The following is a 576,716-nucleotide window of genomic DNA, read 5'->3' as shown; positions in this document are numbered from 1 at the left end:
TACCGAGATCTGGGTGTTATTAATTTTGCTCTTATTCAACACTGGCTTCCAGCAATTCTTTTTATCCCTCAATCTCTGTGCGCTACTTCAAAAGAATGAGCACAAAGTTAAGCTTAGTTTTTTCTTCCTCTTTCTTAACCTGATGAGAAGAAATGCTTCAGACGTTGTCATGCTGTACAATGAGCAGAACGTCTCGGTTACGGATGTAACCCTCGTTCCCTGAGGGAGGGAACGGAGACGTCACGTCGTGACCGACGAATTGGGAATTGGGAACTCGCTTAGAGAGACCAATCTGCTTCGTATACTACTAAAACGCCAATGAACTTGGCATTGAGATATTTGCATAATGCTGGCGCCGCCCCGCCAGGTGCCTTTATAAGCAGCAGGTGCAAATAGGAAAATTAGCTTCTTTTCGCTGAGAAAGCCGGAAAGTGTGACCGGCCGTAACAGCAGGTGGCAGCACCTGTGGCGACGGGACGTGACGTCTCCGTTCCCTCCCTCAGGGAACGAGGGTTACATCCGTAACCGAGACGTTCCCTTTCAGTCGGTCACTACGACGTCACGTCGTGACCGACGAATTGGGAATCCCTATCAAAACGCCACTAGGGGCTGACCTCTTCCAGTGTCTGCGTAAAGCCCTCCGGTTCCACTTAAGGAGGAGGAGAATTAGGTTTTAAGGCAGAAGGCCGGGCACTAGATGTTCCTTTAACCCCACAGAAGTGCCAGCGACTGGGAAGCGCCCTACCTGAGCGGGATAGGAACGCTGCGGAAGCCACCACCCGTCTTAAGGGTTAATGGTGGGCGAAAGTCAACCGTAGTTGAGGTAAAAATGACAGCCGTGGCTGTGTAAGCAAAGCAGTGCTCTGCTAAGGGAAACGTGGGCTAGTAGGATTAACCCCACGGAAAAATACTCACAAAGGAACCCGGTGGGACACAATGTGGAGCCCGAGCCAGACACATAGGTTCGCGAGGATACAGCTAGTGAAAGGCTGACAGCCAATGCTCCGCAACAAAGGCTGCCAAGGCAGCGGAGGAAGAACAATTCAAACCATTACGCATTTTTGTTCTGAAGGCCTTCCATACTGACACAGTTATGAAGCATCAGTTGGAGGCTGCAAGCCGACCTGCGAGACTGCTCTCCGTGCTCCCCCTGGTGAGGAAAGAACACGAGAGGATACAGGCTCGATACGAACACTGTAAAATCTAGTGAACGTATTAGGTGTCGCCCAACCAGCAGCTCTACAGATGTCTGTTAGCAAGGAACCACGAGCTAAAGCCCAAGATGAGGCAACGCTCCGTGTGGAGTGCGCTCTCAAATCAAAGGGGCAAGGAATACCCTGAAGATTATAAGCCAGGGCGATAGTATCAACTATCCAATGAGACATCCTCTGCTTAGTGACAGCTTTCCCTTTCTGCTGGCCACCATAACAAACAAAGAGCTGGTCTGAGGTCCTGAGGCTTTGCGTGCGAACCACGTAGAGTCGCAGTGCGCGTACGGGGCACAACAAAAGCCATGGTTGGGTCTGCGTCCTCCGGGGGCAGCGCTTGCAAGCTCACCACCTTATCTCTGAAGGGAGTGGTGGGAACTTTGGGCACGTAGCCTGGTCTGGGTCTCAGTGAGACAGCAGGACCAAACTAAAAGCACGAATCGTCAACAGAGAATGCATGTAAATCCCCTACTCTTTTCATGGAGGCCAATGCTATCAGGGTCAGAGTTTTCATTGATAAAAACATCAGACTCGTAGACTGCAAAGGCTCAAAAGGGAGACCTGAAGGCTTCAGCACCATGGACAGGTCTCAGGCGAAAGAGGGAGGGCGCGAGGGGTTTAGCCTGCGAGCGCCTCTTAAAATGTAATAATTAAATCATGCTGGCCAACTGATCTGCCGTTGATAAGTGAGTGATAAGCAGAAATAGCGGCGATATCAACTTAAATGGAGGAGGGACAGCCTACCATCTAACCTATGTTAAAGATATAAAAGCACAATGTTAATGGGCATTCTCTGGGGTCCTCGCGTTTGCGAAGAGCACCGGGTGACGAAAAAGGTTTCATTAAGCGCGTAAGCCCGTCTTGTGGACGGTGCTCGAACCGCGTCGATGGTGTTAGATACCGCTTGCGATAAATCACCTAAACCTTGCGCGCGCTCAACGACCATACATGGAATCCCACAGGTCGGGGCGCGGGTGCCATAATGTGCCCCTTCCTTGAGAAAGAAGTCTTTCCTCAGGGGAAATCGTCAGGGAGGGGCTGTCGCGAGGAGCATTAACTCTGAAACCCAATTCCTGGTAGTCCAGTACGGGCGACTAATAAAAGGCTCTCCTCGTCCTGCCTGACTTTGCACAGTGTCTGCGCAATAAAGCTCACTGGAAGGAATGCGTATTTACGCACCCCCCGCGGCCAGCTGTGTGCCAACGCATCCACGCCGAGGCTGCCCTCGGTTAGTGAATAAAATAGGCGACAGTGGGTATCGTCCGGCGACGCAAACAGATCTATCTACGCACAACCGAACTTCTTCCAAATTAGCTGGACCGTCTGGGGGTGGAGTCGCCATTCGCCGGGGGCGCAGCTCGGGAAGCGCGTCTGCCGCTGTATTGAGCGTACCCGGGATGTAAATGGCACGAAGGGACCTCAGATGCTTCTGACTCCAAAGGAGGAGATGACGAGCGAGATGCGACAGGTGACGAGAGCGCAAAACCGCCTTAACGGTAAATAACGCAACAGTCGCAATGTTACTGGTGTCGGCTAATACATCCTTCCCTCGCATCTCCATAGCGGAGCGTACAAGTCCCAGATATACAGCGCACCGCTCGCAGCAGTTGGGGTGCTATGCACACCCCTGAGACTGCAAGCCCGTCATACGTGGCTGATCATCCCGTGCTGAGGGCATTGCAATATACAGAATGCCAGGAGACCCCTCAGGGGCACATCTTCTATCGGAAATGCCGGGTCTACCACGGGGAAAAATTGAGATGACACGCAGGTGTAATGTTTACACGGTGTATGTCGGTGTGCCACGCTCTCCTCGAGACTCGATCGTAAGCCAACGCTGAAGCGGTCTCATATGAAGCAGCTCGGGCGGATGTCACAGCCGCAGCATGCTGTCATATGTCCAGGAGCTTCTGAAATTGTTTCAGAGGGACCGCGTACTTCCCTCGAATTAAACCGAGGCAAGTCAGAACTGACTAGGTTGCGCGCTCTTATAAAACACGCCAATTAGTCGATCGAGTCTTATTTCCATACTGAGAAAAAGGATCCTCTGCACGGGGCAAAGTTGCTCTTTCCCAGTCGACCTGAAGACTTAAACGAGCGAGATGCCGAAGCATTAACTCTCTGTGTTCGCGCACGTCTGCTAAGAACGGGCTATTATAAGTCGACGTACATAAAAGCAGAATGCGAACAACGCTCTCTCTCTGATATTTTAATGCCGTGACTAGCACACGGAGACACGGAGAGAGAGAGACAGCTCGAATGGTGTACTCAGTATTAATATGCCCACCCACGACGCAGAGCGAAAAACGGTCTAAAGCGAGGGGAGATGGACACATAAAGTACACGTCTTACAGGTCTAAGGCTGCAAACCGATCTGAATATTGAAATACGAGCCTCGGCGTTATCATCCAAAAAGAACACCTTCGTAGAGCCGGTGCGTAAATCAAATCGATCGTAACCCGCCGCGTATTTTGGGTACTATGAGATACAGGCTGGAAAAACCCTATCATCATCATCATCTCGGTAAGAGGGACCGGCTCGAACATCCTTCGCCAACAGGATATCGACTTTTGCACGCAGTACATGTGCATCGGACGCTTTCACCACAGTGAAACGAAAGCCCGAATTTTGGGGAGTGCCGGATTCGTAACCGAGGCGGATCGTGCGTAAAACCCAACGAAACGGGCTGGGAACTGAAGCCAAGCACCCAGGCACCGTACGAGGAGAAATAACGACACTACCGAAGTACCCGCGGTGGGGCAGCGAAGCGAGACAGGTGGGACTGCCGGTGCGTCTGCTGTGACAGCATAAACATCTACAGTATGTGTGTGACACTGACCTGAGCCCGCTGAGGGTAACGGTCATCTGGTCTCCTCTACGGAGAGCGCAGACTCCGATGAGGGTGCTGGTGGTCCGGTCTCCTCAGCGGAGAGCTCGGACTCCTCAGGTCACCCGCTGGCGATAGAGGAGAGGTAGGGGAGCTGGTGAGTACCCGCTCACGGCTCTCTCGATCCTCCGGAGACCTAGAGAGGGAAGAGGAATGCACTCTTATGTGTGGTTAAGTGGGTACCGGCCGAACAGCCGGTGGAACATATGCAAACCAAGGATTTTCCACCCGACCCTCTATCGGGGGAAGGAGCTCCATCTCCTGAAGAGTGATCCTCTGCCAATCCGGGTCGCCCTTCACTGGCCACTTAAACTCCCGAATTTCACGGGAAGCGGCTAAGCGGGCGGGGCGAGCTGCTGACGACCGGTTCCCCTGCGCTGCCGAGATGGGGTCCGAGGAGGGGAACGGAGGTGGTCGCCGCAGGACGCCGACGGCGAGAGGCAGACTGAGGAGCCGGCGTGGTGGACCAAGGGCAGCTCTCTTCCGCCGGGGCATGACCTAAGAGATCGCCTCAGTCTGCGCAGCGGAGCTGTACGACTCCCCTGGCTCGCCGAAGAGGCCGGTCTGTGAGACAGGAGCATTCAAGTTGTTCTCGTCTGCGTCCGTCATGTCAGCCAGACACAGCCAAAGGTGGCGATCTTGAACCACTGTGGTGGACATCGCACGACTGAAGGTCGCGGGCTCCCTCGTAAATCCTTGTGAGCCTGCAGCAACGTTATTGCGTGCAGGGCCGAAGCCGCCTCTCCGGCATGCCTGATGGGCAGCGTCCGTGACCGGACAACTGTCTACAAACACGGGAGGGAAGGGTTGGGTGGTCCCTCCAGGAACGCATCCCGCTCTACTGAAGGGGTCCCCGCCCTTAGCGGCTCCGTTGGTGAGGGAGGTGAGGGGTGAAGCTGAACGGCCGGACGGCCGCAAATCACGTCAGCTCTTCGTGCCGTCGGGAAAGAAAGGCACAGGAGGAGAGGACCGAGAGGCCCGAGCAGCTCCGAAGTACCAATCATGTGGGCGGGACGGTTCGGGCGGAGAGGGGTTAACCTTTCCAACTCTACCGTCTCTGCCGCTCGCGGGCACGGCCGCCATCTCCGGAACGACTCTGCCTCGGAGGAAAAATGGACACCCCTCTGATGCTGCAGAAGTGACGGGACCAGAAGGAGGTCCAATGGATTCGGCAGACATCGTAGAACACGACTCTGCAGTCTCCACCGGAGCCTCAACCGGCTGAGGATGAGAAGGCCGGTAGGTGGAGGACGCATCCTCCGTCCTACTCAGCGTAGTGACGCGAAGGGCGCCCTGCGAGCGCTTGACAGCCGCACCATGGCGGCGTCAGCACTGCAAAGGCGCGGACAGCGTTCCCGTAGAAACGACAGTCGTCTCCGCAATCCAAGAGGTTTATGCTCTCACAGAGAGAACAGAAACTCTCCACGAACGCAGCCCCGGAGTGCTCGATGCCTGAGCACGAAGACAGCGCTCGTGACCGTCACTGGAACCCTTATACTTCTCGCATCCAAGATCGCACGGCGAAAAGCTATCCTGAAAAGGACGCTGATCTCCGCATATACGAGAGAGTGGCTGCCTTTAACAAGGCACAAAGCTCTCTCGTATCACTCTTTTAGGGAAATTCACTCAGATGCTTAGTTGATGAGCGCACAGGAAGGCAACGCACACACTAAACTCAAAACAATAAACAGATGTAGAGCCGTGGAATAAGCGAAGCGTCCGCTGTGATACTGCTAGTTCAACCAACTTCAGCAATCAAATCCCAACAGAGTAAAGTAGCTTCTCAGTAGCAGATAAAGCCGGCTTTCGAAGCGAAAAAGCTAATTTTCCTATTTGCACCTGCTGCTTATAAAGGCACCTGGCGGGGCGGCGCCAGCATTATGCAAATATCTCAATGCCAAGTTCATTGGCGTTTTAGTAGTATACGAAGCAGATTGGTCTCTCTAAGCGAGTTCCCAATTCCCAATTCGTCGGTCACGACGTGACGTCGTAGTGACCGACTGAAAGGGAACCAAGAATACAAGTACTGTAACAAGTGAAGTGAAATCACTTCTATTTTGACTGTTATGGGTAGTTTCCTAGACAGGGTTTAGATTAAGCCAAGACCTAGGCCTAGTTTATTAGTTAATTTAAGTACTTTTTTTACAAAAAAATAAAAAAATAATAATAATTACTTGTGTGCATCCTGAGACAAAGATATGTCAGTGCAAGCTGTTTTTAGTTAAGACAGCTAACATGTAGTCTGGGACTCGGCTTAAAGTCGCCATAAAATTGAAATTAAAAACTAAAATTTTAGGGGGGAATTTGTGGTATTTTTTTTACAAATGACTTATCTGTGTGCTTCATTATAAAAAAAACATATGTGCTCTCATAATCTTTAATCAAAAACGTTAATCTCCTCCCCTCCTCGAAATGATCTTTCTACTTTCGGTCATGAGAGATGACTCTATGGGGGGCCAGGGAAAAGATCGCAGCAATTAGCGTTAGAAACATGACCCAACTTTGAACAATCCAATTAGATCTCAATAGACGAATTCAAAGACCGCCCTACCTTTTTTCTCATTTCAGAAGCCGTTTCAGTTGGATATACAGTAGTGATGCACGGGTCGTCTCGTAGGGCCCCGAAGGTAACCCGCGGGTCGGGTTGGGGCGAGAAAAGAAATTGCAACTTTATTGCGGGGCAGGTTGGGGCCGGGTCATTAAAAACTAAATAAAAAACATTTATGTTGCATCCAATTCCCTACGTAAAAAAATGGGGGGGGCATACAAACTTGAAATTAAACTTTTACTGGTAATGCAGGTCTGTAAATAGCCGTTTATCAGGTGATAAATATCATTACTGCTTAGCTAAAATGCTGAAAATGTTACTGTTGAAGTCAACTAAATCATGAAATAAATTTACTATGAATGTGTAAATCTGAGTATAATTTGGGTTTATTATCAGTAATGAACTAATCATGGTAATCATTCACACACACTCACAAACACACCAGAGTTTGCGTTAGACTATTTCATTCCAAAATCCTGACAGTCAATTATCCGTCATTTCATGTTTTAATGATAAGAATTGTTTTCGTTCACCTGTTCATTTCTAATCATGAACTTACAAGACGAGCATTCAAGTTCAAATGTGTTTATTTTTGTGAAAAGAACAGATGATGAACAGAGACTGTGGATCGCTTTACATGTTTAACATCACATTAAGCAGATTAATGAGTTATTTTTTTCTCGCAGTGACAGACAGCTGAGGCGATAAAACACACAAACTTTATGCTGAACAGGCAAATATGAACAAATCACAAAATTCTATTGCGCTTAAAATAGCAACAGGCGTGTAAAAATCTGAATTGAATTAAACACTGTGTATCTGAAACCATCTTGTGTAATAAACGCATGAAGACAGATAAATGCAGACTCTTGTCATTAGATTTTGTGTTTTTACCTCAGATAGACAACGCAGTTTTACTTCTGTTCTGGAGCAAATGGACTGAACTTACAGTAAAGGCGGGGTGCATGATTTTTGAAAAACACTTTAGGAAAGGGAGTCGGGCCGAGTACCAAAACACACTTGTAGCCAATCATCAGTAAGGGGCGTGTCTACTAACTGACATCTTTGCCTGGGTTGCGTATGTGTGAGGTGGGTATATATTTAAAAAAAGGTCTAGATTCTATTGGGATTGAATCTAGGTAAAACCTAGACCTAAACAAATCTAGGTTTGTTTAGGTGATTTCAAATATCATCAATGGCTTTCAGAGATCATGCACCCCACCTTTAACTTCCATAAACTTGTTTGTTTAATGGTCTGGCTAGTGGCTAAACTGAACTCTGAAACAAATACCTCGTTGACAATAAAAAAAATTGGTTTCCTAAAGACGAGTGGAGATGGTGATCATGTTTCACCGCTATGTGAAGGGAGGTTTGGAAGCCAATCTGTAGTTAAAATCGTATACATTATATACAGTAGTACACATTTTACACAGTAACGTGTTGTTTTAGATACACTCTGGCTATGAAATGAACTATGGTAATCTACTTGTGGTTTATGTTGCTTGTTATCAGAACGAAACTACTCTCTGTTGTTATTGATTCTTTGTGTAAGTTTACCGAAAGTTATGTGTTCCACAAAAGACATTTTAAAGATAAGTTGTTACTACTGAACCTTCTATTCATCAAAATATCATCTGTATCTGATCTGTGTATATAAAGTATTTGGCACAGTCACATTAGGCTATATAATAGTTATGTTGCAGTTTGCTAATATCTTCTTCCGTATTCATTTGTGAATGTTTGTTGAAATATGCCTTTTTTTCTCTTTCTGCCAGTGAGGATGTGTGTAAGAGAGGTTTCACTGTGATCCTTGATATGCGTGGCTCTAAGTGGGATCTGATTAAGCCGTTATTGAAGACCCTACAAGAAGCTTTTCCTGTTGAGATCTGCGTAGCTCTCATCATCAAACCAGACAACTTCTGGCAAAAACAGAAGACCAACTTTGGCAGTGCCAAGTTCACCTTTGAGGTATAAATTCTGTTTCATATTATATAAATGATCAATTAAGGGGTAATGTATAGGCAGCTGGTTGTTATCGCAGAAATAAGTACCTGACACGAAGTCTGTACATTATTCCACTTATTACACGGCTATTTACCTCATAAGTAGGGAACATTAAATATTAACTTAAAATATTTTATTAGCTCATTTTTAATGAATACAGACCTTCCGCAAGGATTTAATATAATTTAAATGTCATGAACACACTATTTGGTTTAATCGTTTGTAATATAATGTCATATATGTTATTAAAATACACATTTATATTTAATTTTTGTGTAATATTAAACTGCACCTTTCATAATGATTTGCCCCATTTATTTGCTTTGAGCGGTTGTTATCTGTGAATTACAAACCTGTAAATGTCGCAACTGGCCAATCAGAATCTAGCATTCCAATGAGCCGTGTAATAAGGCAATTTAATGGCCGCACAGTGCAAAGATTTTATGTTCTTGTACGAGCAGTATTTTCTGCGTGCCATAATTGTTACCCAACTTGATTTTGATCTTCATTACAGTCTGTAGTGTGTGAGTATTAAAAAGGGTCTGTGTGTTCAGCCACACTTCATTTATCCATGGCTCACATCATCAAACAATCATTAAATTGACTCACATCTGTTTTCTCCCTCTCACTGACAGACAAGCATGGTGTCTGTGGAGGGTTTGGCCAAACTTGTGGACCCATCTCAGTTAACAGAAGACTTTGAAGGCTCTCTGGAGTATAACCACGATGAATGGATTGAGCTCCGAGTGGCTCTTGAGGAGTTTCTGGCCAGCGCTGTTCACCTCCTCTCGCGTCTGGAGGACCTGCAGGAGATCTTGGCCAAGAAGGAGTTCCCAGTGGATGTGGAGGGCTCAAGGAGGCTTATCGATGAGCACACTCAGCTGAAGAAGAAGGTTATGAAGGCTCCCGTGGAAGAGCTGGACCATGAAGGTCAGAGACTCTTGCAGTGCATTCGTTCCAGTGATGGTTTCTCAGGGAGGAACTGTATCTCTGGAGGTGCCGACTTTCAGAGTTTAGTTCCAAAGATCGCCAGTCTGCTGGATAAATTACACAGCACCAGACAGCACCTGCACCAGATGTGGCACCTGAGGAAAATGAAGCTGGACCAATGTTTTCAGCTTAGACTGTTTGAACAGGATGCAGAGAAGGTGAGTGTTGACAGTCACGCATTACATATGTGAAATGCACATTTGCAGACCGTTTTAAATTATAAACTGTATGGGTGTAATGATACATCGATATGGATCGATACATTAATTATATTTCTAACGATATGATGCATTGATGACACATATAAAACATTGATATAAGGAACCTTTATTTTGACACTCTCCACGTCCTCATTCCTTGAGGTAACATCCATCTAGTGATCATTTTTAACGCTATCTCATGAGAATTCGTACATATTTTATGAGTTGGCTAATTATTATGAATTCATACAACCACATTCGTAAGTCTTTGTACGATTTGCTTTGACCCCTGTGTTGTTGGGGTTAGGTGCGGGGTTAGGGGTTTTGTTGTTGTTCTTTTCATGAGAATCGTAGGTTTTTGCACGATAAACTTTGTATGAATTCATATGAATTAGACAACTCATAAAATATGTACGAATTCTCATGAGATCAGGCTGCCATTTTTGTTTATTTTCATCTGCTAGTGTCAGCAAGTGAATGCGATGCAGCAACAAAGCAGTTGTAGCAGCAAAAACACAGCAAAAGAAACAGAAGACAGGCGTGTGTTTAGCATTGCATGTGATATTGTCCATGCAAAATTCAGGGTCTTCTCTCCTGAACAGGTTGATCAGTTAATTATTTTATTTATTATTTAACTATAAACTGCAATTTTAAACTGCATTAAAACTGTTGAGGTACACTCAAGTCCACTATATGGGGAAAAATCCTGGAATGTTTTCCTCAAAAAACTAAACTTAAAACTGAACAAAGGAAGACATAAACATTTTAGATGACATGGGGGCGAGTAAATTATCACGATTTTTTCCTGAAAATATTCCTTAACATCAATTTCCAAACAAAAAACATTGCATTATAAAACTTGGTGGAGCGGTAGTGGAGCGCTCTTGGAACGAGAATAAACTCAGATCCAAACCGCTCCTTGCTCAGGTTTAAATCGTCGCCCCCTCCTCTATCCACTCCCGCTCTTTCTTAGGCATGACGTGCCAATATTAATTAACACATGATCACATTTACATATCAATGAGTCTCAGTGGGGGATCAGAATTAGCAGTCATGGTGGGGTAATATGGTTGAAATAAGATAAATGCTGTTATTTCTGAAAACTAGGAGATCTACTGATAAGCGCAGAATGTGGAAAGTAACAAAGCTTGTGCTGTGCATGTGAATTATTTTGGAATTCGGTCACAATGTAATGCAGCTTTGCAAAGAGGCTGTTATTAAAGAATGCAGCTGTTAACTATATTGAATCTGATTGCATCTCATTGTAACTCATTTCACATGCAAATAGTCTAATTTAAATAAAAGTCTCAAAGGCAATTCTGTTTAATTCTGCGGATCAGAGAAAAGGTTAAAACAAACTAAATTGGGAATGTTTTTGGCCCACAAACAATAAGCAAAACTAAAAAAGGAGATGAAAATTCAGGATAAGAAGTCAGTCAGCAATCATGCGTAAAAACCAAACAATACAAAAAATAAAAAACAGGAACCAGGATTTTCAGGTGGTTGCTAGGCTGTTATTGGTGTCTACTGCGCCGCCTTCTATACAAAAATTAGTAACCCCTTTTTGTGGGCAGTTAGTAGTAATGCTTGCCTAAACAAACACCATTAAAAATAATGATATTGATAATTACAACTTTAATAAGTGCAATGCATTCCAACACAATAAAGATGGCAACAAATTTGATGTGTTGTTCTCTTTAAGAAAGTGACCTCACATTAACTACACCTGCTTTATGATAATAGGGGTTAGAGATAAATCTTCAAACATAAGGTGGAGAGCCGGAGGGGCGCTCACAAGGGCCGTCTGATGCCGAGCACACATAAGTGCTTTGTTCTGATAATTTCATTTCGTTCAGTGCGCAGGCGTTTATTTTTAGCCACAGCTCACACAACCTTTCACTGGTCGGTGCTGAACATGATTGAAAATCGTTTGTGCCAGTCCTCCTCGTGTCAAAGGGCAACAGCGAGCCGTCATTCAGCTAATTAATACCTCTGTCCAACTTCTCTCAAACCGAAGCCCAGACCTATTAGATTAAACCGTCCATTTAATGTAATAGGAATGCATGCAGACAACTAGATTATCAATTATGCTGTCTCTCAGCTCTTATCTTGATTAAGTGCTATTCATTTGCTGTTGTAATGAAGTATTTATTTAGGATAGTTATTCTGTATGCAGGGATAAATTGTTTATAATGCAGTGCTAGCCATAGTGATGAATTTTAATGATTTGGGTTTTTGTATATTTGTGTATTATTCATAATGTTGCATTTTTATAATTTAATTAAAGCATCTTTATGAATTCATTTGTGCAATATATATTTTTCTAAAGCTTTGAAGTAAAAACATAACTCTCACAGGGATATTTGTAGTAATAGCCAACAATACGTTGTAGTGGTGAAAATTATTGTTTTTTTATGCCAATAATCATTAGGATATTAAGTAAAGATCATGTTCCATGAAGATATTGGGTATATTTTTTACCATAAATATATAAAACATTTATTTATGATTGGTAGGATGTATGGCTAAGATCTTTATAAAGCCGTGCTCAACAAAATCTTTTTACCAATTAAAATAAAGAGAACCATTAAACCAAAATCTTTTTTGATATTTAGTATTTAGTACTTACAGGCAAGTGTGGGTTAATGACAGTTGCATGATTTTTGAAAAAACGCTTTGGAAAAGGGAGTCGGGTTGAGTACCAAAATACACTTGTAGCCAATAAGCAGTAAGGGGCGTGTCTACTAACCGACTAGGGATGGCGAAAACGAAAAATTTTCTTGACCGGCCACCGAGCCTCATTAGCCGGTTGAAACCGGTTAACCGATAGGCCTATTAGTTTAAAATATGCTATGCTATTTAAAATAACAGCCATTTCTAGGTATGTGACAAAATGACGTAATACGCACGAGCGCTTTGTTCCCACGGCTGTGTTCCCAGCAGGTATTCAGCGCCAGACACGTTGGTGACTTAGGAAATCTGTCATATCTTTGCTTTGTGAATACCTCTAAAGCCCATATACTAGTGACATAAATTACTTCCTCACGTTGATTCTCACGTTCGAATTTCCAAGACAGCTGTCGTAAGAAGAAAGTTATAAGCGAAGCAAAATTTCTCTCGTGTTTGACATTTAAATCCTCTATGAAGGCGAGTATTTTTTTGTTTCAAACCAAATTCTTTTGATAGAATATACATTTAACTTGAATTAGGTGAAGTTTGGGATTGATTGTAACATTCGCATGTGCTTTTTTAAGATCCGCAAGTGACGTTGTTGTCAAAAGCAGAATCGCCCATTCAATCATATTGTCTTCCAAAACTTCTCCGTTTTCATCAATCCGTGGTGCAGTATTTTTCAAAGTAATCATACAGAACGAAGGATTAGACTCTCTAGATTACATTATTGGCATAATTTTGTCAAACATATAAATAAATACATGCATGCAACATGCATGCATTTATTGATTTATGAATGATAAATAATATAATCATCAATTAATGTATTAATAATATCTGACCATTTAAATTGCTCGCCAGCATTATTAGTCAATTAAGAAATATTAAAGAAACAATTAAATGTTTCTTTAATATATAAAAATACAGCAATTTTATTTGAGAGGGCTTTGATTTCATATGGAAAGATATGCGTGGATTGATGCTCTGGGTTTCATTAATTAGTGGTTAATCAAAAATAATAACATTTTTATATATCTTTTAAAAAGATGTCATCTTAATCTTGTTGGGCTTTTAATTACCTACAATGTGGTGTTTGAATTATGCAAATAGACCAAGAAATGAGGAAGTAATGATATTTTAAAGTGTTTGGTCAAGCGGAAGAGGTCACAGTTTTTCATAGTTTTATTGTTTTAATTGGGTACAAAAATGCCACCTAATTTTCGAGATAAAAAATTCCATAACTTTCTTAATAATTATCCGCTTTTAATAATTTAAAAACCATGTTAAAGTTCTTTTTATTATCTATCATATGGTTATAATTATATATGAATTTTCTAGTATTTATATTTTTTTGTCACATACCTACCATTTCGAGCCGCGCCTGCAATTTCGCAACTTGCATCTCTCTGCGCTCTGCCTCCGGCTCACACACACACACACACACAGACCTCACAACACTTTTTAAATCCCCTACAGCGCGAAACATAAGTCCCGCAAACGCGGCGCCGTGCTTAGTTTCGAAATAGTTTAGGTACTAGGTGATCGCGTTGAACTTGAAAATAAAGGCGTTTGTGAAGCTCATTTGAAAATTGCCGCGGCTCATTTAAGAAAATGACAGCTCAGAAGAGACTGCGCTTTAGTTTGGGGTAGTAATAATAAAGACATAGGATGATCATCATCACCTTTTCTGTTACCACTGAAATATAGATGTAATGTATTTCCAAATCTAAACCCATCTTATGCGGAATGTTGCCTAATAGACTGCAACACGATAAAACCAATGGATTAAACGGACACCTTCAGAATGTGTAAAAGACGCACCGGCCAAAGCAGGTCTCGCACTGTTTTTGTTCTAGAACAAATGCAGCAAAGATATTTAATGCTTGTATGAGGCATTTAGGCCTACGCTGAGTTTTATTTATTTATGGTGAGGTGTGTTCTAATTAACAATGCAATGCAAGTGAACGCGCCGTGCCGGCGCCTTCATGCACGGACCGGTAATTATATACTCTGCTATATTTGCTTTTTATTTATTAAATACATGCATTTGGTTGATGAAACATTTATTAAAATTAAGATACAATTTATACAAAACGAAATTCACTTTAAAGAAATGCTTTCTACAAAGCAAAACTTAATAAAGTGGTAAAAATCATGGCTGAGGATTTACAGAAACAAAACTTACTCTGCACTTTACTGTTAGCCTAAAATACATAAATGTTAATAATTTGGAACACAACCAGGAGAGACTTTGATTTTAATTATTTTATTGCTGTATTTTATTTACTATTCGAATAAAGGAATTTATCAAAAAATAGCCTGTAGCATTTACTTTTCGTTTGCATGCGAAACCAAACGCAGTGACCTCGCGCCAAATGTTTTTTTATTGGTTTATAAAGTACAAACAGACCAGTTATGAAAAACTGAGTGTGAGGGATTTGTTCACTTCACACAAAATGATCTTGGAAAGAAAGAGATGACTAACTGTAGTAGGGTTTAGTACACTGTCTATAATAGCCTAATTTACAGATCCCTTTTTTTAACCGACAACCGACAACTTTGACCGGTTAACGTTGATACGGTCAACCATCGGTCAAACGGTCATCGGTTAACATCCCTATAACCGACAATGTTGGCTGGGTTGCATATGTGTGGGGTGGGTCTATCAAAAGAAGGTCCAGATTCTATTGGGGTAGGGGCGTGTTTGTTTAGGTGATTTCAAATGTCAACATTAGCTTTCAGAGATCATGCACCCTAGCCTGGTAATAACATCCTCTGCAATTTTGCTTCGCCTCATAGACAGAGTCTGGCTGGGCATAATTGACAATCGTTTTCCTTCTAGTGGGAGGGGCTTGTCTGAAGTTTAAAATCATTGGTCTAGACGTAAGCCAATCACACAACGTTTGGTTATGATGTGCGTTATGTGCCGGCTCAGCCGCATGGAATTTCTGCTGTAAAATACACGTATGATGTGAAAACAAAGCCATCGAGCGAAATACCGAAGTTAACATGGCTGTGAACGACTTTTGCAGATTATGTAAAGTAAATCGGACCAGAGCTAGGTAAACACTATCCTTACGGTGTCTTTCCACTCACGTCTAAGTGGAGGAACGCCCCTCTCTCCTCTCAAACTCTTCCACCAGACAGCCATGACCACATGTAAATTAAATCTTCCTACCTTATTTTCTTTAACCACGCGTCCTCCACCATTAACTGTGAACAATGAAATTCCCTTCCATGATTTCTCGATCGTTGTGCACGTCAAGCTGTGCTGCACACAGTTTCTCTCTGACGATCGGTAATAGTTGATGAATTAAACTTTTCCCACCGACGGGAGTGGGGCAACAACATAATCTCCATTCAAAATGTTTAACAAACACTCTTCTTGTTCGAGCTTAAGTTGGCAAGTGCCGGTTCTCCAGAACAAAGTGAATAGCTTTCTGTGCCTCCATGTCCACAACCGTACATTCGGCGCTGCCGCTTAGTGTCTACGTCACGGCTCTCAGTCCGCCCTTTGTTCGTTGATTTGACGGCCGTCTCGATGCCGGAGAAAACGGTTTTAATGGGAGGTATCTCAGACTGAGTACAGTAGTGTAAGGAAATTAAGCGGAAGTACGAAGTCTGACGTAGTCAGGCTACATGCACCCTGCCTTCAAACCAAAGCATTGCATACCGTACGCATTAACTACTGGGTACATTCACCAGTACGTCCTCAGTAACTGCATGCAAACAGGACTGTAAAATAAAGTGTTTTGCCTGTAAGTACTAAATACTTTTATTGTACATTAATTTGTAAGTACAGTAATTCTTCTCATTAGTTACAGTATACCTACACTATATGTATCTGGTATTACCCAAAACTTATCTAGAGTGTTACATAATAACGACCAAGTATGTACTGTACTGGTAAGTAAAGTAATGATACCATTTAATTACCATGTAGATGCTCAAAAGTAAGTACCGCACATTTATCTGTAAATAAAGTGCTACGAATGACTTCTTGCTGACATATCTCTTTTTTGTCTATAGATGTTTGACTGGATCAGTCACAATAAGGAGTTGTTTCTTCAAAGTCACACAGAGATTGGTGTGAGCTACCAGCACGCTGTTGAACTACAGACCCAACACAACCACTTCGCCATGAACTCCATGGTACGCCAACCTACGATGATGCACACATTGTCTGATCTTATCTCAATCATTATTGCAGGTCAATATATAGATTAAGTGGATTTGTGGTCAAATGATTTAAGCATGGTGGGCCGTGATGTGGAAGCGTGTTGTGTTTGGAAGCATAAACCTCATTCACACAGCACTTTGGTCCTAGGAAATTTCCAGAAAATTGGCAGAGAGACTTCTGTGTGAACGCAAACACGTCCTGTAAATGTTCTGGGATAACTCCCGTGGACCTAGTAACATTGCTGTAACATTCACGGAAAGCATTGTATGTGAACAAGAGGCAGAAATAATGCCATAAGGGGTGTTCACCACGAGAAATGTCTGCAAACTGGACTAAGGCAGAGATCAGGGAGCTCTTCACTATCTGTGCTGAAGCTAAGATCATTCACCAGCATGACAGAACAGCGCATCACACACTCCTTTTAATCTTGCCATAAACTAAAATATTATGCGCAATGGTTTCTTGAGATAGAGAAAACAATAATTAGCAAACTTTGGGCGCTGTGGAAAAAAACTACTCAGTGCAGGACTTTAAATACGTCCCGTTTACGGGATCTTTATGGTATGTGTGTGAATGCATGCACAGATTCCAACCAAAAATCTAACAATTCCGGACAAATCGTGTGTTTTCCATAATCTCTGTGGGAAAAGGGCTATAGTGTATCAGCTGAACCAGGTTCCCACCAGCTTAGATCAATTCAAGTCAAAGTTGGTTGACCATGTACTGTACCCTTGTGTTGTTCAAATCATCTATGGCTTACTTTGTTCTTCGAAACCCGTGAATTATTATAAATGTCCTTATAACAACATTGTATAATGCTTGAGTATTTTTAAGCTTCAAAAGAACACAAAAGCTTCATAGAATTATGCCACTTGACTGAAAATATGATGTGCCATTTTTCTTCCTGTGCTTACATAAATGGATTAATTAGGTTAGAAAATGCTCACCAAAGTTGCAGTTAGTGAACACGCTAAATGAAAGGTTAGGTTGTCAACTATAGAGTATAAAGGTATGTGGTGATTCCACGGTTGTGTACTGTAGATGCATATAAGTGTATTTGAGTGTCTACATGCGGTTTGGTTGGTTGTACAGGCGCACAGTGGGCGAGTTATTAACCTCATCACATTTCCATAACCCCTGCAGACCCTCAACTACCCCGAATATCTGCGTCTACAGCTCACAATTCAGATGCACAGTGATTTGAGTAACACACGCAACACACACTTACAGATGTTAATTCATCCTCCTGTTCTTTATCTCAGCATGAGTTCTGCTTTATACCTCATTACGCTTAGATTCTTATTGCAGACACATCTTTAAGCTGATCTGGTTAACTAGACGGATGGGAAGACAGCAGGCTACTGAATATGTGTGAATGAGTCTTTCTATCTGGGAAGATACATGGAGCTCATTTATAACAACTACTACATTACCTCTCAGATTCTGCTATTAAATCTTGATTTTATTGTTAAGGTGGTTGTTTGCTGTATGTGCAACAACTACAAGATCAGAAATTTTTCTTCAGAATGGATAGATCTGACTTTAAAATCTTAGATGTTAAGCATAAAAGCGATCGTAAAATGCTGATAAATGAATGCCTGTGCCCACACCTTTTATATTAATGTTTCAAGTTTGCCATCTTGCATGCAGGCAACTACACTGCCTATAGTCAAAGATATTGAATATAACAAGATTGAGCACTGTGTACCTGTGCACATGTGCCATAGCTAAAACGACCTTGAAAACAAAGTTATTTTAACACATTTTGAGCTTAAGAAACAAAAATTTTAGTAGAGGTGATGTCAGGTTTAATTGTTTGTTAGAAATATGTTGCTTAATTGTGATTTTAGCACATAATTTTATAGATATTTAGCTGTTCCCATTCAAAAATATACTGTAAGGCTTTAGTCTCACATGACTGAAATACTTGCCTGGTGGCACTGAAAACATGGCCGCCTAGTTACTCCACTTCTCTAAAGAGACCTTGTTTCAGTTGACTAATAAACCATTACTTAATAATAAAATATATTGATTGCTGTTATTACCGAGGGACAACCTTCTGATCTCTCTGATGAAGCCAAAACAGAAGTGATTTAAACTGCAATTCATCGACTGGCTGCTAGCGGCTGGCTCCAAAATTGAGTACATTTCTGTAGACCCCCATTTTAAAATGCCCAATTTACAGCAGAAAATAATGTGTTTACAGCCTGTTACAAAAAGTGATTTTGGTCTAAATGCAATTCAATTTTATTTATATAGTGCTTTTCACAATTGTTAATTGTTTCAAGGCAGCTTTACATGAATAGATGTAGGGGAAAACACAAAATATCTATAGATAATATAAGAAGTACAATACAGCGGCTAAGAATAAACCGTACAAGCGAGCATAGTAATAATGTAACATATACAGGAAAGTGCTAAGTTAAGCCAATGTTGGCTGACTCTCCAGGGGATGAAAAAAAAAGGAGAAAAAAACCCTAGGAGAAAAACCCTGTGGCAAAACTCCTATATATATATATATATATATATATATATATATATATATAAACACGATAGGGATATAAAACGGGGAAGCGGATTAAATTGGTTCGCGCATGGGCTGGGCATCACGTTGAAGGACAGCCAATAGATCAGTGGTGTGTTGACCTTCACAGCAGCAGGAACTGGGTCTGTTTGTCTCATTGTCCTCGGTGTCGAGGACCGGACAGGGAGAGAAAAACAGAATTCTATTAGCGTAAGGGCCGTTCACATGCAATGCAAGTGTCACACAGTATTGTGTGTTCAAAATCCGCTCGTTTCCAGACAGGCTAACTATTGCAGCATAAGTATATTACCCAGATGAGGTATGTGAATGCTTTGTTCTGGACAAACTAACTATTGTGGGATAAGTACATTTACTGGACATTTTATGTGAATGCTTTGTTAAAGAAGAAAGTCTTAAAGTCGCCATGAAACGGAAGTAGCGATTGCCTTATTTTCCCCGTGGTGACGTATTTCCGAATGAAAAGGCTTTTGAGATGAAATAAGGCAGGGCTGGATTTGAATTTGTCCATCGAGATCTGATTGGATCGTTTGAAGTTGGGTCGTGTTGCTAATTGCTAATTGCTGCGATCTTCTCCCGGACTCCGCCCACCTGCCATACTTATGACCGGAAGTGAAGAGAGATCGTTTTGAGGAGGGGAGGAGATTTGCACTTTTGATTAAAGATTATAAGCACACACACATTTTTTAAATATAATGAAGCTCACAGATAAGTCATTTGTGAATAATACCACAATATTAAAAATATATATATAGTTTTTCATTTCAATTTCATTGCGACTTTAAGTTTAGACCCAAAGTGATCGACTGTGTCTGATTCTCGAACATTATTTGGTAAATCATTCCAGAGCTTAGGGGCTAAGTAGGACCACTTAAATGATGGGTGAACCTGCCACTGCTGTCACTATAGTCGAGCTAGGTATTCATGGTTTCAGCAACCAGCTACCTCAGCTTCACCCATGTCCCGCCTCTTTACCAATTTTTTGTTATTGGTATAAATTTTTAAACATTGTTGTCTTCTATTTTTTTGCTGTTGTTTGGTGAGGGGGTTTTGGCATTAAAAAACCTTATTCATGGTGCAATTACAGTAACACCCCTTCTTACACCCTGTAGCCCAATACTCACTTCAAAAAATGTTTCTCTTGGTCTAGTCACATTGCTTTCTGATCTCTTGTTTTGCAGAATGCTTATGTGAACATAAACCGCATTATGTCGGTGGCCTCGCGACTTTCAGAGGCGGGTCACTACGCCTCTCAGCAGATCAAACAGATCAGCACCCAACTGGACCAGGAGTGGAAGAGTTTTGCTGCCGCCCTTGATGAACGCAGCACTATTCTCGCCATGTCTGCTGTATTTCATCAGAAATCTGAACAGGTATTCCAGACTGTAATCTGTAACTGTAGATCTTGAACTGAGTGGATATCTAATGGTCTGTCTCTTTCTCTGTGTGTGTTTAGTTTTTGTCTGGTGTGGAAGCGTGGTGTAAGATGTGCAGTGAAGGTGGGTTGCCATCAGCGATGCAGGATCTGGAACTGGCCATTCACCATCATCAGACGCTCTATGAACAGGTCACACAAGCCTATACAGAAGTAAGAAAAGAGGTTCTGTGCCTTTTCATTCAGCTGAGACTCTCACACTTTAGTCAGATTGCTTGGTTTGAACCTAAACCCTGGGTATAAATCAAATCCAAAATGCCAAAAGGGACATAATTGGTTGATAAAAATAGGATACAAGCTCCAACTCTACATCAGACCCGGCGCCAGACACAAATTCACGGACGGGCATTTCATTTTATCAGGGGGGGCACAAATGAGAACCTCGCTGCAATGCATAATATCATTAATTATGAATTAAATGGGCAAAAAAAGCGAAAAAAGAACTAACATACCTCTCCATTCACGCAATACAATGGAGGAGTCGTAAAGATTGGACCTAGCCTACTAAACAAATAAAAACACGTCGCAGGGCTCTCTTGTCCGCTTTATATCAGAGACAAGTGGAAAGAGAATTTTATTTGCCCAACCGGACAAGTAGCCTAGCCAGATTAAAAACGTCAATAACAATCACCAAAACACGATAATGATTCTGCATCATTTAGTCTCAATGGCAACCGAAAGTGCATAATGTAATAACGCTAAGTTAAACAAATAAGCACAGCAAACACAAAGTGTGTTAACAAAGTGGGTTAAACATACTGCGGTAAAAAAATGTGGAGTTTTAATAACATGATACAGTTAAGCAGCATCACATCACGGTTGAAAATGTGACAGATTTCATGACAGTTCACTAAACTAGTAATTAATATTAACCCACTTACAATTTAGACACAATGTTGACTGTTTTTGTTGTTTCAGCAGTGAAAATAGTTGAAAGATAACAGCAGAACCATAACGTGTCAGTCTTACTGCAAATCGTGTCTTAACGTAAGCTGTGGCGGGCTTAGCAAACAACCAAACATTTCCGCGCTCACTATCGACAAACCAATGAAATACATTTCAAATATGTCTTTTTTAAAATCAGACAAAACACATTTTTATTTTTATTCAGGATTTATATTTATACAAAACAATAACTTTCAATAACAGTAGCCTATTGATAAAAAAGGTGTAAACAAGCAAGGACTGGCTGGTGGGACATGGAGCTGGTGAACATGTGAAGGGACACCGCAGTTTCGTCCAGGGCGGGCACTAGTGACTCACAGGGTGGGCCTGGCCCCACAAAGCCCGCCCATGGCGCCGGGACTGCTCTACATTGACCCTAAACCTAATTCTGTGATCTGATTGGTTAATTGAAATGTTGTTTCCAGTACACTGTCAGACAAAGAAGCTGTCACTGGAAGGTTGCCCTTTAAAAAGGTCATAATATGTGACATCTAGCTACAGACATGTACATTTGAATGTTTATGAAAGCGTGCTGCTGCCCCGTATCTGTTCTGATGCAGATCTGCAGTGTTGTTTAAACCAAAATCAGCGAAGCAGCTTTAATTAAGCTGAAGACACAACAGGAAAACAATGTTATTGTGTTATTGTACCACTTACTTCACAGATCCCCACCCCTGATAGTCAGACTCTTTTCAGAAACCAGATTGCATATTTATTTCACTGATTCCAAGCCTTTCAGCCATGGCAGTATATAAAGATCTGGAAATCATTGTCTGTGGTCCGATCATGTGTAAAACATGAGACGATTCACTGAACTAAATGAGATGATTCAATTAACTGCTAATTAGAATGAATATCTCAAACTGTTTTTTTGAGTTTGTCATAGAAATGTGATTTAAGGTTGAATTGATGTTGAAAATGTGCTGTAGAAAGAGATTCGGATCCTATCACATTTTTATAAACCCAAAACTGTTTTGTAACTAAATTAGGCAACATTGTGAACATTTCAACGATTGTATGTCCATTGTCTGGTGGTGCAAAAAATACATTCTTGTACAGGGCAAATACTTAAATAATGTTTTTTTTTAAAAGGTCCCGTTCTTTCTGTGTTTTAGAAGTTTTGATTGTGTTTAAAGTATGCAATATAACATGTGTTCATGTTTCACGTGTAAAAAAAGCGGTATTTTTCACACAATTGACTTATCTGTATAGCGCTGTTTTCACTGTCCTCAAAACAGGCTGATGTCTTCCTTGTTCTATGAAGTCCCTCCTTTAGAAATACGTATCGAGTTCTGATTGTGTAGTTTGTTTAGTGTGTTGTGATCTGATAGCAGCTTAGCTTGCTGTTAGCTTAGCTGGCGACTGACATATTCCTGTGGGCGGAGTTTAGTCAAAAACTGTTTTATTGACATCATTAATGCAGGAAGTAGAGTGCTGTAGTACAAACCGGCCATTCGCTGTAGGCTTTGAAAGGCAAATTCTGTTAAAGAAAATACAGTGAACTTTGAGCTTTGTCATTATTATTAATGCTCTAACAGCAACATTACACACTAACTAAAGTTTGTAAAATGATATCAGGAAGAGCGTGACCTTTAATGCAGATAATCACATTTCAATAATAGACTAAAATCTTGATCTTGGACAGCATTTTGATATCTTGGACACTTGGTCATATCCAAAAGTCTCTAGAATGAGAATATCCCTGCAAATGTTATTAGCAGCCAGGCTGTGATTTATATTTTTCTATTAAAAACATAGCTGTTTGCTTTATATGTCCCATGACAATTTCTTGTTTATACAGCGATAAAAAGCTGAGCCAGTGAAAGCACTTAATTGAACTTTTAAATATTGTTTTCTTGTGTATGTGTGTGCCAGCGTAATCTAATGGAAATTCATAGGTATTTTACAAGGTGGCTAATTCGTATTTATTCCTACCACACTCGGATGTTTTTGTACAATTTGCTTTTGCGTCTGTGACGTTGGGGTTAGGAACGGGGTTTATTATTGCTTTTTTAAGATAATTGTACATTTTGTAGAATTAACTTTGTATAATTTCATACGAATTAGCCAACTCATAAAATATGTACAAATTCAGGCTGGTGTGTGCTGTTTTAGGATGTAAATGATGCGTATAATCTCTTTTCCCAGGTGAGTCAGGACGGTAAAGCTCTGCTGGATGTTCTTCAGAGGCCGTTGAGTCCCGGTAACTCCGAGTCTCTGACCGCCACAGCCAACTACTCTAAAGCCGTACACTGTATCCTGGACGTGGTCCATGAGGTTCTGCACCATCAGAGACGTCTGGAGAGCATCTGGCAGCATCGCAAAGTGCGTCTGCATCAGAGACTGCAGCTCTGCGTGTTTCAGCAGGACGTCCAGCAGGTAAATGAATGCTCACATATGTTGACATGTTCTCTAAGGAGTGTGGACACACTGACTGACTGGATCTGTTCCAAGATTTTAGCTATTTACAGCAATATACTGTATTAACTTACTGTGTACTTTTTAATAATCTTCCAGATCGTAAAATATTTTTTTTTATAAAAGAGGTATGTCTTATGAATGTACAGCGGCCATATTTAAATATATATTCCAGATATACATGCCTGGGCTTTACCAGATTGATTGCATGCGGATGTCTATGCTCATCTACGCATGTATCAGTTTTCAGGGATTTCTTCTTTCATGTAAATGTGCTGTAATTCATCCATAATTTAAGTGGAGATTGTTGAATGAGGAGACTTGTTAACAGTTGACTATAAATTTGGATGTGGACAGTTTTCCACACAGCATGGTTTTTCTCGAGTGCTGGATCTGTGCCCAGAGGAGCAGTTAATATCTCACCATTAGCCTCTTTCAGAGGGCCTGTGGCAGCTTTGGGACTTTATTCAGCTCAGGGTTTATCAGGCCGGGTTCAGCTTTGCAGAACGGCCAACAGGGCAAGCCAAATCAAGATCTGAACCAGAACCAATGAACTAAAGAGCATCAAGCGCAGACAGAGGCCAAATTCAGGCCAGCAGCATAGCAGAGAACAGCATGGATGAATCTTAAGAAACATGCATTTACTGTAAAGCTCAGCTCTCATCACAAACAGCAGAAAACTGATACTGCTCTGACACACTTCATGCATTTTTAAAAATACGATAGAAAACATTTCTAAATCATGCATAGAAAATTGTATTACAGTGAATATTTTGTATTTTAAAATCTGTAATTAATAAAAAAAAAAGATTACATCATAGATGTTTGTAATAAAGCTAATTTCTGCATCGATAGTGTAACCAAGTAGAACTGCAAAAATTAATGTTTCACAAACACTTCCATGTTTAAAAGTGGTTTGTGTCCTGATGCTTTAACCCTCTGGGGTCCAACCATTTTGGGACACTCTCAGAGGTTCTGACATGCTCTTACATTTGGTCTTTTTTCAGTTGCTTTAAAACATAATAATGGCAAGTGTCTCATACCACTGTGTTCAGCACAAACTGGGCTAAAATATTATATGAGCTACATGTATGTACATGTTTGTATTTTTGAGAGAAAAAGGTTTATGCGTGGTTTTTAAAAAAGTAAAATTTTTAAGTCACTGATATAAGTTCACAAAACCCATACTAAACATGGTTTAAGAAGACTTTCCTAAACATAATCTAGTAGTCTAGAGTTTTTTCTTTAAAATGATGTGAAAATCATCCTGCCTACTCATTCACATAAACCAATATATTATTTTAGAAATTGTAAGACACTTTTTGTTTAGTGTGGCCGTATGCGAGAAGGATTGATTGACAGCTAGCAAACAAAGGCTCGCATAATGAGCTGCATAATAATGAGGCAGGAGGGAACTACAGGAAAGAATGTGAGGACAAATGGACATGTTTGTTTGAGGTTTATTAAGAAGTTAACAATATAATCAAAATAGAAATGAAGGTCAGTAGGACATTTTCAATTTATTTGGAAACAAACCCTATTAAAACACTGAACTTGTATAAGAAACTGATAAACAACAGAGCTGTAAACTTCATGTGGCTCATGTTACCATATAACTTTATGTCCAAAGAGTGTGAATATGTTTTTCCACTTCATAGTTTTGTACTGATGAGAGGGATGCAGACCTGTAAGAGGGTTATGAACAGCTGTCATCACAAATTGTCCACAGAAATACCCTTACATACATAACTGATGGGTAAATGATAGCACTACATTCAGATAAACTATTATAAACTAAATTAGTATCTCAAATAAACATCTGCAATGATTAGTTATATAAAAAGCTGTTTTCAGATGACTGTTTTCAGATGCCCATCCCCTTATCGTCTAGCTTCTGTTTTAAACGCGTTTCTGTAAGCGAGTATGAACTTCAAAAACACATCGCAAATGGATGTGCGCGAGCTCGCGTCTCCGTGTAAACAACGCGGAGCTCATAATAAAACAGTGTCGCGTGTAAAGCGCAATGTATGGAATGCGTTGCATGTAAACAATATCATATTACAGCAGATCCCCCAGTGCAGTATTACTCAAAGTTGCCATGAAGGATACGAAAGTGAATAACTGCGTCTAACACTGTACACAGCATGTAACAATGAAATCCGCCATTACGTGATCACGCGCGTAACTTACTCGTTTGTAAACAAGCATGTAAACATGGAATCATATTACAGCACACACTTAAAAGATACAGCAGTGCAGCTGCATTACTCAAAGTTGCCATGAAGGATACGAAAGTGAATAACTCTGTCTAACACTGTAACTTACAGCATGTATCAATGAAATCCGCCATTACGTGAAATCACGCGCCCTCGTTTGTAAACAATGCGAACGTTTTTAAATCCGAAGCGTGCAGTCTGCTAATGTTGCTTATGTAGGCTGAACTGCACAAGCCATAACATATTACATGATAGCAAATATAAATGAAGACAAATGACTTACAGTTTCTTCAGGAATAAGTTATATCCTTCTCCAATGCGTCTTCCATCGTTCCTCTTCTTAGGTAACGTTAAAGATAAACTCTTCTCTTCCTCAATGTCCAAACATAAATGAAGATATTCCTCACGTGTGTGTATAAAGTTTATAATCCAAACATGCGGTAAAGTCTTTAAATCTGATAAAACTTCACGCTTTGTTTATTATTGTTGGAACTGCTGTCTCTTCATTACCATGTCAACAGCCTGAGGGCGTGGCCGCATTAGAGATAATGAGCTCAGCCAGGAAAAACTGTACTCTCTTTACTTCAATGCAGATTATATAAACAGGAAATATTTGTTTTTGATTATAATTAGCTTGTTTAAAAGTAGACATTTCAGGCTTTCTTTGGATATGTGTATTATGTTTGTGTGACGAGTATTCGCGGAGTTTCAACTGATTTTTGTCACGTGTTTTAAGAGACAGCTGGCGGAGACAGAAATGTCTGAATGCGCACCCTGTTTATTTTCTTTATTTGACAAAAACACAAAGATCTCTTGTTATTGTGAATGTGAACTAATTAAAGAGGACCCTTCAGAGTTTCAAATGATGTCAAACACGTAAGTGTTTGATTATTAATGATGGAGTATTTTAAGTTGATTCTGCTATGATAAGGAGAAAACACGTCAAAACGCGTCCCCGCGTTTTTGGACCCCTGGGGGTTAACTCTTTCCCCGCCATTGAATAGTTATCTCGTCAATTAAGAGAAAACATTTGCATAAAAAACGTGTTCCTGCTAATTTAATCACTTAACCCAATTTATGAAAAAAACTGAAAACTTTATTTAAACTCTGTGTATGTTTTGATAATCATTCTGAGTCTGATCTCTAACAAAATCCCTTTTACAAAAATGCAGTTATTTCAGCTTTTTGCTACATTTTTTTTAAAGAAAAATACCCATATTAATAGTTTATAACTTAAGCAGAGAAAAATATAGTTAGGAGACAAGTTTTGTTTGTTTGTTATTGTTTGTTTGAAAGCAGAGGGTCTGTTCTTTCATTTTATATATTTGTATGTTTATATATTTTTAGAAGAACATTTTCCTGGAAGGCATGTTGTGAAGCTTTTCTGAAAATCACAAAAAAATGCTGGTGGGCAACTTTTCAAAAGATGGCTGGCGGGGAATGAGTTAATCACAGCGAAACCAATACACTGATCTAAAAGTCATATCTTCCAACATAAATATTTTGATATATTTTAATCTCCTATTAACCATATAGCAACTCCAGAACCTATATATCCAACAATTATCTTTAATAAGAAAGTCATTCTTTCCTGCACATTATTGAACTTTAAAAAAAACATATCAGAAGATGTGGCATGTTTATTGCTTGTGCAGATCTGTAAAAGTGCAAAGGCATCTGTTTGTGTATCAGCTGAAATTGTTAAATAACTGTGTGTTGAGTGCTTAAAGTTATATCACTGGCTGATTGTCTAAAGCAGGGCTTCTGAATCTGGGGGGATGATTCCCCTTGTGGGACACAAGATGGTGCCGGGGGCTCCTGTTTTAATTAAATAAATGTATCATAAATGTTGTGTAATTACACCTCAGAGAGCTGCTAACTTAATAATGACAGACGTCTTTTTGGGTGAACTATCCCTGAGTTGAGGGAGGTAGGTGTGATTTCTTAAGAAACCCCCCACCACAAAAAAATGATGTCTTTGTTCAGTCACATTTGTCCGCATTCAACATATGAAAGATCAGAATGAACATCCGTTGTAACATCATTTGTGTTTCAGAGGGAACTTGAAGTTGGAAAAACATAAGGGAAAACAAATTTCATTTTCAACTATTTCTTTGACTGTAACATCTGCTGAACACAAACAGTATACTGTATGTTCATGTGTGTGGGAGGTTTGTTTATTTGCCCTGAATAGCTCAACCTGCTCATTACCTGTATTTAACTACACACTTGAAGATATTTATATCTCACCCTCCATAACTCAAGAATTACAAACAGTTCAGGATAAAGCCAACTAACATCACCAAATATGGGCAATAATAACAACCTGTCTCAAGAAAAACATTCAGAATGTTGATATTGCATCATAATCGATGATCTTGGTTTATCGGTGCCGTATGTTTGTGTCTGAAATGTTTGTCATATCCTAACAGAGCCACCTGGTGACAGTTTGGAAGGTAATATTTAACTCGACCAATCACGAGTGATCAAGTGTCATGTATCAAATTTGTGGCAGATGCTTTAGACCATTGGTTCCCAAACTTTTCGTCGTGTGTCACCTCCCCTTGTTAGTGTGCTTCATGACACAAAACAATCTCAAACTTAGAATTTGAATGAAACAAAACATGTTAAATGATAAAATATGCTGGTTAGTTGTTTCGAAAAGTTATTTGTTTCAGAGATAGCAACTAACCAAACCAATAAATAAATACAAACCGGGGGCCGGGTTCACAAAACATTCTTAGGAGGAAGCTGCCATTTTATTTCTTAAATTCAAACTTTAAAAAAGTTTAAAATATTTTGTATGTTTTGAAAAGCTTCTTAAGTTCTTATTTTTTCCCTTAGGGATATTCTTAAAAAAACTTTAAAAAAATAAAATAGGTTATAGTGATAATATTAGCTAACATTTTACTTCCTCCATAATACATTCATTGTGAAATTACTAAGGTTAACAGCCTTCATACACTAGCTGGCCTCTGTTACATGGGCAAATTACATCTTCTATAGTCTTAGCCAAGGCTTTAAAATCTGTTCACGGAACCGAAGCGAAAACCAGAAACTTTTGATGTTTTGCAAGGTATAGAAACAAAACCAGAAACTATGTTCCAAACAGAACCGTTTATTTAAAATAATGGTAACCTGTTAATACCGTTATTTTTTTTGTTCTTCAACAAGATTTCTGTGCAATATGAAGTTCACTTCCGGTCATCGTTGACTCATTGGAGAAATGATAAGCTTGCCACCAGCAAGTAGCCTACTCAAGCCCAAGTCTCTTATGCTCAATAATAAGGATAAATAGCTACCAAGTTTCTCAAGATGTTTATTTTTTTTAATACTAATTAGTGGTGTAATGGATCGCAGTTGATCCGTGATCCATACAGATCACGACCCACGGTTCGGCACGCATGCGATACGGGGATTAATACGCTAATTTTAATAGGGTAAAAGTTGATAATTTGCACGTGTTTCAATGGCTTGCAAATGTTAACACTTAAGTGATTTAAAAAAAAATTAACCGCAAAAAGGCACTAAAGTGAGCAATTTTCTGTACGCACATGTAGTTGAATGTGTCCGTTCAAAACTCTAATCAAATGTGATTATCTTTATGCCCTTCAAAGATCAGAACTCTTGATGTATAAACTTGAGAGAGAGACTTGCGCTACTGTGTCTCATACTGTAGTCCATTAAAATACATTTGGCAAATAAAGCACTGAAAAAAAGTAATTTTCACTTTATGTGGAGCGACTGTTTATGCTGCATCTTCTTCCTAAAGCGCCGTTTGGAATTCGTCTTCCATCTGTGTGTGTGCGCGTGTTTAAGTGCACTCAAAAGTGCATACACGGAGAGACGTGTTTCAAAAAGCACGCCAACAATCATTTTGTTCTTGACAGGACACATACAAACAAAATGATCTCGAAATACCACAGTATTCTTTTTCTAATAAAAACATTTGTTTATGGGTCCGTGCTTATCTTAAAGCGACATTAACCTCAATTAACATATGTAGACTAATAATTTAAGTTTAATGTCCTAATGATCAACCTACTTATTTGTATGTCCCACAGCTGACATGGAAAGTTATTAACCGGTTCAGAAACTTGATTTTTTTAGTTCTAGCTGGTTCAGGAACATCAATTTTAAGGTTGAACTGAAAACCGGAAACGTTAAAATACTGTTTCTGTTCGGAACGAACCAATTGAGAAAAAAATCTGGTTCAAAGCCCTGGTTTTAGCACATCACTAGTTTGTAGTATATATTGAGTTAATCATCGCAAGGTGATGGAAGAATACGTGTATATTTACCTCATGAGCAGGGTAGAATAAATCATTTCAAAGCTTCTCATTTTACTCTTAAGACAAACATTTAAGATGTTCTTAAGTAAATTATTTTATCTTAAGAATGTTTTTGTGAATCCGGCCCCGGAAGTACACTTCGGTTCAGCCCGCGACAATGTGTCTGATGAAACCGTCTATACAGGTTTGTAACAAGTTGAGGGAGAGTAAATGATTACAGAATTTTAATTTTTGGGTGAACTATCCCTTTAAGTTTATACATTATTTCAAAAGAGTGTATCTAGAATATTAGCAAGATAATTGAATGTGAATGTACAATAAATATACAAATAAATGTATAAAATTTTTTCTTAGTTACACCACTTGATATTCAACACTTAATATAACAAAAATATAAAATATGGCATTTGTCTTAAACATTTGTCAATAAAAATCTAATCAGATAGTTTTAGTTATTGCATTTGAAACTTATTTTTTCAGTTTTTATTGTCTTGTACATCCAGATGCCTAAAATAGATTTTTAAAAATGTTTTCAATGTTAATGAACAGTATCTAATGTAATATTTCATTTTCCTTGATTATTGACATGATTTAGATTAGCAAATGTAGATATGCATGATTACAAAGCACGATCAATAGTCACGAACATGACTCAGATTACTGAAATAACACATCTTAAAATCAACACAAATTTTTCATTGGCGTATAACCTAATGAGATCATCACAAAGTGTTATATTTAAACACTGTAATTGTGTATGAGACAATAGGAAGCTGCTTTAAGAACACAGTAAATGCTTTAATCAATGAAGCAGGAACATAAACCTATTGACGCAGTTGTTTTTGTGTTTTACAAGCATTGTATCATTCACAAACACGCAAGAGTGGCGGCCAAACCTCACTTACATCTCCTGAAACCAGACGTCAGGAAGTTCATTCAAATAAACACAAGTCAGATGTTTGGAGTTTGTTTCTTTAACAAAACAAAAACACTACCGATTTGTACAAATGTGTACAGTAGTTTACCAACCCTAAACCCAGACTTACACTGCCCCACTAACAGCAACATTTCAAACATTCGCAAAGCATTTGGCTCTAATTTAAGTTATTTATATCTTGCATGTTAACAATTGTACATATTTTTAGAGCCATTTTAAGATAAACAACTGAGTGAAGTTCAATAAAAGGGAAATCTCTGAGCAATAACATTGTATTCATATGCACACACATTAATATACATACAGTAGATGAGCTTGTTCTGTCTGTTTTCATTGTTTCAGCTATTTCTCTTTTCAGTTTTAATGGAGTTAAAGATTGTGTTGTCTGAGATATATTTGTATTCGTCTGAGGATATCGCGGGAGAAATGTAGGTGCTATTTATAAAGCATTGTCCTTAGGGACAGATGGTAAAGTATCTTTGATTTATTTTTGGACAGATGACCAATAATGATGGATTACTCTCTGCACATATTCCTGTGAGAGTAAACATGTAGTCACAGGCAATGAGCATTAGCTTATTTGTGTAGATGTGTACGTGTCTGTGCTTTCTAAACATAGCTGTCTGAATGTCAAATCAATTAAATGGCCAAAGTGAGACATTAGCAGCCTTGACAGATTTCCCTCTATGTTGAGGTGTTTTGTTTGTTTGTGTCTTGCAGGTGATTGACTGGATAGAGAATCATGGAGAGGCTTTCCTCAGTAAACACACAGGCGTGGGGAAATCACTGCACAGAGCCAGAGCTCTACAGAAACGCCATGATGACTTTGAGGAAGTTGCACAGGTGAGACTGCATTTAAAGATGACCCAGACTGGTCTGTTTAATCTGTTCATAAATTATCCAGATCATTCTGATCCAAACCATTGTAATAAAAAGTATTCAAATTAAATAATACACTCACATCCATACAGGGGGGAATTGTTTTTGATTTAAATCCCATTTCCGGCATTATATACGTTTATGGACTATGGTGATACAAAATCCAGGAACTAATTAAGTTAATTATAATGATAAATTCTGCCAAACGTAATAGTAGGATACTAAACTATGTTTAAGAATTTATGTTTTACTTTCTTTATTGTTTAATTAGACTGATCACCAAGACTTGAGAGAATCATTTTATCAAGTCAAAAATGTTAACTATTAATGTTTGTGTGTGAATAGAATTTTAATAATGTGAGACTCAATTTCCAATGATAAACAAACTTGATGATGTGACCATGTTAAGAAAATATTCTAAACATTTAATTTGATAATATTCAGACTGTATTCACTTCTTATCATGTAGCCTACACTTATTCCATATTATCACCAACAAATTCAAATCACCTGGCCCTTCATACAGCAAATAATCAGTGTGCTGCTACTGCTTCTCCGACGTGCGGTTAAAAAAACACATTAGGAATGACTTTGAAAGTGGGAGGACATTAACAAGATTTTGAAAAGTGGGTGGGACAATTATGCCTTTGCATATAGCTAAATGTATGTATGAACCCTGAATGTAAAACCTATACATTTTCAAATAATGCCTGCTATATAACTGGGCTTTCTGAATTGCTTAACTGCATAAATGAAATATAAATACAAGAATGTATATTTTATTTGTATAATCTTGATATTTTAATGCCGGGGCCCCCAACCTTTTTTTCACCACGGACCGGTTTCAGCTTTAAAAAAATTAGCGGACCGTGGGGTGATATTGGGGGGGGGGGGGGGGGGGGGTTGGGGTCGCTGAGTTGCTGTTCAAACGTTCTGAAAATCCTCCTTTTCGAAATGTACGTTTTAAACGGAAGTAAAGATAACAACCATGCATTAGGAAAATTATTAATTGCTTTATTTAGGATATAATATATTTTCTTTAGACGTGTAAAACCATATTTTGGCGGATTGTTTTTTACTTTCATTGTTTTTACTAGTTTGCCTGCCCATTTAGTCTTAATGGAACCTAAACGAACTTGGCTTGCTGATCATTGCGACGTACATTTGCAAATGATTCATAAAGTCATACCTTCCCAATTCTTTGATCGATTGTGTTTTAAAAGTACTGTATGCTCAAACTCTAATGACAGCAATGTGATCGCTGATGCGCTGGTAGAGAGAGAGAGGCGGAGAAAAAGAGAGAGAGCGCGGCTCTGTTCAAAAGTGGAAATGATTGATGTTATTTGAAGTCGGCTCTTACAGTACAAAATACCCGATTAAGCTATTACGTGGCTATTATTCACATTTTTTCGGGACGTTCTTGCCCCGGTTGCAACTTGTCCACGCGACCCGGTGGTTGGGGACCTCTGTTTTAATGGGTTGACTGAGTAATTTAAGGCTAAAATAGTTTTAATTCATAAACCATGAAGCCACACTTCCCCGCTAATCTTAAAGTATTGCAGTACCCTTGTTTGCCGGTAGATGCCCCTGGGCACAAACATGAAGCTCCGCCTATGCCCATAGTTAAATGTAAAGTTGAGTAAAATGAAGTTTGACCATTGCCACCAATCAATTTGTTTGTACTGGGGATGGAGAAATTTTCTATGCCAGTATGATATTTGATTACTTGGTATGACATCTAACGATTCAATGCATACTAATAGTTTTGCTTTTTAAAAGTATTGTTGGAGCAATTCTGTGTATTGGCATGGGTTGGCGCTGTGATCTGCCACTAGTCTTCTTAAGACAGGGGCTAATTACTGCAGGTGTGGCACACATGGTTTTTGACCGTGAGACATGTTAAGGGTTAAGATGATTTTGAGAAATGTTTTACTTTACTTTTCTTTAATTTAATAAATTGATTGGCATATCCAACTTTATTTTTGGAGTTTTGAAAGTTTACTATACTTGCTTTAATTATTTTAAGCCAAGAGGAAACAGTACGTCGATAACACGTGTGCAAAACAACTTAAATGTGCGCCAACAGGTATTATGTCACAAAATCCTAAAAGTGCAGAGCATATAAACTGCAATGCTTTTATTATTGTCATCCAATTCAGAATAATCCGCCCCTCTTGACCGGTCAATTACTGATAGTGGGAAAAATGCTTTGATCTGCTGATAGTTATAGGCTGATATACTGGCGCATCCTTAGTTTTTACACTGTAAAAGTTGAATTTTGAACTTAGATTCTTTAATTTAGGTGTTACCAATTTAAGTAATTTTTAAGTAGATCTAACTTACATTTTTACAGTGTACATTATGAATGGCCAAAAATGCATTTGCTATTTAAACGACGTGATGCTGGGTGTGAAAATATTAACTGTGTCTGTCTGAAACTAGCAAAAAACACTGCATTTGGCTGGATGTATGATAGGACCCTATGTCAGAATGTTATACATGGTCCCTTACCCACTATTTTTCCTATATTTAATTTATAAAATGTGCATTTACATTTATGCATTTGTTAGACGCTATGGATTAGCAACACACAGTGCATTCAGTGTTTCCTTTTTATATGTATATGTCTTCAATGCGATTAAACCCAGAATGTTTGCACTGCTAATGTGAGGCTCTACCAACCGACCTACAGGAATTACTGGCCGCAACTCCAAAGAAACCTCACACAGTATAAAGGTGAAAGTTTCGTAATCCAGGACTGTGACAGATGACCTATATGCTTATATTACTGATTATAGGTTGGCAGTGCCAGCTTTGGCAACCGGACATTTAGAATGGAGAAACTGCTAGGAGAAAAAATTCGACCTGCTGTTGCTGTTTTCCTGAGATCATGTTGCACTGAGATCTGCTATCAAAAGTATTTCCTGTGCAATAATACATGAGTTAGTTGATTTACATCCAGACCAGAAGAGACCAGACATAAACATCATGGTCAAATCACAGAAAGACAGAAAGATCTTTACTATCTATCTTTTTAGTGATGTTTTATCATTCAATAGTGTAAGGATTTGAGCGTATGCAGTGGTGGTGCAGGATGTTTTAAACACAGAGCTTCAAACATAAGGTTGATGGACATGTTTTCATCCCAGCGTGACATTTCTCTGTCTTTTGTACTGTATGTCAGGATTATGTCAGTGCTCCATCAGATGAGTTTAACAGATGGTTTTCTTTATAATGTCTGCATCAGCTATTGTATACTGTAAGATAACCATAAAGCAACGTCTGAGTGTTATAGTTCATTACAAGTACTAGCGAATAGAAACCATGTGACAAAAATGACGGTAGAAGTGTGAAAATTCACAGCAGGTGTGTTTATGTTGTTATAAACTCATCTCAGGGGAACTGTGATGTTATAGACTCATAGGGTCTTTTATGATTTTGGCAGATCTGCTCTATTCAAGATGTTATTTCTGTGGTAGGTTAGATGTAGGGCAAGTGAAATGATTGATTGCTTACATTTGCTGGGCAACATCCACTTTAGATCTGTCTATTCTATTTAGAAAAAAAAATGTGAGTGCTGGAGGAATGATGTACTTTTGAGGCCAACCTGAATATTAACATCATCCAGGTTCACTTGACCAAAAGCCAACAGGATGTTTATTTTTATTGACTTTTGGAAAATAAGCTCTGTGGACAAAGGTTTAGGATTCTTTCACTGTTTGTTAATCATTATGTTCTTCACAAATCATTATTAATTTTGAAAGCTGAAGCAAGCTGTGGAAGTAAAAAGCTAAAGTTAAGCTGTAAACTACAGTATAGGCTACTATAGTCACATGACTCAAAGGGCACAAGACTTTTTTAAGATGTAAAATAAGTATTTGGTGTCCCCAGAGTACATATGTATAGTTTTAGCTCAAAATACCATAGGTAATTTATTATAACATGTTAAAATTCCCGCTTTGTAGGTGTGAGTAAAAATGTGCTGTTTTGGGGTGTATTCTTTAAAATGCAAATGAGCTGATGAAATGCAAACACTGATCACCAAGATGGTGGTTTGTTAAAATTGAAACTCAATTGTGATGTCAATTATTTTCTCTGTCTCTCTTTCTCTCTGCACTAAATGGCAGTGTTGTGGTTGGATAGTTCAATTCAATATTATTTATATAGCGCTTTTCACAAAAGTCAATTGTTTCAAAGCAGCTTTACATAAATAGAAGCAGTGAAAAGCACAGAAAAACGACAGATAGCACAACAAAATACATGATAGCATGAGCAGTTAAATTTGCTGCGGCTATGACTCAATATTATAAGTGCACGTATTACTAAAGCAACGTATAGAAGAGGAAGCTAAGTAAAGCCCAAAAAATAGTGCAGATTAAGGGGTGGTATTATTATAATATTATATTATTGTCATCACAAGAGGAGCCAAATTTCAATGACCTATTGTTTCACATGCTTGCATAGAATGGTTTACCAAAACTAAATTACTGGGTTGATCTTTTTCACATTTTCTAGGTTGATACAAGCACCCAATCTAAACATGGAAAAAGTCAAATGTCCGTTAAAGGAATGTCACCACCACTGATTCATAAAACTACTGAACAACCTGAAAAACAATACAGCTGGGATATACTAGAAATTGATATATTTACTAGTTGGAAAGTTGCCGTTGCAATTGTTTGCAAAAGCACAAGCACAATGAGGTTATAAAAGCGGAAATTTGAGGAGAGTATTTAACTGTTTAGTATAATGATGTCGCCAACAACGTTGATTTTTTAACCACTTGTTATCAATCGGCTTTTTCAAGACATGTAACAGCTGTAGATATGCATGTTCGGATGAGCCACAGTTGAACAGTAAATCCAAACTGTGTACAGAAATCCTCCTGCGGTGAATGATGGGTTTCACAGAGAACTCTACTACACTGTGAATGTAAGTGAGCACATGTGTAAAAAGGAGATGTTATGATTTAAGAGCAGCGTTACGCCTTACTGGTTGTGTTTACACCTCGATGAATGACAGATTTCTTTGATTTACTGTTGGTCTTAAGCTGTCAGATACTGCTGTATGTATGGGCACTTGTAGCTTTAGAGCATAGCTCCACCAATGCCAAAGTCATGATTCCCAGGGAATACACATATTGATAAAAAAAATACATTGACTGTGCTTTAGGTTGCTTTGAGTAAAAGCATCTTTGCCAAATGCACGTATGTGTCATGGTGTGTGGAGGACTGAACCCAAATGCATACAGCTCTAAACCAAAAAGACTTTTATCATATAACAGAAACACACTAGAGGGGGTAAACAAGGCAAAATGATAACATATAACAAGACATGGCAAAACAAACCAGGACCCATGACACACACACACACACAATAATCCAACACAAGACATCTCACACAATGGCTTTAAATAGGGTAGAACTAAACTAGGGAACAAGGACACACAGGTTAAGGGCGTAAACTAATAATGAATTATTAACAAGGAAACGAGGGGGCGGGGTCAAGACTTAAGACAGGAGAGCATAAGGTACACAAAACATAAACACAGGCCACGTGACTCTACACACAAAACAAGACAACAGTGAGGGCTGCCATGACCCTATCACATGAAACACATAGGACATACAGGGATGACAGGATCATGACAGTATGTAAATATAATGGCTTTATCTATGGCTTTATTTAAAGAACATATGTTTCACCTATTACTGCTATGACTAATACCAAAGAAAATTAATAATAGTATTATAATTATAGGTATTTAACAACGTTATGATGTATTTTATGCAAAAAAGGAACACCATTATTAATGGCTTTGATTAAATATCAGTGTATTTCCCCTTACTAATAATATAATAAGTAAAACCCTGATGTTATAATTAAAGTGGTTTGCCAAGGCAAGGGATCTGTGCAATATCCTTTAATTTAAACCATTAATCAACCACTCAGAATGTCCTAACAACAATGTAGCAATGGTATTGCAAGCATCCACAAAAATGCTGGGTTGTTCTTAATCCAAGGCTGGGTAAATATAGGACAGACCACACTGCTGGGTTAAAAGTTATCAAACCCATGGTTGAGTAACAGCAACCCAGCATTTTTATAGTGACACACTATTACAGAGTTACTGTTTTAATTGTTTTATACAAATTGGATGATTTTAATTCACAATTTAATTCACAATCTGTTCTTCTTACTCAAAGTGACATTAAACATAGCGAGGGATTCATCGTACAGCACACGGAGTAGATAAAGATCACTGTCTGCTAAACCCTGCCTCTTATCCACATATTTCCCTTGGGTTGAATAATCCATAATAGTCCAGATGACAGATCCGGGTCTCAGTGTCATGAAAAGAGCCCGAGACAGTCTGACTCCATCCACACCAGCGTGAGGGATTTGTGTTTGGCTCGGCCATTATTAGTAAGTAGCAGACGTATGCAGCTTTTGTTATTTTGACATCTGCTTATCAGAGACATGACGTCTTAAAACAGTCTGATGAAGATGAAGAGAGGAGACATTGTAATGAAGGCAAGCAGATCCAGACACTTTCCAGATCACATTCTGATGAGAGCAGATTCATTTGTCTTCTGTATGGAGTAAAGCATGTATGTAAGATCATGAGTAAATCAGGAATGCACCATGTAAAGTGGATTTTTACTGCCGCCAAACTAATCCTAGCTATAACATTTTTAAAACAGCAATGTTTCACGTTAGTAAAATAAAAACTGAATTATGCAAAGGATGTGTAAAATGAACTTAGGTAAGGACATCACAAAAACTGCACCAGGCCTAGGACAGCAACATGTGGGCCGCCCTTTTTTTTGTGGTTGGTATTTAATGAAATGTACCTCTGCCTACATTGCTGCATAACCATAACCTACACTCTAAAAATATTTAACCCAGGGATGGGTAACTATAGGACAGAACACATTTCTGGGTTAAAATTACCCAAATAATGGGTTGTTTTAACCCAACTGCTGGGTTATTGTTAATCAACCATGTTAAAACAACCCAGCAGTTGGGTTACAACAACGCATTATTTGGGTCATTTTAACCCAGAAATGTGTTCTGTCCCATAGTTACCCATCCCTGGGTTAAAAACAACCCAATATTTTTTAGAGTGTATTGCTCCTGATACATGTTAGGCCTGCACAATGCACTATCCTGGCATCAACACAGCAATATGAACCTATGCAATAGTTACATCGCAGAACATTCAGAACGTAAAAAGGAAAACTATTTTGGATACCTTTGCCAGTGTTACACTAGAACAGTTTCAAACGACAGAGAAAAATCACGCAGTATTGCTCATATCGCAATATACATATCAACAAAATATCTTGCAGGCTTAGTACATATTTCTGCATCTATCAATGGTTTCTGTTTGTTTTAGTATGATTATTAGAGTTTTTTTAAAAGTTGTGAGTTGTAAGAACAAGAAAAATCCAATAATAAACCGAAATAAATCTAAATGCTTTACCTGAAAGATCAAAATATTGGGACCGGCACCCTCACACTTTATTAACACCAAAAACTTGATTGCTTCATGAGCCAAAAGCCAAAAACGGTATGTACGTACAAAAAAGACGGGGACCTGGCAACACTGCAAGAAGCAGTGAAGCAGCCTCACAAAAGCGTACAATGCACAACGCCAAGACGGAGGTTTATTGCAAAACACAATGATGTAATATTATTTTGGTCAAAGCTGTGAGTGATAAGCACGCGAGACAGCAGAACGTTGCTATGGTTATCTCTGTGTCAATCATCACATTTTCGGGAGTGAGTCTTGTTCCGTACAGACAAGAAACAAACATTTAGGGGATTCACTCCCGCATTTAATGCGGTTGTCACTCCCGAAAGTTTGCAGACCAATGTTTAAACAAAGTAAAAATAGCAGTTAACTGTATAGTGTCAGCATGGTTTTATTCATCATGATAATATATGACAATGAAACAATGGATTAATTGAAATGTTTAGCTGTGTGTTAAATGAAGGATTAAACTCCTCTGGGGCTGTAGAGCTGTTACTATGCTGTCCAGTTATAGCAGGTGATTACGTGTGTAATTATCTCATGATGATTAGCAAACCCCTTATGATAGCACCTTCATGCCACATCATGTCTGACAGTGAGAAACACTGTGTACTGGGGTGAGAATCCACTTTAAAGAGAGAAAACCCAATGGACTACTTTTCTTCTTATAATTAAATGATTATGTAAGGAATAATGTATAGGCAGCAGGTTGTTATCACAGAAATAAGCCCCAACAGACTGAAGTGGCTTATTTTGCAATAACAACCTGCTGCCTGTACATTATTTCGCTTTTTACATGGCTATCGTTTGTAAATATGATGCCATATATGTTATTAAAAGACATTTTGTGTAATATTAAACTGTCGAAATGATATGCAGCATCCTGGTAACCATCTGTTATTAGTTTTGAGCGTTGTTAAATGAAAAGAACAAACCTTGGACTGTTGTGACTGGCCAATCAGAATCAAGCATTTTAGAGAGGCGTGTAATAAATATTCATATTAAACATTGTCCTTAACAAATAAACTGATTGTTGACACTGGAATGTATGGATATGCCAGCATTCACAATGTGATCATATTTGAAGACACACTTACCGCGTACTAGTGCTATTTAAATTCACACATTCAGATTACAGTCACACAGGTAGTGACAGTATGTATAGTGCTTATGTACATCTTATGTCAAATTTTAAGCAGATTTTTAGTTGCACTGTGACTATAACATTTGTCATAATATTTGAAAATAAAATCCTACAGACAATTATTCATACAGTGACACAAATATACATTTAATAGAAAAATTAGCAATAATACCAATCATTCATGTGTTACATCATTTCCCATCATTTTTCTGTCAGAAGATCAAAAGGTCACAAGTCAAAAAAGCATCCCAAGCTATCACTGGGGACTAACCCTTTAAAAAGATCCTAATATACCATTTAGGTCCATATATATATGTTTGCATTTATATGCATTATGTACCTCTTAGGTGCTAATATGAACTTTTTAGATGTACTTTTTGAAAGGGTACCACCCTGGCAACAGCTTGGGACCATTTTTTGACCATTTTGTCTGATGTCTGATAAAAACCTGCTCTGCAACAGTGCAAAACTATGATAACCGCTATAAAAATATAGATTAAATAGACAAGCCGTGACATTTATTTCTCTCAAGCTACGTTTGTGCACTGTTGAATTATAAAAATTTCTTCTGGATCAAACAGAACACATACACCAACGCAGATAAACTCCTGGAAGCGGCCGAGCAGCTGGCACAGACGGGCGAGTGTGACCCGGAGGAGATCTATAAAGCGGCCCGACACCTGGAGGTCAGAATCCAGGACTTTGTTAGAAGAGTCGAACAAAGAAAACTACTGCTGGACATGTCTGTCTCATTCCACACACACACTAAAGAGGTAAGTGCGCTCACTGACACACACACGCACGCACGCACACACACACGCACACACACACACACACACACACACACACACACACACACACACACACACACACACACACACACACACACACACACACACACACACACACACACACACACACACACACACACACACACACACACACACACACACACACATACACACACACACACACACACACATACACACACACACCAGCTGGATTACAGTGGAATGCTGTGAGGTTTTGCAGAGAGGTGCCAGATGTGCTAGAAGAGCAGGCTGATGTGCCGGTAGACCCTCCAGCTGTCAATCAGACTTTCGTGTAAAGTGCTAAATGCTTTTGTCATTACATAATACGTTCAGTGTTTAAGGTATGTGATTTGTAATGCTGTAATGTGATATCACTTTAGATCCATCACCTCATGTGCCTCGTGTTTGAGAAAGACAGAGAGAGTAAATATGTTGTAGGGTTAAGTGGCACAATCCATCTCTGTGGAGCGGCTCTGTGCTGTGTTTGTCTCATGGAGCTCTGCTCTGAGATATAGTTTTGTTGATGTATGAGCTCATTGGAATGTGATTTTCTCACGGATCGCCTGCATATGACATACTGATCTTTCTCAGTACAGCCTGCAAAGCATATATTTCATTTAAGGTGATAAACCACAGCAACATGACATTAAGAATGTATTTAAAATGTGTTAGGATGTAAGTAGTTTTCAACCTATTCTCACTCCCAAGGCATCATAAACCGAAGCATTGTCAAATGACTGTTTTTAACACACCGGGTTTTCACATTTAACCTCATATTTGCCGCACATGTTACTTTATTGCTTTTGGTTGTTTGGCTTATGTGTCAAATAAAGATGCATTTAATTATTTGGATGTGTACAAGTGGAAATTATTTTATATATTTTTACTTTAAAGATGTAACTTTTCTGCTGAAAAAAAAAATTGCCCATCGCATCTGTATTGAAAGCAATGGAGTTCATCCATAGACAGTTTCATCGGACTCACACACGTTGTCGCAGTTACGCACCTGGGGTCTCATTTATAAAGCGTGCACAAAACGGGGACGAAAACGTGCATACTCCAGTTTTTAGAATGGGCTTGCAGGGTAAGATGAGGATGACTGATGTACGCACACTTGCAGGTGATCTGTGATTTATAAAGGAAACATTCCTTTGTTTTATAAGTCTTAATTTTTTGGCATATGCCATTTTTGGCTTTTGTGCGTATGTAGACTTTTAGTAAGAATCCTACGCACATTTTTATAAATGAGACCCCAGAACCGAAGTGAACCTCTGGTCTGTATTTATTTATCGATCAGGCTAGTGGCTAATCTCTGAAACAGATACCTTGAAAATAAAATGTTTTGGTTTGCTAAAGACGAGGGGAGACGACGAGCATGGATCAACTGTGTGTAGAGGTTTGGCAGCCAGGGAAGAATTCAAGGACCTGTAGCTAACATTGTATACATTCATGTGTGGAAGTCTACAGAAAGTTGCGTTTAGTCCTCAAATGCTGCATTTATGTTTTTACTGCTGAAAACATCTATAGTGGTACACAAACTCATGGCAATTTGTGCATATTTTACGAGGTGGCTAATTCGTATTCATTTATACAACCGCATTTGTTTGTTTTTGTACAAATTGCTTTTGCATTGTGACGTTGGGGTTAGGGGTGGAGTTTCATTATTGTTTTTTTCTAATAATCATACGTTTTTGTATGATTTATTTAATACAAATGCATACAAATTAGCCAAGTTGTAAAATACGTACATATTCCCATGAGAGCAGACTGGAGGTACCGTTAGTATATTCATAGTGATGTGGAAGGTGTTTGACCCTGCTTTGTTTTAGGAGTGAGAAGTTGTTGTATATTTGGGAGCTTAACATTCCAGTGACAACGTTTTTTGTAGTGTTTTATGTTTAAATGCATGTGAATGCATAAGCAAAATATTTTTTAGAAGTTGGTCATCAAATTTTTTGCTTAAAATCATTAGTTAATAATCCTGCAATGTGAATTACGTAAAGTATGTTGTTTGCAATTGGTATGCATTGTTTTTTTTTTGTATTTTAGTATATAAAGTGCATAAATTATAATTACACAAGAATTATAAAAATTTTGTTACTTCCAATTTGCATGACTATTTAGTTACCTCTTGTGTTATCACACTGTAATAAAGCTAAATTATATATTTGAAGTAAATTATATATATGTTGTAATAAAAATGGCTTTTTTATCTGTTTGGCATGGTAAACCTTGTATTAAAGAGTTTGTGCATAGTACAGCCAGTTATAGCTAAAGGTTTTGTTGAGACTTTTCATTGTGTGAGCTTAGCATAACTCAGCTTAAGGGTTCTTGGCTTAAGGGAGATGTCCTGCGGGCCAAACCTTTAACACTGGACTGGAAACACAGCCAGCTAGATCTGCATTATCTCCAGACCTGCTTTAAGAGACTTCTGCATCCAGAGGTCAACACATGCCGTTCTGGTTTAACAGCACCCCAGAAACATTTCATTTGAGTCTACACACACACAAGAACAGTGTGTGATAAATATACTGTATGTTAATCCCTGTGGTTGCATAAAACTGAGCCCAAACTCCGCAGGAATCACAGTCAAGAATTCTGAATGTCAAGTCAAATCATTTTCATTTTATAGCACTTCACAATACACATTGTTGGGAAGCAGATTTACAGAAAATTATACGGTAGTGTTGCGTTCCTGTTGAGCAGTTTGAATAGAAACATTTTCATTGGAAGTCTTTTGGCTCCTGTGTGCAACCTTTGGTAAACCAGGCATAGCCAGAGGAGGGACAGTTTTCCTCTGATTGTAGCTAAATAATATTAAATATAGTGTCAATTAATAATTAATAATCTTCTGAAGTTCTGAATTTTCTTACAATTTCTCTTCAAACTTACTATAGATTCTCATAGAAACTACATTTATAAGCAGTTTCCCAGACAAGGCTTATCTTAATCCCAGACTAAAATACATTTTTTATTTAAAAACACCTTGTATTGACATATCTTAAGTAGGGCTGTCAATCGATTAAAATATTTAATCACATGATTGTCATGAGTTAACTCGCGATTAATCACACTTTTTTATCTTTTCTAAATGTACCTTAATTTAACACTTTTCAAGGTTTTAATACTCTTAGCAACATGGGTGTGGACATGCTTTATTTAAATGTATGTTTACACCAGCCTGTTTACATTTTCGACAGAACCATCAGCCATTGTTTTGTATATGAATGTTGCTTTGAGAAGACACTTTTCTTTCTCCAATTTCTGTTTGCTGCTGCATCATTTGTGGCCCGTGCTGGCAAAATGAGTTATTTATATTTTAACATTTTCTATTAAAAACTTCAAAACAATGCATGATGTGTTGGTAACTGACAAAACATGACAGAGCTACAGTAAATCTGTTTGAAGTTGACAATGTCAGCAAAGTACATTTTGAGGAAAATCTAAAATTACCACAAAAATGTAATCATTCGTTTTGCTAGACGAGGGCTTAATGTTCTTATTTTTATGAAAACCTCTGACTAATGTAGGCAGCGCGGGTCACATTTACTGTCTAAGGCTGCGTCTCAATTTATCTAACTATGGGCTAGACCAAGGGTCAAACAGAAACTGCACGTTGCGTTAATTGCACGTTAATAAAATTGTGGCGTTAAAATCAATTTGCATTAACACGTAATTAAATCCCCTTATATCATTATGGCCGAAAAACTGCCCCTCAAAATTTAACAATGCCAAATTGTTGGTCCTTGTTTGTTATTCGTTTAATACATTATGTGAAAATAACGTCACAGATAAAAAACTATATTTTCTTTCAAAGGTAAAAGAAAAGATAGAAAATGGTCTTCAAAATTATGTCTGTTGTATTTGCCAGCTAAATGTAATTTTAGTTCATAAGGTAACCAAATTTACTATGGATACGGTTACTGTAGTAACCACAGGAATGGAAACGTCACCGCTGTGTTTGTCAGTACAAGTTAACCAAATAAGAGAGACCAAATGTGACACTGAACCACCAAAAACCAGTCATAAAGGGTAATTTTTTATTGAGACTTATACATCCTCTGAAAGTTAAATAAATAAGCTTTCCATTGATCTATGGTTTGTTGGGATAAGACAATTTGAGTTGGGTACAATTATTAGAAAATCTGGAATCTGAGGGTGCAAAAAAGTGTAAATATTGAGAAAATCGCCTTTAGAGTTGTCCAGATGAAGTCCTTAGCAACAAATATTGCTAATTAGAAAGGGTTATATATTTACAGTAGGAAATGTACAAAATATCTTTATGAAACATGATCTTTCTTTTTGGCATAAACAAATAGAAAATGTATACCATACAATGTATTGTTGGCTATTATGAGTTTTTTTTTTTTTTTTTTTTTTGGTCCAGGGTCACAATTATTCAAGTGTAATGTTTGATTTTCATGTTTAAAACAAAAATAAAGATAAAAATCTGTTGCCCATTTAACAGTATGTAAACATACATTGTACTTATACTGTACTTGTCAGGAATAGCACAGATGAACCCAATAGCGAACGATGAAGGGGTTAACAAAGGATTTTATTAAATAAACAAGACAAAACAAAAGCCCACGAGGGGGTAACACATTAAACATGAACTTGACACGACTAAACACTAAACTAGACTCACAACTTGACAGAATAACTAGACTAGACTTCTTGACTGAATGACACAGACAATACAAAATGAACCTGCCCAGAAACAAGGACAAGAGAACATTATATAAGAGAAACTAAACAAGATAACGAGGAGGGAACAGGTGATGGGAATAAGTAATTAACAATAAGCAGGAGGACGAGGGAGCGGGGACAAATGACAAGACACCGGAGGCACATGCCAAACACAAAACAAGGCATGAACCTCCACACAAGGCCAGGGACTGCCAGAACTCTGCCACCATGACAAAATACAAATATAACAAGACTTCAAGGCAGAGTCCTGACAGTAGCCCTCCCTCAAAGGACGCCACCTGGCGTCCAAAAAGGGTACACACAAGACAAGACAACATGACAGAAAACAGCATGACCAGACAATGAACATCAGACTATAAAAATAACAAAAGGTGCAAAAAACAAGATAAATACAGACACACAAAAGTCCATGACATAAATCAAACTAAACAGTCCAAGGGGGCTTGGGTAATGGTGGCTGCAGCTGATACACAGAGGGCACTGGCTGCAACTGATGAGCGGGCTCAATGGGCGGCGCGGGATGCGCGGAATGCGCGGGCTCCGGCTGCGCGGGATGCGCGGGATGCGCGGGCTCCGGCTGCGCGGGATGCGCGGGATGCGCGGGCTCCGGCTGCGCGGGATGCGCGGGATGCGCGGGCTCCGGCTGCGCGGGCTCCGGCTGCGCGGGATGCGCGGGCTCCGGCTGCGCGGGATGCGCGGGCTCCGGCTGCGCGGGATGCGCGGGCTCCGGCTGCGCGGGATGCGCGGGCTCCGGCTGCGCGGGATGCGCGGGCTCCGGCTGCGCGGGATGCGCGGGCTCCGGCTGCGCGGGATGCGCGGGCTCCGGCTGCGCGGGATGCGCGGGCTCCGGCTGCGCGGGATGCGCGGGCTCCGGCTGCGCGGGATGCGCGGGCTCCGGCTGCGCGGGATGCGCGGGCTCCGGCTGCGCGGGATGCGCGGGCTCCGGCTGCGCGGGATGCGCGGGCTCGGTGGGCGGCGCGGACTCAGCCAGCCCCAGAGGAAACCACACAGCGGCCAAGCCGGAGATTGGGCCGAAAGAGGCCGCCAACTCCCCAAGGTCCGGATCCGAATCTACAGCGGCCCTCCACAGCTCGGAGAAGAACCGGTCACGGACCCCTCTGGTAAGCCACTCCGGGAGAGGACGCACCACGACCGGCAACAAAACAAAAACGGGGGCTGCAGCTGACCCCGACACCGTCGCTGGGTTCAATGTTGGCAGGTTCATTCTGTCAGGAATAGCACAGATGAACCCAATAGCGAACGATGAAGGGGTTAACAAAGGATTTTATTAAATAAACAAGACAAAACAAAAGCCCACGAGGGGGTAACACATTAAACATGAACTTGACACGACTAAACACTAAACTAGACTCACAACTTGACAGAATAACTAGACTAGACTTCTTGACTGAATGACACAGACAATACAAAATGAACCTGCCCAGAAACAAGGACAAGAGAACATTATATAAGAGAAACTAAACAAGATAACGAGGAGGGAACAGGTGATGGGAATAAGTAATTAACAATAAGCAGGAGGATGAGGGAGCGGGGACAAATGACAAGACACCGGAGGCACATGCCAAACACAAAACAAGGCATGAACCTCCACACAAGGCCAGGGACTGCCAGAACTCTGCCACCATGACAAAATACAAATATAACAAGACTTCAAGGCAGAGTCCTGACAGTACTTACCAAACAAAATACTGGGAACCACATGTACTTGTTAGGGTTAGGGTTTGGTTTTCACCTTGGGGCTGGTAATTGTACAGTTACACAGTAAATACATAGACTGTTGTAGAAAAATAAACCAAGAACCAAGAAATCTCTCATTCTCTTGAATTTCTGTAATGAATATAAATCTTTCTTGTTAAAGGAAAAAAGTTCACCCAAAAATGAAAATTCTGTCATCATTTACTCACCCTCATGTTGTTACAAACCTGTTTAAATGTCTATGATTTGATGAACACAAAAGAAAGAGATTTTAAGGAATGTTTGTAATCAAACCATTCATGAGCCTCATTCACTTTTATAGCATTCTTTATTCTTACTTACGTGTGACTGTGTTTGTTTTAGTTGTGGACGTGGATGGAGGACCTTCAGAAGGAGCTGTTGGAAGACGTGTGTTCAGACTCTGTCGATTCGGTTCAGGAGCTCATCAAACAGTTTCAACAGCAGCAGACAGCAACACTGGAGGCCACACTCAATGTCATCAAAGAGGGAGAAGATCTTATACAACAACTCAGGTGTCAATAAACACACACACACAAATACAGCTGGCATATTTCTGCTTGTAAGCCCTCTTGTCAGCTTGCTCAATAGACATTTATCATAAATTGTGCATGGCTGTGAATTCAATTTTTGTTTGTTTTTAAAATATGAGGGATGCATTGAAATGATTGCCAAATATATCACAGATGCTGTCTGTGGAGCTTGTATTAAACTTGGATGTTTTCTTCAATATTATTAGAGACCAATCCTAACTCACATTAGTTATGTTTTGCACAGAGATTCAGCGATGAGCAGTAACAAGCTGCCTCATACGAGCTCCATCGCTCACATCGAGGGGGTTCTTCAACAGCTGGAGGAGGCTCAGGGTCACATGGAGGAACTCTTTCATGAGAGGAAAATCAAGCTCGACATCTTTCTGCAGCTGCGCATCTTTGAGCAGTACACAATCGAGGTGACTCGTGTTTGTGTGTGTTTATGACAGAATCATGCCTGTTTTTAATGCAGAACTACCTAAGGGCCCAAAGATCACAGTCATCTAATATTGATTTCCATCTTGTCAAAATTTCCCAAGATATTCTGCATATTTTGTAAATATTCTGTGAATATATTATGTTCTGTAGATGATATATTTAAAGTCATTGCAATTTGCAGTTCTTTTTATTTAACCAGGTTAATATCTCATTGAGATTAAAAAGAGTGAGCTGGCCAAGAAACTGACTGATCTCATGGAAAGTTGTGTTATAGTCACGAAAAATTGTATTTATTTATTTGTGTCCATGGCACGAAATTCAGCTTTTTTCGTGCCTTAAGCATGAATGTCTTTTTTGTGTCACTCGCACACATTTTTATAAGAAGTTTTTCATGTCCGTGACACGACTTTCTTTTTCGTGTCATTTTATGTATTGTTTTCTCTTTGTTTTTTCCTATTTTCATACCATTGTCGCTTGGGGTTGGGGTTAGAATCACTTTCTGTTACATTTTTAGACATCCTAACCCAAACCTCAACTCTAACCCCAACTCCAGGCGAGAATAGTTTTAAAAGCGGGACAAAAACATGTAGAAACCAAAACATAAAAGTATCCTAACCCAAACCCCAAATTTAACCCTAACCCCAAGTGACAATGATTTAAAAATAGGGGGGAAAAACAGAAAACATAAAATGACACAAAAAAGAAAGTCGTGCCATGGACACAAAAAACTATTTAGAAAAAATTGTGCGAATGGACACAAATAAATTGATCAAAAATTTTGTGACTATAACACGACTTTCTGTGAGATCATGTTGCCAAGAAAAGCAGCATCAAATAACAAGAGTATACAAATATACAACAAACCATAAAAAAACACAATCACAACAACTATTTACCAAAAGATAAAACACATCATTTGTTACAAGTAGCTTAAACACATTTAATGACTTAAACGTGGTAAGCTTAAGGGTATTCTGTAGAGAAATAATTATAGTGTATATAAAACTTGTTTCCGTTTCGAATCCTGGGAACTAAAGTTTGTAGCGTTTGTTTGAATTTGAAAAGTTAAGAGACAAGTATTGTCGGGTAAGACTTTAGTGAAAACTTAAATCTATCTCATTAATTAAAAAATAAAAAACTTTGAAAAAGCTGTTGCTTTCCAGTCATTATCTAGCACTGACAAAAAATTTACTTGGTTTCTTTAAAAATCTTATTTGATGTTCACCACTGTACATATATCATTCAATTGTCCATTACCGCTTTTATGTTAATTTACCCTAAATGATTAAAAAGTCATTAGGTCAGGTTAACAGGTCTTAAGCTGTTCTTCATATACTGCAGGTGACCGCAGAATTAGATGCATGGAACGAGGACCTGGTCCATCAGTTGAATGACTTTACCGCTGAAGAGCCCAGTCTGGCTGAACAAAGACTTCAGCGGCACGCAGAGAGAAAGCTGGCCATGAACAACATGACCTATGAGGTCATGCAGCAAGGTCAGGACCTGCATCAGTACATCATGGAGGTCCAAGCATCAGGTGAGACGGCATTCATGCAGATCACCCTGCAACCCATTAACATGTATTGAACACAGTTTTACAATGCAACACATATTTGAGCAAGTAAAGATCTGTCTGCAAAAGAATCAGCAGACAGTGAAGATGATCTGCATGTACACACATTATTTGCTGTGATTTCTATACAGCCGTTTACATGGACTGTTGTATCGTAGTTTTGAGTGTCTATCTATTTATAGTTGCTTGTGAGTAGGCATTCATTTTTGACCGCTTTATCGAATAGTAACAGCTGGTGACTGTTGAGCTCCACTGTCTTTACTGAAGGACAATCTCAATCAATACTCCATCCCCGCACTAGAGGTCTTCACGTGGGCCACTAAGATCTGAGTTCCGAGAGCCGACTGGGTTTGAGTCTAAAAGTTTCATGTGTACCTTAGACACGGGTCGTGTATAATATTAGCGTCATCGGGTCTCTGGTCATTTAAAATGAATGTGTTTTTGACAAACGTACCTGAGACGACCCAAATTATTTCGCGTGTGTGCACGTCTTTCTTTACAAAATATTTAAAAAGCAGATTTTATACTGCAACTAAACATTCTTGGGTCCACACCTAATGAGAAATGTATTTATGACTGTAACATTAGAAATGCAAAGAGGGATGTATGAAAACAGAGAGGTCAGAGAGATAAATACACAGAGGAAGTGTCAGGTGACAGTGTGTCATCGATGTATGGCTGCCCACAGAGACATGGTGAACTGGACAATGAGGATTCAGACTTCTCTTGGCTCCAGTAACATGAGCGACACCGATGCTCACAATATTAAAAACACATCTAAAGAATGACACTAATATGAGACTTTACATTTAAAGTCTGCTCTTTGTAATTGTTTCACTATTGCACTCACTATCTGCTCTTTTTCTCATGTCGTCTTACCGTCCAGCTCTGTGTGTCACCGATATTTTTAACATTGGAAACAGACTTTCCTCTCCTCAAACTGCTGACCTAACTCTCACCCCCCTCTCTCTCACATATGGGTCTTGGCTGAGGATACACTCTTCTGTCCAGGGTTTGGACACCGTCCGTTCCAGATATGACTGTGATATTACATGACTGTGTGTCCGATGGGTGTGACCCATTCTTCTGGGATAAGACTTTAAATTATTGAATAATGCAGGGGTCAGATGAATTTTCATACAGTTTATATTTACAATTACATTTAAAAGTTTCTCAGTGGCACACATTCTATTTATGTGACGAATGGTTTCTTGTGTGAAATAAACAAGACCAAAGATACACATGAAAAGTGCGTTGGGTTCTGTTGCATCAAAGATTTCTACAGGACAGACATGTTGCAGGCTGGACTCAGACCTGTGTCACCCATATGTCTTAATCCCTGGCTACTGTGCCACAGCTCCAAGAACCCTGTGAAAAAAGTAGTTTCCATTTACTGTAGATGCTGAGGTCTGGATTTTGCTACCATTCTGCCTCCTGGTGGTGAAAAGCTGAAAACATGTCCCATAAGAAAATGTTGCGTTTTTTTGTTGTTTCTTTCTTATTATGAAGATAAAATTGTCTTCACATTGTACTGCAGGCAAATATGACACTTGACTAAGGTGGCCATACTTACTCTTTTCTTGGACATGTTTTTGGATGTGTCGGGCTGGGATTTATAAATCACCCCTCATTTCCGGTATTCGGGTTTTGCTTTATACAGTCGTCATTCAATTTGTGCATTTTTGCATTGCTTTGAATTTTATACTTTAGATCCTGCCTTCTCGCACGCCATTATTGGTCATGTATGCAAACATTGGTCAAACTGCATCTCAGTCACCTCAGCACCACAGCAACAGCCAAGAGACAGACTAGCAGGTTGCTCGTCAACATGGCTCATGGACTATGTAAAAAATGCCCAAATGCAACTTTACAGATGATTTACAGAGGAAATCCCTGTGTTTTGATCTTGGTCTGGATACGTGTGAAATAGAAACGTGTATGTGTCATTGTCCAATAAAGCAACTAGTGAATTAGAAGCCCACTTAGGTTCCACAAAATTGCAGCTAAAAGAGAGAGTTTGTCTTTTCTTTTGACTATTTTGTGAGACCAGGTAAAACAGAAGATGCTGTTACACCCACTTCCACTGCAGGAGTATGTCTGGCTCCTCTGCTTTTTTTGAAAACTAAAATATAGTCATCTTATATATTTAATACATTAAAGAGACAGTCAGGTTAATAAACACACAGTAGTAAACAATGTCTTAATAAAAAAGGAAGTCTGTGAAATGTCTTCGCTAACATTTAATGTGTGTGCAGGTATTGAGTTGACCGGTGAGAAGGATGTGGATCTCGCCACCCAAGTTCAGGAGCTGCTGGAGTTTCTTCATGAGAAACAGCATGAGCTGGATGTGAGCGCTGAACACACCCAGAAACATCTGGAGCAGTGTGTGCAACTACGACACTTACAGGCCGAGGTTAAACAGGTAACACAAACACACTTACACTGCTTAGACTTGTACATACAGTGTGTTTAACCTCCTAAGACCGGATATGAATTTTTTTTTTGATGTTTGCACCATAATGCTTAATTCTGTGTAACTGGAACCTGTTGTACACAAACATGAACAATTACACTGCTTCATGTTCTTAGAAAACAATTTGGTTATTTTATTTATTGGTTCTTCCTAACCCCAAAATTGCTGGTAGAAATCTTGAAAAAAAAAAAACCAAAACCCAGGTCTTAGGAGGTTAAAATCATAGTGCACTATTGTATGTTGATAATAATGGTTCAATAATGTAAGGGATCTCAGGTTTCGGAAGGGGAACAAAACTGCAATCGTTCCCGGGTTTCGGACAAATATGTCTGAGAGCGTTGCTAGAATAGAAATATATTGTATTGGAATATGTAGCGTTTAAGTATTAACACTAAATCCAAAATAAACAACAGATTTGTAAATGAAAAGGTTTAATTACAGTTCTGACTTAAAGTTACAATTGAAATGGTCAATAATACATAGCACTCATCCGAAGGACGGTGCTTTTTGACAGTATAGTGACCCCGTCACTGTACTGGGGTGTTAGGACCCACACAGACCACAGGGTGAGCACACCCTGCTGGCCTCACTAACACCTCTACCCGCAGCAACCTGGCTTTCCCAGGTGGTCTCCCATCCAAGTACTGACCAGGCTCAGCCCTGCTGAGCTTCAGTGGGCAAGCTGTCTTGGGCTACAGGATGATATGGCATAGTAGAATGGGGTACAATTGTCACATGGTCATAGACGATGCAGGTAGACTTGATCCTGTTAGTGGCAGGTCCTTTGATCGATAATCAATAGAGAAAGATTGATCTGTCTGTGGTGTGTGTGTCACAGTGTTAATCTCATTCAGAGTGTAAGTGAGAGCTGAAGTATTGTCACCAGGGACAGCCGTAAGTGCCTGCCACAACCCCACTGCTAATGGAGAGAAATGAACAGGAAGAGAAAGTGTTTCCAGTTCTCATCCGTCTCCTTAGTCTTTACTAAGAGTGTGTGACACACAGATTAAACTGACTGCTTTATAAAATAACTGCAGATGTCATAATGCATATAAATTATCAACACACAACTAAGTGCACTACAGTTGAGTAATTCAGATAATTGTGTGAGTGTTGCAGGCATAGGTAGATGTGTGTATGTGCTGATACTGCACTTGTGTTGTTGTGTGTTGTTTAGGTTCTGAGTTGGATTCGTAATGGTGAGTCTATGCTGGATGCCAGTATGGTGAACGCAAGTTCACTGTCAGAGGCCGAACAACTACAGAGAGAACATGAACAGTTCCAGCTCGCCATAGAGGTAAACACACAGACAGACTATCTATCACTATAATTTTTTTACCTCTAAACATTCTGTACATTTTTGTGCAACATTTATCTGTTAGATATGTACAGTTAGGGTCCTTTACACTGTATGGTCCATTAGAGGTACATATTTACTTAACAGCTGATGATTTTGCTTCTTTCTTTGTGAACATAAACGAACACTATCAGCAGTCAGTTCTCTGTGTCGCCGCCTCTTGCACATGCTCAAACTCCTGATACATGCTCGCTCCCCTCTTTCTCTCTCCTATATGAAGCTGACATTTCCAGGGTCTTTGCTTCTACCACCTGACTACCTGCCCACTAGTCTCTCATAGGTTGAGGAGGTGTTTTCCGCAGCTTTTTCTGAACAAAGCATGCCATGAGCTGTTTGACCGACATGTCAAACAACCAATCACAGTTTGTTTTGTCTAGCGACTCCCCACAATAACGAGCCTGCTGGCAACAAGTCGGTTATTGAAATAACCATCCGCAACCGAATAACATCTAAATAAACAACATTATTCACCATAGAACAACGTTGTGCACTTCATCAACAGCCACACCAATGAGAAGCTTCCTGTAAACATCTGTTTGAAGCATATCTCTCCACTTTTTAACACCTACAAGCAATTCAGGAGAACCACACTTTTTGACTCCACTGACTGCCTCAAGCAAAACTCTTGGACGTCTTTTAGAGAGTCCATGCCGCAAACTTTGCATATTTTTGAGAATCCATTGTTTAGCTGATCATGATAACTGGTCATTATTATCCATATGAACATGACTCATTCTCTTTCTCAATGGAACGTCAGAACTTTGTTTTCCAGGGATCGAAACTAATCGCGACACTCGTGTCTCCTGGAAATCTGGTTTATTTCAACCAATCAAAGACAACTTCTAAATTCTCACAGGGTTTTCAGAAAAGTGTACTAAAAGCATCAGACGTTTAGCCAACAGTCTGTGGGCGTGACGTCTGAGGCTGAGACTACCTGCCCCCTAGATCCCATCCCCACCCAACTTCTTTAAGGCATTTCTCCATCGGCTATCCCTGGTCTTATCCACATTATCAACTTATCTTTTTCCACCATTACATTCCCCACAGCTTTTAAAGAGGTTTGTATAACCCCACTGCTGAAGAAACCCACACTTAATCCTGCAATGTTAGAAAACTAGACAGTATCTCTTCTTCCCTTCTTTGCCAAGACTCCAGCGTGTGGTCTTTGACCAGTTCTCCTTCTTCTTCACAAAAAATAACCTCCTTGACAGCAGTCAGTCTGGCTTCAAAAGTGGTAACTCCACCGAGACTGCACTGCTTTCCGTCATTAAAGCCCAAAGGCAGCCTCTAAATCATCTGTCCTGATCCTACTGGATCTATCTGCCGCTTTTGACACTGTCAATCACCACATTCTCCTTTTGACCCTCAAGGCTATGGGTATCTCTGGAACAACACTTCTATGGTTCAAGTCTTAAGTCTCAGGCAGTTAATTTAGAGTATCCTGAAGAGGTGACGTTTCTGAACCCCAATGTTTCAATACCGGGGTACCTCAAGGCTCAGTGCTTGGACCACTGCTCTTTTCTATATACATGACATCCCTAGGTTCTGTAATTTGGAAACATGGCTTTTCCTACCACTGTTATGCGGATGACACAACTCCACTTTTCCAGCCTGATGATCCAACGGTTCTGCCCTCATCTCAGCATGCATATACAGACCTATGTACACTCTAGTACTTGTATCGAAATGCCAATGAAATACGTCTTGTGGTGCCATTCCAAAATGGGGAAAATCACTATCACATACCTTCTCTGTATCTATTGAATGATCTTTCAGTTGTGACAAGATCTGCTAATTTTGTAGCCATCTTTAAGAATCGTCTAAAAACCGTACTAATACAGAGTTTTATATCTTTTTCTATTTTTCTATCTTTACCTTATTTGTTCTATTAAAAAATCCACTTAGCTATGTATACTATGTTAGGCTTGATGAGTTTTAGTGCACTTGTGTACTGCTGTTCTTTTGTTGTTCTAATTGTTTCTATTGTTTACCTCATTTGTAAGCCGCTTTAGATAAAGTATCTGCTCAATGATTAAATGTAAATGTAGTTATGCCTCCTTGATCCCGCTTTCCTCTAATATGACTTTAGCTATTGTCCTCTGTGTTTTTTCTCTCTCTCCCGCAGTCTTTGTTCCATGCTAATTCTCTGCAGAAGACCCATCAGAGTGCTTTACAGGTGCAGCAGAAGGCAGAGATAATGTTACAGGCCGGACACTATGACCCAGATGCCATTCGCAGCTGTGCAGAGAAAGTGGCTGTACACTGGCAACAGCTCATGCTGAAGATGGAAGATAGACTCAAGCTGGTTAATGCCTCAGTAGCCTTCTACAAGACATCAGAGCAGGTGATCAATAATAACTGAGAACCACACTGCTGCTAAGTAAGGAACAGGGGTGATGCCATAGGGATGAAATATGGGAACTGTTCTAGGGACCAACAGGTGCAGGGGACATCCAAGTACCGGGCAGAACACTTCTAGTGCAGACTGCTCTGTGTGTATCCAAATAGAAAAATAATGTCTAATAATACAAAACTACATAAAAATTATGAACTTAATATAAAAAAAAATATTTCATAACCATCATGTCCCAACTGAGACAACATCAAGACAACTGTGCCCTGATGATTTTCTAGGACCGCATTTTAAGCTAATTTCAACCTGTGTCATGATGGTGTGCGTTGCAGGTGTGCAGTGTGTTGGAGAGTCTGGAACAGGAGTATCGTAGAGATGAAGACTGGTGTGGTGGTCATGATAAACTTGGATCTTTAGCGGAGGTGGATCACGTCCTGCCTCTCATCAGCAAACACTTGGAGCAGAAAGAAGCATTTCTGAAGGTCAATACTAAACTTAGACGCTAAATCAATCTAGTCGTGGTTACATTACATAATGCTTAATCATAGTTAATGTACATTCATAGTAGACAATTTTTTTATGAGACGTTGTGAAATGTTTTTTTGTATTCATATTGGAATGTACAAGGGTTACTGTAAAGTATCTGTTCATCATAATTCTCTCTCTGTATTTGAGTGTCTGTTTTGGGTTTTTAAAGTCTGTAATGTTTTTAAGGCCTGTACTCTGGCCAGACGGAATGCAGAGGTTTTCCTGAAATACATCCACCGGAATAATGTCAGTATTCAGGGATCATCCGGCAACACTCGTGGCCCTGAGCAACAGGTCAAAGGTCAGCACACCTGATCAGAAGTGTCCATGCCACTTTTTGTGTTAAAAATCTTTCATGTGCTCAGTTATTCATTTACTCATTTATCATGTATCTATTGTTTTTACAGGCATCTTGAATGAACTGCTTCAGAGAGAAAACCGGGTTCTTCATTTCTGGACCATGAAGAAGCGGCGTTTGGATCAGTGCCAGCAGTTTGTGGTGTTTGAACGTAGTGCCAAACAGGTGACGACACTTTCTCTCAATCAATCAATCAGTCAGTCAGTCGTTCAGGTAGTCTGTCAGTCAATAGGTGAGTCGATCGGTCAATTTGTCAGTCAGTCCATAAGTCAGTCAATCAGTTGGTCAGTTAGTTAGTCAATCAATCAATCACTCAGTTGGTCAGTCAATTTGTCAGTTAGTCGGTCAATCATTCAGTCAGTCGGTCAATCAGTCAGTCCATCGGTTGGTCAACCATTAAGTCAGTCAATCAGTCGGTTGGTCAATCAGTCAGTCAGTCAGTTAATCGGCCAGTCAGTTGGTCAATCATTCAGTCAGTCAGTCAGTCAGTCAGTCAACCAGTTGATCAATCAGTCAGTCCGTTGGTCGGTCAGTCAGTCCATTGGTCAGTCTGTCAGTCAGTCAAACATTCAGTAAGTCAATCAATCGCTCAGTCAATCTGTCAGTCGGTCAATCATTAAGTCAATCGGTCAGTTGGTCAATTAGTCAGTAAGTCGGTCAGTGAGCCACACGCGCAAACCTTAGTACATGGCGTTGCGTGAATCATTTAAATAATTAAATAATTTTGCGTCTGAAAGGGAACCTAGAAATACATATGCAATATAGTCACTCGCAAAAATAACTAAACCACACCTTTTCAGCGCGAGTTATCCACTGTGGGTTTTTATTACAGTTTTTCTCCATTGGTTTGGCTCATTTCTTGAAACAGAAATTACATTCTCAAAACAACATGGACAAACCTCCAAACCACTTGGCAAGTGTTCACAACAGAATTGAATTTCTCATTCATTTCATCAAATTGCAAATATCTAAGTACATGTCTCAATAGCTCAGTACATCTTTGCAACTGATTAAGTACAGGTAGCCTACATTTAGCACAATTTCCAAGTGAATAGATCTTGTTGATCTAAACTGATTGTTGATTCTCAGTCTAAAGGTTGTTCACTCCAAAATGTGTCGGCGTCCTTTCATTGTATAAGTCATCACATGCACAATAGTATTTTCAACTGGCAAAATTAGTCAAGAACATAATACCATGAATAACATATGAATGCTTTGAACATTTGATACATTTATTACACCAATTGACAGTCAGGTAAAACTAAAACTTGACTAACAAAGTAGGAGTTTACGCTTTTGTAGAGAATAATGGCATTTGAAGGAAACGAGGCCCCTCACATCCTCGTGTTTGTGGATGAAGCTGGCTTCAACCTAGCCAAGGGCCGAAGACGTGGCCATAAAATTATTGCCCACCGGGCCACGGTGGATGTCCGAGGCCAGTGAGGGGGCAATATTACTATGTTTGATGCCATATCTGAGAATGGTGTGGCCACTCACATCCCCAGTCTTGGCCCATACTATACACAGATGCTACTCATCTTCTTGGACCGCCTTCATTTTGATTTGATCCCTCAAAATGAGAAAGGTCTCGTCGGGCCTCACCTACCACAATATGTCATTGTATGGGACAATGTGAATTTCTACAGTGGCCTGCTAATCAGGGACTGGTTCACTACTCATCCAAGGATGGTCATGGTGTTCCTACCACCTTACTCTCCTTTCCTCAATCCTATTGAGTTTTTCTCCTCTAGGAGGTGGAGATATATGAGCATAGGGCTCAAAATCAAAGGTCCCTGCTCCATGATGAACGCTGCGTGTTAGGATATTACAGGAGATCAGTGTAGGGGATGGTTGCGACAGGCACGCCGTTTTGTTCCCTCGTTGCATCGCAAGGGAGAATAATACACTGTGATGTGGATGAGAATCTGTGGCCAGACAGACAGCAGCGTGTGGATGGTCAGGAGGGTGAGGATGGTGGCCAGGAGAGGAAGGGTGAGGACAGCGACCAGTGAAGAAATGTTAGTTCTGAAACTCCTGCATTATTTACAGCACTGTAGGCTGCATATAATTTTCATTGTTTTTTGTGTTTATATTCGAGTATATTATGCTTTATTTTATTTTGGTCTGGTGTATGGAAGTTACTTTGTGTGTGAATAAAAGTGGTTACAATTTCCTTGGCAGTGTGAGTGCAATGTGTGGTGTCAAACCTTGGAGGCTACTCTTCCCTAAAATCATATTTTTTTTTCAGTTTTATACACAATTGTATTCTGTTAGCTCGACAAAAAACAGTACAGTAACCATTGTCAATAAAGGGCTAAGACTGAAAGGTGGACATAAGAGATATTTCAATGGTCCCCTGCCATAGTGACAAAACATCTAAACATTTCGACTTGCAGTGCTTACACAATGCCAAATGGACGAAGCATTTTGGGGGCACTGACTGTTAAAATGAGAAAGATATTTAGTTTTGACACATGAGTGAACTATTTTGGTAGAGGTATGAGCTTTTGCAGGTGAACCATGGTGTTGTGCCGAACCATCCACTTTATTTTGACAAAAGCACCAAGAGTGTTGAGAACGTCCATCTGTTTCAAGAAATGAGCCAAAGCAGTTGAGAAGGATATTTGCCATTTTTGTGGCACTGACTCTTTATATGGGAAAGGAATTTAGTTTTGAAGCATGAGTGAACAGTTTTGGGAAATATATGAGCTTTTGCAAGTAAGCTATAGTGTTGAGCTGAACTGTAAGACTGTTTTGCCAAATTATCTTAGAGTTTTGAGAATGTGATTTCTGTTTCAAGAAATGAGCCAAACCAATGGAGAAAAACTGTAAATGCCAACAATAGTTATTTAATACCAAAATGATGATTTGCGCTGGCGCAGGCTATAAGTAAATCTGGCCCTTGGTATATTGACAACATGGCTAAACATTTTGATGGACTGGCATGTTAAAAAATTTCTTTTGAGAGATGAAATAAGGATTTTGAACAAGTTACACGCTTTTGCAGGACATCCATGATGTTGTGCATTTGTACGCATTGTTCACGCATTATTTTGCAAATTTTAAGAATGATTCGAGGAATGCTCCAAAGCAACTGAGAAAAACTGTAATAGTTTTATTTATTTATTTATAGTAAATATTTATTCCTAATTGTATGCCTGCACATAGTTGCTCTCTTTATAACACATTTTAATAAACAGTGAAATGTGGTAATTTGGATGTTAATTGTGTTTGTATGTTTGTTTGTTTGTCTGTGTGGGTGTCAGACTTTAGAATGGATAGAGGAGGCAGGTGAGGTCTATCTTACTACTCACACGTCTCCAGGAGATTCGCCGGAGAAAACTCAGGAACTCCTAAGGGAATATGGAGAATTCCGGGTTTCTGCCAGGGTACAAAGAGATGATTTCTCCTTCTGTCACACACATTTCACATTATCCTCTAACACTTGTCACACACACTCACTTGAGCTTATAAATCAGCAAATTCTTTGTGATGGAAGTCTAGATGCATATGTATGTCCCACAAAAGCATTGTTGTTATCGTTCAGGTTACTGTATACTACACCCTCATTAATCTTTCTCTTGTGTCCCACAGCAAACTAAGGAGAAAGTGAAGATGCTGATCCAGTTGGCAGATAATTTTGTGGAGAAGGGACACATGCATGTCACTGAGCTGAAAAAGTGGGTGGCGACTGTGGACAAGCGCTACAGAGATTTCTCCCTGCGCATGAGTAAATACCGCTCCAGTCTGGAGAACTCACTGGGCATCAGCTCTGAGGTAAAGCACCATCTGACCTGACATAAGTTTCTTTCACACAGTCATTTCAGTAAATTAGTATACATTTACCAGAGTGACTTTATCAGTAAATGCAAAATGTGCGTGTTTTAGGATAATAAGGATCTGGAATTGGACATCATTCCAGCCAGTCTGACTGACCCAGAGGTCAAACTACGTGACCCGAACCATGAGGTGAACGAAGAGAAGAGGAAATCAGCCCGGAAAAAAGAGTAAGTGATTATACACGGCCTCCAGCTGTTTATAAGCCATTATTAGTGCTTTCATCATTTTGTTGGTGCTGTTTCAGGTATATTATCGCAGAACTGTTGCAGACAGAAAAGGCCTATGTGAGAGACTTACATGAATGTCTAGAGGTCAGTGTTTCACTTCTTCAGGTTCTGTATTATGGAAGCAAATAGAAACTATGATTAAATGCTGAAATCTAATTGAGTTTGTATAAGGTCTCCATTTGTTGTATTAGGAGTTAACTCTTTCCCTGCCAATGATGAGTTTTTACAGCAATCCCTATTATCCACTAGGTGACGCTCTTACCCAACTTATAAAACACTGACGCATCCACTGATCCAAAAACACTGAGACAAAACAATGGTACTGATGTAGGTTAAAATATGTCAGTGCAAGGTGTTTTTAAATTAAGGCTGCTCAAACATCCATTTTATTCTGGGACTAGGATAAGCCCTGTTCAAGAAACCACCCCCTAACCTATAAATGCACATTGTTGTGAAAATTAAATTGAAAACAAAAATGAATGTAAAAAATAAAATACATGTGAAAAATAAATGAAATGGCAAAATCACAGAATCAAGATGGATGCAATTCAGTAAATTAAAATCCTGTTGTTCACTACCATAGACTGTAAAAAAAGATGGACGACGCCTGTTCGCTCCCTTCCATTGGTGAAAAGTGAAGCCACCAGTGTCCCGATATGACGCTGACATCTTTGGTCTTGAGTCTGCGCAGTAGCGATTTCGGGACCAGTCATGCGCAGTGGTGAGCAGGAAGTGAAGCCGCGAAATCAAAACCCCGCCCTCGCTCTCGTAGAATGCGCATATCACACGATATCACAGCTGTCAATCATGACGTGACACCACCGTTTTTATATCATTAAATAACTAACTAAACACAAACTTATTTTAAAAACAAACATTTGAATTTACATCAGTGTGATAAAAACTACAATAAATGACCAAAACCAGGTTCGGAAAAAAGATAATTGAAGTGTAATTCATTTTTTTAGCTGGTATCAAGTCCCATTGAATAACATGGGGAGGCGGGGTTTATGACCTATACTGGGACCAGTCACTGGGGGGCGATCGAGACGTTTTGGCTTCACTTTTCAGGGCTTGTGCGGCACGCTTGTCCACTACAGTGTTTTTTTATTTTTTGCAATGTGTTTGTTCTAGATTATAACTTTATTTTTAACAGAAACCCATGAGTGGTGGTCAGTGGTAGTAAATAAATCAAAAAGGCCATGGACAAACTGATTTTTTAATTGGATGTAGGAAAAAAATATTAACTTATCTTATTAACTTAAGAGTTCTTGTAGATGCTATCTGTCACAATTGACTTTTATTCTATTTGAGAGTATTGCGTGTATTATGGAGATTATGGTCACCATTTACGTACTTGGCTCTGCTTACCTGTCTTGTTTTTCTTTTATTAGACATATTTGTGGGAGATGACCAATGGTGGAGAGGAAATACCTTCAGGAATAGCCAACAAAGAGCACATCATCTTTGGAAACATTCAGGAAATTTATGACTTCCACAATAAGTACGTTTGTAAGCTTTCATTGAACAGAAACAATATGTGACCCTCTCTGTGAAATCCAGACTAGAGTCTCAAGAATAAGGACTAAAGACTAGGTGCATCAAAGTTTATTTCAATCATAGATTTCACATTGATATCAAAACGTTTTTAGGATGTGACCATTCTGTAAGTGTAGATGTTTTCCAAATATGCAAATGTGTGTGAAATGATCATGTGATGTGGAGATGTGCTGCTGTCGTTACTTATTTGCATATTGATTTGTGTTTTAGTATATTCCTGAAAGAGCTGATCAATTATGAGCAGTTACCTGAGGATGTAGGGCATTGCTTTGTCACATGGGTGAGTATTACATGCTTTTACTGTAATATGTTAGGTTTATGCTAAGTATGCAGTATTTACAGATCTGAGGTTTCAAATATGATACACTATATGTTAGTGTTTTGCAGCTGTAAGTTTTTTTGTTATTTGGTCTCTTTTGTATTATTTAAATGTGTGATTTGTTTTAATAAATGTTTTAGATCAGAGCTTAAGTGTTTCTTCTGTTATATCAGATTAAAATGATATTGTTTTCTTTATAAATTTTATAATAAAACATTCAACATAATTAAAAAAGACCCTGTTAATATATATACATATTTATTTATTATGTTGAATGTTTTATTATAAAATTTATAAAGAATACAGTATCTTTTATACCTGATCTAGCAAAGCAACAAGGCAAATGGTTTATTCTGAGAAATATTTCAAAAATGTATTGAAGAATTAAAACATGAGATTGATTATATTGACTTTGAAATTAAAGTTTGTGTCTTTGTGTTTCAGGCTGATAGATTTAACATTTATGTGACATACTGTAAAAACAAACCAGACTCCAGTCAACTCATCTTGGAGCATGCTGGGAGTTTTTTCGATGTAAGTGCACATCAGTTTTCTTTGCTGTTTAAAACCTGTGTTTTATAGTCTCTTCTGTTTTCTGTTTGTTAAACAGCACATATTATGCCTATTTATACAAGTCTCAGGTGTGCCTAGAATGTTTCTGTGAAGTTTTAGCTCAAAATACCCCACAAATAATTTGTTATAGCATGTCCAAAATGAACTTATTATAGGTGAGAGCAAAAAAAGCTCTGTGTTCATGCAAATAAGCTACAGCTCCTCCCTCTTTTACAAAAACAAGGTGAGCACTTTTGTTTAAAAATAGATATGATTCCCGTGAATACAGTCTGAGAAAATAGTAGTATTGCTACAATGTGCTAACAAACACATTTAGAAAATCTTTTTTGTAAAATTAACCAGTTAGTCAGTGGCTGTGAGCGGGGCTTTTTCAGTGTGACGTCACATTAACAAGAGAAACAGCATGTCTAATGAGACTGCTTTGGTTTAATAACAATAGAAGGAGAGGCCAGATTTTTCATTGTAGGGTGGTTGTGTTCACACATTGTCAACACACATTTATGTCCAAACATCTTGTAAAAGTTGATTTTGCATAATATGTGCCCGTTAAACATATTTATCAAACGTAGCATTCATGTGAATAAGTGGAAAATTTCACTGGTGCCCCTTAAAAACGATATTTTGAAATCAAAGCTGTGGTATGGCCAGTAGATGGAGCCAATGTAATAACCAAAACTTGGAAAATGTGATGTAATATCTGTGCAGGAGATACAGAAGAGACATGGTCTGGCCAACTCCATATCATCATACCTCATCAAACCTGTCCAAAGAATCACCAAATACCAGCTGCTTCTCAAGGTACTACACGTGTGTGCTTCCCACATGTCAAAGTCATCAAACTGGTGTTGGTGTTAACAGGTTACAGTTATGTTGTATTAGTGAGAAGGTCAGGTTGGGTGTGTAGTGTTCAGTACAGTACAGTATGTTTGACTGCAGGAGTTGCTGTCCTGCTGTGAAGAGGGCAAAGGTGAAATTAAAGATGGCCTGGAGGTCATGTTGAGTGTGCCAAAAAGAGCCAATGATGCCATGCATGTCAGCATGCTGGAAGGTAAACACAGACACACAAAAATCTGCTTTTCTGCTGACATATACACAAATTTGTGAGGATTTTTTAAACAAGAACATTATTGGGGATTGATTGTGAAATATGTTCACTAAAATATTTGATAATGTTACATTTGCTGAAAGATTACTATGATATCAATGCATCTTTAAAATAATCTAATAAAACAGCAACTGACATTGTTCACAAATCCACTAAAATATTGCTTTTAAAAAAAGTAAAAAGTTATTTTGTTATATTGAGCACATTTTCTGCCCCTGCATTAGGCTTTGATGAGAATCTGGATGTGCAGGGTGAACTCTTTCTCCAGGACTCCTTTCAGGTGTGGGACCCAAGATCTCTCATCCGTAAAGGACGAGACCGACACCTCTTCCTCTTTGAGATCTCTCTTGTCCTCAGTAAAGAGATCAAGGACTCAGCAGGACGATCCAAATACATCTTCAAGAACAAACTACAGGTAAATAAAAAGATAAGGTCACACAATAGCTGTTTTAAAGCGCAGTGTGCTGAGACACAGATATTCTCATAAGGTCAAGAGCAACATTAATGTATTTTCCAAGCATCTTATTCTTTCTAAAGGCAATCACAGAATGTTTTGAGAAAATAAAATATTCATTTGAATCTATATTTCAGACTATATAGAACTACAAATAATATATTACTTTGTAGATATTAACTATGCATGATTTATGTATGTGTGTATGTATGCATGCATGTATACTTTCAGTATATAAGTATTTACTGTATTAATGATTTGAATATATATTGTGTCATTAGCGTCCTATAGAAAGGTCAGTAGGTGCACACATTCACATGGTTATGTCTGAGATTTGTTTTTCCCAGATCTCTTTTAAATTTATAGTTCACCCAAAAATTTAAATGATGTCATAATTTACACCCCTGCATGTTTTTGTAAACCTGTATTGAGTTTCCTTATTCTGTTAAACACAAAAGAAGATATTTTGATAAATGATGGTAAACACACAGTTCCCATTGGCTTTCATAGTATTTGTTTTTTCTACTGTTACAGTTATTGGGTACCATCAACTGTGTGGTTGCCATCATTTATCAAAATATCTTGTTTGGAGGGTCTATTTACACTAAGTGCAAATAGTGTCCCTTGTTGGCAAATGCTATACACTAGCTCCGCCCACCAATGTCTGTTGGACCACTTAAGTTTAAAAATAGACATTTAATTAAACTTCTTCAGCGGCACAGACAGTAGTAAGTAAGGCTCGTAGATTGTGATGTCCCTTGTTTGAATCTGCTTTTTGCTGACCTCGCTATTCTCCCTTTTACTATCACATATCACCGAAAAGGCATTTATTTCCAAGAAACTTGTTTGTAAAGTGAAAATAAGGTGACTATCGAGTGTATATCGAGGTTGTCTATACTGTACTTTTAAGTGTACTGTACCTGTGTGTAAATGACCTCTTTTAAAATTTGCTTAATGCTACCCACAACTATAGTTTACACTTCATTTATCAGGGGAGATCAAATTGCTAAAAAATGTCTGAACAAAAATATGTTTATATTACATTGTTTTATTGTGTGTTGTGTTTTTAGACATCTGAGTTAGGGGTAACCGAGCATGTTGAGGGAGACCCATGTAAATTTGCCTTGTGGGTTGGACGCACACCCTCATCTGACAACAAGACAGTCCTCAAGGTACATTATGCACTATTGTACATCATGCATTAATCACAGCTATAATGAGAATCAATGCAACAGAACAGCAGGACTGTGAGTTTGATTTTGCTATTATACAGTACATCAGTCCAGAGGAAAGGCTTTTAAAAGTCAGACACTCTGGCACTTCGGTGTTTTGCTGTGACGTCCTGATGGATTGAAGTCTGTTTTTATTCCAGGCATCCAGTATTGAGGTGAAACAGGAATGGATCAAAAACATTCGAGAAGTCATTCAAGAGAGAATCATTCACTTGAAGGGGGCGCTAAAAGAACCGATCCACGTTCCCAAAACCCCGGCCAAACCCCGCAATAACAGCCGAAGGTCGGGCACATCTTAATACTGCAGCACACTTAAAATACTTAATATTTAGAATTAATCACTGAATACATCCATCAAAATTAATGTAAACTTAATGATTTGAAGTTGAAGTCATATGTGACCCATCCTGGCAAAATGAGTCAGACTGTGCACGGTCTAATATGGAGCTACAGGCACAATAAATTATTATTAGTGTATATTTTGCTCGAAGTTAAGGTTTTCTTAAAAATAAGTATATTAAAGGTGCTCTAAGCGAATTGAAGCATTTTAGACCATAAAACATTTTTTGTTACATACCGGAAACATCTCCTCACTATCTGCTTGCTGCCTGTCCGCTGATCAAACTGTAAAAAAATGCGATCTCTGTAGACAGCCCAGGCTTCACAAACGGCAATATCAACATACTGGCCAAACCTAGCATCACAAAACAAAACAAAGTGTTCCAGCCAATAAACGACAAAAAGGATTTGGGGGTGGGGGTTGGGCGCGTTCATGAAAGCACGTAAGGGAGGGGGAGGAGTTAGCTACGCTCCGTTTGTTTGAAAAGAGTTTCAAACGTCAACAATAACTAACGTCTCACAGATTCGCTTAGAGCGCCTTTAAGCCCTTGTTTAGCATTCCCAGTAGTCATTAAACATCTAAATTGATCTTTATTTGTATGTTTTGTGAATGCTTAACCTATACAAAGATGCATGGACTTGCTTGATGTTCAAATAGTTTTTAAGAGAGATAAACTTTGGCTTCTGACTGATGTTAAAAGAGCTATTAAGAGACATTAAGTTTGGGATCTGATTGATTCTAAAAAAGTTATTAAGAGCGACAAGACTCAAAAACAATCTTGCTCGCACTGACTGACAGATCATTATATTAGATCCTTGCATTACAGTAGATCCTAAAGCTGTCTCTTTCAATGTCAATTATTATCAAATAATAAAAGAAAAAAGTTAAACAAAGTCAAATAGATTTTTGTATAGTATTGTTTTTGACTTGTGTGTGCTAAATCTATTAGTTTTACTAGTGATTTTAAGGTATGGATGCGGTAATTTAGTTTTTATACCTTTAAAAATCTTTACCTTGACTTTTCTCAAAATTGACTTTGCTGACTCTATCAACTTTAATTATATACGTCACATATATACTGTAGAAATTGCAAATATAGACACGTTTTTTTTTTGTGGTCACATCTGAATAAAGGTCTGCATTAGTGATAATTCATTGTCTGTGTGTATGTGTGCATATAGGGATGCTGGTGAGGATGCTGACAGTCAGGGAGATGGCAGCAGTCAGCCAGACACCATCTCCATCGCCTCCAGAACCTCACAGAACACTATGGACAGTGACAAGGTATGACTGCCCTTTAATACTTTGCTGTGTGTGTGTGTGTGTGTGTGTGTGTTTGTGTGTGTGTGTTTGTCGAAGAATGTAAACTGCATTCTTTAGAAAATGAAAAAATTATCTCAAACATTACATTGTGCTCTTTTATATATTGCACATTACAAAACAAACATAGTAGATCATCCTTAAATTTGCATACTATGAATAGTGTGCATACTATATACTGCAGCGATAGTAAGAATAGTATGGTAACATTATTCTGAACACAGCCACAGCCTATTTGTCACTAAATTGAAGCCCCTAGACTCCACCCCAAGAAGGGTCAGGTGATCAGTGATTGACAGGTGGATGTCACACAGGGTTTCCCTGCAGGGATTGTAGTTGATGAGCACATGAGCAGTAAACAGTGTTAAAGATGTACAATCATGAAAAGTCTCTTCAAACTGTGTGCTGGATTCAGTCCCTGTAGGAACTATGAGGCACCCTATCAAATCAAAGTAAGATCCACTTCAACACCTGTCCATATAGCACTTTGGGCTGTGGTTGTTTAAGCCATTTCATGACGATAACTTGCTGTGTTAATCAGATGCTAATACTGAGACGTTTGTTTATTTGAAAAATCAACACACATGACTGTACTGTACGTAAAGTTTGCACCAAGGACAGCGTGCTTTAAGGTGTTTTTGTGTTAACTTCAGGTTAGGTCTGTTGGATCATAAACACACAATCACTTTTCTTTTTAATCAATGTGGTGAATGGTGTATTAATACTAAACCAGCTTTAAATGAGTTACTAGTGGTTCAGACAGTCCACCTAGTTGACTGATTTTAAAATAATGTACAGGAGTTTTTCCTAATCTTCTACTTTTTGGAAACACAGAGGTTGTGTCCTATACACAGAGAAAGATGGGCATACAATGAAACTAACTGTATACTACATAATAACTGTAATTCACACACTTTGTCTATTTCTGTCTGTTTGTTTATTTCAAGTTTGGCTGTGTCAGGTCTTATGTAGGTAGAGTTCAGGCTGTTTGAGGTTTGTGAGTTGTTCTTTTGTCCAGACTTTGAAGATGTTCAGCCCCCTGAAAGCTCACATCATGTCTGCAGTGGTGTAATGTCTCAGTTGTTTTAATGTTTTTAGTGGCTGATATGTGATCTGTTTCCTTCATTCATTGACTTAAAGCAGCTCAACAGTTGTTTATTATGGTAAACTGCAGAAATCACATTCATCTCACTAAATGATGCTTTTATATGGCTCAGCACTGAATGCATGTCACAAGACCATCACATAAGCACTGCTTAGCTATGTGCATACACACACAGTTAGATAACTTTTTGCCTTCCCATAATGGGATAGAGATTTTTTCAGCCTTAAATATTTCTCAATACACTTAAAAATCTGTTTTTGACAATTTAGCTTTGTCCGTGCATACCGTATTCATTTTTGTTTACAATTCTTTTTGACACTGCAGATGTTAGAAATAGTTGCCTCTGACAGGTCACATTTCTGTACAACCTCAGAAATAAAGGTACAAAAGCTGTCACTGGAGCTGCACCCTTTTTACCTAAAGACTGCATATTAGTTCCTGAAATTAATATATTGGTACCAAGTGTATCTGTACCTAAATTGTCCGTATTGGGACCATTTTAAAGGATGATGGATTTTGGGCCATTTTTTTTCAGAGTGTGGGAAATGGCAAACAAAATGTTCTAGATATCTTACTGTATATAAACTTATTTGCTGTACAAATAAAACCATTTAACACACAGGAAAAAGAAAGCACATGAAAAATCTATAGATAAAAACACCATGAAAATCAGCAAATATATCATCATAGAGCAGTAAATTAAAAAGGGAAAAGATTGATAAATATGGTGTTATAAGAAATTTAGGGAATTACTTTCTGTGCTGCTGTTGAAATGAGCAGACGCTCTTTTCCTGGCTGGGAGGGCTCAAAGCTTGAACCCAGAGTATTTACAGTAGAACCCCCCCAACCCCTTTGACTGGGAAAGATAGGGATGAAGGAGGGGTGTTGCATAAAAACTGTCACTGGGCAACGGTGAGGGATGGTGTTATATAGACTAGTTTAGCAGCAACGACATAAACACACAGCTTTTATGGACAAACACCACTTCCCGTAGATTTTAACAAAAAATATATAACAACAAGAGTAGTTTATTTCTGATAACAAGCAAATAAAAATTACCTTTGTTCTTATAGCCTATCATATCTAACACATATCAAATAGTACACTGTGTAAAATGAATGTATACAATGTTAACTAATTCTTGCCTGTTTACCAAACTTCTCTTACAGCTGTGATCAATGCTCGGCATCTCCCCTCGACTTAAGCAAACCAAAACATTTTATTTAAGACAAGGTATTTGTTTTAAAGATCAGTTCATCCACTAGCCAGACCCATAAATAAACAGAGGCTGGAAGTTAACTTTGGTTCCAGACGCGTAACCACGGCAACGCATGTGTGTTTGATGTACCATCCATAGAGAGCTCTTTATGCTTATTGGTTGGTATTACATGACCATTCTCCTCTCCAACTTGGTTAAATAAATTTCTTTTAAAGGTGAAAATTTATCTCAAAAAACTTTCTGTACCCTACGCCTAACACCAAACGTCTGGCAATTATGATTTAAAAAGAAATCAACAACAAGTATAGAACATACAGTAGTACTTTTTTATGCCAAATATTTCATAATCCATAACTTCACACATCAAGACCTTCTTTAATATCTTAAACAAAGTCCAAAAAGACCGCCTATCATAAAATGTTGAAATATCGCTTGAAGTAGACGCAAGTCAACCAACTTTCTCTCTTTATTGATGTTGTATTTTATTATTAGCCAACAAGTGAGAAACTTAAAATTTCTAACACTTGGTGTTTTAGTTTGACAAAGCCCATTTTTACTTTCTCTTGGAGAACTGCAGTATACTGTTAAATCTGGGTTATGTTACATACAGATAAGCAATATTATATTACACACAGCATTATTACATCCACAACACAACTGGGTTACACACAGGAATAAAAAGGTAGATAACAAGAGCCAATGTGTTGTAACAGAGAGCAGAAAAGAGCTTTATTACAGAGCCTTTAACCGCTCTACTGGACAATAAAATCAACCAATCAGAGAGACAGAGAAAGAGAGAGAGAGCGAGAGATAGAATAAAAAAAAAGTAAAGGACAGAGAAAGTCGTGGAAGGAGGGACGTCGTCATGCCAAAGTGGATGAGTTTTAAACTGTTTAAGGAGAGCAGTCGTGTAAGTTGTATTTTCTAGTTATTTCTATTGCTTTATTACTTAAACATGATTTACTTACTGATTTATAAATAAAAAAGTGTCTGAGAAGGGGGGAGAATCAGGGCACTTGTCAGCTGTGATCACTGTGGTTAGATTAGTGGTAGTCATGTACTGCTTTGAGACTGTGAAGATCTTACATGTTAAGATTCTGCTCAAGACAGTGGTGCAGTTTATAAATATATCTTGATTTTGTTGCTTTTTTAATCTGTCAGTCAGCATTACTGCATATCATAAGGAAACATGTACATGTTTAACTCAGGGGTTTGCACCAGACTCATAATGACAAAATCATGTGAACACACCCTCTTTACTATCGGTTTGAAATAATAATAGTTTACCCAGCAATGAATGAATTCTGTCATTATTTACCCATGCCAAACACACATGACTTAATTTCTTAAACAGATAATGAAAGATGCCTTACAAAAGCCTTACAAAATTTCCATTGTGCTGTTTTCCATACAATTATAGTAGTAAAGTATAGTCCATGTGGCTTTATTTTGTACTTTTTTCATCTGAAGATGTTTGATTTGCCTTTGTGTGAGAAACTAAATTAAAACTTAGACTAAATAGTTACCTAAAGTTTTCCATCTGCCATAGCTGTCAAGTCTTATAATACATGCAACATCATTTCATTCAAAGTTTAGTGTTCTAAACATCAATGATTTTATTTACCTGTGATGATTATGATAAGTTTAAAGCTTTCATTTTTAAGTTCATTGATTAATTCCTTATGTAATCCAATATTTTTGTGATCCAAACTGAATGACTGGAGATGCACAACAGGTCAGATAATTGTTAATTGTACCTGCTTGTTCTTGTTTCTGCACCTGTAATGTTTGAGGTGGCACAACTACTCACAAACCCCAACCTACACACACACACCACACACGCACACAGCGAGAGATGGCAAACGCTTGCCAGATCCTCTCATCTCCCTGACAAAGCCCTGGTGCATGCAAGACCTTTCACATGAAGCCCATATGACGTTCATGTTCTTTCTGACGTGGGATATTCTCTTACTTAGACCCCAGATTACCTAGCAACACGCCTTTTCTCCCTATCGCTACGGTGACCTGATACTCTGCCAAGCAGATGGTGCAAAAGAGGAGAGTAAAGAAAGCAATCACATCTGCTGACACTTCTGAAATTATAGATGCTCAGTGACATTTCAGCCCAAAATTTTCATCATAAGCACAACACTACACCTTTTAAGACTGTCATGAGCTCTGAAGTTAAAAGCCACATGTCGGTGTGCCAATTCAATATTTTAACTAAATCAGTTATCAGAGAAGTCACTGTTACCATGGCAACCGTAATTGCTCTTTTGTTAATTAATAGGGGATATTGTAGTGTAAAGGGCTTCGCACACCAGGCGAGAAGCATCGCGTCATGTTGGGTGTACTGTAGGACAACCTCGCAGATATTGCACACCAGACCTGTGCATTCAATAGCGCAAGTTTAGTCAGAAAGAGTCTACTTCCAGATGTTAATCGTTAATAATTTGGGACAAATCTGATGTTATGTAATGTTAAACTATGTGAGTGGCACACGTTGGCGCTGCAGGGATTTGAGCATTCTTTGAAAATGTGTTTTTTATTTTAAGATAAAATGGTGCAACGTGGTGTGGTGCTTCTCACCTGCTGTGTGACCCCCTTAAGAGTATCAAAGACAGATGTGGTGTTTCCACCAGAATTGTTCATTTACACTTTAATTTTATGAATTTAGGAATTATATAAATTTTTAAAGGCCAAATATTATTCAAAATCCACTTTTACAAGGTGTTTGGACATAAATGTGTGTTGACAGTGTGTGAACACAACAAACCTACAATAAAAAACCTTCATCAATCCACATTAAACCAAAGCAATCTCATTAAGCATGATGTTTTGATTCTCTTGTTAATGTGATGTCACAATAACAATGTTCCGCCCACAGCCATTGACTGACTGGTTAACTTTACCCAAAAGCTTTTCACATTTTAAATGTGTTTGTTAGCACATTGTAGCGCTAATGCAGCAGACTGTATTCACCGGAATCAGATCTATTTTAACCAAAATCAGTATGCCTTTAAAGATACACACGTGAAAACAGCATTTTTTGTTTTTGATCCCATCCAAATTTTGGACATAATTACTAATAAATGATTGATGGGGTATTTTGAACTAAAAACTTCAGTGTCACATTCTAGGCACACCTGAGACCTGTATAACATCTTGTAAAAATGGGCATACTATGTGCCAATTAAAGTAAATCTTATATGAAGTATTTTTTCTTACACAAGTTTACATTTAAGCTTTGTATAAAGTGTTGGGATTGAATTCAAAGAGAGTCTTAATTAAAGAAGCTTAAATTGCTCTGAATGAAATTAATAGGCAAATATAATTTTTGAATGCAGATGGTGAATATGAAGTTGTTGATCCCTGCAGGTATAGCGAGGGAAATCTGCTCGAGGGATGAAATGGATGAATTGAATACATGTGTGGCATTGTTAAGAATCATTAATGTATTCTGCAGGTTGGCATTGTTATGTTAATTATTATCTCAGACCCGGGCGATTTATTAGGCAATTCATCAGACTATTTTAGGCTATTTTGTTTTTAAGCGACCTAAAAAAGGTAAGAGTGTGTTAAACCTTAACCAGTGCTTTCAGTGTTATTCAGGCCTTGGTTGCATTAAATTTAATACTGACCGGTAATGATGAACCAATATCAGCTAGGCTGATTCATCTGCTGATAGTTGAGATTATCGGCTTAGCATAAAATAGTTGTACCTGACTGGCCAATTACTCAAAGTGTTCATTACATCTTCTCATAGAGATTTATAAATACATTATGAACATTTTCTGTTTGTACATGCATTTATTGGATTTAAAGTCAAAATTATGCTTGAATGTAGCATGTTTCATATATTTATTTGCTCTAATTAAATTGTTGTATCTGTCCTCTAGATATTAACTGAAAAGCTACAGTCATCATATCTTATTGTGATGCCCTCTGTACCCTACTGTCTTATATGTGTGCCCTAAAGTATACCTCTGTCCTATTACTGGTTATTCAATGTCAAAGAGACTTTATTAGTCTTGTGTTTTAGTCCGTGAGCGGTTAGACATGCAGACCTCTTTATAGACAGAAATCTAATTTCCTGTGAGGTTATGAGTGTAGAGATTTCAATTTGTGTTTATTATTGAGGATTTCAAAGCTCAAGTCTGATTATTTGTATTCAAGTCATAAGGGTATTTTTAATTGAGATTTATGCATCACCTGAAAGCTGAAAAATAAGCTTTCCATTGATTTATGGTTTGTTTCCTGTATGGTTGTCTAAATGAAGTCTTTAGCAACACATTACAATAGGCAGTTGATTAAATATCTTCATGGAATATGATCTGTTTTTAGTATCCAAATGTCTTTGGCATTAAAAAATTATCAATCTGACCCACACATTGTATTGTTAGCTATTGCAACAGGATCACATTTTATGAATGCATTTAAAAGTGTGGTAAAAGTCATCTGGGTTACGTAATCTCCAATCAGCCTAGAGAAAAATTAACTTCTGTAAATAAACATTGATTATGGCGCATAGTCCACATTGTGAATATTTGTTCTGTTCTGCTCATTTCTACCAGATTGTATCTCACCATGGCCTTTGTATTTGGATTCTTTGGATCGTGTGTACCTGTGTGTGTGTGTGACTGTATCTGCGGTTTTATATGTTTATTTCTCAGAAACTGGTGTAGTATTGAATTAAACAGCACCTGTTCTGATCATCATATGCAGATGTTGCATTTTCTGTTGGCACGCATGCATTGACTGCCAGCATGAAATCATGCTAATCTTAAAATTGTACACGTCCTGTGAAAGTTTTATGTGACGTGAATGATTTATTGTGATTATAAAAACCACTGGCGTTCCTCCTCCATATAAAATATTGTTCATAACCAAATTACATTTATATCTAATGCTGTAGCGTTGATACATTTTGAAGTGTGATTTTAGTCTACAAATACTCCAAACAACTGAATTATTTTTCATACATTTTAGTTTCTTTTAAAAGCAGGTTTGAATGTATTTACAGGATTATGACTACTATTTCTTTAGCTGTTAGACACTTTCATGGCACTCTAAGATCAAATCTGTTACTATCTGTTGTATTTTGTGTCTTTGGGTCTTGCTGAGCCATACTGTAAATTATCTTTGAGCCTTTCTTCTGACTAGCAGAGCAGGTGTTTCATAAAGGTTGTATAAAGATTTAGGAGGCAAAAACTGACCCAAGATCATTTTATATATTCATGTTATATCTGAGAATAGGTCATCGAGTCATCGTCTTATTGTCACGGTACATTTATTCATAATGTCTGTATTATATTAATAACACAATAACCTGTCATTGTTCAGTAGTTCAGGCAAGTAAAGAAGGTGACACTAAAAACTGCTGCAAAGCTAGATAAGAGATAACTTATGATCTACTTTTATTGTTTTCTTTTTTTAAAGCACTGAAGACTTAGGGGCGGTTTCCCGGACAGGGATTAGTCCTAGACTAAAATAAATGTAAGAGCTGTCCAAACTGAAAACATATCTTAAAATACATCAGTGCCCTTTGTTCTGCCTCAAAATGCACACAAGTAATGTTTTTGGTAAGGAATGTTTGTTAAAACTGTTATATTTTCTAATTAAACTAAGGTCTAGTCCTGGCTTAAGCTAATCCCTGTCTGGGAATCAGTTAGGTTAAGTTTCAGTGCATACTTTATCTTACTTCACATAATTTGCCTTTGATATCTTGAGTGACATCTGAGCAGAAGTTTGTTTTAAAATGAGCAGTGATTGTTGCAGTAATTTACTCATAATATACAGGAAATGTGAAGGGTGGTCTGGCACGCCTCATCTCGGTAAAGATTAGAGGAGCTTGTTTGTGTTTGTCCTCACTAGTTGGTTTTAGTCTCATGTCCTCAGTTTGTTCTTGCTTGAAAAAGACACAGACTCATAAAAAAATGAAACAAAAAATATTGAAGGCTGATCAATTTGATCTAAACTCTGAAATGATGTCAGTGGGCAAGTGAACATGTTTTGTTTAATACTTTGGCATTTAGGAGATTCAGATATATCATAATATCATTGTGTCTACACTATAAAAATGTAAACAAAATTTTAATGTACAAGTAAATGGTCTGTTAAATCAGTATTTTCACTGTGTTAATATTTGAGAGCTTGGAAACAAAAGCTTTTGCGCTGAGTCTCTTTTTTAATCTTGTTTTCTGTTTAGTAAAAACTGTTTAAACAAAATATTTTATGTTAACAGTTTAATATACACTGTAAAAAGATTCCGTAGAAATTACAGTATTACTGGCAGCTGGATGCCAGTAACTTACTGTAAATTTTAATTTATGTTATTTACTGACAACAGTTTGTTCAAAGTTAAATGAACCTTAAACATTAACAAGTCTTTGTCTTACAGAATAAAAATATAAAATAACAGCCTCATGCAAAGCATTCTGGGAACCAAAAATCCTCATTAACCTTTTTCTGGGTTTTTCCTACATATTTTGTTTCCCAGAATGCTTTGCTTGAGGCTGTTATTTTAGTTTTATTCTGTAAAGATACAGACTTGCTAATGTTTAAATTTCATTTAACTTTGAACAAACTGTTGCAGGTGATTAAGATAAATTTAAATCTACAGTAAGTTACTGGCATCCAGCTGCCAGTAATACTGTAATTTCTACGGAATCTTTTTACAGTGTATCTATACACAGGAACAGTAATAATATTAATGATTATTACTGTTTCTGTGTAGAGCTTTCCTTTAGTAAGTTCATAAGATGCTCTAGATTTGAACTGTATTCAGTCTCTTTGAGTATACAGTGTATGGTATTTTAGACAGTTGACTGCAAGTGTAAAATATCTTGAAAATGTTTTTCTCTTTGTTGTAGCTCTCTGGAGGTTGTGAGTTGACGGTGGTCCTGCAGGACTTTGTGTCAGGTGGTTCCTCTGAGCTCAGCATTCAGACGGGTCAGACAGTTGAGCTGTTGGAGCGGCCGAGTGACCGTCCAGGATGGTGTCTGGTACGCACCACAGACAAAACTCCTCCTCAGGAGGGTCTGGTGCCCAGCAGCGCTCTGTGTATCTCTCACTCTCGCAGCAGCGTGGAGATGGACTGCTTCTTCCCGTCAGGCAAAGGTAAGGACAGGTTTTTTCACTAGGCTTTTGATCTGCTCGTATCGGTTTGTTAGGTCTTTACATGTTGTGTTGTGTTGATTTTCATTTGCTGTACTGTAAATTATGTGCAGTAGTGACTGGTGGGAAATTTTTTACAAGTTTTGCTTTTAATGCTTCTTTTACCATCAGAATATGAGGTCTATGGCACCAAATTGACAAAACCTAAACTTTTAAGGCATTTATCAGAAAAAAAATTGGCACAAAGCTTAACCCTTTTTTTTCTCCAAACACACCAATGCAACAGGCATACAACATGTTTAATGCATATTAAATCAAATATTTAAAGAAAGAGCAAATATTGACATCAGTTTTGGCCATTATTCATATTATGGCTCTTACATTAGGGTTATGTTTGGAGAGGTATATATTTGCATTTTGAATACTCCATACTGCTGCCACACGACCTTTAGTTATGTTGCATCTTTACATCAGTGAATGCTGTATAGTTATCTTCACAGAAATTCATTAGACTTTCAGGAAGGCCATTTTTTCTGACAACGTACTTTGCATAATATTTTGGCAATAGTGAGTAAAAAAGATGTTGGTAAAACATACATTATTAATATTTGTCCACTATAACACAGTTGAAACATATTGCATTGTGGGTTAAAAACTGTGCCTCATGCAGGGCGCTTTTGTTGGCAAATGTAGTTGATTGTGTGGTTATTCTGTAAATTGTTTAAATGTTGCTCGCAGTACCGTTAAAATGCTGGGTTATTTTCAATCCAGTGTGGGATAAAAAGAGACAAGCCCAACCGTTTGGGTTAAATTAACCCAGAAAAAATGGATATGTGACTCAACAATGGGTTAAAACAACCAAGCATTTTGGGTAGAAACAGCTCAACATAGGTTAAAGTACAACCCATTGGGTTGGGTTCGTACTTTTTGACCCAATGCTTGTTTTATGTGTGTACACTTTTAAATTCTGCTGGGTTGTTTTTAACCCAATGCTGGGTAAATATCGAACAGAACGTCTCGGTTACGGATGTAACCCTCGTTCCCTGAAGGAGGGAACGGAGACGTCACGTCGTGACCGACGAATTGGGAACTCGCTTAGAGAGACCAATCTGCTTCGAATACTACTAAAACGCCAATGAACTTGGCATTGAGATATTTGCATAATGCTGGCGCCGCCCCGCCAGGTGCGTATATAAGCAGCAGGTGCAAATGAGGAAATTAGCTTCTTTTTCGCTGAGAAAGCCGGAAAGTGTGACCGGCCGTAACAGCAGGTGGCAGCACCTGTGGCGACGGGACGTGACGTCTCCGTTCCCTCCTTCAGGGAACGAGGGTTACATCCGTAACCGAGACGTTCCCTTTCAGTCGGTCACTACGACGTCACGTCGTGACCGACGAATTGGGAATCCCTACCAAAACGCCACTAGGGGCTGACCTCTTCCAGTGTCTGCGTAAAGCCCTCCGGTTCCACTTAAGGATAAGGAGAATTAGGTTTTAAGGCAGAAGGCCGGGCACTAGATGTTCCTTTAACCCCACAGTAGTGCCAGCGACTGGGAAGCGCCCTATCTGAGCGGGATAGGAACGCTGCGGAAGCCACCACCCGTCTTAAGGGTTAATGGTGGGCGAAAGTCAACCGTAGTTGAGGTAAAATGACAGCCGTGGCTGTGTAAGCAAAGCAGTGCTCTGCTAAGGGAAACGTGGGCTAGTAGGATTAACCCCACGGAAAAATACTCACAAAGGAACCCGGTGGGACACAATGTGGAGCCCGAGCCAACACGTAGGTTCGCGAGGATGCAGCTAGTGAAGGCTGACAGCCAATGCTCCGCAACAAAGGCTGCCAAGGCAGCGGAGGAAGAGCAAATCAAACCATTACGCATTTTTGCTCTGAAGGCCTTCCATACTGACACAGTTATGAAGCATCAGTTGGAGGCTGCAAGCCGACCTGCGAGTCTGCTCTCTGTGCCCTCCCTGGTGAGGAAAGAACACGAGAGGATACAGGCTCGATACGAACACTGTAAAATCTAATGAACGTATTAGGTGTCGCCCAACCAGCAGCTCTGCAGATGTCTGTTAGCGAGGAACCACGAGCTAAAGCCCAAGATGAGGCAACGCTCCGTGTGGAGTGCGCTCTCAAATTAAAGGGGCAAGGAATACCCTGAAGATTATAAGCCAGGGAGATAGTATCAACTATCCAATGAGACATCCTCTGCTTAGTGACAGCTTTCCCTTTCTGCTGGCCACCATAACAAACAAAGAGCTGGTCTGAGGTCCGGAGGCTTTGCGTGCGATCCACGTAGAGTCGCAGTGCGCGTACGGGGCACAACAAAGCCACGGTTGGGTCTGCGTCCTCCGGAGGCAGCGCTTGCAAGCTCACCACTTGATCTCTGAAAGGAGTAGTGGGAACTTTGGGCACGTAACCTGGTCTGGGCCTCAATGTTACGCTTGAGGCAGCAGGACCAAACTGAAGGCACGAGTCGTCAACAGAGAATGCATGTAAATCCCCTACTCTCTTCACTGAGGCCAATGCTAGCAGGGTCAGAGCTTTCATTGATAAAAGCTTCAGACTCACAGACTGCAAAGGCTCGAACGGGGGGGCCTGCAGGGCTTTCAGCACCATGGACAGGTCCCAGGGAGGAATAGAAGGAGGGCGCGAGGGGTTTAGCCTACGAGCGCCTCTTAGAAATCTAACAACCAAATCATGCTGGCCAACTGTTCTGCCGTTAATAAGTGAGTGATGAGCAGAAATAGCGGCGATATCAACTTTAATGGTGGAGGGTGACAGCCTACCGTCTAACCTATGTTGAAGATATAAAAGCACGGTGTTAATAGGGCATTCTCTGGGGTCCTCGCGTTGCGAAGAGCACCAGGTGACGAAAAGGTTCCATTTAAACGCGTAAGCCCGTCTCGTAGACGGAGCTCGTGCCGCGTTGATTGTGTTAGATACCGCTTGCGGTAAATCACTTAAACCTTGCGCGCGCTCAACGACCACACATGGAGATCCCACAGGTCGGGGCGCGGGTGCCATAATGTGCCCCCTCCTTGAGAAAGAAGGTCCTTCCTCAGGGGAATCCGCCAGGGAGGGGCTGTCGCGAGGAGCATTAACTCTGGAAACCAATTCTTGCTCGTCCAATATGGGGCGATCAGTAAAAGGTTCTCCTCGTCCTGCCTGACCTTGCACAGTGTCTGTGCGATTAAGCTCACTGGGGGGAATGCGTATTTGCGCATCCCCCGAGGCCAGCTGTGTGCCAATGCGTCCACGCCGAGGCTGCCCTCGGTTAGTGAATAAAACAGGCGACAGTGGGTATCGTCCGGCGACGCAAACAGATCTATCTGCGCACGACCGAACTTCTTCCAAATTAGCTGGACCGTCTGGGGGTGGAGTCGCCATTCGCCGGGGCGCGCAGCTCGAGAAAGCGCGTCCGCTGCTGTATTGAGCGAGCCCGGAATGTGAATGGCACGAAGGGACCTCAGATGCTTCTGACTCCAAAGGAGGAGATGACGAGCGAGATGCGACAGGTGACGGGAGCGCAAACCGCCTTGACGGTTGATATACGCAACGGTCGCAGTGTTGTCGGTGCGTACTAGTACATCCTTCCCTCGCAGCTCCGTAGCGAAGCGTACGAGTCCCAGATATACTGCCCACAACTCTCGGCAATTGATATGCCAGTGCAACTGGGGTGCTGTCCACACCCCTGAAGCTGTAAGCTCGTCGTACGTGGCACCCCAGCCCGTGTCGGACGCATCTGTGTGTACAACAGCATGCTGAGCGATCTGTCTCATGGACACACCGGACCTGAGAAACGCGGGGTCCGACCACGGGGGGAATGTTAGGCGACACGCAGGTGTAATGGTTACACGATGGATGCCGGCGCGCCACGCTCTCCTCGGGACTCGATCGTGAAGCCAACGCTGAAGCGGTCTCATATGGAGCAGTCCGAGCGGTGTCACGGCCGCTGCTGCAGCCATATGCCCCAGGAGCTTCTGAAATTGTTTCAGCGGGACCGCATTCTTCCCTCGGAATGAACCGAGGCAAGTCAGAATTGACTGGACGCGCTCTTCTGTCAAACGCGCCGATAAATCGATCGAGTCCAGTTCCATCCCGAGAAAAGAGATCCTCTGCGTGGGGCAGAGTTTGCTCTTTTCCCAGTTGACCCGAAGACCCAAACGGGCGAGATGCCGAAGCGTTAAATCTCTGTGCTCGCACAGCGTCCGTCGAGAATGCGCTATTATAAGCCAATCGTCGAGGTAAGCCAATATGCGAACGCCGCTCTCTCTGAGGGGCTTTAACGCCGCCTCCACTACTTTCGTGAACACACGGGGAGAGAGGGATAGCCCGAACGGTAAAACTTTGTACTGGTATGCCCGTCCCTCGAACGCAAACCGGAGAAACGGTCTGTGACGAGGGATTATGGACACATGAAAGTACGCGTCTTTCAGGTCTATTGCCGCAAACCAATCTTGGGGGCGAATTGAATTGAATATTTGCTTCGGTGTTATCATCCTGAAGGATCTCTTCTGCAGAGATTTGTTCAGAACGCGCAAATCCAAGATCGGTCGCAACCCGCCGCCTTTTTTGGGTACTATAAAATACGGGCTGTAGAAGCCCGATCTCATCTCGGTTGGAGGGACCGGCTCGATCGCGTCCTTCGCCAACAGGACTTCGACCTCTGCACGCAGTACGTGTGCATCGGACGCTTTCACCGTGGTGAAACGAATGCCCGAGAATTTGGGTGTGTGCCGGATGAATTGAATTTCGTAACCGAGGCGAACAGTGCGTAAAACCCAACGAGACGGGCTGGGAAGCTGAAGCCACGCCCCCAGGGACCGTACGAGGGGAATTAACGGCACTGTCGGGGTACCCGCGGTGGGGCGGCTGAGCGGGACAGGTGGTACTGCCGGTACGTCTGCTGAGGCAGCATAAGTATCTACAGTATGTGTGTGTGTGACACTGACCTGAGCCCGCTGAGGGTGACGGTCGTCTGGTCTCCTCAGCGGAGAGCACAGACTCCGAGGAGGGTGCTGGTGGTCCCGTCTCCTCAGCGGAGAGCTGGAACTCCTCAGAACACCCGCTGGCGATAGAGGAGAGGGAGGAAGAGCATGTGAATGCCCGCTCACATCTCTCTCGATCCTCTGAAGACCTGGAGAAGGAATAGGAATGCACTCTTTTTGTGGTTTTGTGGGTGCCGGCTGAGAAGCCGGCGGAACAGAAACAAAAGGAAACCAAAGATTCTCCACCCGGCCCTCTACCGGTGGAGGGAGCGATGCCATCACCGTCTCCCGTAGAGTGATCCCATCCAATCCCAGGTCGCCCGTCTCAGGGCCGCTTCGTCTTCCGTTTGCCACGGGAAGCGGGTGGGGCGGGCGGGGCGGGCTGTCGACGGCTGTTCCCCCTCCGTGGCCTGGAAGATCTTCTAGTGGGGGGGGCGGAGGCAGCCGCCGCAGGGCGCCCTCGGCGAGGAGCAGACGGGCCCGCCGGCGCTGGAGGGCGAGATGCAGGTCGCTTGCGCCGGGGCATGATCTGTGCGATCGCCTCTGTCTGCTTCTGGGCGGCGGAGAACTGCTGGGCAAAGGACTCCACCGACTCACCGAAGAGGCCAGCCTGTGACACTGGAGCGTCCAAAAACTTGTTCTTGTCCGCTTCCGACATGTCAGCCAGACATAGCCATAAGTGGCGTTCCTGGACCACCATCGTGGACATGGCACGACCAATCGCCTGCGCTGTCACCTTCGTAGCGCGAAGAGCCAGGTCAGTGGCAGCCCGGAGCTCCGAAAGGACAGGCGAGTCGTGTCCTCCCTCGTGCAGATCCCTCAAGGCCTTGGCTTGGTGAACCTGCAGCAACGCCATTGCGTGCAGGGCTGAGGCCGCCTCTCCACATGCCTGGTGGGCAGCGCCCGTTAAACCGGAGGACTGTCTGCAGGCACGAGAGGGGAGGGTTGGGCGGTCCTTCCAAGAGGGAGCGTGTGCCGGACACAGCTGCATCGCGACGCCACGCTCCACGGGAGGGATCCCCGTATAACCCTTAGCGGCTCCGCTGGTGAGGGAGGTGAGGGGGGAGGGCTGAAACGGCCGTAATCTCATGGAAAACGGCGACTTCCAGGTTCTAGTCAGCTCCTCGTGCACCTCGGGGAAGAAAGGCACCGGTGGAGAGGGTTGTGAAACCCGGGCAGCTCCAAAGAACCAATCATCCAGGCGGGACGGTTCGGGCTGAGGGGGGGGAACCCACTCTAACCCTACGGTCTCCGCCGCTCGAGCGAGCACGGCCACCATCTCTGGATCGAACTCCGGCGTCCCAACCCGACCAGAGGGAGGAAGGGCGTCGGGGTCCACGTCAGGGGGAGGAGGCCCACCCTCGGATGCTGCGGCGTCGGTGGACCCGGAGGGCGGCACGATGGATTCTAGAGTCATCGTAGAACACGACGCTGAAGTCTCCATCGGCACATCAACCGGCTGTGGACGAGAAGGCTGAGAGCCTGAGGACGAATCCCCCGCTCGGCTCAGCACAGTGATGCGCAGGTCGTCTTTTGAGAGCTTCACAGCCGCACCGTGGCGGCGTTCAGCACTCGCATGACGAGGGTTGCGTTTTTCCCGGAGGAAAGACAACCGTCTGCGCAAATCCACAAGGGACATGTTCTCGCAGTGAGAACACTTACCCCCAGCGAACGCTGCCTCTGCGTGCTCGATGCCCAAACACGAAAGACAACGCTCGTGACCGTCCTTCGGACCCATGTACTTGCCGCACCCAAGATCGCACGGACGAAAAGCCATCCTGAAAAGGACGCTGATGTCCGGATATACGAGAGAGTGGCTGCCTTTAACAAGGCACAAAGCTCTCTCGTATCACTCTTTTAGGGAAATTCACTTAGATGCTTAGTTGATGAGCGCACAGGAAGGCAACGCACACACTAAACTCAAAACAAAATAAAGATGTAGAGTCGTGGAATTAAGCGAAGCGTCCGCTGTGGTACTGCTAGTCCAACCAACTTCAGCAATCGAATCCCACCAGAGTAGAGTAGCTTCTCAGTAGCAGATACTGCCGGCTTTCGAAGCGATAAAAAGCTAATTTCCTCATTTGCACCTGCTGCTTATATACGCACCTGGCGGGGCGGCGCCAGCATTATGCAAATATCTCAATGCCAAGTTCATTGGCGTTTTAGTAGTATTCGAAGCAGATTGGTCTCTCTAAGCGAGTTCCCAATTCGTCGGTCACGACGTGACGTCGTAGTGACCGACTGAAAGGGAACACAAGTTGGGTTATAAATAAACAACCAGCATGGGTTGTTGTTAACCCAACCATGAGTTGAAACAACCCAGCATATATTTATTTATTTGGGTTCTGTTCGGTATTTAAGCAGCATTAGATTTAAAACAACTAAGCAGAATTTCGAGAGTAGTTTCTGCAAATCTAAAAAGGAAACAATTTGACCATCTTTATACACTAGAGGGCATCATAACCATAATGAGAGTGAATCTGAAACTCTTTAATATTTACAGCAACAATAATTTATCCGTATGACAACAGCAATGACATGACCCGAGTAAATGTCAGGACAAGATGACTCTATAATCTTTTATTCAAAAGGTGCACAGCTACTACATTTCCTGTTTATTTATGGAAAACATTATTGGTTCTTAATCAGGTAGGGGAGAGCGGGGCACAACCTAACACTTTTTGACTTTGGCTCTTTTATTTAAAAAAAGATTTAAGTTAGATTAATCATTATTATACACAATCAACATACACATCTCTGCTACAAATGAACACTTAAAGTTTGTTTGTGGGACCTACCGTTATTGTACAATTACACCGAAAGTGAGAGGAGTGCAAACGTTACAACTTAACCCATAGTAACAAACTTGGTTTATTGTATTAACAGTTAGGCCTGTTATTTTGATGAATAATAGTATTTCAATTGTTTTCATTTTATTATCATTGTATACCTGAGGCTTCACTGTAACACTGTGTGACAACTAACCCTGCTGTGTAAAAATTTTTCAATTCCAGCTATCAGTTACTAGGAGTTGTTGACATGTTTCGAAATGTCACCCTACTCAGAAATAATACAAAACAAAAGATGAAGAAATGTACTTTTATGCCTCCAAAACACTCTTTGTTCAATATCTTAACCAAAACACATCAAAACTTTTCACAAATTCACAGGAGATCTTCTGACAGTAAGAAAAAAAAGATCAAAAGCACAACTTGCTCGTCCCTGTAGAAATATGGAAAGTAGCTGCGTTACAATTAACCCTGCGTTGGTTTGTGCCCCGCTCACCTCTACTTTATACATACAGCATTAATGATGTTTAGAAGATGATCTGCAATACATTTCCTATATTCAGTTAAAGTAAATCCAAAACGATTTGTTATTATTTTGATGATTTGTATAATGAAATTCGTAGTGAATCTGCTGATTTGTGTATTGTTTGCATTGTGACCATTAACATTTATTAGAGCCTAGTGAGGAAAATAAAAACTTACTGAGATCTATTCTGCATATTTCCACCATTCATGCGGTCATATCTGCTTATTACAGTTTAAAATGTGATTCATATCAATCTTTGTACAAGTTTACACCACACAGAAAACACAACACATGACTGGTGTAAAGTTTCCTGACTGCTCTTAGATTCCTCATAATAAACAGTATTAGTTGTGTCATGCTAAGCATCAATTAATAACCGTAACTAAAGTGCTGTTATTAAATGACTGAAAAATTGGAAAGCAAATTATTTTTGTCTTTTCTTGACTTCCTTCATTCCAGGAATAGTGTGATCAGTGATTCATGTGTTTTCAGGAATGCACCTGAAAATTGAAGCAGGTCAGGGTGTCATGTTCATAATATACCACCTTAAACTGAGGTGCCTTAAAAATAGCAAATAATTTAGATTTCCTTTTTCTCTTTTAAAATGTAAATGATTTCTGTGCCACATCATAGCTTTCTCTTTCAATACAGTGTTTTTGTCTCTTGAGACTGAGGTCAGATTAGATATTTCTGGTGTTGGTGTACAGACTAGAGGTGTTGATGTGAGACCATGAGTTGTGTCTGCATCTGTAATGTTGGGATTATTTTTAGTGTCTGCATGATTTGCATGGCTCCTCTCTGTTCTTGGAGGAAATTGTGTGAAGTAATAAGCATGGAGAAATCAGCTAAAAAATGCAAAGCGGCCTTAACACCTCGTGTAACAGCATGGAAATAATACCAGCATGATGTACTTCAGTACAACACTATACTGTATAAAGTATTCAGCTACGTTTTCTATACAGTAGTTAGTAAATTGTAACCCTTGTCCACAAACCAAGATATATGGGTCATTTTTTTTAATTAAGACAACACTGAAAAAAAATTATTCATTGAATTTAATCAATTTTTTAAGGTAAGTGGTTGCAATCAATTTATTTAAGCTACATTTAAACAAAAAAGATTAGTAACGTAAAATGAAATATAAAACTTTTGTTTAAATGTAGCTCAAATAAATTGATTGCAACCACTTACCTTAAAAAATTGATTAAATTCAATGAATAATTTTTTTCCGTTGATGTATGGTTTGTTAGAATAGGACAATATCTGGAGATACAACCATTTAAAAACCTGTAATCTGAGGGTGCAACAAAATCAAAATATTGAGAAAATCGCCTTTGAAATTGTCTAAATAAAGTCCTTTGCAACTGCATTCACTCTCAAAACATTTTTTATATGTTTACAGTAAAAATGTACAAAATATTTTCATGGAACATGATCTTTATTTGCTCTTTTGACTCATGCAAAGTATTGTTGGCTATTGCTACAAATTTATCCATGCCGATTAACACACAATTTCTTTTGTTTCAATCTCATTGGATGGGCCAAGTTTATAATTGTTATACAATAGTCGTCATACAGACACCTGTGACCAAATGCTGTATTAATTTTAATGGCCTATTGTACATTTAAAAGCTTTGCACCTGTGCTTGATAAAGGTCCTTGAAGTAAAATCTTCACTTTTGTCAGATTTAAACCACACAGTCTTTCTCCACTTTAATCACAGTAAAATATGTTGTTTTCTTTAACATTGGAAAATATTGTAATGTGTATAAAATGGATCCCAGACCAACAGGTGTACTCCGATCTGCCTCATGATTTTGAGATGAATTTAACCCCACAGTTTCCTGGCTTTTAAGGGCTTTCTGGGTGGAGCTAATGTATCTCACCAATCAGTACAACACAGGGTTTGGCTTTCGTTATTAGTTAAGTAAACTTCAATTCAAACAGTTGTGTTTTTTAGATTATTAGATAGAAATAGATGTTTAAATGCTTCCTTTTTGTATTATTTAGTGATTGTGATTCCTGTCATTCCTAACTTTTAGCAATGTGACACACACAGTCAGTGATTATGTAGTTTAACCTGCTGCCAGACAATAACAACAAGCCTCTCTTTTTCTGTTTCTCTTTCTCTGATCTAGTCTGTGATATTCCTTATAATCCTCACCTGTTTTCTGACTTCAGCTTTCAATATGAGTAAATCTTTCTTCATTTGGTCCAGTTTAGAAGTTCACCAGCAGTTTACTGCATGGCAATGCGGATTCCCTTTATCATCAGCTTTCCATTCAAGTGCTTTCAAAGACAGAAAAAAAAGTGAGAGAGAGATGGTCCAATGAGCACACTACAGCTGAACACATTGTCATGGGTTCACATTATCACGTCCAGCATACTGACTGCATTCATTGTAAGGAAAGCGAGTGAAACATGAGAGCGAGTGAGAGAGAGTTTTGTAGCTCCGCCCCTCAGAGTGATGTTAAAGTGAATGTGAATGGGCTGTAATGAGTCAGTCCTCTGAGATCGCTCACTGTGAGCAGTCATGAGGTGTGGTAAGGATGTTCACCCCTGTTGTGGATGGTTTCTTGCTAAATGCTGCTGTTGTTGTCGTGTGCCAGGTGAGCTTCATGGTCTTCTAGATCTGATGCTGTTTACAGAGTCAATATACTTCCAAACTTACGTGTGTGAATGCATGCAGCTACTTTAGTTGGTTAATCATTTTTTTTACGTGATGAATAAGATCAACTTTAAATGAGATGTTAGATTTGTTACTTTCACTCACTTGCATAAAGTTTGGACTGAATATATGTTTTCCTTGCATGTCTGTCTCTGTCATGTTTATGCAGAGATTATTTGAATGATAATTAATAAATTAAATAATGATATAAAAATTGCTTTGTTTACTTCACACATTACTTTAAATAGGTAAAACAAGCACTTATAAGAGTATGCAGATCTGTAATATGGGCATAAATAGATTATTGATTTATTTGTTTAACATTTTTGATAAGTGCATAATTTCATTTAGTTTTACTTTATCACTTCATAACTACTACAACTTAGAAATATGTGGGTGTGTTTCTTGATCTTGCTCAACAATGTGACTTGTTTAATTTGTTTAGATTTTTGCCTGTGTGGATGGGTGACATACAGTATATGTGAGCTTTTCGACATCAAAGATGTATATAAAGGAAAGCATTGATATATGGTGTTTGTAGATTTTCTTCATTATTTTAATCATCGTTCAGCTTGTGTATACATATTTAAATAGTCATGTGGTGTGACAGACTTATCTGTGTAACACTGTACCTTAAACAACATTTATATTTAGTGAGAAAAAAACAATGCAATTTGTCTTAGGGAGGCAATGATTTGAGAGTGTTATGGATAGTAACTATTAGCTTAAAGTTTCAGCATTTTATAGAGACACATTTGTAGCTGTTCAGGGAGAGAGAAAAGGTCAGACTTGACATGTTCCTGTCAAGTACTCTTGGAAATCGTTTACAGATGTTTCTTAAGGGTGTGAGGGACGTTTGGAAGATGAGGTCATGTATGATGAAGAAGAATCATATCATCTATCCACCTTGTGCTGCAGCAGAGGTGTGTTTTGGTTATAGAGTAGAGTGCTGCAGGGATGACGTATGTTTGTAGGCCAAACCCGTGAGCGAGTATCGTCCCCAAAGTCAGTGGGATTTTTGAATGGGGTTTTGGTTAAAGACCATAAATAGGATCTTCAGTTAACATGCCCACGGTATTTTCACGCTTTATTCTATGACATTAAACACATATCACTCGTGTCTTTTTAAAGCTTTACAAGTGTTTTGTGTAGATCTATTGGTGAGACTTACTAACCCTAAACTCATAGGGAAGCTACAGTAGCCACCACAGGACAAACACGTCATCGTCTCAGAACACACAGTGACAAAGCAAACTCTGAAGAGCAGTTTGTCTGTATAGGGCTACTGTAGAAACATGACAGTGACCTCCATTTAAGGTGACCCATGGTGTATGTAGATAAAAACGTCTCATTCCAAGGTAATAAAAACAATATAGGTTATTTAGTTACTTCTTTATACACCACTGATAAAATATATTATGTATATTCAACTTGATCTCATGAAGATGCATGTGTATTTTTACTTAAAGTGTGGTTGTACCACATGGACATTTTAATTACGTTTAAATACACTGGAACATATAATATCCATATGTTGACAGGACTAATTTAACTATTTGCATATTAAAAGCTTTACAGACGTACATAATTTATACGTACTATTCATAAATTCAAAAATTACTGCAGGCATTGGCGTTTCTTACTCATATTATTGACATATTTTCAGTCGTATTTTATTAGTTCACTGTAATGCACATCTTTAAAATTCATACAATTGCGAGGAACAAATCCAAATTTAGCCCTTTATCCAGCGATCTTGATCTCAGTTCTCATCAGCGATCGTAAACAACAAATAGTTTGTTATTCATTTAAATTCAAGTATTGCTCCTCAAGAAGCTTTAAGACACATTACTTTACGGCAATGATAACAAACGCTCATTGGCTCTTGTGTCCTACTTCAAAAATTGCAACATTGCCGTCTTTCAGTTGACGTACTTTTAAAATGTGAAATGCACACCTTGACAGAGAGAAGCAGGATTAATGTTCTGGTGGATTAATAACTGTAATATTTCTCTGTACTTCATCATAAACTCCAGAGAGGACCACGGCTGCAGCACATCCTCATTTTAATAGCTTTTGGTTCTGCTTTTGAAATTTCGCAATAATTAAGATATTGTGATTACACTTGTCTGTCTGTTATGCTTTTATTTCTAACATGATTTTAATAAACTGCTTTGAGTAGGTTTAGGAGTAGGACTGCATTAGCGGCTCCTATATCTTTTCAATTCTATATTGTTACTAAAAATGTCCCAGAAATTTTTGTCCAGTATGTTGCAGTCCATAGAATATATATATATATATTTTTTACTTTTAACATAATCGATAAAAGGGTTAAATGTTTATTTTATACTCGATCTTTATGGTATAAAAGATTTGTAAATGTTTTGTTTTGTAGCTGTAAATACGTAATAATGCTACAAATAAATGTTGCAAATACGTCTTTATTGTATGCTTCAGCATTTAAACGTACAAAAAATGATGTTTAGTGGTTTTGAAAGTTACGTATTAATACTACATATTAACAGAGACCAGGCTAATATATTATACTGCATGTCTGTCAAGAGATCTTTCTAAAAGTTACGCAGTGCACCTTCAAAGAGTGGTTGCTAGTAGTTGTAACGGGGGAGCATTCGTCAAACTTTTATGACCCCCTCCCCCACCCGGTGACAGTTGCTATCTGACAGGTCGTTTTTATGACCCTTTGACAGGGGGGCGGGACCATCAATCAAAATCTGTACAAGTTGTCAACTTTAGACAGAAAGTATTTAATGGTTTTATTGCCGGTCATTTAGAGTGATTGTTTTTCCTGAGTGTGTTTTATGTTAAGCGTATGGTGTCATGTTTAATGACGGCTCGTGTTTCGACATTTACTGTTTATTGACATTTGATGTCAGATCTCAACCATCCTCCCACCTTTGCTCGCCCCGTGCGCTTCTCAATACTGACTTTCACACCGCGGGTGTGTTGTTGAATCTAAAGTTTTGCAACAGCATAAGTTTATTTAAAGGCAATCACTAATCATATATATATATATATATATTAGATGTACCAGGCTACGCTTAAAGCCGATGTTTTCTATCGAGCTATAGTTTCTGATCAGACACAAAGTCTGAACTAAATAAAATTTTAAACGGTTCACGAAGTCCGGGAATCTTTTCATGACCTGGTCTACAGTTTCACGCGTATTAAAGATCCGGCGGTGTCTGACAAAGCGTCGGGTGATTGTTCATATCTGTCATTTAAAATAAAGTTAATAAATGTAATTCTGTCCACTATGGCAAAATAGGAATTTATTTTAGATTTAGACAAATCATGAACAATGCTACGATTAAAACATTTGTTTGTAACATCACAAGTTATTTAATGAAATATTCCGTATACGTGTATAGTTTAAGCAATGATCTGAGCCATAACCTTCGGAGCCGGCAATACTATAATCTTTAGACAAAAGTCTAAACTAAATACAATTTTAAACGATTCATGAGTTCCGTGAATCTTTTCATGACCTGCTCTATAGTTTCACGCGTATTAAAGATCCGGCGGTGCCTGACAAAGCGCAGGGTGAGTGTTCATATATGCCGTTTTAAATTAAAGTTAATAAATGTAATTCTGTCCACTATGGCAAAATAGGAGTTTTATTTTAGATTTAGAGGATTCTTTAATCATGTCTATGATTAAGACATGTGTATACGTGCACCGATGGTGACAGAGACCTTATATCTGACGTTAAGAAACTTTTAAAAGATTAAAGACGTGTTCATCCATCTTAGGAGGTTTTTATTTTTAATTAAATGATTCTTAAAACCATGTGTGAAAAGGTGTATATTATACAAAGAGTCTTACATTGTCTGCTCTGACAAAAATAAAATATTATTTTAGATTTTATGTCAATTGACTGCGTGTATGACAAATATAGTTTGATATATACGTTTGTATTGGCAAGAGACTTCTGTAAAGTCACGCAAGAATAAATATTTTAGTTGTAACTGGTTAACCTTAAATGTACTATTATCTATTTAACTATAAGCTATATTTTACTGAACAGCCTCAAAGTTTCTGATGCTGAACTTATGACCGTATGTGATAGATATTTCACAGCAGGGTCAGTTTGTAATCTAGGTAGAGTCTTTTAAAACTGTAATGGTAAAATGTAATATGGACACTCTGTCAAAAATAAAGCATTTGTTTGTAACAAATTATTTAATGAAATATTCAGCAGTGGTATAGCGATGAACAGTGCCAAAACCACCGGGGACACCAATAACACATTCTTTAGACTAAAGGCTATTTATTTTAAACTAAATAAAAGTTTAATCTTTTCAGACATAGTATTCTGATCACACCATTAGATCGCGCTCCGGCGTTTATAATAGAGAACATACGCGGATGAGTGTTCATATCCACAGTTAAGAAACTTTTAAACGATTAAAAACACTATCATATCATTTTCTGAGTTTGTTTTAAATTAATGACATCTTAAAATCAACTGTGAATATGTGTTTATTACACAATAAAATGTAATTCTGTCCGCTCCGGTATAATAGGGGTTTTATTTTAGATTGGGACTTTCTTTAACCAAAGGCTCTGATTAAAACATGTGAATGCGTGTACCAACGTTGCCAGAAAACGTACGCTGATGCGCTCATATATCTGGCGTTAAGAGCCTTTTAAACGTTTTAAGACATTTCACCCTATTCTGAGTTTAATTCATTAATGTCATCTAATATCCAAGTGTACATGTCTATTTACGATAAATGTAACACGGTACACATTTGTCAAAATAAAAGGGTTCTTGAACATGTTATTCCAGTGGGTGTTTCTTGTTTTGCGAGTGTTCGACATATTTATTGATGTGGAAAAAGTTTGTTGTTTGGACGAGCAGTTTCAGTCTCTCTCTCTCTCTCTCTCTCTCTCTCTCTCTCTCTCTCTCTCGCTCTCTCACTCTCTATCACCAGGCCGCTATCAACCAGCAGACAACCCCCAGATGTCTGGACAGAGGGAGTGTTGGTAAAATAAAAGAAACTCAGCCCCCCATTGTCAAAAAGTAAAAGGCTTATTTTAGATTTCAGGCTTCATTACTCAGATACAGATTAAAGCATGTTATTTCTTATTCGTAATTTAAAGAAACTTAGAAGTTTTAAGACATTTCATCACACATCCTATGATGACATAAACCCTTGTGTTAGCCCTTAGAGGACAACAAAACGGGTGCAAATATTATTTATCAACGTTTGACGTTGTTATAAACCAGGTTGTCACATACGTGACAACAATCATTGCTTTAAAGACAAAACATTTAACAAATTTGACATTTTGTTAAACATGGTTGTGTGCGTCCACAAACACAACATCAGTTAGGACATGGTTCTACATAATATTAAAATCACGGGCTTACGTTAAATAGGTAAACCTTAATTTTTTACTAAATAAAATAAAAATAAACTATTTTAACATATTATCTGATATTAGGTTAGGTTTAAGATGAATTAGTGTCTATAGCTTTACGAATTACATCGTAAAACCCCCAGCGGATATGGTGTGTGCGTGTGCGTGTGCGCGTGTGCAATGGCTGTTATCACGTGGTGCGGACCGAACGACCAACGCTGCGGGGGTTGTGAAGCGAAGAATGAGTTCAGATGAGAAGTTTTTCCTTCTGAACACAGAACCTTTACCAAAAACGTAACCCGGATTAACACATCACAGAACAATTTGAACAACCGTGTCGGATTCGTACACACCAGAGGTCTGTTTTATGTTTTGCAGAAACTGTGGAAGCTTTTGATGCTGCCAAGGTGTCCGAATTCGCAAACAAACTATCAAACGCAACGCGGCGGAAACAGTGGACACGATCCTTTTGTTGCTGAGAAAGCGATTGAACTCAGAAACAAACAAGCAAGCAAAGTTGTCTACGAAACTACAGATTCTTGAAAAAGATGGCACAAAGATCATTCGAACGACTACGCAATGGCCAGATGGGGTATGTGTACGGGACCGACCTTTTTAAAGATATGCTTAAAAAGAACTACAAGCGCGAGATGTCCAATCTACTATGTACTGTGATATACAAAGAGGCCAATGTGTGCATGCCTCCAAACTATTGCGAATCTAACGCCGGTCGTGTAACCAGACTCAAGGAAAAAACAGATGGTGTGAAAATTATAGATGGCTCTTTCAATAACATTGTACAGACAGTTGTACAGGCCCAAGAGGAACCCCGTGTGATTATTAGAAAGGCCCTAGAGATATTTTATGAATGTGACGAGGCCGAGTTCTACATCATCAATATCATACTTATGTCGGCCTTTGTAATTGACGTATGCATTGATATCCTTGTAAAGAAACGAGAAATTAATGTGTGTGAAATCATAGAAAATGCCGTAGATTTCATGTTTGAAAAGGGTCTTGGATCATGCATGCACTTTCTATGGTATCTAGATAATATCATAACGTTTAATGATGACTAAAAAACCAAACCTGTGAGCCAATGGTATATTTTACGCAAGTTTTACAGTTGTTTTTTAGTTTTCCAAAAGTTTCATTCTGTTTTATTTTTTACTCAACATTATGATGGCAATCCATGTCCGTCAACAATTGTATACTTTAACAAAAACTACGTTCTAGTAGTTTCAATGTATGGTCACTGTTGTTTTTCATCATTGATTTTGTTTACTGCTTATGTTTTTGTTTTTTTTTTGTATGTTTTGCTGTACCGGTTTCATAAAAACAAAAAATATACAAGGATTTTTGGTCTTAATGTCTGTGTTGTTACCATTAGAACATTTAGACATCTTGTTCAGACAACGTGTGACATTGCTCATTCTTCATATGTTTTTGCAAATCCACACAGAGAAATGTGAAAGATTAATAGAAATTACATGTGGCTACATCACATGTTTTTTCAGAGGCGTAAAAATAAAAGTCAACAGTGTTAGTATGGGAATCTAAAACAGCACATGCACGATATGATCCTAATTTTGTTACCTGACGTCTGTCACATAGTCAAAGATCATCTACTTCATGTCTCTACGAATCCTGACAGAGTTTTAGTTTCATATACACAACACATCAAATGTAAACCACGGTAAACTAAATACATTTGACAGCCAAGATCTCTAATTTTCATCATCAAACATCACTCACTTTTAAGGTACCGAAAGGTTTTTGTTTAATTTAGTTTAACTCAACACTGAAATTTTAGTTTAAGCACACAGAAATGCACAGATTTTACGTTTTCAGTATTCATGTGTACATCACATGGTGATTTCAGTCTCTACTAGATCGATGATCTAACAATATTAGCTACAAATGTTAGCTCTGATTTCACAAAACATCCATTTACATTCAAAACCTATGGATTCAACGCCTTAAAGTCATCATTTTTATTTCGTTCACATCAACAGCACCAATATTTTTGAATGTGCAAACTGATTTACTTCGTTTTAAACATGTTTGTGCGGTTTCGGTCTAGATTTTATAGAAAACTTCAGAACATGACACCGTTTTAACATTTACAAAATGAAACATTTTACTTTTAAGTGTCCCCCATGAGTATATGTTGCTGCGACAAATACTTTTGATTGTTTGGAAATTATATGATTGCAGAGAAACAACGCAAAAGTTTTGAACTTTAACATAATTTTATATGGGTCCTGATTTTTAAAAACAGTAAGATGTAATGTTTCTTACACACAGATCTAAACACATCACAAGTCTGAATGTTTAATAACATAAAAACCTGTATGTAAAGGTTTGTTGACGTATTTTAGACACAAGCTGTTTATTTTAATCTTTAAACAAATGTGTATGACAAAAGTTGTACTGCCTGAACTGCCACTAAGGGTCGATGCCGAAATGTTAAATCTAAGTATTTGCAAAACAACCTGCACCAACATATAGATGTTTTCAATCTAATGGTAACGGTTTTAAATGTGATCAAACTACACTAGTCAACATTTGAAGTGGATCAAAAACATTCACCAAATTTGTCCTAAAACAAGAACAGGTATTGGATATTGGTTTTTAAGAAAACTTTTAGAAAAGGTTTTGATCCACTTCAAATGTTGACTAGTGTAGTTTGATCACATTTAAAACCGTTACCATTAGATTGAAAACATCTATATGTTGGTGCAGGTTGTTTTGCAAATACTTAGATTTAACATTTCGGCATCGACCCTTAGTGGCAGTTCAGGCAGTACAACTTTTGTCATACACATTTGTTTAAAGATTAAAATAAACAGCTTGTGTCTAAAATACGTCAACAAACCTTTACATACAGGTTTTTATGTTATTAAACATTCAGACTTGTGATGTGTTTAGATCTGTGTGTAAGAAACATTACATCTTACTGTTTTTAAAAATCAGGACCCATATAAAATTATGTTAAAGTTCAAAACTTTTGCGTTGTTTCTCTGCAATCATATAATTTCCAAACAATCAAAAGTATTTGTCGCAGCAACATATACTCATGGGGGACACTTAAAAGTAAAATGTTTCATTTTGTAAATGTTAAAACGGTGTCATGTTCTGAAGTTTTCTATAAAATCTAGACCGAAACCGCACAAACATGTTTAAAACGAAGTAAATCAGTTTGCACATTCAAAAATATTGGTGCTGTTGATGTGAACGAAATAAAAATGATGACTTTAAGGCGTTGAATCCATAGGTTTTGAATGTAAATGGATGTTTTGTGAAATCAGAGCTAACATTTGTAGCTAATATTGTTAGATCATCGATCTAGTAGAGACTGAAATCACCATGTGATGTACACATGAATACTGAAAACGTAAAATCTGTGCATTTCTGTGTGCTTAAACTAAAATTTCAGTGTTGAGTTAAACTAAATTAAACAAAAACCTTTCGGTACCTTAAAAGTGAGTGATGTTTGATGATGAAAATTAGAGATCTTGGCTGTCAAATGTATTTAGTTTACCGTGGTTTACATTTGATGTGTTGTGTATATGAAACTAAAACTCTGTCAGGATTCGTAGAGACATGAAGTAGATGATCTTTGACTATGTGACAGACGTCAGGTAACAAAATTAGGATCATATCGTGCATGTGCTGTTTTAGATTCCCATACTAACACTGTTGACTTTTATTTTTACGCCTCTGAAAAAACATGTGATGTAGCCACATGTAATTTCTATTAATCTTTCACATTTCTCTGTGTGGATTTGCAAAAACATATGAAGAATGAGCAATGTCACACGTTGTCTGAACAAGATGTCTAAATGTTCTAATGGTAACAACACAGACATTAAGACCAAAAATCCTTGTATATTTTTTGTTTTTATGAAACCGGTACAGCAAAACATACAAAAAAAAAACAAAAACATAAGCAGTAAACAAAATCAATGATGAAAAACAACAGTGACCATACATTGAAACTACTAGAACGTAGTTTTTGTTAAAGTATACAATTGTTGACGGACATGGATTGCCATCATAATGTTGAGTAAAAAATAAAACAGAATGAAACTTTTGGAAAACTAAAAAACAACTGTAAAACTTGCGTAAAATATACCATTGGCTCACAGGTTTGGTTTTTTAGTCATCATTAAACGTTATGATATTATCTAGATACCATAGAAAGTGCATGCATGATCCAAGACCCTTTTCAAACATGAAATCTACGGCATTTTCTATGATTTCACACACATTAATTTCTCGTTTCTTTACAAGGATATCAATGCATACGTCAATTACAAAGGCCGACATAAGTATGATATTGATGATGTAGAACTCGGCCTCGTCACATTCATAAAATATCTCTAGGGCCTTTCTAATAATCACACGGGGTTCCTCTTGGGCCTGTACAACTGTCTGTACAATGTTATTGAAAGAGCCATCTATAATTTTCACACCATCTGTTTTTTCCTTGAGTCTGGTTACACGACCGGCGTTAGATTCGCAATAGTTTGGAGGCATGCACACATTGGCCTCTTTGTATATCACAGTACATAGTAGATTGGACATCTCGCGCTTGTAGTTCTTTTTAAGCATATCTTTAAAAAGGTCGGTCCCGTACACATACCCCATCTGGCCATTGCGTAGTCGTTCGAATGATCTTTGTGCCATCTTTTTCAAGAATCTGTAGTTTCGTAGACAACTTTGCTTGCTTGTTTGTTTCTGAGTTCAATCGCTTTCTCAGCAACAAAAGGATCGTGTCCACTGTTTCCGCCGCGTTGCGTTTGATAGTTTGTTTGCGAATTCGGACACCTTGGCAGCATCAAAAGCTTCCACAGTTTCTGCAAAACATAAAACAGACCTCTGGTGTGTACGAATCCGACACGGTTGTTCAAATTGTTCTGTGATGTGTTAATCCGGGTTACGTTTTTGGTAAAGGTTCTGTGTTCAGAAGGAAAAACTTCTCATCTGAACTCATTCTTCGCTTCACAACCCCCGCAGCGTTGGTCGTTCGGTCCGCACCACGTGATAACAGCCATTGCACACGCGCACACGCACACGCACACACCATATCCGCTGGGGGTTTTACGATGTAATTCGTAAAGCTATAGACACTAATTCATCTTAAACCTAACCTAATATCAGATAATATGTTAAAATAGTTTATTTTTATTTTATTTAGTAAAAAATTAAGGTTTACCTATTTAACGTAAGCCCGTGATTTTAATATTATGTAGAACCATGTCCTAACTGATGTTGTGTTTGTGGACGCACACAACCATGTTTAACAAAATGTCAAATTTGTTAAATGTTTTGTCTTTAAAGCAATGATTGTTGTCACGTATGTGACAACCTGGTTTATAACAACGTCAAACGTTGATAAATAATATTTGCACCCGTTTTGTTGTCCTCTAAGGGCTAACACAAGGGTTTATGTCATCATAGGATGTGTGATGAAATGTCTTAAAACTTCTAAGTTTCTTTAAATTACGAATAAGAAATAACATGCTTTAATCTGTATCTGAGTAATGAAGCCTGAAATCTAAAATAAGCCTTTTACTTTTTGACAATGGGGGGCTGAGTTTCTTTTATTTTACCAACACTCCCTCTGTCCAGACATCTGGGGGTTGTCTGCTGGTTGATAGCGGCCTGGTGATAGAGAGTGAGAGAGCGAGAGAGAGAGAGAGAGAGAGAGAGAGAGAGAGAGAGAGAGAGACTGAAACTGCTCGTCCAAACAACAAACTTTTTCCACATCAATAAATATGTCGAACACTCGCAAAACAAGAAACACCCACTGGAATAACATGTTCAAGAACCCTTTTATTTTGACAAATGTGTACCGTGTTACATTTATCGTAAATAGACATGTACACTTGGATATTAGATGACATTAATGAATTAAACTCAGAATAGGGTGAAATGTCTTAAAACGTTTAAAAGGCTCTTAACGCCAGATATATGAGCGCATCAGCGTACGTTTTCTGGCAACGTTGGTACACGCATTCACATGTTTTAATCAGAGCCTTTGGTTAAAGAAAGTCCCAATCTAAAATAAAACCCCTATTATACCGGAGCGGACAGAATTACATTTTATTGTGTAATAAACACATATTCACAGTTGATTTTAAGATGTCATTAATTTAAAACAAACTCAGAAAATGATATGATAGTGTTTTTAATCGTTTAAAAGTTTCTTAACTGTGGATATGAACACTCATCCGCGTATGTTCTCTATTATAAACGCCGGAGCGCGATCTAATGGTGTGATCAGAATACTATGTCTGAAAAGATTAAACTTTTATTTAGTTTAAAATAAATAGCCTTTAGTCTAAAGAATGTGTTATTGGTGTCCCCGGTGGTTTTGGCACTGTTCATCGCTATACCACTGCTGAATATTTCATTAAATAATTTGTTACAAACAAATGCTTTATTTTTGACAGAGTGTCCATATTACATTTTACCATTACAGTTTTAAAAGACTCTACCTAGATTACAAACTGACCCTGCTGTGAAATATCTATCACATACGGTCATAAGTTCAGCATCAGAAACTTTGAGGCTGTTCAGTAAAATATAGCTTATAGTTAAATAGATAATAGTACATTTAAGGTTAACCAGTTACAACTAAAATATTTATTCTTGCGTGACTTTACAGAAGTCTCTTGCCAATACAAACGTATATATCAAACTATATTTGTCATACACGCAGTCAATTGACATAAAATCTAAAATAATATTTTATTTTTGTCAGAGCAGACAATGTAAGACTCTTTGTATAATATACACCTTTTCACACATGGTTTTAAGAATCATTTAATTAAAAATAAAAACCTCCTAAGATGGATGAACACGTCTTTAATCTTTTAAAAGTTTCTTAACGTCAGATATAAGGTCTCTGTCACCATCGGTGCACGTATACACATGTCTTAATCATAGACATGATTAAAGAATCCTCTAAATCTAAAATAAAACTCCTATTTTGCCATAGTGGACAGAATTACATTTATTAACTTTAATTTAAAACGGCATATATGAACACTCACCCTGCGCTTTGTCAGGCACCGCCGGATCTTTAATACGCGTGAAACTATAGAGCAGGTCATGAAAAGATTCACGGAACTCATGAATCGTTTAAAATTGTATTTAGTTTAGACTTTTGTCTAAAGATTATAGTATTGCCGGCTCCGAAGGTTATGGCTCAGATCATTGCTTAAACTATACACGTATACGGAATATTTCATTAAATAACTTGTGATGTTACAAACAAATGTTTTAATCGTAGCATTGTTCATGATTTGTCTAAATCTAAAATAAATTCCTATTTTGCCATAGTGGACAGAATTACATTTATTAACTTTATTTTAAATGACAGATATGAACAATCACCCGACGCTTTGTCAGACACCGCCGGATCTTTAATACGCGTGAAACTGTAGACCAGGTCATGAAAAGATTCCCGGACTTCGTGAACCGTTTAAAATTTTATTTAGTTCAGACTTTGTGTCTGATCAGAAACTATAGCTCGATAGAAAACATCGGCTTTAAGCGTAGCCTGGTACATCTAATATATATATATATATATATGATTAGTGATTGCCTTTAAATAAACTTATGCTGTTGCAAAACTTTAGATTCAACAACACACCCGCGGTGTGAAAGTCAGTATTGAGAAGCGCACGGGGCGAGCAAAGGTGGGAGGATGGTTGAGATCTGACATCAAATGTCAATAAACAGTAAATGTCGAAACACGAGCCGTCATTAAACATGACACCATACGCTTAACATAAAACACACTCAGGAAAAACAATCACTCTAAATGACCGGCAATAAAACCATTAAATACTTTCTGTCTAAAGTTGACAACTTGTACAGATTTTGATTGATGGTCCCGCCCCCCTGTCAAAGGGTCATAAAAACGACCTGTCAGATAGCAACTGTCACCGGGTGGGGGAGGGGGTCATAAAAGTTTGACGAATGCTCCCCCGTTACAACTACTGTTGCTTACAAGTTGCTACATGGGATTACACGAGATGCATTTAGACTTTAAAATTCATAAAAGCTGTGTTAATCTGTGAAGATTGTTCTGTTGGACAAAACGTGTAAGCTTCAAGCTTTTAAACACAAGTTTATATTTTGCGATGATCAAAAAAATCTATAGGTAAAATGAATGGGCTTTCTGGTGAGGCAACCAGTGTCCCGCTAACAGAAATTTGTTATTTAAGTTATTTAAAGCATGATTATTTGTGTCTTGCATAGGTTTAACATCTCTCGCTCGTGTTTTCCACTTATATTCACTGTGGAAAACGCAGTACTGTGTGTTGTTTGCTTTCTTTTGTGTCATGGGTAGATCTGGGTCTGTTTGTCCGTGTGTGTTTGCGTTGATGATGGGGTAAAGTACCTCTCTGCTCCTGTGGATTAAAGTGCTTTCCCTCACTGATTAACTCACGACACCTCCCTGCGGAAACAGGGCTTAAAACACAGCCACTATTGTCATATTATCCCACAGGTTACAACCACAGAGGAATGTTTAGTGTATGATCATTAAATATATGAATGACCTGTGTTTTATCAGATTTTTTGGCATTAGTAGACATTCTAGAGTTTGGGCTTCTAAAATCTTTTGTAAAGCTTTAAAAAGATGGTAGGATGTTTACACACTCACTTTTTATTCTTTCTAGTTATCACAAAGTTGTCATTTTATCTAAAATGCCTTGGATTTAAGAGTTACCTGGGTATACTTCACTTTTTATGCATACACGAAAGTCAGCATACAGTGTGTGTGTGATGCAAATTACATCATCAGAATTTTCTTTGAACGTGTATGCCTGTGTGAATATGTGTACAGATGTATGTTGTATGAAGGCCAGGGAAGGTATTTTAAGGCAATTTGATGCAACACACATGTGATGAACACCTGATACAGTATGTATGAGTCAGATAAAGTATACTTTGCAAGACTATTATAAAAATATATACTTGTGCCTTCATTTTGTGCAGCGAGTCATCTAGAAAAGTAGAGTGATCAGTGAGAAGTGTTTAAAGTCGTGTGTGTGTGTGTGTGTGTGTGTGTGTGTGTGTGTGTGTGTGTGTGTGTGTGTGTGTGTGTGTGTGTGTGTGTGTGTGTGTGTGTGTGTGTGTGTGTGTGTGTGTGTGTGCAGCATCTGACAGTCAGCTGGAGAGCAGATACTGAGCTGCTGAGAATACATGTGAGAAACAATAGCTGGAGTATCTCCGTTACTTTTTATTGTTGTTGTGCTTTGATGAAAACAGTACAAAGTTTGCCCTTCGATTAAAGGAATAGATTACCTCAAAATGAAAAGTCAGCACTTATTTTACCATTCTACTGTAGGTGTATGACTTTCAGCCAAACACAGTCAGAGTTATATTAAATAATATCCTGGCTCTTTTAGCTTTGAATGTCAAAGTTTTTCAAAAACTCCAAAAAGTTCATCCATCCATCAGAAAGGCATCCATATGATTATTAAATGTCTTCTGAGGTGAAGTGATGGGTTTTTGTAAGGAAATATTTATATTACAAATGTTAGAAACTGCGTATGGCTGAATGCTTGTTCATGAGAGAGTTGAGAGGTCATGTAAAGGGTGACCTCTAACCCAACGTAACAAAAACCCATCGCTTCACTTCAGAAGATATTATTTCATATTACTCCTACTGTGTTTGGCTGAAAGAAGAAAGTCATATACACCTAAGATGGATTGAGGGTGAGTGCAATTTGGACTAATTTTCATTTTGGGGTGAACTATTCCTTTAAAGTTTCTCTCAATGCACGATTAGTTTTAGAAGTCTTGAGAATTTATGTTGTATGTGTAGGCAAACTTATCATCAACCAATCATAAGTCTATCATGCGTTTTACTTCTAACATGCTTTGAAACAAAGTGATTTTTTTCTTTTTCTCTTAAATTTTATGTTCACAAAATTCTAAGTTGCTTCACGAATGACGAACAAGCACCCCAAAATGCCAATAATTCTTAGCTATGACCCTGATAAATATCATTGTATCATTGCCATCAGGACATTTTACTACAGCAGGTGTAAAGAACTTCAGCCATAATATGAAAAATAATCTGTTAATGTGTAGCTCAGTATCTCTGCTCAGGGCTGATGTTGAACTCCGGCAGTCTTTGAAGACCACATTAAACCAAATCCTCTTTTCATCAAATGAGCTTTACTCGCTCTATGAAGGATGACATGGGAATTATTTCCTCAATGGTCTTTTTTTACTAAACTCTTGGGAAGTTTATGCTGCTGTAATGTAGAGTCAGCAGAAATGAGAGAAGTTGTCACTTAAAGCATGTGAAACTCCTCACCTATGACTGGAATGCTGCCGGTCCGGACTCTGTGTGTGTGTGTGTGTGTGTGTGTGTGTGTGTGTGTGTGTGTGTGTGTGTGTGTGTGTGTGTGTGTGTGTGTGTGTGTGTGTGTGTGTGTGTAAAGTATCTGGATAAAAGTGTTGGTTTTTGTTGACATTAGTGGAATGTTAAAGCGCAGACTCAACAGCAGATAAGAGAGGACTCATCTGCCCATTTGCTTCATTTAAGGTGAAACTATTTACTTGTTCCTCTGGATTTCAGAGAGTTGTGTAGGATGACACATTGTTTGGCAGATACGCTTGGCTTATGCTTTATGAAGGTTTATGAATGGATAGCAGTACTTATCATTTTACTATTTCAGCAGGTGTTGCAGTATATTTAAGCAATACATAAACACACAGTGGAGTACAGAATGATCAGATCTGAAGCACTAGAGAATTTAACTTAAATGTGCCAAAGAATGAATTGTAATAATCTGTTAAATTAATCTCTGATATCTACATAGATGGTTTGTGTCTTTATTAAATGTAAAGATTATCCAGAGATGGTTTAACATATCCATTTACAACCCTAGGATTTGCCTTTAGAATAAAATGGTCTATTATTACCTTATTTGAAAGGGTCATGAATAATAATGTTGAGCTCTGCTCTGATTGGCTGTTTCACAGAGCAGCTCCTTCAGTAGCTCTGTGTGTGTGTAAACAGATCTTATGTTTGAGTCTGTATAAGATGAAGATACAGATTTTGAGGAATAATCAATTGTTTTTGAGATTGTTAATAGATGTTTTTTTTTAGTATGGACCTGCAAAACGTAACTGTGACGCCAATAGTAGAACTACAGCCTAAACGCTAGCATATAGCATTAACTAGTGTATATAGCGCTAACTCAGTCACAACATAGTTTTTAGCATTGTAACAACATTGTAATTAATTTAATGTTGGAGTGTACATCTCAACTGTAACATCACAGTCTGTGTTATGTTGAGATTGGTCTGTTTTCCAGCGATCTTTTGCATGGACAAGGTTTACATAAGGAGGAAACAGTCGTATTTAAGGCTCACTTTATGTCATTATCATTTACAGAACTCTTATTATTCATCTATGCCAGTTATACATTGCAGTATACGTGTAACTATGTAGGACAATTGCTTTTTCCAAAAAAGTTTTTAACCCTTTCTGTTATGTTTCACGTTCGTATTACTCATTTTCAAAATTGTGAAGCATAGTGTCGTCACTTTGTCTGTTTATGAGAAGTGTAATGGTGTTGAAGCAGGAGAAGGGAGAGTCAATCATCATTTCACAACAGCATTGGAGACTCATATGGATAATTGTGTAAAATGCGTCTTCATCAGCATTATCCACACAAGAAATAGTTCCCCCTAAATGTATTTGAACTTTTAAATCACATTTAATGTTTGTTATCTACAGTAAGTGACATTTATTGATCAAAAAAGCATTTTATGAAAATATATGTATTAGGCTTAAAATAGTTGTCAAACATGTTCATAGTTAATGTGATGAACCTGTGTGAACTTGAGGGGACTCACATGAACCTGACCATGCATAGAGGTCATTGCAAAACTGATTAAAAGTGCAAATGAAAGAGAAGTAAGCCAGAGATTTGTAAATGTAGATTTTGCAGATGTCACTTGCTTTTAGTTATATTCTTATCTAATGCAATTACATTCAGACCTAACATTTAACCCTAACCACACTTTGAATTAAATTGAAAGATGTAATAGCATTAGTTACCAAAGTAAGGGTCCTGATGTATCTAAAGGCCAGAATGCTATCAAGACTTTGGTCTGAGGGTCTTTTGATGTGGTCATAGGGCTGGGCTGTACATCATCATACACTGTTTTAATAAAGGTGATTGCGCCCAAAATGCCCTGGTACCTCCTACAGTGCAACGGTTTCATGCATGTTTGAGTGTGATTCACATAGTTATAAGATCCAGGCACTGCTTTCTGTTGAGATGTGATGTGACCATTAATAAAAGAACAAAGAAGTCTCTCTCTGGAGAAGCGTGTGTGCGTGTGTGTACATGTGTGTACGTGTAAAGGGCAGTGTTTAATATCTGCTCTCTTGAGTCCACTCACAAGACGCTGTCGTCAGTAAGTGTGTGTGTGTGTTACGCAGGTTTGCTCTTCAGAAAGCACTGCGTTGCTAAAAAGAGACGCTGTAAGTGCGACAGCATGATTGCGAAGGAGATATTGCATTTTTTTTTTTTTCGAAAGGGAATGTCACAGTTATTACTTACTAACTGCTCACATGTTTCATCGAGCCTAACATGAGACAGAGATTTTGTTTAAAATGGGTCCTATTATGCCCTTTTGCAATGAGGTTTTGTTTGATTTTGATTTCAAAAATAGGTTTTTATGCTTAATATTTTTACATTATTCCATCACTTCTCTTCCCAGTCTCTCTCTCTACTAACACTGTTATGTATGAAGCCCCTTCTCCTGAAACCCTCTGATTGGTCAAGCTTCCCCAGTCTCTTGTGATTGGTCACCTACTTAAAGTGTGTGTCAGAAATGTTCCACCCCTTACTTTTGGACACGGCTACAACACATAACTAAAGAAGCTAAAACAAACCTCAACTCCCAAGCAGGAATTATTTAATTAATTATTTAACATTGTCATGTGACAACATATGAAGGAAGCACGTTGACGTTCTTAAAACGTCTCCCTTTGGAGTAGACTTTGAGCTTTGTAACTTTGCAAACTTTTTCATGCTGAAACATCAACATTATACACTAACAGAAGTTAAATGCATAATGGTTGCATTTTAAGGCCAGTTCATACCCTTGCATGCTTAAATTAACACCGAAATCATGGTTTTCTGTGTACTGTACTGTACTGTACTCACCCTCATGTTTCTGTCACAAGTGCTGTGATCAACTCTCACAAGGTCACCTTCTCTAATGAGTCACCCATTAAACCCTGTAGCCATTCTCAACACACACTTAACACAAGCACACAAAGATGTTATCAGCTCATGGTGCATTTTGATAGCGGTGTTTTTCAAGTAAAAGTACTGCTGAATAAACCTCAGTATGCTGAAAATGCCAAAATAAAAGGGACTTTTTACAGAAATGTAAATTGGATTATTACACTGATAATTAAACATCAACATGACACCAGAAAAAGTCTACGTTGTTTTATGTACAGAACATTAAATGTCAGTTCTGTGTTAAAAGCTTTATAGTATACTGCTGTTGATTATTACAAAAGTAATATCTGCAAATGCCTGGATAAAAGGTCCCGGTAATGTTAGGTATATTAAGAATGAGTGGGGCCTAGCACCAAGCCTTGAGGTACACCACAAATAGTTAATGCTTCACTGAATGCTAGAGACTTGAAGTAGTGGAGTGGAGTTCCCATGAGGGCCAGTGTTGTAAGGATAAATGAAAGGATCTGGTGATTTACAGTGTCAAAGTCAGCAGACATTAAGTATGGATTATATGGAAGAAGCTTTCATTAGCCACTGGATTTCAGTGATTAATAGCAGGATAGACTCTGGTGAATGTCAACATTTGAAGTGTAAATGGTCGTTGTCTAATAGTTTTCTCTGGGAAGGATAGAAGAGACCATATTGAAAACAATACTGTCTGTTTGTTTCTGTGGAAGAGGGCAGGTCTGTCGTTGTAGTGTTAATGTATGGGTTTTCAACAGTAGGGTTACCCGCTTAAATATAGTGGTGAATAATGCATTGATGATGACCAAATTAATATATATAATGCTACTAGAAGTTCTTAGAAAAGTAGTCACATCTCAAAATATACAATTAGATAATTTAGATTTAATGCACAGAGACAACAAGTAAACTATTTATATGGTATGTAGCATGATATGGTGCAGACAACAGCAGCTGGAAAGTGTTCGGGAGAAGCATTTTATCTGTCAAACTGTTTTTCTTAATGCTTTATAAAGCTACCACTGACCATTTGTTTAGAAAGAAGAGGACCACCCCACCAAACTAATCCTTACTCTAATTCTTATAGCAGTTTATTGAATATATTCCTTCTTGTTACATGTGGTTTTCTGTTTTTATATCCTTTTATAATCCTTATAAAAAAAATATATTTTTTTATATTTTCTGTATTGGCTTTGCAACAATGCACACAGAAATGAATATAAGCTTATAGAAATAAAATAAAACTGAATTTGAATAAAATTGCAATGCATTATTATTCTATTCAATCGTATCTCTTATTTTTATTCTGCAGACAACTATTCAGTTAGCGGTCCTGATGGAAAGACAGAGTCTGTGGCCACGTTGCAGCCGCAAGCATCCTTGAACTCCCTTCCGAGCAGCTCACCGGGACCCAAACGCTCAGGGAATACACTGAAGAAGTGGCTGACCAGCCCTGTACGACGCCTCAGTCACGGCAGCAACATCAAGAAGGTCCCTAGCAAACAGAAGCAGAAACGTGATGGGCGTAAGAGCATTGACATGGGGCCGCCTGAACTACAGGATGATGCTCTGGAGGAGGTAACTCAATCAGTTTGAACCATTACTGCTTATCTTTTCATTAGTAAGGCAGGGTAGGCATTTTTTCCAGAAATATTTTTGTTGTGCAGGTTGAAAATCTCTTCACATCCTGATAGCAATCACTAACTAAAGCGATCTTAATCCATTTTTTGTAAATACTGTATATATCTTCTGTGGTAGGGGCAGGATCATCAAATGTTTGTCAAATCAATGCATTGACTCACCCAATCCCGTCTATGGATGTATATGGATACATCTAAAGGTCACGTGTTACATACAGTATGTGAAACACACATCTGCGGACCATTTTAAACAATAAACTGACACAAAGACATTAAATAGTATTTATTTAACTAATTTATTTAACAAATAAACTTTCATTGTAAAGTGTTACTATTACTGTAGTCAACCTTAACTTTATCTTCATGTACAACAATTTATATAGCAGATATGTTATTCATTATTTAAGCAAGGTAAACAACATTACTGCAGCCTTCACATTTTTATTAATAATTAAACCGTCCGGCTTCAACTACACTAAGATAAAAAGTCATCTTAACATGTGTTTGTAGTTTCTCTTTCTGCAAGACCTGGTGAATGTTGACTTTGTTCTGTTCATTGATGTTAAGTCACTGTAAAGTGTTTAAGGGCATGAAAAAAGGAAAGTTTTTATCATCTTCCATCACGCTGAAAGTTATCGTAATGCAGTTAACGTATCATAATGCCGTTCAGTGCTATTTTACGTCTGGTCTAACAGCACACGGTGATGATGGACAGCAGCTTTAGCGTCAGAGCGTTTCATAAGCTCTCCTTCATTCACCAGCTTGAATTTTTTACGCAACCACGGCCTCGGAGAGAAAAGTAGGCCTGTTGTTCTGTAGTCTGTATCAGTGCGTTATTAAAGGGCTGCTGTTGCCCCAGCAGATCGGAGGGTGATGATCAGACCGACTCTTTACTCTCTCTGCCATATAATGGGATGATACAAAAGAGCCTCTGTGTTTTTGGAGCAGAGTATGTGAACAGCACCACAATGAACCACATTTACCATGACTGCTGTATTCCAGAGCTCCAGCACATTCCTCATCTCAGAGGATATCAGCTGTTGTACTGTAAAAGCAAAAACATAAGCAGTAAGCTCATCACTCAAGTTACTGGGATTTTACCACAATTAATCAGTGTTATTTGCAACAAATTGAGGTAAAATCACTGACACACAGTCTTATCAATGTAAAAAACACAATAACATTTTGTCATTTTAATTTATTTTAAACTTTGACTACATTTAGCTTATCACATTGCATTAAGCAATTTTAACTTGTTTTTATAAGTTATCTTAAAAACAAGTTAAAATTGCTCAAATAATTATGTGAAGTTAATGTAGTCAAATTTAAAATAGTATGTTCCACTGTCTTTATTTTAATAAAATTAAGACAATTTTATTAAACTTAAAAATTATATAATGCAGCTACATTTTTTTTACAGTGGTGGCTTTTACAGTATTAACTGGGATAAAGGGTGAAATAAGAAATTAACAAATCATTTATTAGTAATAACTAGTTGTCTTGCCCTTGCAAAATGTGCTACAATCATGCAGATGTGCACTGTTAGAAAAAAATGTCAAAATATCTTAACTAATAGGAACTCTTTAGTTATAAAACAATACTTTTTGAAAGGTTATTATCACCCTAGTGACTGCTGGGGTACATATTTTTTCTGACAATGTGAATGTTACAGTATGTGGTTGCTTGCTCTTTGATGAGAAGAATTGATATAACCTCTAACAATGTGCTAGAAATATTATATTGCTTTTTCTCAAAGTGTTGTCTTTTTGTTTCCAGAGAGTTCATAAAGTAGAGGGAACACTTACCAAATCATCATCATCAGGGATGCACAGCGGAGGAGAGGATGAGCCAGAGGACGAGTCACACACCCCTCTGCCTCCCCCTATGGAGATCATCAATAACACCTCTAATCAAGAAGATAAGGTATACAGACAGAGGGAGGAGCTTAGAGAGTGTGATGTCATCAGCAGAGATTACACACACTGTCACTCATCATGTGTTTATAACAATCTCCACCTGTCTTACTCATACACGCACACACACGTCGTGGCCTTACTAACAAATTTTTCTTCTTGATGTCAGCATCACTCATAACTCCTTGGGCGGAGGCTTCCTGTCTTATTGTCAACTAACCACACATTTACCCTGTTTTTGCAATGAAGTGAAGCTGCAATGAAATTCTTTAACTGTTCCAGTAAAAGGCCTTTTAAGTGCAATTGTGTCTGGCATCTCATGAAAACATGTCTGGGTTACATTTCACACCAACAACAAAAATAAACTATAGAAAGACAACAGAGGTTATTTTGCATTTGTTAAATTTTGTCACCATGCAAATTGGTGGCTCTTTAAATGTGACGCTGTCTGTAGCTGCATTCCCATTAAATATTTGTGCAAAACGTAAGTGTTATTTTCTAAATTTCATCAAAAACTATTGTGAAATAATGGCGCAATAAATTTTGTTCTCTCGTGATATGGTCCAAAAACCATGCAGAAGGGTGTGTTCGCCTTCATACGGTGGTGTGCGGACCGACATGCTAATGACAGTAAAATACAGCAATCGCAGCTTGAAAGTATATAATTGACTCCCGAATTGCTCTAGCAGTATTTTGATGTCATGCGCTTGTCGATTTTTGTGACATTGCATGAAGTTGACCACACCTCTTCTGCCTTGTCCACCAATCAAACATAACAGGCCATACTGTAATTTTCATTGCCGTTTTGTGATATATTCTTTGTTCGAATTCCCTGAAAATCCACCTCAATTTTAAAACCTTTTTGTGATATCTGGGAGTTTATGTGAAATTGGCATTGGGCGTGTTTTTAATTTGCTATTTCAATTAGCACAATTTGAAGGGTAATGAAAACACAGCTTGTGAACTCCAGGCTAAAGTCTCAAAATCCAGTTATGAGATTGAGAGCATTAAAGTTTGATTTCTCGAAATTTTTATTTCAGAGGTAACCTGGACATGTTTTTTAACACATATATAAACCATCACTTTGCATGCTTCTCTTCTCTTTATCAAACCTTGATAAACTGGGCTAGAGTAACACCCTCAGCTCTTCTTGTCCTGATCTGCTTGTGTGTTTCTCTCTCTTCGTGTGTTAATGTCTCTCTTTCCTGACCTGCTGTCATGTAGTCTTCTGTGCTTCTGGCTTCACGGCAGAGCTCGGCTGATGTTCCCAGCGCTGCTGAGCTTGTCAGTGCTATAGAGAAACTGGTCAAAACAAAGATGGTAAGTTTGTCCTGACCCCAGGCCAGTTTTCCCTCCTTGGCTCAAGCAGGAAGCTTTGATGTAAAATGTCTTGATTTCCTGCTTTTTTCTGTGTTTTTTTTTTTTGCCCTGGACAATCACTGTTAGAGATCTTTTACAGTAATGTCATGTGTACCGTGACACCACATGCTCTGTGTGGGTCTGTTTTATTATTTCCGAGATGCTTGTGTTGTACACATGACCTGGTTAATGAAGCGCAGTCAAACTTGTCGGATTCTGTGTTGGATGTAAACACGCTGATCTGTTCTGTGTATACTGTACAGTGGTGATGTCAGCTTCTTCTGTGCTCAAAGATTCATTTATTTGCATTTACAGCTAATGTAACTTTAATAATGAGACACAAAGTATTTGTAGTCAAGAAGAATATTTTTATTGAACCACCTGAATGTTTGATCGTAGATGTATACAGCTCTCAACACTCTCGCTGCGTCCGAATTTGCATACTGTGACTGAATTAGATGAAGTATCTACTGTTTTATCATTAAAACACTATATATATTGTATGTTTGGGGTGAATACATTTCGGATATACTGCATCTCAATGTTTTCATTGTCATGTAACCCAACCCATATGTCCTATGACCTATGACATAATCAGAACAACCATGACCATATTTTATTTTAATTGGCCTCATGGGATAGTAAAGTGTCCATCGAAAAATTAAGTGTGAAGAAGTGGTCATCCAATTACTTTTCACCTACTATTTCTCAAATACTATGAATTCGGACATATTCAACTACAATATGGAAATGGGAATTTTTAGATGCTGTGTATTTTGTCAGCAGGGATGCTTTAAAAACAGTATTGAAAACACTTGTTCGTTGTTTTTTATTATTTGCCCCAAATCGTCCATATACTATACGAAGAAACAACTATATTGTAGTTTTGTAAAGATAATTTAACATAGGCAAATAAATATTTGTATTCATTATATCTTGAGCTTTTAAGCAGAAACCTTCACCAGCTTATAGTTTTTAGATCATGTTAAACACATATACATTCAAAGCTTTTGACTGTTAATGTACCAGTATGGCACGTTTTATGCTTTCACATGCATGTACAGTTAGGGTCGAATATAATTCAATACTAATATATTTAATTGTTTTCAATAACGTTGATATAGTGTCTAAACACATTCAGGATATTTCGATATACAGTCAGGTCCATAAATATTGGGACAGAGGCACATTTTGTGTTATTTTAGCTGTTTAGCAAAATGTATTCCAGTTACAGTCATATTATGAATATTTGCTTACAGTGTACACTCTCAGCTTTATTTTGAGGGTATTCACATCCAAATTGGCTGAAGGATTTAGGAACTACAGCCGTTTAATTTGTATCTCCCCCTTTTTAAAGGGGTCAAAAGTAATGGGACAGTTGACTTAAAAGCTGTTTTATGGACAGGTATTGTCTATTTGTTAAATAATTTCCTCATGAATGACAGATGTTATTAGGAAACCATGAATGGAAATGCGATCCCACTGCCTAAACACTATTTTACTGAAGATGTTGTCTGCTGATATCATGAGATGTTCTTGGCCTTCTCCATTATTTTTATTTTTATTAGGATTATACAGGTTGATAGTAGTTTAATCTCTCCAAATAAAGCTTTTTGAGAGCTTGTCTGACTTTTTTTGGAGTCTAATCTCCCCTTCCTATTCTTGTGGCTTTTGTGTCTTGTGGTGAACCCTCTGTATTTCTCCTTGTAATATCTTCTCTTTATTGTTTTGATTGACAATGACATCTTTACCTCCAGTAGAGTGTTCTTCACTTCTCTGGACGTTGTAAAGGGAGTTTTCTTTACATGGAGATCATCCACCACTGTTATCCTATATAGACATACAGGATTTTTATGTTGCTGAGCTCACCAGTGTGTTGTTTTTTTTAGTCAGGATGTACCAAATTGTTGATCTGGCCACTCTTAATGTTCCTGCTATCTCTCTGATGGATTTGTTGTGTTTTTGAAACCTAAATATGGTCTGTATCACTTGCACGGAGATGTCCCTGAATCGAATGATTTGGGTTCACAGCCATAGCTTTCAAATGCAATTGTCACATTTAAAATCCACTCCAGACCGTAACATCTGTCATTCATGAGGAAATTATTTACAAATAGACAATACCTGTCCATAAAACAGCTTTTAAGCCAACTGTCTCATTACTTTTGACCTCTTTAGAAAGCGGGAGCTACATATTAAACGTGTGTAATTCCTAAATCCTTCATCCAATTTGCATGTGAATACTCTCAAAATAAAGTTGAGAGTGTGCACTTCAAGCCAATAGTCATAATATGACTGTAATTGGAATACATTTTGATAAACAGCTAAAATAACACAAAATGTGCCTCTGTCCCAATATTTATGGACCTGACTGTATACATTACAGGTCACGTCTAAAAGCATGTGTTAAACGTTATTGTGTCATCTTCTGTATTTTATGTATCACGTCTAGCCTCTTTAAATACACTGTTACCTTACTGGTATGTTGTTTTTGTTGTTCTTCTAGACGTTAGAGCCGGGGTCTTATCCAGGATTCAGTCCAGTTAACCCAGCAGAGCAAAGCCCTACACCACCCAGAAACCCCGAGCAGGAGCAAATAGCCAAAGCTCTTCGGGGACGAATGTAAGAAACACAAACTCTTCATCCTAAAACGCTTGTTTGATGATGATGGTGATTGTATGTTTTCTAAGTCTGTTAATGGTTTTGTGTTTTAGGTTTGTTGTGAATGAATTAATTCAGACGGAGAAAGACTACGTGAAGGATTTAGGTATTGTGGTGGAGGTAAGAACAACGTAAGACAGAATCACTAATAATAATAATAATGTCAACGGCGCAATGATTACGGCATATTGTTAGTATAGATTCGCTTGACATTTTGTCATGCATGTTTTTGTCAGTCTGCTCTGATGATTAAAGCCATTTGCATCCACATCTTCATAACCTTGAACATTATCTGCTTTGTCATCAATAGTTTGCATTGTTAAGATATCGCCTGTGTTTCAGTGTTTACTTAGTCTGCTGTTTATTATCATTTACTGCCAGCAGTGTGAATTACTCTTGCTGTTTGTGTATTTGGATCGGTGACTCAAATGTGATGTCATTTTGAAGGGCTTTATGAAGAGCATTGAGGAGAAAGGAGTTCCCGACGATATGAAAGGAAAAGACAAAATCGTCTTTGGAAACATTCACCAAATCTATGACTGGCACAAGGAGTGAGTCTCGTAGTTTATCACCAAACAGAGAAACATTTTTATTTTCCTAGAAATAATATCTTTGTTTTCTTTCTTAAGTTTCTTTGTGGGTGAACTGGAGAAATGTCTTGAAGATCACGAGAAACTGCCTGGACTGTTCAGTAAACATGTAAGTATGTGCGTGTTAAACATCGCTTGTGTTTCATGTATGCATGTGAATGTATCAGTAAGGAAGTCTTCATGTGTACCCAGGAGAGAAGACTACACATGTATGTGGTTTACTGCCAAAACAAACCCAAATCTGAATACATAGTTGCAGAATACGATTCATACTTTGAGGTAGGCACTACTTTTGTGTTAAGATCACTTTTAGAAATAATAATGCATGTGTACTGTAAACATCAACTTAAGATGATATGCATGTGACGTCTCTGCTTGTGTTTTTGGCTCTTAGGAGATTCAGCAAGACATCAACTCTAGACTGACCATCAGTGATTTTCTCATTAAACCCATTCAGAGAATAACTAAATACCAGTTACTACTGAAGGTAAAGTCAAAACTGTTTTGACTTTGCATTAATGTTAATAATTGATGTGTTTTGATTTTTAAATGTATTTGCATTTTTAAGGACTTCTTGAAATACAGCGTAAAGGCTGGGTTGGATTGTCAGGATATAGAGGTAGAAATTATTCTACACATTCATATATTTTGTTTTACATTTTAAAAGCTATTTAAGACTTGTTATTTATATACTGACTTATTCCGTCAGTATGCATAAGCAAAGGTGAAACACAGAGATGTTTTTTTTGTTTTACTACGCAACAGAAAGCGGTAGATCTGATGTCCCAGGTGCCAAAGCTGTGCAATGATATGATGAATCTGGGCAGACTGCAGGGGTTTGAGGTATGTTGAAAACAAATGAGGAGTTCAAAAGCAAAAGATGTTAAACGTCACCTCCATCAAAAATTTGATACTGTGTCTCATTCACTATTAATTGCATACGTTTTTCATATTAATACGCACATATAAACTTCTCGTGAAAACGTTATTACCTAATTCACAACATGTGCGTACGCACATGAATTTGTTTTTATACTTGTTCTTACGTTAGTGAATTTGGAGTGTTCTACATTAGCATTGACAAGCTTGGCAATTTCCCTAAAACATGCCCAAACCAGCACCATATAAGGGCTTTCCGAAGCGCTTGTCCAGTTTGTCATCAAAGCAAAAGAACTTGAAAAGAAATTCACGATCATATTTATTACTGGTAATTTTCTGTTTTGTTTAGCATTTTTGATTTGGGAGGTTTTGCTGTCGCTGGAGAAAGCCAGATGTGCTGTGTGTCCACCAGAGTAACAATAAAGTACAGTATTGGTTGCGATAACAAAGACATTAAATTAATATGACAGAGACATGCATCTGTATCTAAAACAAAATAGACAGGAGATCAAGTGATTTATGTTTGGACTTCTCATTACATTTACATAATGTTTACATTAGGCATTAAGCAGATGAATTCATATAAAGATTTAAAAAGTGAGGAAGCAAAGCGTGACGATTTTTTATTACGCGCATTTTCTTTTATATGTGTAGAAAAAAATAAGTAGCCTATTATAATGTATAATATCCTGTATATAATAATAATATAGATAGCGTTACCTTCAGATCCCCTTAATCCCGACCCCAAGCTATTCAAAAATACTGGTTTGCCGGCAGAATCTGGTAAATGTCACGTCGAATTTTCAAGTTCTTAACTCTTTCACCGCCAGCGTTTTTTTTTAAAAGTTGCCAGCCAGCGCCAGCGTTTTTCATGATTTTCACCAAAGTTTAATGCCTTCCAGAAAATGTTCTTTAAATATATAAACATACAATATACCAAATGAAAGAACAGACCCTCTGCTTTCAAAAAAAAAAAAAAAAAACGTTTCATCCTACCTTCAGTGGTTCTTTTGTAATCAGCTTTTGAATATGGGTAGGTTTCTGCAAAAACACCACATTTTTAGCAAAAAGCAGAGATAATTCCATTTTTGTGACGGACTTTTCATAGAGATCCCATTCAGAGCGATCTTTAAAAAAGACACGGACATGCAGCCGCTTGCCATAGGGCAATACTTCCGGGTTTAAAAAGTTGCGGAAGGGCGCCACCTGGTGGATAATAGCGGTATTGCGGAAAGACGGAAAATCTCGTCATTGCCGGGGAAGCGTTTTCTCTTGATTGACGAGATATCTCGTCAATGGCGGTGAAAGAGTTAAAGTGCATGGAAGACAAATTGGATGAACGACGGATTTTAATTGCAGTTTTTACCCGGTAAAAGAGGTTTACTGAATATATCAAGATATTGACTGCATTTTTGAGCCTTTATTTAGAAAAGACAGTGAAGAGTAACTTGAGAGGTTTTTGCCAAAAAAGTATGCATGCACTTATAGGTTTTGCAGCAAAAGGGTAACATTTATTAAAAACAATGAAATTACATGTGTGAGGCATTTCAATGAATGAATTATAATACTTTCAATGCCATTAAATAGAAATGACTAAATCTAAACACAAGAGTCTGATAAAAAAAATGCTGATTTACAAGAAAACATGTCAGATGAGGTGGATCACATAGAACGTGTTTATGGCATTTTTGAATGGTTTTCTATGGGCAGTGAGCGTTATGTGCCTGCTGTTTAACACGTTTTTGCAGGAGCGCGCTGAAGTTGAAAAAGTCATCTCTTAAGTGTAAAAGCGCTCGATATCATTTGCATTTTTCCATTGTCCAATCAAATGAGGGGTGAGGCGGGCCTTCCATTTTGGTGTCAGAAGTTTATAGTTGGTTGGAACAATGGAGACTGTACTCGCTCTCCTGTGTGTTTGGGCACCTCTCACCTCGATAAACGTCAGATCAAGTGTACTCTTTTAAAGTTTCTGCTAATATGACAGTTAACGGCAAGAGAGCGATCAAGCTTCAATATTTGATTGACAAGACAGCTGCCTTGAGTAGACCTGTTTGAGTTGTGACTCATTTGGATCTTTCACCCAGATCTTTAAATAAACTCATGAGTCGCGAGTCTCCTTAACCCGGATCAGTTGAGTCCTACTACAATTCAATGTAAAACCATAAAACAGCGCCACCACACACACAAACCTCTTTCAACATTATTGATGAGACTTCGCTCGCTCTACAGATCCACTCGTAACCGGCTGATCTGCGCGAGAACTGACCCGAGATTCTCACTCAGAGCCAGAAACAACGCGGAGTTGCGGACTTGAGAGACATGTGAATCTGCTCTGACTCGAGAATCTCTCAACTCGTAACCGGCTGATCCGCACGAACCGTCTCTCGAGTCAGAGCCGGAAACACTGCAGATTCGCAGATCTGCCGGAAACATTGCAGACTCAAGACTCTCTGGCTCGGGGGTCACAAAAGCAGGACACAGTTTTTTCTATATTTTCTCCAAATTATTATGTTATTATTATTATTAGGCCTATTTTTTTTTTTAAATGGTCGACCATACACACCAAAACTAAAACCTATAAGCATGTTATTTCAGAAGTGAAATGCTTTTGTTGTGAATTTGCTTTTGAGGAGACTTCAGTCACTCTATAGATACACTAAACGGCTTCGGCTGATCTGCACGAATCAGCCGGTTAGTGGATCTGAAGAGTGAGTGAAGTCTCATGAGTCCCATGGTCTGCGAGTCTGCAATGTTTCCAGCTCTGAGAATCTCGAGTCGCGTGGATCAGCCGGTTACAAGTGGGTCTGTACTGAGTTTCCTTGGCGATTTAGCAATACTGACTCAAGTGACTCACACAACCCGAATCACTTTAGTGAGTGAATCACAATAACCCAGATCCTTAAAAGGAATAGAGTTTGCCAGGCCTAGCCTTAAGGGTTGCCTAGCAATATATATAAAAAAATAGCTTTTAAACGCCTCGCTTTTCAAGCATTAAAATGCATTTGTTGTGATCGCCCCCTTAGAGGGTTTTTTCATCTGAACTCTTCAACTCCTCTCTTAACATTTTGTGATTTACTTTTTTCTACATAAAATCATCATACCGCTTATAATATAAAGAACATTCTGTGAAATATAACCTTGATATCTAAGTCAAAGATCTCTGCTATTGTAAAATAAATAGTTCCAACTTCAATTTCTGTTCAGATGAGCTGCACTTGAAGTTCAGTGTAAAGTGTAAATAAACATACAGTACACCTGCGCTGTCACTGCCTGGCTCCGATGGCTGAATGTTTGTATGTTTATTCAGGGAAAGCTGACGAGTCAAGGGAAGCTCCTGCAGCAGGAGACGTTTTTTGTGACAGAACAGGACTCTGGGGTTCTGTCCCGCAGTAAAGAGCGCAGGGTTTTCCTCTTCGAGCAGATCGTCATCTTCAGCGAGCTCTTACGCAAGGGCTCATCCATACCGGGATATCAGTTTAAAAAGAGCATCAAGGTACGTTTGTACACTCCGCTGGATTCAGCCAGCAGACACATTCAGTTGTAAGTGTTTGCTCTCTCTAACCAAACTAAATGATTTAATTACAAGAAAATATCAAAACGCCGGTGAAAGACGGTGTCGCGGTGGGCAAGTGATCTAACCGGTTAGAGGCTGAAGCACCGGTAATCACCGTTTCACCGACTATCGCAACAAGCCTACCATGTAGATAATTTATTATAGCATGTTAAAATTGACACTTTGTAGGTGTGAGCAGAAATGTGCAGTTTTGGTTGTGTCTATTTAAATGCAAATCAGCTGATCCATTTACTGAATGGCAGTGCCGTGGTTGCAAAGTGCAAATTAAGGGGCAGTATTATTATAATGAGACATCACAAGGGGGGCGCCAAATTTCAATGACATATTTTTTCACATACTTGCAGAGAATGGATTACCAAAACTAAGTTACTGGGTTGATCTGTTTCACATTTTCTAGGTCGATAGAAGCATTTGGGACCCAATAACAGCACTTAAACATGGAAAAAGTCAGATTTTCATGATATGTCCCCTTTAAAGGATTACTTCATTTTGATAAAAAAGATGTGATATTTTACGTGATTGCGAAATCGACATGATTTAGTGATATGTAAGGTCACGCTGGTGTGTTACAAGGCCAGTGCAAGATGAGAAGTTGTGGTTTAAAAGTACAAATAAAAAAAATGACGATGTTTCAAGACCATAGACTGTAAAAAAAGATGGACGACGCCCATTCGTTCTTTTCCATTGCTGAAAAGTGAAGCCACCAGTGTCCCGATATGGCGCTGACATCTTGGGATTCGCAGTAGCAATTTCAGGACCAGTTCTGCGCAGTAGGAAGTAAAGCCGCCAAATCAAGGCCCCGCCCTCGCAGGATGCACATCACAGCTGTCAATCATGACGTCACACCACCGTGTAACTAAAAACAAACTTATTTTAAAAACAAACACTTGAATTTACATCAGCTTGATAAAAACTACAGTAAATGACAGAAAGCTTCGGAAAAAAGATATTTGAATTGTAATTAAATTGTTGAGTCGGTCTCAAGTTCCATTGAATAACATGGGGGAGGCAGTTTATGACCTATACTAGGACCAGACATGGAGACATTTTGGCTTCACTTTTCAGGGAGTATTCCTTTAAGATCTCAGTTTTCAGTGTCATTTGAAATTGAAATGATAAAAACTGGATACGGAATTATGTATTAATGTACTTTGAATTTAAAACTCAGAAAGCCATAAAAATCTCATCTTCCCCACTTTGTTGTTATGTTGGCCTAATTAAACTTTAACTTGTGTGACTTTGTTGACTTCACTTCAGTTAATTCCTCTTCCAGTCATTCAACATCTTGTGGGTGATGTCCAATTCAATTAAAATTCAGTTTCCCAAACTTTAAAGATGAAGCCAATAGATACCAAACACCATACACATGGTTTTGGTTTTGCATGTTTTACTTATCACAGCTACTGTATTAATTCCTATGAGAAGAAAAGAGAGAAGTATCCAATAAATGTAGCTATTTTTACAATAAAAAAATTACAGAAATTGTTTTCCTTGTCAGCTATACCCATCTATAAATTCAGATTTTTGTCCAACCATGTTTACCCTACATCTTTAGTTTTTTTGTGTATGTGTGTGCATAGGTGAGCCTCCTGGGTCTAGAAGAGCATGTTGAAAATGACCCGTGTAAGTTCGTTTTGTCTTGTCGCGGTTCAGCCGAACGCTTTACCCTGCAGGCGGCAAACACGGATATTAAACAGGTCTGGGTTCAGCATATCACTGATCTACTGGACCTACAAAACAACTTCTTGTCTGGTGAGAAAATATGACTTTATGAGCTCTTCTCTTGAGCTCGCTCATCTCCGTCAATAATGTGTTTGTGACTATCGATCCGTAGCTCTTCAGTCTCCAATTGAATATCAGAAGGAGCGGGGCGGCTCTCAGTCGTTGAACCGTAAGTCCTCCAGCGGCAGCCGTACAGCTCAGCCCAGCATCAGGCCCAGCTCTACTGTCTTATTCGGTGCAGAGAAACCCTCTCTGTCTCCACGGAGCTCCACTTCGCTAAAGCTAACTACCTCCAACGGCGGTTCAAGCCATGAATTGGACAGATACCACTCCTCCAGGGTGAGAACAAAAGATTATCTTGTAAGATTAGGACACACATAGCGGACATGACTAAAAAGTTAATAAACTAAAGTTAGTGTGCTTTCCAATCTAGATCTTTAGTGTGCAACTCCTCACTAGTTTAATATTTTGTGATGTTGGTTTTGCAGAAGTTTGATGGCGTCGGCTGTAATGGTACGTCGTCCTCATTGCTGGTGACTCAGGACTATAATGCACTGAAAGAGAACGAGATCTGTGTCACGCAGGGTGAGACGGTGCAGATACTGGCAACAAATCAGCAAAACATGTACCTGGTGTACCGACCCGCCAACAGCCAATCTCCGGCGGCGGAGGGTTGGGTGCCGGGACACGTCCTTGGCCCTCTTACTAAACCCCTCATAGACACTACTGCAGATTCAAACATCAAGTAAGTGTCAATCAACACTAACTGGAGCTCTGATTGGATTGTTTAAAGACTGCACTCCCATGTTTTCAACCCCCCACCCCATTTTGTTGGAACTAACCCGGATGTTTCGGAGCCTTTTGCACGGGACAGTCTGATTTCTTTTTGAGCTTTTTTTTGCAAAGAAAGAAAGTTGAGGTTTTGACTGATGATTTGTGGTGAATCTTACATCAGTGTGGAAACTGACACGTCTGGACACTTATTTCAGTTCCTAACACTTTGTTTTTATGGTTTTCTTTGATTTTGTTGATTATCTTTTCTTCTGTTGTTATGTGAAGAGACAAAAAAGTGAATCATTTGGCCTGTTTGTTCTGAAGGAGAACACGTACTGTCGTCTATGGTATTTTTTATAGTTTGTGTATGTTTTAAATGTATTTTTGTACAGTCTTTTTGTTATGATTTTTTTCTTCTGAAGCATTAAATGTCGGCCGTTTACTGTAAATACTGTTGGCTTGTTTACTGTTTCTAGCACATTCCTGTAAAAAGCATTTTGCACTATTTAAGTGAACCCTTATTAATAAAAATCAGGTTTGTGCAATAGAACCATAGTTGCAATGTTGTAGTGTAACTAATCATTTTAAATGTATTATATTGAATATGTAAAATAAAATTTTGACATGCGCATGACTTAGTCATACAGATTCTGTTTCATTTATGCGTTATTATTAATATAAAGTTAAACTATTTGCCACTTGTATTTACATGAATTACGTAAAAGATTTCCAGATTTTTGCATTTAGACCTATTGTGCCTTATTTTGATTCATTTTATTTCATTATAAGTTGATTTTCTTTTATTTCTGTATTGTAGTGTGTAGAATATAGATTTTGTGTTTGTAACTAACCTCACAAGTCCTTGACAGTAAAGGTTTGGGTGATGCAGTGTTTGCTGTAAGTTATTTTAACAGAAGCTAAATAGTTACTGCTCTCACACAAACCAGGTATCCACTGTGGTGTAAGGCTGTAGATTATCCATAATAATATTATATAACAGAAAATCTTATAAATTCCCGATTACTTTTATCTGATTCTTTCAGGTACTGTATTTTTAATACTAAAATACAAAAATCTATGTTTGATATGTCTGAATATCATTGTTTTAGATCACAAAATACCACACCAGGTTAGGACCCTACACTGTAAAAATTCCTTGTTGCACTTACATTTTTAAGTTTAATTTAAAATTAATTTAAACTTTCTTGACTAGTGGGGAATTGCTGTAAATTATAAAAAATAAAGTTAAAATAACTTAAGCTAATATACCTTTATTTTTGATAATTTATAGCAACTCCTAACTAGTCAAGAAAGTTTAAATGAAATTTGTAAACTCATGTTAAAGTAAACATAAGTTTACATTTTACATATTTTTATATAAAAATTTAAAAAGTTGATTAAACTTAAAAATTAAACTGCAATGAGGAATTTTCTTAGTGTAGCAATTTTTAACCAGCTATAAAGATAATAATAAAAAATGTTTTCTGAGTTTATATTCCTGTTTTTTTTTTTTTTTTTGTGGAACTCTCTTTTCCCTGCTGAAATAACCCCCAAAGCCTCGAGAACTTGATTTTCCTTTCTTTACAGTTAAAATTTAATTTGTTGGTTTGACGGGTTGATGTTTTGACATAACAGGAAATCTCTGTCGTGGAACACGCTTCGCGCTCGTAAACGTGCCGAGAAGGAGAGCGCACCCCTTAAAAGTGACGTTAAGGTTGAGAATGGACGTAAGCCAAAGGAAATTCTCAGCGGCAAGGTGACCGTAAAAGTGAGTAAGAGAACGAGGGTGGGCGAGTGAGTGAGTGTTTGAGTCCTGTGTGGAAATAAACCCTTCAAACACTCTCACTCACTTCACTTAGGTTTGTCCAATGAAACTTCATACTAAAAGTCACACAACTCTTTTTTTATAAGTTATGTTTCTTTTGTGAAAGGTGCACTTTTTGTTGAACATGTTTAATTCAATTTACAACAGAATCTACTATTATAGAGGAATGCAGTTGCAACAATACTTACAACTTATCTTTGGTGTGTTTTTCATTATCTCAAATTTTGATGGGTTTTTTGGATAAACTTTAAAGTTAACATGAAACATATCAGAATAAGCGCTTAATTACCAAGAGTGCTTGCATTATACAACAGAAATGATCAAATCTAAGTCGAATATATATAATAGTAATATAAGAGACAATTGAACAGCACTTTAATAAAAGTGGTCAAATTAGAGGGCTTTGTAACTTAAACTGGCTCAACTAGTATTTCATGTTGACTTTAAGGAAATAAACAATGCTCAATGATGAGTTGCTGTGAATCTAGAAATGTAAGCGATTTATTCTGTAATAATCGTGTACTGTGATGTCTAATGTGTCTCTTTGACCCTGAAACACAGGAGTCTCGCAGCTCAGATGAGTCCGAGTGTGAGGATGAACTCGACCCTAAAACTAGCATGGAGGTAGAGACGCTGCACGTAATGCATGCTGCCCTGTAGTTTTATAAAACACTAACATAGGAAAAATATCTTTAAACCTTTAAGAATTTTGCGTTTCATGCATCTTGTGTTAAGCCAAAATGTTATTTAAGATGTTTAACCAAAACCCTAATTATAAAAACAGAGGATGATGCTAAAATGAAAGTGCTAAAATCCTAACTTGCTTCTGGGTTTTGCCTAAAAAATCACACTAAACGTGTGAAGAAACTCGAACTATCACCACACACTGCTAGTGGATCATATGTAACAAATAAAAATGATTATTTTTGTATGTGTCCAATGTCCATACTTTAAAATCCTGCATATTCTTCCTTTGAAAACAGTACAGTACTGAAAGTTGTATGTTTTAAATAACAGTATACTGCAATGTATAAACTCATTAAATTTAATAGACACTGAGTGGGATATGTCCCCTCAATAATTTAGAAACTGATATTTGTAAAATACCGTACATAGCACTCGATGTTTTGGTGTCCCCTAATGTTATGTTAACGTAAGATGTGGTTATGGCCTTGTGTTACGTTATATACTATGATCAATGAAAGACAGTATTAAAATCCACACTGTAAAAAGTGAAAAGTTGGTTCAACTTAAAAATTTGCTTTAATTGGTAACACCTTAAAAAAAGTACATTTATTCAACTTAAATTTTTTACCTCAAGTGAAATTTTAAGAAGATTTTTTTAAAGTATTTTTTAAGTTGATCCAACTTTTTACAGTGTAAATATGACTCGGATATTTTATATTTTTTAATTCATTAGATTCGAAAGGAAGTTTTGGGAATTTTGTGTTTGGTGTTCATTTTGTATAGGCTGTTCAAATATTGTATGCATACAGAAAACATGTTCATGCTTATACTGTAAACAGTAATGAAAGTGTAAACATAGTGAAGATGAATTTCTCGTATACCTGTATCGCCCTCTGGTGGCTTGAGCTCACAAAACACAACGTTTACCTTCTTTTCCCAATGTGTTGAAATGTCTGTTCATGTCTAAAGATCCACCTGTAATGCTTTTCTGTTTTTGTTACAGTTGTTGAACCCTAATTTCATCCAGGAGGGTGAGTTTTATTTGAATATCAGATGCAGCCATTTTTTTGTTTGTCTGTTTTGCATCAGAATTTTGTTGTCAGTACATACTGTAAAAGAGTGACGTGTTAGAGCGTACTGGTCTGTGTAAAGTCCATATGAATAAGATGTGTGGTCTTTTTTTTAGTAAGGGATCATGTTTAGGCAGCAGGTTATTATCGCAGAAATAAGCCCTGATGTGTGATCTGCACCCGGCACGAAGCAGAGGTTCTTGTATCACACTGAAGAAGTGTATTAAATCATGTCTAATGTTTTATTGAAGTGGCCCCGGAGTTCCTGACCCCTCTCGCTGATGTGACGTGTGCTCTGGGAGAGACTGTGGTTCTGTGCTGTAAAGTTTGTGCTCGACCCAAACCCACAATAACACTGAAAGGTCCTGATCAAAGCCTGCTGGTCAACAATAACAGATTCGCCATCAATATCAGGTACAGTACAGATTCACCACTTTATGAATTTCCAGTGTAGAAAGTGAAAAGAAAGGCAGAAGTCCTGCAGATAAAGTCCAATCCTGTAGTGTTTTATTCACTTTGTCTGTTGCTGTTATTTATTCCAGAGTAGTATTATACAATGTTTGAGGAATGAGGATCAAATATATATTTTACTTTCAAAAACATCTTTTATTTACCTGAATTTGTTCAATGGAAAAAGTCTGCCTATGTGACCTCATAAGTGTAAGCGTTTTTTTTTTTTACTTTTCAGGTTTTTTCATGGTTGCGATTTAATTTTTTTAAATCTAGGGGAAACGTGTTTTAGCATTTAAAGAAAGTATTTATGTAAAATTAATATATTATGTTTTACTTTCTACTTTTAAAATGTAATATAAACACCGCAATAAAATTGCCTATTGGCCACTCTGCTTTCTAGATTTAAGCACTGGTCATTGACAAATCCATGCTTACCAAGCCAGGATTCTCTCTCTCTTTCTCTGTGTAGGGAAACAGGGGATATAGTGTTGAAGATCTGTAATCTAATGCCGCAGGATACAGGCATCTACACCTGTGTGGCAGTTAATAAGCATGGCACTGCCTCCTCATCAGCGTCAATTAAAGTACAAGGTCGGAAAAACATAGGTTGATAAAGATGGAAAATATTCAGCTGATCTTTCTATATTCTTATTGACACATGTACTGTGGTCCAGGTATCCCAGCAGCCCCTGCTCGGCCCGTGGCTCAGGAATCCAGCAGTACATCTGTCATTGTTCACTGGCTTCCTCCAGCCAGCTCAGGAAACTCAGCCATCACCAGCTACACTGTGGAATACAGACAGGAAGGTAAATAATTACACGGCTGTAAAATCCCAGCAATCTCCGCTTGACACCGATCACAGATATTCACTAAGAAAATTACTACATGAGAAATCTATTGTAATTAGAGTATTGCTATTTTAAAATAAACGGTTGTGGTATGTGTAAATGTGAAATTGACAACACAAAACCCCCTTTCTTGTCCAGCGAGACCATTCATTAAAGTCACAAAGAATCAGAAGTAGTAATTGTCTTGACATAGCTGGTGACTGGTGGTCTGAAATTAGAAGAATTATTTTCCTGGACTCGCCCACCTGCCAAACCATATGACCGGAAGTAAAGAAAGATCATTTCCAGGAGGGGAGGAGATTTGCGTTTTTGATTAAAGATTATTCGGGCACATGAATTTTAAAGAAATAATGAAGCTCACAGATAAGTCATTTGAAAAAAAAAATACCACAAAGTTCAAAAACAAATTACAGTTTTTTATTTTAATTTCATTGCAACTTTAACATCAAACATCAAACGCCTCAACATAGGACTGCTTACATTTTTTTTAATATTTAGAGTTCAACAACTTAAGGTGTAATGTAGTTACTCATGAAGCCAAGCATAACAAAGAAGATTTTTATATACAGTAGAAGTACAAATATTGCATAGCAACAGCCCTTTTATTTGTAAGGATTAGAGAAAAGGTGAATTTTTTTTTAAATAATTTGTAACAACTATTATCTGTGTGTGTGTGTGTTTGTGAACAGACTCTCTGATATGGCAGCAGTCGGTGGTCTCCACCTCAGACATGTGTGTGAAGATTGAGAATCTGATTCCTGGTGGACACTACCAGTTCAGGATCAGTGCCAGTAACCCCTGGGGCATCAGTCCACCCAGTGAGCCCTCAAACATGGTGACATTACCCAGCACCGGTGAATACTTCAGTTACATTCAATGAAATGCCATTCTATTCTTGTTTATTCCTCTGAAAAAAATAATGTTGTTTTTTCTCTTTCAAGCCTCAACGTATGACGGCACTGGCATCCAGTGGAAAGACAACTTTGAATCAGCTTTTACAGAACTATGTGAAATTGGACGGTAAACAGTTTTGACCTTAAACAGTTCCATTACAATCCTGTTTTTATAAATCAGTTCCTGTGCTAAAATCTATTTGCCGTTAAGATGTTTCGTAGCAATGCAAAATGTGTATATAAATCAAATTGAATGGATTGTTTTCTGTGGTCTGTTGAAGGGGTCGATTCTCTGTAATAAAGAAGTGTTTGAGTAAAGCAAGTAAAAGGGAAGTGGCTGTAAAGTTCGTCAATAAGAAGATGCAGAAAAAAGACCAGGTGGCACATGAGGCCGACATCTTGCGTCATGTCCAACATCCCCAGCTGGTGGCGCTAGTTGATACCTATGAGTCCCCAACAGCTTACATACTGATCCTTGAACTGTGAGTAATTCCATTAAGACAACTAATCTGAGGTATGTTACCCAAAAGCACTGTTAGCTAACTATGGTCGTTATTACCATTAAGCTCTATTGGTAACCGCAGAACTTTAAGAAATGCACACCTGTACAGTTTATCATTTTAACCAAAAAGAGCTCATTTGAGTACTACATTAAAATATGGCAACATATAACATGTTATTGATATGAGTGTTCTCTTGGGTTACTTCATTACAGCACTGATTAAACTTTTCCTAAATTTTAACAACATTATTTTATGGACTTTTCAGCAATAAAGAATGAGTGAATGTTTTAAATATTGAACTAAATGATGTGATTGTATTTCAGTGTTGAGGACGGCCGTCTGCTGGATTATCTGGTTGCTCATGATGAGCTGATGGAGGAGAAGGTGGCGTTCTTCATTAAAGACACACTGGAAGCTCTACAGCACCTTCACACCTGCAGAGTAGCTCACCTGGATCTCAAGGTAAAACGGTCTATTACATAAAGTTTACTGGTGGTTGTCCTTTGATCAAACCAGAAACTTTCTGATTTGGGGTGGGTTTGTTTGACTTGCCCAAGTAGCAACCACCCAGAACACCCTAGCAATGGCTTGAGCAACTGCACAGAAAAAAAACTCTTTAAAGTCCTCATGAAAACAAAAATGAGGTTTTTATTTTGAAATGTTAGCCTTAAGGATATCTGCAGTATAAACTGGTATTCTTCAAAACATTGACAAAAATCTGCATAGTCTGTCATTTTCGCCAAAATGGATCATCAATTCAAGAGAAAACAACACATTTAAATACATATTAATCAAGTAAAAGCAATCCTAAAATAGAATGTTTTAAGAAGAAATTTAAAATCACTAAAGTATTTGCTTCCCTGATATCCGCTGGAAGAGAGTTCCAAAGCTTAGGAGCATAGTAAAAAAAAAAATGCTCTATCATCCCTAGAGCGAAGCTGTATTTTAGGAACAACTAAGAGTCCACTCTGAGAGGAACGCAGATTTTGACATAAAGTGAAAGGCTTTTAAAGATCAGTCAGGTTCTGAGGATCCAGATCATTCAAGCATTGTACAGTAAGTTAACATGAGGACTTTAAAATTAATACGATACCTGACCGGGATCCAATGAAAAGACTTCAAAACATGGGGTAATAATGATCACCAGCCCTTGACCCCAGACAGTACTCTGGAAGCCAAATTTTGTAAATATTAAAGTTTGTTGAGTAATCATGAAGATACTCCAACTAGAAGACCATTACAATAGTCCAGACAGGAAAAGACAAAAAAATTATCAACTTCTCAGACACAACAAAGGACAACATAGGACATAAGCTTGCTATATGTCTGAGGTGATAAAAGGATGTCTTAACCGTATTCAGAACAAAAGGCTCAAATAACAGCGTGGCATCCAAGATGACACCAAGCTTTTTAGTTTGAAACTCTTGAAACTTTGAAACTCCAGGGCGACACCATCAACAGACAGAGTAAGAGAACCACCTGCATTTCCCAGTTAATGAGAAGATGATGTCCGTTTTAGAGTCATTTAAGGACTGAAAATTATTAGACATCCAAATCTTGATCTCAGTAATAAAGTTAGAAAGATGCACAATGTCCACATGTTGACCAGACCTTAAATGGATATAAATCTATGTATCGAATGCATCTACATACTTACTTATTCATTTAGATGACGCTTTTATCCAAAGCGACTTACAATTGCTATATGTTGCACGCCTCTGGAGCACCTAGGGGTTAAATGTCTTGCTCAGGGACACAATGGTGTGTCACAGTGGATTCGAACCCAGGTCTTATCCACTGCGCCATCACCACCCCATTATAAAAGTGATAGTTAAGATCTAGAGATCTACGTAATTGTGGATAAATATACATACTAAAAAGTAAGGGACCCATTACTGACCCCTGTGCGGCACCAGCATGTACAGAACCAACTTTGGACCTATAGCCACCCATAAAAACAAATTGACTGTGGTCAGTCAGATAGGACATAAACCAGCCAAGAATTGTCTCTGTCAAACCAAATACAGTTTCCTGACGATCAAGTAACAATGCATGATCAATAGGCAGAACTAAGATCCAAGAGAATAAAAAGGGACAGGGAGCCTGAGATGGAAGCTATTAGCAAGTCATTAGTTACTTTACCAACCAGACTGATGCATATTTTTAAAGCCCAAAGTGGGCAAAGCTATCAACGTGTCACCCCGGGATAATAAAAATGGGCAAAGAGGCGGAATGTGATTGCACTCTAAAAGAAAATGGTGCTAAATAGCACTGATTCACTGGCTCTTAATCATAGGGAAACCATTTTTAGTGCCATAAACATCACCTATGTAGAACCTGTGAACCATATTGTGCTATGTTGAACCATAAGTGGTGCTATAGTCATGCTTTAGCACCATTTTTTTTTAAGTGTAGTTGAGGTGCCTGGTTGCTGAAACTATGCCCGCCTAGCTCGGTGGTAGTGACATCAGCTGCAATCCACCTGTCGTACCCTTAATTATGCAGAACTTTAAGGCTTATTATAATTTAAACAGATGTGTTACAAAAAATTCCCACCCTCACAGTTGTCCTGAAGGGCAAAATTAGCCATATAGACCATAACCACTTTTTGTACCAGGCTGTAAACATATTTTTTTCTGCTGTAAAGTTGGGCATTTTAACCTGGGGGGTCTATGGGATTGAGCCTGTCTCTAGTCGATTAATTGTGGTTTAAGTCATTTCTGTGATGGATCAAGAGAGAGACCGAAAGGTTGCCGCTTGTATATGACTTCCTTTCTCCGTGTGTTTTCTATGATTGTGAAATTATTTTAAAAATCTAGTGAACTTAAAAAAGTATGTTGTCCTTAATGCCTCTAGTAATTTTAACTCTTTCCCCTTCTATAGCCTGAAAACCTGTTAGTGGACCTCCACGTGCCAGTGCCATGTGTGAAGCTCACAGATCTGGGTGATGCTATACAGGTCTCAAGTCACCGCTATGTGCATCTCCTCCTGGGGAACCCTGAGTTTGCTGCCCCAGAACTCATCCAGGGCACCCCGGTCTCCCTGTCCACAGATGTGTGGAGCGTAGGGGTGCTGGCCTACGTAATGCTCAGCGGTGTGTCCCCGTTTCTAGACGAAAGTCTGGAGGAGACCTGCGTCAACATCTGCAGGCTGGACTTCTGCTTTCCAGAGGACTATTTCTGTGGGGTCAGCCAGGCCGCCAAAGACTTCATCGTGTCCGCACTTAACCAGGACCCAAGGAAAAGGCCGAGCTCGGCCACGTGCCTGCAGCACCCCTGGGTCAGCGCTCATAGTGGGGATTACTCCAAAACGCCACTGGACACCGTCAGACTCGCTTCATTTATAGACAGACGCAAACAGCTCCATGACGTCAGACCTGTGACAAACGTTAAAGGACTTGTGAGCAGCACAATGGGTCACACCTTATGAGCATGGGCGGCTGAAAGAGACCATTACAGTATATTACATGAAGAAAATGTACTTTATTTCATATCAGTTGTGCACTTATGTGGTGTTTTCTACAGGGTGGAAGTTCATCGCTCTGACCTGACACTTTTGAAGGAAATCACATGGATTTATTTAAGGAATGCAAGACTCTTAGTGAATCATAGATTGTAATACAACATTGGAATTTTGGGAATTGTATAACTAGAAATAGTAACATCATTGTAATTAAAGCTTAGGATGATGTGTTTACAGATTTTGAGAGTTTTATACAGACCTGTAGTTTTGTGATGTACCAGGTTTAGTTGAGTTCACGGGTATTATAGGAATGGTTTATCAAAAAAAGTATGTTCTGCCATCGTTTAAGCACTCGTGTTGTTCTGAATCTATATGACGGGAGATATTTTGATAATGGGAACAGGGCAAAGCTTCAAATATCCATGCATGACAAAAATAATATTAACATAATTAAATAAAATGATGACAGAATTTTCCTTTTATGGCAAACTAAACCTTCAATATATTGGGGTCAATAAAAGCAGAAATGTTTAGGTAGGACCAGTGTTTTAAGAGACATTTAGTGATCTTTACAAATCCATCATCTTTACATGCAGCAGATCTATTTTTCACAAATTCATTATGATAGTTAAAAAGTGTAAAATATGATGGGTACAAAATAATTCATGTGCAAATATACCTGCATGAAGAACGAAATAAATAAACATCCCAATGATATATATTATATTTAGTTTTCATAGTCTGGCGTCATGACGAGAGTTTTCAATGTCTTAAAAATACCAAGAATGTTTTAACTGTGTTTGTTTGTTTTTCTTGATTTGTCTACAAATACTTGTTTCATTTAAAGGCGGAGTCCATGATGTTTGAAAGCCAGTGTTGATATTTGAAATCACCTAAACAAACACGCCCCTACCCCAATAGAATCTGGACCTTCTGTTGATAGAACCGCCCCACACATACGCAACCCGGCATTTGATTTGATTTGATTGGCTATAAGTGTGTTTTGGTAGTCGGCCCGTCTCCTTTTCCAAAGCGTTTTTCAAACATCGTGGACTCCGCCTTTAAGTTATTACTGGTCAGCACTTATTTAAAAAAAATCCCACCCATTGCCCAGGAAGAAACCCCAAAGCCTTAAACTTATTTTCTTATTTATCATTTTAACACATGAATACATTGTGTAAATGTCCAGGCTCTCCATCAGACATTTACATTTGACTCTTTGACAATAGTTCTCAATGTAGTACGGTATGTCGAACTGAATGTTACACCAGTCATCTCTCATCTTTGACACACAACGCACAATTTTATCACATTCATAAACTCTTGCAGATTATGTGACCAAATCAGTAAACATATGCATTACAAGTGACTTGTGTCGCTGAGTGTCGCTCATCTCTTTCAGTGAGGCCGTTAGGAGGCGTTTCTAAATCTGGTTGTAATAAACAAGTAATGTCCACTCCAGTAACTGACGAAAGACGGATGACGTAAACGCCACAGCATCACTCTCATTGGTAGTCGCTCCGGAAAGCTGCTCATCATTTGCATAAATTTAAACTTTTCTTAATTTTCTTCACACCCCATCAGGTCGCCAACGTTCACTGTCGCTCGTGTCACTGGAAGTCTCCAAGCTTCCGTTGAAATCAACGAGATTGCGTCGTTCTGCTACTGCTAGTCCCTGCTAATGTAAATGAGGCTTTAGGCAGGCCACACATGTGAAGATTCATTTTAACCCCTTGGCATCACCCCATTATAGTGTATTACCACAGCCATTTATTTTGTCCAAAAACCTCTGGTGTGTGGTGTCATTGCAATTATTTTGCTGCTTCCGGTCCTCCCCGATCCTAAACCGTAAATATCAAAAACTATTGATCGGGCTGCAATAGCCAATAAGTGCGTGTGATCAACTGGATGTTGCATGCTGTTATAGTTAAAACAAGACAACCACAAACATGACATGAAAGATGAGTATTGACAAAGAATATCGACTAGGTAACCATACAACTGCTTTTACAATGCGTTATGCAAGAACTACCACAACATAAAAAAAATTAAGTCACACTTATTCTCGAGTTTCTGTTAGATTTCGTGTCACTTTGAAATCGTTTCTACAGTCACGTGTGTGGTGGTCTCACGGTCATCCAGTGTGTGCGTTATATTGTTAAAAATCATTTGACACTGTCTTTATGTCTGTGGTCTCCCATGGATTTAAAATCGTTTAATATGTAAAAACTGTCTAGTGTGTCCCAGGCCTTAACTGCTGTAAAGTACTACTGTGAAAGGTTGAATACCCTAAATTTATTTTAAATGGCAAAACATCACATGCTAACAGCTGATTTTATAGTATTTTTTTCTCTTGGTTTGTCAGGTTTAGTGAATGTTCACACAGCGGTGTAGAATAAAGCAAATACAGCATGACATGCCTGTGAATACTGCATAGGGACAATCTACACATCCATAATGTCACCGTAACTTTGACATAGTTTGGATTTTTCTTGTATTTACCCTCATCAGTACCTGCTGTATGATATTTCTACTCTTTATTAATAACCTTTGCGATATCATCATATGGGTTTAGCTCAGTTTAATATCACCACATTTGAAACAAACAACATACAGTAACATCAGAATGTCACAGCAAATGGTTTGGGGCAGTTACTAGTTTAACTAAGCTGAAAAACCAATGAGGCCAAGATGAAACCTCTATCTATTCTCATGAGATCTCTTATTAAGAATATAGCCAGATCTACTCCATGCATATTCATAACTGTATATCCCCGCAATATGATTGTATAGAAGCCTGTGTGTACAATTTGCTTAAAAACAAGAAATGTTGTTTTCTTGATATGGGCTGTTTGTTTAATAAACTGTGCTTTGTTTTTAGAAAACAAACCTTGTATGTAGTTTTATTGATCTATTTCTTTCTTTAAAATACTATAGTTAATGCAACAGTCGATCGACACTCCACATAAAATCTAACATCAATTATGTGCTGCATAGTATAGACATTTTTTATATATATATTATGAAATTATATTTAACAGAATGGAACGAACACTTTACAGTAAAGTAGACTTTACATTACCCCCCCCCCCATTAGTCATAACCGTAACAAAATAAAAACAATTCTCTGTAATGTTGACAAAAAAAATAGAATTTATTTCAATTGTAATTTGGAAATATGTACTGGATTCACTTAATTTAGGTTTTTTAAATAAATTCACTAGATTTGTGTTGAATGCATAGTTTCAGGACTAAGGATTAAGCACATGCACATCGTTGTTTTGTCATGGAGTTTGTATATTTCTTTTATTATTTAAAATTATTGTAAAGCATTATGTCGCAGATTGGGGATTTAAAGGGCAAGTTCGGTATTTGAGACTTAAAGCCCTGTTTTCAGATTGTTTATGGTGAAATAGAATGGTTTTGACCTGAAATTTCGACATTTGCGGCTGCCCTGAGAATTTTCGCGTGATTGTGTTTCACCTCACACCTCTACAATGGGTTTAATGGTGCACTGGAACAATCCTTCCTAAAATGCATTAAACTTTTGTTTACAAAGACGTGAAACTCACCGAGTGGTCAGGGGTGTTCACTGATATGCTCACACAAAAATCGCTCCAAAAGACGCATTCCAACAGGTTTTATCGTAGTTTTTACCAACTCCATTGACTTGTATTAGATGTCCTGTGAGGTACGGTATTACTCCGCGCCTGGAACTTTGTTTCTATTCTTGCAATTGGCAATGGCAGATTAGCGCCACCACCTGGGCTGGAGTGTTTATTATTCAAGCTCTAAGCGGAAGAATGTACGGGTGTGAGGCGTTTGGAAAAATAGGTCCACAAGTTAACAACGAATGCTAAAACAGCTGTTGGAAAGCATCTTTTGCAGCGATTTTTGTGTGAGCATATCAGTGAACACCCCTGACCACTCGGTGAGTTTCACGTCTTTGTAAACGAAAGTTTAATGCATTTTAGGAAGGATTGTTCCAGTGCACCATTAAACCCATTGTAGAGGTGTGAGGTGAAACACAAACACGCGGAAATTCTCAGGGCAGCCGGATGTGTCTAAATTTCAGTCAAAACCATTCTATTTCATCATAAACAATCTGAAAACAGGGCTTTAAGTCTAAAATGCCGAACTTGTCCTGTAATTTGTTTTTTGGATTCAATGAATGAAAAGTAAAACAAGTAAGAAAAAAATCCTATCACTTATAACCTGACATTGTACAGTTTTACAAAAGCTCAGGGTGTTGCTTATCTTAGTCAAAAGCAAAATGTATTAAATAATTACCAAATAATATTAATTAATAATTAAATACTGGGGAAAAGCAACACAACGTTACTTAAAAGTAAATAATTAGGGCGATTATATTGTTTAATTGAATTTAATACATGATGGCTGTGAAATTTAGCTGTGATAATGAAAGAAAGAAATACAAAATGTAGCTTTAGAAAGAAATGTATTATGATTTAACAAAAAATTCAGTACACAAACTTTTGCCCTAACATTTTTTTTATTGTTTAAAGCCAATCACTTAGGCTACAATGGCCTTTAAACTTACACAAATAATAATAGCAATGCATAAATAAATGTTTTATCAAATATTAAAAGTTTTATTGAAAAACGAAACAAAACAGGTAAATGTTTTCAAATTTTACAAATTTTACCATTCAGCAAATGAATGGTTTAATTCTGAACCCCATTACTTTTACAATGCTTATATATGGCGTAAATAGACCCTTTTACTGTTTGTACACAATGAAAAGGGAAGCAACGGAAGCAAGGCGAGAATCAGCAGCATGTCTACACTGTAAAAAAATGTAGAAGATAACAACTGAAAATGTTTTATGTTTATTTAACTTTGACAAACTCTTGCCAGTAAATAACATAAATGTAAAATCTACAGTAAGTTACTGGCAGCTAGTTGCCAGAAAAACCCAGTAATACTATAATTTCTACAGAAATGTTTTACAGTGAAGCTACACGAGCAGATTAAGCAACACAGACAAAGAAAGTTATTTTAAAAAGTTGACTTTATCAAATGGTATCTGGCTACCAGATACGTGTACCGTATTTTCCAGACTATAAGTCGCTCCAGAGTTTAAGTCACATCAGTCAAAAATACGTTTTGAAGAGGACAAACATATAAGTCGCACTGGACTATATGTGTCAGTTTGTATCTGTGTGAGTGTATGTATCAGTTTGTCTCTGTATGCGTGTATGTGTCAGTTTGTATCTGTGTGAGTGTATGTATCAGTTTGTCTCTGTATGCGTGTATGTGTCAGTTTGTCTCTGTGTGAGTGTATGTGTCAATTTGTCTCTGTGTGCGTGTATGTGTCAGTTTGTCTCTGTGTGAGTGTATGTGTCAATTTGTCTCTGTGTGCGTGTATGTGTCAATTTGCTTGTATGTGTCAGTTTGTCCCTATGTCAGTTTGTATCTGTATGCGTGTATGTGTCAATTTGCGTGTATGTGTCAGTTTGTCTCTGTGTGAGTGTATGTGTCAGTTTGTCTCTGTATGCGTGTATGTGTCAGTTTGTCTCTGTGTGAGTGTATGTGTCAGTTTGTCTCTGTGTGAGTGTATGTGTCAGTTTGTCTCTGTGTGAGTGTATGTGTCAGTTTGTCTCTGTGTGCGTGTATGTGTCAGTTTGTCTCTGTGTGCGTGTATGTGTCAGTTTGTCTCTGTGTGCGTGTATGTGTCAGTTTGTCTCTGTGTGCGTGTATGTGTCAGATTGTCTCTGTGTGCGTGTATGTGTCAGATTGTCTCTGTGTGAGTGTATGTGTCAGATTGTCTCTGTGTGAGTGTATGTGTCAGTTTGTATCTGTATGCGTGTATGTGTCAGATTGTCTCTGTGTGAGTGTATGTGTCAGTTTGTATCTGTATGCGTGTATGTGTCAGTTTGTCTCTGTGTGAGTGTATGTGTCAGTTTGTCAATTTCAATTTTCAATTTAAAGAACTTTATTGGCATGATTGTGTTACTTACAATATTGCCAAGCATTATACATCAAACAAGAAACATACAATAACACAATAGTAACAAACATTATGGTGCAATTAAGCTAATGTGCTGGATGATGGATGAAGTACTGCAAATAGAATAAAATAGAATCAGAGGATATTTACAATATAAAGCAGACTTTGAAATATAAACATTTGAAGTACACAAATGTACATTTTGTGTTTTTCTCTAAGCTCTTTATATTTACCACAGTAAAGGAGAAAGTGTGTCTCTGTCTCGATCTCGTCACTGTCACAATGGACACTCTTCTTTTGGGAGCCATGTTTGTCTATGTCGGCCTACTGCCAGACTGTGATCACTGAGTCTGTATTTAGTGAGGACTCGTCTCTGCTTTACATCTCTAACTGTGGAGAGATATTCTGACAGACTGTATTTTCTGTTTAGTGACCGATAACATTCTAGTTTACTTTGGTTTTTACTTTCATTATCCCAATGATCCAAATATAAAGTTTGACTTTCTTTAATGATTTGGTTTATTGTGGTTTGTTTGCGTTCGTTAGTGCTGGTCTGGAGTTTTAGAGCCAGTTGACAGATGGGACTGGTTTTAGGTCTCTTCTCTTGGGTTTTAAGGGCTTCATATTGAAGTGTGTTCGGGGGACTTGAGTTTAAGTGTGACCAGAATTTAAGGGAGCGTTTTTGGATGTGTATTATTAGGGGATATCTGCCTAATTCAGCACTGCATGCATTAGTAGGTGTTCTTCTCTGAACTCTTAAAATATTTCTACAGAATTCAGCATGATTCCATTGGATGTTTGTCCCATTTGGAGTAATCTGTTAGGCATTGTGGACCCCAAACCTCACAACCATACAGAGCTATGGGCATTATTACACTATCAAATATTTTACACCAAACTGTAGCAGGAATGTCTGTTTGTTTAAATTTGCCTTTGATGGCATAGAATGCTCGTCTAGCTTTCTCTTTAAGTGCATTTACCGCGAGACCAAAACCGCCTGGTGCGCTGATTTTTAACCCGAGATAGTTGTAGTGTAAGGTGTGTTCTAGTGCAGTGTTTCCTAAAGTAAATGTGTATCTGTTATCCTGTAATCTTGCTTTTTTCAGATTGACCGTCAGGGCCCAGTTTTGACAGTATTTCTCCAGCAGGTCCAGGTGTTGCTGTGAACCTTGTGCAGTGTCTGACAATAGCACCAGATCATCTGCATACAGAAGAGCTTTAATCTCTGAGTTGTTTAGGATGAGACTGGGTGTGCTAGATTGTTCCAGTAACACTGCTAACTCATTAATATATAAGTTAAATAGAGTTGGACTCAAGTTACAGCCCTGTCTCACCCCACGCCCTTGACTGAAAAATTCTGTTCTTTTGTCACCGATTTTAACTCCGCACTTGTTTTCTGAGTACATGGATTTAATGATGTCATATACTTTTCCTCCTATGCCTGATTGTAGAATTTTATAGTATAAGCCGTCGTGCCATATCGAGTCGAATGCTTTTTTAAAGTCAACGAAACATGCATAAACTTTGCCTTTGTTTTTATGATGAACGTGTTGATTGACTAGCGTCTGTAGTGTGTAAATGTGGTCCGTGGTGCGGTGGTTTGGTAAAAATCCAATCTGACTTTTACTTAAAACGTTGTGTTTGGTAAGGAAGGCCTGAATCAGAGCATTTAAGATACCACAGAAAGTCTTCCCTAGATTACTATTTACACAAATGCCTCTGTAGTTATTGGGGTCAAATTTGTCTCCGCTTTTATATAGCGGGTGTATTAAACCTTTACTCCAGGTTTCAGGAAAGTGTCCAGTTTGTAGGATTAAATTAAACATTTTTAAAAGTGCCTCTTGCATTTCTGCAGGACTGTGTTTCAACATTTCTGTTCTGATGTTGTCTAAACCACATGCCTTTCTGGGTTTTAATTTCTTTAATGCTTCTTTTAGTTCTTCTAAGCTAATCGGGTAATCTAAAGGGTTTTGGTTGTTTTTAATGATGGATTCCAATTGTTATAGTTTGCTTTGTAAATTTTTTTGATCAGGTGTAAGACTATCTGAGGAGATTTCCCTAAATAGGTTTTTAAAATAGTCTTTCCATAATTCTCCATTTTGTATGGGTATGTCCTGGTTTTGTTTTTTGTTTAGACTATTCCATTTTTCCCAGAATTGATTATTATGAATTGAGTCTTGGATTTCTTTGAGAGTATAATTGAGGTGTTGTTGTTTTTTGTAGTGAATTGTATTTTTGTAATCCCTAAGTGCTTCGCAGTAGTTTTGTCTGATTTCTGGTTTGTGTGGATCTCTGTGTTTTTGGTTGGAGAGTTGTCGAAGACGTTTTACATTTATTATCAAACCAGATTTCATCTCCAGATTTTACTTTAGTTTTTTTGTTTGTATGGAGTAAGTTCGCTTTGATTGCGCATCTTTCATAATGATGATTTGATATGATTTATTTGTTGTACTGCAGCATTTACCTCGATTTTACTAGTCATAAACTTTGTTGTTTTAAATGTATTAATTAAGTTGGAAATGTCTTTGGAGCTAACTGCACTAATAAATTCGGTTTCAGAGTTTGGGGACCATTTAAATGTTGGGTTCAATTTGGTCAAATTGCAGGGCTTTTGTTCGCTTCTATGAGTTTGTTGTGTTCTCTTTATAAACAAGTTTATTTGACAGTGGTCTGATAAGGTAGACTGTGGTCTCACTGTAAATGCTCGTAATAGGGAGGGGTCTAGGTCTGTAATGGCATAGTCAACAACACTAGCACCAAGAGATGAGCAGTATGTGAATCGACCTAAAAAGTCACCTTGGATCCTACCATTAAGCATATATAAGCCCAAACCTCGACAGAGACACACCAACTCCCTACCATTTTTGTTAACTGTACTGTCAGGGTTGTTTCGTGTTGTAGTGGTGGGAATGGGAAGCATGTTTGTTTTCAGTATATGATTATTCCCATGAGTGTCTATAATGTCCGGTTCTGAGCCTGTTCGGGCATTAAAGTCTCCACATAACAGTACGTTTCCTTCAGCCTGAAATTGGCTGGTTTCCATCTGAAGCTGATCAAAGAGATTGTCCTATGATGGTGATTCTGGTGATTATGGTGATTCTGATGGAGGTATGTAGGCTGCACAGATATAAAGGTCCTTATCGCAGTCTATGATGCCTCTTTTGAGTTTAAGCCAGATGTGTGTTGAATCCTTTTTCTGTACAAATAAGTCATTTTTTTAAAGTCTCTTTGTACCAAATGATAATGTTAAGTAATCTTTATGGTATGAGAGTGAACTTGAGTAAAACAAAAATTATGATTTTTAGAAGAGGGGGGCATCTAAATAAAAATGAGAAATGGTATTTTATTGATGAGCAAATAGAGGTAGTTAACTGTTACAAATACCTGGGTATGTGGTTTACACCAAAATTGTCATGGTGGAAAACCCGACAGCATCTAGCAAACCAAGGCAAGAAAGCAATGTTTTCTTTGCTAAGGTTTGTTCGTAAGCAAAAAATTAGCTACACTCAAGCCCTGTTTTTGTTTGATCGCATGGTCGCCCCTATACTGTATTATGGTTGTGAAATCTGGGGCTATGAGCCAGTAGAATGTATTGAGAATGTTTAAGTATCTTTTTGTAAAAAACTTCTGTGTATTAGTTCAAGTGTAAGCAATGTAGCTGTTTTGGGTGACTTAGGAAGATTTGCATTGTCATGTTATATGAAAAGGTGTATTATGTATTGGGTAAAATTAGTGTCTATGCTTGATTATCGTTATCCCAAAAAATGTTACAATATGCTATTGGAATTGGATAAAGTAGGTAGAAAAACTTGGGTTACCAATATTAAAGTATTATTGAATTTTTATGGTTTTTCTGCTGCTTGGGAGGCCCAAAGTGTAGGTGATATAAGAATATTTACGGCAGTTTTGAATCAAAGATTGAAAGAAAAAGCACATGAGGCGTGGTATGCAGCAGTTTTAGAAAATAACAAACTAAACATGTACTCACAATGCAAGTCTTTGTTAATACAAGAGAGCTACATTACATCTGTGTGTAACGTGCAACTGGTACGGTCATTGCTCCTGTTTAGATGCTCAGGTCATCAGCTAGCTATAGAAACGGGCAGATGGAGTAATACACCAGTTGCAGAAAGAATCTGTCATTATTGTAATTTAACAAAAATTTCTGTGATAGAAGATGAGAAGCACTTTTTGTATGTTTGTCCTTTGTACATAGATCTACGTGAGAAATATTTAAGTGAATTTACTCTTGTAGGTGATGTCCACAAAGATGTCTCAAGTATGTGTGATTCTGTGTATGCATGGCGATTGGCACTGTATATATATCAAGGAATGAAAAAGAGATTGTCCGCCATGGTATGATATTTGTGGAATTTTGGGCCGAGAGGCCATATATTCCTGAAAATAAACCGAACTCGAAATGATAATGCCGCCAGAGTCTCTTCCACGTTTCACGTTGCAGTTCTTAAGTGATGACAATATTATTTCTATGTATCCCGAAGGGCAGCGAGTGTCAGTGTCCGATCTGAACCATGTTTCTTGTAGAATAATGATGTCCTGATTATTAATATTTTTTAGGAACTCTGTTTTTAGAGTTTTGGCCCCTAATGTTGAGGAGTAGAGGCCTTGGATATTCCAAGAGCTTATAGTAAAGGATGCCATTGTGAGGTAAAAATATGTGTTTTGGTAGTCCAGTTGCCTTACGCTAGCATTTTACAGATGAGGTGTAGGATATTTCTCACTTCTGTAATGTCTGAGGAGCCAGTGTGTTGTTTGCCCTTTGTAATCTCAGCATATGTGGACTGCTGTGATGGTGAGATTGGCTGTGTTGCTCTGTCTGTAGCTTCTGGCTGATAGGTAGAAGTGTCCATATTTGTAGATTGACTGAGGCTGAGCAGAGAAGTACTTGGTTGGCCTTCAGTCTGTTTTGATGTTGTTTGCTCTGCTCTGATGGGAGAGATTTTGGTTTGTAGATGCCTCTTTGAAGTCGTATGCTGGTTACTGTCATGGCTGTTAGGTCTTGTGCGAGGATGTTGTGAGGAAGAGGGTTGTGTCTTTCTACCAAGGGCTGCATCTTTTAGGTTTTTAGCAAAGATACGTACACTCTCTTGGCTTATGGCGCTTTTCCATTGCATAGTACCCCACGGTTTAGTTTAGTTTGTGTCGGGTCAGCTTACTTTTGGGAGCTTTTCCATTGGGTGCAGTACGTAGTACCCGATACTTTTTTTCGTACCACCTCGGTTGGGGTTCCAAGCGACCCGAGCTGATACCAAACGTGACGCGAAAACACTGTAGGTCACTGATTGGTCTGAGAGAAGCGTCATCGCTATAATGTAAATATTAGCTTTAGATTACTGCTAGCTTGCGCTGTCTCAAGCAAACATGATGTTATCCGTGTTCTGCTATAAGTTTCCAAACACCCTTTTAGCGATGAAAAACATCCGCAGGTTGAGAATCCGGGACACCATAACAGTTTTTTCCAGACTTGCAGTTTGTGGCGGCACATTCGCGACGTGCACGTCAGCATTATATATGCTTAAATGCAACTTGAATGAGGGTCAGCGGAGCGCCGTCGACTGACGCCACGGGTCGAGTGTTTGAACAGAAACTGTCATGTGAGACAGAGGTACTTATAAACGCGATGTGCAAACATCTATTTGTGGTGGCCAATTTTAATTTTGTGGCAGACTGAGAAATAAATGAATGTATGGGAATGTACAACAACACTCTCACTTGTATGATGTCACAGCAGTAGGCAGGGTAAATATAATGACACGCCTATAATCCCTCCCACTCCGAAGTGATACTAAACTCGATGGAAAAGCTAGCCACGCCAAAGTGAGGTGAGCTGACCCGACCCAAACTAAACTAAACCGTGGGGTACTATGCAATGGAAAAGCGCCAATAGGTGCACATGGTCGTATAAGTCCTCTGTTGTATGGCTAGGATGGTGTGCAACTTTGATTGCCATGAGGCTGGAGCATGCAGAGGTGATCTTCTGGTTTATGCTGTTGATCAGGCCAGCTGGGTAGTCCTTCCTATGAAGTAATGTGGAGATGGTGATGTTGGCTTGTGGGAATACCTGGCGAGCCTTCTCAGCCACTCTTACAACACTGTCAGCGACTTTTTCTCTCTGGTTGTACAGATCATTTGTTCCGGTGTGTATGACAATGTTCTGTGGGTTGTGCAGAGTGGATTGGTGGAGGAGCTGGAGTGCGCTGTTGGTTGTGGGGCACCAAAATTTGCAAACCGCATGTTTGGGGAAGAGCTTCTGATTGTGTAAGAATTTGCCATTCGAGGCTATTAGAATGGCAGTTTTTGGTGGTTGTGGTTTTTGAGATCGCTGTGAGGTCTGACTGGTGCGTTTTTGGGGACTCTGCTGGGTTGGTTGTGTGTGTCAGATTCTTGGAGTTTGCTTTCTTTAAATTCAGCAATTTCCATCTCCAATTGTGAGAGGCACTCCTGAATCTGTTGGATTGACACTGCTGATCTTGGTGTGTGGGGGGAACTGTGTGTTTTCGTGCAGGTGAGCTGTGATTTCTTCATCTGCTGTTGTTGCAGCTGATGATGATGTTGGGGGGAGGGATGACTTCTCCTTCTCTGCTAGAGCTTTCAGGCCTGCAAAGTCTCTCTCAAATTGTTCCAGTCTGTCCTCAGAGCCCTGGATCATAACAGTGCCATTATAATATAGGTTGATGTTGAATTTAGGTGTAGTGTCCAGATATAATTGTCTCATTGCTTTGTTTCCACCCATTTTAAGATCTTTATAGGCAGAGCAAAGTGCTGAATGCCAGGCGTTTGGGTGTTCTGTGTGGAAAAGCAGGTCTGCTTTTACGTTCCTCTTGTTCACTTGTATAAAGTCTGCTTTAAGTGTTTCTGGGGATTCTTTGATCAGTTTGGTTTTGAATTTCTTTCTTGCAGTTTCGCTGGTTACATCATCAGGGTATATGGTGTTGGGGTCCCATCCCGCTGATGTGTTACCTCCATCCATTATTGTCTGTATTGCTGTATTTAGTTATTGAAATTTTCCAGATGGCGGTCGTGAAAATTTGTAATTAGATGGGTCGTTTGCAGACTGTTGTCCTTTCAGAGGAAAATTTAGCCTTTTGTTAGGCCTGGGTGCTTTCACAGTAGCCAATACATTTAGAGAGACTTACTGTTCACCGATATGGTCAGGTTGTTTTGGTAGCTCTTTGTTGTATCTTTGAATCCTTGTTGCTATGATCTTTAAAAATTTGTAGATCTTCTCAAGAGTTTGTATTTGAAGTTAAGATATCTTAAAATCCAGCAATGAAATCCAGTAGAATCAAAAAATCCTAAAAATCCAATGGAGTTTTGGGTAGTTGAAATTCACTTGTAATTTCTCTGTTGATTGTGGTCTCCCTCGCTGTCAAGGTTGCTGCAGGATCCTTTGTGTAGTGTCCTGGCTGTTTATTCCAAGAATTTTAGTTTTTTAAGACAGAAATTGGTCCAAATTGTGATGATGATATCAGCAATTATAATCCAGAGGGTAATATCCAAGAAAATCCCAAGTATTCTGTTTTTGATGATGGTTTTTAGCATAAAATATTATACAGTAGCAGGAGCTCAGCAGTGCATGACCTCTCTCTCTGACCCCTCTCTCTCTCTGTTTGTCTCTGTATGTGTGTATGTGTCAGTTTGTCAATGTGTGCGTGTGCGTCAGTTTTTCTCTGTGTGCGTGTATGTGTCAATTTGTTTCTGTGCGTCAGTTTGTCTCTGTGTGCATGTGTGTCAGTTTGTCTCTGTGTGTGTATCAGTTTCTCTCTGCAAAGATGCAAATCATATGTCATCCCACAATTACACATTTCAATTTGACCTAATGTACTCAACAGTACTGTCAACAAACCTGGAGGATGAGAGGCAGATGCTGCAAGGCCAAAGAACCAAGTTTCACTGACGCTGGCTCTTTTTCCGAGATAGGCACTGCTGCAGTTGGTCTTTTCTGAAACACTTTTATCTTGCCTGGAAGATGACATTCACCTTCATCCTGCTGTGCAAAGAGCTGATTAGTGTTAATCAATATTCTCTTTTACTGACTATTATACTGTGTTTAATTATTTATAATTTTTTCCATAATAACATGTTATTCGTCTATTAGAACATTAAATTGCACACACGTACGTAATTATTTTTTATCACTTAAATGTAATATATGTGTGTGTAATATACATTGCCTCATTAAAATATAAGTACTACATCATAATGAACTGTTAACATATAATTTTTTTACATTCTATTTAGGTACATAGTAAGATCAATCATGAAACATTGAAACACAAATATACCCTTATAAAATTACAGCTGTGTTTTATTAGAGTTTTTATTTTATAAGTTTCGTTTACTGTATTTTTATAATAGTTTGGTTTACTGTTTGCTATCGTCACACACCATTCAACACAATTTACAATACGATTGCATGACAATATACATGCAATTTAAATGATAAAATGTTTTAATGATAATGTATATATAATACAGTAAGCTAGTATTGCTAAAGTATAGCATTCACTTACCTTTTCGGTGGTTTGTCGGGCGAAATGTGTTATTTAAAGCAGTCACCATTGGTAAAATCTGTTTTAAAGGGGACATATTATGAGATTTTTTTAAAGATGTAAACTAAGTCTAAAATAGGTCTGAGCAAAAGTGTGCCGTTTTGGGTGTGTCATTTAAAATGCAAATGAGCGGATGAAGTGCAACCACTGATCACGATGATGGTGGTTTGTTGCAATTGAAACTCAATTGTGCTGTGAATTATTTTATCTCTCTCTTTCTCTCCATACTAAATGGTTGTGCTGTGGTTGGATAGTGCAGATAAAGGGGGCGGTATTACCTTATTCTGACATCACAATAAGGGCCAAATTACAATGACCTATTTTTCACATGCTTGCAGAAAATCATTTTCCAAAACTAACTTATTGGGTTGATCTTTTTAACATTTTCTAGGTTGATAGAAGCACTGGGGACACAATTATAGCACTTAAACATGGAAAAAGTCAGATTTTCATAATATGTCCCCTTTAAGGTAGTTTAGACATTAAATATTTGTTGTACTGATAATTGGGTAAACAAATACCTTTCCGATTGTAAAACAGGTCCACTGCGAATCAGATAACACTGGGCTTCTTAAACTACCCGCCACGGAAAATACGAAACAGCGCCATGATGTCTTCGTGTGGCCAAAAGTATATCGCATCCGTAGTGTTACAGTTTTTTTTATTCGCTTTGGTACTATTTTCACAAGTATGTGGTAAAATTTCACAACTGTTAGTACAAAACTCAAGGCAGATCATCAAATAGTCCGTTTTTTCAAACATTTAATCACATGTTCAATTGACTTAGTACAACACACAAAATTATACATTCACTTTTTCACCACACTTAATCATTGTGTCATCAAAGAAATACCTTTCATATGAAGTAATTGTCTTTCACAATGCAATGCTCTCAATACTTTTGATATGCTTCTCATCTCATTTGCGTAAATACATTTGACCATCACTAAATCCAACTGATCTTAATGGTTAATCACTGAACCATTTGGTAAACCTATATATTTTCATTTCAGCAATATACAGTATATGGATTTTGAGAACTACAGAAATAAAACCTGTGTTTGTACGAACATATAAATTATGTGTAACCACACATGATAAAATACTCTTTATTGCTAATTGATTTTACATAGTGGTAACCAAAGTTGGTCATTACAGTAGATACAGTTTACTGTAAAAGTGGGGGTGAAACACTGGCAATTTATTTCAACATGAAGCAGGACAGACAGCAAGGAATAAGATCTTTTGGACAAGGGATCCGTCAGAGAGGTGGGCATGGGCACCCACAGAGAGGTCAAAGAGGTGAACGAAAATCTACGGCCAAATGCTCAAGACAGGCTTGATCCAAATTACTGTAATGTAATGTGTGCACTAAATGTTACATTATAGAAAGTATAGCTATGTTACAATTATATCTGAAAAATAAAAACTACTGTATTTTGCTCAAATGATTGTAGAGGATGTCTTCATTGATCCTTCACTTGATTACACATAGGATGGATATTTTGGAAATTATAGATTATGTAAATGTTGGGTAATGTAAGTGTATTGCCTAATGTGAAACTGTGTAATATGTATTTTATAGTACTGTAGCATATTATTTCAGCACTTTTAAGGCTGATTTGAAACATGTATCTTGCATTGTTTGCTGTTGGATGAACTGATTGTTAAAAGTACTAAACTGAAAGAAGATCATACCGTTGTGTTTCGGTGATTAAACCAAATGTTCTCATTACATATTACAATAATCTTGCATTTGAAACAATGATTATGTGGACTGAAAACATGTGCAACTTACTGAAAGCATTACATCAGGTTTTGAAAGAATGACTAGCTGCGTTACAAGTGTGATCAGTTTGGTTTTTTGTACTAAGAGTTTTGAAAATGTACACCTTACTTGTGAAAATAGTACCAAAGCGAATAAAAAAAACTGTAAGCACTACCATTGAAAATGAATGGGAAAAGTTAAGGGAAGTTAATTTTAACTATTTTCGGCTCCCGCGCGCGAGAACATGTGCGGTAACCACTAGAACACAGAGAATGTGCTGAATCAAGGCAGCCTGTTGCTGATCCTGTGTATTGCTCTCTATATACATGGTTGGCTGGGAAGTCAGAGCCAACCCAACACAAACTGAGACATACATAAATGTATTTTGCTTGAAAGCACTAAATGTTATGTCCAGGACTCTTTCTTTAATGTCATCACAAAGGTCCAACAGGAATGTTAAGCCCACATCAGCTATGAAGACTGCTCCAGTAGCCATATTAATAGTGATAAAGGTATCAACTTACTAGCTTTGAAAAGGCAAAACATCAATTCCAAGCAAGAAGCTGCCCACAAACTCTATCAGAGCTAAAGAATTGCCTAGGCTACAGAGGATGTGTTGATTGCTGTCTATACTCAAACTTTTGGTTAGCTGGTAGAATTAGAGTCAATCCCACACAGGCTGACACATACATAAATGCATTTTGCTTGTTATGTCCAGGACTCTTTCTTAAATTTTATAACAAAGGTCCAACAAGAACTTTAAGCCATGATCAGCTATGAAGACTGCTTCAGTAGCCATATTAATAGTAATAAAAGGATAAACTTACTCAATTTGCAAAGGCAAATCAGAGTTTACAAGAAAGAAGCTGCCCATAAACTCTACCATAGATAAAGTAATGCCTAACTGGCATTGGAGATGGACACCTGCACCACTTGGGATTTGAACCCAGGACTTGCACATGGGAGAACATGTGCTCTAGCCACTAGACCACAGAGATTGTGCTGAATCAAGGCAGCCTGTTGCTGATCCTGTGTGTTGATCTCTATACACATGGTTGGCTGGGAAGTCAGAGTCAACCCAACACAAACTGAGACATACATAAATGTATTTTGCTTGAAAGCACTAAATGTTATGTCCAGGACTCTTTCTTAAATTTTATAACAAAGGTCCAACAGGAACTTTAAGCCATGATCAGCTATGAAGACTGCTTCAGTAGCCATATTTATAGTGATAAAAGGATCAACTTACTCAATTTGTAAAGGCAAATCAGAGTTTACAAGCAAGAAGCTGCCCATAAACTCTACCATAGATAAAGTAGTGCCTAACTGGCAATGGAGAAGGACACCTCTACCTCTTGGGATTTGAACCTGGGACTCCCACATGGGAGAACATGTGCTCTAAACACTAGACCATAGAGAATGGGCTGAATAAAGGCAGCCTGTTGCTGATCCTGTGTATTGCTCTCTATACAAATGGTTGGCTGGGAAGTCAGAGTCAACCCAACACAAACTGAGACATACATAAATGTATTTAGCTTGAAAGCACTAAATGTTATGTCCAGGACTCTTTCTTAAATTTTATAACAAAGGTCCAACAGGAACTTTAAGCCATGATCAGCTATGAAGACTGCTTCAGTGGCCATATTTATAGTGATAAAAGGATCAACTTACTCAATTTGTAAAGGCAAATCAGAGTTTCCAAGCAAGAAGCTGCCCATAAACTCTACCATAGATAAAGTAGTGCCTAACTGGCAATGGAGAAGGACACCTGCACCCCTTGGTATATGAACCTGGGACTCCCACATGTGAGAACATGTGCTCTAACCACTAGAACACAGAGAATGTGCTGAATCAAGGCAGCCTGTTGCTGATCCTGTGTATTGCTCTCTATATACATGGTTGGCTGGGAAGTCAGAGCCAACCCAACACAAACTGAGACATACATAAATGTATTTTGCTTGAAAGCACTAAATGTTATGTCCAGGACTCTTTCTTTAATGTCATCACAAAGGTCCAACAGGAATGTTAAGCCCACATCAGCTATGAAGACTGCTCCAGTAGCCATATTAATAGTGATAAAGGTATCAACTTACTAGCTTTGAAAAGGCAAAACATCAATTCCAAGCAAGAAGCTGCCCACAAACTCCATCAGAGCTAAAGAATTGCCTAGGCTACAGAGGATGTGTTGATTGCTGTCTATACTCAAACTTTTGGTTAGCTGGTAGAATTAGAGTCAATCCCAAACAGGCTGACACATACATAAATGCATTTTGCTTGCTATGTCCAGGACTCTTTCTTAAATTTTATAACAAAGGTCCAACAGGAACTTTAAGCCATGATCAGCTATGAAGACTGCTTCAGTAGCCATATTTATAGTGATAAAAGGATCAACTTACTCAATTTGTAAAGGCAAATCAGAGTTTCCAAGCAAGAAGCTGCCCATAAACTCTACCATAGATAAAGTAGTGCCTAACTGGCAATGGAGAAGGACAACTCTACCTCTTGGGATTTGAACCTGAGACTCACACATGGGAGAACATGTGCTCTAACCACTAGACCACAGAGAATGTGCTGAATCAAGTCAGCCTGTTGCTGATCCTGTGTATTGCTCTCTATACAAATGGTTGGCTGGGAAGTAGGAGTCAACCCAACACAAACTGAGACATACATAAATGTATTTTGCTTGAAAGCACTAAATGTTATGTCCAGGACTCTTTCTTAAATTTTATAACAAAGGTCCAACAGGAACTTTAAGCCATGATCAGCTATGAAGACTGCTTCAGTAGCCATATTAATAGTGATAAAAGGATCAACTTACTCAATTTGTAAAGGCAAATCAGAGTTTCCAACCAAGAAGCTGCCCATAAACTCTACCATAGATAAAGTAGTGCCTAACCGGCAATGGAGAAGGACACCTGCACCTGTTGGGATTGGAACCTGGGAACCCCACATGGGAGAACATGTGCTCTAACCACTAGACCACAGAGAATGTGCTGAATCAAAGCAGCCTGTTGCTGATCTTGTGTATTGCTCTCTATACAAATGGTTGGCTGGGAAGTCAGAGTCAACCCAACACAAACTGAGACATACATAAATGTATTTAGATTGAAAGCACTAAATGTTATGTCCAGGACTCTTTCTTAAATGTCATCACAAAGGTCCAACAGGAATGTTAAGCCCACATCATCTATGAAGACTACTCCAGTAGCCATATTAATAGTGATAAAGGTATCAACTTACTAGCTTTGAAAAGGCAAAACATCAATTCCAAGCAAGAAGCTGCCCACAAACTCTATCAGAGCTACAGAATTGCCTAGGCTACAGAGGATGTGTTGATTGCTGTCTATACACAAACTTTTGGTTAGGTGGTAGAATTAGAGTCAATCCCACACAGGCTGACACATACATAAATGCATTTTGCTTGTTATGTCCAGGACTCTTTCTTAAATTTTATAACAAAGGTCCAACAGGAACTTTAAGCCATGATCAGCTATGAAGACTGCTTCAGTAGCCATATTAATAGTGATAAAAGGATCAACTTACTCAATTTGTAAAGGCAAATCAGAGTTTACAAGCAAGAAGCTGCCCATAGATAAAGGCATAGATAAAGTAGTGCCTAACCGCTGATCCTGTGTATTGCTCTCTATACAAATGGTTGGCTGGGAAGTCAGAGCCAACCCAAGACAAACTGAGACATACATAAATGTATTTTGCTTGAAAGCACTAAATGTTATGTCCAGGACTCTTTCTTAAATTTTATAACAAAGGTCCAACAGGAACTTTAATACATGATCAGCTATGAAGACTGCTTCAGTAGCCATATTAATAGTAATAAAAGGATCAACTTACTCAATTTGTAAAGGCAAATCAGTGTTTACAAGCAAGAAGCTGCCCATAAACTCTACCATAGATAAAGTAGTGCCTAACTGGCAATGGAGAAGGACACCTGCACCTCTTGGGATTTGAACCTGGGACTCCCACATGGGAGAACATGTGCTCTAACCACTAGACCACAGAGAATATGCTGAATCAAGGCAGCCTGTTGCTGATCCTGTGTATTGCTCTCTATACAAATGGTTGGCTGGGAAGTCAGAGCCAACCCAACACAAACTGAGACATACATAAATGTATTTAGCTTGAAAGCACTAAATGTTTTGTCCAGGACTCTTTCTTAAATGTCATCACAAAGGTACATCGGGAATGTTAAGCCCACATCAGCTATGAAGAACGCTCTAGTAGCCACATTAATAGTGATAAAGGTATCAACTTACTAGCTTTGAAAAGGCAAAACATCAATTCCAAGCAAGAAGCTGCCCACAAACTCCATCAGAGCCAAAGAATTGCCTAGTCTACAGAGGATGTGTTGATTTCTGTCTATACTCAAACTTTTGGTTAGCTGGTAGAATTAGAGTCAATCCCACACAGGCTGACACAAACATAAATGCATTTTGCTTGTTATGTCCAAGACTTTTTCCTAATTTTATAACAAAGGTCCAATAGGAACTTTAAGCCATGATCAGCTATGAAGACTGCTTCAGTAGCCATATTAATAGTAATAAAAGGATCAACTTACTCAATTTGTAAAGGCAAATCAGAGTTTCCAAGCAAGAAGCTGCCCATAAACTCTACCATAGATAAAGTAGTGCCTAACAGGCAATGGAGAAGGACACCTGCACCTGTTGGGATTGGAACCTGGGACTCCCACATGGGAGAACATGTGCTCTAACCACTAGACCATAGAGAATGTGCTGAATCAAGGCAGCCTGTTGCTGATCCTGTGAATTGCTCTCTATACAAATGGTTGGCTGGGAAGTCAGAGTCAGCCCAACACAAACTGAGACATACATAAATGTATTTTGCTTGAAAGCACTAAATGTTTTGTCCAGGACTCTTTCTTAAATGTCATCACAAAGGTCCAACAGGAATGTTAAGCCCACATCAGCTATGAAGACTGCTCCAGTAGCCATATTAATAGTGATAAAGGTATCAACTTACTAGCTTTGAAAAGGCAAAACATCAATTCCAAGCAAGAAGCTGCCCACAAACTCCATCAGAGCTAAAGAATTGCCTAGGCTACAGAGGATGTGTTGATTGCTGTCTATACTCAAACTTTTGGTTAGCTTGTAGAATTAGGGTCAATCCCACACAGGCTGACACATACATAAATGCATTTTGCTTGTTATGTCCAGGACTCTTTCTTAAATTTTATAACAAAGGTCCAACAGGAACTTTAATCCATGATCAGCTATGAAGACTGCTTCAGTAGCCATATTAATAGTAATAAAAGGATCAACTTACTCAATTTGTAAAGGCAAATCAGAGTTTCCAAGCAAGAAGCTGCCCATAAACTCTACCATAAACTCGTGCCTAACTGGCAATGGAGAAGGACACCTGCAACTCTTGGGATTTGAACCTGGGACTCCCACATGGGAGAACATGTGCTCTAACCACTAGACCACAGAGAATGTGCTGAAACAAGGCAGCCTGTTGCTGATCCTGTGTATAGCTCTCTATACAGTTGGTTGGCTGGGAAGTCAGAGCCAACCCAACACAAACTGAGACATACATACATTTATTTTGCTTGAAAGCACTAAATGTTATGTCCAGGACTCTTTCTTAAATGTTATCACAAAGGTCCAACAGGAATGTTAAGCCCACATCAGCTATGAAGACTGTTCCAGTAGCCATATTAATAGTGATAATGGTATCAACTTACTAGCTTTGAAAAGGCAAAACATCAATTCCAAGCCAGAAGCTGCCCACAAACTCCATCAGAGCTAAAGAATTGCCTAGGCTACAGAGGATGTGTTGATTGCTGTCTATACTCAAACTTTTGAATAGCTGGTAGAATTAGAGTCAATCCCACACAGGCTGACACATACATAAATGCATTTTGCTTGTTATGTCCAGGACTCTTTCTTAAATTTTATAACAAAGGTCCAACAGGAACTTTAATCCATGATCAGCTATGAAGACTGCTTCAGTAGCCATATTAATAGTAATAAAAGGATCAACTTACTCAATTTGTAAAGGCAAATCAGAGTTTCCAAGCAAGAAGCTGCCCATAAACTCTACCATAGATAAAGTAGTGCCTAACCTGCAATGGAGTAGGACACCTGCACCTCTTGGGATTGGAACCTGGGACTCCCAGATGGGAGAACATGTGCCCTAACCACTAGACCACAGAGAATGTGCTGAATCAAGGCAGCCTGTTGCTGATCCTGTGTATTGCTCTCTATACAAATGGTTGGCTGGGAAGTCAGAGCCAACCCAACACAAACTGAGACGTACATAAATGTATTTTGCTTGAAAGCACTAAATGTTATGTCCAGGACTCTTTCTTAAATGTTATCACAAAGGTCCAACAGGAATGTTAAGCCCACATCAGCTATGAAGACTGTTCCAGTAGCCATATTAATAGTGATAATGGTATCAACTTACTAGCTTTGAAAAGGCAAAACATCAATTCCAAGCCAGAAGCTGCCCACAAACTCCATCAGAGCTAAAGAATTGCCTAGGCTACAGAGGATGTGTTGATTGCTGTCTATACTCAAACTTTTGAATAGCTGGTAGAATTAGAGTCAATCCCACACAGGCTGACACATACATAAATGCATTTTGCTTGTTATGTCCAGGACTCTTTCTTAAATTTTATAACAAAGGTCCAACAGGAACTTTAATCCATGATCAGCTATGAAGACTGCTTCAGTAGCCATATTAATAGTAATAAAAGGATCAACTTACTCAATTTGTAAAGGCAAATCAGAGTTTCCAAGCAAGAAGCTGCCCATAAACTCTACCATAGATAAAGTAGTGCCTAACCTGCAATGGAGTAGGACACCTGCACCTCTTGGGATTGGAACCTGGGACTCCCACATGGGAGAACATGTGCTCTAACCACTAGACCACAGAGAATGTGCTGAATCAAGGCAGCCTGTTGCTGATCCTGTGTATTGCTCTCTATACAAATGGTTGGCTGGGAAGTCAGAGCCAACCCAACACAAACTGAGACGTACATAAATGTATTTTGCTTGAAAGCACTAAATGTTATGTCCAGGACTCTTTCTTAAATGTTATCACAAAGGTCCAACAGGAATGTTAAGCCCACATCAGCTATGAAGACTGTTCCAGTAGCCATATTAATAGTGATAATGGTATCAACTTACTAGCTTTGAAAAGGCAAAACATCAATTCCAAGCCAGAAGCTGCCCACAAACTCCATCAGAGCTAAAGAATTGCCTAGGCTACAGAGGATGTGTTGATTGCTGTCTATACTCAAACTTTTGAATAGCTGGTAGAATTAGAGTCAATCCCACACAGGCTGACACATACATAAATGCATTTTGCTTGTTATGTCCAGGACTCTTTCTTAAATTTTATAACAAAGGTCCAACAGGAACTTTAATCCATGATCAGCTATGAAGACTGCTTCAGTAGCCATATTAATAGTAATAAAAGGATCAACTTACTCAATTTGTAAAGGCAAATCAGAGTTTCCAAGCAAGAAGCTGCCCATAAACTCTACCATAGATAAAGTAGTGCCTAACCTGCAATGGAGTAGGACACCTGCACCTCTTGGGATTGGAACCTGGGACTCCCACATGGGAGAACATGTGCTCTAACCACTAGACCACAGAGAATGTGCTGAATCAAGGCAGCCTGTTGCTGATCCTGTGTATTGCTCTCTATACAAATGGTTGGCTGGGAAGTCAGAGCCAACCCAACACAAACTGAGACGTACATAAATGTATTTTGCTTGAAAGCACTAAATGTTATGTCCAGGACTCTTTCTTAAATGTTATCACAAAGGTCCAACAGGAATGTTAAGCCCACATCAGCTATGAAGACTGTTCCAGTAGCCATATTAATAGTGATAATGGTATCAACTTACTAGCTTTGAAAAGGCAAAACATCAATTCCAAGCCAGAAGCTGCCCACAAACTCCATCAGAGCTAAAGAATTGCCTAGGCTACAGAGGATGTGTTGATTGCTGTCTATACTCAAACTTTTGAATAGCTGGTAGAATTAGAGTCAATCCCACACAGGCTGACACATACATAAATGCATTTTGCTTGTTATGTCCAGGACTCTTTCTTAAATTTTATAACAAAGGTCCAACAGGAACTTTAATCCGAGATCAGCTATGAAGACTGCTTCAGTAGCCATATTAATAGAAATCAGAGTTTCCAAGCAAGAAGCTGCCCATAAACTCTACCCATAGATAAAGTAGTTTCTAACTGGCAATGGAGAAGACACCTGCATCTCTTGGGATTTGAACCTGGAACTCCCACATGGGAGAACATGTGCTCTAACCACTAGACCACAGAGAATGTGCTGAATCAAGGCAGCCTGTTGCTGATCCTGTGTATTGCTCTTTATACAAATGGTTGGCGGGGAAGTCAGAGCCAACCCAACACAAACTGAGACATACATAAATGTATTTTGCTTGAAAGCACTAAATGTTTTGTCCAGGACTCTTTCTTAAATGTCATCACAAAGGTCCATCGGGAATGTTAAGCCCAAATCAGCTATGAAGACTGCTCCAGTAGCCATATTAATAGTGATAAAGGTATCAACTTACTAGCTTTTGAAAAGGCAAAACATCAATTCCAAGCAAGAAGCTGCCCACAAACTCCATCAGAGCTAAAGAATTGCCTAGGCTACAGAGGATGTGTTGATTGCTGTCTATACTCAAACTTTTGGTTAGCTGGTAGAATTAGAGTCAATCCCACACAGGCTGACACATACATAAATGCATTTTGCTTGTTATGTCCAGGACTCTTTCTTAAATTTTATAACAAAGGTCCAACATGAACTTTAATCCATGATCAGCTATGAAGAATGCTTCAGTAGCCATATTAATAGTGATAAAAGGATCAACTTACTCAATTTTTAAAGGCAAATCAGTGTTTACAAGCAAGAAGCTGCCCATAAACTCTACCATAGATAAAGTAGTGCCTAACTGGCAATGGAGAAGGACACCTGCACCTCTTGGGATTTGAACCTGGGACTCCCACATGGGAGAACATGTGTTCTAACCACTAGACCACAGAGAATATGCTGAATCAAGGCAGCCTGTTGCTGATCCTGTGTATAGCTCTCTATACAGTTGGTTGGCTGGGAAGTCAGAGCCAACCCAACACAAACTGAGACGTACATAAATGTATTTTGCTTGAAAGCACTAAATGTTATGTCCAGGACTCTTTCTTAAATGTTATCACAAAGGTCCAACAGGAATGTTAAGCCCACATCAGCTATGAAGACTGTTCCAGTAGCCATATTAATAGTGATAATGGTATCAACTTACTAGCTTTGAAAAGGCAAAACATCAATTCCAAGCCAGAAGCTGCCCACAAACTCCATCAGAGCTAAAGAATTGCCTAGGCTACAGAGGATGTGTTGATTGCTGTCTATACTCAAACTTTTGAATAGCTGGTAGAATTAGAGTCAATCCCACACAGGCTGACACATACATAAATGCATTTTGCTTGTTATGTCCAGGACTCTTTCTTAAATTTTATAACAAAGGTCCAACAGGAATTTTAATCCATGATCAGCTATGAAGACTGCTTCAGTAGCCATATTAATAGTGATAAAAGGATCAACTTACTCAATTTTTAAAGGCAAATCAGAGTTTCCAAGCAAGAAGCTGCCCATAAACTCTACCATAGATAAAGAAGTACCTAACTGGCATTGGAGATAGACACCTGCACCTCTTGGGTTTCGAACCTGGGACTCCCACATGGCAGAACGTGCGCTCTAACCACTAGACCACAGAGAACGTGCTTAATCAAGGCAGCCTGTTGCTGATCCTGTGTATAGCTCTCTATACAGTTGGTTGGCTGGGAAGTCAGAGCCAACCCAACACAAACTGAGACATACATAAATGTATTTTTCTTGAAAGCACTAAATGTTATGTCCAGGACTCTTTCTTAAATGTTATCACAAAGGTCCAACAGGAATGTTAAGCCCACATCAGCTATGAAGACTGTTCCAGTAGCCATATTAATAGTGATAAAGGTATCAACTTACTAGCTTTGAAAAGGCAAAACATCAATTCCAAGCAAGAAGCTGCCCACAAACTCCATCAGAGCTAAAGAATTGCCTAGGCTACAGAGGATGTGTTGATTGCTGTCTATACTCAAACTTTTGGTTAGCTGGTAGAATTAGAGTCAATCCCACACAGGCTGACACATACATAAATGCATTTTGCTTGTTATGTCCAGGACTCTTTCTTAAATTTTATAACAAAGGTCCAACAGGAACTTTAATCCATGATCAGCTATGAAGACTGCTTCAGTAGCCATATTAATAGTAATAAAAGGATCAACTTACTCAATTTGTAAAGGCAAATCAGTGTTTACAAGCAAGAAGCTGCCCATAAACTCTACCATAGATAAAGTAGTGCCTAACTGGCAATGGAGAAGGACACCTGCACCTCTTGGGATTTGAACCGGGAACTCCCACATGGGAGAACATGTGCTCTAACCACTAGACCACAGAGAACGTGCTGAACCAAGGCAGACACAAACTGAGACATACATAAATGTATTTTTCTTGAAAGCACTAAATGTTATGTCCAGGACTCTTTCTTAAATGTTATCACAAAGGTCCAACAGGAATGTTAAGCCCACATCAGCTATGAAGACTGTTCCAGTAGCCATATTAATAGTGATAAAGGTATCAACTTACTAGCTTTGAAAAGGCAAAACATCAATTCCAAGCAAGAAGCTGCCCACAAACTCCATCAGAGCTAAAGAATTGCCTAGGCTACAGAGGATGTGTTGATTGCTGTCTATACTCAAACTTTTCGTTAGCTGGTAGAATTAGAGTCAATCCCACACAGGCTGACACATACATAAATGCATTTTGCTTGTTATGTCCAGGACTCTTTCTTAAATTTTATAACAAAGGTCCAACAGGAACTTTAATCCATGATCAGCTATGAAGACTGCTTCAGTAGCCATATTAATAGTAATAAAAGGATCAACTTACTCAATTTGTAAAGGCAAATCAGTGTTTACAAGCAAGAAGCTGCCCATAAACTCTACCATAGATAAAGTAGTGCCTAACTGGCAATGGAGAAGGACACCTGCACCTCTTGGGATTTGAACCTGGGACTCCCACATGGGAGAACATGTGCTCTAACCACTAGACCACAGAGAATGTGCTGAATCAAGGCAGCCTGTTGCTGATCCTGTGTATAGCTCTCTATACAGTTGGTTGGCTGGGAAGTCAGAGCCAACCCAACACAAACTGAGACGTACATAAATGTATTTTGCTTGAAAGCACTAAATGTTATGTCCAGGACTCTTTCTTAAATGTTATCACAAAGGTCCAACAGGAATGTTAAGCCCACATCAGCTATGAAGACTGTTCCAGTAGCCATATTAATAGTGATAATGGTATCAACTTACTAGCTTTGAAAAGGCAAAACATCAATTCCAAGCCAGAAGCTGCCCACAAACTCCATCAGAGCTAAAGAATTGCCTAGGCTACAGAGGATGTGTTGATTGCTGTCTATACTCAAACTTTTGAATAGCTGGTAGAATTAGAGTCAATCCCACACAGGCTGACACATACATAAATGCATTTTGCTTGTTATGTCCAGGACTCTTTCTTAAATTTTATAACAAAGGTCCAACAGGAACTTTAATCCATGATCAGCTATGAAGACTGCTTCAGTAGCCATATTAATAGTAATAAAAGGATCAACTTACTCAATTTGTAAAGGCAAATCAGAGTTTCCAAGCAAGAAGCTGCCCATAAACTCTACCATAGATAAAGTAGTGCCTAACCTGCAATGGAGTAGGACACCTGCACCTCTTGGGATTGGAACCTGGGACTCCCAGATGGGAGAACATGTGCTCTAACCACTAGACCACAGAGAATGTGCTGAATCAAGGCAGCCTGTTGCTGATCCTGTGTATTGCTCTCTATACAAATGGTTGGCTGGGAAGTCAGAGCCAACCCAACACAAACTGAGACGTACATAAATGTATTTTGCTTGAAAGCACTAAATGTTATGTCCAGGACTCTTTCTTAAATGTTATCACAAAGGTCCAACAGGAATGTTAAGCCCACATCAGCTATGAAGACTGTTCCAGTAGCCATATTAATAGTGATAATGGTATCAACTTACTAGCTTTGAAAAGGCAAAACATCAATTCCAAGCCAGAAGCTGCCCACAAACTCCATCAGAGCTAAAGAATTGCCTAGGCTACAGAGGATGTGTTGATTGCTGTCTATACTCAAACTTTTGAATAGCTGGTAGAATTAGAGTCAATCCCACACAGGCTGACACATACATAAATGCATTTTGCTTGTTATGTCCAGGACTCTTTCTTAAATTTTATAACAAAGGTCCAACAGGAACTTTAATCCATGATCAGCTATGAAGACTGCTTCAGTAGCCATATTAATAGTAATAAAAGGATCAACTTACTCAATTTGTAAAGGCAAATCAGAGTTTCCAAGCAAGAAGCTGCCCATAAACTCTACCATAGATAAAGTAGTGCCTAACCTGCAATGGAGTAGGACACCTGCACCTCTTGGGATTGGAACCTGGGACTCCCACATGGGAGAACATGTGCTCTAACCACTAGACCACAGAGAATGTGCTGAATTAAGGCAGCCTGTTGCTGATCCTGTGTATTGCTCTCTATACAAATGGTTGCTGGGAAGTCAGAGCCAACCCAAGACAAACTGAGACATACATAAATGTATTTTGCTTGAAAGCACTAAATTTTATGTCCAGGACTCTTTCTTAAATGTTATCACAAAGATCCAACAGGAATGTTAAGCCCACATCAACTATGAAGACTGTTCCAGTAGCCATATTAATAGTGATAATGGTATCAACTTACTAGCTTTGAAAAGGCAAAACATCAATTCCAAGCAAGAAGCTGCCCACAAACTCCATCAGAGCTAAAGAATTGCCTAGGCTACAGAGGATGTGTTGATTGCTGTCTATACTCAAACTTTTGGTTAGCTGGTAGAATTAGAGTCAATCCCACACAGGCTGACACATACATAAATGCATTTTGCTTGTTATGTCCAGGACTCTTTCTTAAATTTTATAACAAAGGTCCAACAGGAACTTTAATCCATGATCAGCTATGAAGACTGCTTCAGTAGCCATATTAATAGTAATAAAAGGATCAACTTACTCAATTTGTAAAGGCAAATCAGAGTTTCCAAGCAAGAAGCTGCCCATAAACTCTACCATAGATAAAGTAGTGCCTAACCTGCAATGGAGTAGGACACCTGCACCTCTTGGGATTGGAACCTGGGACTCCCACATGGGAGAACATGTGCTCTAACCACTAGACCACAGAGAATGTGCTGAATTAAGGCAGCCTGTTGCTGATCCTGTGTATTGCTCTCTATACAAATGGTTGCTGGGAAGTCAGAGCCAACCCAAGACAAACTGAGACATACATAAATGTATTTTGCTTGAAAGCACTAAATGTTATGTCCAGGACTCTTTCTTAAATGTTATCACAAAGATCCAACAGGAATGTTAAGCCCACATCAACTATGAAGACTGTTCCAGTAGCCATATTAATAGTGATAATGGTATCAACTTACTAGCTTTGAAAAGGCAAAACATCAATTCCAAGCAAGAAGCTGCCCACAAACTCCATCAGAGCTAAAGAATTGCCTAGGCTACAGAGGATGTGTTGATTGCTGTCTATACTCAAACTTTTGGTTAGCTGGTAGAATTAGAGTCAATCCCACACAGGCTGACACATACATAAATGCATTTTGCTTGTTATGTCCAGGACTCTTTCTTAAATTTTATAACAAAGGTCCAACAGGAACTTTAATCCATGATCAGCTATGAAGACTGCTTCAGTAGCCATATTAATAGTAATAAAAGGATCAACTTACTCAATTTGTAAAGGCAAATCAGAGTTTCCAAGCAAGAAGCTGCCCATAAACTCTACCATAGATAAAGTAGTGCCTAACTGGCAATGGAGAAGGACACATGCACCTCTTGGGATTTGAACCTGGACTCCCACATGGGAGAACATGTGTTCTAACCACTAGACCACAGAGAATGTGCTGAATCAAGGCAGCCTGTTGCTGATCCTGTGTATAGCTCTCTATACAGTTGGTTGGCTGGGAAGTCAGAGCCAACCCAACACAAACTGAGACATACATAAATGTATTTTTCTTGAAAGCACTAAATGTTATGTCCAGGACTCTTTCTTAAATGTTATCACAAAGGTCCAACAGGAATGTTAAGCCCACATCAGCTATGAAGACTGTTCCAGTAGCCATATTAATAGTGATAATGGTATCAACTTACTAGCTTTGAAAAGGCAAAACATCAATTCCAAGCAAGAAGCTGCCTACAAACTCCATCAGAGCTAAAGAATTGCCTAGGCTACAGAGGATGTGTTGATTGCTGTCTATACTCAAACTTTTGAATAGCTGGTAGAATTAGAGTCAATCCCACACAGGCTGACACATACATGAATGCATTTTGCTTGTTATGTCCAGGAGTCTTTCTTAAATTTTATAACAAAGGTCCAACAGGAACTTTAATCCATGATCAGCTATGAAGACTGCTTCAGTAGCCATATTAATAGTAATAAAAGGATCAACTTACTCAATTTGTAAAGGCAAATCAGAGTTTCCAAGCAAGAAGCTGCCCATAAACTCTACCATAGATAAAGTAGTGCCTAACCTGCAATGGAGAAGGACACCTGCACCTCTTGGGATTGGAACCTGGGACTCCCAAATGGGAGAACATGTGCTCTAACCACTAGCCCACAGAGAATGTGCTGAATCAAGGCAGCCTGTTGCTGATCCTGTGTATTGCTCTCTATACAAATGGTTGGCTGGGAAGTCAGAGCCAACCCAACACAAACTGAAACGTACATAAATGTATTTTGCTTGAAAGCACTAAATGTTATGTCCAGGACTCTTTCTTAAATGTTATCACAAAGGTCCAACAGGAATGTTAAGCCCACATCAGCTATGAAGACTGCTCCAGTAGCAATATTAATAGTGATAAAGGTATCAACTTACTAGCTTTGAAAAGGCAAAACATCAATTCCAACCAAGAAGCTTCCCACAAACTCTATCAGAGCTAAAGAATGGCCTAGGCTACAGAGGTTGTGTTGATTGCTGTCTATTAGGGCTGTCACTTTTTATTCGATATTCGAATATGCATTCGAACATGACGTGAAATATCCGTATTCGAACTATAAATAAACCATCCGGTTTTTTAAATGCCATGTGTGGCGCATTTTTTACAGTAACACCTCGTAATAGGAAGGAGGCTGAGAGTGAGACCGACGAGAGCAACTGTGCGCAAGAGTGGAAATCAAATTGAACCTCATGTGCATGTCAAGATAGAATTATAGTTTGTATATAAAATGGCATATTGTTTATAGTGTTAAATATTTTAGCAGAATAAAAAAAAAATACGTGTTAATACGTTCGCATTATGAAATTAGCATGTATGAAGATAATTTCATCATTTTTACAACGTAATGTAAACTTTATATTAAACAACAACAGCATTTGTCTTGTAAACGGATTTGAAATGATGATTTGTCGACTGATCTGCTTAACTCATCTATAGTTTAATTTAATCTCAAATATCAAAGGGTTTGTGCTCTCTATCATTGAAAACGGTCAAGCAAACAGCACGCACAGAGATAATGCACTTGTCAATGACGGCTCACAAACGCGCGGGTTATAGGCTGTATGTGTGCTTGTTGTCAATGAGATTACTTCTCACAAACACGCTCAAGCGCGGGATATGTGTGCTTGTCAATGACGGGCATTAAATCCGTCGAATTCCGCTGAGTCTTTTGCCGAAATCTGCGGGCGCGAATTCCGTTTGCGTCTGCCTATATACTCCTGCTGCTATTTCAGTTGTCACGCTATTGTTTGTAACTGTTCTGAATCGTTTTTTTATATATATATATAAGTTTGTTATTCATAAGTTAATAAGCTGCTGTTTCAAACATTAAGTAAAAAAGTAATCCAGACAACCCTGTGTATGACTGTCACTGTTAATAATTTTGTGATTGAATCTCCATTACGGTGGGGTTTTTTTCATGCTGCGCGAGGGGGGGGGGGGGTGATAGATATTCGAATATATTCGGATACATTGCATCATATTCGAAATCCGTTCGAATTTGATTTTTCTCAAAAGTGACAGCCCTAATATATATACACACTTTATTATTTTAATGACAATCACAGTTTAATGTAATGTGGCAATAAAAAGGAAGAATGTCATTGTACAGGTATCTATCTATACATATGAAAATAAAGGCTTTAAAGCAACACTATGTAGGTTTTTTTACCTTTAAATAATGTCTCTAAAATTATTTCAGTGATAGAACAACTTTTAATTGGACAAATTGTACTGTTGCTGCAACCTGAGCAGCCTCCTAGCTGCTACAAGCACACTCTGAAAGTGGGGGTGGAAGGTAGGAAACACAGCCCCGCCCCTCCCCCTGCCTGCAGAAGAGTGTTTGATACCAGGCACTGTTGCGCTTTTCAACCACATGGGGGAGCTATAAGTCATTTTTACATGGAAACTACATAGTGTTACTTTAAACTTCAAATGCATTTTTTCATTTGCATATTCAAGAGAGAATATTTAAAATAATTTCTTTAATTCCTTTAAAAACACTCTTTCATTTTAGGGAAGAAAAGGAAACAGCAAGATTTATAATCTTAAAATGTAAGTAATTTGATAAAAATAGAAAATAACAACCTACCAAGGATGATAGAAAAGAAACAGTTGTCTTACTGTGTTTGCATATAGCCATGGTATTTGTAGTAAACAAATAGGCAATCAATCAGCTTTACTGCAAGTTTATTAACAGCATTGTCCTTTACGAGAAGTTCGAAGCAGGAACTAAAAAGAAGTATCAACATTGTAAGATGTGATAGTAACTGTATTATTAATTCAAATAAAAGTCATACAGTACATGTCAAAGCGATAAGATTAATGTTCTGGTTGTAGTTAACTTCACTACATTTAAGGTTTAGCTGGTTGAGGTGGCTAAATATGGACCAGATTCCAGTAAGAAAATCAGGAGAGGAATCTTTGAACAAGATGTTTAATGTCAATCCAATTTATGCATCTTCATATGCCGCTAATATGACATGAAATACAATGCAGTGGTCTACAAAGAATCAAGAGAAATAATTACAAATAATCACCATTCTAAGATTAACATTAACATTGTAATTCTGTATGACCAGATTATGACCTACCAGCATCCAAAACTGTCAGAAGTTGAGCTACAAAACATAAGCTGTTCCTAATGAAAAATACAAATTATGGCCCTGATGCTTAACTTTAACTTAAAATTGTGTTACAATTACAAAATGTGTGATTTGTTATATGTTATGTTGTTTTAAGCTAGTAAACAAATGTTTTTTTTAATACTATTTAATTTATATTTAGTTTGCAGTAGAAATCTTGCTCAGGGGCCGTATTCACAAAGCATTTTATCTTATCACTAAGAGTACTCCTAAATCGCACTAAAAGATTTTAGCTAGGAGTTTTCTCTTAAAAGTTATTCACAACGCCTTTCAGACCTACTTTTAGTAAGGAAAAATGATAACTCCTAAACTAAGAGTGAGTCTTCGTTGCTACGGATGACGTCAATTCTCATGCACGAGCTGCCTCGCAATGACCACGGTGATTGGTTGTTAGATGACAGGGCTGTCATGCGGAACATAACACAGACGCACCAAATCATGGAATTACAATATCGAAATATGTCTGTGTCCTATACAAAATAATAATTATAGTAATGCCATCGAAATGCACATATAAAAGAAAAGTCGTGAATTAAATTAAATTAAATCAAGCCTAATACAAATGAAAACCGCCAATTGCCTAATAATAAAACGACATTACATGAACACTTGCTTGATTAATGTACATCCTATTAGCCTAAATAGACTACTTAAAGCAAGGAAATGTTGCCCATATTAAAGAAGCCTGCCTAATGTAATAAATAAATGATGGTGGAACTCGCCAAAACGAAAAAGAAAGCCCAAATGGATGCAGGATCAGTTACTGCTACTGGCCCAGTTGGTGCTGGACAAAAGAAACGTAATAAAAGGGAAATTCGGCACTGAGATATCAAGCAAAACTAAGCGTGAGACATGCGAGAAAGTGATGCGCGGGTCAATGTACAAAACAACTGGCACCCGACCAACGTTTTCAACTAACCCGCTCGCAACTCGGACCGCAAAAAATAAAAAATAAATAGTGTACCCGACCCGCTCCCTGGCCAGCATTTTTTTTGCAAGTAGTAATTGTTTAATAGTTAATTGCCATCTTTATTTCAAACGACCCGACCGAACGCGACCCGAATATCATAAAAAATATTTTTGGATGACTCGTGACCGCGGGTGCCGCATGCATCCGCTCATTTCGGATCAACCCGCGCATCACTGGGGAGAGGATTTGTTGCAGATCAATGCAGCATTCCCGCTTATGTCGCGGACCCCGGACGAATGCGAGAGGCGGTGGTATATGCATTATAATCGCAGTAGAGGGTTGAGATTGCAGCCTTTAAACAGACTAGCATGGCAACAGGTATGCCTATAATATTTAATATTTAATATCATTATTGTTTCATGTAATTCTAAAAAACTTCCTGCTTGTCATGAATGTAATGAATTATGAAACAAATGTTATAAACAATATGATTACATTAAAGTGTGCTTTTAAGTAGCCTATGTGCAATGCTTTTGAGTTGGTGAAACTGTCCATGTTAAGGAGGATCAGCACCTAAGACATTTTAAGATCTTTTGTGAATAGGTCTTAGTGAGTTAGGAGTCCTCTCGACTTCTTTTAAGCTGTCCCAGACTTAGGTGCTACTTTTAGGGCTAAAATGCTTTGTGAATTACTCTTAGTGAAAAAAATTAGGAGTCCTAAATTTAGGAGTGACACGCCCATTATTTTTAGGAGTTGCTCCTAAATTCGCCAGTTAGGAGCTACTTTTAGCCTTAAAATTCTTTGTGAATACGGCCCCTGGAATAGATACAATGATAGACCAGTCTGACCCAAGCTCAAATTTAAAGCTACCTAACAAAACTCTGGTTAATTTTGGTGCGTTAGTTTGTAAAATGTTTAAAGGAAGGCAGTGGTGTTCCTCTCAGAAGACTTTCTCCCTCTCTACAGGCTCTTGCAGTTCATTTCTATCATGCTACCATATCACACTATGCATCTGGTTGGGATGCTCTCAATGTAATAGCAGGTCCTTTAGCTTTCCTAGAAGAATAAAAAGACAAAATACAAAATAATTATGTTAACTATTCGTAAAATCACATAGCACACATAATATAAAATAAACAAGTTTGAGACATAATAAAAGAGATTATATAAAACTGATAAATGTGTAAATTAAATATGAAAAACAACTTGAATTAACACTATTGTATATAGTTATACACAGTATGTTTGCTGCCTGAAAATAAAACACACACACACACACACACACACACACACACACACACACACACACACACACACACACACACACACACACACACACACAAGACGTTTGGTTAGACGTTCAATAAGCTATTATTAGCACAAAAACCTCCCATAGATACACGCGTGTACACACACACACACGTTATTTTTACTTGTTTTAATGAAGAATGTGGTATTTATTACTGTTCTCCTAGAACACCATCTAGTGATATTTGTGTAACTAAGCCAGCTAACACAACGTTTCACAGTTTAGTATGTATTTCGTCAAATTATTTGAGTCTATAGGCTAATAATAGTGGAAAGGCTAAAAAAATATGCATTTAGGATATTAAAATAAACAAGAAAAACTTACATTTGATCGATGTAAACTCACAAAAGCTCCACGGACGAATGGAATGTAAACCGAAAACACTTCTCAGACCGGTGAATCAGTTTTTGTGACCCCCCTGAAACACTTCCGTTGTGTTGTGAGATTTGGAACGCTGTATAAAATACCCTGCTAGTTTATTGGTGACGTAATATGTGGGCGGAGTTATGGACCTGCCCAGACAAGTTCGGACATGTTCTGAATAGTTCGGTCGCTATGGACGAGGCAGTTTATTGTTTGTTCTGATGTGTGCGTCCTTGAGACTAAACCACACAGAAAAGAATGTAAATGACTGAACATGATTCAAGTGGATTTTGCTAGAATAAAAAAGGCACTTTGAGCTATAGATGTCGTGGAAAATCTATTATTGCATCATACAATAACCTTCTGATCGAGGTTGAGGACAAGTGTTAACACATCAGCATCTCACCGGATGTTGATATCTTGTCCTCATGGCAACATCTCAAGATTACATGGAAGAACAGAGACACCGTCCTAGCAGGATCCGACGGATTCCTGGACATCTGGAGGACTTTATACTTACTTCCCAGCCACGGCAGCATATAGTGTCAAACCCCTTTCATGATGATGTAAAGTATATGCATACTGATGAAACTGTCCCTGCATTAAACGTGGCATATCACTCGCCAACATCTGAGAGGCTTCAGACAAGATTAACTGAAACTGAAAGGCTGTGTAGAGTGGAGGAGAGTGTATGGAATGTACAGGGGCTAATTAGGGAATTGCAAAGCACATTGGAAATGTCTCTTGAGCAGCGCAAAGGTACACCACTCATGCATCAGGGTTTATTTCATCCCCATGCCACAGGTGTTGGACATCAACAAGCAGTCCCTCACTCAGGCATCCAGAAACAGCCCATACTGCAACGTAGTGTTAGCTTGCCTCTTATTGGTGCAGACATTGAACATGGTTCACCAACCCCTGTTGAAATAACAAAGTACTCCACACCACAAATTCCTGCACGCTCATCAAGCCCTGTTGTTTACTCGCCGCTACCTAGTCAGCATTCAGGTCCGTTCTCACAGTTAATACCTCAGGTGCAACAGTCAACGTCTCGTCCAGCATCTGTCCCAGTCCATAGGCATCATGTAGTGGAATATGAGCCACGACCAGAGTCTGCACCGGCATATATGCCGAGTCAGCAACAGCAACATGTTCCCTTACAGCCTAGTGGTAGTCAGCAGACGACATATCAGCCACACATGCTGTCTGCAAGACAACAAATTGCATCACCAATTGTATCGTCTACCTCTACAGTGTACCAACCGATAGTAGGCCAGCAGCCAATTTATGCACCCACTGTAAACCCTGTGCAGTATCATACTGCACATCCTAATTTCTCACTAACTGGGTTAACTCATTCATTGCCAGCATATGCTATAGCACAACCTCATGTACCCCAGTTCTCAGCTCCTCCTCCTCGACAGTCTGTACGGATTTCAGACACATATTCACAGGGCTATCAGCCTGTCAGACCACCAGATGCAGTATCTCAGCCCCAGTTGTATTCTACACCATACTCATATACTGCACTGCCAACAGCTCAAGTTCCTAACATGGTAGAGATGGCTATTGCTTCCTCATATGGAATACCTAAACCCAAGCTGATCAACTTCACATCTGGCAGAGAGAGTGAATTTGCTTTGCTAAAAAAGGGACTTGATAGCGTATTAGGTCCTCATACGCATCTGACAGAAGACTACAAATACCAGGTGTTACTTGATCATCTAAAACTGCCCGCTGCCTTTCAAATAGCAAAGAGGTACATTTATGATCCCATGCCATATACACGAGCCATGCAAGCACTGCAACAGCGATATGGACAGCCTCGGCAACTAGTGCAAGGAGAAATTGGCAGTATTTTGCGCACTCCCGCAATAAAACCTGGAGATGCCCAAGCCTTTGAAGACTTTGCTTTATCAGCAAGTACTCTAGTTGGTCTTCTTAATACATTAGAGGGGCCTTCCAAGACTGAGCTTATGTGTGGATCTCATGTTGACAGATTACTCACCAAGCTCCCATCATCATACAGAGATAGTTTCATTGAACATTGTCTGTCAAAGGGAATTCTCCAGAATGGGACTGATAAAACATATACCCTACTTGAATTTGCAGAGTGGCTTGAGAAAAAATCACAAGCGCTTCAGATATCCAGGAAAACAGTTGAACTGTACAGCTCAGAAAGAACTCGCTATGAGAATAGAGAACAGAGAACTCTAAAGCCACCAAAGTTACAGTCTACAATTTACTATGGCATGGATCAGACAGCTGAACCCTCAGCTTCGGTTAATGTATCACAACCAAAGAAGGATCTGACAAAGGGTAAGAAACGGGAAAGCTTTAAACCATACTGTCCCTTCTGTAAATGCCAAACGCATTATCTTAACTCTTGTTCTGACTTTGGAAAACTGACTACATCACAAATAACTACCTGGATAAAGGATAACAACAGATGTTGGAAGTGTGGCAGAGGACATGAGCCTTCTAACTGTACCCTGAAAAAGCCCTGTACCTTCTGTAGTGAACAGCATTTAACAGTTCTTCATGAAACAGCAGTCACCATCAACAAGAGCATTCTTACCATGAATACGGTACCCAGAACAATTTACCTTGATCATGTAACTCACTCAGGCAGAGTTATGTTGAAAGTGGTTCAAGTCAGACTCCATAATAATGGACGAACGCTGGATACATATGCAATCCTAGACGATGGGTCTGAAAGGACTATAATTCTCCCTACAGCAGTAAATTACCTTGATCTGGAAACCGTGGTCGAGTCATTAGCTCTTAGGACCATCAGACAGGAAGTAGTCGAAATTCAAGGTGCATCAGTTTCATTTGAATTGTCTACATCTGTAGATCCTAACATTCGGCACAAGATACACACAGCATTTACTGCTCAGGAGCTGAACCTAGCCAAACAATCCTGCCCTGTGGATATGTTGAAAGCAAAGTTCAAACATCTCAGGGATATTCCCATTACTGCTTACAAGGATGTTCAACCCCTGCTGTTTATTGGTTCTGATTACCCTGAACTTATCACACCAATATCCCCAGTTTGTATGGGCTCATTAGGCAGTCCTGTAGCAGTTAATACAAATTTGGGATGGGCTATTCAAGGACCAGCTACATTCTTGGATCAGCCATCTTAAATTACCTGCTTGAACACCTCCCTGTTGTGCTCTCCTACACAAGATCTATACCAACATGTGGAAAAGTTGTGGCAGGTAGACATACTTCCCTTCCAAACGTTGAAAGACAGCACACATTCCAAGCAGGATAAAAACGCTCTTAAAGTGCTGGAAACAAAGACCAAAAGAGTGGAGGTAGATGGAGTATATCGCTATGCAACCCCTCTTCTCCGCATGAAAGAAGCAAAGGTCTTAAATACTGGCCCGGAATCAGTTATGGCCCTCTTACGAGCCACAGAGCGGCGATTGCAGCAAAATACCGAATTGGCAGAGGTGTATAATAATGAAATAAAAAAACTGGAGAATGCAGGATATGCAGTGAAACTTACTCCTGAAGAAGCTAAAGCTACTAAGGAGTCTTGGTTCATTCCACACCATCTTGTACACCACAACAGTAAAGCCAGAGTTGTATTCAACTGCTCTTATCAGTATCAACAGGTTTCACTGAATGATCAGCTACTCCCAGGACCCACATTAGGTCCATCTTTGCTGGGCGTTCTTCTCCGATTCAGGCAGTACCCGGTAGCCATCAGTGGTGACATTCGTGCAATGTTCCACCAGGTTCGTCTCTTACCCGAAGATCAGCCATTGCTGCGGTTCTTGTGGAGGAATCTGGAAAGAGAGAGGAGTCCTGACATTTATGAGTGGCGCGTTCTACCCTTTGGAACTACATGTAGTCCATGTTGTGCCATATACGCCCTCCAGCATCATGTGATTAACCATCACGAAACCAATGAAGAGGTAGCGGACTCAGTACTACACTCATTTTATGTGGATAACTGCTTGCAGTCCTTTCCTACAATCGACCAAGCCAAGCAACTTGTTAACAAAATGAGACAGTTACTATCAAATGGCAGATTTGAAATCAGACAGTGGGCCAGTAACTGCCCAGAAGTAATCGAACACCTACCCACGGAGGCACGGTCTGAAAGCTGTGAACTATGCCTGAGTGCACACAATACCGACCCTCAAGAGTCCACTCTTGGGCTCTCTTGGCATTGCACATCGGACAGTCTGAGTTACAAAAGTAAAGAATTATCACCCGAAGAGCCAACCATGCGCAATATATACAGAGTACTAGCCTCCCAATATGACCCTCTTGGTTATATTTTGCCTTATACCACCCAGGCTAAAATCTTAGTACAAGCTCTGTGGACCAAGAAAAGAGGCTGGGATGATATCATTGAGGACGAAATGCTTAAAAAATGGCAAGATTGGACTAGTGAACTACGGTTTCTGCCCAAATTAAGCATGCCAAGGTGCTACTTCCCTCTCAGTCCAAACTCAGATGGTGGCTCTGTCGAGTTGCATGTGTTCTGTGATGAATCTGAGCGTGCTTATGGTTCGGTTGCATACAAGCGTCTGCAACATGAAGAGGAAATTCAAACTTCCTTCGTAATGGCTAGGTCCCGTGTGGCCCCTAAGAGGCAGTTATCAATACCACGACTAGAACTGTGCGCTGCCCTTACTGGTGCCCAGCTCGCCAAACTCCTAACTGAGATTTCCATACCCATACAAAACACTGTTCTATGGACAGACTCTACCACAGTTCTCACTTGGATTAAATCGGAATCCTGTCATTACAAAGTATTTGTTGGCACACGGATTGCCGAGATACAAGAATTGACAAGTTCAGACAGTTGGAAATATGTAGATTCAAAGCTAAACCCTGCAGATGACATTACAAGAGGCAAATCTCTTTATGATCTCTCTCAAGCATGTCAATGGAATCAGGGCCCTCACTTTCTACAGCAATCACGAGAAAACTGGCCAATACAGCCCAACTTATCCTCAACGGGTGAGGAGTTAAGAAAATCATTCTTCTGTGCTCATGTTGCTGCTACGTCATCATCTCTACCAGCCCCAGACCAGTTCACTACATGGGCAGATTTGGTGCAAGCTACTTATCAGTCTGTGCATGGGGCAGCCGCACCCTCAATGTCTGCCACGCAACGTATTGACACTGAAATCCTCCTCCTGAAACAGGCCCAGCAGGACTGTTTCCCTAATGAAGTCCATGCACTACAAAATGGGAAGGTAATAAGTTCCAACAGCAGATTAAACACTTTGTCACCTGAATATGACCAAACAATAGGATTGATTCGAGTAGGTGGTCGTCTACGTAGAGCAGAAAAACTAGAGATTGATGCTTTGCACCCCATTGTGCTCGCACCTGAACACCCCATCACTAAACTCCTAATACAGGATTATGATAATCGGCTCTTTCATCCTGGACCTGAACGTGTCTTTGCCGAAATGAGAAGAACTTATTGGATACTGAGAGGCAGGCAGGCCATAAAAAAGTATCAACGACAGTGCAAAGAATGTAGGAAATGGCGTAGTAATCCAGCCAACCCCAAAATGGCTGATCTCCCTGTAGCTCGTCTCCGCCTTTATCAGCCACCTTTCTGGTCAACAGGAGTTGATTGCTTTGGACCATTTACGGTAAAAATAGGCAGAAGACATGAAAAGCGTTGGGGTATTATTTTCAAGTGCCTCACCACAAGATGTCTCCACGTAGACCTGCTACACAGTATGGATACAGACTCCTTTCTCATGGCGTTACGTCGATTCATTGCCCGACGTGGGAAGCCCTTCGAATTACTATCTGATCAGGGCACAAATTTCAGAGGTGACAACCGAGAACTCCAGTCTACCTTCTCTGCCCTTGAACCAACACTCAAAGAAAAACTAAACGAACAGAGTATCTCTTTCCAGTTTAATCCTCCACATGCACCTCACTTTGGAGGGGTCTGGGAGCGAGAAATATGCTCTATTAAGTTCTGTCTCCGAGTGATACTTAAGGATCAGGTTGTATCAGAGGAAGTTCTTTCTACTGTTCTAGTAGAAGTAGAGGGAATGCTTAATTCTAAACCACTTGGTTATGTATCATCGGAGATATCGGACACTGACCCGGTCACTCCAAATCTGTTGCTCATGGGGCGGCGGGACGCATCTCTGCCTCAAGTGGTTTATGGTCCAAGAGATTTACTGAGCAAGAGACAATGGCGACATAGCCAAGTGATTGCTGACCAGTTTTGGAAACAGTTCATTCAGAACTACTTGCCAACCCTACAACATCGTCCTAAATGGAGACAGTCTACACCCAACCTATCCGTGGGAGAAGTAGTTATGGTTATGGACTCTCAGTTGCCTCGAGCCCACTGGCCTGTTGGTAAAATAACTCAAGTTTTTCCCAGCAGTGATGGAACAGTTAGAGTGGCAGAAGTAACTATTGGGGACCGCATTTACAGTCGCCCTGTTTCCAAACTCATTGTCCTCCCAGAGTTACCAAATGATTAGTGGTATATAACCTTTAGCAGCAGGTGTGATTTTACTTTATTCTAATTTGTTGTACAAATTAGGGGGCGGCTGTATAAAATACCCTGCTAGTTTATTGGTGACGTAATATGTGGGCGGAGTTATGGACCTGCCCAGACAAGTTCGGACATGTTCTGAATAGTTCGGTCGCTATGGACGAGGCAGTTTATTGTTTGTTCTGATGTGTGCGTCCTTGAGACTAAACCACACAGAAAAGAATGTAAATGACTGAACATTATTCAAGTGGATTTTGCTAGAATAAAAAAGGCACTTTGAGCTATAGATGTCGTGGAAAATCTATTATTGCATCATACAATAACCTTCTGATCGAGGTTGAGGACAAGTGTTAACACATCAGCATCTCACACACATACATCTAGAACAAACGCGTTTCTGCTCTTGTTCGTGTTATGAGATTTGGAACGCGTTTCTGTTATTGTTGTGCTGTGAGATTTGGAACGCGTTTCTGTTTTTGTTCGTGTTGTAAGAATTTGCAACGCATTTCTGTATTTGGATGTGTTGCAATATTTGCAGCGTATGTGTTGTCAAACTGATGAAGATGTTTTCTTGATTTGCTGGTGTTTTTTCTATTTGCATGTGTTTTCTTTCATTGCAAGGCAGTGACCCCTGGCGGCCACTGTACACTAATTATTTAACAAAACAAAAAAACAAGTGTGCATGTATTCTACTGTGACACACGCCCACTCCATGTGTATAGGCTTGTTCGACTTCATGCGGCGCCGCTAGAACTGTCAGAGCGAGATGAAATGACATTTTGTACGAATCGTTCTCGCGGTACTTAGACGTCATCCGGCTGTTGGTTCTTGCAGCAGCGCATGAAGTTGAACAAGCCTTTTGTGTTGATGGCTTGACACACGCCGACAATGAGCCCGCATTCTGAGTCTCAGCGGAAAATCAAGATGTCGGAGTGGGAAAGTATATAAAAAGTTACAGACAGGAGTGGGAGAGTGACCTGAGCCTGCCTTGTAGCAATGGATATATGAAAAATAGCACTGCAAGTTCTGCAAACCGGACTCCGGATTGTCACACATCAATTAATGCCGTGGCGTGGATGAATTATCGGAGCATTTCAGGTGCACAGATCAAAATGTTCGGCTGTCATTAAGTCAATTCTGGCACCATGAACTTCAGCCAGACTGTACATAGTTTTGAAAAGTTCAGATGTTCATGTTCTTCGGCATCCTTGCAAGTTAACGTACACCCAACAGCCTATTATTGTTCTGCATTTAACGTTAAAGGTAAGCCTGTACAATCTCTCTCTCACACACACCTGTTTATCAGGAGTAAATAGATAAAAAAACAGACATTGTTGAATTTTTTTAATTAACGAATTTGAATTAGCCTATCCTACAGCATAGCTATGTAAATGAGTTATTGTCATTTTGCTATTGTGGTTCTCTAGCTGCTTAATCGCTAGTGTCACAGGTCGGAGCGGACCACAGATGTTGCAAGTCACGCCCCTCGGGGAGTTCCCAAAAGCACCCCAATGACCAGACAAACAAGAGGAGGTAGGTACAATTTAAAACAAACTTTATTAAATTACTTAAAATCAATGAGGGGGAAGGGGAGCTAAAATACAAAGCTTGGATGAGGGTCAGTCTGGGGCCTCTTCGACCCAGTCGCAGGTAGGGCTCAATAAGTCCTCTCTTCTTTCCCGGCGACTTTATTCAGTTCGTTCCCAAATATCCTGTTTCTGTTTCCTTCTGCAGGCCGCTGATCCTGGAGCTCCCGCCCTCTCCTGAGCGCAAAGAGAGACAAGGGTGAGTAGTTAAGCAAGGAGAGTATAGTACCTGGATCGCCGTTTGGCGATTAACCCAGCTCTGTCCGTTGGAGGACCACACAGAAGGACCCTGAGGTAAGTATCCCGTTGGTTTCTGTCCTGAGATGGAGATACAGGTAGGGGTCTCGGATGACTGGGGCGTTACTCTCCTTAGGGTGCTGCGTGGCACTGCTTGATGGTTCTGACAGAACAACACAAGGTAAGTATTTCGGATGGCTGAGGCGTTCCTCTCCTTAGGGCGCTGCTTGACACTGCTTGGTGGTTCTGAAAGATCAGCACAAGGTAAGTATTTCGAATGGCTGAGGCGTTCCTCTCCTTAGGGCGCTGCTTGACACTGCTTGGTGGTTCTGAAAGATCAACACAAGGTAAGTTTTTCCAGTGATGACTGGGGTTTTGTTCTCACAGGGGCGGTGTATAGTGCTGATAGATAACGCTCAGCTATGACAGGAGGTAAGTACTTTAGCTGGCGACTGGGACTTTTACTCTCACAGGGGCGACATTGGACACAACCCAATAACTCTTAGCTATGACGGGAGGTAAGTACTTTGGCTGGTGACTGGGACTTTTACTCTCACAGGGGCGTCGGTTGACACAAGCAACTAGCTCTTAGCTATGACGGGAGGTAAGTACTTTGGCTGGTGACTGCGACTTTTACTCTCACAGGGGCGTCGGTTGACACAAGCAACTAGCTCTTAGCTATGACGGGAGGTAAGTACTTTGGCTGGTGACTGGGACTTTTGCTCTCACGGAGGCGTCGGTTGACGCAAGCAACTAGCTCTTAGCCATGACGAGAGGTAAGTACTTTGGCTGGTGACTGGGACTTTTACTCTCACAGGGGCGACATTAGACACAAGCATGTAGCTCTTAGCTACGACAGGCAGTGAATACTTTTACTGACGACCGGACCTTTACTCTCACAGGGACGTGAACAATTCTCTCCCGGACTGATATATACTTATGACAGGTGAGGTTTTCCGAAACGGTGAGTGGCAAGGAATGAACAGACCTTTAGCGGTGGTGGAGATCCAAATGTTGGCCTAGGCAGAGATTCCAATGTCTCGGTGAAGCTGCCGACTGCTGCGGTGGGCCGAACGCTTCCCTCTCCTCTCCTCCACCTGACGGGGTCAGAGATCTAGACAGAGGCGAACTTCGAAGGGCTCCACGACAGACGTAAGTACTCACACCGACATTATCTTCTCTCCACCATCAATTTTCCTTCTTACAGATATCTCCCTCTGTAGTACAAAAGGTCTCACTTGCCTTGTTAGTTTTTTCCACCGCCTCACCAGGTCGGCTCGAATAAACTGCACCATTGGCAACTTCTGAAACCTCTTATATTCTCTTCCTCTTCTCTCGGTCGTCCAATCCACAATCGCCACGTCCGCTTGTCACACCTGAGCCTGATCGCGCCTAATTTTCCCTCCCCGAGAACCCGGAAGTGCCAGTGTTTGCGCTTTTCGGTCCGGGCGGAACAATCTCCAACATTTAGTTCCGCCCTCAGAAAGTCACCCCGTGACACTAGCTTATGGTGCATTACTTGTGGCAGCTAAAATAACTATGTTATATGATCAAATTGAACCAAAATGTTGATAAAATGTTGCGTTTGGACCGTTTTTGTGCTGAAAACCATAAACTCTATTTGCCAACACTGCCCCCCACCATTACGTAAAATTTAGTGAACTAACAGTTACTGAAAGCAAACACGAAGTATGAACATTTCATAATTTCAAGGTTTTATATTGCATTAACTAATTTCACCATGGACATTCGAAAATGAATTAAAAAGAAACTACAGCAACTGCCTCTGGGTCTGAACTTCCAATGAGTAGTGTTGTGCTAATATGTAACGTTAGGTATGCGGTTTTTTGTTGTTGTTGTATTGTCCAGAGCTCTGTACATTGCTCACTATAGCTGTAGTTTTTGTGGTTGTATTACAGAGATGTTTGTTTATAACACTTTAAAACTTAATGTACCAAACCTATGTATTTTCTAGCTGGGGGAATTATATGCATTCATGTGATCGGCCACTCTGGTATTTTAGACGCCCCCTCATCAGCGCTCGGCTGGCGCCGGCACTGCAGGTAAGCAGATCATGAAACCAGAAAATAAAACCAATGAGTTTAAATACTTGTTAGTGTTTTTCTTATATAAACCCGCATTGTAAGAATGTCTCTTTATATTAGGCTAAACTTTAATTATTAAATGTCCGAGACGAGTGCATAACATTTTTTTTCATCATCTTACAGGTTATAAAGTCTATTGTAGCAATGTAGTCACTCAGGTTTGTTTCTGTCATTTGGCCTAACTAAATTAAAACTATACATTTTTTTACAGTTTTGTCTATATGATTAGATGATAAAGACTAATACACGAAACATTAGCCTTTAGGGTTTGTTGAGTGAAGAAAAGCTTATTCATGTAGTTCTTTATAGCCATGCGTTTCAAACACGCAGACAGGCTTATGACAGATGTGTGTGGCACTCCATTCACTGTAGAGGCTTCGTCTTTTCAATACTTTTCATCTGTTAAATACTTGCTACTCATAGGCAGGTGCAACTCCTAGATGCAATTTGAGTGCTGATCTTCATGAATGAAATGGGTATATTTAAACTAAATGTGTATAAAAACAAGAACAGAGTTTGTGTTCTTTTACTTTTTACTTTTTTTATAAATCCCGATATGTGCGTGGAAAATTGCGTACGCATATTTCTATGCCCATTTTGTGCGTACGAAGCGTTTATACATCAGGCCCCAGACCCCTCAGAGTCGAACGCCATCTTTTCTCCCCCAAACAAAAAAAAAAGAAGTGAACATATGTATGTATAACGTGTGCATCTTTGTTTATATTGTATGCTGTGTATACGTTAGTTATTTTGTCCCAATTATTTGTCCCAATTTCGCAATAAACTAATCCAAAAGATTTCTGTCTTAAATAAATGTAAACTCTCAAGTGGGCCTCATGCTGTTTTCTGGAGGAATTGACAGATAAGTAAATGTCTCCATGTGTGAATTATTTTTACCTCATTGACGGTAAGAATTTTTAGTAATCTTTAGGGTTAGGCGCTTAAAATTTTTTTTAATACTATTATTTCACACCAATGGCAAGGCTGCCCACTCAGATTGACGGCTGGTCCACCCAGTCAAAGTGACACAAAATATTTTATTGGGAAAGCAGAAGAAATCATGCGTAAATGATAATAAATGATAATAATTTATAATAAATGATAATCTCTTTAATACTATCGCTCAAATACACATCATTCCGAAATAATAAATAACTACTTATAGAAAGTTTATTGTTTGCATGATTTCTAAACCTTGCAAATGTTAACATGATTAAACAATTTAAGTGCAAAAAGATGTTAAAGTGAGGGGTTTTCTGTGTGCACAGAGGCACGCACGGAGACGCGCGTTTCAAAAAGCACGCAAACACAAAATTATCTCGAAACACCACAGTCTTGGCAAGTATTATCATAAATACAATGAGTTATGTCTAAAGTGAGTGCAGACAGTTTAGAAAAAATCCGATGTTTGTTTTAGTGGTCTTGAAGTGGCAGTGCCAATTGTGTCATTATATTATATTAAACAACAGAAGACAAAAGGAAAATCACTTCTGTAGTTTTAAAAATCCAGTCTATATTTAATTTATGCAGTGAAGAAGACACTGTTATTATTCATTTCTTCTGTTATTATTCATTTCTGTACCTAAATACTGTTAGATCTTGTAACTTTGTGGCCTATAGGCCCTAGGGGACCCTCATAAGCTTTGACACCACTGGATGGCAAATAACAGTTATTCCTCAAGGGGGCGGTTGACGGCTAGAGAAGCCAAATCCTTTATTTGCCGTTCTCATATTATACAATGTTTTATTGGCTTCATAAAGAAGCTAAATATTCAAGTTAAACATTAAGGTGTATTTGTTCAAACATATTTACTACAAGAAATAGTATTCGCTGTACAAACAGAAATCTGACCCAGTGTTGTCGCTCGAATGACTGAATAATAATTGTATGCGCAAACATCAGCCTGTAAGCACAAACGGCTATTATTAGTCCTCATCATCAGCGCTGAGAAAAGATGCACTTATCACATGACAATGCCATCTCTATTCAATTTCATTTTGTGTTAATTATTTAAGGTTGTCATTAATGTAATTCCAGTAGCATTGAAGAAATTGCTTATTTTTGTACAGAACCGGAGCTCTGTATCAATAGACGCTGTCAAGTGTCCGAAAACTGGCCTGCCATTTGGGCAACATGCATGAGCCCCGCCCATTTCAGCACCTCTTTTTCACTCTATCCGCTTCAATTCTATTTCCATGGTGACGACAACATCTCGCGAGAAGCGCCGTGAACACAGCAACAAGACAACCAAAATAAAGTGAGCACAACAAACCCGGAGAGCATGATGGCGGCGTCGCTGCTACGCCGGGACAAGAAAACCACAGCCGCCCATCTGAAGGCAGACCTCAGGCGGACTGACAACAGCTCAGGACAGCGGCAGCTGCAGGAGCTGCTAGATAGTGTGCTGAATCCGGAGCGGGGATCGGACCCGGAGGCTCTGGAGTGGTGTAAATGGCTGCTTGCCGGAGGGGAAGGGTTCGACGAGTTCTGCCGGACCGTCCGATCCTACGATAATGCCACCCTTTGCGGGCTGGTGTGGACCGCTAACTTCGTGGCGTACCGCTGCCGGACGTGCGGCATATCCCCGTGCATGTCGCTGTGCGCGGAGTGCTTCAATAACGGCGATCACACGGGCCACGATTTTAACATGTTCCGGAGTCAGGCCGGCGGGGCCTGCGACTGCGGGGACGGGAACGTGATGAGAGAGAGCGGGTCAGTATCGGAGATCCGACTACCTGACAGGGGCTGACAACTCGTCTATTAAGCTGACCATATAGACGTCTTTTTGGGCGTCGTAGCTTAGACGCGTTTTGAGTCATTAGCGTTTTGCAGCATCATGGTGTCAAATCTAGTGAGTTGACTACATAGACGTCGGTTTGGGTAATTTCTGAGTTTAAACACTTTACAAGGTGGTAGAATTTTTGGTGGTCATAGAATTGAACTTGACATTTGTTTTGGGGCGTGTTTCAAATCAATACCAATTTAAACGTAGTGTTAAATCTCGTCAGCTGACTACCTATACATTTGTTTTGGGGCGTGTTCCTACTCCGCAGCATTTTAAGACCTAATTGCCTCGAATCTAGTGAGCTGACTATCTAGACATTGTTATGGATATTTTATAGCTTATGCACTGACTAGGGTGGCAGAATTAGCCATTGTAGTCTTAAACGGATAGTTCACACTCAAAAAATTTATATTCTGTCATCATTTACAAACCATTGTGTTGTTACAAACCTGTATACATTTCTTTGTTCTGATGAACACGAAGGAAGATATTTAGAGTTATGTTTGTAACAAACAGTTTGTGAGCCTCGTTCACTTCCATAGTAGAAAAAAAAATACTATAGAAGTAAATGGGGCTCACGAAGGGTTTACAAACATTCCTCAAAATATCTTCCTTCATGTTCATCAGAACAAAGAAATGTATACGGGTTTGTAACAATTTTAGAGTAAATAAATGATGACCGAATTTTAATTTTTGGGGGAACTATCGCTTTAAACCTGATTTCCAAGAGACAATTGTTTTGGGGTGTGTTACTGATCCGCTGTAATTTCTAATTTTTAAAACTTGTGGACTTCCACTGTAGGCATTGTTATTGTTTGGTATTTCTTGGACAAATCCCCAACTAGCAGCAGTTTAGTTATGTTATGGGCTTAAATCCTATTAAGTGCTTCTTTGACCGTTTTGGGCATCATGGGATAGGTACCTTTAAGTCAGGAGGACCCATACCTATTGTACCCTCTATAGCTCAGTAGTAGAGCACAAATGTGGTTCGGACCCAGGGAACACACATGCTAATAAAAAAAGAATTATACCTTTGGAGAAAAGCATCTGCCAAATGCTAAAATGTAAATGTACCTAGTTAGCTGTCTACCTAAATCTAATTATTGAATAGGACTGTTTTCTGAATCAAAACTATTTTGGTCTCCATATCATTTGCATACTTGGTAACATTTTGGGGTTGAGGTGTGTTCTAAGTCAACCCCTTCTTTTTTGGGGGCCTTATTTGCATTTAAAATCAGCACCAATCTGGTTTGTTCAGAATCAGCAGCCTGTTTTTAAGACATCATAGTTACCTCCTGAATTGGTATTTTTGCGAATACTCTCAAATGAAGCAAGCTGGCTATCTAGATAACATTGCTGGAACTTAGTGCATTTTTGTCCTTCACAGATGCGTTCCAGCAGTTTTTAAAGCTTTTCAAATGTAGATGTTTGGTCTATTTTCCTTCAAAAGTGATCTGTCTGAGTGTAGACCGATGATTGGGTTTTGAAACATTGCGGTGCGCCTGTCAGTGGAGTTAATAGTGTGGCGTGTGCTGTGGCACCTGATCACTGCCTTACTGAGAGTGACACAGTCTGGGTTATTTTTAACCCGCCAACACAGGGTCAGTGACAGGTCTCAACGCTTCCTCGGACACTACACACATGCGAAGGGCCTTCACTTCAACGTTTCTTTTACTAGATATGTAGATCAATAGTCAGATAATTTCACATCTATAGATATATGACCGTTAATGGGAACATACAGTAAATTTATGTCTGTACTAATAACTAGTCATGTTCTACATAGTACAAACAAAAAAAAACAGAGGTTTAAATATAGGGTTGTCAGTTTTATTTTTTGTTCATGTGGATTGTGAAATAGTATTTGCTCCATAAAACTTAGTCAGATGCAACCATTTCTATTGACATTCAATGACAGGGCATTAACTAAAGGAGCATAAGTTCAGAATCATAATGTCAGTGCAGTATCCTAGTTGCCAAAACAAATCCCAGAGGCCGATCACTCAGATGTTGTGAAGTTACGTGATGATTAAAGTGAATCAGACACTAGTATCAGGGGAAGGAGAAAAACTTTGCTGCCTTAAAATTTTTTGTTAAATCAACTCAGATTTACAAGCCATGTCAACAGAGATGAGTTGTCACAACTTATAAAATACAGTTGAGAAAAGTCAACCTAATTTTATATGTTATAACAACTCACCTGTAGTTATGACAACTCATCTCTAGTCAAGATAAATAATAGTAAGTTGAAATGACTTGTAAACCCAAGTTGATTTAACAAAAAATGTTAAGGCAGCAAAGTATTTTCTACCGTGTGTAAAAAATTTGTTATTTAAAATTATGTTCTCATTTACCCGCCTTTGTTATTCCAAACATGCTTGAATTTTTTTCCTAAAACATTTCAGTGTGAATAAAATCCACACAAAGAGTAAAATAAAAAGTTTTGACTTGACTTCTAGAACAGGAATTCAATAGCATTGTACACACTGCATCTAAACTCAGTGGTCATTTCAGATTTTAATGCTGAATCATGGCTAAGAGCAAGTTCCTGCACGGAGCCACATGGCCCAGTGTCAGAAATCAGTTTTTTTTTTTTAACAGATTATGTTCATTTGAAGACATAAATATTAGTGATTAGCGATGTTTGCGAGTTTTATGTGTATCGGCTTCGGGCGATACATGGCTTCCGTGTTCGCCGATTTTTTCCGGCATTATTTACAGACAGAGTGCTGGAAGTCGCAAGCGATTGCAGGTCATGTGACTAAAAACAACCAACCTTTCCATGACAACATCAACTCCAGTATCGTCTCCAAATATCGGCTAAAGAAAATTGGCAGCGTGTATCGGTCATCGGCTAAGGCTGATGAAACAAAAACCGGTATCGGCACTGAAAAATCCATATCGGTCGATCCCTAATAAATATTTGTACTTGCCGGTAAAGACATGAGAGAGAGAGAGAGAACGTGTGCGGTTGTCGGAAATGCAACTCTGTGTGCGAGTTTCTGAATGTGTAATGCGTTTCTGTTATGCGATCTATATCACATTTAAGCTTGCTGTGGGAGACTTCACTTCCTACGTGAGGATAGTAATGGCTGACAGGACGACGTTAGCAGAGTTTGTGGCCAACGGATCAGAGCATCAATGACAAATCAGTAATGCATGCTCCCGGTTCAGTTTAAGCGATCGCGAATGGAAAGTGAAACTTAAAAGCAAGCGCACATTGTCAATACCTGATACACCAATTGAATACAACTTAATTTCCCAATCAAATCTGAAAGAATGCAAAAGCATTAAAATATATTTTCTCCCTCCCTAAGATAGCCTGACAGGCAGGGCAGAGATACATTTTGATAGCCTGACTAGAAGACACAATAGCCTCTGTATGTCTGGCTAATGATTATGTGAGCCTTATTATTCTTGTTCCGTAGACACACAGTTCATTTAGTTTATGGGACTGACAACCGCATTCTAATACCAAAATAACTCCAGACAAAGTGCAGGTAGTGACAACTGCATTTACAGAAACTCTGAGCAATGTGTGGAGAACCAAACTGAACAACTAGTTGTTGACAAAATAAACATGCGTGCATTTTGGACATGACAGGTCTCTCTCATGAAAAAAGAAATGCCTAGAAGATTAAATAAATGTCTTCTGTATGTGCAGTGCAGAAAATGACAGGCACACCTGTTTGCTGCTTACTAGTGTTGCCAGATCTTGCACAAAAAATAAAAGTTAACCATTAAAATAAATCCAAAATCTTTACGTCAATGCTACTAACACCAAATACTTGATCGCTTCATTAGCCAAAACCATAACGAGTTAAGTGCCACAATGGTAAAAAAAAAAAAGACGAGGACATGGCAACACTGCAAGACATCCCTGAGAGAAGCAGCCTCACAAATGAGAACAACACCAAGATGGAGGTTTATTGCAAAACATAACCCTGTAACATTATTTTGGTCAAAGCAGTGAGTGATAACCAAGAGACAATGTTGCTACGGTTACCTCTGTCTCAATTAGCGCATTTTCAGAGATTCACTCCCACATTTAAATGCAGTTGTCACTCACGAAAGTTTTCATTGTGTACGAGGCCATTGAAACTTAAAGATTCTAACATGTAGCGGTTACAGTTATGTTTCCACTTATGCCTGGTTCGGCCCAGCACGATTACAAGCCGTTCTCGGACCAGAATCATGCGGTAGTGATAAAGTGCATCTAGTGATGGTCATCCTCCATAGCGTGCTTGCTATTTACATTGCATACAATCTGTTAACTCTTGCATTACCAAGACAATACCAGCTCGGCCGGCTGACACAGAATGGATCGATCACGCAATGAGAACAGTGTGGCAGGATGGAAAGTGGCTATAGTTTAAAGTGAACGTTCACCCAAAAATGAAAATCTGTCATTTATTCATCCTCATGTTGTTCTAAACCTGTATGAGTTTCTTTTTTTCTGCTGAAGAGAGAAGATATTTTGATAAATGATGGTAAGCACACAGTTGACGGTACTTATCGACTTCCATAGTAGGACAAACAAAGTGTGCTTACTGTCATTTATCAAAATATCTTCTTTTGTGTTCAACAAAGAAACTTATAAAACTTCTAAAGGTTTAAAAAAACATGAGGGTGAGTAAATAATGGCAGAATTTTCCTTTTGGGGTGAACTATCCCTTTATATCAGATTCTGTTAAAACAAACATTCACATGAGTTTTGACACAAAGGCAGCAAAACTGTTGTACTGGTGCAGTCCACTTAATGCACATGGCATTGCCTTTTTTGACATGTGCCGTAGTACTACATGTCACACATACCTGACGTGACATGTGCCATAGTACTACATACCACATACAACATGCCATAGTTTATGAATATGGTCTGAGTACTGTGACATGCCGCCTTCAGGGAGATCCTTGAATCACTACACTGCCACCAATATTAAAACAGCTTATTGAAACCAGTTTACAGATCAACATTTAGATTTTTTGCAAGCAGAGCTTTTTGAGGCATGTGGGCAGTGTAAGGTTTTATGTATTACAGTGGCAATACAGTTAGTTAAAAATAGGCTACCATGGCAGCAGTTTTCAGAAATCTAATCTCTATGTTCTGTGTGACAGGTTTTGTAGTAGGCATCGATTAAAAACAGGCGAGAATGTGCCATTGGTCCCACGAGATTTGCTGCTCATGTCTGAGATGGTTCTGCCACGGTTTATCATCACTATCATTCAGTACCTGAGGGATGGCTACGTTGAACCCGGTAAGAACATGTTCGCAATGTTTTTATGGGACATGTTATTGTCCATTAAATGTTTGCTTGGATTTTATATACACCCCTGAGAGTTTCTTTAGCCTGCTGACAGTCTACTTTTGTCAGCCCTTTAGTGCATGTACACGGGTGCATTGAGGCCTTGAAGCTAAAAGATAAGCTAAAAACCTCAAAACTCTGGTTCTGATTTTGGTTATATTCAGAGTTGTGGTTTAGCTCATAAACTGACCGCATGTACCTCACAATAAGCTTTTAAGATATAATTGCATAAAATGATCCCCACGTGCATGTTGTTTTCAGCTGCGTCTGTACTAATCGTACCCAATGGGGTTTATTTTGTGACACAAACATCTTATCATGTGCTGACAGAGTCTGCTGCCGACAGAGACCTCCAGAAAGTTCTTCAGCAGTTAGAGCCGCAAATATCTTTCTTAGAGGAGCTCACCAAGATGGGCGGGGCCATGCGCACAGTTCTCACCAAGATCTTAACCAATCAGCAGACCTTTAAGGAGCTGAGCATGGGTAAGTGTATCACACCTGACATGGTTTTCATCTCACTGTAAACAACAGGTTGCTTCCGTGATTCTTATTTTATATCCCTGTAATTTGAGAAAATTGTATTATTTTGTAGTTATAAAAAATAGCAGTATACTATTAAAAGTAAATAAAGTGCAAAAATGTTATACATAGATTTTATTTCCTTATTTCAAATGTATTGAAAACATTACACATTCAATTCCATATCAAAGCATTAACCACATTTATCAAGTCTGTCTTGTTTTTTTAAAGGGGTGGTTCAATGGTATTTCAAGCATTCTGACTTATTAACACAGTTCTAGAGTTGTTTCCTCGTGCTAAACGTAGACAAAGTGTCAAAAAAGCAGTTGGGCGTGTTACAGAGTATTTCTGTGCCGAATGCACCTCGCCAGGGTTTGTACAAGTTTCATAAAGTTACAGGTCCAACTGACGTTTCAGGGGTTTTCTATACGTATCACTTCTTTATATGGGCACTTTCCCTGCAAAACCCCACCCACCCATCAACTAGAACTTGCCAACATCATATCACGCCACATAGCTTTGTTTAATTTCAAAACTTAACAATGGCACGAATGAAGATGTGTGTTTTTGGATGTAAGGAGAAGACATCCAGCCTTATGAAAACAATGGATATAGTTTATTGTCCGGGGTAGCAGCGGAGTTTTGCGTGTGTGTTTGATGCAGTGGATTTTCCTAACCTGGTCACAAGTTGCATTCAGTAAGTAAGACTCTTGTCTTATGTTGGAAATAGGTGCGTGCATAATATATAAATGACACGAACATGTAGTGAATCATAAGTTAAACCGTGTTTTATAAAGTGTTGCATGACTCGTACTCGCTCCACCCGCGGTAGTAACTCCTCCTTCTTCATTGTTTCGTACGTTATCGGAAAGATTCGGTAAAGCTAATCTTTCTTTTATAAATCTGATTAAACTATTAAGACCTTTCGGAGATATAAAGGATGTAATACTACTCTATAGGTACTCCAGATTAACATGAGAAATGCCAAAACAGTGTGTGTTACGTGAGCTTTAAAGGGAAGCAAAGAAAACAAATATTAAGCTGTTTAAAAAATATTTTTTTCTGTAGACCCTTGAAACTGAAGACATTTCTTCACTTAACACCAGTGGTTCTCAGAATTTTTAAGATGTCTCTTTATATAAAACACATGATTCCACTCATCAGGCTCCTGCCAGATTGTTAGAAACATTTCCTTAATTACTGTAAACAACTAACAAGCGGATGAACTGAACTTTATGTGTTGATGTGATTCTGCACATGACTTTAGTTCAACAATGGTGCTTTATAGTCGGGGAGCCAAAGTCTTAAAAGCTCAATAAAATGGGTTGAACCCGAATTCTGTTAACTTTGACACCAAGAACCAATAATTGTAGGGTCTGCTCTGCCGGAAACATTGCAGAAAAAAATTGTGGCCATTTTAGTGTATGCACCCTTTATTTTTTATCAGAAAAATTGAAAAATTATTTTTTCCTCAATGGCTTGGGTAGGCTATGATTCATGTAGAAATGTGTTTTAAGAGTAATTTTTTCAGTGGATGTTGTCAGCACATGTGTTATATGTATCTAGAATGCATTTATTGACAGCCTACTCAACCCACTGAGGATTTAAGGAAATTATTCAGATTATAAAAATAAAGGGTGCATACACTTAAATGGAGAAAAAAAATTTGCGATGTTTCCGGCAGAGCAGACCCTCCAATTATTGGTTCTTGGGTCAAAGTTAACAGAAAAAACACAAATAAAAAGTCTATCAGACCATGTTAGGTTCAACCTATTTTTGAGACTTTGGCTCCCCAACTATTAAGGGGGCTTCTTGCAAACAGCTTGACTGTCACAGTACTTACAGATCATTTTAGATCATCTTTGATCTTTCTAGAGGTTAAACAAAGGCTCAATCTTTGTTATCCTCACTATTCATCGATCTTTGTTAACCGTAGTTGCTTTTTTTTGTTTGTGTGCTTTGGGTTTGTGTTTTTAAAACATTTGAGATGATTTTATCTGAGCATCATAAACTTTGCTGCAATTCTTTATACATTTCCCATCCCAAAACAACGTTTCAATCAAATCGCAGTGTTCCTCCGAGCAATGATGGAACAGCCCATTTTACGTAGAAATTTAGCAGCAGATGTATTTTATAACAATGGGCGACACATTTGCTTCCCCTCTTTCTTAACTCTTTCACCGCCAGCGTTTTTAAAAAAAGTTGCCAGCCAGCGCCAGCGTTTTTCATGATTTTCACCAAAGTTTAATGCCTTCCAGAAAATGTTCTTCTTTAAATATATAAACATACAATATACCAAATGAAAGAACAGACCCTCTGCTTTCAAACAAAAAAAACCGTTTCATCCTACCTTTAGTGGTTCTTTTGCAATCAGCTTTTGAATATGGGTAGGTTTTTGCAAAAACACCATATTTTGAGCAAAAAGCAGAAATAATTCCATTTTTATGACGGACTTTTCATAGAGATCCGATTCAGAGCGATCTTTAAAGCAGACACGGACATGCAGCAGCTTGCCATAGGGAAATACTTCCGGTTTTAAAAAGTTGCGGAAGGGCGCCACCTGGTGGATAATAGCGGTATTGCGGAAAGACGGAATATCTCGTCATTGGCGGGGAAGCGTTTTCTCTTAATTGACGAGAAATCTCGTCAATGGCGGGGAAAGAGTTAATAAATGACTACAAGGAGCCGTTTCTTTACAGAATGAACTCATTTTCTAATTTAACTTCACACTGCTATTATTTCAATCACACCACTTTTTATCATGAGTCTATAACTCTGAAGTAGTGTGGATATCATCACCAATGGCTCTATTGTTTTGTCTATTACACTACTACATCTGTAAATAAATCATTTCCAATGCTGAACTTTTACTAATAAGCGTGGTTTATCAGGGTACTGATGTTGCTATTTTTTTAAACACCGCTGTATAATTCCTCTGTATTACAGCAGTTAATGTGGTTTCAATACAATTTTAAAATATTTTATAACACTTTATTTAGTTTTTCGCCAAAAGTCCACTGTTAATCAGGATTTCTGCTTGCTCTTTAATCTTTAGGATGTATAAAAACTAAATCTGTTGCTGTGTCTTTAAGCCACATTATCTTAAAGGAAATTTATAGGATAATACACTCAATAATTTGGACTAGGAAGGACCTGTTTTGGACTTGATGATGATCTGACCCCTTTAGGATTATACCTTAATAGTTCTCATTTTTTACCTATAACATTTCCATACTGTCTCTCACTTCCAGGTCAAGGAGAAAATGTTTATGCAAAGAAGAACTATGAAAAGTATTTATCAGCATTGAAGACTTCAGGTTTGGTGTCAGCGGAGGAGAGGGGGTCAGGAGGAGCTGCAGCGGGGGCAACTGAATCTCCAGGAGGAGCGCTCTGTCTACTGGGTAATGCTGCTGACTTTTACACTGCTGTAGTTTCCCGCTTTTGTCTATGAGTAGATTGAAAGCAGGAATAACAGGAAATGGGGTTTTGTGACTCAGACAATGTTTTAAAGATTCTCAATATGGTTTCAATTATGTTATTTCAGGTGCCACTGCTGCCACCAGTATTGAGGACTCTAGCAAAGAGGTAGGCACACGCACAGACTTCTGGGATGGATAAATGTGTGGCCCAGCAACCAATCAAAACAAGCACAGAGGGGCGTGTCATTCTTTTGTGTCTTGGTTGAGAACAGCTTTCCTGTTGGCCCTTTGATGTTTTTGTGATTGTCAAAACGGCTTTCAGTTCTGGTCATTGTTGAGAGTTGTATGTTGAAGTGGTTCTCATGTGTTTGTTTGACAGGAGGATCAGGATGGACTGCAGGGTGTGGGCCAAAGGAAACGAGTGAAGCTCAGTAGCAGTACCAAAGGTAGAGAAAATCAGATCAGGTTTTGATTGAATAGTTCACTCATATTAACTCTTTCACCGCCAGCGTTTTTTAAAAAAGTTGCCAGCCAGCGCCAGCATTTTTCATGATTTTCACAAAAGTTTAATGCCTTCCAGAAAATGTTCTTCTTTAAAGGGGACATATTATGAGATTTTTTTTAAGATGTAAACTAAGTCTAAAATAGGTCTGAGCAAAAGTGTGCCGTTTTGGGTGTGTCATTTAAAATGCAAATGAGCGGATGAAGTGCAACCACTGATCACAATGATGGTGGTTTGTTGCAATTGAAACTCAATTGTGCTGTGAAATATTTTGTCTCTCTCTTTCTCTCCATACTAAATGGTTGTGCTGTGGTTGGATAGTGCAGATAAAGGGGGCGGTATTACCTTATTCTGACATCACAATAAGGGCCAAATTACAATGACCTATTTTTCACATGCTTGCAGAAAATGGTTTACCAAAACTAAGTTATTGGGTTGATCTTTTTAAAATTTTCTAGGTTGATAGAAGCACTGGGGACACAATTATAGCACTTAAACATGGAAAAAGTCAGATTTTCATAATATGTCCCCTTTAAATATATAAACATACAAATATACCAAATGAAAGAACAGACCCTCTGCTTTCAAACAAAAAAAACCGTTTCATCCTACCTTTAGTGGTTCTTTTGTAATCAGCTTTTGAATATGGGTAGGTTTCTGCAAAAACACCATATTTTGAGCAAAAAGCAGAGATAATTCCATTTTTGTGACGGACTTTTCATAGAGATCCATTCAGAGCGATCTTTAAAACAGACACGGACATGCAGCCGCTTGCCATAGGGCAATACTTGCGGGTGTAAAAAGTTGCGGAAGGGTAATGGCGGTATTGCGGAAAGCCGGAAATACTCTACATTGGCAGGGAAGCGTTTTCTCTTGATTGATGAGATATTCTCATCAATGGCGGCGAAAGAGTTAAATATGACCTTTATTTACTCATTCTTATGTTGTTATAAATTGTATGCTGTTATTATTTTAGCGAAGGGAGTTGGGAAGAAATCAGCTTATAGCTCATTTATAGTGACCCTGTCTGTTAAAAAAACACCAGTAAAGTGTATATGAATCATAGTGCTGTTAATTCACCAAAAGGTACCCAAATCTGATTCTCACAAGGCCATGAGGGACACAAAACAGCATCAATGACCTTTTTACTGAATAACAACTTGCATTTCTGTCTGTTTCCCACACAGTGCTATCCAATGTGGGGCTGCATGATTCTGAAAAATAATAGAATCACAATATTTTATTTTTTTAAATGAAGATCTCGATTCTTCCATGATTCTGAATGCGAAATAAACAAAATAACATAGAAATGACTCGAGACATGAATTGCTGCAGTATCTTAAAATTTTTTGTTTTTGAATGGTACTATGGGGCTGGAAAGAGCGGTTTGAAACATTTTCCCTAACTTTTTCAATCCAGGACCCACATAAACAGGTAAAATCATTGTGAAAAAACTAAAAAAAAAACACTTTTTTTTGTTTAAGTATAAGAAGGAAAAACAATAACTTTTTCTTTATATTTTCCTTTAAACAAAGTAATAAGCATTTTAAACAGGCTGCCCTAGTTGTTAATTTTAACACAGTTTGTAACTAAAGCGAACTACTTATCCTGTTGTATTAACATTAATGATGTGCCGCCTGCACATTCGTGAACGAAAAGCGTGTAAACGTTTAAAACTCATGTTTAAGGCGCAGATGAGGCTTGCGAGTGAACCAATGAAGATTGTCATTGCAACCCACTGTTTGAAAATCCCCTTTACATGATGACTGTTGTGACTCACATATGTTCCAGGAAGATTTCTGTCAAAGGTTAAATAGATAGACGTTTTGTTATAAGTTAGGAGTGAGATCGAATGGCTGCTTAAATCAAGATTGTGATCTTTATACGAGTAATCATGCAGCCCTAATTCAATGCAGAATCAGAACAATTTGAACACATATGAAGTCCTTATGGGCCCTATTTTAACGATCAAAGCGCATTGTCTAAAGCGCACAGTGCACGGTCTAAATGGGCGTATCCGAATCCACTTTTGCTAATGTAATGACGGGTAAAAATGGTTTGTGCGCCGAGCGCATGGTCGAAAAGGGTTGGTCCTATTCTCCTGATGAGTAATGGGTGTGTTTTGGGTGTTATGTGCAATAAACCAATGAAAGTCTTATCTCTCATCCCCTTTAAAAGCAAGTTGCGCTGGCGCTATGTCTAATCCCTATTTATATGACGGACTTTGTAAACTGAAAAACTAAGCGGAGGAAGAAGATCCCCAGTTTAAGATTAATGTTAAATATTATTTTTTTTTTTACTTGTATTGAAATTACATTGTATTGCTATTTTTTATTAAAACCTTTAAAACCCGTTTTCTTTTAGGCATGGAAGTAAAAATAGCAGCTTTTAATTGCTGTAAATGTATGGCTATCCAATATCATCAAAAAATTATTTACAAGTATGTAAGAAAAGGTTTGTACACTAAAAATACTTTATTTGTAACAAACAGGAGATAAAGAATTTACAAACGCGCATTTCAGCACCTGGACAGCGCCATGCGTTTTTTTTAAAGCATTACTTAAAAATGTTTCTCATCTCATCATATCCACAGGTACAGAGTCATCATATACAATAAATCCGTGAGGTAGCATTAAAAAAAAACATTTAAAAACAGATGCATTTGTTTAAAGCAAAGCATTTATTTACTTACCAGGCTACAGGTGAAGCAGCTCTTTACGTCTTCTTACGTCTCATAATCGATCCTCATTTATGTCCAAGAGACTCAATAATAATCTTTTACATTTTAATCCTTTAATCTTTCATATTTAAAAGCTTTTTGTGCTGCTGCGCGTCCATGTATGTGATAAGCAAACATGCGTTGTCGTCCCGTTTATAGGCGCATATTACTAATGCGCTCTTTAAATAACAAAAACATATCGGGCCATTGACTTTAGAGCAGGTTTTTGTTGGTCAGTGGTGTAGTCTATTTTAGTTGTCTCAAAATAGCAATGCGCCAACAATGCGCCTGAACACACCTCGTTTTTAGATCAGAATGCTCATGGGTGCAAATGCATTTCCTATTAAAACAATGTGGCGCTAAACGTGAAAATGATAATTGCGCCGGGTTGAAACTAGCAAAAGACACTTGCGTTGCGCATTGCGCTGCATTGCGCCGGCTGTATGAAAGAGCCCTATGTATTGTTGTGTGTGAAGAGTCTTTAAATTAATCTTTATTTACAATTTAAAGGTGCAGTTTCCCAGACAGGGTTTAGATTAATCCAGGACTAAGCCTTAGTTATATTTTGACATTTAAGTAGTTTTTACAAACAAAAACCTTACAAAAACATTACTGGTGTGCATCTTGAGACAAATCAATGGCATTGATATATGTTAAAATATGTAGGTACAAGATGTTTTTAAAATAAAGCAGTTCAAACATTCATCTTAGTTTGGGACTAGGATAAGCCCTGTCTGAGAATCTGCCCCAAAATGACATGAGGGTTAGATTAAGTCCTTTCTGGTGAACTTTTATTTGAAGGGTGTCATCTATATTTCCTAAGTACTGTAATATAGTTAAATGTTACCTATTGACTATCCTTGCTCTCTTTCTGTTTTGTTAGATCCGTCTATAATGGACACCTTAAAACATAAATGTTTTTTAGAAGAATTATTGTTTTGGACTATCAAGTATGAGTTTCCACAGAAGATGGTCACGTTTCTGCTCAACATGTTGCCTGATCAGGACTACAAGGTACAGCCTTACTGAAAATCTGCCATAAGCTCTTTGGCCATGTATTTATTTAATTTATGCATATTAGTTGCAAACAGAGCAGCTCACTCATGTCACTCGCTACTATCAAAAGAAACCACCATTTTTTGTTCACCCAACAATGCCAATTGCATTTGTCTCTAGAGATAATCTTTAAGGACAACAGATCTGATTTTGTATAGTTTTATGTTTAGCAGCAGTCTTTTCTGTAGGAGTTATACTCCTGATATCCTCTCTTCACGTCTCATAGATCACCTTCACTAAAACGTTCGTCCAGCACTATGCCTTCATCATGAAAACCCTCATGAAGAGCCACGAGTCCGACACCATGTCCAACCGCATCGTTCACATCAGCGTGCAGCTCTTCAGCAACGAGGAGCTGGCGAGGCACGTGACAGAAGAGTGTCAGTTACTGGACATCATGGTCACTGTGCTTCTCTACATGATGGAGAGCTGCCTTATCAAGAGTGAACTGCAAGGTAATGAGGAGGAGAGAGATGAAGCATACTTTCTGCTGTCTTTGAAATATGCTGCCTACTTATCACAAAAGGAGTACATACTTTAAGTGCTTAGTAGAAGAAAGTACATATACTTGAGTGCATAGCAAAATAGTCTATGAAGCTTTTCTTTATTATTTATTTAATGATTACTGTATTGTTTTATTTAGTGAAGTATCGCTTATTTATTTTATGTGTGATGTCAAACTGCATACAACAACAAAAAATGATTTAAGACGCACTTATTTTTAATACTGTTTAGGATGGATAGTATGGGAGTTGTGGCTCAGTGATAGTATGCAAGACATTTGATAAGACCAAAATACATTCGATAAAGTGCAAAATGTACAGTGCCGTCATTCAAGTTCAATGCGTTATCATCTCATAATTATACATCAAATGTCAAGAGATACCAGAGACCCCATACCAGCATGACACTGCTAATCAATAAAAAGATAGCAAAGACTTTTCCCATAGAGTTAGATAAGTCCATACTTACCTTTCTCATCTCCGTGCGTAACTCGGTCTGACGCACTGTCTGACGCAGCTCCTGCTAGCTTAGCACAAAGACTGAAAGTGAATGGCTCCAGCTAGCATACTGCTCCCAATAAGTGACAAAATAACGCAAACATTTTCCTATATATGTGTTTTGATTTGTATAGTCCCACCGTGGACAAATAACAATGTCATAAGTTGTCTGAATCTGAAAACAGGGCTTTAAGTGTAAAATACCGAAGTTGTCCTTTAAGTATTATAATTGGGTTGAACTAGAAAATGTGAAAAGATCAACCCAGTAACTTAGTTTTGGTAAACCATTCTCTGCAAGCATGTGGAAAAATAGGTCATTGAAATTTGGCTCCCCCTGTGATGTCAAAAGGGGATAATACCACCCCTTAATCTGCATTATCCAACCACAGCACTGCCATTTAGTGCAGAGATCAACTAATTTGCATTTTAAATGACACACCCCAAAACGGCACATTATTGCTCACACCTACAAAGTGGCAATTTTAACACGCTATAATAAATTATCTGTATGATATTTTGAGCTCGAACTTCACATAGGTACTCTGGGGACACCAAAGATTTATTTGACATCTTAAAAATGTCTTGTGAAATGTCCCCTTTAAAGTTTAAGGCCAGGTAAGAGTAATTGCACACTCAGTCATCAGACATACAGAAACTCAATGGCTTATGGGAAGTTGGGTTCAAATCCAACCAATTAATTTTATTGTAATCTGTTTTATTGGTATTTTCTGTTTATTTTCGCATTATTTTTCACACTTATCTGTTATTTTATTTCTATAGCCTTTAAAAACACATAACACAAGGATGAGTGATTCGTCATTTACATGTCAGTGTGATTGTGAAGTGGGTGGTTCTTGGTCATGTTTAGCTGCAGAATACATCAGACATTTAGCTAAAGTCAAAGATGTGGCTACAATAGGGCGAGGACGCCTTTTAATGATACACTGCAAACTCAATCATTTCCTAATGTTCCGATTGTGAAAGGTTATTGAAGTAAATGGACTGTGAAAGCAATTTGTGAGTCAAAGATCCCTTGAAAATGATTTTGAACCTCTTGTATATGTGTTTTTGTTTTTATCAACAGATGAGGACAATAATCGTCATGTGGTTGTGAACTGCGGTGAAGCTCTGCTGAAGAATAACACCTATTGGCCTTTAGTTAGTGATTTTATTAACATCCTCTCACATCAAAGTGTGGCCAAGCGTTTTCTAGAGGATCATTCACTTCTGCTGCTCTGGATGAGTTTCGTCTCTTTCTTTCAAGGTCAGTCAGGAAATCCTGCACAGTGTTTTTTGTTTCATAGCCGAGGATGGTTTTCATTCTGAATAGCACGGTAATGAATGTGTTTTATATGCTGTTTTAGAGGGGCCCATATTATGCAAAATCCACTTTTACAAGGTGTTTGGACATAAATGTGTGCTGGCAGTGTATGAACACAACCACCTTACAATGAAAAAAATCGACCTACTCCTTTATTAATCCATATTAAACCTAAGCAGTCTCATTAAACATGCTGTTTTTAATCACTTGTTAATGTGATGTCACACAAACAAAGCCCCGCCCACAGCCAGTAACTGACTGGTTCATTTTACCCTAAAATCTTTTTTAAGTGTGAACTGAAACCACGCCCACTCGCGGGAAAGCTACCATCTCTCTCAACTTTCCAGTACCGCTACAACCTGAATGGATGCTTGCAATTGTGGTAGAGGCGGGGCCATGCTCGGTGGCTCCAGTGCATCATCGAGCCACCGTTTTAGCCCCACCCAAATAATACACTGTTTGACAGTGTAACTCCACAATTCAGTACTACACAGTTCACAGAATTTGTAATGGGTTTCAACAATATATTTTGAAATATCTCTATCTCTGCTAGAGCCTTATCTCTGTAATAACCCACTTAAAACACACAAAAAACTGCTATGAATGGATTGACGTTACCACATAGCAAAAGCAATAAAGGATTTCAACATTACTAAATTTATGAATAAACCGTTTTAGTCCCAGACCTGTAATTTAAGATCAATGGTTTGCCACTGTGCTGGATTAAATGTCATTGTTCTCATTTATTCACACCTGCTGACAACACATTTTTCACTTTCAATTGACTGCCCTGATAGAAACTGAAACTCGATCTGCTTTAGTGATTGAATGATTGAATCTCTCTCTCTTTTTCTGTGTCAGGAATGAATCTGAATAAGCGAGAACTGAATGAGCATGTGGAGTTTGAGTCGCAGACGTATTACGCAGCATTCGCAGCTGAACTGGAGGCCTGCGCTCAGCCCATGTGGGGTCTTCTCACCCACTGCAGGGTTAAAGTGAGATTACACTTTTAAAAGATGTCTGATCTGATCTGTATTATATGTGCAGGGCCAGATGTTTACTGTGTTAAACTAATGATGTAAACTTCACAAGTTGAGATGTTTGTAGAAATGGTTACTGTAATGCAGTCAGAGCATATTGAGCTGTTGATATATGAATTCCTCCTGTAAAATTTCATAGGCATTAAAGGAACAGTATGTAGGATTGTGGCCAAAACTGGTATTGCAATCACAAAACGTGTGGCTAAAACTGGTACTGCAATCACACAGCTGGTGGCCAATATACCAAACGACAACATAAACATCAGTTGAGGGCTGCAACTCCACTTTTTAAATGACAATATCCTGGCCAGACCGCTGTTGTGAGTGATATAAGTATTTGAAATGAAAATTATTTCTTAATGTCTAGTAACATTTTAGGGCCATTTAATGATTAATTGATATAAATTTCTTACATACTGTTCCTTTAAGTCTTTTCATGAGCGTTTTTGGTCTCATGGATGAGCTGAACTTGTCTTACGTTGTTAGGAGACACATGAGTACACAAAGACGGTGGTGCGCTATTGTCTGGAGACCCTTCAGATGTGGTTTGACGCCATTGGATTTGTAGATGAGGTACAGTAACTCGTGCCTATACACTTTTAGATGATGTGTCCTGATAAACCATGGAGTTATATTGTCTTTTTACTCTCTCTCTTTCGATCACAGCCTTCACTTAACCAGCTGACCTTTCATTTACCTCTGCACAGATATTACGCTATGTTCCTCAGCAAGGTAATCCTGACACACACAGTACACTCTGTTCAACACATAAGTTGTGTACATTGTTTCTTTAGATTTACAGACATTTTCTGTACAGACATTGAGCAATTATTTAGAGGATTCACTCCCGCTAGTTTGCAGTGTGTACCATGCCATTGTGTCTCCCGAAATGTGGTTGGACTTCACATGTACACCCCTCTATATAGCTTTGTCCACTCGTGATCACATTATCTATTGATTTTAATACTATTGTAAACCGGGTCCAAGACTTTCCTTTCTCAAGTATAGAGACCAGGGAATATTTTGCAGTCTTTAATATGTTTATTTAGATGCGTGATCTTGAGGTCAGGCTATATTGTGAATGTAGTCATGGCTGAAGGGTTAACAACACTCTTCAGTGACTATATTCACAATGTTGCACACCCTTTTTTATAACTTAAGCCTTAAACATTGTTGAAATCTGATGTGATCTTTTGCAGGGAGTGAAATGTCAGGGTCTGGATCTGGACAGTCTGCTTCCTGATCAAGAGATGCTGATGAAGATCATGGTTCATCCTCTTCAGATACAGGTAATACTCGATGGGTGTGAATAAAGAGATCAGTGAACTAATGAATAATCTGTTAAAATCACTGATGATGGTGTATTTAGATCAGTAACTGTAACAGAATTATTTTTCATAACATGACACAGGAAGTTTGAAGAAATGTACTTTAGTTTTACATTACAGTTTTACATAATAACAGGTGTATTTTGTTGCTCAAACCATATTTACTCTGTAGTTTGATGGATCAGGGCATGCATGTAACACAAGTTTAGGCAGAGTTTAACTCATTCACTGCCAACTATTTTTTTTTTTAAAGTTGCCCGCCAGCATTTTTGTAATTTTCACAAAAGTTTCACAAAATGCCTTCTAGGAAAATGTTCTTCTAAAAATATTTAAACATACAAATATATCAAACGAAAGAACAGACCCTCTGCTTTCAAACAAACAATAATTGTGTATCATCTAGTGGATCATCACGGGATTGCACATTAACATAAAAATTAATCAGGAACACGGTTTTTATGCAAATGTTTTCTCTTAATTGATGTGTTATCTGGTGGGGAAAGAGTTAAGCATGCAGCCTTTGTCAACAAAATATATGGGAAACATTTTTGGTCTGTCTGATGGTTGTATGTGTGTGTCTATGTACAGGCCAGCCTTTCTGAAATCCACAGTAACATGTGGGTGAGAAATGGACTGCAGATTAAAGGTCAGGCGATGACCTATGTCCAGTCTCACTTCTGTAACTCTATGATCGACCCGGACATTTATCTTCTGCAGGTAACCCATCACTTATTCACTAAAACAGAACTGTGTGCTGTAGTGAACTAAATCTATTCCCATATTAATGAACATTTGAGATCATTTACCACCCATAAAACTGTGTTTTGTATTATTTTGATTAAAAACAAAATTTTTTAACAACAGTGCCATTATTAAAAAAGGGCATTTAAGGCTGTTATCTGGAATCCTAACGTACACGACAAACGGTGGCCGATAAACCAGAAGTTATTAATTTCCTATGGAGAGTTGCAAAGGGGCTGCGTGAGGTGCCAACCATCTGCGAATGCGTAATTTTTACATTCGATTTCAGCATTGGATGTGTTAATATTTTTAACATGTGACATGTCAACCGAAAGTGATGTAATACATTATTAATTTAATATTTATACATTATTATTTTTTATCTTGTCTCCATATGTTCTTTCTTTGTCATATATGCACAACTGTTTCATTCATTTGCATTCATGTATTTATTCCACTATGGTGAATATTATAATGAAGGATCTCATTGAAGCTTCTCTTTCTTGTTGGCATGGATTTAGGATTAAATTGAAATTTCATTATGACTGCCACTAGGTGGCACGCTCCCACAGTCATGTCTGAATGTCTTGTACAGTGGAGAGGCAGCTTTAAAGCTAGATTGGACTTGTTAAGGAAATCATTTTGTGCCAGTTGTGATGAATTTTTCTGAAATTGTTTAAGATAAATTAAAACAAAACATCCAAACTGAACCAGTTCAATGAACATAAATTAACTTTATATAACATAGTTACATACACAATGAAACGCTGTAAATAACACAACCATAAATCTACTATTAACAGTTATTGCCTTTTTCTTAGGCTTGACTTTGGTTAGTCGTTAGTTGTACCTATTGAAGGCCATAGTATTCTTTCTCCACCCCACTCATTCAAAACTGACAAACTTGTTAGATATTATAACTTTGTTTGACTTGATCATTTTAAGAGTGTTTCTTAAGTTTTTGTATTTGTTGTTTTTGCAGGTTTGTGCATCTCGACTAGATCCAGATTACTTCATATCCTCTGTGTTTGAGAGGTACTGTATCTGTCCTGCCTGTGATCCAGTTGTACTTTATCTCTTCACATTCATTCACATCATTTGTCACATGCACCCTAAATCTAGTAACACCTCTGAAAACTGTTGTTGTGTGTTTGTCAGGTTTAAGGTGGTGGATCTATTGACTATGGCCTCTCAACATCAAAACACTGTGCTGGACTCAGAACAGGAGAGACCCATGCTGGAGGGCGCGCTCACCTTCCTGGTTATACTGACTAGTCTCAGGATACACTTGGGTGCGTATCAAATACTAAACAATTACACTGATAATAAAAAACATGAGACTGATATACAACAGCTTGAATGCACTAGATAAATGTGAATATTAAAGATATTGAACTGGCTCTTAAAGGTGCCATGTGGGACTTTTAGCACTGCAACCAATGGCTCAGTCCACAGCTCACCCCTACCTATGGAAATCGTCTGAGACAACGTAGTGACGAAATGCCTTTTAGGGCTACTGTTGAAACAAGGAGGAGCAAAGTTTTGTTATCATTCACACTCATGGCTCATAAATTTACTCTGCAGAACACAAAATAAGATTTTTAGGCTTTTTCTCATACCTGTACAGTAGAAGTCATTGGGATCAGAATGTTTAAAATGCCTTGCAGTTTACTTGAATACATCTTGGACATACTGCATCTCCCATGTTTTCATTGTCAGGTGACCTGTATGTTCTTTGATGTAATCTGAACAACCGTGATGTAATTTACAAGGAATAAATTGGACTCACAGGATCGTAAAGTGCCCTTTGAATGCACACTTAAAGTTTCAGCTGAAAGTAGTAGATTATCTGGGTACCTTTTGTCTACTTTTTGAGTTTGATTTTGGACATGCTACTCGCCTCACACAGATTTTTGCCCACTATTTAGTATGGAAGTTTTATTTTGGGGTGAAGTTGAATTATGATGTTTCATTTCGATCTGTCTGTGTTTCCACAGGAATGTCCGATGATGAAATCTTGAGAGCAGAGATGGTTTCACAGTTGTGTATGAACGATCGTACCCATAGTTCCCTGCTGGATCTTGTATCCTTTCACCATAAAACACAATGTTGTTACTCAGTTACTAACATCTGTCTTGTCACCAATAAATTCTCACATTTTACATTGTCAGATCATTTTGTGCATTGTCATACTTCGAAAAGGAGCTTTTATATAAGAATAAAGCCATTAAAACTAAAAGATCAGAGCGAGATTGTCAAATAGTTCACATAAAATAATGAAAGGTGATGATTAAAGGAAATATTATATTACATTTTAAGCAGGTCTATAATATTAATAGGCAAACAGTCACGTTGTCCTTTCTGTTTTCCAGATTATTAGTCATGAATTTTGCATCATCACAAATAAAAATCTTTGAAGGCTTATTTTAATGAGTATTTTGATTCTTAGTATCCATGTATGTTGTGGACTTAACTGTGTGTGTAGATCCCGGAGAATCCGAACCCTAAGAGCGGTGTGGTGCCGGGCAGCTGTAGTTTTGAGGAGATGTTGTCTGGTGTAGCTGATTTTAAAGCTCCAGTGTTTGAACCCGGAGGATCCATGCAGCAGGGCATGTACACACCTAAAGGTAAGACGCATCACAACACTCGCTTTAAAGCGTTAGACTGCTGATGTTAAACATTTGACTTTAATCGGATGCCATTTGCACATCATTTCATATTTCCAGTAAATTCAATGCATAACTTTTACCATATGCCTTTCAGTAGCTGTAGATGGCGCTGTGGCTCCATGATAATCGTATTAATCATGACCATTCGACTCTGCATGTGTCTGTGTTCTTGTACCGGACGTGACCCTGCAAAATCTGTAGATTATAAGATTATTATTTTCAGCTCTAAATGGGAATAATTAACATATCTGTGGCCTAAATGTCCTCTTGTTCCAACAGTTAAAATGTTTCCACGCCTATTTTTTGCATGTCTGTATATATCTTATAAGATATTTTCAGGGTCTGTTTATAGTCTGCTTGAGATTTAGTTTTCATCATCATGACAGAATTGTGATGATATAGCTACAGTATGTTACAGTCAACATCACATGGGTGCAGACGTGTGCTGTTAGCATTTATTTTTGTCCTGTAACAGTGCTTGTTTGTTTGTGTTTTCCAGCTGAAGTGTGGGAGAAGGAGTTTGACCCTATAATGGTGATTTTACGCACAGTGTACCGCAGAGATGTGCAGTCAGCTATGGATCGATATGCTGCATTGTAAGTCTCTGGGTCTGGGACCATTTACTTTATTATTTAAAGACTTCAGCTGTCTGTGCGCTTATTGCAATGTCTGCAAAATTGAATTAAGCATAAAACTGCATTCACAGCCCTTTATACTGTACCTCTGAAATGTGACTTATTTCTGAGATGGGGTAAAAACATCTAGTGTGGGATTTGTTTTTTTCCAAAGACAGTTAGGTTAAAGGAGTTTGACAAATAGGGTTTAGTGACGTTTGTCACAGCCAATACATTTATCTTTCTCCTTTTTCTTCAAAATAACACAAAATGAGATTGCCTATTCAATAGCTTACAAAACGTTTAAAAGTGTTCAAACGGCATCAGGAATTCCTTTATTATATGCACAAATAATATAAGTGTTCCTCTATGTATGTTGTGATGTTTGGGGTCACATCGTTTGCTGTTTTTGGTTCATTATGATGTCTTTGGTTTGTATTTCAGTCCATTTCATTTGTACATTTATGTAGAACTACAGCAGCCATTACTGTTTCTTCAATGTGATATTTGTGGGTAAAAATGTATAGGAATGAATCTGAATTTGACGTCCCATAAGAATGTAATGATATTGCTGCTGATAAAATCACATTTTAGAAAAGTGCCTTCCATTTTTCCTCAATAAAGCAGTAATAAGAATCTAAGCTTAGGCAGTCCTCAATGAGAAAATCTTAGTGCTGGAGTTTATCAGCTGTTTAACAGAGGATTGCAGGAAACAAGTGCTGGATAACAGCTTCTGTCTGAGGAGAAACCTCTCTGAGATGTGAACATTGATCATTCTGAAACCAAACGGATGAAGGAAATTGCTCCGTTTGGTGCACTGTTGACCTTGAGGTCTGTGATAAAGTGAATTATGTTCAGGGTCACACATTTTTCCTGTTCTGGAGAAGTTGTGCATTCAAGTCTTACACACGAGTGTTTCATGTGGAGTGAATTTAAAGGGCCGTTCACATTATAAAGATAATTTTAAAATAATAGAGTTTTAAAATTTGTTTTATATTAAAGAGAATAGCGGAGTTCACACCACAACTATAACAATAAGGATACAAGGAACAATATTGTTGAAATCACACATTAACCAATGACAGCCAATGAAATCTACTTGAATCTAAAGTGCACACGCATTTGAAATGACACTGTGGAGAAGCTCATTGCTGAGGTCCATTACATAAAATAACTTCAGGTGTTCAGCACTGTTGCAATGAAATTGACTTTGTAATGTTTTCTTTGTAAAATTGACTAGTATTAGATAACACAAACTAGATTCACTGTTTAAAGATGAGCGAAACGCAGTATGTTGAGGACATCTGCTGGCTATAGCCACCGTAAATGAAACAAGAACAGCATATTTATACATTTAATGACATGTGAACCATTACAAACCTTTTTTATTAAAGCAAATATGCAATATTGAAGATAAATGATTTGCGTAAGTACTGCGCCTCGCATGTAAATTAGCATAAAGTTATCGACTTAGCTGTGGACGCTATAGTTATCATTATAGTTATCTTTATAATGTAGCTGGCCCTTCATGGAGAATCAAACCATTTATACACCAACAGATTCAAACAGGAACTTTTACAAACAACAGATTTTCTTTAAAAAAATATTCTCCTTTCTTTTCTTCTAAAATAAGAATTGAATATATTTTCAAATATTTCCCTTGCATTATTTAGTCACTTTGCAAAGCGGATCAAAAAAGTTTTATCAAAGCATGGGTACGTACTGTTAAAAATTATAAGACTTTTAAGAAAGGAATTGATCAACTTCATAAGTTGACTAGTATATTTTAAATGCATTTTACCTATTTATCCACTTGTAAATTATATAAACTAGTAAATGCCTGACCAGCTGAAAGTGTTTTTATAGCATTAATAGTACATCATAAAAAAACAGAATTGGATTGACTTAAATTCATTGAAGACTTGTGCATGATAAGGAACATATATATTTCCTGTCATCAGTAAATTCAGTGACCTGGTAAGGCAAGTTTTGCAATAATTGCAAGATGAAGATTAAATGAGAAAACATTTGTATGTAAGATGATTGCTTGTATGTGGTTTTTTAGTTTGTAATTTGGTTTGTGCTCGTGTCCAGCCGCTGGATGATGGATGACCTGTCAAGAAGAAAAAAGACTTCTAATCCACAAACTCTCTCAACAATAATGATGATTTAATGATGTCTAACACAAATTTAAAGCAGCTGCCATCATGCTTGATGAATTGCATTTATGTTTTGTGTGACTTAAACGTATAATATTAACAATGCAATAAATGTAGAAACTAGTTTCATTTGCAATTGTTTCTGAATCATTGAAACAAACACATTTACATCCCTGAAGACATGATGAAATCCAGATTGATTATATTAACTTATTGTTAAGTTTACATTTAAAAGTCATTAATAGTATGTTAAAATGCATTTGTATTTTGTAGTTTAAAACAGTCAGGCGTTCATACGGGTAACCCCTGGCCACCCTATAAGGAGAGGACTCCTCTTCATCCATGCTATAGAGGACTGGTGCGACTGCTACACTGCAAAACACTGCATATCGTCATCTTTACACTGCTTTATAAGGTAAATTAAACACATTGGTGATTTTGTGTGTGTTTTTAACAGCATATTGGGAGCTTGAGTTCAATGAGAGTAACTGTTTGGATCACCTGAAGAAAATGTTGTTTTGTGTGATTCTGTTTGTATAGATCTGGATGGATCATCAAAACATGTCAGAGCATGTGTTGTGTATGGTGCTGTATCTTATAGAACTGGGACTTGATAACCAGATTCAGGAAGACAAAGTGGAGGAGGTGAGTGTGGTTTCTTTTTCAGATACCAGAAGTAATGCGATCTCTGCCATAATGTCAGCCTCAAAAAGCACACTTACAGATTATCTGATGTGTTTTACACACAATGACTCTTTCCTCAATCACAACTTTTCTCTCTAATATACTAAAGAGAGAAGCCATGTTAAGCTACTCTATATAAACCTTTATACTGTACCACATAAAGATGTTGAAAATGAACATGCTAGATTGAAGTGGGATTATTTTTTGTCAAAAAGACTGACAGCTTGTTGAAAGCTCTTAGTGGTAAAAAATTCTCAGAAATTTAAATCTTTAAGCTCTACACTCTTAAACGTGAAGGCGCTTAACAGCAATGCCTTAGAAGAACCTTTTTGTTCCTCTATAAAAAATCCTTTAAAGCAGGGCTTCCCAAACCTGTCCTGGAAGAACCCTAGTTTTGCACATTTTGTATGTTTACCTCATCCATTACATCCATTTCAGGTCTTTTTAAAATATGAAGAACCTTTTTCACCACAAAGGACCTTTTGAAGAACAACCATTTAGCTAAAAATGTGACCCTTAACCATATAAGGATCAAATAAGGATCAATTTTTAAAATTGGGATGTGAGGTTAAATAAATAAGCTTTCCATTGATATGTGTTTGTTAGGATAAGACACTATTTGGTCAAGATAAAAAAAATTGAGAAAATCGCCTGTAAAGTTGTCTAAATGAAGTCCTTAGCAACACATTTTACTGATGATAAATTATGTAAAAGTCATGTACAAAATAGCTTCATGGATCATGATCTTTACTTAAAGTTGTCATGAAACGGAAGTATCAATTGCCTAATTTTCCCCGTGGTGACGTGTATCCGAGTAAAACAGGCCTCTGAAGTGAAATAATGCAGGGCTGACTTTGAATTTGTCCATCGAGATCTGATTGGATCATTTGAAGTTGGGTCGTGTTGCTAATTGCTAATCGCTAATCGCAGCGATATTCTCCCAGACCCCGCCCACCTGCCATACATTATGACTGGAAGTAAAGAGAGATTGTTTTTAGGAGGGGAGGAGATTTGCATTTTTGATTAAAGATTATGAGGGCACATGAATTTTTAAAAATTAATAAAGCTCACAGATAAATCATTTGTAAAAAAAAATACCACAATATTACAAAACAAATTACAGGTTTTTTTAATTTACTTTTATTGCGACTTTAATATCTATACTTGATATAAAAAAATCTATAATTTTGACCCATACATACATGTATTGTTGGCTATTGCTACAAATAAAGAGTTTGGTTCCAAAACTCAATAAATCCATTTTGACAAATTTTGGTACAAACGTGTTTTCTATACCAAGAAAGTGACAAGATAAAAAACACAATTTTCTGTTACAACCTTTTACATAGCATCTTTAGGTTATAATAACATAAAATATTCACATCCATAATTTGATTTTCAAAGATTTATTATAAAAACTGATTATTGTTTTTGGCAAAAAAAAAAATTTTAAATGCTAGAAATCTATTGAATCAATATATAAATGTGTATTCATCTTTGTCATGTTATATTCATTTAGTTGACTAGTGGTTACACTGATAAAAAAGAAACATTAATGGCATTAATCAAAACACTTACTTTGTCATATTAAGAACACTGTCATTGCTGCTGTCATCCTTGAGACGTCATCACTGAACTTTGTTGACAGCGATCAGCTGTAAAATGTTTTGGTCCTGCTCGATTTTCATTGGCTTAGAGTAAAATAATGTAAAGTTTTTCATAAGATCCCTTGTGGTCAATGTGTTAGCACGAGAGAAGCTTGATGCTGTAGTGTGAGAACAAGCAACAGCCGACATTTTTCCGTCTTTTTCCAAGTGCCTCTAAATTATTCGATTTTGATGGCCTACGTTTCTTTCTTCTATGTTCCGTCACAGAAAACCAACACAGGTTTATCAATGCCATCAAAGTATTTTATTTATTTATTTATTTTTTTGATAACGAAGTACAAAGTAGATGAGGAAAACTAGGATTCTGTGTGTATTCAACGCGCTGCCATTATAGTTTACAATGTGTGGAATGGTGCGGTGTGATTTGTTAAGCGGATTTATTGCATTCTGCAGAGAAGGAGGACTGGCGTTTATCGCGTTTTGGGAAAAAGTGAGAAAAGAGGACAGAATAACACGACAAATATTGGATTTTCCATAAATTTAAGAATGTACTTCTATATGACCTTGTACTATATTGATTTTGGAGGTAACCTTTTTTATGGCATTTATCGCGTTTTGTAACCAAACTCTTCAAATATAACCGTGCTACTTATGACCTGGTTTTGTGGTCCACAAATTCACTTGGCTTTTCTGCTTCGTGTTAATATTTTCATTAGACTTTATGTCTGATAATGTTTGAATTATTTATTAGTCACTTGATAATTAAAATGGTCAAAACTTATAATCAATGACTCCATACCTTCTTTGAGTTATTACTGTAAAATAATCTGCGCTTAGTTCCCTAAAACAGACAGAAATTCTAACCACAATCATTTTAATTGTTTTGTCTCAACATTTTATTTTCCTATTATTTGGATAAAATGCCACTTCAGGGTGAATAACTGTACGTTCACACCGCCACCGGCAAATTGTCAGAAGAGAAGTGAATGCTTTGACGATTGAATGCATTCTCTGGAATCCTCTTAAGCGGATGACGTCTATTGATTTCCGACTTCTATTGGGTTGCCGCCGATCATCGCTCATTACCATAAAGTTGACCTGATTTCAACTTTCCTCGACACTCATACCTTCCAAGTGTGAACGTACAGTTATTGCTTGTTGTGGTGCGATTGTGGACAGCATTGGAATGCATTGTTAAGTATTTATTTTTAAGAATAATAACACTAAGCAGTGGTTGTAACTGCATTCCCTTATCATATGCAATAAGGATGATAAATCTGGTTGCATCCTATAATTACTCTGATTCTGAATTAATTTTAAGAGCTAACAAATACACTGACTTGAAAATGCACAAGGTTAACTTCATAAACTTCAGATTCCAGGATATATCCATCCTCCTTTTTTTGTCGCAGGAACCGTGCATTGAGGAGCACTGTCACGATAGCTGGTTTCCAGGCACCAGTCTGCTGTCTAACCTCCATCACGTCATCAACTACGTACGGGTTCGAGTGCCAGAGACGGCCCCTGAGGTAGAGAGAAAGAGAGAGAGAGAAAGGGAGAGAGAGACACCTGCTAGCACCAGCACAGAGAGCAGCACCTTTGGACAGGTATGTGGTGCGCTTTCAGGTATTCAGAGTTTAAAGGTGTGTGTGGTCAGGTTCACAACAGACTAAAGAAAAACTCACAGAAAGCAGAATGGGATAAGTATTGATTCTGTATTCTGTTCTGTTGATGACATCACTCTCATTCCACAGACTTCCAGAAGGCTGACAGGAAATTGGAGAGAGGTAGAGGGATATGGGAATGTTTTAGGAATGATTATAAGAGTTCTGCTTTGAATAACCAAGTATGGAATAATGTGAAAGAAGACAACTGCACTGTTTTTGTGTTTTTAAAGATTTTTAAATACCTGTTGCTCTTTACTAGTGTTTTACAGTTTTTATAAACTTCAGAAATGACATGTCAATTGTTTGTAAGTGGGTCAATGAGAAAATTACCTCAAAATAATTAAACCTTAATATCAAATTTAAACTAATCGTTGTATGAATACTGCTTACAGGTATTTGGTCCTGAAAACTGTGTGTATAGTGTTTCCGGTGAATGTTTAACATGTGCTTAACACAAATACACATTTTCTTATCACTCCTGAGATTAATCATGACTTTAGCTGCGTTTCCATTACAGATTTGCGCAAAACTTTAGTGATATTTTGTAAATGTCTACAAAAAAACCTATTGCGAAATGATGCCCTTTCCATTAACCGATGACGTAGTTTTTCCTCTTGCAATAAATCATTCCAAACATCACGTCGACTGATGTTGGTAGGTTTACTAATATCACGTCCAGCGTGCTAGGCATTATTTATTAACCAACGTAACAGAATTATTATCCAAACATTATTGGCAAGGAAAGCCTCTTATACTTGGGAGCAAACATGTATTAAGGTGTTTCTGGGAGGTTCTAGTACATACCGCATCATCTTCAAATAATGATTATGTAACTTACTTACATCAGGTGACCTGAAATTGAAATAAACTCTTTCTATTGCCATTTTGTGAAGTAAACCACTTCCGAATTGCCTGAATACTACCTCATGCAAAGATTTTTTGCGAAATTGACGTGTTTTCATTGACCATGTTTTTAATTTTGCAATGTCAGTTTGCGCAATTTGAAGCGTAATGGAAACGCAGCTTGTGACATTATTTCTTGTTTTGGTGTTTATTCCTGTGACTGTCACATGACACCAAAGCTATCTGGATGTTGATTAAACCATATTATTTGTTGGACAAACTAACATTAATTATTATTTTAAATTCATCTTTTTAAATAAATAAATAAATGATCTAGTTTATTTCATTCATTATTTCATGATCTCATTATAACATTTTTAACTTTTAAGACACAAAATGAAGTTTCATTTAAAAAGTTTTATTCATCATGGTAGTTTTTCATTTGTATGCAGTATATTGCATATTGATTTAAAAAGAAAGCATCACATTGACCCCGTTACAAATGACTGCACTGTGAATGAGCACTGGTCCATAAGAAGTACTTATGGTTCTGTTTAGTAAGTTTTCTGTGGTTTTGTGTGTGCGTTTGGTTTTGTTCATTGATCTAGCTGGTTTTCTCCTGCTTTGTGTGTTGTGTCCTGAACATGTGAATGTTTATGTTCAGTGATGATTGTAAGGGGAGATGAGTGTCTAACTCCATGTGTTTCTAGTGATGTATGCTAATGTTGTATGTCTTGATCCCAGCGGTCATTATTAAATATTCATTCAGCTGTGTGAGTAAAGCATGCAGATTAATCACGCATATGAAGAATGTGTCACTTATCTACAGTGTGAACGAAAGGCCGTCTTTTTGATGCTAGTCTAAATGTGGTTCATAGATGCATTCATAATACATTTAAACCACAGGAAAGCAGGTCTGTTTCAAAGTCTTTGTAGGAAAATAAAGAAAGATCTTGAAGTTCTCCAGTTTTATGTTTTTAACCAATAGAAATTGATCATTTTAATCTAAATGACCCAAAAATCTGATTGAGAGAGTTTCTGGATATGGACATTAAACTTTGTGTGTATTTGTCTTTGTAGGATGAGAATATCATACTGGTTAAAATTTAAAAAAATATATTTATTTCTACCCGATGATAACTTAAATTCAAGCCTAAATTCTTCATTGAAGCATATTTACATTTATGCATTTATATGCAGTTTTACCGAATCAATCTATAGTGCTTTCAAGGTACAGTTTTATCAGTATGTGTGTTCTTTAGGAATTCAACTTTTTCGATTCTTTACCAGTTGAGCTACAAATGACCAAACAAATCTTCATACATGTAACTGGTGTGTTTGTAGCTCTTCCACCTGCTGATTCTGTTCTTCTGGTTCCCCTCAGAACCTGCGTGAAGCTCAGGTGTTCAGTCTGGTGGCGGAGCGCCGGAGGAAGTTCCAGGAGATCATAAACCGCAGCAACCACGAGGCCAGTCAGGCGGTGCGGCCCAAGTCGTCGTCATCACGCTGGCTGCCGCCGGGCTCGCCTCCGCAGCTGGTCACGGAGATCCTGGAGATCCGCGAGAGCATGCTATCGCTCCTGGTCAAGGTGCATCAGAAACTGTCTGCCAAACAGAACTCTCTGTCTTTCAGCCGGCTGTCCGAGGTAGATCCTGCACAGCACTCGCACGGTGACGGCATAACGGCCATCGAAAGAATTCTGGCCAAGGCCGTCGCCCGCAGTCGGCACAGTAAGAGATGCCTGCAGGACATTTGTGGGAAAGTATGTCCACCCATACCGCCCAAGAAGAACAGTCCTGGAGATAAGAAGAGTATGGATAAAGAAGAGAGGTGTGTATGTGTGGCTTAAGTATGGTCAGTGTGCATCATTTTACCCTCTTTCTGACTCTTAAAGTTAAGTTAAGAGATTGTTTCTGCTACTTCAGCTTTAAAACCTTATGTTTTATGATTGGCTATTATCTTTGCATTTGAAAATTATTAGCTTGTGGTTCATCAAGGTTGAGACAAGATCATGTGTACATTTTTTTGCCGTCATGTTAATTTCATATTTTAAGTAAATTATAAATTATTTGAAATGGCATTCGTAGGATTAAACATTGTTTGTAAACATTTGTGCAAACATGTAAGGAATAATTGATGACGGGCTGGTGAATTATTCAAAAATAATGCACACCCAAGGTGGTAATGTGGCATGACATAAAGCGCAGCAGCGTAGCACCGCAGCCAGATATCTCCGCACAGCCAGATATCTCCTCTGATGCATCCTTCCAGACATCACTAAGTGCATTTCAGTTCGGTTTACAACATCAGAGCATTTAAAAATGGATATGTTTCATGATTCATATTAAAGATTTGCCTCTCATCTTGGTTATTTGGACCTCATTGGTTGTTTTCTGCAGGCGTCAAAGGGCCAGAGAGAGACAGCAGAAGCTTCTGGCAGAATTTGCCTCCAGGCAGAAGAGCTTCATGGAAACCGCCATGGATGTTGGTGAGCATAAGTTTTCTGTTTATTCCTAGATGATCACTTGTGTTTATGTTTATTGGTTTTCAATCAGAAATATTTGATCTAATGATTCACCAGCAATGTGTTTGAACTTTAGATCTTCCTTATTTCCCCGGTTTTAGAGACATTGCTTCAGGCGAGTACTAGACTACGGTGGTGTTTATAGTAGAGCATTTGCGTTTTAAAATGTTTAAAAAAGGCATTTTAAAATAAAAACGATCTTCACCTGCTTTTAAAAAAAATTTCTTCATCCACAATATACACCACCATAAACACATGAAACATTCACACACACTGGGCATGCGCATAAAAGTATAAAATAACTTGGTACTCTAATAATAGCTTACCTTGAGCACATGTATGCAGCCTAGGGGTGTGCAATATTGGCAAAAAATATATATATGAATAAACTTGCCGATAAAGTTAACAGACATTATTTTGGATCTTTGAAAATGTGTTTGTGAAAGTCTTGTATTGCTTTAGCTCCCTCCTACAACATATTACAGGGTTTTCTACGGGGTTTGGAAAAGTATGGAAAAAATAAATCGGAGAATGAAAAAAATATTTACGTTTCCAGAGTATTGTCCCCATTTCATTTTCTAAATTTAAATTTAAGAATTTCTAAATGTATATAATAAATATATATTATATAGGGCTGTAACGATTAATCGTGCAAATGCGCGTTTTCTCAATGAATGAATTTGAGTGAATTACGGTGAAATCCCGGCACGAGTCCTGGCTCATGGACTTTCCCCATCCTGCCCCCCCTCCCCCATCTCACTTCCTGTCTTACTACTTTCCTATCCTATTAAAAGCCAAAAACACCAATACTAAATGTTTAGAATGTTACATACTTGTAGCAAAACTTTTTGTATACTGAATTGAAGCTACAAGTTATTCTTGTGAAAATAATAAATATATTGCAAAAAAAACCTTAATTGTAGCAGTTGAATTTTAAAACCGTTTATCAGAACAATTAAATATGGTCGGAAAAATCTGTAGGGAAGTCTGGAAATTTGAGTCTGAAAAAGTATGAAATTTTGAAATGAAAATTGTGTAGGAGCCCTGATATTGATATGATTAATAATATATAATGTTGATGTTATAAGCCAAACAGAAAGGTCTTTGTGATTTAAAACTGAAGCATTCAAGTAAACCATACTACAGAAACAAAAATAAAATTCAGCAATAATGCAAACTTCCATTAAACATAAGACATGAGGCATAGCTTTAGCCTACATAATGGCTTATTGCCATTAAGTTAAGTTCATCTTCAGCCATTTCACACTGTTATGTTTATAAAAGTTCATATTGTTGATTTTATTGTTTATTTCATAATTTTCTTGACTGTATTCGTCAGAAAAAGCACCAAATAACTTCCCAAGCAACTTCCCTTTATCTGTCACTGTTCTCTGTGTGTGTTTGCGCATGCAAATGTAATTTCTGTGCATTGAAGGCTGGTTTAAAAAAAAGCAGGTGATATACTCAATAATATATTAGTATACACCTTTGCAAGCCATGCATGGTACAGAGAGATCACACTAGTCAACAAACCAGGCCTTGGGGGTCAAACATTGAGCCCCAAGACTCCGCCTGCGTTCCTCTACACTGCAGCGTGACCTCGGAGTGTATCCTATTTGTGTATCCTCACATTCTGCCCCAAACACACACAAATATACACTTGTGTGGTGTTTGAAGGATGAGGTAAACTTTAGGGTGGGAGCGGTGTGCAGTATTGTCATACTTTTAAAGAAGGTGACTTGGTCCTCCAGGTCAAGTCATCAAAAGTATTTGAGTACGGGGTTGTGTGTGTCTATGGTCGTATCATTGCGGTTTAGTTTTGTTCTGGTGTGTGCCTATGTGTATCAGTCTGCTAATGGCAGTAAAAACACAAACCCAGGGAACACATTGGCGGTGTTTAAGACGTAAATGATGATGCATTACAGACCTACTGTAAATGTACAGTTAAAATTATATTCCCTGTTATTTGTAAAGCAAGTTGTAAAGCATAGTTATTATTAGCAATACAGATAATGTAAAAAATATTCCCATTAGTAGGCTGCATGAATGTGTGAGTAGAATGTAAATCATTACTCGAGATCCTGAAAGTGACAGTTTCATGGTTTGTGTTATTTTAATAAGACCCATATCTCATCTCTCAGGAGAAACAGGTTTTGTCTTCGTCAGTCTTTTTACCAGCTAAAGTGACGTTGAGATTTGGTTTGAAATATTACCTGAAAAAGCCCACGGGTGATGTCCTGTCTGACATTGTGCTGTGTCTGCTTTATAGATGTGTGTGTGATTTGTCAGAATGAAAGATTTACGTGAAATGTGCCTTACAGGCTTCATTTGTTTCTCAGATTCAAGTCAAAGGTCATTGCGCATGTGCATATTTGTGTTGGAATTATAATGAGATCAATTGATCAGATTTCAGAGCATCTGTGCGTGTGATAATAAATCTGTATTATGAACTAAAAGCCTTACTGATAAAGAGCAGCAACAAGAGGAGTTCGACTGTAGATAGCTGTTCACGGAAGTGTGAAAGTCTTGGTTTGGTTTCAATCAAACATTACATTTTTTACATCCGTTAATGGTAGAAGAAAAACATCGATTAAACAATTCTGGTGCCATTTCTACTTCCATCGACAAATCTTTTTTTTGTACATTTTTATTTTTGGAAGATTAAAAGTCATAGCTAAGTCATAGCACTTCATTACTTAATTACTTAATTTATGGATTTATAGATTTTTTGCTATATCTATGCATTAAGACAATTATAGAATTTAAAGTTTCCAGGGTTCCCACAGGTCATGGAATTTCTGGAATATCCAGGGGGGCAGGGTTTCATATTTTATTGAAGCTTCCCCGGGCGCCACCATTGCTTAGCGAACCCCCACCTGCTGTTAGCATTCCATTGACTCCCATTCATTTTGGCGTCACTTTGACAGTGAATAACTTTACATCTGAGGCGTTTAAAGACTCCATTTGTACATTAATTATTTCGTACGAAACACAAAAATTTATAAAAGGCTCCATTACATTGTATCTTACGTTATGGCCCAGTAGAAGCAGTTTTTGTTAAAATAGGCTAACCATTGCGTCATAACCTGCGACTCTCTGTGGCACAGTAGAGAAATTACCATATGGATAGGAAGCTAAGCTCGCTGGCAATCTTTTACTGTCTATGGGGCAATCGGGTGGACGTGGAGGCATAAAGTCAAGGGAGATTATTAATCAGAATACTTACCAAAATTTGCTCCTGTTCACGCTCGCTGTCTCTGCAAGATTCGGTGGGTGATTCAGATTTCTCGTGGCACGGTTATTAAAAGACTTACAATTGTCAGACAGGTTGCTCACGTGACATCCACGTCATTAAAGGGATACTTCACCGATTTAGCATTCAGCTTTGTATCTGTAGAAACCCGGCAGTATTACTGAATGACCATGTTTCCCTCCATCATTTCCCCCTGAGAGGAGAGATATCTGCATTTTGGTTCTGCAAAAAAGTCCTCCGATGATGCAAAAATCGTCATATTACATCATCGGAGGACTTTTTTGCAGAACCAAAATGCAGATATCTCTCCTCTCAGGGGGAAATGAGGGAGGGAAACATGGTCATTCAGTAATACTGCCGGGTTTCTACAGATACAAAGCTGAATGCTAAATCGGTGAAGTATCCCTTTAAGCTCAGTTTAAGTCTGCGCAGTGCGCTCGACCCCCAGGAAGTGCTAATTGACTTCACTTGTCTCCGTTGAATCCAGTGGGGTCGCTGTATCCATTTCTTTTACTGAATATCAGGAATTCTATTCCAGACATTGAAAGTCAGGGAAATGTATATATATTTTTGGGTCCAAGTCATGGAATATCGTGGAATTGTAGTTTCCGTTTATCAGAATGTAATGTTTCTGTACCATATTTTTTCACTGCGTTGTTTCACACACATTGTGTATTGTAATAGAGTGCTGCAGGGATGACGTATTTTTATAGGCCAACCTGGAAGTTTGCGGCACAAATAATTTCGGTTGCTGAATATTCGGTGCATCCCTACAGTTCCGTGTAAAAGCTAAATGCAGTCACCTGTGCCTGTTAACTAAGGCAAACATGCCAGGAAACTCTACATTTTAAGATGTTTTTCCATACATTCTAGATCATGGAAATTCATCTTTTTAGTCAATGAAAGTCAAGAAAAAGTCATGGAATTTGACATCTGGTTTAGAGGGGGAGTTCCCTTTGGTCTCTACCAGTAGTTAAGTGGTTTTACATCAAACTGTTTTTATTATCCAGGGATTGTTTCATACTTTATAGAGTACTGATTCAGTATCATCATTTCCTGAAACCTTACACATTGCTAAGATTACTATAGCACTTTTTACAGAGATTGTAGAAAAAAATCCAGATAATGTGTAATGGGATTTGTGTCCGTAACTGTCATTGTGACAACCAATGTGTCTTCACTATGACACACCCCTTACGGCATTGTTTCTGCATTTTGTTAAAACAAGGCGCCTGATCCCGGCAATGTTACTAGGTAAGCATCCTGGGATCAGTTCCTAGACGTGTTTGCGTTCCCACAGAAGGCACTCCGGCAATTTTATGGCAATATTCTGGGGTCACGGTGCTGTGTGAATGGGATCTATGTCCCCTGAGTGAATTAAGCTGTGACGTTTAATTGCTGTGTTTGTTTAATAATCTGTCTGTTGGCCTGGTTCATTAATCTTGTTTACTGTACAGTAATAGAGTGTTTGGATGATGAATACTGTATGTAGACGGTCATCTGTATTAACCTGTGGGCTTCAACCATTGACCTTCTATGCGTGTTTGTGTTTTCCTGATAAATCAAGAAGTTGGAACAAAAATGTATGTATAATTGATATTTAGCAAAAAAGCATCAGACCATTTGGCTTTTTGAACTGTTACGCAGTGTACTATGATCTTGAATGTTTACATGTGAGCACTAACTGTTATATGTAGTATTGTAGTGTTCATTGAGAACGGTTGACTTGTGGAGGGCAGCGGTTTCTGACAGACTGCCTCAGGCAAACACTGCCACATTAACTTTCTTACACAAATGTTTCATTTCCCCATAGATTTCCTGTTCTCGCTCTCTTTCTTTCACCCCTAGGCAATAAATCAATCCAAACACACACTGACATTTACAAACCCTCTGTTTGCTGTGAAATTAAAACATATTCTTTAACATTTAGATGTGATTTAGTTAAAGTAAAAATGAATCCTCTGATTATATGCCAGTGTTGTACAGTAGGTCTCAGCTGTGTCCTAATGGTGTCCATAACAGTTTAACCCTTAAACAGGCAAGACTGGAAAACGTTGAGCAAAAAATCATTTCATGACATTTTTTGTATCATCTGGACTTATGTAAAATATATTCATTGGAATTTTTAAAATATTTGATATATTCAGGATTTTATGAGTTGTATCTCCCAGGATACATTGCCCTATTAAGGTATAAAAAAAGGATTAAGTCATAAAAATTTATTTTTTATTTGCAGCAAAAATTACGTGATTCTGACTTCCTCTCTTGCTCTAAAACATGCCATACATATTTTTCATCCAGTTTAAACAGTGTAAACAACAGGTTTACTAGTAACAATGCATGAAAATAACACAACTAAATGTAAGTAGGCCTAACTAAGAATGAGCAGTTTTTGAATGTCTTCATTGGCTTCGTTGGTGCTTTTTCTGCTCCATCTGCAAAAAAAATATATTTTTTAGATAATAATAGTTTGGTAAATTATTTAAGAATTGATTAATTTTGCATACTACCTGAACTACCCCTCAATGTAAACTATATGTGTCTATATGCGTTTCATGCAGAGGCCTCTTATTGGCTGCAATTTAGAGGAATGCATGCCTGGCATGAGGAAAATTACCTAAATTTCTTGGTTCTAATACACCAATGCACTGTCACAAAAAATTTCATCTTCATCACTTTTCTCAAAATCTGAAGAATTCATTGGTATCAGCTCTATAACTCATATTCCCTATCATTCCTTATACCATAAAATTAGCTGTTGTGAAGCCGCGAAAGAAAATATCCAGTTAAAATGCTAAGATGCAGTCACCTAAATATACGACTATCAGTTTAACCTGCAAATTTGATCATTTATTACATTTTTCAACTCAAAATACAAAGATAGGCAATATTGTGGTTAATCCCTTTTTTATACCCTAATCAGGCAATGTATCTCAGGGAATACATATATTTCAAAATGTGCTAAATGACAATATAAACAACATATAACCAAATTTTCTTCTTCAGCACCTTAAGACAATGTTCACAATTAATATTAGCAGTATTAATATTTTTTTTAAAGAAGAAAAGTAAGATTAATATTCATTTACTTACCACAAAATCTGACTGTCCTGCAAAACCGGTGGCCATGTTGGTTTTAGGTCAGGCTGACCAATCGATAAAAAAAAAACTTGAAGCAAATAATGTTACCCACATATTCAAGACAGACCAAGGTTTGATAAGTGATATAAGGATTTGATTGAAAAATCTTTTTTATGCCCCAAACAAGACACTGAAGAGAGCGTATCCCGTGGTGTACATTGCCTGTTTAAGGGTTAACTATAAAACCTCATTTCATTTTTAGTATTTTATGTGTTCTTAAAAATATACACATCTTATAAACGACTCCAAGTTAACTGACTGCTAAACTACAGTGTATTGTTTTATTACACAATGTTTTGTTCAATGTTTCGTATTGTCTACGAGTCCACAGTCTTGCCATTGCCTGTAACTTACAGTAGGAAGATGTAAGCTTTTGCCAACTGCTGTCTCAGTTTTACCTACGATGACTTCTTTTTCACTTGAATTCCAGGAAATCTGTCCTTTCTGGAGACAGCTGTCTTAGCATTCCCGTTTATCCTGTTATCAGTTGCACATTCAGCCCTGGAAGTATGCTGTTGTGAGCACTGACTTAAACATACAGATTACTCTGCAGGAAATGTCTGTGTTAATTGGATGAAGGCATTAAAGTAATGTTCGCCAACATAAGCCCTTCACTGAGGACTAGAGATGGTAACTGAAGTGAGCCTCAGTTAAACCTGTCAAATCATGACACTGAAACTATAGAATCAGTTTACACTAATGTCTACTGTAGCGCCCCTTGTGGCAACACTGGGACTGCAACTCTTACTTGAGTGACTTTCTTGTTTCAGCAATATGATGAATATTAATTAAAAGTTAGGTTAAACTAATATGGTCGATTTTTATTGTTTAAACTTTTTTGTGTTGTATTGCATTTTCTAGGCACATGAGCTGAAAATGCATCTTAGAAAATCGTTTTTGTTTAAAAACTGACCTTCACAGACAAGAGAAAATTTGTTCCTCTTGCACAAACACTTGTATACGATACGTTCACACTACATTAGCCCTGTTGTGACCGCTTTAAACGCGTGACTGCCTGAACCTCCATTAATTGTTTGTTAATTTAACTCTGAGAGGGCAAAAAGGTGATTCACATCCACATTATTTAACTAATTAAGTTTTGCCACTCTACTGCTTTCATTACTCATGTTCATTTATTGAATTTTAACACTTTTCTTCATCTATGGCTCTCATGCTTGGCCTCTCTGGGTTTTAGTGTTTGAGTTAAATCAAAATACCAGACCCATACAAGAAAGTACAGTGGCAGTGCAATGGAAGTTATTGTACTAGATGGGTATACTGTTTTACTTTACCCACTTTTATCATGGCATACATTAGATGATATTAACATGTCCCATGCTATTCACATGGCACTTCAGTGAAGCACAGCAGTAAAGGAGTGACTTTTCTTTAATGGGTTAATAAAGATATGGTAGCACTATGGTACCTGTGGTACCATTTGGTTAGTGGAGATTAGGGTTAGGCATCTATCATTTGTTGAACAAATCAAATATGTTGAAATCGTTTGTAAAGCTTATAAGAAATCTTCAAATCTCAAATTCTTTACTGAATGTTGTTGTAATGTTTGTGTTTGTTAGAGTCACCTGAGGCAGATGCAGTGATGGACGTGGGCTCATCAGAACCTCTGGACTCTGAGGTTCTGTATGACTGTGTGATCTGTGGTCAGAGCGGACCATCCACTGAAGACAGACCCACAGGACTGGTGGTACTGTTGCAGGCTTCATCAGGTATCATACTAAACTAATATCACAGGTCTAACATTTATGTTAACAATTAATAATCTTTATATGGGAGGTCCGAGGACGGAGCCCTGTGGGACCTCACTTCTTGTAGTTGTTCTTGCCGTCTACATGTAGACAAACTAGGCACATAATACTTAAATAAAGCAATCTATTAGAACTCCCATTCACCTCAGTGGCAGTTCTCAGCAGAAAGCGCATGTTGCAGTATGTGAGGCACACTGGTAGCATTTTTCTTGATCGGTTAATCAATCCATAAATGCCAAGTAATGAATAATTCTTGAGCTTCAAGAAAAGGATGTGCTAACAGTGCTGATTGGCCTTTGATTGATGTCAAAGCAAGCAGATGGGACAATATTTTTATTTGCACACTTTTAAAAATCTATCTACTGTAACTCTTCAACTGTGGATTAAACTGTACATAGCAGGTAAGCTGTGCTCCACTTGTTTTAACAACAGGATTTGATTTGCTTCATTTGTCAAGTGTTGTTACCTTTCTTTTGGTAGACCTGACCCTATTCTGTCCCAACCCAGCACTGTTTTTTATAAGAATCACTAATTCATGACCTGTATGTACTTTAGCATCCTTCCAAGACATTGTTCCAGTGTTAAGATGGCCTTTGTGTTTGTAGCAGACAGTCATATCTGAGACTGTGAGACAGGCTGCTGATGTGAAATGTTTTTTTTTTATTGCTGATTATTCAGGAATCTGTGCAATGTGTTTAGGGCAACATTCATCTGCTGATCTGTGAAATTGTTGCAGATTGAGTTTTCACATTGACGTGACACTACATTATAGTATGCAAATAAGTTCCACAAGTGTAATGAGGGCAGCCCTTTAGCATATGATTTTCACTCATAAAAAGTTGTGCGTGTGTTTCAGTGTTGGGACATCGTTGTCGTAGTGAGACACCAAAGTGTTTGCCCACTACAGATGAAGAACATATCTATCCCGAAGACACGTGTGGAGCGGCCCATGATGTTAGACTATCTGTTATGCAACGCTACTTTAAAGATGTATGTGCCATTTTCGAACACATTTACACATCTTCTATAACGTTTTCTCATGTTTTACTTTTAAATTCATACGGCTATAATAGTAGCATTTATCGTAATGGTTTGCTTACAGAACAGAGATAGTATTATTGAAAAGCATTTTTCTCTAGTCTACATTTTCTTACATAGTTAATGTAAATAAAAATATATCCTGATGTGGATAATGATTCGATGCATTTCATTTTCCAGAGTTCCTGTCTGCAATCAGTGTCTATTGGCTGGGACGGTGGTGTGTATGTGCAAACGTGTGGCCACACCTTACATATAGACTGCCACAAATCATACATGGAGTCATTACGGGTGAGAAACCATCACCTTTTTCTATTGAAGACTGAACAGTTTTTTAATGTCATTATTATGCAGTTAAGACTGCAATAAATAAATTCTTTTCATTTAGAAATAGCTTTACATATTTACATAAGCGCTGTACAAGGTCTTACTCAAATCCTCTCATTTAAGAACTGTTTTAACCTAACAGATGATCCAAGAATCATTTAATCAAAAGTAAAGTGGGTTCAGAGATTCATCTGTAGTCTATCAGACTGGATTTTGACTTTCCCTTCAAAGAGCATATTCAGTATTCAGCAGTCACAAGCTCTGTCAGCTGGATTTCAAACCTCATTCATCATTTATTAAAACGTCCCACAGCAGCTGAACCTCTGTGAACCACAAACCCCAGACTGATGGACTTGTCATTACAGGCCGTTACACACAAGAAACTTTATCAGTCTGGTGCTGCTCTTCTATTCGTCTGTTTGATAACAAGTGTCGGCAATAATAGTTTGTTTGTTTTTACATTATTGGTGCACAAGCTGAGATGTTTATAGTTGCCATGAAATGGAAGTAGCGATTGTCTTATTTCTCCCATGGTAACGTATTTGAACGAAACTGCTTCTGAAATGGGGACAAAAGGTAGTCCAGGACTTAAATGCGACCATCAAGAATTGATTGGATTCTCGTTGTAAGTTGTGTCATGTTGCTATTTGCTAATCGCGGAGATCTTTTCCCAGACCTCACCCACCTGGCATACACTCTTAAAACGAATGTGTTAAAACAACACATTTCGTGTCTAGTTAAGAACAACACATTTAATGTGTTGTCCTTGACTAGACACATCTCTGTGTTATTTTTGGAACAACACACATTTCCTACTGTAAATATAACAAAAATGTATTTATCATTAGTAATATGTGTTGCTAGGGACTTCATTTGGACAACTTTAAAGGTGATTTTTCTTACCCTCAGATTCCAGATTTTCAAATATTAAAGGGACATTCAACTTTTTAAAAATTATGCTCATTTTCCAGCTCCCCTAGAGTTAAACATTTGATTCTTACCGTTTTGGAATCCATTCATCTGATCTCCGGGTTTGGCGCTAGCACTTTTAGCATAGCTTAGCATTATTCATTGAATCTGATTAGACCATTAGCATCGCGCTAAAAATAACCAAAGAGTTTCACTATTTTTCCTATTTTAAACTTGACTCTGAAATTTTCTGTCAGTCTTAGTACACGATGTAACTACAGAAGAGTCAAGTTTTAAATAGGAAAAATATCAAAACTCTTTGGTTATTTTGTTAGTGTGATGCTAAAGGTCTAATCAGATTCAATGGATTGTGCTAAGCTATGCTAAAAGTGCTAGACCCGGAGATCAGCTGAATGGATTGCAAAACGGTAAAAATCAAATGTTTAACTCTAGGGGAGCTGGAAAATGAGTGTATTTTATATTGTCCTATCCTAACAAACCATAAATCAAAACGGAAAGCTTATTTATTCAGCTTTCAGATGATATATACATTTCAATTTCAAAAATTGACCCTTTTGACTGGTTTTGTGGGCCAGGCTCACAAGGGTTTTGTAAATGGACGTTTGATGGAAACTCACAGCAACAAAGCGACCGAAAGTTGATAGCTTTCAGTAACAGTAACTGTTTAATCAGCATGTTGGCAACACATCAATCTTTTTATGGGGGTGATTTTTACACCATTCACATTTTCTACTTAAATTGAATATTGAGTGAGCTGAAAACAGCAGATTTTGGTTGGTCACTTTAAATATCAGTCTCTTGCTGTTTAAGTGGGTGGTTCTTGGCCAGAATAAGTTACATGGAGCATCATTGGTTTCTTGATGTTCAGCACATAAATGACCCAACTGTTCAGATGAAAACCTTATTAAAGACTGTAGAAATGAACCTCTATGTTTTAATTCTTCAGAATGATCAAGTTCTGCAGGGCTTTTCGGTGGATAAGGGCGAGTTCACCTGCCCGCTGTGTCGTCAGTTCGCCAACAGTGTTTTGCCATGTCGGCCCGGGCGTGGTACGGAGACTGGCATCTGGCACGCGCCTAGCAACAAGAGCATGGCCACGCTGGTGAAGGAAGTGGAGGACCTTCAGGAGCAGCTGGGCATTTTCCCAGTAAGGGCCAGCGTAAAGCAAAGAGATCCTATACTGGTATTTATAGAGGGCTTGCCTCTGCCCACATTTCTGTTCTGTTCATCCTCATGCCTTCATCTTAATATTCAGAGCGAGAACTGATGTGCCACTCACCATCATCTGATTGTTCGTTGTCCACCAAATATTGCAGTGACTTTAACATCTCATCTCACAGCTATAGTCATAGACATGCATGTTAGAATAAAACCAAAATGAACAGACCATATCATACCAAACCTGCGATTTCATGTTTCAGGCCGAGTCGAATCTGAGTAAAGAGATGGAGTCGGTTATTAAAGACATCAAAAACACTACGCAGAAGAAATACATGGATTATGGGAAGAACCCAGGGTCACCTGATAATGATTTCCTGTTTATGTACTCTGTGGCCAGGTAAGAAACAGCCTTTATTAATGTGTGTGTTTTTGAAAGGGCACATATGATGCCCATTTGTACAAGATGTAATATAAGTCTCACGTGTGTCTAGAATGTGTCTGTGAAGTTTCAGCTCAAAATACCCCACAGTTCATTTATTATAGCATGTCCAAAATGACCCTGTTTGGGTGGGAGCAAAAACTGTTTTTGTGTCTGTACCTTTAAATGCAAATGAGCTACAGCTCCTCCCTTACCAACAGACAGTGAGCACTTTCAGTTAAAAAAAAGATCTGATGTAAAATTGCATTTTCCATAATAGGTGCTCTTTAATTAAATGTGCATTCATATAAGACAAGACAGTGACATCTAACATCCTAATAATAGGCTTATTGAGGGAAATGGATTGAAAAGACAAAATTCACAAAAATTCAATTTACCAATTTAAAACAGTAAAAGAAATTAAATAAAAAACACTACTGTAAATGCAACAGTGTCTAAATGAATTGTTTTCATCTGCAGAAAAGCATATAAACATTGTTTTTGGTCCATTTAAGATAAGAAATTATCTGACTTTGTAAGTTTTATATACAAACCTAATGTGCTGCATCATTATACTGTAAATGATTTATAAGCTGGCCACTGTATGATTTTATTAGTGTATTTATATTCTTACCCTGTTTCTAAAAGGTATCCAACTGCATTTTAGCTGCCATTTAAAGTATAAGGCCAATGTTATCTGGTTTGGAAGGTATTTTTGGTCTTTTTTAAATTAATTAATTAAATTATAAAATAAATTTAATCGCAAAAATATGTTCCAAATTTGAAAATTAAATGCTAAAATAAAAATTAAAACATTCAATTAAATTATTTCATTTTCAACGTGATGAACCATCATTCTGGCAAAATTGAAAAATAAAATAAAATTGACGATGTGACATTTTCATTTTTCATATAATCTTGAGGCAAGACTGCCTTCCATAATCTGGAGCAGTTATTTTCACTGTAAATGATGGGAAAAGTATTGACTAAACTTTATCTGCTCGTCTAGCCTGTTTCACATCAGTGATGTATTGATTTATTCATCATTTTCATCTGGTTTTAATATTATTTGACATTTTCAGTCCCCCTCTCGCGGACTCATTTATCCTGCAGTCAGCATCGTATTAATGCGCTTAATTTACCTCTTTTTCTTTTATTGTTTCTTCTGTTTCTTTGTTCTTTCAACTGTTCTTCATTAAAGCAATAAGCCCCAAGAAGCTGTGGGTTACCAGTGCATTTTATAACAGCTAAGGGGCATTGTTAGGCATGACGCGAAGCGGATTATAAAATGCACTGTAACCCCACTGCTTCGCGGGAGTTATTGCGTTTATAAAACGGTTAATTTATATCAGTGGCGGCTGGTGACTTCATTTTTTTTTTTTTAAGCTCACGATGCCAAGTTCGTCACAACATGTATGTAGCTTGTCATGTGTGTGGTTCATCATTTCAAAATATGTGTTCTGCGCTTTGAGAGATTGTGTGTGCATCACGTGTCATGCCAAAATAAGTGCCTGCTACCTTGATCTTGAACTTGAAAGGAGACGCTCGCGTGTGCCAGATACTCGCACAATCTCATGCGTAATCAGAGTTTACTGTTAAGGGAGTATGTTGCGTGTATTTAGGGAACATGAGCGTCTCTTTTATCATAAACGGTTTTCACGCGTCTCCAGCAGGCACTTATTTTGACAAAACACGTGATGCACACAGGATCTCTCCACACGCAGGACACATATTTTGGAAAAGGGAACCACACACGTGACAATCCGAACACTTATTTTGAATTAGCACATCCTCGAAAGTGCAGTCACGAGCCGCCACTGCCTCATATGCGCATAGCAGGATTTTATAGTTGTAAGTTGTAATTATATAAGTACAAATATTATTCTTCCGCCAAACAAAGTAGTTCCTCAGAATCAAGTGTGACTGAAACAGAGCGCAGTTCACAACCAACACAGACACAGCAAAGACACAATGAAAATATGATTTAAGACTGTGGTGTTTATTTTATTCAACATTCATCTAATTTATACATTAACATTTATATCGTGCAACTGTTGATGTGATGATCAAATATGCGTGGAAACATACTTAACTTTAACTCTTTCCCTGCCAGCGCTTTTTTTTTAAGTTGCCAGCCAGTTTTAGTTTAATGCCTTAAAGAAAAAGTATCTTCTTTAAATAAACATAAAATATCAAATGAAAGAACAGACATTCGCTTTCAAACAACAACAACAAACCTGTTTCATCCTACCTTCCTTTGTTCTCTTATCACCTCTCAAATTTTTTCAGCTATAAGCGGAGATAATTCCATTTTTGTGAAGAACTTTTGTAAGAGATCAGATTCAAAGCCATCAAAACTTATACACAGTGTTTTTAGTGTTGAATGGGTCAGTGTTTAAGTTGGGTAAGATTGGCACCCAGTGGATAATATCGGAAATACGGATTTGATTTATAAACTCACGGATTTGATATATAAACTTAGGGAGCGTTTTCTCTTTATTGACGAGATACCTCAACAATATTTATTGACATTTATCTGGATATCACCATTAAGTGTGCAATTCTAGACAAATTAAACACATGATCAAAGACTGTGGTGTTTATTTTCATAAATCAGTACACAGCAACAGTGGCGCAGTGATACTTCTGTAATGCGGTCTGAAGCGTAGGTTTACCGGGGTATTTTATCACGGCTTAGAACGCGTTTCAACCAATCAGAATGAAGAGCCAGAACTGCCGTTTAATAATCATCTTTTTTGTCTGGTCTTGCATTTGTTTCCATCATTACTTAATTTTTTCTTTGTTTTTCATACTTTTTCAGTTTTTTCACTTTCTCTCTCTGTCTAATCTCATTCTTATAGCTATTTGTTAAATGTCATCTTGATAATTACAGGATGTCCACCTGATTTCTTTAGTTCTTTCCTGTTTTAAACAGATGCTGAGGATAACCCTAACCCTAATCAGTAGCAGGCAGGTGTAAGGCACATCAGACGCCCCAGTGCATTATCTGTCTGAAGCATTTTTCACCCCCACTTCTGTTCCAGGAGCTTTTTTAACCTTCTGTTAATATAACGTGCTTGTAAGGTTGCACTCACCCTATCCAAACCAAACCGTGCTCCAGCGCGATCGTCCCCCCTCCCTACTCCCTCAGAAGCACGCACTCACACTGTACTTTGATCGATCTGAGCCCAGGTGCGCTTTTATCATTAGGATCACACTGGCCACATTAGGATGTGATTGTTTTGAAGAAAGCAGGAAGTAAAGCGCTCTTATAACACTGGAGCCCATCGTAAATGAGTTGTTTGGTGCCCGATGACACACAGTCCTCTCTTCACATTGCTTAGTTGATCTGTTGCGTGTACAGCTCAGACATTCACGTAACCTTGCTGCATGCATCAGAAGGTTTTTAAGAAGGCAGATGAAGGTGAATGGTCGCGTAATTGACGTCTCTCCATTTGAATCGCGCCTGTGCCTGTTTCCAGTGTCTCTGTTTATTTGTTAATTCATCTGATTCCTGTTGATTTGTTTGTGTGTTTAGAAATAAATGGGAGAAACAATTTTTCTTCTCCAAAACTGACATAAACCCTATTTCTTTCTTGCTTCTCTAAATGTGCCCTTATATTCCCTCTCCATGACAGAACAAATCTGGAGTTGGAGCTGGTTCATCGTGGAGGGAATCTATGCAGTGGAGGAGCCAGCGCTGCTGCCAAACGCTCCTGTCTCAGTGAGTCAAACACACACACATGCTGAACCTACGGTTTACTTCAAGCACACACAAGACCTGCTTTGATTCTTAATGCATATGATTTGAAATCGTCTGAACTCTTCTTTAATGTTAAATGTTTGTAATGATGCATCTCGGTCTCTGATAGCTCTGCATACAACACAACTCAGAGAAAAACATACAAAAATAGCAGAACAAATTATTCAATAGAATAAGTAAAAAATATTGATGACAAAACAATGTACACGTGCAATAACCTGACTTGTTCCTCAAGCACAGATGGAGGGTATACTGTGTGTAACAGACTGAATGGAATAAGTGACATTCAGATATACTGTCCACAGTACTGAGATCATGATGAGTGTAGAAACTATATGCCTTATGACTGATATAACTGATGCTTTACCCTAAAGACGGAATGTCAAAATTTGTGAAATTGTGGCAGTCATGTGAATACACACAAATTTTGTTTATATGAGTGTTAAGGTGTGCTTGCGTGCGTGTGTGTTTGTGCACGTGTGTGTGTTTGGTGACTCTCTGGGCTTTTAAAAATTCCCATCGCTCGAGCGCAGCAGAAGAGATTTCACACTCCAGCAATGCAGTCATTTTCTGAGCTACATTAAATGTGTATCCACAGAGAGCAGCAGATTTACTCAGTTACACTACATTAGAGATCATTTGGCCAAAAGAACAAAAAATAGCAGGTATGGAGAAAGAGCGAAAAAAAATATGTTTGGGAAACAAATACTGGGAAATAATTTCTTTAACATTTTCCTCCACATATAATCTTGTAAACGGATTCTTTTACCAAGTAACTTTGGTCATTTAGTTTCATGACGATTTAACAGACTGATATCCTACTGGGAATTTAATTTGTGACTGGTTACCCACCATGTTCATTTCACATTCAACTAGGTTAGCTAATTTTTATAAAGATTATTTACAGTGTTTAGTGACTTAACATGTTTATGTGCAGATGAGCGTGGTCGTATGTTAATAAAATCATGGTTGTGATGTCATCATCACATTTATTTCTGAACAGAATTGGGTGGATTGAGAGAGGGTGTTTTGAAGCAGTGTGTCTTATTACATCCTATCATGTTTTTCATGATGTGGGTCCTTTCAATGTTGTGTTGAGCAGACATCTGCAGGGTTGTCCATTATCGCCACTGTCGGATCTAAACCTCTTATCTCCAAAACTGCTATTTTTCAGGAAATTGAAAAAATAAAAAACACTGTGTATATATGACTAGACACTTGCATGTGTTAATATATTTTTAACATTATCACCAAATTTGGCTACTGGATAAAATCTCATGTTATAAAAGATGAGGTGGTTTGAAAACTATTGTTTGACAACTAATAAACTTCTTTCTGCTTCTCAAATACATAAAACATTAGCCTTGTTTGTAAAGTAAATGCTGTACATATTTAAAGATTCAGTTATTTTCTTTTTCCTTGCACAAAACACATACACCACACACTTATGACACAGAAGATCCAAAATGTGTTCGCTACTTAATTCACCGTAGAGGAGGGGTGGAGTTTCAAGGATTTACTGACAGGACTGACTGACTGTTTCAGGAGTTTAAAGGTTTCATCACAACCTCTTTTTAGTAGACTACTTTTCACTTATTAAATATTTGCAAAACCCACAGGCAGACATAAAGGGGCATCAATAGCAATGATATATCAAAAAAAAGTATAAATTACCAAAAATTGAGAGGATTTACATTTTGTCATTTAGCAGACGCTTTTGTCCAAAGCGACTTCTAAATGAGGTAAACAATAGAAGCAGTTATAGCAACACAAGAATAGCAATAAATAAGTGCACTGAAAATAGTCTCATCAAGTCTAACACAACATACATAGCCATGGGTTTTTTTAGCAAGTGAGGTAATGGGGGAAGAGATGGGTTTTTAGCCGAGTCTTAAAGACAGCTACAGATCACAACATATCATTGAACAGTGTTGATATGTTGTGATCTCTCTCTCATATTCTCTCACTTTTTCTCTTCATCTCTCTCAATGTGTGATTGATGATATGTGAGGAAAACATGAACACTACAATCACAGGTGGGTGGAGAAGGAAGATCGATATAAATCTGAGATAGATGGAGTGTGTTAGGATGAAGAGACTGTTAGAGAGATCTCTATTTCAGCTGGCAGTCATGATGAAGTGTTTTATAATCTCTGATGAATAGAAACAGGAGGATGGATGAATAGACTGAATATCTGGAGACCCCAAAACTTTCATGTGCCAATAATTTTGGGGTGCATGCACATTAACAGAATCTGTTTCCGATCAGTCGGACATTTTTAATACTGACTTGGATTGCAGTTAACTACATAATTACAATGACACTACTGACACAATGATTCTGCTGTAAGATGCTGTAGAGACACAAGCAACAGCCAAAAACAGGCACAAATACATAGACCAGTAATTTACAAAATTCTACATATGGACGCAGTCACATACTACAGTACATAGTGTAAGACGCCCCTCTAATTCGGTTACCTAAAGGGAGTTTCAATAAAAAGTTTTTTTCACAGTCATCTGATGTTTTTTTACTCATAATTATCTGGAAAGAAAAATGCTTTAAATGAGGGGTACAATAGGATTTTAGTCTTTCCTATAATGGCCTACAGGTGGCACTATTGCTCCATGTGTGAGTTGCTGCTGTATGTGGCAGGTGTTTTATCACTGGTAATAATGCTCAATCTGGCATCCTGTCTACACAAAGAATCCTCACAGCCTATAAAACCACATCATCCATTTACACATAATTTTAAAACCTTTTTTACCATCTAGGTCACATTGTCACACGGTTTTAATAACTATGAGCTGTTTCATGATGTATTTTGGTCAGACTGGCACTCTCATGATATTCTGAAATAATGCATGTTTGAGCCAGTGCAACTGTACATTGTCATGTGACATCATTAAAATGTGTGCATGACTGGCATCATGAAAGTCCCACTTCATGGCCATATACTGTAGGTAAGCTCTTTGCATGCAAATGCATATGAATGCAGGTCCTCAACCATTAAAATTAATCATTATAAACTAAAAGCTATTTTAATTATGATTTCAATTTTTTACATCGTTGAAGCTCTAGGATATGCAAAGTTTGTGCAAAAATTCAAAATGATTAATACTTTTACTTATATATTTCTATTTACCAAGGACAATTTTTTAATTAAAATCATTAAATGATGCTATAAATAGAAAGAGCAGTATGAAAGGTAGTCCCAGTATTTAGTTTCTTATGAAAGGTGATTTATGGGCTGCAGGTAGGGGGCAGCGATGAGCCGCAGACGCTTATCTGGTGTGTGCGTGTGTGCTAAAGGCATTGATCATAAGGGACAAGTTTTTCTGAGGACCCGTCTTAACATTTGTCACTCATAATCATAAACACCCGGAGACTTTCTTTCCTAACCTTTACTCCATCATACTACACACGCACTAACACATGACTGTATCTGTGTGTGTTTCAGATCAGTTGTTTCATGTGTTGGCCATGCACATGCGTCTCTACAGCATAGATTCAGCATACAACCCGTGGACCCGACTCACACAGACCACACAGAGCAGAGAGCCAGAGTGAGTATGAACACAAACCCACTGAATCTGCACTGGACCACAAGCACAGCTATAGGAATCACACATCTGCTTCAAACTCGTTTATTTTTGTAGATTGCTATGAAGAAAGTCACCTGAACAATTGGTTCCTTTTGGCCTGTGCTGTGCTGTAGTGTAGTGTCATTTACAAATGTTCAATATTTAAATGAATCAGCCAGAAGACCTATTAGTTATCAGTTTAAAGGGAACATTTCACAAGATTTTTTTTTTTAAATAAGTATTTGGTGTCCCCAGAGTACTCATGTTACGTTTTAGCTAAAAATCCCATATAGATAATTTATTATAACATGTTAAAATTGCCACTTTATAGGTACAAGTAAAGATGTGCCGTTTTTGGGTGTGTCCTTCAAAATTCAAATGAGCTGATGAAATGCAAACACTGATCACAATGATGGTGGGATGGTGAAATTGAAACTCAATTGTGCTGTCAATTATTTTCTCTCTCTCTGCATTAAATGGCAGTGTTGTGGTTGGATAGTGCAGAACAAAGGGCTGTATTATAATTAGATCCCCCTTCTGACATCACAAGGGGAGCCAAATTTCAATGACCTATTTTTTCACGTGTTTGCAAAGTATGGTTTACCAAAACCAAGTTACTGGGTTGTTGTTTTTCATGTTGTCTAGGTTGATAAAAGCACTAGGGACCCTGATATGTCCCCTTTAAATTAATCTTAACAGATTACTGTATCAGTTCTTTATGGATGTTTATTATTAGGAATGGGACGGTATGAAAATTTCATTCATTTAATTTATCCAAAGTTATATCGGTTATCAATATTATCATGGTTTTGTTAAAATTACGGTAGATGGAAATGTTCAAAAAGGACTAATACACTGAAAACATTTGAACAAGTTTTATTTTTGAAAATGTAATATTTAATGTCCCTGAAATGATTTCTGTGGTAAAAAATAAATAAATCTGTCTCATAAGTTTACCGTGAATGAATACAATACATTATCCCTTTAATGCCACCTTGTGCAAAAAACTATGTTGCATGTGCGCGGCTGCGTCAAACTGATTCTGGCTGGACAGGATTTACCTCAAGTTTTCAAAATCACTGTAATCAAACACGGTTGTAATGATAATTACATTTTAAACTATAATACTAATCTTCAGGACATTTTATCATCGTTAATCGTGAAACCTGAGATCGTACCATCCCTATTTATTATAAAAAAAATTAGCTCAGGGGTTTTCAAACTGGGGTCTGGTGAACCCCAGGGGGCTTCCAAGAAAATGTTTGAGAAAGTTAATTTATTAGTTTTTATCTCTTGTTTCTTGCTACATATATTCCAGAATCATTTATATTTGCTTTGTATCATTCTACTGAGTCAGTTTCATCCCCTTTATTATATTGTCTTAGTTGTAAAAAAAGTTATCAAAAAATGTTTGTCTTCAGGTTTATACATCCAGCTTTACCTTAAGTGTAGCCAATTATATTTTTGTTATACATAAAAATATGTAAATTGTTAAATTTTAGAAAGGGGGGCCCTCACAACATATTCATCATATTTGGGGGTCCATGACATCATAACATTTGCAAAACCCCTGTATAAGCTTAAATTAAAGATACAGTAGTTAAAAAAAACCTGTTCGAAGACATTTATTGTGTCTTGTTTAATAACTGTGAATGTGATGTTTATTAGTGTAGGCAGAGTCTCTCAGCAGCATCTTTCGGTGTTTCGGTGAGAGCGAGAGAGATTTACTCAGATGAGGTTTCCATAGATACCATTAACTGCTGCATCCAGCAAATTATGGCATGCAGCAGTACATTTCAGCAGTGCTGCGGTTTATTTTGAAGGTTCATAGATGTGCGAGGGTTACTGTGTCTCTTGTTTAAAAAGCACTTAAGACTTTCCTACTGTTAATGGCCTTATTTCTGATGTGTGTTAGAGGAGTAACAGGGCTCTCACCTGTATGTCTCTCTGGACTGAAGTCAGATTATAAATACCTTGTTAGGGGCTTTTGAAGGAAACTCTGTCACTGGAACCTTCAGGCACTTTAGCTGAGCTATTTATATAGCCGGTCCAGTAAAAGCACCACTGTCCCCGTTTCTGCATCCCTGCAATTACTCATCAAACCCACAATAATGTGTTACTGTTAGCAGAAAGAGGTTACATACAGCAGACCAGAAGCATGTGGACGCTTGATTCACATAAAAAAAACAAGTGAAAGTCATTGGATGACAAAATGAGTGAGGTTTTTTTTGTAGCAAGCTTGTGATGACTTCTGTGCAGATAATAGATGTGAGAGAGGACATTATGAATGGATATGTTCATTATGAATAGTATATGCGGTATGTTTTGCTTAAAAGTGTTAATGAATAAAATACTCTTGCTTTGTTATTTTGTTTTTAAGTGCAGTGACATTAAGTGCTACTTAAGTATGTAGATGGCTCTTGCATGTGGCAGCACTGTTAAAATAGCGTTAAAGAGCTTTCAAAACACACAAGCACTTAACTCTTTATCTGCTTAATAAATCAATGTGTCTGCTCAATGGATAGTTCTTCACCTGTATTTTTGCCCACCTGCTGTACATTTACATGTATTAGTTATACGTCTGCCCACAGTGATCATTAGTCCACAATTATTTCAGTCTGAATTATGAAGTTGTGTGTTTGTCCTGATGTGTTTGTGTGATTTATGGTTAATGTTAATTGTAGTATTAAAAGTGTCTTCATACATGTCTCCAGCATGTAATAGTATTTGTTAGTAATAAGTGTGGGTGATGTTTTGTTTGCAGGTTCTGTGATGATGAGCGACCTGAGGTGCCTATGCTCTTTAGAGATGTACCATCCCTCCTCATCATCTTCATACTCACCATGCCTCAGCCTTTACGCAGAGGTAATGCACACAAACCGTACTACATTATTATCATCACAGGCTAGAGTAAAACCATAGGTGTGATTGGCAAAGGACAAAAAAGCAGGAAAATATACGACACACCTACCATGACGTGGCGACATACATACGCACGCATAAAATGAAATACAGTTGAAATATAATTTGGGCTCAAAATTTATCGATCTTAGTGGCCAATCATCAATATGCTTGGGCAAGTGCCACCCTGACCATTATGTAGTCTTGCCACTGCATCAGACTGAACAAAATCATCTTGTGCATTTAAAGGTAAATACATCAATGTGGTGCATTTTGAGAGTAAAAATAAGTGACTAAATCTATGAGGATTTTTTTGTTCTTGTAAACAAATTTGTGCCCTTTTAGTAAAATCTTTGGTTACATATTGTAATAATAATAATAATAAGGCACACAAACCACATACACAACTTGATAAATGAGATTCGCCATTGGTCAAAACATGTTTAATGTTTATAGAATAATTAGTGGGGGAATTTAATACAGATTAATTATTGATTACAACATTTGATCGCTGAATTTAAAGTGGATACTGTTACATTAAAGTTACTTAATTCAAATGATGCTGTGACTTTCTGGAAAGACAGTCAAGTGCATTTGTCTTATTTTGCATAGTTCTTTTGGTAAAGCATCTAACAGTCAAGAGCTAAGCGTTTCACAAACCAGATCCATGAATGTGTGTGTTTATCATTATATTATTCTGTAATCCCAAGCATTACTGCCCGATTCACAAACCATTAAGAGAAGCAAATGTATGCGTGTGTTCGTCAGGATGACGTTGGATCTGATTTGCGTGGATGTGTGCGTTAACGTATGTGATTACAGTATAATATAATGCAAGCAAACTTTTTGACACAAACGCAACTTTATATTGATATCGCGAGACCGCATTTCACCTCGATGAGAAATCTGATATTTACATTACTGGCATATAGCGGTCTGATTTGAAACGGACAGTTTTGTCAAAGCAGCAAACACCTGGCTGGCTCTCTTAATTTCTTACCACTAAAATGCTGTTTGTCTCTGCCTATTCCTTCCCATGCCCAGCGCCACTGATTTAAGTCCTTTATCAATTAGGTCGTCTTACCTAGGTTTCACTTTTCATCCTGCTGATAAAGTTAACTTGTTATGACTTCTCCGCGCCGCGACCGCGCGGCATCTGCAGCTGGATCTCAGCCACACCTCAAATACCCCTCCCTATTCTACTTCTTATTGGCTAGTTTGTTAGTTTGGTTGAGAGTGAAAGATGTGTCTCATATTATTTGTAGGCGAACGCATTATTTTTTTTATTCGCAGCGAACACCACACGCCGGAGATCCGACTGCAAGCTCTTTAGTGAGCTCTGCTTTGAATGAAGTTCCATCGTGACAAATAAATAGACTATTTGCGGAGTGATATGCGGTCATTTATAACGATGCCTTGCACCCCCCACACACACAAAAAAAATTGGATTTGCATGATTCACGAAAGCCTCATTTTCAGGTCGGAAAAGCCGGAATTCCGGATTTATCCGGAAGAATCACACCCCTGAAAACACAATTCTGTCTATATTTCCCTAAACTCTAAAAAAAGGTGGGTTATTTTCAAATAGGGACTAGCCCAGCAGCTGAATTGAACTTAGGCTACGTTTACATGGAAACGATCTGAAAAGAAACCGCAAAAGTGGTGTTGCGTTATCACGTTTTATTCTGCGTTTATACGAGCATTTTGAGGGGGAAATCTGCGTGCATATGGTGACGCAAAAGTGTGTGATATTCGATGTAGTATGCACTCCAGGCGGCTAGGTGGCAATGTGAAGCACTGACACACAACAACACCAAGTCCGTGAGCCTGCGTACAACCTTCTTCCTGGTTCTCCCAGGTCTCATTCAAAGCCGTCTGGTTTGCCTCCGACGAATTGGCGCATCAACAGTTTCACTGAGGTAATTAATGTGCCTTCTCTGATCAGTAATACTTGCTGTGAATAATTCGTACAACTGCTGGAAAGACTTGTATATTTATCAGAGCTGCTATGGCAACTTGAAGGTCCGACGTATGGAAATAATCTGACATGTTTGTTGTTATTTTCCTGAACTGGCGCATGCCTGTGACGTAAACGCGTGCGCGACGAGAGCCACCATGAGGAGACTTTTGCGTTTTTACTCTTTAGACGAGAACGCGACGGTAGATCGTTTTTAAGATTTCCACTCTGAAGGGTGGTTTCACTTTTTTGCGTTTTTAAGCCCCCAAAACGCCGTCGCCGTGTAAACGAAAGGCACATCCGATAAAATATTTTTACGTTTTTACCCTCGAGCGTTCTCGTGTAAACAGGCCCTTAACCCAGAACATTCTTCCTTTCTGGGCTTTCCTTCCATTACATTTCTTCCTTTTCTTTCTTTCTTTCTTTCTTTCTTTGTTTCCTTCTATCTTTCCTTCCTTCGGTTCCTCTCTTCCTCATGTTCCTTCCTTCTGTTATGTTCCTTCCTTTCTTTCTTTCATTTATTTTTCTTCCTTCATTCCTTTACTTTCCCTCCCTTTCATTACATTCCTTCCTTTTCTTTCTTTCTTTGTTTGTTTGTTTCCTTCCTTCCTTCCGTTCCTCTCTTCCTTCCGTTCCTCCGTTCCTTCCTTCCGTTCCTTCCTTCCTTCTGTTACCTTCCTTCCTTCCGTTACCTTCCTTCCTTCCTTCCTTTCCTTTCTTTCTTTCATTTCCTTTTCTTCCTTCATTCCTTTCCCTCCCTTTCATTACATTCCTTCCTTTTCTTTCTTTCCTTCTTTCCTTCCTTCCTTCCGTTCCTCTCTTCCTTTCTTTCTTTGTTTCCTTCTTTGTTTCCTTCCTTCCTTCCTTTCCTCTCTTCCTCCCGTTACCTTCCTTCCTTCCCGTCCTTTCCTTTCTTTCATTTCCTTTACTTCCTTTCTTTCATTTCCTTTTCTTTCCTTCTTTCTTTCTTTCTTTCTTTCTTTCATTTCCTTTTCTTCCTTCATTCCTTTCTCTCCCTTTCATTACATTCCTTCCTTTTCTTTCCTTCCTTCCGTTCCTCCGTTCCTTCCTTGCATTCCTTCCTTCTGTTCCCTTCCTACCTTCCTTCCTTCCTTTCATTTCTGTTTCTGCCATTCGTTCCCTTCCTTTTTCCCTTTCTTCCTTCCTTCCTTCCCTTCCTTTTTCCCTTCCTTCCTTCCTTCCTTCCTTTTGTTTCATTTCTGTTTCTTTCCTTCCCTTCCATTCCTTCCCATCCCTTCTTTTCTTCCTTCCTTCCTTTCCTTCCTATTGTTTGCTTCCTTTCTTTCCTTCTGTTCCTTTCCTTCCCTTTCTCCCTTTCATTTTTTGTTCCTTCCATTCCTTCCCTTCCTTCCTTCCTTTCTTCATTCCTTTCCTTTCTTTATTCCTTCCTTCCTTTCGTTTCATTTCTTTTTCTCCTCTTCCACTCCACTCCTTCCCATCCCTTGTTTCCTTCTGTTCCTTTCCTTCCCTTACTTCCTTTCATTTCTGTTTCTTCCTTTCCTTCCCTTCCTTTTTCCCTTTCATCCTTTCTTCCTTCATTACTTTCTTCCTTTCTTCCTTCCTTTTCATTTCCTTCCCTTCCATTCCTTCCCATCCCTTCTTTTCTTCCTTCCTATTGATTGTTTCCTTTATTTTCTTTCCTTTCTTCCTTCTGTTACTTTCCTTCCCTTTCTTCCTTTCCTTTCATTTCCGTTTCTTCCATTCCTCCCCTTTCTTCCTTCCTTCCTTCATGCCATCCTCTTTCCTTTCCTTCCTTTCTTTCTCCATTTTATTCTTTCAGCTCTATTCTTTACACATACCCACAGTCTTTAGATGGGCTGTGTCTATCACTCGCTGATCACTGATTATTGATTGGCTCTCATATGAGCATCATGTGTGCAGTCAGTGTGAACAGAGGATTGATCTGAGCCCATCATCCTGAGCACCCATGACAATAGAGTGTGTGTGTGTATGTGTTAGATTATTACTTACCATTGTGTTTTTGACACAGCACTTTGTGTGCGCGCGCGCGTGTGTGTGATGTTAATGGAGTGTCATTGTGAATCTTGCTCATAACACAACCAGTCTTGCCACCTGCTACACACACATACAAGGACTAATAACCCACCGCTCCAATAATCTCACACTTCCTCTTTTATCTCACTCACTCACTGTAGTCACATGATTGATTTTCAGTCTTGACCCATGAATCACTCGAAAACTCTGTGGTGTGTGAGACCACCTGATATCTGCTGTACGCTTGAGGGTTTATTATTGGCCATTTTTAAATATTTTAACCCATAGACACGGACACGCTCTGATTAAATTGCATATTTGTCATAAATTAAAGCAAGGCTGTTAGAAACACAGACAGTCTGTTCCAGTCTGGTTATGGGTAATTTTCTCAACCAAAGTTTTTGTCAGCTGGAAATGTATGAAATGGCAGTGTTCTGGGATCAGTTGTCCACTCAACTGTATAATTGGCTGATGTCCCAGGAAACAAATATTTTTTATATCGCCTTTTAATGTCTGAACTGTGCACTTTCTTATTACACAGTAAAATTGTGATTCAGATCAATATAGAGTAGGCATGTAGTAATCAGGATAATGCACGTCATAGCTTCATAGCCTCGTACAACAATATTGACGACTTCTGTCTATCCCTCAAACCCTCGTTTTCATTGACATTTAAATATGCTACACTTTGTCTTTTTTATAAGGCTGTTAATACCAGCGACTGAGGGATTTGATTTGTTTAAATATGGCTGTGATATGATTGGATGATATTGCCATGAATTTCATCAGCAGAAAACTAATGGGCATTAGTGAGAACATAAGTAAATAGTTATTTGGGTTTTTTCATTGTGTTAATACACCTTGTGGTGTTTGTGTGTTTGTGTAACAGAGCACTTCACGTGTGTAGTAAAGGTGTTGTACAGTCTGCAGTACACACAGGCTCTGGTCGCTCTGTCCATCAGATTCAGCCGAGAGGAGAGACGCGCCTGGAGCCACACTGGAGTTGCCAAAAAGGTATAACCAGATTTTTATTTATCAAATCACATATCTAGTCAGCAGCCAATACTTATGGTGATAAAGTTAAACCAACCTAGATGTGTTCCAAATAAAGTCTTAACCCATTCAAAAAAGTCCTCTCTAGTAGACAAATATAGAAACAATGACAATCCCAGGAAGGACGTTTGAAGTGTGTTACAGTTAATGTACCATGTTTAGGAGGCTTTTAACCCCTTAACTGTCAACACCACCAACCGCCCCCCCCCCCCCAGGTAGTGATGTGCACCTTCAAATTAATGTAGCTCTAGCATTCTTTGGTCTAGAAGCCTAATCTTGGTCTCTTTATAAAAATCTTAAGTTTCACTGAAGTGCCTGTAGTTAATATCATATTTAAAAAATGGTTGTAGCAGTTTAAGTGTTCTTAAAAATAAATTGATGATGAGGACATTTTGATTATTATATAGAAACAGTAAATCGGCCAAACATATCGGCCATCAAGAAAATCGGCATCATATATCGGCCATCGGCTGTCCTGATTTATAAATATTGGCATCGGCCAGAGAAAAAAACCATATCGGTCGGCCTCTAATTGTGATAATGAATAATGAAAGTAATAATGAATACAGTTTCTTTGAAGTATGCTGTTGGCACATTAATGCATTATCATAAGTGTGTTTTTACTGAGTTTTTCTGTTGTGCCTTGAGGTGAGACTCATTTCACTAAGAGACAAAATGTTTCAACGCTCTTTAGTTTTGTTTGTTTAATGGATAGATTCAGAATCATCTTTAGATTAGCCTGAGCGACTCTTCTGAATAAACCTCAGCAGATATGCAGAAGATTGCTCTTTATAACCGAGTCTGTTGTTGTGTTAGCAATGCCTCTGCACTCCATTAAATGGCTGTTTTGGTGAAAATTAGTTTTGAGGGAAATAAATTGACTAATAAAGATGTTTCATGTCATTAGTCAGACCGCTTTAATTTCACATTATAGAGTCATCTCTCCCTCTCTCTTAAACTTGCATTGCTTTTACAAACTGCTGACTAACATGTAAAACTATCTGTAAGATAGCCCTTGTCTAGTAACTAGCTGTAAGAAAAATATCAGGTACTTTATGTAAGGGATAATGTAGAGGCAGCCGGTAGTTATCGGGAAATAAGCCCCGACAGTGTGATCAGGACACGACGCGAAGCGGAGGGTCTTGTATCACACTGAAGGGGCTTATTTCCCAATAACTACCGGCTGCCTCTACATTATCCCGCTTATTACACGGCTACTTGCCACATAAGAAAAAAAACTGGACATGAATATGAATTTGAAACATTTTATTGGCATATTTGTTTTAAATTAACATTTTTATCCTTCCGCGAAACTTTGCACAGATGCATAAAATGATCCTAATACCTTATTAAGATCCTCTGCTTCATACTTGTCTTTCTCCATTTTTTTCTCTTTTAGCCAGTCTTTGAGAAGTTTTAATGCCCATTCTGTATTTTTGTGTGTTGGCTTCGTAGCTGTCATGCTCTATTTTGACAAGTTCAGTCTCAGTAAGCTCTCTGTGTCTTGTCGTGGTTGTCCAGTGTTTGTCACAAGATGGCGCCAAACAGTAATCTTTATTGATCTTTATTGGCGCGGAGCGATTTTACTCGTACAAGTAGTACCGGCTATGCGTTATTACTTTGGAGCGGTTATTATTTGAAAAGAACGAACCTGCAAATGTCTCAACTGACCAATCAGAATCAAGCATTCCAGAGAGCCGTGTAATAAAAGGTATATTTTTGCTGTTTGTTCATAAACAGAACACGCCAAACTCCAACAAGTCATGGGAGTCTCTTCTGGGTCATGTGATCTCTGAGCTGACCAAGACCAAAGACGTTTACGACAGCAACTCTGAGGATTCATCTGTGGTGAGTCAGATATAACATCTAGCATGGACACATTATGTCAGAACACATTACGGTAGTGAGATGCTAGTAAATAAAAAATAATTACAGTACTAGATGTTGATTGGTCAATATGTCTTTCTGGATAGATGCAATATATTCACAGGTACCATAACCGGTGTTTGCATAGCACCATCCAGACACTATAGGTTTTAGGGCTGGGTATCGATTCAGATGTTCCAGATCGTTTCGATTCACAAGCTATCAAAACTATTCGATTTTCGATTCCGGTTCTTGGATTGATTTTTATACTCGATTCAACTCAATGAATATAGATTTAATACAAATACTATATTAATAAAAAAGAACGTGGGTAATTAATCAAAATAAATTAAAAGCTACAACACTATCTCACTATGTCTTGCTTGCGAAATCTAAAATGCTTCCACACCTCTTGACTTTTTATGTGAAGGTGGCATCAACGTCGATGAAGCACCTGAAACACTATTTTAAGCACTGAATGAATGACAGGCTCGCCTCTCGCTCCTTGGTAACATCGCGTAAGGCAAAAAAGAGGGTGACATCTCGTGAAGAAGACTAGTAATTAGATTAACGTTAATCTTACGTTCAATGTTTGTGGAAATAAATATGAAAAAAAAATTGATTCTGCTCTTTGAGAATCGATTTTGAATCGACCACGTAAAAAAAAAAAAACGATTAATCGCAAAATCTATTTTTTTGCCCAGTCCTAATAGGTTTAGTGTAAGAATGGAAACCAAGACAAATTCAGATATGGTGATGTGTTGATAACTTCAAACCTCATTGGTTTTTGTGTCTCTGGTGACGAAATCCATACTGGACTAGTCAAGTACCCGATGAGATTTTAATTGACGTCTTGCCATGTTTGAGTTCAGTGCACTTTATTGGTTTGTTTTGGTTTTATGAAATAAAGCCTTGATTGTGTATAATAATTCTGGTTTCCATTTAGAGATTTGTGAAATTTTTTTGCGATTTTCCTTACTGTCAATTAAACCATTGCACAATGACGGCATTTCCAAAAGTCATTTTGGGATGTTGGTAGGTACATATTGCAGTGACCGCACTAGCCATTAGGTGTGCTTGACTTCATCTAGCGTCTCACAAACCGACAGGTGGATGACATCAAAGTACAGCGAGAGCGATTCGAGAAATCATACGAAGCAGTTTGCTCTTGATTCACTCTTGCGCTACTGGGATGTCAACCATCTGTAGGTCTACACGGTGCCACAAGCAATATTGGCAAGGAAAGCCCTTTATACTTGTAAAGAGGGCCACGTACGAAGTGTTTTTGGGAGGTTATAGTATGAGATTTTGCATCTTTAAAGAATAATGGAGTGATTTTTTTTTTGCATGTCAGGTGAACTATAAATGCATGAATATCATTTTCCTTTGCATTTTTTCTATAGCCACTTTATGGCAGTTTTTGGGCTGTATATTTGCGTATATTGCTCAATTTGAAACGCAATATAAGTGAAATAATAAAAACTCAGTCAGTGTAGTTTATGTATCATTATGTATTAATAATGATGTGCTCTTTCTGTAGCTGAGCTCTAGCGTGTGGTCTCCTCAGTCCATTGAGTTCAGTCTACAGCAGATCTGTCTGCCCTTCCTACGGCTGTCCTGCTTACTACAACACCACCTGTATGGAGACAGCTTACCCGGCTGCCCGGTACGTACACACGCACACGTTGGCATATGTGATTCCAAAAACCCAATGCATTTTATATAGTACAAACTCTATATTTTATTCCCCTACCCCAGTCCCTAACCCCAACCATCACAAAAACCTATTGGTAGTCTAATCTATTAATCTATTAAGAACTACCATTTAGTATGGTTTAAGACATGCAGTTTACAAGGACACTTCCTGTTTCCCCTTAAACCAAGTTTAGCAGAATAAACATGTCATTATACACTCTTCATGTCCCCGTAAACTACATATACCAACCCACACACTTTGTCTTTGGATAGTGTTGGTTGTGTATGTTGTGACTCACTCTTGTCTCCTGTCACAGGTGGATGAAGAGTTCTCTCTGCTCACTGGCTGTCTGGGTTTGCATGCTTCGGTTCAGTCCACTGGGTCTATGAGCAGTGCGTCTTGTCTGGAGTGGAACGTCAATGCTTTTGATCTGATATCGCAGTGGTGTTCAGAGGTCTTTAGTCTCGCTGATACACCCGCTCAGCAGTCTGTGGTCAGTATTTGTTGTTGGGTCAGTTTGTGTTGTGTTTTGTAATGGTGATTAACTTTAATTTAATAAAGGAAAGCTAATAGAATTGAATTTGTAGATTTGAAATTGAAGAATACTTCAGCTGAGATACTCGGCTTCATCTCCGTTAAAGGGCTCATATTATTTGACATATTATTTGTGTGTTGGCAGAATGTGAACACAGCCACCCTACAATTAATAAAATCCACCATCTGCTGCTTTTTTAGTCTCTATTAAACCAAAGCAGTCTCATTAGACATGCTGTTTTGATTCTCTGGATAATATGATGTCACACAAACAAAGCCTGACTGGTTAATTTTACCCAAAAGCTTTTCTTAATGTGTTTGTTAGCACATTGTTGCGTTAATACGGCTGAAGATACTATTGTTTTAGGCTGTATTCACAGGAATCAAAATAGATCAATAGTGCAAGCTGTAGCTCATTTGCATTTAAAGGTACATGCATGCGCTTTTTTTGTCCCTCCGCCCCCCCAAATAGGGTCATTTTGGACATGCTGTAATAAAAATGAGCTAAAACTTCATAGAAACATTCAAGGCACATCTGAGACTTATATTACAATTTGTAAAAATGGGCATCATATGTGCCCTTTAAAACCTCCAGAATATACTGCAAACTTCTTTCAGGTCTGGCATGATTCCTTGTTGAATATTCTGTTTCATTAGGACATACATTCACAGGCTTGAAAAGAGTTGCAAATGCCATTTTGTGTTGATTTTAGCACTGCTAACGTTACCCACCGTGTTTACTTGGCCATGAAGTAAAGGCCCAAGTATACTATAGTACACAGTATGCAATATGACACAGAGCAAAGTATAATTTGGGCTTTAACTCTTTCCCTGCCATTGACGAGTTTTCTCATCAGCTCTTCCCTGACAATGAAATGTTTTTTAGACAATCCATATTTCTACTATTATTTCTACTAGGTGTTACAAAAGTCCTTTACAAAAATGCAGTTATCTCAGCTTTTTGCTTAAAATTTTGTATTTTTGAAGAAACCTACCCATATTTGACTGATGATAAATGTGTTTGTTTGAAAGCAGAGACTGTTCTTTAATTTGATATAATGTATGTTTATATATTTAAGGAAGAAAATTTTCTGAAAGTCTTTTGTAAAAATCATAAAAAATGCTGGTTCTGGCTGCCAACTTTTTTTAAGAAATGCTGGCGGGAAAAGATATAATATCATGTAAATGATCTCGTTTCCCTGAAAGTTAACAATTTGAAGCAAGAAAACACAGGCAGTCAGTGTATATATAATGTGGACTGAGATTTTGAAGCATTGAGATTTCATTGGGGTGGAGCTACTTCAATAATCAACCGAGCTATAATTCTTTGCATTCTGTAAGTTGTGGCCCTTGTAGCTAATAAGAAGGAAAACTGTGTTTTGTTCAGTCTCTTTTAGCTCAGGATCCTCAGTGGACCGCCCCTCGCCTTCTGCAGCTCCCGGACAATTACAACACCATCTTCCAGTACTATCACAGGAAGTTCTGCACCAGCTGCAATAAAACACCCAAAGACCCTGCGCTGTGTCTGGTGTGCGGTGCTTTCGTCTGTCTGAAAGGTCACTGCTGTAAGCAGCAGGGGATTTGTGAATGTGTGCTGGTGAGAATCTCTCTTATTATACCTACGTTGTGTGTTAGTAACTGATCGTGATTATAATCCTGTATTTTCTTAACCTGCAGCATTCCCAACACTGTGGAGCAGCGACGGGTATTTTCCTCCTGATAAACGCATCAGTTATCATTATCATCCGGGGTCATCGGTTCTGTCTGTGGGGTTCTGTGTATCTGGACGCTCACGGAGAGGAGGATCGAGACTTACGGTTAGCTAACACACCTCTTTCTGCTCTTTTGATCTTCAGATTTTTGAGCATTTTAAGGTATTTTTGGTATATATCCTTTACAGATTATTTATATTATAATAAATAGTGGATTTAACATGGTTTAAGTTTACAATTCTCACTATAAACTGGTTGATTATTAGCATTAATATTAATGAGATGTAGGATATTTGTTCATACTTAATAGCACATATTAATGCCTGATTCTGCAAAACCTTATTCTACGTCCTTAACCATCCCCATTTTTACCAATACTTAAAATTAACAACTTCTTTAGTATTAATAAGCAGTAGTTGGAGTATATTGAGGCAAAAGTAGTTAAAAGTTAGTTAATAGAGAGAATTATACCCTAAAGTGGGATAATTTAATAATGTTAAATGGTGTAACTGACAATTACACCAAAGAATGAGAAATATTAAATATTTTATCCACCTTGATGGCATGTAAGCGTAATCATTAAAAATCCATTTAAAATAGCCTTTTCTTTTGATATTTCTAAACGTAAATTGTAATGCTTTTTGTAATATTTGCACGTACATATTCTGAAAACAGCTCTGTTTTCTAAATAATCTTTGACAAATTATGTACATATTTATGTAAAAAATAATATTACACTAAACTAGATGATTATATTTTATTCCACATTTTTTATGAATTATATTTATATTTTCAAAAATACTAGTTACACCAATTGGCACAGATCAGTTACACCACATTGACATTTTTGCAATTATCCCCTAAATATTCTTTCAAAATGAAATAAAACCAGAAATTTTTTACTTGATTCTCAAACAATAGAGAATGTATGCAAGTAATCTGCATATTTATTTTTAAACTTTAACCCTTTTACATTTAATTGAACTATACGGACACAAAATAATTAATGTCACGTCATTGACCCAGCTACATTAAGACAGTAGAGAACGAGGCAGATTTTATTTGCTTGTTTTAGGCACAGATTCATTAAATGTATTCATTTTTTGTATAAAAACTAAGACTTATTTTCTTAGGTAATTTTGCTCATCAATGAAATGCATCTTAATTTAAGAATTTTTAGATATTTGTACTGAAAACAAATACTAAGTAAGGAAGTCATTTTTTTCCAGTGTATTATTATGATACTTGTGAGAAGTTTTGGTTACATTCAGGTTACATTTTGAATTAACTAAATGTGCTTACTATAGGATTAGGGTTTGGTTTAGTTCAATGTAATTATGCATAATTTATAGTATAAGTAAAGGATAATCCACGGCTAGCCATGCATTAAAGGGTTTTAATGCACGACGTAGAGGCGAAGAACCACCCGACGCGTAGCAGAGATTTTTGACTGTTTATTTTTTGTAGAGAAAATTCTGTAAGCATTTCTTGTTTCTACTTTTCACAGGCGAGGAAAGCCTCTGTATTTATGTGAAGAGAGATATCGCGTCCTGGAGCAGCAGTGGGTCTCGCACACTTTTGATCACATTAACAAGCGCTGGGGTCCCCACTACAATGGACTTTAATGAACCGCCCAGATCCTGCAGAGGACGGGTCACATGATGTCAACACCAGCCTCTGTGATATCCTCTTCTAAATTCTGTCGTGTAATATAAAGAAAACATGCGTTAAGTTGGTTTCTGCCATGGCCTGGGTTTATGTGAAGTTTAGTGTACAATCAAGCCTAATGACTAACAGCGTGTGTGCGTGTGTGTGTGTGTGAAGTGATTTTCTGTGTGAATTTCAAAGGAGAAAGTTTGGTTTTGTCCCAACAAGCTCAAAGTAGAAGCACAATCTTTTGTTAATCCTGTTGAACATTCAAATGTTGGAAAATGCTGTTCTGTATTGTTTGGAAAACTGACATAGTTTTTGAAGAGTGAGACTTTGGGGGGGGAACTGACCAATATTAAACAAATCATGTACAGATGTCAAAATTTATAAAAAATTTGAAGGTACTAAGATGACGAAGAAAAGGGTTCTTGACATACCCCCAACCCAACCTATGACCTGTGCAATGTGTAATTATATCCTTATATTATTTGAGATTTGACACATCTCTTAAGATGGTAGCTCTTTATATGCTGATGTGGGTCGAGCATGGCATGAGACAAAATATATCAACAGATTCGAGCTAAAGCAAGCTTTGTCTCAGATGTTTAGTTACTGGGCAGTCATCCTCAGGAATTTTACTTTGTTTTTGGTTTGTAGTCTCATATTGAAGATTTTAATATTTAAAAAAAGTGCTGCTAATCATTGTTAAAAATAGTTAGTTACCTTTTTTTGTAAAAAAAAATATTTTTACAATTTTCATATTTTCTCTAATGAAGGCTCTGTTGATGATGATGCTGGTTGACTGGTCTCTTGAGTTTATTGTAAAGATCCCATTATATCTCATGACTAGGGACAGATCTAGTTACAAACATATCTGTGGCCGTTTCCCTGCCGCCTTTCCCAACTCCAATGTTTCAAACTTATAACAGGGAACGTTGTGAAAATATCATATTCACCTCAGTCAGCTGTCACTCAAAGTCTTTATTGTCTTTCCTTTATATTAATTACATGACAATTGCAAAATGAATTGTCCGATGGTCAGTCTCACTGAGCACTCAGCCCTAGTTTACTCTTGTATAGATGTGCAGTGTTCTGAACAATAAGACTATAAGATAAGTTTCAAATGCTGTCCTAGTGGGTCTGCAGGCTTGGTGCCCAGTTGCAACATGTTATGTTTGTAGGTATATTAATGTAAGGGGCTATCTTTAGGTTTTTCCCTCAGCTGGGTGCCAGAGTCTAAATTCTCATCCTTTAGCAATTTACAGACTAAGATGTTTTTTTCTTATTTAGTTTATTTATGTGTTAAGGTGATGATCTTTCTATGAAGATATCACACAGATATTGAATTTCTATTCCCGATCTACTGTGTTCCTGTTATTGGGAACTCACTTAATGGTGTAAACCTTTGAAATCAGACAGAATGTGTCCTGTTTCTTTGACAAAATATTGATGTTTTAATGTTATTGAAAAAAAATAAGTTGATCCTCTACACCCACAGCCTTAGAAAATGCTGGTTTGCCTGTCTAAGGTAAAACATTGTGGCGTCCCGCAGAGCTCTGTCCTCGGACCATCACTGATTTTGCTTTTCATGTATTGCAGAGGGCAGTACGCATATGTTCATTATCTAAAAATGCATTATATAGAATCACATAAAATTGCAACCTAATCCAGCCGTGGACATACATGTTTTAGCACAAATTGTATTTTATGCAGCTCCCGTGACAACAGGTACTATAGGGTTGAGTTGTAATCAAATAATTGAGCCCTCTATATTAAGCATGTAATGATTTGCTACATCAAAGGCATCATACTACCTTTACTCCCCCCCCCCAAAAAAAATACCCCCCTTTCTTTAACAACAACACACACTGTCAGAAATTCACCACAGAAGTACATTTGTTTTGTTGATCAGTTGAATTGGTAGGTGATTATCATTGCTGAAATCACACCGTGCTGGAGGGAAGATATTTTGTTTTCGGTGCACTTGAAGCTACTTCTCTTCATTTGTCTTGATTTCTTGCATGCTGCTGATTTTTTTTTCTTGCTTTTCTTTAAGCCCACTTTGTATAGACAGACAGTTTTGCTAAGCGTGATTGGTGGATAACGCTGGTATCTCCTGCAGTGAATGCATGTCAGGCAGGCAGTAATACAGTACATTACTGTAGATGCTGGTTAAGTTTCTCTTTTGTCATCTCTGAAAAGGTGACTTTTAATGACGTTTAATGCAAAATGTAACATATGTGAATAAAATATACAGATGCTCTGATATGTTGTGGTCTGTGTGTGTTTTCATTTTTAAAATAAAAAGGTCATCACTCATCATTTAATTTACATTAGTTTTTCACATTTAGTTTTTACCTATAGGAACTGAACTCTTGAGTGCATCAGATTATTGACTCTTATGTCTTTTCTCATGAGTGCTAAAGGATGTCTGCTGGAAGGATTATGTCTTGATTGCTCTGTCCAAATGTATCCAGCTCCCGAGGGAACATAATGACCCTTGCCTACTAATAAGTTAAACTAGTACAACATTTTGGTTCTGGGAAAGAAAATCTATTATTCTAGTTTACGTTTGATTTCTGTTATGTGTTATGATTGTTAACACGTTCATAGCAGCAGCACACACTGGATTAGATTCACAGTCAGTGTTTGGTGTGTGACTCACTAATGGCTCAATCATCAAATGATGTTGTGCTGTAGCCCAGAAACCAAAGCCGCCCTGTTTGTGCACTGAATGGAAAGTGGGTTGCCAGCACAATAGCTGCCCGGATGACAACCAGACCAATACACCGCCTACATTTCATATGACGCCATTGTTAGTTTAAAGTGGCCTTGTTTTGGACCACTGGCTGTTTTTGTTGTAATGACGATGTGAATGATGGCACAGGTTTTGATGTCAAATGTTTTCCAGCGTTTGCCGTAGGTACCAGAATTTATCATTTTCTAGTATTTATTCAATAATAGACCAGCTAGTGTGTAATTGCATAATCTTATAAAAACATTTTAATTCACGAATAAAAAAATTAACTATCGTGAATGAAGACCAGAAAGCCTAGTTTAGATATATTAAGACGTTTATAGTGACTTATTTTATCAGATTTAAAGGGTTTGCAAAAAATATAATTTGGTGGTTATTTACTTGCAACTTTTGCATTTTGCAGTAAACTATCTAAAAAGAAAAAAAATAGAACTAATATATTTTTAAACATTATCTTTAAGTGAAACAACCTCTTCCTAAATAAAGTAAATTCATGCAATTTATGTGTTAACATTAAGGAATTTAATACTGTTTTTTTTTCATTAATTAAACATGTTATCTATAATCTTTTGTTGGATTAAAAAAGTAGCAATTATTTTAAAATGAAGAGAATACTGCATAAATAATATGCAAAATAAATGTTAATTTAGTTTCACTTATTGTTTGTATGTTTCTCTGTTACTTTAATGATATATTTTAAATATCGGCTACCTTGCTTTCTTAATATCAGCATCGACATTGGCCATCAAAAAACCCATATCGCTCAACCACTATAACTAACTTCTATTTCTATACATTGCAATTATGAGAGCATATTTCTTTTTATAAGAATGTTATTTTGGGATGGGGATGTTTCATTTCAAACTAAATATATATTTTTCTTGTGATGAAATACTACCCTGACATGTTCTTGACAGGTTTAAGATGTCCATCCCTAAAATAGGCCTGGTAGTTTCTTCAGATAATTCCTCCTTATCCCATTCACCCTACAGTATATATGATGATGTCATTTATTTACTGCATCACTCATGTCTTGACACATGATGTCATTGGTTTAATGTTAGGCTGTAAGCAGGCAACACCTGTGTTTGAGCTGTCAGGTGTGCTGGGATTGGTCATGTGTGCACGCTGTTTCCTCTCAGAAGCGCTCGCACAGGAACTTATCAGGTTCTTGTGAATTATTAACCCCAGGACATCTAGAAAGGCTTGAAAATCACTTCGGGTATGTCAGACAACAGCCATGGCAGGTAGGTCTCCTCAGAAAATACTGCTTTAACTGCATGACATTACAGAAACAAAACTATTAGTGCAATTTAAGGCTATTATAAAATGGGAAATGGTACAGGTGATGGTTACAGGTGATGTGCTCGATGATCCGGTGTGCTGTGACGGGTTATCTGATAATCCACCGACTGGTTTAAGCATCTAAACAGATTCAAGACTATCAGTTCTGATCTTTTATACTACAGTCAAAGAAGGATCATATAGTAGCTATAGATAGTGCGTAAGGTCCTGTGAGTCTAATTATGAAATATCCTTATAGGAAATGCCAGTGGAAGAACAGATGCAGTCCAAAGCAGGTAAGAAATACATGTCTCATATTCACCATTAATAGGAAAATCTGATGTACTGTAGTCCTAAATTAATCTTAAATTAAGAAGTTAGCAAATGTTATTGTCTTGATATGGTATTGTCATAATACAAATAATTGGTTTGCCATAACAAAATCATAAAAAGCATCGTATATTGTTTTGCTACACATAACATTTACAACATTATAACATTTATTTAGCAGATGCTTTAATTCAGAGTGACAAAAATATCCTAAATATAAATATTGTTTTGTTAAACACAGCAAAAGCAAAAAGACAGAGACATTGGCAATTAAAATAAGTTTACTAAACTTTTCTGTGCAGCATCATTGTGATTTCAGATTGTTCACCTCACAATCACACACTAGTAAAGTTAGTTCACTACATTAAAGGGAAATTCTGTCATGATTCTTACAACCCTGTATAAATTCCTTCCTATATAATTTATATGGTTGTTTGTACCAACTTAAATGAGTAAAAAAATAAATAAAACCAGTTTTATACTGAGTCAGGCCCGATCGTTTTAATCCTTTCCTGTTTAACAATATAAATAAATAAATGATGACAGAACTTTTTTTTTGCGTGAACTATCCCTTTAACTATATTTCACTAACATTTGGCAAATAGTCTTACTATCTGTTCTTTGAACATTGCAAACCTCATAAACTACATGTGATTTATTTTACTTGAAATGTCTGTTATTATTCTCTTAAATAAATGCCATTTGATATTTGATCTTAGGTTATACACATCAACCATTAGACTGATATTTTTTTGCATATAAACATAATTTCTCTACTGGCTAAGCCTGCCAATTGAAAGGTTTTAGATCTCTGTCATATGTAGAGTATTGGCAGAGATAACTCGACTGATGAGAGCAGTGCTGTAAATGGAGGGACTGAGTAAAGTGAGTGAATTACGAGCAGTTATTTAAACAACTTATTTAAGTTATTTAAAAAACTTAGCATTTAAAAATGACTCCACGTTATGATTTTTTTTTATTATTGCAACTATTATTTTCTAATGCATCATCAAGCTCATAGGCACAGTATATATCAGATGTTTGTCATGGACATGCTGATAATAATCACCGTCTTTAGAAGTGATGTTTACTGACTCGTGTGTGTGTGTGTGTGTGTGTGTGTGTGTGATGTTTCCAGTTCAATCTCATGGTTAGTGTGTTAGTTAGTTTTGACTCGGGGCTTTCTATCTGTCTGTTTTTACTCATCTGTGCCCAGAGGGCTGGATAACTGTGAGGAAACAGAGTTTTATCATCTCCACGGCAGAATCTGGTGAGACTGAGGTTCTTCAAATGTGTTGATGATCATACACAGCTGAAGAACATAAGAGTCTTATAAATGTGCATGACTGGCTGCATGCCACTTCACATACAGTACTTCACACTTAAAGTATGTCTTCTGTTGGTGATGTGTGATACATACTGCAATTTCACATCATGAAATTGGTTCTTAATAGCATGCAAACTCATTTCTTGGGCTGTTTGTTTGTCAGCGGTAGCATTTGGCTACTGTAACATTTCAAACCTGATGTGGTTTCACATTAGCTAACACTTTTTTAAACTGAATAAAAAGAACAATTGAATAAGTATTGAGAAAGAAGATTGACTTGTAACCATGGCAACAGTACGAGTGCCTTCACAACATGGTTAGGGTTTGTTTTCAGGTCTATATTGGTTATTCTTCTGAAGTCACGCTGGAAGAGTTTCTGTGAGATCTCGTGTCTCTGTGAAATCATTAAAGTCAGCAGGTGTGTTTGGAGGATTATAATGTTAAAAATTGCTTCAAACCACTGTCAGAAAATTAGGTACTCTTTAAAAAGGTCCTATATGTACAATACTAATATGCACATTTTAGTTACAAAGGTGTATTTTTTGAAAGGATACTTCTTGGTGAAAGCTTTTGTACCTTTTTCTTAGTGTGTACTTATTTATATCTGTTATGTCCCACGGTTAAAACTGACTTATTTTTTTTAATGATGTAGTGCATCCCAGGTCTGTGCTAACACAAAGAAAAGTAAATATGTAATTGGACCATTTGTTGTTTATCTTTCTATTATGTATGTGATATGCATGATACATTACACAGTGCTCTGTAATGCTTGATTCTGATTGGTCGGTCAGTTGTGACAGTCGAGTTCAGTTATCATCCGATAACATCCCCTAACACTGCTTTGCTGGGTACTGCGAGACATTTTGATACTACTTGTCTGTTAAATTAACCTGGTCTCATTATTAATACGTATGTATTAATAACTTTCAATAACACAAAACCTATTTTTTGTACGTTTAAATAGATACTGAAGCGTACAATAAAGACATAGACATATTTGCAACATTTAATCGTAGCATTATTATAATTTTACAGTAAAACATTTACAAATCTTTCATACCATAAAGATTGCTGTATAATTTCCCTTTATCCATTTTATCGATAATGTTACCACGCTAAAGCAACCCTAAACCAAACCCTGTTTATCCAAAATCTTTAAAATACGTAATGTATTTTTTATATTCTGCAACATAATGGACAGAAATGTGTACAATATAACAATAAAGCATTTAAAAGATATTTTAAGCCGCTAACACAGTCCTACCCCTAAACCCACCCAAAACAGTTTATTAAAATCATGTACTGTTAGAAATGAAAAGCATCACAGACAGACAATAACTTATTTATTGCAAATTTTCAAAAGCAGCATCAAAAGTAGTTAAAATGCTGATGTGCTCCAGTCGTGGTCGTCTCTGGAGTTTATGATGAAGTACAGAGAAATATTAAAGTTATGAATCCACCAGACCTTTATCCAGCTTCTCTCTGTCAAGATGCGCATTTCAAATTTCAAAAGTACATCGACTAAAAGACGCCAATGTCACAAATCTGTGATAGCACACAAGAGCCAATGAGAGTTTGATATCGGTCCGTGTATCATCCGATCATTTAATTATTACATTCAATGTGGCAAACGAAAAAAGAAATAAACTGTCCATAATTCGTTTATTTGTTTTTCTGTATGCAACAAAAAACAACGAAACCTTCAATGAATTCCCATTTTCAGCTTAAAACGAGAAATCAAATAAACAAAAAAACAAAAACGAAATAACGATTCCAAATCTTCTTTTTCTTGTCTTTATTCATTTTAATACTCTGGCGTGTGCACGTGTGCGCATGCGCAATGTACTGTGGCTAACATTCCGTGACCTATTGAATTCTGTGGCTAGAGGTCGCTGTTTAGTAATTATTCACGCAAGATCGCGCCTGGCGCCCGTGCATATTTTATCGTGAGCGCGGCAGGTGAGTTTCGCGATGACGTCATGTTACCTTGTGCTCTATGAATGAAGCAGTCAGACTTTGTGAGAAGCGAACGCGCCGATTAAAATGAAGCAAAATAAGTTCTTACCTAAAAGACAATAACATCACAAATGTTTTTCTGTTTGTTTAAAATTCCAAATGTTTTTTACTTGGGACTGTTGCTGTTTGTTACATATATACAGTATATAGGCTACTATACGTGTATAAATGTATATTACTTATTTCAAGTGTATTATTCACTCTGGTGATTGATTGAGGATTTTGACCTGATGTTAACAGTAGCACACATACTGTTCACACAATCTGTTGCACAGTAACAACCAGTTACCGAAATCTGTGACAGACAGACAGACAGACAGACAGACAGACAGATAGATGGATAGATGTCTGTCAAATCATTGGACACCTATTAAGCAGTTGAAAACAAACTTTTTATAATTTCAACAATTATTAAATTATCAATATGTTTAGATTTTAACGTAGCAACTGAAGTTGTCAAGGAGTATTAACCAAACTCCAACCACTGAATCTATTAAGAGACATAAAAGTATAGATGACACATACTCATTAATAATATAGTAAGAATATTAACTTAAATGTCAAATAGAATTTAACCGGAAAAAAACAGGCCACATTTCTATGATGTCATCATGTAGACTTCTTACTCTTACACAGTATTTTAGAAATACAAAAATACAAAACACTAAAGTATTTTGATACAAAATAAGAAGGCATTTTCATCAACCCTGTCAAATACAAATACAAAATACTATTTTTTATTTTAAAAAATACTGCCCATCCCTATACATTCTAAATTCTGCTGGTTTATTTTTAACCCAATGCTGGGTAAATATTGGACAGAACACATGTTGGGTTATTACATAAACCTATGCTGAGTTGTTTCAATGTAATTTTGTGTTGTTTCAACTCATGGAGTTAACAACAACCCGTCATGGGCTTATTTATAACCCAGCATGTGTTATGTCCAATATTTACCCAGCATTGGGTTAAAAACAACCCAGCAGGATAGATAGACAGACAGACAGACAGACAGACAGACAGACAGACAGACAGACAGACAGACAGACAGACAGACAGGTTATAGCCAGGACTCACATTAGGTAAATCTTACTAAGAACATAAAGTTCATAAAACCTAATTAAAATAAGTACAGGTTACGATGACAGGTGGGTGGGTGGGTGGATGGACGGACAGAGATAGATTTCAATATTTTAAAGGTACTTTGTGATGAGACAGTTGATCTAATTCAATTCCCTTCAAGTGAAGATGAATTAGAAAAGTACAGGATAGAGATAGCCTTCACATTGAAGATACAGGTATTAATCTTTGGTTTTCTTTACGGATTTTCTTAATTTAGGTTATAAATGCTAATGAATTCTCGTTTCCCTCACTTGTTGTTATCAAAATATTTAATAGGGAACACATTACACATGTCTTTTAAAAAAGTGTTTAAAATAGAAAACATAAATGTTATATTAAACTGTTATGAATGAAAGAGTATCTAAATGCATCTGATCAAACATCTGATATGTACATTCTATGAGAAATGTTTTTTCTGGTATGGACATCTGCGTTTCTAGATGATCTGTCAGAGATGTGTCACTACAAATTTCCATAAAAACTATATAAACCATACATCAAGCATTTTATACAATATAAGGCTTTTAATAATCTGCACGTTTTTACCAATTACAACCAATTACTACCAATTAAGTGCATTAATATGTGGTATCAAGAGAAATGGGATAACATAAATGTTGTGACTTTTTTTACAGATTGAATGTGAAAATGGTTCAATCAGGACCGTGTTGAGAATGTGAATGTGTTTCTTTGCTCAGAATGCATTTAAACTGTTAACTTTCACCTCCACCCTTCTAATCTGTCACCATCTTAGTCCTGCAGATTTTATAGTGATATAGTATTATCACTGATTATAATGATTATTTAGTGTCGTTCTAGCATGTGAATTAGTATTATACAGTTATTTAGTGATGCTTTGTACTGGTGTGTACATGTCTCCCATTCAACCTATACTGCATTGTCTGTCATTTTTCTTGTGATATTAAAATGAAATCTATTCTAGAAATACTCATAGTAAGCAGGAAAATCTTCCTGCAAAAAATTTATTGTAATCCTTTCAATTTTTAGTTATATGGGAACATAACATCTAAAAAAAAACTTTTTAGTTTTTACTGTCTGTCAGATTGTGTGATTAGACCTCCCCAAAGTGAATTTGGGTAACATTATTGCAGTTCTTAATGGAACAGAGGGGTCACAGATTTTAGGTAACCTGTTGTTACTGTGCTGTATGTGTGCTACTGTTAACATCAGGTCAAAATCCTCAATCAATCACCAGAGTGAATAATACACTTGAAATAAGTAATATACATTTATACACGTATAGTAGCCTATATACTGTATATATGTAACAAACAGCAACAGTCCCAAGAAAAAAACATTTGGAATTTTAAACAAACAGAAAAACATTTGTGATGTTATTGTCTTTTAGGTAAGAACTTATTTTGCTTCATTTTAATCGGCGCGTTCGCTTCTCACAAAGTCTGACTGCTTCATTCACAAGGTAACAAGACGTCATCGCGAGACTCCCCTGCCGCGCTCACGATAATATGCACGGGCGCCAGGCGCGATCTCGCGTGAATAATTACTAAACAGCGACCTCTAGCCACAGAATTCGATAGGTCACGGAATGTTAGCCACAGTACATTGCGCATGCGCACACGTGCACACGCCAGAGTATTAAAATGAATAAAGACAAGAAAAAGGAAATTTGGAATCGTTATTTCGTTTTTGTTTTTTTGTTTATTTGATTTCTCGTTTTAAGCTGAAAATGGGAATTCATTGAAGGTTTCGTTGTTTTTTGTTGCATACAGAAAAACAAATAAACGAATTATGGACAGTTTATTTCTATTTTCGTTTGCCACATTGAATGTAATAATTAAATGATCGGATGATACACGGACCGATATCACTGCTATAAAGCAATGTGTCATAAAGATTCTTGAGGCGCAATATTTGAATTCAAATTCATAAGGAACGCGAGATTTGACTTTAACGGCCACTGATAAGAACTCAAGATTCTAACAATCGTATGAATTTTAAAGATGTGCATTACAGTGAATTAAGAAAACGAACATCTTTTTGTGAATTTATGTTGTGTTATGGTATTATTTTAGGAAATCACTGGAGAAAACATGGTTTGTGTGTCATGGCAAACAAAATAAATACATACAAAATGGTTAAATGATTACAGAAAGTTGTTTAATAAAGTAATAGTGTAGACTTGTTTAATATTGTGTAATTCTCTGAAAGTCACGATCATTTCATTAAGTAAATTAGTAAACTGTTTTAAATAAATCATGTCAGAAAAAAATTTAAATAAATGTAGTGGTACAACCACACTTTACATAACACGTCTTTAAACTTTACGTTTACGTCTCTTTTTTCATGCCAACATAAACAAAACACCCAAGTGGCACCAAAACATTAAAATCAATATTGTGGCAAGAAACCAGTGGTGTAGTCTACGTGATACGCAGGTATACGCCGTATACCCACTAGAAATTGTCAAGGATTTCCGTATACCCACTAAAAATAGCGCGAGGATGCGTAACAGCATGGTTTTGTGACATTTTTAAAGTTTAGTCATAATATAGATGTGAAGCATTGACCATTAGCATGCTACACTTGCTACTTTAGCGGGTTGAAATACATATTAGGCTATATACTTCATGCCGAACTGCGCGATCAGATCGGCGTATGAATTTCTATGAATTCAAATTACTATAGTGACGCGAAAGTAACTGGGGAGCAGACTGGCGAGTGACAGCAAAGTACCGCGAGAGAGACTCCAGTTATCACATGGAAAAATCTGCTTTGACTCTCTCTCGCGGTACTTTGACATCACCAAGAGGTCTGCTTAGCGCCAAATGAAGTCGAACCTGCAGTGTAGCTGCTCACGCGACACTGTGAACAAACAGTCCAGAGAAGTGAACGAGTGCTGCAACATAAACTCCATATAGTTTACAACGCACATGTGAGTAAACAACATTTAAATCATCAGTCCAGTTCATTACTTTATCTGGAGGTAAGCCTCTAAATGCAATAAAATAAGCCCGTGATAATATCCTGATGGTTTTTAACTGCCTTCAGTTCCTCTTCATGTTTGCTTGTGCTTCACAGTGTTAAACTTCCCTTCTCTGTGTTCATTTATATATCTACGTTCAAGATGTAGGCTATATGATCTTAAACTTCTGTTTGGTTTGGGTGTCTAATATTAGGCTACATGATGGTCTTGTAATAATAATTATGTATATGCCATTTCATTGCTTATATTATATGCAAAAATAAGCTTTTATATCAATGACTATGCAAATTAGAGTTAATTCATGGTCATCTTAAATGTGTATTAATTAAAAACATTAACACCGTTAAATTACACATGGTAATGTTATCAATAGTTGTCAGATAATAGCTATTGAAAGAATTGAATATTTTTTTCTCCTTTAATGCATGTGTTAGCCACAGATTGAAGATTTATTTAATTTTAATTAACAGTTAAATAACTTTTGTCCCCGAATTAGATGTTGATTAACACTAAACCAGTCTAAAAATCAGTCCAGTTTCCCCAGCTGTAAACCCATTGGCTGTTAAAGTCTTTTTTTCTTATAAACTGACATGTTGATAACACATTCAGTTTATGTGTTTATGAGTACACTTTCAGAATGCTCTTAGTTACATGAATATCTATACTGTATGCATCTGTGAGTGTGGTGGTGCTTATGAGGTGTCGCGCTAGGACGAGTTAGCATAAGGGTGAGAGGGAAAAATCACAGTATACTCACTACAAAAATCTAGACTACACCACTGCAAGAAACCAATTGATGTCGGGGTCATCTTTAACTTTGTGTAACTGTTAAAAAATGTTCTAGGGTTAAGACTGCATACTGTATATCAACAAGCAGAAATGTAAGATTGATGCAGATGTGTGTGCATAGCTGAACCCATCATCTAGTGATGGTCAGACAGAAAGTAAGAGGTCATGTTTTTAAATCCAGTGTATACTGGTTGTCACGTTCGATTTGCAGATGACAAAATCCCTCACATCCCCTTAACAGGATGACAGGAAAGCGTGTAGTTTAGTCCTGAATAAAGTCAGGCCTCAGGGAAAATGTGAGAGAGAAAGTTAGAAAATAAGATTATCTTGTAATTCCTTTCTCTGTGTCATTGCTGCCAACTCTAATTTCACTTACATCCAAACAATGCAGTCACGCTTCCCAGACTACATCTCTAAAACCAACAGTTTCTGTACTGAGACCACTCAACTTGTTCACTATTTCTCCTTGCTCATATATGCAGTGTAGTGTTGTTATTTTGTGGTGTGAACTTAGCTGCTTTTGAAATGTAAACTCATTATTCTTATAGCTTTTCAGGCTGCGCTTAACCCGGGGTCATTTTCGTTCTAAACCCTGCTTTTATCCCTAGGTTAAGGATCGTTTCACACTTGTAATTAAGAAGTGGGGTTATCCCTAAAATAAACCTAGGCTTATGAAACCCTGCTTATGAGGGGTTAACCCCGCATTGGGGTGCCAAATGTATGCAGTGTGAAATTAAAAAGGGGTTAGAATGTGATGACTCAATGAATAGCAACGGACAGCCAATCAGAAACTGAGGAGCACATACCTCATATCACCATCTGTGTACTGAAAACACCTGAATCAGAGTAAAAAGATATCCCATGAGGCTTAAATAAGAAAGATTAAAGTTGCAAACTATTTTGTCACAGATAACCCAGGTTTCATTAACCCGGGGTTTACAATAACCTGGGGTTAACTATATCCAGTGTGAAAACCTCTTGTATGTGCTATCTGCTTTCTTCTGGCATGGTTTATACACAGAAAGAGAGAGTGCTTTGTAAACTAACACTTATGCTCAACAGTTAATTAAAATCACTCAAATTAATCATTTGCTAATGCTTTTAGGGCTGGGTATTGGCAAGGGCCTCACGATGCGATACATATCACGATACATGGGTCATGATACAATACAATACATTGCATGTTGCGATACATTGCAATACTTTTTCCTTTTTTATCAAAAATGTAAAAAAATAGAGTTGATTTTTTTTTTCTTTTTTAAAAAGCCAAAGTGCTTCCACACGTAGGCTTTTGAAAGCTGCAGGTGTTTTAAAATTTTCTGCCATTTTCTCACTCCTGCTAACTTCTGAGACATTGGCCGAATGGCTGTATATGACAGACAATGGGACAGTGACAACTACAGCAGTGGCGGAGGAGGTCGTTTGAAGCACACAGAGGGATTTAATGGGAAAAAAATATCGATAGCAGAGATAAAATATCGATACACTATCGGGGGTAAAATGTATCACGATAGTTCGTTGTATCGATATTTTTGCACAGCCCTAATTGCTATCTGTCAGGAGTTCAGTCCTGTGTGGCGACATGCTATCTGTTTTATATTCAGTGCTTAACAAATTTATTAGACAAGCACCCAATGAAGGTTTGTTTCATAGCTAAAAATATTAATGTTTCTGTAATGGTTGATCCAGCAGTATACTGCACGTGAGCTCTTTAGTCAGTTTTAAAGGGGACATATCATGAAAATCTGACTTCTTCTTCTTAATCTTATTATAATAATACCGCCCCTTAATCTGCACTTTCCAACCACGGCACTGCCATTTAGTGCAGAGATCAGCTTATTTACATTTAAACCACACACTTAAAAACAGCACATTTTTGCTCAAACCTATTTTAACGTTATAATAAATGATCTATATGATATTTTGAGTTAAAACTTCACATAGGTACTCTGGGGACTCCAAAGATTTATTTGACATCTTTAAAAAGTCTTGTGAAATGTCCCCTTTAATGGTTGAACGTTACACTTGATTCATTTCTGACTCCTGAGAGAAGTTGAATGTGCCGACTCAAATTAAAAACATGAATTCAGTTTGACATTCATCACTGTTCTTCAAAATTCCACATTAAAGCACTTCATCATGCTGGATGATCTTTTGGTCTTACAAATTTGTTAAGCAGCGCATATGATTATTTGATAAGTTTGATTTGGGGGGTGACACAGTGGTCTCCGGTTTGAGCCCCGGCTAGGTCAGGTGGCCTTTCTGTGTGAAGTTTTTCCTGTCCTGTGTCAGTGTGGGTTTACTCCGGTTTCCTCCCACAGGCCAAAAACATGCAGGTTAGGTGAATTAACCAGTTTATGCCATGCATATAGCCATAGATGCTGGAATGGCATGAAGAATAAAGAAAGAAGTTTTCACTCATGATTTTCAATTTTTGACATGACGTTACTCAATCAGTATTAAAGATATTAACAATATATTTTCACAGAATGTTCTTGCCATTAATTTATGTAAAAAACAGTAAATTATTCAGCTCACATATTATCCAACCAGATGACTTCTAAACATCTGCTGCAAGATTCTTTACAGTACTCGTGTTTATGTATTTAGAACAAGCCCTTAGCAAACACCTTTAATTCTTCAAATATGATAGAATGAACTTTTGTCTTTTTGAATCATATTTAATTTATAATTATAATTTAATGCCACTGAAAGTTTTTCTGACACATGCACACTAGTTTAAAAAAGTGAGAGGCAATATTTGTCTGTGCGGCCTGTACTGTTGTTTTCCCTCAGGTCCTGCTCTACTGATCTTCAGTCCTCATGTGAATACTGTATGTGTCATAGCAACATAGTCTCTGTTTATGACTGGAGAGAAACTCTGTCCTTCAAAGTGTTACTGTTATAGTACTAGCACACAGAGATTCTGTCTTATTAACAGACACACATTTATTCGGTTATACATTTCCTATACATTTAACCAGCAGTTTTATTAATACAGTATTAAAGTTGCTGATATTGCTTCTTGTTTGGCTTGCATATATACTTATTTTTGGTTGTTGCCTACAGCTCATAATAATTCATTCACACTATTATGCCATAAGATGTTATTATGAACAAAGCATTTATGGCACATTAAGTTATGGGTTGATAGATGTTAAGAAAACATCTGTGAATGTAAATTCTTCTAGAGAACACAATATAGGATGCTCTGGTCACATGATCAACACAATTCATAAGCCCCTCCCTCCTACCTTTGTGTACGGTTAGTCTCTTCCATATAAAGCTCTTTATGATGAGTTCCATCTGGCTACTGAATATTTAAAACATGATCATATGACACATTACAATGTAATCAATAATTCATGTTGGCTGATTAGAAAGATTTAGGCTTGTAGCATTGACAAACCCTCACATACAATTCAGCAACTTGTTAGGAAGGTCTATCAAATTAAGGTATGTTTTCTTCAAATATTTATTACTTGGGTGTAATTATTTTTCAGCATTTTTAATCTATTACACTGAAGAAAAAAAAATGATTCATTCAATTTACTAATTTTTAAGGTTAGTGGTTGCAATCAATTTATTTAAGCTACACTTAAACAAGTTTTTATTTTATTTTTATTTATTTTTGGTTTGTTTAAACGTAGCTTAAATAAATTGCTCATGAACTGTAAAATGAGTAAATTGAATAAATACATATTTTTCAGTACTAATTTATTATAAAGTATTGAAATTTCTCTCTTTTGTAATTGGGAGTCATCTCAGTTCCTAAAAGCAGGAAACTTGGAGGAAACTTTTTGAAATGGTTTGTTTTATGATGAATATTCATCTTTTTTATTGAAGTTAAAAACTTTATATGAGGGAATTTACATTTTGCAATGTATGTAAACATGTTTTTCATGATTCTCAGCGGGATCTTGTTTAAACTCAGTTGTCTTATAATGTTCATATTAATGGAATTAAATGCATTTAAAGCTTTCCGTTTTAATAATGGTTTAACACTTGGTACGCTGTCACTGAATAATCTGTAGTATACATGAGTAAATATGAGTCGTGGCTATTCGAGTTAACCGAGTGACCGTGTGTGTAGAGGTGAGGGAGTGTCAAAGAGGGTGAAAGTTAATATGGAGAAGTGCAGATCAAATGATACCTACTGGCAATTCAACCCCTTCATACTGACAGACACTTCATCGACTCAAACCAATTTGAAAAGCAACCACGTGTCTTACACATTACACAGGCAGCATACGACTTGCACACAGTTTGTTTGGTAACACTCGAAAGCAGTATTTGCTGTAGTTTTATTAAATGAATTGTGACACACATTTGTACACTAGTGTTAACTTTTTATGCATTAGACAGATGTTGTATCCAAAAAATTACTTACAGTGCATTTTTTCAGTACACTGACGGTAAAAAGATACAAAACTATACATTTTCTACACTGTAAAAAAATCTTTGCTTAAAAATAACTTACTATTATTTATCTGGACAAGAGATACGGTGCTACGAAGTTGACTTATTTCAACTATATTTTATAAGTTATAACAACTCATCTCTAGTCACAATTAAAAAATTGGATGTTTCGCTTAAGGATCTATTGTGTACCTTTAAAGGTATAGAGTTTTGTCCCTCTAAAATTTAACTGGTACAAAATTGTAGATACTTGGATTACCCCAAAAGGTACAACATTTTGATGTGTTGTATACCCATAAGGGTACTTAAATGATCCTTACCACCCCAGCGACAAATAGGAACAGTTTTGTACCTTTTTTCTGAGAGTGTATAAAGTATACAGAACCTATGACCTTTGCGCTGCTTACACATTGCTCAACTGAACAGGACAATGTGTTTCATATAAACAATTAAAAGTTGGATGTTTTTTCTGTTTTGCCTTGTGGCAGAATGTTGGTTTCTCTCAAGGGACATTATTCAGAATTCAGCCATGCTTTCCAACTTTCCAGAAATAGATGGCAGGCATGAAATATCCATCTCATTCTGCTTGAGTCAAAGCATCCATCAGTCTAATCTCTTGCTATTCATAATTCTGTGTGCAGAGCCCCCAGAGGCAAAACACCATTTACCTTTTCAGCTTTAAACTGACCTCAAAGTAAATGCTTCCTTCCCTCAGGAATCTGTGCGAATGCCAAAATCCATCATAAGAATCTGAATTATTACAGCCGGTAAAGGCACTTTCATTTATTTTTAAAATCTTGTGAAGGTAAAAAAATAAAATGCATGCGATACTATTAACACTCCTTGCAGTGTAGCTTATTTAAATTCAGATTTAAATAAGTCTCTATAGCAAGGGTCTGCTATGTATTAGATCCAAATTCCACTTTCGCACCTTTGAGATCCAGTGTCCACATTTGAAAAAAGTTGTCAACTTAGTTTAATACAGTTGAATAAAGTGATCATTACATGGGCAGATGCCTATGATGTAGTTTTGTTAACTAACGTTTTTTCTAGAATGTATTTGATAGTTAAATATAGTAATTTAAATATGTCATCAATGAACTAGCTAGACGATAAAGAATAAATGCACCGTATCTCATCGTATGACAGAAAACGCGTATTTATCTGCAGTATCCAGCTTTCACAGAGGTACTTTATAGTAGTATAGATTCCAGGTATTATTGTTTAAACAATATAATCATAGTTTATAAATTTGTGTACTTTCTGATTTGACAAAACCAAAACATTTTAAAGTAAGCTGAGCGCCACAGTGCATTCATTGCTCCTCATTTGTTTTTACACTGCAAACTGAACAGCCATCTGTCCTCGGGCTGTCCTTTTCCACAGTGTCTCTCTCCATACCCCTATACTGCGTTCAGTAATGTAATCTGAAGGGAAGTTTTGTTATAAATGAGAGGGTTGTAGTCTGAAGGTAGATGACAAAGTTAATCTGTTAAATCCAATCACGGTGAGCAGATTGTGGCTTCTTAGAGAGCAGTGACGGTAAAGTGCTATCTGAATCCATCAACTAATAATCCTGAGTGCCAGTGAGACGCATGCAGCTTTATTACTAAGAAAATAAATGTAGGCTCTTTTACTTGTCTTTTACAAAGATATTTATTTTCTGTCCTGGATGGAGAATTACAATAGCATTCTGTACACCTGATGCATTACATGGGTGCTTCTACTGTATTTTGTTTTTGAGGAGATGAGTCAGAGAGAGGTCTTGTTCTACATGTAAGTAATGTTGTGTTTGTATCGTGATTTTAAATCATTCTTAATGAAAATAGAAGAGAACCAGTGAACCTTAAAATAGCTCTCCTTTTGTTTTTTATTTAATTTATCTGTGGATTAATTCATACTTGTCATCTCATTACCACTTTATGTAGTACTTGAGTTGTCTTGTCTGATGGTGTGCCACAAGGCTCTGTCTTGGGTTTGTTGTATTTCTGTAATATTTTTAGGACACGTAAGTTTTTAGTTTTCTTTATTATGCAGACAGTTTATCGAGTCTTGTATCGTTTGTTTGGTGACCTGTAATGTAACACGGGTCAAATCTGAACCTTTAGGCTGATCTCATGGGAATTTGCAACTACTTTACAGGATGGCTAATTCAAATGAATTTGTCCAAATTAGAACAAAAGAAAAAGCAATAATTATGATAATTTTAATAAGTATTTCACTCATAAGTCCAACATCACTGAAACGAAAGCAGATTGTAAAATGTATAAGACTGTACAAATTCACACAAATTAGCCACCTTAAAAATTTATTGTTTGGGACCCTTCCAAACAGTACATGGTGGGTGTAGTAACCACCTTTTACAAACTAGGTGTTGCTAACCACAAATCTAAATTAAGACCAAAGTCTCTTTAAAGACAATTTATGGTGCTTCAATATTGATTATGTCACTGAAGTTATTGGCAATAGCTATAAATACTGATAAGACATTGATTGACTCCTTACACAAGGTCATTAGGGCCTTAAAATGATTTACTGCAGTGTGTCTTAATATACACTACCCGTCAAAAGTTTGGACACACCTGCTTAGTAAAGTAAATTGGACTTTACTTTTACTTTTTCACATTTTTTAATTCTATATGAAAACAAAAATAGTACTATTAGCAACCGAAAAACAAAAAGAAAATTCAACCTATACAGACTTGTTGGGGGATAAATGTAGAGAAATGTGTGATGAAATAAGAAATAACTCAAGACTTGAATTACTGTAACTTGTGATGTTCAGGAGGTCTTTCTATGGGTTGTACCCATACAAGTCAAGCATGATTGGTCTGGAGTCACTAGCAGATCCGTCTGCTGACTGGGACATTGTGGAAACCATTGGAAAAGGAACCTATGGAAAGGTCTACAAAGTCATCAACAAGAAAGATGGAAGTCAAGCAGCCGTGAAAGTTTTGGACCCTATTAATGTGAGTTATTGATGGGCTAGTTTTCTGGGTAATATACTGTCATAGTTTCTTTTTCCTGATGTAAGCATGCTGTGATCTCCAAGTATTTTGCTTCCTTTGCTGCTTCTGAAAGTTTTGGGCCCTATTTTACTGATAAGCATGTGGTCTAAAGTGCACGGCGCAAGTTTTGCTAGTATAACGACAACAATGCCCCTGGTCACAAAACTCTAAAAACATCTTGTTCTTCACCTAAAAATAAAACAGTAATAAAAATCTTTTTAAGATATTTCTTCTACTTTGCTGTCCTTGGCATGTCTCAGAATCCCAGTCATACTAATAGAGTAAGTAGATGCTTTTCCTTACAGTTTTTGTCCAGATGTTTTATGTTTTAACCCTAATGTTCTCCCGTGTGATGTGGTGTCATTAGTGCTGTTTGATCCCCCATAACCCTGACTGTACCGTACATGTACGGCTGCTTTACATTTACTAATATAATAGTTGGATATGTTACTGATGTGCTCAAACAATCACATGCATAAAAACTTGTGTTTTTGCACCCTTTCATTGTTATCATCTAATTTGTCATTATCTGTAGCCTATAATGCTTTTTATGAGTCAGCAGCATTTTTTATTTAGCCTCAACTAGATATATTATGTAATAAGTATTCTTATAGGAGCGGCATGTCCATGCACAACATAACTGCTACTGTATGAACCAACCTGTTGTAAAGTGTGATAAATATGAATAATGCAGCTGTGTTTTGTTTTTTTTATTTAGGATGTGGACGAAGAGATTGAAGCAGAGTACAACATACTGCACTCGTTGTCCAACCATCCCAACGTAGTCAAGTTTTATGGCATGTTCTACAAGGCAGATGAGCTCTCTGGAGGACAGCTATGGCTAGTTCTGGAGGTGAGACAATTCTGTACCATACATAACTATTACATCTTAAAGTCCACATGAAATCAAAACTGACATTTCTTTTTTTTTTTATGGACAATTGCTGTGTTTATTATAAACAAACCATGTAAGTCATTATTTTTTTTAAAAATTCCATTTGTCTTCATGAACATTAAAATCCGATGTGAGTTCCATTTCTGAATGAAATGCCTATTTTCTATCAGTTAATTCACAGTGGAAAACACAAGCCACGGCCACTAGTTTTTCGTCAGTTACTGGAATGGACGGTGCTTATTTGTTTATGGCACCCAGAATTAAAAGCCTCCGAACGACCTCATTGAAAGTCTTGATCATCCTAATATGACAGCACCATTGGCATATGGTTTCAGCAGCCATAGCAAAATACTTTGGAATGGATCTGCCAAGTCTGTTGCTATCTGGGATGCGGGTCTATTGCGTTTAGTTCTACATCATGAAATGATATGAAAGTTTCTTTAAACAATTCATACGGTTTTGGCATTTTTTTATGTTTGACATGTGATTGACACATTGAGGTTGGAAATGGAAATATTTCAACTCAGATATTCCAAGCTGATTAAAAAAAGTAAGGTACATATACATACCAAGCTGAGGGTCGACTGTCAGGCAGAATCTCTGCATCGTCTGACGTAGTTTTTTTGCACCATCTGCAAAAAGAAGTCACCATCACCTTTTTATTTGGCGGGTTCAGAATTAGCTCTGGAGCTCGTCGGATCATTTTGATTGGCTGTTCGGCTCAGTGCACGTGAGGAAAACGCTGTGAAAAGTGATGAAGCAAGCAAATGAGGAAGTCAAGAGGGAACAGAACGCTCATTTTTGCATTTCTTGTTCGAATATTATGGCTTATTTGGACATTACATATATATCACATATCAATCTGTGGTGAGCGAGCTGTTGTGTGAAACTAATTGTGAGCGTTGTAGTCCAATCATAATTTTCAGTTTTTAGAAATAATGAATTTCAACCACTGCCACCTGCTGGTATGGTAAATTATATAATCTCACGCAGCCGCAGAACAGAAATACTACCCGTCAACCTTTTTGGGGTGTGTCACTGTAGTGTCAGGATAACTTTGGAGCCAAAAACGCCAGCCACGAGCCAACACGCATATGAGGCGAAACGACAGTATGTTCATGGTCTTTACTTTATTGGCGCCAGTTTGGTATGTCAGTATTATTAAGGCTGAGAATGAGACGGTCTTAGTGCGAGAAGCAACGTCATATCGGTTTTTTCTCCCGTTGCATGGCGCGAAAACTGAAGAGATAAGACGAGTCTGCCTCGCAGATAAACCGCCATCCAGTTTCATCGCGCGAGAAAGAGATCGGCGACAAATTAAATAAGTTTGTTCACATACGTTTGCGTATGGCAGGGTATGGCAAAACACCAGAAATCAACAGGCTATAATGATGCTCATTAATGATAATTTTAATATTTTCAGTAGAACATATCTGAACATTGGTACATCACTAATAAGGGTAATTTACACTTGTGTTCGACTTCATGCTGTAACACAGGAACCGACAGGTAGATGACATCAAAGTGCCGCGAGAGCGGTTCGAAAGCAAACTCTTCCGATGATTTCTCGACTCACCCTCGCGGTACTTTGACGTCATCAGCGTCTCGTTCTTGCAGCGCAGCTGGAAGTTAAACACAATCTATAATAGTGGGGTTCCCCCTGCAGGAGGTCTCATGATGACCGCTGCTGTTATATTTATTTTCGCAAGTAAAATCCTTTTTACATTCAAACAAACTCACGGTTCTCCCCCACACTCGCGCTATGGATATTGCATACATATTCCAGAAGTAATAATTTGTTATATGTGGATAAATAAACATGTTCTCTTCCACTGGGTATTGTAACGCCGTCGAAGTGAATTGTATTCATTATTGGCGCGCATTTTTTAATATGGCCAGTGGAATAAAATCTGCACGACGACAAAAGGTAAGACTTGTTTTTGCATTTAGCCCTGTTGTACTTAGAGTTTTATTTAGTGTTTTAGTCTTAGTCGGTTACGCGTGCTCACATCATTAAAAAGTCTTTATTGTTATTAAGTATTGGCGCTTGTCATGACAAGATTTGTGAAGGGATGTCACAGTGGCCCTCATTTATCAAAAGTACGTACACCAAATTTCCAGCGTACACCTGGCGTACACCCAAAACCACGGTGACTTTGAGATTTATCAATATGGACGTTGGCGTACGGCACGCTCAAATCCTACGCCAGCTCAGGAGGTGGTGTACGCACATTCTGAGTTAGTGCAGAAATGCGCAAACAATTCCTAACACCACAAAACGCACTGACAAATGAAAATATATGATATATTATGACCCACTGTAAAAAAACAAAAACATAGTAATTATAAACTTCAGTGTTTATTTTTATGCAACATGTACTTCAATGTTTAATTTGTGAGACTTTACCGAAGCATTTGATTTGTAGGCATATGTATTCCTTCAGTTGAGAGCATGGGCGCTTTACCTGACGTTTCAGGGCAAAGCATGTGAGCGGATCGGAGCGGAGCCTTGAGCGGTGCGGTAATATTACCATCAAAGCGCCTCTCTCCGCTCGCTCAGCACCGCTCGTTGAACCCAGAACGCCCTTTAATAATTTGCTAGTTCGAGAATCTGTAAAAACGTCTAGCAATAAGTTATGGAATTCAAGCCTTCTACATAAATGTAAAGTAAAAATCAAAGTTAAGATTGGACAGGAAGAAAACATTGAAAAGAAGTGCGGAGAGACTGTAAAAGTCAGCAAATATTCATCCTGGAATCTGAAGCTGCACATTGAAAGAAAGCACAAGGATGTGCTACGAAAACATGGTAATAATGCATCAAAAGGTAAGCTAGTTACATACTATTCGATGATAAATAAATAGCTACACATGAATAGGTAAGGTAAAATGCTTGTGTTGAATGGAGCCATAAATCCGATCATGATGACATGGGGACAAAATCATGGCCACGAATTATCTTTTATGCTACATTATGAACACTTCTTTTTCTTATTTGGTTTAAAGTATGGCCATAAATATAAAATTCGTTCCCAATATTCAACAGTTTGTTCCTTGGAATTAATTATTATAATATTTCGTCATTACTATTACAATTATTATTACTTCAAATTATGAATTAGTCTAGTAAAACATGTGGATGTCGTGGAAACAAATTGTTAATTTGAATTATATCCGGAGCTCCGTATCAAACTGGATCTTAGCTAACAAACAACTGTATGTAAATACAGAAAAACACACTACAAAAGTTACTACATCATTTTAAAATATTATTTGTAAAAAACTTAACCGAACCATTAAGCAGACATATAATTTAGATGTAGGCAACATTAAATAATAATAATAATAAATAATTATTCTTCTAAATATCAATTAAGCGTCATTAATAATAAAAATAATAATACAAATATTACAAAACGTCATGCAATTATTAATGTGTTTTTAATCCCGCTCTTTAAACTCCCAAATAAAACAATTTTATTTCTTTCCACTTCCCTAGTTTCTCGTCTTTGCCGTCTTCCATGTGTCAATGTCGTAAAATGAGGGCGTGGGGGAGGCGGAGACTTGAATTTATATGGGCTTGTTATTCTAATGACGATCGTTTTCAGCCGCCGCATTTATGAAGGGCAGATATTGCGTACACCTGAATTTCAGAGGTACGCACAGCTTCATAAATCAGGCGGTGAGACGAATGTAAGCATAATCTTACGCCAACATATACGCCCGTTTCTACGCAAGAATGATAAATGAGGGCCAGTATGTTTTGTTTTGATATGAACTTGTTGTAGTTTATCTGTAGCTGGAGTTGCACTTAGTTAAGAATTACAACATTTTAAAGCATTTTAAACAACCATGATCCATGACCATGACTTCATTCGTATTGCTTCCGTATTGTTGTCAGTAAATGTAAATCTGTGCAATCGTAGTATAATTTTGTACATGTTGGTGAAGTATGTACACGTATAATGTGGTTTCATAGATTCGTTATTTGAGAATGGCCTTCTTGTACGAAGATTTTTTGCCATACCCTAGGTTTTCTTTTTTTTGTTTGTTTGTTTGTTTGTTTGTTAGCCTAGGTTTTTATGAAACGCCGCCACTGTTTGTTCAACCGGCGAAATACAAGTCAAGAGGATGTGAGCCTACTTTTCTGTTGACGCAGATACACTCATAGATAGATTCTGCCTTCATTTAGCAACCATATAAAAACAAACCGGAAACATTTTAGGATAATTTACTTATCATTAGTTAGTGTGTTTAAATTTAATTGCTAACCAAATGTAAGCCTACTGTTGAGGTGTATTTCATATGCTGTTTTCATATGCTGAAGAATAAATTAATTCATTATAAGATTAATTGGCAATTGCTATTTGTATAGCTTTTGAAATTGTACTAAAGTAGCTCCTGTTACCTCCTCTTTCTGTTAGTTGTGTAATGGAGGTTCAGTGACTGACCTGATAAAGGGTTTGCTGATGAGAGGAAAACGTCTGGAGGAACCCATCATCTCCCATATTCTGTATGGAGCGCTTCTGGTGAGACACACACACACACACACACACACACACACACACACACACACACACACACACACACACACACACACACACACACACACACACACACACACACACACACACACACACACACACACAAGCAATTTTCTTTGCCCAGCACAGGGAATGCTGGCTCAGCTCTCTCACTGTGCCAGAGTAGTTATTTTGGACTTTGATAGTGAAAAAACCGAGAGATTCCAGCTGTATGGCTCGCGTGGCTGATCACAGAGACAGAGTGACTCTCAAAGCCCCAACAACCTGCCTAAAGTCTCTCCTGCTTTTGTCTTTAGGGTCTTCAGCATCTTCACAACAACAGAATTATCCACCGTGATGTGAAGGGCAACAACATTCTCCTCAGCACAGATGGTGGAGTTAAACTGGTGGATTTCGGTAATGGCTGACACAGTTTTGGGGAGCACTGTGGTGGAAATCTGGTAGAAAACAGTTTACACTAACCCAATAATTCCCAGATTTTGATCTGCTTCAAATCCAAGACACACACACATCTAATGCTAATAATAATATTACAATTGTACTATGATCGACTGGCAATTGGCGGCTTTGGAAAATGGATGAATGAATTATAATTGTGACAGAAACACACCATATTTTATTATATACATAAAATGATTTGAATGCTAATTCAGCATTGTGTGCTGTGAACAGATTAAATGTAAAAATTGTAGGCAGCTCTTCAGAGAGTACCAGTTTTGTCTGTCTGCTTTATCAAACACAAGCCGTGCTGCTCATCTGAATGGGGTTAAACTGTGTTTTGTATGTAAATTGCATGAGAGGGAAGGAGGGGTGTGTGTGGGGCGATTAATTCTCATCCGCCTGAGGCGTGTTTATTCAGTGTGTTCAAGGGTAGTGGATCCCTGCTGGGAAACTAAACACTCTCATCACATAATGGTGATGAATGCCAGTTACCCGCTTCTGCCCTAATGTCACATCACATTTGCCACCCACAAAATGTCTGAATCTTTTAAAGCTGATTTTTATTAGAGCTACTCAATAAAGTATTGTGCTGTTCTGTATATTTTGAAATAGTGGTGTATTATAACAGATGCTTGACCTAGTTTCCAAATAAAAAATATTTTTTTACTAAAATGCATCTCATGAAAACCCTGACACATGACCGTCTGACCCCTCACAGGTGTCTCTGCTCAGCTGACCAGTGCACGTCTGCGCAGAAACACATCGGTGGGGACTCCGTTCTGGATGGCACCGGAGGTCTGTTATGGAAATTTATTTTTATGCTAGTTAACACATCCCACCAGCAAGCAATTATGTGTTTAAAGAAGCATGTGCAACTTTTAGGATAATCTCTTGACAGAAATGCAATATAATATACATAACTATATTATCAGCGGTTTATAAAGACCTGACATAAGGAAGTGTATTGTTTTTATTAACTTAGAATGAGCGGTTTTGATCTACATATAAAACTTACATGGAAGTCATCATTTCGTGGCTCATGTTTCTACAGTAGCCCTAAACAGACAAACTGCTCTATAGAGTGCACTTTATCACTATGTTGTCTCAATGACAGTTACTTTAATTAGAAAGTTACTTTTTATTTTACTTAAGTAACAGTAAAGTCTAAAAATCTACTTAAAAGTAAAAAGTAAGTCATTTTAACTTTACTCAGAGTAAAAGTTACTTTTTTTCAGCGGGGAGAGGTGAAGGATTCTAGTATAGTTCAAAAACCACAAGGGAATATAAATCTCAAACTAGTTGTTTTTAATTGTAGGAACATCTTTACAATTAAAGTGCAATAACAAAAAGTTAATAAAATAAAAAGCTTTTTTAAACTAAGAAACATGGAATTGTTTAATGATTTTTACATGCGAGTTATGCACTTTTGAAGGTGGTCCACAGCTAGTAAATACAATCACTATAGTAAGTTTGTAATTGTGTATTGCTGATAACAAACATTATTTTATTAAACTATACATAGTTTAAATGAGCATATAATGAGATGAATGCCATGGCTATATACGTTTGACACGTTTATTATCTTCTTACTTCCCTGACCTGGGTACCTGATGACCTTTATTCTTCTCTCTCTCTCTCTCTCTCGCTCACTCTCTCTCTCTCTGCAATGTCTAATGACCTGCGCATTCTCGAGGACGTTCTGAAGTTGTGTTTGACTTGACGCGAAGCTGCTAGACCTCGGAAGATAATGCGCATGGTATTAAAAACGCGTCGTGCAAACTCAAGAGCATGAATCCTACCTTTCATAGGAATGAAACACTCGCTTCGCGTCAGTGGAAAGTGGTCATTTAAAATGACCAGGGGTTTCTTTCATAAGATTTGAACTGAGGCGGGTCTGCATTAGCGTGCGCCTGTCCGTCTCCATGGTTCTTTTTGCGCGTTCCCCCGCCCACGTTGCTCTTTATCACCTTGCTTTTTTACATCTTTTTTTTATTCCGTAACGGATATGATTTAAAATGTAGCGAAGTACAATACTTTAAACAGAACATACTTTAGTAAAAGTAAAAGTACAGATTTTAAAAACTATTTAAAAAAGTAAAAGTACACAAAAAAACTACTCAATTACAGTAACTTGAGTAAATGTAATTCGTTACTTTCCACCTCTGATAAAAACATAGTCCTTTTGCCACGTTATGGGAAACTGGTATGAGGATGCAAGAGCAAGTTAACAAAATAACATTTATTACAAAAACCCGAGAACCAAAACAAACAGGCAGGCAGGTATAAACAGTAACACTGACTCGATGAACAGACTAGGACACGAAATGGCAACAATGATCCGGCAACTGAACATACAAAAGACAGGGATATATATACACACAAACTAAATAACAAACAGGTGTGAAGATTAGTAATCAGTGAAATGTCCAGGTGACAACAATCAGAACGGACACAAACAGAACACGGATAAAAGGCCGTGATTTTTTTTTATGCGGTTCGCCGTTCGTCCACACAGAAACGCAGTATAACGTCACTGAAACTGAACATTTTTGAAAAACCCCTGCCAGGGTGAGGTTTTTCAGAAATGCCGGTTGCAGTGTTGTCTAGACAGTACAACAAAGGTTTTTGCTTCTGATTAAGGCTTCTAATGGGCCAACGTGGCTTAACGATTAGGCCGGTGACACACTGGATGCGTGGCGTATCTGTTGCGTGTCAGTTGCGTGGGGGCTGCGTCGCGTTTTCTGTGTCTGTACATACCAGAAGCATGTCTGACTCGGTGCTGACGCGCTGCTGTTGCTGTAGGTGACATATATTTTGGCTGGAAAAGCTTCCAAGACGCTTGCGTGTGGCGTGAAAAATAGGCGTCGGTTCTATTTCTAGCAAGCACGCGTTTTCCGCGCGACTCGGGCTCGAGTCTGCAAGCTCTAACCTGTTAACATGGAAGCCGAATTAAAAACGGACACGCTACGCAGCTGAGACGCTCACGCCACGCATCCAGTGTGTCACCGGCCTTAGGGTTATATCACCTCCTGCTGGTGTGGCATGCTCTTGACAGAGCGTGATCGCGTGTTTTTGCGTCTTCATGTAGGCGGAGAGTAGGCCGGGATACCGACATACCCACTGTTTTTTTAACAGGTTTTGTTAGTTTCTTGAAGTAGATTGGTCTCCACGAGGCGGTTCCCAATTCGTTGGTCATGACGTGGCGTCGTAGTGACAGACTGAAAGGGAACCAAACACCTTGTAATTACTGTTGACTTTGCTTGGATAATAGAATCAGACATCTCAAAAAAGACATGTAACCAAATTCAATGTTTTAATGCTTTAATGTGTATCTCACTGCTGAGGGTGTGTCAGCTCATTTTTGTGTTTGTGAGTGAGCTTTTGTCTATAATTGTTGTGTAAATTGTGAAGGTTATTGTTGGACCTTAGCAAGTGTGAAATTAAGTGAGGTGTAGGTCCAGTGGGGGAGGCCCCTGAGGGCCAATTAAAATACAGACTTTATTAAACATTTGGCTGCATGATGACTGATCACAATGTTACTGAAGAACTAACAGGACATCATTAAGTTATGTCAGCATGATGTGTAAAGAGAAATGTTAGCTTCAGAGGTTGATATTTCATAACTCTGGAAAGTATTAAACTTACTTTTAGACTGTCGCTCTAAAAGTTCTTATAAATGTAAAAATAGTTATAAAGATATATAATAATATTACACAATATTATAGCATAACTGAGTGTTTCACATTCACAAAGGAGAATTTAACATGTTTGAGTCCATATTAAACATGTTTGATTGCACTTATCTTGGCAACAGTTTTAGATCTTTTTTTGAAACACTAAAAGAAACTTTGACAGCTGGAGAAACTTGATTCCAGGAGAAACATATGACAATCAGATAATCTCTTCACTTACTCTTATTTCCCTTTGAAAATCAAGAGATCTTATTTGTAATTTTTTTCTCGTGGTTTAGATTGATAGTTGGCTTGATATCATTGTGTTTCTCTGTGTGCAGGTGATCGCGTGTGAACAACAGTTTGATTATTCATACGATGCCCGCTGTGATGTCTGGTCTCTAGGAATCACTGCCATAGAGCTGGCAGATGGAGATCCACCCCTGGCAGAGATGCACCCGGTCAAAGCACTCTTCAAAATACCACGGTAAGACAGCAGAGGGAGATATATACACACCATACCACAAAGAGCTGGGCTCAGGACAAACAAGGCAAGGCTAAGAGGAAATACAGAAATAGAGGGACATAGGGATGGAAAGATGATGTTTGGGAAGAATAGGAGAGAGAGAGTTGATAAAACCACTTTCAGTGCACTTTGATGAAAATGAATGTTACATGCTTATACATATACATACATTCACAAACTCTTTGATTTGAAAAAAGCAAAAACATCAAAACATGTGGTCATAACAAGAAAGTGCTTAAAACAGTGTCAACTGGCATACTGACACATTGCTTTTATGATGAATAGTTACATATAATCCCAGTTTAGCCTCATTTAGATCATCTCTTTATGTAGATCACTTTTTATCAGAATCAGAAAATCTTTTTGACTCCAATTTCTGATTAACATTTCTGATCTGATCTTCCATCATCTTCATGATCACACCATTTAACCCCATTGTGGTTATGTTGTGTTATTGAAATTTACATTTATTATTCATTTCTTCTATTGTCATTTAGATGATAGCTCTCATGTTGTTATAGCTTGTCCAAAATGCTTCTATTTGGGCGGAAGCAAAAAGGGCTGTTTTCATGTGTGCACCTTTAAATGCAAATGAGCTACAGCTTTTGGTTAAAAATAGATCTGATTCCCGTGAATACAGTCATAGACAATAGCTTCTTTAGCCGAAGTAGTGTTACGATGTGCTAACAAACACATGTAGAAAAGCTATTGGTTAAAGTTAGCCAGTCAGTCAATGGCTGTGGGCAGGGCTTTGTTAGTGTGACATCACATTAACAAGAAAATCAAAACTGCATGCCTAATGAGACTGTTTTGGTTTAATGGGGTTTAAATAAGAATGAGAGGGAGAATTGTTTTTCATTGTAGGGTGGTTGTGTTCACACACTGCCAACACACATTTATGTCCAAACACCTTGTAAAAGTGGATTTAGCATAATATGAGCCATATAAACCCATTATTGTCTTTTAAGTTAAATTTTAACAGGAACTTTTTTTAAAAACTCCCATAAAACTACTAAACATGCAAAAAATATCCAACTGATACCAAAACTGATATTAATGACCAATCAGTGGTGTTTTAAATGAGTTTTTGGTGCGAATTAAAGAATCTGGTTAGAGCGTGCCACACATTCAATGAGTATATACTAAAGAACAGCGTGCAGATGCAAAAAAAAAAAGATTTATTGTACTGTTAAGTCAGACTTGATATAGCAGAAGTGACGGTTTCAGTGTTGTGTGGTAGCTTTCTTTATATTTATTTGCAGTTTGATAATTCATTTTTCATTAATGCATGAAACAGCAACCTAATAAATCATAAACTTTCTCAGCTTGTTAATATGCATTGTTTTTAAATGTATTCTAATCTAAGTTGTGCAGTTACATTAATCTCATAGCTGTGTGTGTGTGTGTGTGTGTATAAGTAAACACTCACCTAAAGGATTATTAGGAACACCATACTAATACTGTGTTGGAACCTTTAGAACTGCCTTAATTCTACGTGGCATTGATTCAACAAGGTGCTGAAAGCATTCTTTAGAAATGTTGGCTCATATTGATAGGATAGCATCTTGCAGTTGATAAAGATTTGTGGGATGCACATCCAGGGCACCAAGTTCCCGTTCCACCACATCCCAAAGATGCTCTATTGGGTTGAGATCTGGTGACTGTCGGGGCCATTTTAGTACAGTGAACTCCTTGTCATGTTCAAGAAACCAATTTGAAATGATTCGAGCTTTGTGACATGGTGCATTATCCTGCTGGAAGTAGCCATTAGAGGATGGGTACATGGTGGTGATAAAGGGATGGACATGGTCAGAAACAATGCCCAGTTAGGTTGTGGCATTTAAACGATGCCAAATTGGCACTAATTATAAAGTGTGCCAAGAAAACATCCCCAACACCATTGCAGCACCACCACCAGCCTGCACAGGGGTAACAAGGCATGATGGATCCATGTTCTCATTCTGTTTGAACTGGTGTTCCTAAATAATCCTTTAGGTGAGTGTATATACTTCCACAAAAAATGACTACTTGTTTTTAAGATAAGAATATATTTCATAAATGCCAGCTAAAGGCAAATTATATTGCGATTCTAGTTTCAAGGATAAAGCACAAAAAGATTATTCGGCAGTTAGAAGCATTAGTGTAACATTTGTCTTTAAATCTTTACTGAGCTCAGCTGTTAACTTTGTGAAAACTTCTCTGTGTGACAAATAACTGTGTCTGTGTCTCCCCTCAAAGTCTGCAGAATTTACTGAAAATTGGCAGGCAGGTTTCTGTGTGAACACAAACACCTAGTACCATTGCCATAACATTCACGGAAAGCATTGTGTGTGAACAAGAGGCAGAAACAATGCTGTAAGGGGCATGCTGTAGCTTAGCACAAAGACTGGAAGTAAATGGCTCCAGCTAGCATACTGCCCAAGTAGCAGTGCTTCGCCTTCTGAGACATATGACCTTGTTATTTATACACGCTGTGACTATAAAAATCACAACATAAATATGAAAATATTGACGTTATTTTGTCACTTATTGGGAGCAGTATGCTAGCTGGAGCCATTTACTTCCAGTCTTTGTGCTTAGCTAGGCTAGCGGTGGGTGCGTCAGACAGAGTTACGGGACGCACAGAGATCACATGCTCCTTAAAGGCGCTCTAAGCGAATCTGTGAGACGTCACTTTTTGTTGATGTTTGAAGTGTTTTCAAACAAACGGAGCGTAGCTAACTCCTTCCCCTCCATTCTGTGCTTTCATGAACGCGCCCAACCCCCACCCCCAAATCCTTCTTGTCGTTTATTGGCTCAAACACTTCGTTATGTTTCGTGATGCTAGGTTGGGCCACTGTGTTTTACTGCAGTTTGTGGATCCTAGGCTGTCTACAGAGATTGCATATTTTTTACAGTTTGATCAGCGGACAGGCAGCAAGCAGATAGTGAGGAGATGTTTGCTGTATGTAACAAAAAAATTTTTATGGTCTAAAACGCGTGAATTCGCTTAGAGCACCTTTAAGATCTTGTCATAAACAAAAATGTACACACATAGTTTCTGGAGAGAGAAATGCCCCTAAATTCAAAGTTTTTCTGAGTATTCAATCTAAAGGAGGGTCTTATATGCAGTGAATTTTAAGATCTGTTTGTTTATGCAGGTGTTGTAGCTGTTCTGTAATGCTTGAAGTTTAGATTATGAGAGCTGGATATGAGTAATGATAGCGTTAGAATACTGTGTTTTTGCCTTCGCGGGCCAATTTGTCATATAGTTTATGCTTGAATGCAGCAATCGTGTATAGTATCTACACCACCATGACATGCTTTAAAATGATGTGCATCATCTTTTTCACCCACCTGTCTTTATCTGCCTCTAGCTCTCTCTTCTGTATACCTTTTATAGATGAAATTAGATATTTGGGCCCGGGCACATAAATCAGATGCGCGAGACCTTTAGCATGGCAGCGGCTGAATATATCAGTGTTCGCGTGTGTAGTGGCGCGTGAAATGATTCTGTTAACATGTCATCTGTCCGGGGCGGCGCTCCCACCATCAGCCGCTCTCAGACGGAGAGATTACGAGGGGGCGTGGATAGATCAGAACCTGTCACTGTGAAATGTTTGACTCTTAATGAAGGACATCAGAGAGAGGAGTGAATAGCTGCACAATACCACAATCTCAATACAATTATGTCACGCTTTTTTCATTGACACGAGCATGGATTTTAAATTATTCATAAATGGCTTGTGTTCGTCGGTAGAGAAAAAGATAATTTTTTAATTCAGATTTTTTTCTTTAAGAAATTGTTTTTTGTTTTACACATACAGCTTACAGAATGTGTATGTTAGATTTATGTCCTGTTATGTTCCAGTAAACTGAATTTATATGCAAGTGAGCATTTTTACATTACATTTGTCAGAACTGGAAAAATAGCTATGTTTGGGATGAATTACTGAGCGCACAGACAGCCTGCTGGTATTGATTTGTTGTAGGTGTTTGCTGCTTGGTGTGTCCTCCTTAGACTTCTTAACTAATTAAACAAGCATTACCCAACCAGTACCATCATGAAAATGGTCTAAGTTATACTTTGTGCCCACTATATATTTATTCAGAGTGGCTTCAGATCCTCAGATTTCACCGCCACAGGTGCACGCCTGTGTTCAGCTAGTGGTCTGACTTCGACTACATTTCCATTTGCTGAAAAATAATTGCCACCAGGCCACTGGGTGGTTGAGAAAATGTACAGGTCTTTTGTACGTGGCAGATTAGTATTGACAAAATGTCTTGTGTGTCATCTATCATCAGAAGGTGGTATGGCCACAGCGCTTCTGTGTCTGTTTGTATGTCCATCTGAAGCTAAAATTATAAGGTACACTTTAAAATGAAGGTAACAGTTTATTTTGATAGTCCACTTTAAACATTTTACTTTTTTACTAGTAAGTTTGCAACTACATATCAACTAACTCTTTATCATAGTATTAATAGACTGTTAGGGGTAGGGAATGGGTTAAGGTTAGTAGAATAAGCTGATCTTTCTAATTGCAAAGTCAGTAAAATGTCTGTTGAGGAATCATCACAATAAAGTTTTAGTAAATATTAAAGCAAAGCATAGTTAATTAGTTAACAAGGTGGTTGAAAAACTTGGACAGTTGTTAATATACCTGGGTGGCTCGCCAAAGTAAAGTCAATGTGTGGGAAACACTGTTATGATTCTATACTTCTAAAAACAGGCTGTTGAACTCCTGGTTCTATGTAGCTCCTCCCTCAGAAATAGGCAATATGCTCAGATTGGTTAGCTGGCCCAGTGTGTTGCGATTCGCTGACCACCTACCTCACGTTGTCTGGCCACGTCAAGCCCCTTCTTATCTTGACAGATAGTTGCATGTGCCGGTGTATTGTAAACAGTGGCATCAATATTTCCTTTATTGCCTGAATCAGACCCATGGAATACTAGTGAAGAGGATTGAGCAGGGTTTGTGTAAATGTAGGGGTTTGTGATGTCACTAATTTCTAAATAATTTCTAACTAATCTCCTGTTGCATTCAACTTTGAGCATTGCATTAAACTTTGCAAATGTTCTTTATGCTTAAACAGCAATGTTACAAACTGTAAAAAACTGTAGGTAAAAAAAAGGTACAATACAGATGAATTGCCAGATGCTTGTGCATTCTTCAAGGCCACATCTGTACTCTTTTAAATGGACAAATTATTAAAACTACATAACTACATTTTACTTCTGCAGTTGCAGCCATTTTCTGTGTTTCTGATGACATTGCAGCGGTCAGGTGGTACAGGTCGAAGCTCTTTTGAGTTTGCAAGTTGTATTTACATTATTGTTATCTCATAATTACAGTAATTCATACACGCACCCTTTCTTCTGTAAAATACAGAAAGACGAGTTTGAATTTGACTGATCTTTTCCATCAGTGATGTCTACTAGGGATGTGCATCTCCATAACGGAGTCAGATGCAATACGCATCTCGATGCATAGTAGCCTACGATGCGATACATTAAAGATACATATGAAGCAGCTACCGATGCGATACGATGCGATTCACCCCTTTACGATGCAGTGCGGTCTGATGCAATGAAAAAAGGTAATGCTTTGCAATTTAATATGGTACACTCTTAAAACAGTTGTGTTAAAACAACAGATTTTGTGTCTTAATCACAATACATATAATGAGTTGTCCCTTACTAGATACATCTGTGTTATTATTAAAACAACACATTTTTTGTTGTTTAAACACATTTTGTGTTGTTATTTTATTTATACGTAAATAAATCAGTTTTTTACCGATTCAATATGTTGGAACAATGCATCGCCAGTGTTTCCCACAGATCTGAAATTTACTTGTGGTGGTAGCTGGTGAAAAGGGCAATCATTATCCACCGACAAAAAATGGTCTACTATACATGTGACAAAGAACTAATAATGTGTGACACAACACAAAACTTTGATTTATTGAACATTAATATTAATTTCACATTATAGTTTATTAATCTAACCACCCCAAACTTTCTTTGCCATAAACAAAGCTGACACTGTTTGTCAAAGCACAATGAAAACACTTAATGTTTTTGCACTGATATGAAGCAATTTGTTGACCCCTTTTATCAAACTCAATATATACAATACTATGTATACTATAGCCTATTAATAGACAGTGCAGGTCTATAGATTATAAATGTGACTGATGTTATAATGTTAATAATAGGGATGTGCATTTATGTCATTTTTTCATTTCGATTAATCCATAGGTCTGAAGAACGAGTACTCGATTAACTGGGGGCGGGGCAATCAAAGGGGCGGGGGGCGTACACGTCATGGTGAAAATGAAAATATTTTGATTAAAACACTCAAATAAAACGTAATTTTGAAGAAACTACGACAGAACAATGAACACATAATAGATTCCTAATTAATCAAATGTTTTTAACAGAAACCTCTAACAGGAAAAGCTGCGTGATGAAGTGAAACTAAAGGGTTAATAAACACAAACCGAAGCCCTTTCTATTTGATGCACTCTGCATAATATTAAGCCTTTATACAACATAAATGTACAACGTGCATCTATCTGCATAAAATGCAAGACTTCAACTAAGGTTTCAACTAAGTTATCTAAAAAAAAAGAAAGTTTAACTCCCTTTGTGGATGTGCATCAAAAACAGCGCACATTTAAAGCAACACTATGTAGTTTTTTTACCTTTAAATAATGTCTCTAAAATTATTTCAGTGATAGAACAACTTTTAACTGGACAAATTGTACTGTTGCTGCAACCTGAGCAGCCTCCTAGCTGCTACAAGCACACTCTGAAAGTGGCGGTGGAGGGTAGAGCACACAGCCCCGCCCCTCCCCCTGCCTGCAGAAGAGTGTCTGATACCAGGCACTGTTGCGCTTTTCAACCACATGGGGGAGCTGTAAGTCATTTTTACATGGAAACTACATAGTGTTGCTTTAAACACGTCCAGTCAAAGTTCAAGCTTCATAACATTAAGCAGCTTTAAGTGTTTTGCTATCATGCGCGTTTAGCTGTGTCGTGTCGTCCTCTTACCTCAGTCAAGATGTAATGGTAATGCTCGTATGGCTCTCTGGTATCTCTTGACATTTGATGTTTAAATATGAGATGATAATCCATTGAACTTTTGACGGCGCTGTACATTTTGCACCTGACTGACTGTATTTCGAAAATCACGACATCCTCTTAAACCATAGTGCCTCAGTGATGTGAGTTGTGGCTGGCTTCACGGGATCGGCGGGCTGCCGCGCATTGCGCGGATCGGCGGGTTCCTGCGGTGCGGTCGCGCGGAATTATGTTTGTTTTTGAATCACGCATGGTAATGTTACTGATGTCATACGTCGGTCTGCGTAGCTTGACACGACGTCAAACACGCATCTCCAGACCCAGTCTTTACTACCACAAGCGCTTGTAATGCTAACCAGACATCCAAATGCCGCCATATCCACAATAAATAAATAAATAAACCCACATGATCATCGTTTTCGTGATCGATCATCGATGCCACGTTCGAGTACTCGAGCAATCGAGTACTCGTGCCCATCCCTAGTTAATAATTTCTATTAGATAGGCACTTTTACTGTTTCTGCTTTCTATTTCTCTTTTGCCGATTAAAAAAGCTTAATCCACTATTTATTTCAGATTTAAAAGTCTACTTGCTGTCCCGATGACAGACTTTACATTACAGCTTAGCGTTTTTTATATCCTGAGTCAGCTAGAGCTTTGCTCGTTCAGTATTAGCACTGCTTTTTGCTACAATCTCTGTGCAACTGTTTAGATTTTAGTAAAGATATGGTCTATTAATAGTAAGATTATTAAAAATGGGATAAAGAAAATGAAGCGGCGCGTGGTCGTGACAAGAGCCAGTTGTTATCGCCATAGACACCGAAGGCACGCTGAAACAGCACTCGTGCTTTAGCGAGGTAGCGCTCGCGGCCGTTCTCCGATCAACTCTGGTTTTACACACAATATTAATCAGACGTGGGACCCGAAGTAATGAACTAGGACCGACCCAGACCCTACTGACCATTTAAAATATAAACCCGTAACCGTACGGTTCCCGCGACCTCAGTGAAGAAAGACCTCTAATGGTAAAACTCTGCTCAAGTTCAGAAACATGAAAGGATACAATGTGACACTGAGGTTGCTTCGCGTCGCACCCAATTCATTGAGAAACAGAGAGCACGTGAACGGACACTCAACGGGAGAGACACAATGTGCTTGCACGCAAAATGAAGCCAACTTGGATGCTATAAACACATATGCACATAAGCATATGCAACCATTTTGGTCGCAGTGTAGTTCCCTGGCTGCTCAGTATGTGCTGCAGTTGATCCAGTTTGCCGCGGTGGATGATGAGTTTATGACGCATGCATCATCTTCACAGTCACCCGACTTCCACCTCTCTCTCTCTCTCTCTCTCTCTCTCTCTCTTCCTCTCTCTCTCTCTCTCTCTCTCTCTCTCTCTCTCTCTCTCTCTCTCTCTCTCTCTCTCTCTCTCTCTCTCTCTCTCTCTCTCTCTCTCTCTCTCTCTCTCTCTCTCTCTCTCTCTCTCTCTCTCTCTCTCTCTCTCTCTCTCTCTCTCTCTCAACAAAACACGGGTCATGCAGTCGAGTTCAGAAAATACGGAAATTCGTAAAATGATTTTTTTTCCTGGGCGGGTCGCAATTTACCTGGGCGCATCGCCCAAGTAGAGCCTATGTATGGGAAACACTGATCGCGATGCAAATGCTAATTTTTTAAACCGATGCATTGCATTGTAACATTTTTATGCCGATGCACCGAGCGAATCGGGGAATCTTCACATCCCTAATGTCTATCATCATTTTTGGTTCTGCATGTCTGGTAACCAGTTACACCAAATTGTATTATACACGTAAGCTTTGAAGTTAATGTGAAATCGGTGAGTAACAACTTTGATGCTCCTATATCGTAACACAATTAGACTTTAACCTGGTAGGGTCACATATTGTAAAAGTTATGTAACAATTTCATGATGAATCAAAAAATATATTCTTTAATCAAAATATATTTTTGATATTAGGGCTCCAGACTGCCACCAAATGGGGGCATTTTGCCACCAAAATTTAAGAGTGTGCCACTAAATTTTAACATCCAGTTGCACGTGTGCGACCAGTAAATTTGACCTTTTTTTGTGATATGACACTGAATTTGAAAACGGCACATTGTACTTTCTGTATCTATCATTAAAGTTTTTATTAGTAATACAGTGGAAATCAGTAGAAATGTGAATATTTGGATAGCATGTTGATTAACAGTGTGTGCCCCTAAGTTTTCTGGTTGCGCCCCTAAAATTTTCATTTGGGGGCCACTGTGCTCCTAGTGAAAAAAAGTTAGTCTGGAGCCCTGGATATTGTGTTCATTTTATTTTCACAATCAAAACTTGTCCGGACATGTTTTTGGCAGGTTTCTCTTTTTGTTTATAGCTTGTCATCTACACTGTATCGGATTGATGTTGTGAGCAACATGACTGCCAGCGTGACTGTTTGCAGTTAGATTTTCGTGCCTCTGCAGTTAGATTAGTATAAACCTACGGTGTTTACATCCTGTCTGAGCACGCTCACAAACAGCCAGCGAGGGCGAATACCACAGCAGAATTTAGCAAGCACAATAAGAGCGCCATCAGCAACGCTGCTTCACTTTGTTATGTATAAGCAGCTCTCTACAGCACTGCAGCATCAATGTGAGCGCGTGGCTGCAGGCGCGCATTATATTTTGCATTCGGTTATTTTCCTTTGATCTGTTCTTCAGAGAGGATGGTCTGTCTGAATATCTATCAAAGCACCGAGTGACTTAGTGCAGCCCAAAATGACAGATTATTGCAGAAAAAAGACAACTTTGTTTAACAGGGGTTGGTTTATACGCCTCATGCTTTGTTCTTAGTGTTAGTTTCTGATGAAAGAGGCAGAAGATGTGTTTTTAAGTAGTATGTCTGTCCTTCGACCTGCACTGCTTTTTTATGTCAGTTTGAGACTTCAGTCAAGCTTAAAAGAGATTATGAGCCATTGAGAAGAAAGGAAGCACAAGTACAGCAGAAGAAACGGAAATAAAAAAGATGTGAGGTCCTCGCTCATATCCGCTGAACAACGGCTGCATTAAACAATAAAACACTGCAGGCAGGACTAAAATGGAATAATAATCATTTATATAAATGGGGGAAACTTATACTTTTATCAGGATAGGACAGTTATGTATATGCTTACTTTTCATTGTAGTGGACCTTTACAAAAGAGTGAATACCTTGATATGTACTAAATAATGACCATATAAATATATTGTAGCATTTATATAGTTCTCCAGGGTCTACGATTGTCTATAAAGCATTCAATTCATTTATATTAGACTTAACCTTATTGTCAATGAGCCAATAAATGCTGTACAAATGGCAGCATTTACAAAAAGCATAGTATTACCATGGCAAAAAAAACAAAGTACAAGAATTTTTGTCAGTGAATACTTCAATATTTAGGAAAAACATGGGTACCTTTCCAGATGTTTTCATAGGTCTGTCTGGCTGCATCCGGCCCGCCTTCACGTCCAGCGTCACAGCTGCTTGTGTGTTAATATATGGGTATGTGAAAGTGCGTGTGTGTGAGTTAATAGATGGCTCTGTCTGAGTGTAGCTGACAGAGGGATTATTCGCTCTCATAACTCGGCTGCTCGGCGGACAGATGTTGCCTGCCAGACAGTCGATGGGGCGGCTCATTTGTCATCCAGCATCAGGCCGCTGTGTCCCTGGCCCACAGTCTACTCTTTAAAGACTTAAACACTTACAACTCCAGTTCAGTGATATACAGCGGCTCAGATGAGATACGACCTGAAGACCTGCTTAAACTCTGCAGCTAAAACTCAGTGATGGCCTGTGTTAGGTGTAGTAGTCACTGAACTGCAAAGATAAAATACTGCACAAACTGTCAAAGTCTGGATGTGAATGGTACAGTAGTACAAATAATCTAGGGTTTGTGAAGATTGCACCTCTTTAGTTAAAGGTAATATTTGTCACTTTAATCTTGATCTACATATGGGCAATTCCATGCAAATGTCAACATTATCATGAAAAGAAAAGCTTTTAACCATATTGATAGCTCAAATGTATAGATTTGGTGGTTTAAACACCAATGCAAGGTCTCATTTTAAAAGCCTTTTATGGTCCATATTAAAGTACATGCAAATTTTAGATTTGTTACATCTATAATGGAAAAATGTCACAAACAAAATGCTGTTTCTTCCTCATAAATGCACATACAAAACGTATATTACATATTCTTTTAAGGGCCGTCCCTTCTCCATTTGTTGGTTATTATTGCTTTTGGTTTGTGCGTTTTAAATTACACAATGCCTACAGAGGATATTGTCTCCCAAAAAGTTTTTTGTCACATCCATAACACATGTATATTTTCATAGAAAACTTGTAAATTTAAATTTTCTGATGTCTGGACTATATCAACAGGGCTTATGAAAATATAAACAGATGGTTCAATATATTGGTAATAAATGCATCTTCAGTGTAGGGATGGGACGGTATGAAAAATTTCATATCATGATTATAGTGACCAAAGTTATCACGGTTATCATTATCACAGTTTTGTTAAAATGAGATGGAAAGTTCAAAAAGAACTGATACACACCGAAAACATTGGAGCAAGTTTTATTTTTGAAAATCACAATTTAATATTTTATGTCCCTGAAATTATTTCTGTGGTAAAAAAAAAAATCTGTCTAATGAGTTTACCATGAATTAATACAATACATTATCCCTTAAATGCCTTCTTGTGCAAAAACTATGTTGCATGTGCACGCCTGCGTCAAACTGATTCTGGCTGGACAGGATTTACCGCAAGTTTTCAAAATCACGGTAATCAAACACGGTTGTAATGATAATTACATTTTAAACGATAATACTTTTTTTAATGATAGTAAAGCATAGTTAAGACGTTAAAACTGCTCCTCTAAACAATTCCCAATCTAGCTTAGTCTGTAGGCCTAACTGTTGATTATTAACTGGGGTGATATTAAATCATAAATATGAAAACTGACATGTTTTTATGGTCTTGGTCTTGACTCTGTCTCCACTCCTGAAGGACTCCGTCTCGACTTGGACCTGCTTCCTCAAAGACTCCGTCTTGACTCGGACTCGGCATAGGCGGTCTCTTCCCCATCACTAGCAATTTGTGTAATATAATAACACACATGACATAAATATCATGCTGTATATCTTATTTGAAAGATGTAATTAAGTAGAGGCTGATTTTGTACCATTGATGAGGGTTTACAGAGGAGTTGTAAAAAAGGCATTTGATTTCTAGCCTTTTATAGTACTCTGTAAGAGAACGACTTGGCACAGTTCTGTCTGTACCTGTGTGTGTGTGTGTGTGTGTGTGTGTGTGTGTGTGTGTGTGTGTGTGTGTGTGTGTGTGTGTGTGTGTGTGTGTGTGTGTGTGCATTCAGGTGTGCGTACTTCACATTTTCTTTGTGTGAGGAGATGAATGCGAACAGACATTTGTCCTGAAAGCAGTTGTACCTTTACTTTGTAATGTATTTACTATCACTGAATAAGATCAATACATTTGTTTCACTTTCATTCATGCTTGTTCTAACTCTTTGTGTTTGTGTGTGTGTGTTATCTGCAGGAACCCATCTCCTACCCTACGCCATCCAGAGCAGTGGTGCAGAAGTTTCTGCTACTTTATTGCTCAGTGAGTACAAGAACTCTCTCTCTTACTGTGTATAGTGTCTGAAGGTGATCTGCATTTTAGTGAAAACCAAAATGTTTTGTTTTACTCTTTACTGGAATTTATCTGAAATTTACAATCACATTTTCTCTGTTGTCTAATAAAGGTAGTAATGATACTACTAAATACCAAATAATAGTTTGTGTTTCTTGATTATATAGAAAAATGTATTTTAAATATTTTGATTATCTGTGTGCAAATAAAAATGAGTAAGTAAAAGCATTTTTAACATTTAAACATAAAATTTAAACTTACAGGTGAGTGACGCCTCACTTAAAGGATAAAATTACAAAATTATAAGACATTTTATTCTGTCATCTTTTCTTCCTTTTTCCCCCAAACTCCTCCTTTTCTGCAGAATGCAATAAATCCGCTCAACCAATCACAGCGCATCATTCAACACATTGTAAAAAACAATGGTGGTGCTTTGACTACACACAGAATCCTAGTTTTCCTCATCTACTTTGTACTTTGTGATCAACAAACAAACAAAAACAAAATAATACTTTTGATGGCATTGGCATCAACGTAAGCCACTGGGCACTCCTGCGACGGAAAAATGCCGCCTGTTTCTTGTTCTTACACCACAGCATCAAGCTTCTGTCATGCTAACACGTTGACCCCAGGGGATCTTATGATAAAACTTTTCATTATTTTACTCGAAGTCAATGAAAATTGAGCTGATCGCTGTCAAAAAAGATTCAGTAACGACGTCCCAAGGATGACAGCAGCAATGACAGTGTTCTTAATATCATGTGTTTTGATTAATGCCATTGTTTATTTTTTATAAGTGTATACCACTAGTCAACTAAATGAATATAACATGACAAAGATGAATACACATTTATATATTGATTCAATAGATTTATAGCATTTAAAAAAAAACTTTGGAGAAAGTTTTTCAGTTTTTATAATAAATCTTTGAAAATCAAATTATGGATAACATTTTTAATGTTATTATAACCTAAAGATGCTATGTGAAAGTTTGTAAAAGAAAATAGTTGTTTTATCTTGTCAGATTCTTTAACGAAATCAGTCAAAATTGATTTATTGCGTTTTGGAACAAAACTCTTCAAATATTAAGATTAACTAAAAATAGCAATATTACAGAAATAATTTAACTGAATATAAAATTTAATTTAAATAAATGTTATAAAACTGTTATAGTTGAACTAATAGTGTGTTTGAAGATAAGGAAAATTTCTCAGGACATGGTACAGCATCCTTGCCTAGACGCAAACTGCCTTCATCAGCAGTGTCAAAGTCTACCTGCCTCTCGAAGCTTTCCCGAGCAAATTGGTAGCTGATGGCAAACCAGACGCCCGCTGACAAGCTATCAAAGCCTGCATCCTAATCCTATAGTTTTTGATATGGAACAGTATAGACATTTGAGTGCATTAAAGGAGATGCTAAATTACACTTTGACTACTACTCAGTAATGGTGTGCTAGTCTAGCCATGACAGCATCGCGGGAATATCATCCATCGTATTTACACCACATAAACACCTGCTACCAATGAACTGTTAACATCTAAAGAACTGTTGGTTAGTTTTTCATGAAGTTTTAAACTATATGCATGTCCTTGCAGTAGATTGTAGTAGGGATAGTCTGACATTCATATTTATATGTTTTGTATATTCATATATGACCCTGCCTGAGAAAACCCAGCCAAAGTCATTTTGTGATTTACTGTTTTCTACATAAAATCATCCTATATAATGGATCCACTGAACACCCATTCTTTTATCGTAGACTCAGTTGTTAGATCTCTTTTTTCTTCAAGACTGATCATAACTGTTTTAAGTTGTTTATATAGAAAGGTAGATTGGTCTAATTTAAATTCAAATAATAAGACTGCTTAGCCCTGACTAATTGCTAGTTAGTCATACTTATTCTTAAGATGCAGTTTTAACTTCACGGCTTTGATGCAACCGGCCATAGATTGTTTTTTCCAGTGTCTGTTGATTATTTTGATATTTATAAAAACAAATATTACTATTTTCTTTACAAGGCAAAATTATGACTATTTCTATTTCCATACTAATATTGCAAAGAAAACGTTCATTTGTCAGAAAAGCTCTTCAGATGTGCGGTTGAATTCATGTCATGGAGGTTGTAAATAAAAGAGTCATCGCTTTGGTTCTGTGCATGTGCCTGCCTGTTTGTATAAAAGCACTCAAATGCAGAGATTATTATTTCATTATGGAAAATGAAAACATCAGTGAGAGAGAGAGATGCTTGTGCACAGCTGGAGGAGCTCTGAAAGCTAATTGACTCATTTATTTGTGTTAGTTGTTGATTTGTCAGTGTGGCAGGTATGTCGGCCGCTCTTGATGAATTAAAAGCACAGTCGGAGTCATATCTTTACTTGAAAGGATTTTATTCTGAGTGCTGCGCTCTCGTTTATTTATTTGCTCTTTTCTTGTTCTCTTTTAGCCGTGCTGACTTCTTTAGAGTAAGTGGAAATACAATCTTCAACACAAATGCCTAGTGTGGTGTAAAGGTTTAAGGTCAGGCTGGTAGAGTCTTAACCCTTAGGTTACTTTAGAGCAGCGAAACTGAACAAGTCTATGTTTGAATAAAAGTGTCCTTATTGACTATATTTGCTTTTTATAAGGTCAGGGATATAATAAGGTTGCCAATGCTTGGCCTGAAAGAGAAACGTAACAAGTACAGATGATATCCATTGTAGTGTACCTCTTGGCAAAACACACAACATTAGCCTTTTTCACACAGTTATTTTGGTGAAAAGTTGGATCAACTTAAAAAATAACTTTAATTGGTAATAATTTAATCTATAATTTTCACTTACAACATAAAAGTTGAAAAAAATATTATTTTTAAATTAATCCAACTTTTTACAGTGCACCAGAATGAATTTACCAGTAAGTACAAAATGTGCTGTTCACACATACTGAGTACATTCAATCAATATCATTATTATTTTGATGGAGGTGGCGTTTAGCGGCTTTTGCATTCAAACTCAAATTAATCATTGTCCTTCAGGTTTATGACTATAAACTGAAAAATTCTGTTGAAGAGTATTTAGACAAATCAAAGTGGTTCACTTTCCACATCATACATGCTTCAGTGTCACAAACAGATTTTTGTAAATAATCATTCATTAATATATAAATGAAATAAAGCTTGGAAAATCAACACTGAGAAATGTTTAGCATCAGACTGCATAAACTTGCAGTGCATCATTCAGTGTTTGTGTTTGGCAGAATAAATCTGCTTCAGTCTCCTGAGGAGGCGTTTCATAAACATCACGCTGAAAAACTGGGTTTTCAGGGCTATCAGATCAGAAATAATTCTCTTGAATAAATCCCATCTCTCTCTTTCTGTGCGTGCGTTCGTGCATGCGTGTGTGTGTGTGTGTGTGTGTGTGTGTGTGTGTGTGTGTTCAGTCAGTATTTGGAGGACACAATGTTATCAGAAGATGCAGGCTGTTTGTTCTCTGTAGGTGTATATAGCAACGTGCTGTTGTTCATGTGTTACAAATGTGCCTCTGCTATCAGAGCCATCTGCAGTTTGGACCTTCAGCTATTCTGAGTGTTAATGGCAGACCCCTGGTCCTCCAAATTTACTGCATTGAGCCGGGTCTAACATGGCTGATCTCAGCACAATAGTTACAGTCTATATTAGTAGGGCCACAAACTAATGCAGGGTTAAGGGCGATTTATAGTCGTGCGTAGGTCCTACGGCGTAGCAGCGACGGCGTAGGTTCCGCGTCGGTTTTCATTTATACTTGTGCGTCGCCGTCCGCGTCGACGTGCAAACACACGCGAAACCGCTGGTTGGCAGTAATCACGCGTGTAACCACAGTAGCAGCAGAAGTCGTCACAGAAGAAGAAGCTAAGCAAGTAAACCCACAAACGAAGAAGAAATAGCAACTTCTTGTGTATAATTTGAGAAGACCAGCGATGATGGAAGTAAATAAACAGCGACTTATGTTTCAGTTTGAGTTAAATCACTCCTCAACTTGGCTCATCTTTGTTTTCACCGTCTCAAACGGAAATACCTATGACGCAGTTTTTTTTACCTGACGGGAGGGGTTTTGGTGAACCAATCACAGCGCTTACGGTCCGCGTAGAGCCGACGCAAATTTTGGGCGGTGCGCGTCAGGCTACGCAGAGCTGCGCACAGGCTACGGATAGCCTACGCCGTAGCTACGCCGTAGGACCTACGCACGACTATAAATCGCCCTTTAATTGTAACGCAGCTACTTTACATATTTCTACATGGCCGAGCAATTTTTGCTTTTGGTCTTTTTCTCTTAATGTCAGAAGATCTCATGTGAATCTGTGAAAAGTTTTAAAGTGTTTTGGTTCAGATATTGAACAATATGAGTGTTTGTGAGGCATAAAAGTAAATGAAGTCACCAAATCCAACCTTATATTATTTGAATCACTGTCTTGTTTCTTAAAACATAACAACATTTCATCACATGTCATTATCTCCTAGTAACTGATAGCTGGGATTGAAAATATTTTTACACAGCGAGGTTAGTTGTCACACAGTGTTACAATGAGGCCTCAGATATACAAGGATAATGAAATGAAAACAATGTAAATACTATTATTCATCAAAATGATAACTGTTAATACAATATCAGTGGAAATAACTCACAATTATGATTCTTTTTTTTGTTTAAATTGTGCAGCCCTTTCAAAAAAATCTATTTATATGCATTGATGTATAATACAAGGATGATTAGATGAAGGATCATGGATGGATGAATGTGAGGACATCTATCTATTATAGGCAGATATATAAACAGTATCAACCTTAAGTATATAGACTGAATTTGATTGAATTATTTGTGTTTTAAAAAAATCTAGCAGGCGTTACAACAAACTCTCTGTTTGTTACTACAATGAACCCCACCTATGGGTCACATTTGCACTCCTGTCACTTTCAGTGTAATTGTATGATAACAGTAGGTCCCACAAACAACTTAAGTGTTAATTTGTAGCAGAGATGTGTGTGTTGATTGTGTAAAAAAATGTTAATCTATCTTAAATATTTTTTATTGAGAGAGCCAAAGCCATAAAGCATTAGTGTGTTAGTGCCCTACTCTCCCCTATACTGTACAAAGGTTTGGATTGACACTTCAGCAGATGTTTAGCAGAATCTCTGAATCTTTTTCGTCCTGATATCAGAATTTGCCTTCACAATTTAGTCATTTGCATATTAATTATATTGTATGAATGCTGGATTAAGCTGAGCAATCATCACACATTATCCTGTTATTTTAGGTCAGTTAGGATCATTTTTAAATCTCATTCAGACTAAATTGTTTAAGAAAGCTGAGTTGGTGTCTTGGTCAGTCTGATATCAAACCTTTAAATGACATGTAAATGCACTTACAGTATTGATCAACTCATGTATTCAGAGCTCAAAACAAACATGCCAACATGTCAATAACATCAAACCTTATTGGGTTTAATGTTTGATTTTATTTTCATAACAAACATGCTTAGTTTATATACTGCATAATTTATGTTTTACTTTCTGCCTTTCTGTGTGGAGTTTGCATGTTTTCCCTGTGTCATTGTGGGTTTACTCCGGGTACTCCGGTTTCCTCCCACAGGCCAAACACATGCAAATTGGAGAGGCCAAATTATCCCTCCCCCAACCTGTGTATGGATCAACTTGTGTATGGATTAACTGGTTCTCGCCATGAATATAACTGTAAATGCTGGATTCTGGAATGGTGTAAAGAAATAAAGGAAGAATAAGTAAATAATGAAACTTATTTACTGTGAACAGCTGTAGCCTTTCAAGTACCGGTACATTCTGATAAATGTTATTTATTATAATCACATACAGTACTAATGTTTAAAACCGCAATAGGCAGTATAATACTTATCAAGCACACATAATTGTGCCACTTTTCAACCCCCATAGCGTACCCTTTCTTGAATTTTCTTGAAAGACTTTAGAAATGAAGCACAGATGTGTCATTTCAGCTCACATTTTATGAAAGGCTGTGTTTCTTTTCTTAAAGCCTGTTATATTTTCTTTGTCATTTGGGGACATAACAAAAGCTTTACAGGAGCTAAAGTCTTATGTTTTTGTACAGCAGTACAGAAGGAAAACTAGATGAAAAACACCTGTGTCATAATGTGTTTATGTTGACGTGTATGTACAGTAAACTGTGCCTAATCTTAACCCCAATCATGTTTAAAGCAAGATATGATTTGGCAGATTTATGATCACTGAAGTTCAGACAATTGATACTGCTTTTTTGTGCGGGCTATTGTGTGACATCCATGCAACAGCACCCAGTGGTCCAGTAAGCGATTGTCTGTTCGTCAGCACCAGCCTGAGGACACATGATAAGAGTGTTTACACTTGATACTATGGTAATGAGAGAGAGAATGAGAAAGAGGAAAGCTGAACATATGCTCAGTTCAGATCTAAGACCGGTTCTGTGTGTCTACCTGAGGCTGAAGTTTGATAAAGATGTACAGGTAACATGCTTAAACCTTCCTGAAGACCTTCACATCGCTGATGGGATTATACAAGATCTTCTGCTTATTAACTCTTCTCTCTTCTTGTCTCTTCTCATCTTCTCTGTCTCCTCTTTCTCGTCTCGTCTTGTCTCGGCTGTTCTGTTTTCTTCACCTGCAGGTGTTTGATAAAGGATTTTGAGAAGCGTCCATCAGTGACGCATCTGCTGGAGCATCCGTTCATTAAACAGGCTCATGGGAAAGACACGTCGCTCAGACAGCGGCTGTCAGTTCTCATCCGCGAACAACAGGAGGTTGGTAGCAGGACCAAGACCAGGTATGTGGTGGCTAAATGAAGATTTTATAAACCTCTGAGCGTTATCTGAAACGAGAGTGAGATTTGCATGAGGTAAACAGGAAAATACTTCACTTCACATGTGTAAAAGGTTCTACTTAAGATGGCAAAGTTGGTACAGGTGCACTTTTTAAAAAAAGCTAATAATAGCCTGCCAATCACAGATTGTCATTTTAAAATGTTCTCAGTTGCTTTAGATCCCATTCAGGGTCAAAGCAGAGATCTGGCAGCCTTGACCATGACAGCGGTCATTTTGAGCCGTCATTTTTATTAATCTCTGTCCTCTGTAGGTGCAGATCTGAGGTGGTGGATTCATTACATCTAAATGTGAAGTAGTGAGGCTGTTGTTGTGACAGTCCAGAAATACGTGCTGGTTATAGTTGTTCATCACCGTGTCATGTATCACCTGACATCTCTCTCCAGCAGATGGCAGTGTTATCTGTTGAAGAAATTAAAGCCCTTTAGGTTTGAACTGTGAGGATACAATACAGGAAAGACCTGAGGGTTGAATCGGATGACGTATATCTGTGTGAAAGAGACACTTTGCATGCTGTAGAAAGACGGACGGCAGTTATATTGATGCAGCAAATGACGATGTCATGACAACACTGATTGGCTGATTGCATAAGCATGCTACAGTCGACTAATGTGATGTCAAATGCAGAAGACATTTAAGCTGTTAAAAAATGATCCGAGGTGTCACTGTGGTGGTTTCATAAGTTCATATTAGTCCCTCAGAAGAATATAGTGGTACCAACGGGGTCATATTAGTAGCTCAGCAGTATATATTGTTGCCAGATTCATACATATCTGTACTTAAATGGTACATATTAGGACCAAAATTTTAAGGGTGCTGCCCAGTGACAGATTGGGGTCATGTTTTCTGACTGTGTACTGTAGTGGTTGTGCATGATGCTCTCAACTATTTGATTCCCAGGTAATACATTTACTAAAAATGAATAGCCTAAATGCATAGCAGGTAGCTAAAAGTACATGGCAAATGTATATTTTTTAAGGAGGCTGAGACTGTATAGAGTGGTTAGCAATATCCTACGTGTTTTTAACCAGGCCACGCTTAAAAGTCTTATTTGCTACAAAATCACAGTCTGGTTTGGAAACTTGTCTGTTCAGCTAAAAAACAAATGGGCTCCTATTCAAATAACAGCAATGAAAATCATAGGAATACAGGGCTCGCAAAATTTCAAAATCCCTGGTAGCCCTTAGGGCAGGCACTCTTTAGTTTTTGGTAGCCCGAAATGAATGCAAGTAGGCCGAATAAAAAATACATTACTTTTAATGTAGAATATTGAGACAAAACATCTATCAAAACACAAATAATACATAAATTACAATCATCAGTATAAATATTTGCTTCTAACTGAAGTGAGATATTAATAAACTTCAGATTCTGTATTAACTGAAGTCACAGATAAGAAAATGCCACTTGACTTTGTGGGCATAGCACAGGTTTCTTCAATTAGTTTTACCACGGGCCAAATTTTGCCAATACAAAGCCAATAGGACCTCTAACCACAATGTTTAATCTGCTATTCTTGTTGTTGTTTTGAAAAACTGGATTTTCATGCCAAACAACTGTTCCTGTTCATCTCCACACCAGATATACTCACCATTTAATTGTGGTTCAATGGGTCACAAAACTCACAATTTGGATCATCCAGTTATAGATTGGATAATTTTTTTGATCAGAAAAAAGGGGCTACTATCGCTTTAAGAGTCACATAAACTGTAGCCTTTTTTCCTAATTCTCTTCATTGTCTGTACAATCTATATCACTTTGAAGCCTTCACCCTCCTCTCACCCTCGAACAAGGTTCTAAAGTTTCTCCTAATACGACAGTTAACAGCAAAAGAGCGCTCACGCCTCAATATTTGACTGACAGGACAGCTGCTTCGGTGGTTGTCTAGCAATACAAATAGCCGCACCACACCGTCCTTTTTTAAAAGTGATCAAAAAAGGCAATGTTGCGCGCCTTGCGTTAACACGCATTTAAAACACGTTGGGTGTAACTGGCACCTAAGAATGCCAATATGTAAAACTTATAGACTGAAGCTTTCATTAGTTCCTGCCTCGATAAAAATGCTGAATTCTACCAAAAAGAAAAAAATGCTCCTATAACATATAAGAACTGTGTGTTTTGCATTATACACTTTACATTTTAGACTTATACATTGTTGTATTTTAGTTTATTATTATAATTATTATTATTATTATGTATTTTTTATTTATCGTCTGTTCAGAACAAGCACTTTGTCCAAGACACATTTTCCTTCAGGGACAAATTAAGTTAACCTTAACCTTAAATAATTATTCATAATTTCGATTTTCAGATGGTGTTGTTGACAACTTAAACAGGGACTAAGAGCCTGCGTTTTAGGAGCCTAAATCCCCAATGTTTTTTGAAACCGGTTCCCAGAGTGGATCAATGAAACCGACACCCCTGCGTCATCATGTGTATACAGCCCATTCATATACATTTTTGCCCTATTTTCACACAGATTATAGAAAATAATCAGAATAAAATACAGTGAAAAATATGTATGTTTGTTTATCATCCAGTATTTCTCTCTGGAGAAAACAGGTGTGTGAATTTTCTGATTTGAACATGAACTTGCGCATGACACATGCTGTTCAATGGTGATCAATCTCAAGTTTCAGCACGGACCATGAGGAGCTTCCTTATCTCATTTCTCGTTGTGAATTTTGATCTGTATTTAAACCATCGTGTCAAAGAGCTGAACGGTAACTTTTTGTGATGACACACGTGTCCACCCTACGACATGCCTGTTAAGGCATTGTTTCTGCCATTTGTTCACACCTTACACATTTCTTGTGACGACTCTGTGTTAACGGATAAGTAGATTGAATAAAAAAAAGATTGAATATTGGAAGCACTGACTTTGTGTGGATGTGGCCTAAGTGGCTAACCAGCCAAACCTTGCCTCTTTTGGCACATACAGTTTTTGTCTGCACATGCTCTTGACCACAGCTTTGAATGTTTGCTTTATCTGTTTAATTGGGCTGCTGTAACCAGAATAAGGTGCAAAGTGGACCAGATGAGGCCTGTTGTCATATACAGTACTTGACAGTATTTCATTATTGTTCTGCACATCTGAGATACATAAATTGATAAGGATATTCCTCACTTTAGTTTGAAATAAGATCATTTTGTAATTTTGAGAAAGAATGGAGATCGCTACACTCTGTGATTGTGAATAAACAGTCACTGGGTTGCCAAATTGAAGTCTTTCGCTCCCCAGGTCACATATAATCTGCTGCACTGATAGTGACAGTGAGAGGGACTCATAATGAGATTATGAGCTTGTCTCTGCTCTCACTGTTTAGTCACTGATGGCAAATATCAGTGAAGCGATTACACACACACACATAAGGCACAGTGTAATGTGTCTGTATACTGCCATCATGTCCCCAGGGCCCAATGGGTTTTAAGAGCTGTGAATAGAGCAGCTGCTTCCTCCTGATCTAAAGGTCAAAAATACAACAGAGGGTCAAACCCTGATGAAGTGTATTCACTACACGCTATAATAGACTTTGAACCCTAGAGGATTTACCAACATTAGACCTTAATAATGCCTACAGATACGAGTGGATGATATTTTGTTGTATCTGCAAGCAACTATTATTACTAATGCTCATACTCACAAACTCTAAAGTGCGGCCTGCTTTTTCAAACAATCAGATCTGCAATGTTTAATGGACCGATGATACAAATCTCATAGCAATTCCATATAAATATGTTTATAGATCTGCATAGTACTGAATATTTACTAAGATGAAACATTAATCTATTATTCACAGGCATGAGAGGATCAATACTCGAAAAACACTGATCATTGAGAGCTGCCCTGATGATGATCTGGTGAATCTGGAGGTCTTAGATGAGGTCAGACATGCTCATGAACATGCTGTAACATTAAAACAAAAACCTGTTTTTGTTAAATTATACTTGGGTAGTTGACACTAAACTTGTTCATTAATGGTTTCAAACATTTGAGGTTATATTGTTTTCAGTGTTGGGGGTAACACATTACAAGTAACATGCATTACGTAATAATATTACTTTTCTAAAGTAACGAGTAAAGTAACGCATTACTTTATAAATGTACACATTAATATTTTAGTTACTTTTTTAAAAAAGTAATGCGAGTTACTTTTCAGTTTAATCATTTAGAAAAAAATTATTAATTAAAAAAAGAATGTATTTCATTAAACTGAATGTAGTCACGTTTGAGGAACATTTTGAGTCAGAAAACAGAGATGGCAGGCCAGAGCTTGACATTTCTGTGATAGAAATATGCAATTTCTTGAATGCAGAACTTCTAAGTCATAAAACTGAAAGAAATCAAGCCTTAGCCAAGTAAGAAAAAGTAATGCAAAAGTAACTTAAAAGTAACGCATTACTTTCCATGAAAAGTAACTAAGTAACGCATTTAGTTACTTTTTTGGGGAGTAACTTAATATTGTAATGCATTACTTTTCAAAGTAACTTTCCCCAACACTGATTGTTTTATATGTATAAAGAAAGGTGTACATTTTAAGGACTGGTCATCCATTTCTCTTTATTAACTTATTTACTCATAGTACATTTTTGACGTATCTTTAAAGGAACAGTATGTAAGAAATGTATATCAATTAATCATAAAATGGCCCTGATATGTCACTAGACATTAAGAAATCATTTTCATTTTAAATACTTATATCACTGACAACAGTGGTCTGGCCAGGATATTGTCATTTAAAAAGGGGAGTTGTAGTAAACTGATGTTTATGTTGTCATGTTCTGGTCACCAGTTATGTGATTGCAGTACCAGTTTTAGCCACAAGTTTTGTGATTGCAATATCAGTTTTGGCCACAATCCTGCATACTGTTCCTTTAATGTGAAACGTTTATACAAGTCCAGATATTCTGTGTAGTCTGTTAATGGCCTAAAATTGTACAATAAATTTGCAGCATCTAGCGGTGAGATTGTGAATTGCAACCATTGTATGAAGATAAAAACAGCTCATTCTAATGTAATAAAAACATATCTGTTTATTGTGTAAGGGCTTTATACACCACTGAATTCATAGTTATGTATAATATATTGCATTTTTGTCAAAAGATCCTCATCAATTTTACACATTGTTCCTTTAAATAATGTCCCTGCTTCACTCAAATGAATTTAGAAATGAAATGACCCCGTCTGCGCAAATTAAATGTTTATTTGCTTGGATATGCCAGCTGAATGAATGTTTTCTCTCTCTTGTAAAGGAAACAATCATCACACATCTTCAGAGGCGATATGAAGAACTGCAGATCTACACGTATGTTGGTGACATCCTCATAGCCTTAAACCCCTTCCAGAACCTCAGCATTTACTCTCCACAGGTGAGATCTTTTCAGCCAACTCCAGACAGCTGGCTTTGTCAAAGATCACCGTCTGAATGAAAGGTCAAAATCCTGTAGAGTTTATCTCCAGCACACATACTTGTATTTTCCATTTTCCAAAATTATAGTTAATGTAATTAAGAAACTGCAGCTTTAACACTCTTTTTTAATGAAGAAAGCAAAAGCAAATAGTGATGCACTTGTTGTGTGGCATGCACTTTGAGATGGCTTCCTGAATCAAAGGTTTTCCTGTGGAGAGTAAGATGTAGTTTCCTGTCTGTAAAGAATGCCCTCTGTTCTCAGTTCTCGAAGCTCTATCATGGGATGAAACGCTCCACTAACCCTCCACACATCTTTGCCACGGCTGATGCAGCCTATCAGAGCATGGTCACACTCTCCAAAGATCAGGTACCACTCTCTCTCTTTCTCTGTTTGTCTGTCGATTAAGGTGTATTCATTAAGACTATTTAAGTGAAATGACTGATGTATTTTGTGTTTTTGGCTTTGTGTATAAAAAATGTTTTTGTTTTCATTGTTGTGTGTGTTTGTAGTGTATAATCATCAGTGGAGAAAGTGGAGCTGGTAAAACTGAGAGTGCTCACCTCATCGTACAACATCTCACCTTTCTAGGCAAGGTATGTACACTTATGCATTATACACTAGCTAATACATTCATACTGTATGTACTTTACCAGTCCAAAAGAAATGCTTCAATTATGAGCTGATTGATGTAAACTACTTAAATTAAATATCTAACATGTTAAGATTCTTTTAAACTCAAAGATTTGTAAGTTTTAAGATAGATACATAAGGTCTATTTAGGGCTTTTCAAACTGCACTTAACCCTGGGTTATTTTCGTTCTAAACCCTGCTTTTAAACCTAAAGTTTCACACTTGTATTTTTGAAGCGGGGTTATCCCTGAATTTAACCCAGGGTTATTAAAACCTGCTCCAAAGCAGAGCTACCCCTTCTTTTGCAGGGTTACCCATTCAATGGGTTAGAATGTTATGACTCAATACTTAGCAACGGACAGCAAACCAGAAACTGAAGATCACGTACCTCATACTGTTTCACCATATGTGTACTAAAAATACCTGAATTTAAGTAAAAATTACATCCCAGGAGGCTTAAAACAGCCAAGTGAGATTTACGTTGTGACCTGTTCTGTCCCTGACGTGAAAGCGTGAGACGGGTGGTTATGTACAACGACAGCACGCTATTTAAATTCAGTCAGTTTGACATCGCTTATAATCAACTCATGACTCTTGAAACTACAAATAATAACGTTAACCTAGGGTTTAGGAATAAAGTAAACCAAGGTTAAGTATAAATCGCGTAAAACAGATAACCCAGGATTCAGTTTGCATGAGGGTTAGAATAACCATACATGCTAACTACAGTATTTAGAGTGTAAATATCCCGATACAGGTAAAATAAGTCTGCCAAATGCATAAAGGAAATGAAATATGTTGTATTGCATGCTCATTAAAAAGCAAACTGAGACATTATTCAGCACTGCTGCTACCCATACACCAAAAATATCTTATTTTTCTCTGGATATTTTGAAATATATTTTAAAAATAAATATATTTTAAAGCATGTATGGTAAATGGACTTCATTTATATAGCGCTTTCATAGACCAATGGCCAGCCAAGCGCTTTACATATTGCTTCACATTCACCCATTCACTCACACATTATATTAACATTGCATTGAAATAAAAACTTTGTATGTTACAAACCTGTAAACGTAACATTAACATTAAAATTTAATTAAATTACATTTAAACTGCTCAACTACAAAAATATACTTATGATTTAATATGTTATACATACTTATACATTTTATACTTATAGATTTAATACAAACTTTTATTTTTTAGCCAATAAAAATATGTATGGGTTGTAAAATTAGACATGTATTAATTGCCCTTGAAATAAATTTCGAAATATATGTCAATATATGGTGGTTAAAAAAGATATTTAATTAAGCTTTACTCTCTACAAAATATATATTAGCATATAATTAAAGCATATTTTGGCCAGAGAAATGAATTTATTTGCTGTTTGCGTAACTTATTTTTGTTTATTTGTCAGGTTAACTAACCAAATAGTTTTTTAGGATCATTAATATGATGATGTCAAATTATCATGATTGATTTCTGTTTTTTATCTGCATCTGTTGTTTTCTGCATCCAGGCTAATAACCGAACACTTCGTGAGAAGATTCTTCAAGTGAATCCCCTGGTGGAGGCGTTTGGTAACGCATGCACGGCCATTAACGATAACTCCAGCCGATTCGGAAAGTATCTGGAGATGAAGTTCACACCTACGGGGGCGGTGATGGGTGCTAAAATCTCTGAGTACCTTCTGGAAAAATCAAGAGTCATCAAACAGGCTGCGTGAGAACCACTTTACCACAATTTATGACCATCAGAACATTAAAGTCACCAGGAAAAGACATTAGCAAGCCATTTTATCTGTTGTCCATTGAAACTGGATGTTATATTTATGAGTTGGATGGCTAGTAAAATATTCTCTTTGTGTTTGGAGGAAAGTGGGTTAAAAAATAGAAAAAATATATAAGGGTTTAGTGACCTCAGACAACATCTGTGAAAGTCTAAGGACCATAAAATGTTTGTCCTATCATTGCGTTTTAAATATAAAAACTTTTTATCATCTCATTACATCACTGCTTATGTTTGTCTTACAGGGGTGAAAAAAACTTTCACATATTTTACTACATCTACGCCGGTCTTTACCATCAAGATAACCTCAAGAAATACAGGCTACCAAATAAAACTGCCCCCAGGTCGAAAATGGTTATATGCTGTTGTTGTTTTTTTTATGTGTAGTTTAACATTTAATGTAATAGTACAACACATTAACCTGGATAACATACCTGCAGTCATTCATGTTATTTGTTTGTTTTGCAGATATATTGACTGTGTTAACAGTAAAGTGATGCAGGACATCATCTCCAGCAAACTGTACTCAGAGCAGTTTGACGCTATTCAGGATTGTTTCCGAATCATAGGATTTACGGAGGAGGTCAAGTCTGAAAATCAGATTTATCATTTTGTCATTTGTGAAAAGTTAATGCCTGTCTCATAACACATATCTGCTGCATTTCAATACACAAACATAGATTTTTTTATATATATATATCATACAGGAAGTGAATTCAGTGTACAGGATCCTAGCAGCCATTTTAAACACAGGAAATATTGAATTCACATCAACCACTTCACAGCATCAGAGTGACATGAGTGAGGTACCCAACTCTGAGGCCTTAGACAACGGTATGAGTCTTCTTACAAAAATATTACAGTCATCAATACATTTGTAATTTTATTAGGTGGTCAAAAGATGAATCGCGATTAATCGCTTACAAAATAAGTTAGTTTTTGCATAATATATGTGTATAAACTGTGTGTAATTATTTTGAATATATAAATACACACACATGCATGTATGTATCTAAAAAAAACATTTAAATATTTCCCTTATTTATTTAGATTTTGATATATTTTATTATATATAAATAAAAAATATACACATAAATAAGATTTATTGTAAAGACATATGGGTACTATATCTGAAAACATTTAAAATATTTTAAGCTTTTCTTGAAGATTAGTTTTTGGAATTTATTGTCGTATATCATATTGAACTACAGTAAATCTCAGAGCCAATAGTAAACATGTTCTCTGTGTCTGTGGATAGCGGCTGCTCTTCTCAGTATCGGTCCTGAAGAGCTTCAGGAAGCTTTGACCTCTCAGTGCGTTGTAACTCGAGGGGAGACCATCATCCGCACCAACACTGTAGACAAGGCCACTGATGTGAGGGATGCCATGTCTAAAGCCCTCTACGGCCGTCTCTTCAGCTGGATTGTGAACCGCATCAATGCCCTTCTACAGGCTGACTCCAACATCTGGTACTTCAAAATAAATCCCATCCAGAACCCTACGGTTAATTGATAATCGGCACCTTATGATACCTTCACTAAAGGACCACAAAATCACTCCTGTTCATGCACCTTTATTGTTTCCGATCAGCCATATCCCTGACAATCACAGTTTTATAATATATATATAAAAATAGACAAAATATGAATGTTCAGTGCAAGAAAACCACACTTAGTCGGAGGGTAACTTCTTATCTGTAACGTTAACAGCAATCCATTGCACAGCTGCAATCCGTAACAGAGGATATAGACACAGTGTTACTGATTGCCGCTATAACTTACTGAAGTTACAGTAATATGTATATATACTATTACTACATATACTGTATATTAGATAGAAAATAGCAAATACTATAATATAGAATTTACCAGAGCTGCAAGTGCACAGGGGAAGCGATCAGATGATCAGGCAAATCTCTGATAAGCATCACACCAAACTGTAACTGAGCCTGTCTGTCTCAGATGTCCTCTACAACCGCGGATGAGACAGGGAAACAGAACAAGGTGCTATTAGTTTAGAGGCCACTCACATGTTATGTTAAAGCAACACTATGTAGTTTCCATGTAAAAATGACTTACAGCTCCCCCATGTGGTTGAAAAGCGCAACAGTGCCTGGTATCAGACACTCTACTGCAGGCATGGGGAGGGGCGGGGCTGTGTGCTCTACCCTCCACCGCCACTTTCAGAGTGTGCTTGTAGCAGCTAGGAGGCTGCTCAGGTTGCAGCAACAGTACAATTTGTCCAGTTAAAAGTTGTTCCATCACTGAAATAATTTTAGAGACATTATTTAAAGGTAAAAAAAATTACACAGTGTTGCTTTAAAGCCAAAGGTCAAAAATGCCATATTTTGATGTATGACAGTGTGATGTTTATACTTTGATCTACTGTATATTGATCCTCTTTTTATGTCCAAACGTTTTTTCATCTTCGTCAAATCTTTCCACTAGGAATGCATTTACATGCGCAGGAATCATCTTGAGCGATGACCTCCAGTTTGACCATGCAAAGCTTAGAATATTAATAACCACAACCAAAGAAAAGAGGTTTTTATAAATGTTTGATACAGAGTTACATTGAAAAAAAATATGCAGATGATTAAATAGACTTCAGAGAGAGTGGAAAAGCTGTTCATTGATCCAAACGCCTCTTGTCAGACATCTGCTTGTCAGAGAAATGTACGTCTTCTACCTCAATGCACAGCATCCAAATTCTGCCGTTTCCACTCCAATCAGAGATGCATTCAGCGTTATTGCAGCTAATAACCTGTTAGCGGCCGCAGAAGGTCACCCCTGCTCACTGTCTGAGGAGTCTGGAGGAGATCATCATTGACCGAATGTTACAAGATGAGCTCCTGAGCACTTCCTAAACTGAAACGACATGCGAGAACAAACCTGTGTTTTTAAAGTTCTTTGTTTTTGTGTTGTTTGGTCGAAAGGTTGTAAAATATTCAGTTGTGTGGGTCATTAGTGTGTTTAAGGTGTTATGCGCTACGACAGTCGGGTAATGTTTGCTCGGTCTCTGTGTCTTTGAAGTGCGGCCGAGAGCGTGATGAATGTGGGGATTTTGGACATCTTTGGTTTTGAGAACTTCAAGAAGAACTCATTTGAGCAGCTGTGCATCAACATTGCTAATGAACAGATCCAGTTCTACTTCAACCAACACATCTTCGCTCTGGAACAGGTGAGACACCTGAGTTTCTTTGTACACATGGCTTTGAACGATGAGAGATATTTTTCAAGTTTTCAAGTTCTGAAACTGAAAGGGTCTGCTTCAGTTTGGAAACAAACAAATAAAATTGAGATAGAGAAAGTGCCATGACTCTTCTAGGTCTTCTGTCTTATGAATAAGTAACATCAGTCAGTCATGTCATATCTGACCTTAGCGGCTGTACAGAATTATAAAGAAAATGTCTTCATACTAACCAACCCTGAATATTAAAGGTGCCATAAAACTGTATTTATAGATGAATAATAAGAAGTACATGGTTATGACATATCATGAGCCTCAAACACGATTGTTTTCTCCTACTTATGTAAACCTTGTGAATGCGAAAGACATTAACTCAACATAAATCTCAACATAAAGCCCCCAACATTAAACTACACATTAAATTAATTACAATGTTGAGACAATGCTAAAAACAAAGTTGTGACTGCTGAGTTAGCGCTATATGCTAGTTAATGCTATATGCTAATGTTTAGGCTGAAGTTCTACTATTGACATTACAGTTATGCAGGGCCATATTGAAAAAAAACCCACAAAATTACCATTTAGAAACGTCCATTAACCATCTCCAAACAATTGATTATTCCTCAAAATTTGTATCTTCATCTGATACAGACTCAAACATAAGATCTGTTTACACACACACAGAGCTACTGAAGGAGCTGCTCTGAGAAACAGCCAATCAGAGGAGAGCTCGTCATTATTATTCATGACCTTTTCAAATGAGGTAATAATAGACCATATCATTGGTCTATCGGTTTTATGCTGTAGACAGAGCAGCCTTATAATTTGGCATATTTTCATGTTTGGTTTGCACTTGGGTAGTCAGTTTATTACTCCTTTAGGACTCTGATGGATATTTTCAAGCATGGTTTATAGGCGATGTCCTGGTAAAAATGCAGAAGAGGCGAGAATGTAGTTGTAAAAGTTTTACTGCCAAATATTGATGAGTAGTAAAACCACAGGATGAAAAACAGTCAAGAGATAATCCAGACAAATGCAATCTATTTAGGGAGTTTAGTGATCATATTTCCACCCGGAGCTCAGCGGGCGAACACAGCAGACAATCCGACAACCTGAAGCAGATTTTCCAAAGTATCAGATAGGGAAGACTCTCCTGCAATAAGTGTATGTAACTAAAACAGCTAAATAAAACATGCAAATGAGCCATTAGATAAAGTAGACACAAATATTGCTTTGCTTAAGGAATGTTTTTCAAACATGACCTGACCTGTAATAATGTAATGTGGTTAGGGAATAATTTCATATAAATATTTCATATTTATTCGCATTCAGATTTTACATTATTTGTTTTTCCAGGTGATTTGTTGGATTGCTTGTATAAGTGCATTGTGTATGCATTGTTAAGCAGTGTGTATGTGCTGTGTGTGTGTGTGTGTGTGTGTGTGTGTGTGTGTGTGTGTGTGTGTGTGTGTGTGTGTGTGTGTGTGTGTGTGTGTGTGTGTGTGTGTGTGTGTGTGTGTTTGTTTCTTTAGATGGAGTATCAAAGTGAAGGTGTAGATGCCAGTCTGGTGGAATATGAGGACAACAGGCCCATTCTAGACATGTTTCTGCAGAAGCCCATGGGTTTACTGTCTCTGCTGGATGAAGAGAGCCGCTTCCCACAAGCTACTGACCAAACACTTGTTGGTAAGACTTAAGTAAATTTGTATACTCTGTGTTGCAACATTAAAACCCCTGTGGAAGAAAACTGCCATATTAACTACATAAACCTCATTTACAAATGTTGAATCACTTACATTTCATTTGATAAACAGGATAGAAAAATTGTGTGCATTTTTTGCTTTATGTGTAGATGAGATGTCTTTTGCAATTCAGATGATGTGATATGCATTGTTGGGAAAAGTTACTTTTAAAAGTAATGCATTACAATATTAAGTTACTCCCCAAAAAAGTAACTAATTGCGGTACATAGTTACTTTTCATGGAAAGTAATGCTTACGTTCCTTTTAAGTGAATTTTGCGAAGAGAAGTTCTGCATTCAGAATTTGCGTATTTCCATCGCAAAAATGTCAAGTTTTCGTCTGCCATCTCCATTTCTGACTGAAACTGTTTATGCATAGAGTGTGTAATTCTACATTAATGCATTCAGTTTAATGCAGTACATTGTTTTTTCATCTAATTAATAAAACTGAAAACTAAAAAAAGTAACTCAAATATTAATGTGTAGATTTATAAAGTAATGCGTTACTTTACTCGTTTCTTCAGAAAAGTAATATTATTACGTAATGCACGATACTTGTAATGCTTTATCCCCAACACTGGTGATATGTGATGTGATTAAATGTTTAAATGACATGTTTATCTCATATACAGATAAGTTTCAAGACAACTTAAGAAACAAATATTTCTGGACACCAAAGCGTGTGGAGCTTTGTTTTGGGATTCAGCATTATGCTGGCAAGGTAAAACTGCATTAAAGCGTCATTTCATTTCAATCTTTGACATGATCTTACTCCAGTGTTCTTCACTCCCAGTCCTGGAGAGCCGGTCATCCTGCACAGTTTAGCTCCAACCTTAATCAAACACACCAGCAAGCTAATCAATGTCTTCATGATCACTAGAAAATCACAGGTAGGTGTGTTTGATTAAGGTTGGAGCTAAACTGTGCAGGGCACCGGCTCTCCAGGACTACTCAGACAATATTAAAGATATCAAGGTTATATTTTCACAGAATGTTCATTACATTATGTAGGATGATTTTATGTAGAAAACATTAAATCACTAAAAATGACTTAAACTGGGTTTTCACAGGCATGGTCAGATTTAATTTAATACATTAATTCTTAATACATTTATTTTGTGGATGTTGTTTTCCTAACAGATGAAAAAACCTAAATAATTATTATTAATAAATAATTTATAAATATTACTTCACATTAATGCAGTATTGTACTTTTTATACTTACTTAATTTAATTTATGTAATATAATGAAGAGATCAGATGCAAAAACCACCTCTGACAAAAATGAGATAATGACAACTGAATGCTCTCAGCATGTATTTTTATGTTCATCAAATACTATTACTTTAAATACGCTTAATCTTGGCCTCAGGCCACTCAGAGACACCAGTTTGTTGGAAATATCTGTTAAACACCACATCGATCTTTCAGCAAAGTCCTCTAAATGCACAAAAGAGAAATGTTAAAAGACAAATTTGTTTGTACATGGACCTGAATTAGGGTTGGGCGATGTCCCCTAAATTGGCAGTTGACGATGGTTACATTAATACATCGCGATGGACGATGATATCGTTGGGGGGGTATTTAAATTTTTCGTTATTATATAATTATTATTAATTATTTTACTTTATTACTTCCACTTAAGCAGAGTTGTCCACTTTTTTATTTTAATATAGATTTTTACATAAATACTATTTTGTACTTAAAAGCTATAATTTTGTTATTTTACGAACCCAATGACTCCTCCGCGCTTTCCAATAGGTTGCACATAAATATCTGTGCCACCAGTACTCCGTCAGAGCGGGTCTTCAGCACCGCGGGGAGCAGCCAGCACTTCAATCCGCAGCTTATTAAAACTAGACAAAGTGAACAAGTTGGTATTTCTGGCCAGAAGCATCGAAATTAAAACATGGTCTGTGTTTGTAAATCTCGCGTTTCGATTGGAGTGTTGTTCCCGTTTTCTTGTTCTTGGCGTTCGCTGAATTCTGGGTTTATATAAACTGCCGCTTCAGTGCAGTAACGCCACATAGCTATGTAACAATGAGCACGATCCCCGAGACACTACAATAGGCTACTTATAAATGATTAATATGGGCTGTTTTCTTGTACAAAATAAAATATTTTAAGTTAAATGTACAACATGTAAAAAGACAAGATTCTAGCAATGTCAAGATCAAATGCCTGACAGGATATTTTCACAGGCTAACACACGTCACGTCTCAGGCATAGACTACAGTATTTAAAATAGCACATTCATTAGTTATATTTTCAATTTAATTTATAGAGCAATTCCCGCAAAGATTTTAGGTTAACTATAGTCTATAGAAGAGAGTTAGTGTATGTCGACTCGCAGCGGAGTGGGGTGGGGGTGTGGCATCACCATGGTGTCTCTCCATCGTGATGTCAATTAATGATATCGTCCATCGGCACAACCCTAACCTGAATACAATTTAAATGTGGCAGCTACATGAATCACAGCACCCCTTAATGTGTGATTCAGATTCTTCATTTTTGCATTTAAAATTCTGACTTTCATTATTTGCGTTGTTTCCAGTTTAGCATCTTATTTTGCAACTGTTACTACGTCTGCTTAATTATGGGAAAAATTATAATTTTTTTTAATCATAAGTTCATCAGAGTTATTTGACATTACTCAATGACCTTGAAAGCATGCATTTATTCAACCTTTTTATTGCCATTAAAGTGAAATTATTCAACCTAAACATAAGAGCCTGATAAAAAATGCTCATTTCCAAGAAAACATGTCAGATGCACTAAGAGGGCTTTGGATCTGAACTCTTCAAATATATGCAATCGAAATTATCATTAAATAATTCCTGTTGCAACAATCGTATTAAATATAGAAAGCACTAACAGCATTAGATTGAATACTGTCATATCAGAATTTAGTGTCTCATGTAGAATTGTGCTTAAATGTCTCAGGTCTTATATAACGTCAGTGGGTTTTTGGAGAAGAACCGGGACACTCTGCCTGCAGACATCGTTGTGGTTTTGAGAACGTCCGAAAACAAACTCTTACAGCAACTGTTTTCCAGCCCACTCACTAAAACAGGTAACAAACACACCAACATTGATCCCATGAGCTGATTATTCATTCACAGCTGTGACATCATCTCTGTCACCTCTCTAGCCAATCAGTGCTGATGGTCAGGTCAGCTGTTTGTCTGATGAATACTGCAGTGCCTGTGTGTCGAGGGATGTTGGAGGTGTCATGTGTTTTAGGATCTTGTAGAAATGGTGTTGAATGATTTAAGTGGTTAAGAGGCATCACAGGTCATGACCTATATTAAAATGGTGGATTGTATTTAAAGCGATCTTTTGAAAGTGCTGCTCTTTACACGTGTGTTAGGTCAGTGTAATGTTCATTCTGTTTGTGGTTATGTGATAAAATCATCACTTCAATCTCAGGTCGAAAGCTCTGCTGAGAGGTCATGACATTACATCCACAATAAGAAAAATATTGTGTTCATGCGACCCTATCTTTTATGCTTTATTATTTTTTGCTTCATAGTAACATCACTTGATATTTTGATTCATTCTTCATCAAGAGTCTTGATTTCTGTCTTTAAAAATGTTTACATAAAATAGCATTTCTAAGAACTTGACACATGTATCTTATCTTAATTTTACAATTTATGAATGTAGGAGTGGGAGTGGGTTTATCGCGTTTTGGGAAAAAAGGTAGAAAAGATGACAGAATAACACGGCAGATATCAGATTTTGTGTAAAATTAAGAATTTACTTTTTAAAACTGATATAATACTTATTTTGGTGGTTACTCTTTTTTTAGAAATGGTGTTTATCGCATTTTGGAACCAAACTCTTACATTACCCATATCACTGGTTTTGTGGTCCAGGGTCACATATTTGATCTGTCAACATTCAAGTGAGAATAACTGAGCAGAATTCAGATCTTCTCATCTCGTTCTTTCTTGTTTTTAATTTTATAAATAGAAATCTCTCCACTCATTATCTCTGGAGTGGCTGATCTCCAGGCAGAGGAATAGTGGGATAGAGCTGTGAATGGATGTGTTTTCATTTTCTTTAAGCTGTCCCCTCGGGGCCCGCTGCTTCTCTGCTATCTTCTGGAGTTTAGGATATTCCAGCGATAAGTTTCTCAAAAGCCCAGAGGAAGAAATGCAGCTCTTTAGCCCAGTAAACTGCTTTTCCTTTGGTGCCGTTGTGCCAGCCAGGTGCTTAATAAAACCAAGAGTTAGAAAGTGAGTAGATTTAATAAAGTGTGAGTGGGTGCATGCTGGGTAATGTGTGTTCATGTGTCTCTGTATTATATGGCTGGTCGTAGCCCACAGCTATCTGTTAATAAGTGCGAAAGGATAAATTTGAATGAGTGCATGAGTGTTATCAGATGGTGCGTGTTTAAGACCTAAAATAATATTTGTTATCTCTTTGTACTGATTAAGAGAATTTTGTGTGTGGAGAGATAAGCTATATGGCTTATTGCATCCCAACGTGCATATTATCTATACTATAAAGTGTCAGGATTAGTGCGTCTTAAATTTATAGTATGTTAAAATTTAATTGCCAGTATATAACATTCAGGCGTCTAAGCGTCTTATCTTGAAACAACTGTTTAGCTGTTGTGCAACTGTTTAGGTTTTTTGCTTATGTTACCCACAACCACCTGCACTGCAGAACTGGGGTATTTTTAGCATTTTTCTGTTGACAAATGGCAGAAAATACAAAGCTAAAGCTGCTTCAAATATTTAAAATATGTGTGAAGTGATCATACATTTTAATAAATATTTCATGAATAGTTTAAGTTAAGTAAAGTACTTTTAGGTAAAAAAAAATATGATTACATGATAGCACATCCCAATATATCAATGTTTTCTTTAATTATAGAGCTGGATAAATCAGCTAGTATTAATTTAAGAGTGTCTGGTTGTACATTGAAAGTAAAATAGCTATTTTTCAGTATTTCAATCAAAATCTTTTAATTCAGCCATTAGGATCACCTTGGGTCCTCTGGAAAATTTAATATCATGTTTACTGTTTACCTTTTAACATCTTAATAAAAGGCCCATGATTGTGGTTGTACCACCCTGACATTTGAAGACATTGAATTGTTGTACAGAAGTTTTACAATTATCGCATCAGCTACTAATATTTATGAAATTTGATTTATAAATATTTTGAACTTAAAACAACCCCAAGGTATTTTAATTTGAATTTCTAAATATAAACCATTTTTAACTGTTGTCTAATTAAACTGCTAATTTGTACGGACACTCGCCCCACCTGCCATTATACAAGTTTGAGATACCAAAAAATACATTAATATTTATTATTAAAAAATGTATATATATATATGTGGTAGAATAAAGTGACAGATTTCATAAATGTATCAAGTAACTTTTAAAGTAAAGTAAAGTAATGACCCTGGACACATATGTTTGCATGTCATTGACCCATTTGTAGATTTGTGTGCAGATATTGACGTTAGTTAATGTTTTGGTAACACTAAAAGAGGATGTACTTGTTAACATTAGTAAAAGCTAACATTAAGTAAAATGGTTAATAAATGCCTTAGAATAACTGTTCATTGTTAGTTTAACTATTGTTAACAAATACAACCTTATGGTAAATGTTTCCAATGTTTTAAAAATACAATACACAGATGCACAAGATCCATAAATGAATGGCAGGAGTGGTGTTTGTGACAAAAAGATATATTTTGTAAATATTTTTGATTTGCAAATCTTGTTTCATTTTTTTGTAAGTTGTATTTACTTTTTGCAACTTCCAACATGTATTTGTGGGTGACCATAATTTATAATCTCTAGAGTGTTGAGTTGAATTCTGACCACTAGGTGTCAGGTGTGATGATTCATCTACACCATCACTGCGACATGCAACTTTTAATAATTCATTTGTATTTGCAACATATGTACATCATTGATTTCATTTTCTACTTCTGTTAACCATAGGTTATGTTAAATATTTAAAAGGGGATTGATTGAACAAGCCTGGTTTTTAAAAAACTCAAAGTGAGAAAATTATGTAAAAATCATAAAATGTACACCATATAATTCCTAGGTTATGTTTAATATTTAATGTGTTGCTTGATCAGGTGGAGCATGTATAACTGCTTGTCCATTTGTAAACTTGCATATAAGTTTGCCATCATCACTGTTCACTGTGATGTTTCTCTATGACTTTATGTGACATACCATAGTGTGTAACGCTTGACTGTGACTGTACAAAATTAATTCTCATGCAAATCTTTCATCAACATTTATGATTGGTTGTTTCCTGATAAACAGTTTACTTACATTCTTAAATATTTTTTTCCAAAGTGTTAACAGTAGCCCTATATATGAAGTTATGATGTTAACTCTAGGTAAAGTATAGTGTTAAAGCCAATAAGATACACACTTGTTTCTGAACATGAAGGATCTTTGCAATCTACTTGGATCTCTAGAATGTAAAAGCCGTCATTCAGATAACAATTGTCATGAACAGTGTTGTATTATTATAACAAAATCTTATATTAATGACATATCAATATTCAGCATTGTAACAAGTTGTTGCACCATAATTGAAAGCACATTTAATTCCTCTGAAGCTATTAAATAAACACTCGGTACAATGGCCTTGAGTCTGGGGTCAGCCTGCTCATGCGGTGCTGTTTTGTCAGAGGAAGTGGATTCAATTTGCATGAACAAATTTCCCCAAAGCCATAGGTCTTGTGTGGATTTGGGGGTACGGTGTGTTTGGCTTGGCCGTGTTCTGGAAAACACCATTGGGCTTTTTACTGCAGGCCGGTGACCACACTGCGTGTATGTGCTTCTCTGTGTGATCTTTCAGTGGATTTGCATTGAACATCTGTGTGTTCGAGCAGAACCGTATGGTCTTCTGGTTACTGTCAGCTCTTGCTCTGAAGCTCTCTGGAGAGGAACTGCTGCTGTTTTTGCTGTGTAGGAAATTGAGGAAGGCAAAATTGATTTTGGTTCAGTTTGTACATATGGACTGCATGAGTCAAGTCAGACTGGTATATTTAGCACACTGACCTATTGTTTTTACACTTAGCCTTGTTTTTCAAAAGAAGACTACTTCTTTGAAAAATATTTCACCATTAAGTGAAATTGAATATGTGATTTACACTGCCAAGCATCAAAGTAACTAAAAGCAGCATAAAAGGAGGAACAGCCCCAAATTAAAAGAGTTTGTCATCACTTGCTCATGTGTTAACCCCAGTGCTGCACCTGTTCATATACAGAACGGCGAATGACACTTCAAAGAAACCAATGCCTTAAGTGAACTTTTAATGAATAAAAACACTGTTCCTTACACAAAGATATCATATAGCTTTGAAATACAGCATACCAATTGTGTGGATTTCTGTGATGGCTTTCGTTTTGGTGTCAAACTGTGTTTTTAGGCACCACATGTTTAATTTCGATTAGATGTTGTTTTAATGTCGCTGTTTTATTTGCAACATTTTTTAGGTTAACTTTCTTTGGTCATTCCTTACGGGTGATCCTCGCGAAATTAGACTTATGAGGTGTCATGAAACATTTTGATAAAAAAAGTAAATGCAAAGTAAGAGTATCAAAATAAGAAGCATACAGTTACAAACATCGCTTCACGTATTATTTTGCACATGATTTCAAATGACATCATACAAACCAATTTAGTTGTTTTTTCCCCATTTAATGGGAAAATTTTCATTATCGCAACCCAATGACTGGATTTGGGTTCTTTGACATGGAAATATTTATAATTAAAAAAATCTAAACAATTAAAAGCTTCAGTGCATGTTATACTATAAACATTTACAGTAAAGAAACATGTGGTATTTGGTGATCATTGGTAAATGTAGAGACAATAAGGAATATAAATGTGCCCAAGAAAAGTTTTCCCATCCTCCGCAACAATTTTCAATCATTGTTTAAACCCTCAAGGAACTAACATTTTCAAAAAACATTTTTTGGAAGGGACATAATTGACTGTGACACTCAAGATGGCTACCAAGTAAGCAGTTCTTATTTTTTCTCTCCAGATAAAAGTTAAAATTTTGTTTGTCATAGTACCTAGACAACATTTTAGTTCTCATAACCGAAACATGAGTTTGTAAATGCATATAATTAATTTAATATAATGTTGCGGTAATGATAATTTTTTATAATGATAATCTAAAAAAAATTTAATAATTCTATAGGAAATATGTTTTAAATCCTCTAAAAATAATGGTTATATTAAGTTCAGACCTTAATCTTATATGTGCAAAAAAAAAATTGGCTTCAAGGGCTTTTTAAAAAAATCTGATGCTGGACACCTTCTAAGTCTGGATTTTGTGAGAATCACCCTTACGTTTTAAAGGATATCTCTACTTTCATAAAGAAACATCCCGATCATTTATTTTCCATATTTCATCCAAGATCTTTGTTTTTTTTTTTTTCAGTTGAGAAGAAATTAAGTTTTTTGAGAAAAACATTCCAGGATTTTTCTCCATATAGTGGACTTAAGTGTGCCTCAAAAGTTTGTTAGTTTTGACTGAAGAAAGAAAGAAATAAACATCTTGGATGTCATGGGGGTGAATAAATTATCAGATTTTTTTATCAAAGTGGAGTAGTCCTTTAATACTTATGCATTCAGTGTGTAGTCTAGAACAGTGGTTCTACTTTTTCAGCGTGCAGCCCCCCTTGTGTATGGTGCATTCCTTCACGCCCCCCCACCCCCCCACAGAAAATTTATGAATTTTTTTTTTCTAAACCATAACATTAGACAAAACATATTAAAGTAGTCAAAGTAGTGCTGTTGGTTAGTAGCCTTATTTTTATTAGGTTTAATTACACAGAATTCATGATAAATTAATGTATTTTATAAAATGTCATCAAACTGGGGCCCCCTGGCACCATCTCGCGGCCCCCAGTTTGAGAATCACTGGTCTAGAAAACCTGAGCACAGATCAGTGCTCCTATTCAGTGTCATGTATTAATATCTTTCAAATAGGATGAAGTACTTTTTAAACTTAGCTTGACCTCAGGGCACGGTGAACTGTGTTAGGTTGATAAAATCCTTTACTGCTTTTCCGACTGTGATATTGGGTTTTAGTCACACCAGACCGGCCCGCCGGACCTTCTCCTGATTTAGGCAGGTCACAAAGACGAACCCAAAGCCCTTTACAGTGGACAGATGTATTGTGCTTCTCACAGTGCCTCTGGTCAAACGCAGCACAGGGAGAGGAGTTGGGAGTTCGTGGATTTTAAACTGGAACAATCTCATTTGCCTGGTTACCGAGTTGAATTTCAAGAATAGTTCATATTCATTTAAAGAAGAGCGTCTGAATGGAAAAGAGATGAGGTACGGGTTTGAAGATATGAAGTAGCTTTCCTCAGCAGAAGTCAGATCATGTATACAGTATTGCTGTCTGACAACTTTGATTGTCCCCTGTGCCGACAGATCGTCGCCGAGCTTCACACGCACGCTCGGATGAAAGGTGTCATACCGAAGCAGGGATCGCTTTATAATCCAGGCCACATTGACTATTCTGGTCAATAGAAAAGCAACACGAGTGGCAGATTGGGCCGCAACTCTCTGTGAGATTCTTGCTGGGGTAATTTTCAAAGTGAATGCACAGATGCCGTGACAGGCCTTTCTCTTTCTCTCTCGTTGAGCAGCTTGTGTCAGAAGCACATGTGAAGAGAGATGCAAGGTGTCATTTTCTCTCAGCCTGTGACTTAACAGACAGATTGACCTGACGTAGAGAGCGCACACACGCGCTTGCATTCAACCTTAACTTTTCTGTGAGTTCTTGCTTTTTTTCTATCAGTAACTTGAAGACACATTTTAATCAAACTTACAATTTTAAGTGATTTTATTGCTTTGCTAAATATTTCATTTTGCTATAGCATCTGAAATGATGGTGTGATCAGTATCACATAGAGATCAGTATGTGTACTGTAGGTCAAATTTAAGCTTACAGTATTGAGGACGCATCCTCTTCATGAGATCATGATGTGAGTGTAAAAAGTTTAAGAATGCACAAATGCATTGCTTGCATGAATGCATGATCTTCTCCAAAGAGTTATTTGAAACACATGTAACTCATAGTTTGTTTTGTTTTGTTAACCTGATAAAAAAAGTCAGTTGTGGTATAGTGGTTCGAGAGTCTGGTTTGTAACCTGAAGGTCGCTGGTTCGATTCCTTACACTGGCAGGCAATGATTGAGGTGCAGTTTAGCAAGGCTGAAGTTGTGCCACTGGCACCAGGACCGGTCTAAGCCTTTATTGGGCCCTAAGCAGAATTTTATTTGGGCGCCTCCAATACCATTGACTTTTGTCAGTGCTTGGTAATTTACACATTAATGTTTTAAATCTAACATGCATATTATCTTAGCTGTCTTTGGGATGTAGGAATGTCATAAAACATACACACTCAAATCATGCATTACAAGTTTATTGTGATTGTCAAAACATTTGATAACATAATTTCAGTACTTTTTAATTTTTGGTGAACTGTCCCTTTAAATTTTGAGCACAGACCACACAGGGACTTATCTTACAAAGGTTGTATACATTTGTTTAAAAAAAGAAAGAACATTTAAAGTGCCCATCTTATGACTGCTTTTCCACAAGTTATATCGGTGTATGAGTTCCATAAAGCATGTTTCAAAAGTTGTTTGCTCGAAATAGCTTGTAGGAAAAGATTGTTATCCATCTCTAGTAGCCTCTGTTTCAGGGCAGTTCAGATTGTGCCGTTTTGAGCTAGTCTTACATATTTATGAGCTACTGCTCCTTTGATCACGCCCCACTACTAACGTCATGTGATCGGGCGCATGCTCAGTGGTATCGTGAGCAGTACAGACCATACTGAGTTATTATTTTATATATTATTATTATTAACGGTTTATGTTGCCAACAGACAAATCATGCAGAAAAGTATCACTAATAAGTACACTACAGGAGAAGAAACTCATGACACACAATGATTCCAGAGTAAATTGTGATGTTACGTTAGCAGTCACAACAATAAACTCGTTTTCCCTGGACAATGCTAACATATTCCCATTATAAAACATTTTCAAACTCATTAATTTCGCAAATTACAGAAATTAAGACCCGGCAGGGGATGTATACTGCTTGTGGACCGCGTGCTAATTGCTAGAAGCTAGCGGGAGGTCCGGACCGTGTAACTTATATATCTATGCGGACCGTAAAGTTATTAGAGGCTCGCCTCGTCAGAAAAGCCGGGGCGTACGGTCTCGGTTAGTTTGGCAAAAAGCTTTTAGCTCTAGCATCATAAATGTAGTATTTTGTGACAGAAGATGACAACATGCAAAATACAACGTGACTTCTTACCTTATTTTGTTGATATACAAAGATCGCGAATCGAATCCAGTCTGTTTCAGATGTGTGAATGATCCATGAAAGTCCAATAAAATACATCCAATTACCATTTTTGTCCACAAATGCTTATAATCCGTGAAATATAGATACATAGTCTGTTGTTTACATCAGATTTCGCATGAAGGTCTCATCGCCTACAATCTGAGGACTGTTTGCGTCGTAACACACTGTATATAAGATTACTCCGGGTTCCAATAACCACGCGTTAAAACTTTGTTTTTAAAAGTAGGTGGGAGTATAATCCATAATATCCAAATAGCGCTGTTATTTCCGTGAGACATGATAACAGCACAGAGGGTCTCATTCAAGTGACTGCTCTATGCTCTCTAGCTACCTGGTGGGTGGAGACCTGCGAGTGGGGTGGTGGGCGGGAAAATTCAAACTGAATGTGACGAAACTTTTTGTTACGTCACAACGGAGCTGAGTTTGAACTCCCGCAATCTGAGACTCAAGGCAGAGGACATTCAGAAACCTGTATCTCACTCAAAACAGCATGGATGGATTTTTTTCCAAGTTTGTATGCGTGTGGGAGCATCAGAGACACAAAATAACACCCCAAAACCCAGAAAAAGTGAGTTTTTCATAATACGGGCACTTTAAGAAATAGGCCTGAAGAAATTGACAAAAAAGAAAAGTTTCTCTTAAATTTTTCGTTCAATGCATTTAACTATGCCTAGTGGGCAAGTAGGCTTTGCTAAGTATGTAATATAGGTCATTGTTGGCAGTTTTCCATCGATCAGACATGATCCTTGCTTGTTGATCTATCAACAACACCAAACATGTTACAGGTCAAGGTCTGTGGTCGTTGGACATTAGTTTTGGGGACCCCTAGTGGCGATGGGGCCATAAGCAGCCGCTTAAAGGCGCAAAAGAGGATGTTTTCGCCGTCTGAGAATCCAAAGACTGTTACTGAGTTTTTGAAATGAATTTCTTGGGAATGCCTCCCAAAACTCGTGCACGAGTGTTTGTTTACCACCGGCATATGCTGTGTCGCATCAGTGGACTCATTGGGCTCTATTTTAACGATCTGAAACGCAAGTGCAAAGCGCAACGCGCAAGTGAGTTTGTGGGCGGATCTTGGGCGCTGTTGCTATTTTCCCGGCGTGAGAAATAACTCTTGCGCCGGGCGCAAATCAATAAGAGGTTGGTCTGAAGTAGGTTCATTATTCATAGGTGTGGTTTGGGCGTAACGTCAAATAAACCAATCAGAACGCTAGCCAACATTCCCTTTAAACGCAAGGGCGCAAGTTCCATGGCGGGTATGCTATTATTATGACGGATTTACCAGGCGCACGCCAGGAGCGGTTTACAGCCGAGGAGACCCACGTTCTTGTATGGGGGAATCCCACGCTTGCCAGCATAAATCGGGCATGCCGTGTAACGGGAGGTGGATCTGCCTCAGGACTTGACGCCAGCAGAGGACATCGCTGCGTCCACCCTCACCGCTGAAAGGGTTTGGGGGCTTTGAAATCGGACCCAAGAAACGCAAGCAAGGTCCAACCCCAAAGTACTCTTACAAATCAAGTTCATATACATTAAGGTTTCTTATGAAAACATTTTAACTATTATTTACATAAAATAAACGTAATACAGCCACACAACAAAGTTATGAAAATATTTTAATCGTTATTTGCATGAGAATAAATAAAAACTATCACCACAATGCTCACCACTATGATTCCCCTTATCTCGTGTATTAATATTTTTAAGTGTAACAATTTATGATTTGCAAAAATAACTGTTGCATCTGTGTAGATTAGATAAGCAAAGTGTATGCGCGTTGTGCACGCTATACATTATGGTCAAGCATGCGCCCTTAAAATAGCATAATGAACCACGCGCAACGCGCCACTGACTTTAGACTAGTTTTTTTTTGTTAGTAGCGCAATTGTTTTTTGAAACTGAAAAATAGCATAAGAGATGGTTTGCGCCGCAACACGCCTCCTTTTTGCGCTGAACCGCCCAGGGAGCGCAAGTTCATTCCCTAGTTTGCTGACGTGCATCTGTGGAGGGAAAAACCCTGCTGTGCGCCGGCGCAAAATACGAATGATACATGCGTCACTGACAAAGTCAATTGCGCTGGGTGCAAGACAGGGCCCATTATGTGAAATGATATGATAGTAAACACATAAGACGTAACGTTACTGCCTTACAACTACAGTACAAGAACAACTTCGATATAACATAACAGTACAACAATAATTATTTAATTAATTAACTGCTCATCTGTCTTGACACCTCTCTGTTTGTTCATTATTCTCCAGCGTTGAAATGTTTCTCCAATAACGACTCTGGTTAGATTACGTTCTTCTGACAAATTTCTCCTCTTCGCAGTATCTTCAAAAAAAAGTATATCTTTTGCGTCCTCCTTCGGGTTTCTTTTCTTCCATGGGGCAAATTCGAGGAGGAAAGCAGGAGCGACAAAGAAAACAAACCAAAACTAACATCGGAGTTTCAAAAAAAAATCACCATCTAATTCACTTAATTCACGATAAAAAAAAGAAACACGGCGCACATGTCACTATGGCAAGCAGCAGGTGTCCGGCTTGACGGCTCCGTCTTCAGCTCCTCCCTCAACTGCAAGCGGCAAACCTCGTCGACTGGTCTGCGCAGCGCCGCATGAACTTGAACAAGCCTAATGTTTAGATGAGGGAAGGAGCTTTGCATTTTTTATTATTTTGACTCATATAATGAGGGCACATTTTTTTTTTTAATAATGAAGCTCACAGATAAGTAATTTGTTATAAACAAATACTACAATATTTTAAAAGACATTACAGTTTTCCATTAAAATTTTACTGCGACTTTAAGCTGATATTGTGCTAAAAACACTTTCATTCGCAGTTGTTTATATTGAAGTTTTTTTTCTGTCAATTTTAAATAAATGAATTAATGATTCAATCAATAATAGTGACAAAAATGTAATTAAAATGTAAAGTGTATTGATTTTATGTTTTCTTTTTTCATGGTTTCATTTTCAAATTCTACTTTTATGCAAATTCTATGTTAATAAGTGGGTGGGGTTTACTTGCTCGCGTATCTGAGGCAGTGTTTTCTTCAAAACCGAGCAGCATTCAGTGCTGTGTCAGTGTTTTACCAACAGCAGAGACAACATTTCCCAGCAGCCCACACTTCTGATCCCATTGGCAGGAGCGTGGGATTCCTGAGCTATAGTTAGATCTGAAACAACTCAATTTATCCCTGACAGACAGAGCAATTAAACATAATCTTTTCTGAATGCAGGGCCGTGGATGCATTCATTCACATGGGAGGGTCATTAGCAAACGGGTGCGACAGTTGGAAGAGACACGATAATTGTTTATTTCTGACTTATTGTTTGTTTGTTTGAGTCTTTCTAATCTGTCATGTGGTGTATTACTGGAGCGCAGACTACAAGAACAACAGATGTTTCATTTCCCGAGGTTCCTGCAGATTTTTACTCTCACACGCACACACACACACACTTGCGCTCTGCTTAATGTTTCTGCGGTGGGTATTTTTCTAAAGGTGTGTGGCACATCTGTGCTGCCATTGTTTATTCATGCGCCGGAGCCTTTGAAACGTGTTAAAATGCTTCCCACTCATTATAAAACTCCTGCCACCCATGGATTAGCACTTTGATGTCACCAATCCGGCTTCAAAGGCTCCTTCAGTACCATTAATCAGAGTTTAGTCTCTGAAGACCCAGCCAGGGAAAACATTTGGACATCTTGTGCTGAAACTTTTGAGAAGCTCAGACGGTGCTGCATATGCAACAGTACAGTTTCATATCCCAAAAAAGAGTGTGGATGTTTTAAAGAGGAAGAAGAGGAAGTGGAAAAAGTGAGAGAGAGATGCAGATGGGTGGCAGTGATGCCTCTATTTCTGAACAGTCTCTTGTAAATAACTGTAGCGACCCGTACACGAGTCTGATTGTTTTGAACAAAAAAGCAGGAGATATGCACAGTGCACACACTCTCATTAAGAGTCAACACAATGGAGTTTATTGTAATTATATTTTTTTAGGTCTGTTTGACTTCACGTGGTGCTGCGCAGACCGATTGGCACACTCTAATGGCGCTTTTCCATTGCATAGTACCCCACGGTTTAGTTTAGTTTGGGTCGGGTCAGCTCACCTCACTTTGGCGTGGTTAGCTTTTCCATCGAGTTTAGTATCACTTCGGCAGAGGCTCACCTTGTCAACAGGCAAGGCAGGCAACTGCTTGGAGCCCCGAGCCACTAGGGGGCCCCCAGGTTTGTTTCTCGGATGGCCAGCTACACCCGGTAGATGAACATAGATACTCAACATGACTGCATATCAAAATTCCGATTGGATGGAATGTTGATTGACATTGGCTTAGCCCAGTCAAAATCCAACCCAGGCGGATAACTTGCCAGTTTCGAAAATGAACGTAGCGAATGGGTGACGTTGTATCATTCAGTCGTGCTGTGACTGTCGCAGTTGATCCGTACGGATCACGACCCACGGTTTGGCTTGCGATTGCCAGATTAATACGCAAATTTAAATAGGAAAAGTTTATCATTTGCACGTGTTTGAAAGGCTTGCAAATGCTAACACTCAAATGATTTAAAACAATTTAACCGCAAAAAGGCGCTAAAGTGAGCAGCCTCGTACCCACATGTGGTTTAATGTGTCCGGTCCAGCTCCAGTCAGGCACGTGCCCAAGTGTAAATCTTGTGTGCCCCGGTGTAAATCTCAAGTTTAAATTTCAGCAGTTAAAGGTGCTCTAAGCGAATTGAAGCGTTTTAGACCATAAAACATTTTTTGTTACATACCGGAAACATCTCCTCACTATCTGCTTGCTGCCTGTCCGCTGATCAAACTGTAAAAAAACGCGATCTCTGTAGACAACCCAGGCTTCACAAACGGCAATATCAACAAATGGCCAAACCTAGCAGCACAAAACGAAACAAAGTATTCCAGCCAATAAACGACAAGAAGGATTTGGGGGTGGGGGTTGGGCGCGTTCATGAAAGCACGGAAGGGAGGGGGAGGGGGAGGAGTTAGCTACGCTCTGTCTGTTTGAAAACAGTTCAAACATCAACAGGAAGTGACGTCGCACATTATTCGCTTAGAGCGCCTTTAACTAGTGCAATCATTTACAAAGACAATCGCGGCAAAAACGGATCTATATGCAATGTAGTTACCAATCAGTCGCAATGACGCGTACACGCACATATTCATGCCCGCGCGCGTCTTTGCGTTCATTCGCGCACAACCGCATTCAAAAGACGCCACGCGAGTGAGTAAGCTTATGAAAACATGACGAGACTAAAGGAAGTTTCTAAATAACAATGCTAATCTTATTTTGACTCGATCATTATTGGCTTCTGTAGATGGACATCAGAAATGTTTTGTGCAAAGCAGGGAAAGGGAAGCAGAAAGGAGAGATGATGAGTTCATTAAGGGAGGTAAGACAAACTACATCCTCACCCTGTCAGGTCTCAAACATTATCAAACAAATCTCTGGAAAACCTCTTGTCAAGTCTATAGAATTGCATTGTTGCTGAGAAAATCAACAGATGTATGTGTTATACTGTTCTGTATTTTCAGATATGAACTTAATATTTAGTTTACTAATATTTAACTCTAGGACACTAACTTACATAACAGTTAGCAGTAACTTTACTGAGATTATTTAGTATAGCAGTCATAAAATGACTGGTTTCTGAAAACATTCTTGTAAAAATAAGTTATTAATCATTGCTATCATTGTATAATGTAGAAAATATTTCTCTGCTGTCATTGTTTCCAAACATGTTATGCCATTTATGCATCTAAACATGTTAATAATGTTAGGTATGATGAAGATTACACTTGTATATATGTATCTTTCGCAATAACTGTTGCACTGTAGAAAAGTGGGTTAAGCAAAGGACATTGTATAGAAGTTTTGCACACAGGGAATTTTCTGCTTGGGGCCCCCATAGACCCTAGAATCGCCTCTGCACTTCGGAGTGGGAGGGATTATAGGCGTGTCGTTATATTTACGCTGCCTACTGCTGTGACATCATACACGTGAGAGCGTTGTTGTACATTCCCATACATTCATTTATTTCTCAGTCTGCCACAAAATTAAAATTGGCCACCACAAATAGATGTTTGCACATCGCGTTTATAACTACCTCTGTCTCACATGACAGTTTCTGTTCAAACACCCGACCCGTGGCGTCAGTCGACGGCGCTCTGCTGAGCCTCATTCAAGTTGCATTAAAGCATATATAATGCGGACGTGCACGTCGCGAATGTGCCGCCACAAACTGCAAGTCTGGAAAAAACTGTTATCGTGTCCCGGATTCTCAACCTGCGGATGTTTTTCATCGCTAAAAGGGTGTTTGGAAACTTATAGCAGAACACAGATAACAACATGTTTGCTTGAGACAGCGCAAGCTAGCAGTAAGCTAAAGCTAATATTTACATTATAGCGATGACGTGACGATTCTCTCAGACCAATCAGTGATCTACAGTGTTTTCGCGTCACGTTTGGTATCAGCTCGGGTCACTTGGAACCCCAACCGAGGTGGTACGAAAAAAAGTATCGGGTACTACGTACTGCACCCAATGGAAAAGCTCCCAAAAGTAAACTGACCCGACCCAAACTAAACCAAACCGTGGGGTACTATGCAATGGAAAAGCGCCATAAAAATGGCTGGGTTATTTTTTACCCATAATAGTTAAATATTGGACAGAACACGTGCTGGGTTAAAAATTACCCTATGTTGGTTTGTTGTTATGCAACCATGGGGTATAATAACCCAGCAGTTGGGTTAAAATAACCCAGCATTGGGTACATTTTTAACCCAGCACGTGTTCTATTCAATATTTATCCATTATGGGTCAAAAATAACCCAGCCATTTTTAGAGTGCATATAACATTAAAGTCACACAAGCGACTGCACCGAAATATGTTTTTAAGTTTCTCTCTCAGTTATTTAATGTCATAAACCGGTCGGTCTACACTAGTGCTGTGTGTGTTCAAAATATCGATACGATGATACATCGTCATGGACGCCTGACGATGCGCGCATCGATACAGCACCTTCCGTATCGATTCGGATGTACTTTTGAAAGTAACGTGACGAATTGCTGTTGATCTGTGATCCATATGGAAAGGACGCATGTGTCCCGCAGAGTACGTAGAGTTAAATGTGGGGGGTATACTTTCACTTTGCATGTCTGTCTCGCTGGCGCACGTGTCTGCATAGTGAGCCGCGTACTCGCGCGCTCTCTCTCTCTCGCGCGCGCATTAAAGTCAATGAGTTCAGTATGAAAGTGTAGATATCTTAGCCTATACTACTGCAAAGGGCTTTATAAGCCATGCTCTTATAAAACAGTACTGACGCATTTGAGAAGAAACACGACAAAGATCTGCACGTGAAAAGTGTACGTCTAGAGAAGAGATACAGAGCTACTTCAAACTATAACTGTCACATTAATAATCTGATTTCTATTAAATAGTATTAAGTCTGACTGCATGTTTATATTCATAGATGTAGAATAATGAGAGACAAGAGTAAGGCACCATCTTTGTAAAACTGCTTTTAAAAAACATAAGTTAAGTACTAACTCTGGGATTTTAAATATTTCTAATAGCTAATAAACACAACTGTTACAACACTGCTTATTCAATGTACAATAAACAAATAATAATAAAAATAATAATAATAATGTTACTAAATTCTGAACAAAACTGTAATTCAAAATAGTCTTGTATCGTGATGCGCATCGTATCGGGACCCTTGTATCGGGATACGTATCGTATCGGGGAATTGTTGGATATACACAGCCCTAGTCTACACAGTGCTGCATGAAGTCAAGCACAATTATTTTTTTGGGTCATTTGGGACATGGTGACATCATGTGGCTGGATGTAATCGTGCAATACATTGCTTCACACCCTTGAACTAAACTGAACTCTACCAGAGATCACCTATACAAGCATACTAGGTTACCATTAAAGGATTAAGCCATTTCATAAAAGAAAACCAAGATAATTTACTCACCCCCATGTCATCCATGATGTTTATGTCTTTCTTTCTTCAGTTGAAAATACTTTTTTTTTTTAGGATAGTGGACTTTAGTGGACCTCAATGGTTTACAGTTTCGATGCAGTTTAAAACTGCAGTTTCAGTGCAACTTCAAAGGGCTCTAAACGATCTCAACCAAAGTATAAGGATCTTATCTATAGAAACGATTGTCATTTTCGCCCACAAAAATAAAAATAAGTACTTTTTAACCACAACTTCTTGTCTTGCACTAGCCTTGTGATTCACCAGCATGACCTTACGTGTTACGTATTCACATCGAAAGGTCACGCACGATGTATACGAAACGACTGCTCCAGTATTTACAAGTGTGGAGAAAGAGGACCGTTCTGATGTTGTTGTATATGCAATGATACTAATTAATGTCTTTGTGTCAGATAATTGTTTAAAATGGCCTGCCAGTATGCGTTTCACACATACAACGCGTGACCTTTTCACATGATACGCAAAGTTGCGCTGGTGCTTCACATGGCTGGTGTAAGACGAGAAGTTGTGGTTTAAAAGTTTATTTTTTTGTAAAGATGATGATTGTTTCAGTATACAAGACCCTTATGCCTCGGTTGGGATCGTTGAGATTGTTAAGCAACAGCTGCTTTTTGCATAGTCAAGCTAGAGTTTGCATCTGTTTGTCTAATGCCCTATTTACACTTGCACAATACAAGTTTTTGTATTAAATTTCACATCTGAGTCCTGGGCATGAGTTTATACGGCATGTGAAGAAAGTGGACAGAGCCCGAATGGACTAATTTATCTGTTTTTTATATCTTCCTTCTAAACAGGTAACTTGGCCACATCCAGAGCCCGAGTAACAGCAGCATCCAGGTCTCTGCCTCCACAGCTGAACAGTGGAAGGAATAAGGTCTGTATTCTCAACCTGTACACTGATGCTGTTTCACACAAGAGAAAATAGTCTGTGTAATAAAGTCTTTTTGATTTTAAACCAATACCAAAACACTCTTCAACTCTTTATTAAATGTATAGTCAGCCTAGAAATTGTCAGAAGTATGCCGAAAACTTACCTTTAACCTCACAGATGCTCCATCACTGTAGGCAAATGATAAACTCAAAAACAAATGTTTATTATAATATGACTACAGTATGATCATGATATTCTTTTACTGTTAGTACTGAACTGAGTCTGAACTGTGATGTAATTGTTCATGCCTGGCTTCTTATCTAAACTTGTGTGTGCATGAGAATGTTTATCTGTTCTTCACTGTCTGTACTTTTATCTGTTCTTTTACTCTTTTATTTGTACTTTTATTCTTTTCTCCTCAGTCTCCTAAATACCTGTTAAAGGTAAGAGTCTTTTTTCTCTTTACACTTTACACTTTTTAAAGCTATTTCATGCATTCTGACATTGTTTATTAACAAAAAAGCAATTAGACAATCAACAAGAACAAAAACAAACTTTTGTGAAGACATGTCTGCCCTAACCCTGACCTAAATTTCACCAAACTATAGTCCATACTCATATCATGGCCATCAGTTTTCTTATGGCATGTCCACTGCTTTTATTTTTCCGTAAGGAGGTTGCACACTGGGCGAGAAATGCAGTGCTGCGTCACGTCGCGCCATGTATCTTAAAATCGAACACATTATTTTCATTGAATGTACACACACTGATGGCGCCTGACGTTGAATGTACGCTGTGACTGTGGATGCTCAAATCCCAGCCATGCCAAAGAGTGCCACTAACATAGTTTAACATTAAATAACATCATTTATGTCCCATATCTTTAACGATTAACATAAGCTGCAAATGCATATGTTGACGCTACGCTGCTCTTCTCTTCTATGGTGCATTGCTGAAGTCTATATTCTAATTGAACAAAACAAAGTGCACTTCCATGTAACCTTTTTAACCTTTGCTTTTTAAAAGAAATTTGAATTATAACATTCCACCAGCATAGTTTACACTGTCAATCATCAGGGCATACTGAAATATGTAAATGTGTTACTAAGATCATGATTTTTAATAGTGTCAGTGTACTTTGGGTGCACTAGACAAGAGACTATACACTGTTAATATGCCAGAGAAAGATAAAGACTTTATAAACATTACTGCTAAAATTTTATTTTTATAGTGGAAAACCTAAACATTTATTAAGAAATAAATCCTTACTTTTGTCCGTTTAGTCTGTTCTGTGTATAAGATTGAAACAGTCCTAACTGCTATATCTGAGAGACATAAGAAGACATCGGTGCACAGAACTTGGTTGAAGTTAATATTGCAGACACTTTTAAACTGCATTGGTCACAGATGAGACACAGTACAAAGTTTTGCATGTAAGCCAAAGTGGGACAGATGTCTTATTAAAACAAGTTGGAGTGTCTCACTCGTGTCCAGGTCTTCAGATACAAAGACATCTCTTATAAAGATCACACACACACCTGTCTCTCTCTCTCTCTCTCTCTCTCTCTCTCTCTCTCTCTCTCTCTCTCTCTCTCTCTCTCTCTCTCTCTCTCTCTCCACACGCAGATGAAATAGAATATTAAGACACACTTTGCTGGTATAGACTCACTGTAAATGATTTATTAGCTTGATATAGTCATGAGATCTGTTGTAGGGATGGCTGTTATCATTTCTTCTCCTTGTTAAGACATTAGATTTTTTTCTCAAACACGTCTCTGTAGTTTTAGTCTCTCTAAAACCATCATGCTGGTGGATCTTTCCTTTTGTCATGATATAAACTGCTTGTTTTGTGTCTTTGTATCAATCAGTCATTGTCATTAAACTCATATCAATGTTTCGTCTTGTCACACAAACGCCGCCAATTAGTCGCGTCCGCATTCAGGATGAGAGCTTACGCAGCCTACAGAGGCTACTCTGCTGCTGCTCTGTGCCCCCGCCCTCCGAATTTGTCATACGTCACTAAGAAAAGTGCGTACACTTACGCTAATACTCTCTCCTGAGTACAGAGGAGTCTAAGATGGCGGCGCTACCGGAAGGTATTTACAGGGTTCCCGCGGGGTCTTAAAAAGCCTTAAAAGCATTGAATTTATGAATTTGGAAATAATACCTTAAAAAGACTTAAAAAAGTCTTAAATTTTGATGTCTTGGTCTTAAAAATTGTGCTGTATGTAACTTCTCCATATTGTATTTTTCGTTAAAAGTTTCTTTGTCAGCCACATTTTGATTAAATCAGGGATGCAAATACATCGCTTTTCGGCGCCTGCGGCTTTTCATTATTAATGGCATTTTGGTTGCGAGCACATCGTGTCTCTCCCGATGAGTCTGCTGTTTCTCGATGAATTGGGTGCGACATGAAGCGAGTTCAGCGTCACATGTTTCTGAACTTGAGCAGAGTTGTATGCATAGAGGTTTTCACGGAGGACCGGGTCCGATTAACAGTATGTGTAAAACCCGAGGCGATCGGAAAACGGCTGTGATCAGAGTCAGTCAGCGCTAAAGTTCACGTGCAGTTTCAAGCTGCGTGCCTCCGTTTCTATTGCGATAACTACTGGCTTGGTTTGAAAGTCACGACCACGCGCTGCAGTTTCTTTCTCCGTCCCTTTGTTTAATAATATTATTATTAATGAACCATCTTTTTATATCTAAAAAGTTTGCTCAAATATCACAGAGATAGTAGCAAAAAAGAAATGTGAATGTCAAGCCCATTGCACGAGCAAAGCTCAAGCTGACTCTAGATATAAAAAACGCAAAGCTATAATATAAAGTCACCAAACACTGGGACAGCAAGTAGACTTTTGAATCTAAAATAATAAGTGGATAAAGCTCTTTTAATCTGCAAGAGAGGAATTAAAAGAGGCACTTTTACTGCTTCTGCTTTATCTAAAAAGGAAAGAAAACTACATAAACCATAACACACCGATTACATTTATAATCTCTAGACCTGCACTTTCTATCATTAATATACTATACATATTATTGTATTCAAAAGAGTTTGATAAAAGGGGTCATCTACACAAGTATTGCTTGATATGTCAGTGCAAAAACAGTAAAGTGTTTTGTGATGCTTTGAATGAATGCAGCCAGATGGAAGGCCCTGGTTACGTTGCAGGAGGTGGCCAGGAAGAAGAGGAAGAAGGAGTAAAGCAAGAAGAAGTGCTAGATAGTTCAATAAGAGTTTTGGTTTAACATAAAAAAATGAAGTTGAATATTCCAAATTAATGTTGGCATCTTTTGATTTTCGAATTTCATTTTACTCTATATACCTAGTTTGGTAGGGATGGCAGGTGTCGGTGGCAATGTAGCCTAAGTATCTGGATATTTGCCTGGGTGCGAGGGCTTAGATTACCTTTCTCTTTTTTGAACATACATGTGTTTGCATCTCTGTTTGTTTAATAACGTAGTATAAATAAAGAGTGGCGGATCCAATAATTGAGAACGCAACACAGTCCCAGGTCATAGTACAAAATACTGCGAACACGTGATGCCTTCAGTAAATGAAGATCACCACAACCATAGACTGTAACACAACACAGCAACAGGCAAAGGAGAAGCGGGAAAAATCAAAGAAAATCTCAGAAATTCCTTAACAACTTAACATTGTTTGGCAAACTTTCTTGTGGCCTACTGAAATTTTTTTTTCACACCTGCTTGGCTTATCATCTTTTTACCCATTTCACATCGGAAAAATAAATGAACACAAGTTCAAGGATTTTAGTTTTTCTTTGCTGGTAGGGATGTGAAATGGGTATTAATTTTTTATATAAATGGTCTTAAAAAGGTCTTAAAAAGACTTGAATTTAACTTGAAGAAACCTGTAGGAACCCTGTATTTATTTTCGTTTTAAGTTTTAAATATGGATATTTCTACAACAACACCGCGCGGATTACCCTCAGAAGACCTTTGTTTATCATCCTGGAGCCGTTTGGATTTACTTTGTGAAGGATGGACGCACTTTTTTTGGACTTGAAGGTCGTGGAACCCCGTAACATTACATTTAATCAACTGAAAGATCTAAAACATTTAAAACAATGACAACACATTAAATTTAACACAAATTAAAAATAAAATACAATTAAGGAATAGACATACAGTTTGACTAATACTTTGTACAGTACTTGTCTTTTATTTTGAATAATATTAAAGATGTTACTGTTCCTCCATTCCGTACAGACTCATTTTCAAATGTAATATGTTGTTATTGAAGAGAATTTTTCACTAAATCAGTTCGTGTTTTGGAATAAAATGGAGTGGACACAAAAGATTATTATATCAAATAACAATAAATTTTTTACAGAATTTTAATGCAATTATTTATTAAATAAATCACCTGTATTTAACTCTTTCTCGCCACTGATGAGTTATTTGGTCAATTAAAGCTCCACTGTGTAGGATCTACTCCCATCTAGCGGTGAAAGTCTATATGACAAGCAACTGAATATTACTTTCTAGCCCCCCCCCCCATTCGGAACGCGTTTTAACTCGTACGGTGGCCCGGCCGTGTCATGCCAAGGTTAACATGGCTTCCAGTAGCTACAAAGCAAAAGCAATGAGAAAAAAATGAACAATTTGCAATGTCCTTTGCCTGTGATCCATCAAAGCACACAGATTTATGTTTAACATGAAAAAAGTCTGATTGTCATGATATGTCCGCTTAAAATCACATACAAAAAACAACCATGACGGGTTTAAATGGACGCGAACTAATATTATGTCAAAGTACAATGCTTATGTTTTAAGTAAACGTTACATGTCCGTGTATATGTAAGTGCTTTTTCTCATATTGGTGAAAAAAGATCGCGCAACTTTCACTTTATCAGAGTATTATGTCAGACATTATGTCAGAGTACAATGCTTATGTTTTAAGTAAACGTTACATGTCCGTGTATATGTAAGTGCTTTTTCTCATATTGGTGAAAAAAGATCGCGCAACTTTCACTTTATCAGAGTATTATGTCAGACATTATGTCAGAGTACAATGCTTATGTTTTAAGTAAACGTTACATGTCCGTGTATATGTAAGACCTTTCTCTCAGATTGGTGAAAAAAGATCGCGCAACTTTCACACGCTTGTAAAATGAAACGAAAGACGCGCAGATCAGACGCTTTTATCAATGAAAGGCTAAAAATAGCGCTGTCACTGTGTGTTTGTGCTAGAGGTCAGAAAAGATGAAAAACATTTATCTCAGTACCTCAGATTACATAAATGGGCGGAGAGACGGCGTATGTCTGTTCGAACACATTAAACCACATGCATGTTTACACTAACAAGTGTTATGCATAATCATGCTAAAGTTAGCCAAGGAACTATAAAACTTCAAGTTTACAACATGGACTGTATAGATGTAAACGAATATGCTGAATTACCTGTGGAGAATATAGAAAGTGCAACTTCAGTGTCCCTTGAGCCCCATCTTGGAAAACTAACTCCAATAGTGACTTTGGTCTTGATGTTTTCCCTGTCACGTTGTCGTTTAAAATCCCCGTTTCTCATCCTTGGCGATTTGTTTTAATGTCCTCGAGAATATGTCTTCAACAGGCTTTCAAATCAAAGCATTAGATCGCAGGTTCATCACGGTGTGCGGTTGTTGTAAAATCCGAAGGATTCAGCTACGCAGGTCACAGGCTGGATACGTCATCAAGCCTGGTTTATTTAAATAAACTGAGCATTACATTCGCAAGTCATACGCATATTACATCAATTTACAATTAACTAAGAATAATTGTCAGCTTTATAATTGTTAATATTCTGAAATAAGACTGTCTTGATGACGTATACCGCCTACACATGCAACCTCCGGAGGCTTCAGCTATCGGCCAGCATGAGTGTAGAGTGAAAGCGCGAAAGGCGGAGCTTGAATTTCAGGAATGTCCCTCGTCGGCGAATGTATTTCAAAGATGGAGGCACAACATGGATTCAGCCAGAGAGCGCTTCGACGGTATGCATTTTAAATAGCAGATTCTACACTTACGAGAACACTTTGATTAGTGGGTGGGAAGTAATTACACATGAATGAGCACATACTTTTGAAAGAAAACATGGGTTTTTGTTAAGAATTAACTAAATAAAGTACACAGTAGAGCTTTAAGAGAAAATGCTTCCCTGCCAATGACGAGTGTTTACGGCAATCCTTATTTCCGCTATTATCCACTAGGTACTGGTCTTACACAACTTTTAAAACATTAAAGCGTTCACTCAACAGTTAAAACTAAGTGTATGTGTTAATCATCGCTCTGTATCTGATCTCTAACAAAATCCTTTACAAAAATGCAATTATCTCCACTATTGCTCAGTTTTAATTTTTTTAAGAAACTTACCCATATTAACATTAATGTTGCATATATTTTAAGGAGTTGAGAAAGAGAGGAGAAAACACTCAATCTCATTGTCTTTTGGGCACTTTTGCGTTTACTGCACATTGCATTTGAGGAAGGAGTAGGATGCATAAAACACTTTACGTTCTGTTAAGATCTTTCCCCACCCATGATCTTTGACATGATCAGGTCATTTTAACATGAACCTAATAATGAACTTCACTAATACAGCATTTATTAATAAATATTAATTTCAAACCTTCATGTAAAGCATTACCATGAACTCAAAGATATAAATTCCTTACAATTTAGAGTTGGGCAAGGTCTTAGATTTAATTTCACTAGATTATAGTGAACACAAGGATGTTTTTGGATAAAAACAAATTGAACGACATTTTGAGAATGCCAATGAAATTGAGTTTTAATTACTCGCATGCTGCCGTAACCTTTACAGAAGCAGCATATAGGAAAATATATATTTTCCGTTTCAGCTCATTTACTTTTTGTGATGCTCATGTAACTACTTTGAAGAATCGCTGCTAACTGCTGCGTAAAGGATATCCGCCAAATGGTTCCGCCAAAAATATTGATATAATATTTTTTGTATCATTATTGTTAGTGGCATTTGTATATACACAAAGTTATGTATTATAATATTTATAATAATAGTAATTATATTTACATTTTGAGACAAATGTGTGTTTGTGTGTGTTCAGGTGGACACCATGGAAATGATGCGTCACCCAGAGGAAACCACTAACATGCGGAGACAGACAGTGGCGTCTTATTTCAGAGTGAGTACTGCGCACGTCACATAATTCTCTCTGAATACGAAAAAAGGTATATATGTTGCTTTATATTATAAATGAAAAAGCAGATTTGATCCAGCACTAGTCATATGTAATTGTTTGTTCATGTGTACGTCTCTTTTTTCAGTACTCTCTTATGGACCTGCTGTCTAAGATGGTTGTGGGCACACCTCATTTCGTCCGCTGTATCAAACCCAACGATGACCGTCAGGCTCTGTGCTTCAGTAAGGAGCGTGTGATGGTTCAGCTGCGCTACACTGGTATCCTGGAGACCGTCAACATCCGGCGGCAGGGCTACTCTCACAGGATTCCAATCCAGGAGTTTGTAAACAGGTAAAAAAACAAATGCAGAACAATGCAGTGGTCACAGAAAGACCATCTTACTCAATACACTGGGCCTGAGAAACAATGAACATCAGACAATACATGAGCAGGAGTAGAGAGACTAGAAACGACAGCACATAACAACATTCACAGGAAGAGTCAAGTTAAAATAAAAATTTCTGGTTGATTAATAAATTAAAATGTTTGTTTAAATGTTTTTTTTTAATTGTTGCAAATTTTGAAATGTTTTTCTCACACCACTTCAAGATCAATTCTTTACATTTCATTATACGGTAATAAGATCGATTACTAATAAATAATTTTGCTGTAGAGAAAAAAACTCAGACTTCATGAGTTATGCAGTCAAAAATTACATTATTCCAGGCATTCCGACTGGACTACAGGAATGTTATTAGATTTAATTAGACAGAACTCTTGGGCTTCAAGAAAAGAAGAAAGACAGACAGACAGACAATTAGAAAGATCAAAGCCTGGAGACGGATCTATGAGCGCACATTGAATAAACCCACCTCCTCCTGGTGCTTCCTAAAGCTCCTGGGAAACTCACATGGCAGGTTTGTTATCTATATATTTTGGCAGTTATGAAAGAAGAGTATAATTTTATCAATAATGGGCCTTAAACCCTCTGAGAATACAAGTGATACTAAATTAGGCTCTGGTCGGGTAATTAAGTGAAGTGGTACTTTATAAAGGGGCGGAGCGGATCCGGTGAAAGTTTCCAAGTACTGAGAAAATTCTTGGTTGAAATTTACTTTTTTAAGGCTTGGGGAATCACATTTTTTTCTCCATGAACTTCTTTTTCTCTCCTCGTCTTTCAACCCATCTCAGTGTCTCTCTCGTGGACCGCAAGATGCCGGACATGTAGGTCATCTCTTTTACATAAGCATCCCAGACAATTTCTCAGTGCCGCTGAGGGAGCGCTCAAACGCAAGGCTCTCTCAGATTTTTCTGTCATCCTTTTGATCACAGAAGTGTCCTGATTATCCATGTTTTCCCCAGACCTTTCCAACAACTTTAACAAAAACAGTGTGACCGTTCAGAGTCTGTTTGCATTTAGTTGGTCAGACAATGTCTAGAGATCTTCCTGCATGATCTACGCTGGCATGCTGGCTCTGTAAAACCGGCTTCTGTGTGAAAAGATGAATTCAAACGTAAACCTCTTCTGATGTTGTGAAGGAGTGCTCATTGTATTTTCTGTCAGACATAACAGCTATCAGAAGTATAATTATGAAGGGCTACGGTTCAGCAGAATAAAAGGCAGACTTTTCTCTTGAACACAAAGGCAGATTGCTTCCTCTTCAGAGTGAGTAAATACGCAGGGATCAAGCGCCAGCTTCAGGAGTTTCTTTGAGGTTTCTTTTATGAGATTCACGTCAGCTTCCTTATAGGCAGGTATTTTCAGAAGTATAACAGAAGGGCCACTAGACAAACAAATGAACAATGACCCCATATTTATCTGTTTATTAGACAGATGGGTGACACTTAATATTTAGTGTAACAAGAAAACTTACCGATAAAACATATCTAGGGCCAGATTTACTAAACGGGGGAAATTACCATGAGGGTGCAATTCCAAAAAAAATGTATTTATTAAAAAGGCGCAAATGAAGTTACACAGGTGCAACAGCTGATTTTCAGATTTATTAGTTCAGGGTTGCAAATAAGCAGAGCTGATGGTCCTGCAGGTGCGCGTGATCTACTAATGCATGATGCACTTGAGTTCAGCACCACAGACATGTGACCTGAAATTTGGGATGTGTAATCCCAGCTAACAAAGTACAAAGAAAGGAATGGGAAGACAAAGATGAAGGTTTACAAGACATTTTGAAACACCAGCTATTGTGTGACTTCTCCTAGTGGCTCTTCTTTTATTTCCTTCAGCAAACAAAAAATGAACATGGCTTGGCAAACAATATTTTTGACTAATATGTTACTCTGGCATTCCAAATAAACTGTCATGTGTAAAAAAAATCCTCTGCCTTCTCTCATGCGCTCCATGATGCTTTTTCTAGCAACAATTGCAGTCATTTCAAGCGCAAAATGATTTAAGACATGCTTTTTATTGCCGTTAAATAATGGCGCAAATACCAGTAATATCACACATGCAAACATTAGTAAATGAATCATTTAAATAATCTCCCACAAATTTTGCGTCTGAAAGTGAAACTCCTAGAATTGCATATGCAATAAGGTCAATTGCGATAATTATCCACTGCAAGTCTTAAAGGGACCATGTCATGAAAATCGGACTTTTTTTCATGTTTAAATTGGGTTCCCAGTTTTTCTATTAACCTAGAAAATGTGAAAAAGATCAACCCAGTAACCTAGTTTGGTAAACCATTATCTGCAAGCACGTGAAAAAATTGGTCTTTGAAATTTGGCTCTCCTTATGATGTCATAAGGAGCTCTTATTATAATAATACCACCCCTTAATCTGCACCATTCAACAACAGCACTAGCATTTAGTGTAGAGAGAAAGAGAGATAGAGAAAATAATTGACAGCAAAATTGAGTTTCAATTGCAACAAACCACCATCGTTGTGATCAGTGTTTGAATTTCATCAGCTCATTTGCATTTTAAAGGACACACCCAAAACGCATTTTTGCTCACTCCCACAAAGTGTCAATTTTAACATGTTATAATAAATTATCTATATGGTATTTTGAGCTAAAACTTTACATTTGTATTCTGGTGCTCCAAAGATTTATTTTACTTCTTAAAAAGTCTTGAATTTAGCATGAATGTGAAAATGCTTAGGGTGAACTCACATTAAGCATGTTTTTTTTTACCGTGCCTTGTATTTTTAATGGCATGCATGTGTCGAGACCACATAACGCCACCTACTGTCTGTGTGCATTTATTACTCTCATCTTCAATATCACATCACTTTACAACCTGCTGATTAAAAACTTGTTTAGCATTTTTATCTCACTGTAGCGTTAACGCAATACGTGTATACTGTAGATGGTTTTATCGGACGCACACGCGTTGTCGGAGTTACGCGTCTGGAAGGTAACTTAAAGTGCACCTATTTCATTGCTTAAAAAACTTATTTTGTGTATTTGGTATAATACAATGTGTTTGCGTGGTTTATGGTTAAAAACACATTATTTTCAACAAACTGTACATTTTTGTAGCCCCAGATTTCACTCTCTTCACATGGTTTTGAAAAGCTCTGTGTCCCTGAATGGCCAGCTAATCGCTTCGTTGTGATTGGTCTGAATACCTCTGACATCAGCCGGAAATGTGACGCTCCTTATCATGTTTGAAACATTCGCTCACAATGCAATGCTAACATGAGTTAATTTACAGACTGTGAGTCCGAAGAGGGATGAATTATGATAATGTCGGTCTTGTCAACATCACCAATCACAGTAAACTGTGTGTTTTAGTCCAAGAACAGAGATTTACGTTGGAGACGATAACTTTGAAGCCCAAAGAAGACATAAGCGGCCAATATGATAATAGCAAAGCAATGACAGGACAACTATTTCAAAGCAGATTTAAAAAAAAACTTGAGAAAATAACTCGATCTGATGCATTCATCTAATTTTTTACCAATGTAAACCTCTGATTTTGACTGTGATGATCTTAATTTCCTGTAGGTATTACTACCTGTCGTTTCGTGCTCATCAGATGCCAGAGGGCAGTAAAGAAAACGCCATCATTATACTACAGAAGGCCAAACTCGACAACTGGGTCATTGGCAAAACCAAGGTACAGGCATCTGTTTGACTTCACTAAAACAGCCCAATGGATGTGGTTTTGGTGCTGAGCTGAGGGAATGTAGCGTTCTCAGATCATATCCACATTTCCACTTACTAAACTGAACAGCAAATTAAAAACTGACAATGGTGTTACATAGCCAAACCAACATATCACATCAAGGCCTTTGTAATTTAGAGTAATTTATATATTACACTACACATTATCGGACCCGTAGGCCCCTGAAATTCTGGTTCTTGGTCCTAGAAACACATTTTCTATGATAGAGATGCATTGAACGGTTTTAAACAGTATTTGACATAAATAAATCCTAAATCTTGAGTGAAGTTCAGAGGGGTCAGAAGCAAAGGTTTTTAAATCAGCATAGTTTAATATAAAGTAAAACATGCTGTAAAGAAAGTGTTACCCAAAATACAAAGGTGTCAGATTTCTTTACATCTACGTCACTCGCTCATGTTTTTCTGTCTACGAGAAGTTTGAGTAGTTATCTGTGATTATACAGGTGGATGGCATCTGCAACTCCTGGAAAAGAAATAGTTCAAAAGAATCATGTTTTTATCTTCATAAACCCCTAGATTTTTTTCTCTTCCCCAGAGACACACAAAGATTGCGTGTTCATTGTGCGTGCTGTGTATATATGTTTTTTTCATCATATCTTTATGTGGGACAGGTGTTTTTGAAGTACTATCACGTGGAGCAGCTCAATCTGATTTTGCGTGAGGTGATCGCTCGGGTGGTGTTGATGCAGGCCTACACCAAGGGCTGGATTGGAGCTCGACGCTATCGCAGAGAGAGAGAAAAACGCAACAATGGAGCCATTGTCATACAGTCAGGTGTTTGTTACCTCCACTCTTCTGATAACAAGTGTCTGCTTTTTAGATGAATATTATGGATAAAATGAATAGTTTTGGTTTTGGTTCTTTGTGTAGCGCTGTTGTTTTTGTTGCACAACTGTTTTTATTTCAGGACCTACAGCATATCTTCTAGGAGAAAAACTGTGATGAAAAAATAATAAGTTTGTTTGATAAAATGAAGCTTTAATAATAACTAACTGTTCTGTAATACAATACAAAAGTAAAAACTATAATATTTTTATTATGTGGTGTTGTACTACTGCTTTTATTAAAACTAAAGATTATACAATATTGTCAGTATAGTCATTGTGAGGCTGGCTTTATTATCATTTTTTTTATTTTATTATTATAAATAGCTTTATTATTATATAGTTCTATTTATTACTTTGTGCAGTTTTGTATTGCAGCAGCTTTATAAAAATATATATTTTAGAATATTATAGAGACATAAATAACAACTCTGTATAAAAAATGAAGAAATCACAGATTTCAGGAAAATTATTAAATAAATAAAATACTAACTATAAAAATAATAATCAGACCATTACATTCGTAACATACGTTCTAGTAACCATGTGTCTTACTATATGATAACTAGTCAGTGCTAAAATGCACTCTCAGAAAAAAGGAACGAAATCTGTCACTGGGGGCAGTACAATTTAAGTACATATACAGTGGCCCAAAAAAGTATGTGAACCACTAGGAATGAACTGGTTTTCTACAGTGATTTGCCATAAAATGTGATCTGATCCTCATCTAGGTCACAACAATAGACAAACACAAGTCTAGTTTCTTGTGTCTTTTTTGAAAACACCCATTAAACATCCACAGTGCTAGGGAAAATGTAAGTGAACCCATAGACTAATTACCTTAATGAAAGCTAATTAATGTCAGAAATAAAACAAGTTCAAATGTGTGGTTTAGTACTATTTTGATTGATAAAAAGACCCTCAAACATTTTAAGGTTTCTGGCTAGGAACTTTACTCTCATTCCTTCCTGCGTAATAATCAAGGACTTTGCTGTCGTACCATGGGTGCAGTCCTTTCAATGCTAGCTAGCTAAGGAATATTTTCGGGCGCTGGCTAATATAAATTATCTGTCGATACACTATGTAACAACAGAAGAGTCAACTTTTAAAAAGGAAAAATATCGAAACTCTTTGGAACTCATTTTTTAACACGATGCTAATGGTCTAATTCAATGGATTATGCTAACCAATGCTAAAAGACCCGGAGTTTGGCTGAATGGATTCCAAAACTGTAAAACTCAGATGTTTAACTCTAGAGGAGCTGGAAAATAAGCCTATTCTCAAAAAAAGTGGAGTGTCCCTTTAAGAAGCATCAGCTTTTTGAACCATGCCTCGCAAGAAAGATCTCTCTAAAGATATCAGATCAAGAGTTGTTGCACTCCATAAGGCTAAAAAGGTATACAAAACAATACCAAAATGTTAAGACATCCATCAGTCGACTGTTAGACAAATTGTTTATAAATGGAGACAGATTAACACTGTAGATACCCTTCCTAGAAGCCGCTGCTCTCACAAAAAAACATTGCTGTGAGCCTGAAAATTCCTGAAAAATTCCTTCTGAATGATGTGCAGGTCTGATTCAAAATTACTGAATGTGTTTGCTTGAAGTTATTGCTGCCAAAGGAGCATCAACAAGCTATTAAATCCAAGGGTTCGCTTGCATTTTTCTCCAGAACTGTAAATGTTTAATGGCTGTTCCAAAAAAGAAACTAGAAAGAAACTAGAATTATTTGCGTTGTCAGCTTATGCACATTGTGTTTGTTTGTTGTTGTGACCTAGATGAGGATTAGATTACATTTTATGCCAAATCACTGTAGAAAACCAGTTCATTCCTAGGGGTTCTTTTCTTGCCACTGTAAAAATACATTTGGCACCAATATGTACTTTTGAGTTACTAATATAGACTTTTTTGGTACAAATGTGTAATTTTTGTCTTTTGACAGCTTTTATACCTTTTTCTGAGAGTGTGGGTATATCCAAGTGTCAAAAACTCCAGGTTCCTGCAGAATTTCTCAATGAAAATATTTAATGAATTAATGACAACAGCATGAATTTAAATAATTTTAAGAAATGAATGCAGTCTATCATACCTTACAACTTAAATGTAAGTATAGCAGATGTGTGTGCGTTACACTGCTTTGATGAATCCAGGACCACTTTGGATCATCATTGCTATTTTGATGTATTTTAGTATCTGTGTTGTGTTTGTGTTGTCATGCCATTTGATATCTCTCTCCCTCTCTCTCTCTCTCTCTCTAGCCTGGAGGGGTCACGTGGCCCGTCAAAATCTGAAGCTGATAAAAAGAGAGCGTGATCAGGCCGCTGTGCAGATCCAGTCAGGTAAACATCTCTGAAGACCATCTTTCAGGATTATTCATGAGTATATTTGAAGAGCTCAGATGCAAAAGGCGCTAAACACCACCCCCGTCAAAAATGGGATGATGATGATGATGTTAACCGAATGCTCTCAGCTTGTATTATATGTTCATCAAATAGTTCAGCTTTTAATCCTGGCGTAACACCATTCATAAATATTGTGTTGTTGGCAGAATTTGTTAAATACCACAATGATTTAGTAGCAAAGTCTTCTAAGTCCACAGAAGATTAATTGGATGAACAACGGTGCACATACATTGATGTACAAAGCTGTTTACATGGTAAACGGAGGTTAAATATAATAATATTAACTGAATATTTTAGGATATTGACCGAATTTTGAGCGTTTTACCTTTTTCAGAAAGGGCAGTAGACAGAAGAGAGACTTTAGTAGTTGAGATTTTTGCATGTACTTAGAGGGTTTTGCAGCTAAAGACAGTCAAAGTGGTTAAATACCAATGAAATGCCTGAAGTGAGATGCCTATTTGTGAAAATAAGGCAATGTAATCACATTCTAATAACCTTTACATAAAACATGAACCTGAGACGGAAATGAGACTACATTAACCACAATGCAACGCGGTCATTAAGAAAAGTCTGATAAGGCAGAAGGAAGTGTGTGACGACACAACAGGTGAACCTGATTAAAAAATGCTAATTTGCAAGAAATTATGTCAGATGCACTTAGAAGCTTTTGCATCTGAGCTCTTCATTTATAGATACAAGTAGGATAGATTCAGAATATCCATTTTATTTAGTTCTTAAACACCAGACAATAGTACAAAATATATTTACCACTAATGGAGATGGTAAATATAGCAAAGTCTAAACATTTATGCATCATATTTTTTTTTTCAAACAAAACTTCAGTATTTTCACAAAGTGGCTTTTTTATATCAACAAACAATCCCATGAAACAGTGCTAATAAATGAATAATGTGTCTCTTTTGAAAGTTTGGGTCACAGCATTTGGTCCCCATGTTTCAGTAGAATGAAGTATTAGCTTCTCTCATTACTTTCATCTGTTTCCCAGTGCAGACAGCAGAGGAGAGAGGAGGGGTGAGGGTGACCCCCCCCTTCTGTTCCCTGCCACTTCCTCTCTCAGATTCCCGACCCATTACAGACTCTCACATACCAGAAACAAGATGGCTTTTTATACTGTCACTCTTTTCATCTGAAATGTAAATGAATTCTTACTCGGTGTGGCCTGACGGAGATCAAAGCTCCATATTAACCTTCTCGGGGCACGTTTCCATCGTCGCGCTCGTCCTTTGAGGGCTTGGGGGGGCGGGGGCAGAGGTCCGGGGGGAGGAAGGAGAAGGAGGAGTGATGCTATTGTTCTGCTCTCCTCTTCTGGAGTACTTCAGTTCCCTTTCTTGGCAGACGTCTGTCTGTTTCTCTCACAGCGTGTTTACTGGTGCAGGTGGTATAATGTTTGTCCACATGTGCGTCGGTGTAAAGGTGGGCCATCTTTTTTTGCTAAAATAGCAGCTAATTTGTTAAATACTAATGAAATGACAAAAGTGACATTTGACTAGGTCCTCCTGATAATTTAATTGTGAAAGGGTCTAGACCTCATTTAAAGGGGTCACAGCCTCCCAAGCACCCTATAATTCACATTTGGGCTGAGCATAATCCCAACACCCGCTGAAACACACAAGACAAACAATAGACAGATGCACTCTTATAAACCCCACCGCTGCTCGGATTAAAGCGTAAAGTGTGGAGTTTTAATTGTCCGTCTCATTGAATAAATAAAGAGCGCTGCTGTTTCATGTGTTTGGAGGTTTACACTCATTTGTTCAAGTGATAAAATGCTAATTATTCACTCAGACTTCATTCTAACCAGAAACAATTAAATGGATGTTTAGAATAAAATACCACAATGAGCAAACGACCTATCTAAATATATGTAACAGAATTTCAGAATCAAAGCTACATTTATTGATAACTAACAAATTATAATTCATTAACATTCATTGCTACCAACGCAACCATATCTAAGCACAAGCAAGAAGTGAAGGAGTGATGTTTTTCATAGTCATCTGTGGCTGTTTTTTATTAGTGGTCTTTTCTGAGGCAAATATCATCATGGGTTATGATGGATGTGGCTTCATAATAGCTGCTATGATCTTCATGCTTAGTTGTATCGTATTTTGAGCCTGTGGTATAATGTGATGTTATTTAATAATGAATTCAGTCATGTGAATATTTGTGTTACAGCATACAGGGGGTACAAAGTCAGAAAAGACATCAGACACAGTCGACAGCTGACTGGGTAAGTGTGTGTGTGTGTGTGTGTGTGTGTGTGTGTGTGTGTGTGTGTGTGTGTGTGTGTGTGTGTGTGTGTGTGTTTTTGTTTTGTGAGTTATTATTGTGTTCCTAACTCAGCGGTTGAGCATTGCGTTAGCGGCGCAAAAGGTCCTCATGGGTTTGAACCCAGGTAAAAAACATGCTGATAAAAATGTCTACGTCAGTGGTCTACAATTGGTTGCTCGTACCGAGTCTGTGAGTTGCCCGCCAAAGCACATTCTGTTAATAGCCTCTATTTTAATATTTATTAGCTTTGTTTCATATATACTGTATATGTTAACATTTTAAACAGTGATAACACGTACAAATAAAATAAAATAAATAAGTTTTGAGTAGACTATATAAAAATTATTTAACCATTGTGGCAGCCCTTACTCACAAAAAGATTGGAGACCCCTGGGGGACGTGTCTGTCAAATTCACAAATGTAAATGTTTAAATAGGCCATTTACTTGCACATACTTACACACAACCGTTTTATTAGATGGATGGATAGATAGATAGATAGATAGATAGATAGATAGATAGATAGATAGATAGATAGATAGATAGATAGATAGATAGATAGATAGATAGATAGATAGATAGATAGATAGATAGATAGTAGCAAATGATCATCTGTCACTTTTACTGCATTTCTTTAGAGAGCTTTAAATGTGACTTATGATGTGATCTTATTTTTCTGACAGTCATGAGGTTGACTGTGGTTTTAGAAATGTGTGAGTATAAAAATCAACCAATCATTTCATTCTGATTAAAGGAATAGTTGTTAATTAAAGGGGTGATTCATTAAGAAATCACATTTCTGTAATATTCCAATACAAAGATGGATGTGTACTATAAAAACAGAACTCATAATCTCCCTGTAAGCCCAAAAACTGTTTTATTGAAACCAAACTGGCAAAATGTTTTATGTCAGATTTTGTCTGAAAACAGCATCATTAAAGTCAGGATGGAAAATACACTTGGCTTATTACTTGTAAAGTATGATGTTTTTGTTTTATTCATGTAAAAATCTTGCTGTCATTGTAAGTGGATTTAAAAAAAATAAAAACACAGTTCATGACTCTTTAATATTAAGACTTGGACTGTGTTTGTTTCACAGAAATACTAATCCAGGACCAAAAAGGTCCTACTTGACAAATGTGACCATGGACCACAAAACCAGTGACATATTTGTAGCAATAGCCCATTACATTGGGTCAAAATGATACATTTTTATGCCAAAAATCATTAGGATATTAAGTAAAGATGATGTTCCATGAAGATATTTTGTACATTTTCTACTGTAAATATATCAAAAAATGTATTTATCATTAGTAATATGTGTTGCTTAAGGCAGTGGTTCCCAAACTTTTTCAGCATGTGGCCCCCTTGTGTACGGTGCGTTCCTTCGTGGCCCCCCCCAAAGAAAATTTTTGACAAAAAAACTGTTCTAAAACTCAACATTTTAATGAAAAAAACATTTAAATTATACAAAAAGTAGTGCTTCTGGTTAGTAGCCTTATTTTTTAGGTTTAATAACACAGAATTCATGATAAATTAATGTATTTCATAAAATGTCCTAAAACTGGGGCCCCCCTGGCACCATCTCCCCCAGTTTGAAAACCACTGGCTTAAGGGGCTAATCACACCAAACGTGTTTTAAACGCTTGGAAACGCAAGGCGCGTCACACTTCCTTTTTTGGTCACTTTAAAAAAGAGCAGTGCGACACGGCTTTTTATATTGCTAGGCAACCACCGAGTCAGCTGTCTTGTCAATCAAATACTGAAGCGTTAACTGTCATATTAGCAGCAACTTTATAAAAGAGGACGCTTGCTCTGACCTTGTTTGAGGGTGAGAGGTGCACAAATGCGCGAGTGGAGTCCGGTTCTTCAAAGCCACTGTAAACTCCTGTAACCACAACGAAAGGCCCGCCTCTACCCTCATTTGATTGGACAATGGAAAGACATGAATGACGTCTGCCCATAAAAAGTCATTCAAAAAATGCACCTGCAACTGCCATAAATGCGTTTGTTTAAAGTTGTTAAAATATTGTCCTATACTAACAAACCATACATCAATGGGAAGCTTATTTATTCAGCTTTCAGTTGATGTATAAATCTCAGTATTAAAGAAATTGACCATTATGATGTTTTGTGGTCCAGTGTCACATATTGTGAAGTACATATAATGTGAAAAAATGAAACAAGGAATTAACATATCACCTGTCACCAGTGCTGTTAAATCAACTTTCTGCTGAACACATTGACTTTCATAATAGAAAGAATAATACAATGGAAATTTACTGGTGCTTAAAAAATTAAGTTTGGTTCAAAATATCTAATTTTGTGTTCAGCAGAAGAATTACATTTATAATAACTTAAGGGTAAGTATATGCTGACATAATTTTTATTTTGGGGTGTACTATCCCTTTAAGGTCAGTAAGGCCCAAATGCAAAACGGAACTTTTTACAGAATATGTAGCCATTATGACATCACAATAGTGTCTCTGCTGAAATACATTATTGTTCAATTACTCGCTGTTGTAGAGTTGAAGGAGTTGTGAGAGTAAGACGTGTTTTTACTTTGCTCGTGTTTTACGAAAAACAAAAACTTAAAATGGTGATGAGAAAGAGAGCACTTAGTCCATCTTTGAGCCATTCAAAACTTTCTGCTGTCCAGAAGACTAAAAAGAAGAGGATAGAGGTGACGGTCCGAAGGCAGCAGGCAAGTGGAAAGCTTTTCTTTCCAGCCCCTGTGCCCAACCTTGGGTGTGATGTTGAACAGCCCATGGAAATAGACGAGACCATGGATGAGAAGATGACAATGGACTGGGTGGACAGCAGTGGAGGGATCCAGGTGATTTCCACTAATATTTCTTCAAGCACTTCATCTTCCAGAGTGCTTGTAAGACCATGTCGCTTCGCTTACAAGAGCCCGAGTCACCCTGTGCCAAACCAGATACTGAGACACAACTGAATCAGGTGGAACAAAACCCACAGATCCGTTGTTTACTGTCAGTATGCTGGTGAAAGTCCTGTAGCAAGATCGTACTGATTCATCCTTTACTGCTGAACAACTTCAGGAAATGCATCTGGATTGACTTTGACTTTCAAGTTCTTCATCTTACTACAGTCATGAACATGGCCTGAATGTCCTGCGGTGCAGTTTGTATTAAGCAAGCAAAATTGGCATGTTGATGCTGAAGAATGATGTCCTGCCATCCTTGATACCGGATGAGGGGTTTTTGGAAGAAACTTGTTGCAAGACAAATGAAACAGGTGGCACACAGTCCGACCCGAAGACACTTCACCAGTGAAAACAGTCCCAGTCTTGAAGCTGTACTGGATGTGAAGATACGTCTACTGGAGCTCAGACAGATGCACTTTGTGATACAGCACATGGCAGTTTACAAAAGCATCTTTAGTTTAAAGTTAAATAAATATTTACTTTTGCTCATATCACTTGTGTCTTGAATCAATTTATACTAAAAGACAGAATATCCAAATACTTCAATACTTAAAGGAACAGTATGTAAGAAATTTATATCAATTAATCATTAAATGGCCCTGAAATGTCACTAGACATTAAGAAATAATTTTCATTTCAAATACTTATATCACTCACAACAGCGGTCTGGCCAGGATATTGTCATTTAAAAAGTGGAGTTGCAGCCCTCAACTGATGTTTATGTTGTCGTTTGGTATATTGGCCACCAGCTGTGTGATTGCAGTACCAGTTTTAGCCACACGTTTTGTGATTGCAATACCAGTTTTGGCCACAATCCTACATACTGTTCCTTTAATATCAAAAGTTTAAAATAAAGCTTAGGCTGAACATAACAAATAAGAGTAATGTTGGTAGAATGAATAGTAGTTTATCCTATAGAAACTTTATACTATGCAAAATTTTTACAGCCCAAATATTGACAAATTGTATTGTTTTAAACCCTAGTTTCACAGAAAAGACAGAAGTGTACAGTAGTCCCAAACTGAAATGTGATCTTGCACCACAAAATCAGTCTTAAGTCACTGGTATATTTGTAGCAATAGCCAACAGTACATTGTGAGTCAAAATGATAGATTTTGATAGATGCCAAAAATCATTAGGATATTAAGTAAAGATCAAATTCCAGGAAGATATTTTCTAAATTTGTATTATATCCTAACAAACCATACATCAATGGAAAGCTTATTCATTTAGAATATGTATAAATCTCCATTTAAAAAGTTGCCCCTTACGTTTTGTGGTCACATTCACTACATCACTCCCAATATTCACATAATCACAATCTTTCACACTAGTGGAGCGATCTTACAATCTCTGTCATCCATCATTATTAAAAAACTTAATCTTATCATTGAATACTTGATAGGGTCATAATAAATCCAGTACACACACTACTCAGCATCTACTTCTTCTCATGTTTTAATCAAATGTTGAAATGTACAGTAGTATCCTATTACTTTGGAAAAATTAGTTTCTTATTTTTGTCACATTTGCTAAATGCTTAAATGTAAATGTAACTTACAGATAATGTGCAGAACATTGATGCTAAAACAATAATAAAAAACACAGATATGATTACAATGAATTTAATTAACTGCAAAAAGCCCCACTGAAATAAAAAGGACAATTCTTTTGTTTACTGTAGCAGCATTGTTGGTTGCTTGGTAACAGACATTCATAACTGAACATAATGAAACATTGTCATATCAATTCTGATGCACTTTTGGAGGTAGCGTGATGGGTCGTAGTAAATCCGCGATCAATATACATGTGGCGTTTTAAAAGTAAAACTATTTCTTGACTTTCCGCGTCTGTCTGTCTGTCTCTCTCTCTCTCTCACGTGCAGGCGTCTGCGTACCGTTAGCGGGTCTCTAAGTCCGGACTCCCTCACGTCCACTTCATATTGCAAGTGCATTCATTTCTATGTGAATGATTAAATGTGTGCATTTGATACTTTAAAAATGCTTATTAAACTTGTAAACCACTCATTTAGTTTTTCTCCTTTTAGATTTTCTTACGGTTTTTGATCAGTAACTCCTTACATGCATTTGAAAAAGCAAGACTCGTCAAACATAATCATTATACATATTCTTTATTATCATGAAAATACCTGAAAAGGTTTGAAGAACAGCAATATAAATATATCCTTAAGACATTTCCTGGCGTCTGGTTCTTCGTCTGCAGCGCATATTGAGTTTCTGCAAGAGAGCGCCCTCTGGCTTTTGGATGTAGCGGCATTTCACCGTAATTCATTTGAGAAGCAAAGCAAGCATCATCTGCCAGTTTATAGGTGCACCCCTAATTTAGATAATTATCTCCGTCTACCAACCACACATTTTTTTTTTTTGCCACGGTTTATGCATCTTATGGAAAACAAACTGTGCTATTTCTCTAATTAGGTTGCTCTGTATTTTGCACCTGGTTACTTTTGGCATACTTATTGTGTTTTATGTTTATTTTTTTTATTTTAAATGCAAAATACACTTGTTATGAATGTACTTTAATAGAAAATACTTTTTTCAAAAGTTTGTGTGTTGATTTGTTATATAAACAAATGATTTACCCAAAGTTATTACCATGCTTGACAATACTTGTAATAACCAGTTTTTCCGGACCTATGAAAATGATAAGAATCCAGATTTGGACCTTTGAATGTGAACTTTGAGAGCCCCTGGTATAGAGAAATAGTATTTAGTCTGACTGCATGTTTATATTATATTAATTGAATAATTATATGAGAAAGAATATAAAGCTAGTAAGGCACCAACTTTGTACATTGCTTTGAAACAACATGAGTTGAGCACTGTAGCTCTGACAGAGATCATTTTTCTAAAAGCTAATGAATGGCAAAAACCTAACTGTTAAAACACTGCTTATTTAACGTGTAATTAACAGATAATAAATGTATTAAAATCTGAACAATATTTGATTTCAAAATTGTCCAATATTGTGATGCGCATTGTATCAATTCACATTGCTTATGTCGGATACACAGCACTAGTAAAAATCTTGCTGTCAGTTTCCATTTTCAATCTTTTAACCATTTGTAGTTCCTGCAATCATTATGCTTCAACTTATTTTCAGCAGCTTTAAAATAAAATCTAATGATCTTTTGAATGAAGATGTCCCCTATGTTATATATTCTATTATTATTATTCTATTTCATTTAACAATTCATTTTAAGTTTTTATTCTCTTTCCACACATCTAAGAGTCTTTATGTATGCGTGCATGTGTATGTTTACGTGTTTTCTCTAGTCAGTTGGTTTATCAGAGGGATTTTCAATGCTTGTTTATATCAGAAATCTCAGTGGTAAAACTTCAAACCTCACACTTTGCTATTCTGTTTCATCAGGGCTGTAGAGGATGGTTATAGATTTATTTTGACATCAACTGGTCCAATTTTCCCTTGTAAAGTTCATAAACGTACCTACAGTACATGCTCATTAGCTGACAGGAGCAGGTGTATGTGAGTGTTATCATGGGGTATGAGCAGGTGTCAGCTGATATCTGTGCATGTGTGTGCGTGCGTGCGTGCGTGTGTGTGTGTGTGTGTGTACATTCAGATCAGACATGTTGAGTGTTTGTCAAACTTATTAAACTATAGTTGCGTGACTCTTGGACTCTTGACTCTCTGTAAGGTCAGTCGATAGCATCCCAAAACCAAAAGGCTGCTGGGGAGAAACTCCGGCCAAAACAGGAGAATAGGGAGAAGACTTTTTATGTAGCAAGTAATGAAACAGAGGACAGGTGTGCTCCTGTGATCGGTTACTCTGAAGAGCAAAAAAACAAAAACACAAGCAAAGAAAACAAAGGACAGAGAGACATGACCAGACCAGGTGCATCGGCTGGAGGTCAAAAAGTTGTGTGTAAGCCCTACATCAGACTTAGCTACGTCCGACGTTGTGAAAAATATTTACGCCTGTTGCATCATCTGAAAGTATGACCAGTTGCAGCTACGCTCGGCTTAGATGATGCACGTCCCCGTATATGCATTTAACTGCAGTGATATTGAGACGCCATTCACGTAAATATGGTTATAAACTTGACAATAGAGAGCTTTTCATCCTATCACACATTTGCAAGTGCGCTCTCCCTCAAGTTGCGTCCATCATCATGTGAAAACCCATCAAACACAACCTGCTCATTAAATAAAAGAAAGCCTTTACTTTTTGCACAAAATGTAATTATTTGCAGACTAATTCTAATAGTTCTGGATTAAAATGAAATTAACTGAAAGGTGTCAATAATTTCTTTACTGTGTCTTTGCAAATATTTAGTATTTTATGATATGTAAGAAGTTATTGCTATGGTCTCTTATTAGACGCGCAAATGTCTTGTTAAAATTCATTATTTCTATTTTTGCCATAGAAACAATTTAAGACTTTATACTTACGCCTATCCTTGACTAGACATAAGATTTAGTCTCAGATGTACGCTACACCTAGAAGGTGCAACATTTTACGTCCAGACTAGTCTTACGACCGCGTTTACGCCCAGCTGGTGCAACCGGCCCCAGAACATTAATTCAGATATAACCAGAAGAACACTTTATCATTCAAAATGTGAAAAGCATAGCTAGGAAAAATTGGCTTTGGAAAAATATGTTTATAAATATTTGAATTTAAATTGAGATACTTCGGTATCTTGGCATTTCTGCACATAGTTTTTGACTCTGAAACTTTAACTGATGAGTCCCCAACCCTAGAAACATGCAGGAGATCCAAATCAATGTGTAGCTGGGGTTGGTTTGGCAATAATGGGTGGTGGTATTAACGGCTCAAATAGCAGCAGCAGTGGCACAAGCAGTATCAATACTAATGTAGTTTCAAAGAAGAAAAACAATAAAATACAAGGCGACATTAAAAGGGTGAATTTGTTTTTGTGTACATATATAAATGTTGAAGTTCTACCTAGGATTCTTTTTTGTCTGTTTTTATTTGATGTATTGATTTCTACAACAGTTATAGATACATCATAGTGAAGAAATGTGTGTTGTTTAGTTCCTATGGGTGGCAAATAAACTCGTATTAATCACGTCCTATTGTTTTATACTGAATGGTTTTCCAGAGCCTCAGAAATAATAATCATGTTGTTAAGAAAATCTCATTTTTGTATCATTTTGTCTCCCCAGACACGAAACATTGGAAACAAGAACCTCTTCCAATCACTTTCCTGAAGACAAGGTCAGATATGCTTTATAATTAGAAATATTGTTTTTATCAGTTCTGAGCTCTTGAATGGACAAATGAAGTCTTATTTACAACTAGTTGGAAGGAGTGTGGCCACATAAAAGACTGAAAGATTCCAGTTTCAGACAGTGCTGCATTTCAACTTGAATGTGTGATATAATAATTGTTAACTTCAACACAGCAAGATCATTCCAGAGTTTAAAGAAACAGTTCACCCAAAAATAAAACTTCATCATTTATTCAGCCTCATATTGTTTCTGTATGTGACTTTATTTTATGTAGAGCAAAGGATTTGTTTAACAGAATAAGCTAAGCTATTGTGGGTCTTCAACCAGGGGTCCGTGGCCCACAGGGGGTCGGCAGCGGATCTGCAGAATGTCCGCCAAATGATGTTTAATGACCAGCTTTTTTATATATAAATGTACAAAGCATTACAATTTTAACCTGTGGACAAAAAACTGTTTCTAAAGAGAAAAGTCAAGCGCCCACTCAGGAATTTATCAGCAGTAGCGACAGAAAAAAGTTCCCTCTGCATCACAGGTAAATCATATAGGAGCGTTTGTCTTTCTTTCAGAATGTAATTTTAGAATCAGTGCGACTTTACTATATTTCTGAACTTTTAAGATTTGTTAATGCTGTTAATCGCTAATTCGTCAGTCAAATGACACCATGCATTATAAACTGTGACCAAAACTATCGCTCGCAATTAAAATCAAAGTCAAACATGTTGCCCCAAAGATGCTGCGGACTCATTGCATGTTGTTCTCCCGCAGAAAATAAACTTGCGTAACTCAAACTTGTAACAATAATAATCCACAACCACAAGAAAGACCTCAGAATTATAGAATAGCAGTGTGTGTTCTTCACCCTCAGCAACACACAAAGAAGCAACAAGATGCGTTTACAAAGCAACTCACTTAATAAAATGACCTGCTTTTACAACAGAAATTCCTGTACGTCTGCATTGACATCTGCACAACAGTCTTTGTGCCATTCACCATGATCAGTCATCTTTATACATTAAAAGCTCAGTTTCAGGTTAATGTATCACTGCAAACTCATTAAAATAACAATTAAACTAAATCTACTAAATCTCAACAATAAAAATACACAAAGAATTGTGCATGTACAACAACATCATGCATATTAGGTCTAATGTAGTGTCTTAATATAATATTGCTGTGTGAGAATATGTTTATTTCCATTTATAAAACAGTCAGTTCCAGTCCTTGATTCTGATTGGTCAATAGTTGTACTTTACTTTACCTAATACAATAAAGCAGCCTCTTGTACCTTACTTTTTGCTGATATAGCTCTGTTTTACAAATTTAGTATCAATGCCTCTCTCATCGAAGTCTTGGATCATCCAAAGAGCTTTGTGTGAGGAAGAATGAAGTGAAATGAAATTGTTTTTTATTTAAGTTCCACTCTCCAATAGAAAGCAAATCTCAAATTTACTTCCAGATATTAACACAGGCTACAGGTGAAGCAGCTCTTTACGCCTTCTATCGTCTCATAATCGGTCCTCATTTCTGTCCAAGAAACTCAATAATAATCTTTTACATTTTAATCCTTTATTTTTTCATATTTTAAAACGTTTATGTGCTGCTGCGCATCCATGTGTGTGATAAGTAAACGCGTTGTCCCATTTATAGGCGCATATTTCTAACGCGCTTTTTAAATAACAAAAACAATATTGGGGCATTGACTTTAGACTTAAGACCAGGTTTTAGTTGGTCAATGGCGTAGTCTATTTTAGTTGCCTCAAAAGTTGCCTGAGCACACCTTGTTTTTAGACCAGAGCGCCCATGAGCGCAAAATTGGGCGCAAATGCATTTGCTATTTAAACAGCGTGGCACTAAAAGTTCAACGAAAATTATCATTGCACCTGTTTGAAACTTGAAAAAGACACTTGCGTCGCATTGCGCCAGGTGTTTGATAGGGACCAATTACAAGACATATAAGAAACACTGTCACTCTGCATCATAGACATCTAACCTGGCCAAGTTACCTGGCTCTCATGTGATCAACTTAATCTGCATGCAAACTTATTGTGTTCAGTCACAGTTTTAATGATACTTTCATAGTGCTTTTTCCTTTTGAAAATAGACCCTTGAGACCCACTGCTCTCATTGTACAAATAAGCAACATGATATTTCTTTGAAATTTATGAGTTTGCAATGACGCGAGGGCGAGTAAATGGTTTTTCAATTTTGGGTGAACGATTCCTTTAATTGCGTGCCTGATACAACTCCTGTTCACATGAACTCTGCTGTCACCAACTGAACTGAATATTACACGGAAAACCCCTCAGATCAAACGGCACAGTCCCTGAGACAAAAGAGACAATTCCCATGTTGAGAATTTATTTCTGCACTGACAGAGAGAGAGAGAGCGAGAGATATGAACCCAGGGAGGTAGCGAGTGAATCAAAAGGCTGGAAAAGCGTGCTAGAGAGTAAATGCTGACTTCTCCCTGAGGTGATTTGTATTTTTGCTGCTCTCTCTCTCTCTCTACAGATGTTGGAGCCCCTTTTTTTCCAGTAAAGACCTGAGGTTCTTTGCTAGGACTTTGATATCCTGTTCGAATTCAATATGTGAAATAGTAGAGCCACTCTGTGACTTGGAGCACATCGCCTTGCTTTGAAGTCTGATCCAATTTTTGCTGCTTGCCATTTGATGTTGAAAGGATGAGATGAAGAAAACGTACAGTTTTTGCCAGTAACTCTGCTGAGCATATGTAAGATTAAAACAGCCCGCTCCTTTGGAGGGTGTACTTAGAAATGTTAAGCAGATTAATTCTTTCCTATAGCTCTTTTATTCAAAGATAAAATTAAATGCGTGTGGAAGTCTGCGAGGACGGCCTCTGTTATTTCCTGCATTACAATGAACCGAGCGTGACGCGAGCGAGAGAGAGAAAGAAAGAAAGAGAGAGAGAGATAGAAGGCTCAAGTAGCAATGCATTAGCACTTACTGTTAGTGTTGCCAAATATCCCATGTTAATGGATGCTGGTATAAACAGCCTGCACTTAATAAATTACTTTAATTAATTCACATAAAAGACCTTCTGCTGTTTTATTCATTATGATGCGCTTGTTTGTACTGTATGTGTTCATTTTGTTCTCCGTGCATCTGTATGTTTCAATCTTTCAGGTTGGACATAAAGACATAGACAGTGAGGAAAGCTCAAGTGACGGGTCTGTGATGAAGACAGACAGACAGAGAGACAGAATACAGAAGAGATCTGCACTTAGCAAACAAGGTGAGTCCATACACACAAATACATACCAATACATCCTCACAATACTTACAAAGCCAGATATTAACAAAACACACACAAAGCATTATACAAAGAGCTAAAGCACAAGGACATCATTCACTCACTCGCATATCAAACCTTTGTGACTTAAGAAAAACATGTGAACTGTAATTTAATGAACCCCATCAAGCTCCAAATGACCATCAGTGTCCAAATAAGCAGCATAAAATGACTTCAGCATATTCAAAGCTGGTATTTGGCATCAATGATGTCAAACATGTTGTGACACATCGAGTTTGAATTCACTGAAGCACGAGAACTGAAGATCTGAGAGCTACAAAAGAGAAAGACCTTCAGTTTCACTTTGATTTGTAATTTACATTTACGCATTTGGCCGATGCTTTTATATAAAGCCACTTACAGTGGATTCAAACCATGCATTTTTGTTTTTCCGGTATGTATTGGCTGAGACTTAAACCCAGAACCTTTTGCACTGCTAACATAACATTGCACAACAACACCATGAAATGCAGTTCAATATTTATAATAAATCTGTTATACATCTTGAATACTTTCATCATATATGGTCTACTTTTATATTTTATTTCATGTTATTTTTGTGGGCTTGACAGTCCCTTTACTTTCTTTGTGTAAAAAGCAGCTTGAACAATATAATATTTATCCTTTTGTGCATGTTCAACAGTACAAACAGATATAAGGATAAATAAATGTAAATTTTTGGTGAAGTATTGCTTTAATTCCAGCAGTGCCTCAGTTATTCTCACGTTGTGTCATATCAGCTTACGGTTTGGCTGAGCTTTAGTAAGGCCCAGACAGTGGATGAGAGATGTGTCTTTGTCAAGGGTTTTTAAAAAACACCAATCGCATCAAAGGCTCGCATGCCAGTGACTCTATTAGACGCTCACAGTCACAGCGACACAAAGACCAAAACACACATATTTGCTGAACATATGTTTGCTTTGTGTTTTGCCCTGGGCTGTGAATTGCATTAATGAAAGCTGCCTGCGAGCTGTGTGTGTTGTGTGTGTGTATAGAGTAAAAGTGTGTGTCAGTCAGGGGCAACTGTAGGGGCGGGGCTGATGAGATTGGTTGCCGGAGGTCCATCATTAGACTGATTACCGGTGGAAGGTGTGCGTGGGGGTGGGATTGAGATTAGCCGTGTGTGTCCACGGATTATCGGATTAAGGCAGATAATATAACACACACTCGGTGCTGCGGTGCTGCCGGATTACTGTCAGATCATTACAGCTCGCCTGGGTTAGACAGCTGGTAACTGGTATGGGGTGACCCCAAACACATCCCTGTGTGTCTGAAACACACACATCACAGATGACAGATGGAGATCATATTCTCACACACAGTGGTTTGTTCAATCTGTGAAGAATATCTATACCTATATAAACCCAAATAAGTGGATGAAACATAAAAAATTACTTTTAAATTCTCAGATTTCAGTTAAACCAAATATTGAGTATTGTAACTTAATTTTTTTGTTCATTTTGCCTGAAACTTATACATATTTCCCATGGCTTTAAGTTAGCCCCTAACAACGTCTGTAGTGCAATGTAGCAAATTGTTACCAACCCAGGGCTCCAGACTAACTTTTCCCTCTAGGAGCACAGTGGCCCCCAACTGAAAATTTTAGGGGCGCAACCAGAAAATGTAGGGGCACACACCGTAAATCAACATGCTAACCAAATATTCACATTTCTACTAGGTAATACACTGTATTACTAATAAATACTTTGATGATAGATGCAGAAAGTACAATGTGCTGTTTTAAATTCAGTGTCACATCAAAAATAAAGGTAAAATTTACTGGTCGCACATGTGTGACTGTTTGTAAAATTCAGTGGCACACTCTAAAATTTTTAAGGCAAAAAGCAACCATTTGGTAGCAGTCTGGAGCCCTGCAACCACCTTTTTTTAAAGACACTTTAAAGCTTTAAAAAGTCACGAGTGGGGATAAATATATTGGGCTTATGTTACACCAAGATCTTGATACTGACCATGATGTTGCTGCGGATGCCTGCCTCGGTTTGGAGCTCCCTAGTATTTTTGTCTATTTTTTTGTTCATCCTGTCTTTAGTCATTGTCTTTACTTTATTGTCTTGTTGGTGGCTTAAATGTGTGCACTTAAAGCTTCCATAACCAATGAAGAGCACACTTTCCTTGTAAGCACACCAGGCAATAAAGCATTTTTGATTCTGGCGTTTAACCAAAACCCCATTTAAAAAACCTATTGACTTTGGGACTTGCAGTGCTGAACTCGCTTCTGGGTTTTGCCTTCAAAAATACGTCATCCTAGTGTCACTCTATTGACAGACATTAATATCAGATAGAGATACATGTGCAGGAGTTTGCTTTAAGCAAAAGTATTTAGATTCATTCTGAAGTGACATTTTAATAGCTTAGACATTAGCTTACCTGCTGTCAAGCTTCAACAAATAGTTTGATAGAGTTTAGGGGAAAATTTATCATGACACACTTACCGCATTTGGCAAGTTAACATTACTATTGTGCTCAGACTTGTTGTGCTGTGAAAAGTTGTCTTGATACATAGTAAAGACGATGATGCTGATTGACCAAAAGTCCAAAAATGAAGACAATGCTGTTATTTTGATTCTGATTGGCCAAAAGACTTTAGGTGCCACACTTAAGATATTTTTGGGGAAACACTGTCGTCTTGTCTATCGATTCTTATGATGTTTATGGTGTTTGTGCTTTCACATGTTTTTGAGGCTGTTTACACCTGGTATTAAGATGCGTTTTGGCCAGTCGGATCACAAGTGGATGACACTAAATACAGAGGTAAATGGTGTTCAAAACGTTTTGAGCTCGTCCACTTTCGACCACATCCAGAGGTACACTCTTAAAAAATAGTGCTGAATACCACTAAAAGCTCATAATCACAGGGGAACCATTTTAAGTGCTATATAGCACCTATAAAACGCCTATGAAGAACCATCCGTGGGTGATATAGCACCACTATAGCACCAGATATTGTTCTATATAGCACAATACATGGATTAAAGTTCTCCGTCGTAGCGACGGATTTCCGTCGATTGCAGCGAGTCTACGACGGATTTCCGTCAGTTGCAAAATTATTAAATTAACTTTTCATAAAGACGCCGTGTATTCACCTTGTTAAGTGGAATGTGATCAAAGCCTGGAGTGGAGCGAAATCACGTTCCTCTTTTCACTGTAAGCGTTCTGTAATCATACGCACCAGATCCACTCCGGGTTTTCTGGCTGTATCTCACGTTAAGCTGAGGTAAAACTTTATTTCTGCTAGCATGGACATACTTGTAATGTAGGAAGGATCCGATGTTTTGGACATCGATAAAGGTGTATAAGACCAATGGAGATTAACTTGACTTAGCGAAATGAGGAAGATTGGCAAGCCTTTCAGTTCGTGGGCTAAGAAAATCAAACAGCCAGGTAATTTACGTGTCTTTGCACAGTAAGCCTAGGGTCCTGTATTTTGGGGGTAATTGGTTTGTCTCGTACGTGATAGTTTTTGACCGCTACACTGATCTAACCAGTGGCTGATACAATGAGTTGTTAAACTCATGGGTAAACTTCACTTGGCGCCACAAGAACCAAGAGGCAGTCAGATGACATCAAAATCCCGTGAGAGCGAACCGAGAACTCATTAGACGAGACTGCTTCCGAAATGCTCTCGCAGTACTTTGATGTCATTTCTTGTAGTTGCATGTGCGCGTGGTCAAGAAATGTTGACGTTTGTACATGTATCCGCATTTAAAAACAAGTGATTTTAAATTGAAACAATAACAACAGTGTTAAATGCGCTGTTTCTGTATGAGGGGAATAAGCAAGTCACACATTCGCTTCTCTTTGAGCTTGTGAGTATTTTTGCCGCTTTATTTACATAAGGTTATGCGTCAAAAATCCAGTCTTTGCAAGTATCCTCAAACACGACCATTTAGAGCTTAGGAGAAAGTAAACAGCAGAAAAAAGTTAACTTTTTTGCGTATCTATCACTAATGTTAATCAAACAATTAATCTCTCACTGCTCTTGACTAAATCAATTTATACCTTTACTAAGATATATACATTATTGTTTATTATCCTTATTTCATCACTGACTGTTTATACGTGAGCTTGAATTTTGTTATTGTGTAATATACGTACGTTGCGCACAATGCATTGTTTTAAGTGCATAACATTGCACATAAAATAGCACCTCAGCTCTGCCTCTATTGTAAAATAATAATTTGTTGATAAAGGGTACAGTCATTCAATGTACAACTGTCACTATGATTACAGGCATCCTGTGCGAATTGTACACGATTTTAATTCGAGTTGCTCGTTCAGGGTTTATATTCATACATAACGTTACTGTATTAGAGCTGTGACTGTAAGCTGTTGTGTGAACAGAACAGACCCTGGATTATTAGTTTATGTGTACTGAATAATATGATATGAAAAAGTTGTATTTGTTCACTTTTTTAAATGCATTATATAACATGAACAAACTATAGAAAATATAGAGTATATAAGCATTTATTAATTCATGTTTATGTCATTAAAGTAATTGATTATGTTAGTTCATGGTGCATTCACTAATGTTAACAGTTTCAACCTTGATTTAAAAAAATGTATAAGTAAATGCCAACATTAATAAGATTTACAATGAATAAATAATTAAGGTTCATTAAAGGTGGTGATATTCATATTTCTTTTTATATAGGGAGTTATTAAGCTGTTTCACCTTAATCTGAAATGCCCTGCAAACTACATTTTACAGAATAAATTTTTTTTTAGTTTGTCACAACAAGTAGATTAACATGACGGGATAACGTTTTTAACCCTTAGTGCAGGAGTCACAAGTGTTTTGTTTTAGACAGATATTAAAGGTAATGGTTCAATTAAAGGACTGTGTTAAAAGTAAAGCTGTAAATTAACAAACTAGTAATAAAGCTATCATATGTTGTAATTAAGTGTTAACACTGTTTATTCACAAAAAACATACCCGCACTGCTGCTGTATTTCATAGTGACAGTTGGCAACCCTATAAATGCCACAGTAGACTTTAATATGGCATTAATGGCAAAAAACATCTCCCCTTAGAATGCTATTGGTCTCGCCTTTTTACAAGGAATATGACTTGGCCTGAAAAAAATTTCAGTCAGAAGAATTTTTTTCACTTTAATCCATGACAATAGGGTTCTACAAAGGTCCTACTCAGGAACCACATAAGTGCCATATAGCACTTAAAATGGTTCCCCTATGATTACGAGCCAGTGAACCACTTTTACTACTATTTAGTTAGCACCGTGTAGTCGAAAACACTTTTGACCGAATTGCTTTTGTGGTGTAAACGTGAATGTGTTTGAACAGCCAAACGAGACCGCTTAAGCCGAAAGTATACTAGGGACGTCCGCGTATGCGCGCCGTCCGCATGACGTCATTTTCGTCATCAAGAGGGTCCGCGGCCGGCTGGCGGACCGTCCGCGTGCAGCCCAAAATTTGAGACCGCGTGGACAGTGCGCGTACAGTCCGCGTACAACAGCGCATGCGCGTGAAAATATTTAGACAGTGCACTCCACTATAAACAATTATACAAAGAAAATAGACAGCATTTGCACACACACTATGGTTTTTCTTCTTTAACTTTTACTTCTTCCAAGAACAGAAAGCTCTGGAGCATGTTTGATTGATTCCTGTTCTTTGTTGTCTTGTTGTTTGTTCTAAACTGTGTTTGCAATGGTGGATGAGTTACTTTTCTTCTCCTATCCTAATGTTTTAATGTACTGTAAATGTCGCCAAATCAGTGCTGCCCTGACAGCCTGTTAGACTAATAATTTGAATAAGAAATCATTTGTATTGCGTATAGTGTCGAACGCGGCCATCCGCGTGTAGCCGCGGGGAGTATACTCGAAAAGCTGCGCGGACGTGTGCGCGCGCGAGCCGGACGCGGAAAAAAAGTATACCGCGGCCTTTACTCTCCGCCTATTCATCTAATGTGATGTACTGAGCACAATCCTGGTTTTACATCGTTTCTGACTTCTGGTGTAAAGGCACAGTGTACAGCGCTATATTTAGGCTTTCATTGATAAAACTAAAGCTGCTGCTCTCTGTTTCTTTATTAGTTTAATTTTGTGAGCGTGTGAAATTTGTGTGAGCTTATTTCATCAACATCTTTGAAATATCAAAGAAAGCTCTTACATATATTCATGTACAAAACACTGTGCAGCATGTTTACTTACAACACAAGCAGCAGACTCTGACATAATATTAGGTGACATATTAAATTGACATTATTATTTCACAGACATACAGTGCCCTCCCTAAGTATTGGGACAATACCGCTTTTTGATAAAAACAAAACAAAACAATGCATCTCCTTCTTCTTCTTCATTGGATAGCTCCTCTCCCAGGGGCTCACGGGATAGTAAAGGGTCCATGGAATGAACACTTCAAGATTTTGCCGGAAGTAGTAGGTTATACTTTTTGCCTACTGTTTTTGGAATACTATGAATCCGGAAATACTCGCCTACTGCTTTTCGCCTACTATATAGTATGAAAGAAGTTTCAAATGCAGTCTTGGGGCTCTATCTTACACCCGGTGCAATGCAGCGCAATGCACGACGCAAGTGTCTTTAGCTAGTTTCCACCTTCTGCAATTATAATTTTCACATTTAGCGCCACGTTGTTTAAATAGCAAATACATTTGCGAACCCCTTTTGCGCCCATGGCATATCGTTCTGGTCTGAAAACGAGGTGTGTTCAGGCGCATTGTTGGCGCGTTGCTATTTTGAGGCAAATAAAATAGACTACGCCATTGACCAACAAAAACCTGCTCTAAAGTCAATGGCGCAATATGTTTTTTGTTATTTAAAGATGGCGCAATATGTTTTTTGTTATTTAAAGATGGCGCAATATGTTTTTTGTTATTTAAAGAGCGCATTAGTAATATGGACCTATAAACGGGACGACAACGCGGGTTTGCTTATCACATACATGAATGCGCAGCAGCACAAAAAAAACGCTTTTAAATATGAAAGATTAAAGGATTGAATGTAAAAGATTATTATTGAGTCTCTTGGACATAAATGAGGACTAATTATGAGATGTTTGAAGGCACAAAGAGCTGCTTCACCTGCAGCCTGGTAAGTAAATAAATGCTTTGCTTTAAATAAATGCATCTGTTTTTAAATGTTTTTTTTTAATGCTACCTCACAGATTTATTGTATATGATGACTCTGTACTTGTGGATATGGTGAGATGAGAAACATTCTTAAGTAATGCTTAAAAAAAACTGACGCTGTCCAAGTGCTGAAACGTGCGGAGAGCCGTTTGTAAATTCTTTATCTCCTGCTCTTTTCTTACATACTTTTTTATGATATTGGATAGCCCTTAAAGCAATTAAAAGCTGCTATTTTTACTTCCATGACTAAAAGAAAAAGTCTTTTAAAGGTTTTAATAAAAAATAACAATTTCAATACAAGTGAAAAACAACACAATTATTTAACATTAATCTTAAACTGGGGATCTTCTTCCTCCGCCTAAGTTTTTCAGTTTACAAAGTCAGTAATCTAAATAGGTATTAGACACAGCGCCAGCGCAACTGGCTTTTAAAGGGGATGAGAGCTGAGACTCTCATTGGTTTATTGCACCTTACGTCCAAAATACTCCCATTACTCATAAAAAAAGACCAACCCCTTTCAACCATGCGCTCGGCGCACAAACCATTTTTCCCGTCGTTAAATTAGCAAAAGTGGATTCGGACACGCCCATTTCACGTTGCGCTATGTGCTTTAGACAATGCGCTTAGATCGCTAAAATTTCTCTTACTGTATACACACTAATAATGTGCTGAAAGATAGAGATGTCTGTAGCCTGCCAGGCTGTTTAAAGCTATTTAAGTCAAATTACCTCACCTTAAATATGCAAAACACAAAACTGCTGACTGGACTGCTCTCGGAGCCAATACACACAGACTACACACACACACACACAAAACTGTTTGATACCATCATCAGAGGCATTTCTGGCTAAACTACAGGCTTGATTCTGTCTCTTTACAAAACATATTTAAGTGTGTGTCTTGATGTGTGGATGGGGTAAGCAGGGTGCACTTTGATCGCAGGAGATTTGTGTTTGTGTGTGTGTGTGTGTGTGCGTGCGTGCGTGCGTGCGTGCGTGCGTGTGTGTGCGCGCGCGTCAGGGGAGATGGCAGAGATCCAGATGTCTGGAGTTCTGCTCACTTCCCGTCTCTAATGCTGCTGCTGTCACTCCACAGATACACACACACACTCACATTATCTCTGTCTAACCTCCCAATATCAGACTTTCTGGAGGTCACAGACTGTGTACTAGACTCTGACCCAAACATACTTCTACTGTCATTTTTGGACATTAAATGCAGATTCTTTTATCTTTCCACCTGTGATGTAGAGGATTTGTGACAGTCATCATCTCACATAATATACAATTATAGTATCGTAAATAATATTATACAACAGTTCTTTCTGGTTCTCGAATCTGATTGGCTAAGAGGCGTGCGATGTTACATTAAACTTAATGGGAGTAATGTCTTGTCACATCTTGTGGACGATTAACACTTGGAAAGAGGAATGTAAATTGTAAACAATAAAATTATTGACAAGACATAGATATTAAACTAAACTGAAATAATACACAAACTCTACACAAAACAGCACATCAGTACACAATGACCCAGCACAAGACAAGAGACAAGAGGAGATTAAATAGGGAAAACTAAACAAGATAACAAGGGCAACACATGTGAGGGGAGTGAACTAATAATGAATAATTAACAGGGAGAAAAAGGGGGCGGGGACTAAAATGAGCCACCAGAGGCACATGACCCAATCTACAAGGCCATGAGCCTCCACATAGAACATGAGGCTGGCAGAACCCTGCCATCATGATAAAACATAAATATAAAACAAGACTCTATGGCAGGATCCTGACACTCTTATCAGTTAAAAGAAAAAAATATTTGTTAACGCATCTGCCTACAAACATTTCACCACTTTTCTATCCGTAATTTGTGAATGGCCTGTAAGTGACGCAAATTATCGCTGCCCTGATGGTCTGGTAAAGTAATCATTTGTATGAGAAATCATTTGTACTGCATTTGTGTCCATGCTTGAGTATGGAAGTTGCATGGAGACGTACGTGTGTGCGCGCAAGATCTGTCTCGCTCGTTTCCGGACAGACCTTCACTGATCGCCTCTGTCTCAGACCCTGACCAAAATCATCTCTCTTTTTGCACAAACAGAGAAAGTAGACGCAAAAGCAAAACTTTCTGAAATGTGTCCTGCTTTAGAAATGGACACTGTGGTAGATAAAAAATATATTTTGGGATATTAATCCTCTGGACTGATCACATGAAAATTTTATAATGTAATGTTGGGTGAAAATTTCATAATTTATGAATCCTGGTTCTGTTGTTGACCTGTTGCTGTTGTTTGCACGTTCAAATTAAATAAAATGTTTGTACTGTTTTTACGGGGTCACAGACAACTGTATTTTTCAATGGCAATTTAATATTATAACTAGCTGTGGTTGTCAGTCAGGAATATTAACTGAAATGAACATCCCTATTCAATATCATTATCTTTGATAGAGGTGGCCTTTAGCGGCCATTGCATCAGAGCTCTTTATTTATTTCTTTACATTTTGAGGGGAGGTTCACCACACACATCACATAATAATATGTAACAATGTATTTAAAACTTAAAATGGACTTTAAGAACAAGCATGTTGTTTATGAATATTGTTTTTTAAGTTAAGTAAACTTCAGATAATCTGTGTCACTGAATGTTAATAATAGTTATGTTCATGCACAGATCTTAACATCAGGCAGAGTTGTTTTTGTTTGAAACTGGCAGTGTTTAATACGCTTGCTTTAGTGATTGACAGGTAATGACAGGTTTAAACACATTCAGCCATGAGTGTTTATTTTATGGATGACATGTGGTGATGTGTTGAAATGTGGTTGAAGTGGATTACAAAACCTTTTGATCCCCATTTTCACCTGTATTTATCATTGTCCACTTGTGATCGGATCAACTAAAAAACATGTTACTATTAAGTGCCAGTGTTGTTCTGCAGGTTCCATAGGTTTATTCATGTTTTTTCTTTTTTCACACTGAGAGACATGTGAGATTATTTTCTGTAGTAACTGACAGCATGATACATGTTGAAAGCTACCCCGAATGATCCTTTAAAGTTGAGAGTCTCTCTCTCTCTCTCTCTGAGCGCCATCATAATTTACCTTTCTTGTTTTCTCACTACTGACGTGTATGTTTACCAAAAGCATAATCTTCATAAAGCCGGTTAGCATAAGGAGCTCAACTTTTAGTAACCATGAAGCCTGATCCTTTTTACCAGAGAGCAACACAAGAGAACTAACTTTCACTTATAAAGTATGGACGTATAAAGACAATGATGCTATTTCATATCCATAAGTGTCCTTGAAAGGCATAAAGAAAATTCTAGAAAGAAACACGGTATGCTGCCATCTCTTATTTATTCACGTGCGGATGGCAGAGCTAAACATTGGCCTGAAGGTTTCTGGGGTGTGGGAGTGTTGGAATAGTCTGATCTGGGCTTTACTCAATGCGTTGGCTGTGAAACGCACCTCAACGTGTCATTTGAAAACATCATCAAAAACAAGATCAAAAGTTTTATAGGATTAACAGAAATGAGTAAGAAAACAAATGAGTGTGTGCACATGAACAGATAGTGTCATTCCTGGTTAGTGTGACTTCACTCATTTGATGGATTAACTTTAGTGAAGTAGAAATTTCCTCTAGGTAGATTGTGTCTAAATGAATTTACTCTTGGTTTCTGCTGCATCTGACATCTCTTTGATTTGTTCTCAATCTGTTACATAAGGAGCTACATGCCATGACATCTGTCCAAATTTTATTAATAAATGTTGTGTGTGTGCGTTTGTGTGTGTGTGTTGGTTTACGGGGATATGAATGGTGTGTATGACATGTTAATTATGCTATAAACATGGTTTAAGGGGACACAGGAAGTTCAGTAAGACTGTTTAATGAATGATGCTCTTTGGGTTATTTTCAATAAAGGGTCAAAAAGGGACGATCCCAACACAGCAGTTTTAGACATCACTGTAAAACTTTATATTATGATTTAAGTTTATGCTGTCGGGTGTAGCCGTTGGGTTATATTAACTCAGAAAATGTTTATATTTACATCCCAGCATAGGTTAAGGGGTTAAGCTGCGTGCACACCGCCAGCAACTAGCAACATTAGAGCGACAATATAATTCATCTAAGGCCCTGTTTACACGTACATGGTTATTTTTAAAAACTGAGAGATTTACCTTTGTTTGTGTCCCTCGTTTACGGAGAACTCGCCTTTGAAACCGATTGTTTCTAAAAACTCCAGCCAGAGTGGAGATCTTGAAAATCTTCGGTTGCATGGTTGCATGTAAACTGAGACAAACGGATGTTTAACCAGGCAACGTCACAGAGTATGCGCCTGAGCTCGCTCCTACATCAAAAGTGTGACCTATGTTTACATGTGACTGCTACTCTGAACGCTTACAAGATCACATTTATGTTCGTGCAAACTCGTTTTGTTGGTTTGTATTTGCAAATACAACGTCACCGAACACCTACTGCAACAACTCCTCCTTCCAACACAAAGAACCAGTTCGGGTCACCACCAGCGCTGCCGGTGATTGGCTTACGTGGGCTTGAGCTTATTTTGACGGCATATATGCACGGGTACGTGTTAATGAACACTTTTCTGAAAACTGACATGTGTGCACGGTAATATTTTTGAAACCGGAGAGGTTGAAATGTCTGTTTATGAAAATAGCCGCCCACTTGTAAACGTAGCCTAAATGGTAATTTGCCACTTTCCAGCGACACAAGCGCAGCCATTATTGGTGACAGAAAGTGGGCGTGTCCAGCTATGCAGTCAAAGCTAAGAACAGTTCAGCTTTATGCAAATGACGAGCAACTTTTGGGAGCGACAAACAATGAGAGTAAAGCAGTGGAGTTCACGTCATCCATCTTTCATCATTTACATAAACAAATGTCTTTCGTGGAACAAATATATCTTCCAGTAAATTTCTGAAAAGAATTAATAACTAATTTTAGAGTAGTTTTTTTCTGATTACCAGAAAAACAGTATATTACCTTAGTTAAAATCATAGCTAAAGCGTATCAAAAATGACACTGAGCTGATGTTACTGTGTTTAATGTATACAATCTTAACTACAGATCGGCTGCCAAACCTCTTTTTACATAGGGGTGATCCATGATCGCCGTCTCCCCTCGTCTTTAGGAAACCAAAACATTTGTTATTTTCGACAAGGTATTTGTTTCAGAGTTCAGTTCAGCCACTAGCCAGACCATTAAACAAACAGAAACCGGAAGTTAAGACACCTAAACGCAACAACGCTTTGCGTCCGATAAAACGTCTATAGTTTTTACTAGGACAACCAGAATTAGGATCGCCTCCTAATGACCCAATTGAAAGAGACTAGTGACATACAGTGACAATGTCGCTGGCGTTGTGCATGTACAATAAGGATTGTCCGGTTTTTGATGACCTTATGTAATCAAATCGAAAGGTCACGTGTTAAATATGTGAAACGCACACTTGCAAACCATTTTAAACAATAAACTGACTCAAAAACATTAATTATTATCATTCATCATACAACAACGTCTGAACGGTCCTTATTCTCCACACTTGTAAACATTGGAGCGGTAGTTTCACATACGTCATGCGTAACCTTTCGATGTGATTACGTAGTACGTAAGGTCACGCTGGTGCATCACACTGTAAGACGAGAAGCTGTGGTTAAAAAGCTAATATTTTGTTTCACTAGATAAGACGCTTATACTTCGGTTGGGATCATTTAGAGTCCTTTGAAGCTGCATTAAAACTGTAAACTGTTGAGGTCAACTCAAGTCCACTATATAGAGAAAAATCCTGGAATGTTTTCCCTTAAAAAAAACTTAATTTCTTTTTCAAGTAACGAAAGAAAGGGGGTGAGCCCATTATCAGAATTATTTTTAATGAAAGTGGAGTATCCCTTTAAATTCAGCAGCAGAAGAGCACAGGCTGCATGTGCAGCATTAAACTCAGTGACTGTGTCTAAATGGCCACCTTATTGACTGTGTCGGCCACATGTCAGATCAACACAGATATGTTTTGGTGTGCATGTGTCTGTAACACCAACCTGCTGGAGGACTGGAAGACAATCAGCTTTCTCTCTGGTATTTTTGCTGTCATACTATTGCAAAACTTCTGCTCCTGTTTTAGTAGGTGAAATATAACTAAGCGCCGTATGGTGGGAATGTTTTGAAATCCTCTTAATGTCAGTCAGATATAGAGTTTAATAAGATATAAAGAACAGATGTTTTATACGGGTGAGTAACAGACTGAGACTTTAAACTTATACTTTAAATAAGAACATTTGTCTTTCACTGTCCTTTATATTAGCATATAAGCATCTGTGATACTGTTTTTTAAGTCCTAGTGATGTGGTGGGTGGATTTCACTTCATCCTCTTAAGGTGTGACTGATTTGAGTTAAAGTCTTATTATCATGTCGGATTTCCCATGACCATTGGATAGTGTGTGTGTGTTAGTGTATATGTGCAGTGAAGATTAAGTAAGTTTTGCTGTGTGTTTACTGATTCATTACAAACACTGTCCCGAAATGTCAGTTTAAAGGTTCAATATGTAATTTGATGTTAGTCTTTCCAGCCTGGCAAAGCTAGTCCAGCTAAAAAGCGTCCAAATCCCATGTAAAACCAGCCTGCTACACCAGTTTAACCAGCTAAAACCAGGATGGGATACCAGCTAAAACCAGCCAATCAGCTTTTTAGTAGGGATAAATGAGAGTTACAGAACAAAACATTTAACATTGGTCTGGAAGTTTACTGAAGCGTCTCGCTGTATTGTTGTTCAGTAGCTTTGTTTGCAAGTCTTCAGGAATGCGGTCTGTATTTGTCTGTGTGTGTGTTTGTGTTTCGGTGTATGATGTGTTTGTGTCTGTCTGTGTGTGTCTGTGTGCACTGTAGGTATGCGAGATAGTGTGTCTCTTTACACTTTTATCTGTGTGTGTATTTTGATTCTGTTCAGGAGTGTGTGTGTTTGTAATGTGTGTGTGTGTTTGGCCTGGTCTGCACATGCCTCATTTAGACATCAAAGAACGCTGCTGATGATTTTGCCTTACAATCCCCCCTCCATCTGTACAAACAAACTCCGGCGGCTCGGCCCAGCCCGAGACATGTCAGGTGATCAGCGCACGTGAGCGACGGGAATCAATACGCCTCCCGCGTTTATACAGCTTAAACCCCTTTTAGCATCTCTTTTATGTCGTTTCTGAAGCACATTCTGATTTTCAAGGGATTTGGAGATGCTTTTAAGAGGCGGCCTGAGTCTCGTCAAATTAAAACCTCTCTTTGAAAAGAATTCACAGCCTTTTTATCTATCAAATACAAACATTTACAATATGGAAGGTAAATGGTGAAACAAACCAAAAAAACTCAACCCCTTAGTGATTTATTCTATTACTTTATTCTTCTTTTACTACCCAGCAGTCCATGAGACAAATCAATCAATCTCAGAAAAATCTAAAGTCCTAAATAAAGAATTATATCTGACCTAATCTTCACAACACAACACACATGGTTTATTGAAACTGTGCAATCTTAATGCATTTGGTGATTTCAAATGTACATGAAACTGTGGCAAACACGAGCTTTTCTATTATTGGAAAAACTTTGGTAGTGGTGCTGGCGAAGCATCGCTATTGTTATTATGCATACTTCTTTTTCTGCACAAACTTTGGTGTTTAACGCGTCCCACACCATTTGTTGTAGACCCATGAATAAAGAGTCAGATAGACTGGCAGGAACAGGACTGGTATACAAATCAAACTTGAACAATACACTTGACAAACTCTCTTGACATTCAGATTTTACAGGTAAGTACAGATGTAAGAACAAACGAATCATCACAGGACAGCAAACACAAGGGAATTAAATAAGGAAGCAAATCAAGAGGGAAACAGGTGACATGAAGCAAACAATAATGGGTTGATTAACGAGGAAACGAGGGGGCGGGGTCAGAAGACTAGACAGAAAGCACATGGCATGAATAAACATAGCCAGTGCTTTCACACAAAACAGGGACCTGTCATGATCCTGCCTCAAGACAATAATAAAATTAGACGTTTTGTAATGCAGTTTCAAAATGGTTTAGGAGCTCCCCACTACCTGACAATAATCTTTTTTGTTGTGGCTATTGTTGTTTGTTTTTTCTAGGAAGGATTTATAAGGTTTGAAAGCTGAGGGACGCTATTGCTACATTTTGGAAGATCATTGCACCTGTCTAAACTGGTTCCAATAATGTTGTGTATGTTGAGAAAAGGTGGGGGCCAAGCATCAATCCTTGAGGTACCCCAATAGGTGACATGATGTGGAATGTCCTGTAGACAGACTTTGTTAATTTTACACGTATCAGAAATGGTTATAATCGCAAATTTGGTAAAAGCTATTAATGGAAAATTAGGTAATTAATTTAATGTCATTAGAAAAATGATGATGATGAAATGTATTAACTATTGTACTGAGCTAAATTTGGTTTTCATATTCATTTAATTCCAATCAAATTTAATAAACCTAAAGCAATACGCTGTAAGTTGTCTAGTTCCAGCTGTGCTTATTGCTGGCCCTGGGCAGGATTTTAGTCGGCTGCTGGCAGCCTGTATGTTGCTGGTCTATCAGGGGAAGTGCAACGGCCCTAAGGGAGAGCTCTGGATTAAATGATGCTGATTTCTCAGACAAAGGGGGAGGATCAGGCACTAACCCACATGTGTTCTGTGGCAGAGGTCTAACCCACACAATGATCAGCAGATCAGTAATTAGTCAAGGTCAGACTACTTAAAGGCTGTCTGGAAGAGTATTTGACAGGGAGACTGCTCTTTCTCTTTTTCATTCTCAGGGATGTTAACTGCATGTCCTCACATTTTAAGTTTTTGATCTTTAACATATAATTAAGAAGCTGAATAAAGCTCTATTTGTTATCCATGCTTTTGTAATACAGTATATACAAATACATGATGTTGAGCTTTTATTTATGGCTTTGAATTAACATGAATTTTACTTGGTCCTTAACAAGCCGCAGCATCACTATACTGTACAGCGGTGGAGTACATCGCCTTCTCCTTAAACGTCTTTGAAGCAGCAGAACGTCAAATCTATGCAAAGTAGAATTACACCCAGCGAGAGAGACACTGAATCTCGGTGCTTTGAAGTGTTATAGAAGGATAGAGATGTTCTTCAGTCGGTTCAAAGCCATCACGCAGGAGCGTTTCACAGAACGAGTGCGTCATTGAACTCTGTTTTAGAAAAGATTTACAGAGAATCTGGAAAGATGATGAGTTGCGAAGCACCGACTTTTTTAAAAGTGAAGACGAGATGAAACAGACCCAGATATTAAATATACATGGTGCTATAGAAAGGTGTCCTGGATTTCTGCTCGTTTTGTCGTGTTTGTAGATCTGAAAGGTTACGAGTGAATGTGAGGAAGACTCTTTTCTTTCTTCCTGACATGCGGTTTGATCCACGATAATTGTAAACTGACAGAGTTTCAGTAGATCAGATAGTTGGATCTCATGTATCTTTGTGAAACATACTGTACATATTGCATATTTAAACTGCTTGTTCTTTTATGTGAACGTCAGAATTCTTCATTGTCAAGATATATCCAGGCTAAGGTTGTTATTAGAAATGTGTGGCTGACTTTTAAATATATGCCAGGTGAACTCGACCACTACATAGTGCCATTGTGTGCTTATGTATATTTAGTGCTATTTGCTAAGATTAAAGGTTTAGTTCACCTAATAATTTTTCTACACCCGTAAGACCTTCATTTATCTCCGGAACACAAATTAAGGCTATGTTTATCTTTCTCCTTTGTGTTTTTTAAAAGTTTCACATACACACGACAATGGTGTCGACAAAAGCGTTTACATGGATCTGTGATTATGACTAAATCCGCTGTATTACGTATGCCAGGTCAGTAGTCGGCAATGTTACTTTGTAAAGAAATATGCACATATAGTAATAAATACATAAATACATACAATGTTTAGATGGACAATGAGGTGAGTTTATTTTTATAGTTGGTGGCTATGTTTACAATTCTAGGCAAAACCTTTGTTGCAAACCTTCATTTAAAATCTTACAGGCGTTGAGAGTCAGCTTGTTCAATGTAAATTATACAGTTAGCTAACATCATGTACAGTACTCATTTAAGCAGAAAGAAAAAAGCAATAATTACACGTTGTGATCATAGCATTTACAATTTATGTCAAATTTGGCAGTTTGTATGGGGATGCTCCCATCACGATTTTTGGAGCCGATATAGAGTACAGATTTCTTGTTGTCATGATCGGCCGATACCAATGCCGATACTGATTTTCCAGCTGATATGCAAGCTCTTTGATGACTGTAACTGTTAACATTTTTTTTGCTATGTGGTATCTCTGTTAGGGCAGAGAGAGAAATCCAAATCTGCATGTCGCACATGAGCAAAGGGTTGTAAAAATGATCACACTGCGAAAAAATGGTCTCCAATTGCGGACGCATTCAGGAGCCCTATGACAAAAGTAAACAGAAAGATTGGTTCATGAGATCGGCAAATTTAGCGAGTGCCGATCGAGTCACTTAAAGGGGTGGTTCAATGGTATTTCAAGCATTCTGACTTATTAACACAGTTCTAGAGTTGTTTCCTCATGCTAAACGTAGGCAAAGTGTCAAAAAAGCAGTTGGGCGTGTTACAGAGTATTTCTGTGCCGAAAGCACCTCGCCAGGGTTCGTACAAGTTTCGGAACTTTTTTTTTTCGATTACAGGTCCAGCTGACGTTTCAGTTCTTTTTATGGACACTTCCCCCGGAAAACCCCGCCCACCCGTCAATCAGCGGGAGACGCTAGAACATACAAACATTCACATCATGCCACAGCTTTGTTTAATTTCAAAACTCAACAATGGCATGAATGAAGAAGTGTGTTTCTGGATGTAAGGAGAAGAAATCCAGCCTTATGAAAACAATGGATATAGTTTATTGTCCGGGGTAGCAGCGGAGTTTTGCTTGTGTGTTTGATGCACTGAATTTCAGTCCCAACCGGGTCATGAGTTGCATGTGGTAAGACTTCTGTGTTATTTTGGCAATAGGCGTGTGAAAATTATATAAATGACACGAACATGTAGTGAATCATAAGGTAAACAGTGTTGTTTAAAGTGTTGCATGACTCGTACTCGCTCCTCCCGCCGTAGTAACTCCTCCTTCTATATTTTTTTGTACGTTATCGGAACGATTCGGTAAAGCTAATATTTCTTTTATAAATCTGATTAAACTAAAGACTCTTCGGAGATATAAAAGATGTAATACTACTCTATAGGTACTCCAGATTAACATCAGAAATGCAGAAACAACGTGTGTTACGTGAGCTTTAATACTGTGATCGACCGATATTGATCTGCGGCCGATCGATCTGAGCATCCCTATGTTCATTTAGTTGGCGTCATCCTTCACAGGGATCATATGAAATTTTTGTTTGGCATAATTATTTCAGGAAGGGTTGGTATGTTCCATAGCTTGGTGATGTTCGTGAGATTGAAAAAGGCTGACTAGCAGTTTTCAACAAAATATAGTCCATAAAAATATAATGAAGAAAGAACTGTTTAGAAGGGTAGCCTCCCAGAACACCCTGGCAGCCACATAGCAATGCATTTAAAACCATCTAAGAACACATTACATATTTAACAACTGCATAGCAACGCCTCAGCAACCACCCACCGCATGCTTTTGTACATACAGGCACCACTCAAATGTTCTCCAGTAAACGTGCAGTGTTGTTACAAGCGCACTTGTGCCGTAAGTCACAGCTGTCAGCTGTATTTGCAGCGCTGTGCTCATACGTTTCCTGCGGGGCGACATGATTTGATACGTGACTCTGATCCGAACGCTTGTGTCCCGCAGGTCCGCTGGTGAAGCTGCATCACCGTTCCCCTCGGCGTAGAGGACAGCAGCCCAAGCTCCTGAACAGCCCGGAAGACAGTCTTTATTACAACCATCTCAACGTGAGTTCAAAGCCTTCCACGGAAACCTTTGTCTAACTTTGTTTCCAGATGATAATACAATTAAAGCTACCTGTGCCAGACCCTCGAGTCCCCACCCCCACGCCGCTCTGTTGTCTCCAGCATGTGCTTTGGCGCTTTATCTGTTGCTTTCATGTGAGGATGTCTCCCTTCACGGTGAATAATTGATGTGGTTTATCAAAGCCGAGCAAGATGCCTGCCTCATCAGCCTCAGCCTCTCGCGCTTTGATCAAGAAAAATTATGCTGTGACTTCTGATATTATCAGCATCTGCACACATTCAACACAAAATCACTTTGAATTAAAAATTAATGATTCTCTCGCGTATGTTCGATGCTTTGCACGCTTGTCTTTTCTGAAGATTTCCTCTTAACCCTGTGTGCGATCTCTCTGTGTCCTCTCTGCAGAGAAATCTGGATTATCAGGGGAGCAAGAGGAAGCCCAGAAAACTAGGGTAAATAACAGCTCTTCTTCTTCATATCTAAACACCCCAACAGCTCAGAAAGGGGGAGTCGAGAGAAGACCTCGACTCAGTTTGCTCCTCATGCAAATTCACAGCTGAAAATAAAAGCTTTTTATCATTTTTGGGGAGGAGAGAATAGGAAGATATATGACCTCACAGTCTTTAAAGTTAAGCTTGGTTAATCTAATACCTCAACCAGGCCGAATATATCCATATGAAAAGATTAACTAGTTCTTTCTATTATTTATTTCTTTCTTTCACTGCAGACTGTCTTTCAAGCACTTAATTTAGCATTTTTACAAATATGGAAAAATGTTTTGGGACGCCCTTTTCTAATGAACGTATTTTTAGTCATTTCATATCTTAATAGCATATAATGATTTTCTAGAGACATTTTAGCTTTAATTTTATAGCAACAGTTTGGGCAGGGACACTTTTTCACAATGCCCCCATGTACAAACAAGGTTTAAAAAGAAATGATTAATTCAGTCTGGTGTGGAAGAACTTGACTGGTCTGCATAAATCCCAGCTGAATACCTCTGACTGAGCCCAACACTTTATTACCCAGACCCATCAATGATTTGGACACAGAGGCAACTGTTCTTACAAAGATGGAAACAAAATGGTATTGTATGTTATAGCATTAATATTAGTTTTGATTGGAAATACTGGAATAGATAAACATGTTTGTTAATTCTGAAAGGTTTACTCTACTATTATAAAAAATCTGATAATGTACTCACCCCCGTGTCGTCCAAGATGTTTATGTCTTTCTTTGTTCAGTTGAGAAAAAGTTTTGAGGAAAAACCTGTCCTGTGTGAATAGATCAACATGTGTATAGTTTTTGGACTGTAACGATGTACTGTAGTACCCAGAGTAAGCCATGTAAAGTACACTGAGCCCTATTAGAAGGGTTAGCCCTATACTTTTTTCTATATTATGCAATTTTTTACACTGTAAAGCAGGATTTTATTTTATAAAACAATTTTCAAATCATTTTACTTATTATTATGCATTTATTTACATTCATGTTTTTGGCAGGTGCTTTTATCCTAAATAACTTTGCATTGTATTGCAATGTATGCATTTTATCAGTATGTATTTCTGAGGTTTGAACCCATGACCTTTGTATTGCTATACAATGCTCTACCAACTAAGCTACAGAAACATTATGCATACAGTTTTCATTACCTCATATTGAGTAAGATGCTTAATAAAATATTTGTGATAAGTATTTGACAAACAATAGGAGCAATTACAATTCAATACTGAAGGTAAATCAATCAAGAGAAATATAAAAAAATAAAACAAAGGGAGCAGGACCTAATATAAGGAGGTACTCCTATATTTCCATGTCAATTGTAACATTAGTATTGATTTAAAAAGTATATAGGAATGTGAACTACTGAAAATGGCCTTTTAACTGATAAAACATGGCCTTGTAAAATGAACTTTATGTTAGCTTTATGACCAAATGTAAAATTTTCTCTTATTTGTAAAGTGTTTTGGATAAAAACGTCTACAAGAAATACTAAATTGCACTGTACTGAAAGATTGTACAGTTGTTACTTCAGCCTGTGTCATTTATGATTCATATTAAAAGAAATCAGGTAATTTAGATTTCAACAAATTAAAAAAAATTGAAATCACTTTTTTTACTCAAATATCTTTCTCTCTCTATCCCTTTCTCAGGCAAATAAAAATGCTGGATGGAGAGGATGAATATTATCAATTACTGTCCACAATAGAGTCTGTCCCTGAGGAGGAAGGATTATCTGGCCCCTCCCCAAATCCCAAGACTGTCCCACCTCCTGCCCCTACCACCATCTCATCTAGATGAGCTGTGCTCTGCCCATCATACTGACTCTTGCTGACAGCTGGTAAGAGCTGCATAGACCACTGTGACTATACACAATTAAACTATAAACAGTTAACGTTGACCAACCACAGTATTACAGTGCCAGTAGTGAGAGTTGTACATTTTGGAGACAAACAAACAAACTGTGTTCCTGTGACATGCCAAACCATAACATGAACTTCCTATTCACGAGTTCACACTTACAAATAAGTCAGATATATTAAATTGGTACATTTATTTGGCGTGCTGTCCGGGGAGAGGACTATGAGCTTGGTAATTGGCCCGAACGCAGAGTCCCCCCCCCCGGTTTAAAAAGATACCTGGTAAGTGAGAGAAGACGGGGTGCTGGAGGGATTCTGAGGACTGTAGAGAATCCTTAGGTGAGTTTGACTGTGATTATATTTGGGCTTGCCTTCATGCTGATTGGGCAGATATGTTGATTAGCTGATTGTAGGCAGCTGGTGACACTTGAGTAACTTATTTTGACGTGTTCTTTCCGAACTATGTTAATAAAACATCATTTAGGCCTTGTCCACACGGACATGGGTATTTTTATAACCGTGACTTTTTTTAAGCGGTTCGGCCATTCATCCACACGGAAACGCAGTATCAGGGCACAGTGTTGTCATGTAGCCAGTAAAACTGGGGTTTTTGCTTCTGATTAAAGCTTCTTATTTGGCTAACGTGGATTTACGATTTGAGTTATATCACCACCTGCTGGTGTGGCATGCTCTTGACAGCTTTTTTGCGCTTTCATGTAGGCGGAGATTTCTTTTAAACCGAGCATGTGTGAAAGGGACTTTTTTTAAACCACGGGAGGAAAAACTCTGGTTATAATAATACCCGTGTCCGTGTGGACTAGGCCTTAAACACACTTTTTTTTTTTTTTTAAACAAATTAGATAATTTATCTAATATATGTAATTATTTTATGAGCTACTGCAAGCAGGGAAGGTGCAAATTTTTACCCAGAAATGTATTTAGATCCTGGTTCCGGCGGTGGAAACATACTCAGTACCCCCCCAAAAGTCCTGAGTTCCTGTGTAAAGTTCATATGGTTGAAGTGGAAGAGATAGTTCATCCTCATGTTGTTCTAAATCTGAGTTTCTTTTTTCTGATTAACAAAAAAGAAGAAATTTTGATAAATGATGGTAAGCACACAGCTTGTTGAAATCATTGGCTTCCATAGTAGGAAAAATCTTGTGTAGGTATTGTGATAAATGATGAAGAAGATATTTTGATAAATGATGGTTAGCACTAGGAATGTGCCCGAAGCCAAATACGTTATTCGGAAGGGCACGGATAATAGCTTTAAAACGAATAACGAATTCATCTGAATAACAGAAAAAATATTTGGCCAGACATAATCACGTGTTTACTGGAACAGCGCTAAATTATAAATCTCTTAAAGCACGAATAATATATGTGTGAAGTGAGTGAGTGCAATCTATAAAATGACACAAGTTACATTTTCTGCAAATCCCTTATTTAGGATTTATTTTGGAATTAGTTTAAAATCTTAAAAACGCTGCTAATATCAAACTTATTTTAACTCAGCTGTAAAAAATGACCCTTTTAGTTTTTTTTATTTAATTACAGAAGACCAAAAAACCTTTATAAAATGCTGCACTCTGATAATAAAATATTCGTTAATAACTCTGTGTCTCTGTGTGACCCCGGTCACAGATGATCTCTTAATTACTTCTAGTTGAAGCAAGCTTTATTGTCAATCTAGATGAATATAAATAGTAAATAGATAAAATATGAAAATTAAACATTTTAAAAGCAAAATGTTAACTGAAGATTACTATGACATGAGACATGAATTGCTATTTACATAAAAATAAAGTAACAACTGAAACATTTGAACTAAATCTTTCTAATTACCTTATTGTTTAATATCATGTTGCTTATTTTGAACTAAGTCAATACTGATTTTTAAATAATAGAGCATACTGTTATTTGTCATTTTAAACGAATATCTGATTATTTATTTATTTAGATGAAGATTAATGAGAACGTTTTTTTTTTAAACAATTCGTTATGTTCTCGCAAACGCTGTATTGACATAGATAATAATGAGCTCAGCAAGTTTGTTGTAATGCTTATAATGCTTTTGTAAATTCTTATCAAAACAGTTGTTTTTGAACTATTCTGTCAGTGCACGTACTTGCGCGTCTGTGCATTGCGTTTCAGATCTGTCAGTCAGCGTGAGTCTTGTCGATCTTAATAACTTTTTAACATAAATCAGTTCCCGAACTTTATCTCTCTTAATAACTCTTTAAACATCAAGCAAGTCCAGCATTTTATTTTCAAATTCCTGCCTGTTTTTAAACTGAAACCAAGATGTCAGACGGTGACCGAAAAGTGATGTAGCCTACAGTTTTGTCAACGTGCTTTCAAGTTTGTTATTTTAAAGATACAATACAATGAAACATACGCACAAGCTGTTTGAGGCTGTTTGCTTTCCATGCATATTAGTAACGAGAATCAAGTTATTTGTCTTTTTGATTAAAATTTCATATTATTATTTTTAATAAATATTTACACTTATTTAAGTTATAATTATAATTAAAAGCAAAATTGCATTTAAAATGCCACTTTCATGTAATATGACAAACTTCAGTTTTAAGACCCGCCCACTTCCGGTTCCATCCGAAATGGTTTTAAAATTAGAATTTAAATTAGAATAAAAAATTTTAGGTGAACTATCCCTTTAATTTCCTAAAAAGATGTGCCCAGTGTGAAATCCCATCATGACTACGCTGCTTGTGCCTGGTTCATTCTCCTACACCCCACTCTCGAGTATTTGAATCCAGCTGTGAGATGGGTGTTGTGAGAGTGACAGATTAAAGGCGGGTTTAGGGCAAAGTGCCGCAGCTGGAGGTCCAATTGTGTGAGTGTGGATCAATGTTGGGCGTGAGATCTGATGCTCTGACATGTTGCCCTAGCAGTGGAAAGGCAGCTACTGTGATTTTCCTCTATACTGTCACACTGATAAATAAACATTACTGAAGTCAAGTAGCTCTTAAAAGAAAGTCGTTTCAGTTCATCTCAGTACCTGTAGTTACAGTACCTCCATCAGATCCAACAGGTTTTACGTTTGTACACATAACAGACAGTGCAGATGTCACATGACATGAATAAATGAAAAGTTTAATGACAGAGCTCACTGGGCATGGAGACAATGGCGTCCTGTGGTTTGGTGATAGTCATTCGCGACAGGACACACTTAATGTTGACTGTTTTTGCTTTCAGGAACTTTTACAATACACAGCTATTGTATCTGTCATACTCTGTGAGGACACCTGTGTGTCAGCTGACTTTATCCATCCACTAAAATCACATTTAGACCGGTTGCTTAAATATCATTGTAAAAATCATTCAGAAGGGTGAAGTTAGTTTTGAAAGTTATTGTAGATGACACCTTGTCAAAATTATAAATTTTTTATGCCAAAAAATCACTAGGATATTAAATAAAGATTATGTTTCATGAAGATATTTTGTAAATGTTCTACCCTAAATATATAAAAAATTAATTTATCATTAGTTATATGTGTTGCTAAGACTTAATTTGGACAACTTTAAAGGCGATTTTCTTATATTTTGATTTTTTTTGCACCCTCAGATTCCAGATTTTCAAATGGTTGTATCTGTCAAATATGGTCCTATCCTTACAAACCATGCATCAGTGAAAAGCTAATTATATGTACATATCAATTAAAAAATAACCTTAATGACTGATTTTGTGTTGCAGGATCATATTTTATTTATTATACATTTTTAGTGAAGCCCAAGTGTCCATACACATACTTGTTATATATATTTCAGTGGCCTTAAAATATTACCCCAAATAATATCTTATGTAAATGCTTTCAAAAAAATATTTGCCAAAAGGTAAATTATTGACATTGAAAAGTACTAAGATAAATGAACAAAGCATCAAATGACTGAATGTCTTAAATAGATTTTTTTGTTTAAGTTTAATTCTGCATTTTTAAGGTGCTTTGAACCAAACATTTATCTGTCCTTGTTAATATTTTTTGGTTTTTAAGACTATGATGGATTGACCTTATCTCATGGCTTCAGGCAATATCTGCATTTCAAAGCTTCTCGTGGTTGAGGAATGTATTTCTTATTTTTTGATTCAAATTCTAGATATAATTCTTTCATTAAATCCAGTTTATCAAACCGATAATGATAGAATCGTTCATTTTAATTCACCTCAAGGAAGCAGATAACATTAACACATGAAAAGTGATTCTTTGCGTTTGATCCTCGCCACAGAAAGACAAAGACCAAAAAACATGGAGACAGATAAGAGTGTTGAACAATTGTATTTTATTTTTTCAGTTTTGTTCTTTAAACATGTTTATCTGTAACTGTCCTGCAAATCTTTTATTAGACACCGCTGGTCCAGTCCTGATGCTAAAGTAGATATAAAATTCTAGATGTGAAATTAAGAGGAAAGCATCCAATCGTAGATTTTTTTTTATAATGATTTGCATATCTTCTAGTTCATCTGGAGTTGTTGACCCCTCAGGGCTCAGATGAAAAACTGATCTTTAGTGAAGATGCTGAGAGATCTTGTTTTGTAAAACTCTTTTCATCTTTGTGTTTCAATTTAACTTCAAGGTCAAAGAAGCTTTATTGGTATGATAAATTAAGGTTGTGTATCTATGTGCAAAATTTAGGATCTTAAACTAAATGATGGCTTACATCTACAGTCCTCTGTTTTACAGAATAAAATCACTTTCACTTGAAAAATGACAAGCTGTCCTGTTAAATCCGGCTGTCACGTTATATGTTCTCATAAGTGGCAAAAACGTTTGCCCATGTGCTTGTTTTAGGTGTTTGTCTCATCAATAAACACACCATGAAGGCTTAAAAAACCATTCAAACAGCTGAAAAGCTTGCAGTTAGTCTCCATGGTATTGTTTAAACATCCGTTGTGGCTGGTCTTGTCATTTTTCGGTAGTGTAATTGGTCAAATGATAGGGGCTTGACATGTCATGGAAGAATACATAATGCTACAGAACACCCAATAAGGGAGCGATCGTAAGTGTCTGGTTAGGTCCGTCTACACTGCAGCGTGTCCCCTAAACAGGGTCTGCATTTACAAAAGTTTCCTTTTTCAAGATTGGAAAACTCCACAGCAGTGTGTATGCCAGGTGTAACCAGGGGTGTACCTGTAAATCGGACAGTTCATTATAATTTGATACAAAATTGATTTTTATCCGCCAGCGATGCGATTTTTGCCGATGCATCAAATGCTTCTTTGATGCGATTACAATCGAATTAATTTACCCACATTTTTATATTTCATGCCTTGCTAAGCAGTTACATTTTTACTTACAAATGCAACCAAAATATATAACATAAACATTTAACTCAACTCTTTGAAAATGTCACAATCTCTGTCCCAATTGGAATATTTACAACAACAAACTAACAAAATAGACTTTTTTAAATAAATAAAAATGAATAATGAGGGGCCAAATGTCACATAAAATTAAGCTTATGATGGCAACAGTCAAAGTTTTTTAGTATTTTGTGCCGAAATGTGCAATAATGACAATCACTGAGGAAGTTTTAGAAAAATGTAATTAAATAAAAAAAAATATATAAAAAATAAAGCTGTTAAACTTAAGCATTTGATCTGTCACACAACATCAGATCTAACAGTCAAACAAGTGCTGCAATGGTCTCTTTTGAGAGATTTTTCTTTAAAAAAAAGCTGTCATGAGAGAGGACATTGCGTTTTACATGGACAATATCACCTGCAGTCCTAAACTACTGATGGCACATGGAACTTTTTGCCGATGTATTTCATTCTTTTCTGGGCTTAGTTGTGAAAATCAAACTGCAGTCAGGGACATACACAAGCCTCCCGGTTTTATCAAATATATCTAAAATTGTGTTATGAAGACAATCAAAGGAATTTTGGGGTGAACTAACCCTTTAATAGCCCATATAATCATGTGCGTGTGCGTGTATTGATTTGTTGTAATCATAGCCAACGTGTCCAGTTTTTTCGACTATAGTCGGATGCAGCAGTAATGTGAATAATATTCTCCGAGCTTTATTCCCTGTCTGAGAATATTTAGTTCCTCTGAAATGAAATAGGTCACTCTAACACCCGCGAGTGCCTCTTTAAAGAACATTGAGAGCGATCTTGTTCCCTAGATTATTTTGGCCCTGTTTTGCCATGAAAATCAATTTTGAACAAGCTCTCTAGTTTTTGTGCTGGAAAGAAAGTTTTCCTCCATGATGAGGAGCATCCAGAAGTAGTTTCTTCTCAAGCACAGACAATATCAGACTGAAGAAATTGTGTGTGGCATCAAGTTTACTAAAGAAAAGCAGGTAGAGTATTAAACCTGGCTTTGGAGCAAATCCTTAGCCTGTATTTTCATTGCCAAGCACAATCCTTTATTGACAAGCAAAGCCAGCGAAGATTCCCGTACTTGTGTCTGAAGCTTAGCTGACGTAAACAATGTTGGCCCTGCACCTGTGCTCTTTAATATCTCAATAACTCTCCATAAAACCAAGACGGCCTATTCTTTCCACTCATTAAAGCGCCTTTGCATCTGGGGCGGCCGACGATCTCTTTTAATGTGGTCCACACGCCGCCAAAGGTTTTTTTTTCTCCGTTTTAAAGGTTTGTTCTCAACTGTGTGTTTTCTTTTCCGAGTATGAGCGGCAGTGTGGCACCTTTCAGATATTTTGCGAGCGTAATCTTTAGATAGAGGAGTATTTATTGTCAGACAGCACACGCTCTCTTGCTAATAGACAGAGGGTGGACTTCAAAGGAGGAACACAAATAGACTGGCATTGTCCTGTCTCTATATCCTCTGGAGTTCAAAGGAAGAGTTTTGAATAGCAGTGTTTCCAAAGCCTCTTTCAAACCTGCTGGGATGTAAAGCAGGTAACTTGCCATTGATACACAGGAACGCACACTCGCATATATGTTAGTTTTCACCTAATACTTTTTTTTTGCAAACGCCATCGTAATCACGCGGGCGTAATGAAAGTAAACACTTTACTTTGTCGTCTTAGCTTTCCATTCCTGCTGTCTCTCAGAATAAACAGGTACTTTAGGATATTTGCAGATTAGCACGGCGATGCTTTTACTTTGACTGATGTGTGACAGACAGACTGGCGTAAGAGCTAAACAGATGTACAGGAGTGGGCGCGCTCCCTAAAGACTGATTTAATGAAGAACTGAGGAGAAAGAGAGAGAGAGAGAGAGGTAGTGTAAGATGGAGAAAGAGGAGGCCTGAGAGGGGGAGAAGGAGATAAAAGAGTGAGTGGAGTATGCACATCAAAGAGTTGCTAATGATGCTGGATGCCATTAGGGCTTGTAGTGGCCTTTGTTTCGGCTTCCTAACACCTGCAATTTGTTGAGGGCTTTCTGTGCCCTGCTGAATTACCCACATTTGCATGAGCACTGAGCGAATACCGGAGGGATAAAAGTAAGAGATTTTACCCCACTGCATTTTGGACTTGAATGTGGGCTTTGGCCAAATCTTGCCAATATTCGTCATTTGCATTAGTTGTGACTGAGTGAGGTTTACTAAGATAGACTTTGTTCTTTGAATCAATTTAAGTGGATCTGCTAACTTAAGAGTATAACTTTCGTACTATGAAATCGTTTATGTTTTGACTTTCAGTCTTAAGCTGTGAAACTTTTTGAAAACATAAAACCGTTTTATTAACTATAATTATTATAAAAGTGAAAAAAATCCAAACTTAGATACTTTTTATTTGTTGACAGAGAAAAGCGTGTCGGTGAAGATGATGGTTGAAATGGGATTTGAGATGCATGATGCAATAGGAAACCAAAGAAAAATCATTCCAAATGTTTTTCTAGTCAACACATAAAGGTGCTTCATGATGCCATAAACAAGTGCTTTCCAATCCGGGTCCTCCCAGAAAGTCTTCTTATTTAAAACATCTGATTTTACTCATCAGTCTCCTTCCAGAATGGTTAACTGATGAGTTAAATCAGGTGTGTTAAAAAAGAAGACATCCAAAATATTTTGGGAGGGGTACTCAAGGACCTGAATTGGGGAACACTGCCATAAAAGAACCATTTTGGGCCGTATAGTTCTATAAAGTAGCTTTAACGTCTGAAGAACCTTTTTGTTTTACAGAAGGTTCTTTGTGATAAAGAAATGTTCCTTAGGTTATAAATGGCATGGCTGTGAAGCACCTTTATTTTTAAGAGTGAAGTTATAATTTCGTGAAAAGATTTAAAGGGGTCATATGACGTTGCTAAAAATAACTAATTTGTGTATTTGGTATAATGCAATGTGTTTACACTGCATTATTTTTCACATACCGTACATTATTGTTGCTCTTCTATATGCCCTGCCTTTTTTGTAATGCATACATTTTTACAAAGCGTATTAGGGCTAGGACAACGCGTCAACGTCATTGATGACGTCATCGATTACGTTGACGCAAAATATGCGCATTGATTCGTCAGACCCAAAATTAAGGATTTCATGTTTTTTTCCATTTAGATATATAAATCAACATGTATAAATTGCTATTTTCCATTACAAGCATGTAATGGAAATGTGACATCCCTTGCCATATTTGGAATATCAGTTTCCAAAGCACAGCATCTCCACAATATGGCAGCAGCAGTGGCAGAATAAAAGTTACGCCTTCTTTCTTTGTGTATATATTTAGCCGCTGTTATGCAAATCTTCCCAAACAGGCCCACACTTTTAACTTTGTGACTTTACGGATCTTCTATATATGACAAAGGAAAATATAAAATCGCATCATATGACCCCTTTAAAAAGCATAACATTTAAAGAAAACTTAAATGATCCCTACTAAGACAAAGTAGCATTTTATTTATATGTTTAAAATGTTATTACTTTACAGAATTACTGTAGTTATTTACTGAAAAATGTAGTGGTCATATTATGTATGTGTAGTATCATATTTTACTGTGCGTGCATATCCACATTGTTGGTAAACAATTAAATAACCTAGTAAAATGAAATATCTTCTTAAAGAGTCTTAGCTTAGCACTTCACTCGGCCATATGGAAGCTCATGCAGCCCATATTTCCTGCAAATGAGCTAAAGTTTCTCTTCCTGCGGGGCTTGGATGAAGGTCTGGGGAAAATCAGAGCATGAAATTGCGATTAGCCCCTGTTGTTTGTGCAGACCAGGAATAGGCTACAGGACTTGGCATGGCCAAAGGTGTAACCTGTTTTGTTTGGCCTTGCTGAAGCCCTCCCAGATGGTGCTCGCAGCTGCCACTGAGTAAACGCAAGGATGGCGAACGTTGAGAGAAGTGGCCAGGACTTGTTTATATTCAGGGGACAAAACAACAAATCTCTCCCTTAGATTCATGAAGATGGAAAAAGACTCATCTCATCTAAACAGTTCCTTTCTGAGTTCAGATGCGTTTAAAGAGGAAATAGTAGGGTTGCCAACGTTGTCACTCAGAAATACGGGATAAAAGGTGGCGTTCTGGGTTTGGTTTTGTGTGAATATTTGTCAAAATTATTCATCTCCTAATTAAATATCAACTCTTATGCCATGGCAACATACGGTCGGTTTATTAAGAGTTTGTTCATTTACAGCAGGTACTTTTAACACAGTCCTTTAATTGAACTATTTCTTTACCTTTACTACCTACTAAAACACTTGTTACTCATGCACCAAGGTTTAGAAAACGTTATCCCATTCATGTAAATCTTGCTTGTGACAAACACTGTCATTTTGCAGAGTCAACATCAAATACTTAAAGCAGGGGTGTCAAACTCATTTTAGGGTGAAGGCCGGATGGTAAATAATGCCACGAAGTGCGGGCCGGATAATTTTTTTAAACCTTAGTGTGCTGATAATTGTGTTAAAATTAACTAAACAAACCAATTAATTAATTTGTTTAGCAAGAAAACTAGAGAAACACACAGCTCTGTGAAAACTAAATTTCATAAGGTCACACTCATACTGTATATTATACACACAAATTTACATCTGTACAAAATCCACTGGACTTAGGTTGAAAAGCTTTAATTAAACTTCTTTTGCCTTAATGCCAAAATTATTTATAAACCATTCACTTTTCTTTGGAATATATTTGTAATGAGAACAGTCATTTAGAAAATGAAAATGCTAGATGAGGCAGTGGCCCAAACCAAAAATGGCACTAAGGGGGGTGGTACTTATGTTTTTTATAAAGTATTATAAATATTATGTGTTATATTACTAGCATCAATGTAGACATGTGATTATAATGGGAAATATAATAACAAGAATTAAAGTGTGACAATCTGCTAAATATTCAATATGATTTACCTGCTGGCTTGATGGAGCTTTGAATCCATGTTTGCAATGTTGAATTGCCTTTAGCAGCATCCCTTTCCGTTCTCTGTCTTTATTTTGTGAAGGCATTGGTGTTTTTTTTTTGTCTACAAAGTGTGCCAACAACAGCAAATTTAGTGTTTATATTAACTTAGATCTGATCAGGAACATTAAATCCATTAGACAAGCATTGTTAATACTAAAAATGTGGATATTTTGTTGTTGTTTGCTTGCTAAGTTGTTAGCACTTTTAGAACACCGACAGCAAATCATAAACTTACAAATTACTAATCCTGCGGTTTAACAACTGATATAATGTAATGAATCTACCTGTTAATGCAACAAACTTTGGAAACTGTCGTCTTCGCTCTCCAGGCAGAGAGTGGACACAGAGATGCTGCGGAGCGGGCAGGAAAACACGAAGTGGATTACCAGAATCAGTGGATCTTTCGCGGAGCGGTAACAATAAAACGGCAAGATTTAGTCTGTGTTTAGTGTTTAGTCTGTTCCGCGTTTAGTCTGTTCCGCATTTTGCTGGTTCCACAAGTCTCTCATATTAAAAACGAACTAGACACCCACCTGAAAGGGTTTTTAAAATATGTATTTAATATTTAATAAAACTGTATAAATCATCATGCGGGCCGGATTGGACACCTTTGCTTTGGGGCATTTCAGATTAAGGTGTTTTATTAGGCAGGTCTAGATCAAACCACTATATAACAAAGATAACATGGAATCGTTTTATATGACTCTTTTATGTATACTGATTGTGCGTGAAGGGGTCTGTGATTGGATGACAATTTTGGGAGATCAGCACTGATGCTGTTGCTTGTTCGACTTCATGCAGTGGTGTTGGAACCGCCAGGCGGATGACATCAAAGTACCGCGAGAGCATTTCAATAGCAATATCCTGTGTATGATTTGTTGAATCGCTCTCACATGGTTTTGAATGTAATTTGGCACCACATAAAGTTAAACAACGAGCAAGCCGTTTGTATCAGTCACCGGTTAGGTCAGCGCAGCTGTCAAAAAATAGGAATTGGAGGTCACGTACAGCACATATCAATTTGGTTAATAACGATTAACGAATGTGCTAAAATGACACATCTTGTGTCTAGTTAAGGACAACACATCAAATGTGTTGTCCTTAAAGGAGCATTTCACCCGTAGAAACATTAATCTTTATTGAAAGTGTGTCATATTTGTAGTCGAATTGTAGCATACATTTTGAATTTGGTGCCTATTTTACAGAGAAAAGGGGTGTTTGTAGTCTCACCCCCTCTACAAAGACATTGCACTTCCTTCTTTCAATGATGCAAAATGATGATTTTTACATCATTGTAAGAAGGACGTGCAACACTGAAATCTGTATTTCTCCAGTCTCAGCGGCAACTGAGAAAATGATGCATGACCATTCAAAAACATGACTGGGGTTCTATACAAAGCTTAATGCAAATGGGTGAAGTGTCCCTTTAACTAGACACATATCTGTGTTATTTTTGTAATAACACACTTTGTGTTGTTTTAACACATCTTGTGTTATCCCTTTCATTTATTTAAACATAAAATCAACATGAAATGACACATAATTTTTTACATAGGATAACACAAAACGATGTGTTAAAATTAACACATCCTTTCTTACCGTGTAGGAAATAGAGACATAAAGAGAACAGCCAACTATTAAAGCGTCATGAAACCCTAACCAACACATTTTTTAGATGTTAACAGAGTTAGTTGTGTTGCACATCATAGAAGACAATGATAGTATCTGTTAATTTTAACATTAGGAGAAAACTAGTTAATTTTTAGCTTTTTTGTGATATTTTTGTCTTCTGGGTTTAAACTCCTTATCGTGTGAACGTCACGGTCAGTGACGTGGCAAATTACTGTAGTACCTCATAACCGTCAGTGTCTCATTAAGATAGCGTGTTGTTGTCCAATGCGAAGACTTTTCGCTTTTGTTATTTCTCCTAGAGAATAATGCGATGAAAAGAAAACTGTTGCTGAAGTCTTCTGATTCCCCTCCCTTTTTACTTAGAGATTCCAGAAAATATACAGATAGCGTGTCTAGGGATCTCTCCTGGGATCGTTAGATTTTGGTTCATCCTCATTTCCAGTGATTATCTGCGTGGAATCTGTGTGTGCGTTCACAGACATTCAGTAAAGTTCCTGTAAAGATATACGACATCAGGATGTAACACGTAATATAATTAAACATTTGGTATATTCTCCAAATTGTCTTAAGTTTGCTTGTGATCTGCGATTTCTCTCTCGAGAAACCATGCATGTGCATTTTGTTCTTATTCAATCATAAACCAGCGCATTTCGTAGTGTTCCTTTAAGTTGGCGCATGATTTTGGCTTCAGCACGAATAGTGAGGAGCTTCCTGATCTCTGATTCACTCCAGTTTGCAGACATGTTTTCATCGTTAACGTATCTATATAAAGCCCCAGGTCAAAGAGTTTCATAGACTATCAAAGAGTATCATAACTATGTTATTGCGAAGACACACCCCTTATGGCATTGTTCCTGTCTTTTGTTCACACTGGACTGATCCCAGCAATGTTAGTAGATCCACATATCGGGATCGATCCCGGGATCAATTCCTGGACGTGTTTGCGTTCACACAGAAGGCACTCTGGACATTTTATTGCAATTTTCTGGGATCAATGCACTCTGTGAAAGGGGTTTGAGATTCTTCTAAAAAAAGACTCCAGTAATCCACAAGAGATCTCAACATCAGGAAACCAAAGTCTGTAATCAAAAGTGAGAAATCACAATATGAACCCAAACATTTCATATTCTTTCAAGATCACAAGTAGCACAGGTATATTTGTAAAAATAGTTAACAATACATTGTATGGGTCAAAGTTATTGATTTCTTTATGTCAAAAATCATAATGTGAAGATCATGTTCCTAACGTAAATATAACAAAACTTTTATTTTTGTGAGTGGATGCAGTTGCTAAAGACTTTATTTGGACAACTTCAAAGGCAATGTTCTTAATATTTAGATTTTTTTGCACCCTTAGATTACAGATTTCCAAATAGTTGTATTTCAGACAAATATTTTTCTTGTCCTACCCAATACACCGAGAAATCGAGACTCATCAGACCAGGCAACATTTTTCCAGTCTTCAACTGTACAATTTTTGTGAGCTTGTGCAAATTGTAGCCTCTTTTTCCTATTTGTAGTGGAGATGAGTGGTACCCGGTGGGGTCTTCTGCTGTTGTAGCCCATCCGCCTCAATGTTGTGCGTGTTGTGGCTTCACAAATGCTTTGCTGCATACCTCGGTTGTAACGAGTGGTTATTTCAGTCAAAGTTGCTCTTCTATCAGCTTGAATCAGTCGGCCCATTCTCATCTGACCTCTAGCATCAACAAGGCATTTTCACCCACAGGACTGCTGCATATTGGATGTTTTTCCCTTTTCACACCATTCTATGTAAACCCTAGAAATGATTGTGCATGAAAATCCCTGTAACTGAGCAGAGAAATACTTAGACCGGCCCGTCTGGCACCAACAACCATGCCACGCTCAAAATTGCTTAAATCACCTTTATTCCCCATTCTGACATTCAGTTTGGAGTTCAGGAGAATGTCTTGACCAGGACCACACCCCTAAATGCATTGAAGCAACTGCCATGTGATTGGTTGATTAGATAATTGCATTAATTAGAAATTGTACAGATGTTCCTTATAATCCTTTAGGTGAGTGTATATAAGTTTATAATTTTTTTTGCATAACAAATATATAATTGGCTGCACTTATACTTTATGTATAAACATGAAGAGATACATTTTTATTTTAAATGTATTTGTACTGTAGAAACTTTGACAATAAATCTTGTTTCATAGCAGCTTTACAATGAATCCTGCCTTATAAAGCCCAATAACCGAGAGAAAGGGGATCGTAAAAGGAAAGAACACTAGAAAGATACAACGAAAATATACATGATTATGAAATGAGATATGAACACCTAATAAATCAATTTCACAATTGTCTTTTTTCTCTGAAATTTTCCCCTTAGGGGTCCCGGGACCCCAGTTTGAACCACTGTCTAAGTGATGTCATCCATGTTGATATTGTAGCCTACTCTTACCAGTTAACTTTAGACATCTCTAAATCTGTTTTTATTTCCCCTAAGGGACCGAAGAATATAGTTTTAAATAAAATAACTTTTCACATAATCCACTGATTTGAAAATAATCCATGTCCTGTGAATTATAAATCATTTGTGTACAAGCTTGTTTGTTAAGATGAGATTCTGCTTACTTCTTAATGTTTATCGGCTTTCACTTTGCATTCAAACTGAAACATTTAATTAATTCAGCTTCAGTTTTCCCAAGGACAAACATCTGCACTGGGCTTGAAACTCACTTAAATATTCCTCCTGAATCTAAAATGAGGAAATATCTGTGAACTACGCGTTCTGGCCCCCTGGTATAATCCAAAACCTCTGATCATGCTTGAGGAAGCCAGACGTGACCCCAACAATTACCACAGGCCGGTGGGAAGAGAGCAGGTCAAAGTGCCGTTGCCACACACGGCGCGGAGCGGGTGTTTAAGGGGCGACCTCTCCCTCATCCTCTGACCCAAGGGCCGCCGGCACACCGCTCCACCGCTGCCTTTAAACGTGCGGCCTGAGAGCAGGCACCGGTATCAGATTCCAGGGAAAATGTCGAAAATTAGCAAGAGCAGAGTCAAGCTACACAGCGTCGAGGGCAGAACACAATGGCAGCTTTCTGTCAGAGAGAGACTTCAAAGGGCCACTGAGTGACTACTCTGAGTCAGACTTTGTTGTAGATCACTGAGGAAATTCACAGATGTTTTCTCATACGAGACACCATTACAGAGGCTCTCGTAGCCGGTAGCCCCGAGCATTTCTCTCCCTCTCAATCTCTTCTGCTAGTGTGCAAGACAGATGTGGAAGCCCGTCTTTCTTCTTTTAGTTCTTGATTTTCTTCTGCTGTCTGTCCAGAGCACTTGAAAAGTTAGACGTCGGCTCTGACCTGTCCAAAAGAAGTCCTAACATAAAACTTACTGTTGATGAACACTCAAAACTCACAGATTCAGTCAGACTTTCTATAAAGTTTTATTTCACTATTAACTCTTATCTTCAATTCATGTTTTATTATATTTCAATGTTTTGATTTCCCATTAAATGTGTGTGTGATCACATTTTCGCTTCTTCTTTTACAGATCGCCGCCTTCAACCACCACTAAATCTGCTGTGTATATATAAAGAGGAATAATATTTTTAAGTATGCATTATTTTCTTTTTTTATATATGCATTTCATATCAATGACATATGCTGTTCAACGTTTTTTTTTTTTTAAGATACAATGAGATGTTACTTGTGAATCTCAGTGGCAGCCTTATGAACTTTTTAAAAATTATATGTTGCCAAACAACATGATTTGATTAGTGCAACAGGAAGAGATTTCTTTTTTATCTTGATATTTTGAGACTTTATAATTTATAATGGATTTTATAAATAATGAATCTTATACAGACAGACATTCCCTACTGAAAAAAATGCCTGAGTTAGGTGGTGTAGCAAGCTGATCTAGATGTGTTTTGGTCACAGTTTAAGGTGGACTTAGCTGGTCAGACTGGAAGACCCACCAGCTTAAACCAGCTACCGTCACCTTTTTCAGTAGGGTTTTCTGCATCATCTTGTGTTTTGCTGTCCTTGATAGAAGACAAGCAGGACAAGCAGTTTTGTTGTAACAGTTTAAGACAGATCATAACTCTTCATCACTAGTTCTTATTACATTTACATTTTAAAACTCATCAGCCTGGTAATAGATTTAAGAAAATGTGGCAAATTGTGCATTCATGTTTGCGAGTTTGTGTTATGTTTGGTACTTATTACTCATCTTCTATCAGCTGTTTTGTACTCCGTATAAGAAATAAAAATGTGTTTGCTCATCTGTGATGCTTCTCACTATTTAAACTGACTTTTATGGTAACAAAGTTACTAAATGCAATCATGACTTTTCTGTGTTGATCAGATGGATTTCATTCTTTATCACATATAATTTTCCTGTCCTGCAAGTTGCACATTTATAATTGCATGCACATTATAATTCTAGATGACATTTTACAAAAAACAACTTGCATTCCTTTGTGGACTGCAGGAAAATCTAGTTGTCCTCTTGTCCCAGTGGGATTCCCCCACTCCCCCCCCCCCCCCACTACTGTGTGCAAAGCAGGAGAAACCTTAATCCCATCAAAGGGACTGATTTACTTCAATATCAACCACTCCAAACTGCTCGAAAGGGACAGTTTAAAGGGTCATAGATTAGAGACATGTCTCTGTGGGTGCTTGCTTGTACAAGTTTTCTTTAGTGTCTTTTTATGCAGTCTGTAACCCTCAAAACTTGCCTGAAATAACTCTTATTAAACAACAATATACTCTGCTTTTCATCGTGTGATTCTTACTCTTTGATGGCTGTAATATCTGTGGAGATGTCACGTGTGCCGGAGATCGGGTTGCATTGAAGGCTTGACTGGTTCAGGGTGGAGCAGTGGGAGGAGAGATGGAAAATGTTCAGACTTTCTCAAAGATTGGATCTCCTCCTCTTTCCAGCCTCTAACTGTGCATAACAGGACTAAATACATCATCATCAGCAGCATGTCACTTTCACACCTTGATGGGTTGAGTTTGACTTGACTTATAAAGATGTTGTGAGATTGTTCCTTCTCAAGAGATTTGTTTACCTTGTACTGTAAAATATCTGCGGCACAAATGTGTTGTTTTCTGAATTGCAAGCTGCCAGTTTTACAGATAACTGTTTCATTGATCTGCATGGGAAATAACTGTGCACTTTGATTTGTTAAAAACCCTTTGTTAGAGGGTTAGTTGTTTTGCCATTAGACCTCTTGATTGCCTAAAGTTAAAGAAAAGTTAGTAACACTTCACAGTAAGGTTGTATTTGTTAACAATTAGTTAATGCATTAGATAACATGAACTTACAATGAAAAATACTTCTACAGCATTTATTAATTATAAAACTGAATGAATGCATAAACTAACATGAATAACTGCATCGACATTAACTAACATTAACAATAACTAATACGTACTGAAAAACTGTATTTTTATTGTTTGTTTATGCACTTAATAATGTTTACTAATACAGCTTTATTGTAAAGTGTTACTGAAAAGTTTAAGGATTTAACACACTGGTCCCATTTTTATTTGTTGTAGTTGATTTGTGTAAATCAGAAGATACATGATTTGTATGATCTCAATAAATGCGATTTCCGATTCTTGAGAGGCAAAGTGCGCGCGTTAATTTTCCGCCGAGTCAAAAGCCTTTTCTTCCTCGTGAAGTTATCACACAAGACTGTATACGAGATCTCTCTGGAGATAACACACAGTCGCATTGTCGCACAACAAATCCTTCATTACAGAAAGGGGGATCGGGTGACTCCGGCATCCAGTAGCTGGGGTCTCCAGGCGACGAGGGGGTCTTTGATCAAGAAAATCCAATTATTTGTGTATATACATTTCCCACATAGTGATTACTTCATTAATTGTCCCGCCTTTATCCCCACCCGTCCCATCCCCCTCCTAATAATCAGCCCTTTTATCCAGACCAACAAACACACCATAGGAGCTTTGTGTGGATTCAGAGGATTTGCTTCCCCCTCTCAAAGAGCCGCTCTTCTTTGATGATTGGGCAGCGGCGAACTTCAAAGTCATAAATCTCACTCCTGACTGGCTGGCGGCCCACCAAAGTCCTTATCAAATCCTAAGAAGTGATCCTTCACTCTCTCAGATAGTTGGAGGATAGCTGGAGGAGAGGAAGCGCTTTTCCATGTGAACGTCGTATTTCTGCGCGCACTCGCTTGGGTTTGTTTGAATTGGGAAGCTTGAGGAACTCGAGGAAGTGTTGCCATGGCAGCTGTGGCTGTGCTGAGGAACGAAACACTACAGGCTTTTCTTCAGGTTCGTGAAAACTTTGAGATGTTATTGTAAATGCGTTTCGACCTCTTTCTCGCTGATAGTGTACATAAACAGTGCTTGTTTTAAAAGTAAACATGTGCATGGAAGGAGAGATCCTCAATTAAGCGTTTCATATCTACATTTGCAAACTCACTTGGACATTTCAACTTTATTTCATCACATATATCTCGAATGGTCTGTTTTTATTTTGTTCATATTAATAATGCTTTGTCAGTGCGCAATTCGCGCGCACTCTAAAGCTGTTTCGTAAAAGTTAGATATTCTAGTTTTGGAAGTAAGATAAAAACAGGTTCGAAACAATAAAGTTGTCAAAACTTTTACAAAGTCACGTATGGGTGTTTAACCGTGGTGTTTTTCTTTGATCCAGGATCGCACCCCAAATTCCTCACCGGAAAACAGCAAACATTCACCTTTGGCTCTTTTGGCGGCGACGTGTAACCGGATCGGTCACCATCACGGATCCACTCACACGGACTTTATTCAAGTACCCTACGATAGCACACTAGGGTCCCCCTCGCGGATTTTCCATCCGTGGACTAACGAGACAAATCCCCCGTCCGCGCTTTCCAGCAATTCCTCGTTCGGACTATCCTCGAAATCTCACCTGCAGGGCTCCTACACCTCCCACCATGAGCTCCCGTTGACCCCTCCGGCCGACCCCACGTATCCGTACGATTTCTCTCCCGTCAAGATGTTGCCGTGCTCCATGCAGTCGTTACAGTCGTCGTGCCCACCCACGTACGTCCCCGCTGTTACATACGCAGCCCCGACCCCGATCCCACCCGCGATGCCCGGGTTCGTGACGGGACACTCGGGCCTGGTCCATCAGCAGCAGAGGCAGCTGTCTCCAAACCCGGGGGACGATATACCGTGGTGGAGCCTTCAGCAAGGCAACCACGTGAGCCATCCGTCAACTCTCGGTCACCATCGCTTCCCCATCCAGAGGGGTTTGGTGCTGGGACACACGGATTTTGCGCAGTACCAGACGCAAATAGCAGCGCTTCTCCACACCAAATCACCACTGGCAACTGCCCGGCGATGCCGGAGATGCCGATGCCCTAACTGTCAATCATCGAGCTCCAGCGACGAGCCCGGGAAAAAGAAACAGCACATCTGTCACATTCCTGGATGCGGGAAAGTGTACGGCAAGACCTCGCACCTGAAGGCGCACCTGCGCTGGCACTCGGGTGAGAGACCTTTCGTGTGTAACTGGCTCTTCTGTGGGAAAAGTTTCACGAGATCTGACGAGTTACAGAGGCATCTGAGGACTCACACCGGAGAAAAACGCTTCGTGTGTCCGGACTGCTGTAAAAGGTTTATGAGGAGCGATCATTTGGCCAAACATGTCAAGACGCACCAGAATAAGAAGAGCAAAAGTCACGAAAAGACTCCCGACTATGTGAAAAGAGAAGACTTGAGACCTGTGTAGTTGACTCGGATTGCTATATAGACTAGTGCAATAAAATATCCTGACAAACTTCAGGATAGTTATGAAGTAAAATGTTTATTTTTTGATTCACGAGACTCACTTACTGGACTGGGAGCCTTTTTGGACTTTTTGGAAATACATTTAGTATTTGGACTTAATCTTCAAGTCGTTCTCACTTCCTAAATGAACCCTGGAAGATTTTTTTATATCCACGAGCTACCCAAACCATTAACAAGTTTTGACTTGTGTTAAGATCTTTGTCTTCGGTGGAAGATTTCTTTATCCTGTAAATATATTGATAGCTTTTGTTGAATGAAAGTGTCAGTTTTCGCTCCTTGTGGGGTGTCTAGCATGCTATTAAAAACCATCTGTTAAACCTACAAAGTAATGTGTGAAATAAAGAATATGACTTGTACGTCCCATTTAAACAAAGTGGTGAGGTAAAATTATTAAAACTTGTAAAAAAACAAATAGTTTATTTTTTAAATAGATAAAGCACAAGTCAGGGGTCAAAGGGGGAAAAAGTTTAACAGAGAAACTCTGTTGGTAAACCTGTTTAAAGAGAGGGATTAAAACACTATCACTTTCATCTTTTTTTAGGTACCAGTAACTTGTAGCGTTATGAGTTATAATCTTTATTTCATTCAAAAATCAAAGTCAGTCAAAATTACAATAAAGCAAAAAGTTGAATTATCTTATATCATTTTGAATTGTTTTTAAATGCATTACCTTCATGTCAATACAATTAATGGACATTTTTTTGTTTGTTTGCTTTGTAGCTAAACTAAGTTAACTAAATTAAAAACAACCAATCCTAAACCTAACCTAATATTACTCAGTACGTATTTTATACACTGTTACCCAACAATGGCTTTTTAATCAGCTGCATCTTAATACAACCTAAGTCTAGAAGTATTTCATCTTTTCATTTCTATGGGAATTTAGATTTTTTTTTAACTGATTTCAAATTTTGCAGCTGATTTCAAATTGAATCAGAATGAATCTCTGTGTGTGTGTTTTACATTCAATGTTTCACTCAGAATAAAGACAAAGTGATGGTTAGTTCATCCTTAATGACATCATTCTGACTTTTTCAGTGTTTTGTATTTGAGAATCAAAGCAAGGCATAGTGTTATAGATACCCCACAACCATGAATTGTGTGGTAAAGTGAATGTTTTGCGTATTCTAGCATAACGACATCTGAAATTAACATTATGTCAGATAACAATATGAAGAGTTGAAGGATGTTTGTATTAGGATGTTTTTTTGGCACCTACAGTAATGAAGAAACTGTGTTCAGTCCTTGAAGTTCCCCCTGCCTCTCTTAGTAAATAAGTGCTTCCTAATGTTTGTGCTCATGTATTTAGATGATCTTAACATCAGCATCTCAATGGTCTGTGTAGGAATTTCATTAATATAGTTTTCTCTTCAAATCCAAAGTTAAAACGCAGTGCTTCTGCTTTGTATTTCTAAATTGGAATATACATTTTTCATTATTTGAAAAAAATATTGACATACATTTAATAAAAAATCTTTTGGCATATGTTGAAAAAAAGATTTTTAATGAAACTCTATACCATGATGGACTGGCCACCTGCACGCCGGTGTGTTTCCCTGCTTCAGCCTGAGATAGATGTGTTTTAATATGTTCAGAATTCTCAAATGTCTTTGACATCATTTTGTTTTTGACCTTTTTCAGAGGGGGATTTTCCTTTTTAAACCACATCAAGCGGGGCAGTCGTAGCCTAGTGGTTAGAAACAGTTGGCCTTGTAACCTGAGAGTTGCTTGTTCGAGTCTCACGGCCAGCAGGTTGCGACTGTGGTCCCCTTGAGCATGGCACCTTAAACCCTAATTGCTCCCAGGGCTGCCCAATGCTCTGGATGTGTGTGTGTGTGTGTGTTCATGAATTGCAGTGGTGTGTGTTCATTGGTTGATGCATAAGTCACACTTAAAGTATTTGTTGCATACGTGACAAGCGTTTCACTTTTAATTCATTTTTCTCCAAACTTTCAGATCATTTACATATCATATCAACAATAACATGAACATAACTGAGCATTTATATTTAATGTATTCAATTGTATTCAACATATCAACTGTTGAAACTGTAGGTTATATACGTACACTACAGCATCACTTGACAGAAGTCTTTCTCACAATCTTAAAAAAAACTTTTGAAATTAAATCTTTTGAAACTAAATGTTTAAACATTTTCCAACACAAATCTACATTTTTATTTGCTTGTATGTTTTTGCATAGGTTGAAACACCTCTAATACTGTTTTAATGTAACACCGAGTCACACCTCATAAACCGGCTTGATAAAATGGAGTAAAATTTTTGCAAAAATATAAATTCTTTTTTTATTATTTATTTTTATTCCCTTTGTGTTGCAGTCAAAACCTAAAATGTAATATCTCAGAGAATGTATTTATTACCAATATACTGAATCATCTGTTTATATTTCCCCTGATGATATAGTCCAGACATCAAAAAATCAGTCTATACTCATGTTTACTATTTTAAGGAAAACATGCATGCATTATGAATGAGACAAAAAGGAAGTTTTTGGGAGACAACATACTTTCCAGGAATTCAGAGAATTTTTAACCAGAAGCAATAATACCCAACAAATGGAAAAGGGACGGATCTTCAAAGAACATTTAGTATTTATTTTAATTACATTTTTGTGTGCGCATTTATGAAGAAGAAACAGCATTATGGACGTGACATTTCTTCATTTGCACTTAGCCTACTTATCTATGAAACACAATAAAAATGCTTTAAAAACTTTAACAGAGACATTTTTTCATCGGTAAAAACTTTACTTTTTATAATAAAGTTGACATTTGCATGGAACTGCCCACATGTGTGTAACCCATATATGTGATAAACCTATAAACAGGTAGTTTTACTTAGCCTATATTACACTTGGCGGTACAATCATGATTTCGACATGCAGAACATTCTCAACTGTCTCTTTATACCCTTACAGAAAACAATGGGTACAAAAGCTGTCAAGAGGCGGTACTCTTTTAAAGACTATACCTTTGTAGTTCACAGGTACCAAATATACATATATATGGTAGATTGAAGGACCTTTTTAAAGTTTCCTGTCCCAGTAAGAGCTTTTGTAGCATTTATACTGTCTTCTTACCAGATTGATGGACAACATAACTTACTTTAGCTCTCAAACACTAAGAGAAGCCCACAGGAAATTTGTTTATGTAAAGATCATTTAAACCAGTTCTTACCAAAATTAAAATGAACCCCAAAGCAAAAGAAAACAGGTTATTTGGAATGTATCAGTAATTTTTGGAGTTAATTTACAAAATTTTTACAAAAATAAAATGGTCTGTCTGGTACAAACAAGTAGATTTGGTGACAGATTTAGATAAAGAAGAATTAAAAATCTAAATAGAAATAGATCTTAAATATAACAATTACTGCAATTCCTGACAGTGCATGCTAGAATTAATAACTAAAATTATTGAAAGCTTCCCATTATTCCTAAACATCTTAATGTGTCACTGCACATTGCAACAAGCAGTACATTTCTACAGGGCAGGATAATGGGTGTCTTTTTCCCCTTCCGAGTGTGAGATGCGGTCAGGCTATCACAACAACACATGTGGCTTTGCATGGAGGGACTGCTGGAGGGAGTTTGTGTTTAAACCCCAGCATGACCTGATCTGAATGCCACACTCTGATCTTCCTTTGATGTGAGTCTGTTGAAAGTCTGGCAGAATCAGACATTTAGACACACATACTTAGGCATGCATACGTTACATCTAACATCTTCTTGTTTATTTCAGAAAGTTAAATGCAAAAAAAAACATACCCAGGCCTAGCTCAGCATCAAAGGTTGTTTTGGATGTGTTTAACAGCATCGATTATGGGCATCATACACTACTTTTCTGTTTTGGTCATTTTCAAAACAACCTGTTCTGTTTAAAATCAGTCTCTTACATGCTAAATAAAAACATTGATTTGATATTCGAATGAAATGGGAAGACACAATGCTGTTAAATTCATACATTTACTTAAGTGCTTTTGGCTGTTTTCGGTTCACATTAGAAAGACATCTATATGTCTGTCTGAGCCATCGATTCAAGTTATGTTTCCTTATTATTGCAGGCTGGTTTTGATTCTGATTTTTAAGTGGTTTGTCTTAAGAAAATATCACACTGGTTCAACATTTACAGTAACTTCAGTAAGATCTTAAAGCCTGTGATACCAAAATAGATTGTAATAATGTGATTATTTTGGGCCATAGACACTGTATTGATGACCAACTCCAGTAAATGATTAAATTATAGTATAAAATAAAATATTACAATATAATTATCTCTAGAAAATGTCAAATTTTAAAGAAAATAGTTTTTTATAGTACACAAATAAAACGTTAGATCCTTCATTGATATTTCATATTTTATGGTATAAATATTACCAGGACAAGCAGGTGCAAACTGAACTTTGTTGGCAGCTATTAATATACTAGCGCCATCTTGCGTCGACTTATGGATCTAAAGCAACATAATGCGATCCGTTCTCAATGTCTTCTCTCGTAATTTGAGATTCGAGATCAATTTTGCTGCTTTCATTAAGAATGGCATAAACTATTTATTTTATACATAACATTATATTTTGTGAATATACTATAGCCTATTTACACATGTTCTAGACCTAGACTATCAGAAAAAAATATGTACCCCAGCTGTCACTGGGTTACCCTTTATAAAGGTCCTAATATGTACCATTAGGTGCAGATATGTATACATTTCATACAAATATGTACATTTAAGATACTAATATTTATCTTTGAAGTACTAATAAGCTCTCATTGGTACCAAAATGTACCTCTGATGTACTAATATGAACTCTTCAGGTACAAATCTGTAGCCTACTTTTTAAAAGGGTACCGCCCCAATGACAGCTGGGGTACATATTATAAAAACAATTCTGACATTGTGCACATACAGTAATAACATCAGCTAGATCACATACTGTACGTTTATTTATATTCTCTATTAGGCCTATCTTACAAATAATCTGATATAAACTGTATAACGATACGAAAATTCTATTTAAAAATGTGTTGTTGTTGAAAAGTTTTTGAAAAGAATGAACCTCTGACCAACACTCATTTCATGAATTCATGAAAAGAAAGGGTAGGCAGCCAGTATGCTGCAAAATCATGATGTTTGTGTTTAGTCTTTTGATTGATTGATTGATCGATTGATGGATGTTTGTTAAATGTTTAGACCTTTTATTGTGAGAGAGCCGCGTAATGCGCGTCTTTACAGATGTGAGCATATGGAGCTGTCCAGGTGCTGAAACGAATATTAAGGCATTTGCAATAGTGCAGTATATGAAGGATCAATTCTTTCAGTACATAAATCGAAATTACAAGCCTATAAACTCAAATGTGGTTTAGTAAAAATGATCCTTAGCAACTTATCACACATGAAGACCACTACATGCGTGAACTAATGCGTGTCTGTATGTGGGAGCCGTGCTTAAGCTTTAACAAAAAATAAAATTGATTGCGTGCTGCCACCATGTGGAATTCTCCCAAAGTACCCACAGTACCAATCCATACAGCATTCCCTGTCGCGTCCCAGATCCAGGACAAAGAAGTGGACAGTAAAAATAGCTTTTCTTTTCAAGGTTAAGGAAATGTCCTTTTAAATGTCCCCTCCAAACCACAACATCTCCCCTATGATTATTCGTAATGAATAACCTGTTCAACCTGGCTAAGAACAGGTGCTAAAGTGCATGAATAAAACATGAGGCACTAATATGTTTGGTGTGCTGTTAGGAGTGCTGTCCCTGATGTTTTCAAGGTCAGAATGACACTCTGGAGGTGTGTGTATAGTGTGTTGCTGTTGTAAAGTGTTTGTTCGTGACTTGCTTTTTCATTTAAGGCACCAGGTCCTGCGGGTAAGTGCCAGAGCTGTCGTAATGCTCATACTGATGCCTCGAGAGAAATGAGATGTGTTTCAGTCTCTGATGTTGTGGAGAGGTGTACGGATAACCAAACCGTGCGTCCTGCTCATGTTGCATTTCGATTGAGTATAGTGGCAAATTAAACATTAATATCGTGATTGAGTTTTTCTTCCTAATATATATGTGCGCTGATTCTACAGGAGGCAACATCTGCGTTGTGGAAATTTAGTGCAGATTTTGGATACTGTTGCGCTCCCTGTGATCTTTCAAAAGGTAAGTGTCTTCTTTAAATGTGCATGTGAAATATTAATTGAAATATTCATGTAACAGGTGCTTCACGACAGTCCAAGCACAGTCTGCACTCTATGTTCACTGGGTTAAACAGTATATGGCTGGGTTTTATCACGGGAGTCTTATAATAAATACAGCTTATACGAACCTATTAATGGGTATCTGTTTGATACTGATGTATGGTACAATATCTCAAAAGCAGTTTCAGTAACCTTTAAAGAACAATTATCTATGTATCTTCTAGATTGAAAAATCAATATTCACAATATAATCAATGTTAACAAGTGTCGGATACATTAATCAGGATAATGTGGGATTCCTACAGGAGTGATGATGAGCGCCAGATTCATTTGAATGAAATAAACTTTTAAAATTTTGGCGTCATCATGCAGCAACATGCAAATTTTGAGAGGTTTAACTAGGATTTTTTTAAAGCATGGTAACCTGTGTGCAAACATTCGGGGTTAATATTAAAATGTAGTTTTTATAGTAGTTATATTTATAACCACATCTAAAGAATGGTTAATTTGCATGTTTGCGTTTAAAATGATTTAATCCTTTAGTGTTTGTTAAAAATTATAACAAGTGATTCTTTTATATCAGGGACGAGCTTTAACATAAGCATAACTCTCCCAAAACCTTTTACTAGTGGTCCTCCTGTTAAAGCCATTGACAAGTGAATTGCGACTATAAGCACATCTAATGTAGTCAATTAATAGCCTACAACTTCATTGATTCTGCACCTCTATTCCCTTCTCTTTCCTATCACGAAAAAAGAATAAAAAAATACTTGACTATATAACGAAATTTTGTGAGACTGGGCTGCTCTTCCCCTCTTTATGATATAACATTATCAAACAATATGTCATTGGTAATAGTTAAAGAAGCGATTACTCTGTAAAAGTTATAGCTGAACTTTCCCTCTCTCGTTTTCTCTCACCTCCAGTCATCTTGACTTTCTTTTCAACTAAAACAGCAGCAGTTTCCCCGAGGGTGACAGCGCACTTTGGATTAAGGACTTAAACACTTGGGAGTGATGGCGGCGTCGGTACCCTCCTCCACCTCCTCCTGTGGCGGTGATCCAGACCCCAACTCGACAAATTTACGGCCACCCTCCTCAAGTAGGTCCATCGCCGATAAACCGCTATTTCACTCCTGCTATTTGCTTTGTGGCCAACGACATTAATCTTGTCGCCAAGGCGGGAAAGCGGCGCTATTCGCAAAGCTTCAGGACCAACAAATCACCGCGACATTGCGCGCGCAGCGGACATCTCGCGCCAGCCAGCAGCCAGACGAATTCGCTGTCAACATAGGTGATGGTCTTTAAAAACACGTGCTCACAGACAATTAGTCGAGACAGACGAGCAGTCAACTCGCATCTGTCATCATCGATTTTAAATACCTCTCATTTGGCTTGATTTTATATATAAAACGGATTGTTTTTTTTTCAACAAAATTTTTAGTTTAAGTATATTATTATCATTATTAGGCTGTTATTATTGTTATTATTATTTCTGACACCACATTGCAGTTCTATAGGCTATATTAAATTTCCTATTTATTTTTCAGTTGTTTTACATTTTGTGTCGCCTTTCTTAAGTAAAAAATGATCGCGGGTCTGTCTGAAGAAGTGTGTAATTATGCGAAGTGTAGCTATAATTGTAGGCACTCTAAATCGGTGCTAATGACTCGCTATTCGCTTCAGTGTGTTCCTCTTAGATGGGGGATGAACAGCACACTGTGTATTAATAGCCTTTTCAGCCTGAGAGATTTCCATTATAACAGGAACAATAAACGTGCTCTTTAAAAATTAGTCACGGCATATTGTGGCCATTTCTTCAAGTTTTTCCGTAGCTCCAGGGTAAAACAACAAAGCTCTTCATTTCTTAATGTACATTATGCTTATACTGTTTATTTATATGTAGCTTAGCCTACTCTATTTCTGTCATATAGAAAAGCGAAACTGATGGCTATTCATTCACTCTTGGAATGTCATTTTTAACAAAAGTGAGATAATAAAACCACATAAGGTAATAAAAATAAGCAAAGTTTAAATTTTCACGTGGATGTATTTTGGCTTTGTAGAAATTAGGGATTTGGGCATAGTCTGTTTATTTCAAACAAACAAAAAACAAACTTTAATTCAAACAAAGATTTAAAGCCATCCCTTTATTTTTTTAAAAAAAAAACATGTAGCCTAGACTACCGAAGATTATCTACATTTTATCCTAATAACAAAAAAAATCTAAATTTAGTTATACACTTAAAAAAAGGCTGGGTTATTTTCAGAATTGGGTGAAAAAGGGATGTACCTAGCCCATTTCAGCCAACCTAGGCTGGGTTATTTAAAAATAAATATAAAAAACATTTTGGGTTTAATTTACCGGCTGGGTTTTTCCATTTTGACCCAACAATAGGTTAAAAATATCCCAGTATTTTTATAGAGTGTATGATGTTTTATAGCCTAATGTATAAAGAAAAAGTAAAAAGACAGAATAATGCGCTTTAATGCACTTGTGATGAATGGAGAAATGGAAAGCAGAAGGGTCGCTGGGAGACTGAGGTCTGGACCGACAGAGATAATGACTTGGTAAATGGTGCTGAACTCGTAATAGCATTGAGAATTTGGGACGCAGGGGCGGGGTACCTTACAGCTCCAAATGAATTCTCAGATTCGGCCTGTATTAATTTTTAATTTATATTAGCGGTATAAAGGATGGCAAATTTACAGCTTGGGTAAATTTAAGGAGAGGATATTGCTTATTGTATTTCGCGGGTAGGCGGGCACTGTTATTGTCATTTTATTTTGCCAAATTACTAAGAGGTTTGCCATTTTTCCCAACAGATTATGACTGGAGTGGAGTAGCACACGGCTGTACGAGAAAGCTTGGAATGAAGATATGCGGTAGGTTTTCACACCAACATGGATTTTGCACAAAATCATTTTGTAAATCTAAAAAAAGGAAATAATATAGCCTACATGTAAATATGTTTATATTTTATGTACATGCATATATAAAACATATGTTGCATTATTAAAAAAAAAAAACCATGCCAAATATAGCGTCGTGTAACCTACGGCTGAAATACTGCATGTTTCTTAAACTGGCAGTGTGGTGCATCACATTACAGAGTTAATTGCTTTTTGATGGTCAGATGTGTTTCTTTAGCGCCTCCTTCTGGCAGTTGTGACCATGATAACCTAATTGACAGTAAACAGACTCCTTAAACTAGCAATTACATCCTACATTCATTATTTACCTGTAAGTACAGGGACAGGGTAGTCTTAAAAAAAAAAAGTAAAACACATTGTGACTGGAGGCCAATGTGTGCGACTGTTATAGAAGGACCGAAAATGCAGACAGCCATGCAGTGTAACAACACGAATAATACTGAAAATATAGCAAATGTATGAATATAAGATATTTTGTACTGATAAAGGTAAGAGTGTTGAATTGTAAGGTCTTTCAGGCTTTATTGCCAGGCATACACAAAAGAGCAAAGAGATGAGCTGATAATTACAGGAGATACGGTCACCATGAGGGATTTACGGCCAATGGAAATCTATTAAATTACAATCCGTCAAACCTCTGTTTGGTCGAGATAACACAAGTCGCCTTTACATACTGCCATCGTGAAGGAGATGCGGGATCTAATGCTGTGGAAATAAAGTAGGCTATCCTTCATAAATTATAGGAGCTTCATCTCTTTATGGTTCACGATTTACAGAAAAATAAAATATAAATTGTCACATATAGATAACCTACGTTTAGTTACAAAAATGCAAACTGTCTTCTAGTAATTAAAAATGAAAGAAAATTAAGCTTAACTGTGATAGCTATTAAATTATACTCGAAATGTGACTGGTGTAGATGCGTGAATAATCGCGTATAAGCGGAAGATGTTGAGAGTTCATAAAAGACCCCAACATTTCTACTAAAAGTTTTTTACCAAAATGATATTCAGCTCTGAGAGGTGTTTGTAAAACGGATGATTAATTGATTAATGCAGATTTGCATCTACATGTACATAATAACAATTTTATTTTTGAATAATGGTCTAAATTATCCATTATAAAAATGCTGTATTAACAATACCCAATGATCTGGACGAGCGCAGCATCAGCACCCTGGACGCGCATCTCTCAGACAGTCTCTCAGTGATTTACAGTGGCCCTGAATGACTATTATTGGCTGTTAATACAGACACTGATGTCATCGGCTGTGACCTCACCCAGATAGACTATAAAATCATGTCTCGGACAGTAAGGACATCAGCACTGCTGCGAAAATAAGTTTACAGACCTATTAGGCCTATTTGAGATAGGCTACATTATTTTCCTGTAATGTTTGGAAAAAGAGATCTCTCGTTTCACTCCTCCTCTCTGTGTGATAATGTAGGATTCTTGCAGAAGAACAATAATGCTGACGACAAGAGTCGAATTGTCGGCTTTTTTAACGATCAGCAGACATCCAAGAGCATTTTCACCCAGGATAATGAGCGAGAGTCTCGCTACAGACGCACAGAGGCAGACTTCTCAAATCTATACGCAAGGGGTGAGCATACAATCACTTTTACTTTTGTTCGTGACATAGCCTGATCGCCTTTATTTACAAAGAATTAAAATAATTAAACGTTGTGTTTTTAAGCAGATTTCGTGGTGCTACAGATTCCCCTTATAGTGGCATTTGTGTTAATGGCCCTGCTCTATATCGTTTATTTATTTAATTGCATTTAATAAACATTTAAGCATGTGTTTGTTAAGAAACTTGTTTGATTTTAGATTATGAGTGATTTAAAAATAAAGGTGCTTCATGATGTGATAGAAAAATAATTTTGCTTGTGTGGTTCCATAAAGAACCCTAAACATCCGAAGAACCTTTCTGTTTCACAAAAAGATCTTAGTAGTTAAATATAATTTTTTAGATTATTATTTTGAATATTTTGGACAAATAACATGTTGGGTTAATAAGTAAACCTATGTTAGGTGGTTTCAATGCAATGCTGTTTCAAATCATGGTTGGTTTAACAACAACCCAGCATAAGTTTATTTATAACCCAACGTATTTTATCCAATATTTACCAAGCTTTGGGTAAAAAACAGCACAATTTAAAGTGTATAAAAAGGAAAAGGTTTTTTTTTTTAAACGTTTGACTGAAAGTGTTTTAAGGCATAACTGTGAAAAATCCTTTTGGAGCATCTTTATATTTCAGAATGTATAGATCAGTAATCCAAGAGAAACATAATTGCAAAGTTAGCTTTTTATTGTTTCTGTTGAGTTTCCACTTTAAAATGATATGTAACTGAGATCAGTTTGCACTCAGAGATCTTTTTAAGATGCCAGATGCCATCCAAATGCTCAAAGAATCATCATGTTGATTGTATGCAGTAAATATTTGTTTCTATTGCATAACTAATTTTTGAATATCCTGTTGGTAACATTTCTTTCATCTGTTAACTGCATCCTAACATTGTTTTCCACTCATAAATGATTTTATCAGATTGGGATATTTATTTTTAAAACTGTAGACCAATTTGTTGCCTTTTGATCTAATCGTGATAAATCTGATTACAGATCTGCTTCCTTCCAAAAATGGAGAGGAGTATACAATCCAGTTTCTTCTGGAGGTTGTAGACATCCTGACTAACTATGTGCGGAAGACCTTCGACAGATCCACCAAAGTGCTGGATTTTCATCATCCCCATCAGCTGCTGGAGGGAATGGAGGGATTTAACTTAGAGCTGTGTGATCAGCCAGAGAGCCTGGAGCAGATCCTGGTGGACTGCAGAGATACACTTAAATATGGAGTTCGGACAGGTAACTGCACTTTTAACCAGTTCATATTTAAAGCACAAAAGTAATCTCAAGTGTAAATACAATGGTGGTAATTGTATTTTAAAAGAGTGAAAGTGAAAGTGTAAACATTGCTCTGTTGTTCAAGCATCAGACCTGTTTGATATACTGGCTAAAATAAAAAATAAAACATAAAACATATAACTAATTGTGTGAGTTTAGGTGGAATCTGATTGGAAAGCTTGTATTAAGTATGCAATTCTGTTTAGCACCACTAGAGGCACAAACATTAATCTCACTTTCAAGGAATGGATCTGAATGAATAAAAGCCGAAGTACAGTGCTCTTCCAATTTTCTCTGTCAAAAGTTTGGGTTAAAACAAACTATGGCTACTCTTTATTGTAAAGTCTTTATACACCACTGATAATATAGTTGTAGATTATATTACATTTATGTTTTAAGATCCTCCTAAAACTTATACAGCGCACATTTAAGCTAAATGTCCATTGATCTTCAGAGAAGCAGTTGATATTTATTTAAAGCACAAAAGAAATCTGATCAGGGCGATCATTTCTGATTCCTTTCCATTGTTGACTGTATGATGTAAATATATATAAACATTCACAATACACAATAGTGTAAGAACTTTTGAACACTGTGAACAGGTCAACGATATCTGAGCATTAGTTCAGTGTTGGAGTTCACTCATGTTCTCTCTGTCTTTTCCTCACAGGTCACCCTAGGTTTTTTAACCAGCTGTCTTCAGGTCTAGACATCATAGGTTTAGCTGGAGAGTGGCTAACATCTACGGCTAATACAAACATGTGAGATCCACATTTCTTTACGAAATTGCTTTACATATTGTATCTAAACTTTTCAGGAATACAACTTTTATGGTGAGTCATTTCATGAAGTTTGTTTTATTTTCTCTGTTAACTGGAGACTATGTTGAGGTGTCTCAGAATAACACACAGTATTACTGTAGCTCTCAGCAGAGATGAAACAGAGAGTTTTGCGACAGCCTGCAGATGGACATGGCCAGAATGTAGAGTAACACCTCATTGGTTAAGGCTAATTTACACACGACCAGCTGAGACTTTCAAATAATCCCCTCCCATCACTACCCCCATCCACAGACAAGAGCAACAAACAAACAAACAAAACTTGAGCTTTACGTTTAAGAAAATGTGAGCAGTGCTTGTCTGAACAAAACTGATTGCTAGAGTGCATGAAGGTAGTTTTTTAAAGGAGCATTTCACCCGTAGAAACATTCATCTTTATTGAAAGTGTGTCATATTTGTAGTTGAAATGTAACATACATTTAGAATTTGGGGCCTATTTGACCGAGAAAATGGGGTGTTTGTAGTCTCACCCCCTCTACAAAGATATTTGACTTCCTGCTTTCAATGATGCAAAATGATGATTTTTACATCATTGAAAGAAGGAAGTGCAACACTGAAATCTGTATTTCTCCTGTCTCAGCGGCTACTGAGAAAATGATGCACGACCATTCAAAAACATGACTGGGGTTCTAACTATACAAAGCTTAATGCAAATGGGTGAAATGTCCCTTTACTGTAATGAAAGACAATAGTGAACAGTGAACAGCCTGGTCTTGTTTGACCTCAAAGGGTCACAGATTTTATGATGTCTTTCACAGTGCATTTTTAGATCAATAAAAATTTTTACTTCCCTCATTCCTGCAATTGGTGGATTTCAGGGAGCTGTATTTTCTGACAGTACTACTTGACCCCAATAAATGGTAAAAGTCAGTTTTATGAAAGAACTGATATAAAAATCACAAAAAGCACTATTTGGCATTTTTCAGATGCGACACTGGTGGAAGCCCTGAAGGACCTTAAAAGCATCTTTAAATGTGTCTCAAATCCTGTTTATTAACTAATCAAACAAAGTGTCTCAAAACCTTAACAATTACAAATTTGTTCCTGAAGAAAACTTTAATGGTCTTAACAGTCTTTATAATTCTTGTATAAATTATAAAGCAAGTGTCACTAAAAGTACCCATTAATTCCTTCAGTGGAATCTTCACATCAGAATATATCTATGATCCACTGAATGGGCTGATGATACGAGTACAGATAAATATAGAATTTTCTTTTATTGTCAAGACATTTATTAATGTGGGACAGGTAGAGATGACAGGTTTGTGTGTTTACAGGTTCACATATGAAATTGCACCAGTGTTCGTTCTAATGGAGCAACTAACCCTGATGAAGATGCGAGAGATTATCGGCTGGCCAAATGGAGAGGGAGATGGGATATTTTCTCCAGGTGTGGCATGTAAACAGCACAATATTAATAAATTCGACATTGAAAGGGTAAAATGATTTTATTCTCTCAGCTGATAAATGAACTGATGATATGAAAGGGTTAACCACAGAGGAGCTAATGCAGTGCAAACATTTAAAGTTTAAACTTGCAAGTCCTTTCATCTTTGATTTTTTATCTTGACTAGTGATGAGTTGCTATATACAATAAAGTTGAATTAGCTTAAGTTATTTTAACTTTATTTATTAAGATAAGCAACTCATCACTAGAGAGTTGCTATTTACTTGCTATTCAAAGTGTTATTAATGTCTAAGTGTGCACTACAGTACAGTATGTGGTTGCTATGGTGATTGCTAGAGTGCATGAAGGTACTGTTTTTGAATGAAAGAGAATAGCAGTACACAGCCTGGTCTTGATGTTAGTCAAAACCAAGTTGATACAAATTTCGTAAAATACTTGACATACCTGATAGAATTATGTCACAGAATTGATTCATTTATTTTAACAGACCTATTCTTCATCTTGATAAAACTTGTTAAATGTATAGTTGTGTATTTTCAGGAGGAGCGATCTCAAACATGTATAGCGTGATGGTGGCACGGTACAAGCATTACCCTGAAGTTAAAATCAAAGGCATGGCTGCGGTTCCCAGGCTGGTGCTCTTCACCTCAGAACATGTGAGTCATTTATAGTCACTTTATCTTTATGTCTCTCCTTTTTCAGTTGGTCCATGAAGAGGCTTTCTAGGGAGGCTAATATGTAAGCTAATGAATTCTGGGTAGGTTTCATGATTCTATCTGTTTTGCCAGTAAATGCATTTTGTCAGCAAATTAATTCATCGGTAGCTGTTAATTACACAAGTAAATATAATTTATTGAGATCCAGCCACCACCGACAGACTTTCAGACTTTCTGTATCTCTCTATCATTAAAAATAAGCATCAAAAATTAAATGCTTGATAATTTATAAATGTCAATATATTTTAATATGACCACCAACATTTACATGCGTGAACACATATTCTGTATTCAAAGCTGCAGTCCCAGTATGTAAATATGGAGTAATTATGTTGGATTAGAGCCTGTTATTATTATCATATCTATAAAAAAAAATAATGAGTAAACGTGCTGAAGTTGATGCTGTGTTTATACCTCATGCTCTGCATGTTTTTCTGTGAGAACCCAATGTTAGAAATGAAAGAGAAACAGAAACATCCTGGGTTATATCAGTCTTAACAAACAATATGTGGTGCATGATTAGTTATCCTACCTTGCAACTTAAAAACCAAGAAACCAAAGCAAATTACACCAACATCAGTCAACATTGCATAGACAGAGAGAACACAAAGGCATAAAATACTTGACAAATATACAAGTCAAATGGGTTAACAAGACTAATTAACCAGACAGACCTGGCAACAAATCAATGGAGAAACAGGAAACAAATGCACTTCATCAACCAGAACTTCAAAATCAAAGCTGCACAGAGAACACATACTATAGAAAACTGAAAACTTCTGGGGAAATATGTAAGGAATAATTGACGACGGGCCATTAAATTATAAGAAAATAATGCACACCCAAGGTGCAATGCGGCACGAAGCGAAGCAGAGTGCCGTTACACCACAAGTGTGCATTATTTTCAAATAATTCAAAGGACCGGAGTCAATTATTCCTCTTATACCACGGTTACCACAAACATTGCTCTGGTGCCTATTTTTAAGACATTTGACAAGGTAGGTGTGTGGTTATCAGAAATTAATGCATACCCATGGAACATTTCTCAGCCAATCAGAATACAGCATTCAACGGATCCGTGGTATAATACAACACAATATCATGTCAACATCAGTAAAATGTGACTTCATTTAACACATTGTTCACAGAGTCACTACTCTATAAAGAAGGCGAGTGCAGCGCTGGGATTTGGCACAGAGAATCTGATCTTACTGAACACAGATGAGAGGTATGAGAGAAATCTCTGTGTGTTTGTGGACCGTCACATCTCTGAGACTATGTGTTATATTTGCTTTTCTTTATTAGAGGTAGAGTCATACCGGCTGACCTGGAGGCAAAGGTCATTGATGCCAAGCAGAAGGTAAGTCTTTTGTAAACACAGACAAACTAACTAACAAGACCTTGTTCAGTCTTATAATGAGATTTTAACCTAGTGGTTCTCAAACGTTATGGAGAAATGAGAAATCACTACACATGATATGCATACAAAAACATATTTATTGCTGCCACAAATAAAAATTAAATTGAAAAAAAATGTTTAATTAAAAGCTGGGGGGGCCCAGGCCCGGGCCCATTTGCACATGCATACCCTGCATGCCCAGACGCTACGCCACTGATACAATTTAGTGCTGTTGGTTAGTAGCCTTATTATTCTGAGATTTAATTACAAAGAATTAATAATAAATGTATGTATTTCATAAAATGTCATAAAACTGGAGCCCCCATGGGACCATGCCGTACCCCCTCCAGATTGAGAACCACTGTGTTAAGTGATGGTGATCATATACTATTATAATTACATGTTTGTTATTTTATTTAAAACATGGCTGAATAAATTAAGCACCGTAACATCCAATAAACTACAACAACCATCCAAAAACAGCAGCACCTATGTTCACTTTAAAAATAATCAAATAGGAGTTTCGGCCATCATACAAAGGAAATTTGCCAGCCACAGTCTGCCGATTTTAAAAGCCAGCGGGGAGCTATACAAACCAGTCGCTTCTGCAGTAAACTGAACCATTAACCATCATTTACAGTGCCTATAACACTTTTAGCCAGAAGAACTATTGGGAAAATGTTATGTCACCTTATTTATATTCATGAGCTGAAAAGGCGTAAATTTAAAAACTTCTCTCTTGTTTCTTTTCTGTCCAGGGATTTGTGCCGCTGTTTGTGAATGCAACAGCTGGATCGACTGTTTATGGTGCCTTTGATCCAATCAATGAGATCGCTGACATCTGTGAGAAATACAACATGTGGCTTCATGTAGATGTAAGAACATTCACACTTATTATCACATCACCAGTGTTAACCTTACTACACTTCTTCTTAAGCTTTATTAAACCTCATTTCTGAGGATGGTTTGAGAGACTTTAAAGTCCTTTTACAATAAACAAATAAACATTTCCACTTGATTTTTGTGTAAAATTTTCACTAAACTTTAAAAAACCCAGCATTGGGTCAAAAAGGGACAAGCCGTTGGCTTAAATTAACCCCAAGAAGCTTATATTTGAACCAACAAAGGGTTGAAACCACCCAGCTTAGGTGAAATTACAATCCAACGGGTTCGATATGTTCGTTTTTGACCCAACACTGGATTGAAAATAACCCAGCACTATTATACTGGATAACAGTCACCTACAGTACATCTGCTACGGGTAACATCTGGCTAATGGGTTTTGATGTCAAAAAGGGATAATAGTTAATTTTTAAACTGGGGTCACATAAAGTCCATCTCAACGGGTTTATTGAGTTCTTTTATAACTGATGGTGTGAATGTCTGTGTCAAGGGAGCGTGGGGTGGAGGTCTGCTGATGTCCAGAAAACACAGACACAAATTACATGGCATCGAGAGGTATTAAACATATACTCTTCTATAAATTTCAAAGCAGCCAAATACACACGCGTGTGCCGAATGCATGTCGTTATTATGGGATGTTCTGTTTCTGCAGAGCCAATTCTGTCACATGGAACCCTCACAAGATGATGGGCGTTCCACTACAGTGCTCCGCCATTCTGGTCCGCGAGAAGGTAAGAGAATAAAAATAGGATTTCAAAGTGAATAAGTCCGAATCGTAATGGAATAAAGAAAAATTCAGTGATGTCATATGAATAACACTTTATGAAAGAGGTAAAGCAGCAGTAAAGAGGAAAGGATTGAGATCACTGGAGCGTGTTATCAGCTTTCAGACGCTCTCGCTGTCTCTGACATGCCATTATGTGCATCTTCTCTCACACTTTTGTGTAACAGGGTCTTCTACAGGGTTGCAACTCCATGTGTGCTGGATATCTCTTTCAGCCCGACAAACAGTATGATGTCACGTATGACACGGGGGATAAGGTCATACAGTGTGGTCGCCACGTCGACATCTTTAAATTCTGGCTCATGTGGAAGTCAAAGGTGAGAAGATACATGGATATATATGCACAACGTGAATGAATGGATAGATGTACAATGATGGATGGAGGAATGATTAAACATGGACAAACAGATAAATGGAGGGATGGACAGATGGATCAATGAATTGATGTAGCGATGGATCAATAGGCAGACAGACAGACAGATGGATTGGTGATGGATGGAAGAATTGATAAAAATGAACAGATGGATGGATCTACTGTATGACATGTTGTGAATCTCCTCTATTTAACAGGGCACCATTGGTTTTGAGAAACACATAGACAGATGTCTGGAGTTATCGGAGTATCTTTACCACAAGATAAAAAACCGTGAAGGATATGAGATGGTGTTTCAAGGAGAGGTGAGTAAAACACATGACCCATCAGTCTGTATAACTAAATCAGTCCATTCATTAACCTGTCTGAGACAGATCTCTGATCTTTCTGATGCAATCCATTTAAAAAAAATGTGTGAGTAAATCTAGTTTCTATAAAACTATCAAGCCATGCATGTTGGTCTTTGTCTTCCCTGTCATAGCCCCAGCACACCAACGTGTGTTTCTGGTACATTCCTCCAAGCTTGCGGGGTCTGCCGGATGGACAGGAGAAAAGACAAAGACTCCACAAGGTAAGGCAGTTAAAGAGCACATATTATGCCACTTTTAACAAGATGTAATATAAGTCTCAGGTGTGTCTGTGAAGTTTCAGCTCAAAATACCCCACAGTTAATTTGTTATTGCATGTACGAATGCTCCTATTTGGGTGGGAGTTAAAAAACACTTTTTCATGTCTGTACCTTTAAATGCAAATGAGCTACAGCTCCTCACTTCCTTACCAACAGACAATGAGAATTTTGATTAAAAATAGATAATTCTGTCGGAGCCGATGGTGTTGTGGGCAGCGCTCCGACATGTGGTGCTTCCCCACTTTCGGCGACCCGATTTCGATTACCGGCTCGTGGTCATTTGCCGATGCATTACCCCTCTCTCCTCCCTGTACTTTCCTTTCCTCTCCTTAATCACTTTCAAATAAAAAAGAATGTAACTTGTAAAAAAATAGATAATCCCTGTGAATACAGTTTGAGACAATGGTATATTTAGCTGCATTAGTACTACAACATGTTAAGAAACAGGTAAAATTAAACAGTCAGTCAGTGGCTGTGGGCGGGGCTTTGTCGGTGTGACATCACATTAACAAGAAATCAAAACAGCATGTTTATTGGGACTAAAACAGGAGTGGATGGATTTTTTACATAGCAGAGTTGTTGTGTTCCCACACTGCCAACACACATTTATGTCCAAACACTTTCTAAAAGTGGATTTTGCACAATATGTAAGGACTAATTGACGGCGGGCCGTTGAATTATAAGCAAATTATTCCGCTTATACCACGGTTACCAAAAATATTGCTCTGGTGCTTATTTTTAAGACATTTTAAAAGTTAGCTGTGCGGTTATTGAAAAATAATCAACACCCATGGAACATTTCTCAGCCAATCAGAATAAAGCATTCAACAGCCCCGTGGTATAAGGGCCCTTTAATACAAACATCAAATTGGATTTTACCCCATACTGAACCATGGTGTCATGTGTCTTAAAATCTAGGTGGCCCCTAAAATCAAGGCAATGATGATGGAGTGTGGGACAACCATGGTGGGCTACCAGCCTCAGGGTAATAAGGTCAACTTCTTCCGAATGGTTGTGTCCAATCCAGCTGCTACCAGGTCAGATATCGACTTCCTCATCGATGAAATAGAAAGACTGGGCCAGGATTTATAAGAGGGCCTGTGGGGTGAAAAAGGAGAAGACATTTTGGAGTATTGTATTTGCTGCACGATCCGAGTACTAGACCGGTGGAGGGTTCTAGAGTAATGAAGGTTCCACCAGGGTCACAATCTAGACTGACATTCCAGAATGAAGAGGTGGTGAACTCCTTGATCATTTTAATACTGAAGAACCATACAGTATATCGTGACAACAAATGTCTAATCCATCCTGTCATCTGCCTGATACATACTGGAAACATTGTGCTCACTATGCTATACAACTAAACATTTCAGTCATGTTTCAGGATCAATACAAGTTAATCTCTATGAATCACATCTCTTGCCTGGTTTCCATTAAAGATTTGCACAAACACACATTCTTTTAAATGTCAATAAAAATGTCAATTAATTTCCATTAACCCATGTTCTGCGACTAAAACGCAAAGGTTTCCTCTCGCTATAAGTCATTCCAAAAATCATGGTGACGGATGGTAGGTTTATGTATTTCACAGACACTAGAGGTCTTCACAGGTCCACTTAGATCTGAAGCCCAGAGGTCCAAGCCTGAGACCCGAGAGGATTTGGGTCTAAATGTTTTTACGTGTGCCTCGGACATGGGTTGTGTATATTAGCGGCCTCAGGTCATTTAAAATGAATGCGTTTTTGCCAAACAGAACCTAGAATCGGCCAAACTATCTTGTGTGTGTGCGCATCGGGTCCTTTTCCAACTGCCCCTGTTTACCAAGAGCGCTTGCAACATCTGGCTGACGCATAGACTGTAAAAAAATATGGACGTAGTGTCTGTGACATCACCCATTGGTTTCGTTTTTGAAGCTTAAAGTAGGCGTTGCCTGCCGTCGCCATCATGCCACTCATCTCAGGTCATCGCGAATCACTAGCCGAAAACTGAAAATGGGTAAAGAGGCGGGACATGGGTGAAGCTGGGGTGGCTGGTTGCTGAAACCACGCCCGCCGAGCTCGATTCTAGTGACAGCAGTTGCCGTTGACCCATCACTCAAGTGGCCACGCCCTTAATTATGCAGAACTTTACGGCTTAATATAATTTAAACGGATGAGTTACAAAAAAAATCACCCCCCTCACAGTTGTCCTGAAGGGCAAAATTAGCTATACCAAAAACACTTTTTGTACCAGGCTGTAAACATATTATTTTCTACTTTAAAGTTGGGCATTTTCATCATGGTGGTCTACGGGAATTGACTCCCTTTTCGTTTCGTTTTCGTTCAGCGGACCAAATTGGTTGTAAGCCACCGAGGTTTCTTTCTGTCTTACTGGTGCATGTGGAGCTGCAGACCGCCGAAGCGTTGGTGATGTTTACATTTGGGTCCAATTGGGTTACAAAAAATGCCACTGGTTAGGGTTGAACTTGGGTCTAATTTTCTTGTTTGGGTCAGGTCTTTATTAAAAAAAAAAGATTTTGCACATCGAGTTCAGGTAAAAAGTTATTTGGGTCATATCGGGTCAGATACATTTCTTTGGACCAAAGATCACCTCTAACAGCCACAACCCAGCAAGCAATTTTGCATTTAAAGGGTTGAAATTTTATTGATGTCTAACCATAGCCCAAGAATAAATAAAGTTAAATAAAATAAATAAATTAAAAAAACGACATTCAAGTTTATTTTGGCTAGAAGTGGGCTACCCATAGCCGGACTACATCGGGTTAACCAAGATGGAGAAATGATAACTATTGCTTGCTGGGGTTATTAGTTTTTAAATTTAATAAAAGGAGACGCAGGCATGTTAGCTAAATATTAATGGCAAAGAAAACCCCTTACATTTGGAAGTGGCCTCGGAGAGGTTATAGTTCAAGAATTTGCATTTATAAAGAATGATCATGTGAAATTTACCCCCATCAGGTGACCTGTAAATGTTAAAAAATTACACTTTTTGTTTTCATTGGACAATGGACATATTTTCAATTCACAATTTCAATTTGCACAATTTGAAGAGTAATGGAAACGCAGCTTGTGACATGCTATTGTGTTTACGTTCACAGTGGATGTGCCACAATGATGTTTTGTGTCAATAGAGCTTAACTTGTTTCGAACAGAACATTTCCTTTAAAATCCATAATATGTCTGAAAGGTAAATATAAATCAAAGGAGTTATACTGTAAAATATCTTATAACCATCTGGACATAGTGGTGTCCATGTTATTGCACAGTCAAATACATAGTTTCTTAGCTGTTATGTAATATAGGACTGATTACTGTATGTACTGTCATTGGACTAAGACACCGATTTTTAAAATGTATAAACTTTGCGTAAATTGTGATTGTTTGTGACAAACATCTATCACATACAGTAGACATGTTTGAATAGTGCTAAAGATTATCTAGAGCTACTTGTTGACATGTAATTTATATTGCAAGAATAACTGTGTGAAAGACGTAAATCTATTTGTACCTGTGAGTAGCTTTATTTGTATATGAGAGACAATATTTCTATTGTTTAATTGTCTTAGATATTTTCATCTATTTATTAACCAAAGACATGGGACGAAATGACATTTAGTTACAAATCTGCACACCTGGCATAGTAATAAAGCAAAACATAGACTTTATGTGTAATATCAATATAACAAGCTTTTATTAACCATACTGCCATGCAATGAATGTTGTAGCTGACATCTGGTTCCTGATGGTCACAGAATGTTATATTAAAACTGCAAAAAATATATCATTCAACTAAAAGAATGAGAACAGTAAATAAATGATGTAAAATAGCATTTATGGTGATGAAATTTGGTGATAAAACTTGAAAAAGAGATTTTTATTAGTGGATGTAGATGATTAGAGATTGAGTTATTGTCTTATACAGTGACCAATTCCTGAATCTCCAAACTTTAGGAAACTGTGCTAATAGTTTGTGTATGCAATGTTGATTTAACTCTGCCCTGTAGATGCAATTCTAAAAGCACTGTATTTTAACCTACAGTACAGTCACTGCCTGTTTAAGTGCAATGTTGCTGTTCACTTTCACCATTACAAATAAACATCAAACGTTACACCTTCTGTATGTCTTCATTCACATCATAAATATCTGGGATTTACTCATTTAGAAATAAAATCTGTAAGCTGTGAGCTCTTTTCATGGGATATGTCCTATCTTAGATATGGTCAAGTGTGATGTCATTTCTCATCTTAATAGACAAAGGCCCAAGACGGCACGAACCACCAAATGTTCACGTTCCAGCCCATTTGACAGAGATTATCCTTGAATTTCACAGCCCTCTGATGTAATGTTGAGACACAGCTGCAGCGTTTAATGCAACTGGCTAATGGAAATGCAATCGCTACAAAACGCACCATTACTTTACCCAAAAAGCAACTTCTGGCAGATTTCAGACAGTTTTTGCCCTAAGAAGCTCATTGTCATCAATGAAAGTGTTTCTCATTTTGCCTAAGGACAGAAAGAAAATACTCCTGATCTGCAGATCTCATCTCATATCCAGTTTATCTCTGTGCATTCTCAAATGAATAAGCAGCGGTTGTGCAGGGCAGAGCGTTTCCAGACTCCTGTGAAAGCAACGTTGCTCATTATTTACCTCTTTAAAGACATTTATCATAAAGCACTGTTCTCTTTTAATGAGCAAAGGAGGCCCGTGAAGAGCCAATTTCAGCATGTGGCTTGGTTGAATGACTTTTATCTTGGTTGGTGTAAAGCAGGGACAAGCTGGATTCAACTTGCTATTGAAGTAGTAGATTTTCTGTCCATGTGATGAAACAACAGTGTTTGGACAATGACAAGCATAAACACTGGATCTGCACACAAAATGAACAGTGTGGTCAAATGGTTTGAAGCTGTCACTGGGGCAATACACTTTTCGGAAGTCCTTCTTGGTATTTAGGTCAGATATGAATACTTTTGGTACTACCTACCTTTAATACTTATAGTAACTCTTTAGGTGTAAAGGTGTACTTTTTGAAAGGGTACTGGCCCATTGACATCTAGAGACCTTTTCATTCTGACCCTGTATAGTTAAATGTGATGATCTTTGTTTAAAAGTCAATTTAGAAATTCCTCTGTGAAAACGCTTCATTTGCCTGCAGATTCCCCTTCTTCACGTATGGTTGAGATATTTTTTAATGTGGCTTGAGTGATTAAATACTTAACTGTGGTCAGTAAATCTCAGGTTGGTTAATTAAGCTCATGGCACAAATTTATTTTTATCATAAGCAGGTCTTTTCAGGTCTATGTGCACTGTTCACCTTTAGAATAGAACTATATCATATAATATAAAGTATATTAGATGCCACAAAACTTACTTCATCTAAAGGCTCTTTGTCTGTTTCAGTTCAGGCTCGGGCTTCTGGTTTCCATGTGGAACTTTCACTTATAGTTCACATTAACCTCACAGTATAAGCATCAAGGTCTTACTCAGTCATCAATTCCAATTACAAGCATTATTAAACTTAGTCGCGTTTGGAAAGAATAAGCTTGGCTCTCTTCCCTGTCTCTCTCTCTCACACACACACACACGTCTCAAAAGTGTACTGTACAGACTATAGGTAACAGACTGAAACATTGTCCGTCTGCTCTGACTTAATATATTCCTGCAACTCATACACACACAATGTATAATTCAAACCATGATGATAATGCAAACCAAACTTAATACACTATGAAAGTACCAAAAATGTTTTTGGATCATAAAGAATACAATAACATTCTTTAAAGTGCCTTGAGGTTTTATGTAAATACCATGGTACCTGGATGTGCTTATTACTCTCTGTATTAAGGTTTACTGTTTAAAGTATATACTCACCAGTCTCTTTATTAGGTACACCTGTTCAATTGCTTGTTATGCAAATCGGTAATCAGCCAATCACGTGGCAGCAACTCAGTGCATTTATGCATCTAGATGGGGTCAAACCAAGCATCAGAATGGGGAAGAAATGGGCTTTGAACATGACATGGTTGTTGGTGCTAGATGGGCTGATCTGAGTATTTCAAAAACTGCTGATTCCCCTTCTTCACGTATGGTTGAGACATGCACAACCGTTTTTAGGGTTTACAGAGAATGCTCTGAAAAAGAGAAAATATGAACAGGTCATTGCCTGGTCTGTCCCGATTTCAGCTGCGACATTCAGATGTTAGTTTCAGAATTTGGTGTCAAAATCATTGCATGGATCTATCCTGCCTTTTATAAATGGTTCAGGCTGGTGGTGCTGGTGTCATGTTCAATTGATGTGGTGGAATGGTATATTTGCTTCATGGATATGGATGAAAATCTCTCAGGAATGTTTCCAACATCTTGTTGAATTTATCCCACAAAGAATTAAGGCAGTTCTGCTGAAGGCAAAAGGCAAACCAAACCCGCTACTAGCAAGGTGTACCTATTAAAGTGTCAGGTGAGTGTGTATATAAATATACTTTATTTGTGACAGTAAACGGCACAGTTATTTGCTAAATAAATTGTCTTAACATTATGTTATTCATTTTGATCTCCACAAAAAGAACATTTCTGTAGCGCAGACTGGTCAGATATGCTGGGGATTTATCGTTTAAGGGATAGTTCACCCAAAAATAAAAAAGTGCTCTCATCATTTACTCACTCTCATGTTGGTACAAACCTGTATAAACGTCTTTGTTCTGATGAACATGAAGGAAGGTATTTTGAGGAATGTTTGTAACCAAACTGATCATAACATCAGAACACAGAAATACAGGTTTGTAACAACATGATAGTGAATAAATAATGAGAGAATTTTCATTTTTGGGTGAACATCCCTTTAAAATATATTCATATACCTAAATAACTACAGTAAAGCTCCATCCAATAATACTTTGTAAGCAATCAACATTTAATTTTAAATATTAAAAAAATGAATTTCCTGTATGTTACTATGGGGTGGTGTCCCTGACAGGGATTAGTTTAAGCCTTAGTTCAATTACTACTTTTAACAAACATGTCTTACTAAAAACATTACTTGTGTGCATTTTGAGGCAAAACAAAGGGCACTGAAGTATTTTAAGATATGTCGGTGCAAGTTGTTTTCAGTTCAGACAGCTCTTACATTTATTTTAGTCTAGGACTAGTCTAAACCCTTTCAGGGGAACCATCCAGTATGTAATTTTTATTTATTTTTTTGGTGAGTTGGTATCATGGTTTGGTTCTCATGGATTGTTCTTGTGTAGGTTTACTGAAGTCTACTTCTCTGTAAGGTACACACAGATCTTTAGGGTTGATGTGAAGTCTCTATTAGCTTTTCTCATACAGACTTGGACAATCATGCACTGCTTAATCTTGAGCGCTGGTTTCATGTCCAACAAAAGATCAGCGGCTGGATTTCTGACTGCTGCAAAATTCAGGATTTGCAACTTTGTGTGACATCCAAATGTATCTGTCATCCAATCCTCTTCTTTTCTGAAGAGTAAACAATCTTGAAGATGCTGCTAATGGTATTATCTACTGATATTTAGTAAAATATTGGTTAGAATAAAGCATTCAACAGCCCTGTGGTATAATATTATTTGTACAAAGATGGACTGTGTCATTATCATTCTATAAACCGCACATACATGCAAGGTCAAAAGACAACATGTTTATTGTTGCACATGTGTACAGTTTTGCATTATATTATTGTATTATACAGGATGCATAAAGTGTAGCATATATCAGGCAGTATGTAGAAAGCAGAAGGGGAAATATGATGCAGTCTCATGCGCCATCTTGTGGTCGTATATGAAACTGCAAATCAATTAGTGGAGTAAACTTCATGCTGGATTATAGAGAGTATTCTAAGCTGTTCCCTATTCACGCATAGGCTCCTATGGTTTAAGTTGTTTAACCTATAAAGTTAAGTTGCATGCCAATAAATAAACATTTGTTTTTTATTTTTAATATTACTTTGTAATATTACTTTGAAATATTAAAATGATAGATCTTGTGATCGGTATCGGCTGAGAGATTCCAATACACTCATTTCTTTCTCATGATTGTTGTTGATGAACATCTTGCAGGACATCTTGTCACTTGCAGACATATCTCTCAACAGTAAGGTGGCAGGTTAAAGAGGCACCTACCTTACATTATTGTAAAGCAAAACTGAAAACTCATTTGTCTCCGTTAGATTTTCATTTTATCTTTTTCTTATTTCTTTATATGATGTTGTAAAGCAAATTGGTCACCTTGTTGTTTTTATTGTGCTATATAAATAAAGTTGCCATTCAATTGTTTCTAGTGTTTAAAGTTTTTCTGAATTGCCAAAACACTAAACATCAATCTCTGAACCAAATTTAGGTGTACCTGAGCCTGGGGCTGGAGATTGTAAACCTTTCACTGCCATGCAGAGAAAAACTCTTTAACTCTTTCACCGCCAGCGCTTAAAAAAAAAGTTGCCAGCCAGCGCCAGCGTTTTTCATGATTTTAACCAAAGTTTAATGCCTTCCAGAAAATGTTCTTCTTTAAATATATAAACATACAATATACCAAATGAAAGAACAGACCCTCTGCTTTCAAACAAAAAAACATGTTTCATCCTACCTTCAGTGGTTATTTTGTAATCAGCTTTTGAATATGGGTAGGTTTCTGCAAAAACACCACATTTTGAGCAAAAAGCAGAGATAATTCCATTTTTGTGACGGACTTTTCATAGAGATCCCATTCAGAGCGATCTTTAAAACAGACATGGACATGCAGCCGCTTGCCATAGGGCAATACTTCCCAGTTTAAAAAGTTGCGTTTTCTCTTAATTGACAAGATATCTCGTCAATGGCGGTGAAAGAGTTAATAGGGTTTAGAAACTGAGAGTATGGTGGAAGGTATAGTACTTTCATTAGTAAGTATTTTCAATGGACAATCTTCTTCAATAAAATAAATAATATGGGTTATTTATAGTCTATAGCAGGGGTCTCGTGGTGCCCGGTAGCCCTCACAGAGTCTGTGAAGTGCCCGCCAAAGCACATTCTATTAATAGTCTCAATTGTTATATTTATTTATTACATATTTTTTATATTAGCTTGGCTTGGTTTACATATGTTAACATTTTAAACAATACTAAAACATATCAACAAGTAAAATAAAATAAAGTGTGCCAAATGTCATGTTATTCTTAGCATGCCAAGAGCCTTAAATATGCCTGAATATAAAATTAAAGTTTGATGCGTTTGCCATGTTAAGGGCCCCAAAATCCCCCGAAATGTTTAAAAAAGAATTATAATAAATATACATGCAAGCAGAGATACGGGGCCAAGCACCCAAGGCGCAGCGAGCACCCAAGGTGCAGCGAGTACCCAAGGAGCAGTGAGCATTCAAGGCGCAGCAAGCACATCAAGGCAGAGCAAGCAGCTTCCAGCGCACCATTCACCCTATGGCACACAAACACCCAAGACGCACCAAGCACTTAAGGCGCAGCAAGGACCCTACAGCGCAGCAAGCACCCAAGGCACAGCAAGCACCCAGGGTGCTCCAAGCACACAAGTCACAGCAAGCACTCAGGGCAAACCAAGCACACAAGGCACAGCAAGCACAGAGGAGAACCACAGCAGTGAAGAGCAACAACAGCAAAGAGGGCAAAAATAGAACATGTGAAAAACAGACAGGTTGTAACACACCGGACTCAATCCCATGACCTCAGGGTCTCAATGCAGGTGATTTATTTGATACGCTACTCGGTCGTGGTGGTTTAAGCAGGCTGCGGAAAAGAGCTTTCAGAGCTGCAAGCAGTGGCATACACCAATCACTGAATATGCAGAAATCACACCGCAGAGCAGAAATAACAAAAATACAATGCATATGAAAATCAGATTGCTCAAGTGAGATTGAAGACAAGAAGAAAATTTTGTATAGTAATGCTATACAATGTTATACAGAGTCAGATTAGTTTAATAGGACAAAGAAACAATGTCAAGGTTAACTTGGACAGGAATTTCTCAGGAAGAGAGCAGACTATTACAAACCTGTTCAGTCATTTCTGTGCAGCTTGGTCAAAAGATTATGTGAGCCATATTATTTTTTTAATAAAATCAGATCACATTTCTAAAAGATATTGTTGTAATTGACATAAACCAGTGAATTTGGTATTCAGAAGTTATAAGCGGTTCTAAAAAAAACTTTATAGTTTATTAACCCTAGGTGGCACTGTCCTTAGACTTCCCAGGTAGCTTTATGCCGATGCTCCATACCAATATTTGCGCCGATATGTCATATAGATGAATAGATATTGCAATTTAATTTCAAAAAGCTAGACAGGAGGCTTGGTCAATCAGGCCATAATGAGCCAAGGAATCCATAGACACCAAAATCATAATTTTCTTACATATTTCAGTAGTTAATGTCAAAAATAGCCTTTTTTCATATCTCATGACCATAGGTGTCGCTATCATCAAATTTGGCATGGACCCCCAGTTCCTGGTGCCCATGAAGGGTACCAACTTTCATTCCAACTGTAAAGGGTGGAGTCTTAATGTAAGGTATTAAATGCAATGATTTTGACAAGAGCAATTCCATTTACTAAGTAAAATTTTCATAGATCAAAAGGAACACCAGTTGGAATACTTTGAATAGTGAATATTTGAATTGCGAGTGGCAAAGTAGAGTTAATGCTAGAGACCCCATAGTTAGTCACATTACCTTTTAGGACCACCACTATAAGTGTGCTAAATTTCATAATTTTCCTACTTGCTGTTGAAGAAAATGATTTTATTACCATTTATGAATATGTTTCTTTATAACCAATACTTTGCTTCTTCCTTATAGCAACATAAAAAGAGTACATACTTTCCTTTAAGTTTAACACCCCCACCCTTTAGAGTTTTGGGGTGGTGGATCTATTTAGAACATGGCTTTCACCTATAGTCTAGTTTAAAGATGTTTTTAGATGTGTGTTTATGTGCGTGTTACATTCATGACGTATGATGTCTTGCACTTATCTTTTTTGGGTGTCAACCCATCTAATAAAATGAGCTTGCAGACAAAGAATCGGAGAGAGACAGCTTGAGAATTTCTTGAGAAGAAATCTCTCTGGTTCTTTCCCTCGCGAGAATTAAACCTCTATTCTTGGTCTGATGTGTCTTAATTATTGTTAAGGTATAAGTTGAATAAACCTAAAAAAGTTTTTTTTTTTTGCAATTTTCTGCCATTTCTGATGGAAATTTTTAAGTGTACTTTGCTGTGCTGAACTAAGCGTTAGACGAAACCTGGCATGTTTGGTATCATTGGACTCTGCAATGATTCAGGACAAGGATACAGTATAAGCCACATGAAAATACGTTGACCAATACCAAAGGTATAGGCATGTAAATCATTCATCTGACAACTAGGTGGCACTGGGACGAAACTGTGGATGCACCGTCAGTTCCTGACTGTCATCACAAGTACCATGTGTCATGTCAGTAGGCATAAGTTTGGCAAAGTAACAGCCTAAAATCAGTTTTTTGGGTTTTATGTACAATTTGTTGAAGCAATATACGACAAACGATTGGTGTATCAAAATTTTTTTAATAACTTTTTCCCAATAGTGTCTCTAGATGCTACATACATATATTTGTGGCAATCGGACAAAAGCTCTAGGACGAGTTAAAAAAAGTAGGTTTTTATGAATAATTTAAAATGGCTTAATAAATGTATGACGGAAAATGCAGTCATATGGTGCATTCGAATCGGCCTCAGCCAAGGATTCAGAGGAAACATTTTTAGGAATTTAGTTTTTAGGAATTTAGTTTTAAGGACTTACGGGTCAGAAGTAATAAGCAAAAAAGTAAGTAGAGTTTGGACTCTTAGTGGCGCTATGGGGTTTGAGATAAAGACTCCAAATTTGCTGTGAAAACAAAACCAACCTGTGAAAACAAACCAATGTATAGTTGAACAAACCAATGTATACCTGAACAAACTAACGTATACCTGAACAAACCAATGTATACACGACAAAACCAATGTATACCTGAACAAACCAATGTATCTAAACAAACCAATGTATACCCGAACAAACCAATCAATACCTGAACAAACCAATGTATACACGACAAAACCAATGTATACCTGAACAAACCAATGTATCTAACAAACCAATGTATACCTGAACAAACCAATGTATACCTTAACAAAGCAATGTATACCCGAACAAACCAATTGATACCTGAACAAACCAATTGATACCTGAACAAACCAATGTATCTAAACAAACCAATGTATCTAAACAAACCAATGTATACCCGAACAAACCAATGTATCTAACAAACCAATGTATACCTGAACAAACCAATGTATACCTTAACAAAGCAATGTGTACCCGAACAAACCAATTGATACCTGAACAAACCAATTGATACCTGAACAAAATAATCGATACCTGAACAAACCAATGTATCTAAACAAACCAATATATACCTGAACAAACCAATGTATACCCGAACAAACCAATGTATCTAAACAATCCAATGTATACCTGAACAATCTAATATATACCTGAACAATCCAATGTATACCTGAACAAACCAATGTATACCTGAACAAACCAATGTATACCTGAACAAACCAATGTATACACGACAAAACCAGTGTATACCTGAACAAACCAATGTATCTAAACAAACCAATGTATACCCGAACAAACCAAACGATACCTGAACAAACCAATGTATACACGACAAAACCAATGTAAACCTGAACAAACCAATGTATCTAACAAACCAATGTATACCCGAACAAACCAATTGATACCTGAACAAACCAATTGATACCTGAACAAACCAATGTATCTAAACAAACCAATGTATCTAAACAAACCAATGTATACCCGAACAAACCAATGTATACCTGAACAAACCAATGTATACCTGAACAAACCAATGTATACCTGAACAAACCAATGTATACACGACAAAACCAATGTATACCTGAACAAACCAATGTATCTAAACAAACCAATGTATCTAAACAAACCAATGTATCTAAACAAACCTCTTTCCGCTCGCCCGTCCGCGATCGCCGGATCACCGGGGCCTTCCGACTCTTCGGTAGGCCTGTGTTTTCAATCCGCCCTTGCCGGAAGTCAATTCGTCCCGAGTCAGCCGTGCTCCCGTATGTCTTCTCATGCACTCTTTATGTGCATCTCCATCGCCAAATTGTCCAATCGGCGTTCGCCCCACTAACAAAGCACCTGTTCCCCATAACACGCTGATTTGGGTTGCCATGGAGCTCCCGGACCTGAGTGGTGTTTGTGTATACGGTCCGGGCGGAAACTCTCTCCACACAAGGGCGGATTGAAAACACAGGCCTACCGAAGTGTCGGAAGTCCCCGGTGATACCTGTAAGCCCCCACCGTAGAGAGCCATCGTTTGATATCGTCTCAGTGTAATACGTACAGAACGCCACTTACCTGCTGATACCTACCTGTAAGTCCCCACTGTAGAGAGCCATCTTCTGATATCATCTCAGTGTACTATGTACAGAACGCCACTTACCTGTTGATACCTACCTGTAAGTCCCCACAGTAGAGAGCCATCGTCTGATATCGTCATAGTGTACTACTTACAGAACGCCACTTACCTGCTGATACCTACCTGTAAACCCCCACCGTAGAGAAACGTCGCCTGAACAGGTAATGCCGAAGATCACTTACCTGTAGGCCCCCATGGAGAGACATTGCCCCCCAACAATATATACCGGCAAGCCCCCCCTGCCGTGATAATAAAGGACTGAGACCTTTTTTTTAGTATTTAATTCCCCCTACTTGATCTTTTAAATATTTAATAAAAACTGTTAAATTTGAATTCTTTCTCTGTCTGGTCATTGGGGTGTTTTGGGACCTTCCCCGAGGTGGAAATAGGGGGAGTGTGTTCCGCGACAGGGGCGGTCCGCTTCCCCGACCTGTGACATATACACGAACAAACCATCGATACCTGAACAAACCAATCGATACCTGAGCAAACCAATCGATACCTGAACAAACCAATGTATACCTGAACAAACCAATGTATACCTGATTCAATTTATACCTGAACAAACCAATTTATACCTGAACAAACCAATGTATACCCGAACAAACCAATGTATACCCGAACAAACCAATGTATACCTGAACAAACCAATGTATACCTGAACAAACCAATGTATCTAACAAACCAATGTATACCCGAACAAACCAATGTATACCTGAACAAACCTATGTATACCTGAACAAACCTATGTATACCTGAACAAACCAATGTATACCTGAAAAAAACAATGTATACCTAAACAAACCAATATATAGTTGAACAGACCAATGTATACCTGAACCAATACATAATCACAAGGTACAAATTAATTATTTCCTAAACGACCATGCTCTCAAAACTCCCCGCCAGCTTCACACGGCGGCTAGAGTAAATCTCCATACTTTACAATACAATATACAGTAGTTAGTCGTCAAAACTTAATTGTATACGCAGATGCCAGTATTACTCATTTTAAATGGCTAATCCATCATTTATTTTTGAAATGATACATTTAACGAGGTCTGGACCTCGGTGACATTAGCTGGCTACGGCCATGATTTAAAAAAAAATTCACAGTAATGACAAAATTAACATAATAGAACTAATGTCTTTGGGTCGTTGTGTTTCTTTTCATGTGATAGGATGGGATGAGGTGGGAAACCTCAGGTGTTGACACAATTCCAGTGGTGGCTCATTTCTGCTCCTACGAGGGGCGCAATTTCAAAATATTTGCTGGGAGTGTCATGTGTGTTACTCGAGTTTTCAAAATATGTGTTTAATGCGTCATGTGAACCATGTGCATCACGTGTTTTGTCAAAATAAGTGCCTGCTGCACACACGTCAAAACTGTTTATGATAAAGAGACCCTCACAAATACACACAAGACACTCACTTAACAGTAAACTCTGAATACGCATGAGATTATGCGAGTATCTGGCAAACGCGAGCGTCTCTTTTATCAGAAACCCTTTAGATGTGTCTGCAGCAGGGGCGCAACTATCGGTAAGCAGGGTAAGCGTTGCTTACGGGCCCGGACCAATCAGGGGCCCGCCCGATCTGGTAAATTTGATTGATTTACAATCCCTATCACATATTCGTTGCTATCCGCTGTTCCCAGGCTTTCTCACGGGTTTTCAACGGAGCCGTCCAGGGCTAAGCCCCGGCACATAGGCTGAAGGTCTCGCTCTGCTCTTGCCAGTGTACCAGCCGCGCTTGTGCGCGTGCCCTCGCTGCGCTGGTGCGTGTGAACTGAAGTGAAGGGAATAATGCATTTCCATTCATTATAGGGCATACTCACCAACGCAAGTTTAACGATTTGCGCGAACAGATTACATACAAAGTCAATGCAAAGACGCAACCAGGTGCGTTCTCACAGGGCGATGCAAATGACGCGAATTGGGCGGCGCAATTGCCGCGAAAACACACGCTTTCCCCTTTAAACGCGTCTTCGCGCAACTCAAGCGAAAAAACTCAACTGCAAGAACGCGCTCTCACACAGGATCATTTGACGAGAGAGAGAGACAGAGAGAGAGAGAGAGGTAAGAATGGTGCCCACGTCGAGAAAACTTAATAGAAGACTAGAAACGTGTAAAGAATTAAAGTATTTGTCACTCACATTTAATTACAGTATGTTAACTGGATGACACTGGATATAACTCATTGTATGGGCATAGTTTAATAAAATAATGTATTTTGATTACACAAATCAAACCTAACTATATGATTGTTTTAGCTGCTGACCAGCATAGGGAATCTCTATGGCTTATTTATAAGACATGTAAGAGTCTTTTTGGGTATCTTATGCCTAGAATTATTCAAGGAGGTTAATTCTTTAAACTTCCTTTAAAGTTTGATCAATTGTGCATAATGACATGTGGAACAAATGGATATAGGGTGTCAAACTCATAGATTTGCATCATTTAAAATTCAGATGCTCTTTTTAAAATATTTGGGGTCAACCTCTGGCACAGCTTTAAAGCTGAAACTTATCAAATCCTATCAGAGGTCCAGAATGTCACTGAAACACACCAGTGGCTTTGCTGTCATCAGTATTAAACATGTTACCCATGGAAGTACCCCTCCCCGCAGAGCCCCCCCACATAACAAATCCCAATTTAACCCCTGAATGTAAGTGAGCATCTTTTTTATGTATTTAGACCTAGGTGTATGTGTTAGGGATGCACCGAATCCAGATTTTTTAGGTTCGGCCGAATCCCGAATCCACCGTTTAAGATTCGGCCGAATCCGAAACCGAATACCGAATCCTACTCGCATCCTTATTCCATTAACACAGTAAAACACATTAATGAATTATACAACGTCCACAGCATGTATTTTTCATATTATTTAATTTTAACTGTACATTATGCCAGGATGACAAGTTGGAAAACTGTTTTGACAATTACCATAAGCCTATGCATAATGAAAGCGATGCGTTGCGACACGCTCGTTTTTCCAATAAGCAAGCAGCTCCGCGCTGAAAACAATATTTAACTTTGAGTGAGAAGCTCCGCTCGTCAATGTCAGTTTTCACACGGCCGTCCAATTACAATGGAGGAGGGGCGGGACATTACCACAGCAACCAACCGGCTCACAGCTGAAGCATCACAGCTACCAAGCGCTTGGCTGAAAAACAGCTGGCATTTGGTGTCCTCAAGGCGTTTTCAGCCGTGTTTAAAAGTTTTGGTGTGTCCAGCCCCTAAAGCTCACCGAAAGAAAAAGCTCATCTCCACGTCAGCACCCGATGTGTGTAATCAACGGCCGCGTGACGTCGAGCAGCGTAGCGCAAGCCTAGGATTCGGTTCGGTGGAAAAAAATTCTAGGATTCGGCCGAACCCGAACCCCGTCAAAAAGCCCAGTATTCGGCCGAATCCGAATCCTGGATTCGGTGCATCCCTAGTATGTGTGTGTAGTCATAGCAGTGAGTAACAAAATGTTATAGTGTGCTGTCACCAGCAGTGTTGTTTCATATGTTATGGTGCGCTGTCACCGATGTTATGTTTTTGTTGTGGTGCGCGTAGGCTATTTCTGATTTTGTCAGTCATCTCATGTCTCTATGATCCTGTCCTGTCCCATTCATTGTAGCCTGCTTGTGGACATTGCGTCATCACGTGCTGTAGTAAAGGGCCCGTCTTGATAATCCTGCTTAGGGGCCCGGTGTTGGCTCGTTACGCTAATGGTCTGCAGCAAGCACTTATTTTGACAAAACTGCACATAGGTTCACTTGACTCACCGAACACTTATTTTGAAATTACGAACCACACACATGACGGGCTACATACATGTTGTGACGAACTTCGCAATGTGGACCCTCAGAAAAAGAAGTTACCGGCCCTCTCGAACTGACTCATCGGATCCATGAAAACATGATTTTTTTAATAACACAAATTCATTTAACATTTAACAACATCTAAACACTGAATGTCTGGATAATCTGTCTGGATTCCGACTAGCAGCCAACGTTACCCTTTTATGTTTTCACAAAAACTGATAACTTAAAGATCATCATAAATACGTTTTAGACAGTACACAGCTTTTACAAACCCGCTGGATTCCGTTACAAATGCTGCCATTGGCGCTATTTGTCCCAGCCCACTGCACAACAAAAACATTTTTGTTGAGGAGTTAAATTACGTTAAAAAAACTATTTATATTATTTGTGTCTAACAAAAAAGTCAATAAATAATTATAAAGTAAATACATTTAGTTAAGTAATTAAGATTAAATGTCTTGTTACAATACTTAAGCACATAACCTACACGAGTGTCTCGCAACGTCTGTTTTCGGCATCTTTACTTACCACATAATGATAGAATGCAGTTCTATATGACCTCATACATGGGGAATTCCACGAAACGAGTCTGTGTCACGTGACGGATTCATTGGACGCACGTGCGTTGTCACGGTTACGCATCTAAACAGAATTTAACTTGTTTGTTTGTTTGTTTAATGATCTGACTAGTGGCCTAACTGAACTCTGGAACAAAAACTTGTCGAAAATAACAAATGTTTTGGTTTCTTAAAGACAAGACGGCGATCATAGATCACTGCTGTGTGAAGGGAGGTTTCAGCGATCTGTAGTTAAGATTGTATACATTATATAGTAGTTACACTTTTTAACACTGTCTGTAACGTTAGCTCAGTGTAATTTTTGATACGATTTAGCTATAATTTCAACTAATGTAATTACTTGTTATTTATTTTGTTTGTTCAGCAATCAGAAATAAACTACTCAAAAAGGACTTTGATGTTATTGATTCTTTGCGGAGTTAACCGGAAGCTATATGTTCCACGAAATCACGTTCCACGTTTGTTAATTATCTTGTATCATTCGTGTCGATCCAAAACTTGTTCTGCTAAGTCTGATCTGATGATTCGAGCTCACTGTACACCTACGCACCAGGAGCGTAGTAAAACTGCTGTTATGTTTTTATAATTTCATGCATTTCCACGTGTCTCATAAAACAAACTTACGGCCTGAGAAGGTCTGAATCATGTGGTCTGGATTGGACCTACCTGCTTGCTCCAGGTCTGCAGCCTCCCCCTACTCAACAAAATTGTTATGCGGGATGTTCATTACCCCCACAGCCTCCATAAGCTATCTACAGTTGGTCTGTAGGCAGATTTATTATAACCATGTTAACGTGTGCATGCATATGTGTACGTTTTACATGAATGAGTTTGATTTTACAATGATGTTCACATCCACAATAAAAAAAATCTTACCTTAGCTATTTACATTTTTGTTTTGAGTTACCATGAGTACGCAATGGAACATGCTGTTGTCATGTATTCAATATATTGATTAATTCATTTTTAATCTATCCTTTATCTGCCAATTTATTTTTGCTTCTAACTTGAATGCGTTGTTCGGTTGTGAAAATCTCTCACTTTCACCAGCAGAGGTCCTCGTCGAGCTCTGATTTGTAATGAACCTTTTCTGATACAATTGTGCTGAAAGCTTTACTTCATCATCACTACTAATGTGTACCATTTGATTAATCATTTTGAAGTGGCAAATTTTGTACTAAATTTTTCCTGAGTGCACATTTTTCTAAACATGCAGGATTTACAGCATTCATTTAAACATATAAAATCCTGTTTGGTTTACCAGGTCTCAGAGGTTTATAGTTAAGATACACAACCTGTTTAGGTTCAGTTTCTGCTTCAGTTTATTATTTAGGGGTTTGTACGCTGTGCAAAGACAAAATCACCAAAAAATGATAACCATCTTGGTACCAGCAAGCAGTGCTAACCTGACACAGCTCTACTTCAGGAGGCCACTGGGTGTCGCTACAGAACAGCAATATGAATCACTCAATAAAATCATTCAGATGAGCTTCCTGGCATTTATTTTCAATGATTCTTTTAACAGGACTGTACAATTTATACCCAAAGTACATTATACAGCGGTTTAAAAAGAGCAACATCAAAGCAGCGAAAACAAAACAAAAAACACCAGGAAACCAAATTTACAAGAAAAAGGGCAAAAATGTTTAACCTCTGTACAGAATGAATCTGTTGAAAGTTAATTTGAAATTAAGGTCCTGTACAACAAATATACATGAATTCTCCAGAGTGGATACTTGAAATGTCTTCCTGCATAGGATTCTGTACATTGCCGTTTGTCTACATTTGGTTATTTTTGTGCATTTAACATTAGTACGCCGACTCCGCTCTGTATTATTCTAGATTTACATTCTCATAGCTAGTTGAACAAAGCAAAGAAAGCTAACACTGTCGTCTGAAACCACATAAGATGACTACAGAGCGAAGAATGAAACCGTTGCAGGTCAGCTACAGTAACTCTGAAAGTAGGCTTTTCCAAGAAATCAATTTATTGAGTCTCCACTTTGAACTCGGAGGCAACCGTGTGATAAAACCAAATGACAACAGTCACGTTTCAAGGTACTTAACAGTAGCTGTGCCCTATTAAATCTTCTGAAGGCATTTTCTTCCATGACATTATCGTAACATTCTCTGGGTGTCAAAATGTCCATGCTTCATTTTTTCTTCATCATTATCGTTCCAAACACTTGGCTTTGTTAATGTGTGCTGCGAAAAGCACAATAATGCAAACGTCCTCAATCTGAAATTTCATTGCTAACTGGAAACGGTCCCGTCCCGCTCTAGGGTAGGGTGAGGCGGAGCGCTTTTAGTCGGAGCGCTCAGTGCAGGATGTCAGTATGAGGTGGAGTTTGGTGCCAGCGTTCCCGATGAACTGGCCCGTCTTATGTGGGGTAGCAGGTAAGAGTCGCTACCCAGCTGGTGCACATCAAAACGATCTTCTTTCCTATAGGCTAGACAACGACGAATAAATGCCTATGGAAAAAAGTAGCATGTAAACATTAAAACACTGCATCACAAATTTTACAGCTGAGCTTCATAACAGCTCAGTTTTAACAAGAAAATCTCAATAAAAAAAGCTTTGGTGATTCAGTGATTTGCATCACATTTTGTTTTTAACGTAATCATTCTGTAAATGTGGTTTTAATTCCCATAAAATTGTATAATATAGTATATATTCTATAGGATCTGGTAGATCTCTCTCTCCCAATGACTTTTCCTACAACTCTCTTCTATAGGTTACATTATTACTATGCTCTCTAGTACAGTTTCATCTTAGACCCTGTACTTTGCTACTTATATTGTTCTCTGATTTTTCTGTTTTCTTTTATTTTTATTAATGTAAAGCTGCTTTGGAACAATTAAACAATTGTGAAAAGCACTCTATAAATAAAATTTAAATGACAAATTTAATTGTTTTGTAGTGGTTGATAAGGCACGTGGATTTCTTATTTCATCAAAGATGGTGAGATAAAAAGTGAAGCATGCAGAATGAAAAAAAAAAACACTTTTTTCGTCAACTCCTCGTATACAATTTATAAATATTAGACTTAAGTATTTAAAGCAAATGTAAAATAACCTTGGCTTCATTGCTGGCAACTGGTTTGGAAGGGAACTGAACCTCTGTGGCTTTTAGGATGGTGTTCTCCTGCAGGATGTCCTGTTGGGACTGATTATGGCCGAATGGCTGGAAAAACAATAGAGATCACACTGCTTAAATCCAATATAACCATCTTACTGTCACTTTACTATATACAGTGATGTGATGAATGAAAATCAGACTGTAGACTCATACATCATGCATGTAATGAACATTATGTAAATATGAAGCATCCCAATCAAGATACTTTAACTCTTTCCCCGCCATTGACGAGATATCTCGTCAATTAAGAGAAAACGCTTCCCCGCCAATGACGAGATTTTCCGTCTTTCCGCAATACCGCTATTATCCACCAGGTGGCGCCCTTCCGCAACTTTTTAAAACCGGAAGTATTGCCCTATGGCAAGCGGCTGCATGTCCGTGTCTGTTTTAAAGATCGCTCTGAATGGGATCTCTATGAAAAGTCCGTCATAAAAATTGAATAATCTCTGCTTTTTGCTCAAAATATGGTGTTTTTGCAAAAACCTACCCATATTCAAAAGCTGATTGCAAAAGAACCACTAAAGGTAGGATGAAACGGTTTTTTTTTGTTTGAAAGCAGAGGGTCTGTTCTTTCATTTGGTATATTGTATGTTTATATATTTAAAGAAGAACATTTTCTGGAAGGCATTAAACTTTGGTGAAAATCATGAAAAACGCTGGCGCTGGCTGGCAACTTTTTTTAAAAACGCTGGCGGTGAAAGAGTTAAAATCTTTAAATGGAGTGTCAGTGTAATTGAATGCACCTGTATGAAAGGGGTAAACATGCGTGGACAGCATTGGGTTCAAAAATGTTTTGTGTGAGGATAATTCCAGTCAGAGGTAGCCGATAACTAATATTTGTAATGCAAATGCTCCTCTGGCCTTACTTATAAAGCGTGTGTAAGCACAGAATTGATGCGTATGCAAAAATCCAATCGCAATGTTTATATTTATAAAAATATATATATATTTCTGTGACGTGATAACGCATTTTTATTTGTCCAATTGCGGCAGGTTTGGGGAAATAGAAGTAATTTTTTGCTTGAAACATTGACAGGTGCTCTTTTAGTGGGGTTTCCATCCAAAAGAAGCAAATCTGTTTAAAATTCAAAAAAAAAGAAAAAGAAAAACAATTCTAATTAGGTGCGTTTTCGTCAAGTTGTTGGAGCAAATGATGGTGGTACTGGTAACCTAGTAACCAACAGTAAATAAAACAAGACACGCTTAAAAAATAGAGACAGAACTGCATGTTATAATTGGGCAAGTTATAAATGTACTATTAGTTCAGCTTGTGATTGCCAAACTAAATGCTGTGCACAGAAGAAGAAATGCAGATGTTTTAAGCAAAGGCATTGTGACAAAGTCAAGCCCCTGATAAAGGTAGACGATCAGTCACGTGGGTTTAATGTTCGCTACGTCAGAATTGATTCAGCAAATGCGTTTCCACCTCCCATTATTCACATTTAATCTTTTTTTGCACAGTCAAAATTTTTTTAGAAATTTGGTATTTTCATCATTAGTTTCTTATGAGAGACTTTAAAATGCGGGGTGATAGAAACCCAGCAAATGACATTAATCAGTGGTGGCTCATGACTTCTTTTCTGAGGAGGCACGAATGTGAAACTGGTCAACGCATCTTCATGTGTGTGGCTCGTCATGTCAAAATATGTGTTCAGTGCGTTATGTGAACCTATGTGCATTGCATGTCAGGTCAAAACACGTGCCTGCTATAGACGCTTCATACGGGTTTATGATGAAAGAGACCCCCGCGTTTGCTAGATAATGGCTCGTGTAATCAGAGTTTAGTGTTAAGTGAATGTCCTGCGAGACCTGAGCGTTACTTTATCATGAACTCTTTTGACATGTATGCATGTCATGAGTAGGCACGTATTTTGACATGACAAGCCACACACATGACACTTTTTTTTTGAGGCACTGGTGTGCACAGAAGAAGAAACGCATTGCGTGTCATGTCAAAATATATTCCTGCTACAGATAGACAAGGTCAGTCCCATGGATTAAATGTTCACTCCTTCAGAATTTATTCAGCAAATGCGTTTCCACCTCCCATTATTCGCATTTACTCTTAGTCAAATACCACCTCAAGAAAACTTATAAACTTTGTTGCAAATCAAGGGTTTTTTTCTCGAAATTTGGCATTTTCCATCCATCTCGTTTTTTATGCACTACTTTAAATAAGCATAACATTGGAGTGATTGAAACCCAGCACATGACATTAATCAGACATCATTTAAAGGTGGAGATCTGAAACTGCTCAGCTGCGCACAATTTAAAGCTCATTTGCGATTTATAGATTTCACATCTGAAAGTGAGGCGTACACAAATTTTCTGTGTGTACCTTGTGCTATGTGCAACTATAAAATATACAATCCAATAATAATAATAATAATAATAATAATAATAATAATAATAAACATAAATATGCAGAAGCAATCATGGAAATGTGAAATACATCCATAATTGACATCTCAAACTAACTTCATTCAAGTAAATTATGCCTGCAAAGAAACTGAAATTAAATTTTTTTGGGCAAATTTAAGCCAGATCAAAAAGGGATAGTTCACCCAAAAACAAAAATGATAATTATTTTGGTAAATGATGGTAAGCACACAATTGACGGTAACCATCGATTTCCAAAGTATTTGTTTTCCTACTATGAAAGTCAATGGGTACTTTCATCTGTGTGCTTACAATCATTCATCAAAATATCTTCTTTTGTGTTCATCAGAAAAAAGGAACTCATACAGGTTTACAACAACATGTTGTACAAAGAATTTTCATTTTAAAGTGAACTATCCCTTTAAGCCAATAAAAGCCATAGAAAAATTTAGAAACATGGCAATGATAACAAATGACCCCATTGTATTATCCAGAATTCCTTCTCACCTTTCTTCCATAGAGGCACTGGAAAAATATGACCCCAACAGACCACACATCCACCTTATTAGAGATCTTTGGAGGTTCTTTACCCACCACAAAACACTCAGGGGGCAAGTACCTAACAGCAACAAGAAGACACAATTAATATACATATGCCAAAAAATTCACTTGACCAAGTGTGTGTGTGTGTGTGTATATGTGCTATTGTATTACCAGTAAGTGCCCGCCCCTTGTGATGTCAGATCCATTCCATCTACTCCATAGTTATCATCATCCATGATTTTAGACAATCCAAAATCTGTGATCTTTATCTCTCCACATGCCGTCCCATCTACCAGTAAAATATTACCTGCACAAAATCACAGACAGAGACATCAAGACACAAACGCGCAACATGCCAACATTTCTTACAATGAATCCTAGAAATAAGGTCACCTTAGGATTAAGTAAAAAAAAAAGAAGATTTTTCTGGATCAATCCACAATAGATGGTTTAAAGACCGTTTCATTGGCGGCACGTGATGTCATGGTTATGCACCAAAGTTAACTAACGGTCTATGGTTGTTTATGAGTCTGGCTAGTGGCTAAACTGATCTCTAGAACAAAAATTTGATGGCAGGAGACTACTGTGTGCTGAAAAATTTCAACCGCATTATTGGTTTTCAGGCCAAAAGAAAAACGGCAGAAAAAAATGGTTGTGACAGCTGTGTGCAAAATGACACATGCTCTGTGTGATGTGACACGGCGCGAGATTGTGCTTTAAAGTGTGTCTAGTGTTAGAGATCACACACGTGGATAAGTATATTAAGTATGAAGTGCACAGAGTAACTCATGCTGAACTGACATTATGGCTGCGTTTACACTTGGCATTAACATGCGACCTGTATCCGGATGTTGTCCACATACACATTGAAAAGACAAGTGTAAACGCTTTATGTTCGGAATGTTATCCGATCTGTGTGTCCTGATGCAGAGGTAGTCGAGGACGCTTTGTGATCGGATCTCAGTGTAATGTAAACGCAATCCAGCCATCGTATCTGCATTTGCAGGCCAACTTCACACAAAACCCCGCCCACTATCATCTCATCTCACTGACAGCTGTCAAAAATAAAGGACGTTAGGTCATGGAGCGCAGGTGAGAGACGCACAAATTTATATTTTTGGAGAAATGCTAGCTAGCTTAAACGTATCTTGAAATAAATTGATATACAAAAGCATTTAACACATTTTAAGTTACTTGAAAACACTTACAAACCATAATAACATTAACCAAATACATTTATTCAATGTTGGTTTTATACAAAGTAAGTTACTTATAAATGTGTTTGTAAATTACATAACTATACGACTATAGAGGGAGACATGAACAGGAAATTTAGGAAATTGTTAGCTGTTTTAGTTAAATCATATTCGTAAATCATAAATCAAAAACGTATGAATTCAGGCAGACTAAAAAGTCGGGAAGGTCATGTTTCACACGGATTTTGTTGTTGATGAAAAGCATGCGGGTGAAAGTCAAGTTCAGGTAACGTTGGCTAAAACGTGCTTCCTGGTTGGGTTTGCTAGTTATTCTCTGCTGTTTGCTTTTCAGTAACACTGTACAATACGGAATTGCGGTTACGGCGACAACCCTAAATCATGTGGCGAAAGACAGCTGTAGCCATCTGTGATTGACAGCTATCCACCCAGCGTGCGTCTCCCTGAACGGGATCCGATCACACATCCAGATACAGAAGCCACATTTATGTGACAAATGTAAACGCCCCGTGTCCTGATATACGGATGATCGGATCTGCGTGAACGGATCACCGAGATCGCATGTTAATGCAAAATGTAAATGCAGCCAGTGACCTCACTGAAGCTCATTTACATAAGTAGAACATATGTGACATACCTATTGGTTTTATTAAAATTATTGTAAATCATAACAAAAATGTAGTATTAACAAGGCTGCCGAGTAGCTGCATTACTTTACTACTGTTTTGTATTTAAAAGCTTTCCAAAATGTTTCATTATTTAGATAAAAAAGCTATTCAATTTAATTTTTGCATCGAACTAAATGAAGAATATGTGTGACCCTGGACTAGAGGTCTTCACGGGTCCACTTAGATCCAAAAACCAAAGGTCTGACCTAAGACCCGATCGGGTCAGTAACGTTTACATTCGGGTCCAGACAGATAAAAAATTGCCGCTGTTTAGGGTCGGACGCAAGTCTACTTTTCTCGTGTTTGTCTCAGGTTGGGTCTTTCTTATAAAAAAATATTTATGCACGTCGGCTTCGGGTATAAAGTGATTCAGGTCAGGTACATTTGTTTGGACCCGAGAAGACAAAATTAGTCGTAAGTTGAACGGTTATATTTGTAGCAATAGCCAATAATACAATGTAGGGGGCAATATTAACAAATTTTCCTTTTATACTAAAAAGCAATAAGATATCAAGTAAAAATCTAAGGACTTCATTTGAACAACTTTAAAGGCGATTTTCTCAATACTGTGATTTTTCTGCACCCTCAGATACCACCCAAATACTATCCTAACAAACCATACATCAATGGAAAGCTAATTTGACATTCAAATGATGTTAAATCTCCAAAAATTGAGACATTCACACATTTTGTATTGTTTTATTTATTTGCCCAATTTTGGTGTGTTTATTGTATTTTATTTCATTGGTTCATAGAATGAAAAAAGTCTAATATTAATAAATTATTTGAAAACATTTTTGAATAATTTTCTTAAAGGGCATTTTTGGTCAAGTGCATCCAGAATTTTTGTTTTCAGTTTTGGAGCATAATTTTTCATTTGTGATAATAAAAGAAACAATTATTCAGTCCAGTATTCATTTGTTTTTGTGAGCACTTTCAGGTTCTCGTGTGTTTTATGAAGAACAATTTAAATCTCACCATCAAATAACTGACATGTAATCTCTCTATCAGCAGCCCTTTATGATTCATTGCTTATTTTACCCGAATCTTATGCTGAATTTCCTGTAACTTTGCTTTAAAAGGCCTTTATCTATCTACATTTGGTATTGGTTAATGACGAGTAAAATATGGCAATATATGATGGTGCTGCACAACAATATTCTTGCATTGCCACCGTAAGCATTGATATCTAGATATAATTTTACTGGATACCTCCGGAGGTCATCTTTTCCCTGAGTGTGAGCTATACACAGAGTAAAAGCATGCCAGCTTCTAAGGCTAAATTCATGGCAAGAATAAATCTAATTAAATAAATTAAGATTAGAAAAGATATTTAAAATTAATTTCCTCTAAACATCTTCAAATAATGTTTGGATTAAAAGTGTGTGTTTACCAGGTTTGAGGTCATAGTGTATAATGGGCGGCTTGATCTCGTTCAGGTATCGTAAGGCGTTAACAATCTGCATAACAATAGAGCGAGCTTCTTTCTCAGACATCAGCTTGTGTTGTTTCAAGTAGAAATCCAAATCGTTTCCTTCACAGTATTCCAAAACTGTACAAAACCTGCAGGAAACATTGTGTCAATTTTACTGTTCTCACTGTAACATCTAATGTTTTGTAGGTAAAATTGAAATGGTTGGAACTCACGTGTCCGTGTCCAGTGAAAAGTAATCATACAGTTTAACTATTCTGGGATGATCCAACTGTTTATGTATTCGGTATTCCCGACAGGCGTGTCTGTGGAGAAGAGAGGCAGAGGTTACCATGGGCAACAGAGGTGAGACCCCGGCAGCCAGCCTCATGAAAGACAGATGGACTAGATTTCCAGACATTTCTACTTCTGTGCAGAATACCAAGTGACACGAAAAAACACCATCACATTACAATGTCCCTAACAATATATCAGCCTACAAACCTGACACATTCACAAATCAACATGTGGAAATGACTTTAATAAAAAAAAGTGCAATCGATTAATTTTCACTAATACAGTTTAATGACTAATAAGAGTAGAAAAATAATGTCCACATAGTCAGGGGTACATTGGGATTTGTTATGTGTGGGTTTGGAGGAGTAACATGTTTAATACTGATGACAGCAAAGCCACTGGTGTGTTTCAATGACATGTTGGACCTCTTATAGACCCTTTCATCAGACGCACGTGCGGTGACGCGATAAGCGTCTGGTTCGAACTTTACTTCCGATTTCTGTTAGTTTAATGGTCTGACTAGTTGCTAAACTGAACTCTTAACTCTTTCCCCGTCAGCGTTTAAAAAAAAGTTGCCAGCCAGCGCCAGCATTTTTCATGATTTTCACAAAAGTTGAATGCCTTCCAGAAATGTTTTTTCTATAAATATATAAACAAACAATATATCAAATGAAAGAACTGACCTTCTGCTTTAAAAAAAAAAAACCTGTTTCATCCTACCTTCATTAGTTCTTTTTTTATCACCTCTCAAATATGGGTAGGTTTCTTCAAAACCACCCAATTTTGAGCAAAAAGCTGAGATAATTACATTTTTGTGAAGGACTTTTGATAGACATCAGATGCAAAGCGATCTTTAAAACATACACCAAATTCTTTCACGTGCGGTATTGCGGAAAGACGGAAATTCTTGTTTTCTCTTTATTGATCAGTTATCTCGTCAATGGGGGCGAAAGAGTTAAACAAATACCTCGTCGAAAAATAACAAATGTTTTGCGTTCCTATGTAATCTACATGTTGTTTATTTTGCTTGTTATATAAATAAACTACTTTAAAAGGACTTTGTTGTTATTAATTTATTGCAGAGTTTAACGGAGGTAACGTGATGACCACAAAAGCCGCTTGTTTATGTTGTTACTGCTGAAACCGTCTATAGGATTTGATAAGTTTCAGCTTTGAAGCTGTGCCAGAGGTTGACCAAAAATTGTTTAAAAAGAGCTTCTGAATTTGCATTAAATGATGCAAATCTAGGAGTCTGACATCCTATATGCATTTGTTGCACATGTCATCATGCAATTGATCAAACTTTCAGAAAAAAAGGTATAAGAATCATACAACCTCCTTTATAGGTATAAGATACACCAAAAGAAAGAGTTAACAAAAAAGGTCCAATATATCAGCAACATGCCATATAAATACAATCGCTATAGGTTGTAATTGATTTGTTGCTAATAACATTATTTTATTTAACTATAGCTGTATATAAAATAAGTTAAATCCATTGTTAGCATATTGTAAGGATATGATTGACATGGCTAAATACATACATACTTATGCTTTACACAGTCTTCTATTAGTTTTTCCTAACCTGGGCACCTGATGTCTACAGCCTTTATTCTCATCTCTCTATCTTCCATTTCTACAATGTCTAATAACGTTGGTAGATTAACTAAGTGCATGGTGACAAAAACGATTGATGCGTCGTGCAAATGAGCGGTAAAATCCCGGTTGTGCACTGCACTCACGAGCAGGAATAAATGAAAACACATTATTCGCGTCGCATCAGTGCACATGCAACAGCACCAGCGGGCACAAGACCTTCAGCAAATGTGTCAGGGCTCAGCCCTAGCCCAATTTAAACCCTGAACATACAGTAGTAATTAAAGAAATGACACATGACCTACAGAACAACATGAAACACAGATCATGAATACAAAAGTTCACATGAGGTGTGCTGTCGTTTACGTCTGTCTTCCACAACTGTCAGCACAGTAACTGCTTTGTTTTACAATCTGAAGGATGATGCTCATTTATTTCCTGACAGCATGTCACAGATTTCATAACATTTAACAATATTACATACTTGTGATAATTCTCTTTCTTCTCCTCTCTCCAGTTTTTGTTAAGCTGATGAATTTTCACAGCAGCGTACCGTTGCTCGATTAAATCAAATGCCTGAAATAAGAGCAGAATAGTGAAACAAGTCAAGCACTTCTCAACGGTCGGCATTCATTCTTCTGGGTTATAAATGTGAGTAATTTAAGATACCTTATACACCTCGCTGAAACCTCCTCTGCCCAAGAGATGTAACAGCAGATAGCGTTCATTTAGAGTGGGGTGGTCCTTAAACCTGAGAAATGTTACAAAATTAACACCAAAAACATTTACTGAAACTAAACCACTAAAGTGGCTTCTTAATAGTTATGACATCACAACAAATAACCACCTACATTAATATATCAGCACAATATTAATATATCCAGGACCCAGTTTTCAGATATTTGACCCATCCTGTATCGGTATATCTGTATATCGGTACAGATAATTGAACCAACTTGTAACAGGTTATTTAAATGTACATGTTTATAAGGTACAGTAGCAAAACCAGCCTGTTAAAAGGATCAACGAGATCAACAAAAACATCTTAAATGTGTTTGTGGACCTTGATCAAAGTAAAATTCTGAAAATGTTATGAACCTTTTTAAACAGCGGTTAACTAAATGAGGACTTAATGCAAAGTATAAATAAAAAAGGAATTTGAGCAAATTAAAAGCAATCAAATGTGATGTCATCATAGTGTCTGTACATACTGTGAACTATCTTCGTTGTTTATTCTCTTCAGCTCTCGAATGTGAAGGTTTCGAACCCTCTCCAACCTCTCCAGCTCAGCCTGAATCTCTGCCTCTTCCTACGAAATAAAGAAATAAATTCAAATTTTATTAAAACCATCTGCATCTGATTTTTGGGCATGAGAGGGATGACAGGACATGATGGGAAGAAAAGAACCTGCAGACAACAATGTCAAAAGATTATAATATTATTTGATTAAAACTAGTGATGCACCGATGTATCGGCCGCCGATATTTGTCGGCCGATTTTTGATGGATTTTAAACCATCGGCATATCGGCTATAGCACGAGAAAGGCCGATACCGATTGTTTATTAATTAACTGAATAAAGAAATCCATTATATGTAAAAAATGAGTTAATGTCGTTAATAAAATCAATGCTGAATAGCAAAAACCACCTTTGAAGGTTGTCATGCTGTCTTATTATATTTGTTTTAGCTTAATTTGTGCCTCTTTTATTATATTGGTCAGTTGAATGTTAATTAGATCCAATCCATGTTCAGTAAAAATAATTTGATGCAGAAATAAACTAGCTAATAGACCAACTGTATAGTATTGTACACAAGTGTTTAATATCGGTATCGGCATCGGTATCGGCCAGAAGTTGTCTGTTTAAATCGGTATCGGCCCAAAAAATCCTATCGGTGCATCCCTAATTAAAACCTTTTAAAAAACATTAAACTTTTTATGTGATTAAGCACTTTTAGAAAAAAATGATATACTGTATAATTAATAAATAAGCATATTTAATAAATAATTCCTGCTAAATCCGTCCATAACAGGCATGAAGCCTCTTATTGTCATGTGACAAAATGTGAAGAAATAAGGATATCATCTGGAAAAACTCACTATTGCGCATCTAAAACCCTATTAGCACAGGATTATCTGTTGACCTTTAATGATTTGTAATTATTGCAGAGGTTGTCTTAAAATCTTAATCCCGTGCGAATCGGCCTTGTCTGCAATTTGTTTAGTAAAACTTCCCTCGCAAATGACCTAATATATTTCGCCGAATATCGAGGTCCTGTGATAATATAAGTCCCGTGCCAATCGGCATCTCTGTAATTTAACAAGGATTTGGGGGGGGGGGGGTCGTATATCATTTTTCAAGGCTTTTGATACTCGTGCTCCTTGTATTTTTCCGTTTCTGTGCCTCTCGCACTGCAGCTGAGGAGCGCACACACATACAGAAAAACATCTCTCCGCTTCTTAAGACTTTTCTTCAGGCATTTGTTATACATTTCTGATTTTAATAATCTAATCAGTCTCTCCTCATCCGTGTTTGATGATTAATATTCAGAATGTGCAGAACTGTCATTATTTGAGATCTTTGAGTTCAGGCGGAGCCGTCAGCTGTGACATCGCAGAACTGTTTCTAAACGTTGCGGCTTTGCGACATGGCTGATTAGGACAAAAACTCTGATTAACACGGTAAAGGTAACTTTAACCGCGTGTCGCACTGTTGCTCGTATTGGACGCAAAGTCTTAACATCATATCCAGGAGATAAGTCAGAAAATGTAGAAATCACAAGCTTTGTTTATCTTGTGCAAACAAAACTCAGATGTAGGAGGGCAATTTCTAAAATCACACGAGGTCCCCAGATAACACTGATCCTGTGCAAAAAGTACTATAGTCAGTATTTTAAACAAAAAAAGTGAGATTAGCTTTCTACAGACCTTTTTGAGATGACCAAGTCTCAGTTTGAAGATCTCCTCTTGTTCATGGTATTCAGCTAATGTCAGCCTGCAGGAGATCAACAGAAGAGGGGGGGAGGATTTTAATGCATTTCACAGAGGAGATTTTCTATTATGAACACAGTTTAAAAGATGCTTAAGGGTCAAATCGAAATATTTGAGCTTCCATACAGTAGCAGCACTAGACTTACAGCTTTGCACACTTTTCAAGTGGACTCCACATTTATGGACTGTTCTCCTTTAATCATTTCTTTCAACAAACCCATTTAAACCTGTTTTTATTTTGACTTTTTAATTATTTTAGTTTTGTAAAGAAACAAAACTACGAAACTCATTTCAAGTGAGATTGTACACAGTGCTGCTTAAAAGTTTATAAACCTCTTAAAGCAGGGGTGTCCAATCCTGCTCCTGTAGGGCCGGTGTCTCTGCAGAGTTTCTCCAACCCTAATGAAACACACCTGGTCCAGCTCATCAAGGTTTTATTAGGCAGACTAGACACTTTCAGGCAGGTGTTTCAGCTAAACTCTGCGGGACACTGACCCTCCAGGACCAAGTTTAGACACCCCCATCTTAAAAACTTTTTCAGCAGAATGTATACCTTAAATATTAGCATAATTAATCATCCTAAGCATCATTGTCTATAGTTCTAACATACACATAAAAAACCCAATTAAACAATGGAGACAAAATGACCCAACAGGAAATATTTTAATATTATTATATTTGTGAGTGTTAAAGTATGTGATCCTTTTGGTTTAGAAGTTGAATTGAAACAGACAGCAGATTCTTGATCTATCAGCAAGAACATGCAGTCCACAAATGAACCCATGAAAACTTTTAAGCAACTACAGGCATCTCTCACATTGGCTAATGGTAATGTCTACAGGTCCACCACACTACGAGAGTATTCGCACTATCATCAAACCCCGCCTGACAGCGTACAGATGGGATGGACGTCCAGAGCGTGCACTTTAAACCCATTATTGTTTTGTATCAGGATGTTAGTGCTTCAGACGTCAAAACACAGAAAATATATAATTTTACACATTTCCAGAGGATAAAACAACTCAGAAATTGTGGATTGTTAAAATGAGAAGGGACAAATGAGCTAATTTTGAGATAATAGCAGCACAATGTGTTTTGTTATTAGCCTGTTTGCTAATCACTAATATCTAATGTTTTAAGAATGCTTACTTTCTTTATAACACTAATATAGTCCTATAACTAAGTGCATATCTTCAATTCATACAAATTACAAAAAACGCAAGGAATGAATACATTAAAAACTTTTCTCTGGTTAGTTTTTTAAACACACTGACAGAAATCAACAGAAGCAGGATTCATTTCTATCTAAATAACATTTGTACACAACTTTGGGGTTCATTTGGGCGTTTATCTCTAACAATACTTGCACATCCAACTATCAGGTAAATGGCTTCTTATCAAGTCAATGACATGTTAAAGGGGTGGTTCAATGGTATTTCAAGCATTCTGACTTATTAACACAGTTATAGAGTTGTTTCCTCATGCTAAACGTAGGCAAAGTGTCAAAAAAGCAGTTGGACATGTTACAGAGTATTTCTGTGCCAAATGCACTTCGCCAGGGTTCGTACAAGTTTCGGAAAGTTTTTTTTTTATTACAGTTCTAACTGACGTTTCAGGGGTTTTTATACGTATCACTTCTTTATATGGGCACTTTCCATGCAAAACCCCACCCACCCGTCAATCAGCGGGAGATGCTAGAACTTACAAACATTCACATCACGCGACAGCTCTGTTTAATTTCAAAACTCAACAATGGCACGAATGAAGAAGTGTGTTTTTGTATGTAAGGAGAAGACATCCAGCCTTATGAAAACAATGGATATAGTTTATTATCCGGATTAGCAGCGGAGTTTTGCGTGTGTGTTTGATGCAGTGGATTTTCCTAACCTGGTCACAAGTTGCATTCAGTAAGTAAGACTTCTGTCTTATGTTGTAAATATGCGCGTGCATATTATATAAATGACACGAACATGTAGTGAATCATAAGTTAAACAGTTTTGTAAAGTGTTGCATGACTCGTACTCGCTCCTCCCGCGGTAGTAACTCCTCCTTCTTCATTTTTCCGTACGTTATCGGAAAGATTCGGTAAAGCTAATCTTTCTTTTATAAATCTGATTAAACTAAAGACTCTTCGGAGATATAAAGGATGTCATACTACTCTATAGGTACTTATGATCTATGCAAACTGAAGAGGTGTACTTAGTTGTTGTCATAAAATATTGTATTGTTGCACTACATTGGCGTTTTAAAGAAAAGTAAACATGCTTATACATGAGAAATTAGTAAAATGTGTAAAACAATGAATTTGTAGTGTTTTGATGGCTGAATGACCAGCATCCTGATATAAAACAACATCCATCCCTCTCAGCCTCGGTTTGGAATCAACATGGCTGCTGACTGATTAAAGTGTAGCAATGCAAAGTCTACACACTATTACATTTTTTTGTTGAGCACCCAATTTAGATTGATGCGCGTGCTTTAGCCTGCTTGGCTGACTGAATAAGGCATATTATGGGAAATGTATGCAAAGGTTTGCATACTTTTGCCCCTCATAGGTCTTGTACACACTGCAAACTTTCGGGAAGGACAAACGCATTTAAATGCGGGAGTGAATCCCCTAAATGCTCGTTTCATGTCTGTATGGAACAAGACTCACTCCCAAAAACGTGATGATTGACACAGAAATAACCATAGCAACGTTCTGCCATCTTGCGTGCTTATCACTCAAAACTTTGACCAAAATAATTTAACAGCATGGTGTTTTGCAATAAACCTCAGCCTTGGCGTTGTGCATTGTACACATTTTTGAGGCTGCTTCACAGCGGGCTGTCTTGCAGTGTTGCCAGATCCTTGTCTTTTTTGTAAATACATATAGTTTTGGCACATAACTGTTAAAGCTAATTGTCTCATGAAGCGATCAAGATTTTGGTGTTTATAAATTGTGAGGGTGCCGGTCCCAATATTTTGATCTTTGAGGTAAAGCATTTGGATTTATTTCGGTTTATTATTGGATTTTTCTTGTACGCCTTTTTTTTCTGTCAGCAAACGCTCGTGCCTCTGTCATTTTCTGCACCGCGCATACAAAAGACTTTTTCTCCTTCTAGGCATTTTTTTTTTCAGAAGAGAGACCTGTCCTGTTTATGATGCACGTTTAAACACTTTATTAACTACTTGTTGTTCAGTTGGGTTATGTACACACTAAGCAGAGTTTCTGTAAATGCGGTTGTCACTACCTGCATTTTGCGGGAGTTAATTTGGTTGTAGAATGTGCTTGTCAGTCCTGTAAATTACTTAACTGTGTGTGTACAAAACAGGATCAAGGATTAAAAGGTTAAGTGACAACCGAATTAATATGCAGTGTGTAGGGTACCATAGATGGATAATTCTCCACAATAAATAAATGACTTTGCTTTGTTATAAACGTCGGTAAAGGGTTCCTATACTTTGAAGAACCACTGTATATTTGTAATATAGCTAGATAAAGATAATTTCTGTTAAAGGACACAAGAAGGTTTCCACAACTTTCTAAAACAAAAACCCATTGCTTGCGCATATAACAGATGTGGTACCTTTACCGGTAAATTATTCTTGCAATTTTACAGCAATTGAATCGGATTTATGTGCAGAAGTAATTCATGTCTTGGAACGGCTCCACATCGAGCCATTAAAAGCATGCAGACATTGCTGCAGGTACTCACATCTGAGGAAGGCTTGGCTTGAGGAACGGGTCATTCTCAGAGCCATTCACAGCTTTAGTCTTGCGTTGTTTGGGCTCAGAGTTTGTGCTGGGCGACTGTGAGCTGCTGGCTGATGGGGGTTTTCTCTTGGCTAACAGTTTCCTCTGTCTCTCGATTTCTTCACGCTGCTGAATGATCCATTCCTGCTGCCTATACACACACACAGACATCAATAACAACAGTTCATATGTGCAACAAATCAACTTAAAGGGCTTGTTCACCCATGAAATGAAAGATCTGTCATCATTCACTTATGTGGTTCAAACCCATGTGATCTTCCTTTGAGGAACACAAAGCCCTTTTCACACAGTTTACAGCAAATGTCTCTGGGATTTGTGCAGGGATCGCTTTATTTTGGTTCACACTGCCAATGCTTTTCACACACACACACACACACTTTGTTTCTGCCTTTTGTTCACACAGGATGCGCTCCGGAGATATTACGGCAATGTTATTAGGTCCGCTTTACAAGAGCCAACTGGGCAACAATTACGGATTGCCCATACGACAAAAATATATATATTTTTACATTTGAAAATATATTTAGTTTGAATCATCATATATTAACATATATTTCAAAATATATTTCAGGGGTAACAAATACATTTCTAATTTTACAACCCATATGGCAAAAATATTCTTCCTGGACAAAATAAAAAAAGTTTAAAATGAAAAAATTTGTAACAGTTTTTCTTCCAATGTGACAAGAATATTAATGCGTTAAAATATACTTATTTTTAAAATATACAAAAAAATGGCCAAAAGTATACTGGTGAAAATATTTCAGTACATATTTTTGGGCAATTTTTTTCTATATTTTGAAATTGATTTAAAATCTATATTTTTTGCCATACAATACAACTTATAACAATACTGCTCAGATATAAAATATATTTGTATGTATTGTAAGATGTACATGAAGTAAATAACGCTAAAAAGCTGGTAGTCCCACAAGTAGTTTGGGTACTATGAAATGGTTCCCGCAATGAGAATGTAGATATTTTCTGAAATGCCAGTATAGACGAGGATCATTTTCATTTTTTAGGACTGGTAAAGAACTGTAAATATACAGATACATTCTGGGGACACCCGAGACCTACATTACATCATTTGAAATGGGGCATATTACAACCCCTTTTAAATTTAGAAAAAATGTCATAGCACTTTATAGAGATGGTTTGCATTATTGTGTCTTTACACTAACGTAAGTGCACTACAATATAGATTATTGATCAGAAATACAGGTTAGATGACACATGAGCGCACAGCACATTATTAAGCATCTTACTTGACAAGGTTTTGAAAGGCGTAGCCGTCTGTCCACTGTTCTGTAAATGAGGCTCCATGTCTCACAGTGGTAAAGTGACCCAAACGCAGTCGATCCTGCATGCTCTTCTCTCGACACGCCTGCTTCTCCTGTGTGCTCTGGATAAATACATACACACCTTAACAAACATCTGAAACCTTTTAAACGCTGCAATGTCATAAGCATGTGAATAAATAATGGCATTACAAAGCAAACTTTAGATTACACACAATCATTTTTGATTATGAGACCTAAACTCAAATTCAGGTCCATGCATTTGCATTTACAGGTAAGAAGGGTTCACTGTGAAGTCTCTCTCACCTTCTCAATCAAAAGTTTCTTGCTCATGGTAATGCATTTGTTTAAACGCTCTTTGTATTTTTCTAGTAGCTTTTGTTGTTCATCAATCTGTCTTCTAAGATCACAGTTTGCCTGGACAGAAGAGGAGTTAGAAAAAAAGTCACCTATTTTGTTAAAAGTATTGAAAACCAAAAGAAACGTCACAGAGTTATAATCATTTAATGTAATGCAATCTTCACAAGATAAAGTCCCTGACATGCAAACAGTAATGCTGCAACAAAAAATATTATCCATGGCTATTGCGTGATGATACATTTAAAAACTGGATAATTTTAACAATAATCTTAAATGATTACAACCAAATCTCTGTTCTTTTATTACACATTTTGTTGTCTGATCTTACCCTCAACAAGTCATCTATCCTGCCCTCTTTCTTCTCCAGGTCCAAGTTCTTATTGCTTTCTATAGTGGCCAATTTGACCACTGTCAACTCCGTCTACATGAGAAAAACAAATATTCATTCAATCAAATCCAGATTGGACATAAAACATCAAAATGTACTGTTTAACATTTTATTTTGACATAGCATCTTAAAAATGTGTGCTTAAGATATGCAGAGATCTCTAAAATGACTTTAATTATAGAAAACATTTTATTTTGTTTTTCCAGGCTATACATAAAAATGACTGTAAGGAGCTAGAGTCTTCTGAAATTAAACAGTAAAGTTTTATTTGATCCCAAAACCCATTTAATTTATCACATTTGTTTTTTCCATTTTTATCAAATTCTGTTTTTTTTCTTTTTTTATAAGTTCAGTTTTTTATAAATTCAGTTTTTTATAAAATTCAGTTTTCTCCGTTTTATTTTTTATCAAATTCTGTTTTGTTCCATTTTATTTTTCTAAATTCTGTTTTTTGTTCTATTTTGTACTGTTTTTTATTCTGTAAATTAATAAATTAAATTGAAGTAAATCAGAAGGAATAAATTTATTTAACAATTCAACAACAGTTTTTTTTTAATGGATTGCATTAAAAGTATTTTTGATAATCTTTTATTATTTGGGTAATGCTTACAAAATTTAATGATAAAATCCAACATTTAATCTTTTTTTGTCAGACAAAGTGCTGTCAAATTTAGTGAACAGTACAAATAAAAACGGAGATTAAAACAGCTGGATGGCCATTAAAACGTTAAAGCTAGCCTTTGCATTTAACTCAAGTTTATGTGAAGTTAAACTTTAATTTCTCAATTTTTTTTGAAGACTATGTGGTCTTAAACGGTCTCTTTGACATTGCTTTCTCTACAGGCGCTTTCATCGGATGCACGCATGTTGTCGCTGAACTGAACTTCCGGTTTGTATTTATTTATCGATCAATCTGGCCATTGACTAAACCATTCTATGAAACAAATACCTTTCCCCTCCCCTCAAGAGCATGAATCACAGTTCTGCGGTGACAGGCAAAACATTCAAGGATTAATTTAACAGTAATGTTAGCTCAGTGTAATAGTTGATACCTGTTAGATATGATATGTAGGTAATAGGGGTGTCACGATTCTCCAAATCCTTGATTCGATTACATTTTCGATCCTAAGGCCATGACTCAATTCGATTCTCGATTTTTTTTTACATTTTTTTAAAGATTTTAAAAATGCTATGCCATTATTATTTATTATTATTTTACAGTTTCACATTAACATGCACATTGCATGCTCTTCCTTGCATGGAGGTTTGTGGGCTTCACTACGTGAGAGAGCTTGTAGAGAGAGGATTCCTTCTTGCACCCACATGGACTTAATGCACGCGTCTTGGACTCCTAGCATCTGAAATAAACCCAGCGCGTCATAAGCAGCTGCGCTTCTCTCTGTCTCACGTGCACATGCAGAGAGCTGTGCTCTGTCCAAAGTCAGATCTCTAGGTTGTAATCTTGTTTATGATATGCATTTCAAGGAGTTGTAGCAATACATCCCTCATGTTTAAAATATAAATCGCGTTCCACTGAACCAATGTTTTTAAAGGCACCTCAGAGAGTTTTCCCCCCACTTGGGAAGTCGACCGGACGTGACATGGGGGCATCGACAATCCCATTTTTTTATTCGAAGTTCGAGGTCGTGACTTTATTTCGATCAATTTCAAATCGAAATCGTGACACCCTTAATAGGTAATTTACTTTTCCTTTGATATCAGAAAACAACTACTGTTATTATTGATTCTGTGTGGAAGTCTGCCCGAAGTTGCATTTAGTCCACAAAAGACTTTTGTTTATGCTGTTGCTGCTGAAACCGTCCATTTCAAAATGAATGTTTATAGTTGGCCGTGCGTAATCACGTGACTGTTTTGCATCCCGCAAACAGTGAAATGTTTCCACACATTTCTATCATTTTATTTGCTGGTTAAGAATACAACGGCAACAAAGTGATATTCACAAATAAGTTATGATGGGTTTTTGTTGTTTATACCAAATTCTGCACTAGAGTAAATTTCGTGATTCCTTCTCTGTGTTTTCTACATCACGGAAATCATAAGGCCCTAAGAGTGTTATAACCTTTCATTTGATATAGATAAATATAGATTTAACAATAAAACAGACAGTTCTGTGAACACTGTAAAGCAATTTTGAAGATGTATTGCAGTGGCTGATGTAAACATGTTGTACTGTACATAGTGCGAGGTAAATTGTGCATTCATACCAGCAGATGAAATCTGATACAAGCACTTATCGGCACAAATAGTTTTCCTGTCTGTTGCCAATGGTGTCAACTCTAATAGTTATGTTGCAATTTTATCAGACTGGACTCATGTTTGTGTTTACATAGGGTCTTACCTGAACACTTTTGACTGCCATTTGTTTACAGGAAATCACAGAGTCCCCGAAACACAGACTGGTGGGTGATGAGCTACTTTGTCGTGTCTGTAACAACACATTACAGGATTTAATATCATCAAAACAAAGTGTGTAGTAAAGCGAAGCAGAAACAGACTGTGTGTGTGTGAGACATACACTGGATCCTGGTGTAGAATGGGAATGTGAGTTTTGGGGAGAGCGAATGACAGGCGGTAGACCTCTTACTGGACTGGACCCATTACCACCCTGAAACTAAAAGACACAGGTCATGAATAAAAACATATGAGACAGTGAAAATTAACAGCGAAACCCATTTCATTTAAATACAAATTAAATTAATAAAAAATAAAAAATATGAATTAAAATAAAAAATAATCAATTTAACTGAAAAACTTTAAGGGACACAAAAAAGCCCAAGAAAACTTGTCTTTTGTCTGTTCAAATTATAATACATGCTGACTTAACCCCATATAAAAAGAAAAATGAACAAGTTTAACATAACATGAATTAAAATTTTTATGACTTATGTTCAGTATCCCTAGTCTAATGTCAAACTTTTTTTTTTCAATTCAAAATACCGGAGTCAATTATTCTACTTATACCACGGTTATAACAGACATTGCTTTCATTTTTTTTTAAAGACATTTGACAGGTCAGGTGTGCATTTATCGAAAAATAATGCATACTCATAGAAAGTTTCTCAACCAATCGGAATAAAGCATTCAACAGCCCTGTGGTTTATTATATGATATAGAGATATACAGTATTATCTAGAGCCCGACCGATATATCGGCAGGCAGATATTAGGCATTTTCCAAACTATCGGTATCGGCATTCATAATGGCCGATAAATGAATATTTAAAAAAAAAAAAAAAACAGACGAAACAGCCTTCATTAGATTTCCTCACTGTTGGTGTTTTTGACAGAGGACTCTGAACCAGCAGGGCTCCAGATTTAGGCGTCGAGCCAATGCCTGAGAACAGTGATCAGCAATTTATATTTTGCTATTGTTGTTATTTATCAGAACTTAACAGAATTTGTCTCCAGTCCTATTCAAAGTTATATTTATGAACCAAGTCTTTTAAAACTGGTAACTTTGATTTGGTTGTTGTTGCCTTTACGTTTCATATCTTAAGTTTGTATTTTTATACATTTTATTTATCAAAACTTATATATTTTGATGTTCCTCTGTTCTGTTGTGACAATAAAAGAAACAAGTTTCTTTTTAAAATGCATTATCACATTATTTTAGTTAAAACTCATAAAAAAACTAATGTTAGGGAAATCTGTTAATGTTTTGTTGCGCGTTTCTGGGGGGAAAATATCGGTCGATATATCGGAATATCGGATTTTAAAACCAACAAACATTTGTATCGGTATCGGCCTTCAAAATCCTTTATCGGTCGGGCTCTAGTATGATCCCTTTTTATAAATTTGAGGTAGCCACGACAAAGATAAAAAAAAGTTTTCAAAAGGTTTAAAATAACAAACATAAAACCGTATACCCGCTTTGAACAATCAAACACAATGTTAACAATATTTTATTACGTAAATGCTGTTTTCACTTGAAAATATAATGCATAAATGCAACACTTGTGAGCAAGGCCTAAAACTAAAGTTTTGATGGCAGGTGCGGTAAAAGCACATGCAAATAATAAACTTTCGGTATGAGGATGCAATTTTCCGCGATAAATATGTGTATACGCTGCGGCTACTTGATGAGGATGTGAAGACACGTCGTGCTGTTAGGACCGTAGAAAATACACTGATCTCTGTAACGGCAAAGAGAGAAATCCAAATCTGCCCGTCGCCAGGGGCGGATCTACCGGGGTGGCACGGGGTGGCAGTTGCCACCCTAAATAAAAGCATTGCCACCCCATATGCCACCCCAGCGCGGGTATCCTAATATATATAATTTATACCCGAGTAGGCTCTTTTAACCAGAAAGGCAATGTAGTTTTTCTCTGCGTGTGTTTGGGGGTGGGAGACACATATCTGACGATGATTGGTGTGTGTGTCTTAGACGGGGTGGGACTACCACGTAGCTGATGGTGATTGGCTTAATTTCCATCGTTAGCCAACCAGAGGCAGCAGAGTTCATACAAGCATGCAGTCAGTCCGAGGCGAGCAGAAAGTCTTTTACAGTGTAAAAAAAGTCCGCGCAGATTTGCCAACTTAGTGACTTGGTCGCTAGATTAAGAAACTTTTTAGACCCCTTTAGCGACTTTATTAAAAAAGCGACTAGGACAAATCTAGCGATCTTTTCTGGCGTGGTTGGAGACGTTTGGAAACTGCGGTGAAAGGATGCATCGCCCCATCCAAGGCACTCACATGCAGCCCGGTTCTCGCGCTGCAGTCCATCCCTTCCGAGTCGCACAAACCCGCAACAACAGAGCGATGGCGAATACAACGAGCTCAAAACAAAGGTAGCGGACGCAAGCACAAAGTATAAAAAGCACAAACGTTACTTTTCCATCGTTGAGGTTAAAGGCAAGAATGATTATGAACGTGCAACTTATGCCCATGAAGAAAGAGTCTCTTCACGTCTGTAGCGAGGAATTCTGATCTAATAAAGCACCTCACATCATCACATGCTGCCAAAACAAATTCTCTTTAGTGTCTTAAAGTGGTTAAGTTGAGCATCACATCGGCAAATCAGAGTACTAAATACGGTCATATTTATAGATAAATGTTGCATCAGGATAAAAATAAAAAAATTAAACTGATGTTAAATATTGCACGAGGTAGTTGCTTGGTAGTTAAAACAACTGAACTGCAGGTTTATGTAAGCAGTAAATATCTTTTAAGCAGTTCTTTCTAGCCCGTCATGTCTTGTTAGCTACTGCAGCAATCAAAATATTCCATACGTGCATATGAAATCACTCGTTATGATATAGTCTGATGTTTTTATTTGTCTTCGTTAAGGAGACAAAACTATTCAGTGTTGTGTATGTTTAGAAAGCTTGAAAGACAACTTAATGCGGCATTTTCCAGGATATTATGAAAAGAAAGGCTGATATCCATTCTTTTTACCAAAAAGAATAGAAAAATCAAATACTATGGGAGTGGAAGGTACAAATAAAACAGAAAAATATGTTGTGGAAGGGAAAATAATAGATGAAGTAATGAAGGAAAGAAACATATGAATGGCAAAGAGCTAAAAAGAAGTGAAAAGACAGAAATCCATCATGAAGTGAGTGAAAGGATTAACGAAGAGGGTTATGAGAGAAAGAGATGTTTGCCTTTCAAATATGTTTTACATTAATATAAACTAGGCAATCCTATTTTATTTATATAACTGTCTTTATACCATTATGTTCAACCAGTCAGTGTTTTTAGATATTGATAAGCTGTATGTATTAACTTAGTATTAAGACAAAGGGTGCTACAGAGATGCTAAAGGTAGCTGCTTGGGTACTTACTTATAGGAACATTTGTTGTTGCGTTTATTAATGTTATAAAAATTTGAGGTCCAGTGTTCACAGAATATAGTATATACAGTATATAATTTCTTGAATCCACGACAACCATGCAAGGACGCTTACTTCATTGCCACCCCTTGTAGTTCTCATGCCACCCCCTTGCCACCCCATAAATAATTTTCTAGATCCGCCCCTGCCCGTCGCACATGAGCAACGGGTTGTAAAAATGCTGGCAATGCATAAAAATGGTTCTAATTGCAGACGCATTCAGGAGCCATGTGATGACAAACGTAAACAGAAAGATCGGTTCATGAGATCGGCAAATTTTACAAGTACCGATCGAGTCATTTAATGCTGAATGAGTAAATGACAGAATTTTAATTTCTTGGTGAGCTATCCCTTTAAAAATGAGCTAATAAAATATTTAAAATCAATACTTAATGTTCCTTACCTTACTTATGAGGAAAATAGTCATGTAATAAGCAGAATAATGTACAGACAGCCTCCACTTTGTGTCGGGTCCTGATCACACTGTCAGGGCATATTTCTGTGTAACAACCAGCTGCCTATACATTATCCCTTACTTAATAAACGCTGTCAAAATACATTGTTCATTGTTATTTGTTCACATATAAACCAGTCTCTCTAATTTATCGGCATATCATTTTTAATTTGATCAGTCGACAAAAGTGCAGATTTTTACTCGAGTTTGGTGCTTGTGGCGAGTGTTAATTTTAGGCCCTGCTTATGAGGCAAAAACATTTATTAGCCTTAACTGACAGATACTCACATCAAAATAATCACTAATTTTGGGTCCCCGAACTGTAGATTTCCCTGCAGGAGAACATACAAAATTATTCAAAATATATGAAAGTAAATAAGTATAGAACATTCTAGAAAAAGACACACAGAGAGAGAGAGAGCGAGGGAGTGCAAGAGAGGGAGAATGAGAATTACCCTGACTGCTCTCTGATTGGATGTCGGCTTTCCTCTTTCTGCCCCGTGATGATTCAGAGTGCTTCTTTTCAGGAGTCTATAAGAGAGAGATTACATCCAAAAAAGGTTTTATGAATTTATTCACATCTTATTTTGCACTCGATGCAATAATGCTGGTCTCCACACCACATTTAAATTCATAGTCTCCTCAATGCCATCTTTCAATATCAGATCAGAGTAAGACGATACATATTGTGTCCTCGAACACTACATAATGACTCTTGAGTCTAAATGACTCTAAGAATAGGGCTAATGTGAGTGTGTATAATCTGGGGTCTGCACCAATAATCGCAGGCTATTCTTTCTCTCTTTCACTGGGGAAAGGATGCAGAAATATCCAGCTCTCTTCAGCTCAAACAAAGAGGGGTGTGATGCCAAGGGCATCTTTGCATTCTGATCAGAGAGACGTTCTCACTCACTGGCTTGCTCTGATACCTCCACGTCTGACACTAAATGACAGTGCAGATTTTCATACCGTATATGGTGCAGGAACACTCTTAAGAGATAAACAGCATCCTACATCCGGTTAAATATACATCAAGAGAAACGTCAGTTCATATATATGTTCATTAAAATGCAAATCTCTTTATAACTGTGAAATAAACAGCAAGAGAAGGGGTGGTTAGCTCGCTGGTTGAACTGCATCTGGGATCTCACTGCCTATTGCATATGTATCTTTATTAGGGCTGTCAAAAGATTAATCACATACAAAATAAAAGTTTGTGTGTGTGTGTGTTATGTATATAAAACAATTACACACAGCACACACACATAAATTATGCAAAATAATTATTTTGAATGGAATTAATCGCGATTAATCTTTTGAAAGCCCTAATCTTTTTATTTAATTTGTTTTAGCAAAGCTTTGTTTGAAGCAAATTAAGAAATGAGTGCTGTGGGCCAGTCCAGATCCGTGTGAGATTTCTGAAACCACATCGTGTCTCTTCAAATAGAGGACAACTGATATGCCTGACCCAAAAGCCTCCAAAATCATAATAAGCCTCAGTTCAATTTTCACCTGAGAGGAACAGACAGAGAGTGAGAGAGAGAGAGACAAAGAGACAGAGAGAAAGACTTACTGAATATGCAGGAGAACTTCCTCGTTTCCCATCTGATCCCTGCAACAGAGAAAGAGGGAAGAGGAAAGGGAAAAGACAGAATGAGACAGGAAAAAGAGAGGTAAAAGAAAAAGCAAGGGAAGATGCTTTAGGTGCGAGTGGGTCAGAGCTGTGGTACTGATGCTGGTGTTTATAATTAGCCCTCAGTGACAATGACAGAATGTCACAGTGGTCCTAAAGAGTCGACACGGGCTCATATTGATGTTCTATGTGCTATAATCTGGCATTTTTGGGTCACAATGGCCACAAGCTAGAGAAAACCCAACACAAAGAAAACACAGTCACCGTTTAAGAGAAAATGTACTATTATTATGATAACTCAAAGCCAAAATATGAGCTGATGGGCTAAAAAATAACTTGCACATATAACTGGATTCTTTTATAAAAGCCATGAGTTTATAGGAGATGCATTTCTTAAAGGCAGGGTGCATGATTTTTGAAAAACACTTTGGAAAAGGAAGTCTGGCTGAGTACCAACACACTTGTAGCCAATCAGCAGTAAGGGGCGTGTCTACTAAACAACATCATTGCATGGGTTGTGTATGTGTGGGAGGGGTCTGTTAAAAGAAGCTCCAGATTCTGTTTGGGTACAGCCCAGTCACAATTTTTTTATTCTTTTTCGTGATACTGTCACGAATTTCTGCGTTTTTCGTGATCGTATCACAAATTTCTGTTTATGTGTCATTGATCACGTTTTGGTTACTCAACTCTTTTGTCCTAATTTCTGACTATTTTGGCTTCGGTTTAGGGTTAGATTTACATAAAATGACATTCTTACCCAAACCCAACTCTAAACCTAAAGCCAGGCAACAATGGTTTAAAATTTAGAAAATATAAAAAAATTAATCTGAAAAAAATAGTATAAACCAATACTTAAAGTGACATCCTGACCGAAGCGAAAATGGTTTGAAAATAGGAAAAAGCAGTTGAGTAACCAATATGTGACAATGACACACAAACAGAAATTTTTTATACGAGCATGAAAAAACACGGAAATTGGTGACAGTATCATGAAAAAGAATTAAAAAAATGACGTGACTAGGTACATAATTTTGTGATACTGGGTAGGTTGGGGCAGGGGGTGTTTGAAATATCAACATTGGTTTCAGAGATCATGCACCCCACCTTTAACATAAACGTTGGGTCTCATTCACTAATAATTGCGAAAATTTTTCGTATTTAAACGCACAATTGAACTTCTCATTAAATCTTTTATTACCTAATTCACAACATGTGCGTGTATTGCATGTTCGCGGTTTTAGTAGTTTCTAAATTTTTTCTTGCATTTAGAAGAAATTTTGATACAAAATTTTGTTTAATCATGATTTGTTCATAAAAACATTTGTACGCACATCTTACGCTCAAATTTGTGTGTGCTCATACTTGGTGAATGAGACCTATTGTGACCATATGTGAACCTTCGTGTGAATTTGTACCGTTTTCTACATAGAATCCTCTTACGTTAAAAAAAAATGTTGTTAAAATTTAACCTGATATCTTCAATATTGACTAAGTAAGGTCATGTCAAGGATTGAAACAATGTGAAATCAATGACGGAATCAAACTCACTCCTAATCTCATCATTAGATTATGAGACTTTAGACAAGATTTCTATGAATCATACGGTCTCATTTCAACCCTACCCTATGGTTAGTAACGCTAATGTACATCTTACCAAAAATTTGCAACAGAACAATAGTTTGTGCTAAAATGTTATTTTTTTTTAAAGCTGCTTTGCAACAATGCAAAACTATACATAAACGGGTACATTCAGCATATATATTCAAATCTGTAATGAATATGTAAAGCTCAGGGCATCCAGTGAGTCATGTGCTTCAGGATGCAGGTGTTGTGGGCTGATTAATGTGCAGGGGATTATGGGCAATATAGTGAATGCAGCCTGCAGGAGATGTAATGGAGGTTTCGCTGTTGTGCTTAATGTCTGTTGAAATGGAGTGAAAGTCTGTGTGTGTGTGTGTGTGTGTGTGTGTGTGTGTGTGTGTGTGTGTGTGCGCGTGTGTGTCTGAAGCATCTAGGTGGCTGACACGTGGCATAATAAGCAGCTCACAGCCACATGAGAGGAGTTGATTCTCAACCTCCTCTTTCACTTCCTCTCTCCCTTCGTAAGTTGCTCCATTGGCTTCCTCCTCCTGTGCTTTGATTTATGGTCACAGCAGGTGTGTTGTACAGGGGGAGGAGAGGACAATGTACTTTACTATGACTCTTAATGTGTGTGTGTGCGTGTGTGTGTGCGTGTGTGTGTGTGTGTGTGTGTGTGTGTGTGTGTGTGTGTGTGTGTGAGTGTGTGTGTGCACGCGCGCGCGCACGTGCCCATGTGTGGTGCTTTGACCACTGATGATTTAACTATCATGCGTTACAACAGATGCCAACCCAGCTTGAGTCTGCTACAAAACCTAAACACACACACACACACACACACACACACACACACACACACACACACACAGTGACACAGCATCGTCTATGATGCAGAAACACAGCCCTCAGCGCACACACAAAAATCACAGCTTCATTACAGGGAACATTTCCCATCGGCCTGAGTCACACTGACACGCCAGCATCAATTTCTCCATAACGCTTTGATTCAAAGGAAGCACAGCAGAACGTCGAAACCCTCTGCTGAACTGTGGACCTAGTTATTAACAGCTTGCATTAGAACTGAACCGTCAGCAGTAAGAAACATCACGGTCCATTACAGATCTCAGTTTGGAGCTAATGCTTCAATACATCTGTAGTAAGTCTATTTTAGAATTAACCCTGCATCATTTTATTTAAAGATATTTGGTTTGAATATTGCGAGCTGCAGAATCCCACTGTCAATAAACAATGCCAAAAAACACTACACATATTATGCAAAAAAGAATAAAAAAATCTGATATAAAATTTCAACACAATTTGAATTACACAAATGCATTCGTGACAAAAAGTCTAAACAGTAAGCACGTTTTGTGTGGGTGAATTTGCATTTCTTGATTTGTTGAGGATCTGCAATTTTAAAATTGAATATCCATTTGTTTTTCTCAGTTTACACCATGCTCCAGGTGAATCCAACCTCTTATGAAGACTTCAGATAAACCAACATTTACAAAGAGTTGAGATGACACCCCCTTGAGACTTCAAATGACATAAGCTCTGGACTATCATTAGCTATGTTTACATGCACAAAACTTTGTCAATCCGAATCTGATTACAATGTTCGTTTACATGTCCAACATCACGCAGGGTTGCCAGATACTAGGGATGTGCATTTATGTCATTTTTTCATTGTGGGACGGGCATACACGTCATGATAAAAATGAAAATATTTTTATTAAAAACACTTAAATAAAACTTAATTTTGAGGAAACTATGAAAGAAAAATGAACACATACTAGATTTTTAATGAATTAAATGTTTTTAACAGAAACCTCTAACATGATGAAGTGAAACTAAAGGGTTAATAAACACAAACCGAAGCGCTTTCTATGACGCACTCTACATAATATTAAGCCTTTATACAACATAAATGTACAATGTGCATCTATCTGCATAAAAAGTTTAACTCCCGTTGTGGATGTGCATCATAAACAGCGCACTTTCAAACACAGTCAAAGCACAAGCTTCATAACATTAAGCAGCTTTAAGTCTTTTGCTATCATTTAAGCGATTATCTGTGTCGTGTCCTCCTCTTAACTCAGTCAAGATGTAATGTTAATGCCTGTATGGCTCTCTGGTATCTCTTGACATTTGATGTTTAAATATGAGATGATAACCCACTGAAATTTTGACGGCGCTGTACATTTTGCACCGGACTGACTGTATTTCCGAAAATCACAGCATCCTTTTAAACCATAGTGCCTCAGTTATGTGAGGTGTGGCCGGCTTCACGGGATCTGCGGGCTACCTCGCATTGCGCAGATCGACTGGTTGCTGCGGCACGGTCGCGCAGATTTATCTGTTTGTTTTTGAATCACGCATGGTAATGTCATATACCGGTCTGCGTAGCTCGACACGACGTCAAACACGCATCTCCAGACCCAGTCTTTACTACCACATGCGCTTGTAACGCTAATCAGACATCCAAATGCTGCCATATCAACAATAAAAAAAATTAAAAAAACCCACATGATCATCGTTTTTGTGATCGATCATCGATGCCACGTTTGAGTACTCGAGCAATCGAGTACTCGTGCCCATTCCTACCAGATACGTGTATCAAAACCAGCCCAATGAACATTCTTGTCCCAAAAGCATCCCAATGACTATTCACAGCACATATACCAATAACTTATTAATGAAATCGTTTCATCTTTAACCTGCAAAAGAAAAAATCAACGCATGACCCCATTATTTTTTTACTTTTTTAGGAAAACTTGCAGTTTACAGTAAAAAAATGTGATGTATGAATGTGTATATATATATATATATATATATATATATATATATATATATATATATATATATATATATATATATATATATATATATATGTATATGTATATGTATGTGTATATGTATGTGTATGTGTATGTATATATATATGTATGTTTATATGTATGTATGTGTATGTATATATGTATATGTTTATATGTATGTATGTGTATGTATATATGTATATGTATGTAGCTTTTTTAAACACTTACGCTCATAACTGTGACTGGAAAAAGCTACCATCAGAGCGGATGATCTCACACACACACGCACACGCACACGCACACACGCACACATGCACGCACACACACAATTCCTTTTTTAAACACTTTCCGTGTGTCTCAATAAGTTCCCTAGCTCATGAATCAGTCTGTGAATCCAAATCGGAAGTGATAATCCTTATGTCCTAATCCCTTCGCAGATCAGAGCTATTGGATGTAAACTTTCAAGGGAGCAATAATGTCCCATCGTGTGGACGATTAAGACACACTTGGTGAATAAAGCAATGAAAACAATCATTTTCTCTTTATCTGGAGTGTCTGATTACACGTCTCTCCTCCCTGAAGTGTCCTTGAAAGAAAGCAAAAACGCCGTTTGTAACTGCAGGTAAGGACACTGGCTCACTATACATTGACTTATTTTCACATGACTATTAAAACTCGTTGTGAGATATCACCACTGATGTTTATAAGCAGCCCGCAGAAACATCTCTCTGACTTATAAAAAAAACTGGTTACAATATAAAACACTTAATTAAGTAGTACTGACAATAACAAAGTCCAGTAATAAAGCAAGTAATTGTACCTCGTTAAGACTAAATGAAAAATCAATAGTATATAAATATAGTTTTATTAACTTTAACCTCGCAGCAAAACAATAACAACAAAAGAGACTAAATATGAATAAAATTAACAAGTTATAGATTCATGAGACCAAATACTGCTGGTCTGATCAACCCAGACAAATAAAATCTCATTTTTGACCATGAAACCCAGATGCATCAGAGCCAGCAGGAAATTATAAGTGTCCAAAATCAGGCTGTAGTCAAGCGCCCGCTGGTGTGTCTGGATTTCATGTCGGAATCTTTCTAAGCAAATGTTCAAATGGCGCTATCTTTACTATATTACTGCATATCTTAATATTATACATATATATTCCTGCCTGAACTAATCTTTAAACTATTATATAAATAGTATAAAAGCAATATTGCTCTTAGAGTCATGTGATATAGCTTTATATCATCATGGCCAAAGGCACGAGGCAGCAGGGCGAATGCATTTTGTTTGCTTAAATAAAACAGACAAAATTCCAAATATAACCTGACTAACTCGTCTCAACAATATAACGCTCTATAAATTACATTGAGGCAACATGATGTAATCAAAGGCAACATATATGCTGTGGTGTGAATCATACTGTGAGGTATTTGGTGATCCAGCCCTATTTTACTTTCCATTTTGAATGCTCTATTTGGAAATGTTATATTATGGCAGTAAAGTGCATTGTGGGTGCAGCTTTATGATCTCTTTAAATAACATTAAAAACACAACAAGATATTTACGTGAAAGGCTCATTTAATATTTTACATCATCAGATTCCAATGAAAGTGATTTAGTAGAGAGAACTAAAGCTATACTCACTTCTGACTCTTTATCGCTGGAGGAACCCAGACTGCCGAAACTGTGATTGGAGCATTCGTTGTTTGTCAAGGTCTGCACAGGAGAAAGACATAACATTGCAACACACACATATTAAAATGAATTGCTGCTACGAGTCAGGACAGATAAATATGACAAGCAGATGTTAAATATGAATAAATTACTTGATAACATAAATGACAGTTGTATAATCAGAAAAATAAACCTTCATGCGATCTTTCAGAAAAGTTCTTTCACAAAAAAAAAAATTCAGGGCTAAATATAACAAGTAGACTCGCCCTATATCCTACATAACTGCACACATTTTTTTTCTGTACTGAGGAACACATTGCAAGTATGCCTGTGGTAATCTGCTTAACTAGTATTCAACTCTGACTAGTCTTTTTAACAGGTGGTGTATGTTTGGCGATAAACTCTGACACTAACTTTGGGTCCTCCACTTGCGCTGCCGGTGCTGCCCACGGTGTTGCCACTGACTCCGCCCAGAAATCTGGCCTCCAGCAACTCCTGCCGGCGCGGGTCCAAACTGTGCAGCTCCTCCATCGCACCTGAGCAACAACACACAGAGTACATGAGTCCTGTCTATTCGCCAACACCTGAGCTCTAAAACACATTAGATAAGTACCCTATCCACACTTAAACAGTACATGATGTCATCTCTATCAGTCTCCTGGGCTGTGTTCTCACACAAACACAGGTACAGCGTCCCCAGAGATCATACAGAACTACTGCAGATATCACAAACAGATCAAGAGTGAGTATGGATAGCAGCACATACTCGTATCATGTTGCATCTACAGTAGATTTTTGTTTTGATGCTGTCCTGTAGTGCAACAACAACATTGATATTTTCCCCTCACACATTCATTCTTAGAAGTTCTTCTTTTTCCAGCACTTCACAAAACATTTCCACCTCCTTTAACACATTATCTGTGCTCTGCACAAACATACAGTCAGTCTTGAAGTAGGCTGAAATGAAAGGCTCATAGATCGTTGGATTGCACGTTGTCATTTACTTTCATTTGTGTGGTTTTTTTTTCAGTTTAACAGAAAGAAGACATGCAGGTGTCACTTGTGCAAAACACTCATGCATCTGATGCAGCAACATTTATTTATGCACAGAAACCCTCAGAAAACAACACCTGCTTTCTTTACTATATTTAGTGTCAGTACAACCGTATTACACAGTACTCTAAAAATTCAATTCTGCCTAAAGCATTCAGTTTATTTTATTGGAAACTGTACATTGCAAAAAGGCCACCTGTCCAGGGTGTTTTCCTGCCAATGGTCTAAGATATGCTGGGATAGGTTCCAGCAGTCTGTAAATAAAGGTGCTTAAAAGTAGGGATGCACCGAATCCAGATTTTTTAGGTTCGGCCGAATCCCGAATCCACCGTTTAAGATTCGGCCGAATCCGAAACCGAATACCGAATCCTACTCGCATCCTTATTCCATTAACACAGTAAAACACATTAATGAATTATACAACGTCCACAGCATGTATTTTTCATTTTATTTAATTTTAACTGTACATTATGCCAGGATGACAAGTTGGAAAACTATTTTGACAATTACCATAAGCCTATGCATAATGAAAGCGATGCGTTGCGACACGCTCGTTTTTCCAATAAGCAAGCAGCTCCGCGCTGAAAACAATATTTAACTTTGAGTGAGAAGCTCCGCTCGTCAATGTCAGTTTTCACACGGCCGTCCAATTACAATGGAGGAGGGGCGGGACATTACCACAGCAACCAACCGGCTCACAGCTGAAGCATCACAGCTACCAAGCGCTCGGCTGAAAAACAGCTGGCATTTGGTGTCCTCAAGGCGTTTTCAGCCGTGTTTAAAAGTTTTGGTGTGTCCAGCCCCTAAAGCTCATCTCCACGTCAGCACCCGATGTGTGTAATCAACGGCCGCGTGACGTCGACCAGCGTAGCGCAAGCCTAGGATTCGGTTCGGTGGAAAAAAAATCTAGGATTCGGCCGAACCCGAACCCCGTCAAAAAGCCCAGTATTCGGCCGAATCCGAATCCTGGATTCGGTGCATCCCTACTTAAAAGGTTCTAAACAGCAATGGCATAGAAGAAACAGTTTTGGTCTCTCAAAGAAACATTCAGTCATTATTATAAATCTAAAGAATGGTTCTTTAAGGAACCATTCAGCAAAAAATGGTTCTCCTATGGTAGAGGCCAACCCGTGGATTTTACAGATACCGATAACTAAGTTAGTCCCTGCTTGTCGATAACGGGTTAAATGAATGATAGTTTTTAAAATGGATACTGGATAAAAAACAATAGGGCTTTCGATTAATCGTTTTTTAAAATGTGGTCGATTCAGAATCGATTCTCAAAGAGCAGAATCGATTTTTTTCTTTCATATTTATTTCTGCAAACATTGAGCGAAAGATTAACGTTAATCGAATTACTAGTCGTCTTCACTAGATGTCACCCAAACATTTTTTTTTGTGCGAGGTTTCCAAGGAGCGAGAGGTAGGCCTGTGCTTCATCGATTTTAATAATTACCCACTTGTAACCTGCTGTTCACTGTTCTTTTTATTAGTATAGTATTTGTATTTAATCTATATTTATTAAGTTGAATCGAGTATAAAAACCGGCCCGAGTACCGGAATCGAAAATTGGATCGAGAATCGAAATCGAATCGATTTGACAGCTTGTAAATCGAAATTGAATCGATCGATCTGGAAAATCTGAATCGATACCCAGCCCTAAAAAACAACTCAAAGTGAAACAGTGCTGAAATGTATTACAAAAGTAATAAAACAACAGTACTAAACCAAGAAAATGTGCTAAATGTATAAATAAAAATATATTAATTATATTAATAGGTACTGAAGTAAATACTTCTGTGAAATACTCCCACTGGTAAAAATGTAAAATGACAAATGTATATTATATGTCTTTATTTGCTATACTTTTAACTAGTTCTGTGACGGTGGCTGTATCGTATATGTTTGTACATATATTTTGAAATATAAAAATGTAAACAAGAATCAGATATTAATTTCTTAACAAACGTGCGTGTTCATAGGCGTTGATTTCTTTTTCCATCAGTGAGTGACGTCACAGCGTCTGCTTAGGTTACTTCACAACGGCAGACTCTCTGGAGCGTCTAAGCTTGGATAAGAATGAATGCGGCGCTGTCACGTTTCCCCGTTTTAGACGCGAAATGTACCTAGTGAAATCCACCGATCTGAGGGGCTACCGAATTTCAAAAACCTTTTTTGATTCAAATTGAGCATGTGCTTGGCCATTTTGGTTGGTGCTCGAGTCAAACCCTGGAGCCCCCACGAAATCGCCGCCAATATGCGTGTTTATTCTAGCACTTCTATCCGTGAAACACCACATGGTTCAAGTGAGGAACCTTATGGGTTATAAGTAGGGATGTTAACAATTAATCGATCTTCGATTAATTGTCGATAAGAATTAAATCGATAAAACTTAAAGATTGTCGAAAAAGCAAGCACGGGTGTCCGGCACCTGCGCAAAGCACATACACAGCTGGTGAAAAAACTAACCAAGCGCAAAGAAGTTAAACTAGCCATGATCACAACGATGCTCGATGCCAAACACACACTTGGGCCTTTTGTCCTCATTCGAGACGAGGCTGGCTGCTAACGCAACAAAATGTCATCCGCAGAGGATCTGAGAGGGTCCGATGCCGAAAATCTAAACACAGTTAGGAAACTGAAAGCAAAGACCCTTTTCAGGGAAGCCTGCAAGATTAGCATAGCAACGCTGCTAACGCTGCTTTACACAGGGAAGGCGTCCAGAAGCCGTTTTTAATAAACAGATTAAAATGAAAAACTTAAATTCTGGCAAGAAACTGTTAAATGTAAACTGTAACTGATTGTCGTTACACTCTGAACGCCCGCAACATATATCATTGATCATCATCATGACTGGCTGAGGCGCTACACGCTAAACACTGTTGCGGGTTTTCTAATGGAAGGTTGAAGTCTTCATAACAAAAGCATCTTTGGTGAAAGTACGCCGCAGGTCTAAAGCTGAGGTAACGATGGGAAAAGTGCCCTTTCGTGTGCTTCTTGGATATAATTACAACAAGCGGTGTATCGACGACTCAGAAAGCGAGGTGAACAACTAGAAAAATAACACTTGATGATAATGAAACTTTTATTTTGTCATGGATGCATGCGACTGTGCGGAGTGCCCGTTATGAGGCGGAGTTTACTGTGTCTATTAGTCATTATATTTCGTTACGAGATTAAATTGATGATTTTTATCAAATCACCAACTACATTGACTCATTTTACAATCCCACTAGCATATTATTTTGACAAAATCTTTTAATTCGCGTGAGGAAGCTGGCGTTTTTACGCACACTTTTATGTCATTGGCTTTATGCCACTGCTGTAATGGCTTATTGCACTATTACTGTTAACGATTATTCGATTGATTGATCGTTAATTTAAATGATCATCGAATATGGGAAAATCCATAATTTGACATCCCTAGTTATAAGTTTTCCAGCCACGCTGAATACACGTTCTGATGGTGTACTGGTAGTGCAGATTGATTACAACCTTGACCACAAAAGAATATGTTGCCTGATTGTTCCACCCTTCATCACTGATATCAGTTGCCTCTCTTTGCAAATTAAGGAGTCGGCAGGCCGCTTGCGTTCATACTAGGGGTGTAACGGTACGCAAAAATCACGGTTCGGTGCGAACCCCGGTTTTGAAGCCACGGTTCGGTTCATTTTCGGTACAGTAAGGGAGAAATGCAAACATTAAACTGCAGGTTGTTTATTACTATAAACTTTTTTTTTACAATTTGTTTACACTTTTTTAAACACTTTTTATTAAAATATAACATATAAAATATATATAAAATGAAAAAATAATAAATAAAAGACTACTGCAAAGTTCTTTTTTACATTATTTTATAACAGAAGGTAACTCTTTTCTTAACCTTCTCTTAAACTTTTTCTACTAAAACCTTGAACTAACAAATTCAATTCCTGAATACATTTATGAACTATTAGCCTACATTTTTGCCACCAAAAATTTTCTGTTTTGATTTATTTTGGATTGTTTAACCTCACAGTATTGAACCATCTCTGTATAAAAATAATATTACTGCTCTATGTGTAACTGCATAGCAAGCAACATGATGATATACTTATTATACACTCATTTTGAGATTAGTGAGCTGCATACATAGCCATCTTTGATCTTTTGCACGTTTCTCCTAATCTTTGCTTGTGTCGTCAATGTAAGCTGTGACTTTACTTACGAACCCCTCCGCAGCTGAGTAACAGCTGAGTAAGCCCGGGTTACAGCTCTTCTCTGTCCCGACCAGCTGATCGCATTGTGACAATGATATGATTGACGTGAGGTGCAGATGAAAAATCTGATCACGCATGCCTTATTCTCGCTGTCACAGAAAGCGCGTCTCATGAATGCGTAGCAACGAAAGACGCGCATCCTCTCACGCATTTTGAAAGAACAAAGCAGCGCGTTGACACGCGTTTAACATGCGCTTTTAGATACGACACGTAAACATTTACATCAATAATCAAACGGATATACAACTAAGTAAATAAAAATCTTTCTGCGGGCCGAACTATGTTATATGTTTGACAGAAGACTTGCGCTGAACGCGGAGACTTCCGCCACTTAATATGTTCGTGCGGAAACCCACGTATTATGTTCCGCACAGGCGCACACAAAATGCATTCGGCCATTCGGTGCACGTGTGCACCGTGCCGAAAGCCCTGAACCGAAACGGTCCGGTTCGAATACACGTACCGTTACACCCCTAGTTCATACGGACATTTCAAGACATCTCGCGGAGTGAGATTGTACTTTACATTTTTATCGTTTATGACGTGCACATAATTAGGCCTGTGTGTTGATGTAAAACTAAAAGCAATTTGAAATTGAACATGCAGTGAGAAAGACTAGATACATTTCTGCAGTACAAAGTAGTGCTGTGTTCAAAATATCGATACGACGATACATCGTCATGGACGCCTGACAATGCGCGCATCGATACAGCACCTTCTGTATCGATTCGGATGTACTTTTGAAAGTAACGTGACGAACTGCTGTTGATCCGTGATCCATATGGAAAGGATGCATGTGTCCCGCGGAGTACGTAGAGTTAAAGGTGGCGGGGTATACTTTCACTTTGCGTGTCTGTCTCGCTGGCGCACGTGTCTGCATAGTGAGCTGCGTACTCGCGCTCTCTCTCTCTTGCGCGCACTAAAGTCAATGAGTTCAGTATGAAAGCGCAGATATCTTAGCCTATACTTCTGCAAAGGGCTTTATTAGCCATGCTCTTATAAAACAGTACTAACGCATTTGAGAAGAAACACGACAAAGATTTGCATGTGAAAAGTGTACGTCTAGAGAAGAGATACAGAGCTACTTCAAACTATAAATGTCACATTAATAATCTGCTTACTATTAAATAGTATTAAGTCTGACTGCATGTTTATAGATATATTCATAGATGTAGAATAATGAGAGACAAGAGTAAGGCACCATCTTTGTAAAACTGCTTTTAAAAAAACATAAGTTAAGTACTAACTCTGGGATTTTAAATATTTCTAATAGCTAATAAATGAATGGCAAAAACACAACTGTTACAACACTGCTTATTCAATGTACAATAAACAAATAATAATAAAAATTATAATAATGTTACTAAATTCTGAACAAAAATGTAATTCAAAATAGTCTTGTATCGTGATGCGCATCGTATCGGGACCCTTGTATCGGGGAATTGTTGGCGATACACAGCCCTAGTACAAAGTACCATCCACAAACATTTTAAAACTGGAATTTGAACAGAAATACCCCTGCTTACATGACTATAGTCTCAGCACTCTTCCTCATCCCTCTCCCTTTCCTCCACTTCCAACTGATTTTCCTTTCACTTTTTCACATTCATGTCCCCATCATCATCATCATCATCATCATCATCATTATCATCTCTATCAGTCCCTGAGGCATGAAGCTGTCAGAGTCCTCTTGGTGTTCTCGACCGGGCGGTCTCCTCCAGACTCACCCTGCTGTCATTATATCTCTATAATGAGTGGCCATTACAGCTCTGCTCCTGCCACTGTTACACCAGCACATTGCTAAAGTCACACTGTTGCCTCACACTGAAAACATTCACTTCAAGCAGTACCACAAAACAATGTATGCTAAACATCTATGGCCTGAAAATAGACAATAAAATAAAGGGTAAATGTGGTATACAGAGTCTTATATTGAAAAATACACTGAAACATTTTTATCCAGGTAATACAGCAGATAACCACATACAGCACAGGTTTAAAACATGTTTTGGTCTATGAATGAACCACAACTTGACCTTAAGTGCCTAATACATTTTTCACCAATATAACAAAAATATTCTTCAAATATAGCTGCAAGCAGCAATACCGGGGTCAAGCCAAAACCAGTAGATGGCGCAATGACAAAATTGTGCATGCAACATCAGGTCATGATTGTGTTACATCTGGCTAGTTTTATGACAATACACTTTAGTTTAGTGAAGAAACAGTAGTATGACCATAGGGTTACTTGATATCAAAGGTTTTGTCCAATTATAAGGCCATCTAGTGGTGCAAGCATACAATTTTTTATGTGGCCTCAGAATGTGCTCATACATCAGCGTATCAAATCTGGTGAAAAAAATCTCTTTTCGGTGCGAAGTTATAACCAATTGTGTGTAAAAAACACAAAATTTAAAGGTAATTTTTCGTTTTTCGCAAATTTCGGCCATTTCTGATGGAAATTTTTATAAAGCGCAAATATAGGTTTTTGTTCAGAAGGTAATGTAATGTTCTTCCTATGGCGTTTTCGAGTCGATCGGAATAACGTTCACGGAAATATTTGCGCATGTTTTTTAAGCGCTATATTGCTGCGCAGGGCTAAGTGTAAGGCAAAACCTGGCATGTTTAATATCGTTGGACTTGGCAACAGTTCAGGACTACAAGGTAACAAGTCCCACTAAAATATGTCGACCGCAGCCAAAGTTATAGGCATGTAAACATTTGTCTGACCACTAGGTGGCGTTGTGACGAAACTGTGCATTCACCCTCAGGTCCTGACTGCCATCACAAGTACCAAGTCTCGTGTCAAAAAGTTTGGCGAAGATACAGCCTCAAATCCGTTTTTAGCGCTCTACGTAAATTTTGTTGACAAGGTTGACGGAAACGGATTGACGAATCGACATGAATTCCATAATATTTTGCCTTGAGGGTCTGTAGATGCTACATACCGATTTTCGTGGCAATCGGGCAAAAGCTCTAGGACGAGTTCGCAAAATAAGTTTTACGAATAATTCAAAATGGCGAAAACATTTTCATGATGGATCCAATATAATCGGCCTGAGCCAAGGAATCAAAGGAAACAAGAATTTTGTTTCTAGGACTTACGGATCAGAAGTTATTAGCAAAAACGTAAGTGCAACTTTGGACTGTTGGTGGCGCTAGAGGGTTTGAGATAGAGACTCCAAGTTTGCTGTGGATATTATTTGGACTGTCCTCTATCAGTGTGCCAAATTTCATAACTTTCCTATGTACGGTTCTATGGGCTGCCATAGGCCGGAATGGCAGAAGAAGAAGCCGGAAGAATAATAAGAAAACTAACGGATACAATAGGGGTCTTCGCCCATTCTGGGCTTGACCCCTAAATACGAGAGACAAATATTATACAAATCTAAAAAAAAAAATTCTTTTGCAACACTACAAGATAGCAAAAAAAAAGATCATGCACGAAGAGCTCAGATGCAAAACCCTTTAACGCTATTTCTTCTGACAACACAACACAGCTAATCACTTAAATGACAGTCAAAGACCTGATGCTTTAAACGAGTCACAAAAGCCTCATTTACAGGTCAGAAAAGCCGAAATTCCGGATTTATCCGTAAGAATCGCACCCCTGCTAAAAACATTTTGACTCGATTCCGTATACACTGAAAGGTAGGGCATTATTTGTGTTCACAGTCTAAAGTTTCTAAGTACAAAGCGATTTCTGGGGGCGGTTCGGATTGGGGTCTATGTCAAAAAAGATGTTTAATTTCTGGGTACGGAATACAATTAATGCTGCTGTTTCACAACAGGTCGAGTGCTGCTTCCACTGCGAGTGTTTTTGTGACATTATTGTGTACGCCACTGGCAACAAAAGGACCAGCTTGGAATCGGAATACCGTGAGAATGACCGTGCATACAGACAGCCAATTACGATCTCTAGCCGGTCAATCGGTGCATCACTAGATGGATGTAATTGTTGGAGCTTCAGCAATTGATCTATATAAGTTAATTACATGATGGCATTTTTATATAAAATCATTTGTTTGTGCTCAATTGTAGAACGATAGATTAACTTCTGTTAAATGTAAATATAGCTTTTATATTAATGGTCTGGGCCAGCTACAGACGTCACTAGTTCACTTTTGTATGCGTATGGTACTGAGGTGCACCTAATGATGTTTTTGCACTGCTGTTCATGGTATTATTGCATATTCTTTACAACCCTGTCCCTGCTATTATTTAAGTCTTCTTGTAGGGGCCATTTTCCCATAAGATGAAAAGGCATGTCTAATTTAATATGATGCCTGTTATTTATCATATTGACTAAACATCTTCTACTAAACATCTTATCGAAGGAAAGATAATACCATAGTATTAGTTAATACCGTTCTATTTTTAATTATTTGTGAGAACACAAAAATGTATAGTAATACCATATATTCAATTCTATTGTATTCCTTTATATTCTATATACAAATAATTCTCCCATTTTCTATGGTTTCTTATCTTGTAAAGCTGCTTTAAAACACTGCAACATTGTAATAAAGTGCCACATAAATAAAATAAATAAGTAAATGAAATACACATCTGCAGTGGCATGTGGCATGAGGGTAAGTAAATTATGAGAGATTTTCATTCTGCAATGAACTAATACTTTAAATAGGCAGGCACAATAAAACATTTACTGCAATTGTGCACATTGAGACTCCTATACTCTGAGTTTGAGTCATTAAATTAAATCAAAGTTGTTACAGTGTTGGGCTCAGTTACATCATAAATATGATGGACCATTTAATCAGTGTCACTTAGTAAGAGAGACAACAGAAAGAGAGAGAGAGAGAGAGTCAGAGAGAGAGAGAGAGAGAGAGAGAGAGTCAGAGCAGGGTTTCATAGGGTTTTTCAAGGATACCCTGCTTCAAAATTACACGTGTGAAATTCTCCTTAGCCTAGGGTTAAAAGCAGACTTTTAGAACGAAGATAACCTGGGGTTAAGCGCATTGTGAAATAGGGGTGGGAATCGTTTGGACCCTCATAAAATGATTCTGAATCGACGCTTAGGTTTTCGATTCAGAATCAATTCTCAACATTTTAATTAGCATATGGGACATAATTACATCACAATTGCTCTCAAAGCCAGACTAGTGTTTGCACTTTTGCTAGTAGTCTCTGAACTGTCGTATGCTGTACTTTAATGCAACTAAATTAAAGTATAGTGCGTGCTGTAGCACTTCCATATGTAAAACAACACTCGGTTCAAGTGAGAAATCTTTTTGGGGTTATAATGTTTCCAGCCGCACTAAAAACACGTTCTGATGGTGTACTGGTAGCGCAGATTGATACCAATATAGAATATCCTGCCTCATTGTTCTGCCCCCAAGCCAGCGGGTCATCACTGATATAAGTTGCCTTGCAAAAAGCGCACTAATTTCGAGTCTTCTGGGGCCTCATTTAGAAACGTTGCGTACGCACAAAAGAAGGCGTACGCCACTCTCTACGCAATAGTTGTTATTTATAAAAAGCAAACTTGACGGGAAAATGTGCTGTCCGTAGGGCTGGGCGATATGACCCAAAAAATTATCAAGAAAATGTTTTCCATATCAGTCGATATCGATAATTATCATGATAAATAACAAATCTTTACTCCTGTCAAATTTAAAGGCAGATTTTTGCTCCTGAATGAAAATTGTAAAAACCAGACAGTTAATAATGGTTTTAAACTACTTTTTATTCAGAACATGACAAATACAAAAACTAAAATCTTGTTTTAATGCATCTGTATTAAATGTAAATCTTTTGTTATGAAATCAACACATTTCTGACACAAAAGCAGCAGACTACTGTCCCTTTAAGACCCAAGACAGACTGCTTTAAGTTTCAATATACTGAGTAACAGCTGTTTATGTTCACTTAAACAAGAAAGAAAACTTAGTTCAGTGATCACGCGTGTGTTATACATATACGAGCTATACACTAGGGCTGGGTAAAAATATCGATTCATCAATGCATTGCAATTATTTGTTCCTCAATTCAATATCGATTCATCAAATTCATGAATCGATTCAGCCTACCGGCCAGTGGCGGCGCTGTGGTTGGGCAACACTCTAGCGCCCGCTCCCCGAGGTAATTTGATCCGGCCCTTTATGTAGTCGAAAGCCGTTTCTCAAAACCAAGTACGCCGAACTCGGACTTGTGTCCTTCGAAGTTCGAACTTGCAAGTTCAGACTCGGAAGAACGAACTCCTGACGCGAAATGCATTCTGGGAAACTTCGCTGTCATAAGTACACACAAGTCTCCTCTGATGCATCCTCGATAAAATGGGCGGATCAAGAACACATCCGGGGATTTTATGTGAACTTGGGCTTGATGCGAACTTTGAATTGGAACAGTACTTGGGCCACGGCTGATGACGTTTCACAAGTCCACAAGAACACAAGTACAGATAAGAACGCATATTGAGAAACGGCTTATGAAAAAGACATCTCTAGAATAAATAAATTTAGAATTAAAATAAATGTAGTTGGACAACGGGCCCTACAGTTACGAGTTGATGAGCGTGCATCTGTTACAGCATGAGATGCAGAGCGCGAGTCACGTGACTGGCGCGAGCAGGTTTGTCACATGTTTATATTCGTGCTTTGGTCTAACGCGAGCTGCTCGCGCCCGCACATCAAGACGCGATGACTGACAGTGGTGAGACCACGGACTCTATGGCTGTTTTAACCTCTTGTATTTCCATCTTACAAAACCGGCTTTTCCGACAGTTGTTGTTTGATATGTCGGCTCAATGATGACTTGCTTATCCACAATGACATTAGATGTCTTAATAAAGGAAACGCATTAAAACGATTAGTGACAGTTAATCAATCATCGCGCCCAACACCTGCACCACTGAACGTGTATCTATTGACAAACATACACCTGATTTTACTGCTCTAGCGAAATCTAAAAGTATAATTTCTCTTATTAGAAGCTAGACTAATGTTTGCCAGTTATTAAGATGGCTGTTGTAGTTTAAATAGAGGTAGTGAAATAATTAGCTTTGACAAAAACAGCATAAAACAATGTTATGTTACATATTGTAAACTTTTTTGTTATGTGTACTAAAGTGAGTAAATAAGGTAAATTCTCAATGAGTGTGATATGGCTCTTATTTACCCCTTTAAATGTAAATTAAAGCATCTTACAGTGCACTTATGTTGTTATGCAGTTTTAAAATACAACATATGAACATGTCTGGATGTAGAAAAAGCCTACTTGGACATGTTACAATGCACTAATTTTGTTGTATGCAGTTTGAAAATACATGTTTGTAGAAAAAGCCTATTGTACAATGCACTGATTTTGTTGTTATGGAGTTTAAATATATGAAAATTAAGTCATAATCACTGATATATCTTCGGCCCCTTATATGAGATGCTTTTCATGAACTGGCCCCCATGACAAACTAACTGAATATCCCTGCTCTAGTGAGAGCGTTCAACATTCTACAAGAAACGCTTTACCAAAACACGCTTTACCAAAACAGCAAGATGGCAAACAGCAGCTGCACTCCGTTCAAGTCTGCACCAAAAGCTAAAATTAAAATATAGGCTACTCAGGTACTTAATTACTTGTGTATCTACTTATTATTGAATCGATATTGAAGCAAACAAATCAATATCGAATTGAATCGAATCGAATTGAATCGAAGCCTCAAGAATCGGAATCGAATCGAATTGTGAAATTCCTAACAATACCCAGCCCTACTATACACGCTGATAAATGGATGTCAAGACTGTCACGTTGCTGTGGGAGCGCACATACCCGAACACTATATTCACTGCAGTGGATCTGCTGCTTTGCACCTGTGTCTGCTGTGTTTGACGAACCCTGTTTGCGCGTCCAACATTACACACAAGAAAATGTTTCCGCGCATTTGGATTCCGTGATTCCGTCCGCGTTATCCGCATCGCGAAAATCATAGGTCTCTACTCTCTACTAATAAATGAAAAACTTGCCTCATCTTCCACTCCTTCAAGTCTGACTGTCAATGTGATTGTAAACCAAGAGCGCGTGCCGCATCCGGAAGTGCTCGCGCAACATTACGCACAGTGCTTAAACATTATCGATCACTTATCGAACTGTCCTTATCGTTTTATCGAAAAAGTTTTTATCGGTAAATTATCGTTATCGAATTATCGCCCAGCCCTAGCTGTCCGTCACGCAAGCTCTGACCCAGGCGTACGCACAAAAACGAGTGAAATGAGAAATGGCGACACTGTCGGCAGATGGAAGAAACACGTGAAAGTGACAACACTGCCTCTCATAAATAACATGAAGACTTCACAAAGCAAGTCTTACAATTAACAGCCTTACACGAACACCTGTTTGATCGATCAGCAGTGAAACAAACAAATAAAGAAATCGAAAATTACAACAGAAATTCAAATGAACACATATTTGCTAAAAGAAAAGTGAAATATGTTCTGCAATAATATTGGCATGTTGTGCAATTCATCCTCATAAAGAATATAGTTCACAGAACGAAATAATGTACAAAACTGATATTCTCGTCAATGTGTCCATCTGGCGGAGCAGATATAGATGCAATTACATAGACAGATAGATAGATAATTAAGGAGATATATAGATAGATAGATAAATAAATAGATAGATGTATTAATTGTCCACTGGGGAAAGTTGTTTTCATAGTAAACCATATCTTCATAATCTACAGAATTATGGTAATCATGCATATGCCTTTAGTGTGTTTTATTTTTGATAAAACAATGTATGGCGTATGTCTAAACCATTCAGAAAGCAACAAGAAATTACATTTGCGCTGAACAATGTCCCCTTTCCCCCACCCGTGGCAGACACACTCTGGCGATGGAGTGCTAGACGTTTTTGTGCCTTCGACTTTGATGTCCGATCATTTCTTTATTTCGGCCACGGTCCGAGGTTGTGAGGCTACAGCATTTACGGAGTCTGCCACCGTTTGCCACTCAAGTGCTTTTTTTGGCATTAGAAATGCCCACACTGTGCCCTCCAAACAACATTTTTCTCCTCTTTTCCACCTCGCCAACGATAACTTCTACTTCACATTGAGTGAAGTTACGGTTTTTTGATTTCCTCTCTGTGTTTGCCATGATTTCGCAATCAATGCATATTAACTTGTGGGCGTTTCACGGACTATTTATGGACAACTATGGGCGTGTCATGAAGCCGCAAAAGCTGCGCTACATTTAGAATTGATTGTGATTTATTAAGGGAAAAATGCGTAGGATGTGCGTGCGCACGGTTTTATAAATCTGATTTTTTCTGTGCGTACGCGCGTCCTATGTTACATCCGTACGCCACTTCTGACCCAAATCCTACGCAAAGTTTTATAAATGAGGCCCCTGGCCTTTTGCATTGACATGAACTTGAAGATTGAAGTTACAGTAAACATTAGTTTACTGTAGATACTTGAAGTTAACATTAGTAAATATTAATCATGACAGTGTTTAGGAGAACACATAATAGGTACGTTTGATCAATTTGGTATGCTAAATAATTATTCTTAATTGCGTAAAACGGTCATAGTAAAAAAGCTTTAGTGTGCAGATGGTTATTTTGGGAATTATGTGCTTAACCAGACTTTTTATGCACATTCCGGTTGCAGAATTGATATACTGGGCTTTCTGGGTGCAGAAATGATGCCCTTGAAGCATCCTCTCATGGGAATCCTCGCACTGCAAAGGAAATAACAAAACACAAAGAGAATAGATGCATCGTGTGTACAAGACAAAGTGAATTGCATCCATCCGACGGCTTACGGAGACTTTATAAAATCAGATCTTTAATAAAGCCTGCAGTTATCTTGTGTGTGCGCATGTGTGAATGACGCGTTTCATCCGTCCGCTTCGCCAGTGGATTATTAACTCAGTTTGCAAGTAAGTTTCTGTAAACTTAAAGATCTTTAAAAGTGCGTTTGTCCATTCACATGAAGCTATTGAGTTTTTAAATAGACATATATATAATAGGGCTGGACCAGAAAATTCGAATATTCGAATATTCGTTCGGTGGGTTGACATTCGATTTTCAGTTTTGAGATTCGAATATATATATATATATATATATATATATATAAATATTTTTCAGCGTTAATGCAGAGCTTTTGCCAAGCAGGAAGTGCGCTTCACACTCCCGCTCTGTAGGTGGCGCAGAGAGACCAACATCCATAGCCAACAGCCATCAAACTCCACCAGTAGAAGAAGAGATCGCCTCGAACGGAAAGCGCGCTTCCTGCTTTGGCATTCACGCTAATAGTGTTGTAAATAACGTTCAGTTTCTTGCAAAAACTGATTGATTTGCTTCACAAGACGTCAATATGTCACACGGAGATATGGGGGATTACTTTTGTATTGGATATATATGCTTTAGCTCTTAAAGTGTGCAGATCGGTTGACTTGCATGACGGAGCACTGGGGTTTCTGCAAAATATCTTCATTATTGTTCTGATGAAAAAAACATATTGGATGGTGTAAGTGTTATAATAAATAAACTTGATTTTGAAAGTATGCTACCGTTTTATTACAGTTTGTTGAACTTCGTTCATTTATTTTCGTTGTTTTATTTAAATAGCCTACCCTACGTTGTCAGTAATTACTGTGCTGCTAATTTCTGATACGGGAATGTTTGTTTGTTAGACAAATGTTGTTAGAAAATAGGCTACCTTATTAAAAGTATTGGTCTTGTGTTTTGTTTCACTAATGCTGTTCTCGCATGACGCATGACAGGCACGCCGCTTCCGGCTTGCGCTGTTCTGTAGTATTTTTAAAGTTTATTAATTCTAGAAGTGTCACATGTCCATATTGCACGAAAAAAAAATGCACTACACTCCCTTGAGTTCGCAGCAACACATCCGCCACATAATAAAACTGTGGATAGACAGACACACACATACACACACACACACACACAGATTCCTGCCTTTATTAAAGAGAAAAAATATGTTCAGCCCCTCCTTCCGAAGCTTCGAATATTCGATTTTATTTCTACTAGAGCTTCGAAGCTCAAAAAATGGTATTCGGAACAGCCCTAATATATAATATAGTGCATAAACGTTTATGGTGCTTTTATAATACGTTGTCATTTTAATAGCTTGTCAGTACAACCACGGCTAACGCACATATCGGAATTACATCGGTCATGTTGTCCGATGTCCGATCCAGCCAAAAAGCCAGGATCGGACCCGATACCGATCCAGCATATCAGATCGGGACATCCCTAGACTGGTCCCAGAAAATATCTATAAAATTGTCAAAGAGGCTTCTCTGTGAACACAAACACATCCCGTAAATGTCCTGGGATCGTTTCTGTAAAGAGAACCTACTAGTAACATTATCGTAACATTTACAGAACACATCCTGTGTGAACAAGAGGCAGAAATAATGTCATAAGTAGGGCTGTGAAAAACAAATCGCCTGCGATTCTCATGCTATTTTAATCAGTAAAGCCGGTTACATGATTAGTAGTAAACCGTCATCAGCTGCTTTCCAATGGAGTGACATTTACTACACAAAGCGCTAGTTCACAGAAAAGCTAGGCAAAATCGCAGAGATTATCTAAGTCCTCAATTATGAACGATTTTGCCTAGCTTCTCTGTGAACTATGGCTACGTTTAGTAAATGCCGCTCCAGTTGAAAGCAGGTGATGGCGATTTAATACTAATCAAGGAACCGACTTTACTGATGAAACACTCATAAGAATCGCTTGCGATTTTTTGCACAAGCCCTAGTCGTAAGAGGCATGCCGTTGTGAGGACATGCATGTCATTGCAACAAGAAGTTATGGTTCAGCTGGTTTGACACAGGGATTTAAACCCTGATCAACATTCACAACAAGAGATGTCGGCAAACTGTACTGAAGCAGAGATCAGGGATCGTCACTATCTGCGCTGAAGTTGAGATCATTCATCTGCACGACAGAAAAGCAAATAACACGCTCCTTATGATCTTGCCATAAACTAAAATGCATGGACATGGTGACTTAAGACAGAAATCAAGGATAATTAGCAAGCTTCAGACGCTGAGGAAAAACACGCCTTTACGAGATCTTTATGCGTGTGAAAACACAGATTTCGGAAAATCTTTGTCAGTGTGAATGAACCAAAAATCAAACAATCCCGGACAAATCCCGGATGCACTTTCCGTAATGTCTGTGTGAAAAGGGCTCAAGTGACAGTAGCCTAATAAACTGTTTGTTGTCTGCTTTTGATGTAAGTCAAACAACAAAGGACATAGTTTGCTCACTCCTTTAGTGTTTAACTTCTGTAACTTTAAACAATATTTATATAGGGAAGAAAGCACAGCGTTTACATTTAATTATTCAATTTCTGCACCTGAAAACATTTCTTTGTGAGGTTACATGTGTCAAAAACAATAAGTAAGCCTATTTTTATTCATTTATTTTTTGTGGTGGGGCCAGTGAAAAGGTTGGCTGGGCTAGTAAAAATTCTGCGGATGCGCGCAATGCTGTGAAGCAGAACACACCTCACATCACTGAGGCTCTATAGGATGCCGTGATTTTGGGATTCACTTCGGAATAGGGGTGGGCGATATGACCAAAATCTTCTATCACGATAGGATTAATTTTATATCATGATAACGATATGTATCACGGTAGAGTTTTTTATGTTTTAATAAGGTTTAAATCTTTAATACCATAGAAATGTTCATAATTCTCACAAAAAACATATACAAGCATAGAAAGAAGATAAAAACAAACAAAACTCAAGCTCTCTGAAGATACACAGTCAATAAGAATGATAATAAATAATTATGCATGTATGTATAGGCCTATATATATTTTTATTTAAGGTAGAAAAGTGATTTAATCAGGAGCGAGAGATTTTTTTTCTCAATGCTGTTTGATTAACACGAGTGACAGACAGGAGCAAAATTAGGTAACTTCCCCTTTAAGACCAAAGTCCGGATCCAATACACTCAGGCATGTGATTGGCTAAGGACAAAAAAGCAGGAAAATATATTGAGACCCCCCCCCACACACACACGCCAATCAAACTGGTGGCGGATCTATACGGATGGTAAAGTAGGACCCATAACAACTTATTTGAACAAAAAACACATTTTACAGTTTATTTTACAGCTAGATGTGCAACATGCAACTTTTTTTTACATTATGACACATAACTACTTATTTGGTGGATGTGTAACAGTGGGAATCCAAAGCAAGTGTCTTTTCCACTGCTCCATCACCACCTCTCTCTTTATCAACAACCATGATAAAAAATATGTTTTAACTTATTTTTTTTTTGCATTTTTACACAACTTTAACAGCTAAATGTGCAACATGCAAATGTTCATGTCAAAAGAAGGCCTATTTTGCCGACATCCAAATAAAATGTAGGCAATGGCTTATAAAGAACTAAAGGCATGGCTACTTTTAATTTTATACTTTAAGTACATTTCCAAGCCTTTACTTTGATACTTTTACTTGAGTAAAGAAGTTAAATCAGTACTTCTATTTTTACCAGAGTATTTTTTTTATACAAATATCTGTAAATGTGCTACACAGGACCATTAGTTATAATAAAGTGTCTTAAAGGTCTCTTTTTCTAATTTTAGACCCCTGTAGATGAGTAACTTTGTTAGCTGTTAAACATGAACAATAGAAGGTTGACACTAATAAATAGAAGTAATTGTACAAAAAAGTGCAGGTGCTATTTATTTTAATCAAACTGGTCAACCTTAAAACTTTAAACACACGAAACCTTTGAAACAAACGATGATACAGAGGCCGTTTCTCAATCCTAAGTCTGCAGCCTTCCGGAGGTCGCATTTCTAAGCTGCATACATATATATAATTAATAATAGTTTACTATTATTCTTAGTTAATCGTAAATTGTTGTAATATGTTTATCAGGGCTTGACATTAACTTTTTGAGGAACTTGTCCTTCGAAAAAGTAAATTTGTGTTTCACTTTTTGTCCATGCACAAAAGTCACTTGTCCGGGTAAAGATTTATAATATAATGTATTTTTTGTGTTTTTCTAATCAGTGGCAGAGCAAGGGATTTTTCATAGGGGTGGCCAGGCAGGGGCCAGCAGTTACTCTGGGGTGGCATATAAAATCTCTATCATCCAACCTTAAAATACTATTAAGTATTATAGGTGTGTTAATCACAATGATGTATAACATACAATTGCTACAATAATTAAATTTTTATTAAAATGAATTGAGATTAACATACAATTTATAGTCATAATTCAACCTCCATGTTTTTTAAACTATTTAATCAAATAAAACTTTTGAAATTTACTTTGAAACCAGAATTTATATCTCCCGTTGCTGAAAAAACTATAGAGACCAGAAAATCATGTGAATTTTGAAGGCTACTTTAATGTATTTTACTAAGATTTGTTTGACTGCTTTTTGCTACTCTTTCTGAAGAAGGATGCTATATCTGCTGCCTTTCTCTTCATTTTCCCCTCATTTCAATGATTGTCTGACATTAAAACACTAAAGCAAAACATTAAAACATTACCATGTTTTTTAAAAACTTATTAGGGTAAATGTATCTAGATTATCTGTTATATATAAAATCAATCTTAATCCTAGCATTTACGCTGTAATGTTCGTGTGGGATTTTTAAATGTACAGTGACGAACTCTGTCAGATTCAAATCGGCTGTCACGCAGCGCAAACACACACAGAGGCGCGCTGAAAGAGAGATTCTCATTATAAAACAGATTCTTAAACAAGATTTTAACCCATTTATGTGTTTTTACCGAACTTTAGAAGAGAAAACGCGGTGATGAAAACGCGGTTGAAGTGGCTGTCATTTATATTCACGCAGGAGCCTGAAGAAACATCACTCTAGACTCCACTCCGTCCCGCGATTCCCGCCCCTCCGTGTTCGTCGATCAGGTTTCATGCACGAATGTAATGCTCAGTTAGGTTAAACCAGGCTCGATGAGGTGACTTATTTCCTTGCCTTTTTCGGAACCAATATTGTTGCATCGTCCCTCTCTCAGTCGCCACCAGGATTTTATGCAATGGCGCTCGTTTTTCCTCTAATTTCTGTGAAAATTGCTGCTCCAAATCCACCAAGTAAACCGACGTGTATATGTTTGCCGCTTTGTTTCGTGTCACGCGAGTGACAGCCAAACGTCGCAAATGAGGAGAAGAGAGGAGAGAAACGATCGGGTCTAATTGGTGAATACAATCATACTTCGCCATCCGCCATTTGCGAACGGTCAGAAACACGTCCTTGTTGATACTTGGAAAGGAAGGAAAATGCATCTCTTTGTCATCTGCCACCGGTGTGGCCCTGTTGCACGGGGACGGCGATTGTGGTTCCGTCCCGGGTTACCATGGCGACGGCTGTGAGATACCCCCCTCCCCCCTTATTTTTTTTTTTTTTACATATCTGCATGATTCACGTAGGTCACATTTTCAGGTCGGAAAATCCGGAATTCCGGATTAATCCGGAAAAATCACATCCCTGTACACTGTTACACATGCGCTTTCTCTTTTAGCTGTTTACTTTCTCTTAAGACCTTACTGGTCGTGTTTATGATGATGCTTGCAAAGACGGGAATTTTGACGCATATGTGTATTTAAGGCCAATAAAGCGGGAAAAATGCTCATGAGCTTAATAAGCAGAGGTCGCGCGACTTGCGCGCTCCTCACAGACAGAAAGAGCAGCGGTTGTGCGACTTGTCCGCTCCTGACACACAGAAAGAACGCACGCATACAGATCTGTTGTCTGTGTTTCAATGGCTTAAAATAACTTGTTTTAAAACTGCAGTGCTTAAATACGTGTACAAACGTTACGTTTTCGCGACCACACGCACAGGAGCGTGACGTGGGCACGTAACCTCGATAGAAACGATAGTCCAAAATCTCTACCGGTTGACAAATTTCTACCGGTTAATTTTGTCTACCGGTTTATCGCCCACCCCTACTTCGGAAGGATGAAAATACAGTCAGTCAGATGCAAAATGTACAGTGCCCTCACAAGTTCCCTCATATAATCTCATATTTAAACATCAAATGTCAAGAGATACCAGAAATTGAGAGAGAGCACCACGAACCACTCGTTTTGAAAATGAACGTTAAGTGTTGTTTTAATGACATGGCATGGTCATTGACTTCCATTCTGAAGCAGTCAAGAGACGCTTCTAAACGAGTCAAAAAGTCAAGACTTTTTTGTCAAAATTTCAGTGTGTGTCCATCACTGTAGTTCATCCAAAACAAACTCAAAGTGTTAAATACCAGAATTATCCTTTAACCCTTTAGTTTCACTTCATCACGCAGCTCTTCCTGTTAGAGGGTTCTGTTATAATTCATTAATAATCTAGTATGTGTTCATTTTTCTGTCATAGTTTATTCTAAGTTAAGTTTTATTTGAGTGTTTTTAATAAAAACATTTTCATTTTCACCATGACGTATACGGCCCGCCCATTGGATTGCCCCGCCCCAAGTTAATCAAGTACTCGTTTTTTTAGAACTATGGATTAATCGAAATGAAAAAAAATGACAAATGCACATCCCTAGATGGAAGTGGGCGGGTATTAGGGCTGCACGATTCAAGCTAAAATGTGAATCCCGATTTTTTCCATGGGAATTGAGATCCCGATTCTCTCACCCGATTCTCTTTATTTTAAAGGTGCAATGTGTAAATTTTAGCGTTATCTAGTGGTGAGGTTGCGAATTGAAACCAAAGGCTCCATCCACTGCTCACCTCTTGCTTTTGAAACACACAGAGAAGCTACAGTAGCCGCCACCAGACAAACATGTCATTGCCAGAGACAAAGTAGTAAAAAAGTTTTTCCGTTAAGAGCTTCTGTAAAAACATGGCGGCACAAAATGGCGACTTCCATGTAAGGGGACCCAGGGTGTATGTAGATAAAACGTCTCATTCTTAGGTAATAAACACATAACGGTTCATTATGAAAGGTCATTATACACCCCTGTTAATATAGTTTTGTATATTATTTTGCATTTCTGTCAAGAGATTCTTCTAAAAATTACACACTGCACCTTTAACAAAAACATTTATTATGTACTTAAAGGGACACAAGGCAGCATTTTTATGTTAATAAATCATCTTCGTAAGTCGGTATATGGTTAAATGACACATTACATGACGAATGAAGACTCTCTCGCCCGCCCCTACCGTCTGTAGGAAGAATACCCCACTTGCAAGTTCGCTGTATCCGACCCGGTGTCCTTCAGTCTGTAAAGTCTCAGATATAGAAAGCAATTACTCCCAGACACTAGGGGGAGCTAGTAGAGAAATTATACTCAGACTTGCCTTGTGTCCCTTTAACTAAAAAATGTGCTACAGGACTTTCAGTTATAATAACGTTTCTTAAAAGTCTCTTTTTCTTATTTTAGACCCCTTAAAATTTAGAATAATTTAAAATGTATTAGCTGTTAAATTGCACCTGTGCTTTTTGTACTATCAAACTGGCCAACCTTAAAACTTTAAAAACACTAACGTTAAACCTTTAAAAGACTAAAAGATCAACATTTTGAGGCATCAGAGAGAAACGCAGACATGTAACAATGTTCCCCTCGTGCGAAAAACCCTTTCTAATGGGGAACGCACAGAGGCCGTTTCTCAATGTGAAGGCTGCAGCCTCTCTAGAGGTCGCATTTCTAAACTGCGCATCATAAAGACTGTCTAATTTCAGAATATTAACAATTAACGTTATAAAGATGACTAATATTTTTAGTTAATAATAAATTGTTGAAGTATGTTAATGACTTGCGAATGTAATGCTCCGTTAACTCAAATGAACCAGGCTTGATGACGTATACAGCCTGCATGCGACCTCCTGAGGTTGCAGCCTTCCGATTTAGAAACGTCCGGAGCCTGAGGTAAATAATTTCCTTGCCTTTTTTTGAAACCAATGTTGTTGCATCTTCACTTTCTCCGTCGCCACCAGGATTTTCCACAGTGACACTCGTTTATCCTCTCTTTTTTGTGAAAATTGCCACTCCAGATCCACCAAGTAAACGACTGTGTTTAGGTCTGCCACCTTGTTATACGTCACGCGAGTGACAGCGGAACGCCGCAAATGAGATGAGAGAGAGGAGAGAAACGATCGGGTCTGATTGGTGAATGAATAGGGTTTGGTTTTACCCTGTATGAGTGTGTGTTAGCAAGTTTGACTGATATTCTTGGGTTGTTGTAATGTAAATACGTGAACACTTGAACGCAGAAACTGAATACAGGGAAATACTGTAAATGCAAGTGAATCGCCGTCATTTAAAATGAAGATCGCCTATATGTATGAATCGAGATCGTGATTCTTTTTCGATTAATCGTGCAGCCCTAGCGGGTATCTTCTGTTGAGGCGGTTCTTCATCAAACTATGACATCATAGTGGGACAACATCTGACAAAGAATTTTGCCAGGCTGGAATTAATAAAAGCAGTTTTGAACTAACAAGGAAGTTATGATTTCTAAAATGTACAGGAAGATTTTAAAGTATAATGACCTTTAATATGCTTAAAGATCAAAAGATTTGATTTCTAAGATCATTAACACTTTTTATATTATAAAAACATTTTGATTCCAAGTTTGATTCCATATTAATTTCACAATGAAAAAATCCCAGACCGCGGACATCTTGTCTTTGCGCTAGACTAGCATACTCTTCTTAAGCCCGCAACACATGTCATCTTCGTGCTATGTCACAGAAAGCACCAATCAAAACTCCACTTGGCCAGCAATGAGCAAGTGAAGTGGTTCAACAAACCGAAATAATCCATCATTTATCGGCCTAATTATAATAAAATATATAAAAAAATATATATATATATATAAAAAAAAAATATCGGCCGATAACGATATGTCGGCCGATATATCGTGCATCCCTAACAGTGGCATATAGCAAATGACATAAAAGTGTGCCAGCTTCCTCACACGAATTAAAATATAAAAAAAAAATATTTTATTTCTAATGCAATTCGGACGTTGAACAACACGTCCCGTTGATGTATTGTACGTAATTGCTGTGTTCATTGTTGCCTTGAAGATGTCTGCGTGCTAGTCTTGTTGTCGTTTTTGTTGTTTTTATTGTTGTTGGTTTGATTGTTGTTATTATGAGACCGAAGGCAAATTTCCACATTGTGGACAATAAAATGAAAATGAAATGAAAGATTTAATTTTGTCTAAATAACATGCTAGTGGGATTGTAAAATGAGTCAATGTAGTTAGTGCTTTGATAAAAATCATCAATTTAATCTCGTAATGAAATATGACGACTAATAGACACAGTAAACTCCGCCTCATAACGGGCACTCCGCACAGTCGGATAAAAGTCTGTGCGTCCATGACAAAATAAAAGTTTCATTATCATCAAGTGTTATTTTTCTAGTTGATCACCTAGCTTTCGGAGTCGTTGATACACCGCTTGTTGTAATTATGTCCAAGAAGCACACGAAGGGCACTTTTCCCATCATCACCTCAGACCTGCGGCGTACTTTCAGCAAAGATGCTTATATTATGAAGACTTCAACCTTCCATTAGAAAACCCGCAACAGTGTTTAGCATGTCAATAATGATGATCAATGATATATGATATATGTTGCGGGCGTTCAGAGTGTGTCAACAGTCAGTTACAGTTTACAATTTAATTTCTTGCCAGAATTTAAGTTTTACATTTTAATCTGTTTATTAAAAACGGATTCTGGTCTCCTTCCCTGTGTATAGTGTTGATATGCTAATCTTGTAGGCTACCCTGAAGAGAGTCTTTGCTTTCCATGTTTGCATTCTCGGCATCCGACCCTCTCAGATCCACCGCGGATGCCATTTCGTTGCGTTAGCAACCAGCCTCGTTTCGAATGAGGTTAAAAACCCAGGTGTGTGTTTAGCATCGAGCATCGTTGTGATCATGGCTAGTTTAACAACTTCGCGCTTGTTTAATTTTTTTTACCAGCTGTGTATGTGCTTTGCGCAGGCGCTGCACAAACGTGCTTGCTTTTTCGACAATCGTTAAGTTTTAGCGATTTAATCGATTAATTGTTAACATCCCTAATTCCAAGACAAGGTGAACAATATTTCTTTCTTTTTACATTCAAGCAAAGAATGAGATTTTTAATGCTAGTTTTACCATTCACATTACTCCTTACAAATGAGAATTTCAGAAAAGCTTTACAGACAAAACATATAATGTGTGTAGACTGAATCGCAAATTTGCCAAAATTGCTCATACCATGATGCTTTAATTGACGCTACAAATCAAACGGTGAGAACTAAAAACAATGGGACAAAAACTGCAGAAAGATGCCCTTAATACTGCAAAAACTCTCCCTGACAATGTGGTGTCTGGCTGCAATCCTTAACCAGTCTTATATCTCTCGCTCTCTCTCTAGAGGACCAAGAGCCAACATGGATGCTCAGCAAATTCCCACTGACACAAAATGGCAGTACAAAGATCAGCAGTGTTATCAGACCTGGACATAACCAGGACTGCAGAGTTCATAATGGAAGCCAAAAGGAAAAGGTGAGGCTATTTTGAGCAGCCTCAGACTCTGTGGACAAGCTTGAAAAGTGCTGAATAATCAAGAACACTTTAAAACAACAGATCTGGTGAATATATCCACAATAAACAGATGCAGCTTAAAGCTTCACCCAACCCTCGTTAATTACAGTTCGACATCTTAGAAAACAACAACTTCAAGTGAGGGAGTCATAATCATTCTGCTTCTTGGTCTTTGTCCTCTCCCTCTCTTTCTCTGGAAGAGACATCATTTCCTTGACATTCTGCATAGGTCTCCTGCACTCTCAGACCCCTGCACACACAGGCGGGTGAACCCTTACAATGCAGGGATGTCATTTTAGCTCAGCTCCTCACAGGCACCGTGTCCACCTGTTCCTGACACATACTTGCACTGTCAATCCAAAAACACCTACTTTGGGTTTTATGCAACCAGTTTCACCGATACATCCTGAAACTCCCTTATATTCCTATTGTATAAATACTTGTACCACAATAAGCAATGTGAAACAAGGATCATTTTCCATTGCAAGATTAAAACCATTGGGGAGAACAAGACCTTTAAGCGATATCTGCCTTCAATAATCAGCTCCCCTACCAATGCGGTGCTTAGGAGCTTGTTAGTAATATCTACAGTCATTTTAACAGCTCCTGAGAGGTTCAAACCTAAACATGTCCCTGGGTGAATCTCACTGATCTTTAGACTCCAACAGATGAAACAGCAGCAGCAGCTTTGAAAGAAGAGTATATGCGTTCAAGGTTTGCTGACAGGCTTATTCCTATTAAGCATATGATGATTAGTGACAGGATAAATGGTCAAGTGTGTTGAGTGATACAAGTTGACATCTGGCCAACGACTCCAAATATATCTCAAAAGTGTGACAAGCACAATGTCAGACCTACAGGCATTATAACACAGGAATGACCAAGATGTTACAAGTAAATGTATCTTCTTAAAAAAACAACAACACACCTCTGTGTTACATTACACCTGTTTGTGATACATTGCATGTGCATGGGAACAACATTTACTCATTGCAATAAAATACATTTTTCACTTTATTAAAATGTAATCGTTGGATTAAAAAAGGAAAGTTCATGAATCTGCATGGTTTAAAAACAACAACAAAACAGATGCATCTGCACCACAAGAGACCCTGTTTGTCATTAGACATCTTTACATAAACCAGAGTCTTCAAGTCCCACTCCTGTTCACTAAAACCTCAAAATCAAGTCTTAACAAATTCACACGATTTTACTATAAACATCAAATGTAATGACAACTACAGCAGTAAATTGTCACTTGGTGTTATGTTGTTGTTGTTGTTGTTTTAGCTTGACATGATTTATACACAGCAGCTACACTGAAGTACAGTATAAGTTTAGCACGCTAATCAGCAAAGAGGCTAACACCATATCCACTTTGCTTTATGATATTAGCATGCTACCATGCCAGCTGTACAAGATGCTAACATCTATGCTAGTTAAGAGGCTACTCTGCTGGGTCGGGAGGCTAACTAGCCAAGAGGCTAAAACGCTAGCATGCTAGTCGGCCAATCCATTATAACGTTGGTCAGCTAAGAAGCTAATGTGGTAGCATGCTAAAAAGCTAACCCGATCGAAGCCTGCTAATCTCATACTGTAACTCGCAACCTGACTTGGTCGGGTAATTTTAGGCTAAAAGTCATTTATCAGCACCTTACATCAATTCCCGTCTAATATCCAAACCTACAGACTTAGGAGAATAACATAAACACACTCTACCTTCTTTGGCTGGTGCGAGCAGCGCGCCGAGCGTTTGTGAAAGCGGCGCCGGGGACGCGCTCGAGAGCCGCTGCTGCTGCTGCGGGAGCCAAGATGGCGCCGCTTCCAAACTTCCACAGTTACTTTGCGCACTCATCCAGCTTCTTCAGAGGACCGTAGAGCAGAAAACATCAATCAGCTGTCCACGCAAAAGACATCAGACGAAATGTAGGAGGTTAAGTGAATGATGATATTTTTTCATCTGGGGGAGGAGGGGCTGTCAACACTTGGGACAGACACACAAACCTTCATCGCCCTCTGCAGTGCATCTAGAGGCTGCTGCTCTTTTTGAGAATGAAGATGAAATAAAACCATCAAGCGCTTCTCCGGGGATAATATCGCGATACTTGACAACCATCCCGTGCTGATGGTGGGATAACCAATATTGCCCTGAGCTGTAAACATCATTTCCATTCCACATGGTTGTTGTTGGACAGGCAGGCAAATAGATAGACATACAGTGTTTGAGATAAATAACACACGTGCTCATGTTTGTAGTGACAAAACGTTTTATCAGAAATGTCCATGAGTACATATAATTACAAAATTACAAATAAAATATCAGAACAGTTTATGGAATAAAAAAAATCTATTACAATGCATGTGAATGTTATAAAATGGAGTATATAACATATGGTAAGTATTTTATGTGTCATTTTTTCCTCTAACAATGCTTATTTAAATATTTAATATGGCTCCAGTATTTAATTAAAGGGCACATACCATGAAAATTTGACTTTTTCCATGTTTAAGTGCTATATTTGGGTCCCACCTAGAAAATGTGAATAAGAACAACCCAGTAACTTAGTTTTGGTAAACCATTCTCCACAAGCATGTGAAAAAATTGGTCATTGAAATTTGGCTCCCCTGGTGATGTCAGAAGGGGATAATACCACCCCTTAATCTGCACTATCCAACCACGGCACTGCTATTTAGTGCAGAGATCAGCTCATTTGCATGTTAAAGGACACACCCAAAAGAGCAAATTTTTGCACACACCTACAAAGTGACAATCTTAACTTGCTATAATAAATGATCTATATGATTTTTTTATGCTAAATCTTCGCATATGTACTCAGGGGACACCAAAGATTTATTTGACATCTTAAAAATTTATTGTGAAATGTCCCCTTTAAAATGTAGGATGTCAGTTCTTTCCCGAAAACAATGTCTGTTCTCTGACTTCCTCTAGAAAAGAGCAAAATATAAAAAAGGAGCAACTGCTTCAGATTTTTTGGCATCTGTATTACCTGCTGGATGTTTTTATAGTTTCCTCTTGAACATTTATTCAAGATAAAGTCTTGTGTTTTCATGACAAGGCCTTTAGCCCTACTTTCATGTGCTCGATGTCATCTAGACAGATGTTGAAAGCAGATAAGGTTTCCGGTATTTGCTTTGCATCCAAACTCTGTGCATCACCACCTTCTTTCCTCTGTTTACCTGCAGTCTTCTGTCTTCTAAATTCTGAAGCTCTTCCAAACCAGCATTTGTGAACAATTTATGGACCTCAGCTGTCATAAATAAACAAAACTTTCAACTTTTAGGATCCAACATGAAGTATGAATAATATTATGAATAAAGAATAAATTCATGTTATGTAAGCCAAAAGAAACATGAAATGTAAAAGTAATACACAAAAGAATACATTCATCTTGAAAATCTGCTAAAATGTCTGTACCTTTTGTGAAGAAATACACACAGGTTCCATCTTGCCGTGTATAGAAATTGTCAGACAAACACTGGCCTACAGAAAGTAGAAGAATAGGCATTCACGGTTATACAAGCATTCAAAACAACCCAATTTAATTAGATTTCCTCTTGTTTAGCTCACCAATACCATTTACATTTAAATCTTATAAAGATAATGTGAGAATACGATCAGTTACAATACAGGTAAAACACTGCATTGACTGCATCTCTGACTATTGAAAAAAAAGTGTATCTCTCCATGCATGCACACATATTCATGCTGTTTGATGATGGTTCAGGTTTTTTATAAAGTAAAAGTCCTGTAAGCTATTTCATTTCTTTTACTACATTTAAAAAGTATTTTTAAGGCTTTCTGAGCAATCACTTCTGTCTTACTGACAGCACTACTTATGTTCTGTACACAGCAAAAATAAATAAGTATCCTGATCTTATTTACCCAATCAGAAACTGATGGCATGATGAGTAAATTATGAGAGATGAACTTTTCCTTTAAGCCTAAAATTTGCATTTGTTTCAAATAAATTTTTTTTTACTGTTCTGTTTCCCAAGCAAAAAAATTTGCATACTCAATAAACTTTCACCATTATATGGTGGTTTGTTTCATCATCATCATCATCATTAATCGGCTGCGAACAAAACGGGTTTGCAGTCGGTCTTCTTTAAAGACTTCTTTAGTCGGTTTGTTTAGTGTTTTTTATAGATTTCACTTTTGTCCCCTATGCAACATAAACCCCTCAATATTTACAGCAAACACATTATATATATTGGGTAAAGAAACAGTTGCATTTTTAAAGCTCACATAACACATGCTGTTTCTGCTAATCTCATGTTAATCTTGAATACCTATGGAGTAGTATTACTTTCTTCATATATCTGAAAAGTCTTTAGTTCTATCAGATTTATAAAACACAGATCAGCTCTACTCCTGGAAGCGTTCCGCGGGTGGAGTCAGTCACGAGCAAGCAACACACGCAAATAATTATCCCACTATCTCTGGATAATTTATGATTCACTACATGTTCCTGTTGTTTACATTATATGCACTTACACACCGATTGCCAACAAAATACAGCCATTTGATGCAATTTCACTTCAGGGCTCGCAAAACGCTATAGCCAGACATCCGGGGCTATTGTGCCTTCTAAGTCGGGCTACCAAATGTATCTCTGCCCATCGGCCTATCTTAGGGAGGAGAAATATGTATTTTAATGCTTTTGCATTCTCTCACAGATGTGGTTGGGTAATTATGTTGTATGTAATTCTGGCATCGGGCATTGAAATTGCATTTGAATGTGCCGTTGCTTTTTAGTTTTACTTTCCATTCGCTCAAATTGTACAGAGAGCATGCGGTACTGACTCTGGATCTGTTGCGCACAATTTCCTCCAACGTGATCTTTGTCAGTAATTACTATCCTCACGGAAGTGAAATCTCCCGCAGGAAGCTTTAAATGTGATATTGATTGCATGCACAGTGAAGAGAATTTAAAAAATTGCTGACAGTCATAAGAACAAACAGGAGAGAAGTGGAGACAGGAGGAGAAAGCTGATGAAAGAGATGGTATGCTGTTACAATTTACTGTAGCTCAGAATCTCGCATGCAAAGAGCTGCATTTTTGACAAGAATAGCAGAGCAGACATTGTGGTTGGTGGCCCTTGGCTTCGTATTGTTGGCAAAATTTGGCTTGTGGTGAACACTAAGTGAGGAACCCTGTGCTATGCCCTCAAGGTTGAGTGGCATTTTCTTATCCATGACTTTAGTCGATATTTTAGATGCAAAAGTTTATAGAAATTTGAGTTCAGTCAGAGCCAAATATTTGTATTGATGATTGTAATTTAGTTATTTTACATATTACATTATTATTATGACATCTGTTTTGATGGATGTTTTGTCTAAACATCCAAAACATCCATCAAAACAGTAATGATGCGGTTGTTTTATCACTAGGACCGCCTTATTTCAACGAAATCCAACTTTAAAGAAACACACACGCACAAACTACATCTATTGTTTCCATAATGCTGGGCTTTTTAGGAAGCTGATCAATCAAGCATAAATTTCCTCCACAAACAACAACACACTTTTTTGGTGACATTGATTTTGTGTGGGCTCTGGGTTGGTGTGTGTGTGCGCTATTCTGGTGCCCACAAGTGCCCATATAAAGACTTCCACTTTACTTCCAGCACTGCTTACGCAACAGATTGTGTAGTCGAAAAAAAAAACCTTTCGTAACTTGTACAGAAAACTTTGCCCATGTTAACATCAGGAATTCAACTCTTAAACTGTGTTAATAAGTCAGAATGCGCAAAATAAAATCACCTTTTTTAAATCTCAGTTGTGACAGATCATATCTTCCATAGTCTCTAAATAGCATGATTCCTCCCTGTTTCAGGTATCCGGCCAAGTTATTCACCACACTTTGAGCTCTGAAAAAGAAAATTCAATATTTTTTATGTTTAAGCAGATAATTCATTACTTTAAACCTATTATGACTGTAAAATACTGTCATGCGGTGTATGTTTTTGTTATATGTAGCTTTGTGTTTTTGTGTTATGTCTGGTTCACAGTGTTGTATGCACCATGCAGGCACTCTGGTTCATTGTTTACTTCTGATGTACCCATATTCTGCTAAATAGCTCATTTGGTGTTGGTATGACATTTAGGCCTGGTTTCACAGACAAGGCTTAGCTAAAGTCAGAACTAGGCCTTATGGCACTTTTCCATTGCATAGTACCCCACGGTTTGGTTTAGTTTGGGTCGGGTCAGCTGACTTTTGGGAGCTTTTCTATTGTGTTCACTTCATAGTATCGGTAAGGTGAGCTGACCTGACCCAAACTTAACCAAACCGTGGGGTACTATGCAATGGAAAAGCGCCATTAGTTAAATTAACATGTTTAAAGCAACACCAAAGAGTTTTTTTACCTTAAAATAACGTTTCCAAAAAAGTTTCAGTGGTTCATCCACTCAAAACAGGGTGAACGGCACTTTCACATTCGCTTTGCAGCCCTCTATCGGCCAAAACCGCACTAAAGAAGTTTCCAACCGTCGGGTAGTGGTCCTGTAGTTCGAGTGAAAACTACAAAAACTTGCTTTACGTCAGACCTACAATCCAATCTATGCTGTAGTATTTACAACAGTGCTAATGAACAATTACGCTTCTAACCTGTAGGGGGAGCAAAGAGCAATAAGTCTTTAGTGTTGCTGTAAGCATCTTTTATAAACATGGTTCACGTTACTGGTGTGTTGCTTGAGATAAATTATTGGCACTGGCAAGTTATTCAGTTTTGACAGCTCAAAATGTGTTTTAGTCTAGGACTAGGACTGAGCAACCATTTTAAAAAATGTAAGGGGGTTGCTAAAAAGTTTTTAAGGAACAATTGTCAGTTGCTATTCAACAGCTGTTACATGTCCGACCAACACACATATGCTGATGCTCATGTAACACTGAGATTTTTGTTTCATCTACAGTGTTTTGTACTGTATTGTATTTACTTATACGTTCCAATCATGTTCTTTTCACTGATCAATATATGCAAGGATCAATATTGAGATGATACGTTGGTGTATCCAGATCTGAACTGGTTTAAAGGTCTAAACCCCTTAAGCAATGCTGACAGACTTAAGATTGAGTAGAATACAGTACAGGCCAAAAACAAACATTTATTTACATTGATTTTTTTTGCAAATCTGATGGAAAGCAAGTGAAAATATTAGTTGAATGTTTAAAAGTATGACTGAAAAGAAAGGCTGATAGCAACACTTTAAACCCAGAATAGGTGCTTGTCTATGGGACTGTTAGGTCATAGAGTAACAAAGAGCAGACGGAATGAAATTCCAGCTCAAGGGATTTATGTCTGCACTTAATTCCCTTGGAAGTGAAATAAGTGACTACTAAAATACTCAAAATGTACTGGTAACATACAGAAATGGGTGAATTTTCCCATTTCCAGCTCCCATTTTTCCTACAGATATCAGATTTTTTTGTACAAAAATTGTTCATCATGTATTAATTTGCACACAACCTTCCTTTCACCCTGTGCATTTCATAAATTAAACAAAGAATCCTACAAGGAAGAAACACACACATCTATGGACAAATAAGGACTAAGTAAGATCAGACTTCTAAAGCAAATAATCCTCATACAAGTACTAAAGTAAGGCAATAACATGTTTATTTAAAATGAGAAATTCATCTGTGATATGTGGACCTGACTAAATGATGCCACAGTTATATAAATGTGAAATGGTTGCTATAACAGAGAAAGTAGACAAAGCAGTGTGAACGATGCATGCTGGGCAAGTATGTTTTTGCCTACGAGTGTGTGATCATCTCCTACCGTTCTGGGTGGATGGCAGAGAGCACGAAGACTACCAGAATAATGTCCAGACTCCCAGGAGGGAAAGGAAACGAGGATGTTGTGTCACAGATGTCCCGCACAAATGCATGACACACTGCAGGCTCATAGTCTGGGTGCTTCTGTAAGGTATAAAAACATAAGCTATTGTCATCACGACTTAAAGGAGTAGGTCACCCATATATATATATAAAAACTGATTTGACAGTTTATAAGGACCTTTTATTATCAATAATAAAAACATAAAAATTATTATACATTTAAAAAATTTTTGAGGGGGGTTAAATATCTTTACACTAAATAGTTTTACTGAGCCTTGCTGGACGTAACGCCACACATGTGCTATTTCTTGTCTAATTGAATAGATTTATTCCTGACCATATGTAAAGACCAAGTGATGGTCTCTTTTTACTTGGGCCAGTAAGCAACCAATCAGAACAGCCTAGCAACCACCATGCCCTGGCAACCATTCAATATTCACTTAATTTCTTTCAGAAAATGTAAAAAAATGTAGTATATAGATATTGTTTTAAAGCAGATATAATAGGAATGAACAGAAGCAGGAATTTTAAATTAAGCTATGTCTCTTTTGCTGATAGCTTTCATCATGCAGTGCATGTCACATCTCCCTGCATCAACATGTGCTACTGACATTTAATGAAGGTGTCTGCATACCAAAAAGGAGACACAAATGATCAGCTCCCACATAAATGGATAAAGATCAGAATGTCTGTTTCACTACTGTATGGATGTATAATATGTGCGGCCTCTCTTTGATGTACTGTCAGATTTAGCTACTGGCAGGTATAATTATGCATTAATTACAGGTGACAGTCAGTTACCTGGACAAGCTCAATGGCTCGAGATGAGAAGTCACAAGAGTACAGGAATGCCTTACTTCCCCTACAGAGAGACCACAATCTCAAAAACCAATCAAATACTGTAGGGAACAAGATGCACCTGCCTAATTGTTATCTAAATCTAAAGTTGGTGTTAACTCAAGAACTTTTTCCAAGCATTTTAATTTAAAGTCTACCGTCCTTACAAGAAAATGAATTAAAACATTCATTAGAACAACAAAAGCTTAACAGTTTTTTTTTAAAGAATTGTCTTAACTATTAACAATTACGTAAAAATTATTTAAACATTTAATTCTGCCACTCTTACCTGATGGTGTTGATAATGGGGTACACACTGTTACCTGCACCACAGCCTACCTGCATAAGGCAAATGTTTATTAACATTAGGAATATATTATATATGTCAGGAAATAGGTTAAATGTTGTTTAGTGATGGTCAAATGGGTTAACATATCACTAATGATTTTGTGGCAATATAGAAATGAGAAGTATGCACCTCTAGTATTCGAAAGGCAGCATGTTGTCCAGGGAATGAGTCACTGGTTTCAGGACAGGAATAGCATGTCTGATGTTTTTCTTTATCCTCAGACTCTAAACACACGTGGCCCAAACTGCCCTGCTCTTTCTCTGGGCTACAAGCGGCTGGAGGAAGAAGCTCTGGGAATTCGGTGAAGAGCCAGCTACGGTTTCTGAAGAACTTGCCGTGGTGCATCTCGTAAAATCTGTCCCAATATTTATTTGCGTCTCTGTCGTATTTTGCTAATGGTAAAAACAAAAGTGACTAGTAAAACAAGATTAAGGTTGACTTGCTTAGACATATTTTATTTATTTGCTACACATTACACTTATTATTAAATCATTATCCTAGATGCTTATTAAACTACAGCACATAACTAATCATTTTATGCATTTCAAGAAGAGCTTTGTAATACTCGATGTGTTTCAGAAAGGTGGGTGGCGGAGTAACAATAATGTATGGTATGTGGAAAATAATGTGTTTTTGAACCATAAACAGGGTAAAGACATTGCATTAAAACCTTTAACAGAATCCAAAATTAACAGCTTAAAATACTGAAGAGCAAACAAAATTTTCTAAATAGTCATCATGCATATAAACCCTATCCCCCAAGAAACGATTGAAAGTGTTTTTTTTTTCTGTAGTATCAAATCTCTTATTTCAGTCAAAAATACTTTGAAAGGAGACAACTCTGTACATTTTGACAGAAGAAAATTTTTGTATGAATTTTTTTATTTAGGCCCCACCATAGCACAGAGACAGCACTGCTTAGAGTTATAAATGACCTCTTCTAGTATTACTGGATCTTAGTGCAGCTTTAGTGACACCACAGGTCATGCTAATGGACATTAATATTAAAAAATTATATGGCATCAATGGTCAGGGATTAACCTGGTTTATGTCTTATTTAAACAATTGTTACCATTTTGTTTAGGTTAATAGGAAAATGTAACGTAAATCTCAGGTCAAATACGAGTGCCACAGGGGTCAGCTTTAGGCCCTGTCCTTTTCTGAATGTCCATGTTTCTTCTAGGCGACATAAACGGGAATCATGAAGTCAGTTTTCACTGTTATGCTAATGTTACCCATCTTATTTAAATTCATTGCTGGGTGGATGCCCTGTAGGCTACTAAATAAGCTACTGAAAACACAGCAGCTAGTGTTTACTACTGTAGACCAAAGGCATAAAATCTTTTAAGCCCAGTTTAATCATCACTTAATGGTCTCTCTGCCTATTAAGTTTCGTATACATTTCAAAATCCTGCTTATGACTAAAAGTATAAAGCTTATGAAATTTGTTTATATAAACAAATGGTCTATCTGCACAAACTACTATTAGATTACAGTCCATCACATACCCTGTGGTTGCACAATTCTGGTCTGTCAATAATTCTCAGAATCTCAAAATCTTTAAAATGAGTTAGATCTTAGCCCTTAAACTTTGAAATAACTTTGTTTGGCATTGAACACACTAAAAACTGAAGACTTACATCTTTTACCAGACATTTACTGAATCATTGCCTAAACATATGTTTGCTGCTACCTAGCCTAACAGAGACGAACTGAAACATTTATATTATAGTGTAACTTTTACATTATTTGTGAGCAGACTTATGAGCAGTATACCCATACATTTTCTGGACACTTACTTTGCTCTTCTACAGGAATCTTGAATTTAGAGTTTTCCTCTGCTTTCTGCTGGGCTCGGTCTCTCTCATCCTCAGTCCACTGCACATGATCCCTTCAATACAATGATAAAACAAGCATAAATTTCATTTAGACACTGATCTAACACTTTTCAGTGCTTTAAAGGGGACATTCACAAGACTTTTTTAAGGTGTAAAATAAGTCTTTGGTAGGCTATGCCCAGAGTGCATATGTGAAGTTTTACCACAAAATACCCAATAGATAATTTATTATAACATAACAAAATTGCCACTTTGTAAGTGTAAGCAAAAATATGTAGTTTTTGGGTGTATCCTTTTAAATGCAAATGAGCTGATAAAATGCAAACACTGATCACCATAATGTGGTTTGATGAGATTGAAACTCAATTGTGCTGTCAATTATTTTATTTTAGAGAATGGTTTACCAAAAATAAGTTACTGGGTTGATCTTTTTCACATTTTCTAAGTTGATAGAAACACTGGGGACCCAATTATACCACTTAAACATGGAAAAAGTCAGACTTTTATGAGATGTCACCTTTAATATCAATGAGTGCATATCGCCTTTTGGGTGATAAATGTGATTAATATGTCTTTGGGTTTTTTATTCTAGCATTTTTTTACTGTAAGATTAATCAATACCTTATTCTGTAAAATTTTAGAAATAACTTCATTCATATGGATGTATAGTAAGAAAGTATTTTTAGGTGTAAACTGTAACAAGTACAGTTAGTTTTGTTGCAGTTAACTTCAAAAGTCCTTTTTCAGCTATTAAAAAAACTATATTGGATGTAGTCTGTCAATAAATATTTTTTAAAAGAGTTGAAAGTTGAAGAGTTGTTGTCTATCATTGTTTTAGATCAAAGCATTTTGTACTGCAGTCACTTTTTTGACAACTTTACATTTGCATTTACATTCTGCAGTGATGGATCAATAAGAATACCACAGTACTGTATGATTACTATATATTCATGTACCCATAGTATTCACATGGCACTCCAAAGGAGGATACCATGTTACTATTATGTCCAAGAAACCTGGGTATGTTAAAAAAAAATCAGTCTGGTTTTAATTTTCATCCTGTTTCATTAACTGTACTGTAATTTTTATTATATTGAACTGGTACATAACTCATTAATACTGTCAGCTGTTCAATGGAAATCATGACCATCTGTACCACATGTTGTGCTGAAAGATGTCATCAGGGTTTGTGAGGATTCTGGCTCCTAAAGGGGCCGGTGGTCTTCCTTCACTGTAAAGTCTGCGGGGAATGCGTCTCACAGCACAGACAGTCCGCCTTAAGACAATCCTCATCTTTCAACATTTACCTGAGCAGACAAATTAAGCCGTTAAACCGTTATATCGTAATGAAAACCTAAAACTACACATCCCAGCATGCAACAGCAAAAGTGACGACATGAGCGTCAACGCGCGTACGATAACCCGGAAGTTTATGTAAACACATGTGAGAGCAGTGTGTTTGGTAACTACAATTTAAACGCAACCAAAAACTACCACTTAAAGGAGATAATTGCGAAATGTTTTGTGAGTTTTAGCCTTAAATATGTATTTGGAAATAGCTGGCATAATAATTTATACAAACTATGAAACAAAACAGTCAGCACTGTGGTAAATAACGTACGCGAAACCTGTACGTTTAATTATACGGGCTAAAACCTAACATAGGCAAACCTAACAATGTGTATAACATGTGCTTAGTTTTGATTAATTTAACGTTAGTCACATGAGCCAAATTTTCTGCAATATATTAAAGGTCGTCTGATCTGATAAGTAAATAAAGGATTTCACAACATTGCAATTGCTGCAAAGTCTGTATATAAAACGGTAAAGAATCGGTTTTACCCAGCACCCGTTTTGGCGATATGTCTGACGATTATTGCACCCAGGTTTGTAGTATTTTGTAGTGTAGTTTAGATGGTGTATCTTCCTCCATGTGCGCGCTCCCGGGTCCGTCCGCACAGCGCCCCCTTGCGGGCATGCGCACCAGTAAGAACAGCTGTGCTCTCCTGAAGTCAAGATCAAATGGTTCCTTCTCCAATGACATTGGTAAATTACTAGCGGGAAATCTTAAAATACTCCGAAATATTATTCTCCAGGTGCGTATTTAACTGTCTAATGTCTTTTACAGCTGTTTTATTTATTTACTTGCTTGATGTTCATGTATATATATTTTTTATAGGATGACACGGAATTCATAAATGTTTGGAGCAAGACCTCCAAGTCTCCCATTTTTTATGAAAGTGGACGTATATACTTAGAAAATTATAGGTGTTGTTACAGCAGGTACGGTATAACACCTAATGTCATTATTTATTTTTTATATTGCAAAGCCATTTTTGTCAATTAGTTATCCAAACCTACTTACAGAGCATTTTTTCCTGTGCGATTAAATAAATAAAGAGAAGCTGTTTATGTTGTTTTTGCTACAAATCCCAGCCTCCTGCCTCAGCCAGAGCAACTGTATGAGCTCCCCATAACTCCCAAAACAGAGAAGATTGAAGATGCATTGCTTTGCCAGTGTCCATTAGTAAGTCTGTTACTTTTTGTAAACATACATTTGAACATTATAACAATGATTTATATAACTACATATTGGACAATATAACACACATATGAAACTAGGAGTAATAAAATAGCACATATATTTCCTGTGAAGTTAGATGATATATTTAGTTAACTTGGAGTAATTTATATTTTTGCAGGACACTGTTTTACCGAAAGCTTCAGACCAGAAGCCTTGTCTTTTGACTCTAACAGCTAATAACTGGTTATATCGTCTCTCAGCGGACACAGGAGAAACACTAGACAAGGTCTACCTCTCCTCTCATTTTAAATTCAGGTGATTTGGGCGTAACATTTTCACAGAAAAGATTAAGTAAAACTAATTTATGTATAAGAATATGAATATTACACTCTAACTTCTCCCAAAATCATTAAACTACACATTCTGAAGTGGTGCTGTCTATAAAAGGTGTTTTAACTTTAATGTCTGTTGTCTGTCTCTTCACAGATCATTGGGTTGGGACTCCTGCCAGGAGACATTTTATGTCAAATCCATTCAAATCAAACAGACAGCTCTAGAACGACAGGTCAGACATTTGTAATGCTAATCTTCTGTGCATTATATTTTATTTCATATGTCATGTGAATCACACACTGTCTCGCTCCCTGTCTGTCTGTTGTGTCTTACAGGCAGGTGTTAATAATGACATCCTCATGCGCTTGGCCATATTTCAAGTCTTTCCTTTGGATTTGGTGGGAATGCTGGAGATTAATAAAAAAGTAATATAAGATTTGTAATGGACATGGTTTTAGCATTTCAAATGAATGATTGAATGAATGTAAAGTGGTTGTGTTATATGCAGGTCTTTGGTAAAACTGCTGTGGATGTCCTACTGTCACAGGGAGTGTTGGCCGTTTCACACAGCTCCAAACATGTCAAGCTTTACAGTTTTGAGTACATTCTTAACAAGGTAATTTTAACAAACTTAATATTTTAATTTTATCCTGTTTAGGTGGAAAAAATGTCAAATCATGTGTTGTGTATTGTGTTTGTTTAGTTTAGGGTTGAGAAGCTGACTCTGGGACAGCAGTGTGATGTAAATGGTGCAAGAGGATTTGTGGGAGAAGCTCCATTCGGTATTCCAGTCAATATTCACATTCACGGTGAGTATGTTATGCTGGTACCACAAAGTTTATAGTTACAAACGCACATCAATATGATCTTGGGAACAAAATAGCCTGTGTGCTTGTTTTGGCAGTGTGTAGATAATACAGATACAGATAAAATAGTGTGAGCTGTTACACGTGTTTCTCTCTTCAGAATGCCCCCCTGTTTTGTTTGAGATGTCATATTTCGAGAACGGTGTTCAGATTGGTGGTCATCCCTGGCACTACATCTACACCCCTAACCATAAGAGACACAGAGGAACCCATCACATCTGCTCGATCACAGATGGGGCGCTGGTAATTGCTCTCTGTTTACAGATATATAGCTGCATGTCCCATGCCGTAATGTTTCTACAATCTGGATATGCAGTGATAGCCAACATCCAGAGCTGCATACATTACTTAAAAATTGTAATCAGTTACTGATTACAAACTACATGGCAAAATTTGTAGTCAGTAACCTAATCTCTTAGATTACACATTTTGTGGAATGTAATCTGAGTTGTTTTTGTTTACATTTAGATTACATTTGACCTTTGTTTATTTGATTTCACACATATTTAAGTACTATTTTGACACAGTGGGCAAGAAAATATATGCCAATTTTAAACAAGACATGTTTGTATGTGCGTTTAACATTACATTGTATGTAAAACATTTAATAAACATCATATCAACAATACAATTATTATTTAGGTAAGATTCAGATCAGATTTTAGCACAGTAACACTGTGTTGCATGCATATTTTGTTAGAAAACATCAATGAAGGGAAGCAATACATGATTCTCTATATAAAATCTAATGTAAACACTGAATAATATATCAAATCCTTTTATATTTATTACACAGAGGTTGACCGATATGGGTAACTGAGAAACATACAAACAATTACTATAACCAAATAAAGATTGATTTTGCATATTTTTGCAATATTTTTTTAATAAAAAAAAACGTATAATGAAGTTAAATAATAACTGCTTATAGATTAAGATAACATGTATAATTAATGACAAAAACAGTATTTAATTCCTTAATATTATATTTGAAGGCACATCTTTTTGTGTCCGCTATACCAAAATTGTTACACACGGTGACCCCAAATCCAAGATGCAGTACAATAGTGAAGGTGCCCACGAATTTTGTATATAATTGTAGACATAATTTGCTGTGTTTAGACGATATTTTTCCAGAAGCTATCTAACACTCAGGTGTCACTGAGAGCTTTTTATAATATAGCTTCAGATATAATGTCTTATCCTATAAAACCTATCAAATCTTTTTTTTTTTCTTTGTAGATACACATACAGTTATATTGCATTTTATTAAAGCTTTCCTTATAAACACTAAAGCAATTTAAGGCCGTTGGTTATCTGTCAAGATGTGGCAGTTTGATTCATTGATCTTTATACATCAGGCGAAGAACGGTGTCCAGGATATGAAGTGTGACTCTCTGGAGGCAGACTGGATCTTTTTTCATCCAGATGACTCGGGCAGGATTGTTCATGCTGGACCCAGCGCAATAAAGTATGCAGCAAATACTCAAATAGTTTTAGTCATGGGTGCTGAACTGCTGATAATTGACAGTTATTATTTTTATTAAAGGCGGGGGGAATGATTTTTGAAAAAAATTTTGAAAAGGGAGTTGGGCCAAGAACCAAAACACACTTTTAGCCAATAAGCAGTAAGGGGCGTGTCTACTAGCCAACATCGTTGCCTTGGTTGCATATGTGTGGGGTGGGTCTATCAAAAGAAGGTCCAGATTCTATTGGGGTAGGGGCGTGTTTGTTTAGGTGATTTCAAATGTTAACATTGGCTTTCAAAAATCATGCACCCTGCCTTTTATGAAACAGAAATGTCTAGTAAGGCCTTTGAATGAGTCAATTGAAATGAATGGTTTGTTTTATCTTTTTCATGCAGTGTGCTAAGGATCATGGCCAACCCGGGATGTGACTGGAAGTATGAGATAGTCACCGACTTTTCTATCACTGCCGCTCGTGACAATAGTGTAAACATTTTCTGTTTGTTTTCTTGAGCAGTTATGTTTAATGTAACAGCATTATTGGAAAGCCTTTATTTTTATTTCATGTTAACATCTTAGTTTTAGTATTTTAAAACCTTTAAGCTTACCAGAAATAACTTTTGGATGGTTTGTTCACTTCCACAGACTCCTCAGGTGATGGTGACCTCTTCTGGACGCACAGTAAAGAAAAGATTCCAGCTTTTAGATGATGACCCTGCACAAGAGGTCAGCCTGGCAAAAATCTCCTAAATCTCTCATGTCTGATTCTGCTTCAAAAGAATGTTCACACAGCATTTTCATATACAACAAAGTGAACACCTATATTTAAACTCAAGACAGATGTAGTCACTATAAACTGTTATCGTGTGGAACAGAGGGTGTGTGGACAAAAACATATCCATCTGTGTTCCTCAAATAAACACATACAGGTTTGGAACTAGAAGAAGAATTAAATAATGATTGAATTGTCTTTTATTTGTTGTTGTGTTTTGGTTGGGGTCAAGTTAGTCTTTCAGCTGTTCTCTTTCTTCAATTTCGTCACTTTAGACATTCAGGATGGTGAAGTATGAAGATGAAATTGATCTGTTGGCTGTGGTAGAAATCACTCACGCAGAGGATGAAGGGCAGGCCCACATTCGTCTTCATGACAACAAAAGTGGGGTTTTAATGAAGAGGGTTCCCTTAAAAGAATCCTGGGATGTGGTATGTGTAACAGATTACATGTTACAGATAACATTCACTGTATTTAAAGTTATCATCTGACAAACTTACTCTCTCTGTTATTTTCCAGACCTACAGTCATGAGGTGTACTTCGATAGAGACACGGTTATTCACACCGTTCAGAAAAAGAATAACACTTTCTGCTGCCATGTTTACAAAATTAAAAGACATTCTGATTAATCTTAAACACATTTCTTCTGTAAATGACCATAGTGCACTTTTCAATGAAAAGTATATTTATTTATGTACTGTATAATAAATGGCTTATTTTTCTGTGTTTGAGAAATCTTTGTGAAAATATGTAGATTTTATCTTAAAATGAAATAATTTTGTATTTTTATCACATGAATATAACTTGCTATATTAAAATGATGTCTAAGCAAAGCATATTTTTTCTGTATATACATCTTGGACTGGCATAAAAATTTTGATTTGTGAATGACTGGACAAGCACAGGAACAGTATGAACTTTCTCTTTAGTTAAATTAAAACCTTAACTTGTAACTATTAAAAAAAAGAATTTGGTTTTAATAAAGCTCCTTGTCATTGTTACACAAGTTATTATGTGATGTTGCATAAATGCAATATGGTGAGTAAGAGAAATGAAATGAATGAATAAATCTAGTGAGCTGTCTACTTTGACAACTTTTTGGGGGCACAAAGATGCATGAGGTATTTTGGAGCATTGTTTTTTGTACATGTTGCGGAAACATTCAAAAACAATATTTTGATATCAAGCCATGCTGCCTAAGTAGGCTGCTTACTAGAATTTGAAACACAGCCTCGTGTTGTGATATACAAAAGTGAGCCGCTGTCGACCCCTCTCTGCCACTTGAGGTTTAAACACATCACACGAGTCCGCTTGCGATGATGGGGAACAAGCTTTTTCTCATTTTCTTCTCTCTGGCTTTGGCAGTTGGTTTTTTATCGATTGCGTTTGTTTTAATTTGGGTTTTACACTTCCGAGAGGGACTCGGTTGGGATGGAGGATCGGCTGAGTTTAACTGGCACCCGTTGTTAATGGTCATCGGCTTTATTTTTCTTCAGGGAATCGGTAAGGAGTTTCAATGTTTGTTTTTGCGTAACTTGCACCAAGATGTTGTTAAACGATCCGGGCCCTACTTAAAGTATCAAAAACGTCTTAAGCAGATTATATCTTATGCAAACAACATTCTTAAGTTTACGTAAAAACGTTACATTGTTGCAGTTATTATGTGTTGACGTTTCTCTTATGAGTCAGACATTATGTTGCAACTGAAATTTAGATTTCACAAGCGTGCAGGCCGTTTTTGTTTAATTTTACCCTTAACGGTCTGTGTAGACAGACATAAATTAAGTAAAATAAGTGTTTTTCTCTCTTTTTGCGGGAAGTATGGTGGCTGTGTCTTAAAAAGAGAGAGCTGCCCTACGCAGGCAGCATTGTTAGGCGCGCTCCCGACGTAAAGCATTTTGACTATTATTTACTTGCATGTGCCATTCCACCGAATCGATGCTATTTGCATGATGTAACTCGTCAAAATAGATTTTTTTTAACACTAAATCTAGTAACACACACATTTTACTTTTCAAAATGAGTATTGGTCAATCTCTGGTAACTAGTTTATTTTTAACATTGTGTCTTAATGGAAAATGGAGGCATTTTGGTAACAGGACTGATTTTTTTGCATAGACAGACAGCAAATACACGAAATATAACTGCATAAAATCTGTAAGGAATAATTGACGACAGGCTGTTGAATTATCAGATAATAATGCACTCCCAAGGTGGAATACAACAATGTGCATTATTTTCAAGTAACTGTGGTATAATTGAAATAAATGACTCTGGTCCTTTGAATTATGTAAGGGAATAATTGACGACAGGCTGTTGAATTATTTAAATTAATTTAAAGGAACGGAGTCAATTATTCAATACCTATACCACGGTTACCAGAAAAATAATCAACACCCGATTTTTCAACCAATCAGAATAAAGCATTTAACCAGGGGCGGGGGCAGGGGGGGCACGGGCCACCCCCACAATTTGATTGGCCACCTCAAGTGCCCCCCCTCCCACACCTTCAGTCTCGTCAGTATTAATTATGTACTAGTGGTTTTGCTTTTCTTAAAATAAAACTTCATATTTTACAGGGCTTTGATTTATTTATATTACATTTTTTTTATTAGCTTAAAATATTAAAATATAAATTTTTGTGGAGGCTCCGCCTATGAAAAATTGTCTAGACCCGAGGAACCACTCTACCGTGACATGTTGTTATCGGAGTCAATTAGTAGGCGCACACTTATAGTAACGAACGGTGGTGGCACCAAGAAAAAGCAAGGAAAAACACAGAGGACGGAGAAAGGAGTTTTATGCAGATAGTGAAAAAGGTTTAAGCTGCGCCGTCTGTGTGTGCATGGGTTTATTTAAGACGACAAGTGCCCTCAATAGTCGACACACGGAGAGAGCTTTGCGTTGATTCGGCGCATGCAAAAACATTAACTTGTCATACGACTATGAATAAACGTTTACAATTTCCTCAGCCTCTAAACTTTCATTGCTATTAACTGTTTTCCTTTTGTTAAGTACATTTTCTGTTGCATGAAGCAAGTTTCACTTTCAAGGTGCACAGGCTTTGCAAACTCTAGATAAAACACAAAGTTTAAACCAAGCATTGTCCAACATCTGATCCTGATCTAAACCAGTTTGGATTTATCTGGATTTGTCGACTCCAAACTTACTCTGAATTCTGAAAATTAAGAGTTTGTTGTTCAAATAGCTTCATGCAACAGACCACAGCCTCAGAAGCATATTTAAAGAAAACAACATAAACATTATTTTTTTCTATACATTAACTCACTGGGGCTCTGTGCAATATGCCATTTAATACAACCAAATGTAATATCTTTATTAAGATGATATGCGGACAACATTCAACTTTAGGAAATAAATTAGTTTATGACTTGATAAAGTAACTGAGAAAAATGCATTATTATTTCTTTAGGGACAGACAGACAGTCAGATACAGGCAATAGGACCAATGAAAAGGTCTCAAAAAATTCAGAATTTCTTCATTTTGAAGAAAAAAAGAGAGATAGAAGCAGAAAGGCATGAGGAGAGGGATGAGAGGAAGACGCAGCAGTAGTCCACTGACTTTTCTGCAAACCAAGGTATGTGTATTACATGCAGAGACCAGAGGGAGGTTAAAACAAAAACACATCAGGAGGTTTAAATGTACTGAATGTATCAGGATACAGTATACAGTATTATTACCTTCAATGTAGGGCAAGTTACACTAATTCACTGTTTATATGTATTTAAATGTGCCACCCCTCTCTAAGTCTGTGCCCCAGTCCGGCCCCCCCATGAAAAATTCTCTAGACCCGCCCCTGCATTTAACAGGCCCATGGTATGCTAATAGCTTGAAGACACTGGCAAATTCTAGTAATTTTCCACATACCATACACTTTTGTAGCTCCAGATATCCTGTCTTCCTGAAACGCATTGATTTTGTACGAAACTCAGCGACCTGAAAACCGCTGTGTCCCTGATTGGCCAGCTAATCTGTACGTTGTGATTGATCTGAATACCTCTGACGTTATCTGGAAATGTGACGCTCCTTACCATGTTTGAAAGATTCGGTTGCTATCAGAAGTTAACTGACAGGCTGTGAGGAAGCGTGAGGAATTATGATAATGTCGGTCTTGTCTACATCACCATTCACAGGAAGTAAACTGTTGCCTACAATCCATGTGTTTGTTGTAGTCCAAGAAAAGAGATTTACGTTGGAGACGATAATTTGCGACATTGTTTAGTTTGGGGTTTGTACCTTTTGGATATCATTAACATGTACTAATACACACTCACACACCAAAGGAAATTTTAAAACGTGAATCAGACAATAGTTTTTCTTTAACTGGGTTCTTGCGGGGTCTTAAAAAGTCTAACAAATGCACAGATTTTTATCCTATCTTAAATTTTATTAACCCAAGTCTTAAATTTCTTACCTCTGTTAATTGTCGAAAAGTGTTGTCTGCAGAAAATGAAATAGTAATTTAAAACACTGAAGAACTAATCAGTGGGAGGCAGATTTCTTAAAACTTTATACTGAATTCTCATGGTGACAAAATATCTTATAATATTAGAAAACTTTAAACATCTTGTCTAGTCTTATTCTAGTGTTCCTAATCTCAAGTCTCGTTTAATCTTGTTGGGTAAGTGTCTTGTCACACCCCAATAAAATGCATCTTGTTTTTGTCATGAAAGATAAAAGGTCTTAAAAAAACACATGGACGCATGCACACTGCACTATAAAATTGGACTTCATTGTTGTGATATAGGGCTTAAATTTCATTCATAATGGTCTCTTGGTGAAACCTGAGCAACCCTGTTTAAGATTGACATTCACAGTCATAGCATCAATATTATAAAATATACAGAAAAGAAAATGAAAAAAGTGACTTCTGATCTTCACATGGCCTTCAGAAGATGTGTGAAATACTGGGGACATGACTTAATGTTCATTTTATCTAAAATATTACGGCTTTTTCCAACACAAAAATTCAAAAAAAATAAAATCTATCTAAAGGATTTTGTCCTTTAAAGGTGAAGTATAGAAACAGAGAGCAGGGATGGATATAAAATGCAGTTTTTGAATGTTCATTGTACTTTTTATTAATGTTTTAAATTATACAGTTTAAATTTGGTGTTAGATTAACATGGAGGACACTTTTAGAGTTAGTCGTCTTGCATTTTTATCCATATACCCACAGTTTTACAGACAAGGCTTGAGGCTAGTCCTAGACTAAAACACATGTTTGAGCCGTCTAAACAGAAAATAACTTGCACTATCAGATCTTAAAATATGCCAATGGCTTTGATTTGTCTCAGGATACACACCAGTAACCTTCTTTTCTAAGGCATGCTCATTAAAGATGCTTAAACATGTTAATTTACCTAAGGCATAGTCCTGGCTTTAGCTAAGCCTTGTCTGTGAAACCAGGCCATAATGTCCAGAAATGGCACAGATTTGGTGGAATGCCCCACACATATACACTTTACAATCCTGCACAGGTCATTTGTTTGCATATAAAACAAATAGACAATCGGCTTACAGAGAGTCGGAAATTAAATTCTGGACCTCAGAACCTAATGTTTAGTGGTTCTTATGATTTATGACAAATTTGTTCTAATTAATTAGGCAAAACATTTAAAGTATACAAAGTAGTGCTGTTGGTTAGTAATCTAATTTGTTTTAGGTTTAATTACACAGAATTCATGATCAATTAATTTATTTGATAAAATGTCATAAAACTGGGGCCCCCCGGCACCATCTCACGGCCCCCAGTTTGAGAACCACTGACCTAATACACACCTATTAAAACAGTCTCTTAATCCTAAATCATTATTAATATGACTTGCCTGATTTCTCCCAGATCAATTCTCAACTAAACAACACTTTTTTTTCTCAGCCATTGTCGTGTACCGGCTGCCATGGACGTGGAAGTGCAGTAAGCAGATGATGAAGTTGATCCACGCAGGGCTTCATGTTCTTGCCTTCATTCTAGCCGTCATTTCTGTGGTGGCTGTGTTTGATTTTCACAATGCAAAGGATATCCCTAATATGTACAGTCTACACAGCTGGCTGGGTCTGGCTGCTGTTATCTTTTACCCAGTACAGGTAAAGCATTACTGTGTGTAACACATCAACAGGGGCCATATACTACAGCATTTCATTCAGTTTTCTGAATTTCAGATATTATCCTCTCCTATGCTGCGTTATGTATCATTTTTATGGCCATAATTCATCTTCTGTCTGACCTTTTTTAATTTCAACAGGCTGATTTTGCAATTAACTAAACACGTATAAATAGTAGCTATAGCCTCTGGGCGGTCATATGTTTTTATGGCATAACTGTGAAGAATTGGGGAGAGTGTTTGCGTTATTATATTAGGTCAGACCTAATGTTGTGATGTTTGCTTTACATTTTAAATAGTAAATTTCAACACTTGTTATTGTAAGAGCTGTCTCAGTTGTGATGGTTCATTTTTTACCTAATCTCTTTCATGAATCAGATAGTTATGGGCATCGCTGTCTACCTGATACCTGTGAGTCCAGCATATGTGCGTGCTGCTTTAATGCCTGTACACGTCTATAGCGGCCTGTTCATCTTTACCACCGTGATCGCCACAGCTCTCATGGGCATCACAGAGAAACTTATATTTGCCCTGTAAGTACAGTATAATATATAAATCAAATAATAACAGTAAAGCACAAATAAATTAGCTAGACTGTTTCCAATTCAGCCAGTAATCCAAGCTTTCCAAATGTCTCACGTGCAGGAAAAGCCCAGGTTATAAAGACTCTCCACCAGAGGCCGTTTTGGTTAATGTTCTCGGTCTGCTCATCGCTGCGTTTGGTGGTCTTGTTCTCTGGATTGCCACTCGACCCTCCTGGAAGAGACCGAGTGAACCGATCACACAAACCCTGCACGATACCAGCACAAGTCCAGAGGAGATCAAAGGGGGCACTGCCGTAGCCGCAAGATCCGATCAAGAGTCCAGCGTTGAGACGCGCCGTCGTAATGGAAAAACAGAAGAATCTGAATAAATCCAATGTTACTGATAGATAAATATCATCAAGCGAAATATTTTCTAGAAGAGCTTTCATACCAGACCAAGTATTGTTTATGTTACCCACTGGTAATCTTTGTTATTATGGAAGCCTAATGTGTTTTCAGTTTATGAAGGGCATTTTAATCTAACATCTGTTTGTGTGAATTCAGTTGTGTATAATCATACAGAAGCACGTGATGTCCTTTCTTGCTGTTTCTAAACCTCATATTTGTCTATATATGGTTTATATTTTTCAATATTTGTACTATATCAACATTTAACACACTGTATCTGTATCTTAGTCAGGGGCATTTACATTTACATTGTAAAATAAGATTTGTAGGTTTAACTTGAAAAAGTAAGTTACCTGGTAATTCAACTTAAAAATATTAGTTAACTAAATAGTTGCCAACCAATAATAATAATTCAGTTGAATTAACAAAAAAAGGCAACCAGGTTAATTTCTTTTTTAAAATTGAACCTACTTTTATTTTTTACAGTCATTACCAGTGTAGTTCATTTATTTGGCACACACACTTTTGTCTTGTTTTCAGTACAAATATCAATAAATTATTAAATCAAGATATATTTTCTTAATGAGCAAGAAAATAGGTCTATATATTAAAATTTAAGTGAATAAGCAAAAACAAATCTGCCAATGAAATAAAAATTTTTAAAACTTAAAATTCAGAGTTTTTGTTTTTCATACCCCATTGGCAGATTTTTTTGTTTGTTTTAGACACAAATTCACTTAAATTGTATATTTTTTGTCAAAAAACAAAAAAATTGACAAATTTTCTTAGGTAATTTTGCTCATCAAGAAAAATGCATCTTAATTTAAGATTTTTTAGATATTTGTAATGAAAACGAGACAAAGACTAAGTAAGAAAGTCATTTGCAGTACACATTGTGTTTAAAAGTTTGTATTTGTGTTAGTAAGTATTTTTTATTGTAACTTGCTATTAGTAGGAGCATTTAGCATTAGTACAATGATCTGTATATCCAATATTTGTGCTCTATTTTTATTGCAAGATTATTTATCATTCGACGTCATGTTTTTAGTATGAATGGTCAATACAAATCAATAATATTTAAGCATTTTTGTGTATTTTCCCCATTTTTGAAATGAAAATGCTGTAAGAGGGACTACAATAAAACATGTTTTATACCTTATTTTATTGTTGTACTGTATTTTCTGCTGTTTGTTGAATGCACTGAATTGAACAATAGTGTGACAAAGAAAAGAAAGAACAAAGACTTCATTTTATATAAAGAGGAAATCATGTGGACCTAAAAAGAAAACTGTAACTTTATAATGAGGGTTTATGAATCATAATGAGCTAATACCTAAATTGAATCATGTTAGCATGATTAGTACATCATGCCTTAAAGGGACAGTTTACCTAAAAAAGACAATTTTGTCATCGTTTACTCGTGTTGTTACAAACCTGCATACATTTCTTTGTTCTGATGAACAAAAATGAAGATATTTTGAGAAATATTTGTAACCAAACTGTTAAGACTTTCATAGTATTCTTTTGGGACCTCCTATCGGATATTCCACAAAATATCTTCCTTTTTGTTTAACAGAAATGATGACAGAACTCATCATCAGCTCATATTTAGGTAAAAATATTTTGTTTCTACAATCTGTTAAAATGCCAACTACAGAAGGCAACAGAGTTCAAACCTTAAATATTTGAATGTATTTTATGATGCCAATCTCTTCAGTAGTAGTCAACAGCTCCAGTAGCAACAGCTGATGCATTCGAATCGAACATCGCCGTAAAGCGAAGAATCAATGACTTTTCTGTTTATTTTCATTGCCTGTCTGGTAAGATTCACATTTACAGTTACTGACAGACATGAAAAAAATCTTTGGCCAGTTCATGCACAGCAGGCATCTTAATAAAAAAAACTAACAAGACAAAATAAATAAACTGCATTGTAAAATACTCAAAATATTTACAGACAAAAGACAATACAGTCTTGGCATCCCATGCATCTTTCAAAAATATACAAATTCATTTTAAAGGGAGATGTTTAAGGCTCAGAGATAATCCAAGTGTTGACGCTCTGTCATTGCTCAGTAATAAGAAACACGTGGCTGTTTAAAGACATCTCCATGATGTTTTGATCTCCATTTAACAGCAGGCTCACAGACAGCGCATGTTTCAGTCTTCCCTGAAGCCTCTTCCAAACAGAGATGCAGAAAATTGTCCACAGCAGATGAAGTCTCAAGAGTAACTCTCGTTCTCGCTCCATGAGGTCATCCACTGCTTCTTCTCCAAGGGATCTAACATGACCTCTCCATCTTTCAAGAGACGCGTCTCCTTACGAATCCTCACTGCATTATATTTCGGTACGCTGTCTTCATATTTGGAGCGTTTGAAAAATCCACACTGACAGAAAAAGAAGAAAAGGACACAAATTAACACCAAATTTGACGCTTCAGAGAGTCACTCAGCGTTTATGAGCTTTGCGGTACGGAAGGCAGCGAGGGACACGACATGCTTGACAAAAAGCACATTTAAAAGCACATCATCCACTGATGATTGACAAAGAGGCATTCTCAAATATACACAACAAATGTCAGCGTCACATGATCTGGAAAGAGTGGAACACGGCGTGGAGCGCAAGTCTTTCCCTTCCTTTAGTCAAAGCAAAAGATGAGTTAGTGAATAGTTAGGCCACACGTCATGCAGACACGAGCTCTGCCGCAGCGATGATGTTTTACCCCGGTGAAGAGAGAGTTAGGCCTCAGTGGACAGTTTGTCTTTATCTGAAGGCTGAGCGTGAATCTCAGCTTTCTGAAATGCAGCGTCATACTCGTCCCTCTTGGCTCGCTTGAAGAAACCACACTACAAAGGGGGCAAATTCAAGGGTCATTGTAAACATGTAATGATAAAGTTCGCCCTAAAGACCATGGGGTCCACACATTTTTATCTGACTAAGCGACAGGGGTCTTATGAAGTACTTTTACATTTGAAATATGTGACGGCTTTAGATAACATTTCAAAGCAATTTGTATCTGTAAACAAACAGTGTTGGGGTAACGCATACATAAGTAACGTGCATTACGTAATAATATTACTTTTCTGAAGTAACGAGTAAACTAACTCATTACTTTTTAAATCTACACATTAATATTTTAGTTACTTTTTAAAAAAAGTAATCGCAAGTTACTTTCAGTTTAATTAATTCAATTAAAAAAATTATGTACTGAATTAAAGTGAACGTGGCGACATAGAATTATGCACTCTATGCGTACACGCCTGTGTGGGAACAGTTTGAGTCAGAAACTGAGATGGCAGGCCAGAGCTCGATATTTTTGTGATGAAATATGCCATTTCTGAACGCAGAACGTTTCAGCCAAGAAAAAGTAACGCAAATGTAAAAAGTAAGCATTACTTTTCATGAAAAGTAACTAAGTAACGCAATTTGTTACTTTTTTGGGGAGTAACTTAATGTTGTAATGTATTACTTTTAAAAGTAACTTTCCCCAACACTGTAAACAAATGATACTAACAAGCCATTTTTTTACAATGATATTTTAGCAGATACAATCAAGGTGATTTTTATTGTTATACTACACTGTAAAAAAAGTAAAAGTTGGATCTTTTAAAGGGGACATTTCACAAGACTTTTTCAAGATGTAAAATAAATCTTTGGTGTCCCCAGAGTACGTATGTGAAGTTTCATCTCAAAATATCATATACAGTAGATAATTTATTATAACACATTAAAATTAACACAGGTGTGAGCAAAAATGTGCCGTTTTTAGGTGTATCCTTTAAAATGCAAATGAGTTGATCTCTGCACTAAATGTCAGTGCTATGGTTGGATAGTGCAGGTTAAGGGATGGAATTAACCCCTTCTGACATCACAAGGGGAGCCAAATTTTAATGAGCTATTTTTTCACATGCTTGTGGAGAATGGTTTACCAAAACTAAGTTCGTGGGTTGTTTTTTTCCACATTTTCTTTGTGATAGATGCACTGGGGACCCAATTATAGCACTTTAATGTGGAAAAAGTAATATTTTCTTGATATGTCTTAAAATTAAAATTTTTCCACTTTAAGTGAAAATTTAAGTTGATAAAGCTTGAATTGTTAAGGTTTTACCAACTTGAGTATTTTTTTAAGTTAATCCAACTTTCACTTTTTACAGTTTAGTGGAGTAAGCACAGAAGACAGCAGACAACTGTCCGGTTTAGAGTCGTCTGCTGTCTGGAACTCTGAACGTGCTCCACTACCTTCAAAATCTGTATTTTGAACACTATAAAATGGGTGTATCAAAAAAATTGTTTAATATTGTATTTGTGGTATCTTTAATGCTAAATAAAAGACGTGTACAATACGTAAAAGGTTGTTTAAGTGTCCAATGTTTTGGAGCCACAAAATGAAGTGAAAAAATATCAAATAATAGTAGCTTAGATCTCCAAAACGAGATAACTTTTTTTTGTCAAAACATATTTATTATTATGTGTTTAATTGTGCTACTTAGCTGTATTTTTTTCTCGTTTTGGAACCAAACTCTTTAAGGGATAGTGATAATATGATAAAAATGATAATAAACCCATAACTTAATTACCCTCAAGTCATCCGAGATGCATATGTTCATCATTTTTCAGACAGTCACTTTCAACTTTTGTAATGTATAAATATAGGGTCTACCTCTTTCAAGCCCAAAGATTGTGCATCCATCCTTCATCAAAGTAATCCGAATGGCTCCAGGGGGATAAATACAGGCCTTCTGAGGGTAATTTGTGTGGTATTGTTGTAGAAATATCCATATTTAAAACTTTATAATAATGTGTTCTCTGAAAAAGGATGACATATGCATCTTGGATGGCTTGAGGGGGAGTAAATCATGTGTTTAATATATTTTTGTCCGAACTATCCCTTTAGTGAGTATTAAAACAATCAGAACAAATCCAAAACCAAAGCTTTCTACCAGAAATCCCTCTCAGTAGCTCACGGCCATAAGGCTGACATCTTTAGTTTTAACGTTTTAAATGTACCTTCCAGAGTAACAGAACCAGAAGAGCCAGCATTAGAATTCCAGCTAATACGGCCACGAGAATGATCCACCAAGGAACGCCTCCAAACGGAGTCACTGTCGCCTCTGGAAACACGGTCAGTCTCACCTAAACATGTATGGTAAAAATACATTAGTCTGAGGGAAACTACTCTGAAACTATAAGCTATAACATATATTAAGTAAAGATCATGAGTGGATGCAGTAGCTAACAACCTAATTTGTACAACTTAAAATTTTGTCCTTTTCTAACAAACCATACATTAATGCAAAGCTTATTTATTCAACTTTCACACAATTGTTAAAACAGCTAAGCTATGTCATGTTATTGAAAAATGTCAACAACACACATCTGTTTGAATAGGTATGATTACAAATGTGGATATTTTTCTCACTGTTGTTTTCTGTGTTGTGCTTAGAAGGGCGATGGCATTACCTGTGTCTCTGGGTTTTTCAGCACAATGTTTGTTGCAGAAACATCCAGACTTATAGAAGCCTTCACCATTATATCAAGGTAATTGTAGTTAGAATAATCCTGGATTGATAAAGGAAACAGATGGTTTAACATGCTTTTATTCCTTCAATTTAATTCAATTCAATTCAACAAAACAAAATAATAATAAAAAATACTAACTCACTTCAAGAAAAGTTGAATTCCACAGGCGTGATTTTAAAATGATGACCGCACTGCTGTCCAGGCCCTGTAGAGGGCATCTGATCTCCACACATTTGGCATCTCCTGCGCACGACTATGAAATAAAGAGGTTAAAGTTCACTACAGGAGTAGGTTTGGTCATATCATTTCTAAAACTTGTAAAACAAATACAAACTAGTAAATCTCATTACCAGCGTCCTATGCTTGCGTTTGTCAGCGAAGAGAGATATTTTACTCGCTTCAGACACTTTCCTCTCCCCAAGCTCTCGTTTTGTTCTGGTGGATGTCGACTCCTAAAGTGTGACAGGACGCTTATGACTACATTTTTATTTGGTTGAGCAACATAAATGGAATAGTCTGCGAAAACACATTTTTTATGATTCACTGTTTTCTACATAAAATCATCTTACATAATGTAAAGAAAATTCAGTGAAAATATAATCTTGATATCTTTAACATTGACTGAGTAAGATCATGTCAAAGATTGAAATCAATGTTTAGAAAGCCAACAGAATTTTTTGTGCAAAATAATAAAACATCAGTGTCGGTAAAATCATTAACTTCAGATTTATAAATGAAAAATCTTTTACAGCAATACAAACACATTATATATTTTGTCATTTTATGGCTATGCCTACGTTTAATCTATTTTGATTAGATTATGAGACTTTAGCCTGGATTTCACAGATACTGTCACATATTTAACCAGGATGTTTATATTACGGTGATATTGTGTTACCTCATTCAGTCTGAGAGGGTTAATCTCTTTCTCAGGTGAACATGTGACTAACTGTAAGTCTCTGGTGTTGATCTTCATCAGATACAGCAGCCATTTTCCCATCGAGCTGTCTCTGGGCCACTGGATATTTAGAGAAGCAGTTCCAAAAGACTTCAGCGGCTTTCCCAAGTTGATCACCTACAAAATAGATAAATAAATTCAGGATTTAAGCTTTTTAAAAATCTCTCAATACCTGAAAAGGCACATCATAAATATATGAGAAAATTGAGCATTTACTCTGAATTCATATTCGATCAAGTTCCCAATGTCCTCCTCTGACTTCATGGCACTCTCGCCTTTGACTTTACCACCAAAATAGACCTGAGATGGTTTGGCCAACCTGAGAAACAGGAAGACAAAAACCACAATCAGATAACATGCTTACTAATAATGAATGTTACAATACTAAAGTGTGCACCAATACAGTACAGGACTGACCTTGATGTCTTTGTATTAGAAAAATAAAGATATCAGTAGCCCTACTGCTGCATGCACTGCACAAATACTGAAATGACTTGAATGTAAATGTGTTACTTGTATAATATTACTTCCAGTGAACTTGTGTTAGTATTGTTATCATTCACATATATGCTTAAAATCTCAAATGTTTCGCCTTGAATGGGGACACGTAGGTTTGTTTTCAATTCTCTTAAAATTTACATTGCAACCTGTATGGTCCCTTGCAATAACCTTAACGTACTGCAAGAAAACCTGGAATATTCCTAAAGGGTCCATAGGTTTCAGTCAGTCCAATTCATCATTTAATTTTTATTTATTAAAACAAATAAAAAATGCTTCCCATGTGTCTTTAGTTTTATAAGAGATCCAAACAATGTTTTAAACTGTGGTCATATTTCCCCAAAATGTCTGAATTTAAAGTAAGAGATCTCAACATAAAATCAAACATTTCTCATAAAATCGTCGGCTTGACATTTAATTTTCTAAAGGGATTTTTGTAGATACCCTAAATATCCTTCTACTTAAGTAATAAAAAATCAACCTCTGAACAAAACAGACTTTTATCTGAGGTGGTACAAAGCATATCTTTACTGATTGGAGTCGATTTGTTTAGTAAAAAAGTACATACCCTTGCACAGACAGCAGAAGTTCAATGATCACCTTGGCTTTTGCCTTCACTTTGCTCATTCCCTCCTGTAAACTCGTTCTGTATAAGAACATAGCATACAGTTACTGGCTTTATTGTGACCCTGCCTGTTCAAACCCAGCTAAAGTCATGTTTTCTACATAAAATCATGCTACATAAAGAACATTCTGTGACTATATAACTTTAATATATTTAATATTGACGGAGTAAGATCATGTCAATAATTGAAATCAATTATTCAAATCTAACTTTGAAGTTCCTCATATCATCACTAGATTAGACAGCACAGTACAGTATATGTGATATCAGACTTACGTTTCCAGCTGAAGTTCAATCTCAATCTCTTTGGTGTCGAGTGAAATCTTGCCAGTGCTCAGTATGATATAAAACGTTACCTACAGAAACATTCATACATTAAAATAACAGTAGACAAGAGCCAAGTCTGCGGGATGTTTGAACGAATATGAACGGACCTCTGAATCACGTTTAAATGGGTTTCCCAGCTCACAGTCGGCCAGAGATCCATTCTGATTGGCCGCACAGATCACATGCTTATCCTACAGAAACACACACACATTCAGTTAGTCAATATAAGAACATTAAAGATTGAGGAAATTATTCTCTGTGTTCCCCAAAGATTCCCAAAACTGAACTGTGAGTTAAATATAAAGTAAACATAATGTGTGGGACTCACTGTAGTTCTCAGAGATCTGAATCCAGAGTATGACAGAGATTCATCAAAGTGTGCCAGCAGTTTGGCTTCATGAGCATCATCTCCGCCCCTGTTCCCCACCGTGACCTCCAGAGCAATGTCCTTCTGATCGCTTAAAGACACCACTGGAACGCCGTTTTCTCTGAGTAACCAATACAACATTTCTTATTATTACATCTTTACAAAACAACATTTATATTGATGTGTGTGATGATTGACTGATACGCACAGCGGCAGTGGAGGGAAGACGTCCTGGTTCGTCTCTCTGAAGCAGAATCTATACTGCAGTTTTAAGTTACTCTGACAGATGTTATCAGTGCCACAGCCCTCCTTCAGAAAGTTGACCTGCACAAGCAAACCCAAATGATTTTGCATTAACTTTAAATTAATTACTTTATTATTGAATTATTTTACATAAAAAAATACCTTTTTAAGATTTAAGAATATGTGACCCTGTTTGCCTAGAATGTGTCTGTAAAGTTTTAGCTCAAAAAAACCCTACAGGTCATTTGTTAAAGCATATCTAAAATTTCACATTTGGGTAAAATTAACCAGTCAGTCAGTGGCTGTGGGCGGGGCTTATCGGTGTGACAACACATTAACAAGAGAATCATAACTGCTTTGTTTTAATGGGGGTTACAAAAGAAGGAGTGGGTGGATTTTTTATTGTAGGTTTGTTGTGTTCAAACACTGCCAACACACATTTCTGTCTAGACACTTGTGTAAAGTGGATTTTGCAATATATGTGTAAAGTCCTATAATCTGATAATAAGAATAAAGTTTGATTTTACTCATCGATTTCAATCTTTGACATGACCTTAGTCAATCTTAGGTTGTTCTTTACATTATGTAGGATGATTTAATGTAGAAAACAGTAAATCACAAAAAAATGACTTTAGCTGGGTTTTCACAGACTGGGTCACATTTTTACAAATTAGTTTCTTTACATAATTCTAATAGTGATATTATATAAGTAAAGGATGTAAAGATGGACTGTTTGGGTTCATCATCAGTAAGTACCTCTGTAATGGTCCTGTTAGGCACAGTGGAGTCCAGTATTGGCACGAGTTGTGGCAGGGAGCTCTGCCTTTTGCCTCTCTTAGCACTCTGAATGGCCACAAAGACCTCGATAGGAACTGCTCTCAGCTTATCTTTGATGGCTTCCTGAAAACGTTCACACAACAGATCCAACCCAGTCAAAATATCATTTACTAACAACAGAGTAGAAAAAGTCATTTGAAGCCGATAAAAACAAGCTTTATTCACCTTTAGTTTCAGTTGGGTCTTGTAACACGCTTTCTTATTCTGTCCTCGTAGCTCCAAAGTACCAGATGACTGGAACTCCTGATCCGTCTCGCTCTTCTCTAGGAACACAACTCTGGATGTGAGCCCAAGCTTTCTGCGGTACCACTCTGCTTCAATTGTGTAGCCAATTGCTGCGAGACAAATCAAAATGAAAATGTGTGAGTTTTGGTCCATTTGAAGATTTAAGCCTTTTCCACTGCATAATTGCCTAACTTTTGCTTTTTGGAGTGGCTGTCTGTACTTTACTAGATTTGAAAATGTCTCTCACACGAGAATATAAACAGACTCACTGAGTTTTGGGTTGTAGGTGGTGGGGTTTGCTCTGTACGAGAAACAAGCCTCAACAGTCAAGCTGTGAAAAATACAACATTAAACATAGATAAGTATTTTCCCACAAGACAGCTTTCATGAATCTGTGCAAGACTTTCTTAGTTCTCACCAAATACTGTTACCACACGTTTTCTTCATCAAGTCAATTTCCTTTGGTGTGACCTTGACGTCTGTCTTGATGCTAACAACCGATTTGGACCTGCGTGCACACAACAGAGATGTCATGTTACTAACTACTCAAGACATGAAGAGTTAATAGACATGAGAAATGACCGTTCAGTACCTGTATATGAAAACTGCATCAGAGAGAGAGCCCACAGCAAGATCAGGATACGAGTTATGATCCAGGTCCATATTTCCAGCCAGAGAATAGCCAAACATCTTAATGTTGTGTTGCCTGCCCTCCAGTATCTACAAGGAATATTTGCTACAAGCGTTAGCATCTATAAAGTAAAGCTGGATTATATCTACGAATTTTCAATGCAATTTCATGGCAATTTGTATGTATTTTACGTGGTGGCTAATTAATATTATACCACAGGTCTGTTGAATGCTGTATTCTGATTGGCTGAAAAATGTTCTGTGGGTATGCATTAATTTCTGATAACCGCACACCTAACTTGTCAAATGTCTTGAAAATAGGCACCAAAGCCATGTTTGTGGAAACCGTTGTTTATTGTGACATATTTTTTTCTCTTTGATTGTTTTCTCATTTCTATGTAAAGCACTTTGAATAACGCCTGTAAACTTGCCTTGTCTTGTTGCGATCAGGGGTGGGATTTCATTGCTTTTTTTATGATGATCGTATTTTTTTGTACAATTCAATTCTTACAGATTCATACAAACTACCCAACTCGTAAAATATGACAGAATTCCCATTAGATTAGGCCGGAGTATTTTGAGAAACTGCTCATTTACAATATATGACATAAATAAATTATGTGACCCTTGACCACAAAACCAGTCATATGTATCAAGGGAATAGCCTATATATGGGTCAAAATTATCAATTTTTATGCAAAAAATCATGTAAAGATCATGTTTCATGAAGATATTTTGTAAATTTCCTACCTTAAAAACATCAAAAATGTATTTAGTAATATGTGTTGCTAAGGATTTCATTTAGACAGAGATTTTCTCAATATTTTGATATTTTTGCATTATTTTGATTTATTTTTATATTTTTTATATTTGATTTTTAAATAGTTGTATCTCAGCTAAATATTGTCATATCCTAACAAAACAAACAATACATCAGTGGTGATGTTTAAATCTCAATTTAAAAAAGTGACCCCTATGGTTGGTTTTGTTGTGGACCAGGGTCACAAATAAGGTTACACCAAAAGTAGCACAAAAAATAGAAGATAAGAGACAAAGACATACAATAAATACAAAAATATACAATACATTCAGATGTACATTTTACATTTAGACATTTAGCATTCAGACACTTTTATCCAAAGCGACCTACAAAGATGAACAATTTAATATATATTTGTAATGAATCAATTCAATGGAATATAATAAGACCAAACATAAGTATCTATTTGTTTGGTTTTATACTGCAAATGGAAAAGCTTTCAGACAAGACAACATTGGAAAAAGCTCACGAACAGATTCTGATAAAGGCCTTTACTGCTTTCAGCTCATCCATTATTTGATGTATCTGTGATTTCTCACAGATATTTTCCATTAAACAGAAGAGATAGTGAAGAGCGTCTAACCTGAGCTGGTTTAGTATTGATGCCGTCAGCAGATCCGTGGTAGATGTAAACACAACCAAACCCTGAGTCAGCATATGGGGCGCCTACAGCAATATCTGATCAAGAAAATCAATCTGATATTAACATCATAACATAAACATATAAACAACGTGATATATATCCAATTTTTAATGTCGTTTTACAAAATGAAACTTTGGATTTATTTATCCAAAATACTTTCCAAGGTACACAAATATGATTTTTTTAAGGTTAATGTTTTTAAAATGCCGACCAACCTTCAAAAGAATCCAGGTTAATGTCTCCAATGTTCTCTACAGTCAGTCCAAACATTGAATCTTTAGTTCCATTCAGGCGAATAGCACTGACGTCCTTCCATCTTCCAGCTTTATTGATATAAACAAATACAGCCCCGCCCACTTCCTCATCTCTTTGGAAGAACTGCGGCGCTCCGACCACGACATCCTGCCAACTGTTAACAAAATCCACACAATTTACCTGCCTGATGGGCAATGGATGAAGTGTAGTTGCTCATGTTTCTAATAAACAATACTAATTTGACACACTAAGTGAACCCATCATCACAGCTGTACCCACCCATCACCATTCAGGTCCACCACCGCGACATCGTATCCAAATGATGATCCAAGGCCTGGTCCTTCTAGTATGTGTTCAGCTGCAAGCATGGTGGAGATTTCACTTTCCTTCTGCAAAAACACCACCGCTCCACTGTGATTGGCTCTCGGCGCTCCTGACACAATGATGAGCTTTCCTTTCTCTGTGATGCTGTGACCAGAATCCAGAGAGAATCCTGGGAACATGTGTACAAATAGATGACAATATCTGTCAAAGCACGCTGAAATGAACTATTGTAATTGTAGAAATGTAGATGTCAGACTCACCCAAGTAACTGTTGGCTGGTACTGGCACTAGATGTGGATCTAGGCGATTTTCATCCCCGACCTCATAGGGACCATCATCATACATGCCCATATCCAGCAGTGTGTTGTTCTTCTGCTCAGCACGCACTACACCTGGAAATAAAAAAATAAGATGAGATGGATTGCCAAACCAAAGCAGCAAAATAAAATGGAATAACTTGAGGTGTTATTCTGACAAAGAAAAATTAAAGGCGTTCTAAGCGAATCTGTGTGTTGATTTTTGAAATGTGTTTTCAAACAAACTGAGCGTAGTTAACTCCTCCCCCTCCCTTCCATGCTTTCATGAACGCGCCCAAACCCAACCCCCAAATCCTTCTTGGCGTTTATTGGCTGGAACTCTTTGTTTTGTTTCGTGGTGCAGGTTTGGCCACTGTGTGTTTATTGCAGTTTGTGAAGCCTGGGCTGTCTACAGAGATCGCATTTTTTTACAGTTTGATCAGCGGACAGGCAGCAAGCAGATAGTGAGGAGATGTTTGCTGTATGTAACAAAAAATGTTTTATGGTCTAAAACGCGTGAATTCGCTTAGAGCGCCTTTAAGGATTTCAGTTCCAGTTATTAGAAGAAATTTGGAGATATTGCAGTGCAATTCTTCACCAACAGAGGTCACTGTGTACTGACTGAGGGTGGACCAATAAACAAAGTCAAAAAATAAATTATAACTAGCAAATAGGAATTAACAGTTTCTAAGCAGATTCTGATTTTGCTTACTTTTTAGGGAACTTTAGGGAATTTTTTTGGATATTGTTCACACTTTCTCCTGTGTTTAACGAAGAGCCTTAAAAATGTACGGTTGATCCGTTTTACAATGATTTTAGCGATTTCTTTATTAAGTAACTTAAATATGTGAAAAAAAATGTATACGGTAGTAGTTTCCGATCCATTTGACACATCTGTACAAACAAAATATGATGTTAGTAAAGCCCTTTTATGAAAAAAACTTTATGACTTTAAATACATCATGTGTCTTTACGGGATCTTTACAGCATGTGTGTGAATGCCAGGGGCGCCGCTAGCAATTTTGGGCCCTATGAAAAAATAGGGGGTCAGGCCCCACCATACCCATTTCGTACCAAACATACAATCCAACCTACTGTAGCTATTCAAAATCTTTGTCTGTAATTTAATAATACAGAACTATTTATTTTGATATTGTTTTGATCACAGTTATCAGTATTTATAGATACCTAAAATGTCTGCAGCTAAGATAATTTATTGTGCAATGCAAATTTAATTGAAAAATACAGTACATTAATCAAATATTCAGAGAAAATGCAACATTCTTAAAGATTAAAGATAAATGTGACCATGCCTGTGAAAACCCAGCTGAAGTATTTCTTTGTGATTTACTGTTTTCCACATAAAATCATCCTATATAATGTAAAGAACATTTGTGAAAATATAAACTTGATATCTACTCATGACTGAGTAATGTCATATCAGCGATTGAAATCATAGTGAAATTAATGCTTGAAATTAAACTGTGATGCTTTTTATCTCACAATAAGATTTGAGGCTTTAGTCTGATTTTCAGAGACAGTCTCAGTGACATACTGTATACTTGAGCTGTTACACACACGACATTGTAACATTTAAAAATGGCGAACAACAACAATGCATCTTTTCTATGTACCTTCTGCCTGAAATAAGACTGGGTCAACAATGCTTGACCAAAGCGGCGTGGTGAGCTTGAACCTGCTTACATTACGAGGATTTTTTGGACCCAACATTCAATAAGAAAATTCAACTGCAGTAGCCACCGTTCAACCTGAAGAGGGCAGCACTCAGACGTTTTTACACCATATATTGTAGTATTGAAACACTTTATATCCAAATGTCAAAAAACTTACTAAAATCAATGAACAGCACTAATAAAACCCCATTCTTACAGATCATTAACTAAAAAAATTTGGTTTAGGGTTTAGTTACTCTTGAAGAAAACAGCTATACTGTTATTAAATGATTCTTCAGACTGTTTTTTAATCAACGGGGCTCTAAAAGGAAATGAATGACAATTATAGCAGATTACGACATAGATTTCCATTGATTTCTTAACCCTGTTGCAAGTTGAGAAGCTTTAATATACATAATTTGACTAGTTTAGCCTTAGTTGCATTTCAGTTTTATCACAACCAACTCGATTTAAGACTGCATAAAAATCCTTTCTTTGCATATTGCGTTACAAAACAAAACAGTGTGTAACCGATCGCATTTCTAGTTTATGTTAATTAGCTTATACGGGCTACGTTAATTTAAACAGCTTATAAGGGCTGACTTCGCGTTAGAATCATAACACAAAACAGGGAACGTAAATCCCCTTGTGTTTTTTTAAACTGGGGTGAACAGAGCTAAGACTTTACAGTGGAAAGAAAACTGCATTGTATTGATCCAGCGTCACATTGTGTAAACTGCATTTATAGTAAGGAAGTGCACATATGCAGATATAATAGGAAATAGCAGTAAATACACACACCTTGTTCTCTTCTGAAGTTCAAGCGCACTGTGAGACCGTGGATTGAAGACGGCGCTAAAACGCAGAGTAAAGACGGGGCGGAGCTAAGAGGGCTCAGCTTAAGGGGGTTGCGTGTGCGGCACAGTCCTTGGCTGGGGCCCTCAAAAGTTCATGGGCCCTTAGAATCGTCCTAACTTTTCCCCCCTTTACGGCGCCCCTGGTGAATGCACTCACTGATTCCAGAAAATCATTTGCAGTGTGAACCAAATCAAAAATGAAACACTTCCGGACAAATCCCGGATACATTTTCTGTGGTTTTTCCCTTAATCTCATCTGAAGTTTGCTTATTATCTGTGATTTCTCTCCCGCGAAACCAGAACATTTATGGGACGCATTTGTGTTCACAAAGAAGCCTCTCTGACAATTTTACGGAAATTTACAGACAATTGAGTTTCAATTTCAACAAACCACCATTATTGTGATCAGTGTTTGTATCTCATCAGCTCATTTGCATTTTAAAGGACAAACCCCAAAATGGCAAATTTTTGCTTAGACCTACAAAGTGGCAATTTCAGCAAGCTATAATAAATTATCTAGATTTTAAGCTAAAACACCACAAACGCACTCTGGGGACACCACAGATTTATTTCACATCTTAAAAAAATCGCATAATATGACCCCTTTAAATAATTGAAATCGAAGTAGTAGAAGTTTATGTGTTATGATATAATTTATTAAATAAGTAATAATGAAAAAATATTAATAGAAAATAACAAATATATTGATTAAATCCTCTTATAACTAAATTTGTATTTGAGTGGTTTCTATTTTCATGGTGAATCAAAACTAAACCTTTAACAATACTGTTCTGGGAATCAAAACTAACATTCTGGGATACAGAAATTGTTAGCTGGGTGGTTAATTTACAAGCTTGATAACTTTTTGCCTTGGGCCTAAATGCTATCTACAAATTGGACAAATAGTGAAGGAGGGCCAAGCTGACATGTTTGAAGCCTCTATGATAAGGTGACCAGATTTTTAAAATGAAAACCGGGGACATTTCCTAGTTAAATGGTCAAAATATCATTAAAATCTCATTTGTTGTTATCTATGAATTAAAAAAAGGGGACAAAATGTTTTTGGAAAGTTTTCTTCTTTTTATTGTTGTGGGTTCACTGCAAAAAATGACTTAATTGTATTTTTGTCTTATTTTCAGTACAAATATCTAAAAAATCTTAAATCAAGATGCATTTTCTTGATAAGCAAAATCCCCTAAGAAAAATCTAGCTTTAAGACAAAAAAATTTTTAAGTGAATTTGTGCTTAAAACATGCAAAAAAAATATTTTTCTTGAATTAAGTATTGGTAGATTTTTTTTGCTTGTTTTAAGCACATCAAGAAAATGCATCTTGACTTAAGAATTTTTTTATATTTGTACTGTAAACAAGAGAAAAATACTAATAAGACAGTCATTTTTTTGCAGTGTTTCTAATTCAATTAATTAAACAATTACTGTATCCTAAAAATCTATTTTTTTCCCGTTTTTTTACAAAAGAGACATACCCCATCAAGAATGACTTCTAAGGTACTACTTCATCTAATTTCATAACATTGTACACGTGAAGAACAGAAGGAATAGTGCAAAATGTAAACATATTTAGCCTACACAAAACAATGCTCCGTAACATACTGTGATCAGTTCACTTCATTGGTTTATTATTTTAATTTAACATGAGTAGTTAGAACCTTAAGCCTCCATAACTGTTTTCATATGTTATGATAACTTGATTGATGATAATGTGTCTCATAGTAAATTCTTCATCGCTAAATCAGTGGCGTGCGCAAGTAATAGATAGCTCGTGGCCCCCTCTGCTGGTGAAAATAATCATTACATGAATTGCTGGTACTACAAACACTATGTTGATCGGGGTTTTCAGTGTATTTGCTGGTTGTTTTGGACATGCCGTAAAACGGGGACATTTCCGGGGACAGCTTCAGTCGGGGACAGAACACCAAAAAACGGGACTGTCCCCGGAAAACGGGGACGTCTGGTCACCTTACTCTATGATATACAGTCTCTAATGCTTAAACACCTTTAGTGCAGGAAAAAAAAGAAATCAAATACAAATAGGCCCAAACCTATTAATTTACTCTGCATGTCAGTACACAGGGCCGATGCTCCACAACAGCACTATAACGCACCCTTAGATCGCCATTAATGTTGAATGGGATTTTCTTAGAAAAAATGTGCTAAAAAAATCACATTTGCCTAGTCTTTTGTTTTCCTAGAGTAAATGATAAGCTAAAATAGCAAATAGCATATTTTAGTTAAGCATGGTCTGTGAGGCAAGGTCAAATTTTGATTGGTCGCTTGACTAAGCGTTCTTCCCCACACTAATAACATAAAGGCTGGTTCAGATGGGACGAATTTAAAATCGTCGGCCGATTTTCCAACCCTGAGAGACCCCACACACGGCGATAAAACATCGCGGGTCTAACAGTTTTGGTCGTACAGTTAGTGGTGCGCCGCCACATGGCAAAATCAACACATCACACACGAACCGATTTGACTCCCGAGCAGTCCCAGGTCATAGGGGAAATCTCGCAAAATCTCTCGAGATCAAACGTGATTTCAGAGTAAACAATCATGGTTGTGCTTATATGTAGGTATGCGTTTTTTTGTGTGTATATAATAAGGTTGTTCAGAGCTCTGTATGTTGCTCGCTATAGCTGCAGTTTTTGTGGCTGTATTATGAAGATGTTTGTTTATAACATGTTAAAACTTAAAGAACGTACCACAACTAGATGTATTTTCTAGCAGGAAGAATTATATGCATTCATGTGTTCGCCCCCTCGTGGTATTTCAGACGCCCCCTCATCTGTGCCCTTCTGGAGCCGGCACTGTCAGTACACTATTTTGCATATTAGTTACCATTGTACATGGTAAGTATGGTAGATGATGACTGATCCCATATGCTGTCTCATTCATTTCCAATATTTTGTACTCAAAACTCCACCTGACTATACTTCACAGTCCATAAAACAATTTTGTGCATATATGCTGAAAAATAAAACATGTTGTAACATCATTTCAGATACATCATACAATTCTACCTCTCCAGTTGTAAGCTCCCGGTGCTCCGAAGATGACATAATGATAATCTTTAGTGAAGGTGGCAGCCAGGCCCTGCTGACAGACCCCGAACCTTTCATGACCCCTGGTGCGTCCGTCACAAAATTTCCAGTTCCCACCATCCTCATCTGATTGGCTGTCAATGCTGAGATCCTGACTGAGCATATAACAGCGTCCAGTGATGTCACGCGCCTCTTGGGCTGTGTTTGCAAACAACAAGCGCTGGTAACGATGGGCACATGTCTGAGAAAAAAGAAAGGATTTCTAAATAAAGCCACCATGTACATTAAGATGCACTACCATTCATCTACCATAGTAATACTTTTGTGTAATAAAGTCAATAGGGACGGTCAGCATTGTTCTTGACGTACCACAATTTTGCCTCCAGGTCCCTGACTCTGAACAGTTACACCCATCCACTGGTTCTCCTTATTCTCCACCTGAACATCCACTATGAGAAATAAAACCAATGCTAAATTCAAATCCTACGTATACATTCGAGAATTACAAAATGGTTCTAGTTCATGATCATTCAAAATAAATTCATTTAAAGTTTGGTATTTAGCATACCACTCATCATTTCATTTTTGGAACACTCGTTTGTCTGAGACGAAAACTCACCATCATTGTCAAACTCCACCCGTGTACAATCATTGGGATGGGTTGTGATGTCACAGCTGTACAGCCCACCGGTGATGTTTGCATTCTGATTGGATAAAGCCTTGGCCTTGGGAGCACCAATCAACAATCTGCAAAACAATATTTACCGTCATGCTTAATTTAGTTTTTGTTCACTGAAGCCCTGCTGATCTCAGTAAACCGTGACAAACAATGTTAATGAATTTGCTATAGATTGCATGCATGAATCCAGCTTTGTTCAAAAACTAGTGAGCTACAGTACAGTACTGTTTATATACTGTTTGTGCTTACTGAAGTATCACATAAGTAACAGTATGATAATGACTTAACACAGGAATCTGTGACTGATTATTTCACACGACCACGTCACGTGTGATGTGTTTCTGGCCTATACAGTATGTACAGTGGCAGAGCATTTGTAATAAGTCACTGTGAGAATGGTTAGGATGCTGTTTTAGAAACAGAGAAAACTGCAAAAGTCTTAATACATATGACATAATAATCAGGCTAATGTAAATATAACTGATGCTGTTTGATGAAGAGGATTTGACAGATTATTTCATCGCTCCGTGTCTTCCTGACATTAACCAGCTGCACCAAATCAATTATTTACATACACACTGCTGTCAACACAAAACTACTCAACAACACACTTTCACCTATACAAACATCACACCACATTTCCAACCACATTTCCAATAAATAGATCTTACAGGAGCAGTTTCTCGAACGAGGCTTATCCTTGTCCAAGACTAAACTGTATGTTTAAGATGACCTTAATTCAAAAATCTCTTTCAGTGACACATCTTAACATATTTCAGTGCCATTGTTTTGTCTCATGATGAACACCAGTATTGTTTTTGTAAGGTATGTTTGTAAAAACTACTTTAATGTCCTAATATAACTAAGGCTTAGTCCTGGATTTATCTAAACCCTGTCCGGAAACTCAAAAAGCTCAGATGCAAAACTCTCTGTGGTGGTTTCCCGGGCACTGATGTATTTTAAGATATGTCAGTGCAAGTTGTTTTCAGTTTGGACAGCTCTTACATTTATTTTAGTCTAGGACTAGTTTAATCCCTGTCTGGGAAACCACCCCTTTTGTTTAGGTTAAGTCACTTCACTTTAATGGCACTGAAAAGTTTATGTGTAAGAAATTGAAATGGCACTTGATAATGTCACTTTAGTTATTTTATTGGTACTTAAGAAAATTTGGTCTTTCGCTGCAAAACCTCTTTTTTTGCAAAACCTCTTCCACTTCCTTGGACAATCTTTTCAAGATTTGCAAAAAAAGAAAAACAAATAAATGTGAATTAAGTAAATCAAAGGATTTTTATTGGAAACTTGACATTTTCATTACTGGTGTATTATGCGCTACATAAAATGTGCATAAAATGAGTGTGATGGAAAACCAGAGTAAACTATAGTTTATGTGTGTGTGAATGGGGGTGGTGCTCTGGGTTTGGGCCAAATACTGAGCTCGGAGCCGTCTCATGCCAAATGCGCATACCATTCATTCTATCTGACTTATTTGTAAGTGTGAACTCAAGAAACATTGCAAACGATGAAAAAGCTGAGACATCAAAAAAGGTAAAAATGAATAAACTGAAGCACACATTGCTTGGGGTGCTGTGATGCATGTGGCTGCCACATTCAGGTTGTATTCAAGTCCAAGTAAACTCACAAGGAACACAAGTATGAATGTAATCTACAGTTGTTTCCACATCCCACCTCTATCTCTCCATTTACTCTTCACTGTCCTTTCCGGATAAAGGTTTAAAATTCACTCAATGCTTTAATTTATTTTGTTAACCTCCTCTAACTGGGTACAATTAGGATAACTATATTTTCAAACACTCCTGAGCTCAAAATGTATCACATGACTACACAGAGCAGACAATTCTCTTTACAAAGAGACCTGGAATGTAAAAATCCTTTGAGGATTGAGAAAGTTATGATGTTTTTAAGATTAGAAATCAGAGGAAAGTTATACATGGATTTCATTGGTGTGTCCTTATTCACATGATTTCTTTATAACTTTATCACAGATATTTGCATGAAATTTGAACAGAAGGTAGAATTTTGTTAGTTCTTTCAAATTAAATCATTAACATTTACTGTTTTAGCTGGTATGGGCCATTTAGTTGGAATTAGTTTGTCATATTTAGACTCAGACCCATGGTTTTTAGGACGATGCCTGTATGGATGTTCTGACAGGACGTTCGCTAATCTACCACCACAAACGTGACTAACAAATTTACGCGATTTATTTAAATACCTTCGCTAAAATAGATTTCAATGAAATTTCGTCAGTACCAAGATAAAATATATATTCAGGTCCACACACCTTTCATTAGGGTCCAGAGTTTATTGGAAGCACACCAACCAAAGAGTGGATATTGCATGACACACATTGTAACAGTACCACGCAGGCTGAAACAGAGTTTTGACACAGAATTTCGATGTGTGTGTCTGTGATATCAGTATTGCTAGTTAAATACTCAGTCGCTCATCCATTTCATCTCAGTGCACTTAGAGGACTTTGCTAAAAATCGATTTCTGTTTAATGCAACACTATGTTGTTTTCATGTAAAAATGATTTACAGCTCCCCCTTTTGGTTGAAAAGCGCAACAGTGCCTGGTATCAGACACTCTTCTGCAGGCAGCGGGAGGGGCGGGGCTGTGTGCTCTACCCTCCACCGCCACTTTCAGAGTGTGCTTGTAGCTGCTAGGAGGCTGCTTAGGTTGCAGCAACAGTACAATTTGTCCAGTTAAAAGTTGATCTATCACTGAAATAATTTTAGAGACATTATTACTAGGTTAAAAAAGGCTAAAATTGTGGCTTAAGTGTTTAATTGAGCCACCGTTTTAACCCTGCCCAAATAATCCTTAACACAGAAATGGTAAAAAACTGTTTAACGATCTGGCCCGTCCCAACACAATCACTAGCATTGATATACTGGGAGAAAGCTGTTATATGTAAAATCAGATAATGTGCACCCATATACGGCCAACTTTTAATTATCCTCATTTCATAACACATGCGACGATTCGACTGTGAGATTGGTAGTCGAATCAGGCTTCTCCTATCGATGCATCGAATCTTCGACTATTCGGGGTCACCCCTATAGCATTAATTCAGGTTGTAGCTGTATTTGAAAGTTAAGAGAGACGACAGGTTTCGCGTGAGTGGGCGTGGTTTCAGCAGACACGCCCCCACCGCTAAAGAGAATGCTGCAACTCTTGACATATAAAGGCCCTTTCACACCAAAGATGAAACAAATCACCTACGAATGGTCTATTACTAAATAACAAAACAAATATTTGTCAGGCGTAACGAAAAGCAAATTCACACCAGCACAAAGAACTTTTCAACTTACCGCCAGGTCTTACTGACAGATCACAGACAGCTAAACAGCAGATGTACACAGGATAAAGAACAAGCTGGCAACCTCATAGTGCTATGTTATATTAGTCACCAAATTATTTGAAATATCATATTCTGAATCTGACAGATCATAAATTGTGATTCATACAGAGATTGATATAGAGGACCTCAAGTTATAAAGTGCAGCTTTAAACACATCTGACACATTCATTGTATCTGGCTTGAGGAAATAACTTCAAAGTAATGCATTGTTTCTATCTCAATTCCTGTTGGTGAATTTGATGTGAAAGAATCCTAACTTCAATATAAATTATTCCTATGACTTTTGTTCCATTTATAACACATTTCTAAAACTGCATTTGTGCTTTTAAAGAACAAGAAGGAATCTTTACAACCAATCCCATTTTCCACAGTTCATTCCAGACACACCTCTCCCGAGAGGAGAGATTCCTGCATTGCCTACAACTTACATCTATTGTGGGCTACGTTTTTATTTCATTTGTCTTTTTCCAAACTACTAGACAGATTGAGTAAAGCATGACAGTGAGACACACAGAAGCAGTTTTCTTAATACACCGCAGTTCAAAACGGTTCTGGGCAGCTGTTATTCTGATGAAAACTTTGCCAGAACGTTTGCTGCCGTGGTGAATCGACTGATTTGGCCACTTTAGTAAATGAAAAACGGGTAAAGATTGCCAGACATACAGACAACACAGGGAATAAGTGAATAACCATTTTTTTAGCTTGTTTTAAGCACAAATTTACTTTAATTTGATATTTTTTGTCTAAAAACTAGATTTATTATCTTCGGTCATTTTGCTCATCATGAAAATACATCTTCATTTAAGAATTTTTAGATATTTGTACTGAAAACAAAACAAAAATACTATAAGTGAAAAAGTAAGAAAGTCTTATATGCAGTATGTGTGTTTCTGGTCTAGTTGTATTTTCAAAAACAAAATTGTTTTTAAATTAAGGCAGCTTAAATATGCATTTTAGTCTGGGACTAGGAAAAGCCCTGTCCGGGAAACTGCCCTTATGTGTATGGCATAACACAATCGCTCCTATTATGTCCCAAGCTGTCTACATATTGTGAGCACATTAGATCATATCGGGTTACTTTATTACTTCAATTTTTACTACTATTATATATTATAACTATTTTTTACCCGATCCACTTGGTTTAGTTGTCTATGTGTCCAGACGATGAACCAACACAATCTCATGGTAATTCGTACGTATTTTATGAGGTGGGTCATTCGCATTAATTTGTAAGACCACATTCCTTCATTTTTGTATGATTTGCGTTTGCCTCTGTGATGTTTGGGTTAGGGGTGGCGTTTCATTATTGTTTTTGTTTTGTAAATAATCATACATTATTATACGACTCACTCGGTACAAAATCATATGAATTAGCCAACTTGTAAAACACGTATGAGATCAGGCTGGGTGAACCATTACCGCAAACACTTGATTGTTACTTCATTCCCACAAAAAATGTGTCAGGTGAACTAAAAGGTTTGGAAAGCAGAGGTCATAGTTGCTGAATTTAACACAAACAACTGGAATTGACATGCCAGAGCTGAAGATTTAGGGCTCTCCTGACTGGAAACAGGCCAGCCATTAAAGTGTTGAGAGGTTTCATCTCGCTATCCAGTGCCTTATAATCCCACCATAGTGAATCCATTCAGATCAGCATGTAGACTGCTGTGGGAAAACAGACGACCTCCAATGAGGCCACTACTGGGACACCCGACCATACACATGAATGAAATGTTTCATTGTCAGCATGAGATAATAGGCATTGTTAATCATATACATATTACTAAACCCATTCATGCAGCCCAACACCATCACTGAACCGTAGCACAATACCATAATATAATAGTTACCACTGTTATTGCAAAAAGCTATGAGGTAAAAAGATGGGAGGTTCAGAAGAGTCTTAAATCTTTTGAACCTATAAAAATTGATTTTATTGTAGAAACGACAACTGCAGTTTTTGTAATTGCTGACATGGCAAATTGTGCTATGTTTGCTGTTACTAAGGAAGACAATGTAGTCAACATGACACCTCTTAACTCAGAATAAAAGGAAGCAAGAAAAGGAAATGCTTACACGCTGAAAAAAAGAACTGATTACTCAAAAACGCACATGCCTTTATTTCAATTAACTTTTGAAATAACCTTTATGTAAACACAGAAGTATATCTTTCAGTATGAAAGCACTCTTTTTCTGATCAATTTGCACCTGATCCCAATGGGTTTATCAGAAGTGACTGTAAAACACTGTATTTACTTAAAGTTATTGTGTTGTTAAATATTCTTCTCTTAATCTCCAGAGTCCCAGATTTTGTGGACAATACCGCATTGAGTCATTAATGGACAGAGGAACTAATGCAAGACAAAGCATTAAAATTGAATGTGGAGAATGTGGCCTGTCAACCTGACACTCCCCGTTTCAGCCGACATACAGGAAAGGACAATAGATCTCATTAGAGAAATAATGGGAAAGGAGTCATTTACTTCAAAAGCTAAAGAATGTTGCCCTGCCTTATTTTCAGGCAAAAATGGGAATTTATAATTTGGAGCAGCTTAGCTGTGAAACACTTGTGTTTAATTACCCAAAGCATTTCACTTTTGGCAGTACAAGGTTTTATTTAATCAGGGTCAGCAGACTGAACATTACATTACAAACAATGAGAGTTAATACTGTAAAAGTGAAAGTGTGTCAGTGTCTGTACTGTACTGTATTTAAAGAAATAGTTCACCCAAAAATGAACATTTGCTGTTTTTTTTCTCACCCTCAGGCCATGTGATATTTTGATGATATTTTTTTCTTCAGTAGACCATCAATAAAGATATTTTGCAGAAACTGCAGCGCTCTGTGATTTCTATAATGCAAATCAATGTTTCTGCTACTTTGAGTGTAGCAGATACTGTTTATCCAATACAAAAAGGTTATCCCCACATCTCCTGGGGCCTGATGTATAAACACTGCGTACGCACAAAATGGGCATAGAAATGTGCATACGCAATGTTTCACGCAAATATCAGGATTTATAAAAAATAAACTTTTTCTCTGGCCCAAAATATGTTTTAAATATATGCTAAATCTTAATTTGACAATATAATATATATTTCTTAATTTGACATTTCGAATTTTACAACCCATATGGCAAAAAAAAAATTCCTGGCCAAAATATAGAAGTTTATAAAGTATATTTTTCCAGTTGAATATATACTTTTAACCTTTTCAAACCATTTATGTTTACAGGTTTCTAACATAAATAAATGCTTTAAAATATATTTATTTTTAAATATATTTCAAAATACAATTTTTTTGTATATTTTTAAATATATTTATACATTAGGCCCCTGGTGACTTATTGACATCTTGTGAAGCCTATTGAAAATATTTACAACATTATTAGCGATAATGCAGAGCCTCTGTCAAACATGAGCACGATCTTGTTATTGTGGCGTTTGGTGGCAGCTGTCAAACCAGCCTCTTAGCGCCACCTATGAAGCACTCTTCCTGTACATCCTTCCTGTGTATCTATTTCTAAGAAGTGTGCTATATAGGTGGCACAGAGAGGTTGGGTTTGACCACCACCACCAAATATAGAAATCACAGAGCCAGGGTCCGAAACTAACACCCGCCAAGCGCCAAATGCGGGTAGATTTTCCGTTTGGCGACTAAATTCAAAAGGCTATCCACCACACTGGCGGGTGATTTTCATACCAAAATAGTAATGCAATATAGTGTGTTTGCCAGTAACTAATCTGGGGATGAGATGAGCTAGCTACAGAACGCATCTACACACCAAGTCTCGCATCACTGTCTCGGGGGCCGAAAGGTAAACAAGCACTAGAGACGGTCCGTTGTTAGCTAGTACTGCAGCTACCTTGCAGTCTGCAGCTATCTGCTGCATATTACCTGATATGTGGAGACATTTACCGGGAGTGAGCCAACCTTTAAAAACGAAAACTCACAGAAGAAAAGTGGGATGAGTTAAATAAAAAATAAAGTTTTGTGAAAATGGAGGTATGGAGATAATGGAGTTTCAAGAGGCTGGCTACAATATGATTCTGGCGCTGTCGTGATGAGTTGTTCGGTGTGTCGCCACTATGATTAAGATAAAAACAGAAACAAATCATTTGTCGTTGGAAATAAACAATGAAAATTGAGAAAATTCGTGACCATGAACACAGCAAATGAAATTAATGTATATGTGACAATAAAAGGCTGTTTATTATTCTGGCTGGTAAAAAATATGCTTGGCTGGTGAATTTTTTCATCTACCAGTCCCTGTGGCAGGTGAGCCAAAAAGTTAATTTCGGACCCTGCAGAGCACTGGGTTTCTGCAAAATATCTTCTTTATTGTTGTATATTTACAGTTTTGGGTGAACGATCCCGCTAAGTTGTTTATCCATTACGTGTTACAACATGACTCGACTCGCTTTACATTTGCTTGGTTTGCTTTACCACTACAGTTTAGTACCACTTTAATTTGGGTGGGGTTATAGATTTATCATTATTGTTGCACCGCCTCTACTGACGTGACATAATCGTAAATCGGTAGCTTGCCTGGAACCTTTAGTACCATGAGGTGGTACTAAAATAGTACCAATGGTACCAGAATCTAAACTAGATACAGTACACAGTGGAACCCACCCTAAAGTGAGCCATATCGAGCCGTATTATGCAGTGAAGAAAAGGTTTAAGATTGTCTCATTGTCTTTATATTACCCTGTTACAGGCTTGTTTGTAGGGTTAAGGGTAAATGCTTATTTCAAATCAGTGTTTTAATGTTGACCATGAATTGAATACGCAATAAAACCATAAAACATAGAGGTTGTGTAATCTGCATCATCAGAAATTTTGGAAAAAATATTTCAGCCATCCGGCATTCAACGTTAATGATTATGTGTGTGGTGTTCACATATACTGTAAATGGATAGACAGCAGCAGCTATAATGAGGATTAATAGAGTGAGGAATGGTGAAGTGAACAGCGGTCAGTGTGTGTGCTTGTGTGTTTGTGTGTGTGCGTGTGTGTGTGTGTGTGTGTGTGTGTAGTCTTTTTTCTCTCTACACAGCTGTGTCCAGTATCATAACAGCTGGCTGCAATCTATCTCACACACACTGTAAAATCTCTTCATCTCTAGAGGAAAATCGACCCTTTTCTCTTCAAATCCCACTTCTTAATTTCTAATGAGCACTAGTCATAGTGAGTCAGCTTTATACCTGCTTCAGAGTGACGCATCATCTCAGATCAAGACAAACTGACCAGACCCAGCTGTCTGTACCCATCAATCCAGTCATACAGAGGTTTCTATCTTTTCATCAGAAAATACACCAGACGTTTAACCTTTCACCAATACACAGTCTTACACAGACCAAAACCATCCGTGCCAAAGTTGGTGCAGCTGTCTTGAATCCCAGCCGCTCCTCACAACTGGGCACGAACTGTACAAATGTGTTACAAGTGTTGCTTTATCTCCGTTCAATATAACACATGCAGTACATTCACTACAGTTGTTTAGCTTCATAATTCTACAACCTAACAATGCTTGTTTGAATGTGACTTCTTGGCTTGGGTATATGTGTGTGTAAGTTTTATTGGGGGTGTGATGCAGGTGTTAGGTCATATTGGGGTGGACTGTGTTGACGTATGATGTGAGCATTGGATTATTTTTCATTGTGAATCATTTGTTTAGGGTACAATATGTGTGTGTGTAAGGTTACATGGGTGTGATGCATTTCTTTTGGGTTGTGATGGGTTATGTTGGGTGTTGGATTTCAAGATCTTTGTCTAAACAGAGAAAGGTCTGCTCCTTATCTTTGATCATTCTGTCCAAGTACCACCAGTTTAGACAGGGGATCAATCATGGTTTGCTGAAAAAATTACTTGAAAAAAATTATACCACAATAACAGACTGGCATGGATAAAATTTTTAAGTAAAGTCTGAGAGTAGTGTATGGTAGTTTTGGGAGGGAGCACTGGTTTATAAAATGGTGTGTTGTTGGGTTTATAAGTTTAGAAATATACACACTGTCACAGAAAACAAAAATGGTCCCAGGCTGTATAGGACATTACCCTTTATAAAGGTCCTAATATGTGTATACATTTGGTAATTGGTACAAGTATGGACCTCTGAGGTACTAATATAAACTCTTAAGGTGCAAAGGGATACTTTTAAAAGGGTACAGCTACACTGTAAAAAAATATTTGTTGGTTAAAAAGTAGGCTACGTTACCTAGTTGCCTTTAAATTTTCAGTTAATTTAACTTAAAATATCACTTAATTTTTTTAAGGCAACCTGGTAATTTACTTATTCAAGGTGAACACACTTTTTGTACAGTGTGGGGACTGACAGTATAGTAAAGTAAAAGTAGTGATTGAATAGTGACAAAAAATATTTTTGTTGACCGGATGGCATCATATTCAAATATATACATTATGAAACAGGATGTAATTATTTGCTCAAACTCTGTAGTGCAACAAAGCATATCAACATCTGTGACTTTACTTAAAGGAATAGTCTACCCTCTTGCCATATTAAACTATGTTATTACCTCAACGAATTAATACATATCTATCTTTTTCAATGCGTGCTCTGTACAGCGTGTTATGAATGTGTTAGCATTAGCCTAGCCAAATTCATTCCTATGGTACCAAACAGGGAAGCCACCAAACACTTCCGTGTTTTCCCTATTTAAAGACTGTTACATGAGGAGTTATACCACTAAGTATGGTGCCACAAAATAAAACTTTTTTTTGGTACCATAGGAATGAATGGGGCTAGGCTAAATGCTAACACATTCATAACACGCTGTACAGTGCACGCATTGAAAAAAGATAGGTATGTATTAATTCGTCTAGGTTGAGGTAATAACATAGTTTAATATGGCAAATGGGTAGACTATTCCTTTAACAATAAACTTCACAGGCCAACAACCACACACACCTGAGAGGCGACACACAACTGATTTGTTCAATACTAGAAACCAAGAAGACAAGAAAAGATAAAAGTCTCTCATGTTACAGGAGCACAGATGGACGGTTGTACATGTACCCTGATTCCCCCTGCTCCAGTGTAAACACATGCCGACCTGTTCATTATCCACTCACCATATTCACAGCAGCATCGACATGTCTATCTGGGAGTTTTGGGAATTTTGTGGTTTCCTGCATTGAGATGACAACAACGGATCCGACACTGATTCTTTTTAGACTACAGGAAGCTTTATGAATGTAAGGAAGGAAGACGATTTGTGTGGCATTAAAAGAAGCAGCTACTGAAATCCAGGCTACTTGAATGGCATCTGCCAAAAGAACCAGAGACTTGGTTACATGTCAATTGTTCGCCTCTTACAGGCAGGAAACCTGATTCCCTAAAGTCTGGCGTTAACTTGTAATCTAGAACCTGCTGAACAAGCATCTTGTTTGAATATTTAACTCACAATTCAGTGCAGATGTCGTCGGGGTAAAAGTGTAACTTTTAGCACAGATTTCATAACCTCTGTGAAATCATTGGAGCAATAATGCAATGGCAGTCATGCAGCACAAATGGGCTTTCAACACTCAGAGTCTTACCACCACACTTGAGATTACTGGCAGGAATGAGGCATGTACAGCTGCGTACATGTCACTGTAAGATATTCACATCACACTTTTATCTCGACTGCATTCTGTGTTCTGATAAAAGTGCTGGTGCTTTCATAATTGAACAGCGAGATATTTTCTCATCGTGCCTTCTCACATTCACTTGTTTCCTGACCTCTGTAAACATCTCCCTATCTAACCTTAACCTCGTAGACCTGATACTCTTTTTCAAGGTAAACTGGAGAAAATACCACCAAACTGCTGAGGAATTCCAAGTAGTCATGAGTCTGCATTTAGTAGACACTTTATCTGACAGAACGTCTAATCAGCTATGCAATTAGACAGACAGACAGACAGATAGACACACAATGCTGTTCACAGGTGCTCCACACTTTCATGGCAGTATAGATGCTGTAAACAGGTGTCTTCCACTCCTCCAGCACACGTGTTCATTATACACAACTGTTTAAACACACTCACAAATGAACAAACAGACACACACACAGAAATCCCACCCTGTGTGTTTGTCTCAGTCATTGACCACCATCACACTCCGAGTCAATCATTCAGCCTTCTTGTTAATCTCAGATCTCAAACTGATCTTAGCCAGAGAAACCAACGGTCTATGTTTAACACAATGGGGCAGTTTCCCAGGCAGGGTTTGGATTAACCCAGGATTAGGCTTTAGTTATTTTAGGACAAACACACCTTACAAAAAACATTACTGGGGTGCATCTTGAGTCAAAACAATAGCAGTGATTTATTTTAAGATGAGTCAGTGCAAGTTTTTTTAAATAGGCAGCTCAAATTATCTTGAACTAGGATAAGCCCCTTTCACATCACTTTCCCTAAGTTGTCTCTAGAAAGCACTGCAATTATTGTTACTTGCAAGGTGTTAGGGAAGTTGTTGCAGACATTAAATAGATCTTTGCCTCGGAAGTTAACCATCTGCCTTTGGAATATGGTGCCATGCTTTTCCTCAAATTTCAAACTAGTCCATAAAGGGATCCCATACTGACAGATGTTTTATAGCCTCAGACAGACCTTACCATACTTACTGTACCAGGCAGAGAACAGGCTTTGAGTGAAACACATACTAATAACAAGGTCATACAGTTAACACGAGATTAAAAAATGTGTCATCGCTATAAGATAAGCATGTGCACAAAAAAATCTGAATATGCTTCAAGAAAATCATTGTTGTATTTTTGTCTGTTCAGTATGATCTCATCTAACTTATTTGGAAATCAGCACACAATAAAATGTTTAATCTGTTTATGGTGCTTCAAAGAACCCAAAAGCCATGCATATCTAAAGGACATATAACACAATGAGAACCATAACACAAGAACATATAGAGGAAAGCAATTATTCACTCTAAAAAACAAACGGTGCTATATAGCACCAAAACAGTTGCTTTGGATCGTAACGATAGAAGAACCATTTTTAGTGCCATATAGCACCAGTGAAGAACCAGTGAAGCACCAGTGAAGCACCAGTGAAGCACCAGTGAAGCACCTGTGTAGAACCATATAGTGCTATGTAGAACCATATGTGGTGCTATATGGCCCCTATATGGTTCTACACTGGTGCTTCACTGGTGCTTCACCGGTGCTTCACTGGTTCTTCACCGGTGCTATATGGCACTAAAATGGTTCTTCTATCGTTACGATCCAAAGCAATTGTTTTGGTTCTATATAGCACCGTTTGTTTTTTTAGAGTGTTTGCTATGCAAAAAAACTTCTTTTAGAGTGACTTGAAACTTTTTAAGAGTGCTCTTTGAATCCTTTCAGTGAGAAAAGCCATTGTGTATTGGTGACATGTCACATCACGTTGGGTATTGTTAACTTGCCCCGGTCTGAGCACCAGCACCCTGCCTTCCCCCCACACGCCGCAACTCAATAGCCCAGAACAGACTGATGTGAGTGTGCTACGGACAGGACAGTAATCAGCCTGCGGTATAACTTACTTCACCAAAAGAGCTTGTAAAAATATAAATGTCATTCACACACACACATTTTTATGTTGCTGTAGAGGAAAAAAGTATCACAGCTGTCTGAAAATAAGAGGCACAGGTGCACGAGGGACAGAACATGACCGGGTATGGAGCGCCAACAGCGCGCGGCGCATCTTATCAATGATTGCAATTAATCGCAATGATCGACAGCTTAATAATTATACTTACATTCTTTTATCGGTAGGTTGAAGCTGCCGGTGCAAAGCCAGAGAGAAACCGAAGAGGCTACCGGGTTCACCATTCTTCCTCAGGACGTTTTGAGTGTCCAGGTTAAACGCGCTCGCAGACGTCCATAAAAGCAATGTAAAAATCCACCACAGATTAAAAGAAAGTACCTCCATTGCATGTAAATAATTATGCTGTATGAATATAGATAGCCCTTGTATGCAGTAGATCCCGCTGCACTGAGCACAAGCCGCACTGCGCTGCGCTCAATGAGAGAGAGAGGGAGAGAGAGACCCCTGTCCCCTCCTCCCTCTCCAGTCACCTCAGCGCTCTACGTCATTCAAAGAGATGAACGAGACTACATTTGTAATTCATGAACATTACAGATGCAGGTTCAGGATATATACGTGTCCCAATTTTTTACTTTATTTTTTAACTCAATTCAATAAGTTCTCAAAATGATTTCGAGAGTTAAAACGTGTGGATTTTTGTGTGCAACTAGTTTTTTCGTGATATCAAAGCGTAAACATGCGCACGCAATCGCGCATTGCAGTTACGCAGTTTAATGCTACAGAATTAATATATTCAAAAATCTAGTGCCATTACAGAAACACTGCTAAAATGTTTTGTACTAAACGTCAATAAAGCTATCATTTTTTTCTTATTCATAGCAGAGTAGATGTAAGCATGAGACACTGATATGGCTGAAATATAGATTTAAATGACATGTCATCTCCAGAGGAAGCATTGATCTCTTGCTGTCCATACGGACGGTCGATAAAGTGCAAAGCGATAATCTGATCCTGATAAACGTGCTCACACACGTATAACTAATAGACCTAGTTAACATATGAAATCTAAGACACTAGTTTAGCTTATACTGGTATTTAAAAATTACATATAATGCATCCATGAAGAATAAAAATGGTCATTTTGCAGATAGTCCTTCCTCTTTAAAGGGATAGTTCACTTTAAAATGAAAATTCTGTCATCATTTCTTATCCTCATGAATTATTTTTTTTCTGATTAACACAAAAGAAGATATTTTGAGAAATGATGGTGAACACACAGCGGATAGTGACCATTGTCCTCCATAGTAGGAAAAATATTTTGGAAGTATTGTGATAAATGATGAAGAAAATATTTTTGATAAATGAGCACACAGGTGACGGTACCCATTAAATTCCATCATATTTTTTATTCCTACTATGGAAGTCAATGGTCACTATCTGCTGTGTGTTTACCATCATTTATCAAAATATCTTCTTTTGTGTTCATAAGAAAAATAAATTCATACAGGTTTAAGACAACATGAGGATGAGTAAATGATGACAGAATTTTCATTTTAAAGTGAACAATCCCTTTAATAAAGGTGTCCTAGACAAGGATTAAAATTCATATCAAGTGTGTGATACATTGCAGTTTGTAATAAGGAAAGTGCTGAATAATTGTAAATAGCCTATATTGGCAGAGTGACTATAAATAGCCCGCATAGCATACTAACTTAATTATTGCTTGAAGGCATTGCTATTGCACTGCTAAAAACCATCAGTATGCATAGGGCTCACTTATGTATATAGATGTACTAAAACCTTTACTGTCTCTCTTCCTGGTAATGACATCACATGAGGTCACACGAACATCCAGTCATCAGTTCGTATCCAGGCTGTGTAAAGTGCATCGTCATCATTTTACCACAAGCAGTATTACAGCATTTCTCTTTCAGGAAATTAATAACTGCCATCAGAGCTATGGCTTTTATCTCTAATGATCAATATGGTATCATCTCAATGTGGTTTAAAATGTGGTGTTCCTGTGGTTCAATCTTTAGAGCATAGCCCCAGCAATGCCAAAATGATGGATTTGATTCCCAAGGAACACATAGGAAACTGTATACTTGGAAAGCAAAGTTGCTTTGGACACAATGTGTACAAGGGTTTCCTGCATAATGGTATTATTATTTGTGCTTACAGTAGACTGATAATGGACAGAGGTGTATATTGGATATTCTTTCAGTCAACACAAAAACGCTGTTACCTTATGTTTGCTTCTGTTATATTAAGGATGTAAAATAGTGTGACGTTCCTGTGCTTTGGCACAACCTAACAGTGAAAAAAACTAAAAAAAAACTACATTAAGAAATTTCAAACTGTCCAATGCATCATAATTCTCAGAGGGATACGTTAAGATAGTGAGGCTCTTGTAATGTTTGAGTGGCAGGGCACATGCACGGTGACACATCATCCCACACTTTCGTCTGATAGCACAGGAAGCAGCAGGAATGTGAATGGCACTGTTGTGTGGTCACTGTTGATTCACTGTGTGGGCACTGACATTCTCTTAACATGACAAAAGCTTGAACTCATTGTTCAAAAGAGTTTGGAGAGACCGCCGATGTGACCTAAGATGGGAGTTTGACCCCAGATGTGACGTAATGTAGAGAGATGGTTATTCTCATGATTAGACATTGAAGCATTGTGCATCATGATCAATTGCTACAATAAAGAGTCACAATCCATTCAAATCTTATTGAGTTTAAGCACAAACAATTAAGCAGTTCAGTTCAGTGCACTGGAAGTATTGAGAAAGCCCTTAAAATGTCCAACTTCCCAATCAGTGCCCTGACTATTGAACCCATAGTTATAAACTTAAAGTGAAGTCATTGTGTAGCTTGTTGTTTATGGTTTAGAGTAATGTATTACAGGCAGAGGAGGCTTAAACATTATTTATCTAGATCAATATGAACTTAAAGCAAAACTTTAACCTGGATAAATATTAAAAGACATATTTTAGTTATTAAAGCAAGGCAGTGTGTGTGCTTTTTTAGACCAATGTGAAGTTTAATCTCAGCCACAAAATATATAAAGACTTCGTCAATAGCCACAATAAGCAATGAGAGGGACAAAATCTCTTTCAGTATTCAAGTCGCAATCTACATATAGCTTTACTTTTTGTTTTTTAAAGAAGAGTGAGTTCATTAAGATGTTACACCAGAGCTGTCCCCCCGCTGTCTTTAAAACCCCCACAAATACACCTGTCACCTACCAGGTGTCAGCTGTTGACAGTTAAACGCACTCTCTTTGGACGTTTCTGAACCAAACGGTTGTGCATCACCAGTGCCTGTGAGCAGCAGGTAGAAATGACACTGCAGTTAAAAAACATTTATAGCAATCAAACACCAAAAGTGGTGTTTCTGTAGGAGCTATTCATCAATCTCGCCTCTTCTGAGGTGCCAGAGGTCATAGCTGACACAATCATCTAAATGTTCTTCTGTGTTATGGGTGGTGTGAGATGAATGTCCTACATTCTCCATTTCTCTTTTATGCATTCATTTACTCTGTTAATGAGACTGCAGAGCTTCTGATCTGCATAAGTTAAAGTCATAATGTATGTACAGACATCACAGAGACCTTATTTCCCACTGTGATGGACACAGGGTCCAGATATTTCCATATGTATCAACAGACATACTACTGAAAATTATAATTATATTCACATATTTGAAATTAATACTAAATAGCCATTACTGTTTAAAAAAATACAAAATGGTCTCTTAGAAGACATTTTCTGAATTATATCAGTGGCTGCTTTCTCTGATTTTATGCGCATTATAAAGTATTGCATAAGAAATTTCTAATTAAAATACCTTAAATTGCAAAAAGATTTTACTTGAGGGGGTTTTTGACTGGTGCGAAAAGAGTAAATGCGATTTATGGGAGATGGAAATGCATTTGCAGAATCAATTCTGATGTAGCAAACATTAAACCCACGTAGCGATGTTGTCATAATGCCCTTGCTCTTAGTGCCTGCATCAAAAATGCTGCATTCCTTCTTCTATGCACAGCATTCAGTTTAGAAATTACAAGCTGCACTGCTAAATTTATAACTTGTCCAGATCAACATTTACTAAGAGCAAAACTTTAACCTGGATAAATATTAAAGACATATTTTAGTTAGTAAAGCAAGGCAGTGTGAGACACATGCAGCTTGTATGCTTTTTTAGGCCAATGCAGTAACTAAATGCAGTCCTGTCTCCATTTCCTCAGCGTGCCTTGTTTTATTTACTGGTAGGTATTTAGTTGGTTACTTGGTTACCAATACCACCATCATTGATTGAAACGCACCTAAAGCTGCGGTCACACTAAACTTTTTGTTCCATTGACTTCCATTCATATGCATGTGAATGCGTCAGACCGGAAACGTAAGCTCGTGCTGCAATATTTTGCAGGTCGCTGCGTAGCAAAGTTCAAGTCTGGTGAACTCTAACCTGCGAATTCACATCACGTGGAGCATTGTTACCAGTACGAACCGGTATGTCAATGTGTGACCTTTCTCCCTACTGAAAAGCACAAATGGACGATGCCAAAGATCATATTGATGAGCTGCTCCCTGCCCACTACCCGCAGCACCGTATGACAAATCCTCGCACAGTCAACGTCTAGTGTGACCGTGGCTTAATTCGCAGTTGTTCGTTTTTTCCATTTTTTTTTAAAGATTCACTTCAGGTTTTGACCCAGCTAGTCTCATATACAGACAGGTTGTTAGGAGATATAGTTTCTCTGCTTGTCAAAATCAAAAATAAATATTTAAAAAATAGTTGAGAAATAGATATCTTTTAAAAGACACACTGTAAAAAATTCTTAAATGCCTTATAGTTTTTTGTTGAATCAACTCAGATTTACATTATTTATCTTGACTAGAGATGAATTGTTATAACTTTTAGTTGAAATATGTCAAGTTCATTTTATATCTCTTGTTAAGATAAATAATAGTTAAAAGTTAAAATGACTTGTAAATCTGAGTTGATTCAACAAAAACAGCAAAAATGAAGGCAGCAAAGAATTTTTTACAGTGTAACTATAGATGCAAAATCAGCTTTTGATTATTCTCTTACAATCAGAACCAGCAGAAACCTGACACGGGTGAAAACAGATGAACACAACTAGTCATTAACTGAGAAAAGGATAAACAAAGTTCAAACCCCCCAAAAATTTGCACAACAAGGATTCTCTAAATATAGTGATACATTATACAGACTAATGCAGCAGTACTAACTAATGCTATCACATGCATGCTTGCAGCTGGTATATTAATAAACTCTGTCTGCCTGTTTTCTTGCATCAGTGGCTGGATAAAGTGCTGAGTTTAATCTCGGTGAGAGCTTCCTGATCGGTCAGTGTTGTAATAGACTGCTGGCTCTTTTGTGAAACATGGATCTCTGTAAATCTACCCAAGTCCTGCCGCACAAAAGCTCGACTCTGGTTTACAAGTGAAGGGGGTGGGGGTGTAGAACAATAAGAATGTCAGAACTCTGGGACATCACTGCATTCTTTCAGTCCATTCCTGCATGTGACACACGGAATTGTGGGGGATCTTCCTTTGTCGCAGCGAAAATGTGGTCCTTCTTGTATCAAAAAGAAAGTGCCAGTATGTGGTTGCAAACAAATTTGTGTGTTTTGAGCAAAGGCTCAAATATTTGTCATTATAAGACTCATGCACTTAACATTGTGACAATAATTATCACATGACCCATGCATCCATGTTCCACTTGAAGCATTTGTAAAAAACATTTTTTTTTGCATAGAAAATAATTTTAACTCCTGATTTTTTGTTTCTTTTACACTCCAATAAATATGCAGCTTGTATTTATGTTAAAGCAGTTCTTTAAAATGTGCGTTACATAATCTTACACAGGATGTTTAAGTCCTGTTGCTATGAAGTAGAGTATTGTAATTATTTGTTTTATTGCTCACTAACTTTAAGCACCGGTCACCAACATGATGCCAGTGGGCACCAGGTTGCCCGCACAGAGTCTGTGAGTTGCCAAAGCACATTCTATTAACAGACTCAATTTTAGTAATAATAATAATAATAATTCCTTACATTTATATAGCGCTTATCTCAGTACTCAAAGCGCTTTACATATGAACGGGGGAATCTCCTCAACCACCACCAATGTGCAGCATCCACCTGGATGATGCGACGGCAGCCATATTGCGCCAGAACGCCCACCACACACCAGCTTATTAGTGGAGAGGAGACCGAGTGATATAGCTAATTAGTATGAGGGATGATTAGTAGGCCAATGGGCAAGTTTGGCCAGGATGCCGGGGCACACCCCTACTCGAAGGACATCCTGGGATTTTTAATGACCACAGAGAGTCAGGACCTCGGTTTAACGTCTCATCTGAAGGACGGTGCTTTTTGACAGTATAGTGTCCCCATCACTATACTGGGGTGTTAGGACCCACACAGACCACAGGGTGAGCACCTGAGAACATTTATTTATTACATATTTTTTATCATTAGCTTGGCTTCTTTTATGTATGTTAACATTTAATGAACGATTATAAAACCTAAACAAATAAAATAAAATAAAATCAACAAGTAAAAAAAAAGGTTGGAAAAGACTGAATCAAGAAAGTAGCCCTCCAGATTGTTTTATCTATTGTGATAGCCCTTGCTTACAAAAAGGTTGGAGACCCCTGGTTTAAAGTAAGTTAAAACTCCAGCATTCACACATCATTTGCTTATCAACAGGTGGAAACCACCAGTGATGATCTCCTATTGTGACAGATTACATACAAAGTTCAACACATAACCACATAAAATAACATTAAAAAGCATAAAAGCAGTGATTTCACAGGCAACACCAATTTCTTTAACACCGAATGACACTCTCTAACTACTTCTTTACTGTCAACGCAGGCAGTTGTGTCTACGTGAGCTGTAAACAGAAGGAAAAGGCATCATATGCAAACATTAGATTTCTCAGTCCTCCTCGATTTCCTCCATCTGGGGTGAACAAACATTAACTAGCTGTGTGCTTTCTAATTTGTGCCGCTCCACACATGGTCAGCATGTTTGAGTAACCTGGTGGAATTTAAACTGCAGGGTTTGAAGCTTAGGGCAGGTTGCCATGGAGATGAATAGCTCAGTGGGGTCTAGTGCTCTCAACAGGGCGTATGAATATGCAACCAAAATAATAAAATGATATTTAAATATCTGTAAGTGTGAAACTAGTCTGTAGTTTATAGGTTTTTGTTAATTATTTCTGATCATTTACCCGTTTTATAGGCAAAAATCATTGTAAAATACATTCAAGGGCTATATGAACATGCCAACCATGTGAAAATTCTTGCTGTAGATTAGCCAACACAGGTAAGAATACAAGAGCATTTCTGTCCTGTTGCTTGGGTGGTACACTAGCAACACCAAGGTCATGGGTTTAACATTTTCCAAAGAACAAACAAACTAATAAAATATATAACCTGAAGAAATAACCCCGATAAAACATCCAAGAAATGTAAACTGCAAATGTGCAAAAAACAAACAATTTATTTAGGATGATTATGGTTCGAGCCCCAGCTAGGTCAGGTGGTCTTTCTGTGTGGAGTTTGCATGTTCTGCCTGTGTCAGCGTGGGTTTACTCCGGGTACTCCGGTTTCCTCCAAGAGGCCCAAAACATGCATGTTTGTTGAATTGGAGATGCCAAATTGCCCCTCCCCCAGTGTGTATGAACTAACTTGTGTGAATTAACTTGTTTATCGATTAACTTGTTCTCACCATGAATATAGCCAAGAATAAAAAAAAACTAATTTGCTTAACAAATAAAAGTTTATGTTCAAAAGAAATTGTATGGCTATAAATTTGCAATCTAATACACAAGGAAATATTTGTTATGGCAACTTAATTATCTTTTAATCAAAGTTTCTTTCCATGCTTTATTCATCAGGTGAATAAGTCTGGATAAATATTACATTCAATATGATGCATATTGATGAAATATGATGCTCTATAATATGAAAATCAGATATGACTCCTCCCTCTTTCACTGTGTGACTGGTTGAGATTTATTTTGCCCCGTGTGGTGTGCTCTGTATTGTGTTTGGTCTGCAGGAGGGTCCAGGCTGACCAGCAGACGGGTAACAGCTCATTGCTGAGGCTATATAAGTCATATCCTATATTCTCACATCCCCCTTCAACTCTCACAATGAACAGATGGATGTTTCGCTTTAAGGCATACTTCACCCAAAAATGAAAATTCTGTCATTATTTACTCTCATGTTGTTACAAACCTCTATGAGTTTCTTTTTAATTCTGGTTATCACAAAATAAGATATTTTAATAAATTTTTGTATTTAGCCACACAGTTGACGGTACCCATTGACTTCCATAGTAGGAAAAACAAATACTACATTTAACATCAGCTCTTCTCAGTTGTATACCAAAAATGGATTTGAGAGTCATTCCACTGAATCTGTAACATTTCCATGACATTTTGACATTTCCAACTTGTCATAAAAAGAAGTTCTTCTTCCTTTATTTCTTTAAGCCATTCCAGCATCTACAGTTATATTCAGGTTGAGAACCAGTTAATCCATACACAAGTTTTATTCAGACAAGTTGATAAATACACAGGTTGGGGGAGGGATAATTTGGCATCTCCAATTTGTTTAACTTGCGTGTTATGGGCCTCTGGGAGGAAACAAATAAAAAATAAAAATGATCTTCTCAAGGCCTTCAAAAGATCCGGATGATGCAAACTTCTGGTTGAAAAAATGTCTTGTGGAATATTCCAAGTTTTTTTCAGAGGGTGGCTCATGTTGGAGTTGCAAAAATCCAGTGAAATCCTGAGGACACCACAAAAATGTGTATTTTATCTAAAACATTACGATTTTGTTAAAAAGTATTTATAGCAAAGATATGGAGCCACACAAAAAGGCAAAAAGATATGATATCTGGATTTTTACTTAAAGCCCCCCTTACCAAGAAAATGCACTTTTGAATGTTTTTCTAGCAGAAAATAGGTCCTGTTAATATACAAATCCATTTATTCTTGTAATCTCCTTTAAACTGCAACAGTCACACAAAACAGGCTGTTGGGGATTCTCTATCAATGTGATGTCACATTGATTACACCCCAACCATGACCACTCACAGACTCCGCCTTATGAGCACGTAGTTCAATCTTCTGTCAGAGACACATGTTTTAATGTAGCCCAAAGCACATGTTTAAATGCTCTACCCACTATTTTACATACGGGGAGGGGAACAGAAGCTTTTTTTGCATTTAAAGACACACACAAAAACAACACGTTTTTCATTACAGCCCAAATGGCCATGTTCAATATCGAAGAATGAAAGATCTGTGGTGTGTTTTGAGCTGAAACTTTACAGAAACATTCTGGGGATACCACAGACACCTGGGGCCCTTTAATATTATTGGATCTCTTAATCTTGAAAAGCACCCCCATTCTGGTCCAAAACCATGAAAATACCTACTTTCACTACAAGGGCTGTTTTTACTAAACCATTTATAGTATAAGCATAACTGTGGTATCATTAGATAGAAGACACTTTGAACTTCGTTTTCCATGTTTCAAAATTATTTTAAGATAAAAATTTACAAAGTTAGAGAGGCTGAAGTACATTGTAATAAAAATGTTTTTGCATAATATCTTTTTTAACACTAATAATCTTAATGATAAATATATGTGTGAAACCTAGAAATGCAATGAGGCCAAAGCCACAAGTCTAAAGAAGTTATATTTCACGTTTGAAGTCAATAGACCCAAAAATGAGGTTCTTGCAACAGTTTTTGTAAGACTAGTGCCTTTTCTAAGTGCCAGTCAGCCACAAAATAAAAGTCTTTACACGTTCGTTCTTTTTATTGTTTATCCTTATGCAAGCGTATAAAATGCCGTTGTCGTGAGCAATCCAGTCCCCCCGAGCAATTCTGCCCCCCTAGGACCCCAATTGGTACCTAGCAGTAATGCCTGGTCAAAAACTTGTCATCGCGATATCTTGATGCTAATGGCTAATCGAAGCTGCGTTAGTGGTGTAGCAAGCTAGGTACTTTTTACAAAATAGAAGCATACAAAATATTTTTAAAATAAAAGCTTACAAAAATAATATAATTAATGAACTAATATTCATGTTGCAAACACGTGAGCAGCACGTAATGACACACGTAATCGCCTAAAAACCCAATTAATTGCCTTACACAACAAAAACACATTTCAATTTTATGTTATTGATTACTAAGTTATCTGAACGTGAAACATATTTTTTTAAACCTCAGGATTAAAAAAAATGACATTACGTTATTACGGTGAGTGCAACTGGTGTTTGTGTTAAGCTATTTTACCCGATAGCTGTATGCTAAGCTGGTACGTCACGTTAAGCTAATTAAAAAAAATCTAAGAACGAGATTTGGTAGATCTCACCACCTAGAGCATCAGTTATATACTACTATATTAAACGAATAATTTAAAATAGACCAATTGTAATTTTAACAACATTCTAACGATATAAATCATCACGAAATTTTGAAGGAATTGTAATAAGGCGCTACAAAGGCTACCCATGAGGAGTTTTTTCAGCCAATGGAATTACGCGGGGTCCTAGGGGGGCAGAATTGCTCGGGGGGACTGGGGGTGCGTTCCACTCCAGTTTTAGACACACACTCGCAAACTTCCCTAAGCACTTCCCCTCGGGGGAATCCCTGTCGCCATTTTGAAGTGCGTTCCACTTCGTCAAGTGGACGAGGGAAGTTTGTATGGACAGACCCTCGCTCCCTTGATTTTGACCGAGGGAGCGAGTCTGCTTCATATGTACACTTCATTCAGCTTCATATCCCACAATGCAACACGATTGTGACGTCACTTCAGCAACTCGCGCTTTGCACATGGAGGGGGCGGTCTCCACTTTCCATGTGATCAAGGGCTTAGGGCGATCCATTTGAACCCACTTTAAGTGTTCTAGCAGTAGTGGGCACTTGTACAACGTAAGCAATGACGTACATCCGAGTGAACGAGACTGAGTGAAGTTAGCGAGGGAAGTTCATAAAAAAACGAACTGGAACGCAGGGTGGATTGCTCATGACACCGTATCCACACCAGGAAATAAAGCTTCACAGAAAGATCGTTGAACTCGTTATCTAATTGGCTACACGTTCTGTCTATCAATATTTTCCATGAAGTCATTGGAGGAACGCGCGAGTCAGATGACGTCACGATATTTGACAGCGCTGTTTGGATATTATGTATTATACTCCCGCCTACTTGTACAAGCAAGTTTGAGCGCTGGTTTTGAACGCGAGTGTGATCTCATATACAAGTGTTACGATGTAAATAGTCCTCAGATTGTATATTATAATCTATTACAAGATGTGCATGTGAAATCTGATGTAAACAATGGAAAATATATCCATATTTCACGGATTATACGCATTTGTGGAAAAAAATGGTCATTGGATGTACTTTGTTGGAGAGTTTTTATGGGTTATTCACACATCTGAAACAGACTGGATTCGATTCGCGTTCCTTATACCAGCACAAAGGTAAGGAGTCAGTTTATTATGCATGTTGTTATCTGGACTTCTGTAACAAAATACTATATTTATGATGCTAGAGCAATATGATGCTCAAAACGGACACCATACACTGTTGCTAAACCCTTAGACCTTTTAAACGATGTATAGTAGTGTTATTATTATTGTTGTTTGTACACAGTAGGCTATATATATATATTGTTAGCAGCATTAAAAAAAACTGACGTCTTTCCGTCCTCGAGCTAGTGCGCGTCGAGAGGTTAACTGTCCTAAACTGTAACCATAGTCAGAGCACTGCAACATTTGTATCAAATAATTTCAGTCCATCCATCCATTAATTCATCCATCCATGCATTTTCCAAACTCACTTATACTATGCAAGGTCAGGGGAGGGTTGAAGCCTATCCCAACATCTAAGGCCACAGGCAGGGTACACACTCTATAGATGGACTGTCCATCAAAGGGTGCTCACACACACACACACACACACACACACACACACACACACACACACACACACACACACACACACACACACACACACAGACACACAGACACACAGACACAGACACACACACACAGACACACACACACAGACACACACACACAGACACACACACACAGACACACACACACACACACAGACACACACACACAGACACACACACACAGACACACACACACAGACACACACACAGACACACACACAGACACACACACACACACACAGACACACACACAGACACACACACAGACAGACACACAGACACACAGACACAGACACAGAGACAGACACAGAGACAGAGACAGACACAGAGACAGACACAGAGACAGACACAGAGACAGACACAGAGACAGACACAGAGACAGACACAGAGACAGACACAGAGACAGACACAGAGACAGACACAGAGACAGACACAGAGACAGACACTCACACCCACACACCTAAAGGCAATTTATTGACCTCATCTGCATGTTGTTAGACTATGGGGGAAAACTGATGTAACAGAAGGACACCCATACTATAATACAGGGACAACATCCAAAGAACATATAAAAACAACACAGGAACCCTCTTGCTGTGGAGCAACAATGCCAACCACTGAACCAATGTGTTGCACATAATAATTTGAAATAAAATAAATGAAATGAAATAAATAATTTTGTTTAATTAAAGGAGGGGTCTAATGCTCTTTCATGCATTCTGACTTATTAACACTATTTAAGAGTTGAATTCCACTTCACAAGGGTTCGTACAAGTTTTTGAAACTTTTTTTATTCCTTTTATGGGCAATTTCCTTGGGAAGGCACACCCACGCTTCAACCAGAGCAAACGCAAGAACCAGCACGCACATTAGTGTGTGCTAGTAGACGTGGTCGGCAGCGTTGAGTTTAAGTAGATTTGTCATTTTGGTTTAGACCAGTGGTTCTCAACCCCAGTCCTCGGGACCCACTGCTCTGCATATTGTGCATGTCTCCCTTATTTAACACACCTGATTCAGATCATCAGCTCGTTAGGATAGATTCCATGAACTGAACTGAGTGTGTCAGATATGAGAGACATCCAAAATGTGCAGAGCAGTGGGTCCCGAGGACTGGAGTTGAGAACCACTGGTTTAGACCATTAATCAACAATGGCACCAACGTTTGTTTTTAGATGTGAGGGGAGGAAAAACTTGTTCAGCTTTTCAGAGGATCCGGTTTTAAAGGGGACATATCATGAAAATCAGACTTGCTATAATTGGGTTTCCAGTGCTTCTATCAACCTAGAAAATGTGAAAAAGATCAACCCAGTAACTTTGTTTTGGCAAACCAATCTCTGCAAGCATGTGAAAAAACAGCTCATTGAAATTTGGCTCCCCGTGTGATGTCAGAAGGGGATAATACCAACCCTTAATCTGCCCTATCCAACCATGGCACTGCCATTTAGTGCAGAGATCAGCTCATTTGCATTTAAAAGAAAACTCACACCTATAATGTGGCAATTTTAACATGTTAAATTAACTGATCTATGTAATATTTTGAGCTAAAACTTCACAAACGCACTCTGGGGACACCAAAGACTTATTTGACTTCTTAAAAAAGTTTTGTGAAATGTCCCCTTTAAGACAACGGTGGATGAAGTTTATTTTACCCAGCCAGCAAAGGAATTGCAAAAAGTAAATCAGCCTCAAATGTCTGTTTTGTTGTTAGTGCATATAATTTAATCAACACGAACATAAATCATAAGTTAATCAGAGATAATGAGATACTGTTTTGTGTTAATTTGCTTGTTATATAAATAAACTACTTTAAAAGTACTTTGTTGTTATTTATTCTTAGCGAAGTTTACTGGAAGTTACGTGTTGACCATGAAAGCCACTTGTTTGTGTTGTTACTCCTGAAACCGTATAGGTAGTGAAGATTAACATGAGATAAGCAGTAACCATGTGCGTTATGACCTTTAACATTTCTTTTTTATTTTTAACTTAAAAATGAATTATAAAACTGATCATATTTACATTTCTGTGTTTTTTCTCTTGTTAAATGTTCATCTGATTGAGAAATACTTAGAAGCTGGAGGTCTAACTTTAAAAGATGAACGAGGGGGAGAGTATTGAATGATGTCCCGGGTCATTAAAGACCCGAGGTATGCATTGAAGGGTTAAATCCTCACCATCCGGAAAAGGCAAGGCGAGGCGGGGGAGGCTTTGATGGCCTTTATATTATCTCCAGATTGTTTAGCTCTCAAGGCCAAACATGAACTTCATGGACTCTTGGTACATATTTCTCTAACAGTAATGTTGTTCAGCTTTACCCTAATGAAGTTTCTCTAATAGAGTCAACACAACCTATACTCCAACCCATACAACCGTTTAGGTCATTTGTTTGTTCCCCCAAACTACAACCCACAGAAGTGTTGACTAAATTAGTGCAACTATCGGCAACAGGAGAAACTTAATATATTACGGGTATGAAATTATGTTTAAGAGTAAAATTTCGCAGTGATGAAGTAATGGGATGTGATTTTTAATTTCAGACACCAGGATTCATTGTATTTATGTTATTCATTAAACTATTAAGGCATTCTGAGAAAATAACGTTCTCATTTATTATACAATATAAAACAAAGCATACAAAACTGTTATATGAGGAAAATACGCAAATGCGATTACTATCTGCTGTAAATCTCAGATGCGGTGTGTACAGAAGAAGCGATTGTGAAGTATTGGCTCTTGCGTGTCTCGTGATCGATTGCATAGTAAAGTCAGCTTGCAATCTGAAGTCATGCTCTAATGTTTTTCATATACAATTATTTGATGTGTTTAGTTCGCAAGGTTTTCAACAAAAGTTGTTTGTAATACTTTTATTTATGAAATATGTTTTATTGATCAATTTATGAAAAAAAAACTGTGACTGAACTTTTACTTGCGTGTTGTGCTTTATATGGTCGAGAAGTGGATGGTGTGGGGTAAGACGCAACAAAATATCTTTAAAACCATAAATGTTTATAAAACAATTTCTAAATTTGCAAATGCGAATCTAAAGCGAAACCTTAAAATGTAACCACAGGTTGTAATACATTGCTTGCCGCTAGAGGGCACTTAGTCTTTACACGTACCTTGATGTCATAACAAACAAACTATGAGGTCATTATTTTTTGGAGGACAGTTTCATGAAAACAAATCTTGTTGCCTTAAAAACAAGAGGTGAGAAGAAATCGCCTTGGGTTTAAACACACAAGGTGAGTGTAGTAGAAAGCTGCTACCCCCTTACCTAGCAGATGTAAACATTAAAAATAAGAGTATATATATATAACAATCTCCATTCGTTTACATCCCATTCCCCATGAGGTGGTGTAAATTTCTCCCTCTGGCAGGATAATCTTAATAATATCTTGTATTATGTGATGTTCCATGCTTTTTAGATCTTGTAGTGTGAGCATGTTTAAGATTTAAGAGAAGAAAATCTGATTCTCCTCATGTGTGTGCTCCAACCAGATTACATAATCGGCCAGGATTAAAAAAGTCCTGTAGTGTGAGCCCGGTCTTAAAGGTGAAGAATTCAATTATCTGCTCTGCAAAGTTATTTCAAAGATTAAAGCTATAAAGATGCGGGACTATTTAATGTGAAACGCCAATGGGTCTAACAGCATTGGAATAAGATAAAAGAATATAATATAAGAGAGCAATCAGAGAAATGTTTGAAGAGAGGAAATTAACCATTAAACAAGATTTTCTTAGGATAGTAGAAAAAGTGCTAAAATTGGAAATCTGAAAATGTTTACTTCTAAATGAATGTTTAAATGGTTTGCATTGAATATGAGCACTGCATGTTTTGTCAGATGTGGTTGAAAATAAGCAGCGCTCAGGGTTTACTTGTTTAACAGTGTGTAAAGTGTCTATTACTGTAAGGAGGATCAGGGTGGTGCTAGACTTGATTTATACATCAGAGGAAACCTAATTTAATGCTCCTCTCCGTGGATCCATTATTGTCCAGCGGCCTGGAATTCCCCAGGCAAATTCGTAGCAATCAGGATTGTGTCTCTCACCTCCCCCAATGGTTAAATCGATTACATGTTATTTCAAAAAATCTTTAAAAAATGAGGAGCAGAGAAGGCATGCAGGGAAATCTTTGTAGTTGTCCCGTATATACAGTATGTGAAACACTGACGATAGCTTATAGACTCTCTTTGTGGTTTTGTGCTCTTTATTAGCTGTATGTGATTGATGATTATAAGAATGAAGTTTACCTTTAACCCATCAGCCTCAGCACTAACCACTGATTCTCCCCTTGTGATGGATGAATACCTAATGGATAACTACTATTCATCTTAATGTTAAATGATAGCTTGATTTATCTGTGTGACTGTAATCTCTTACACTTGTAACTAGTGTGACATGACAATTGTTGTTCATTTTTTCTTGTGCACTCTATAAAGGCTGTCACTTGGGTGGTACCCTGTCAACATATACATTACATCATAACATACAGGTATATATCTTTACCGTAACGGTACACATTAGGTTCTTTTAAAAGGGTATAATATCAAGTATTGGACTTGAGGTCTTTATCATATAATATTTGATCTCTTATATCTGATTTTACAGTATATATCAATATTAATCTTCACAATCAATTTCCCTTGATCCTTGATTTTTTGAATGTATGAGGAATAGCCTAAATGTCCTATTTGTTATGACAAATGCTTTATTATAGTTGAACAGATATAATATTTTTGTGTCATTAGGACATTTTGTTAACCAGTTAACTGTCTATAAATCTATAAAAACAAATAAACCACATAATAATAATAATAATAATAATAATAATAATAATAATAATAATAATCATAATAATAATTATAATTATAATAATAATCATAATAATAATAAAGTACAGATATAAAAATAAACCATTAAAACAATAACCTAAAAGCAAGTCTATAAAAGCATTTTAAGCTGTGATTTAAAAGTAATAACAGAAAGGCAGCATTTCTAATTTCAAGTGGTAGAGCGTCCATAATTTAGGAGCTATAGATGAAAAGGCCTATCCCCCATAGAGCGTAAACGGGTACGAATAGGATAGGATGAGTCCTCTGTACAACCAAATAGATAAATTCTTTGACTGAGTATCAACAGCATTACTAAAAGTTAAAAAACTGAATAAGCATTTGAACTAAAATCATCTAGGCCACATTGCAATTCATAGTATTCATTAGAATATATTGAACCATCTGTTTATATTTTTCTACTAAAGACAGACTTCAGACATCAGAAAAAAACATTAATCTATTTGCAAGTTTTCTCATTTATATGAAGGAAACATGCATGCGTTATGGATGTGACAAATAATGGACGCTAAATAAAGTTTTTTGGGAGTCAACATAGTTTGTAGGAATTAAAAAGCACAAACCAGAAGCATATAGCCAACAAATAAGAAGGGATGGATCTTTAAAGAACATTTAATTAAGATTAATTTTTATTGAATTTTTGTGTATGAGGAGGACACAGCGCTACGACTGTGAAAATTCGTAAATCAGCACTTACTTAACTATGGAAAATAAAACTTTAACAGAGACTTTGCATAGGTATCTAAACCACCAAATATTGACAACTGATATATCAATACAGTTAAAAAACATGGGTAAAAACTTTATTTTTCCTAATAAGGTTAACATTTGCACGGGATTTCCCATGTGCATTAGCTTGCAAACATTACACAAAAGTTTGGTTTATATGTTTAAGATTAAATGTAATTATGTGGAAGCCCAATGTCTTAATTCTGCCATGATGTGTTTCCAATTACAAGCGCAGCAGATTCAGTGCATACTAGACATATGTAAATGGGGATGCAGATACTTTTTCCTGATTTACAAGCACACAAACAGACCCCATTCTACCAAGGGATGGCTCCATTTACAGTTGCTATGAGACCAGATTTCATGGTAATGGTTGAGATAGGGCTGGAATGTGTTTTTGTCACAGAATCCATTAAAACCAGAGGGCGAAAGGAAAAGAGGAGATAATGTTTTAAATAGTGTATTAGGACCTGGCACCCTTTCAACTGTTTTTGGTGCCAGCATACCTTTTAGTCTGAAACAAACAATGTGCTGATTGTAACTGTGTGTGTGTGTGTGTTTGTGTGTGTGTGTGTGTGTGTTCACACAAGGAGGGTGTGAATTAAAGGCGAGGTCACTGTTCTCTGCTGTTATGGCTGCAATGCTTGAAATCACAAGTGGTGGCATTTTTAAGAGTCCAGTCTCATGACCATCTGTCCTTTACGTCTTCTCAGACTAATGACTGTCCATAAGAAACATTAGAGATATTGAAAGCATTAGAATGAGAGACACTCAGGGATAGTGAGATAAATAATTCATGGACATTGTAACATTGATAATGAAGTAGGTTATATATAGAAATTTCAAATGTTTATCACACAGCATGTGACCTCTCAAAAATACTCAAGATGAGGCAACTACACATAATTCCTAGTCTTTAGTTTCTTCTGATTTTTGGCCCTTGTTTGTTTCTCTTACTTGAAAAATCACACATTTTGGTACAGGTACAGGGATCTGCAGATTTAAACAGGATGTTCAGTGAAAAACAATTTAGGAGGGGCTTGACTTTATCCATTAGGAATTCATTGATAAGTCATTTAAGAGGAGAGGCTGATACAGTATGAGATGTTGGTGAAGTCAATTGCATGTCAATTTGTATGCATTTCATTCCGTATGAAGTACGTTTTAATACGATTTGTTTTTGCCCCTGTGACGTTGCGGTTAGGGGTGGGACTCCATTATCGTTATTTTTACAATATACATTTTTGTACGATTTACTTTGTACAAAATGTTTAAATCATAAAACGCGTCAGGAATGCATATTAAGAGGTATTTTAAAAGGTAATGGTATTGATTTTTTTAAATATGTTAACTCGAGTCAGGTTTTGCTCAGGAGGCTTTGTTTAGTTCTGGGTGTGTCCTATTCTTCTACTTCACAGTCAAATACACAACATTGCATTAAATAATCAGCTGTGAAAATTAGCTGTAGCTTTAATTCTTAAGTAGACTCTGAGACCATAATAAATCCAGGAAGAATTGGATGATTTTATGATGATGTTATGATTTAAATGACTTTACTTGAGCGTATTACTGCACACAGAATTGACATCATGCAGACAGTATGCCACCTGCTCCCTGTCCCATCTTGTTATTTGTATTTGATTTAACGCTGTGTCAGCTGACCTGCACAGCCTGGAACAACACATCATACACAACCATAATGTTTGTGAGGACATACACAAAATGAATTAAGATAGTAAATGAATGACTCACATTCAGTAATGTCAAACTGGCACCCATTTAGTAAACGATGTCATGGTCATTATTAAAATTTTCATTAAACACATTATAGAGAATGGATGGACATTAGTTACATTACATTTCTTAAAGGTGGATTGTGTGCAATATCATATACATAACTTTATAATACGGATCCGTTAAATGCTTTAATCTGATTGGCTGATGAACGTTCTGAAGTGTGCAAATATTTTCTGGGAAATGCACGGCGGAGTCGTCTTGAGGTGTGGTAACCGTAGTATAAGCGGAATAATGGACTCCAGGCTGTTGAATTATAAAAAAAAAATTCTAATAATACAAAGCCCGTCCTCAATTATTTCTTACATATTATCAGTAGTGTATAAAGACTTTACATAACGAACTGTATTTATTTTATTACCTTTTTATCTACATACCCCACGGTTCCCATTATATGGAAGTCACTATTTTGTGGCGTCATGTTTTTACAGTAGCCATAAACGGACAAACTGCTCTGTAGAGCCTATTTTGTCACTACGTTGTCTCAGACGATGAAATGTTTGTCCTGTGGTGGCCGTAGCTTCTCTTTGCGTTTCGAAAGGGAGGGGTAAGCAGTGGACTGAGACGTTGATTGCAATTCACAGTCTCACCACTAGATGGTTCTAAAAATCTATAAAGTGGACCTATGATCTTGTCATTGCTAGCAATACACTCTTCATATGATGCTATCAGGAACCCAATGGGAACATATGGGAACCTAATAAAATGTAAAATAAGAATACAAAATAAAAAGCATGGGCATTTTTGTTGAGACTGAAACCCTTGGTGGATTTTGGTGTGGTTTGTTCAGTGTGAGAGAAGATTCATAGCAGTAAAATCACACAGTGAATGTAGTTTCTCACCTGAATGTGAAGACCCTCCTCTCTGCATATGAAAGAATGGCAGACATGAGGTTCTTTTTAAATGCTAACTTATAACACAGCACCTAAAGCACCTAAAGCACATGCTGTTTAAAGGTTTGCTGCCATTCTGAAACTTATTAAGCTTCTTAAACATCAAGCTCTGAAACCACAGAGATCCTCATGTAAAAAAATACCCATCAGCATTGAAGCTATCGTTCTTCAAGTGTTTTTGAAGCTTTGATTGTGTTTATAGTCCGCAATATAACATCAGTTCATGTTTCACGTGTTAAAAAACACGGTATTTTTCACACATTAACTTATCTGTATAGCCACCTGCTGTCTTAAAAACGGGCTGCTGTCTTCCTTGTTCTATGAAGTCCCTCCGTCAGAAATACGTATCGAGTTCTCATTGTGTTGTTTTTTTTAATGTGTTGTGATTCGACAGCAGCTTAGCTTGCCGTTAGCTGGTGACTGACGTTTTCCTGTGGGCGGAGTTTAGTCAATAAACTGTTCTACTGACGTCATTAAAGCAGTAAGTAGAGGACTGTACACTGTAAAAAAAATCCGTAGAAATTACAATATTATTGCAGCTGGGTTGCCGGTAATTTACCGTAGATTTAAATTTATGTTATTTACTGGCAAGAGTTTGTTCAAAGTTAAATACATTTTAAATATTATTAATAAGTCTTTATCTTTACAGAATAAAACTATACAATAACAGTCTCATGCAAAGCATTATGGGAACCAGAAATCATCATCAACCTTTTTCTGTTTTTTGCTTCAGATTTTGTTTCCCAGAACTTTTTGCTTGATGCTGTTTGTTTAGTTTTACTCTGTAAAGACAAAGACTTGTAAATGTTAAATGTTCATTCAACTTTGAACAAAATTTTGCAAGTAAATAACATAAATTTAAATCTACGGTAAATTACCGGCAACCCAGCTGCAATTTCTACGGATTTTTTTACAGTTTATAGTCCAAACCGGCCGTTTGCTGTGGGCTTTGAAAGGCGAATTCTGTTAAAGAAAATCGCTTGGCAGTGAACTTTGAGCTTTATCATTTTACAGGTATTATTTATGCTATTTAAGCAACATTACACACTAACTAGGGTTTAAAACATGGGATCAGAAAAAAACGTGACCTTTTAAGGAAAATTACAACCGGTCAGAATTTGAAACTATAAAACCTGTTTTTAGTTTTTCAAAATAAAACAAATGTACCATATATTTATTTCATATTTGCTAATCAGATAATAAATGTGACTCCAGCTGCTGAGACATTGAGAGCAGCTGAGTATTTGATGTATCTAAACACTGGTAAAAACAAGACGAAAGGGAGGGGTTTGGTCTAGCTGCATATCTGTTGAAGAGCTCTGATAAACATATCATGGTGTTAATACTTCACAGCTCACTGAACTGCTTCCTCATTGGTTTTGAAAACTGAATCCCCACCTGAGCCCAGCAGATTTCTGGACATTATTAAATCATATTCATCACAGTCTGACCTCAGACAGATAACTCATTTCTTGCGTTTCTCATTGTTGATGAGGATGATGAGCTCATGAGGATGAATACTCAGATATGAGTCAACAGTACAGAAGCCCACGCTGATAACAGTAAATGAGTTATCTGTCTACATCTATCATCTATCTTGACAATTCACCTCACCAGATAAGACTAAAAGTGTTTGCTATTTAGATATCTATCAATCCGTATACCAACAAGATTTAATTCAGAGATAATGTCAGATACCAACGGCTGTTCTTGTCACACCTAAATGCAAAACAGAGACATGCTGCAGGCTTCAGATTCAACTACATGAAGTTTATGCATGTAACTAGTTGAACAGTAACTACTCAACCTCTTATATCACCTATGAAAAATACAGAAATATTACATAAAAACATAGCAATTTTTACAGTGTACTAAACACTACAGCACAGACTTAGCTCAGTTATTATCATTATGGTTAAGTTATACAATTACCATTTTATAACCTACTGGGTTTTCATAATCATTTAAAAGTTCTTGAAGTCATACAGATACTCAGTGGATCTCATCAGTTTAACATTTAAACACTCAACTGAATATTGACTTTTATTTTTGTTTGATTTTATATTTGAATGCTTCCTGCAGGGAATACATTTTGAAGCCTGCTTGGAAGTTTGCTGAGGCCCCCTGGTGGAGAAACACCACTACAGCTCCTAACAAGGAGACAAACGACTTCCTCTGAGAAAACCGCACAATAACCATAATGAACAGGGCTGACACAAGCTTTTATGGGGCCCTAAGCAGAATTTAATTTGTGGGCCCCTCTGTATCGCCAATATAATTTACTATTTGTCAATGCTTAATTATTTCCTCACTTTAATTCCAACACACCCACTGTCAATTTTATTAGTTGTAATAATGTTAAAGGGAGAGTTCACTTTAAAATGAAAATTCTGTCATTATTTACTCATCCTCATGCTGTTATAAACCTGTATGAATTTCTTTTTTTCTGATGAACACAAAAGAAGATATTTTGAGAGATGATGGTAAACACACAGCAGTAAGTGATCATAGACTTCCATTGTAGGAAAAAATATTTAGGAAGTATTGTGATAAATGACTAAGAAAATATTTTGATAAATGATGGTAAGCACACAGTTGATGGTACCCATTAAATTCCATCATATTATTTTATTCCTACTATGGAAGTCTATGGTCACTATCTGCTGTGTGTTTACCATCATTTCTCAAAATATCTTATTTTGTGTTCATCAGAAAAAAAATAGATTCATACAGGTTTAAAACAACATAAGGGTGATTGATCACAGAATTGTTTTTTTAAAGTGAACTATCCCTTAAAGCTGGTATCAGTACCAAGTTCATAGAACACATTTATTTTAAATAATATTAATAATATAAAGGCTACCCTGCA

At 37.6% G+C, this 576,716-nt stretch overlaps 10 protein-coding genes across 25 annotated transcripts in view; 7 read left to right on the top strand and 3 right to left on the bottom strand.

The window, feature by feature from the left end:
• Window positions 1–135,668, top strand: part of kalrna (kalirin RhoGEF kinase a) — a 221,492-nt gene extending 85,824 nt beyond the window's left edge. The window contains exons 4-60 of one of the 5 annotated variants that reach the window (XM_065293262.1): window positions 8,419–8,611; window positions 9,283–9,795; window positions 16,540–16,662; window positions 20,414–20,605; window positions 20,689–20,820; window positions 23,761–23,991; window positions 32,196–32,318; window positions 41,617–41,808; window positions 48,637–48,806; window positions 49,069–49,243; window positions 50,604–50,799; window positions 53,091–53,257; window positions 54,486–54,605; window positions 56,791–57,009; window positions 57,351–57,500; window positions 57,733–57,847; window positions 57,954–58,069; window positions 61,171–61,293; window positions 61,499–61,681; window positions 61,793–61,911; window positions 61,989–62,055; window positions 63,366–63,475; window positions 63,742–63,811; window positions 64,295–64,384; window positions 65,129–65,221; window positions 65,360–65,471; window positions 65,753–65,943; window positions 67,053–67,154; window positions 67,355–67,497; window positions 68,736–68,838; window positions 78,071–78,317; window positions 109,249–109,514; window positions 111,353–111,499; window positions 112,714–112,809; window positions 115,355–115,470; window positions 115,563–115,629; window positions 115,957–116,060; window positions 116,139–116,208; window positions 116,292–116,378; window positions 116,494–116,586; window positions 116,668–116,718; window positions 116,865–116,942; window positions 120,286–120,471; window positions 122,133–122,304; window positions 122,387–122,613; window positions 122,763–123,019; window positions 124,684–124,816; window positions 125,435–125,497; window positions 126,564–126,591; window positions 126,882–127,044; window positions 127,553–127,674; window positions 127,758–127,889; window positions 128,621–128,785; window positions 128,873–128,951; window positions 129,106–129,306; window positions 129,651–129,789; window positions 132,211–135,668. In XM_065293262.1, the coding sequence (XP_065149334.1) occupies window positions 8,419–8,611; window positions 9,283–9,795; window positions 16,540–16,662; window positions 20,414–20,605; window positions 20,689–20,820; window positions 23,761–23,991; window positions 32,196–32,318; window positions 41,617–41,808; window positions 48,637–48,806; window positions 49,069–49,243; window positions 50,604–50,799; window positions 53,091–53,257; window positions 54,486–54,605; window positions 56,791–57,009; window positions 57,351–57,500; window positions 57,733–57,847; window positions 57,954–58,069; window positions 61,171–61,293; window positions 61,499–61,681; window positions 61,793–61,911; window positions 61,989–62,055; window positions 63,366–63,475; window positions 63,742–63,811; window positions 64,295–64,384; window positions 65,129–65,221; window positions 65,360–65,471; window positions 65,753–65,943; window positions 67,053–67,154; window positions 67,355–67,497; window positions 68,736–68,838; window positions 78,071–78,317; window positions 109,249–109,514; window positions 111,353–111,499; window positions 112,714–112,809; window positions 115,355–115,470; window positions 115,563–115,629; window positions 115,957–116,060; window positions 116,139–116,208; window positions 116,292–116,378; window positions 116,494–116,586; window positions 116,668–116,718; window positions 116,865–116,942; window positions 120,286–120,471; window positions 122,133–122,304; window positions 122,387–122,613; window positions 122,763–123,019; window positions 124,684–124,816; window positions 125,435–125,497; window positions 126,564–126,591; window positions 126,882–127,044; window positions 127,553–127,674; window positions 127,758–127,889; window positions 128,621–128,785; window positions 128,873–128,951; window positions 129,106–129,306; window positions 129,651–129,789; window positions 132,211–132,756 (8,668 nt within the window). In that variant the 3' untranslated portion in view covers window positions 132,757–135,668. Of the gene's footprint in view, window positions 1–8,418; window positions 8,612–9,282; window positions 9,796–16,539; window positions 16,663–20,413; window positions 20,606–20,688; window positions 20,821–23,760; window positions 23,992–32,195; window positions 32,319–41,616; window positions 41,809–48,636; window positions 48,807–49,068; window positions 49,244–50,603; window positions 50,800–53,090; window positions 53,258–54,485; window positions 54,606–56,790; window positions 57,010–57,350; window positions 57,501–57,732; window positions 57,848–57,953; window positions 58,070–61,170; window positions 61,294–61,498; window positions 61,682–61,792; window positions 61,912–61,988; window positions 62,056–63,365; window positions 63,476–63,741; window positions 63,812–64,294; window positions 64,385–65,128; window positions 65,222–65,359; window positions 65,472–65,752; window positions 65,944–67,052; window positions 67,155–67,354; window positions 67,498–68,735; window positions 68,839–78,070; window positions 78,318–89,098; window positions 89,225–109,248; window positions 109,515–111,352; window positions 111,500–112,713; window positions 112,810–115,354; window positions 115,471–115,562; window positions 115,630–115,956; window positions 116,061–116,138; window positions 116,209–116,291; window positions 116,379–116,493; window positions 116,587–116,667; window positions 116,719–116,864; window positions 116,943–120,285; window positions 120,472–122,132; window positions 122,305–122,386; window positions 122,614–122,762; window positions 123,604–124,683; window positions 124,817–125,434; window positions 125,498–126,563; window positions 126,592–126,881; window positions 127,045–127,552; window positions 127,675–127,757; window positions 127,890–128,620; window positions 128,786–128,872; window positions 128,952–129,105; window positions 129,307–129,650; window positions 129,790–132,210 lie in introns of those variants that run through there. The other 4 variants (XM_065293264.1, XM_065293263.1, XM_065293265.1 and 1 more) reach the window with 4 other exon arrangements.
• Window positions 135,669–181,646: 45,978 nt separating this feature from the next.
• ubr3 (ubiquitin protein ligase E3 component n-recognin 3) lies at window positions 181,647–250,959 on the top strand. 4 transcript variants are annotated; one of them, XM_065293259.2, is made up of 40 exons: window positions 181,647–182,134; window positions 187,326–187,465; window positions 187,844–187,996; window positions 191,284–191,433; window positions 191,577–191,617; window positions 191,831–191,897; window positions 195,556–195,686; window positions 195,955–196,183; window positions 197,814–197,993; window positions 198,912–199,045; window positions 199,577–199,663; window positions 199,757–199,822; window positions 200,290–200,379; window positions 201,007–201,135; window positions 202,142–202,194; window positions 202,318–202,451; window positions 203,157–203,242; window positions 203,645–203,786; window positions 204,328–204,424; window positions 206,875–207,016; window positions 207,142–207,246; window positions 210,305–210,499; window positions 210,647–210,679; window positions 212,787–213,232; window positions 213,802–213,890; window positions 221,898–222,047; window positions 222,943–223,076; window positions 223,305–223,415; window positions 225,328–225,528; window positions 225,803–225,939; window positions 229,599–229,684; window positions 233,185–233,290; window positions 236,073–236,173; window positions 241,072–241,196; window positions 242,976–243,083; window positions 244,642–244,767; window positions 245,114–245,290; window positions 246,719–246,928; window positions 247,009–247,148; window positions 248,551–250,959. In XM_065293259.2, the coding sequence occupies exons 1-40, from the start codon at window positions 181,704–181,706 to the stop codon at window positions 248,666–248,668; spliced, it is 5,580 nt and encodes a 1,859-aa protein (XP_065149331.1). In that variant the 5' UTR covers window positions 181,647–181,703; the 3' UTR covers window positions 248,669–250,959. The 4 variants fall into 4 exon arrangements, with proteins under 4 accessions (XP_065149331.1, XP_065149329.1, XP_065149333.1 ...); XM_065293257.2 differs by having other exon boundaries at window positions 225,328–225,564; XM_065293261.2 differs by lacking the exon at window positions 210,647–210,679.
• Window positions 250,960–251,558: 599 nt separating this feature from the next.
• Window positions 251,559–397,974, top strand: myo3b (myosin IIIB). The gene is made up of 39 exons (XM_073811996.1): window positions 251,559–251,612; window positions 252,516–252,698; window positions 252,995–253,031; window positions 268,489–268,672; window positions 268,972–268,992; window positions 269,430–269,564; window positions 274,028–274,132; window positions 274,444–274,543; window positions 275,307–275,383; window positions 278,601–278,746; window positions 291,437–291,502; window positions 298,179–298,334; window positions 302,190–302,274; window positions 303,643–303,759; window positions 304,063–304,167; window positions 304,311–304,394; window positions 305,960–306,162; window positions 306,474–306,572; window positions 306,697–306,811; window positions 306,936–307,062; window positions 307,487–307,697; window positions 309,261–309,408; window positions 310,950–311,103; window positions 311,791–311,879; window positions 314,102–314,231; window positions 331,377–331,456; window positions 331,876–331,896; window positions 338,542–338,619; window positions 338,762–338,967; window positions 342,586–342,697; window positions 343,377–343,539; window positions 345,849–345,929; window positions 348,189–348,243; window positions 356,403–356,454; window positions 359,613–359,721; window positions 378,781–378,881; window positions 379,306–379,352; window positions 381,054–381,241; window positions 396,756–397,974. The coding sequence occupies exons 2-38, from the start codon at window positions 252,692–252,694 to the stop codon at window positions 381,199–381,201; spliced, it is 3,954 nt and encodes a 1,317-aa protein (XP_073668097.1). The 5' UTR covers window positions 251,559–251,612; window positions 252,516–252,691; the 3' UTR covers window positions 381,202–381,241; window positions 396,756–397,974.
• Window positions 397,975–398,853: 879 nt separating this feature from the next.
• On the top strand, window positions 398,854–402,402 carry sp5a (Sp5 transcription factor a). Its single transcript, XM_065293368.1, has 2 exons — window positions 398,854–399,514; window positions 399,900–402,402. The coding sequence occupies exons 1-2, from the start codon at window positions 399,464–399,466 to the stop codon at window positions 400,959–400,961; spliced, it is 1,113 nt and encodes a 370-aa protein (XP_065149440.1). The 5' UTR covers window positions 398,854–399,463; the 3' UTR covers window positions 400,962–402,402.
• Window positions 402,403–406,886: 4,484 nt separating this feature from the next.
• gad1a (glutamate decarboxylase 1a) lies at window positions 406,887–424,218 on the top strand. 6 transcript variants are annotated; one of them, XM_065293253.1, is made up of 18 exons: window positions 406,887–406,905; window positions 407,112–407,184; window positions 408,179–408,323; window positions 410,048–410,107; window positions 411,603–411,758; window positions 412,779–413,021; window positions 413,731–413,821; window positions 415,177–415,289; window positions 415,848–415,963; window positions 417,172–417,251; window positions 417,329–417,383; window positions 418,181–418,297; window positions 418,816–418,880; window positions 418,978–419,056; window positions 419,277–419,426; window positions 419,680–419,787; window positions 419,964–420,053; window positions 421,029–424,218. In XM_065293253.1, exons 3-18 carry the CDS (start codon window positions 408,239–408,241, stop codon window positions 421,200–421,202), a joined length of 1,782 nt encoding a protein of 593 aa, XP_065149325.1. In that variant the 5' UTR covers window positions 406,887–406,905; window positions 407,112–407,184; window positions 408,179–408,238; the 3' UTR covers window positions 421,203–424,218. The 6 variants fall into 6 exon arrangements, with proteins under 6 accessions (XP_065149325.1, XP_065149326.1, XP_065149324.1 ...); XM_065293254.1 differs by having other exon boundaries at window positions 406,894–407,006; window positions 408,182–408,323; XM_065293252.1 differs by having other exon boundaries at window positions 406,894–407,006.
• A 15,251-nt stretch (window positions 424,219–439,469) lies between these two features.
• On the bottom strand, window positions 439,470–499,928 carry tlk1a (tousled-like kinase 1a). 2 transcript variants are annotated; one of them, XM_065293248.2, is made up of 22 exons: window positions 499,604–499,928; window positions 472,460–472,581; window positions 472,016–472,087; window positions 465,906–465,944; window positions 464,788–464,863; window positions 464,621–464,664; window positions 460,564–460,659; window positions 460,387–460,473; window positions 457,968–458,060; window positions 457,586–457,696; window positions 457,247–457,383; window positions 455,920–456,108; window positions 452,159–452,225; window positions 450,443–450,540; window positions 449,901–449,982; window positions 449,716–449,807; window positions 447,575–447,664; window positions 447,321–447,490; window positions 444,217–444,352; window positions 444,010–444,121; window positions 441,061–441,168; window positions 439,470–440,456 (listed from the first exon to the last, which is right to left on the bottom strand). In XM_065293248.2, the coding sequence occupies exons 1-22, from the start codon at window positions 499,737–499,739 to the stop codon at window positions 440,316–440,318; spliced, it is 2,298 nt and encodes a 765-aa protein (XP_065149320.1). In that variant the 5' UTR covers window positions 499,740–499,928; the 3' UTR covers window positions 439,470–440,315. The 2 variants fall into 2 exon arrangements, with proteins under 2 accessions (XP_065149320.1, XP_065149321.1); XM_065293249.2 differs by lacking the exon at window positions 465,906–465,944 and having other exon boundaries at window positions 499,604–499,927.
• A 221-nt stretch (window positions 499,929–500,149) lies between these two features.
• Window positions 500,150–510,736, bottom strand: mettl8 (methyltransferase 8, methylcytidine). 2 transcript variants are annotated; one of them, XM_065293247.2, is made up of 11 exons: window positions 510,613–510,736; window positions 509,927–510,077; window positions 508,732–508,823; window positions 507,062–507,324; window positions 506,873–506,922; window positions 506,548–506,608; window positions 505,688–505,827; window positions 503,670–503,776; window positions 501,321–501,386; window positions 501,083–501,153; window positions 500,150–500,995 (listed from the first exon to the last, which is right to left on the bottom strand). In XM_065293247.2, the coding sequence occupies exons 2-11, from the start codon at window positions 510,061–510,063 to the stop codon at window positions 500,978–500,980; spliced, it is 1,005 nt and encodes a 334-aa protein (XP_065149319.1). In that variant the 5' UTR covers window positions 510,064–510,077; window positions 510,613–510,736; the 3' UTR covers window positions 500,150–500,977. The 2 variants fall into 2 exon arrangements, with proteins under 2 accessions (XP_065149319.1, XP_065149317.1); XM_065293245.2 differs by having other exon boundaries at window positions 500,150–501,153.
• On the top strand, window positions 510,702–515,566 carry dcaf17 (ddb1 and cul4 associated factor 17). The gene is made up of 14 exons (XM_065293244.1): window positions 510,702–510,866; window positions 510,950–511,053; window positions 511,207–511,297; window positions 511,473–511,609; window positions 511,781–511,859; window positions 511,963–512,052; window positions 512,136–512,243; window positions 512,331–512,436; window positions 512,594–512,736; window positions 513,855–513,964; window positions 514,358–514,445; window positions 514,605–514,685; window positions 515,007–515,162; window positions 515,251–515,566. Exons 1-14 carry the CDS (start codon window positions 510,702–510,704, stop codon window positions 515,359–515,361), a joined length of 1,569 nt encoding a protein of 522 aa, XP_065149316.1. The 3' UTR covers window positions 515,362–515,566.
• A 405-nt stretch (window positions 515,567–515,971) lies between these two features.
• Window positions 515,972–522,949, top strand: cybrd1 (cytochrome b reductase 1). The gene is made up of 4 exons (XM_065293243.1): window positions 515,972–516,235; window positions 520,633–520,841; window positions 521,237–521,391; window positions 521,504–522,949. The coding sequence occupies exons 1-4, from the start codon at window positions 516,049–516,051 to the stop codon at window positions 521,769–521,771; spliced, it is 819 nt and encodes a 272-aa protein (XP_065149315.1). The 5' UTR covers window positions 515,972–516,048; the 3' UTR covers window positions 521,772–522,949.
• On the bottom strand, window positions 522,935–554,038 carry itga6a (integrin, alpha 6a). 2 transcript variants are annotated; one of them, XM_065293242.2, is made up of 26 exons: window positions 553,765–554,038; window positions 540,566–540,693; window positions 540,316–540,395; window positions 539,926–540,187; window positions 534,324–534,455; window positions 534,019–534,232; window positions 533,700–533,893; window positions 533,425–533,519; window positions 531,984–532,111; window positions 531,810–531,899; window positions 531,661–531,722; window positions 531,332–531,501; window positions 531,086–531,229; window positions 530,295–530,410; window positions 530,048–530,207; window positions 529,827–529,910; window positions 529,669–529,748; window positions 529,336–529,413; window positions 528,486–528,588; window positions 528,210–528,386; window positions 527,662–527,763; window positions 527,454–527,564; window positions 527,252–527,350; window positions 526,799–526,924; window positions 524,514–524,637; window positions 524,039–524,178 (listed from the first exon to the last, which is right to left on the bottom strand). In XM_065293242.2, exons 1-25 carry the CDS (start codon window positions 553,935–553,937, stop codon window positions 524,530–524,532), a joined length of 3,216 nt encoding a protein of 1,071 aa, XP_065149314.1. In that variant the 5' UTR covers window positions 553,938–554,038; the 3' UTR covers window positions 524,039–524,178; window positions 524,514–524,529. The 2 variants fall into 2 exon arrangements, with proteins under 2 accessions (XP_065149313.1, XP_065149314.1); XM_065293241.2 differs by lacking the exon at window positions 524,514–524,637 and having other exon boundaries at window positions 522,935–524,178.
• Window positions 554,039–576,716: the final 22,678 nt, after the last annotated feature.

The sequence above is a fragment of the Paramisgurnus dabryanus genome, chromosome 15 (genome assembly GCF_030506205.2).
Source record: "Paramisgurnus dabryanus chromosome 15, PD_genome_1.1, whole genome shotgun sequence".
Classification (NCBI taxonomy): domain Eukaryota; kingdom Metazoa; phylum Chordata; class Actinopteri; order Cypriniformes; family Cobitidae; genus Paramisgurnus; species Paramisgurnus dabryanus.
Note: the sequence above shows the minus strand (reverse complement) of the source record. Positions and strands in the feature narration are given on the sequence as shown.

What these genes read in the sequence shown, in the direction of transcription:
- tlk1a (XM_065293248.2), bottom strand. Translation starts at nt 499,739, where the DNA reads ATGAGTGCGCAAAGTAACTGTGGAAGTTTGGAAGCGGCGCCATCTTGG. An exon ending in TGGCAGTCAAAAGTGTTCAG is followed by an intron (nt 458,061 to 460,386) that starts GTAAGACCCTAT and finishes TTTCTCATGTAG; the next exon opens with ACGGAGTTGACAGTGGTCAA. An exon ending in AGTGCCTCTATGGAAGAAAG is followed by an intron (nt 441,169 to 444,009) that starts GTGAGAAGGAAT and finishes TTGTTTTTCCAG; the next exon opens with CCATTCGGCCATAATCAGTC.
- cybrd1 (XM_065293243.1), top strand. Translation starts at nt 516,049, where the DNA reads ATGATGGGGAACAAGCTTTTTCTCATTTTCTTCTCTCTGGCTTTGGCA. An exon ending in TTATCTTTTACCCAGTACAG is followed by an intron (nt 520,842 to 521,236) that starts GTAAAGCATTAC and finishes TTCATGAATCAG; the next exon opens with ATAGTTATGGGCATCGCTGT. An exon ending in GAGAAACTTATATTTGCCCT is followed by an intron (nt 521,392 to 521,503) that starts GTAAGTACAGTA and finishes TCTCACGTGCAG; the next exon opens with GAAAAGCCCAGGTTATAAAG.
- mettl8 (XM_065293245.2), bottom strand. Translation starts at nt 510,063, where the DNA reads ATGAGGATTGTCTTAAGGCGGACTGTCTGTGCTGTGAGACGCATTCCC. An exon ending in GAGCCATTGAGCTTGTCCAG is followed by an intron (nt 505,828 to 506,547) that starts GTAACTGACTGT and finishes TATACCTTACAG; the next exon opens with AAGCACCCAGACTATGAGCC. An exon ending in ACAACTGAGATTTAAAAAAG is followed by an intron (nt 501,387 to 503,669) that starts GTGATTTTATTT and finishes TACTTTCTGTAG; the next exon opens with GCCAGTGTTTGTCTGACAAT.
- myo3b (XM_073811996.1), top strand. An exon ending in CAGTGGCGTCTTATTTCAGA is followed by an intron (nt 338,620 to 338,761) that starts GTGAGTACTGCG and finishes CTCTTTTTTCAG; the next exon opens with TACTCTCTTATGGACCTGCT. An exon ending in ATCCAGGAGTTTGTAAACAG is followed by an intron (nt 338,968 to 342,585) that starts GTAAAAAAACAA and finishes AATTTCCTGTAG; the next exon opens with GTATTACTACCTGTCGTTTC.
- itga6a (XM_065293241.2), bottom strand. Translation starts at nt 553,937, where the DNA reads ATGGAGGTACTTTCTTTTAATCTGTGGTGGATTTTTACATTGCTTTTA. An exon ending in TAACCTGGATTCTTTTGAAG is followed by an intron (nt 533,520 to 533,699) that starts GTTGGTCGGCAT and finishes TTTCTTGATCAG; the next exon opens with ATATTGCTGTAGGCGCCCCA. An exon ending in GGAATTCAACTTTTCTTGAA is followed by an intron (nt 527,351 to 527,453) that starts GTGAGTTAGTAT and finishes TTATCAATCCAG; the next exon opens with GATTATTCTAACTACAATTA.
- dcaf17 (XM_065293244.1), top strand. Translation starts at nt 510,702, where the DNA reads ATGTGCGCGCTCCCGGGTCCGTCCGCACAGCGCCCCCTTGCGGGCATG. An exon ending in TCCGAAATATTATTCTCCAG is followed by an intron (nt 510,867 to 510,949) that starts GTGCGTATTTAA and finishes TATTTTTTATAG; the next exon opens with GATGACACGGAATTCATAAA. An exon ending in AGACAGCTCTAGAACGACAG is followed by an intron (nt 511,860 to 511,962) that starts GTCAGACATTTG and finishes TGTGTCTTACAG; the next exon opens with GCAGGTGTTAATAATGACAT.
- ubr3 (XM_065293257.2), top strand. Translation starts at nt 181,704, where the DNA reads ATGATGGCGGCGTCGCTGCTACGCCGGGACAAGAAAACCACAGCCGCC. An exon ending in TATCAAGAGTGAACTGCAAG is followed by an intron (nt 196,184 to 197,813) that starts GTAATGAGGAGG and finishes TTTTATCAACAG; the next exon opens with ATGAGGACAATAATCGTCAT. An exon ending in AGAGCAGCACCTTTGGACAG is followed by an intron (nt 210,500 to 210,646) that starts GTATGTGGTGCG and finishes CTCATTCCACAG; the next exon opens with ACTTCCAGAAGGCTGACAGG.
- gad1a (XM_065293253.1), top strand. Translation starts at nt 408,239, where the DNA reads ATGGCGGCGTCGGTACCCTCCTCCACCTCCTCCTGTGGCGGTGATCCA. An exon ending in TTTACGGCCACCCTCCTCAA is followed by an intron (nt 408,324 to 410,047) that starts GTAGGTCCATCG and finishes TTTTCCCAACAG; the next exon opens with ATTATGACTGGAGTGGAGTA. An exon ending in TAAATATGGAGTTCGGACAG is followed by an intron (nt 413,022 to 413,730) that starts GTAACTGCACTT and finishes TTTTCCTCACAG; the next exon opens with GTCACCCTAGGTTTTTTAAC.
- sp5a (XM_065293368.1), top strand. Translation starts at nt 399,464, where the DNA reads ATGGCAGCTGTGGCTGTGCTGAGGAACGAAACACTACAGGCTTTTCTT. An exon ending in CACTACAGGCTTTTCTTCAG is followed by an intron (nt 399,515 to 399,899) that starts GTTCGTGAAAAC and finishes TCTTTGATCCAG; the next exon opens with GATCGCACCCCAAATTCCTC.